Source organism: Vidua chalybeata, chromosome 5, assembly GCF_026979565.1.
Source record: "Vidua chalybeata isolate OUT-0048 chromosome 5, bVidCha1 merged haplotype, whole genome shotgun sequence".
Classification (NCBI taxonomy): domain Eukaryota; kingdom Metazoa; phylum Chordata; class Aves; order Passeriformes; family Viduidae; genus Vidua; species Vidua chalybeata.
Window position 1 is genome coordinate 62480039 of NC_071534.1, and position 536448 is coordinate 63016486.

Sequence of the window (536448 nt, forward strand, 5' to 3'; positions counted from 1 at the left end):
CTTATAAAATATAAAGGGTGAAATCCAAGCCTATTGAAGTCATTGGGAGATTTGTAATTGGCTTTGAAAGGCCAAGATTTCACCCCTTAGAAACAAGGCTAAATTTTCCAAAAGCAGTCTCTGATTTGGAGTACTTGTATGTGCCTGCTTGATCCTTTGGCTGTGCTGAGTTTTAATGCTCTAGAACTCAGACTTGCTGATGCTCAGCACTTCTAAAATAAGCTCTCACTTGTCTTAATTTGGATGCTTAAATCATTACTACACCAGGAATTAAAAGCTGCCTTTGGAAATCTTTAGCCTACTTTTTTAAAATGAGGTTCAAAAAAACATACTGTGCATATCAGAAACTTTTTCATTGCTATTAAAATCAGCTGTGTGGGTAAATTGAGAGCAGAAGTGAAAATAGGCAAGAGATATGATCATGCAAATAGGAGTTTTTTGCCCTGCTTTTTGTAACCTTGTTTCATTGGACATGTTGAAAAAGGAGGAAGAGCTAGTGGGATATTTCCATCAAACTCTATTAAGAGATAAGAAGAGTCTGAAACTAAAGAAAACAGAAGTGACATATTTACAGCAATTGCAAAAGAGAGGTAGAGAGGATGGATTTCTTTAAAGGGCACATTTAAATTTGGAAGTTTCATATTGTTTAAAAAGTTTTCTCATCACAACCTGGTAGGTTTTCTCCTTCCTGAACATGCGTGCTTACTACATTGCCATCAATCATTATCACCTATAAGAAGAATCATATGCAATTGGAAATTAAAAATGTTTAGACACTATGGGTTTAATTTTTGAAGGTGTTGTACAAGTGGTATATAATTGTCTTTGCTTTGCCGTCTCCCGCAGGTGTTATGAGTTTTTCTTGTTTCCTCCTTCGCTATAAACAGAGGGCATGGCAGATGGGAAAAAGGGAGAATTTTTAAAGAATGAGCAAAAGAGAAAGAAAGGTCACAATGCAGCTGACTTCTTACTGGGATGGATTTAAGTTAATAAATTTGGCATATCTCCATATCACTGGAAGCAGAAAAGTTGCAGGGCTATTCAAGTATGTTTTTCTTCTGCTGGAAGTATGGAAGTATGAAGTATCTTGGCTTGGGAAACCAAGAAATAGCCAATGCTGCTCTTTGTTATTTTGTACTGTGTAAAATATCTACCCATGAGGATGAAACATACTTGACTTAAAATCCAACTCCTTCCTTTTTGCTATGTGAAAGAAGGCACAGGCCATATCCTGGGATATGGCACAGGCCATATCCAGGATATTTATAGGGCACCAGATCCATGGGAAAACAAGGATTTATGTGGTTAGCATCACTTTTGATTCCTTCTCTCATACAACTAAGATGTAAGTGCAAGTCTAGAGAAAAGCTTACTGCAAACCCTGGGTGAAAATAAAAATAAGAGTAAGAATAGAAAAATACATAAATAACAAAGTACTATGCAAAAATATCAGCAGCATTAAAGGCAAAAATATTTTGTTATAGAAGAGGAATTTTTAAAAGTAACTAAAATATGAGCCTGCAAGACATCTGTTAAAGAAAATCTTTTATTTAATTGCATAGGATATTATCTATATCCTGATTGCTGTGTATGTCTGTCTGTATCCCTATGTTTTATTATGGAATTTTCAAATAAGCAAAAGGAAAACAGGTAGCAATGTTCAAATAATGCTGACTTCTCCTTCAACTCCTTTGAAAACCCAAAGGAGTTGTGCAATCTGCTACCCTCATTAGCCTGCTAATTAGTTGTGTTGAAGACAGACAGGAATGTTGTACTGCTTTTCCATAAAGGTATGAGAAGATAACATACTTGTGGCTACGTTCATGTCACCAGAAAGGGTTTTCCAACTCAGTTATCACACTGATTGGCCAAACAGAAAATGTGTCAGCAGTTCATGTCCCAAAAGAGACATATTTTTATGGTTGAATTTTTTTAACACCTTCATCCCAAAATTTGAACTACTGGACTAAATTCCAGCCTTCAGTATACTGTGGCATATTTAATTAAGGTAAACTCTTTGCTCAATAAGGCATTATCAAGCAGATCATGGGCCATTCAAACATCTCTGCTTCAGAAATATATATGTACAGTCACATGTTGGATCTTAAGGACAACTGTTGTTGCATCCCGGGTTTGGGTTTAGATTAGGGGTTCTGATCTATGTTAGTTAGCCAAGTTTTGTGTACCCCCGTGCACCCCACGTGTTTCCCCCTCCCCTCGGTGATTAGCTCCAGGCTGCCTGCCATTGGAGCTTCCCCCCGCCACTCCTGTAAACACTCCCCCATCCAGTCCTGAGAATTCTGTGTCCATCACCCAGTTCCTGCGACCCCACTCGCCCCGAGGCTCCATGTCCACCCCTGCTGAGTTCCCGTTGGTCACCATGGTCCACGTCATCGCCACGGCATCTGTCCTCATTGGGCGGGAGGGTCCTTGTCCTCCCTATCCCTCCCCCTGTATCATCCTGCAGCTCCCCAGCCCTGTCACCATTTCCTCCACGTGGGCGCTGGAAGCGCGGGTTGCGGCCTCTCTGCCGCAGCTCTCCGCAGCCATTAAAAACTTCCCGCTTCCCTCGTGGGTGATTTGGACAATTCCTTCCCTCTTTGCCTCATACCCTTGCACAGGCGACAGAAGCCAGCATGCCCCAACCGGCGCGCCAAGGAAGCGGCGCCCGGGAGCAAGCGGTGAACCCAAGCTCCGGAGAGAAGCGGTGCCGATAGGCGCCGGAGCTGCCCGGAGCTGGGAGAAACAACAGAGTGCTGCAAACTGTGATGATTTTGAGGAATAAGAACTTTAAAAAATGGATAAACAAAATTTATGCCAGCATTGTGTAAGAGTGGAAGAAGTCAAAATTTATTTTTAATCCATATTTGAAGGTGGTTGGAGTTGGAAAATGGTTATTATGAAGATAGACTGTGGACAGCATTTCACTGACATCTTATTCTCATATTTGTAAAAACATAGATAGGCAGATATTCTCCTGAGGCCACTACATATGTCATTAATCATATTTGTAACTGCATTATTAAAAATAAAATTAAATAATTCACCATGTCAAAAATTCTTGAGTGTGAAGATTCTTTTTTTTCCCTTTGATATCTGATTTCAATATTGGAGTTATAATTTATGTTCTTGCAGCATCACATAAACAGCACTAACAAAACCAACGGATTAGTAAAGTAAAAGTACTTGAATTAAGCTTAAAATGACACTAAAATACACATTCTTACTTTGGGCTATACAAATTGATTTTCTTATATCTATTAAAAAAAAATAAATTCCAGGACTATATTTGGAGTTAGAATTATAGACAAATAATGGTGCCTCACTTTTAATAGCATAGTTTCACTATATGTAAGCAAATAGGCCTTTTTTTTTGTGCAGTGGGGGTCAAAAAGATAGCTACAGTTGAATAATATTAATTAATAGAGCTATTGGACGCATATTCTTAACAGCATAGAAGTTTAGATTTGCTTTGAAGGTCAGCTATTCTAATAAAATATTGTATTCTAGCCTCTCAGTAAATTTTCACTCTAAACTTTGCTTCTCAACTATCACATCAGCTGGTTGTACATTGTTCATAGGCAATGTTGCTTGACTTTGGCATCTGTCTTCATTTTTCCAGGTAAGTCATTGTTGTGCTATATCTGAGTGAAACTGAAGTGGTATTTTGCTTTCTGATTATTTTTCCTTTTTCAGTGATTGTGCCACTATTTTATTGTGAGATCATAAAGACAAGCAGAAATCATAAAGGCAGATAGAGAGCCAGTAATGGCCATCCATTTAAAAGAAAAAAACCAAACCCAAATCAACAGAGAAATAAAAATAATTGGATTCAGGATGCCTTTTAATTTTCCCCATGAGTTGGTATGTCATGAATCATCTCTGTAGGGCACACACCTGATGTCAGCAGAGACTGTTCAGTCACTTTTTTTTTTCATAGTGGACAACAAAAGAAGATGGTCACACATTTCATATTTAAATTTGGAAAGTACTGCAGAGCTGATCTAAATGAAACAATAAAGTGGTACAATAAAACATCAATTTTCTTCACAGGAAAAAGTACTGAAAGAAGAGATGTGTATTCATGTTCTAATTTCCCCTGGTGGCATTTTCCTCTCCTTTTTAATGCAAACTATGAGATTATTGTAATTGAATTTGGTTTAAAAGTTTTACACACAATTGGTGAATAGAAAAGAAAAGCAATTAACCAGAAGCCTAACTTTGGCCTAATATTTAAGCACTTCAGCTGTTCCATAAAAATTCACTTTAAATCTTGTGAATAAGTGGGATAGACAAGTCAGGTATGGAAGTCTTGGGGACAGAAGGGTTGAATTTCCTTTCCTGCAGAGGTATCTGCTGCCAGCATTATACAGTCCTTCACAGATCTCTGACCTCATTACCTGGCTTTGCTCTTGTTGAGTCTTCCTCTCCAAATGCTGCAAGCATATTTTCACATAGTAGCATCATTGAACTCAATATATAAGACTCTGGACATTAACTAAAAATGTCTACTAATACCATTTAGCCCTTCTATCATGTTCCATGTTTTCCTATAAACTTTAGTTCTATAAAAAACCAATAATCTTAGTATTAATTGAAACAAGAGCTCCATGAACTCCTTCACTAATCATGTATCTCTTCAGGACAATTAACAGTTGGTACTAATGCTTGTTGAAGATAAAAATAGAACCGCTAAGTTTATGTTGTTTTCCGCTGTTCTTTCTTTGTGTGCATTTTAAAATTCAATTATTTTGTTTCTGTTCCCTGGCATGAACTACATAGGGCATTGATATTTTTAGACTGAGTTGCCATTACAATAAATCATTTCAAGGATTTTCTAATCCAAAAGGAAGAGATATTTGAAAATTCTTAGGTTAAGGAGACACCTTCTACATAATTAATTTTTAAATGTAGACCAAGTCAAGAGATACTTCAAAACTAAGACAAAAACTCAAACAGCAAAGATACAGTTTTGTTTGTGAAAAGATTGTCCTCCAAGACCTTCCGGTGCCTTTTCTTTCTGCCCAAAGTTCTCTGAGGTTCTAATATTATAGATGAAGATTACTTTCCTGGTAGTGAATGAATGCCAGAAACACCTAAGTCTACATGTGCTAAAAATTAGCTCAGATGAAGACTTCTAAAGTTAGGTGAGGCCAAGCCCATCAATCAGTCTTTGAGATGAAAGGACCAGCAGATGAAACAGCAGTGGAAAAAAAAAAAAAAAGGGTCACTTATTACTTTGTTCCTTTCAATCCTGCAAGTATGATTGGTAAAAGTTTTCTCTTTCCAGAAAAGTTGTTAATTTCTCCTTTAGCAGAAATCTCTTTGGCCTTTCAGATATATTTCTGGCTTTCTGTCAAAGGCAGCAGGGAAAACAGGATTTCTATTCATCATGTTCACATCTCCTTAATTCTCTCATTTTCACCTTCCCACAGTGTTCTCTTAATGTTATTGTGTCTTTAAAAGATTCACAGAATCACCAGGAGTGTGGTGCTCTCTCTTTTCTATCTGCTGAACCAGTGGCATTATTATTCCCTCCTCCTTATTCTGTTGTTTCTTCTTTCTTACTATCCCTGAGCAACTATTATTGTTTTGCCTCCTTAATATGTTAATTCTTCACTTTTCACTTACCTCCAAGAACAAATAAATTTAGGTGATTTTGCAGAAGCATATAGATGATGCGGAAAGGAACATATAGATTTCTGATTACGATTCAGCAGCTCAGCTAAAAACTTAAAGCTTAAAATGTTGTGGTAAATTGGCCTGAGATTTCGATCATCTGTTTTCAAAAAAGATGAAGAACAATTTGAAAGGACAGAGAAATGTTTGTAGCTTCCAACCACTGACCTATTGTCTTGTTGGTGGCATTATCCTGTAAAAAGATCCTGGTTCAAGGTCTGGTTTAGAATTTGAAAATTGCTTTTCTCTAAATAATTTAGGAGTCTCGAGCTTATCATTATTTGCAAATTTACAGCTGTTCCATCCATCATCAACTTGCTAATAGGCAGTTGTGCAAGTCTCAGGAGCCTACCATAAGAAATAGGAGCAGTAGGTACAGCTGGAACCCCTTTCCACTTCAGGAGCTTCTTAACAACATTCTCAGATGTGTAAATGATCCGTTAGTAACCAGAGGGAATTGCTACAAGCATAAAAAGCTACCATCACGGAATGAGATGAACCTTTCACATTGTGATGAGAAACTGCTGGAACAGAGAAACCCTGTTCACCAAATCAGTACTGCATAGGTCTGCAGAAGCAAATTTGCAAACAATTATCAAAGACAATTATCAAAAGCCACTGAACGTTGGTGAAGGTCTGTTCTCTTGTATGAGAAGTTTCATGGGTTTTGTCTTATCTCTGTTTTTTCTTCTAAATCTTGGAGTCCTTATGACATCTCAGTTGTTGCTTTCCCTGCAGAATAAACATTCAATCCAGCACGTGAGCCATGGTAGCTTCCCTCTGAATTTCTTTTTCTGGCCTGGCTCAAAGCCTATTTGATCTTCCTGTTGTCCTTAATGCATTCAGTCATTTCCCTTCTTCTTGGCAGCCAGCTTCTCCCTGGTCCCCACAACTGTTCTTCACTGCTCATTTCTCTAACTGCTCTCTCAACATCCCACTGGCAGCTCTATTTCCTCATTATCAACCATTACACCAGGACTCTCCTTTTTCAATGTTTAATTCTTTATTTATTTATTCTTTATTTATTTATATGGATTTTTGTCTGCCATGCCTAGACTAACTACTTAGAATTTACACGTATGTGCTCCAGACGTTTAGAATTATGATCTCATTCATACTCTTGTCCTGTAGAAGATCTCATCTAGAAAAGTTTGTCCTTGAAGCCCAGTATAATCAAAGCAAGTTGTGTACACTTCTTCCTTTAATAATCACATCCCTCTAAACTTTCTGCAATGACCATTTACTTTAATGCATCAATAATATAATTCCAACATTTCTTCTTGCTTTCCAGTCAAACATCACACAGCCATTGCCATCTTCTTTTTCAAAGATTTCCTATAAGTTCTTACACTTTTTTTCACCATGCTTGCTTCTTGAGTTCATAGATACATTTTTAGAAAATCAGACTTACCAAAGTAAGAGGAAAAATGAGCACTATTTAATAAGTTTAATTATTTTTTAGGACTAGGACTATTTAATATTTCCTCTTACCAGAAGAGGAAAAACTAGGACTATTTAATAAGCTCTTCTCCTGAGTAATTGTATGACCTCATTGTCATGCTTTCTTCTTTCTCCCCTTGTGACTTTATGACTTGTGACACACCAAGCATGAATGACATTATCTGTAATTTTTTTTCTTTTTTTTTTTTTTTTTTTTTTTTTTGTAAATTCCTGGCCACATAATCAATAAAAATGATAAAAACAATTTTTCTGGTTTTAGCATTAAAAGAGTGTGGCAGCACATTTCTCTCTCTCTCAGGATTTTTCATTGAGGTGCACAGAGAGAAAGAAAGAGAAAACAATTTCTATTTCTGCTCCTTGTTTTTCCTATGTGGAATGTGTTTGGAGAATTGTTTACCTGGGGTGATTGCTTGATTTGATTCTGGTAAGGATTGTTTGGGCCTGATGGTCAATCAGATCCACCTATGTCTGGACTCTCGCGAGAGGGTCACGAGTTGTGCGTTAGCACAAGTAGGTTTGTAGCTTTAGTGTCTTCCTTTATATAGTATATTAATGTATTATAGCATAGTTATAATGAAGAAATCATTCAGCCTTCTGAAATGGAGTTGGACATCATAATTTCTTCCCATTGGGTTCGACTCCATTTTACAATAAAAAACAAAACTATTTTTAGAGACTCATATGAAAGTTGAGAATTAATTAGTAGAATTGTTGGCTGAAGTTGCACTTGTGCTATGGAATAGGGATTCCTTTGCAGAGTCATCTTAAACAGTTATAAATTCTTAAGGACAGTCACAATAAGGAGAAAAAAAATACCAAAAACTCACAAACTCACTTTTTTTTTTTTTTTTTTAGAAGACACGGACAGAGTCAGATTATATCACTTGATCTTGTCTGGTTGTTATTCTGGCTAGTTGCAATACCCAAGACTGCACTTTCACTTCCTAAACATTCTTCCAGGGGCAGAAATCTGTTGATGACTCAACATCACCTCCAGAAACTACAACCATTGTTCTCTGAGGGGTTTAGTTCCTATTCTTTTTCTTTTGGTAAGAAAATTGCAATGTGTTTTTAATCTCTATGTCTAACTGATCCAACAACAATGTTAACAAATATTGCTTTTCAAGCATGAAGTGCAAACATCTCTGATAAAAGAATTTTTTGGTATCTAGACTGTTTCAAGTGCCATTGTTTTACAACTCTCCACATTTTTGGTTACTCTTTTATTTATGGAGTAGATAAATTACAGAGCCAGCTTTAGCACCAAGTAATTATGTACAATGCTAGAAATCTAGGTGTGATTGACTTGACTAAATGTTAGTGACTGCTTCCAAACTATGTAACAAGGGCCCTGCCACAGTCAGTGCAAAGTATTCATGTCACTAAGTTCATCATTAGTTAGGTATCTAAAACAGATGAAAGAAATGTGCCCCTTTCCCTCTGTTATAGAAGAGGTGTGGGGACATTATTTCTGATGTAGATAACTGTGATATACACGTGCAACATTTACTGAGAAAAATCTTACCTTTATAATTTAACCCTTTATTGGCATTGTGGGCCTAAGTTTTGGTGAGCAATAAGTCCACAGATACTGTCACTTTCTCTGAGACCATATTTTCTGAATAAAACCTTTCAAGATGACTGATCAAATGAAAGAAGAGTAGTCATGGTTTAACTGCAGTTTGTTTCAAATTCACTGTGTCATTATGACATAAAATGTAACCAAACCATGAAGGAGTGTCCAAAAGCCACTGTCAAACAGCCACAGGGCAATTGTTTCCTGGCTCAGAGGGAGAGCTATATCTACCTGTTTTCCTTTTCTTCAGCAAAACCTGTCTTTCTGCTTCAGAACCCAGTATCACTACTGACTCAGATCTCAGAAATATATGCTCTCCAGGCAGGAGGACTTATTTTAATCTCTCATCTGTAAGTAATTCCCAAAGATGAATTCACAATAGCCATGTAAGCATGAATCATAAGTGATTGTGTCATTCAGTGATGAGTTACATTCTATATGTTCAACCAAAACCCAAGTAACCCCTGAAATTGAATAAAATAATTGCTTTTAGAAGAATACAGACACATTCTTGTGGTAGGTCTTGCTAGAATGATGTCCAGGTTGCCTAGAAAAGCAGTATTGGCTGAAAGATAAGGCAAACTTTCTTCATCAATTATCATGGAAAGCCTACCTATTGTAGACTCTAAAAGGTGGAAACTACCAACAAAATTTCTAGAGGTGATTTGCCATGGCACATGCTTAAATGTCTTATCTTTAAATCCCTAAAATATTTATATGTTCTGCTTTTCTTTCCATCTCTACATTCACCTTGACATAACATATAGTGATGATTTAATGTAGATGCAGTTTGAGTTGAAAATATAGTAAATCATGTTACTGTTCTGAAACTTGTTCAAAAAAGCATGTCTGTTCCACAGACTTAGGGGATTTTTAAAAGAATTTGAAAGGACCTTCTTCTATGCCATGGTTTATTTCATTCATTTTACTAGAATAGTGGGGTTAATGGTGTCTTCTCGAAATGGGGAACAGATGGAGATAGGCTGTCCATGCCACTCAAGAAAAAAAAAAAAAAAAAAAAAAAAAAAAAAAAAAAAAAAAAAAAAAAAAAAAAAAAAAGAGAGAGAGAGAAATAAAGTAGGTGGTTCAGTTGTAAAAGTAAGCAGCCTAATTTGCCTCTTCTAGCTGCATGAGAACAATCCAGCCTCACAAATGATTCTTTCACTTAATGAAATTAAGTGTAAGAAAGTTAATCAATTCCATCAATGCAGTGGAAAAGAGAAGAGAATTTTGAGTGAAGATCCATGAAAATATCATATAACAAAAATTGGAGGAATTCTGCCTATGTAAGAATTACTAGTAGCTTGCTCTTCAGAGTTCAGACACACAGGTAGTTCTGAATGCTCTTGTTTTCAAAGTCTGTGTATCAGCACTTTTTGTTGTTACTGAAGCCTCAATTTTTAAAACTTGCAGTTCTGAAAACTCTATGAATTCCTAAATATGAATCTCCAAATCTAGTTCTAGACATCTGGTTTTGAAAATGCTGGTTCAAAACGTCATGTTTTTAATTGATATCTAGCTCACAGGGAGATTCATTTGACAACACAACACACATTCTCTGAAGGTCCTGTACAATTTTCAAACAGCAAAACATGTTTTCAAAATTAGCTTAGTAATTGGGCACATATTTTCCATTAAAATGAATATGAATGGGATGTCTAAATGATGTGGCATAGAGTTGCAAAGCACTTATTTTCTTGGTCTCTTTTATTACAGGCAAGAATATCATACAGTTCTATCCATCAACATAATAAAAATAGGCACATTTCATGTCACCACCATCTCATTAAAGTTATCATAAAATCTCACTGTAATAGCAGATGAAAAGTTACTTTTCATGTCTAACCTGGCCATTTCATATTCACCTATTCTGTGTTCTGTCCACCTCTCTTTATAGCATGATTCAGTTTTCATGGTATGATTAAATAAGAACATCTATTTGGACATAATAAGAGAAATTATAAACAAATTTAAAAAAAATATTGCATCCAAACCACTGATTTTAGGGGCCTCCTTTGTTGGAAACACAGTGACTGTGGGAGCTAAAAGATTAAGTTGTTTTCCAGAAAAAAGGAGAGTATAAGTAGAGTTTTTTAAAAAATTATTTCCATTGTTTTAATCAAAATCCAATTTATTCTTCCATCTAAAACGCAGTATGCTTGTGGAACAAAAAGCAAAGTCCTTCTTCAGGCATCACCTACACTACTAGTAATTTTTCAGATTAAGCAAGCTCTGTGTCATTGTTTGGGGCCATTTCGACATCCAGTTTTGTATTCCTAAAGGGAACAAGCAAACTTGATTCTTGAAAGCACTCATTTCACTTGAGTCATAATCACTCAAGTCGCACTTACGACCCTCCACAGTGAAATACTTTATACTCTATGTGGGTATTCAAGAGGGAGAGGGAGAGCTGGAGAAATTCAGTATTGTATGGCACATTTTGTATTAAATTTGGGAAATGCTTGGACTACTTTTTTTCATACTTAGCATTATGACTCCCCTAAAATGATTTTTTTAGTAATTCTGACTACTTTAAGCAAAGATACTTTTGAAATCAGGTAATCTATTAAAAGGTCTGTCTGGTAAGTACTAAACACTATCCTAATTTCAGTCTTTAAAAAGGGTAGAAAATTCAAAAGTAATTATATTTCTGTAAGTTTTGTGAAAATGTGAGTGCATTTGGAAGGAGGAGAAGGAGAGAATCATTGTGAAAGAAAGGCAGACAGAATTTAGCTGTTCCCCAGTCCTTTTGGAAGCAGCTTTAGGTCTGGGTATGCAGAGTATCATCAAACAGGGCTAGCCAGATGTATATGTCTGTGGGTCAGAACTTATCCCTCTGTGGATGTAAGTCTAGAACAGGCTGTGCTGGGGGGGGAATAAAACCCCTACATTTGCCTCTTGGCTGATTGGGACCTTCATATTCCATATAAATAGCATCATTCCTGTCCTGGGGACAATGCAAATCCTTCTACTGCTTATGAAGCAATGAAAGAACCAGGGTTCATAGCAGGCTATGAGGTCTGAAATATACTAATCACTCCTACTAATGATCAAGAGTAGGTCCCTAGATAGACTAGATGACCTGATGCTATTTCCCATACTTAAATAATACAATTAACATGAAACAACTCTATGGGCCTGGGTTAGCCACTGGTGCTATCATTAACTAGACAAAATAAAAGGCTCAAAGATTCAGGAGATACCTAACTTCCAAATTACTTAGCATCAGAGATGGACTAGTCTGGTTCAAAATACATTCAAGAACCCAAAATACCTCAAGAATTTGCCACACATAGGTATTTTAAAATTACACTTGAGCTTTCCACTTTCAATAGTTTTGCTCATTATTGTATAGTTAGGTGAAAGACCCCTTATATGTAGATATTGAACTGTTACTGTTAGTCCCAGAAAACTTGCTTCCTTATGATCTTATAGGCTGACACCCTGTAAACACCCTGTAAAAAAATTACCCTATTTCCTAATGAGTCCTTTTCAAACAAGAAATCCTGGAGGGATGTCTCACAAATATGGAATCTGCATGTAAATGATAATATCAGTAGCTGCAGTAAGTTATTCTCTTAATGTGTGTTTCATACTATGATAAAGACTAAAAACTGCACATTTAAGTCATTGCAAGAAATCTTTTCAGAAAGTATTATCTTAGAGAAATTCAATAGCTACTGTCGCCAGTTTACCTTTTGAAAAATAAAGAAAAATTTGAAAGCATAGCTCTACTTGTTCACTCTCCAGTTCACAAGTGATCCCAGCTTTCAAGGTTTCATCTTCTACAGCAAGAAACAATTTCTCAGAAGTGTCTATCATATACGTATCTGTCCAAAAAAACAAGACCCTCATGATATAAAGATAATTATGCTTGCCAAGTTTGAATTTGTTTCACATAAATAGGGCATTTTTAAAATTTACCCTTTCACACCATTGTGTAGCATGAAAAAAAAAGAAAGCAGATTTCACTATATTGAGCTGAGTTATCATTCAGATAAAAATGCTAAGGAAACTCACCGGAAACTTTCTGCTGTGTGATTACATCACTGACGTCAATCCAGAAGTTCTGAGTATTTCAAGAACAGATGTCAGTTTTCAAATGTTTTGTATTATAAATAAATTGGCTTTTGACCTGAGTAATGTGATAGCTGTACTTTGGTGGTAAATACAATTACTTATGAGTAAACTACTGCAAATTTCCAGCTCTGAGATGTGTTGACTTACAGAAATGCATGACAAAAAAAAGGCATACACCAAAATAATTTTTTTAATAATTCTTTTTAATCAACATGATGAGAAGTATGACTGGATAAGCTGAGATACAATGAAGGAAATCTTCGGGATTTCTTATTTTACTTTATATATTTTAGTTCTCAGAAATATGATCAATATGACAAAAAAACCCCAAAAAACAACAAATAAACAAACAAACCCCCAAAAACCCCCAAAAACAAACAAACAAACAAAAAACTCAGCAGAACTCCAAAACTTCAAACCTTAAATGAAATGGTCCAGTCAAGAGAAGTCATTCTCTAACCAAACACTTTGACTTGGAGACCTGAAGCAATTCTGCTTTCCTATCACTTTCAGGTGAATTGTCCTTTTCCAAAGACTTTAATGGAGTATTTAGTTGGCATAGAAAGTTGCCACAGCAGAAGGATCTGTGATCAGTCAAGGGCTCTGGATCAGATTCACAAAGACATACTGAAATATATCAGTCCCATCTTGTAGACTTACAAGACAAAATACAGATTAAAGTGAGGGACAAAGTTCAAAACTGATGTAAAGCCATTCAACTCTCATCAGTGCCAGACTCTGAATGGATCAAAATTGGCCTAACTCCATGCCTGCCATTTCAAAATCAAGTGGTTCTGAAAATTTACTGACATAATTTTATGTTAAGGTCTAAGTGATGCTGACACCACTCTACCAGCTGTCAGTCTATCAAAATGGAGTTGCTCAGTGTTTTATTCTATTTTGTGCCTTGGACCCTTATTGGGGTAGATTATCTGTTCTTAGATTTGATGCTGCAGATGAGAAAACTGCCTCCTGAGTTCATTTGCCTTACAGTCATTATACCAATTCTGAAGATTTGTATGGATGGGAACAAAACAGTGAGTGAATTTTCACCCTCCTGCTGAGATATTGCTTTTCCACAGTAGACTTGGCTCTTACAAAAATTTTATCCTGGAAGATGATGAATCTGTTGGTTTTGGAAGTTCTTTGATGTCCTCCTTTTTTCTTTCTTCAGTGACTTCACAAGGGACTATCAGAGAAATGAACTAAATTTTTGTTGAGAAAATACATTATTCTTAAAGCAATTACATATCTAGATTAAATAAAATTAGTAGATCTACTACAAAAATATTTTTCTTCGAAAATATCTGCTTCAAAGAGATATGTCCATGGACCTATGCTTTACAATTATATTTTCATTTTTCTTTTAGTGGGTGGGTATTTTGTTTCCTATTGAAAGAAAACAAAGCAGAAAGGCACAAAAACTGAAATCAGATAAATCAATAGGAAATGAATAGCAAAATCTTTGTACATCTGGCTTAAATGTGTTAGCACATAGTTTGAGAGATTTTCTCTCCCTTTCTTGTCCCAGAGACAATTCTCTTTGTGTCGGTTCCACTTTTGGAAGAAAAGTGAAGGAGTTGATATTCCTAAACTCAAGTAGATATTGATAGGACTGATAGCTTGAGGATTGCACTAGGCTACGGAATAATATAATCTGCTAAGAACATCAGCTTGTTGGTACTGGATATCTCAGTTCAACCCCTAAATGCAAACCCACCATCCACTGAAGATTATTTACTCTGACTAATTCTGTAGGATCTGAAACTCTTAAGAAGGCTGAAGACCCAGGTTAATTCCAAAGTATCCTGAACACCTTGCACTCTCTCCTTATGGTGTTAAATGCCTGAACCACTGCATGACAGACTACCATTTGATTGAGGCACAGAGACTACGTGTACACCAGCCCATGCATAGCCAGAGGGCAGTTTAAAATATGTTGCAAATTCAGGTTTTATACTAAAGAGAAGCTATTTCAGGATAAAACTGATTGTGAAAGGTATTATAGAAGTGGAACGTAGGAGTTGTTTGCCTGAATTTTGTCTTTGGTCCACAACAGGTTGTGAACTTCCCTTAACTGTGGATCCACAAGGTCTCCCTCTCATAGAAAAGAGGCATCTATAAATTATGAGGTATATATCAGCAGCTCCATTAGTGGAACTCTTTATAACAGAATTCATAGAAAACAATAAGGGGAAAGTTCAGTGCTGTTTTGTTTTCTTTGGAAGTTTTTGGTTGCTTTTGGAAGCTACAGCTGGTCTTCAGTAAAGGTGCTAGGAAGTCTTAAAGGTAAAAAAGAATTAGAGAGCTATAAGCTTGGAGCGCCATTTGGACCTTACTTCAGTAGAAATGTTATCTTATTTATATGGAGAAGAAATAAAGAATGACAATACATAATATATATTAGCCCTTGGAAAATCCCTTTGCAGAGTATATGGAACTGACATTGATTAAAGGAGAAATCCCACATGTGTTTTTGTCCTGTTCTAAATTATTCAGGTCCTGGTAAGACAGCGTTTCATGCACATCCAAAAATAAATAAATCTTTGAAAAACCAACCAATTTTTGAATGCTGGGTTTTGAAAGAGGAAAAGAGAAATTGTATGTCCGTCCACAAAAATTAGGAAAATTAATTTATTGTTGGTTTGGAGAAGATTTGTTCCTTTCTGGAAAACAGAAGGATTTGCCTTGTTATCTTAATAAATTCCAAACCGTTAGAAATGTCAGAATCACAGAGGGCTGCACTCTTCTGTTTAAATCAGTTTTAGCTTTCCTGCCTGGACTACCATTACAGAATTCAATAATTCATATTTTTAGGAATCCAGTCATTTCCACTGAGGAAGTATAAAGATTCTTAGGAGTCAGACACTAGGTAGACCTAAAGCTATTTACCATAAAGCTGGACTAAAAGTTACACTTTTTTGTTTGCAGAACTGCACATATCCTGACCTACACTTCCCCAAGAGAGTTCTCTCACTGTCTTCTGGTTAACTCATGGCTATGCTTTTTTTCTCATTATTTTAACTTTAAATAATTCTCAGTACTAAACCTCTTCAAGGTGGTTTAAAGAGTATTAATGGAAAAGTAGCATGACATTAAAAATTACTGCAATCTATGTAACACTTCATAGCTTCAAATAGGATTGTTATTCTTCTTAATAGAAGATGATCACCTGCCCTGGCCAACCCAGTCTAACAGGGCATTAGATAACCTTTCACTATTGTGTGATCAGTGAAAGGTTTATATATGGGTAATGGCCATGAAATTATGAGATGTTTTGCCAAAGATCCTACAGGATATCTGTGGCTGTACCGGGCATACTGCACAGGATAATTCTGAGCACAGAGTGTAGCCTGTGCTACTGTGAAAGTTACAGCTGTCTCTTATACAGAAGACAGAAGCAGGCATTTTTGGGGTGAATGTCCTCTCATCCTAAAATGAGGCATTGAAGATACAGTGGAAAATGTCTAAACCCATTGCTTTTAACCAGGGAGAAAGCCAAGTATTAAGCTCAACAGCAAACATCTAGAATAGAGACACAAAATTAGGGAAAATTAATCTCACCTCCTGCTTTTATATTACAAAACTGCTCAGCTTTTCATTGGCTAATCTTTAAAATTCCTGTTTTAAAGATGAGAAATGGGAAAGGCAAAGATAAGGAAAGCAAAAAAAAAAAAGGACTACAAAAGAAATAATACAGATGCTGTTGCAATTTCTTTGTAGACAAGAAATTATTTGAATGAGATCCAGAACCCTGATGTAGCAGTGAAAAGGCACAATTAGATTTCTCAGAAATTATTTAAATCAGCTATATGGCATTGGGACCTTTTGCATGGCATGTCTTTTCTTTTTGTTTTTCTTATTTCTTTTTTTATAGGAGACCCCTATATTCTCAGTGCCTCAGTCCTCTACACAAGGCTTTGGCTTTCTCAGCTGCCATCTCCTTCCACTTTCCTTGGACAGTAAGTCTTATATTTGTAATGGCATCAGTGGACAACCATGGTCCAAATATTTTTCAGAATTCAGAGATCTTTGCAGTAGTAAAATGTGGGCCTTAAAGTAACAAGTCCCTTCAAGGAAAACAGCACTCAGTTTCTACAAGATATCTGTCACCTCCATCACCCTTAACCCTCCCTGGCTCCACAGTTCCCTGCTAAAGACACAATCTCATTCTGCCTCATAAAGCTGCTATTTACCTTGGTATTCGCCATCTCTTTTTTTCTGTCTTTCAAAAGCTTTAGGTAAATTTGGCATCTTTGGACTGCAGGCTGCTGAGGACATGGCATCCAATTAAAGAATTACATTACACAAATTATGACATTCCAGAATGCTCCTTTATGACTGATTTCACAGAGCAGAAAATTACCTGGAACATCTTCATTTTCTTTTTTCAGTCATGAAGGAATAGATTGAGATAGCAGCTGATAGCATGAAAACTAAGGAGGAATTTACCACGTACTTCACACAAACTGTGCCTCTTGCTGTGTAGAATTGTTCTGATATAGGTGTTGTCAGGCTGCTGGCAGGAAGGCTCTGCAAAACCTCTCCCAGGACTTCTTCTCTGACAACCTGACGCTGTGTAGTGCTTTACTCTACTCAGATCAGCTTTGGACTGTGTATATGGCTATGGAATATGGACCTTTGAGTAAAAAAGGAGCTGTAAGCAACTTACAGACATGTGGGCACTGTAGCTCCATGTCCTGATGTCTAAATATTCAGGATTCTCAATATTTCCTTTACTTAGTATTTAATTAAGTTTAATTTGAAGAATAAACATGAGAAAGTATTTATTCCAATGAGTGTTAAATTTTGGAAGACTCTTGAACAAATGTTTTTCTTAAAGGAAAAAAAAAATCACTAAGGAATTCAATAGAATCCTGCATCGTTTCTTGCGGCGTGGGTTTTTGCTCTCCCCAGCTGCACGCGGCTCTTGGGAGCCCGGCTGTGGCGTAGCTTCCACGTGCTGCCGGGGTTTGCTGCCGCGGGTTCCCGGACACGGCTCCGTGTCTCGGGCGCGTGGGCTGGCCAGTCTCTGTTACCGTGCGCTAGGGACCCGGCAAAGAGGAAGGAATTTGTCCATTTACTCCGTGCTTGGCAGGAATGGTTTATTGGTCACACATGGTGCAGTTCGATGGAAAGACGCGACCGCTCCCGGCACTCGCATGGGAGAAAATGGCGCCTGACTGCCGGCGGGATAGGGCTTTATGGAGGGGCGGGGCGAGAGGATCCACGGCCTGCCGGCCAATAGGGACGGTTGCCATGGCGGTGACGCCAGCAACAGCGACCAACCAGAGAACCCCGCAGGGGCGGGCACCGAGCCAGAGCGGGCTGAGCGGGACCGTGTGGCTCGGGGTGGCCAGCACGGGGTTTCCCGGGGCCGGACAGCAGGGTGGTTACAGGAGCGGCAGAGGGGTAAGATCCGGCAGCAGGCAACATGGGGGCAGAAACCGCGGGGGGGAACAACGTGGGGGAAACGCGGGATTACAGAACTTGACTTATTTTAACATAAATTAAAAACCCTAATCTAAACCCAAACTCCGGGATGCAACAGTTTCTGGCACAGAAATAAGCTCCAGAACTAAGCTTTACTCACCACTCAAATCAAACCAAATGCTCAGCCTTTCTAACTTTGAGAAACTTTGGCTAAGTTTATATTTTGTACCTCAATTTTGCCAAAGATGTAGAATACCTGATTTTTTTTTTAAATAAAGATGTTTTTCCAAGACAACAGAAACTAAACTTGTATCCATATGTCAGGGCTGAACATCACCCAATTTTCCTTTCTCATCTTCCTGCTATTTACAGCATAAATGGTTAACATTAGAAGCAGCTGCAAACTAAAGTGTGTGTATCTAAGCACTGGTTTATTGAATTTGCATTTTAAAAGCCCACGGTCAATTTGAATTCAAAATATGCAGTAAAGCAATCAAATTATCCTTTTAGCTTTCTTCTCCTCAGTCAAAAAACTGCACACATAGAAAACCAATGGCCTAGTGTTAAAAATTGACTTTTTTTTTTCTTTCTTTTTTTTTTTTTCCCAGAGCTTATGGGAAATTTCAATGCCTTTGCAGCCTGGTAATCTGAAATGAGAAAGCCAAAGGACTGCTGAGCTGTTATTTCAAAATCAAAATCATGAGTAAGAGTCATGAGTGCTGGTGCAGCCAAGCATAGACTTCAACAAAGTTGTAAAGATTTATATTGAGAGGGGCTGTCTTCATGTTTAACTGGATCATTGTCAGATAAACTGTCAAGCCACTTTTTTCTTTCCCTATCCATCTTTCCTTTTATACCCTCTGGCATAAACACTGAGTTCTCAGAGTCACCAGGGCACTGTTTTGGATGAGGCATGTTTCCACTTTTAATGACTGACTCCTCTTCTCTCGATACTGGTACCATGCTGACATTGTTGGAGGATTAGTGTGGATTTCACTTATTAATGGCTTTTTGGCTTTTTGGCTTTCATATCAAGACTAAAGTACTTTGAGCAAATGACATGCCAGTCAAAATTTTGTGACTTGTGTTTTCTTCAAGGAGTGCTGCCTCCAGAAGCTAAATTGCTGAGACGCTGCTTTCCAAATCCTGCCTTGTGGCAACCCAACTCAGTGATTTGCAACAACAAAAACTTGCCTGTGAGCCTGCACTCACTCTGGGATGTGGCTGGTCTGCTCATGCGGAGTCCCAGCCTGTACCAGGCTCAGAGCAGCTCACAGCTCTCAAAAACTTGCACTGCAGTTTGCTTGAAGCCAGCAACTCATCAGTGTGGGTGTCACACTGCAAGTATTTACTCCTGCCATACACATCTGAAGTGACTTAGCTGAGCTGCCTGCTTAACCTTTTCTGTTCACAATACCTGGGGGAGGTGAATGGACTTAGTCTACGCCATAATAGTTTAACATCATCTCTCAGCTCTTGCTGTCTTTTTAGGCAGACTCTAACTTCAGCCTCAGGCCCAAACAGAGTTGTTAGGGAGATTCCTGCAAGTGTAGTTCACAATTGCTGTACATATTTACAGCACAAAGATAAAGCAGCCCTGAGCATCCCGCTTGTGGATGAAAGTAGGCAAGCCCTGTGGGCAGGGAGTGCATTGTGTCAGCACTGAGTGTGAAATGGGAGAGAAACTACAGTCCTATGCAAAATACAAGAAAATACAAAAAAGCAATAATTAGCTGTGTAGAAATGCCAATAAATTCTCAGAGAGATGCATTTTATCCCAGATGAGTTATGACTATGAACTGGGAGTGTGACCCATACATTTTAAGGCCAGAGAGCATATTAAAAACTTTTGAGTCAGTCACCTGCATTACCTAGGTTGCACTTGTGCAACATCGTTACCCATATTCACATGGTTGGGTTTGGGCCCATTTTTAATAAGGCTTCTCTTGTTTCTTCCCTTAGGCTTACTGTAATTAGAAATGGGATCAAGGCTCTGAAGTACAGAGTTGAAGTGCATCTAATGTACCCCACATCCACAGGGATTTGAAATTAGCATTTACAGCTGGATCGATACACCAGCCTCATATTTAAATTCACTCTAACTTCACAGAGTAACTAGAGAATTGTCCCACATTAGGAATTTGGCTGGTGCAACGTGCCTGGTGAAACAGCTTTATGTCTGCAGTCTCACTGTGAAGGTGTACTTTCAGCCAAGGCTGTAGCCTGTGGTAAGTCATAGATGATGGCTTAGGGAAATTTGCCTCTAATCTAAGAATTTTAAAATATTTGTTTTAGTGTGCAAGCTTTTGCCTGAACTAATCTCTCCAATTCACTGCAATTAAAAGAGCAAAATGTCTGTGGTTGTGAGGCCTAGACAAAATGCTTCTGACTTACAGAAACCCTGCATGCCTTGGGTTATATTAGGAGGATGCTGAAGGGAGTGGGACCTCTGCTGCTCTACACAGATGTCATTTTGGCTACAGACAGGATGTGACAATGTTGGAGAGTTTTCCTCCTTTCTAATCTGCATGAAACATTTGTATTCTGATACATCCAATAGCAATCACTCCAGCCCGAACTGCAATGATAAAAGTTAGTTTTATGAAGCTGCAGAAGTTACTGACATTACAGAAAAAGCAGCATCCAATAAACACTGGCTTTTTGTTGGTAATGGCTCTTGATAGCTTAGCCATTCACAAATCTCACACCTGTCATTTCTAAGCCCTACACAGGTACTTTTTCACTGCTACTAAAAGTTGTCTATACTGTTATGGTTGGGAAAACGTAGCAGCGATGTCATAAACCTGTCAGCACAGATGTAAACCAGAAAGGAGATAAAGGTCTCATCCAAAAGAGAAGAGAAAAATAAAATTTCAAATATGCACAGTTTAGATTAATTAATAATATTTTTAAAAAGCATTCAAAAGCACTAAACTAGTGCAAGGGAAATAAATATGTTTTTATTACATACATACATATGCCTTTTTTTTGTTTCTCTCTGTCAACAGGAGAAATTATCAGGACAGGACTGGAAGGGAGAATGAAAGTTGACCCTACACAGCAGTTCCCTAAATAATCTAACGGGAATAAGGTTTTAACAAGACAGGTAGAATTTACAGCCAGGCCTGGGGAGAAAACAAGGGAGGAGAAGGTACCAATACATCCCCCAAGAAGTAGGTTCCTACTATCAGGACCATTATGTAACAAATTAGCAGTGACTATCCTTCTGAAGAGACATCCAGGGAAGTTGGAGAACTCTTGACTGTTACCATAGTCCTTTCTGACTTTAATACAATATAATGTTGGAGTTCTGGGGTTTTTCTTGGAATCTTTGAAGTTTTTTTTTTTTTTTTTTAGTTCTTAAGAATGGTTTTCTAGTGTGTGTGTTGAAAACAGGAACCAGCAGAGTTTTTGGTGAGTTCTGTGAGGAGACAAAATTCACTGAGGTTCCCATGTTGACTATGAACTCTGTTATTTTACCATAAGCAGAATATCAGCAAACTGATCTTTTAAACACTGCATGTCCAAATTGATGAGATATTTGATGCCACATTTGACGCCACATTTGACAAAGCTTTGGCATTTTCAAGGGAATGCAAAGAATTAACTACAAAAAGAATGATAAAATGCTGAACTTAAAGCAATTATCTCAAAAGTGTTTAAAAGAAATGAGTTTAATTTCTTTAAATTATTATTATTATTATTATTATTATCATCTCCATGCATGAACTTTTCAGAAGCGGGAGTGCCCTGACCTCAATGTCACTTATGCAAGAACATGCAATCCTCAAAGAGAAAGGAGCAAATTATGTACTTTAAAGCCATTCCTATGTCTAATGCAAAAATTTTTGTTTGGATAATTCAACAAATCACACGAGTTTTCCACTGAAGTCAGCAGGACAGCTCACATGAGATGCTCACATGCCCTAAGTTTGCAAGATACTGATCTCATATATTCATTATTTATTTTTGTATTGTTATAACGCTCTTGCTTCCGTCTCATATTTGTGTCTTCCTTGCACTTTAAACAAAGCCTCTCTCCACTTTACATGATTTTGCATGGACAACAAGATGAGTATTTGGGCACAGATATGAGCAAGAAAAATATATCATTAATCCATTTTCACCGATCTCAGTAAAAAAAGAAAGAGACACCAATAGAAAAGAAAATCACATATGTCTTACATTACTCCACATTCATCTTCCTCAAACAGATTGTAAATGCTACCCTGTGGTTATGAATTATATTAATTTATTTGCTGAAAAAATGTTCTGAGAAGCTTCATGAGTCATTGAACAACATACAGTTTCTGGTGATCACTGGGGCATTTGTTTTTGTGACAAGAAACACTTAAACTACCAAACACAACTATTTAAAAAACAGTGTAAAATGTGCAGGTGCATGGAGGGAATAAAGAAAAAAAGAAAAAAGAAGCCCCCTCCCCACCCCCAAAACCTTTATTTTCATAGAAAAATAAGAAGAAAATGGACTTTCAAAGCTAAGAAACCAAGTTAATGAACAAAAGAGAATCTGAAATTTAGCTAATAATTTTTTATAAATAAAACCCACTTTGTTTTTATTGGACTAAAGTACTGAACCAGCACTCAATGTGAGAATGAATTTAGCCTAGATAACTGCACTTATCAATCTGCATAGAAAATAGACTACAAATGTTCAAATAAAATCTGTGTTTTCAAGTTTATTATATGGGGGTTATTTTCAGCTGATTAACTTTCATTAAAAGAATTGTTCCTGGTATTTATCTGTAGTGATTCTGTTCAACAGAGGTTTAACACTACAAATCTCTTATTTTTGAAAGTGATAGTTTACATTTCCAAACTGGAACTGTCTTCTCTGTTAAGGTGATGGGGGTCAGGCAGACACTTTAGGGTATGACATGGAAAAATTGTCTTATACCCGGACCAGTTAGCAACTGCAAGAAGGTGCTGATGCTCTTAAAAAGCAAACCCATATCCATCCTTTCACCTTCCACTGGATCAGGGGCTTGGAGCCCCACCCAACCTGGCTTTGAACACTTCCAGGAATGGGGCACCCACAACCTCTCTGGGAAACTTGTTCTAGTGTCTCCTCACCCTCACAGCAAGGAATTTTACTGTACAGTTTTATAAAGTCCCTTTTCTGAAAACAAACAAATAAGTAAGAAAACTGGAAGAGTTATTTCATAGCCTTTACCTCGCAAGTCACAAACGTGACAGCAGAGTTGTTTGATATGTCATCGGCTTTTCTTACACTGTGCTCTAATTTCACTTATTGTTTATCATCTTGCATTTATGGATTACATCAGACCTCTGCACCTCATGCAAAGGAAAATACATTTACTTCTTCAGCTGTTATAGAGAAAAGTGATGGAAGTGCTTTGGAAAGTGATAGGAAGATGACTGGAGTATTTTCTTTACAATCTTTGCAACTGGAATATGGAATTTTTACAAAGAACAAAGCTCAGAGTATTTAATCACAATTTGAGCCACTATTTCATTTCCCTATGAAGGTTTGATGTGTTACCAAGTGTTACATAATTCTTGAGATGTGGTGTGATGATAATTTAAATAGGTTTTATTGATAATGTTGCCATTTGTTGAAATAACTTCAAAATTCTTGTAGAGTACACACTTTGCCCTTTCGATTACTTTTTTTTTGGCATTAGGAAAATTGCACTTGAGACCTTAAGGTGCCATTCTTAAACCAGTATTTTTAAACATTTTTTTTAAAGAATAAATATATGTAGCACTAAAAAAAAAGTTGCAAAGACAAAATTAGAAGACATCTCAAACAATAAGCAACTTCAAAAAGGAGAATAACAGAATTCACACTATAGACAGAAATTTATAATTTTATCAAATAATTGTATTCAGTGAAAGTATTCAAACACATACATGGCTTCATGCTAGTGCAGTGTTGCCCCCAGCAATATAGTGAAACAAATGCTAAATGGTTTTCAGATAATTGCCTGCAAATTTTTTTTGCTGGAGCAACCAGACAGCCTTACTAGAAACCTCAGAAAGCTTTTCCATAAATACCATTTTCTTTCAGGACCAATATTTCTTGAATTTCTGACACCAAAAATAAGTTGAGAACTTTGTCCTTTAATTGTTATAACCTACTATTAGTAATACAAAATGGGGAAAGAGACAGCCTGCTATATATATTCTACCTCTACCAATCACAGTTGTTGGGTCAAAAGTTGTTAATCTATTTGGCATAGTTTTATCATCCACAGCAGGATATTAAAAGGACAAAAATTCCCCTGCTTTACCCTGCTTATGAGAAAAAAAAACCCCACAGATTTTCTTTTAATATCTATAATTTATAACTCTACAGACTTTAATTAATGTTTTATTAATTGAAATATATTTTAAAAATACATTCAGCAAGTGATCTTCCTTCTCAAGCTCTATCAAGCCTTCTTAAGGTTAAGTCAACAATAGTGGAACCCAAGATGAAAGATAAATAACCTTTAAAAATATTAATCATGAATTGTAAGAAAATATGAGACAAAATATCAGTGAAGTAATTTAAAAAAATATTCAGATCATTTTATAGTCTGCATCTGGTTCTATTTCATATAAATGCAAGTTGGACATCTATGACCTTTGGGTTAGTAACAGATGCTGTCATGAAGTTGATCATTTTTACATAAGCAAAAGCAAAATAGAATAATTTCAGGACACCCAATGTTTTCAAAAGGCAGTTGCCTGGCACAGCCAAAGATTGTACTGGTCCATGCAAAACTGTATACAGACACTCTAGATATACTTTTCAAGTTTTACCTTCTGTGGCTTTAATTATGTATTTCATATGTCAGATTTTCTTCTGACCAATGGTGAGGAATGCCCTCAGAGCCAGAGGTTGAGGATAACGCTCTGTGTGCAGAAATGTTTGAAAGGTGCCTGTAGGTGCTGCAAGCAGCACTGCGGGGCACAGAGGATGAGGTTTGTGGGCAGCGTGCATGAGCCAGGGAGGAGGAGAAACACATCAGGTATGCAGGTGACAGAACAATTGTCATGGTCCTAAATGATGCAGTGAAGCCGATGGATGCCAACCTCACTGGATATCAGCATGAACCTCAAAGAGTTCCTGCTTGTGCAGGAACAGTTCCACAGTGTGCATCACCCACTCAGAGTCTGGCATCTCATGGCTTTGTATTCTTAAGTGACTCTTGCTGACATTAACCCAGAGAAAGAGCAGCTATCTTCTCTAGTACAGTTAAGATTCCTCCCAAGAATGGTTAACTATCCTTAATTATGTCTGCTTTTTAGAAATGGTTAATCCTTCAATCTGCTCTTTAAGTTTCTGCTCTTGAGAGGAAAATGCTGGGCAGTCTTGGAAATAATAATCTTTCCTTATGTGCATTATGATGCAAAACAGTGTCAGAAAAAAAATCCAAAACCCAAACTCAAACTCAAACCCAAATCAAAACCAACAAACCAACAAAAAAAGCTCAATCAGACAAGCAAACAAACAAGCAAGTCAACAAGTATTTAAATTTGGACAAGCAGACCTTTAAGTTTTAAATAGACAGTTCATCTATCACAAGCAACATTAGAAGTAGAAATTGAGTCTCTACCTACAATGTAAATACAACCTCCCTGATACAGAATCATAGAATTTTTCAGGTTGGGAAAGACCCCTAGGATCATCAAGTCCAACTGCTAACCCAGCATCTTCATGTTCACCACTAAGCCATGGCCCCAGGTGCCCCTCCCACACATCTTTCAAATACCTCCAGGGATGGTGACTCAACCACTTTTCTGAGCAGCTAGTTCCTATGGTTGACAACCCTTTTGGTGTAAAAAAATTTTCCAATAACCATCTAAACCTGTTCTGGTGAAACTTGAGGCCATTTCCCCTCCTTTTGTCACTTGCTACTAGGTAGAAAAGACTGAACCCCACCTTGCTACAACCTCCTTTCAGGTAGTTGTAGAGTCTGAAATACATAGAGACAGCAGTATACTACTGATTGAACCACTTTGTTTTTCTGATTTGATCAGATTTTAAAGTAGCTATTTGGTTCAGCAAATCTGCCTTTAATTCTACCAAGAATTAAAGCTGTATCTGATAGCCTATAAAGCTATAGCCATTTAAATTCCCTATAAAATTCAATAAAAGATTCTGTAACTATTAGAGAAAGCTTATATCCTGTATAGTACTCATGTCATGTTGCACTTCAAAATGGAAGAACTGGGCTTTGTTTTGATACAGGTTCATTACACACATGTTATAAACTTTGAGAAAAAAAACACTGAAACATAGAGCAGAAAGGTACTAATATGAAACAATGACAAACATTGTTTTTCCTAATGGTAATCAGTTCAATCATACATATCTTTTGCTACCTTTTGAAGGATTTATAATCTGGGTGCCTGGGGTGGGTGGGTAGGTTTAGTGGGGGAAAAGAAACAACCAACCAAATAAAATGATTCCTCTGTTACTGCTGTCATCCTCATCTACACTGTTTTGGAACTTGATTTTGAGATCCATTGGATTGTGTAAATCAACTGAATTGCAGGCAAAAGCCTCAGATATAGTAAAGGCAGTCTAGGGTTAGTTACAGCTGGGTGAATACACCTAAGCTATAAAATAGAACATTCCACACTATTCTGTTATTTTTAAATGGCTATTCAAGCTATTAAAAAAAAAAAAAAAAAGAGCTCTCTAGTAACAGAATATCCATTTACATGAGACGAGTTCTTCTGGAAGCAATAAAGGTGCCTATCTGCACAGTGCCCAGGATAGGTTTTCATTCAGAACAGGCCTATTTTCTATTTAAGGCATTTCACTCAACTAGAGAGTCTAAAAGATCAAATATCACACTCTACATTCTCCTTCATGCTTTGCAAAGGAGGCCTTACCTGCAAGCTTCTTTAAAGCACAGTTTTTACTCATGTCATCTGCTAGAATAAAGCACAGTGGATTCTTTGACCTTGGAAAGGAAAGCAAACTGGCAGGTTGCTAGAAGCCCATGGGTAGCATCTAAAAGGCAAGAAAATATTTATGTCTGTGTTCATACTTCCCCCCAAAATCTTAATACTTCAAAATCTTCGTTTAACACCCATATTCCCCAAGAGGTGTGGAAGCATTTGAAAGCTATTTTGTCTGACTTAAAAATTTTTCTCCCTGAAATTTTAGGCAGCTGACAGCTCAAATATGATGTAGTTTGTTGAATTTGTTGCTGCTAATAAATGGAGACAAGGAAACAGATATACACGTTTGCTCCACTTAGGTGCAAAGCTTTTCTTAACACCCCCAGAGCAGTCATCAGGCAGTCCTGGCATGGCTCAGCAATCTCCTCAGCCTGGTGGGTGCACCTGGGGGAGAGCAGGAAGCACTACTGTGGTGCCATACGTGGATGGCAGGATGTCCTAGTTACAATTTACTTTCCTCTTGGCCATATTACCCTCACAATTCTGGTCACAAAGTAAGTCAGGTTTGAGAAAAGGAAACTTAATGAGCTGTACCAGAATCCAAGAGTTAAAGCAATACCCAACTGAAATACAAGCAATCTGTCACCACTGTCCTTCCGTGCTACTGCCTCAGCTACAGGGTTATGCAAAGTTGGATACCGTCACAAGTGGTTCGAAAATTTTTAGATGAATCAATGAGGAACATATTTTCTAAGCCATAAAACAATCTACTAAAACCAAATCTGTCAATAATACTTCCTATTCTAATCCTAAATGCTTAGATTTCAGAACAGTTGCTTTCCTTGTGGATGGTGAGACCTTCCACTCACTGAAAATTAAAGATTGATTTTAAAAGTTAAAAATTAAGGATTGATTTTTAAAGCTTGACACTATATTACTAGATTAGAACTGGACATAAATATAAAAAAATCAGAAAGTTCAAGTGACTAATGACATAAATACCCTTCTCAGAAATGTCCTAGAAACACTGCCTAGTTTCAGAATCCCAAATCACAGCATTTATGAACCAAAATGTGACTTAGTCAAGCTTTGGGGCCCCAAACACACAAAACTGTGATATCTTGCATATAGTTACAGATATTTAACCTCTCCAGAACTCTCTAGATCTTCAAGTTTTACCTATCTCTAAATTTCTTCTCATTCTATAATGAAATAATCATTTCTATAAACGGTAATAAAATTCCATTAAATACAAGAAAACAGATGCTTAAAGGTGATTAGTCATTTTCTTATTGCAGACATGTCTTCAACAGCCTGATGGCAAGACCATTCAAGGTAGCCATCCAACCTATAGGCTAGAGGTCATTGCTGCCTCTAAATGCATGTTCAGATTCTCTCTCCTCTCTGAGAACAGATTTTATCAGTCTCAAGAAAGACTAGAGCCAGACTTTACACTTTTGAGACAAGTATTATACGTGGAAGCACATGATGCAAAAGATGAGTAAAGGATGAGAAGGAATTCAGTGTTGGCTCAGACTGTGCTCCAACCACAGGCACCAAACAAGCTCCTCTCAGAGCCTGGAGTTTGGCATCTCCTCCACTATGTCTGCATAGCCATGGCCTTTAAAGCAGATGTAGGTCTGAATCATTCCTAGCCTAGATTCACATCATCTTCCTAAATTCCTTCCTGAGCCTAGATTTCACATCTGCCTTGCCTTAGGGGGAATTTACTGAGCCCAGACACTGATCCTTGGAACTAGGTTGATCCAGCAAAACAGAAGAATCAAGTTTTGAATGAATATATCTCCACTGTTTGGTTTTTCTCTGGATCTAGCACCCTCATGCCTCAATTTCAACAGAAAAGTGTGCATGTAAAATGCAATAAGACTCCCAGTGGCTGGTCATTGGTATACTTCTTCCTATTCAATGTCTAGATATCATGGATCTCCACTCTCCATCCCAGGAACAAAAACATCTAGTGCTCACTTAGTGAATCCCACTGCATACAATTTAGCCCCAGGTTCTCAAAGTTTCCCTGTCTGTCATTTCCCAGACTAGTATTCCCAAAAGATGTCAAAAGCAAGTCCTACCATTATATGGAGTCTTTTTCTCTTTTGTGCAGATTACAGATAAACAGGACAGGAAAATGCTCCTAATTTCGGACCCACTTGAAATTAGGTATCACAGTATCTTTTTAGGCAGAGGAGACCCTCAGTGTCTGCAATTTTCTCTTAGAGCTAATTAATTCCTGTAGATTGATTAATTCCTGAAGATCCCAGCACTTGTATGGCAAACTAACTCATATCATAATGTGCACTACTTGGACTCTCAAAATAGCTAAAAAGAATAATACATGCCTACCACACATACCAAAACATTGTGCTGTTAGTCAGTGTTCCAGGCATGTTAATTAACATTTCCATAGTATGTGTATTACAATTCTCAAAAAATTTATTTTTTTAATAATCAAGCCACAGAACGGAGGTTGAGATCACAAGAGTCTGGGTCACAAGAAGAGTCTCGGTAAAAGCCACAAAAGTTAAAATGGAAATTCTGAGCGAGATTTCATTTCCAACTCCACATGTTTTATTTTGTTTATGAAATAACTAATTCAGTGGCTGAAAAAAATAATTGAAAGATATTCTTGAAAAGGAAAAGTGAATACCTCTGAACTCCTATATTTCATTTTTCCTTCTTAAAACAACTGTCAGAAACTAGCAGTGCTAAGAGCCCATTAAAAAAAAACAAAGCAAAGAAAGTAATGGATGAAGTAGAAGATGCATATTTTGCTTAATATGTTAACTCCTCTCTTTGAAAAACCATGCAATTAAATAGCAGTAGAAAAGTCTTCTTAAAGAATTCATCTTCCAGTCATTAAGGCAGATGGTTAAAGCCTGGTTAGGCCTTGCACCATGTGTAACCAGCTCCTAAAATCTATTCACTGTACAGTAACTCACAGGCAATTGACGACTACAGCTAGGTGAGACAAATCACAGGATAAACAAATGATAAACATGTTTATCATTTCCCCAAAGAAAACACTTACTACCAAGTTCAAATACTTGTTCTACACAATATGGGATGTACACTTGGAGATCTAGTCAAGGAAAGATTTGTAACACCCAAAAGGAGAAACAAGGTTAAAAACCCCAAAAGGAAGAGAGGCAGATACTTTATTAAAAGGGAAGATTCCACAAAAAGGTGTCTGGGTTTCTGAACAAGGTTTCAAAAGGAAAGGACAGCTCCTGAGAATGTGATATTCTCAATCTGATAAAGAGAGAAATTATTAAATATTTAAAACAAGTAGAAGAAATGCAGTTAGAATTTAGATTAAACCATTCTCCTGAAAGTCCCATCTTTCTTTCCTCTTCTCCCATATACATTTTGTGAACAAAAGCTCCTAAGAGATTATTGGAAAGAGAGACATTGTTCTTGATGTATTTTGCAACAGAGAAAATGTACCTGTTAGGGTGGGCATATTTTTCAGTCAAGCATTACAAGGAGCACTGGACTAATAGATGTGACAACAAAGGCATTTTGTAATATTTGTGTTATATAATGTCTTGATTTCTGTAGATGGTTAGCAGCAATAGAGCTGCATTGGACAATGTGAAGTCATCTCTCAAAATAATACAATATGACAGGCAAACTGCATTCTGGGTTGATTTGCACAAGGGATGAATATAGAGTATCTCACTGCAGTGCAGCCATTCCCATATCAAACTGATGAGGTCAAAGATGCTTATAAGTTCCAGAAGTGTGGGGGAAAAACCTTGTGTTGTCCAAGAGTGTCTTCTCTTACTTAATGACTAGTGCATTGTAATACAGCAACTAAAGATGTACAAGAAAGGGATTTTGGGGATTTATTTATTTCTACATCTCAATGGCAGTCAGCCTACAGAAAACATGGTAGAGTGAGTTCAGCATGTGGGGATAATCATGTAGTTAGGAAGCAATGTTTAATCTAGTTGAGGCTGGTAGTCTCTGGATGTTGATGCACAGTGTCATGCACTGCCTTGTAGCATTTCCACATGGGTGATCTATTACTTTGCAGCACTAGAATCTGCATTTGATTTCTTATTCTCTTATCTACTCCTCAGGGATCCAGTAAATCCATCAGAATTTTACAACTGCCATTCTCTCTGGGCTGTGTCACATTTGCAGTCAAGGATTAAATTCAGGCTTCTAAAGCAGTTGCTACTTGCAGCCTTCTGCCCTGCACTTCAGACAGAGATTGCCAGTGCCCCTGCAGCAAATCTGAAACCCAGCAAAGCACCTCCTGAGCACCCCAAGCCTGTTTATTGAGATACATATATCCGTTTTAATTATAGTCCTTAGCTAAGAACAGCAGCAGTACAGAAGCTGACTGAATCATGACTCAGTTTTGGTCAGACGTGGGGACAATAACTTGAGCAGGGCCCATCTGAGCCATCTGATTTTACTCTGCTTCTCCATGTGAATGAACCCTTGGATTTCATCAGTGTTTACAAGTTTGCAAATGGCAACCCTTCCGAAAGCAATTGTTTCAGGACAACAGGATACTCGAGCTGTCTCAGACTCTTATTTTACCAAGGGCTTTACAGACCCCCACTTGTCATTGGTTATATTTTCTCCACTTTTTTTTTTTTTTTTTTAATTTTCACAGTCACAAATGAAACAGAAATGAAGGTTGCTGTGCATCCTTTTCTGAACCCCATGAAGACCTGCGTTAAGTCACTGTCTTCACTCTCTACAAACACTTGGGTATAATTATATTAAACTCAGAAGTATTATATAGCAAATAATATAGGCTTAATTACATGTTTTTATCATACAGAATAAACAATAAAATAGTTGTTGATTTTAAATGATAAACTTTTATTCTGAATATACTGTTTTTGCACAATAATTAACACAACAGTTCTAGGATTATAAACTTTTTTATAACATTATTGTACAAATTTTTACAAAAAAATTTTTTTCCAGGCTTGTCAAGTTCCACAAAAGTGTCAAGAGAACACAAGAAAAGGGAGAAAGACCTGCTTGCCTTGTATAAGCAACCAAGTCTTTTTTTGCAGAAACGCACACTGAGCATTTCAATAAAAATATCCCAGAAAGCATGATCCAGACATTTCATACAACACAAGAAGAGAAGACAGCTTTGTCAGATCACAATCGCAATTTCATGGCATCTGAACAAGACAGTATCCCTTTAGCCTCAGTGAAATATTTCTTCAAGATGATGTTTTTCTTTTAAACCATAAACAGGACAGATGCAAGTAGCTGGGAACAGGGTGAGGCTAACTTTTCAAAAGTCTTGAATTGTATTCAGATGCTTTGTTTTAATCTTTTTACAATAGTGTACAATGAGTATTAACAATATTAACATTGTGGTATGAACAAAATAAAAATAAATGTAGCCTTTGTTAAAGACTTGGATGTCTGATGAAATTAGGGTAAAATTTATCCTAGGAAAGGAGTTATTAAGATTTCACCTTAGGCTGACATTCCAAAAACACTTGAGTGCATTGCAATGCCTTGTAGGCATTAATATATTTCTTAATAACCAATGTACTAGCATCTGAATTTTTGGATCAGTGGTACTGAGGTTGTGTTTTGGAATTAAGTCATACTAAGCATGTTTGTTATGTGTTAATGGGAAAACAAGTTTTAATGTCTCTTCAGTGACAGCAAAAAGCTCTCAACCACAGCAAGTAACACTTGGGTTGCAAAGGTCACTTAAAAGGGATACTGCCTATTTGAAACCAGTAAGGCCAGGTTTTAAGTTAATAAAAGGAATATTGTAGGAAAACTTACAAATGGCAGCAACACTGTTGTCTCTGTTAAGTTAAGCAGTAAAGCCTCAAGCATTAGAAACATGAAAAAGATTATACTAAAGTCTTAAAGGTACAGGACCTAAAAATCTTGTCAATCAGACCTGCTATGTCATGTTAAAAACCTGTTACAAATATGGACCACGGTCAGTGTTTCGGCAGTAATGCTGGTTGTTTAAAAGAAAAAACTAGAAAGAAACCTTTCATGTTAAGCTCTCAGATCATGTTTTGCACAGTACCATGCTGTAACAACTTTTTGTCAGATGTACAATACATTGCATGATTTCTGTGTGAACTGAACCAGTCACAACAGTTCCCTTTGTGCTATTTAAAGGAGTTGAGCAACCATCAACAGAGCCTTTTATCTGACTTTAAAACCCACAACTTTTTACAGTATATCATATTTTAAAATACCTTAATTTTAGGCTCAAGCTTCTTCTTTCAAAGACAAAAGAAGATGACTATGATACACTGTGAGAGTAAGGATAACCTTCTGCATGAGAATTTGTATTTATTCATGCGACTTATTTCTATCAGACTGGTATTCACATTTTGAGATAGCTAAAGTTCAGATTGCACTTTCAGTCTATGTTTTTTTCATTTTGCAGATATTGGGGTATTTAAAAAAATCTTGACAATCACTTGAATATATTCTAATATATAATTTCAAAGTATTTAAAATACTCAGTACTTTCTAAAGTATTAATAAGATGGATATCATGTTTGCTAAATGTTTATATAGAATGTTATAATGTTAGCTGGAAGGCTAAATGTTTCTATAGAAACACATCTCTTCAGGTCATATAGAGGGATGAAGAAGAGGAACAAAGGACATTTCTCTCTTTGGATCATCCAGGAGGGCTGTGTGTCTACGTGGCATGAGCTTCTCCCTCCTTTTGCATTTGAGCACTCTAAGGGAAGTGGGATGAGAGCAAAAGCCACAGATGTTTCCTGTGGCAGCATGAATTTGTGCCATCTTTCTTTCTTCCAACTAACTCTAATCAAATGTTTATTGAGTAACTCTGAATATGGCCTACCAGCATAAGCAAAGTGTTTTAAACAGTGCAACTTGTCCATGAAGGGTTTCTTTAGGGAAGCTAAGTGAAAACTATAGAGAACTTATTATACTAACATGAAAATAAAAGAGCACAACGCAAACCAATGAGTATTTAAAGTAACCTCAGAGTAAAAGCAGTGAGTGCAGTAATTATTGGCCTAATCCTAGAAAACTTGCTCCTTCCATAAAACATCAATTGACCACATTAAGGAAAATTACTGGATTCAGTCTTGTTATAAGAAACACTCAAACCAATTTTTTTATCAGGTGGTAATTGGTGCTAGAGTGAGCACTGCAGCACTATGACTGGAAGGCAGAGCTCCAAGTTTATCTTCACCCTTATCATAAGCATTAGCTCACCTTCCCTGAGGAGGACCTGAAGTCATCCAAGACAGTTAATTGTACTTTTAACCCCATGACATTGCTAGGTGTATTTTCTTTTTAAATCTAGATTTTATCACTGAACAAAAGGTCAGGATTTCTGTTTTTCACTCACTGTATTCCCAAACATAAGAAAATACATAGCTGGAGCCAAGGTACATGAAAAACAATGAACCAGCCATGAGAATACAACTGCAGTAGATTGTTCAAGCCATGCTATGGCTTTGAGTAGCTTCTTCAGTTTTAATAGGATATTACTGCATGCCCAATCATTTTTTTAAGCTTTTGTCATGATCAAAATTATTTCAATCAATTGCCAGCATATACATACTGATGATTTGCATTTTTTTTATTTTTTAAAGAGCTAGTGTATTGTGCCATATTAATATTTGCATATTGCAGTAGTTAGCAGAACTGTACAATACCAGCAGAGTTGCACATTCATTGGTTTAGCTGTCTTGCAATACTGTTTTGTTTTGAAAACTAGAAAAAAAAAGCGCAAATCATATTTTGCATCAACACTATGCTACACTGTAATATTGTAATTTACTGCACCAACCTGTATCACCAATGAGGTTGTATAAAAACAACTTCTAGAGTTATTATTCACAATCAAGTATCAATGTGCATACATATAGATTCAAGGCTCCCCATTTGTTTATATTTTTTCTAATTGCAGCAACCAGGTCATTTTGCTGTTAAATATGCTATTTTCAATAATAAATAGCAACAGCATAAGTTTTAATATTATAGGTGGGTTTATATGAAGTAAACAAAGGGGGAACCTGATATGAACCTTAGAGAACATATACTTCCAAAAATAAATGTGTTAAATCTGATTTTTATATTCTTAAAATATCTGTACACAGGTTTTCATGTGAGATCGCTATTCCGTAAAAAATCCACCTCAACCCTTTTGTTACAATAGCTATATTTACCCTATTTTCTCAGCTTTTTCATTGCACAGTATATTCAGAGCTCTGTTTCATAATATAATGTAATATGATTTGATTGCAACACATTGCAATGTTCAATTTCTCACACAATACAAGAATCACTCTGTTATCTTTTCAATGAACTATACTCTACCATCAAAGAAAACAAACTGAAAAACAATAGCTTAGCATCATCATCATGCAAAATACCCCCGGAAACCAACATTCAAATATCACAAAGACATTTTTTATTCACAAGCATTTTTGTTTCAGCCTTTGAAGAATTTCTACTAGCTTTATATGTAACTGCATTGTGAAAAGGAGGTGAATATTACATTGAAATTAGCAATTTTTTTCTGACAGAAGATTACACTAAGTTTAAGATGAAAATCACTTTTTTAGTTACACTCTCCAGTACCTTTGTATTTTGAAAAACAGTAGTTTTCCTCCCTTCCCTCTTTTCTACATACAATATCAACCTACCAAAGCTTAGCTGGCTGTAGGATTAATTTTGGAAAATTAACCACTCTTCATAAAACATTCTAGTCATGCTGAACTTCTGGTGAAGACTGGCCAATATTTTCATTTTACTCAACAAGTTTGGACAAAAGTGATGTTAAAAGCAGCCATTGTGGTGCTAGTAATGTATACTGGGGAGAACGTTTTCCTTGTCATTTTTCTTTTTGGTTTTTAAACAACTGTTCATGTAAAAGAATATAAATATTCAAGATATCCAAAGCTTATCTAAATGAAAATCATATACATAAGCTATTGTTAGGGGAGCCCTTTTACATGAAGTCATCAAGACTACAACAACAAACAAATGAATAAACAAAAGGTTTTAGATTTCCCCTATGAGGCAGGTACAGAAATCTGTTTGGATGGCATAGATGATGCAGCATTCACACACAGTTAAGGATCTGACACTCCAACATGCAGGCATCGTGGTGCCTCGATGAGTCTCACAATGCGTGATAGCCAGACATGAGCACTGCTGTTCTGCTGCTGTCTCAGTAGCTGACCCTTTCGAAAATGAAACTGAGGCTATCGTTTTGGCCAGGTCTTGATTAAGTTATGCAGGTTTTGGTTTAGCAAGGTCATAACTGGCAGTGTCTGATGCCAGATAACAGCCAAAGCAGGACCAACTGAATTGCTACCATAGACCACAGTGATGGACTCAGACCAGAGGCCCCACCGCAGTCAGCCGAATCTTCCTGTCGACAAGAAGAGAAGAAATATTTTAATATTAATTAAAGCTGCTTGAGAAGCAAACTAAAAAAGCTTAGTTTTCAACATTTTGAATTATCATTGAGGCATCCTTTTTGGTCTTATATATGTTATTTTGCTAAAATAACAGTAACATAATTCCTGGAAGTCCCTCTGATTTTAGATACAAAGAGTGGCATTATTGCTTTAACTATAAACATGAGAAGATTAAATACCTTCAAGGTTTACAGCACAAACTTATGAACTAGATGGGATACTTACACAATCAATCAAGAAATGCCATGGAATATACCTGGGGGCCTCAGTAAACACCATCTATATTCCTTAAAATTGCATTCATTTTAAGATTCTGAGTATGAATTTATTGTGAGAAAAGACAGAAGAACAGATAACTTTTCAAGTTTAGAAAACAAATACCAAAATATGTTTATGTCCATTTCATCAAATGATCACACAATAAAATGAATATGGTCTGCAGGTGAAGATATGACCAAAGAGAATGAAAATCCTTTCTCTGCCACTGGTGCTCTACTTAAGTATGAGAAGGAAATTTTCTGTTGCACTAATTGTACATGCTTGATGCAGTTTGAAGCTCTCTCTGAGCTGCACTGTTGTCATACATCAGTAACTATTCCTTATGCCACACAGCAATCACACCACTTTTCCTCATTCCTCTCCACCAATAATTGCTATTCTTTGGTCTCACTTTGCTTATAATGTTTAATCCCTTTCACATGATGAACCTATTCATTAGTCTGGCTGAAATAAATTTGATACTTGTTCTGGAGCCTGTAACACCTTAGATCTTGTTTCTCAAGACTGATACAAACTCTGATTAGTACCTAAAACACCAGGAAAATTTTCCTCTCACTGCTTTTTCTGAGAAGTCTGAGATTCATGGGTAGCTCTGAAGGCTGAAAATATCTGGTCTTTTGTTTTCACAGTATTCTGTACCCATGGTATAAAAAGACACTTTCCATTTTCCAAAATATTCCAAGCCTCCAAGGGCAAGAAAACAGTGTAGGTGGAAAGGAATTTAGGTATATTAGCAACTGGGGAAACTTCTTGAAAAGGAGCAATATGTGAAGGGAAGGACCGACAACTGAATCTGAACAGTAACAGAGACTGGCTGCTGGCACAGAACTTAAAAAAAAAAAAAATAAAATACGTATAACAGAAAGTAAAGCCAACAGACAGGGAAAAGCTCCTGGTTCAGACTTACACGCCACTGAAGCATATGCAATTAATATACCCTGGAAAAGGCTGGGGTATGTGTGTTCGTGTGTGTGTCTATAAAATGTACAATCGGGATAAATAAGAAAGAGACATTAAACAACCTTTAATTTATTAGCAAATCTCCTTAAGCAAATTTTGCTTTCCTTAAGCAAAACTTCCCAGCTTTGTAAGAATAGCAGTGCAGGACATCAAGTTTACTCAAATGGGCAAGAAAAAGAAAGTACATAAAAATGGCAGATCAGATATAAACAGGAAACGAGCGATGCGGAGTGGGATAAAATGGTTTTTTTTGTAACCTCCCTGCAGAATACACCGAAATGATAATATGAATTTTTCATTAAATTAAAATCACAAAGTCAAATATGATGTTAGGGCAACTCCTTCATAACAGAGGTGTAAAGACAGAATTTGGAAATTACAGGGCATAGCAAAGGCCTTCAATGAGTTCTTTACACCAGCTTTAGTTGATGAGAATTTTAATGTTGTTTATTCTGCACACAATGCATTCTTTAAAGCTGGTAGGTTTCCAAAACAGTTTGGGAAAAAATATGGAAAATCAGATAAAGCAGACAAAATAGACTCAGTACATTAGTAGGAATTATAGCATTCACCAAGAATCTCCTTTAGAAACTTGGATGCAAAAAAAAAACCAACAATCCAAAGCCCCAAAAAAACAACAACAACAAAAAAAATCAGCATTCAATTTCCTTAGAAAAAAACAAAAATTCATTTTGTCCTAAAGCAAATACCTCATGTTGGCTGCCATACTTTATTAACCGTAGCTTTTTCCAGACATATCTGTGTCATGTGTTAGCTTTATAATTTAGTTGTATAGTTTTGGCTTAGACTTTTTGCTTTTTTTTTTTTTTTTTTTTTTTTTTTTTTTTTTTTTTTTTTGTTTTGTTTTGTTTTGTTTGTGTTTTTTGTTGTTGTTGTTATTGGTTTGGTCTGGTTTGGTTTGGTTTTTTGGCTTTGTTTCTTTTTGGTTGATTGCATTCTACAAGTTCAAAATTCCAAAGGTTTCTGTTCAACAAGAAGTCCTAAGTGAACTTTGCTGCACCAGATTTGTACTAGGATGCTAAGATTTCAAGATGCACTGAACATTCTGGTTTATTTAGTTTGGCTCTGTCACTATTTGCATCTGCATTGTGTCTTGTCATGCAGCTTTATTTCTATTTAAAGCACTTAAAAATAACCCTGTTGCTTCTTCCTCACAGTGACTACGATTAAAAACAGAATTATCAGTAAAGGTTTCCTCTCACATGAATTCAGTGAATGGTACTCAGTGTTACCTCTTGGTATTTATTATTCTTGTCACTGAAATTACTTAGAAGAGTCATCTTTGAAGAAAGAGTTGAAAGCAAAGCAGGAGATTTAAAATTTCCAACAGACAGGAGATGTCTGGAGACTATAAGTAGTAAACTGAAGGTCTTAAACAAAACTGTGCATAGCATGAAGGGAAAATACCTTCATAGTGAAAATGGCATCCAGTATAGATAGAAAGCAAGTAGGCCTCCACATATAGAGTTATACAGGACTCAGCTTACGTCATCTTGTATTAGACCAAATATTGCAAATTAGGTTGATAAATTAATCCTACCACCATATCTTTTTGAAAACACCCTCCATTCTGTTCATTTCTATTTACTCTATGAGATTTTTTTTTAACCACACCACAATTTCTCAACCGCTCTTACGTCCATCAGTCATACAATGTAATATTCCTATTGGGTTGAAATGAAGTATCTTAGTATCTTCTTCCCTCTCCCTAAGACTACACAGAGAAGTTTTTAAAGGATTCACAATTCACAACAGTAGTAAATATCTTGGAAGCCTCATGCAGGACAGGCATTGTCTTATTATGAATGGCAGCATTAAACTGCACTGCACAAAAAGTATACAAGGTTTATACACATATTTCAAGTTTAGTGAGATTTTAACCTCATATTGATCAAAGACACATTGAATTTCTGAGGTTTGTAGAGCAATTTGCAGTGGTAAACCAGCAGTTCTGCCAAGAACAATTTCTAAATATTGTCTCTGGAATCAGTTAATTCTTTTGCGTCCTAAGCTAAAACAAAAATAGTAGTGACAAACAAGGTACAGTAAATCCCATCTAAATTATTTTTTTTCCTCACAGAATTTCACATTGTAATTTTCTTCTGTGCTCTCACTGTTATCAAAACTACAGGAAATGTGAAATATAAAATAAAAAAGAGGAGAAAATCTTATTGTGTGTTTATTTACATGAATTAAAACAATCAACAGTCTCCTTGAAATAAGTTGGACTCCATCCCCAATTTAAAACCAGATTGAGAAAAATGTCAGTTTTGAATGGTCTTCAAAATGCCTTTTTTAAAAACGCTTCTCCTCTTCTTGAGCTTTAAGAAAACTTTTCAGCTGTTTCATGTTAATGTTATTTTTGAGATTTCTTCTGAAGTATCTTACAACAAAGATATACAGCATTGTTTTATCTTCTCTTTACATTATCTTATCTTTACCTCTTCTAGTGCAATTAGACACTGAACTATTTTTAAGCAGTTTCACTGAAATTTTCCAGCCCATGACATTAATCACACAAATCCTGAATAACAGATCAACTGGGGATGTCCTCTCTCTGTTGTCGTCAAAATTATGTCTGTGTATAAATTCTCTTTGAAGAGAGACAGAATTGTAAAAGAAATTGGAAAGAATTGTTGTAAGTTGCTTTCATTTCACCAGAAGTGTTTGAGAAATTTCTTGCATTAATTGCATCAAATTTCCTTGCATGTTTGAGGTAGAGAAGTGTCAAATCCAAATGTCATCTTCTTCATTTCATGCCTTACTATAACAACTTTAGATAAGGCTCTTTTACAACATCACATGCTATGAAAATTATTCAGCACTTTCAGGACGGAAATTATTGCTTTTATAAAACCATACCTTCATTTTTAAGTATCAAAACAACATACTCATTGCTATATATCAGCATTTCCTTGAAGACACTGCCAGTCCCAAATTTTAAAAATACACTTCGAGCTACAAATATATATATATACACATATACACTAAGGATATAAACATACTTGTTACTCTTTTAGAAGTGCACTATAACTATTTAATGTACTAAAATTTGTTTTTAAATGATAATAAATTAATCAGAACCCACTGTGCTACTCTGACTTATAAAAGGATAAAACAACATCTGCCCAAAGAGCTTCTGATGTGGCCTTTGACACCAATGGATTACCTCAGTTATACCTTTTATAAGCATGTATTTTAAATGTTTCATATTACATGGTGAACACCTTTGCTTTTACTCAAGAGTAATTTCCAGTTTCAATCATGGTCATTCCCAAATTTTGGGTTACCCTCCTTTGTCTGGACTACCAGACAAAGCTGTCAAAGGTGTACAGCTCCCCATGCACAGACTGGGGACACAGGCAATTCCATCAAGATGTATCCAGTTGCCTGGACAGCTAATCACCCTCAAAGCTCCCACTGACATATTTGGAAACTGATGCAAGTAAGACATTCCCAGTGAGGGCTAAAAACTTGTACAGTTCTTTTCTTTATTCTCAGGTATGGCAGAAACAAACAGTGTGCATGTACAAAGTAAGAGCAAGCCATCGGCGACAGTGATAATGACTATTTTGTTATCCTTGATGAAAAGTAAAAAAAACCTGTCAGGTTAGTGAACCTGATCAGCTGGATTGTATCTGTGTTGGCTTCAGTGATTTTAATATAACTACAGAGATTAATGCCCAGAGAGAACACATTTCCAAAATCACAAAGTTATTAAAAACAAGATGGATGAACAAAATTACCTTTGTAACTTTCTGCTGCCAAAAGCTTATCAGCTAAAATGATATTCTGGGTGCTTCCCACCTTAAGTAGAAAGCACATTTTGGGCATAAAGAATTCAGCTCAAGGTGAGTCTCTGCTGCTTATATATACTTTGGACAGTAGCTTTTTTAATTAAAGAAAGCTATGCACAGAGCAAATTGCATGAGCAAGAACATGAGATGTTAATCTAGATTTTAATGTGAAATACTATTGGCTTAAAGAAAGGCCTTTCACCTTTTCCTACAACCTTTACCATGTCTGTACAAGTTCCTAGGTGTGCAAGAAACTACATCATTTAAGTACAGAATAAGAAACTTCAAAATTACTCAAAAAATAAACTGTTAAACAGAATATAAAGATTATTTTCATTTATGTTCAAGATATATTAATTGAAACTTCCCTTAAGTATAGAGAGAATATAAATTACAGTGAAAATGACTGTTCTAAGTTTCAGTGAATTTCAATATTTCATGAATTTTCAATATTTCATTACACTAAATCTGAAAAATGCCCTGTAAGCTTTCAGTTCTGCCTCAGTTTGCTTTACTTTGATAGACATGTGAGTATCTCCCTCTAGTGGTTTTCAGAGCAATGCTGATTAGAACCCCCTTCAGACACACATTTTTTGCTCTTTAGCTCAGCAGTTCTCTTGCAGACATGTCACTCGCACAGTAAGTCATGATGCAATCCCACACCATCAAATGCAACACAGTCTAATTTCCAAGGTTTTAGTTGGAAACCCCAGAGTCTGCACTTGGTCAATATACAGGAACTTACTTATGTAGTTAATTAGAAGCAAAACCTCACCTTCTGCTGTAATCAGGCAATTAATATGTTTAGGTCGCCAAAAATTAAGAAGTAAAAAAATATTATTTTACTGAATTCCTAGTTTAACCAAATTGATGCACACCATTATCTTCCATCATTAACTGTTGTGTTCATTCTCAGTAGCAACACTCACACATAACACTCATCCTTGCCACCCCTAAGTAAAGCTTTACTTTCACAGGTATGCTGTATCTTCTATTTGCTTTGTATCTTTTTTTAATCTGTGAAAAATTGTTTTCTTCTATTCATTTTAACAAGGACAAGGGAAAAATGCTTAGAAGTGAAGGATGAGGACTCAGCTGGTACATGTGCAATCTCAAAGATCCAACCATATAAATCCAACAGGTTGCCTTGTTTTTGTATGCTCTATGGGAGAGGTCCTCATGTTTAGTAACAGTGATTTATAAGGCTCCAGACAAGGTTTTTTCATATTTAGTTTCCCTTAATATTGCAACAGTAATTTACTCCAGATTGTTGCTTTTGGGACTCGCTTCATTCTGTTTTCTTTTGTATGTTCAGTAAGTAAAAAAGTCTGCTAATTTTTTAAGCCAAGAACAAAACAAAAAATTAGAGAAAGTAACTGACCATCCACACCACATGAAAACTTGCAGAAAAATGAAGATAGGAGCGGACATCATGGCAGAGGCACGACTCGTTGTGCATATAGGCTGATCCTATTAATAACGGGCAAAGTAGCAAGTAGAGGAAAGGAAAGAAAACACAGAAAAAAAGACATACAAGATGAGATATCATGCAGATTGCTGGCAGTTAGCAGAGTTAATGTGAAAGCATCCACCCAAGAGCAAGAGATTCACAGCAAATTTTGCAAATAAACTTAATCAAAACAATCCACTGTTACAAAACACATGACTTACACACTGATCAGCACATCAAGCTAGTGAGCAAGAGTTGTACTTTCACACACAATCATATCAGGATGGTTTGGATTATTTACAATGGCTGGATAGCTTTTGGATGGTTTTTCAACTTTGTTTAATCTTTGTTTAGTAAGTAAGAAGATTTCCTTTTAAAAATAAAATTCGGTTACTAGAAAAATGCATTGAATACAAATTCTCTAAATTTTTTAAATACTACCGACATCTCAGTAATTGTGCCTCATTACAAGAAAAGCAGAGAACATACTGGAACAAATTTTGGTATACAGCTATAGACAACTAAGTGCACTGGTTTGGGACAATCTTTCCACTGCAATAATTGCATGAGGTATTGGAAATGCATTTTTAAATTATTTATTGCATCTAATGCCAGACACTTCTTTGTTCAGTACTATTTGTCTTGAGATTTATTCTGAACAACTTGAATTCAGCATTATCTCTTTTGTGTCTTTGAAAGGAAACATAGAAAGAATATTAAAAATAATTTAGGTATGTGGCACAGTTATAATTTTTCTCTTTCAAAACTAATACATTCAACACAGAAGTACCAAACAGCATAGTTTTGGTGATTTCAGTAAAGCAATGCACTTTTAAACTTGCTAAGAACATGACCTAAAGGCAATACAATTTGCCGAATTAGAAACAACATCCTAAAACATATAAAAAATTTTAATAATTTGACAATACTTTAAATAATATTTCAAAACATTATTATAAAAATACTACTTCTAAGCCAAGATTATTGTATACTTGTGCAAGCCATTGAAAAACTGAATTTCACAGCACCATACAGTTTTACAATCACAGATAATGCTTTAGTGGGAATCATGTGTGAAAGTGCAATGGTTATAGGACAGGCAGATAAGAAAGCAGCTGTTAAGTTTATGTTAATTGAAATAAAGTGGCTATGGTCTAGAGTGAACAGTATGTTTAGTGATAAAAAGGTTACCAGGCACCAAGGAACGTTTAAACACAGTTTTCACTGATCATCTAAAGCTGCTCTACAACTGTTTTTAAAGATAGTCTTAAAGTCTTACAACTTCAATTTTACCTGTTTGGCTTCATCAAAGCAGATTTCGGGACCCTTTCTGTATCTAGGTTGTTTGACCATTTCACATGGATTTGGCCCTTCATCTGTTTCTCTGGTTAAGGAGTATCACTGTTTTTCATGCTTTGTACATGAGCAGGATCAACATTCTGGTTTTATTCTTATGGCAGGAGAGAAGATTTACACTAATTCAGATAGTGCTGGAATAAACATCAGTATACACAGTTCCTTGTTTAAATTCAAGAAACCCAACCCAACCCAACCACTTAGATAAATCAAAATGAAATACCTTTTTTTTATACTGTTATAATCAAGAAAATAAACCTCCTGCAGAACTTTTTAGAATATTTTCAGAACCATAAACAGAAATAAAAGCTGAGTTCTTTTAACATTTTCTGCATTGCTTTTTTTATCATTGCATAAATATTTCAGAATATATTTCATAAAGCAGTAAACTTTCAATGGTGTTGATTAGTTATATTTTATGTTACCACTGAGTTACTCCGCTATAATGAAGATACACAGTAAAAGCAATGACACATTTTTAGAAAAGTAATGTCATATACAGGTTGAACATAGCAGTGAAACCCTATAAAAACTACCGGTTCTACTATGGGTACACTTATATTACCCCAAATATCATAGAAAAGATCATGCCACTGTAGGCTTTGTAGTAAATGACAGGAGAACTACTGAGATCCCATTAGCGTGTCAGGGATGAAGGCAGACAGAGAAAATGCTGTCCATACTACCAGCAGAACAGCAGGAGAGAAACAGGAGCAGTGACATGCTATTATTTCGTTAACTGAATATATGAGGTACTGCTTTATCTCACATCTCTGAAATCTGTAATTGCTGGTGTTAAAGTGTACTTCACACTGTACTTCACATGTTCCACTGGCTAATGAGGCATTGCAGCAGACTTGAAAGGCATGGATATGGCAAACTGCAAAACAGCCTTCTGGTGAAACCTGCTCATATTACCATTCAGTATATTAAGATTTTTTTTTATTCCACTCTAGGTAGTATACATATCAAATCTATTAAAAGAATAGGGAGCCAGAACTTATCTTAGTAACTCTAATTTACACTTGAAGCAATCCTGTTCATGCACTACCATGGAGGAGTACAGCAGCTTCAGTGCAACAAGTGGAGAGGCCAAAGGGAAGAGAAGGCAAGATGATGCGGAATTTATTTCTGCAGATCTGCATCTGCCTTCATTCAGATGTTATCAGACTCATCTCCCCTTTTCTCAGCTATGGCTCAGCTGAAAGGGAAGTTGAAACACAAAAATGCTCCAAGAAACTGTGCATAAGCAAAGCTGTACCAGCCAAAAGGAAGCAAAGTGTAATAATAATCATCTAAATAGCACCCAAAGGTCATTTTGTCTGCTTGGGCGATGTTATGCTACATCTGCATTTCACATTGTACCTTAGTTACAGAAAAGAGTTGAATAGCTTAGTACAGCACAGTTGAACAAAAATAAAATAGTTCCTTTAGTCTATATAAGCCTCCACAGCTGTTCTGACTGCCATTTTAGGTAATTTACTCCTTTCTAGTAGTTTTGGGCTCCACAGGGAAATGCAAGTAATGTGCCCTTTCCCATCCATCATGCTTCATTTTCTATAGTGAGTGCTGTCCATAAATTCAGGCAGTGGAAACAGTTGATCAAACTGTCATGGACTGAAGCCAATTAGAATATTAGGCTAAGTTTACATAGTTCTATGATGACACCCCAATGTAACTTCCTTTTCAGCCCAAGCGTAGATGGAATTCCAGTTTTATTAATGTGGCTATGAATGCATTGCTTGTGCCAAAGAAACACAGTCATCTCTACCACCATCTGCTTTTCTTTCAGGAGTGGGAGTGGCTGTATCAACTAACTTCCTGATGTGGATGGAGGTATTACTAATTGTTTTCCTTGTTCTGTCACAGTAATCCAAATTATGGTTTGATTTACCACTTCTGGCACGCTGTCCTCAAGCCTAAGTAGAAGAAAATGGCTTAGGTGCATTTCTCCTGATCTAGAATGTGTATATTGGTTTTATGTATTTCCATCACCACAGCTATCTACTGCAGTGAACAGGCTAAAGCAGAGAGATTGGCATGAAGGTGGTTGTAAATTAAAACAGTCTTTCACATGCTTTTACCTTCAATGCTTGTGTTGCAAGAACTCTGCCTAGCATGTAAGTCACCTATGTCTCCAGCCAGCTCTGAAGAAATTCTATGCAGCTGGATGAACTCTAGCCTTTGATGGCTAATGCAATTACCACAAGAAGTAAGCTCGTCTTTGACACTGGCATACACTAAAGTGCCTTCACCAACATGCAGCATCTCAACTTTTCATGACCAAACACTCTTATCCTGGCCTTTTTTTTTCATTATTTCTCTAGACAGACATACTCTTGTCTTTTCTAAAGGTTGAACAAACCCAGGACACTCAGACTTTCCTTGCTTGTGCTCTCAGATGCCAATCTCCTTGGTGGCACTACACTAGACTCCCTCCCGTATGCCAGTGTGGTCCTGGGAAGCACACAGAACTCCAGATGTTGAAGTCACCAGTGCTGAAGAGTTGGGATGGATCAGTTCTCCCAGTCTGCTGACTACCCTCTTGCTGTCATAGCCTGGGATGTGATCAGCCCACTTCTCTGCAAGACACAGTGCCAACACAGTCAACTTCTTGCCCACCATGAACCTCCAGCTTTTTTCTGCAAATCTTTCTGTCACTCTGTCCCTAGCCTGTCCAGCTGGGCAATTATTCTGTCCTGGGCCCAAGATTTTGTATCTGCTTTATTTGAAACTTAAGTTCCTGTGAGCCCATTTCTGTCTAAATTCTCACAAATAATAGCTTGGCTCTCTACCTCAATGACTGCTGCTTTACATGATTTGTGAGATCACCCACAAATACCTGCTATTTCAAGTATTCCAGTGGCAACCATGGTAATAACGTAGATAAGTGGGTCATTTCTACCCAAATAGATTCCAGTATCCCATAGCCAAAAATCAATCCACACTACTAAATAACATGATTTTTAAAGGATACCCGGCTTCTCCGCTTGCATCAGTGGCTTTGGGTCACAGGAACGGCACAGCAGTTGGCTGTCACTAATAATGAACACTAGATTGGTGTTTGAAATCTTCTCTGCATGATAAAGTCTGGAAAAAAGCCAACAAAACCCTATGTTTCAATGAAGTAAGGAAAATCGTATTTGAGAAGGACATACAGTATTGGAATAAAATAATCCAGCTTCACAGATTTAGTCTGCTTGCTACTGTTTATCTTTTTTATTAACAAACAGTAAGAAAGATTTATAATAAGTTTTGTAATCTTTTTGACATTTCCATCGTACCCTTTTTCAACCAGACTTGTTAGTGGAAAAAAATGGAAAAGAGCATAAAATTACTTTAATTGAGTTAATAGCTAGCTCTGTACTGCTACTGCAGTAGCTGTACTGAGAAATAACATCAGTTCAGCATCAATTAACAGAAAAAATCCCAGCAAAACAACCACAAAAACAAACAAACAAAGCCCCAAAACATAAACCTGTCTGTAAGAAGGGCGAGAGACAAGCCTGGGGTATGCATGTCATGTATTGGATGTGTATTTGTTGTATTTTTATGTTCACATAATTCTGCAAAAGGTATTTAAGATAGTAGGGTTGTTTTCAGTTTATAAATAAACTCAACACATACTAGCAACATGGAGAAGGAAGTATGGAAGTTGAAAAAATGTATTTTGGCTGTCTTCACATTCTCCAAAGCTCTCTCTCTTTCTTTCCTGGCTTGAAATATTGTCTTTCTTTTTTTTTTTTTTTTTTGAAATCTGGCTATTAATTCTAATTTCTAAGATGTTTTCAGAAGTCTCAGATGTGTACAAAGCCCCAGCAGGCTCTTGTATAAAACAGAAATTTAGGTTCAAGATGCTATGTTTCTGAAGTATACAAATTTTTCACTTATTATTAAATATCATCTTCAATAGGCCTCTTTATGGTATCTGGAGAGTAATTCTTTTAATAAAAAGTATGATCCCTTTGTTTGCTTTATTAGACTCAGGGCTCTTAAAACATGGACACTATCAACTTAAAAGATAAATTAGAAGATAAATTGCATAATCTTCTTGACTGTCAAAAATTCTGATACATAACCAGATTAGAGAAGATCATATCCCTTGGGATATTGAAGAATGCTTTTAAGTTGACATAATAAATTAAAAGAAAACAAATTGGGACAAAAATAAAAATACAATTTTCATGGAGGTCAGACTATAAAACAAAACATTGACTAAAGCATTTCTACAATTCTTTAATGATTAAAATTAATTCTAAACAAATAAAAAGAGAATGCAATTTGCCTGCCTCTATTCTTGTTTGTCCTGCTTATGTAAGTTTGGTGAAATTATTCCAAAATATATTTTTGCTTCTTATAATAGTGTCCCTATCTTTTGTAAAATAAATACAATCCAAAAGTTATTACTTATATTGAAGAAATTTTACCTGGAGCAGTTTATACAGTCTACAATCCCACCAAAGGATTTATCATTGTTTTCAAAGAAATATTGAGTTTGCTCAGTGATACAGCTTGTTTTAGGCAGGGCAGCTCCAAAATCATCATCTTCCATATCAGCTGATATAAAATAAATAAATAAATAAATGAATAAACAAACAAACAAATGACATTTTTAAGGCACAGGCATAATGGGGAGACCCAAATATGTCCCCTGGCCCAGATTCTTACCTTCTACTTCACTCAAAGTTGACTCTTTTACATTCTTTTGTCTTACCTGCTTCAAGGAACCGTGGAAAAGTCAAGCTCAAAAACAGCTGCTGTAAGATAGACCTGAACACAGAAAGACAATATATTTATTTTCAAAGGCTCTTTTTCTTCTTTGTATTTTAATGGATACTTAAAAACTACTCAAATATAAGTTATTAACAATAATTGTTTATGTTTTTGCCAGTTATCAAAGCTGTGTTTCTTTAAACCTTCCAGTGTGACTCTGGTTTTCTTTTCCCACATTTTCACAGGTCTTTCACACTAATCTTTTGTTCTGCTGGTCAGATTTGCTGTAATGTGTGCCCACAAGTCACATAGTGGAAATGTTATCACACCATCCCTGCCCCGCTTTTATACCTCTGTTGGAGGTGAAAGAGGCATGTTGGTGTTTCTCTACAACTTAAACCAACTGGAACTCCTTCCTAACACATTCAGGGAACATACTCCTGAAATAGATACTTTACACTGATTAAGGTTCATTAAATCTCTGTGAAGGGGATCAACACTGGTATACTATATTTTAAAAAGCATTACTGTAACAGTTGAGTTTTCAAATCATCACTATTCTTGCTCTTGAGGTATGCACTCCATTTTCTTCCTATATATGCTGCCAAAATGCTTAAGCTTGAAGAGCTCTATATAATTTTTTTTTTCTTCACTGATGATGGCATTTTTTACAATTTTATTTACTTAAAGTAGGTACCAGCTTGCCACACAGACCCTTTCTCCTCTACCAGCCTGCCAAAACAGGAAGTGCAACTTCCTAAGTTGTATTTTTCAGTTGTCAAGTTTTAGGCTTTCTTCTACCCACAAATATGACCCGATCTCATCTCATGCTGTTCTAATACTTGTTCTACAGAGAGAAGGGACTGTATAACTTCATTCAACCTGAAAATTTTTCTCCTTTTCTAGTGTGATTCCTGTGTAAAGAAGCTGAATATGCCTGTCACCTTCCCCATGGAGGAAGGAGTTCTGGATTCACATCCACGGCTCTGTGCCTTGAATCATCAGAGGGACAGCACAGAGCAGTTATGGATCAGAAGAGACCTGATTCTATTCAATAGTGATGCAATTTGCTGACAGAAAATAGTACTCCTTTGTAATGGCTTACCTCAGAATTTACAGGGAACTGAACAAAAAAGGCAGCCTGGGAAAAATCCTAAATCTCCTGACTTAAAGGAGCATGAAGGAGAAATGACACGTACTCTCTTAACCAAATGCTGATGTATCCCATATAAATTTTGAAAATGATAGCTCACACCTTTATCCCACATTTTTTGCCTGAAACACTATAGCTTTCTTTAATAACCTGGATTCTCTTATTTCCCTGTACTTGCTTTTGCCAGGTGCCTCACTGAATCCATTTCTTGGTCATCTCTTTTCATTTTGCTTGCTTAATGGCCTTCTCTGCCTGCTTCTGACCTAGATTCCATTAAAAACATGGCCATAGTAAAGTACTTTAATGTTGTGCTTTCAAGTTAAACATCACACAAAATAAACCTCAGGTCTAAATTGAGACCAGACCACTGAGTCTGATTTGAACACTGATAAACTGAAGTTTCTCTGTTTGAAAAGAAATCAAGTTTCTCTTCTGGATTATTGCCCATCTCCAATTTTTGAGGCTTGCTGTTGTTCAAGAAAACCAAGATTATTTATCTTCCTGTTCACTAAATGTAACCAACAATAAAAAACAACGTACAGTCTTCAATGTGCTTCTGTGAGAAAATTACTATACAGCTTTTCAGCTGCTACATACTTTAACTCTTAGCTTCATAAAGGAGGTAATTTATTCCAGTTTGGTAATTATTATTAAAAAAAAAGAAAAAAAGTATCATGAAGCTTTAGAAAAAGGACCAGTCTCCAAGGGTGCAATTCACACCACAGCAAAAGCACCACATCAAAGCCAATTACTTATTCCCATGTGGTGCTGAGGGAAGTAGCTGATATGAGTGTCAATCGCCATGGCTGTGAAAAAGTTAAAACACCCCACCTGAACACTGTGTCAGGTCCGCAGTCCTCAGCAGAGAAAAAACATGGGCCTGTACGTGGGTGCAGATGAAGGCCACAAAAATGATCAGAGCAATGGAATACTTTTGCCATAAGGAAAGGCTGAGAGAGTTGGGGTTCACTCTGAATAAAAGGAGGCTCCCAGGAGAGCCTTCTTTGTGGCCTTTCAGTACTTAAAGGGGGCTTAAGTACTGAAAGATGAGGACAAACTATAGCAGGACCTGTTCCAGTAGGATGAGGAGTGATGGTTTTAAACTAAAAGAGGAAAGATACAGACTAGGTGCAAGGAAGATATTTTTTACAATGAGGATGTTGAAACATGGCACAGGTTGCACATAGAGAGGGAGATGTCTCATCCCTGGGAACATTCAAGGTCAGGTGGGATGGGGCTCTGAGCAACCTTATCTAGTTGAAGATGTGCCTGCTTATTGTAGAGGGAGTTGGACTGGATGACCTTTAAAGACCCCTTCCAACCCAAATGATTCTATGATTCATGTATTTTGTAAAATGATTCACTGAAAAGCAAACATTGATGTTCTTAGGACTTCTTGTTAGAAAAAGGCAAGGATGATATTCTGAAATAGGCAACAAAGTGATCAATAATTCAAAATGTGATAATTTAGACTTCACAACTGCCCATTATACTTAGGCCATTAATCCAAATTCTGCTTCCTGAAGCTGATTTTGTAGTCACAACACACAATCACAAAACCTGTCAAGAGCAGTTTTTAATTGAACTGTTGACAAAACAGTCATGTTTGAGACATAGCTAAGAATTTTCATGATGAGAAACTGCAGAAACAAAGGGTCTAGAGAACTTTTATGGAGGAAAAAATCCAAGTCAAATAAAGTTTCAACCCACTGAATAATTAGAGTTTGGATATAGAGATTTCCTACACACTCATACTTACCAGGCTGCTGCTGAAGCCCACCATCCAAGCTGCAAAATATCTGTTATCGTAGGCTGGGAAAAATAAAAAACAAGAGGTTATTTTATTTGTATAAACATGTGCAGACTTTCAATGGATTTTCAGCCACTGCACATGGGACTACTGACCACATAAGCAGAACGAAGTCCAGCTCCTTGCTTTGGTTCTTCTTCAGGATCACAGACTGACTGATAGTCATAAGACTTGTTAAAGGCATACAGGGACATGTTAATCAGGTTTCGCATCAGGCCAGGATCAATTTCACCAAAGAATCTTCCAATCTGATGGGGGCCAATACAGAGAGATAAGGTAAAACATTTCCAATTATTTTTCTCGTAACAAAGTGCACAGTTCTAAATACCCCAGTTAGACAGTAACTGTTAAATGTAGTATCAATGAGACCCTGCCTGGGAAAGAGAAAGAAGAATATGAGAAAGAAGGTGTGTGGATAACATACTACTTGTCCTCACCATCTTAAGTCCATTGGCGGCCTACGAGCCTAATGGCAAAGCACAAAGAATGCAACTTGGTAGCAAGTTCGGCATCTTCATCTATAAAGAAAACTCTAAAAAACACTAACAAACCCCCTTAGTATTTCTGATCCAGCAAGATTCAGAAATCTTTAGAGTAAGTGGAAAGTTAAATGTTTTATTTTTCTCTTTAAACTTCTTCCCGTTGGTTTTCATGTTATGTTCTTAAAGAATATACATACCTGTTGTGTATATTCATCTCTATTGGACATCAAAAGAAATCCACCATCATCAAGGATAACACAGTCCACATGCTATTGTAAGAAAGTGAAATATGTTTACAGGAAAGATTTGTCAATATAACACTCTGTAAGAAGCTACTTTTTTTTTTTTTTTCCCAAGACATCAGAGTATCTTCAAATCACAAACCAATAGCCAAGGGCCAATTTTATGTTATAATAATTAGCATTATCAGTATAATAAAAGTCTGAACAGATCAAAGGCTTATTTGTGGCTTAATTTCATAAAAGTTGTTTTGCAAATTCTTATTTGCTCAATACTTTGTTAGTTCCAAGAGTGCTATATCCTTATTAAATCTGATCATAATTGGAACTCAGTTCATAATAAGGGGCTACAACTTCTCATGTACTTCAGCCATGTTTAAAGTACTTTTCCATTTGCAGCTTTCAATGGTAAAAGTCTTAAGGGCAGGCTCCCAGCTTGCTCGGCATGATTATTTTCACTTGCCAAGGACTGTAGTGGGAATATTCCAGGTGTCAGGTGCAGGAATGGGAAACCCACTGATTTCACATGCTTTGCACTTTGTAAAAGATCCTTGCAGCCAGAGACTGGAGAGATAGCAGTGAGGTCAAGTAGATAACTCCCTACAGTACCCTTTCTGCTGTAATTCTTGCATTTAATGATCTTCACATTCCTCAAAAGAACTCAGAAGACCTGAGCACAGAAAAGCTTTTAAGCACATGGCAGAACATGATATAGTGACAGTCTCTGGATCTGGGCTCTCCTGAGTGCCAGCAGAGCTAAGGGCTCCCCTGATCCTGAATGTGTTGTGAATCAATGACTGTGGAAAGGAACATTATGGACTTTGGTCCTTCTAAGTTTGTACTTACTCTTCTCTGAGTTACTCTTTTTTTAGAATTTAAAAAAATTATTCTTTTTTTTTTTTTTTTTTCCTCAGGATATGTCTCTTGTTTTGCAAATTACTGCTATATTTTTATCACATTTTTCTTCACATCATTCTCTATTGCTTTTCCTGTATATTTTTCTTTACACTTGTTCTCATAACTTCATCACCATAACCACTTCACCTGATTTTATGCCCTCTTTCTCCCCTTCCCCTCCTAACCTCCATCTTTCTCATGACACAAACAACTAAGCCCTGTTTTCTGTGAAATCAACACTTAAATAATAGTGATAGAATCTGTCTTAGATCTAGAGAAGAGTGAATTTCAATACTCGGTCAGATATTCATAAACTGAACATTTTCTTACCATGCTATTTCTTTCACAGCCACAGATTTCACTGTTGCACTAAAAAACAGAAGTACGGTAATCTTCACAAAATGTTCCAAAATAAACTGCATTTTGAAGTTATATTAATCATTCAAGACAATAAAAAAATATTCTATTTTCAATATCTGTATATAAACTTAAATTAATTTCGAGTGTGTGCCATTCATGAGAAATATCTCTGTATTCAGTAATTATCAATATCACAGTCTTGACTGCCTTTCCCCAAGGGCTCTGATTCAGCTCCCTTTTCAAGTATGCTCAATATACATAAATAGTTTGGGGGACTTGTCAGGATCACTGACAAGTGATGTGAGCATAAAGTAAACCAGAAGGAATAGGAACGTTCCCATGTGTTTGGAGGTTGGAAGGAAAAGCTCCAAAAGTATCTTTTTTGACCATGAAAAACTTTAAAGCATGGGAATCCTATGTGGTAAAGGAAGCCCATTAACCCAGCTGGCTTTTATGGCTTTGACTCCTAACATGCTTTTTCATGTTCTTGCAGTATGTGTACATATACACACACAAGTGTGTCCTTGCATTATGTCCTCAGCAAAACAACTACCAAGTGATGCTGGAGTCAGCATTCTTTCTGAAATATTCATCCTACTTTCCATTTTTCACTTATGTATTGTTGTCCTTAACTGTTCTGACACTTAGGCAATGCATTTGCCTCCCCATTGAACGACAGCTCCAGTACCTAAACCAGCCAGACTCTCTTATGGATTCCCTAAATATACAACCAACCAAGCAGCATTGCCTAACCCAGTAAGAAGCTTATGTTAAGTTTCTTCATTTTGTGCCTTTCCTTCCACAATTCACTATCAATTCCATATTTTCTTTTCATTTAACCTTTCCTCCTTCCCATATACCTCAGATGTATTACACATTAGACATATGGAATGAAATGGTTAAGCCCCTATTTCATTAAGTTCTGTTAAAATGCTGTGATGTTGGTCGCAATATAAATCCTTACTGTTCACTGCTTACCCATCCAGGATATTAAATTAAAAAAGGTTCACCAATTGTTTTGCAGATTTTATTCAGATTTTATTCACTGCTGCAGCATAGTCTTACTACTAGCTAGAATATGTCATTTTTCTTTGTCTCTATCCATGTTTTATAATTATGAAAGCAAGACACGTACAAAACATAGCCTATTTCAACATAGATTTATTTTGTGCATTTGGATGATTTAAATACCACAACTACTTGGCAGCTATGCATCAGTGTGACTCTGGCACAAAGAGACAGTAAACCTATTTGCATCAGAATCTTTGAGAAATGCAAATAAAGTTCAAAAAAGACTTGGTCAATTGCTTACCAGGCTCTTGATTGTGGTTTTTGTGAAATTTTCCATCCAGCTGGTTGCATCAATTTTTATTCCAACAACTAACAAGAAATACATGAAAGTTTTCTTTAGTTAAATGAAGGGAAAAAAGGTAACTGTATAATCCTAAAAAAAGGGGGGGAATTATAAAGACATCTAAATCATTGAACTGGAGAAGGATAAAATATGATTTTTGTTCAGTTGTCCGATCACCAGCATCTTTCATGAGACTAATAAATTGAACACTCTTACTCAAATGCGAAGAGATTTCCACTAGAAAGATTAAATCTGTCTCAGAGAAAATAATGTTATTATAAAGTGAAGGTCCTTTGAAATTTCAATTAAATTTCCAATACACTGTTGAGCAGCAACCAAATAACTAAAGTATTTAAAGTTTCAGTACCACGCTATCTTACCTGCTGGCTTCAGAAGCTTCCCATCAACTTGTATTTCCACAGCCTTGCTTACCATAATACCTGATTCATAGCTATTGGCACCACTTTCTGACAGTATAGAAGAGAAAAAAAAAAACAAACAGAAAAAGAAGTTAGGGTGACATGAAAGCTTCTTCCTCTGAAACTTAAATGTATTGTTATTAAAATACCAGAATGATTTTTAAAAATCCTCATTCCAAAGCACCGACCAGCTGCAGTACACATTTATCACCTGTGATAGCTTAGGTTACTAACACTGGCATGACTAAGAAATATATGTTTTCTTTTCCTTCTTTTTGTTTACTTTTCTTCTTTTTGTCCTTTTTTGACTACTTCATAAAGTTACTATAGCCTTTTCTTCTGCAAACAGAGGCATGAATACTCGTACATACGTGAGCAGCTCTGTTAAACCAGGATCAGAACCAAAGATTTTATCCTGATGTTATCTGCCTATTTTTCAATGCAGGGTATACTGACACCACTCAGTAATGCACAATTTATGCTCTGATAGATTTGACACTGTTTTTAACACTGCTTAATATGAACAGGTAAGTTAAAGGTAGATTCCCTGGAGCTGTTTGAGGAGCAAAAAAGGTTTCAGGGAATTTTATTAATTAACATCCGTATATTTTACTGAGAAAAAAATGCAATAAATAATTATGAAATAACAGCAGTGCAGGCTCCCATATGTTTAAGAGAGGAGTATGTGATCTGTTGTAGCATCTGTTTTTCGACAAACTTGAGAAGGTTAATGTTGCTGAAATCAATAAGGAGCACTTGCTATTGTGTTTATATAGGTTTTAAATGTCACATCTCAGACCAACTGGTTTTGGTGAATAAGTACAATTGTAAATAGAATTAAAAAGTGAAGTTTTTACTAAGTATTGGCGCAGTGGATGGAGCCTCTGGACCCTTATGCCTGGTTCCCCAAGTCAGTGCTGAGGGTGCTGAGACAGTACACAGAACTCAGCTCTATTAAGACTTTAGGTAATGTTATTGTCTGTGAGTGCAATTTTATTTCTCTTTCTGTTAAAATAATTCTGCCAATGTATCTCTGCAAAGCAGTGTTTGAATACAATGAATGAACACCAGTACTCTGTATGTTTTCACTTAGGTTAATTCTGAGCACACAGGGCCACCAGAGTAGTTGACAAATTATGATGACCTTGTTTAGTGCCTCCTAGCTTTTCCTTAATAATGGATATTATCCCAAGATTTCTTTCCTTATGAAGTGTCATGCTTGAATCTTTTGCCAGTGACCTCATCTGGTATGGGAAACTTCCACTGACATTGAACTAGCTAGCTCTGACATTTCTAAACTGTGATGACTTACTGTTGTAGTATGGAGCTGTGAAAATATAGTTGTCGTTATCTAAACTCCTCTTATAGAAGCTGACTTCATAAGTTTCAGCATTTTCCAACCAATCTTCTCCTGCCCTAAATTAAAAAAAAAAAAAAAGGATCAAAAAAAGACAGTTTAGTGTCTCATTAACTGTGTGCTGTAGGTTGTTTTCTTTCAATGTTTCACAGTTGGAAAATGTGAGATTCGTTCTTATAGTCCTCAGGATCTGTCAGTTTTCACTGGTTAAAAGACAGGTGGAATCATTAGAAAAACCCCAAACAAACTTTGAGAAAAAAAGAACTATTGGTATTCTTGGAAAACCACTAACTTAGTCTCATCACTTTTAGATTTGTTGCGACAAACACAACTGCAATGCTACTTACAACAAAATCTAAAGGAACCTATACAGCACGTGCCATACTTTGAGCTTAATCCTAAAAGATTTAATATCATGAATAATCCCAAAATAGGAAAGAAATTCACTTGGGAAGTAAAATTCATTGCCATTTTCACATTTTGGGAAAACACAGAATAACCTAAGAAAATAGATACATTTGCCATTTACGAGTAGATCTGTACTGGTGCCCTCACTATTCCCAGTCGCTCGTGGGGGTGTGTCTAGTTTATTGTATGTCAAATTTCACATTCCCTTTTTGTCCTCTGATAATGATATATTTTTCTCTCTTGAAGTCCCTGGACCTTTAGGTCTGATCTTAGTCTAAAAAAAAAAAATACCATCCACTACTTTCCAGTATTTGCATCCTGTCAAACAACTGAGTGCTTGGGAGTAATTAGGAATTAGCATGGTCCCACTGCTACTACAAAGGCATTGCATTTGCTGCTACTCTACACTGATTAGAAACTTGGATTACAAGGGCCTGTCATGAAAATAATGGGACAGATTAGTTTCAAGCAGTGACACAGGTAAAAAAAAAAAAAAAAAAAAAAAGACGTTCCATTAATTTCATAGCTATCAGTACAGATTAGACCCTAGGAGACCGTAGCTTTTCATTCAGTAAAGCCACTCTTTAACAGCCCACCCTTTCAGGCTTCAAAATATCACATTATACTATTTTGTAATAATTCTTACCTTTTGGGGAACACTCTAGTAATTCCACCATCTGTAACCACAAATTGCGCAACAACTCCATCGCTGTAAATAAAAATAAGATTAAAATGAAAACGGACTGAAATTCTCACAAATTTCTATGTCAAGGGGTGCCATTAAAGTGCATAACTGTGAATAAATACCTATTCTCTGTGACATTAACTGCATATCTGTATATACATACAGATGTATATACATACAGATGTATAAGATTTTGTTTTCAAACTCTGAAATGCATTAAAAAATCACAGCCAATAAAAAGAATACTTACAACGACAATTTACTCCAATAATTTTGGACAAGTTCATTTGTTAATCCTGCATCCAGCAAAACTCGAATGACCATGTCAGTATTACCTATCAAAAGAGTTAAAAAGTACGTCATCTGTAACCATATGAGATGGAGTTTCAATAAAAGCCTAGATTGAAATTCTGAATTGTCAAGAATCTCCAGCCACAAAAATTGTGGCTGTTGAAGTAGACATTCTGCCTAACTTCAAATTATGTCAGGTAATTACAGTTAGATAGATGCTCTCACACTGTTGAGTTCACTTAAGCATTTTCTTTGCATCCTAAAAATGTGTCTTTGTGTAACAGGAATAAAGAAGGTGATAAGGATATAGGCCACAGCTTTTCAAAGCCCCTAAATCTGCAAATTAACCCATTTTTAAAGCACATGTTCATTAAAACACTTTTTATCTCAGTTGATACAAGGAAACAACAATTCCTAATGAAATTCAACTACATTATAAATATATTTAGATCAATTAAACCCCAGGCTCTCAAATAAAACACATTTGACATCTGAAAATGGATACAGGGAAATAAACTCATTTTGAATCAGTAGCTTATATGGAGATACCATGCTTAAATTTCTTTTAAAAGATGGTTTGAAGTCACTGCTTCTCAACCATCTTTTTCAGTAATACTTTAGCAGAAGATTATTTCAATGTGGGGATTTTATTTGTTATTTCTTATGAAAAGCATTTTTAGCTGACACAATTTCTATGGCCACTCAGTCCTTTAGTACTGTTAACACTGTTTAGTTATTAAGGAGACTATTTTTAAAGTAATTAAATTATTAGGAAAAAAAAAAGAAGGAAAAAAAAATTGCTACACATTCCAAACTGAAATACAGCAATAAGTGGATAACATTGTAGAATAAATATTTACTAAGCACTACTATATACTTCAACATCACTAAATATGTCTTCAGTATTTGCTTATAGTAAATATTACACAAGAATTTTCATTTTATATTCAATTTCATTAAATTATCAGTAATTGTTTTAATCATTGGAGGTGAATGTTTTTATTTCCAAGACTGAGTCAAGGTATTCAAATAAAATTTCAGTCAGTCAGCAATGTGTCAATACTCTATTACAGAACACCAAACACCCATACATGCACACAAAAATATCCTTTAGTGAGAAGGTATCATATCTAAGTGGACATTCCTTCAGTTACATGGTCTAGCACAGAGATTCTTTCTGAATTGATTAGTTATCCCTGATGGCAACAGGTCAAAAAGACTTCAGGAAAGCAAGACCAAAAAAAAAAAAAAAAAGGTTATTCCAATTATTTATAAATTACTAATAATGATAAACAGATGTGTATGTGCCAAACCAAATCCAAACACTATTATTTTCTTGAGAACAAGGCATTAAGACCTTACTGATGGTAATAACTCTTCATTTATTCTAAACAGAGATTAAGGCTCAACTTCAAAATATTTATTAATCTCTTCCCAAAGCCCAGTGCTCACCACTGCAGCAGTTACATGGATCTGTGATCTTAAGCTATTCAAGCCCATGTGAGATCTCCTTAACCAATTTGTGAACCAGCAAAATAACTTCCTTATCTTTTATTCTCGTTAATGGGTATTTCTGTCTTGGACTTCTTTTCTTACTTATTTTGGAATGAAATGACAGGTTGAAGATTTCATTACAAGATTTTGAGTCTATTTGAGACTTCGGCTGCTACACTCAAGTGAGAAATTATAAACTCAAAAATATTTGGACTGTATTAAAATGAACCAGTATTATTTGGTGCTTGGGTAAAATGCTGAGAGGAAATATGGAAAACACAGGATGCATGATGCCCTACAAACTTTCTTAAATAAAGCCAGAACTTGAAAACTTGAAAACTAATTTTACACTCTCTACCTTGGATAAAAAATCCCAACACTAGATACATTTCTACTGAAAAAAAACAAACCCACAAAATTAGAGCATGAACTCTCATCCACAAGAAGGTGTTTTCCTAAGGAAATATTTCGGTGAGGTGAGAAGTGTACTTACATGATGAACTGGTTGGAGTATTTCTGTCAATAAATTCATTGAAATTTAATAGAAATTCAGTGTTGTTTTCTGATTTTTTTACATCGTTACAGTATTCTCTGAAAAACAACAAAACATCAGTTTTCTTATATTTTTTTTGTGCTATTAAAGCAGACAATTTAAAAGTCCAAGCAGGCTTGTACAACCATTATGAAGTAGCTGGTACTGTTGTGTCAATTGGCTACCATGATCAGTACTTAATGGTTACCATATCCATTATTCAGACATCTACAGGAAATAAAGTGTTCAAATGCCTGTCTAATCATTTGTTAAGATTTGGATTGTAAGAAAATTGCTTGCATGAAATAGGGAATAGATTTCTAGAAAAAATCTGAGGAGTAGTGTAGGACATATTAGGACCTCATTGTCTGTACACTAAAAATATGTCCAGTGAATTTAAATTGCTCCTGAGTTAAACTATGCTGGAAAGTACCTGGACTGCTGGTGAAACACAGACACCCCACGCTCAGCTAAGGTCAGATTTATAGGTTAAGGTCCTATCCTCTGAGAAGTTTTAAATGCAATTTTATTAGGGTACAAATCACATGAACATACCAATACTCTTTGTTTTGACATATGCAAAACAGATAAACAGTAAACTCCTGTCCCTTATGAAATGAAATAAAGCAATGTATCATTGGGCAATTCACTGAATGCAAACAAGCAAAATAGAAGTCACTGGGCATTTTGGAGGCAAATATTATATGATGAGGGGCATTAAACAACTTTAATTAAAATGTAAAGAGTGTTTAGCAGTAAAGGAGGGGGCTCTCTTTTTAAAATGAGCTTTTATATTAAGTTAATTTTGCACACAAAAGAAGTGTGTTCAAGTATTTCATGTGACTTATTACCCTTTTTGTTTACCATATTTTATTACCCTTTATTTACTTTATAATAATCCAGAGATACCACAGGTAGAATTTACCTTATACCAATATTCATATTTAAGCAGAGCTACATATCAAACAGACTTTGTTCTGTAGGACAGTAGGGAATTTCTGGAAGCTGTAATTGGTATAATTAATTCTCAATAAAATCAGTCGTTCAGAAAAATTAAGTTAAAGAGTTAAGTTGAGATACATTTTAAGACAGAAGTCTTCATATAAATCAATTGATTAATTGAAATCGATCTATTAATTGAAATTTAAAGGTATACAGAAATTTATCAGATAAAAAAAGAATGCAACAATTCTCAGTTATCTTAACTGTACAGGATTTCCTTCATTTATCATAACTATCTTTTAGAGGAACTCAATTTTTAGGAAGTCTTTATCATACCAGGTTTCCCTTGCAAACATAATTTTAAAAGGGAAATAAGAACTGCAGAATTTCACATTAAAAAAATACAAAACCTCAGGGAACTAATGAAGTTAATAAATTTTCAATGACTTAAGAGTTTTTATGTTCAATTAATTGAAAATTAACTAATACTTAAGTAATAGAGAGCTTTGAAACCCTTTGTCTTAAAGTTGGGAAACACGTTGTGGTAAGTATTATGAAACCTATTTTAAAAATAGTTGTAAAATCTTAGAAGTCAGAACCACAAGAAATGACCAGATGTGAATAAATTTTCCATTAAAATATCAATACCAGTTTTTACAGCTCTCTGATTAATATGAGAAGAAATCAGAGTCTGAAGATGTTATTTACATTCCAGCATGATAAAAGATTGATAATTTGTTACCAAATGAAGATTTTATTAGTCAAATCTGTATTCTCCATGTGCCAATAAACAGATCAGATGCAGAAATAACACTTATTACTGGGAAATCAACCAACCTTGGTGCTAAAAATGTATAGCCAGCTTCATCAAAATGATCATGCTTCAGTGATTCTGTAACTAAAAAGATGAAGAGTAAATACCAAGTAAGTAAACTGGAATTTTTGCCATTGTTTATCTTATCAAACTATTTGGCTAACTTTTGCATGCATCCATGAATTTAGAAAGAAATGTTTGAGACACTTTCCCCCTAGTGAATTCTATGCTTCTCAGTATTTTGCAACATAGATGAAATTACTTTATTATTATATACAGCATACAACTGGAAACAGTAAGATAATATCTAACAATTTATTTAAGGGAGACATTTAATTGGCATAGCAACACAAAAATAACTGAGATGTTTTCACTAGAAGTAAACTCTGATACAAATAAATATTTGTGACGCTGAGTTGTTAGAACATGAAGAAAAATACTCCTAATATTTTCTGCAATAAAGTGTAAAAATCTCAATTGTAGTAGCATCACTGTAAATCCTACTGAAAAAAATGGCTTTAATTGATGATATCACTGAACACTGATAGGAACAGACAAAGAAGGATTAGAGATTAGCAACATATTAAAATGTGCATGAAAACAGAAAAATACTTCACTTTTGTTTTTCCCTTTCTATTGCTATGGTACCCAATGATCATGAAGAAAATCCTGAGATGAGGAATACAGAGGAGAATATCCAGTAGGAATAGAAATATAAGTGAAAAATATCAACTGCAGTAAACAGAAGGAAATTGAGCAACAAGAATATACTTGCCCTTTTTGGATGTCACTATCCATCAGAAAGAGAAAGCAGGGAAACAGAAAAAAACAGGGTAAAGCACAAGGGGTCACAAACCAATATTTTATTCAAACAGCCCCTTGAATAAAAATATTGTACATAGATTCAAAGGTTCAATTTACATACAACTGTAGTCTGGAAAAAAAAAAAAGACAAACATCTCTGAAGACTGAAGAATAAGTTCTCAGTAATTTCTCAGTACCTTCTATACACTGGCTATTTCAAGGGTCTGTTTTGCAGGTTTTATTGATACAAGTGCAAAACCAGATGATGTAATTCATCAAGAGAATCATACTCTCTGCTTAAAAAATTAATTTAAAGTTCTCAGTATTGGAAAAAGTTACAAAATAAATCATTGATTATTAAAAGTTGCTCTATTCTTCTTTATATGTGGGAGCAATGGTAGAGGAGAGTGATGTAGTGCGAACCAAGTTTTCCCTAAATTAACAGTATCTATGCCTCTCTGAGCTTTTTTGTGTTTTTCAAACTTTCTATTTAACTACATACTTGTTCTAAATTTATCATAACAACTGGATAAAGTTAAAAGGCTGTGATGGGTTCTATTTTGTATACTACCTAGACTATAATTAAGCTACAGCTAACAAAAAAACAAACCTTTGAATACTGACATGCATAATTTTCAGCTATCACTTCAGAATCTGTAAATGGTTTGAAATCAGTCTAATATAAAACTACAATGCAAACATCCACTAAAACTATTTGTAAAAAGCAAAATAAAACCTAATTGCAACCCAAACCAAACAGGGTTTTCACATCATTCTAGCATAGATAATTTGCTAAATATTATACTGTAACTAAAAAAACAACAAAAAAAAGTTATGCTCTTATAGTCTATATCACTATATTTTGCTAATAAAATGAAAAAAAAAAATAGTATCCAGACCCTTAAAATGACAGCAATAGAGGATACACAAAGCAATGATTCTATGGGCACAGAGCAAGGGGTAGGGATTATTAGTGGAACTGACATGTTCTGCACATATTCTATTTCTATAGAATATTTCTTGCATCTCAGATGTTACAACACATTAGAATCATTGCTGAAGATTTTGGGTACATCACAGTAACATCACTGAATTCCACAAAATTTATGAATTTCAAACATTGCTTTTTAATTTCAAACATTGCTGAGACTTCGCAATACCAGACAAAATCAGGGCATCTTTACAGTACTTACATCTGGCTAGAATTATAGGTTCATCTATTTTGGCTTTAATATAATAAAAGCTGTATGATGGTAACACCAGTGCCAAACTGCAAAAGAAATGAGATGAGTAAAGCAATTATGTTATTTGCAGCAGTTTTCCAGTTTCAGCTTCTTTGTGTTTTGAAAGTAATTCACAGTTTTGGAATTTGGACTGTCACGAGATGAAGCAGACACACAGTGAAATACCAGCCTCACACTTAGTAATAGACACAAGTATGTTCATGCCAACCCTGTGTTTATTTTGATTCTTATTTACACTTTTAAACACAAATGTACTTTTTAGCAGGTAAGCAAGGAATTTCCAAATAATTGCAAATAAAAAAATACATGATTTTTGCATCTTCCTCTGACACACTTAACATCCCAATGTAATATGTCATGGTAATCACTGACTGCAAAAATATCACTTAGTACTGTGCTGATTTGCACACATCATATAACCAGAGACTCTCACTAATAACACAACGATCAATATTCTCCAGGCAATACTTGCATTTACATCTATTGCATTCAGGATCCCAAAAAATACTTTATTTAATCATGCAGTCACCACCAACAATTATTGAACATAATTGCACAGTAATATTTTAAGATTTGCAGAGCATTTGCAAAGTTTTCTTTTCTATTAAACTTATTTTTGCTCAAAATATGTAGAAATTATTTTTGCATCTAAGTTCTACACACATGTATAAGAGTTCAGTTCTAAAAATATATGTAAAGGACAGGAGATAGGAGCAATCATTAAATAGGTATCATCAATTCCCAAGTAGCATCCATAATTTTTACACTTGGATTTCATCTATGCAGAACTGCAACAGCTCTTAATGAATAGCTGCAGAAATTAACATTAAAAATCTTGTTCAACTGACCCATAAATGAGCTGACCTTTAGTGACACATTTGCAGTTTATACAGAATATAAGCAAGATTGCTGAATATTTAGTGATAGCCTTCCACCAATTCTCCTCTAGGGAAATCAGTGGCAGTGTACCTGTCATTAACAGTTACTGCTAGCAGAAATTGCTAATTAAAATCTATAATTTTATGTTTAATAATTTTTCTGCAAGGATACAGTGAGGATTTATTGCTATATTTCATGCCAGGAAGCTCAGGCAGAAGTAAGAAGTCATGTAAACCAAATGTATTTCTCTAGTGATTGCTAGATGGCAGTCTGATAAAAACTTCCTTTTCTTACAGAGTACAAAGATAGAGGCAGTTCTACAGAAAAACCTAGAAGATCCTAGGTTTGTGTTCTGTTGTTAAAATGGATTTGTTTGGTTTTACATTCAAATTAATGTTTGCATTCTCAGTGATTGTACACCCGTGCAGAAGACAACAGAAATTGGGATCTAACTTGTCTGAGGATTACTGTAATTCACCATAACAGAAATAGCATTTTGGTCAAAATTTGACTCAATATTTATACCATGTAATTTTGAACTAGAGTGGTTTAACTTTCCTGAGACTTGGAAAACCTTTACTTGTTTTGGGTAATGTTAAGGAAAGTTTCAACATTCCTGCTAATGTTGCAATGTTGTTTGCATAAATTAATTTGAAATAATATACACACCAGTGTCACCTTAGCTAGTATAAAAATTGTAATGCTAAACATATTAACCAAAATTAACCAAAAGGACACTTAAATAAACAAAGGAAGTCAGTGAACAGAAATGAAATTACCTGTAATCAGTGCCATTCACAGCAGTCCATGTATACGTTCTGTTTCCTTTATCAATATACCTCTACAAAGAGATATTGTTGAAAAATGAAACTATTAAACTAAGGAGCTTAAATAATTGTGACCTTTCTTTGAGAAATACAGTGTAAAATCAAGTACAAATCTGATGTATTTCTATTTTTTATTTTGCTAAAATAATGGGTTGACCTGAGCTCCTTTCCTTAAATATATTCCAAACTTACGTTTTGCAAAAGAATCAACCATATAACTTTTATTAAACATTAGCAAAATTTAAATAAAATCAGAAAAAGACGACCTGCAATTTTCACATTTGCCAGACCTATGCAAACTATTATCTGTGTGATTTAAATTTGATAAAAAATGCTTTCTCTTTTATGGATAATTTTGCAGTTAAACTATGAAAAGATAAAAAAAAAAAAAAAGCCCTCAGTTACAAAAAGACCTTGTAGGTAAGTCTTTAAAAACAAAAACACCCAGAGCCTATCCTTTAAGGTCACAGCAACACTGGCCAAATGCATTTAGATTTGAATCATAACTACAGGCACAGTCTGGTAATTCTGATTGTGTCTATACAATCAGAATTGTCTGTCTGTGCCCTGCTAAACTTAACATGTGTTTCTAATATAATTAGGAAGGTCTTGAATTTGGGAAAAAAATTAACATCGAAATAAATGTTTATTTTTAAATAACTTAATGCATTAGGATAATTTTTACCATTTGTTTTCTTGTGGTATGAAAAATAGCATGATAAGCACAGTCTCACAGTTCCCCATAGATTTAATCATGAATCCACCTGGCTGATATTGTTTTCCACTTTGAAAGCTATAAGATTATGCCAGCTGCAACATATTATTACTTTAACAATCAAATTTTTGTATGTCAGCATTGAAGACTGTACAGCTGCTGCACTGCAACATTGCAAACACTGGGGAAAGGTACCACAGGTATAACTCTAGGTTCTTTCTTTCCCTATGGTAAAAGAACAGTGGGAAAATGACCATGCCTTTGGAAAAGAGGTGATTTATATGACATTAATAAATTGAAACTGTCTCATTATCTGGCTGCTGTTTTTCAGTAAAGTATGACAGGATAAATAATGTAATAGTCATTTTTGAAAGAAAATGAAAAAAGATGAAAGAAAACCAGAAAGCTGCATATAACTGTGTCTTGTACCCTGCTACATTTTATATTTAAAGTAAAAAGATAGTTGAAGAGATTCCTATCAAAGCCTATTTATACTTAATGTGTACTTCAGGCTAAAATCAGCCACTTGAACCTAGTGTTGGCAGTCCCTCCAAATCAGGCAGAATGTTATGGGTACCCCCACAAGAAAAACAGTGCCCAAGGTGGGAGAGGAGGGAAGAGAAGAACTGGGCTGTAAATAAATCCTGTTGCCACCAGCAATGCCACAGTGCTTGAAAGCAAATTGGCTGAAAGCTCCTTTCAAATAAAACCCAGCAGCTAACACATCCTCACACCTCAGCTCCTATTTACCTTTGCCTACTTCCTTAGTGGGCAGTCTGAGCTCATCCCGTCCCCAGCTGATCACTGCCAAGGAACTCACACATGTTATTGCAGCTTTTGTGACCCTTCAGTTTTCACTGCTGCCCATCCCTGCTGCCAAATGTGGCAATGCTTTTGTTCCTATGGCATCTTGTCTGTTACTTGGAAAGCCCCTGAGGCTTTGGGAGACTCCAGAGCACCCCACCCACATTTGCTACAAGTCCAGTCTCTATGCTGTAGTATGAAGTCATCTCCCAAGATACTGCTGGGGCCAGCTGCAACACAAAAGGAAAGCAATGCAAACTTAAACCAAAAAGCAAAACAAAAAGAACATAAATTTTAAGCCCAAAGACTGCAACTGTCAGTTCAGAGCAACCGACCACATCAGCCCTTTTTATAAGAAAATATATGAAGCTATCAAGTGCTTAGTGATGTATGGCTCATGCGTGGCCCGTGGTTTAAAGCAGCTTTTTTCTGGTTCTAGCAGCCTGGAGCTGGGAGGGTGCAATGGCTGGAAGCAGTCATCATAGCCAACCAGCTCTGGCTGCTCTTTTCTTCTCTCAGAGAGGTCTGGGTAGAGGAAGAAATCTTGGGTCATGGTGAAAGGGAAGGTGAGGATAATTAATTTCATTGGCATTGAGACATCTGGGATCAAAGGCTTGGGATATTTTATTCCAACACAGATTGTGGTCTGGGCAGTGTGTAACTGGCACATTCTCATGCACCCAGGGGTGTTACATCCTCCCTCCTGCCCAGATACTGTAACTGACTTCAGCATTTGCAATACTTCCCTCCCTCTTTCTTTGGGCAAAGAGTTTCAGGTCTTTTGTAGAACAGAGCCTGAGAAATGTACAAACAGCCTGAAATATCTTCAAAATGTTTGCCATTAATGCAATTTCTTGTACAATCCTAATCATGTTATTTATTGTATTTTTGTGACCTTCTAACCCTTCCTCTTCTAACCACCTACACAGAGCCTTTTTCACCCATAGATCTGGAAAGGTACTCCTTACACCAAACAACATAAATCTGAAAATGTCCCAGCATGGAGTCTCTCCTTCAGTAGCAGTTTATCTTCATCTCAGATGCCAGCAGGACTTTGGACTCTCTGACAGTGGGTCAGGAATGACCCAGTTTCCCTTAAGGGAACACACTGGTGGCATCCTAAACAGCATGGGCTTCTGACACAGGTGAGGGGGCAGAGCTGGCATCCACTGGGGCTTATCCTCTCTACCCCATAAAACACCTATCCGTGCACCATTCTCCAACGCTGGAACCATTCAGGAAAAAATACTTTTTTTTTACACAGCAGGATTAACCCAGAGATTGTAAAGCAGTATTGAAAAGCTTGGTTTTAGCATTTTACTGTCAGAAAGCACGAAACAGTAAAGGAGGCAAGGGCACTGCTGATACAGGTGTCTAGAAGAATATGGGAAGAGGGGAAAGCCAGTATGAAGTAGCTGCAAGCAATTCTTCGAGGTATTGTTATAGTGAGCTTATATCTATGGGTTGTGCAGTGTCTGCTAAGTCATCAAATTAGATATCTTCAAACTGACCTATGGTCAGAGCAAAAGAGTTCCAAAAAGTTGTTGTGGAACTGTATACTATGGGGCACACTCTGGCCAGAACTGCTCCTTCAGCACACCAGTCATGATTTCTTCTCACTGAGATTCCCAAGAAGTAGAGCACCCATGTAATGACCCACATCAAATTTGAGTATTTCCTATTGCTAGGAAACACGTCTGCTAATTAGAGAAAACAGTAGCAAAGTTTTTCTGGAATAAGTATTTTGGACAGGAAAATAAAGAACTCAACAAGCTGTTCAGAAAGTACATGATATAACTGTAAGATGAATTTGCCTTTCCCAAAGAGTCTTCATTTATGGCATAAAAATATTACTTTATTATTTTTTCTCACAACTTTCTTCCCATTCAACCACAATATAAACTACACATCTCTGCAAGCAAATTAAGCACTTTGTTTTGGAATTCATGCACAGATGTAGGCTGGGTCTATTTCCTGTTGAACAGAGTGTAAGACCTCATCAACAACTGCCTGATTAATGATGCACCAAAGAAACCAAGAAACAAAACAATTCTTTTTTTCCTAAGTACATTTTTTTTTAATTTTTTTTTTTTTTTTTTTTTTTACTATAAGCCAGTAAAACTAGCAAATCTGGAGGAAAAAAATGGTACAAATTGTCATTACAAAATGAATATCCCAGGATTTCATCATTTCACATTATTTTTCTGGTTTGGCTTATTCCTGTAAATGTAACTCTTTGGGTTCCTATCTTACCTCATCTTGGGACTTGACCAGTGTTTCAAATGTTTTTTCTCCACTTTCTCCATCTATCATTTTTTTCCGAATCTATTGGCAACGAAGAAAAGGAAAAAGTGAAATAAAAAAAGAGAAAAAGTGTAGGTGTTGCATGTAATATGAATAATCATTCAAGTGATTAAAATATTTCTTAAAAACACGGAAAATGCTAATGCAAATGGAAGTCACATCTCTTAAAAAATTTTTGCTTACAATTTTCAGATTTTTCCAATTAGAAGTTGTTTTATCCAAATATATATTCAATCATAGAGTTATGAAGCAACAATTCTGGTATACTTTGCATTGCTGGACCATGCCAACTCCTTGATGTTGGGCGCTGACAGAGAGAGAATGAATTCTGTGTGCATTAAAAGGAGTTTTGCCTAGCATTTCTTGTGCCTCCCAGCACATCTATGTAATTCAAGTAGTAGCACTGATTCACAGAAACACTTTTGTACCAGCTCAAGAGTAACTCCTCTCTGAAGCAGCCATTTCAAAGAAACTTAAGGCAGAATTAAACAGATACCAAGGTGGGATGATTACTGTCAGTATAAAAGAACAACTTCCATGAAAAATATGTTAAAAATGTAAAATGTTTAAAAGTCTTTAATTTGATTTCAGAAAACTAACTAATTATTTTTAAAAGTTATAATTTCTGAATATATTACAAAATCAATAACTTAAAAATATAAAGGAATTAATTTGTTGGCGACACTTAACTTGTTTCTCAGTTCTCTTTCTTGCCACAGGAACAAACTTGCATTAATAGGGAAATTCTTTTAAAATATTTCAGATAATATTTTAATATTCTATTAAAAAGTTTTATATTTTGAAATTTTTTTCTAGCTTCCTTCCCAGGAATTGTTACTTCATGAAGAAGAATTAAGTAACAATCACGGTGTTTTTCAAAATGAGAGGAATATAATGCATTGCCCTTGCCTATAAATACTGCTGGGATTTAATTTGTCTAAATATAACTTCATGTCAATAAAGTCATCATCTTAACAAATTTAAAATTCAGATTTATATTGAAATAGATACCCATTCAAAATCTAGAACATCCATTGTTTGCAGTTCTGACATGGTGAAATATGAGCAGCAACAGGCGCTAAGAAACCAGATAATCTTACCTCAACTTTAATATCATTTTCCAATTCAGCATCTAGAAAATCCAGTGTAACAGGTTCCTGGGATTTAGGATTCTGAAGCAGAAGACATTAAATACATCAAATAATAAAGACAGAGTACTTTAATATTACAAACCACTCTAATCCCTTCATTTCAAATTAGCCTACTTTACTGGGTTTACTTACCCATCTATTTTAATCTCTTGTAGCATTACTAGTGGCCCTTTCTCATTTATTTTATTTTGTTGAATAGAGAGGTTAATTGGATAAGTGAAAATCAAATTAATACTAATTGCCAGTGTCTGTCCACAGCCTGTCATGTATGGGGCTCATGCTGAGGTAGGCGCTGCTTCCCCTTCTCCTGGTATGTCACAGACTGTACTGGTTTGGGAGGAATCAGAGGAAGCAGAGGGTATGAATCTTTCACTTGATGTCCTGCCTCCAAGAAAAGAGAGAGAAATCTGGGAGAGTTTTCCACCCAATCAGTAAGTTGGGCAACTGCACTCTTTGCAATTTTGCCAAGAGCAGACAACACAGACTTGCTGATGTGAAGAGGGAACAGACTACGGTTCAAGATTCAAAAAGGCAGCAATTACAGACAATTATTTGGGGTTTATAAAAATTAACCCCACTTTTATTGTCAGCATTACAGGACTCCTCTGAACACTTTGTAGTTTCAAAAGCATTTCTCTTCACATGAGTACTGTTATCTCAGTTTAGAAGACAGAAAGCTGTAGAAGTTTAGAAGACAGTATTTCTGTAGCACATAAATACTGAAAGCAAAGCTTCCAGACCTAAGGAACATTGATGAGGTCAACCCTCAACCATGGAGCACAGGAAACTTTGGTAACCTACGTCTGTAAATATCCTGGCCCCACAGGAGTACTGGAAGACCACTGTACCTCTGCTGAATTAGATCAGACCACCCTCCAGCCTCTGCTCCTTTCTCAGTTGCAGTCTGCATTTACTTGGCCAGAGCCATCTTCCATATGAGTTGTTGGGAATCCAACTTTTTTTCTGGCAATTTTGCCTAAGGTCCATTGACTTTATATTGTGTGTGGTGTAAAAATCATCCATCCTCATCACCCAGTAGTTATTTAATGCAGCCCCCCTAAAAATAAATGCATTTCTTTAGAAATAGGAGTATGAGGATGTATTTCTTAACCATTTAAATCTGACAGTTCAGAGTAGAAAATGAAAAAAAAAAAAAAAGGGATTTCAGCAATTCTCCTATACTGACATACACAGGGTAGACTAGACTCCCTTCCTTCAAAATTACGATTATATTCCTCCTATCTTAGCATTCTCTGGCAAAGTTACATGACAAATGTACATGTTCTATCAAGGAATGCAAGCATGTTTCATCACAATACACTGGAAGAAAGTAATATCCTGAACAAATAGTAAAAGATGCCTTCATGTAACAGTCTGGAGTACTAAGAGCTTAACAGTAGCCCTTATTTTCAAGATTGTAATATAGAATAGTTCCAGAAGACAAAAGATTATTTCTTCCTTTTCTTGAGGACACAATGTATATGTTTCTGGCTATATGGAATCATTCTTATTCTTAACAAGACTTACTGTCTGCTAAGAGAAAAAAACCAGTACATTTATTCTCAGGAAGAGAATATGTACTGAAAAGATTGCAGACAAATATTCTGGGTATATCTTTAAAATATTTACTGAAAACTTCAAGAAAATTTGTTCATTTCTATTTATATATGATTGATAAAACTAGCAACTTCAATATAACGGCATTAAGGTATGATCCCTACTAATTCAAAATTATTCAATTATTTCTATGCAGTTGCTTTTCCCTCCCAACAAATCCACACTCTCAAAATAAATAACAAAAGGCTAAAATGTGAAAATAAATAAAAATTTATATATCTTACATGCAATGGATAATGAATAGCATGGTCAAACCCAAACAGCATGCATGAAGGCATTGGCATGTCAGAGGAGGCATTTATGAAGTTCACATTCCATTCCAAAACACAAAAGAACAGAGAAGAAAATAAATGGTAAAAAAAAAAGCAAAGAAAAAGCCATCACATCATATCAAGGTCAATACTTATTTCAAATGATAACCTGGGCTAGTCATAGTCAAGGAGTCCCAAAGACAAAATAGTGAACTTTAATTCTGTGAAAATTCAAGTATGCATTAACTGTTCTTCTTTTTAAGACTTGTATTATATCACTTCACATTTCTTATATGATACTTATTAATCACTTTTAATAGGCAAAAAAACCTAACCATGTATAAATACATTCTTAGATGTGCCTGAGGCACAAAGACAACAACTAAAAACTAGAACAGAAAATTCCTACACTGCTACTTTAAAAGGGAAGACTAATGTCTTTAGACTTATGAGACTTTATGTCTCTTTCCCCCAGTAATGTTTTTACCAGTATTTGGGCTCCATAATTTTTATTTCCAAGGTTGCCATTTACTGGGTTGCCATTTCCAAGCCATGAAGAAACAAACTTACTGTTCAGTTTGTTCTTCTCTTTATCCAGTCATGCATGTAACATGACTGGAATAAGCACACCACCACCACATTCAGCAGCCAACTTAACAAAACAGAACAAGAAGTAAATCACTAGCAATGAAGCATGCAAACAAAAGGATTGCAATTCATTTTCAGCAGGACAAATAAAGGCAAGGATCTATAATTTTAATGACAACTCATGAAGGAAACAAAGAAAGAAAGAACTGGTGCAGCAACATAAAAGAAAGTTAACTAAAATGTTGTGTGTTTTGGGAGGTCAGTTCTCACAAATTCTATGGATGACCTTCTTTGCTGTGTTGCAGGAGCCTAATTCTTACTCATACCTGCAGTACTAATGAAGACAAAGGCTATTAGGCTCTTAAAAGACATAATGGAAAGAAGTCAGCAAAATCCTGGGCCACAGAGGTAAACCCACGAGCATCTGGAGTGGATGGGAGCCCAGAGGCAGCTCCCTGGGCAGCAAGCACTGCCAGGCAAACCCAGCAGCAGCCAGACCGCACCATGGCAAGGTGAGGAGCCAGATGTGCTAAGAAAACCAAGATTGTTTTATGATTCAGTGCTGATTTCTCCAGTGCACAAACAAAAATCCCAGCCCTGAGGTGGCCTTCTATATGTGTTATAAACACAGCCACCCAACACTTGGTGAATTCATTGACTTGGATCAGGATTTTACACCATGTTTTACCGGTGTTGCTATGCAGGCCACAAGTTTTGCATTATAGATTTCCATATGTGTAAGAAATCAAACTTGATATACTGTGTTTAAGTTTATTATTTTTCTAGTTACATAGTTAATCTACTCCTTTAATGATTTTTCAGTTTTCAATAAGTATTTTCTGCTCAGGAATTGCATTACATAAATCTGACTAGTCACCATGTTCAGGTGAATGACAGCTAATTCTGTACAGTTGGGTCTGCTAAACTGAGAAAACCCCACGTAACTAGCAGATAGAACATATTACCTACTCTGAATTCACCAGGAAAAAAAGAAAACAAAAAACCTGAACAACTCATATTCTGTAATTTTATGCAGCATACACTGTACAATAAAACTTGGCAATAAAGTCACAAGAATTATCTTCTGATCTTCTCTTGACTTTGGGTTTATGCAAGCAAAGCCAGCACAAGTAGTCTCTTTTTATTTCCAGTCTTCAAATTAATTTCAACATCTGAAGAAGTATTTTTACAGCATGACTCTAATTAGCACCTATTAGTAAAGCATCATAATTTAATGGAATGTCCTTCACTACAGCCAATAGCATGTTTTCTATTATTTAAACAGGAAAGGATGCAAGCTTCATGCTTTGGAAGCTGTTTGTCACAATGAACAGTTCTCTAGTTAGATTTTTCCTAGTAAGCAGGGCAGAAGCTTTCTAATTATATTTCCAGGTCTATGCATTCTAATGCATTAATCACTTCCATTCAAAGTTACCTGTACATGGGGTCTCCTTTTTCTCAATTTAACTTTTGGTATGCCCACACCAATTTGCTGAAGTAACAAAAAAGCAGTAATTTATATTTTTGCACTATTAGTAAACAGTCTACTTATAGAATGGAAGTGTTTTCTCAACATCAGTGCTGTCCAGTGTATGTTTACTACTGCAAGCAGAGACTACCCCTCACCCTGATCATGAGTTCTGAGCTCTCTTCCAGAATTACACACAGTTTTATGATAGGGAAACAAAAATCAGACACATGTTAATGTGAATAAAATTAACAGAGATCTCTCCCTTCCACATACTCCAATGGAATAACATATAGAATGAGAATAGCTCGCTTTTTATTTACTTTTATATTTGATCCTAAAACCCAGCTCCTCTTAAGTTTCTTAAATAATCCTAAACAGTAAGAAAGAATATTGGACCTCACTGAAGGCATATGGAGTTTTAGGACTGTCATTAAATGTGTTTTGATCAGAACCACAGTAAAAGTGAAGAGAAGGATTCTAATCTTTAGAACAGATTGAGAAATAGAATTATTTACTGTTTTCAAAATGTAATTAAGATTAAACTTGTTAATGCATGCTTAATAGACTCACTTCAGTGACTATGTTTGTTTGGTGGTGCATCTACCTGTTCTGTCTCATAACAGTGGGAAAAATATATCCATATATGCAGACACACACAAAGAACATTTACAATAAAACATAAAATTAAGTACTATTTTAAAAAGTAGCTAATTTCACAAACATAAAATGGTTTAAGCTGTTTAAAACTATATTAAGCTGCATATTAAAAACATTCTCATTATGCTTTGGCATAATTTTTATATATTTCAGCAAATAAGAACATGATGGGAAAGTTTTAAATTATTTTAATATGCTTTTGAATTTGTTTGTTGACTTTTCTCAGTTGTGCAAACAACTTTACAAACTGCAGGACAATTTCTCAAAATATTAATTGTGTTGAACCAGTTGTGATTTGAGGAAATAGACTTTCAGAAGGAAAGCAGAAGACATTCAAAAGAAGGAAGTACTGGAAGAGTAAGAAACCCTCACCTTTTCAAAGGTAAAGATGTAGTTGTGTTTTATTTTACAACTATTGAAAAATTGCTGCCAAAGAGTGTTAAGATGTTGTTTGTTAATAAGTTAACAGCTACTGGGAGGTTCAGCTAAAATTAATATGACATGTTAAAGAAAGTCCATGAATTCTAAATATATCTGTCTCTGTCGAGTACCTTAGTTTTAAACTGTAGTTCTTGTATCAGTCTGAATAGCATGCACTACCCCACACAAACTGGGAGTGGAAAAGCCTAGTCTGTGCAACTGTTAATAACAACAATAACAATAATAATGCAAATGCTTAATGTTACATTTAGACATTATTCTACAACATAACAATTATTACTTATAAAACATCCTGTTTTAAACATACTCTAAATCAAAGTTTTGAGCATTAAGGGAAAGCATCGCTGGACTTCCATATCCTTTTAAGAGGAAAACTACACAGAGAAACCATGGCAATTAGTATCCTAATAATCCATCTCAGTTTGCCTAGATTTAGTTGGGATGAGCTGAGTTTTAAATAGATGTTTTTATTCTTTAATGTTGTGAGGCAACAGTGCAGGATAACAGCACATCTGAGATGAACAGAGTCCATATCCATCAGTTTCTCACAAGATTAAGTCTAAAATAAGACTATTGCATTGCTTCTTTTTACATTACTCCTGTGAATGAAAAGAGTTTAATTTGCATATAAGGGAAAGATAAATAGGCCGATCACCATCATCTAATTACTAATAACCTCTAATTAAGAAAAGATTGGGTCAGTAATGATGCAGATATTTGTTTCTGAAGAATTCACCAAGAAAGGTCATCAAATCAAAACTTCCATTTTTCAAGACATGAAAATCAAATGCAAATATCCAGAAACTGAAGTCTTGCTCAGTTATGGGGACTATATAAAAACTTTCTTTTCCATGGTTTTCTTTTATATTTTTGAAGTGTCTTTTAAAATAAATTAAAAGGGATATCTCATTAATAGTTACAGTCAAGTTATTCTTTCTCTTCTTCAGAAGCACTTTTTTCTTTCTTCTTTCTTTGCACAAGATTTCAAATGTATTAATTACTTCACCAGGAAATTCTTTCAAATATTCACAAAGCTGACTTTTTCCAGATTAAGAATTAAATTAATCACTAAAATATGTAGATGCATTCTTAATTTTTTCTTCTATCTTTGACAACTAAAAAAGTTATTTTAACTTTGTTATTTATATAATATAATCTTAAGAATTCAAGAGACAAAGTTCACTGAAAATATGCAAATAAAATATAATTTTTAAGAAGTCCACTAAACAGAAGGTTGTTTCACATGGAGAAACCTTTCATTAAAACTAAGATCAAAGTTCCAATTTCAAAGAAAAAATCATCCATTCATGTTGAAATTTCTCATCAATGTCAGGGAGGCAAGTTATTTAAGAAGATACAGACAATTAAGGATTCTCCACAAGGTAAGGACTACAGTTAATGGATAAAGAGCCAAACTGAAATATTTGGTTTCTATTTTCCTGAAATTTGATGAAAGTTGTGTCCTAATTTAGAAAAACGTTTTGGGTTTAAACATGAAAGATCGTTCTCAAGTTAAACTACTAAAAATCTAGTGTTCTGGGAAGGGGTGCTCAGCTAAATCCATCCCAACTCTGAGATCAGGTTTCAGCTCTGGTAAACAAAAAATAAGCAAATAAATAAATACAACAATTCAAGCAAAATACATTGTGTTTTCCTCTGATTTTTTTTCGTTTTGCAAGCATTAAAATTTAAATCTTTTAAATGAGAAAGTATCACAAAAAAAAGTGCACAAAAACTCCTCAGTTTACTTCAAGATTATTCACAATGATTATACTGTTTTCACAATGATATTACAACTACCACTAATTGTTTTATACTAATACTTATATTAAAACACTTCACATGTATAAATATGCATTCAAAATATACAAAGTTTTTATTTTATTAATAAACAAATTCAATACAAGCCAAAGCTGGTGGATTTGGATGAAGCCATATATGCACCACAGATTTTCCTAACACCCACAAAACTGAAAATTTTCACTATTGCTGTCTTGTTCCTTCTGATTTTTTCTGACAATATCCCCTCATTATAGAGAAGTAAATTAGAAGGTGTTTCATACCTTTGGTTGGAGATTTGGATGTAGTAGCACATACCCATTAGGATCTATTGCAAAATAGTATCCATTTGGACAAAGCTGAAAGAAAGAAATGAAGTTTAGCATTATATGGTTTTTAGTCATGAAGAAAGAGTAATTAATGGTTTTCAAGAAATGCTCACATTGTGGAAAACACACGCCTCAGGCATCATGAAGTATAAGATTACTAACACAGACAAGATAATTTCTTAATATTTACTCTTTTAGGATCATAAACTTGGAGAATGATTTAGTCTGATGAAACCTCTGAAGGTTAGCTGGTACAACCTCTCACTGAAAGCAAAGCTAACTTAAAAAATTGCATCCAACTTCGAAGTTGGACTAGGTTTCAATTGTTTTAATACCTCCAGTGGCAATTCCACAACCTCTCTGGGCAGCCTGCTCTCCTTCTTCCTTAATTTCAGTTGGAATTTCCATTGGAACACCTATGCTGGTAGCCTCTTTTTGAGGCAATATGAAGGTCCATTTTCTCCAGAATTCACATTAGCTAACCCTTAGGGTCCTTCTTCAGCCCAAATGCATCTCTCTCAGCTTCTTCCTGCGTACCACGTACTGCAGACCCTTAGCCAACTTAGTGGCTCTGCCCTGGGCCTCAGAGTATTTATTATACTGAGGAGATCAAATTTGGACAGCGTATTGATACAGGTGTTTACTGCACCGCTGGTTTTTACTGCCAGGGCATGCTGCTAACTTATGTGCTGTGTGTCCTCCACCATGACTCCCAAGTCCTTTCCTGCCCTTTGAGGCAGCCTGTCCCAGACTGAGCTGTGGTGTGGGATTATTCCATTCTAAATATAGGACTTCTGCCTTCAGTCAAACTTGTGATGTTCCTTTTCTTCCTCAGCTTTTGTTTTCCACAGCACCAGTTATTTTCATAGAAATTCCACAGTAGATGTGTAAATAAATAAATCACTCATACTGAGTAGGGCATAGACAGAGACCTATATTAAAGAAATTTTCTATAAAGAGCTGTCCTAGGTAAACGGAAAACATTATCACCTGAAACAATTGTGTACTCTAAGAACCAAACACTTCACTAAAGAGCAGTGCCTTAAGATACAGGAAGATAATTACTTGTAATATATGCCCCAATGTAAAAGCTGATTTTTACACAGTGCACCCTGATGGAAAAATCACACAGAAACACATATGTGGCTGGAGAGAAAGCCACCAGAAAATGAACAACAATAGAAAAGAATATATGAAAAGAAGCCTGCTGGTATTTTGACTCAAATCCAGTCATTACAGTATGACTTATGAAAAAGCATGCACAGAAATCACACATTAAACATAAACTATGAGAAACCATCAATGCAAGCGGCTTACCGTAAATCGGGGCGTCAGTTTTTTTATGTCCTCCAAAGAGACATCGACCCCCATTACACCAAGAATCAGCTGATTCTGGTAAAATTCCAAAATATTAGTATGTATTAGACATATTTACAATGCAGAATAACTGGAAAAGTCAGTAAATTTGCATTTTTGCCTTCATGTCTTTTTTGACAGATACATTTGAGAAGTTGCCTAATTAGATGTGTGTCTATTCTAAATATTTTAAATAATGACAAAGTAATCAAAAAAAAATTTAATAAATTTAGAATTTAGAATGGAGTATGAAAATTATTTGTGATGATGGATACTTTCCTGGATGAATAAACAATATATGTAAGAACAAAACAGCTGAAAGCAAAAATTATGCAATAATATTGTCAGTTATGCAGATAATAAACTACCAGCACCAACACCAAGCTACTTTTCATGCTTAGGTTGGGCAGTTGGTAAGTGAGACCTCAAAGCAATTAACTCTTTGGGCTATAGTATAATGATGAGTGAAAAATATTCCAACACAACAAAAAAAAAAAAACAGTGAGTAAAAAGAATCATCAGCATTTGAAATCAGGGACTCAGGCACTACAACTATTTCACTTATAATTTATTTTCCTACTACAGAAAAGGAAGGCAGTCATTTACATAGAGTGACCTGAATCCTTTCTCCATATTAAACAAATTTGTAAAATTTGTTGGAGGAGGTATCTTGCAGCCTATAAATATATTCAGGTAGAGATACAAATTGAGCAGATTCGAGTTCTCGTCTTGCTCCTGTATATTGGATCATGTCTGTTTTGTTTCTCAGAAAGACATCCTTTGATAATCAGTAGCCTGTCACTTTGAACAAGACTTAGACAATTCCAGGCATTGTCTTGTAGATAAGAATAAGCAATTTTTTTTTTGTTTATTGCATTGTTTTTAAAAGGAAACAAAGAGAACTATTCTGGAAGTAAACTAAAGAAATGGCAGTGATCGAACCCTCATTGATTCATTCTATGTAACAGCTGAGAAACTGAATCAAGTAATATCTTGTCTAAATTTCTGTATATTTTGACTTGAATGGAGTACACCAAAAATAAAATATTGTACCACACATTGTTCAAGTATATTCCAGATCTTTTTTTTTTTTTGTTTTGTGAAGAGGACACAGATTCCATGTCCGACATTAATAGGGATGGCCAATTTTATTTATTCAACACTTAGAATTTAATACAGTGCTCTTTTCCATTATCATTACTAATTATATACTAATTTATATTCTCTACATCACTGCCTTTTACACTGAAATGTCATAGCCTCAGAGATTTGCTAGAAATTTATCTGGACATTATTTCTTAGAAAGGTCTAAATAATATCATTATCTACTTCCCATCTATTGAGCCTTAAATGCATTCCCACTGCCACTCAGGCACAGGGAGAGATAGTGGAATGTCACACCCTTAAACTCAGAATAACAAAAAGGGTAAATGAATGCACTACATTTTCTTGTTCCCAGGAGGTTTTCAGGTATATAGATATGAACCCTTTGTTTCTGATGTACAAGATAATTACACTGCAAAATGCTCTATGGAAATACATATACTTCGAGGCATTTAACATTAAATTTAATTTATATAACTGCTGGGTTTTTTTTTTTTTAATCTTTGATGGAAAAGCTTACGATTTTCCCATTTTGTTCCCTTGTTAGATTGAAGACAGGCAGAGTTCCTGTAATCACAAGGCCCAGCTCCTAAAAAATAACCAGTAAAGAAGGGAGAAAAAGACTTTTTAGTTAAAAAGCAAATGTTAAGCCATAATATATTAGAACAATGGAAGAATGTGTGTAGCTAAGCAATTACTTTCAGTTCTTGTAAAAAACAATTACTTTCAATTTTTGTAAAAAAATGAAAATAATAATACTTCACTGACTTGATGAATAGCAAGTTAAAATTATGGGGCTTTTCTGTCCATATTTAGTGGGATCACTATATTATTTTTTTAAAAATAGACAACAGTCTATACTCAGGATATAGAAGTTTCAAAAAACCTAAATCTATGAAAACATATTTGCAGCTACAGTACCTACTATGCAACAAACTATGAATAATAGAGGGAAACAAAAGGCAAAGTAAAGGCAAAGTAAAGGCAAAGAAAAGACAAAGGAAAGAAAAGAGGAAAGGGAAAGGGAAAGGAAAGGGAAAGGGAAAGGGAGAGGGAAAGGGAGAGGGAGAGGGAGAGGGAGAGGGAGAGGGAGAGGGAGAGGGAAAGGGAAAGGGAAAGGGAAAGGGGAAGGGGAAGGGGAAGGGGAAGGGGAAGGGGAAGGGGAAGGGGAAGGGAAGGGGAAGGGGAAGGGAAGGGGAAGGGAAGGGGAAGGGGAAGGGGAAGGGGAAGGGGAAGGGAAGGGGAAGGGGAAGGGGAAGGGAAGGGGAAGGAAGGGAAGGGAAGGGAAGGGAAGGGAAGGGAAGGGAAGGGAAGGGAAGGGAAGGGAAGGAAGGGAAGGGAAGGGAAGGAAAGGAAAGGAAAGGGGAAAGGAAAGGAAAGGAAAGGAAAGGAAAGGAAAGGAAAGGAAAGGAAAGGAAAGGAAAGGAAAGGAAAGGAAAGGAAAGGAAAGGAAAGGAAAGGAAAGGAAAGGAAAGGAAAGGAAAGGAAAGGAAAGGAAAGGAAAAAGGAAAGGAAAGGAAAGGAAAGGAAAGGAAAAAGGAAAAAGGAAAGGAAAGGAAAGGAAAAAGGAAAGGAAAGGAAAGAAAGGAAAGGAAAGGAAAGGAAAGAAAGGAAAGGAAAGGAAAGGAAAGGAAAGGAAAGGAAAGGAAAGGAAAGGAAAGGAAAGGGGAAAGGAAAGGAAAGGAAAGGAAAGAAAGGAAAGGAAAGGAAAGGAAAGGAAAGGAAAGGAAAGGAAAAGGAAAGGAAAGGAAAGGAAAGGAAAGGAAAGGAAAGGAAAGGAAAGGAAAGGAAAGGAAAGGAAAAGGAAAGGAAAGGAAAGGAAAGGAAAGGAAAGGAAAGGAAAGGAAAGGAAAGGAAAGGAAAGGAAAGGAAAGGAAAGGAAAGGAAAGGAAAAGGAAAGGAAAGGAAAGAAAGGAAAGGAAAGGAAAGGAAAGGAAAGGAAAGGAAAGGAAAGGAAAAGGAAAGGAAAGGAAAGGAAAGGAAAGGAAAGGAAAGGAAAGGAAAGGAAAAAGGAAAGGAAAGGAAAGGAAAGGAAAGGAAAGGAAAGGAAAGGAAAGGAAAGGAAAGGAAAGGAAAGGAAAGGAAGGAAAGGAAAGGAAAGGAAAAGGAAAGGAAAGGAAAGGACTAAAGTCACCCTTAGTGTGATGGAGCCCTGGTCTCCTAGAGATGGTTGACTTGCTTTGCTTTGTTTTTGTGCACATCTTTTGTTTTCCTATTAAACTGTCTTTGTCTCAACCCCCAAATTTTCCTTTCAATTGTCTCCCCAGTCCCACTAGTGGGGGAGTGAGTGAGGGGCTGCTTTGGGTTTGGTTGATGGCTGGGCTTAGACCACAACAGGTAGGTAACACATACAGAAAAAAACAACCAAAAATACAACAGGTAATTCCTCTACTTCTTCTATCATCACTACTTTTGAGTGGTGTGCAATAATGTCCATCACGGCCTTGGCAAAGTCAAAGTCTCCTCTGGTACTGAGGCAACTGAGGCAAGGGACTTGCATTTATTTGGGAAGATATACGAAATCTGTTTTTCCTTTAGTAACCTTCACAAATCATACTGAAAATAGGATCCAGAATACCGTATATTCATGCAGCCAAGAAAGTTTTGTTTTCTGTTCCAAACTGTCCATAGGGAGATTTCTACCTTTTTTTATGTGATTGTTTGGGTTTAATTTCAAACTTTTCCCCTTTTCTATCTAGTTTATTGAGGAGACATATCCTTTTTCTCCCTTTGTTCCATTAAAAGAAAAAAAAAAAAAAAAAAGCCAGAACACTACACACACACACACACAAAAAAAAAAAAAAAAAAAGGTAAAGTTAGAAAGGCTAACAATTATGAATTAATTTTGCCTAACTGGTAAACCTAAAAGTATCTGAAAATTCTGTGATTATCTTGAAAATGAAGACAGAGCAACACAGAAATAGAATCTGAAGGAACAGGGCTAGAAAAGAGGTGTGAATTGCTACAAATACATCAAATTATTAAAGGCTGTCTTGAAAGCCAGACTGAAAATTCTGAAATGAAAGTTCCTATTCAGAATTTTATAACCTGAATTTATGCACTAATGTGGCCTCATTACTTTCCATTACTTTAGTCTTAGCCAGAAAACAGCCACTGACAGTAAGAACCAAATTATAGGAATGAGTCTTGTAAGCCACAAGCAGGAGAACTGTAAGCCCTACATGAGGGAATTCTTTTAGGGAATTTCAGATAACAAACAACTGTGACAACTTAGACACACTCCCTTATACAACCAAGAATCAGGAAAAGGCTTCAGAGGGGGTTAGATACACCTATACCTTTATGGTCTCAGCTGTGATGAGCCACAAATTTGAGCCTTTACCTCAGTACTTTACCTTCTTTTGTCCCACTTTATTTACATATAATTATGTATATATATCTGTGTGTGGGGGGGTGTATATACATACACAAATATATGTATATATAATTATATACTCACAAACACACATATGTAACACAGGAAGGCAGAAAACCTTGAAGAAAGACTGAATGAACCCACTGAGTATATAAAGTAACACAAGAGATGCTTACAGGTGTCACATATGTTACTTGACTAAACAGATCTCTATTCCTACTTACAAATTTATCTTTGACTTTACAACAGGATATGTACAGAAGATGTATTGTACAGAAGATAATATGTACATAAGAACTTTTGTCGTCACATCCTTTATGTTTCCAGTAAGTACCTCAACAAAACATGGTTAATGAACTTCTGGGCATTTAAATTTCAATGAAAAACTAGTTCCTTTGTGTCATTCTCAGTTATATTGATAGTAAAAATTATATGTTGATAAAAAATGTACAGAAATGCTGACTGATGAGAAGATGTGCATTTTGACATGACTTTGACGTGAGCTTGGATAAATACGTGAGTCCAAATGACAATTTTGCAGTAATTTTTGCCCTGTTGCTCAGAACTGGGTTATTCAGAGCAAGAGATTAGATTTCTGCTAACAATACTTTTCCTCCTGTAGTTTCCTGAGTATGTTTGTTTCACAAGGCCAAAGTGATAAATTCAGCAGTAAGAAAGTTTTTCATATATATTTTTGTCTATATCCCCATTATTTACACCATCCAGTTAAAGGCTAAAGAAATCATTACCTTGAGCAAGCAAGCAATTACAACAACCCAAGTTCAAAATTTGTGCAAATACACTGTAATAAGTAATATTGATAGATTTCATTCTTCCTGGAATGTTCTTTGGAATTTAAAAAAAAGAGGAAAAACTGAGAATTCTAAGAATTCCTCACCAGAAACATAACAAATGACCTTTACTGCAGTAGGTACAACAATGGAAAGCTATTTGTTTCTTTCTTTTTTTTTTTTTCCTTAAACTGAGAATAGCAGTGGCCTACACTTTATAGTCTGCAGAGAATGAACTGGTTTTCTCTGTTAAATTTCAGGACTCTTAGAAGGATACTAGGTGCAAGTAAGACCAGCACATTATAAATAGATCTCTTCCTAGAGGCTGTTGTATAGATGTTAGAAACACAAGAATATCATGTTTGGAACTGTAAGAAATTGGATTCTTGGGAAAGCAGAACCAATAGTTATTGATTTTCTAAAATTCTTACTTTAGTAGAGATAAATACAGATCATACCAGAGCATCCAGATAGACGTTTGTCCATTGGACTTGTTTGGCTTGCTCTCCAGCTAAAACCATTGGTCTTCCCAAAACATCCAGATATTCCTGTTAAAAAGTGTAATGAACTCATCAAAAGGCAATTATTAGATCAAAGAGCACAAACAATATTAAAATAAACAATAATTAAATAATAAAAATTAAAATACCAGGGGAAAAAGGAAATCAAAAGTCATCATTGCTACAGGAGGAGCATTTATTTAGTTCTTAAAAATTGTACCACAAAATAACTTCAGTTTGCAGTATTTACTGAAAAGGTAATTCTTGTATTTCACTCCTAGTCACACAGACCTTACACACTCATATCCACCACTCTTTTTCCAAAATACGAGAATTATAACTATTTTTATGCCAAAAATAAATTTTTCCAAAAATATTTTTTTTATTCCAAAATTAATTGCTAATGAGTTAAAGAAATTACAAGCAGATTACAGAACTGTCGACCCAGAAGAAAGAGTGAACAATGGAGGGTGAGTGGTGTAACATCTGGGTATGTTAAGCTCCTACAGCAGCAATTTGCATAACTTCTATTGGAATAACAAAAATCAGAATTATAAAACCTCTTTTTTCTGCCTTCCTTCAGTATGTGAGTATGGCTAAAGCTGGTGATCTTATGAGATGTCAGATTTCTGGACTTATTTGGGAGTGGATGCCATCAAACTTTTTTCAGTCATCAACTTTTTCTACTTGTCTGATCTTATTAGGGATACGTCTTGCCAGACACTGTCTGGAAGAGTTTAACAGAATCAAAGGGTTCTTATTCAAGCCAAAAAAAGGATTCTTATTTTTTGCCAAAAAATGTCATGCCTGGCCTTGGAAGGACAAAGAAGTGCTATGATATTTCTCTGCTGCTCTGAACATGTGAGTACCTGGACTTTTAGACAACTAAAAAATGTAATTGTTCTTCTACACTGTCCATCTTCAGTTTGGATCTCATCACATAATCCCAGAGTCCTGTGCCTTTATTTATCTGTGTGCAAGTCTGCTAACATGTTCCTGCATCTTTTTTGGAGGAATGAAGTGCAGTCTCTTCCAAAAGGGTTGGATCCATCCAGATACCTCTCCTATAAAGCAGGATTACAGTGTAGCACCCACAGTAGTTCAGATGCTCTAGCAGGGCTATCCCCTCACATACATCCACAGCCTCCTCCATGTAGTACAAACCCTTTGTATGGCAGAAGGTGAACTATGAATGCCTAGACACATTATAAAAAGTTATTGGTTTTACAGAACTTTATCACAAAATTGCTGTCATGTCTCAGCATCAAAGTCTGAGGGACCATGTAAGGCCTGGAGGAAAGCTCAGCCAAAAGCACAGTCTTTGTGCAGAGGCCTGCAGGATACAGAGCACTTCAGACACTCCACGGTGTGCCCGTGGTCAGCCTGCTTTGGAGGAGCTGAACATGACCAGTGTTGTGACCAGCACACAAGCTGCCCTGGGCCAGCTGGCCAGGGTAACAGGGATAACGTTTTAAACTGGTTCACTGCAACAACTTAAAAGAAAAAGTAGAACATTTTAAGAGAATAATCCCTTAAATGTAGAAGAAAGCCTTATTTTTTTTTATCTTTTGTTAATGTATGGTATCTTAAAATTTAATTGATTTTAGCAGAGGTGTAGAACAAACATATCCAAGAACATATATTACTCCACTTTCTGTGTGTTAAAACTGCATCTGGATTTGGCCAACTCACTTACCTGGGTGTTTATTCTTATGGCTCCAATAGATGGGATTTCATAATAATAACCTAAAATTTGAAACAGAAATAATGTCATTTTACTATAATAGATTGCTGGCCTCTTACTCTTGAGGAATTTCATTTAGCTTATAATTTCTAGTCTAAATTTTATTAGAATTACTGTTTATGAACTTTTCAGTAGATGTCACCACAATGCATGGCCATATGATGGGTCACCATGTCATTCAGACCAAGGTAGTTACTCTTAAGTAATGACAGTTATAATTTGTTTCCTTCGGCTGTTTTTGTTTTAAGTCTGTATCATATACTGAGTTTATATATACATATAAACTGTATATACAGTAACTGGTATACATATACCAGTTACTATGACGTGCAAGTGTATTTAATGTTTATTTTAATATGCTGTGACAGCAAGAAAGTTATATGCTGCATGCATATAGGACTATAAAAATAGCTATAGTCTGCCACAAGAGTGAATTCATAGTAAAAATATATAAGGCACTCTGTGGAATGAAAAAAAGCTAATGGGTATTTCTCCTACATAGAGAACTTACATCAGAAATGTCTTTATTAAGCACTGATTTTATTGCTCATTTGTTTGAATTAAAAATATTTAAAATACTGTCCATGTAATAAGACTGAAGCCAGGCACTAAGACCCATTTTCAGTCCAAGAAAATTTTAAGTCAGATTGGAAGGAAGAGGCAGAGAATTAGAGAGCTAAAAGTATTGATATTAGTAATTTCCTTTGCTGTATGCAAAATCTTTTAATTTAGGAAAAATTAAATAAAACTGCTTCTTTAGATGTGCAAACAACTAATCACAGGAATATTGGACAGAAAATTATGATGATTTTGCTTCAATAATAAGATGATATAGGTGGTTATGCTTTAAACCAGCTGGTCCTCATTTGTTTTAAAACAATGGAGGTCACATGCACACAGTATTTTGAGATACAAAGATGTTAGTTAAAAAAAATGCTGTTCAAAACACAAACGTCAATTTTCTGTTATTATCTGACAATACAATCTGCTCTTGATGGAGTTGTATCTTGTGCATGACTTGCCAGCATGCTGAGGCTTTCATGAGGTTATGACACATATGTATGCTATTCACCCAGGCTATGGATTCTTCTAGTTTGTTTTGGTTTAATTTTTTTTCTGTATCTATGTCTTTCTCTTATCTTTGCTTTATGTTATTCTTTTTACTCTTCTGCCTGAGCATATCTTTATCTCCTTCCCTGGCAGTCCTAATTTTCGAGAGCCTTTGTAATTCAGCTCACCTCTCACCTCTTGCTTCTCACCAATTTGTAAAACGGTTTAACATTTTCAGCCAGACCTGGAAATTTGTCTATTTAAAACATAAGCAAATGTCTGATAAATTATATATTTTCTACTTATCTCTATTATTTTCTATTATTTCTTTTCTATTTTCTGCTATATCTTTATATCTTATGCCTTGTTGTACAGTTATAGTATAAGATATTTGAGACTCAAATTTCTCACACTCCTAAAATGTTTCTGAGTACATTTTTCATGTAAAAATTTCATGTAGAAAACATTTTACATCCTTACTTTCACCTTTTTTACTTTTTCTTTTTGTCTTACATAAAGAAAACGGACTAAAATTAGAAAATACAAGAAGCTCTCAGAATCTAAGAAATCAGCAAGAACAATTTTGATATTTTTATTTTAAAAGGGAAAAAAATTCTAAGTATCTTATCTTGTAAGTTTTGGAGAAAAACAGAAAGAAATGTAACCAGCCAAGTAGCCAAACAAAAATCCCTTTGTCCAGACCGCTTAATTTAAACCAGCTTTGGCTAATTTCTTATCTGTCATCAGTTCCAACTTTACATAGATGGCTATTACAACAAATATTCTCAAAACTGAACCATAATGGCTTATTATTATAAAAACTACTGTGGTAGTTTTCATACAATATGAAGTTTTAAATAAAGTAATAAAGAAATAGATATATCAGTTTCTTGTTTACATGTGTTTTTTCATGTATATATTATGTAATAAATTAACTTCTGGAACTTTTAATAACAAATACAATAAAGCTGAAGAATCTGCCATTTTTAGAGAAAGACAAAGACATCACCTATCCAAAACTCTAGTGAAGATCAATTTAAAAGAAAGACACAGTACCTTTATTTTCACAGGCCATCCACTGTATGGGTCCTTTGTCATAATTATGTTGGCCCACAGAAAATGTGAACACACGTACCTGTGCAAATTAAAAATCATGCATATAACAAATATATATCATTTATTAGTTGTGACCCTCAAGTCAATGGTACCTAGATTTTTCATAAATTTGAACAGAAAAAGGAAACTATGAATTCTTCAATTTTTGTAACCATAATATATATGAGAGATGTAAAAAATAATAGATTATGGCATTTTATGTATTCCTATTATTTCCACCATGAAGCAGAATCAAGAAGAATGCTCTTTTACTCAGCCTTCATACTTTAAATGTCTTACATTGGTGATTGTTCATGAAGTATTTTAATTTTTAGGTTCCTTATTCTAGGGTGGTAATTATAATTCTTCAGGTTTTGTTAAATTAATTGAAAAAACATATCAATATTTGTTGCTTATCAATGACTTAAAAAGAATATATGTGTGGCAGTAGAATTCAAAGAAATGCAAAACAGCGTTTTTAGGATTTAAAATATGAAATTTTCAGATACTACACAAAACAATTTCTGATTCTGCTCAGACTCAGTCTTCTTTATGTAAAACCACTAAATTAGTTCAAAAGACTTCATCTTCCATGCAATGGTTAAGCTTCTGCTTTTTCACCTTAAGCTCTTGATATTCATTTAAATTGTGGAGTTTTTCATCATAATTCTATTATTTTTACACAATGCTACTCTAATCAATCTCAGCAACTGTAAGGAGTTATGGCTTCAGAAGAATTCACCAAAATCTCTCCAAGTTTTGGACTGTAAACAGACTTTTCAGCTGAAATTATTTTCCCTGCAAATTTTCTGATTTGAATGAGAAAAATTTAACCCCAAAACCTGGTATTGCTTTAAAAATATTAAAAATCTTACCAGACAGACAGAAAAATTACAAATACTATTTTTCAGCTTCTAGACAAATATTTTGCTCTAAATTTGAGTGTTTCTGTTAAAAGCTGGGAAAATTGTTTTCCCAACAGTTTTCATGAGCTGCTTACTATATTCATGTCCCTCTGTTCAAGGGCCAGACACCTTTTCCTTTTAGGCAACTCTTTCTTTATGGATCTTTAACTTTACCACTTAAATGTATAAATCATAGATCACAATAGGATGTCATAATGAAAATCGCTTTCTATGGATTTGATGCTTCAAATTAAAATATACTACAATTAATTTTCATGCAGACTGTAAGTTATAAGGTAATGTTTTCATTAAATAGTACACTCCTTTGCAGAGACCCTTTGTAAACTACTGATCATTGCTAAGTTTGTTAATGACTATTTATAAAATTTTTCACCACATTATTTAGCATGTGCAATTAGTACTCAAATCTTCACTTCCCAAATAGGCAAAAAAAATTGTGTGACATAATCAGAGCTCAAGTATTAACCAAGAGCTGTAGGAATGGCTTCACATCATCCATCAGCAGGTAGCAAATGGTGAAACTTTATTAGTGCTGACCCCTATATGCAAGAAGGGCAAACAAAGCTTTGTGCTGGATGCCATTTTTAATTAGCAATATGTTTTGATTTCTTTATACATACAACCCCTTTGTTTCTAAAGTTAAAAGGAGAATTAAAGCAACTATTCTGCTGCACTGAACACTGATTGAAGTGCTTGTTTTGTAGTTTAAGACTACTTCATATAGGGTCATTCCCCACTAATAAGTCAGGCCAATTACATTTCTGGTTACACAGACAGGTGTATGGTTATGCCTGCATGATGGTAGTTTTTTTTTCCTCATAGTTCATCTAGATAAAGATAGATGAAAAATACCTTCTATCACCCTGAAAATATCCGTATTGACAATGCAAAAATTACTTCACCTGGCATGTTTACATCTCATTTATTAATACTATACCACATTTGCCATCCCCCTTTTATTCTTGACATCTTTTAAAAAATTACAGCTATAATTCTTTTAATAGTTCTTTCTTCTTCTACTTAATTAACATCTGTTTTTTTTTCTCATCTGATTATCACCATGTTATTTCATATTGGCACCTCTCAGCTCACAAGGTCCCTGCCTACTATATTCCTGTTCTTTTTGAATTCAAACTGCTCCCAGTTCATTGTCCACTAAACACTTGATTCAGAATAGATTCTTCTCAAAAACTATGGAAAAACCCCACTGATGGTCACTAATTAGATACTTGAGAGACCTGATGTTCCTTTTGGATTAAAAGCTACCAAGTCATGTGGGCTCTCTTGTGTGTGTAGAAAACATATGAGTCAATTAGACTGGACTGTCTAGCATTTGATCTCAAATGTAAAAATGAAACACTGAATTGGATTCAAGTTGCGAAATGCTGTGTAATTTAGGGAAAAACAGCAGTGTGTTAAATCTGCAACAAATCTATAAAGAATTTAGAATTTAAATTATTGACAACAAGCAGGAGACAATATATCTGATTTACTGTTCCTTGGATAATTAACAGAGATAAAGAACTGCAATGAAAATTGGAGATTTTAATTGTTACTTGGTTTGGCAAGAGGGTGTGATATTCAAAAGAGTATTCTTTTTCCTATTGCCTCATCTGGAATTGAGTAGGATGACAGACCAGCTGGAAAAATGAGTCAGCAAGTCAAATTAAACAAGCCAATTTTAGAAAAAAAAAAAAAAAAAAAAAAAAAAGTTCTGTGCTAAATTTTTTGTGGCAGGACCTAGAGTCAGTCAAAGTAAGTAATGAGATGTATTTGTCTATGTGTTTTCCTTATCTCTTGTCTATATGTATTCTTTTACATCTCTCCAAAGAAGAAAATAGGCTATTGAATTAAAAAAAAAGAAAAAAAAAGAAAAAAATCCACTAAACATTTAATTACTTTTAATAGGGAATTTATGACTAAGAGTACTTTAAGCAACTAGATTAGACACAATTGGTATGAGCACCTCTCCCTTTGCCTGTCCTTTAAGCTTGGTTTCAACCAGCTAAGTGGGTTTCTGAGTTGAAGCAAACTGCCAAGAAGTCTTTGATCCCCAGAAATTGCTTTCCATCATCACTGAGGCCTGGTTATTGCTTCTCTCTGCCTCTCTGCAGCCTCTTGGATTCTGTGTAAACTGAAGCTCCTGGGTGGTTTTGCCATGACAGTTCCTCTCCACCACCCTCACTGGGGGGATGGACATTTGTGTTCCCCAACCCATTTCCTAGGGAAAGGGCAACCTTGCCTCAAGGCAGATCTATTTATTCTCTTCATAAAGAAACACAATTTCCAAAGCAGTAAAAACTAATGGAAAAATAAGATAAACAAATAGGAGCTGTCATGCTTTCTGATTTGCAATGAAACTATTCAAAGTAAAGTTCTTCCAGAAAACTTCAACCCTTAGAATTAAGAAGAACTATAGATGGGCACCAGCCTGCCCTGCCAGACCATGCAGGCACTGTCTTGAAATTCTTCTGAAATATAAAAGTCCGAACTTTTAGGGAGTTAAAACCTAATTTTCTGCATTTTCCTCATTGAGACTAACCTTAAGGAGAAAAAAAATATTACAGAATATAGTAGAGGAATATACTAATTAGCAACAAAATTGAGTGGCACAGGCTGCCCAGTGAGGCTGTAAATCTGCCTCCTTGGAGGTTTTAAACACCAGACTGGATATGGCCCTGAGCAACCTGGCCTGATCTTACACCTGATATTGAACTAGAGACCTCTGCATGTCACTTGCAACCTGGCTTATCCTAGGAATGTATGAATGACATCAGAGGAATACATACAAAAATCCAACTCCTAAACAGAGCAAGTGATAGATAGAAAAGAATTCTACAAAATACAGAGGAAGAAGTACTTTATCAAAGAAAATATAATTGTATGATTATAAAATTAATTTCCTATTTATTTGTTTTTCTTTCTGGTGGAATAAGATCATAAGCACCAAGGTGAGTAAAAAAGATTTTGACTGCTACAGATTTTTTGGGACAATGGCACTCAAGAGAGTTGTGGCGAAGACAGAAATGACGAGGTACCTATGAAAAGGCCTGCTTTCCCTACAGATCTCATTTGCTTTTTATGTATTTTATTTCTTCATTTTGCTATTGGAATGAAATTAAGAAAGATTAAATTAGATGCTTCCTTTGGGTATATCATGTTATGAGTATTAGAAAAAATTAAGACTTGACTGAAGTTAATTCAAAGGGGTAATTAAACACAAAGCACTTGTTGTTTAGGCTACTGTCTATATGCGTAGACAGTGTAGAATCCTTGAATCACTGAATGTTTTGGTTGGAAGAGAAATAAAGGATAATCTCATTCTAACTCCCCTGTTAGGCCTAAAAAGCAATGCAGTCACTCTGCATGCCCCTCAGAAGAAATTGGAGAAATCCACATTTTTTGACAGATAAATTATTTGTCTTGAATTCTGTGCTACTGGAATTAGAGAGATCTCAATAATAATTTTGGTGCATTTCTCTGTTTAAGAAAAGATTAACTAACTTTTGGAGATATATATGTCTATTTTACCAGATACCAAGAGAGCTATACAATTAATCCACTCAATTGGATGCAGGCAAGATGAATCCTGCCATTTTATGCCTAGCATATAAAGAGTGCATCTTTCTGTACCACTAAATAAACAACTGACTATGACCAAAAACTGAGCTCATCAAATCATTCAACTTTGGTTTTCATGATGACAGTAAGATTTCAGAACATTTCACTCTGGCCTTTATAGCTGCAGGTAAAGATTCACAGATAATCTTTTTTACTATACAACAAGAAAAGCTGTGATAAAGGGCAATAAATAATTCAGTAATTCCAGCATGACCCAGGAAATTATCTTGCCCAGTAATGGGTTTACAGATTATCAGATATGAAGAAAAATCATTAGCAGTTTATATGCAATAGGTACACTTCTGAAATAAAAGGACAACATAAGAGGCCTATCATTCTGAATAAAATCATAAAACTGCTCTTCTATTTTCCATTATGCATTCTGTCTTCTAAATCCCTTGTAAGTATAGCTTGTAAATCACTTAGTCATTTTCTGTTTTGTGCCGTAGGCCAGGGAGATGTTATGTGGTTTTTAAGCTGCCCTGGCTAAAACTGTGAATGTATTTTTTTCCTTACATTTTTACATCTGTGGATAGAAATATGAAGATGATTTTGGATTCTGATGTGAGTTAACTGAGAACAGAAGTAATTTATGACTGATTTGAACTAAGAACAGAACTTCAGAGAACAAGCTGAAAACACAATATACTAATTAGGAAACCACCTAGGATTAGCCAATAGGATACACCACATAGAAAGAGTCTCCTAAATTCTGGCTAATAATCTGTCATGCTGAACTTCTCAGTTCAGGATATCCAGGGACACAGTCCTGAACCATTTAGGTTAGAGCTGTAAATGTAAAGTTTTTTTTTTTTTTTTTTTCTCGTACAAGAGAAATAGAAGTTATGAGTTTTAAAGCAGGGGCAAGACTCACAACTGTGCTAGAGCACAGTTTTGGGACCTCTTAAGCCATCTTTTATGCATTACATAAAATGAGACATAACCCATTTTCCTTCTCAGGCCATGAGGGAAGTGGCACAGTATGGCTCACATCTCAAGGGCTACACCATGGTGCCATCCTCCCTCCCTGCCTGCACCCCATCTCAGGACATCTCACTATAGAATTTTTTGGGAATAAGCCCTAGCTCATGCTGTCACTGAACTGAACACTGACATTGCTAAAAGAATTGACTGCCACAGCCCAGTTGGGTTGGGTCTGTTAACAACTGCAGTTATGGATAAGTGGACATTTCTGCAGCCTGCACCTTGGCCCTGCATTGTTTATTAGTATGGACAGAGCTGTCTGGTTCACTCCTGCAAGTAAGGCTGGTTTTCTCGTGACAGAGCCCTAAGGCCCAGCTTTTCAAAATTACTGAGACAGTGGTGCCACTAAACTTATACATAGAGTTCAGTACTCACACAAAAGAGGGATGAGTTCATGATTCTCAGTTTGAGCACATTCATAACTTCCCTAGCTTTGAATGCCAGACTCAAGAAAGTTCAGAAGTTGGAGATTCAGGCTTCTGTATGTAACTGTCAGGCTGCTGATGCATTTTGCCATTAATAGCAGTCAGGAAAAAGAAACAGAGTTGACCTAAGCAGCAGAGTGACACCTAGTCCGTCAGGTGCCAAAGTTCTGAAATTTGAAAGGTCTAGGACTACAAAAGTGGAATTCAAAATTTAATGTCAAATGAGGAAATAAAAATAGTAGCATCATACACCAGCAGATATATATCAAGTTATATTTTTGACATTTATGACTAAATTAAGATCTTTCCCTTGCTGTGGGTACTCTCCAAAAATATGTGTAGACTTGGGGTAACTGGGAAGAAAAACCCACATGAGAAACAATGAGAAGAATAATTTAGCTCTCAAATATTTAAATGCAAAGATAATTGCAGGCTGGACATCTTTGAATTTATAGGCATGAAGGAAGAATAAGTCCATAGAGTTTGAAAATCCATTTGACACTACTCTAGTGTTTCCATAAGTGACCCTCTATACTCTGATTCAGCAAGGCATATAACTATGCAAGTGTCCCCTTGAAACCAAAGGAAAAATCTTTTAACTGAGTCATGTGCTTAAAGAAAAATAGAGCAGGTCCTTGGAAATACTATTTTAGACATTCATCCACAACAAATGGTTTCTTCCAAACTTTCCATATGTATTTGTAATCTTCCCTATCATTAATATCTTTCATTCACTACAATTAAACCTCAAACCTTAAACTGCAATGCTAGCTTATTAATTCATAGCCTAATTATAGACTGTGTAATTATAGCCTAATAACAAAAAGAAATAATGACACTCTAAAAATCAGCTCACATTACAATCTAATGCTAACCCTCCTTCTATCTTAAAATAAAAATTACACTGATTGCATATCAGGAGATTATTAGAGAATCTCACTTTCTTTGGATATATTTGCATATATATATATATATAGCATATACATATATATATAGCATATACATATATATATCAGCATATATTTATACTGATAATATTGTTTCTGAATCATTTAATGGTGTTAATATATTGAGAAAATAGGATCAAGAACACTGATGCATGGTATAGTTGTAAGCAATTATTCTAGGAAAAGAATTAAAAACTGAGAATTGTACCTGAACATGTAACGCATGCATACAATGAAAGGTGCATGTTCATGGAAGTTGTGATTGCCATGAATCCATGAAATATGTTTTGCTAACTGCAAAGTGTTTCAAGAAAGGGTTTTTTTTTGGTGTTTTTTTTTTTTTTTTTCCCCAGTTTGTTTCATTCCCTCACAAAGAAAACATATCTACATGAAAATGGGGATATTTTCCACTGCAGACTAACGGTCAAAACACCACTTTAGTTATACTGAAAAATTTCAGAACTAACATTCTCACAGAACTAAAAACAATATTCTAATTCAGTCAAACTTTTCTGCAACTTCTTAGTGCCACCTTGTGGAACCATAGCACCTCATTCCTTACTCACAGAAGGGATGCCGTGTGGTGCCCCTTCCTCTGCTGCCACACAGCTGCAAGAATGAAACTGTAAATTCCCTACTGAGATAGAATGGACCACTGATAATGTGATTCTTTAATTCTTTACCTAGTTTAGACATAATCTTTGATGGGTCTCAAGTATCACAGGAGTACAAGCACAGTTTCATATTCTCACAGTAACTCAATGTTGGACTATTACATAATGACAAGGAGACAGTGTCCTCTGTACTGAACAGTCTCCTCAAGTAAAATGAAGTTTTTGATCTCAACATTTTCTGCGTGTGAGTATAAATCAGCTCTGTTTTATTAGCTTTGTGTAACATATTGCTAAAGAACAGCAATAAGAAAGAGAAAGGCTCTACTCCCAAAACGACCAGCAGGACATTGATGTGCTTGAATTTTATATTTGAGAGGCTACTTGCCTATGTCAGCCTTACCAAAAAGTGGAATTTGGTCCACTCTCCAGAGCAGCTCTGTCAGCAGAGCCCACATGCATGTGCAGAAGTTCAAGCATTGCTCCTTCCCTCTTCCTGTTTCTTTGCTTCCACAGGTGTAGTCCCAGCACTTTGTCTGGGAGTGTGCCAGCTGGCACAGGCCAAAAACCTCTCAGCTTTAACTCAGTTAAACCTATGAATTATTGAATAATTGTTGCTTTAAATCTAGCTCAGAGTCTGTGGACACACTGGTTGCTTCTCGCAGGATTTCCACCAGAAGGGCTGTCTTCATCACCCCACCCCACCCCAACTCAGAAATCCCTGTAAAACACTCAGGTGCATCAGGTGATTTTCTAGCTCCTCATCTTGCCTCCCAAATTTCAGATAAAGAACATATCGGCATCTTTTTAACAATTAATCTGTTGGATATTTTACTTTGACTACCCATCTTCTATTTACTCAGTTGATCTGTTTGCTTCTTTGGGGAAATTTTCCCTGTTGAAATGAAAACAATTAAATTCCTCCTTTCCCTAAGCAGCTTCTCCCTGACACTCATCATTTAGCATTCTCTGAAGAAAACAGGTTTTTTTCTGAGAATTCCTTGTAAATTTGGTGGTCCATATCAGGAACCAGACAAGGGAGTTGACAAAGTAATTCCCGCTGTACTCTGGATTAAAAGAATTTTAGGCATTTCTTTGATAGTCAAAACAACATTTGGAGGCAGCTGAGCAGCTGGAAAGGACTGGATTAATTAGAGAGATATTTACGGTTCATATTGTGACACTAAGCCCTCTTTTCTTTTTTTTCATTGTCCTTGTAAATCCCAGGGAAGAAGTATTACAAATATCATCCAAGTATTTAAAGGAATATTTCAATATGCCATTTCAAGTACTAATTTTAATCACGTACTCTGCCTTTTTCTTTCCCACGCAAACAGTCTTGTATATTTTCTTCCTCAATTTTTTGCTCCCATTTACTCCATTTCTTGTACAGCATGGAAAAGTGACTGAATCTTCACAGTTGCAAATGCCAAACAGTTGTATTAGAGGAGGGAAAAGAATAGGTGGGAAAAGGAAGGACCCTCAGAAACCCTTATTTCCAGCAGAATCCATTTACAGGAAGTCTCTGGAATTATCAATTACACAAATTTCATGTCTAATTTTATAATTGGCTGATCCTTACAGGAACAGTAACTTAATGTTGGACTATTACATATTGACGAGGAGACAGTGTCCTCTGTACTGCACAGTCTCCTCAAGTAAAATGAAGTTTTTGGTCTCAACATTTTCATTTTTAGAATGAAAATTCTAAACAAAAATTATTCAGTGAGGTTTAGAAAGGGTGCGACACCCCAAAGAGGTGAGGGCACTTTGTCCATGCTCACATACTTGAAGACTCACCTAGGAACAGAATGGTATCTTAGAAGAGGCAGATTAAGGGATGAAAATGCTGCAAGTTTTCCTTTCCTAGGTGGAAAAAAACGAACAGCTACTGTATACTGATGGGAACTGAGCAGTGCCAGATAGGGCTGTGCTGAGGACAGCCTGACCTTGCCTCTCTGCTTGCAGGTCGGTGCCATTACTGACACAAGCAGGCGGTGACGATGCCGCCTGTCAGCAGCTGGCAAGTGCCCGAGCAGGGCTGAGAGAGAGAGGCTTCTGTGCACCCATGGAATAGAGAATGTCCTTCACAGCTAATGATTAATTCAAGCAGTTCTTGCCATCCACTCGTTGCACTTCTTGCCAAACTGCACCTGAAATCTCAGGACTGTCTATGCAAAGCATTGAATATGTACAGACAGCTGCCACCTATCCCATGGGCAGTTAATGATAAAGATAAATTTAATCATGACACAGTTCACTCATATGCTGAATGATACACATTTTTATTTCTTTTCTAATCAGCTAAATAAATTAAATTTTCAGAAAGAAAATACAAGTGATTTTCTCCTGCAATACACAGGTAAAACAACCTTGAGGGGTGGGGTGTCTAAAGCCTTGGTATATTGAACAGTTTGTACCAGAATGTTCTTAGTAAATTTAGATCTAAATTTTACATTCCTAATGGCTGAAAGAAAAGAGCAGAGAAAATGTACTCTAATAAATCATACTTTATGTTACAAGGTGTAAGCCATTTCTCAGTCTATAATGTGATATAAATGGATTTTGATGATTTTTGACAAAGTTTTTTTTTTTGTTTTGTTTTTTTGAAAAGGAAACAAATAAAAAAGAGGTCTTCAGCCCTAATTATAAATATGCTTCTTATGGAGAAATTTATTACAGACAAAACTTTGCCTTAGAGGGTTTGTCTTTGTTTTATCTTCTCAGATGAAATAGCATCTACAGACTAAGTTTGCAAGTAAAAGCATTGAGGTTATTTTTTTTCCTGTTTACACATAGGATTGAGAGTACAGTATTGTCAGAATGCATTATACAATTCAGAGTGATGGCTTAAAAAGGATTTACAAATAAAAGAAATACTTCCCTGTAAAAAAAAAATCTATATAAATAAATTCAGAATGATTAAAAAAAATACATTTGCAGCTGGTACTCCAGGTTCTGTGGTCATTCTGGTTTAGATGGTTTTGTTTGCGCGTGACTTAGGATGAGATTATGAAAGACAGAATTCTCATCTAAGCCTCAGCAAACACTGACTATAGTACTTTGAATTTGATACAAGGCTAACATGCATTTGAGTTCAGCTGAATTTACTGACTTCAAACAGAAGTTGGATATAGAAACAGCAAAAAGGAGATACATAATAGGATAAGAATTCAAAGATTGCATATAGGAACTGATTCTCGTCTGAACAAAGAGAATTTTCTTTTTGTTTTTTTCTCTATTTTTTAGGACTAAGCCCTGCAAAAATGTTTGTGAAAACCTCAAAATAATTAGAAGCTCATACTACCCTCACCATGCAAATAAAAGATCACAAAGTCAGTTTCTCATTCTTCTATTAAAGACAATCAGTTCTTATAGCACATTCAATTCTCCATATTAAATTCTATCCTGTACTGTGAAAAAGGTTTGAGAATGTAACTGTGACTTCCTGGAGGTAGGACAGAGCAGATTTTAGTCTTTGAGACTAATCAGGATTCTGAATCCAAGTCACTTTCTAAGCAGAAATCAGTGTATTTTCTATTTACCAGCATATTCATTCCCTACTTGTAAGATGACTTTTTTTTTTTCATAATAAAGGGTGCTTTAGAAAAAAAAACTTCTAAGTTACATTTAGTATTTCTTACTCTAGATAAGACTTCTCAAATAGATCTCCTTTATCTCGTGTGCTGATGTTCTCTCCTATAAAACAACCCCTTCTTATGACATCTTCATCAATCTTTAATACTCTACACTGAAGTTGCACGAGGTTTCTACTTGCCTGGGTGGAACGTACAGTTCACCTACACTTGCACTCTAACTTCTCATTTCACATCCCTTTCCTCTGTTATGCTTCTTCCATATATAAGCAAATACTTGCTATCCAAATGGATTGTAATTTTTTTTTTTTGAATTTTCATTTCCTTCTTAACCTGTCATCTGTTTAGGCTGCTGCATGCATCTTGTGCTTATTTCAGCTGTTCCCTTATTCTCTTGCCCCCTAAAGAGATTCCTATTCTGTACTTTCCCTCTTGGAGCCCAGCTATAAACTCTTCTTCCTGTCCATTTTTTCCACTTGTGCATTGGCAAACTTTTCCATCTACTAACAGACAAATCCTCAACGTCCACCTATGAGGTGGCCTAAGAAGCATTTTGAAAGTAAAATTTCTATCAAGTTTTAGAGTCACTAAATAATAGTTAATTCTTTTTAAAATACTATTCAGTTGTGCCAGCTCAGTTATATTGTGTATTCTATTAAGTGGACAAATTCTGCAGTTTCTTCACAGAAAGTTGCATTTTTAAACCAGTGTTGTAAAGTTAACTTTTGGAAAACTCTAGACTCAGGGATCATACAAATGTCAGAATTGCATCAGAATGGGCAATTATACATAAAAGCATCTCTAAATCTTCATAATCATATTTATGTTTTTTTTTTTTTCTTGCATAATTTTTGGCTTCTCTATCTGCAGAAAACAATTCTTAATTTTTAAATTTTCTTCACTTATTTATTGAACTTCCCTTAATAAACACCAGAAGCATAGAAAAATTATTTATAACTTTAAATATATAAGGTCATGCAGATAAAACTTATAATGTGAGACATAATTACTGAATATCTTCTAGGAGGTTAGGAAAATTTCTTATTCTAGAAGATGCCAAGAACAGTTAATTTATATATGAAATTTAAGGCAGAATTATCTGTAAGTCCAGGAGAAAGAAAATACTTTGAGTGAAAGATCAAGAAGTTATTTTTATTACAAGGAAAGGGAGGTTTCATAACAGTAAAAAAAGGAAAAGAGACCAACTCCAACAAACACAGAGAATTAGCTAGCTGAATGAGTAATGTAGAAAGATAATCTAAAGAATGAAGGATTAAAAGAAAAATAGTGATTCAAGAAGAAGAAAACATTAAGTATACAAGAAAAAACAGCTGAATGTAATGTAGGATTAAAAAGATTTGGAAAATCAAGCACAGATACTGAGAATGAAGATGAACAGTTAAAAAAAAAAAATACAACCAAAAAAACCCAGACATCTAGGGAAAAAAGATTCAGAATAAAGCAAAAAACCAAATATGGTTCAATAATATAACACAGTTCCAAAATGTTAAGTTGTGCTCTATAATTACCCAAATGCTGCCATACATTAAAAAAAAAAAAAAAAAAATATATATATATATATATATATATGTATAAAATGCTATGTTGTCTTGATACCATTCAAGTTTCACTGTTCAAGAGCGACAATGTGCCTTTATACACAAAAAGGGTGTAAAGAATAAATAATGAATATAATCTAAGATGCACGTTTGGTGAATCTGAAAGAAATGAGTTTGTTTACTTGAAAAGACAAAAGCTGGATTAAAAACTTGGATGAAAGTTTCAACAGTTTCAACATAGAAATTGTTTCCTAAAATGGAAGGGACATTATTATGATGAGAATTAGTTGTTCTTATTAAAGAATGTAAAATGAAAAGAAAAAAGAAACCCTAAATCCTCTAAGCCTACTTTGTCTTAAGGAAATCTAGGAAAGCTTTCTAAACAGGTAGCTGTTGAAAGAGAAGAATGTAAATACTTAAAGAAGAGATTACATAAACATCATTAGGCGAGTTATTAAAAGGCTCATTGCAGAAAGTCCCAGATCTCCAATTCTTGAATTACAGAAGAACATAATCAAATCACAAGGCATTTCACAGCAATTGCAAATTCACAGGAATAAATGTGCAGTTAATATATGGGGAGGCTGAGACAGGACAGACCCTCTGATGTCTAGCCTCAACCAGCTATGCCATATGTAGCATTTTTTTTGCATAAATAAGCAAAATGCAGTCTGACTCTCTTGCATTTGTCCCAAAACAAACATAATGTGCTTTCTATATCAACTGATATTCTATCCTTCTTCCCTTGATTAATCATTTTCTGCCATCTGCAGCATCAACCTCAATGTGATGCACTGAATCAATCGCTATTACTACAGTGTTTGGAATTGAAGATCAACAAAAATAGAAGTATCAAATAGCCTCCTCCATGCCAAATTTGAAGGAAACAAGCTGCCAGCTGGGTTTTATGTGTAACAGATACACATGACTTTAATAAAACCGATAAGGTTACTTTTCAACAAAGCTATATTAAAACTTTCATTAGTCTTCTGCAGTTCTCAACACCTCCACGTGGATTTTTATCTTGCATGGGAGACAAAAATGCCACGTGGCAACCCAGAATCATGCTCATAATGAAACAGCAGCATAAAAAGAAACTCACATCAACATGGAGATGTGTGTGCAGACAAAAGCATGAAAAGGTTCTGCAAGCAGATCTTCCTAAAAGAGTTCCCCTCAGCCCCGCTGCACTTTCTGCTGCACCTCTTTAAGTCTGCAGTGACCTCATCCAGGTGTCCACACACAGAACACCACAGGGGATGCCATGGCTGAATGGAAAAGTGAAAAAAGTAGAAAAAATATAATGGATATTACTTCATTATTGAAGTCTCCAAGAAAGGCTTGGTGATGTTTGGTGATGTCTAAGCATAAAGGGGTCAGTGAAAGATAGTGTAGGAAAGATGGGCAGACTGCTGTAATCCTAGAGCATTGCCAGGGCATGGACACATGGCAGCCCAGCAGGTTAGCTGAGAAGATGACTGCTGAAAGAACAATGTATAGGTATTTTTGAAAAAGAGTACCTTAAAAATCACTGAATTCAGACTCCTAGTACGGAAACAGGGCTTCACAATCATCAGGTAACTGTGGTTCAAAATCAAAGTTTATGGGGAAAAAATGTGTGCCTAATATTGTACTCAAAAAGACAAAATGTCCTACTAACCTCCCCCTCCCCCCAAACTGTTATTGCATGGATTTATAAACTCAAGACTTACATAGCTTAGTATTGTGCAGCTTGACTATTACTAAAGCATATTTGGATAATGACTGTCAAAGGAGGGAGACTAAGATATGGTACATTTAAATTCATTATTGTAGTGGAATTAATTTATGTTAAGAATCCAGAAACTGGGACAGTAGGTATATTTCAAGTCCTTAATTAATAAGTGGAGCTAAGAGGTTAAAAAAAAAAAAAAAAGACAATTTGCCTTTAGAATATAATAACAGTTTCCACTTTTTACTTTGACAGAAAAAGTAATGGATTATGGAATTTTTGAGTACTGACCCAAGTTTCACCCAGAATATTTTAGGTTTAACATTTGTGCACATCATGGAACATACAATAAAGTAAAATTAACAGCTGGAAGGTGATACATTCTTAAGGCAGAAGTGATTAGGAAAAGGGCTGGGGAGCAAGTTTAACCAGCTAGCTCAAGCTTTATTCAACCATTAATTTAATTACTTTGTGTTATATCCAGTGTCACAAGCCTACCACACACACATAGAAATGCCAAACCTGTTGGGGTGCATTCTGACAGCTGTTCAGTTCTATTCAAAGCTGACACTTGTGTTGTGAAAGATGCTGTTTCAATTTTAAGCTCTGTAAGTGACCATATAAAGTTACATTTGGTCAGTCTGATCCCTGATGAGAATTCCATGGCCACCCAAAGTGGAAACGTCATGGACTTGTTTGAACGTCCTTTGTAGTCATCTAGAACAATACATACACCACTGCCTAAATTAACATAGTTTTGATTTTAGTTTTATTGACTTGCAGTTATGCACTAATGGATTGAAACCAAAAAAGAAAATGGTTCCCTCCATGGGTAATGAGAGTAGGAAGCTTGTTCTTTTTTTTTTTTTTTTTTTATGAAAGTTTTACAAGTTCTCTCTCATAAATATTTCATTTTATCACTCTATTGACATGCTGAATGTGTCCCATTTGGAAGAAGTCAGTGGCAGCTCTACGCTTCCCAGGGGAGTTCCAGCAAGCTGGAGCCTTCTCCCTTGGGATGCCTACCACAGCAGCAATTATGTGCCAATCACATACAGATATTCTTAATGGAACTGAGTTGTTGGAAAACTTCTCTTCACATCACTTCCTCTCAAATGATACTGTCAGAAAAATCTACAAAAGAAATCAGGTTGTATTAATTATGGAAGATAATTCTGTGAGAATGGGACATAAGACCCAATTTATAGTTCTGTTCATACCTGAGGGGTCAGACTAATCCTGCCTCTGTGTGTCAGGTCAGTTCATCCAACCCACACAAACCTCTGCCATTCTACGAAACTTCAAACAACTAAAAGTGCACAAGGTATGTTTAAGGTCTTTTCCTACTCACATAAATTGAGCAATCTTTCCAAATACAGATTCCAAGGGGAAATTTGCCCCAAAGATCTGTGGTTTTCTATTTTCAACCTGAATTCAAAATTCTCATGACAAACGCCTACAGGGCATACATTTCAATTAAATTTATATTGCTATCTTCAGTGAAGCTAGCAAATAGGAGGAGCGCAAATAAAATGAAATTTATCACCCTCATTCCTGAAATTTAGAGCATGTGTGGTATTTTACACATTTAATGTGAGTGCCCCAAATGTCACCATAAAGGTAAACATGCCAGTTTTTAAATATCAGGCTCAGCATGTTGTTGCAATGTGTGACAATATAATCTGGCTTTATAAAGGGAAAAAGGCATGCAAAGGTGAAACACAACTGTGATTTTCCTCTTCACACAGATAAGTGTTTCTCCCCAAATCTGTGTTACATAACTTTTATAATAACCCTCCTATTCACACTGTAAATTATTTATACAGACAGAAAACTATTTTAAATATATCTGTATGCTATTTCAAAAAGATTAAAAATTCGAATTTAAAAGGACTACTTTTCAGCCTCTAGATTCTAGGCTCTCTTTTAGTAGTTTTCAAGTGTTTATTGCATTATTTAACTTAACTTGAAGGTTGCATCAAGGACACTGCAAACAAATGTATTAAATCATGTTACTTAATGGGCTGAAACCCAAGCTTCTTTCATGTCATGGATTTACAAATTAACAGACACGAAAAAGAAAATACTTATAGAGCTGAAGCAATTTTACATCAAGAAGGTGGAAACAAGGATTAATAGATTTGAATAAATGGTCTTTTGCTAGTATGCGAAAAAGAAAGCAAGTTTACAACTCAGTGGTACCTAAGTGACTGACTGTGACATAAGACAATAAAATTCATCTTTTATATGCTTTATGCAAAAACACAAAGACAAGTGGTCAAATAAGTGCAGAGCAGGCAAGAAGATGCATATACTGATACATATTTATACCATGAACTGCTGCTACTGTAAAAAAGAAAACATTTTAACACCTTTTATTGAATAGTCCCTCTACAAATTATAAATATCAACATAGTCTGAAATTCACTGGATATTTATGAACTAAATTATAAATTAACTGCAACAAAGACAACAGAAACTACACCCACATCTCCTTCCAATCTCATAATTTAATATAAGAAAGCAGCCTAATCTTCAACCTAAGAAGGTAACACAATACTTGTGATTATGACTTAGCAAGGTTAAAAGTGTATGTGTATTTTTCATGTTGGAATGTGTCTACCAATTATGCTATTCTCTACTGATAATGAACTAACATTAAATTACATACAGAGGCAACAACAAAAGAGCTCACATGTTGTCATTCTGGAATCAAGTGTAGCCTTACTAAGGAGAGCATTATCACAAGCATATTTTGTATAACGCTTATTTTTAAAAATATTAGAATGTTATGAAAGATGTTGGGAGATTTCATTGTAACTTCTCAAAAAGTATTTACTGGTGCAGTCTCGTTAGATGTTCTCCAACCATAAATTTCCCTTCAACACTACCAGGATTGTTACTGATTGAAAGAGAAAAGGGGAAAGCAAATGGCTCTTCAAATTACACCTACATAAACTTGGTACTGCAATTCCAATGTCACCTTGGAAAAAAACAGTAAGGACTGATATCTAACAACCCAGAGCCTTCATTAGGCAAGTGACAAAATGGAAGTGTTTACTAAGATTTGCACTTGTAGATGCATAGAACATAAACAAGTGTAGAAAACATGCCTTGCCTTGATAATGCATTAAATGATGTATGCTAATATACTGACCCACAGTGACCATTATTACCATTATACATTTGCTGTATGCAATAAAACCCCCAAACTTCCTTCACAAGGGGTAACAAGAAAGAGTCTGTGTATACTGTTTTATATATAACATTATGCATAAAGCCACCCCAACCCTTGGCAGTGAAAATTTACAGTATTAAATGATGCAATAAAATAATGATTTAAAATTAGCAAATCCTATATTTCATTTATTATACTTCACAGAATAATCAACTATCAGGCATGACATGATTAAGATCACAAATCTCAGCACTTCAAATCTGTTTTGTTGTTTGGACTGAATATTTTAATATACTTTCCTCCTAACACAGCAAATTAAATGAAAAAAAATAATAAGAAATGAATCATACATCTTCCCCCTTATGGGGGTATTTCCAAAAGCTGATGCTTGTTGTTTTAACGTGATAAAAGCTACCATTATCTATCTACTACTATCCAAATTTGAAGAGGAATCTCTGCATTTATTTTCAGAGTACAGCCATGTGCATCACACGTGGCTACAACTTTCATTCTCTCTCCTAATTGCCAGTATAAAAAGTACTTTCAACTCAGACACAAAGATTAACTAAATCCCACCATATCATTCAGTGTGAAGCACTACTGTAAAACAGCCAAAAAAATATTATTCAAGGGCAGTGATTCAATCTCTGGTCAAGATTGAGCACTGCATTTCCAGCTCTACTTTTGAAAGGATTAATTCAAACATATGAGGATTTCCAATTAAATGCTTCCACTGCTTCATGCATATACATCCATGGCAACTGTTAAAGAGCCTTCATGAATTGTATTCTAAGTTTTAGCTGCTTTTCTCAAAAGAAAACAAAAAACAACTCCTAAAACTCCACAGATGTAGGCATAAGCCCAGGCTTTAGAAAAGGTAAATGCTTAGTTGCAGTGTAAATCCAGCTCATATTCCATTTCTATTTAGAATGTGATTAATTTTCTAATAATAATAAATAATAGTTTGCACTGAAATTTAATAGGAAACAACTTTAAAAGCTGCCATATTTCATGCACACACTCCTGTATTTTTAAATCTTTAAGGATGCAAAAGCCAGACCAGAAATTTGATTAGATTCAAAAATTACACCCAAAATCAGCACAGCTAATAATCCAATTTTATCTAAACAAGAGAACTCATCCAGGGATTCTCATGTCAAACCCATAATTCTGCTTTAACCACAGATCAAATTTCATCAGCAGAAAGCCATCCCACTCCTTGCTAAGACATTCAAAGGTATAATTAGCCTCACTGGGAAAAATGTGGGTTTGTTCCAGCCCAAATCTATTCAAAATCAGATTCTAACCTTGAATTCTCCTTTTGCCTTTGCCTGGCAAACAATAAAAGCACATAGAAGATATTTGCAGTGAGAAGACAGAGATACACATATATATCCTATCATTTAACTACCTATGTAGTTAACTACCATGTACCTATGCTGGATAATTCAGGGATTACACTAATGCAAGAAAAGTGTCAACAGAAAGTTGGGTTCTTTATGGTTTACAGTATACTTTTGCATCACTTGAGATCAATGAATCACAAAGTGTAAAACCTTAAATATATTTTATGATTTTTCAAATAAATATTATAGATTGAAAAAGATTTTAGTGTTCTAAGGATCAATACTAATAAGTTTTTTTAAAGTACTCTATACATTTATGCTGTTGTATTTGATACAATAATATTTTTATATATCACCTACTTTTTTGTCTTCGTTATATTTGTGGAAAATTTCTTGTGCTCTTTCTTCACCACCATCTGTAAACAGCATAATAATCTTATTGCAGTTAGCTCTGGAGACACTGTGCTGTAGGAGATACAAATGGAAGAGTTTTTATATTTCAGGCAATAAGGAATAACAACTGTTATATCTGATGGCTTTTATAGCTACACACTTACTCCTTTAACATGGTAATGTCAAAACATAAGTATTTTAGCATTTCATTCAATACCCCCCTCTAAACAAAAAATAAAATAAAATAAACCAAGTCACCTCTCTGTTCCATGATACTTAAATATGAATCACTTCAGATCTGGCCCAACAGCGTGGAACAGGGATTTGGTAGTTCCTTTCACCTCCACAAACACAAGGAGAGCTCTTTAGCTCATACTCATCACAGTGCTCCTCAACAGATGTTCTGCACTGTGGGGATCTCAAAATATTTTTAGTCTTTTCTCATCCTTATTTTTTTTTCCCTTATCATTACTTTCCTTGTGGAAATTGGGGAACAATGGACATGTAATGAATTACTGCATATGTTCATTTTTTTTCTGTTGGACTCCTACTCACAAAAACTTTCCAGCTCACTGACTGCTTGAATAAAAACTCTGTTAATTTAAGCATCCTATAGGATATTCACCTTATAAGCTTCAAAATATTTTTGTCATATTTCCTTTAATTGAGCTCCATGTTCCAAATCTTTAATTCCTTCATGTTGCTCTTAAAATTATTAATACTCTCAAGCTAATTGCTAATCTTTAGAAAAATATTTTAGAATAAGTTTTACATAATATATTGTAGCCAAGATATGGCCACCTAGATTATTAAAATCTCTCCATCACCAACTTTTCCAATTATGTTGCATCTCAGAGCTGAAAAATGTAACATGTTCCATTATTTGTGGAAAGCAAGCCTGAAATAGAATTAAGAAGAAGCCCCTCTGACTGCTAATTCATCAAAGTAACTAGCAAAGCCCCTGAGAAAAAGGCAGTGTGTTTTGCAAAGAAATAATAACATTGTTCCACAGCCAGATCAATAGAGGTGAGCATGAATTTTGGCTCCTTTTTATTCTCTAAAAGTTAAGAGTCTAGTCTAAGCAAATTGCTTATTACTTCTGCAGCCATTCCTTGTCTTCCTTGTCCTTTGTGTTGCATACAAATGGTCCCAGTCAGACCCACCTTGGTAGTTCTGAGTAGCTGGATGTGACCAAGTAAAACCCTTAGAGATCCAGTGAAACAAATTCAACTTCTCCTTACTTGAGCCTCAATTTTGCTATATGAATTTACTCTAGAGTCAGGAAGATAAATAGGAGAGTTGTCCTTACAAAGTCCCCAGTTCCCTCCTGCTTTACTCTGTGACTACAGACTGACTGTGACCAGGCTGGTCAGGTGTGATGATCCCACTCCCCTCTGCCATTTTTCATTCTACTCACTGCTCTAACTCCTGTCCAATATTCAGTAAAGTATTACTTCTTTTCTTACTATTGTTACTTTCAAATTTAATAATTGGGAAAAAAAAAAAAAAAAAAAAAGAAGAAATCAAGCCCAAAGAATCAACCCCAAAGATTCCTTCACATGTAACAACATATAAAACCTGGCTGAAATCAATACCTTCTCTCCAACCTCATCAGCACATGCTGTTTCAGTTGGGATTAAATAATTTATGACCATTTTTCACTTGTGAAATATAACTCGCAAGATACTGCTTTGGGCTGCAATTCTCTCGATATTAAAAAAGTAATAAAAGTAGGGTTGGGCACCTCATAAATAAAGAAATTCACCTACATCTACAGTGATTTAATATATAGACCAAAATAAGATCAGAGGGGAAAGGAAGGGGATCAAAATTTGCTTATATTATGGAACTTTTCTATGGATTTTGAAAGAAGCACTACTATGGGAAATAGGAACTTGAGCTAGGCTTTGCTTTCACTGCCTAAAGCAGGACTTTTCTGTGACTTACTTAGCATATGCTTAGCATATCAGAAAAAAAGCAGTTTTCTCTCATCTCCTCCTACTTACAGAAGTGCATTTACTTACACTATATTGTCTAGACACTAAAGACACTAATGTCACAGAAAAAAATATCCAAGATTTTAGCCCCCAAACATTATTGGAAACCTGAACATCAATAAATTCAAATGATATTGTATTACCCCATCCCTGGAACTGTTTAAGGCCAGGCTGAATAGAGCTCTGAGCAGCCTGGTCTAGTGAAAGATGCCCCTGTCCATGGCAGGAGTGTTGGGACCAGATAATCTTTAAGGAATTTAAAACACATCTTCCTCCCCCCACCACAGCCTGTTTTGGCCTAAATTGGAGAGATACTGGTTCAGGGAGTGAATCCATAATAGATTGTGAAAATCTGATGTTGTAATTTCATCATTTTTCTGAACAGTTTGCCTTAGCATTCCAATGGGCCACAGCGGAATGGGAATGGGTTGTCTATACAGGAGCTTCCCCAGGACAAGAAGCAGCTTAGCTTAAATCACAAAAGAATACAAGAGGAATTGAGTTGTGTATTAATTTTTAGCTCTCTCTTCTATTTGATACAGACATTATTGTTTTATTTCAAACAGGCAAGCAAGACATGATCCATTTTGTACTGCATTTAACGTTGCTTTTGTTTTGTACAAGTTTCACATCTTTAAAATTAACTCTTTAAGTGGCAGGTTACAATTATATCTTGTGACATGACACTTTAAGAATGCATTTTTCACTAATTTTTCTTTAAGAAACCATAGATATGAGGGAAAAAACTCTCCTGAATTGCTGAAGCTGAACTATTATAATTTTCAAAGAAGCAAGTTAATGTAACAATAAATAATGGGAAAATGCTGTATAAAACTTATGGAATCCAGATTATTGTTAATCACATTAATTATTATGCTGAAAAAACTTAAGTGTCTGTTTCCATTTAAGAACACATCAGACAGCATTTTTTCATGGTACCAAACGTTAATTTGGTATACTGGAAAATTCTTTGAAATAATTTTCATCCAGAAATAGTACCCACAAAATTATTTTGAAAATTTGAGCAATACTGCATTTATATGGACCTTAAAGCAAATGGACTATTTGAATTAATAAATATACAACTGGCAATTATCTCCAAGCATATTATTTTATTGCTTATTTAAGCCTGCATTATACCACCATATTATATTGTCCTGTCACCAGAGCCTTGGCCTAAACCCATCACCAGCCCTTTACTCTTCCTGCTAGATTTGTCAATATTTGGAGAGGATGAGTATATAGCCAGAACCTTTTGCAATCCACAACGTCCAGCCAAAAGTTCTAGGCTTGCAGAGATCATGTGAGGCTAATCACTCTTCTGCCTGCAGCTACAAAAGAGATGGTCCCACTTTAACACTCATCTCCAATTATTTTTTAAGTAATACTTTAGTCCCACAAAAAAGTCCAGTTTGAGGCTTCCCCTGTGTTCAGCTTTTGTTAATGTTTCCCGTACCTGGTGCTGCACCAAATGTAATTCATAACTTTAAGCAAATATCAATATCATGAGGAAGATATTTGGCAAAATTTCTTTTCTTCCTGGTTCCCTCTGCATAAGATGTCAACAGGTGCAGAACAGGGGAAAATGCCATCCAGAATGGGTCAAAATGTCCAACAGACTTCAAAATATTGTTTGTGGTTTTATACAACCATCAGCAGAGGACACCCACTCATTTCCCCCCTACACTCCTCTGCTAATCTGAATAGTAGTATAATGAGAAAATTCCCATAAAAACATTGTGTTTTCTTTTTCTCCATCAATGTTACAAGGTTATATTTTTTTTACAGCAAATCTAGCCTTAAACTGCATATACAATGTCAGGGAAGTGTCCTGAATTTCAAATCTGGCAGACTGGGGAAAAAGAGTATAAAAAAATCAAAACCACAACCACCAAAAAAAAAAAAAAAAAAAAAAAAACAACCAAAAAAACCCCCCAAAAAACCCACAATAAACCAAACCAAAAAAAAAAAAACAAAAACAAAACCAACCAACAAAACCACATAAAACAAGCCAAAACAAACAAGCAAACAAAAAAAAACCCACAAAAGAACCCCAAACCAAACCAAATCCAAAACAAAACCAAAACCAGTAAGGATAAGAAAACTTAAGCTTTACCTTACCTGCTGCAAAGTAATACAGCTTTATTTAAGCTAAGATTTAAGATATAATATGCCTACTTCAGGAAGGTAAGAAGTAGAACTACTTTTTAAACAACTACATGAACCATTTAAAATTTTCTAATAAACCCTAAACATTTGCTATGAATGGGAAACATTGCTATTCAAAAAGCTAGTGCCTGGTTAGAAAGTGCAATGTATTTAAAAAATTGACACAATGCATTTAATTTTTGAGGAAATTATTCTTTTTATACATGAGAAAGAGAAAGGAATTAGAATAGTCTCAGTGAGTGAATACTATGCTTTAGGCATCATCAGCCTAGTATTCCTCTATTAACCAACTCATTTCCTACCCTCTATCTTGCTCAAACCATGGTAAAGTATTTATGACTTCTAATAAATGTGAAATTGTAGGTTAATTAAGCATTGCTAGGAGATAATGTGGTAAAAGTGAAATAATAACACAGTAACACAGATCTTTCCATTTTAAAATTAACTGAACCACTACCACAAGTATGTGTCAACTGTGAATCACATGTTAAATGAAAAAACAGATGAATGAATGAAGTAAAACAGTACAACAGATTGAAAATCGAATTCATTCCAAAGTCTTAGCAACCTGCTGGGGAACCTGCAATGAAAAAAACATTGTTGGGATAAATTTACTTGCTAAATATAGGTTTGCACTTCTACCACTTAGTTACACAATGAAAGAGTAAGCAGTGGTCTGCTGAATATTCCAGTTCTCCTTCACTTGACAGAAGAGAGATCTTACTTAAATACTTACATTTAGCAGCTGTTCAAAAGCATAGCTAAAGCCTTTTTTGTAATCCGTAATTCCTTTAGCAGAGATTTTATAGACAGCTTCTTTCAGTTTCTTCTTGTTCCTCACATTAGCTTGGACAAGGTGATTAAAGCAGCTGACATTCTGAGCATTATTATTAAACTACAAAATAAATAGAAATAGTATTAAAGACAGTTCATTTTCTTTTCTGTGTACTGTAGCAGTAAAGATTTATGTTTTCTGGATCTTTGTGAGGTGATGAATGTCAAACCTAGATTTTCATTTCCACTATGCTGAGAGCAACCAGTAGTGACTGGGGATTCCAAAATGAGTCTAAATATTTAAAAAAACAAGTATTTGATGCTTCACTCTGTGTCAACCCAAAAGATCTACTATAGTAGAAAAAATCACACAAATTTTGTTTCAAGTTTACATAAAGAAATAAAACTTAGAAATGCAGAGTTGAGAAAATTTAAAAAAAAAAATAGATAAGGGTATATTTTGCCTTTTTTAACCCCCTGAAAAATATTGGTTGAGTTATCAGGTGACTTCCGTATTGCATTAATTAGTTTGTTGTTTTACCGGGTTACTTGCAGATCAGACTCAATTGGTATATATAAATTATGGAAAACAAAATACACTCTTAGAAGCACAAGAGAGTACAGCTGCAAATATGACAATACTGATGATAGGAATAGAAATTTGTGTCTTGAGAAAACACATACTTCTACTGTCTTACTCACATATCCATAAAGATTACCCTATGAAAAGTAATTTATATGATATTCTGACATTATGTAAAAACATACACAGATTTTTTTTTAAGTGCAAAATGTTGTCTGCACAAGTGAAAATCAGTTTAAAATTGCTTTTAAATTTGTCTCTGTATAAATATACATATATATACATGTATACTAAAATACAGACCTCACAATTTACATTTCAACTGAAAGCAGATTATGATGCCTCTTCCTGGTTATGAATGTTCAGTGAAAGTAAACATAAATATAATTTTATGCTGTCAACCTGGTGCAAAGCCTTAAAATAACTTAAAAGTCAAGTCTCGTTGGCTTAAGTCTCACTACTGCTAACTAGTCCAATAGTGCTCTGTAGGTAAAAGGTAAATAAGGTCCCAGGTTTCAATAAATGCTCAACTACTTACACGTCTAAAATAAATCACTAAGTACCAGGCACAAAGCACAGAGAAAGAGCTGCTTTCAGCAGCAGATACCAACCTATAACTGTATGACACTTATAACAAACAAAACTTAAAAGGATAAAAGGATTGATGGTATTAAACCATTTTTAATAATGCCTAGTATTTCAAATCATGTTATTAGGGGGTTACACTGTATGTTCTTAATGTATTCCATATTGCCCAAAAAAAGAGTATTTTTGGGACCAAAAAACCCAGTATGTTTTGCTGCTTAAGCAAAACCATGAGATAATCACACAACTGTAACCAGTTCACTTTGATGCAAAACTCTTACACACTCAATGGTGCTTCCAATAAAAATTTCTTATAGAAGTAGCCAGTAAATCACCTAATGATTATTGGATACATAAACCATGTGGGAATGAAAATAGTTATTATGCTGTGGAATTATTTCAGTTTGCCTCAACCTAAATTTATAGTCATGATAGGAAAATTACAGACATAAAGTAATTTTATAAAGACAAGGTCTGAAAACCAATTCAAACTGTGAGTTGGGGTAAAAGTACAGAAATTATATCTAGAAAGTAAAAAAAAACCCAAAAAACATTACCAAGTAGGCAGCTCTGCCCTACAAAAGTCAATTTCATCTGAAAAAATAAAGTGAAAACACTCCACTGCTTCACCAGTGATATAATATAGAAATTATTTAAGGACCTAATTTAAAAGAAATCCTAAATTCAATCCTATGGCACATGCATGCCTTGTTTTGGCCATAGCAAACAGCAATTTACACATTCAAATGAAAATTTAGTGACAAGAGAAAAATTCTTCCTGGAATGTCACTACATTAAACTGCCAATCTAAGTAACTTGCTAGCAGTCCTGCAAATATATCAGGATAGTTATTTCTAAGAAGGTCAGGTATCCAGCACATGGATTGGTAATTATGGCTATGGAAATGATTTTTAAAATATTTTAAGGAATACTGGTTCAAACTGTGCAGGCAGCTGACAAGGAAACTGCTATAGTACACTTACACATTAAACTGCATTGCATTGTACTCACACACTCTGTAAAGTGAACAAAGGGTCAAACCAAAGCATCTGCATCTGTAGATGCACAAATGCTGATGTAAAATGAAGGAAAGAAATTACACATTTGTAGCATGTAGAGTTACATCAACCAAAGTCTGCAAATGCTCTAATTTAATTAAGCAAATGTATGAGCCAGCTGTTTGCAAAGACATCAGTCAACATTAATGCTAATGCCAGTCAGAAAGGCAGATGAGCAGAGTTTTTGATTCGATGAAGGAATCAGTAGATGGAACAGCAATCCTCCAGAATGAACATTTCCGTTTGCTAGGAGATGAAGGCAAGGTTCAAATCTGACTGATGAAATGCTGATGAAGAGGGAAAGAAAATTCAGGGGTGAATTTAATTAATCCGAACTCCAGTAAAGTATTGAAGTTATGGAAGGATTTCAACTGTAAAAGCCATCAGAACATACTTCAAACTGACTTTCCATATGCGACAAACACCAGGACCATTCAAAACTTATAGTTAGCCAAACTAAGCCTGCTTTTAGTTATGCTCATTTGAACATAATAGCAATAGTGGTACTAGAATTTTTTGCACATCTTAATTTACAAGCCAAAAAAACTGCTGTAATCCTTTTCTGATTACTGGTCACGTTGTCTGACCCATATGTACCATAATAATGCTTATTTCAGATCACAAGATTTCTTGAAAACACAATCACTTAGTATTTAACTGAAAAAAGAATGTGTAAGCTTTCAAAAACCAGTTGACACTTCAGAAATTCCATGTTCTTACAAAATCAAATCCTATCAAAGGTGTAAAATTTATGTAATTACAACCCATACTATATTGAACAAAGTACCCTCAGTGAAACATGTCAGCTGGGTCTTTATCAGCCAAGCATTCCCCCTAATTATTGCAGTAAATGTAAACATATGCAACAAAAGTGCTATTGGAAAAAAAGAAATAAATGGAATTTTTTTATGATGCCATGGGCTCAGTGATTTACTTACAAAACAATGTAGAGGCAAACCTTTCAATTGCTAAAATGTAAAGCCACCCTATAGAATCTGTCACCACCAATGACAGCTTCTATTTTTTCAAGTATATGAACAGCTTATTCTTTATCTAAGCTAAAATAAGAGAAGCTTGCAGCAAAACAGCTGTAAATCATGGAAAATAGGATAACCTTGAGCTTTTTATTTTAAATCATCACGAAGTATTAATATAATTAAATCTGTCTTGTAATTATACCTGCAAGATATAGGATCTAGATGCAGTTTCCACTGGATTATTTCTCACTACTGCATTTATTTATATCCTTTTGCAGTCTTCACCTCTGGGATGTCCCAGAAGAATCCTCTGCTCTGAGGAAATAAAGACCTTCTCCTCACAGGTTTGAGCAGGAATAACTAAGCCTGCTACTGGGGCACAAAAAATCTCAAGAGAACTCATCCTCATCGACCTCAGACTACCAGTTCAATCTTTGGCCATATATGGGGCAACTCAATAACCTGAAAGATAAGAAAACCAATTCAGCTTAACACAAAAATCCAAATGAAGGGCTTTGAGCCTAATGCTGCTTGAACTTTGTCATTCTGGAGAAGGTCTGAAACAGAAATACTAATCTGACAGTCTTACAAGGACCTTATCTTCTTATTCAGAAAAGGATCAACTTATGAAAATCAAGTGAAAAAAAACCAGTGAAAAATTATACAGAACTGCAGCAAAAGATTTAAATGTTTGAGACCTTTTCCCTTCATTGGGTAGTTCCACTGAGCTGTGGGCTCCTCTAGCCACATGGACCTCTGCAATCCAAGTGCCCCAAGAGCTGAACTTACAGAAAATAGGAGGCTGTTATTCTGAAAACCTCTCCTAATTCCAGAATAGTTACTTATGCATTGCCAAAAGCCTCTTCTTTTCCACAATCTCAACCTGGAAATCCGTCTAATAAAATTACTAAAATTGCTACCACAACATGAGGTTATTAGGGAATTCAAGGGAAGTAAAACAGAAATATTGAAATATTTCCTTTATCTGTTCCACTTTGTGGATATGCAGATCAAAGAATGAATAGCAAGACCCTACAGACAGGTATTTTCATTGAGAAGGGAGTATAAGGCAAAAGGAGGGGAGGTGGAAAAAAAAAAAAAACCCTGGAGAAAATGTCTGAAATGAAGAAAGAAAGTATCAAAATTCAGTATGAACTCTGTGATTCAGTTTTAAAAGGACAAAATCTTCTGTAATCACCTCAGTACTGCAAAATGCAAAACCAAACTCCAATAAATTGAAAACTTCCAAAAATTTTTCAAGTTTTAGTCACTAGGTGGCACTAAAACAAAAAGAGTTGAACTGGTCATAGCAGTACCATGAAACGTGGAATTTTACATGGAATTTCTGGTGGAGGACATTAGTGCTTTCTGTTGCCAGCATAAAATTTAAATTTCAACTAAACCAATAAAAAATATTCGTGTTCTAAATGATCGAAAACCCACAAGTATTAAAATCCAAACTTCCTCCTTAAAGGAAAATTTATACATCTTGAACACAAGAGGTCCTGACCCTAGGAGGATGAAAATTACGGAAAAGCTGTATGTAAACCAGTCTACTTTCTAAATGTCCTTCCATGCCTCCAAAATCTGTATAAGTGATAACATAAAGTATGCAGGACCAGGTCTTTGTAAAAATTCAGATTTTCCCAATCATCCTTACCTACTGCCTCCCTTTTCTGTCAGTTTGTTTACTGACATCTATTGATTCAACATATTATGTTTAATTAGAATCTTCTGGAAATGCATTTGTAAGTTAATAATAATAAAAGAAAATCAAACCACAAAACAAACAAACAAACAACCCAAAACAAAGCCCAAACCAAATAAAACTAACCTAAACCAAACAAACAAATAAACAAAATAAACAAAAAACAAAACCCCAAAACCAACAAAACCCTAGGAAAATCTCCCTTTCCAAAAATTTCTGACATTAAATGAGAACCTGACTTAAACTGCATGAAAGTGGTGCATTTTTAAAGATTCATATATATTTATCTTTTATAGAAAATAATACAAACTTGATCCAGGCAGTAATTTCTACATTTAAACTTGCTATAGAAATAAAACACATTTAAAATACCAAAATCCTAATAGATTAATAAATCAATAACATCATTCCAGGAAAACTGAATGTTGAGGAAAATATAGTGACTTTGCTAAAGACTTGCTCAGATACTACTGCTGTTGACTTTCAGCCTGCTGAGGTTTGTTGCTATGCTACTACCTCGTGGCTAAATCAGCTTGGTGACCCAGTTGTATCTATATGTATCAAATGAGCAATAGTGAAATAGATCTGATTTCACCAGGCTTTCATTTTGTAGCTAAATCCGGCTTTGTCATTTTCTTTTTTTTTCTTTTAACCTGCTGCTTTAGGCTTGGTAATAGGATTTCAGGGTTAATCCCAAGAATAACTGAATCTTGAATAAGGCCAGTTAGAATCTGTATTTGAGTAGTGAGAAGACATTATAAATATTTATCAGAACCCATTTAGAGAATAACATGAAGGCAATTTTCCAAGTTTTATTCCCATGTAAATTCTCAGTACACAGAAAATCTGAAGTAGTTCAAGCAATAAAGGTTTGTAATTTGGCATGATAATATGTGATATCAAAGTTCACCATTCATTTCTTACTATAAAATAACTTATCCTATTACTTATGTACAGACAGTCTTCAGTACAATCCGACAGATACACGGTAGAGAAGATTTAAGAAACTTATTCCAGTACTAAGAAGAAGGACACCTGCATTTCTTAAACTGTATTTCAAGTATCAAGGAAACAAAATTAGGATTATATGCCAATTTGTACTATTGGCATTTCCTGAGATTTAAAATGTAACACATTTCTTTTCACTGTTAAACATACATATGTCCATCATACACCAGAATTAGCAGAATTCAACAACAATAAAACTGTTTAGATCAATAAAAAGCTGTTGAAAAAATATTGCAGAATAATATAAAATAAATATTAGGGAAAAGGCCAAATATAAGACCAAAGTCTGCTCTCAGACAGCTTTCTTAACCTTTATAACCAATATTATTATCTGCACATAAATCAATGCAAAGCTTCCACTCAGTACCCCAGGATTAATGTTCAGACCATAAAGTATGATGCTGCACTGCCAATCTCACCGTTACAACACAGAACGTCAGTATAGGCTCAAAGATGAATTTGCTTAGCAAGATGAAATTTATGGTCTTTTGTGCTGCTGTGGCTAAGTTAGCATGCATTATTTACTTAAAATCATGTGTTTCTGACTTCCACTGAAAAATTCAGTACTATAAACTTCAGCATCTGCCAGAGAAAGCTGGATGATCTGAACTACAGGGCTGCTGCACTGCTGCAGCCCTGCAGCCTGCCCTCCATGGCACTGCTCCCCAGATCCACTGGAGAAGAGAGCTGTAACAGGAAGAAACTTCCTAGAAAATTATTTTGTAGACAGTTTCTTGTTATCACTTGACAGGGAGAATCTTCATTCAGTCAAATTCAAGTTGTTTAAAACATGAAACATTCTTGCCAAAAAGATGAATCATGAGAATATATCAAGTTGGAAGGGATTCGTAAGGATCATCAAGTCTAAATCCCCGTTCCATGCAGGACTACCAGAAACTAAACCACAAAGAGCATTGTCCAGAAACTCCTTGAACTCTGACAGGCTTGGAGTAATGACCAATTCCCAGGGGAGCCTGTTCCAGTGCCAGACCACCCTTTCAGTGAAGAACCTTTTCCCAATGTCCACACTGAGCTTCCTTGACATTCCTCATGTCCCCTCACTGGCCATCAGAGAGAAATTTTTAAGTATTAAACTGCTACCTATAGATTCTCCTGATATGTGAGGTTGCTCCTCAGGATATGAAGATGAATGTTTAATTGGTGCAAGAAGTTACAAGACAGACACACATTTTAACATCAGCTCACATGGCAGAGGGACAGCAGGGGGCCACAGTACCACCTCTACATTCTCACATCTTGACTCCCATGTGCCTGTTCCCCCTTTAGGGCAGAGCACTGTGCCTGACTGGGCAGGTGCCTGGAGTTTCAGAGCAGTGAGGAGGCTGCAGCAGCACAGTGCTGACATAGGAGATGCTGCTGCTAAGGCAGGAAGTGCGAGACAGGAGGGAAAAGTGTGAGTCTTGACAGTGTGAGTCTTGAGAACTCTATCAGTATTTCATTCATGCTTTGCCTAAGTTAGGAGATCCTTTAGATTCACTCCAAACTAAGATACTGCCACACATAATTAGTACCTAACCTTGTCTCAAAACTTCAGGACAGCCTGCATTTTCTTATTTGTTCACTAACATGCGAGTTCTTTCTCCAGAAGAATCATTAAAGCCAGCCCAGCCCAGCCTCTTCTGAACTGCTAAGGAATGAGTTTATTGTTCAAGAAACCATTCTCCCTTATAAATTTTTAATGATATTGTCACAATGCTTCCTGATAATAGTCTCTTATTTGGAAAGCTGACTCAGCAATGCATTTTTGGTCCAGCATCTGACAAGTCATAAAACATTCCAAGATCAATGACATGTCTGACAAAGCAGGGGCCTCTTTAGCAAGATTTGTGGTTTGCTGAAAATTAAGAAACTGGAAGGATACAACAGATTTATTAGCCAGGGGAACCATGAGTTAGAGCTATAAAATCATTTTATATACCACTAAACTACACATTTTAAATACTACTTTTTATATACTACTTTTTATACACTACTCATTTTAAATATTACTAATATACTAGAGAGCTCAGATTTATTCTGGAAATCACAGACCCCCATGCTATGTGTTGTTAGAAGTCTGACTCCCTGAAATTTGACAGCTATAAGAGAAGACAATAAAAATGTGTATTGATGCCCAAAGCAATCCCTCAAAATAGGAATGGAGGTGACTTTTCTAGTCATCTGGAGCTGTCATCTATATTGTACAGTAATAAATATACAGTTTCCAGCAACATTCCTGCTCCTGACATCCTAATGTAGAATTTGAGCTTCTAATTTCCACTCCCTTTGGATCTTCATGCACTCAAGCATAGTATTTCCTAGAATTAATGCTTCGTGACAGATACAAAATGAAACAGATCTTGTTTTTAAATTTTGCTATTCCTTTTCCAAATCTTCCCATGTCTTTTTTTCTATCTTACACACATTTTAAACATTTTCCTTCCACAGCAAGCTTAAGTTACAATTAATACTATAAAGTGCATTTCAGGGTTGCTAAGTATGGAATATTTAAGAGAAGAACCCTTAAATAAGAGTAAGGAGATGGATTTAGTTGGTTTGGAGATGAAAAAGTTGTGTAAAACAGAGGTGCTGGTCCTAGAGGTCTCTAATAGTGAAACTCGTATGTGTGCTAACATGAATGTTCTGCATTTGTTTGTGTTATCTGTGTGGATGGCCTGACTTACATATATATGTGTGTGTGAGTGTGCTATGTAGACATATATATATGTTATGTATGTATGTATGTGTATATACATGTGCTCCATGTATATTGTGCCAGTTGGGAAGACATTTGGTAGGATACATGGCACAGAGCTGCAGCAGCCTCACCTCTCTTGGGATGTTGAATCTGGCATGATATGCTTTCCCTTAGCAGGTAAAATAATAGATGTATAAACAAATAAATTCCAGAGTTCAGATGGCTTGGTTACTAATTTGTAATTCTAAAAGAAAAATAAAGCTTCTAAAAGTTTGTCATGTTTATTTGCAGCTATCTAAGGCTCAGTTTAAATGAGAAATTAAGAAAAAAACTGTTGAAACACATTCTTTCTTTCTAAATCCTGTAGCAATATATCAGGTATGCCCAGATGGTCTCTGAATAAAAACATGAGTAGCTTCTGTGCAGGATCTGTCTGACTGTAGTGTTACAAAGGCTTAGTAGCTTATGCATAGTTCAGAGGTGAACATGGCAACTTGGCTTCTGGAGATGGTCCTGGTTCGAACTGTAATTTTCAGAGAGAAAAGAATTGACATGATTTTTATGTTATACTGGTTTTTAAGCACTGACATTATTTTTAGCCAGATGTTCCAGAAGAAAAAGAAGCAAGTACCACAAGGAATATTATCACTGGAATGGAAAAGTAACACTTCATTTTCACCTCTCTGTCATAGATGATTCTGTATTTGTCTGCTTTATATAAGTATTTGCCCTTTGGTCTTATTGCACAAACAATATTGTAGGGCTTGTTAAAATGAAGTTAACAAGAAATTTTTACTTACACTAAGGATAAGAGAAATCTTAAACTACTGAATGTGTCTTTTGCTAGATAGACATGGAAAAACTGTTAAGTAGACAGAGAAAAGAAAAAATGAATTGGTATGTATTCCCTGTTTGCAATAATAAAAGCTTTGCAATACTTACTATTTTGAATATTTTTATCACACAAGGGTCTTAATTACTTTCCAGTCCATTAATAAATAAGGTGGATGATGAACTACTTGGGACAAACATTTAAGTTGGCAGGATAAAACAAAGAGAAAAAAAACCCCAACCAAAATCTTTACATATCCTTGATTTCAGGCTAAAAGGGGCAATGAGACACTCTAATCTGACCTCTTGCATACTGTCTCACCACCCACCTATCACTGGTCATTAAAATTCCCTTGGCTACTTCTGTAATAAACTGTTAGAAGAAGTACATTTAGTGGTAGATGTTTGCTTAAAGTGCATCTTCCAGAAAGGCATTCAATATTGGTATGAAGAAAATAACAGTCTTTTCTTGGATTTTTTTAAAGGCATTTTAACTAGTTACATGCCATTCAAATTTATTTGTCTTCAACTAGTGCTTCTTGCAGTGTTTTTACCTGACAGGTTTGAGAACCTATGGATACAAGAGTTTCCCCAGCAACAGCACTTCTCATTTGTGATGACATCAGTCATTAGATTATTTATTTTTGTACCCTGGAACAACGAAAAAAAAGCTCAAATTCTGGAAGTTTGAGAGCATGCCTCAAACTCACCTTCTCAGACATTGCACTCAGGTGTGTGAGAAGCAATCTAGAGCCAAGCAATCACCTGTAAAACACTTTCAGTCCTCAGAGAAGACGCAATATTTTTCGTAATATCTGAGCCAATAATTTTTGTGTTAAATTACTGATATGTTCACATATATGTAACAGTATTCAGCCACAACAAAGGAGTCATACAGTCAAAATCCGAGTTCAAACACTTATAATTTGCCTTCCAGGAGAAAATGAACCATCAATCCACACCCTATTTAGGCAAAAAGTTGTCTCTAACCATGTCACTGGAACTGTACAGGATTGCAAGAAGCTCAAGTCCTTGTGGTCCCTCACTTTTTCTTTTTCTTGACAACAAACTGTGTAATTTGCTTTCCTGAGGATCAGGGTCCCACTGGAGTCAATCTCATTTCAAAAAAGTCAGCTAATATAATATCCTATCTACCCTAATCTTCCTCTCAACCCTATCTCCACATGAAAGACTTTTAACAGATCTTTACTGATTCCTTTCTTGACTTTTCTTTTAGAGAGAAGGTAAAAAGAAACATAATTCTACAAGCAGAAAAACATTACATGACACTGTTCATACTACTGTAATTCCTGATGTGAAAAATAAATTTCTTTCCAACTTAATAATCCCTTGGTTTCCATAATTTCCAAATTTTCTCCATTGTTATTTGCAGAATATTCATCTTCATTACATTTGCTAAACATGTCCTCCAGATATATTTCCCCTACATTTATTTCCATAGATACATAGCCTTGCTCTACCTGTAATTATTAGCAATGTAGAAATTGAATACTAGATTTTGATCAAAACTTCTCTAAGCTTTTTTTAACCCTGCACCTACAGTGCTATTAAATATACTTGTATGAAAAAAAACCTACATTTAATTCACTTGCTCCTTGAATATAGAAGATGCAAGATAATGACTTACCATTAAGGAATGCTAATGATTTTCCACTAAGGAACATTTATACCAAGATGTGTTTATCTGCAGCTATCATTGCTCTCCTTCTCCTGAAAATGAACCATCCAATTTAAGACTAACTGAAAGGTCAGTTAGATGGATTGCTGTTAAAAGAATCAGGAAGCTCAACAGTCAGACCTAAATTTGTCTTTCTATCACTTTCCAATGACTAGGAAAAAAACACCAAAGCATGTCCCCTGCCAAAAAAAAAGGAATTGCATGTATTTGTTTACTGTCTCACACAGCTATGATGCTGATGAGCCTGCACATTTAATTGCAGCTACTGTGATTCATTACTTGAAATGCTTCAGGATTAAATCACTTCTTATGCAGACATACTTATTGTAAAGGGAACCTGATTCTCTATCAAGTGTTTTATTTGTCAAATAATGAAAAAGATGGCTGGCATCTTCATATTATCTCCTTAGTATTGTCCATTAAGGAAAATGAGAAAGTAAGAAACAAAGTACATTGGCAAACCCCTTCATACATCTCATTTCCTCTAGATCCACCAACAGAAATACTTCAGTTCCACTGATACCATGATCATGTTTGGAAAATACTAAGCACCACTGAACTTTTCTGGTTCAAAATTCAAAAACAGTAAAAAACCCTGTCATACCATTTTAGTATGCAATTTAATTTCAGGTCCACTAAAAACATTACATTGAAATAATAAAGGAAACAAAATTTAAGTTATTTTTAAATAAAATTCTTCACATTTTTGCCAACTGAACAGAAGTACATTCCGACAAAGCTAAAATTTCTAGCAAAGGTAGTATAAGCATGACATACAACCTGGCTCTAGAATCTAGCATTCTCTTCCCTCCACTAGGACTTCAAGCTAAGGTTTCCACCTGTGGCACGTTATTTAATTTTTAAAATAAACTTAAGAAAGTAGTTCCCAGAAGGACGGAACATGTCCCTGTATTTAAGATAATATAGATGCAATATGAACTGCAGAATACAGGATGGATTATGTAGCAGAAGGGGAAAGGAGTCCTTTGATATATTGAAAAGACTTTTAAAAAACTTTCTTTTCCATCTGCTAGCATATTTAAATATTTTAATTAAGAAGGAGTAAAGATTTTACCATCTTAGGAGTAAGAGAGACAAAGTAAACAGGTTTGCAAACACTGAACTGTGGAATTATATGAAAAACTGCTGTTAAAAATCAGTGGGGAAAGAGGTTAATCATCCACAGATTTTTTTTTTTTATCCCCAACAATAATTTCATAGGCTGGATGCACAGTCTTTTCTTTGAAATGAACTCATGTAGAAATCACCTTCCCTCTGAGTTTACTCAATGTGCAGAACTGCACAAAAGCAGGAGATGAGCTTTCAATTTTCCCAGAATATGATTCTGTTCTATCTCATATACTCTTGACATTTAATTTCCAGTTCCTAAGCAGTAAACACTAGTTTGGATTTTTACAAAGGCTAAGTGAATTTTAAAAGTACAGCAACTCCTGACCTTTAACACATCTGTTGCTGTAAGGGAGGTTTCTCCTTTGTGTGGTTTTCTGCACCTCTGCAGATTTGAAATACATTTCTCCTGCATACTACCCACAATCACAAACAAATTACACTCTCTGTGTCAATATCTGAAACCGAGCCACTAAATCACGACATGCTGGGATGGAATTGCTGCCCCTATCATCTACTGCTCGCTGCTATCAAAGCCTCTAACCGGATTAGTGGGAAAACAGCTGTATTACTCATACATTTAAGCCCTTGCAAACAGCAGGTTTTCTCCTTGCAACAAAGCACAGCACTTCAGATAAGGAACATGCAAATCCCAAAGGAAACCATGATATATTAACCCCTGGCTATCTTTTTACAACTTAACAGTTCATTCAACCTTTTTTTCCCTGGACATAAATGCAGGAACTATGTTTATTCAGTAGAATGAATGTTTTTAGCACATCTATTTTTAAGCTTTTTTTCTTCCCTAGGATTTCCTCATATACAAAGCACAGTACATTAAATCCTCCTGTCACTTTTAAGATGTGATTGACATGAGTTTAAATCCATGTCTTTCAGTTGTGGGCATGAATCATCGTGCATATGGGCTTTGTGGGACAACTTCTTGGCAGAGGTTAGCAGTGAAACAGTTCTCTAGTTAACTCAAAACCCCAGACCAAAGACTCCATGGTTATTAAAGCTAACAAGCCATAAAACAACTGTCACATTTTAGTCCAAAAGATCTATGAGGGAAAGAAAAATTGTGGATAACTTCTAGTTAGTATTAGTGTTCACGGATCCGTATGCTGATGCTGTATTAACATTTTCACCTAGCTTTTTGGACTTTTTGATTAGCTTATCATGTCTAATACTGGGATGCTTCGGAGAAAATGTTCTTATGCAAAAACATGCAATATGTTGAATAAATTAAAAAAATATTTAATAAATCTGCATTTATTTCATCTAGAACAAAATGTTTAACTTGGTTTTTTTGCCTGTTGAGCTTATTAAGAAAGCACTGGAGTTGGACTTTAGATAGACCTACTCCATTATGGAATATTTTGTGAATCAAGATGATAGAATCATAGAATTGTTTATGTTGAAAAAGACTTGAAATACTATCTAGTCCAACTGTTAAACTGATTCTGCCAAATCTTTAAAAACCAAAAGAAATCTTTAAAAAAAAATCTTCAAAGACCAAACTTCTGTGTTCACTTCTCTCACTTATAGAATGCCTTATAGTAGTACAACCATTTGTTTCCTATCTATAGCATACAATTTCCTGTCTATTTGAGAAATAAAATATATGTTGTAACTCCTGCACCTCAATTCCATTCATAAATCATCTGAATATATGAAAACATAGGTTATACCAAAGTAATTTTAATTACAATTATAATACTGAAAAGTTTTAATAAAGACAATTTTAAATTATAAGGAAACAACAGCAAATAGCACTTTATGAAAGATTTAGAGATGCCATGCTCTATTATGCACATTTCTGTGATTGCTGCCCTCCAATGATGATGAAAACAACACGACCAAAATTTCCTCTTCGGTTCTGCAATCAAATTTCTGATGTGAACCTCTAAAGTTCACCCAAAGGGAAAAAATGGCTGTTATATATTGTAAGTAACTAACCCCTGGGGAAATACACTGTAGAAAATATCTGAGGGTTTCTGGTCCTGTTTTGACACAAATCCCGACCTTGAGGCCTCATTAGAATAATAATGACCCTTAGCTAATAAAATACAGCCTAAGGAAGGCTTAGCATTGATACACTATTTCTGGTAATCTTGGAGCAAATGTAACAAAAGAGTTTGGAAATATGTGTAAATCAAGAGGTAGTAGGAGTCTAGATTTTCCAGCAGTGAAAGCTGGCACAGCTCCACTGAACATAGAAATCAATTTCCATCAGTTTAGATTACAAGCTTTTTTTTTTGTTGTTTTTTTTTGTAAATTGGTGAAACTAAGAAGATTTTGATTCCCCAGTACCATTACAGAGAAGCTTATTTCCTTTAACAACAATAATAAAAAACATCAGGTTTTTTTTTCCCCACTGCAATTTAGACCAAGGAAAATGGTCCTATCCACAATTAAAAACTTTAACAAGTGAAACAGCATTGAGAGTAAGCACTTGTCTGCTCCTTGCAGAAAGTTCTAGCTAGATTGTCAGCAAACCATGAAGCAATAAGTGGTTTTTAAAAAGATTTCTTTCATTTATATTTCAGGTCTTTCTCCCTCAGGCTGGCTACAACATGACTCTAGAAGTTGAAAATTATCTCCAAAATCATTCCAGTTACACATCATTGAGGTTGTCTCTTGTTTTTAAGAATATGCCAGTGTTTTCATCCTAAATACATAGAGTCAAAACTCTACAGTTGAACATCCTAATAAAAAAAAAAAATTAAAAAGCTTTTCCCAAGGTTAGAACATCACATCCAAGGTATTCTCCTGAAAATGGAAAATTTCCCATACCTTCTTCATAGATTCTTCCCTCTATTTTATCATTTATTATGAGAAAAATTCTTTTGCCACCCATCAAGTGGTAAAGAACTGTAGAAATTCTCAGAAACATTTCTTGGTCAGGTCACCTATACGGCTCCACATCTACTGTCATTATTCATCAAACAACATGAGCAATCCAAACATCTTCTGTGTAGATATTTTGTGAACTAGCAATTATTTCAAGAGAATTTGCATATACCAATCTAATGGGAGAGGTTTATACAGACAACAGAATTATACTGGAAAGGAGAATTTGGCTCTGCAAGAGTTTATTTAAATTACTTTTGCCCTTCCCTCAAATGTATATGTAATATCAAATCTAGGACATTAATTTTATTTTATAAGAAAACAGATACAATATATTTTAAGTCTCTTTGCAGCTTAACATTCAAGTATCTCACATCTAGTATTAAATATAGTTTGCTTTTGGCTTTGTTGACAATGCAAATTCTGTAGAAAGAACAGATACTCACTGAAACTACATTCACAAAGTCATCGTCAGACAAGGTCTCCAACATCTCAATGACTGACGTGCGGATCAGCTTCAATGTCAGCCCACTGACACTCCCACTCCTAAAAAAATTCACAATAGAAAAGTTGAATTCAGCAAATATTATGTAAAAAATAAAAAGAAAATACAGAGCACCCACTTTAACATTAAAATTTTCAATTTAATTCCTTAATTCTCCAACTCATCATTATTAAACTATTTATCATTATTAAAGTAAGTCCAAAACTGGCATACAAAGTCCCAGTCCTGTGCCTCAGATGATGTCATAATGCTGCATTCTTTACTCATTTCCTTTTCAAGGAATCTGAGTTTAACACCTTCAACCAATGCATTATCTAAACATTTTATACTCCTACACTCAGATTTACAGCTCTGGATTTCCAGAGATGCAAATGACAGCTTCTTTGATTCAAGGCAAAACCTAAGCTGAAGTGAAGAAATAACAAATGTTGGTAAAACTCACTGCTGATATGAAAGCACTTCACCACATGTAAAAGCATTAAATGCAAATTCTATGCCTGAGAAGCTTTTTAGCATAAAACAATCTGACACATTAGGTTCAATGCTCCCTTCAGTCCCTCAAAATTGCCTACACCACAGAAACCTTGCTGAAGCAGAGAGCAAGTTTTATTCATTTCTTTGCTTGCTTTCTAGCATTTGTTTATAGTAACCAAACTTGGCGATTTTCAGATCTGTCTCGTAAACCACACAAACTCCACATACATTCTTATCTTTCATGTGCATTAAATCATTGTCACATCTATTGTAATGCTTCTAGTAATTTGTTATTAGACTTATGCTTTACAACAAATCTTGGCATGCACATGAGAAATATTTACTTGATTTCTGCAGTAATTAATAAGTTGAAAACAGAAAAATATTGAAGTGATTTAAATAAACATTTCCTTGCCTCCAATTTAAATAACTTTCATGTTTGGTTTGCGCTTTTTGGAACTCTTTTCTATTATGTATTTATTTTGCTCATACCAAGATTTTTGAACCTGGAATACAGGGACCCTTAATTGCCTCTCTATTTTTCAGCATACAAGATTTGTTTGATGTACCAAAGTACTTTTCCCCCACTAATGTCAATATTCAGATATTAAACACTTACGCATCCACTAAAATAAGCATGTCTTTGGGAGATGCTGCTCCTTGGATATACCTGAAATAAATAAATGGTATGAATTACACAAATTTGCATAAACATTTTTTTGTGTGTGATGGAAGACACTCTGTGATCTCTAAACTCAAAGTAGCTGAACCAACGAAATCTTCCTGTTGTAGCTAGTACAAAACCCTTGTGTTGTTATTTCCTCTCTTGCTGTGTCTGCTAGGTAAATCTAAGTCTAAACCACGTTAGGGTACTCTGGACATAGGAGATACTAATCAAAATTCACTGTTTTCACACAACTGAAAAACAGGAATGCTATATCATAGCTACAGATCTTGATGACAGATGAATTATTACTCAGCCCAGCTTAGGCAGAAATACTTAGTCCTCTGGAAAAAATATGTCCAACTATATCCAAGTATCAATATGCTTTATGTCTTGAGAGGGTTACATTAAAAAGTCATGAGAAGTAATCCGACCACTCTCCCTTCTTTTATATATCTAGTGATTTTATTGCTGGTCTAAACCACTGAGGCATGTTTTAAAATATTGGTAAAAATCTGGAAGAATGGTTCAGTCTAATACTTAGGATTATAATTGATTTTGGCACAAAATCAGTTTTTGACTGTCTTACACCTATTTGATAGTTATCGTCCCATGAAAAGTCTATGTAATCCAATAGTACAACAACTATAGTAGATATTGCATAACTAGTATAATTTGAAATTTTTTTTATTTAGTAAAACTAACAAGTTTTAAAAAGAAAATAACAACATCTAAAATAAGTACTATTGCAATCATGCAGAAAAAAAAGATTTTTACAGCAATATCTAGAAATTATATATTTTATATATATATATATATGTGTGTATATATATATATATATAAAATATATATCTTTATATAATATATATCTTTATATATATATTAAACCTTTAAAAAGAAAGCTTACCATGGTCTTCTGCGTACATCATACAGATCTATTTTGTTAGGAGTTCGACTTTTATCTACCCATGGGGAAGCTAAAAATATAAAAAAAAATGTATGGAATAATATAAAACTCTATCTCAAGTATTTTAATTACAACAATGTAATGAATCAGTATCACAGCCTTTGTACTATATAAATATCAACATTTCATATGGATAAAAAAAGAGTCTGTTTTTGTGTAATATGTTGTTGAAATATCTAGACACCGTTCTACATATTACCACATAAAACAAGGCAATAAAATTATATATATGCATGTGTGTATGTATATGAATATGTGTATGTGTGTTGAAGAAACAGGTACTGACTATAACTGACTATTGATTTCAATGGAACCAAAAATTCAACCAAAATACTTCAGATAATGAAACAACTTTTTTTAACAACAACTTAATTTCATAAAAAGTTAATTATTGCTGCATATAATAATGGTATCTCAGTTATTAGCCTAAATAATTTTTCACTGACTCAAGAGCTTTATCTAAAAATGCATATTAGAAAAGTAACATGAAAGTAGCATATTCTCTGAAAAAAAAAAGAGATGTAAATATCTATGTCTTTGTAAAGAAAATGCTAAGAATGATGACCTTTTTCAAGTGTTTAATCTAGGCTTTACCATAATTTTCATCAAGGGTGAGAATTATTTCCTTACTGGAAAATAAATTGACCCTTTCAAAACCATGTGACAGCTTAACGAACACAAATAAAAATGTGAAAAGCTACAGGGAATGAGATAATGTCTCACAATTTGTTCTCTCACTGCATGCCAAAAGCCTTGGGGGTGCTATTTCCTGACATCAGTCATTTTTCTGTCTAGGAAATTAAGAAAGATATAGGCAGCTCCGGGATTTTTCCTGAAAAGTCATATTCCTAAGACAAAATGGAAGATTTATATCTTCACCCACGAATATAGAAGAAGCCATCAGCTTTGAGCAGCTGCCGATTTTTGATTTTACAAAATGAACCCTTTCCCAAGAGACCAAACCATGATCTGGCCTATCACTTACTGGAACCTTTAAGCTGAGTGTAACCCACATTTAGCAGTACACATTTAGCAGCCACAGAGAACATTGTGTATTGTTTCACGCCAAGAAAACCTCAACATCTCTACCAGTATTGTCTATGATTTCAGACTAGACCACCTAAGAGGTCCTTTGGGACCTGGCAGGATAAAATAAGTCCCAAAAGCATTTGTAATTTTCAGAAAGGAGAGAATTCTAATTTTTTGAGATGTATATATGTTAAAATTCTAACTTATGTATCATTACTTAGACATGCACAGTTCAAATTCACCAGTATTTTACGAGCTCACAAAGTTAGCATATGTTCAATGATGGATTTTTTTTGTCTCTGTCCAGGGAATGTATCTTTCAGATACATCAAGATACTGACCAAGGCTGCCATATCTTTGCCAAAACTTCCAGTCATTTCAGTGACATCCAGTAAAAAGTCTATGCCCTACAAAATATGTCCCTCTTAATTGACACATATCTTGGACAGCCTTTATAAACTGAGAATTATCTCAAGTTATGATCCGGATTTATTTCAAAATAACAGAGAAAATTCAATTTACACTGGTAATTTTACTTTATTTCACATGAAAGATAAGTTCAACTCCTTAAGGTCATTCTGTAAAGCAAAAGGATGGTGGTTTAAAGATAATTTGAAGGCAGGAGCTGAAGGAGGGCCCTTCTAACATCATCTTCATATAATACTGTGACAGTGAATGCTGACAGAGGTAGTAATTTAAAACTAAACAAATGTTCTACAGGCAGAATGACAGAATGGCCCTTTAGCTAACATAAATTATCTACTGAAAACCATCATAGGAACATTTAGCTAGAATCCATCTGATATCACAATCTTCACATCCTACTTTAAACTACAGGATAATTTTTCTATGTTCTAAACTAAGATTTACAGAAGTATGGGTTAAGATTTTATTTTAGCTGTGCAACAGAAGACCATGAGAAATAATTCAGCTATGTTTTTTTGCAAAATTTGAGAGCTACAAATACGTGTTAATGTAACACCGCCTGACAGGTAAGCACATCACATCCTTAGGGCCAACATGAGCTCTCTCAACATGAGAAAGCCCTTCAGAACCAGGCCCTAGTATTTCTAAAAGCACCAAATGATTGTATAACAACACTTGAGGGTTTTTTTAAGGAATAAAAATCTTAACAGAATTAAAAATTCCTTTTCTTTGGTTTTGTTTTTAGGTATTGAGGGGATGCTCAAAACTTCTGGTTGAGACAGTAAAATGAAGGATATAAAGGCAATTTTTTCCGCACTGATCTACAGCAGAATTCCTTTGGTTAAACCTTGAGCTGTTAAACCTGGAGTCAGTTCAACCATAGCTTTTCAGTAATAGCCTGGATTGCAGTGAGGCCCAAACTGTCTTTTTTTCACTACATCTATATTAGCAGGTTAAAAAGAACAGTGGAAAGGAAGCCATTAATGAGAAATAGGCTAAAAACTATAACAGTACAATTACACACAAAATATACTGAGTAGAAGCCACTCAGCCTATCTGGTCTTTCTGGAGATTATAAATGAGATTGTGAATGGTGGTTTTGTTTTGGGTAGATAGACACAGTGGTGAACAACAAAATTCTACTTTTTGCTCATTAGCATGGTTCTTTCAGTACACACAGTCCTGGAATGACTGTCAGCAGCTTTAGGGTTATCTGGAGAAGGTTTTAAAAACATTATTTATTACCATGCTGTTAACCCACTATTTCCTGTGCTACATGTCAATAAGTTTTGTTTTCCTAATAGATATATTATTTTCTTTCCAGAAAAATATAACAAGCTTCTACATGCTTAAGTTTCCATGACTGCATGATTTATCACAGGATATTAATGGCTGCTGAATCATACACTAATTAAGATATATAATGTGTAATGAGAAAACTTGTTCTATTGATCTTTCTGATGGTTTCTACAACAATTTACATAATCTAGTAGAAAGTCTCTGTGAGGCTCTGCATAACATAAATAAGGACTCAGACCTTAGTATCTGAAATTTCATTCACACCAAAGTGCTTCAACCTCAAGAATTAACATGACTAAATTACCTATTCATTCTAGTCTCTATCTGGAATAACACTTTTAATTTTAGATGGTTTTGAATGGCCTGAAATGTGTTCACTGGTTTTACTAACATTCTGAGTATTTATGGATTTATAGATACTATTGAAATTGTTTTTAACAGGAAACTGAAATTCCCTTATGATATTTGATCTCCAGTGATCAATTTTAACTTATCCTGATTTAATATTTTAAAAACAACCTTTTTAAAAGATGATAAATACTTTCTATGCAAAAATAAGTAACTATGCATTCATAATTATACAGGAAATAATAAGAAGGGATGGAGACTAATGAAAGAGATGTCTTGCTTTTTTGGTCCATATAGAGAAAACACTGTAAAGCCATTTGGGGAAAGTGGTTTATATCTTACTGACAAAAGCTATAATGTGGTCTAAAATAAAAGCAAAATGAAAAACACAAAAAATATTATTACACTTTTCCTTCAAAAGCTTAAATTGATCAAGGATTTTGAGATTTACAGTTTTGTTTACATAATCTATTGTTGAATATATTTTTATAAGGTTGTTTGGAACCTGCTTCACCAATATCTTCAGAAATCAGCCCCACCACAGTTCACTGTTGCACATGAGTATCTTTGAACTATGTCAACACCGCACAGTTCTCTGATGCATACATTAGGCTTTACTCATGTTTCCTTTTGATGATTTTCCAGTTTGGTATGTGGATAGATTTGATAATTTATAAATTATTCATTAGGTTTGATATCTCTCCCACTTCTGTTTGCATTATTGAGATACAAGGTCCAGATATAATTCAAACAAGAGTAAGCCATGTTTTCCTGTTATTTCTGTTATTTAGAGTAGAAATCCTCAGGTTTTTTTGATAACAAGCAGAACCAATTAATGCACTACAGAGACTGTCACAGGGTAGAGCCTAAATGAAAATATTTGTTAGGAAAGGCAGACCTTGGCTACAACCAACCATTCTGAATTCATGAGATGATTCCAGAGGCATAGGTGAGTGTCATGAGGGAAACTCTCCTGAACATTCTGCCCTGTTCTACTGGTTAGGTATGCATGTGCAAGAAAGAGAGAGGCAGAGATGAACTAATAACAGCTTTACATCCCTTTACATTATTAACACATTTGAGAAAAGAGGCTAAAAGCTGATATTAAAATAGGTAACAAATCCCAATTATCAAATCCCAGACTGCATAATTTTATTTTTATGCAAAGTCCAAATTTTATCTTGTGATCTCTCAAATTGACATTCATGTGAATATTCAAAACAGTCAAAACCACAGACTATTCAATTCCCTGAGCCAGATTCAGCAAAGTCTTCCTCAGATGTAAGGTATAAGAGCAAAGGTATAAGTTGCAGTATATACTTTGCTGATATTTCATAATTCTTTTAGTGAACTTATGTGAAAAAACCTGATTTCAGATATGTGATAGCCCAGACTATTTGAGAAATGTGATACTCCTCAATTTTCTACTCAGAAAGAAATCAATTGAATTTCATTGTAGCAGCAGCACTTTTGTAGAATTCCTTGGCTGTTTTTTCAATAAAAGGTGAGATGTGGTAACTAAAAATAAGAAACAGCCATAACTTTAAAAGTCCCTAACATTAATAATCATAAAGTGTTTTCAACTGCTATAATTAGTATTCAGGATATCGGTACCATAATGATGCCTTGGATTAATTCTGGTTAGTACCATCCTCCCAAGACAGAGATTGTTACTGACCAGCTCTGTGCTACCACACCAGATGTTCAGTCAGGACTGAACGCAGCCATTCCCTTATGATTTTCTTATCCTAGTGACTGAAATTGCTAAGATTTTAAAATGTGTTCAGGTAAAATCTGTCTAAGTTAGATAGGTCTGTGCAATATCTTCTGTAACTTTCACGTCATCATCACAATACAGAAAAGAGAGGATAATAATTGTGAGGTTTTTAGAATGCATTGCCCATGTGGTAATGGGTAATTATGTTATGGGCAATACTGCCCATAAAAGTTTTATCAGAAATCAGTTAAGCAAAGATTTGATATGGGAATAGTCCATACACAAACAAATGTATTGATTTTTGGTCCCTATGTACCAAAACACCCAAAAGCGATTAGAACATGCAATACATACTGCAGTCTCCCACTTCAAATGAACCTCTTTCTGTTATCTTATTTCAGAGGCAAACATTTCTCTTTCTGCATGTATAAAATGAATTTTATCCTAAATGTGTTGCTTGCATTAGTTTCACCTGGACTAGGGACTATGTCCCAAAGAGGGCTGGAGTATCAGAACTTGAGAAGAAGAAGAAAGAAGCTGTTTTGTTGGATCTCTTGTGGTTTTCCTTTTTCTCCTATAAAAGCAAATTCTGGAGATTTAAATCTGCATCATAAAGACACAAAGATGGCATGAATTTCAGCACGAAGGCATGGTGAGCTGCAGTATGTAATTTCATTAACTCACTAGAAGTAACAGGTTATCCTGTAACTCGATGGATCTGCCTGTGTAACTGCAAAATTCAGCACATCATTTTGAAAAATGAGCCATAACTGAATTTACTGTAAGATTTTTCATATCATGAAATGAGGTTGTAGTGTGATGAGTGTCAGTCTCTTCTCTCAAGTAACAAGGAACCAGGATGAGAGGAAACAGCCTCAAAGTTGTGTCAGGGGAAATTTAGATGGGATATTAGTAAAAAATTAATGCCAAAAAGGGGTTGTGAAACATTGATATACACAGTGCAGTGAAGTGGCAGTCACCATCCCTGGAAGTTAAAAAAATGTCTGGATGTGGCATTTGAGGACATGGTTTAGTGGTAAACGTGGTGGTGGTGCTGGGTGGATGGCTACACTTGATGATCTTAAACGTATTTTCCACCCTCAATTCTATGATGAGTATGGTTAGATCCAAATCACGTCAGTTTCCAGATTTCAAAGAAAAAAAAAGAAAAAAAAAGTGAACAACATTCAAAGAGGCTTATTTCTATGAAAAAAGTAGAAGTATCTGCCTCACACACACTAATTGCACTAATTGATAATTTATAAGCTGCATTACTAGGAAAGAGTTTGTGGTTTTTCTTTGTCTACTTTAATGGCACCTTTAAATGTTGAGCTGTTAACAGGAACTAACAGTTATAAAATATAAAACCTTTTGCAAAAAAAAAGTGACATTCTCAGTTTTTCAATGCTTTTGATTCATTTTGTATGGATTTTTTTAGGCTTTCCAGTCTTTTAGTATCTGCTTCAGTAATTACTTTCTCTGGAGAGTTCAATATCATGGCCGCAACACTATTGCTTGCCATTAATTGCTAACACAAGAGCAGCTGTGCACAGCAAGTTCTTCATTTTGAGAGATACCCTTTTATTTTATTAGAAATTGATTTTTAAAGCTCTTCTATTATTAATTTGTCTAAGCAGGGAATGCTCTAGTAGCTAAGTGGAACAATTCACTAACATCTGGAAACAGGTTAAGGGGTTTTTTGGGGTTTTTTGGGGTTTTGTTTCTTTGTTTTTTGATTGGTTGGTTGGTTGTTTTTTTTAATGGAGAATAAGAGATAATCTTTATTCAGATAGCTCTGTTTTATCTATATTTTTAATCCAAAATTTTGAAGATTTTAGGGACAAGATGATTTTTCTGGAAAATCATCACTGAAGTGCTGCATTCTTTATGTGTGAATTTTTCTACTTAATACCTCGTAAGCTCAAATTCCATAGGAATACCCTAGTAAAATACTGGCATGAGCAATGCAAAGAGATTTTTTTCTAATTAATTGAGATTTCCATCATATTATACCTATTTATTATACAGATAAACAAAGAAAGACTAAGTAGAAGGCAAGTCTACAGTAAAGAAAGGGAAGAATGCAACAGTTCTTTTCACTGTACTCTTCAGTACTAATATTACAAACATCCAGAGGAGATTACCGGACATGGTGATATTTAAACTGAATTTAAGTATGAGTTAACATAAATGCACACTCAATACTAAAAGAATTGTTGCTATGCATACCCCTGTCTTGAATACCTAACCTTCAGAGGATCACTGAAGAAGCCATTTTATCCCTCTATAGCTGTTTCTTTTATTTGCAAAATGAGGACAAAATGATGTTTTTATTAGTCTTTTAACCAGAAGTGTTTTGCAGATGAAAACTTCTGTTTTATATGCCATGCAGCATATATATGACCTGCAGTATAGCACACAAAATAATCCAGGTGTCTCTGAGAACATAAAGTCTCCTGGAACTGGAGAACTTATCAGTATTTAAGAAAGAAAACAGCATTCAGTGTTGTCCACTGGGAAAAGCTCCTGGCACATGATGTCCCTTCAGTCACACCACGGGGCTCTCTAAAGGATTTCAATAAAACTCTGACTTATCCTGTTTAGCAACACAGATACATCTTTAAGCTGAGGGAGCAGATGAACTTATGAAACACTTGTATACACGATTAGGGCATGATCAGATATATTTAAAGTAAGAATTCTTCTCTAATACAGGTAATACAGGTAAGGTCAAATGAAGAGGACAAGTATGTGTATTTAGGTGATGTGATAAGAGAAGTGTGTGGAGCTACAGGTTGGACTCTACTTTCTCCTCTATGAAAGACCCCCAGCAAAAGGACTCCACAAAGACAACAGAGAGAAGTCACAGATCTGTGCAGAAGCCTGGGAGACTGGAAGACATATCATTTGCCAGAAATGCTATATTTTGAACACAAGCTTTCAGCTGAACTTCCCATAGGCCCTTCTTCAATTTCCAGGTAGAATTGGGAAGATGTGGAACTACTGGGGACAGGATAGTATTTCTTTCTCAGTTTTATTTTAGTTATGAATTTCCTCAACTTTTTGGATCTTGAGCAAGTGTGGCATAATCCTACCTTCAGACCTTTGGTCTCGGCAGACCAAATAGTGCCCCACTGAGCCTAGGTTCAGCATTTCCTCCTAAAAGATGTTGAATCTACTCATGCATCATCATGCCACAGTTATAAATATTTGTAACTCACTAGCTGAAATTTGAAACTATCTGTACTATCAGTCTCCCTATCAGTAGTACACTTTCTAGTATCACCCTTGGGTAAATTATTATTTAGTGTACTTCCCCAAGAGACCTGAGTCAGTGTTGCTGATCAAACAGCTTTTTTACTAAATATTCATCTAAATCAGGACTGTGTTTTCATTTCAGCAATCCTATGCAACCAGTTTTTCTCAAGTAGATTTATTACTGTAACTAGAAAGCCTCCTGTATCATATTTAACTACAAATAAATATCTGTTATCCGCAGTCCAAAAAACAAAACAAAACAAAGCAAACAAGAAAACCAAAGAAACCCAACCAAACAAACAGAAAAAAAAACAAAAAAAACAAAAAACAAAAAAAAAAAAACAAACAAACCAAAAAGACCCAGCAACATGAACAAAGAGAGAGATAGTATCTGGTAAAAGGCACATAAATACCAAGTTGGTTTTAAAGTTTGTCTAATTAGTAGTTGCTACCCTGAAAATAATATGCCTTCCATTGCAGTATTTTAATGAAACATTGATTAACAATTACAATCCTAATTATGTCTATAATTAAAAAGAATTTCATGATTAAAAGAGGAACTGGTTACTTTATAGCTACACTTCCAAGTAGTCCACCAAAAAAATTATATTAAATCGTTCTTTTAGATAGCTGCCTTCTAAAACCTAGCATTCAAATTACCTGGATAGATGCCTCACAAAATGTAAGTAACTTAATATCTGTCAAATCATATTAAACTACTTTAATTAAATTAATTTATTTTTGAGCAACAGATTTGTCCAGTGCTCTGTGGTTAATTATAAATTAAATCTGAAACCTGATCTATATTAAAATACCTTTCTGTCTACACAGCACCAGCAAAACCCTACATGTGCAAGCCCACAGGCAACAGATTCAATATTTATAAAAAAACAGAAAAAAAATTCAATTGGATTGGAATGAATTGCTAATTTCAATGATCTTGATAAATCACTGCCAGATTACTGCTTTTATTTTGAATCAAAAACTACCAAAACCCTCTGTCTGGACTAGAATTAGTCAAGTGTCATCTTAAAATGACATCTTAAAAGCCAAAACAGGGTTCAGGAATTAGACTTATGAAGTCAAATAATTTGGCAGGTAGATGTACATCTACTACTACTAAGGAGAAAGCGATTCAACATTTATAATAGTTTATGCTCTCTTGTCCTATCACAGACAATCCAGATTTTGAACTTAGTGACTTACAGTTTTACCTAAGAAACTCCTCTGGTTTTGTTTACTGTTTTCATAATACTGAATTTCAGTAGTGTTTTCATGAAAGAGTCCCACAAAATACATTTCAGCTTCCTTTCACAGCACTTTTAAAAACTGGCTCTTACTCTTGGGTTATACATTGGAAAACTGTATGCTTGCAGGAAAAAGGCTGGACATTTCTAGTATTTTAAAATAATACTAAATTAATTTAAATATTAAGTTATCTAAAATTATTAAATTTATCATATCTTTATTTCAATGGCATGACAATTTTTTGAGTCAGTCTGTTCATTTGTTATAAAAACTTGACATATTTTAACTGTAATTAAGAATCATTAAATGTAAAAAATAAAAAAAAAAAAAATTCAAATTTTGTGCAACTGTTTAATCTATATTAAACTGGCCTCGCTGCCCTTGAGGGAGTTGACAGATCCTCCCAGTTTAGTGTCTCTGGAAAACTTACTTGGTATTCCTTTGAGTCCAGTTGTTTAAATATTCCCTAACTCAACCCTCCTCCACTGGGAACAAAGTGTCCTTATTCCAGAATTTCCTTTTGATTGTAGAGGCCTGTGATTACTGAGGGCTGATCTTACAATGGATGAAAAACTAATTTGTGATTTGTGCCTTTAAAGATATGAATGAGCATATATTACATCCTCTTAAAAGTTTCATGCACTTTATATATTTTTTTTGAGCTCTTTTATTAAATTGCTGTTTGCTTTTGAGTTCTTCAGAGCTCAAGAGTAGCTAATAGGAATCTCAAAATTGCTCTTGGCATCTTCATATCAAAATGGATGATTGCCAGTAGAGTACCAAAGCTAGCACTTCTCTTCATAAATATGCTGCCATTGAAACCAATGAGAATAATGATAGTGAGAGAATGAAATGGTTAATGGCTTAAACATTGCTAAAATCAACCTTTGCACAGCTCCAAAGGTTCTCCATCCACACCCACTGAAGCCCATCCCTCCCCAAATATGGCTGCTCACTGAAACTGGGACTGCAGCAGGATTTTGGGATAAGATAAAGGTGATACTATGGTCTCATCACCCCAGGTCTAGGGAGAAGAATGTATCCACAAGTGATAGGGGAAGACTGGGGTACTGGTGGCTCAAACATTCGTATTTTACACATACTTCCTTGTCACAGGGCTGCTCATAGAAAGATCTCTTCATGCTGTTGGTTACTATGGTGAAAAGGACAGCCCAAGAGCCTCCTTAGAAGAGGAGAGATGTATCCTTTGCCCATGACTCAAAGCAGTGGGACAATATCAGATAAAAAACATTAATACACAAAAACTGTGTTTTAAAACACCCTTTGTAGCTTAGAGATACTGATGATTTTTTTTTTTTTTTTTTTTTAATATATGGGAAAAAAGACTGGGTGAATATGTTCCAGATAATAATAAGCAGACTTCTCTATGCATTTTAATGTTGGGTTCTGATATTTCCAAATTCTTTCACAAATATCATCACACTGGAAAAAAATCATCACTTTGAAACAGGTTTACCAAAGGCCAATATAATGAAGCAATGTTTTACAATTTATAATATAATTTTTAAAATGCAAATGTGAAAAGCATCTACTTCAGCATATGAAAACTGAATTAATTTCAGAACACCTGCTGTGTCAGCAAACTTACAAGAAGTCTACAAGTCTGACAAGAGAGGGATGCAGAACCTTGCACGAAGACCTATTATACAAACCCAAAATGTAAAAGGCTTTCCAATTTGAGCACAATGGGAAGGAGATGCACAAAACAACAGATATAATTTACAGAGTATCAGACTGCCTCACACTGTGGATGTATGTCCAGCATTTAAGAATTGGGTAATTACTTAGGAATTTATGAAGTTATGCTCTGACAGAATTTGACAGCTGTTAAATACTTAGCTATGGAATAAATAGCAGGTATGAGTACCTGGGCTTTACACTAAATTTAAAATTGTGTTTAGATGCAGTATATACAAGTAACATTTGCACCTGCAAAACAGAGAAAGGCCTCTCCCATTTTATACAGGTGTTCTAAGGAAGAATGCATGAGATTTTGAGGCTCCTATGTTGTGTTGGTGAACAACTGGAGTAGACAGGTTAGCTAGATATAAGAATCAATTTTTAAATATATGGGATTAATTTTCAAGTGAAATATTATTTCCTAGAGATTGTCAAAGAGGTATATTTAAGAAACATTTTTTTTCAGTACTAGAAAAACATCAGATAGTAAGCCACGACAAATGCTGACCCCACACATGATGATAAATCCCAAAAGCATTGGAAGAGTTGGAAAACAAAATAAATGTTAAATTAGCATTTTCGGTATTGTTTTCTTTTTGCAACATTTTCCTGTATTTATTTCATGATCATCCAGCATGACAAAACAAACAGAATTCAAGTGCTATGAAATATTCTTCCTGTAAACTAGCCTGAGGCAGTTTTTCTGCCTGTGCTAGCACTTGTGCTAATGATACAATAACAGCTTTAGAATAATCCCCTTCGCCCTCAGAAACACAAACAATCTCGTATAAACAGAAGAGAAACATTCTCAAAATTCTTCCTCAGGCAGTTGTAGGCATGACACGCTTCACATAGCTGTCGTGTGTGTAGTGGACACAGAATTCAGGCATTGATAAGAGCATCACTTAACAACAGCAGCAGCAGCAGTACAGGTCTTGCCGTAAAACAAGGATTTTCATTACATGGCAAACAGCAAAAATCTAATTCAGGCTACTCATTATCTAAATTCAGTAAAATATGCATCTATTTAAATTAGTGTGATCAAGTGATGAGATTCTTTGATGAAACAGATGCTGTTGATGTAATTGACCTTAGATCAATTGAAGTTGAATTGACTTTAGATCTAATAGGAAAGATGTACCTGTCAGAGGTTGTGGATTCTGAGAGATATGAACATAGCATGGTGCACTCACATTTTCACTGACATTAAACATGATTATATGTCTACTTTCCAGGTCACTATCTTTAAAATTAGACAAGTGCAAAAATCTCACTTGCAATTATTCAAGTGATTATTTACACAAGATATTGAAAATAATATAAAAAATAAAATTAAACTCTTCTGCTTTTTAAAGGACAGAATCTTCTGTTCTTCTTTCTTAAAAAATACTAATTACATATTTCACTCCTAGTTCCTTCCCTCTCATGTTAGCTTTATATCAGAATAATTTCACAATCCTTGAGTGTGTAATTCTGATATAAAGAAATAGTGCCTATGTAAAAAAGCAAGTTTTAGTTACATTTCACTGCTCATAGATAATTCAGAATATTTTTAATGCAATACATTACAGTTGTCTAGGACAGGTCAGTTACCTGGGTAATACCTTGCGAGGCCAGTGGCACTGCCAAAAACCTGCCATAATAAAGTGGGGTCCTCTTCCCTGTTGCGCTTGAACACATCATCCAGCGCTGCAGTCCAGTTGAGTTCATTTAACACGATCGTAGCTGTCAAACACAAAACAAATCTGTTCTTAGAAAATCACATCCTAACATGGGAAGCAACAGCTACAGAAAGCAAGCTGGAATATTGAGAAAGCGATAAGATTTAATTTAACTAATCCAGAAATTAAATTTTAAGAAACACATTTCTTTTCTTTGGGTGTTTTCTTTAAATTCCTGACACTCTCTTCTTCTGGTTGCATTACTTGCATGCCATGACCCTTGGTTTATTTGCACAGACAATATCTTCTAAAAATACTTCCTTTCTGAGATGTCACTCTAATTGAACTTCCCAACCACACAGAAGACTGTTTACAGAAAAATAAATGCTGGCTAATTACAGTTTACTGCAATAAGAATGAGTAGAATGACATCAAAAAAAGTAGGAACAATATAAATGTAACAGAGATGTTCCCTTTCAAAACGGATTATATGGGAAAAAGACATTTGAGGTATTGCTAGTATAAAGCTGGGGCTTCATGAACAGCAGTGCTCATTAGCACAAACTAAAAAGATTTTAATGTACATAGATCTGGGCTCTGACAGTAACAACAGCAAAGTGAATGTTAACATTTATGAGTTGGGTCAATCAAATTAAAACACAAGAAAATTCACATTTCAGCTAAACACTATATTGCCAGTTACACAGAAACTTACATTCCCAAAGTTGTCCTGTACCAATACTTGTTTTAATCAATCAAATAAGTTATATAATGAAAACAATATAGAATATTTTAACATGTTCTATACCTTCTTGAGAAAGACCTATATTGGGAAACTTTAAAATTGAACATTAAATGATCAACACTGCTACACTAAAGAATCAATGGACTAGAATCAGTAATCAATGAAATTGTATTGTAAAACAAAACACCTTATAATAAATCATGCTTTTCACTTCAATCAGTTGTAAGTATTTCATTAATTCTCCCCCTTCCCCCCCTCCAATTTTAGGCAATTTCAAATGCATAGTTAGTTTTGAAAAGCAAGGGTATTTTGATGGTTTAGTCACTAATTCTTTCTTTTGTGGGATTGTAAGCAATATTTCTTAAATTGAAGCACCTAGATCAGCAAGCCAAGAGTGGAAAGGAACATAGAGGAAAAAAAACTTTGAAAACAGCTAAAGATGTAGGTATAAATCTAATAAAAACTGCCACTTGTCATAAAGATCCTGCTTATGTTATGTTATTGCATACACAAGAAAAAAATTCTTCTCTTGCAAATGGGCAAGTCAAGATGAAATAAAAACAATTCACATTGAAGGGACCTGAATGGCATTACAGAGCAAAATTTGGTATGTAAGTCCACATTCTAGCCCCCATGCTACAATGAAAAAAAAAAAAAGATAAAAATAAGGATGGATTGAAAGTTGACAATTTAAAATCGATTTCCAAAGTAAGGCTCTTAAAAGGAACTAGAGAAATGAGATCACAGCATTAAATTTTATAAGCTTGTTTTTAAAGGTTAAGGAGAAAATTGCTACACCATGTATTTTGCAGAAAGGTTTATCTGTTTTTTTTCAGAGAAGTTTTAAGATATTACCCTCTCAAGAGATAGCTTTCTGAAGAAATATCAAATTAAATTTCCAGCTCTTGAGATTTCCTGTAAGCAATAAGCTTGCATTATATACCTCTCTTTTTGTCAAGTAGATAATTATAAACAAATATACGTTTATGTAAAGAAGAAAGATTCCCTGAGGCACCATGAGATGTTAATTATAATTTTTAAATGGTTACTATTCAATTATGTCCCATTTGACCCGCTATGCAATTAAAGATTATGTACAGACTCTCTAAACGTGATTTTGTGTCAGATCTTTCTTCCAGAAGTGGCTCCATTAAGTCATTAGAAGCTCTGTCACTTATGTAGACAAGATATTTTCGGCTTGATTTTATTTCTTTTCGTGTTATTGCCTCCTGTTTGGAGGGACAGGTACCAGTCTCTTCATTCTTGTGACCAATGAGGGGACTCGAGAAGAAAACAGGGAACTGCATCAGGGAAGGTTTAGGTTGGGTATCAGGGAAAGGTTCTTCATCCAGAGGGTGGCTGAGCACTGGAACAGGCACCCCAGGGATGTGATTACAGCACCAAGCCTGACAAAGTTCAAGAAGTGTCTGGACAATGCTCTAGAGGCACACAGGTCCTGGAGCCAGGAGCTGGACTTAATGATCCTGATGGGTCCCTTCCTACTTACCATATTTTATGATTCTATGATTGGAATATCACCCAAAAATGTATTGCAAAGAGTTACATTTGTATGCTCACACCTCGGCACATACACAGTGATATATATACAAATATATATCTCAAATAAACATATACCAAAAAAAGGAGACAGTCTACAGATAGTAAAATAACTAAACACTGAAGTGCCAAATCCAAAAACTAGAACTGATAATTTTAGCACTTTATTAGACTTGTTGAGATTAGACTATAAAGTAAGAGATAAGGATTACTAGATCTTGTGTGTAATATTTGTGGGGAAGTGATGTTTTACAGTGAGATTTAAGAGGTTTATGATATTATTTATGTCCCACTTTCTCCCTTCTCCTCCTTCTCTTCTGTTGTAGATGCATACTTACCACACTCCTCTATAACTTTCTCCTGGAAACAAATACAATAGCCTAAAAAAATCCAAGAATCTGCAGCAAGGGGAAAAAACCAAAACCCTCAAATGACCCAAGAGATGAAGCTGGAATTAAAAAAATAAATAATGTGGAATTCAAGAAAAGCAACAAGAACAGAACATCTTAACAAAAGGAAGATGTAATAAATCTGGGAAAAGGCTACTAACAATATATTCCTATTGTGCAATATTGCAGATATTCCTGCACCCCAGAAATTCACAGTTAAGTGCCTAAGTATCATTTATGTAATAAACAATAACACATGACAGGATTAACATGTATCACATTCTTCTTAATTCACTTTCTCATTATGACAAAAAAAAAAGTGTTTGGAACAGAAACACGATTTATTTAGTGGGACTGATACTCAAATAAATGATTATCTGATCATTAAAACAATCATTCCTGGAGTGGTTTGTTATTTTTGTTTTTTGGTTGGTTTTTTGGTTGGGTTTTTTCATTCTATCTAAAAGTGTTAACTAATCTGTGTTAACTAATCCAGTAGTCAGTAAATGAGGAAAAGGGAGCTGGGAATTTTAGTTTGAATATTTATTTTTCTAAGTGTTTGTCCACAGCTTCTATTAACATTTTCCTTCTGCTAAAGCATACACCCTGAACTTAAAAAAAAAAAAAAAAAAGCTGTAAATCAAGTCTTCTTTTGTTTTTTGGGATGCAATATCACTGATAAGAGGCAACTTTAAACCAGTATCTCTGAGTTCTGGTTTGAAGCCTACAGCAATGGATTTGAAACTTTCCAAATAAAAGCAAGCAAGCCCAGTCCTAATCAGTAAAAAATTATTCTCCAAATGGTTCCTTATAAAATATCCTGATTCTGAATTGGCACAAAAATATCAAAGCTGTGATACTTTCACTAGCTCATAGTAGAGAACATAGCACCTGTCAGAATACTCTGAGAGATAGTTTATATTAACCTCATTTATGTAGTGAAAATTCATTTTCTGTTTGATTAAAAAAAAAGCATTTTACTAAAGTAAAATGTTTAGAGGTGCTACAGTCACACTTCTGTATATCTACTTGTCTTTCTTTGAGTTAACTTATATGCGGGAAAGAGCTTTTGACTGATAATTGGCAGAAAATTTGGTTGGAGAAAACTCTTCAATAAGCTTATTTTCAATTATTCTAAAAGAAGTCTTTGAAGATTACTACTTCAGAGTACATCAGCTGCTACCTTTCACACAATACAAGCAAGATGAAAAAATAAAATTCATCATCAGACAATATGAAAGATCATTCTTTGTGGCTAATTTCACTGAACTCCATCCATCTTTTCATTTTTTCCTTTTTCTTTATGATATGAGGTTTAGGGGCCATGACAAGGAATGGATTCAATTTTCCCCTGCAAATGCAATCAATAAAAAATAGGGAGCACTGCTGTACCTTCTTTAAAAGAACTGGAATGGACTTCTGATGATTTATTCAGTGTTGAGGCTCTGGCCTGCATGCAAGACAGGGAACAACTTTATTTGAAAAGCCTGAGAGCTATTTCCTATATCTGAAAATATGTGAGCTGCTGTTCCCTGATGTGGCAGCTACACAGACACTGGGGAGAAGAGAAGGGAGCTCCTTAGCAGTTCATTAATTTTCTTTTAATGTCTGGAATGTATTACCTTTCCATGCCATGCTTAATGAAGTTGACCCATTGATTTCTTTAAAGATAACACTGAGTAGTAATTGTTATAATTTAAATATATATTTTCAATGAAATATTATGGTATTCAAAAGTGGGCAAAGAGGGACGATATTTTTGCAAGTGCATATTTTTGCATATATGTGTGCAGACACAGATGCTTCCATCAGTAGCCATGCTCATCAGATAATAGAGAAACTCTACTGAAGGTATAAACTAGTTTTCTTTATGACTTGTGTGTTTCACTAATTTTTTAAAAGATTACATTCCTTCATGTTCATGTTAAATTACACAGAATTTTATTCACTTTCCACAGCACCTGGAAAGTTGCACTTCTGTCTTCTTCTTCCATTCTTGGAAGGAATGGACATTTCATTTCAAGGTACTTTAAATTGGATTTTTGTACTGGCTTATCCATATGAGTGTCTTAATTAGTATATGCATATACACACAAACACATGCATTTTCTACATAACTCCCAAATATAATTTGAAGAACTGTTCTAGTAGTAACTTGAACTTCAACCCTTTGAATTAGATGTGTGTTATAAGTCAGCTTCTTCTCTCTTGCAATAGCAAAAAGGCCAAAGCAAGGAAAAGATTTATAGTGGCTTCAAAATGAACATTTTCTCCAAGGTAAATCGTCCTTTAAGTGGCATTGGAAACCTGAATTTAGATATTTATGCTTTTTATACAAAACCATAGGAAAGTGTCCAACTCAAAACAGTAATCCAAAAAAACTTTACAGCTGATTAGAAAATAGGTAAAGGAGAGCAATAGTAAAAATTTTAGAGATAAGGGAACTGAGTAGTATCAACCCTCTATTTTAGACTCTCAAATTTTATTAGAACAAGTATATACAAATGCCAAGGCAATGTATCCTTTTCACTCAAAGCAAGGGAGGAAAAGCAAAAATAGGTCTTTGAATTTAACAAACAGCAGTTGTTATATAGTGGAATTTCCAACTGGACAGGTCATTATGCGATGCTCTTCTAGATCTTGTACATTTTAGGTTTGTTCAAATTTGTTACAAAATCTTGCTTTGAAAGAAGCATTTCAATATCCCAACATATCATAATTAAACATTACTGGATAATCAGAACTGTTTGGGTAATATGCATTTAATGGTGAATAAAACCAAAGTATTAAAATAAAACTTTTAATATATGGGGCAATTATTGAATTAAATAATTTCAAGTTCTACAGAGTAGATATTTTACACTCACAATTAAAAGTTGTGATAAAATGTCATGTACTTTTTTTTTTTGTAATGAACTTCTCCACATCTCATTAGATATTTGACATTATGTCCCAGACACTTCTATAAATAATTCCATGAAGAAGTCACTGAAGTCTAGAATACTGTTGTGTCTGTGCCAAATCAAGTGAGTTAATTGGCAATGCTATATGTTGTCTGCTGCCTGGCTTTGCTGCCATATACCAATAGCCAGAGAAGCACAGTAAATTCTTATTAAAATAAGTAAAGCCCAGAAGAAGGAAATGAGAATAAAAATGTCAAGAACAGAAGATAGAATTAAGCTTCTATTAAAATTCAACAAAATTAGTTAATACAATGCAAAGACACAGACCCTTTAGTAGACACTCATAATTTTTCAACAAGTTGTTTATCTCTACAAAGCACAAAAGACACCCATACTCTAAAGTGCAACCCATTGCTGAAAACAGCATTTGTGCATCTTACATGTTGCTGCCCTGATTCCTCTTACCTCAAAATATGCCAGGATGTATTTCAGAATAGAATAATACCCAATAGTCAACCACATAGTGCTGTAAGGTTATTTTCTGGAAGATGGCAAGAAGACAAAATGTGCGAAAGATATTGTTCATTAGAGTGGTTCTAGAGAACTTTTTAGGTTTTCTAGAGATATGCACAGTCTAAGAACCTGATAAACCCTTATTATTATTTTATTATTATCAAAATAATAATGATAATATTCACTATTAGTTTTACAGATTACTTGAAAGTAGAGTCACTATTTGGAAATAATTCCTTAAAAAAATTCCCCAAAAAAACCCTCCAGAAAAAATACAAACAGAAGAATATGTTGTATTTTTATGGGAATATAAGGGATTAATTATCAAAAAATATACACAGATTTCATGTATTAACTCTGCTCTTCCTTCATTTGCTCTAATTTTTTGTTAGCATTTCAAAGGATATCCTAGTGACATTCAATTTAAAGTAACTACAGAGATATGCTTGATCTTTAATGAAGACTTCTCTCTCTAAAAAAAAATTAATTAGGTGCTAACAAAACCAAATAAAACCAATCAAAAGACTGTCTGAAAATGCTGTTCTAGAACAACTTATTAATTTCTGTCATCATTCTGCCACAGTACCACCACTTCAATAACTTTCTAATCACTAGAGCACCTTAAAAGATCAGTGAATCCCAAGCAATAGCTGGCTTAAGTGAGAAGGAAAAGGACTAGGAACAGACAAACTCATGCAAAAATGCTGTCTTACTTCATGCTTTCTGCTTTTTTAAAACTATTTCACTGTTTTCCATCATATTTTGTTTTAATTGTAGTCTGGAAACAGTTAATTCAGAACTGGATGCTCTCCTGTTTGGTTTTATGTAGATCACCTCTTAAAAAGTTCTTACAGTTTTTCTTACAGCATGCATAACATCCACCAACATTTCTTTCTATGCTCTTCCCAGCCATGGCAAACTGGAAAGCACATATATCCCCAGCAAAAGCAGAGATGTGATAGTACAATAAATAAAGACCACTCATTATATTGCTTCAGATTCTGTAAGTTTGTTTTGTCCATCATGACAAGGAGATGAACTGCATGTGGACAAAATGCTGAAAATGGCCACTGAGATGGGCTGTGAAGTACAGAAAATCTGTCCTGTGAAAGGAGGTGGAGGTTCAGTGATGCAACCAAAAAATGAGTCAGAAAGCAAACCCACCCTCAAAAACAGTATGTAAGAGTAAGGATGGCACTGGCACAACAAATGGGTAGAAAGTACTTGAGAATAAATTAGAAAAGGCAGTTAGAAGGTCTCTTTTAGAGCAGAATGTCCTAAAATGGTATTTTGCTATGAGATACCAGCAAGCAGCCCAGATCTTTTAAGATTGAGCTTGATCATTTCATTAAAGAAATGACATGGGCTAGCTAAATTAAGAGTTGGATTTGTCATGCAAAAAGCTGCCCTATCTGATATGCCACCCTTTGTTATAAATAAAGAAAATGTGTGTTTAGAAGCTTAAATTTAGTAACCACAAAAATGCACTTTTATACAGCGTTACTGGCAGGGCAAGAATTGGAAGTAAAACCACTTATTCATCTCTAATTAATGAATATTAAATGCTTACAAATAAACTATGGATATCTATAATGACTTCATATATATTTCTAAATAGAGTACATACATATGTATGTTGTCTATATTATAAAATATTAAAATCAATTATTAATATTTTTTACTGTAAAAAATATTTTTTATATAGGTAATCCATGGAGAACACATATTTTAAGAAATATTAAAGTAATACAGAGGATTTGGTTAATGGATTCTAATCTAATCTCCATATATATGAAATAATAAGGAATAGCAGGCTGCTTTATTTTATTTAAATATATCTCTGGCAACAGAAATCTAAGACACACCAAGTGTGAGGGGAATATAGTGCACAAGCAGGAAACGTGAGAAAAATTATGATGAGACAAGGTCTGTTTCATCACCTGAGCTGGTAAAGATGTGACAGCTCCTGCTCCTCATCAATATTCCAATCAGCTCATGGATAAGTCTTATAAATTAAAAATAATGAAATTTCCACAAGCATTCTTTTTTCCTGTTTTTCTTCTTGTTATTGGTCACAGGCTGGTCCAAAGAGAAAGTGGGCTGATATTTTCTGAAATTCAACTACCCTTCTCTCCAACAGATGAAAATCTTTACCATATGCAATTGCATTTTGAGTTCTCGTAACATAGAAACAGAACAGAATTTGTTATTCTTGGCCCTAGCATCATCATAGGTATTGTACCTCGCCCGCTAAGTGTGGTTTGGTGTTTTCTCCAGATTATATAGAGGGAGCATGATTAAAACTCCTGTCTATTTATGATCATGGGACTATAGAGTACCAAAAAGTTGAAAGCTTACTGCCTGTATAATCAAAGGTGCTCTTGCTCTGAAGACACTTCTATTTCTTGCTGTAAAGGCTTTCCCTGTCCCTTTACAAAAGGAAAAACATAGAATTTTTTTTTCTTCTATAGTGTTTACACTATGCAGAAGGATACACAGACTCCCAGTCCTGTTCTGAGATGCCAAGCTGTGTTCCAGTGAATCCTGGCCTCCCTGAAGTTAATGACAAAAAATTTACTGCCTAGGGAACTGATTTCATCTCTCATCTTCAGAACACTGTAACCCTGCAGTGTTCCGCCACTCTCTCTGTACATAGTATTTTGTCAGTCTGATCCAATAAGCAGATGACAATATTAGGAGTTGGGGCTTGTTGCTTTAGATGTTTGAAGAAAATGAAAAAAAAAAAAAAAATCCTTATAAATCACTTCATAAGAATCTGAATGCCTTTGAAATAATAAAAAACTCAAAAAGGATCTTTGAGAACACAGTAAAATTAAGCTTCTTTGTAGTTGTTTTTGTCTGCTTCCACGTCATGGGTACTCTCATGAGTATATATTCATCTGAATTTTCTCTTTTCACTGCTTTAATCACTCAGTATAGAAGCTCTTTGTTCTATAATGTCCAGACAAAAATAAATTTTAAAAACTTGCTTGCTGAAGGTCTCCTTGTTTTTAATTTACGTTGTGAATACAAAACCACAGGACGAGGCAGTAAAATTGCAGAAAACTGGAATGGGATGAAGAAAGACATCTTATCTTACATCTATTTTACTGTTTAAGAAGAATTTTTATCTTGTTATAAATACCTACCTTAACGGCCTAGAGTGTACTACATTTTAATCACTTTAGCCTCCCATACTTAACTAAGGCACATAATCCTTCCTGAATGAGTAAATACTGCATAAACAGAGCTTCTAAAATGAGAGAAGCTGCTGAGTTAGAGGTTTCTAAAGGGTTCTGTATGGATTGTTTCCAATACTAGGGAGCGAACAATGTGTTAAGGAAATACAGACACAGCTGGAGCAATGGCTATGGAATGAAAAAATGCATATGTAAACAAATTAGTTAAGAATATATTATACAAAACTCTGAAGTCATACAGTATTTTAAGCAACTATTTTCAACTGAAGTCAGGGAGTAAGGATACAGAATGCCATATTTCCCAGGATAAAGAAGAAGGATATAAAAGTATGAATCTGGATTTAAAATAAAGTGTAGGATTCATATGACATAGTGAAATAAACCAAATTTCAGACTCATTGTCACAGGCATTTCTTCACATGTTTAACTTTCATATTTGATGAATGAAAGAAGCAAAACTGAGTGCCAGCAGCTCAGTACCTGCTAAATCCCACTGTGCTCCATCCTGCATCAATTCAGGATATACTCCAGGGAAATAATGGCCCAATCTGCTAACAACCCATTGTAGCAATTGCTTCAAAAATGAAGAAGAAATATCTATTTTTTTTTTTTCATATAATGTTCAGGAAAACAAACAAACAACAACAAACAAACAAACAAAAAAAACCATAACAAAACAAAAAAAAAAACAACCCAAAACCCGACAACGAAAAGAATTGATGAAGCGACAAAAAGTTTCTTGTAAGAAACTCATTATTTTGCTTTTCTAACAGCATCCTGGTTTCAGAGGCTTCACCTGTATCAGCCTGAAGTGTGGGGCAATGGAATCAGCCATGCTGGGATCAGTTGCTGCTGGGATTACAATATTCATATACAGGATTTGGGGATTTTATTTTCTGCTACATCTGCCCTGTGCTGTAACTAATGTTACAGAATGTCCTCTAACAGCAGATGTGGGCCAGGGGCACTGCGAGAGTGCATCTCCTCTGCTCAGGCTGCATCAGAGGGAAATCCAGCTGCCACTCTCTGAGTGGCTCAGCAGTGTCGCCTGCAGTAACTTGGGCCAAACTGTTTTCTTACAAAGGGCATTTCTGATCTGAACTACAATCCTACCATAGACAGATCCAGCTCTAATAAAGCAATAGTGGTCAAATAAATTAGGTAGCTGAGAGTGAGAACAACTTGCTTTCTAATGGCAAAGAAGTTCACAGTCAACCAGCAACACTTAACTTTAGAGCGTTATTCTGTCTCATGAACACCATCACATCACAATTCTCATTTTTTTGTAACACCAGATGTATTTGGAAAACATAGCAATATCTTCTATTATAACTGCAAGGAGAGGACACTCAACTTATTTAACAAGAGGGGCCTGAGCATGATAAAAACCAAACAAAATACGTATTTTTATAGACATACAAACAAACTGTAATGCATTTAACAACAAACTTCTTATCTGAAAACCAACTACTTCCTTGATACAAATATTCTGTCAGACTAACGGTCAGCTTCCCACCTGTTGCAAGTGGGTATATTTTCACTAAAGCCACTTCTATGTTATTCCAGTGTATAACATGAAAATGAGATGTAGGGGGGGGGGGGGTTATTTCTGATCTTCTGGCTTCCTATCATTGGCAGAATGTAAAAAAACCTAACAACAACAACAACCAACCAACCAACCAAAAAAAAAAAAAAAAAAAAAAAAAAAAAAAAAAAAAAAAAAAAAAAAAAAAAAAAAAAAAAAAAACCAAAAAAAACCAAAACCACAAAACAACCCCCAAATGATTTATTTTGAAGTCAGGAAATAAAAAATATTACATGTCAAAAATACTTATTTTTATTAAAATATGACATATATATTTTTTCAGAAACAACAAAAAAAAAAATTATTCCTTCAGTTATCTACAAGAGAGAAAAAACTGGCAACATACAAATGCTCTGAATAACAATCTCCTACAAGCTTGCTTCAGCTTGTAGGAGAAAAGCTGAAGCTGTAACCAAAGACAATCTTTCTTGCAAAATGAGACTTCAGGTGCACGACCTAGTGAGTAATCATCGGGTATCTATCCCTTGTCTCCCTTCTTGACAGCTTATGCCACAGCAAAGCATAAAATACTGTCAAAGACATCCAGTTCACACTTTGTGACAACATCCAACAAACTGAAAAAGCAGACAAGTTATCCATCATCTGCTGAGGAGAATATAACCCCTAAGGCAAGGCAATGGAAGAGACAAATGCTGCAGCTCAGCAATTTGTCACAATTAATTAGTTCATTATTAATGTATAATGATTCAATTTTGTTAAGTATGATCTAATCAAATAACTAAAAACCTTTCATGTCTTGAAAATTTTAAAATGAGAATTAAGACCCGATGTATTAAGATGAACATGAGCTGGGGATTGAGGGAAGAACTCTATCAGCAGCAAAACAGAAGTTCTTGCAGCGTTCTGCCAAACCCTTCAATTCCCTACTGCCCTTTCAGTTTTGCAAAAGTAAAAACAACTACTCAACATCCCTCTGCCTCTGACCTCTCTTTCCCTGTTATCTGTGACAGTCAGATCAAATGAAGGACTAGTTTTGAAAACTGAAGGAAGCTTCATTGACTACAAATGGAAGAGCTCATGGAAATGTGGTGCACGAATGGACCTGGTGCAGAAATAAAGAGATATTAATGAAAAATTAGCTGAACAGGTGTGTTCTATTCAGATATGTACTGAGATACCAAAAAATGAAAATAAATTTTTTGGAAGATCTATAATTGGAAGGAAAAAATGCAATGTTTTGAGAAAGTAAATCAAGAATAACATTTGTAAGACAACCAGAAAGTGTTTCATAAAATTACCTAAAAAAATTAGCTCTGATTATTCTGAAAGAAAATGGGAAATTAAACAGTAACCCCATAAAATCAACAAAAACAGCTACTTGCAGAGGTGTACAAAAAAAAGTCTTTAAAAAATTATGAATTTTGTACTATTTTCCATCATCAATCAAACAAAGACATATAAAAATTTATTTTAAAAGCACAGATATATAATTTGCAGCTAAATAAATTTTAAATGTTCAGTGTCATCTGGATTATATATGAAATAATTTTGTAAATACATGATAAAGATATGTGTACATATATATATAACATATGTTTCCAAAAGCAGTGAGTACGCAGTTCAATCTATGGATGAGACAAAAAAACAGTTCTCACCCTGGAGTGGGAAGAAGCTGAGGTAAACAACTACTAAATTTTGCCTCAGGTTGTGTTCAGCCCTACTCTAGGCTTTCAGTAGGCATTCCAGCAATTTATATTTTGCTCATGATCTTGCTTCATCTGCCTACAGCTTTCAGTATTTGTATCTAGCAAGACTGCTAAGGATAAAATAAAATAAAAATAAAAATTAAAAAACTAAACCAAACCAAAACACCCTAAACCATAAAACTGTAATGTTTGCCTGTTGTCTGAAAAAATGTAAAAAAAACAGGTAATCCATTTTACTTTTTTAGTATTTTTTGGGCTTGAAATCAGGACATAATTCACCATTCCATCCAGTGACTACATTTGCTGATTTAATTATCATTGTTACCCTAAATATTGCAAACAATGCATTCTTCAGTGGGAGCTCCTAGTTAAAACTGAATCAGCAGATCCAACAGCAACATAAATATACAGATTTAGTGATGTGAATAGTCTCCCTGATATTAATGCATATTGGAACGTTAGGTGGGAGGGTTTTCTCTCCAATGTGAGAAGCAAAACTGAATACTAACATTGCCAGCCACTATGTCAGCATTGCTACCCTTTAATTATTAGGTTTTCAAATGTATTTAACATAAAAACAGACCAAAGTTCTAATGCAGGAACTCTAGTTTGCTCTTCTTTAGACTGCTCCGTAATCATGGAATCATGGAATCGTTTGGGTTGGATGGGGTCCTTGAAGATCCTCTGGTTCCAACCCGCTGCCATGGGCAGGGACACCTTCCACTAGACCAGGCTGCTCAAAGCCCCATCCAACTTGACCTTGGACACTTCCAGGGATGGGACATGACAATTTTCATCTGCCTCATGGTTCAGTTTAGTGACTTCATGGTGACCCCCAGCTCTGAAAAACTCAGGCAATATTTCTGTCTTTTGAAAGTTTAACTACCACCATGCATGAAAAAATGCTAATGTATCATTCATGAGAAACCATGAATCAAATAGCTTATCTGAGCAAGTAGCAAAGAAATCTCAGAACTACTACAATTCTAATCTTCAGATATAAAAGATGAATTTAGCTCAGTGACAATCAATCCCTTATTGAGAGTTCAACAGATGTTACTATATTACCTTTTTTTTTCCTTCTCTGTACCTCTTTCTGCACATATTGGTGATATTTGAATTATTTTCAGTAGTCAATACTAGTGTCAAGAAGTCAAACCAACTTTCAGAAAAGTGAACTTGAAACATGAACAGCAAATAAATTACTTATCTGTGCCATAAAGAACTGACACGTATCTCTGGAAACAAACTGTGTCATCACAGTTATTGCTCCAAAAACCCCAAATAACAACCCCTCTCCAAATACAGAGAGTGATGATGTATTTTCTAACAGAAGATTTCTAGAGCATCCTTACAAAAGCCTCTGGAGCAGCAGATAGTGTGGTAGAAGAAAGGCAGACATTCATTTTAGTCAATATTGCCTTGTGACTTTAATAACATGGAACATCTTAATTTTCTTCAACTCTACCTAAACAAAAGGTCCAGAAAGTTTTCTCTTGTGCATCCCACTCTCTAGTCAGTATTATCAAACAGTGTATTCTTGCGAGACAAAAGATTCAATTACTTATAAACAACACAATGGAAAGAATTTTCTAAGATTTTTAACTCTCAAGCTGTGCCTTCATCTTTGAAAACACTGAAAACCCATCTTGGCTTGAAGTTTAATCCAGAATTTCTTGAACACAGCAGAAGTGACTTTCTGCAATAATGTCATTAAAAATAAAGAAGTATAAGGCACTGAAAAGAGATTATGTGGAGAATAAGAATGTGGATCTTCCCCTTCCAAGGTTGTATACAATATTCTTTAAAACTCTATACAAAAATACTTCCTTCGCTTCCCTAGCACCTTCCTGTGACTTGCAATAATTTACAAAAGCTATTCAAGAAAGAAGGAGGAACTAAAGATTTGCCACAAGGTGACCAAATAACAGCATATTTCAATGAGTAACTTAAACAAATTAAAATCCTAATAAAAGAAACAAGTACAGTAACATAGCATTATTCTTATTTACGTTATGACATGCCCTAATCTTTCCAATGCAATGATCTCTATTTTACTTATTTTGCATATTCCTGTATTAATCTTATTCTTGCAAGAACCCTATTTTTAATTGTTTGAAAATTTTGTATCACTGCATTGCATTTTTTTACATATTGATATTTGTTTACATATTGATCATATGCATTCAGCAATCTTTCATTTATTGGTCAGATTTTATTTGTCTCTGATTTATATTCATCTTATTCTAGCAAAAAGCTTTCTCTCTTGTCAGCTTCTATTCCATGTTTTTGTATTGGTCTTCTCAAAGTAACAGCTTTCCAATTCTGTATCATTTTCACAGGTATCATGTTCATTTTTACATTGAAGTAATTGTTTTGATTTTCCACTTTTTTCCACATTATAGCCTTTCTGCTGCTAAAAGCATTTTAAACACTTGGTTTTGACATTATTGTTATAATCTCTCAGAGGGACAATCCAAAAACCTGGTGATGACTTAGTTCAGTGTCTCTTAAAGTGCTAAATTCAGCATGCTTTTGGATGATACCTTTCTACCTTTACACCAAACACTCTCCCCTCTTCCAGATAACCCACTGATTTTGAGGAGAGGAAAAATAAACTAAAATTTCATAGTGGTGTAACCTTGTCACACTGAGACACACACATCTGTCACACAGTGCTGCACATCTGTTTTATTGTACAAGTAGGCTAACTGGATTTTTTTACTTATTTATAAAGCCTGTAGGCAAGCAAAAACTTACCACAATGGTCAGGAAATATGTCTCCAAAAATAATTCATGCTTCTTCCCTAGGACTTCATCTCCACACCTCTTCACTTTCATCTGCCTCAGTGAAACACATTCTTCTTGTGGCCTGAAAATGCTGATTCTGACTGGTTTCCAGAACTGAGCCTTAAAATACTGTTATCTGCCCCCAGAAATCTTCTCAGTTTTACTTCATACTAAAACAATTAAAAAACTGTAGCAGTGCACAGCACATGTGCCAGCAGCACTGCAGGTGTAAGAAAGATGGAACAGATGCCACTCTCTCTGGGTTATGACCATTGTGGTGACACCTTTGAGGGATAGTAAAAATTCTCAGCCTGGCTAGATATTGCTATTGTGAAACTCAATTTTTAGCCATATAATATTGGTAGACAACAAAAAAAAAAAAAACAAAACACCTGGCAGTTAGATCTTGCTACAGTGGAGAAGCTCTAGCCTAAGACTTAACTCCTTGTTTCACCACTGTTTTCTCAATAAAGTAAATACATCACCATATTTTCTGCAAATGAATATTGAAAGACCACATCAGGGTTTCATAATAACTGTATCACAGAGTCCAACATTTTAAAACAAGTCAAATACAAAACTCTATCTATGTATTTACTGAAAGACAAATAAGTTATTTTTAATTGAAAAAACCACAACAGAACACACATTTTCTAACATCAACCAATTTGACCCCAAATTGTATAATTCTCACAGTATGACTCTTACACAGCATCTTGAGATCAGCCCATTGGATTCTAGAGTAACAACCAGAATAACAGATCAGAAACAGAAAATTAGCAGAAGAGAACTAAAAGAAGTAAATAGTTTGATAAAATTGGAATACGAAAGGAGAAAGAAGGCTACTCTTCCAGATCATGTGAAATCTCAGAACAGCAGAACATTAGGGAGCAATTAATTCTCTAGAACAACGCATTTCAATCTTGCTGGTAGCCAAAAATGCCTTCCTTCAGCCAGAAGTTATCTATATAAACAGAGTCAATCCCACAATTAATCTTATCAATTAATGTAATCAGTATTTCCCCTAGCAAATGTATTTTAAAAAACTGTATAAAGTAATTATTCACAATGAAAAAAACACAGTAATTACTGATTACTGGACTACATTAAGAACATATTTAAAAGAGAAAAAAAAAAGGCACAGAGAGAGCTACCCTGATTTAAGAGTTAAATAGCTCCATTCATCATGATTGGTGACATATATGCAAAATTTTGAAATAATTTTATTTCATATACTATAAAATTACATAATAAAGCAAATTTTCTTTATTTCTCATCAAAATTAACCTCACTGTAAAGTTACTGGGACAATTGGTCCTGATCCATCAAAGCAGACACCCATTTGTACTTCTCTGGCTACATGCTGTACCTTAAGTAGACATTATACTGTAAGATAAGGCTTAGGTGCAAGAATGCAGTTTCTAAATCCTGTATCTGCACAGGCACATCAGGAGCAGAGTTTTTCATAGGAAACATAATAATGCAGCTACTTCAATCACCATTTTTTCAGAATATAATCAGAAATTTATGAAAATGAGAAAAACTAATCAAAGACCCAAAAAAAAAAAAAAAAAAAAAAAAAAAGGGACTTGGTCTAATGGAATCTAGAAGATAGTTTTCTATTTTATTTCTTCTTCTAAAAAAGGTGATAAATAGACCAGTGTACAAATTTTAAGCTGCTTTTATTCCTAATGGAGCACTGTTTTCATGTTTGAAGGTACATTGCACTGATTTGACATATTAGTAAGCACTCTGTATGGTTCAAATGATCCATGTATAGTGGAACCTGAAAACATTCATTTCCTTGCTGAAGTTAGCACCAGAAGACCATTTGACCTAATTTTCAGCTTACTTGTAGTGAACATGCTATCTATTATAATATGGCTGTCATTACTGTTACATACACATTAAAGCACAAAAGGTACTTTCTGTTCTTTCATAAATTTCAATCGCTGGTGCTTCTGATCCACAGCATTTCCAATAACTTTAAGTGGACTTTAGGTGTATGTGTATATATATATATATATATATATATATATATATATATATGTATAATGTATGCAGAAAGTATAACTCATGGCCGGAAAAACCAATCTTTAGATTGGAGATGTCAGTGAGAGCAGCAATTAACATCAGGCTAGAATCAGAGGTGTGATGGAAGGAAGGAAGAACGGGAGTGGACATAAAGCTGCTTGTACTGGAGCAGCTAATTCAAAAAACTGTGTGGTGCATTGGTAATCAGTAGAAGAAATGAATTACAAAACCAAGCAGAGAAAGACCAGCAAGTGAAAAAGCAACAGTATAAATGTGATGTCTTTGAAGATACAAAGAAAAAACAAGCACTGGCAAATGAAAGAAACTGGAGAAAAATGGACAGCTAATTCAAAATGGATGGATGATACTGTAATTCCTCTGATACTGCCCAAGACAGTACTTCTTTCAGTATTTGAGAGAGATGTCAGGATGATATATGTACATATTTAGTTGAAATGGGAAAGGGAGTTCTGGAAAATCACACTAACATCACTAAACTATTTGGAAAACTGTACTAAGGAAAATAGGCTTACTATAAGTTCCACAAATCAGACAGGCTTCTTGTCTCCGGGGAACTAAAATATATAAAATTGGAGAAGACCCCAACAACAGCAAGACACAGATTGCTGACAGTTTTTCATGCTGGAATAAGCAATTAAACTTAAACATCCTTCACATTGATCTAAAGCAAGTGTCACAAAAGATATTCAGAGGAGTGTAGGCTCAGGTAATCCTCAGAAAGGAACTTTGCCCACAAAGGAAAAAAACAATGGCCCAGATAACAGAGTCATGAGTTTGGTGATGTTTGACCAAAATAAGCACAAAAACCATGTGATGATCAAGTAAAGATCTCAATAGTTTCCAAAAAATCAGTGAGAAAAGTAGGGTCAAAGTTTATACAATTTTTCAGCTAAAAAATAAGAGATGTGAGACACTTGTGCACCACACTTCATGCCAAAGCACAGAGAAAGAATTATATAAGGAATTATGTATTATATTATATTATATTATATTATATTATATTATATTATCAGTAGAGGATAAGTAATTGAATTTGGAGAACATGAAACATAACTAAAATTATGACTAGTGCAAAAGAACATAAAGTTATAATGCAGCAGCATTAAGTAACAAAACATTAAAACCTTTATGATTTTTGCAATACTAATCCTCTTCTGAAGAGACAGAGCTAATATGGCTTTAAAAACACATTGACCCTGGGAAAAAAAAAAAAAAAAGGAATATGAAATATAAAGCATTAACCCCAATCAGGAAGCACCTGTAATTTTAGCAAACTGAAGTTATATTAAGGTAAATGCTAGCTTTGCTTTGAACTCTTTCCTGGGAGTCTTCCAGTAGCTACAGTTATTAAACATTTTTCTAAATAAATGGGTGATACTTTCCATTTCGTATTTTGAATTCATAAATGTACTGCTAGCATGGGAATAAAAAGCTCTTAATCTCTCCTGCACTTTTTCCTGTGACAGACTTTAATGGTGGCATTGATTTTCTACTTAGCTCTTAAGTTTACTACAAGTGGAAAGCAACTGGAATATAGTTTGTGACCTGTATCTCACAGTGTCAAAAGTGTAGATAATTTTTAGGATGTGGACGATTGAACTGGACAACTGCTCCCCTTGGTGACATCAGCATGGGTGACAGAGAGCTAAGGCTGCAGGAAATTGGCCTTGATTGTGCATTCTGTCCCTTCCAGCAAAGAACTTGAATTATTTGTACATACAGCCATCATTTTTTTTTTAATAGAAGCTTTAAGTATTTGGGTTTTGAAACAAGAAATATAAGTTGCCACCTCACAGTTATAATAAAGTATCACATTTTAAAGTATCAAAATCCCTTAACCATCAGAAATGATTGTGTGCTTGCTTCTACCTTCCTAGAAAAAATATTAAAATAGAATGGAATTATTCTCCATTATCAATCCGTACCTTCATTCATAGTAGCAATAGTGAATTAATCTGAATGACAAGTGATCAATAATTATTGACCTAGTAGTAATGAAAATAGTAGATTGGCTGTGATGTAGAAATAGTAGGAAAAAATTATCAGCATAAAGTGTTTGACATGTAAAACTGTTAAAACAGTACCTGAAGAGGAGGACACCACAATGTAGTCAAGCGTTTTTATCAGCCATCCCAGTAACAATTATTTTTAGCAGGCAATGAAATATATTGCCTTCAGGAAAATTCAAGCAGTTTTTCTCATTTTTACATTGTAGAAAAATGCACTTTCTCCCAGTAGAACATATAAAATAGTAAATATGCTCTTGTTAAAGAAAATTTGTAGTACCAAACACTGCACTTTATGCAGTGTAGTGTTTGATACAGCAATACTGTGCCTGATCAAAATTACATCCCAGAGCAAGAACTAGGTGTTTTCAATAATCCACCTAATGAGAGATGATTCACCTCTATTTGCTGAGAATATATTCTACCTTCTAAAGAGAGCTACAGTTGTCCTTTAATGGCCATCAGTCTTTTCATTAACATCTTCCAGAAAGCCATTCAAAGCTCAGGATGATGTATTGCTTTATTCTGTGAAACTTCCTATTATGTATGTTGTCTTATCAATGTCATCAGAAAAACTGCTGGTTTTCTGGCTGCTTTTAAGCAAACACCAAAACCAACCAACCAAACAAACAAAAACCCAAACCAAAAATAAACAAAAATCAATTGAGATAATTAAAAAAAAAAAATCAACCCAGAGTTTGAAATTATGATGTGTCCTACCGGGTACTAAAGCATAGAAAGGAGAAAGAAGAAAGCCATTGATATGTTAAGTATACATGCAGTTTTATATTATATTAAATAATACACTGCCTGAGAAATGGCACTACTAAATTGCTTCTCTGCGTATAAATTGATGCTTTAACACAATGCTTAGTTAGCACTCTGGCAGAGACAAGCTATCAGAAAGTAACTCTTAATATATACCTAGCTAAATATCCTATATATATTTCTCCCTAGGGCAAATGCAGTGGTGTTTAGTGCTCCCTGCAAAAGGTAGATTACCTTATTTCTAGAGGGGAGAGCATGTGTTCAGACAGCTCCATTCGGTAGATGCATTACTTTAGTTTTATAGGGTAGAGTATGCATTCAGACAATCCAATTTAATAGATGGATTTGATATTCTGACCAGAGCTTGCCTTCTTTCAAATACGTTTCAAAGGTGTTATCCTTATTTGCAAGCCCTCTCAGGACTCCCTAAAGAGAGCTCAAACAGTGCAGTTGCTTGGCATAAGGAAGAAAATATTAGGGTGTGATCATTGTGCCAAAGGCTATTAAGTCAAGATAAAAATAAGAGCTGGAAAATGCATTACAACTGAAGTTTTCCTTTCTACTAGTAGCTCTATTTCCTACAACAACTTCTTTTTTTTTTTGTTTTTCATTTTCAGAAACACATTCTCAACCACTGTAAATGATGATGCAGAAACAGAAAACACAACACTGAGAAAAATAAAAGTGTACTGCATAACAACCAAGAGAATGGTTAATCTTCATAATTAAATTCTGAAAGAAAGGGATTGTGAATTTACAGGAAAGATTTCTAACCATAGTACCATAGTGCTATTCAAATACAGGGCTTACACTTAGGAAGAAACAGGAGGAAGTAGTGACATATATCAAGAGACCTATAATGAATGCTGTTAGAATGAACAGTGAAGGAGGGGAAAAAGAAAGATGAAGGGAAAATATATTAATTCTAAATATGTATTTATTTGATGTTTGGTGGATGGGGAGGAAGAAGGCAATTCAAATAATCTATCAGGTTGTCAGCAAAACATTCAAAGTTATGTCCATAGAACAACAATCAGTTAAAGTGAAGTGTGAAGGTGGATTCAATAAATGTAGCTGGATAATGACTAACCAGGATACTACACTGGCAAAGTGAATATGGGGTTAAGAAGACATTACAATTGAAGCTTGTAAATCATGCATTTTAAGCACCATTTCAGTATTTTATACTAATGACACATAATCTAAAAAACCCTGTCAATGAGGAGTCATGGTCTGAAAGATCTGTGGAGAGAATAACATCAAAGACATGAGTAGTAGAAACAAGATTATATTTAACTGAATATTCTCTTAGAAGGTGCACCTTCTGACAGTTCAAAAACTCAGAAGCAGAAAGGGCCAGAGGTACTTCAGCAGTAGTGTCATTGCACAATTACTGATGTTGAAAGATGATGCTTGTACCACAAGTAGAGCTGGTGAGTACATCTACAGGGATTATACAAAAAACCCCAAACAAACAAGCAAACAGAGTGGAAAAAAGAGTTCAACATACATCCCATCAGCAGTGGGCAATCATACAGTCAGAAATACAAGTGTATGGAAGCAGGCAGAGCCTGACCCCATAAGCTGAGACACAGCATTGGGCAACTGCAGCTTACTGCAGCTCATCTTGCACAGGATCATTTCACTGATCCAGTCTGATGAACTGGAAACTCAGCAGTCAACAGATCATCTTAACCAAAGCATCTGCCATGAACAAATAGGAAAACTCAAAAAACATCCTGAAACCCATTCCAGTATTCTAAACTTCAGAAGATGCAAAAATAAGGTTTCTACAACTAAACCCACCCTCATTAAGGAATTTGAGGCAGGAAAAAGGAATCTGTTAGAGTTGCTGTTTTTTTGTTTGGTTTTTTTTTTTTTTTTTTTTTTTTTTTTTTTTTGTGTGTTTTTTTTTTCTTTTTTCTTTTTTTTTTTGTTTGTTTGTTTGTTTGTTTGTTTGTTTTTCCCTGGGATTAACAACATTGTAAAATGGTGTCTGAATTTTGATTTTATTTTAATTTTTCATTTGCATTTGAAAAGGTTTGTTGCAACAATATTAAGACATTATAATTCACAAGTTTTTTTTAGAAATCTTCCCTATTGTGGCAGAGAATTATTCTTACATTTACCCCTATTTGTATTATGAACAGGTTTTGTATTTTGTCTGTTGTTGGACTCTTGATATAGTCCCCCCAAGCATCATTTCCAGAGGCCTGAATATGAAATCATTGAGACCAATCATCCTCTCAATTACATCTATATTCACATTCAGTTCCCGGCAATGGATCTGTAATACAATTTTTGATCAAAATTAAGATTTTTTTTTTAATATGCTAAAATGGCATAATTTAAAAGCAGCCTTTTTCTTTCTCCTTAGAAACTAAACCTCCCTAATCCTAAGGAGCACTTACTAGAAATTGTTTTTTTCAAACACATGATGCTAATGTCCAGTAATCAATAATAGACTGCAAGTGAATTACTGGACACAGTGTAATCATGAGGGAAGAAACAGCCTCTGGAACTGGAAAACTGAATTTTCTCTCAAATATAGAAAGACATAGATTTTTAGATGTGGTGTTTCTATCTACCCCGAATATACAGGAAGTTTTCCTTTGAGGGATTTATTTAAATATCAGCAGAAACCTTAATGACCTACAATATTTTTCAATTGTTATATAAAAGCATGCATAGAGTATTACCATATGAGGGTAAGGTACAGGTAAAGTGATAAATCTTAAAGCACTACTGCATCATAGCAGATTTAAAGCTGCTCTGGATCAGGGTGCAACTTTTTCTAAAATATGAATATTGCTGGAGGGAAGTTCTAACTCTATGCTGCCTTAGAAAGATTGTTCAAGTTTTGTTTCAATATTTAATGAGTTCTCTATAATATTTCAAAAGAATGACTAGAAAGAGACCATTACAGAAGTACTCTTTTATGCGTGACATGAAAGGGATATGGATAGTTAAATTAGTTAATCAGGGCTTCTGAGACAACTCAACTAATGCATTTATCATTAACATTACAAACATGTTCTTGCAAATCAAGGAGGTTTTTTTCTTTTCTCTTTTAAAATAGGATTTTAGTACATTTTTTCATTCATCAAAGGAAAAGGTTCTTGATATTTCTCGAGAACCCTTATACAGTGAAAAAAGCAACTAGTACTTGATTTTTTTTCTGTTTTGTTTTCTGTTAGAAATCTTCCTATTATTGTCTATTTATATTATGTAATTTAAAAATATTTTCTGGCAGCTAAATAAAAAAAAAAATCTTCCTAGATATTTACTAGGACTCCATTTGGAGGTACTGAGAAATGACAGCATAGAAGTAGCTAATGCAGGAATTAATCATCTTTTAATGGATTGTGTATATTAGCTAAAACCAGATTCTGGCTCTTCCTCTGTTCTTCTTGGGGAAATCTGAGATCAAAAGAGGTTCTGTTAGACCAGGTCTCAAAAAAAAAAAAAAAAAAAAAAAAAAAAAAAAAAAAAAAAAATAGAACAACCCACACCAGGAGAGAAGTCCTTCAACACCTGCCACATGATGAAAACAGACTTCTGGTACTTCAAATCCCATTACAATTTACAAAGAGGAGACAAATCCATACTCTTGAAGTGCACTTCAGGAATGGTTTCTGATGCATTGCTATGGGTCTGGGAGATTAACTGTACACTTTTTATTTTGAAGGCTGTAATTTCTCCACCCATTTTTGTGGGTACATAAAATTTCTAATACTGTTGGCCACAAACATTGTTTTTAAAACAGAAAAGGCATGCTTTGTTTCCAAATAAAGAACTCATTCATATATAAAAAAAACAAGGTCTTATATTTGTCTTATTCTTTCAAATACCACACAAAAATATAACTAACATATAAAAATGCACACAACTGCGCTTTCTATAAACCTGAATAAATTTATGTAAACTAGCTATTTAAAAAGAGCACCAGGAAGTTTGACTTGTGTACTGTATGGAATTTTAACTCTCTGATTATCATTAATTTATGTAGTTCTACAGAAGTTCATGGTGTTTCAGAAAAATGCATTATGGAAATGTATTGAAGGAATGGTATCAGGAAATGATTAGAATAGAAAATTCTAAAAGTTAAATATTTCTAAACTATCTGTGACATAAAAAACCAAAATCCAGCATAGAAGGTAAATGCTCCAAAAGGTTTTCTTCTCTTTAGAAGATATATAAATATGTATTTGGAGAATCCCCCATACAGCATTTTTCACCATAGAAAGTCTCTCTGTCCTTGCTATAAGGAATAGGTGAATCTTCAGCCTTTCAGAGCTTTAAGTTACCCTAAAGGGATCTACATGGAGGACTTTGTGTATCACTTTGAGTAGATGTAAAAAAAGGTGTTTCCCAGTTTTCAAGTCTAGAGAAATCAAAAAGTTAATGAACACATGTTATCTTCTACATCGAGAAACTACATTTGTTTAGGAATTAAGCAAACAAACTACCCAGAACTCCTCTGCCCAATTCCCCTTTCCTCCCCTTTATTTTCTTATTTTGTATAAAAATTCTGTTTTAAATTTGAGCTGGATCTGACAAAAGCTGATAACTAGCACACAGAAGTAAAGGTTTATATGATATAGAGCATGCCTTTATTGTCTTTGATTTATTTTCTCTCTGCTTCCAAAATGTGCAAGAAAGGTGTCAGAGATAGAACTAAAGAAGTTACTTGCTTGATTACATGCAACCAATATATCATATACTATATTAATTATATAATATTATTATATGCACTCAATATATACTGGGCTACTTTTCATATATTCTGTAGAATTTTGAATCAATTTATTATATATTTATGTATATTTATGCTTTATGTATTTTACCACACTTCAATACTGTTGTTTCAAACAATCCAAGAAAGTCCAGGAAGTTACCAGTCTCTGAGAAAGAGTCCCATTTTAATATTGTTCTCCCCCTTTCTCAGCTTCAACACGACAATCTCACTCTACAGGGAAAGACTAGTGAAAACACCTTAAAATAAACATTGTAAGAAGCATAAACAATTATTTTACCATAACTAAAATGAAGGAAGAAAGTTTTGCTAAACGTGCAACAAAACTCTTGATAAAGTAAACAATAATAAAAAGAGATGAGATACTGGAAAATCATAAGGAAACAGATCTGTTTTCTTTTCATTTCCAGAGTGAGCATGGTTCCCGCATATCATAGAAAAGAAAAAAGGGGCGGGGGGGGGGGGGGGGTGGGAAAGAAAGAAGCACACTCTTCTACAATAATAACTGTGATTTTATATTTCCTGTAAGTGTGGTCCATATTTTAGATAAAAAGCCTCTTATTGGAGTCAAACAGCTTTTAGCTGCTGGAGCGTGTAACTCATTCTGAACACACCAGGCTGCTGCAAACAGGGGGAAATGCTAACTTCTATATCAGTAATTTGCAGTAATAGAAAGCTGTTACTAAGTCAATGTCTCATCTGGAAAATAAACGTTTCCATTTCACCTTTCACTTAAGCTAGTGGCAAGAGGCTATTATTGTGTGACTTTCTATTAGACCAGCACGATCTCAGACAGCCATGTACATCAAGCTGTCTAAAAGACTAGACATTATTTGTTAAGCTTGCCCTAAAAAAAAAACCCAACAAAGTAAAACAAAAAGAAAGAAAGAAAGAAACAAGAAGCCCCAAACCAACAACCAAAAAACAGTGCAGAGGTTTTTTTGTTGGTGACCAAGATTTTTACTACAGTCAGTCTTGCAACCTGTCAGCCTGGTAATGCCCAGGTAATTCCATATCCAGTTTGTTGGAGACAATCTGGATGCCTTCTGCATTACCTAAATTCTTAACCAAGTAAGTAATTCCTGTAGTACAAATATTTAATCTAAGAAAAGATGCTACATAATGTTGGATAACAGCTTGATTTCATGGCAGGCTTTCACAAGATAAGGGACAACCACTATTACTTTAAAGACAAAACAAAGATGGGCAATGACTCTTCAACATCATGGAGCTTGTTGAGGGCAGTGATAATTGAGACTTACATTTCTCAAAGACTACTAGAAACAGTTAAGCTTAAAAAAAAAAAAAAAGATGAACAACTCATTAAACTGTGAAAAACTTTCCCACTCTTGTAATCAACCATTCATTTTTCCATTTTTTCCTTTTCTCAAAACAATTTTTCAGAACACAGAGAACAAGCTAAAATCAGCAAAAGTACATACGGAGAGTGGATAAGAGGACAAAAAAACCTTAGAGAGGATGAAATTATAAATATGCCACAAATAAGCACTCTTACATACAATTTCATCAAATGCCTTGTCTTTAAGTTAAGAATTATAGTATTTTTTTTGGAAGTTATTATCTAAAGAACAAAAGCATGACAGATCCCAGCAAGAGCTTCAATTCATTACACTTGACAAAATTGTAAAAGTAAAGTGATATATACCACATCTTTGTTCACTGGCAAACACGTTTATGCAAGTATCTGGGCAAACTCTATTTCATTCTCAAACATCATACCATTTTCTCTGCCTGTGAGTAAAAAATATTTTACCATTTCAGATACAAACCCTATGATTAAAATCAAGTCAACATTTGTTGACCTAACAGTACATGTTGCAACTATCCAGACTATATGCCAAAATATGGTTTTCACGTTGCAGTAAGATTTGCAAAGCAGAAAGATTTTTCTGGTTAAGTAATATACATTTCTCATGCTGGTGACAACTGCAGGAAATGAAATTTAAGGTCAGTAAAGAAGTAATTAAGCAGGGACACTATATCTGGGCTGATTTTTTCTAGGTATAGAGCAGGTATGAAATCTCATTTATTCACTGTCCATGCTTTTACATTCAAGCTAGAACCAATGAAATCTCCAGGACAAAATTCTGTCTCACATATAAGTTGAGAATAGAAAATCACTTGATTTCCCTAATATTTTACTATCACAAGGCATCCAGAACTTAACACAATGCACAATTATAACACTAATTTAGGATGTTTTGTTTTCTTTTTCCTATAATTTTACCTACTAATGTGACTATCTTAAAGTTCTCATAATATTCATATTCCTGTATATTCATAGGAAAAGTGGTGAATATACATAAATAGTATAACAATATTAGCATCCTTTTTTTAAAATTTAGATGCTTCAGGTGAAATACTAGTCCAAATAAAATCATTATACTGATTCTAAAAAGCTAAAGGGAATTTGAGGTAATTAGTAACCTCGTTGTATGTACATCTTTAGGTTTCCTTAAAAAATCGGATTTAGTTTTATATCCAGGTTGAAAACATGTTAAGAACAATAATTACCTTGACCTGCAATTACTGCTGAACAAAATCCTGTCAATATGCAAACACGGATCAAGCTAGATACTGTGTAAGAAGGCAAAGCAACATGTCACTTGACTAGAAAGCTGAAAAATCAGTAAAGATATATTAGATATCTTGCAAGATATGCAACTATCTGAAAGATTTAGTGAGCCTTTGCAAATTAGGAATGAAACCAACAGTATTTGATATTTATGATGCTGTCCAAGGAGTTGAGCATTTCTATTTGGATTCAACTAAATGACCCTGAAGCAATGTACAAAGTATATATTTGGTATGTCAAGGCTGACTGTGCTGAAACTCCAGTCAGATGCATAGTCAGATGCTGATTCCTGAGATTTTTCTTTCAAGTAAAGCAAAATAACATTCCAAACAACTAAGCCTCTTCTCATCTCCAGAAGAAAAGTTACTAGGAAATACTAAATAAAACATCTCTTGGAACCACACTGCCAGTTCAGTAGTCCCTGTGTTACATCCTTCTTAGATAATTTAGTTTCTACTGTCTCACAAAGGCTTTTTAACTGTGTATGAGGTTCACATAATCCCATTTGGTCATTTCTAACAAGGCATGTAAACTCTGTTCTTCCATAAAGAACCATAGCACTATAGCAGCATCACAGGATCATACAGCCACAGAATGGTTTGGGTTGGAAGGGACATTACAGACTTTACTTCCAACCCCCATGGTTGGGCAGGGACACCTTTTCTGCAAACTTCTGTAAAAAGCAGTGTTGCTACCAAAACCCCCTTCCATCCTGCTGAACGCATACAAAACAGAACAGGAATGGCCACCTCTTTGGACCTCCAGAGCTAACCAGGAAAACCTCAAGCATCTCTGCAAATGAGTTCACATGGTAAACTATGGGTGCTTGAATTGAAAGGCTCTAAAGATGTCTTTTGGCATTCTCAATCTCTATTTCTTCTTCTTTGTCTTTGCCAAGCCCTATGTGTAGTGGTTTTTTTTGTTATTGTTGTTGTTTTTGTTTTTTTTTTCTTTTTTTTTTTTTTTTAATTTGTTTTGAGCAGCATTGTCAGCTTGTGGAAGATTTTCTAATTTAAGATTTCGTTATTGTCTTTCCTTCAGCTCTGAACAGTCTGTCACTTGCCATACCCATCATGCTTAGCTACCCCAGTGTGCTTTTGATTTCCAGCTGCCAACTGAGAAGGCCAGGGTCTAGATTTGTTTTTTCCCCTCTTTCCTACTCTCTTACTAGTCAACAATTATTCATTGGTTTTCAACAACATAAAGTAAGGTGCTGACCTAAATGGATCTGAGTGACTTCAAATGCTACTGAAAATAAATGGATACCAAGGACATAGAGCCTTTCACAGGAACAGACCAAAAGGTTAAAAATGTAAATAGTTTACCATGAAATATTTCTACAGACTGAACAGTTTTACAGATAACTGTTTTGAAGAGTGGTATGTCTAACTGCAGAAACCAAAATAATTTAAATAAACAACTTTTAAGCTGAAAGTTGACTTGCAATGAGATGTGTGACCTTTTTAGAAGTAACCAATCTTATCATGTTGATTAACTGAAAAGTCCTGATCTGATTTTATAACAGATGCTTAAGCTAAATGTTTTTGTTGAAAATTTGAACATTTACTTGAAGGAGGCCTGACAGGTTCCAATGGCAAGGGCAGGTCTCAATGAAATGTCCTGTATGAACTTGGAAGTCCTGCTAAGAAATAGGTCCTTTAAGTACAAAGTACTTTAACACATACATAGCTTATTCAATTTCATTCAACTAATCCAGAATTCAGTGCAAATCCATGTAAACGTATCCACCGGGTAATGTTCAGGGTTTTGTCTCAGTACATTTTTTCCACTGAAAATTATCCTTATACAATAAAAATTATTAATATTTGTACAAAAAAAACCCAGAAATTAATACTATTTTTAAATTGTTGGTTTTTATTTTCAAATTCCTATATTATGTAAAATAACCAGCTACTATAGACATTTGAAAAGACAGATGAAGCAAGAGGGCACTCCAGGGGGAAAGGACACATTGAAGACGACAGGATGCCAAAGCTGCAAGATGCCTATTAAGCAGAAGTATGCCAAAAGTTCTTTATTATCCAATAGGAATATGAAAAATCTCTAGAGATGCAATTTGAGAAAATAATAGAAAAATCCAGTATGCAATAAAGTGAGTCCGCAGTAACAAATAACCAGTAGTCAAATCCTTAAATTATATTCTGCATGTTGTTGCAACCTTTCAAGGCTCAAATTTTGGACATATCTACAGAAAGCCACTAAGTGTATTCAAAACCACATATGACTACATAATCTTTTTTCTAGTCTTTCTTCTTCTTTATTTGTCTTCCACTCTTTAAAAGTATCTACATATCTACAGAAAGCCACTAAGTGTATTCAAAACCACATATGACTACATAATCTTTTTTCTAGTCTTTCTTCTTCTTTATCTGTCTTCCTCTCTTTAAAAGTAAAACTGAACATACTGCTTGTGAAGGTGATACTACTTTAAAAATAGTAATAACTACAGTGCAGGATAATATGATAATGCACATGCAAAAATTATAGTATAGAAGATATAAGTCATTATATTAAACTACTCATTATTTAACATGTCATTTCTTGGTAATCAACCATGATAAATTTATCAATATGGATATCCCAATAGTATCCAGATTTATTACCTTTCTTTTTAATATACAATCTATCATTGTTATTATTTTTCCAGAATAAAATACTTTGAACCTTAACTTTTATGTCCTGTCCATCTAAAACGAAACAACTATATTTCATTTTCTTCTGAAAGAATCAAATCAATGAAGTATTTTTAGAGTATAGATTTATAAGGATTCATCATGTAAATCTTGTAAAGTGCAATAACACAGGGATATAATTTTTAACCAGTAGAGGTTTAAAAAAATCATAAATTAGAGCTAGGTTGCCAAAAACTCAGCAAAATTCACAGCTGTGGTATTAAAGGCTGGAAATACAAGACATTCTGAAATATGAGGACCAATTATTAAAAAATTAGTTTTACAGAAACCAAATTTCTTTTGCAACATTGCAAAGCTGAAAACTACATTTATTTCCAGGGGGAAATCTTTCATAACTCTGTTGATAATAAGCATATTAAACCTCTTAGATATTAAAACCAAGACAAAGCAACAGGACAGTTATAAAAATTTAATGAGTAGAGGGATGGTTCCATACAAAATATTTCACACTGCCCAAGAGAAAAAATTGACATTCATTGACAGATATTCCTCATCATTTGTGTGGGTCAAGTAAAGAACAAACAAACTCTTGTTATTCAAATACATTATTTTTGAGTCATAGAAGATATCTCTGTATGCATCAGGTACTTGTTCTTGCCAATATATGTTAGTTATTTTCTGCAGTTTATATTATATTACTGGCTTTAAATTCCTTGTCCTCATCTTTAAGGACTTGCACAAGTCTTTGCTCGGCTCATCCCCTTTCAGCCCACACAACACCACCAGATGCCACAGGGGTGGAGGGAGAAGTTGCCTGCACAGTTAATTTGCTTTTCTACAGCTTTGCACAGGGTGACAGAGGGTGCCACCTGCACAGCTCAGGGCAGAGCTGGCAGTTTGTGCCAGACCAGAGAAGGAAGGAAAAAGGGGAAGGCCAGGGTTTCCCTTCCCTTCTCCTCTCTTTCCTCGTTTAGATCTCAACACACTGAACTGAAAAGAACAACTGAGAACAAAAAGAGGCAAACTTGTTTGAGAAGAGGAGAAAAAAAGAATTGACAGGCTCTTAGGGCAATCAAGGAATATTCCAAAGCTTTTGCACTCACATTTAAAGTATGATTTAAGGTCCTTAAGAAAGAACATCTTTAATAGTTTTCACACAAATTGGTATTTTCTTGTTAGATATAAATAACTTCAAGCAATTTAGCACTTTTTTTTTTTCTAGCAGTCAACTTAAATCATCATATCTACTTGTTTAACAAACTGAAATACAGCTAAACATTTATTGGTAGTTGTTTAAATTGTCTTATATTTTTAATAAGTTGAATAATGAACATGATATTTGGTGTTCTGCTTAGCAGTCTGTATTGCAAAAATACAAAGGCCACCATTAGCTATTTTTACCATAAGAATATTGCCAATCTTACTGCAGAGCCAACTTTTCCCTCTTGGTACAAGAGGGTTCAACACTAATTGCTATTTCAAGCTCTGCATAAGAGAGAATACACAGCAAAAGAAATGCAAAGGGATCTGAGGAGTAGCAGCAATCATCTGTTCTCCAAAATAGATTTTGGCAGTATGTACAGCTTGAATAACTCAGTCAAGCAGCCTAACAGACACTGGAATCTCAGGACCTGCTATGAAGTCCAAGATAATTCTGGATGCACACCATATCGCTGGTCAAGAAATCTGCAACAGGAGGCAGCTACTCTGAATGCTAATGCTAATCACCACTCCATTTTTAGAAAAGTGTTTTTCACACTTTTGCTTTTTTACAAACTGTACAAATTAATGTTACACATTTTGGGAAAAGAAAGTAAATAGGAACACAAAGTTGTTTTGGCATCTTTCTGTTTAAACTCCAGAGTTTTCAAAATCAATGGGAAAGAAAATCTCTTCATTGAATGGTATTCTAATTTGTTGAAGCCACATGACAAAGACCAACTTAAGTACATAATACAACTTTGGCTTCTGGTATGGCTTTTCACACCTCACTGTGATATTAAAAATTCTGAACATGTAGGAGATCATATCCTCTGAGTATTTAAGAAGACTGTGTCATGTCAGTGGTCCATGCAGATGAATTTCTGGTTATAAGAAGAGGAAAGACATGATATAGAAATTTTGGCAGTTGATGGTGCCGAGGGGGGTCAATGTGAAAAAAGCCCACAGCCATGGGTTAGGCCCATGCCCAAGGCCTGTATTGTTGTATTGAAAACTCAATATTTTTTAGGTTTGTCTCTTTTTTAAAAATAGCATGAACAACATCAACAGCAAAAAGGAAATAAATTAGTAATTTCCTCAACTTAAATAGGAAAAATATTTTTTAATATACTTTATTCTATTTAAATTGAAATAAGTGCTAACATATTAAAATGTGATTTGTTTTTGTGGAATGTGCTTTTCATAGGGAATTGTGTGTCAGTACAACACCCTGTCATAGTTGTATTTTAGCAATATAGGAGTTCTTTTGTAATGAAATATATTTTTAAATATTTATGCAATAAAGGTGAAGTATGTTGGAAAATAGATTTTTTTTTTAAAGATATGAATTAGAAGGTAAATTTCTGTATCTGACAAATAGGAACCTAGAAGATTACAAGACAACTATTCAGTGCATTTCTTTAATGAAGTACAGATGGTAACCATGAAGTTTGGGATTCTCTGGAAGCATGCTGAACACTGAAACAGAGAAAACTAGGATGTCTGCATGGGTGCAGATATGCTGTGTTAATGTGCTTACTCATAAAAGAAAGTTGGCAGTGGAAATGAAAATATTATTTCTGCCAAAATTAGATCTATAGAAAAAAAAAATATTTGGAAGTAAAAGTAGCACCTGGTAAGAGAAGATCACCGCAACAATATGAAGAATTTTTTTTTTTCCCCAAAGGATCATGAAGTAAACCATGTAACTTCTTTTCATCCCTGTAATAAATTACTGTACAGGACAAAAAGCTTCACCACAATAAAGAGAAAATTCCCATCATGAATTGCTAGTGAGTTGTGACTGTTTTCTTGAATACAGTATTTAATTTCCCCAGGTTAAATTATTATAATAGATGTAAAATATTTAAAATACAGCTCTAAGCTGTAAAAGTTCTTAAACTGATAGATGGGAATACTCTTCAACACAAAATAACAGATAGAAAAAATTAGTATCGTTTCCAACTCAAGACAAATAACAATGCATAGTACAGTTCAAACACTAGCCCAATTATTTTGGGCACAATTAATTCTGTTATATAGCTTCCTGCAATATTTCTAAACATAAACTTATTTTTTGAAAACAATTAAAAAAAAATTACCATTCCAGGAAAGTTTCTGAGTGTTAAGTATCAAGAGGAAAGAGGAAAAATACCTTTGGCTACAAAAAGAATATTTCCTTATTCTACCTTATTATCTTAAATTTAGATAACTTTAGACAGAAGTCATGGTCAGCTTGATGACAAGTGATTATGCTAGACCATCCATCCAATTAAACTAATGGTACTAATCCCAGTACCAAAATAGAAATACCTCCTTGCAATGGAGCATACTCAAGTTGTTTGGCCTTCTGGATTGTGACAGAAACAAGCTTTTTCATCAAGTCAGAAAAGCTATTTCTTTTTGATGATTATTCAAATAAGAATTTAATTCAGGGATCTTTAGCAATCTACTTGAGGGGGAATAAACCCAACCGTAATTGTCAGAGCATAAAAAGCAATACTGACCCTAGAGTTCTTTACTTAAGCTTCTGCATTGGTATTTTCCTTCCAGGTTTAATACTGAACCAACCAGGCAGTACTTAGGAACTTAGCTGCAACTAACATTTGCTTTATAGTTACCCCAAGCCATAGTCCTTGGTATTTAAAACAGGCTGACACTGAAATTCATTTAAAGGTCTACTTCACTAATTACATGTTTTCACAAATAACTCCCTGATTAAAATAATGGAGAATACAAAAAAGAAAAAAGAAAAAAGAAAAAAAAAAAAAGAAAAAAAAAAAAGTAGTCTCACATGCTATCTGCATGAGACCTACATAATATCTATTTCCAAATTTAAAGGTGTGAACACACACAAAATCAGAAACTTGAAACAATCATTTTTCAATCTCTGATGTAGCAAACCTGCACTATTCATTTAGCCGTCACAATAAACCAGAATACCTTCAGTTTGTCAGCTATCACATAAAATATATCAAGAGCGCTAATCTTAAAATATGCTGAACTAATTAATTTAAATAATAAAAGTGTCTTGGCTGTCTGTGACTACTATTTAAATTAAATAGGAAAAATAAGCCCACAAATATTTTATTGTCTTTAGATATTTAGGGAATGTGGATGTAGCATGTTAAAATATTTACACAACACTTTCTCCATATCTGGATTCCTTAATAAATCTTATTTGTTATCCACACATAAGACCTTCAATGAATAAATGATAACACACTTTTTCCTAGTTTATTTAAATTGGGGTTTTCTTTTGGAGGGGTAATATTGTCACACTCATGGTTTCATTTCCTAGTATTTCCAAGGTTTTTATTCATAGAATCATAGAATGGACTGAGTTAGAAGTGACCTTAAAGACCATCGACTTCCAACATTCCTGCCATGTGCTGATACTCCTTCTACTAGACTGCTGTTCCCAAATGATATTTTTTTTCTTTTCAAGCTCTTAGCCTGAGATACACAAGATAAGCAAAAACTGTACAACATTTTAAAATTTCACCAAGGAAATAATATCCCGGTCAAGATAAAAATCATTTAGCATCTAACTCAAATTTTTAAAATTATTTCTAAAGGTTTTTATTGCCCTTGAGTGATATACTGGAGTACTAGAATGTGAAAATACTTTATCCATAACTAATTATTTACATATATGATGCACCACTAGAAATGCAAAATTTATGTCCACTGCCAAACTTGATAGCAAATAATATATAATAAATACAAGACTTGAGACAACAGAAAAATTCTGACTGCCATGAAATGGGACTATGAAGCAACAGTATTTATATTTTATTATTACTAAGGTATATGAACCATCAATTATTTGTTACTGAATATTTATTGAAGGGAAGAAGGGAAGCCCTTTTTTCTTGCTGGTTGCTCTCCAAATATATTCAAAGTCATGTTGTCATGTTCATGTCACATTACTTTCAACCTGACACTTTAATCAGCTCTTCCAAGTTAATCAAATAGTGAGTGACATGTGGAAGCAGTATTTCTGATTTAAAGGGAGTAAAGTAGGAATAACCGCACAGAAAAAAGCAAACCTGGTTTGTGCGCTTTGCCTAACACCTCACCTCAAACCATAACACCAGTGCAGACACAGACCTCGAGAAATCACTGCAGCAGAGGGGGAGAGTGGATCCACTGGTGTATCCACTGGGAAGATTAACCCTGCTTTCCTTGTGCCAGGGATTTCCTCTTACTTCTGGCCTGCAGTTCCTATATTCTGCTTAGGGATAAGCAGGGAACAGTTTTAATGAGGATTTAGAAACAAGACTTCAGCTATTACTAACAGGAGATGCATGACTAATTCCCAGTGCATGTGGTAGAAAGAGGACCTGAGGGTCTGTTCTGTTTTCAGCTGCAGATTGATTTTATTTCAAAACCAAAATGGGCCTTTTGAAAAATACTGAATTAAAAGTCTGATCTGGTTCTATTTTATTGGGATTGCCTCCTTTCTTCAATCCTCAGAAAGAGGCAAGTAAATTAACTCCTTAGGCTTGCTCCTGTCTTTACACTGATTTTGGCACAAGATCCAGGAAAAGAAAAAAATTAAAAAAAAAAAAAAAAACACCACACAAAAAAAAAACCAAACAAACAAAAAAAAAAAAAAAAAAAAAAACAAAAAAAAAAAAACACCACAAAAAACCAAGAACAAACAAACAAACAAACAAACAAAAAACTTTTATAATACTTCTTTCTACAATCAAATAATTCAGAAAGTAATAACCTGGATGTAGTAAATGGATATTTTGCTATGATGTATCTCATCTTTTTATGGTGAAATACAAGGAAATACTTCACAAGAAACTCATCTCTGTATTTCAAACAAAGCAAATCACTATATATGTAGGAAGAAAATGATATTATTTTATAGACCACACTAGATTTTAAGTAGGTTGTGCACCATTACAGAATTATTAGACAAAACAGTTTCTCAATTTCAGAAATATAAGTGGACAGAAATTCATTATTTGATTCAATTTAAAAAATACTTAATAATCATAAGTAAGAACTACAATAGTAATGAAACATAAATAGAATACATGTTAATAGATAGCATGTTGATCATCTTAAAGGTCTCTTCCAACCCTAACAATTCTATGATTCTACTGTTAAGAGTCAAATTCCTAGTTTCATACACAAAATAATTAATTACATGAAAAAGCGTGATTGACAGGCCCAAGTGAAAATCCAGATCATATGTGGCTCTAACAGTAATTGTCCCTTTCCCCTAGAGACAGCAACGTGCTGCTGTAAGAGGCAAGAGAAGTGAAAGCCAATCTCAAGGAGGAATAGGCAAGTCAAATATCTAGTCATTGAAAACCGCTCTGAGATTCAAAGAGCAATTCTTTGTTTCTCTTGGCCACCTACAAAGCACATACAATAAAGGATAAAAAATGAAATCTTCTTGCCAAGGCATAATTCAGTAAAAAAAAAAAATTGGCTTCCAAGGCGTATAACCTGTAGACTGTGTCTCTTCCACTGCTTCTCAGAAGGACTGTGTTGCAAATGCTTCCAAGCAGATTGGGATTTATACAGGGAATTGCAGATACTATTTTCAAATGTACAGCTGCTCCCTGTTATAGTGGACACTGAAACCTCCCAAGAAATGACAGGTTAGCTCCCATGAACAGGCAGAAAAATGACAACAATGTTGTTCAAGATGCATTATTTGTCTTTCTAGATTTATAGAAATTGCTTTTAGATCATAATGTGAAAAGAACAACACTAAATTCTACTTTTGGAAATCTGTTGGTGAACGACTACCTCGCAATTGCTCACTTGTGTTTCAGATGACACATGAACTTTGTAACTATTAAACTGAACCTGGTGAACATTTTGTGTTTATTGATATGAAATCTGTCACTTTTAGGTATTCTCAAGCTGTTATCTCTGAAAATCCCATCTGTAACAAAAAGTTGCCCAGACACCCAACAACATGATTTTTCTGACACAGAATTACAGACCTCCTGGTAATTTTCCAGGCTTCCACTTCTCTGGTAATTAATATAAAAACCAGACCCAAAGAATCATGAAACATATATGTTGCACATACAATTACCTTTATCCAGAAATGTACATTTCTTTCCGTTATTATAATTTTATTAGATACTAAAGTTGCACCTTTCCTGTGGAAATTGTAATCTGTCTTCCTTTTCAGGTTTATGGGCTGTACAGTAATGTTACATAGTATACATTTTTAAGGGATATGTGGCCTCAAGAATTCCATTTAAAGTGTTAAATTCAACACAAGAAGAAAACATGTTATGTGCTGTTATGATGCCAATTTATACCAAAGTTCACATGGCATTTACAAATATCCTAATAACTGAAGATGAGTTTTTTCAACATTTTAACAGTGAAGTATCAATTCTCTTCCAAAAAATAAAAAAAAAAAGGAAATGGCCTGTCACTTCTCTGTAATCCTGCAATTAAGGTGCACTTTAGCACTTATTAAAGCTAGAATCCCAGAATAATCCTTTAGGTCTGTCAGTCAAGCTCACCATATAAGAATACAAGCTACTATGATTCTCTCCCCCATCATACTGACATTTCCATTTTCATCCTGGTGCCATTTATGGAAGCTGCACGAACTGTGGCCATGAATTTTAAAAAGCTCAGGTCACACTGGGGTCTCTTTCCTCCTGATGAGACTTTAAAAGAGGAAAAAGACTGCATACTTGAAATGAGGACCTTAAATTAAAAAAATCAAAACTTAAAAATACAAATTCTATTTAATTTTTCTTCCCACTTTTAAAAAATACTCAGCTACTTTGAATGCTGAAATGTCTTTTTGTTGTACAAAGATTTTTGCTTGATGATGAGCACAGGGACTTATTTCCATCTTGAAAGATAAATACTTAGTTTTGAAATACAGTTAAAGAATCCTCATCTGTATACACATATAGATATATATATATTATTTTTTGCATAGTTTAGAAAGACTTTATGTAAATTCTCTGCCGACTGTCTGTTACTGCAATTCTAGAAATGCACTGGATGAAATATTGGTACTATGAGCTCGCAATGCATGTTATTTCCCTAATCTGTACCAGCTTATGAGATACTTTAAAATGCTTTCAGAACTCATCTCTGCCTGAGGCTAAACAGAGTGCAAAGAAGAGCTGTCAAGAATTGTTTGTATTAAAGGTGAACAGCACGGAGAAAGAATGGATCAGAAAATGAGAATATGCAAGAGGGTTTTTTCACCTCCATTTACATTTGTGAATCTCAGATCCAATCCTAATGGATCTGTTTAACTGCAGCACCGACCAATTCATAAAATTAACCATATCCCTAATACAACACATCTATGAAGTAGCACTGAAAGAAGTAAATGTGACAATAACAGCTAACCTGTACTAAAAATTGAGACAAACATTGTTTTAAGAATGGGACACAAATAATGAGCTTAGAATTAAAATATAAATACACTTTTTCACATGCCACTTACAGCCTTCATAAATATCTGTTGGTATGTGGACTGCTGCATGTTGGTAAGATGTTTGCCGTCGGAAAACAGGATCGTCTTCAAATACTGGTCTGATTCTCTGGCTGCCAGATTCAGTTTCATTCTTTTCAGGCTTTTTAAAGAAATATATGTAAAAAGAAAAATATTTAAAAATATGCTAAAAACAATGCCACTCACATTTTCTCTTTTACGTAAAAAAAAATCATAGCTTTTCTTTTATTGCTAACATTTTACATTTGTATATAAACACAATTAGTTTCTCCAAGTCAAGGAATATTTATTATAGTTTGCTTTCAGTTTTGATTTACGCAATACTTTCAGTGAAATGAAGACCTGCAAAAGAAAAGTATGAGCCTAACACCTTGCACACTTAAATTTCATAACTGCATGGAATTTTTACACCCATAAGTCAGATTAATTACCTCTTATTACATGTAATGATTTGCACCAAATCTTAAATATTAGTTTTGTTTTTTTTTTCCTTCTGCAGATTATATCACAAATCACAAATTAAAAATGATACCACCCATATACATTGCATAAACAGATTTTTCAGGAACAGTGGTGTACATCCAGACAAAGCAAGGAAATTAAGCCTTCTTAGAATTTCTCAGTAAATCAGGTTTTTTTCACTGATTTATTTCAAGCATGTGTCAGTGAAATTCCTTGTACTGGCTACGCCTGTCTGAGGGGAAAGGTCCCTAAACACTCAAGTGCTCACCATCACCTGTCTGCCTTGGATTCCAATCTTTTCTCACCTGTCTGCACCCTGATACACATTTCTTGATTCCTTCCAATTCACTCAGTCAGTTTGTACTAGTTCTTAAACATTTGAAAAGCAGAGAATTTTTCTAACCCAGCTACAAAAACTGCATGAAGTGTGGAACCAAGGAGGTAGGGAAGGCCAAAGAGGCGGTGGGAGTGTCTTCACCTGTCTCAGCTGCAGCTGGAACAGGAGGCCATGCCATGGGTCAACTGCCACTTAAAGCAATAATATAGCAACTATGATACTGAATGATTAGTCAGGCCTGCTATTGGAGGCAATTATAAAGATATTTTTAATACTATAGAGTCATTTTTTGAAAATGTGCTATGCTTGATAAATAGTGCTGACAGTGAAGCACCTGATGGTCAGTCGGGCATGTGTGTGCTGAGGCCATTCTGCTTATTATCCTCTATCAAAGTACAGACAGATAAATTTTAGCTTATCCACAAAGCCATGTAATGAAAGTGTCTATATTTTCTCATCTGCTTCATCTCAGCTTTACAGAACAATGCCATTCTAAGTATAGATTCAAATGCTGGCTGAAGTAAGCAGCAAAAGCCTGGCTGGATTTTAAAAAACTGGTTTCCTTTGGAAATGCAAAGGGCAGAACTCATCTAACTAGTGACAGCCACCAATTTCGACAATCCAGCAATGTTGTGCTCATCACTGCAGGCTGCCTTCATAATGAATGAAGAGAAATGGGAATGTTTAGAGTGCAATTCATCTTATCCTAATTAGATACCTATTTTCCCATGACATGAATCATGCTTTAGAAGTGCTTCCTACTCTTGATCGATTGTAGAAGTAGCTCTAGTGCAAATCACCTAGATGTAGAAGTCAGCAATACAGCTGCCTAGAATTAGGTGAGATGAATCTCACAAGTCTACTAAACTTCCAGAAGAAAAGAAGCTGGATACTCATTTTGACTATTTTTATGCAGCACAGCTACTATATCTTATGCTGAGAAGGTCAATTTGTTGCTTAGTATTTAACCTCGTTCTGGGAATGGGCAAGAATTTGGGAGGGGACATAGCCAGTGCAGCTGACCCAAGATGATCAAAGAGATACTCCTTTCTAATGATGTTATGCTCAGTATTACAAGCTCAGAGAAATGAGGAGAAAGGTGACATTCATTATTAAGGTGGTATTTGTGGAGCAGCTGCTGTGTGTCCTAAGATCCTACTTCCCACAAAGTGTTTGTATATTGCCTGCTGGTGGGAAGTAAAGAATAAATATTTTTTATTTCCATTGCTTCAGTGTTTGGACTTTGCTTTTCTTTATTCAACTGGCTTTATGTCATTCCATGAGTCTTTTATGGTCTTGTTTTCTCACCCCTCCACTGCTGGAGGGGGCTGGTGGTACAGAAGAATGTGATAGATAGACAGCTTTTTGGACAACCAGCAGCCAGACAAGGCTCACAACCATTACAACTTACTTCGAAGGGTGCAGTCTAAAGCCAGGATCAGTAACAGTTTATGCATCATATGATTTGAAATGACACAGTATTATGACAGTTTCAGACAATGTAATTTGGTTCAATTTTTCATAGGTTTTTGTTGTGTTGTTTGGTTGGAGTTGTTTTTTTTTTGTTGTTTTTTTTGCTTCTGTATTATCCCACATGTTTGGTTTTGGTTTTTTTTCTGCCCCAAAACTGGCATGCAAAACATTACACAAATTCTGGAGTTGTTTCCACAAGTTATCTTTTAGCTTCAAATTGCTCAGAGTAATGACTTTGTCTAATTATGCAAATGCAATCCCAATAATCAATCATTCATGTGGCAAAATTTCCCTTCTGTTGGAAAGTAATTTGATTTAAAAAAGCATTCTAACACTCTTTATTTCTAAAACTTAGTAGCAGTGACTACAAACCCTCAAGGCTTTCACAGTACACTTCAGAAAAGAAGTGGGGATCATGAGGCCACATAACCACACTAAAATACCAGAATAAGTGAATGCCAAAAGATTTCTTTCAACTAAATTTCCACAAGAAATATTTGGGAGGGAATGGGTATGGTAAAAGAGAAATGGCATGAACATAGAATCAAAGAATATCCTGAGCTGGAACAGACTGACTAGTCAAAGCTCATCAAAGTTTAGCTTCTGGCCCTACAAAAAACAATCCCAAGAATCACACATTGTTCCATACAGTCCATCTTAAAAGGTCTTGCACAGAAGTTTTCGTATGACAATATATTTTGATTTTTGCTTGAAATTCCTGAAGCATCGTAACATAAAATGATCAGGTTTCTTCTACTTGGTATTGCAATTTCATTCCAATTAATAAATACAACCTTTCAGTCCTTCCATTCACTCATATGCTATGAAAGAAGCTTCATGTCTACTGCCAAAATCTGATTAAACTTTGTTGAAATTGAAACAATTTAATTAATTAAGACCTGAATGCCTTAAAATAAATATAAAAAAAATAAAATCTACTTCTCACATTTCTAATAACACAGACACACAGAGCCTCCTGAAAAAGATTGTGACTGAATCTGTCAGTCAATGACAGTAGGACTGAGTTCCTACTGATATTCCATGATACTCAACCAAAAAATGTTAATCTAAATACTCTTCTCAACTTCATTAATGCAGGCAATGGATTCAAAACTACATAAAGTAATGTAGATGCTTTCACACTGCACTTGTTGACCTTGGTGGGAATATTTTGTGATGTACAGCTCTGATACTGAAACAACACATCAATCTGCCCAAAAACAAAAGACAAAAAATAACAAAATCCTTTAAAATTTTTGAAGTTACCCTCACACAGGAACAATTTGTTCTGTAAATCTAAAGGTGTCTGAACTGGTTCTGTGCATAACAGGTAAGTAACAGAACCATTATTGGCAAATTAATGCTGAACTCACGTGGGCCACTCCCTCCTGACAAGGAAGACCAATAAATGCTCCACCAAGCCTTACACATCCAAATTTATATTGTAGATCCTACTACAGAAAATAAATCTATTTGGTTTTAATTTGCAAATTTTTGAATTTCAAGTTGCTTAAATCTAAAAAAAAAAAAAAAGAAAAAATTAATTATTAAAAAGGAAAACCTCATTATTATTATTTATTAATCTTGCATTTCAATGAAAAGCCTGACAGATTGTGGTGTCAATTGGAACAGTTTTATACCCAGTTAAACTTTGTTCTCAGAAAAGTAGCAAAACACCTATTTTGATGGAAAGTGATCCAGCATGTGAATATAATTTAAACCCAACTCCAACCAATTTCTCTCTCAAGTCAGAAACTGAAATGCAATCAATACTGGCACAGAAAAATCCCACAGGAGACAGTGGCTGAAGATTAATTTTCTATCTATTCAAACCTGGCCTTCACTTATTGCATTACATTGTTACCTACCACTGACAGTCAGCAAAATAACTCACTCATTTCACTGCAATGAATTTCCAGACCAATTTTCTTCCTCCCTTGAGAGGTAGATAAAATTCATTTCTCTTTTCAGTTCACATTTGCGCCATTTTAAGGCTTTTTGGTGTTTTTTTGGTTAATAAATAAATTAGGGTTTTTTTCATATGTCTACCATTCACCATCAGGATAAAAGGAAATTTATACAGCAGCTAAAACACAAGAAATGATGTTTTCTGCAGCTATTCTTTGTGATTATTTCTAAATCTTTCTTGGCATTAGGTCAAATAAACTGGAGGGTACCTTCTGCATCTTTTTTATAAGCAAAATACACAGCAGAAATAATGCAGCTTCTCTCTAGAGGGCTTTCTGAACATAAATTAATGTATTTACATGAGTTAACTGGAGCTTTATGCCAAAAAGTTCTAGTAAAAGATTTGTCTAGAAAAGAAAACATCCATTAAAACAAAAATTTTAAAGATCATTTCAAGAAATTGTGACATAATCTAGGTGCCCATTTCACTGTAGCCAAACTTATCCTGATTCCTTTCCACAGCATTCAGTTACTTTCCATCATCACAGGTGTAAGAAGATGAGTGGATTTTCTATCTCTACTAATCAATTTTCATTTAGTTGAAAAATACTGGTCATTGTGGAAATAAAACTTTTCCATTAGTATAATTTTTTTCTTTGTTTTTTGTAGATGTTGAAAATTCACAACCAGAAAAGTAATACTATTTACAAAAAAAAAAAAAAAAATCTGCAAAAACCTCATCACCAATCTTCAGTTGTTTTCTGAAAGCAGATTCTTTTCAGGAACAACTCAAAGCATCATAATAGATTTAGCATCATGATGAAAGAATAAAAGTAGATTTCTTTCAATTCCTGAACTGATATCCAGCCAGGAACAATGACACCTGCCTGCTTTCATATTTATGTACAACAGAAAGGAATTGCTTGCTAGTATTTTCCATTGCCTTCATATCCAGGGACTGTGTTCTGCACAAAACCTCACTGTCCCTACCACCACCATTTTAAAGAATGAATGTAGAGATGGAATTATAATTGTTGTAAATAATAAATATGCAAATTTCTTCCTCAGTGATTCCTTCCTGTCTTACCTTGCAGAACTCCAAAAGTTATATATTTTCATCTCAAGACTGGTTTTTCATCTCAGACTGGTTTTTATTTCTGAATATCTACTGAAATTTCTAAATGTAAATTTTAAAACAATTGAGGCTCACTTCTTTTAATTACCTCCCATATCTACTCTGTACAAATGAAACTGTCACATATACACAGATTTCTCCTGTCCTCAGTTCTGTACTCTTTTATTCTTTTTCTGTTTTAGCTAGTTTTGCTGTTTTCCTGGGTTTTTTTTTCCTCCCTGAGGAAAATAATCCAGTAGAGCTACATACACAGCTCGTCTGAAAATGCTTGTGGCCCCATTAAGAAGTTAGAGCTGGACCTAACAGGGGGAGTAAAATGTGACGTTGCTTGAAGCACACAGCTCAGCAAATGCCTGCAGCAAGCAAGGGCTGGGGACAGCTCTTCTTCTAAGGATTAGGAGTTAATTTTGAAGAGCAGCTAGAATGCATTTCTAATAACCACAGCATTTTTACTGCATTTTAGATAATGTAATGAGTGCATTGCCTTCTGATAACATTTTTTATTTCCTTTTCACTAGCTGTGATTTTCCAGCTGTGGGAAGACTGCTGAGTGCATTCAGGGGGTTGTGATGGAACTATGAAGAGTTTATTCTGTTTTCACTCTGTGTCAGCAGGGGACTCTGGGGTTCCCTTTGCAACATGATGATTTTAAGTTATGTCCTTCTGCCTACTCTTAGGGACAAAACAATTAAAAGACTTACAAACAAAACAAGAAAACAGTTGGCTCAGAAAAATCAAAATATTTTTCTGTTATACAACAGGGAGGTGTTAAATGTAAGAATATATACCTATGCATATTCACGCATATAAACATAAGAAAATATATTTTTCTTTTTCAAATATGAGTAGGGTGTGAAGACCTAGAAGTTTGGAGACAGACCTTTTAGCAGGGTCTCTTGATACCAGACAAAGGGTAATAGTTTATAACTAAAAGAGGGTAGATTCAGACATGATATAAGGAAGTATTGAGAGATGAGGGTGGTAAAACACTGGGAAAGGTTGCCCAGAGAAGTGGTAGATGCCTCCATCTATGGAAACATTCAAGGGCAGTTGATCTAGTTGATGATGTCCCTGCTTATTGCACAGGCTTGGAGTAGATGAACTTTAAACATTCCTTCCAATCAAAACTATTTTATGATCCTGTTAAAATATTGTAGCATTTCAATTAATTGTATTATAGATAAACAAGTGGGAACATCTGGGTTTTCCCAATTTCTTCAGGTGGACAGATTTTAAAAATAGAAATCCAAGCTTCTGGAAGTCTTTTGTTTAAAAGAGTTGACATTACATCTATGAGGGTGCCTTATATACCATAATTCAGGTAATTGTATATTTCTATAAATGTCTTAATTTTTGACAAAAAGGAACATTTATAAGGTATTACTTTTCAATAAGCTAAAAAAACCCTTTCAGAATAAAATATAGTAATAAAGGAATTTGTGATTTTTTAACTAGTACGTATTATATGCGACCTTCACTACAAATCTACACAGAGTCTGCTGTAGTAATATCAGTATGCAAAAATTCATTTCTGTCCTGTCCTATTTTCTCTTGAGCTACACTGACAGGTAAAATAAAATGTGTATTTAACTATTTAAGCACATAAGAAATGTAAGACTTATTTATCTTCCTAAAGATAATTGTGACTTCCCCACCCCGAAGTCATTGAAAACCTCTCCAATCCCCACAGTGTTTCAGGGATGATGGAGAGCTGCCTCATAATGACATCAGCACCCATGGACACATATATGTCTGACTAGCCTCAGTGGTCCCTAACTCCATCCCTTCCATTCCTGAAGGTTTAGGCAACATCTCCATACCCCTCCCGGGTTATATATCCAGGTCATGAGATTGGGGATCATGACATGTAATCCCATCCGAATGCCCTACCCTAGTCCTCGTCTATATGGGGTGATGGTCTGGGGAAACTCAGGGGTTTGTGACCAAGGTGTTCACTAAGAGTCATCTTCCTGCCTGCCCTTAAATAATCAGGTGCTGCACAGATCTGCCTACTTCAGCACTGATTGTTACAGTGGCTTGACTGGATAATATCATTAGACAAATGTGGGAATACAGGATCATATTAAAAGAAAAGCAAATCTCCCTTTAACTGATTGAAATGCTACTAAGAGTTCAGAAAAAAAACAAACAAACAGTTAATTATTAAACAAACAAACAAACAATATCCTTTAAATTTCATAGCCTCCTTCACTGTTCTTCCACATCCCATGAGTGTACTCAAATATATGTAATAAAATCAAATAAAAATATCCATTGTTAACCAAAGTCCTGTAAAATACTTAGTCATCTAAATTTCAAGACCAAAATGTGCTCTAGAGAATTTAGATTTTTCATACATCACCCAATTAAATTTCAAACTAGGAACTGTTCTCTTATTGGAATAAATTACCCTGCCTACCTTTTACTATCCCCACATCTGATTAAAGATCATATCCCTGGAGAATGAGAACTGTTAAATCATCTTAATGCTTCATTGGGAATTAGTTATAATACCAACTGAATGTAAACATTTAATTAATTAGATTTTTTCATCTGATGCAGTTGTCTTTGCCATGCTTTGCTAAGCCATCAACTGATCCTGTTTCACAGTTCATTCTTATCTTCAGTCATACTGGCTAGGTCTAGATTTTGTACATCCTGCAGCATACTAATTTGTTATTGCTCCTTCTTCTTAATTTTTACCATCTTCTATGTCAATAACAACATAAATAACAACACAAACCTGCTTTGAGAAGAAGGTTGGACTACATGACCTCCAGAAAGCCTCTTAATCTATTTTTTTCCTCCACTAACGGGGCTTAAAACACTATATAAACATCACAGGCTAATTCACGGTCACAAAAATTTAATTCAGCTTTTCACTAAATAAATGAAAACTGTATCTAGGTAGACAAAGGCAGTAGGTAACACTAAACCATGCACTAATATATGAACCACAAACTTTCCCTGCGGACTAAATACCATACCATGATTTAAGTAAAATGCCATAACACTGTGTAAGACTATTTATATGACTTTTAAAAATGCTAGTATGGTGAAATCCTACACAGTGCAATAATGTAGAAGAATATAATTCACATGAACTTAGGGAAGTTTAAGAAAGATAATCTGCCCAAATAAAGAAGCATGTCAGAAGAAAGCAAACAAAAAAAGAAAGAAAAAGAAAGTACAGCCAAAAGGAAGAAGACAGCTCAATCTGTAGATTTTTAAAGAGTTTTTAAAAAGTAAGTAAATGAAAATACTTATGTCAAAGGTCAGCTGAAGTTGGCAATCCAAATTTTTTAGATCTGAACAATGTGATTTCCCACTGGATTAAAATTTATTTTCAATACACACCATAAAGAGAGCTGCAATACCTTTAACATACTGTTTTACACACCAATACTAAAACCTCGGGAAGATTTCAACTCTGTTGATGATAATAGATATTATTTTCTTCCTCAACCTGTTTTTTTTTCCCACCTATTCGCCAAAAAAAAAAAAAGACAGAACATGGTAAGAATGGCTATGTTGGAAAGGCCAGGGAATGTGATCTGGCTCTTTGCAGATTGCATCAGCTGATTCAGAAATGTTCCCATTTGCAGTCAGGAGTAGGGCAGGAACAGGACCTGCATTTCATCACCTACACTACACCACACACCACATAGAACTCCCTTTTGAATATTAAATTATTGTAAGTGGTCCTTTCCAGGATTCTTGATCTGACTTGCAATTTTCAAAGCCTACCTCCACCTTCAATCAGTCATAGAAAAACATCCAATTGAGTAATTTGTTTTGTTTTGTACAACTTAAAAGTCCCAATGTGACCCATACATTTCAAAGCACTCATACAACATTGGGATCTGTAATCAGGTAACAAAGTGTTAAAAATCACTGCCTCAAATTCTATAAACATCCTGTGATAAGTTCAGCTTTTGGTCCTGCTTTTATTTACCAATAAACAATTAAGCTGCATTCACTGCAATTGTTATCACTCATGCATTTGATATCAGGAGGAAATATCCTGAAGCAAGAAATCTTCCATTAAAATGATGAATCACCAGCTTTAGGGCTGAATTCTGATCTTTGATGTGGCATAAACTCAGCCTCCATGGGGAGACTTCAAGCATTGCTCTTTTGTGCAAATTTGCCTTTAAGGTAGGACTCTTCACATTAAGAACATCTTTTTTAGGACACTGGCAACTACAGTTATCACTCTTGTCATTATTATTTCATAACTCTGTTTCACAGATAGGTAGGAGATAGCTTTGGGGCAGTCATTTATTTCATTATCATGTATTTTTCATTTCAAGCTTGAACACATATTCATGTGGGAGAAAGGAAGACTTGCGCAAATTTGAATAAAGGAATATAAACCTGACACCTACTTTTTTAATCATAATACTAGGAAAAAAAAGAAAAAGAAAAGAAAAAAAAAAAAAAAGTAAGAACCTCTGCTTCCTGTGGCAATAGATCACTACAGTTGCAACGGGAAGCTCAAAGGAATGCCTTTTTTCCCCTGTGGGTGGGCTGTACTCAAGCTTACCTGTAAGACCTTGAAATGGAAAGACCTGAAAGTTTCCCAGTGATACTTGGTAAAAGGAACACATTCCCCTTTAAACAATGCAAAAAGGTCTTGGTACTAAAGCAGACAAAGTCAATCATGCCCTCACTATCAGTTCCAATGATTTCTAAAGAATGAATGGCATCCAAATCATTCTGTCAGATAACACAGAATTCCTGATGTGAGAGAGAAATTAGTTCAGCAAGAATACTCAAATTTTCCTAAAAAATCCGGAGGTCAAAATACCATGAAATTACTAAAAATTAGTAAGTCCTCTTGTACATAAAGAATGATGAACAAAAGATGAAAGATAAAAACAAAAGTATGGTTTTCCTGTTTACTCACTCCTTCCCATATATGAAAGATAGAATCCTGTGCATTGTCTTGTAACAGAATTAATTTCTATAACAGAACCTTCACTACAGAAAGAAGTGTATATTTTGGTCATAAATACTATTTTTATTATACACCACAGTGCGCAAGAAACAACACTCTGTAGTGCAAGTAAATTGATACATAAAAAAAAAGGATAAAATATGGATCTACCTTTTCATGACAATTCATTTTAAAACATGTTCATTCAAATTAAACTATTTCAACATATGTAGCAAGGTATGTTCTATGCTATCTAGAAAACAGTAAGTTATAAAATCTATTAATATGTTGCATATTTGAGAAGCACAGGAAAGATGCTTGGAATAATCTCCGTAACCATAAAGTACAACAACTAGGAAGTTCTTTTGGAAAATGGAATGAGTAAAGGAGTCTATGTGAATATTTCAAATTTTCTGTCCTCATTTCATAAAATGTTAGGTTTATTATAGATTTTAAGTATTAATTCCAAGCAATACATTCCAGTAGCAAAAGATATCAGTTTGTTTTCAAGATATATACATATCTATGTAATTAAAATGAAAATATAGTTGAAAAATATGACATTTACTGCAGATTAGAAATTTGTGTTCTAATGAAAATTCTCTAAGGTTATCAGAATGTTACTTACATGGGTCCATCAAAAGTCCTACTCTGACAGTCTTCCATTATGAAAGATAAAATTTATATTAGCACAAATTTCTTTCCCTCTCATGGTCTAGGTCAATTTAAGAGCAAACTAATCTGTCAAAATGTATCCTCTGTCTATATTTAAAAAAGACTATAATAAGGCATTTGTCTGTGTAGGTACTACCCATTACAATGAGGAACCAAAGCAAACAAAAACTCAATAGAATCCATTGCTAAGAATCAGAGTACCTGGCACAGATGCAACCCAAGTTCTCAAAAAATTCAAATTCAAAATACCTCCATCAAACATCACCCAATTAATATTTCAATCTATTTACAAATTTAGTCACATAGCCCATTTTAGTATCATCATACTCCAAGAACATACAAAACTTTGTCTGGAACAAGCAGAAAATTATGTTTTCCAGTAAAATTTTCACATGCCTAACTCTACCACATACCATCAAGAGATATGACAAACAGAAAATATGAGAACTAGGTATGTGAATATATATAAGTTTTAATATGACATATGCAATATCTTGGCCCGGTTAAAAACCTTAGTAGGTTCAGACAGGGAAGAAATTAAATCTAGAAATTGCTGCAACTTACACACATGAAGAATAGCAATCATAAATACAAGCTCTAAGGAGATATGCTGTTATGTACAACACCTACTTGTTGGAACCTTCTTGCAGGGCTGTGCAAATCACAGTTTAGTGCTATCTAACTTGATTTTCCACTCTCTATGACATAGACTTTGCCCATCTACTCATCATAAATGAGAATAGCTGAAATTCTTTATGACTAATTTAAAAAATTTCTTCAGTATCTAAGCAGTAAAGGACAAAGAGAAGATGAAAAGAAATACAACACATCATGGCTGTGACTGTAATGTCAAACCATATTGGTTGTCATACAATGAAAGCAGAGGGAATAAGAGACCTAAGGGAGCTAAGGAATTTAGCTGGTTATGCTTGCTGTGCTGCCCTATTGCAAAAAGACACTAGATACTCTACAGCTTAGCAGTTAAGCTCATCCTAAATTATTTGAGACAAATTTCTTATTGGAAATGCCTATTCTTCACAGTCTATGAAATATTGGAAAATTAATAGCTTTAGCTCAGAAGAAAACTGATGATATTAAGTCCACTGTCAGCTAAATCCAGATGGTAGGATACTGATTTGTTTATTTGCATGCTGGCATCCAGACACAGTGAAAGCACGGAGACAGAACTATTCTTATATATGCAGATAAAAGAGAGCTTTCTAAAGCTTTTATCTTATCAGAATCAGGTTTAAAAACCTTGAAAAGCCAGAGAAAATCTGTATCTCTTGGACGAGATGTAAAAGCAGTCCCTGTCCCAGCTTTCTCTGTAGTGCCAGGGCCAGTCACACTTTTCAATCCAACAACTGGCAGCTGCTGGACTTGCAGAAGTCTGGCATCACCCTTTCAGTCTCTAGAAGCCTTTTTATACCTGTCACCTTTGAGACTGGATCACTGGAGTCACCCATCTGCCCCACCTCAGTCCTGATCCTCTTCCAAACTGACCATATTCAGGTGCCATCTCCCCCTCAAGGGCTCCACTTGACCCAACACGGAGCTCCTGAAACACTGGCGTACAGAGGACACTTTTATTTTCTGATGTCCAGCTATAAAATACATAAAACATCATACTTGTATAAATTAAATTTGTGTGTCATTTTTAATGCATTTTATAAGGAGAAAAGTTAGGAAACTCCTGATTTCTTGTGGTTGGAGGGAAACAAAAAAAAAAACCCCAGCTTTTCTCTGATCAAATCCATGGTAGGTTCAGACTTGTTTACAAGTAAATCTGGGATATTTCATTAACAGACTTCTTTTTACTAAATTAATCATAGGTGCACATATAAGCAGATTTTTCAACCTTGATACCCTAAAGCAGTAGAAAAGGCAAGACTTGTGGAAGACTCTAAGCAGAGACTCAATAAACTTCCAAAGCCACTGCCAATGCCTTTTAAATCTCTAAGTGTCTTCTTGGGAAGAAGCAGACCCACAAGGAGCATGCCTCTTAGATAACCAGTCTGGTCTCTGCTTACTTCTGCCCAATATTTATTCTTCACTTCATATTTAAAAAGAAAAAACAAGGTTGAGTAGTGGAAATTATTTTGTTTTCTAAAATGTTTGTTAAAACACACCATGATTTTTCTGAAGAATTTACATTCAAAACTAATTATCCTTTCATATTTTCACAGTAGTTTTCAATTGGATGTAGGTATAATTTTTTTACTAGTATTTATATAGACCCAACTTGATAGCTGCATTTATGCTGCAGTTTAAGCTCAAAGAGAGCTAATATTTCACAAATTATTCCAAAATAACAAGGCATCACTGAATTAGGAAAAAAATTCCTTAACCGTATGGCACAGACAGCTTATTGGTTTTAAAAGATTTCTTTCTTTGGTTTAAAGTAATTAAAAATGTATTTGTTTTAATATCAACCATAGTCATGTTCCAGATTTTTGCCTCTAGTAGAACCCACACATTGACTCCTAGTCACATTCTTAATTCCCACTTTGTGCAGATACTTACTGTCCAAAGGGACCCATAATTTTACAGCCTTCACATTAGTTCAGTAAAAGGAAAAAAAAAAAAAAAAAGTGCCACTATCACTTAATATGTGATCAATAATTGCACAAGGAGCACAGCTCTGTTAGTCATGACTGCATTAAGGCAATGTCTAAAAAATCACTTGTCCTAACTAGGGACACAGCTCTTGCCAGGATATACAACTGGCTGCTCCCAATTAAAGCCCAGGGATTACAGGGAAACTGGAGACTCCCAATGATGTGTGGCTGGTTTCATGTTAGAGACATTTCTTTATTTGTTTTACTTAGTTCTTCCCATTAAATCATGGAAAAATCATTTCCTTAGGCTGTTGTACCTTGTCCAGGAACAAGTTTATAAAACCACAACAAGAAATTATACTAAAACATTTGGAAAAGGAGCAAGATGTAAAGAGGAGATGAGAGAAACATTAGGAAAGGAATTCAGGATATATGAAAATTAAGCAATTGAGCGATTCAGTTTACAGTCAAGTTATGGATTACTTAAATACAAGGAAACAAAAAAAAATATAGTTTTAGGAATAAACAAGACAGGGAAATAAAATGGAGACCAAAATAAAGAAGAGGAAAGAATTGAGCAGTGAAGCAAAATTACTATCAATAAGATGGGGATACAAAGGACAAGATGGGAAAGCAGGCAAAACAATATGAAAACTAATGAGAAAAAGCAGCTTAATGTGGGACTACTCAGTTGTCCAATAAAAGCACTGCAGCATTTGTCCAAATACAAGCTGTTGACACCTGCAAATTAAAGTGCACAAACAGGCTGCAATATATCAAACTGAAAGGGTTCTTGGGAAAAGGACAGTGAATGAAAACATCAGAGACCTATACTAAATTACAAGTTTGGCCATTATCTTCCTATAAGATATAAAAATTGGAAATATAATACCTCCTACCTTGTTGTGAGGATAAAACTCATTAATTATCATCAAGTGCTCACACATTACACAGAGCACTGGACAGGGGGAAGCAAAAATAAGCATGCAGAATATAATTGCTGTTGTAAGACAAAAGGTCTATTACTGATTGATGGACTAGAGGGTTACAAATTGATCATTTTATCTGAGAGACTGAGAAATCCAAAGGCCAGAGAATGATTGGCCTTCATGTGCTTCTTTATTTTTTTTTAAGTACAAACAAGCCTAGTCATTAGATTGGAAAAGGCCAATATAGACAGCAGGTGAAAAATGAGAGAAGGATCTCCTGAATGTGGTATGGGAATGGGAAGAAGGAAAGAAAGCTGTCCTGCAGCATAGAAACATACACAGAATTTAAGAGGACTGCTCTTCTGAAAAGGCTGTAATATTCAAAGTATGAGTGGAGACAAATAAAAACTGGCAGGCAAGACCTTTGAGAATAATTTTTTCTAATTCTTCAGCATCCAAAAGTTAAGATCTAAAAAGATCTTATACAGGGACCTGTATACAGAAAAACACACACCTAGAATTGATTCAGTTCAGGTAACGTTAGACATCTGTCTCAAAACAAACTGAACAACTCTCTAGAGATACCCACAGTGATTAGTTTAGATGTCTAATTTTAATAAATTAATATCTGCTACTAAGTGTTCTTGATTGTACTCAAAGATAAATATCATTTCCTTTGAATAAATGAAGGCTCACAGCATGGAAGAGGAAAAAAAGTGTGGACTTGTTAGAGACAGAAATGAATGGATTGCAAACACAGTTTTACTAACCAGTGCTTCAGAGATGATTCTATTAAAATTTCTAAATATTTAAAGGAAAAAAGCTGTCTCAAGCATCTTTTTCAGGCAGGAGAAGGGAAGAATCTGTGGTGTTTACATACATAGTTGAGATAGGTGAAGGTCTTCTCAAAAAAAAAAAAAACACTATCAGATCACTGACCATTGTATCCTTATCACTTCTCAACAATAAACAATATAATAAAATTAATTCTAATGAATGTTCAAAAAGACATAATGAAGAAATAAAACTGAAACAGAAGTAAAACCGTATATCTGGTCTAAGAAACATTGTTTTAGTGTGTGTGTGTATACTTTTTTCTTGAAGGGAAATAAATGTCCTGAAGAAAAAAAACAAACAAAAAAAAAAAAAAAAAACAAAAAACAAAAAAAAAAAAAAAAAAACCAAAACAAAAAAAAACAAAAAACACAAAAAAAAAAAAAAAAAAAAACAAAAAAAAAAAAAAAAACAAACACTAAACTCTGAAATAGTATTTCCTTTCCTGCCTTCCCTAACAGATTTGTATTTTGGTTGTAGAAGTCGCAATCTGAAGACCTTTCTCAGTATTACTTAATCATAACACATACACCACAGTTTTTACTTCACACCACAATCTACCATTACTATCTGGTACATTTAGATTAAAAATCCAATATTTAAACTTTGTAATTCTGTTTCCAGAGAAGATTAGCACCTGCCATCCAGTGAATTTAATGGGAACAGAATAATAGATTTCAAAAATAGGTTACTTCTCTTGAATTTTCCTTAAATCATGCAAACTTTAAAACTCAGGACAGTAGTTTGTGGTATCTGAAACAAAGTACTCATAACTCTCTATAACCATATAACATAGTTCTGCTTGACATGATCTATGTACCTTCTTTAATTGCCTTACAGCAGAAGCATCCATTAAATAGGATGCCATCAATCTCTAAAGTATACTTGATTAAAAATTGCAAATGAAGCATGCTGGCAATTCTGATTAATACATTTACAACATTTTTCTATGGTCTTATAAATTAAATCTATAATGAAGACAAGCAGTTGTATTATCTCCAGTGAAAGTGAGGATAACTTGTATTGTCTCCAGAACACATTAAGATTTTTGACAGTTAATGGCAGATAGGAGACTTCAAGTCCTAGAAAACCATGAATTGAAGTATCATACATTTAGGCTAAATCTTGTGATTGGGATTTTCAATTTTCCCAAATCTTATTACACATAGTCACATAAATGATCACAAAGTGAATGAAAATAATTATTCAGTAACATTTCACATCTTCTTTGTCCTCATGTAGAAATTTTTATTACAAAGAATACAGAACAACATCATATGATCTTGGAAAATAAGGCCAGGAAATGGTTCCTTCCGAGTGAATGGAATTTTTTACATTTATCATTTTGATTCTTCAATCCCATAATTATGATTTGATTACATTTCAAAAAGTGAATTATTTTGCTGTCAGGATCTTCATTGCCCCAGCACATTTTCTGCCTGACCAGTAATTTAAACAGTATGAAAGGAGACAGACTTTGAGAATTAAAACATAAAATATTGTCTGGCTCTGGAGGAAACTTTTAAAGACATTTTTAACTTTCTTGCTTTTTGCTTCTGCCCAATCTTTAAATGATAGTCTTAGAGTTTCATTAATATTTTCATTCCCCTAATTTTCTGAGATTACAGGCATGAAATTAAATGAAATATACTACTTACATCATTCTGATCGTCTTTTGCATTGTAATAGATTATATCATTATTCTGAAAGAGAAAGAAAAGTAATTCTGTTAGTTTGAAAGTAGAGAATAAATCCGTGTAGTAGTAATCTCTACTATTGCAAGATACATTTTGAACTAAATCACCAGTTCTTTATGTATTCTCTTTGAAAGATGGCAGACTCTGATCTTTGCTTGCTCTCTGTTGCATGCACAATTTCCCATGCTTGTGCTTAACTTCATTCATTTAATGCTTCTTCTGTGGGAGGCTGCATAAGTCACTCAAAACACAGCTAGAAAAGTACAGATAACATTGGACAAACTCCAGAGCTCATAAAAGACTCCCATAAGCTGTTTCTGTCACAGACATGTGACTTTCACTGTGCAATTAGGGGATTTATTCACCATGACATTCAGCAGGCAGCAGATACAGCGAGGCACGGGCTTTGCTAAGTGGGGTAAGTATTTGCTGTACACATGTTTATTGTTTTATTCACCTCCCACTGCAAAAATAAAATCTGTGAAAATACATCACAGGAGAGTCTGGCTGTTGGAGTGTACAGCACATCCTGGCAACTCTCTGGAAACACTGTACCATGTAATTCAAGCAAAGCATAGAAGGAGAAGATTGCTCATTCCCTTTCTAAAATAAATCAGAAATTCCATTCAGTATAGCTTGCTGAAAATTGTAGTATGTCCTATTGAATACAGGTTTCTGGTTTTTTTTTTTTTTTCTTATTTAAATATTACTGAACCATTTAAAAGCCTTAAAGATTTAGGGTCACAGGAGTAGCTTTCTACCAAATACATTGCTACAATGTGCCTGAAGATTTTTGAATAAAATCAGTTTTAAGTGCATTTCTGTATGAAATAGACACATGTATGAACATAGCCTTTTTGATTACTGATTTTGAATAACAAAAGAAAATGAGAAGTTATATTTCTTGATATCCAGCAGTGTGTTTAAAATAGGTGACTGCTGTTGACCTCCAAAAATTACCTCAATTTATTTTTTTCAGATCTGTTTATGGTAATACCTTTTATGTATCTAAATAAAAAGTTGAACACAACAAAGTGCTTTCTTTCATAAATACCAACAGGAAAGCGTGCTTTTAGTAATCATTTTTCAAGTGGATAAGCCAACAATAATTTTTACTTTCACTAAAAAAGTATGACGTGTATTAAAAGGTTATGCAGTTCATCTTTAAAAATTATAATTTTACTCACTCCATAAATAATGACTTAATTTATTCTCCTTTGTGACCTTTTAGAGAGTCAAACATGAACTATATTACAGATGAGCCAAATATCATTTTGAGGTAAGTGCTATTAACATGAATTTATCCTTTTTCCCTCAAAATGAACTTTTCCACTTTTCCATCAAGACAATCTTCTATCCGTAGGTCAGTTGGTTGTGTATCTCTATCAGGATATCAAAGCCAGACCTCAAGGTATTACAGGCACAGGAGGAAATTATTTTCATCATTAAAGACTGATGCTAATTGCTTATTCACTTGATTGCTGCAAGGAAAAGACCATATAATGCTTGTGGAAGCCTTTGAGTAAGTCAGAAAAGGCAAAGGTTCTATTTTCTTTGGTTCCTTTTCTTCCTATGATCAAAATACCTGTTCTGTAAATTATGTGATTGGTTCAAAAGCCCCTGTGATTCTTTAGCAAGCAACATTTGAAACTGCAAAGGATGCAGCTCTGAGTGGTACTAGCCAGAAATGTTAGCACAAATGTTTTCATCACAAGGTGATCTGTTCACTTAAAAAAAAAAAAAAAAAAAAAAAAAAAAAAAAAAAAAATTTGGACACTTTGTTCACTGCAACTCTATGTCAGGTTGTATTAGAGCAGTTTCCTTGCAATCTCATCCTTAGAAGGTTTCTTTCAGGAAAAATGAGAGCAGGAAAAGCAATACATACATTATTAACTGGCTATATTGGTTTTCTTTACTACTTTTGTTCTTAAAGGGAATATTTTCATAAAATATTTTTGTTCTTAAAAGGAATATTTTCATAAAACACAATTTCTATTAGGCCCTCTCTTGTACTAACTCTCATCTAGATATGAGTTTATTTCCTGAGCCCCTCTCCATTGCTCTTGTTTATCCTGCTATCAAATCATTATTGTATAGGATTTTTAACACTGTCATCAACAGACACAACTCTGTTTATCTACATAAACAAAATGACTCTTTATTTTCACAACTATATTTTCCTTGTCTTTTATATTTTTATTTATTTGCTTAATTTTTTCAAAGCTGCCATAGCTTTACTATTTATCTTTACTGGACTAAACAGTATTTTTTAAATCACCTTTTAGAATAACATTTCAGGAACATGATATATTTATAAGCTAATGAAAATAAACACTCTCTGTCCAAATGACTTTGATATTTTTTGCCAGGTTATTAATATCTTGTTGTCCATTACCCTGCCTGGAGATATTACCTATATAATGAATAAACTGACACCGACATTGGACATATCTCACTACTCTTAATATAGAAAATATGAGATACCCAGTGCTACAATGCACTGAATGCTATATGGTTCACAAATTAGATTCATGGATCACTCAGATCTTTAGAGGACAATTTTTCATCATTTAACCACTTCTAGTTGGCAAGAACAAATTGCTTTGTTGCTGGCTCTCAAGCAAGTAGTTTAGTTATTTATTAACTTCTTGACACAAAGAATTTGAATCTTCCCACTGCTGTACACTTTTGCCACCAAGTAAAGCTGCAAACTTGGTCAGCAAACTGAAGGTACAGTGTAAATATCCTAGATATTTTTGGGTTTTTTTTTCCAGTAATTCTGTGCAAAAGAGAGGGTGAAGACTCACTATTACTTCTGTACACCAATGAAGGGATTTGGTGAGGCAGTCCTGAAGCTGAACTTATAAAAGAATGAATTTGGAAGACCTTATGCATAAAGGCAAAGCTGTAGTGTAGTATCAATATATGATTTTATGGTTTTCACCATCTTTATTTCCTCTTTCAAAGCAAAAATTTTTAGTATCTGCAAAAGACATCAGGAAAGCCATATAAAAATTACATTAAGGACCAGATCATAAATGTTTTATTTTTAACTCTTATTATTTTTTTTCCTAATCCTAATTTTTCTTCCACACTTTCATTGATAGTATTATCTACTGAAGTGAGATTATTCCACTGTCTTTACATGGCTTTTCATTTCAATAGTTCTCTGTTTTCCATGCTCAGGGTATAAAACAATTCCAATGGGAAACATTAAGTATTGGGTACTATTAACAAATTCTTAAATTTCACCACACAAGATCTGAAGTTGATGGTCTCTGTAATCTCTGTGTCTAGAGAAGAGCATGGGAAAACACTGGCTTTCAGAAAATCTGCCGATAAAATTTGAGCTCACACCAACACTGACTTATATGCATATTTTCTTTCTCTACAGAGCAAGTTAACAGACACAGTCTATTGATTCAACACATGTTGAATCTAAAGTCAGCTCAAGATTACATGAATGAAGCTGTGGTTGGCTTCTCATCTAGGAAACAACACTTTTTTCAATCAAGTTCTTTCAAGAACAACAAGGGATATGGACAAGACATACAGACACTACAGATAATTATGTACAGCAAACTTGTATATCTGTGTCATTTTGCTGGAGGAAATCTACATCCTTCCTTACAAAGTGCCAGAATGAAATCTCCTGGTCACTGCTGCTGCCATGTAGTGCTACAGGAACACTTCCTCTCCAAATCTTATGCTAGAATTCCAAGAACTTTTCATGCAGTATGTGCTCCACCAACTAGTCTAAAGATTCATTTTTGAAGTCTTTTTCAACAGACATCCAATGCAGTCTATTCAGAAATGCTGCTTTCACTGAAGCTGTGGTTAAAATTATATAAAACCTCAGATCTGACTGTGGGCTTCCTAGAGACCTATGGGACCCAGATCCTGTGATGCGGCTTAAAATGGTGTTAGGCCTACAGGGGAGATTGGCCTGAAATTAATTATAGAACCTTATGAGACTCTATAATGAACTACAAGAAAAGAAATAGATTTTATATATATTAATAAAAAAAAAAGTTGGGTGCAGAAAAAAAGTTTTCTGCAGCTTTTCATATTGTAAGAAATTAATATAATGTATTCATTTTGAAAGATATTGCAGTTATCGTTCTTTTCCTTAAAAGCTGTGTTTCCACAATTTTAGGTAAAATGTTAAAGTAAAAAAAAAAATTGCACTTTTAGCCATTACAGGGACACTAGAAAACAATTAACTCCCTCTGAAAATAAAATAGAAGAACATCAGTTAAAGGTTTCCACAACTCCAAGATTTTCTCCAGTAAACCCCTTAAAGCAAAATTATTGTAGCAGGTTATATTGTAAATATATATTACTGCAGAATTATAAGTACATGTTTTAAAATCTGAAATTACAGCCAAATATGTTTTTTTTTTTTTTATTTTGTTTTAAAACGGGATACCTCCTATGACTTCTAAGTATTTTACCCAAGAAGTTTTTAAGCACCCAAAGTGAGTCAATGTAAAAAAGCTGCTCTGTATTGCAGAAAATCTGCGAGTAGTGAGGATTCTTTTAGTTTGCAGGTAAGAGGTAGAGAAAGAAATCAAAATCAGGGAGAAACCAAACCATACAGCAAATAAAAGTCTGATCTTGACTCATCAATTTAAAACAAAAGGTCTTAGAATTACAGATAGAAATTTGGTCAACATTTTAAAATCATATTAGTCCCACACACTTGGAAAATATATTCATATTAGTGAAAAAACTGGGAGTCCTTTTGCTTAGTATGAGGCAAAAAAAAATTAATACTGGTCCATTTCACTCTTTAGGCAGACCAAAGGAAATTAATGCAAATGCCTACAAATGCGAAAAAAGCATTTCATTAAGTGTTGGTAAAAGAGCCATTTTAATAAAAAATAAATATTCCTTGTATCCCCTTAGATAAAGAACTGTATTAAAAAAGTTCACTCTAATACCTTTGGGGTAATTAAGGAAACCCATCTTAACATATTCTATGACAAATAATACAGGCAGTTTTAGTTTAATCTTTTATACAGTCTGACATGCAGTTTAAGGCACAATAGACTCCTCAGAAAAGAAAGGAAAATATGGCCTACCACACATTAAAAATTACATCTGTTATTAAAGAGGATAACATCAGAGAATAAAAGGCTGCAAACAGGAAAAAAAAAAAAGAAAGAATGTAAACTACTACTATCTCTGTTGTTACAGCGTTGTGATTTTACATAAGGGAAATGGCACATAAAAAATAAGGGGCTTAGCTGCTAATATCTTCTTTCTTCCCTTCAGTATCCATGTGTAAGAATACTGATTTATCACTTGTCCTTAAAGTGAATAAAATTTCAGGCAATATAGTAAACCAGTTGCAATTATAATTACAGTGTATGCATGCAATTACAGTGACTAAACATGGGCTGGAAAAATTGGTTAGAATGCACATTTAAAATATGAAAATTGCATATAGAATCAAGATATTTTAAAAATCAAATTATTAAAATAAAAAATAAAACAGTGAAATAATATTCTATCAGATAATATGTCACTATATTACCCAAAATATGGACAAATGAGCCACTTGGGTTAGACATTTTCCCCCCAAACTTAATTTGATTAAATAACTGCTTTGTCAGAATATTAAATTTCATACACTAATTACAACCCTCCAGGTCTGCACTATAATTTACGATAAGCCTTTTTCATCAGATTTGTGTAAAGGGCTTTTCTCAAGATTCCACTGAGAATAATAATTGAAATGAAAAGATGAAGGCGAAGATTACAGGAAATAACATAAAGGAGAATTAAAGGTGCTGCACACTCTTTGTCATAGAATATTTTTTCTTTTAAATGGTGAGAAAGATCGACTTTTTCAGCATTCATTTACAGGTAATTCCCTCACTGAAATGATCAATCCTGAAACCTTCAAAATTTGCCAACAATTTTCATGAGGGGGTCACTTGACCATTCAGAGATGTATCAGAGTGATAGATAAAATGAGTAATTTATCAATCACCTGCATGCTCAACAGCAGGACTAAAACATACAAGCCTCATTTAAAAAGATGTTAGGTAAATGTAATGCACACATACAGAATCCAGTTAAAAATACACTATAGGAAAGATATTCTTTCAAGCCCTTGACATAGATTCTGAGGATTTTTGATCTGAGATTGGATCCACAGATGGCAGAGTTGATGGTGGTCAGATTTTAGGCATCTGAGTTAAAAACTGAGATCTTGAAAGAGTTTATTGAAGTCTAAACTTGGAAGAAGCCAAAACTTTGGAAATATCTGAGATTCCACCATAAATATTCTTTAGGTATCTCACATCCCACATACCCTAGGCTGGGCTCTGCCAACCCAGCAGCATTGTGACCAGGGCAGGTCTCAGCTCCCTCTGTGAGCAACGGTGGAGATGTCACCCATCTGCTCCTGGGTCCACTCAATGGCCTGACCTTCACAGTGACACATTTCCTTGTGCCCTTCTGCTCACTGTGACAATATCTGATTATGTGCTGAATTTAACCACACTTGATTTAATTTGTCTTGTGCAAATTATAATTAGTAAAGCTGAGCAAGAAGTTTTTTATATCATATTCAAATCTCAGGAGGAAACCCTTCTAGTTTTCACAGGACACAAGAAGTAGGTTTTTTTTTTTTTTCCTTTGCCTCAGTGTACATATTATGCAACATTATACATTTACTTTGAAAAATGGGAAGCAGTGAAGAGTATTAAGGTTACCTGCATAACCTCAAAAAGAAGGATAGCAAACATTAGAAAGAGTACTTATGTCTTCAGATCTCTAGAATTCATCATATAAACTGTAAAAAAATAGGCAAAACTTCCCCATGTAAAAAAAAATTCCACAATTTCAAGGTATTTTTCACTGTAAGAATAACTGTTAGAAACTGCTGTTGGACTACTTAAGCTGCCAGGACGATACTTAACTTCATGAAAAAAAGCTAAAAATACATTTCAAGTACTAATTGCACTTTGTCATAGAATTAAAAGTCAAAAGTAGTTGAAATGTGTAAGGTTAAATGTAATAGAGCCCAAAAGATTAGAAATATAAGTCATAGAAACACACACCCAAATCAAAATCTGCAGAGATGTCTGTTCTTCTGAAAGAATACAATATACTCCACAAATAACTTCTGCATAAAGACATCCTCTGGCTCAATGGCCTGCAGTCAAACACCAATCTTTGTTGGACATGCAGACAATTGTTAATATAACAATGGAACTATGGCAATGTGCCTACTGGTAAGTATAGTCTATTTTTTTAATGAATTGTTTTTCATTTTGGGGATTTTTTTAATGTATGTCAATTTTTTAGTGCAACTGGTAAGCTAAATAAATTAAATGTGGCAAACAATTAAGCATTTTTTTGGTTGCAAAGCATCAAAGGCCAAATACTTCAAGCAGGAATGAAAAATTAGTGACTGAAAATTTAAAGTTGCAAAACCACATTGATATTATTCTCTGGTATAGTTGCCGATATCACAGACTGACTTGTTTTAATTATTCAAGCTAAAAAATTATTCTCAAGAACGGTATTTTGATCCAGAGTAAAACCTATGATTTTATATACTTGCATGTGTGACGAATGACCAAGAAAGAAAATCATAAGAAGACTCTACTGGAGTTAACAAACTTAAAGAACCAGCTTTAAATTTAATTTAGAGAACCAGCTACGTATATAAAGAGATAAGATACGAATAACCATCCTCTCTATTCTTCCTCCAGTGCTCTAAGGCAAAAACAAGGAAGACAGAGATAACCCTGAGAAACAAAAATATTTTAAATTCTTTTAAATCCATTTCAATTTTGGCAAATAAATTCTTCCAAAAGGTCCAGGAAACTGTTAATTTTCTCATCACAATAGCTTCCTCAAAGAATAAGCAAATTCTTTTTATAAGGCAAAATGCAAGAGATTAGAAAGCTGATTTCCAGGTGGGAAAATGAAATTAATTTGTTTGCAGCTAATTAACCTCTATATCACACTATCTGATCAGTTTAATTAAAGCAGCAAAGTATGTTTATTATAATTTATTCAGCATTACTTTCTTTAGTTGATGAAAGAATATAAAAATAATTTTTTTTTTAAATTGTCTAAACTGATCACATATTATTTAGATTGTAAATAGTGCAAAAAGTAGAGTATAGGAGCCTAGTTAAACAATTTGGACATAAATTTCCTTTGCAGTCACAAGAAATTGGCATTCTGAATTCATACCCATGTAGGTGCTGGGATGCAATGAACCACTTGTACTCTCATAACAGAATATAGAAAATATGCCAGTCCTTCAACTCCAACAAATCTTCAAAAGCCCTTGAGAAAATTATTTTCTACAAAGCAAGAGGCAAACATTTAGTAGAATTTGTCCCCAAAAAATGTGTGTGCATTTGTTACATTTCTTCTGTCTTCTATCCATTACAACCAACAAATAAAACCTTGTTTAGCAATGCTGCAATCAGTTGTTACAAAAAGGAATAAAATTTTAGGGATATGACACCACAATGGAATAAAAACTCAAGAGGGTAGCTTCTTGGTGATCTATGAGAGTGGCTGAAGTGTGCATACTTCAAGGCTTATCTTCACAAAAAAAAAAAAAAAAAAAAAAAAAAAAAAAAAAGTGTATCACAAGAAATACATCACACAAAGTCACTCTAACTAAATTCTAAGCAATAACAAATTCCCAAATAATAATGTATTTTAAGAATCTTGCTGGAATAGAAAAATGCCAACATTTTGCATAACTTTCCTTAAAATGAAACAGCAGAGAGCCGTATACAGCTTTTTATTTACTCTTTTATCCACATGTAAAAACTAAAATATAAGAAGATTTTAGGATACTTCTACGGGTATTAAAATACTGTGTAACACAGGAAAAATAAATTTTCTTATATAAATTATGAAAGTATGATCCAAAATTTGGATCATTTACAATGCTAACACTGATCTGTAATTTTAATGATCTCTAATATTTTTAAAAACACTGATTTCTTTCTTTGTATGAATCAATTCTTCACTGAGTTTATTCAATCACTTAAAATGTGTGCTTAAACCCCAGGAATTATAATATACCAAAAAAAAAAACAAAAAAACAAAAACAAAAAACAAAAAACAAAAAAAAAAAAAAAAAAAAAAAAAAAAAAAACAAAAAAAAAAAACAAAAAAAAAAAACAAAACAAAAAAAAAAGAAATACAATTACTATAACTCATCTTACACAATTTTCATGGAAATTAGGAAAAAACCTATCTAAATCTCTCTATTGCCTCCTAAATGTAAAAAGTCCCTCTACAATAGGTAAAAAAGTTCAAAACATGTCAGGCTATGTTTTATTTTCAGATTGGTTTGGCTTATCCATGTAACAAATATCTGGCATATTGACTGTTAATTGTTTTAATGGGCCTCTTATAAAGACAAATCTTAAGACTTCTTAAGACTTTAATCTAAATTATTTTATCTCTATCTCTGGTGTCTTAAAAAGAAAGCAAATCCGGACAGAAGTTACCCGGTCCTAAGAATTATCCCAAGCTCACCTAATTAATAAAGAACAGAAAGAACCATAATTTAATTATTCAGCTTTGGCAGCTGTTTTGTGCATGTCTTGCACTCAATCACTGCAATAAAGCAAAGCTTCAGGACCACACCTTATTTCAGAAGTAGCTCAGTAGCATGAGACAAGACAGCAGCTGGAAAATATTTCTTTTACTATTTAGCATGAAATGATGAAGACTTTTCCAGTTAATCACTGCAAGCAAAAGATTCATATATTAAAAAAAATTAGAACAAAATTACTTTTCTTCTTAATTATTGTTGTTACATTGGTATGCTGGAAGTCATGCGGAAGAGAAAGAGGATTTAAGAGTTCTATTAACATCTTGCTATTGTGTTTCTCATTCTCCATCTTAACAACTGCACTAAAATGAAAAGGGGTTTCTGTTTCCTCACACGGATCAACAACAGGGGTGTTTGATGCTTATGCCACAGACTGCAAAGAAATACAGAGAAACCTTTGAAAGCCAGACTGATGGCTGCTGGCTGCCAGTGGGATGGAGAGAACACCAATCTTTCCTTGGGAACAGTCCTGGGCTTTAACAACTCAGAGAAGGAATCATCTAGTTATGGATTCGCACGTCCTTCTAGTTCAACAGCTGCACATATTTAAAAAAATATTTTAAGTTTTATATAGATGAATCTTATTCTAGGCAAAGACTTATTAAGTTTACAGCATTTTAGCATTTCCATCAAAGTCTATGGCAACACATGTAAGTTTGAGCCTTTATACTGTATTGCTCACTTTCAAATTCTCATACAAATCAGCACTTTGAAATTCATCTCTTTTTTAAAATTCAGGGTGGACGGACAGATATATCACAGAAGTGAGAAGATGTGAAGATAAAGACAATGTGAGAAATTTTGAACCAGCAAAATAGCTCTCTCTTGTAAAAAAAATGAAATTAAGGCAGTTATTTGTTAAGAAAATCAGAAAGGCTCCTGCAAACCTAACCAAGGCTAATGAAAAAAGAGCTTAGCACTGGAGGATAACGGTAAAGAAGAGAGAATGAAGTAAATTGCAAAGTATGTGTTAAACTGATTTTAGTTTGAAGAAAAGCATCATTTTGTTCCCTGAAATTTATGTTGAGTTGCTTAAAACTATCTCAGCTCAGCTCTCCACAGCACCATTACACAGTACTACAGAAGTATGAGCTGAGGTTGCAGAAAGCACAAGAGGGAGAAACCACAAGTCTTTAAAAAGGGATATGGGAAACTTAGGCTGATGAGGAAAGAAGAAGGAATAGTGCAAAGTGTCTTGTCAAGGATGACGTCGTGCACACCCATGGAAGACATAGCAATGAAAACTGGGGAGTGTCGCCCTGATTATCAAGAGTTTTCTAAAGCCTTCTGAGTTTACATTCTTGTAGAGAACTTTCCCACACAACTTTCTGTAAACAACCTATTGTTTTGCATTCTTTCATAGAGGTGGAGAAATTTGATGTACAAGTAGTTTGTCCAGTGTCGTTGGAGAGGTGGCACGTTCACCCTCCAATCCACTGACACTTTTTGAGAACTATAAAAGATTGGAGTCAGAGAAAATAAATTAGTCTCTTCATCGTGACCAAAGCTGTGGTGCGTCGTTTTTCCTTGTGTCATCTAGTGACAGGGGAGAAGGGCAGGAGACTATTGCAGCAAAACAGTCATTCCAAACTGTTTCCAGTTCCAACTGTTACCAATGACCTCTTTGGCAACAGCCAAAATTTCCTAGTCCTCTTTCCCCTCCCTTCCCTCCCATTCCCCCTTCTCATTTTACACAATTCATGTTAAAAACTTTGCAATACACCTTGCTAGAGATTGTTTTCTTTTGGTTTCACTTTAGGAAGTTTACTGAATGTGAGGGGCTGATAACTGTTACAGCTCCAGAAAGCTAAATGAACAGAAACCATCCTGAATAAGCCACTCTTTGCCTAGAAAAGTCCTCCAAAACGATTTCAGCACGTGATGTACTACAAGTACCTCTAAAGACCTGTCCAACGATCTAACACTTTTATCGGCACTGTGCTGAACCCCACTATCCTGATGAGAGCAGCACAGGCTGTGTGTTATTTGGATACAGTGAACTGAAAATCCCAGGCATAAGTAAACCATGGGTTCCTGCACAGAGTGAGCACTGGCCAACTGTACAGATTGTCCCTAAGGGTCAGGACTTCTTTTCTGCAGTAAGCCACAAAGACATTTTTCACACTGAATCTGAAATATTCCTGGGGTTTAAAACATGAAGGAAGTAAAATGTCAAAAGTATGGGTACATACTAGTTTCAAAATTTGAGATACTCAAAGTATCTGAGCCCACCAGAGTTAGTCCTTTGTAGACTCCAAAACAAGAGACTCAGCTAAAAATGTGTTCCTGTTCATAGACATAAATACACAAACGTTATTAGATGATCTCTTTGGGCATATATGCATGTAGATACAAATATAAATACATGTGTAAGTATAAACACAGATGAAAATTTATACAATTGATATCTGCATATAAATAACTCCCACCCATTTAAGTAGGCCCAGCACAATCTTAAAATTTGTCTGATTGTCAAAATATCACCTAAATGTTGTTTATGAACAGCGAGCAATAGGGAAAAGCATATTTAGTATCTCAGAAATCTGTAAGCTTTAAATAACTATCTTCAAGCAATAAAGAAGACAATTTCTTCTGTTTCATATTAAAACATTTAAAGCTCTTGAAAATATAGTATTGTAGAGCTCATGCAGACACAAGAATTTGATGAATTCAGTTGTATTTATCTTAATATTTTCTTATCAGTATAGAGATGACATGAAGAGCTGAATTAATTAAGTGCATCCTATTATTGACAAACATACACAAGTTCAAGCAGAAAAATGGATTTGCACTGCTTTACTCTTATGAGTACATGTAAACACTGCAGTGAATTATTATAATTTCAATAAAACCTACTGATGTTAAAGGAAGTCTGGTCCTGTCCATGTCATATTTATTTTTCATAAAAGCATCATTCATAGTTCACAATCATGGCATATTTCATAATATTTTAAATATATTCACAGAAATTATATTTTCCCTACTGCTGTTAGTTCAATGTCTGAAGAACTTACTAAACTTATTGATTTTGCTTTCCAATTTTCAAGGTTAATTTATTTGTAACTGTTATGTATCTATTACTATAAATAAAATTTATTTTCTCTAGAATAATATTTCCTCTTGGTGCTTATTCTTGACACAGGATGCTTATTGATGTGTAACCATGGGACTTTTAGGATAGAGTGTGCTTTATTCTTCACAGAGAGTATGATGTACATGTTTGAAAATTAAACACAGATCAATCCTGAACACACTCTGCTTTCATCCATGTTGTGCTCATTACAGCTGTCCCCAAGACACCTAAGCAATGTCCAGACACATTCTGTGGCACAGCATGCACCAGGAACCACTCTCAACTCAGCTGGCAAGGGCTCTAGGAGGTAATACCCTGCCTGGCTTTCTGCATGCCTCCAATATCATCTCAGCAGGTTTTATACGCTCACATACTCTTACATGCCCTGATGTAATTATGTAGAGCCAAAACATTAGAGATCGAGAGAGACTGGAAGTGTTTGGAATTAAATCACCCATTTGGTGTGATCCCTATAATAAGGAAAGTAAGTCAACTGTCAGCAGAGGAAATGGCAGCCATCTATTGGGATTAATAAATATATTAATGACATTTTGAAAAGAAAATTTCAGTCTTAATCCAGCTTTTGGGTTTTTTTTTGCTGGTATCTCTTACCAAAAGTGAAAAGAAACCAAACTACCCTTTTTTGCAACAACACAGCTTTAGGACAAAATATCTGCAAATATGGGTAAAATAAAATGGAAATGTTCTATCTGAAAGGTGGGGAAGTGCTATGGCAAAACTTCCTGTATGAGCATTTTAGAATACTTTAAGTCTAAAGGTCATCTGAACTATGATGCCTATAGCAAATTAGATGAAACTTGCCTATGTGGAGAATATTCAATCTAGTAGAAAACTTTTGCTGGAGGTTTTCTTTAAATTTTTATGTAGGAAAAAACCTCACAGACAAAGCACAAGAAGTTTTATGAGGTGAAAACATCAGAATTTTGTGCAAGCACAGAAAAACACCAACTGAGCCGATCTTCTTAGTTTTATTGTACTCCTGTGTAACTCTTAAGAAATGCAAAACTGAAGTTGCCCTCCAGAGAGGTGGTAATGCCCAAAGGAATAAGACAATCCTATTTGAATTAATAATTCATCAGGGATTATTCACCCCTTTTTAAATGCGAGGGTCGGGTCTGATCATTTTTATATTTATTCTCACATTTTCAAGAAAGTTACAATTCACAGTATTTTAGCACAATATAATTTGTGACTAACAAATGGGAAAATTAAAACAGAATGATAGTGTGTTCTATAAATTCATCAATCACAATCATAGAGCTGGCCCAGACTTCTTGAGACTTGCTAAATCTTAATGCCCCTTCAATTAAGTTGAAGAGTTTGTGTATTTATTTAAAGAGTTCTTATGTGCTCATAGCAAGAATTAACTGGGAAAAAAATAAAGCAAATGTTTAACAGCTACATCTCTGGTCAAATCAGGTAGAATTTTTAAGCATTTCTTTGCATGATGTTAGCACATGTTAGGATATTTTTAATTTTCAAGAATTTCTCTACTCTTGTGTTATGTACATTTCTTGCTTTGTGGCCAAGTCTTCAGAAATAGCTGACACCTCTTCAATCACACATCAGCATTTGCAGGACATAAAAGAGACACACTTTCACCTTTTGTTTAAATTCTAATGAGAATTACACTATACTCAGGAGATGGAAGGCTAAGAATTCCCAAATCCCTCGAGCAAAATGCAGCTCTTAATAATAAGATTGTCCTGCACTCCCAGAGCATTTGAAAGTCTATGTAGAATGAAAGACCTATTAAAATTTCTGCAGTATTCCAACTGCAAAAGGGTGCAGACATCAAACATTTTCTGTTCACATCTACTACACAAGCCTCTTCTCAAGGGACAGGGCTTCTTGAGAATGTAGAAGTCTACAAACTTTTAAATATGGAAACTTTCCAACTCCCCTCTTAGGTCCTTTTCTAAAGGTAATGAGCTTTGACAAAGATAAGCTGCATTTTCATCTGGCATCTTACAGGAATCCTGGGACAAAAGAAGAAGGTAAAGTATCAGGCCTGCATGACACCACTGGTTTTGTCATTTGAAAAATAAAATAAGTAAAGAAACCCACAAATATCTCCACCTCCAAAAATCCAACCCATTCAGCTCACACTTTCAGAAAATTTCTATTTTTAGTATGAAATAACACGTGTAGAATTCCATGTACACATAGGTATTTATACACATAAAGTATTCATATACACGTACAGTATTTGCTCTTTCTGGCAGGAAATATTTCAAAAATATTTCGGTCTAATTTCCTTTAAAAAAAACTTCTAAGGTTTGCTATTATGAATGGAATTCCTTCTCTGAAGTAAAAACCAAATCTCTCTAATATTTTCTGAATTTCTCAAACTTAGAAGTCTGACTCCATTATGAAAAGCCATATTTGAGTCTTATACCACTGCTTAACTTCCTGTGCATATTCAATCAGGGTTTTTTTAAATTTAAATTTAAAAAAAAACAAAACCAAAAACAAAAACAATGACAAAAAGAAAAGGAAAAAAAAAAGCAACAACAGAAAAAATCCTTCTCCCAATTTGTAAATATTGACAGCAAATTTACGTTGGTTAATACTTTTTCCAAAACATTGGTACATTTCCTAAATTCAGTATAAAAAGGGTCAGAATAATATGTGACAACCTACGGGAAAATGAGTTTTCTTGGTTAAGTGAGGAAACTAGTCAGATCCTAGTTATACTGACAAGGATAAATCACAGAAAAAATATATTGCTAGTTTTGAAATGAAAATATTTGACAAAAAGGCTTACAGAAAAACTAAACTGCACCCTTGAAGTCCATTTCTAATTGATTTTACTTATTCACCAGAGGCAGTGAAGCAATGCTATGAATTACTTATCCCAGACTGGCATGAGAAACTGAATTTGAGGGTGAAAGGTAACATAAAAAAACTAGTTAGCTTCATCTGTGCCACAAATTCAATGAACTCTTAGAAAACCTACACAATAGCAGCCTGCAAAAGCTTTTCATAGCATATTGTACTTCTCAGTTTTAAACTGAAGAACCTACAGGATGTTAATAAATTGAGTACAATAGTATATCTTGCTTTTAATAAGGTGTTTGTTCTGAAAGCATATTAAAGCCTCATTCAAAATGAAGGTGATAATGCATATGTATGGCAGCTTAATAATAGAAATCACACCTTTCTTTCTTTTCTTCTTACCTAGATCCTTCCCTGGTCCTCTTTCAGAAGCTGCACATTTTTTAAATTAGTTGCCTGGTCAATAAGTAAAAAAAGTGTATTAGACGTCTTTAACATATTTGATTTTTCAGATAAAATGGAATGCTTGAAAGCCCTCAATAGTGATTGAAGGTGTTTCTTTGCTTTACTCTAAAAGCTTTTTTGGCAAGTTTCCAACCAGTGAAGCACTTCACTGCACAGATGAGATCCGTGCAATGATTTATATTATAAAGTTACACTCCTTTACTGCAGGTAAGCATAGTAAGAGGTGGTAAATAACCAGCATCTAAAGACCAAAAACTAGATCCTCTACAGCTACACATTTTATATCCCTACTTATATATAATCTGAATTCTGATTGTACTGCTACCACTGTCTTCCTCATCAACTTTCTAATAGGTTTAAAATTCCTAAAGTGTGAAAAATAAAAGAAAAATCAAGGATTTCTAGTATAATTAATCACACTAATATTCATTGGTGTAATTCTCATACAGGATCGTATCAGATATATAATGGAACAGAAGCATGGAAGAGCTATCCTATGGCAGCCCATATTTTAGAGGAAAATCAATGATTTCTAGGGTGAAAGACTCACCTGAGAGACTCTTGGAAGTTATAAAACTCTAGGCAAGGTAGCAAGCAACACTACTCTTAAAAAGATTTTTAATGACTCGGTTTTTGGGGTTTTTTTAATTGCCTATAAGATGTTTTTCTTTTATCTAACTAGTGTCTGCTAGATATTTGTAAACCAGAAGGCACACTGAGACTTTTTGAAATAAAAATCCAAACATTAGGGGTCAGGATGCTGGGGACAGATAGGCAAAAGAGGGATCTTGTTCCCAGGAGGGAATGCCAGACAAATTCTGCACTAATCTGGTGAGGCTTATGTCACGTCTCCAAAGAGGCTTCATCATGGACATGTTCACAGGGGATTTCTACACTTAGGTGAAACTCTCCTTACTAATGATGGAGATCCTGGGAAGCTGAAGTCAGTGTGTTCCAAAGGCTGTATCTATTGTGTCTCCCGTCTCACATTGACAAATATTATAGAGAATTGAAGAAATGTTTGTTCCTGGAACATTCACAGTGGACTTCCATGACTCAAAAAGGTATAAGTGATTTGATAAACATCAGCTAAACATCAGAACAAGCCTTAAACCCACCCAATTTCAGTAAATATGATTTATCCTTATTTCCTCTTTACCTCACCTTCTTACTGCTCCCAGTGTACACGCACAGAAATTCATGCCCTGGGTAGAAAGATGTTTAAGTGCAATCACTGGCAGAAAAATGATATTTCATTCCTTTCAGTGAGATAGGGGACATTTAATTCAAATTATACACAAATGAAGACTACAGGTCACAGAAGAGGTTGTGCACAACCCTTCAGAGAATAAAATGTTATCCTCCCTAGAACCTGTGAATTTAAATTTATAAATTGGATGGGATTTTTTTTTTTTTAATGTCACAGAGGCTTTAGAAATGTGAGGCATTATCCAAAGTGAATCAAAATTAAAGGAAGATTCATTTCACTGAGTTTTGGATCAAAGCACTGTATGAAGATACAGACAGCTTTGACAATTTGCCTCTGTTTAGTGTTATTATATCTTTCACAAAATTATAAAGTATACATGACTTACTAAGAAAGGATCCCACACCTACTTTGAACCTGTGAGGACTTGTTCCCTGTACTGCAGGTCTGGTGCCAAATCTCAACTGCATCATTTCCCACAAATGCTCTTTGCACAAAAGAGAATTATCAGAGGTACAAACCATGAGAGAACGGTATCATCTCTCTGAAGAGATGAGAGAAAAAATATTCTAGTTTGTTTTCTTCACAGTTTTCCTTCTTCCAAAAGACAAAATATGTTTATAATGAAACCATGCCAAAGCTGAAAGTTTCATGGTTTATTTGTTTGTTTGCTTTCCAGCTGAGGCTTTTAAGATACAATGTTTTAGCATTGTTGTAGCATCCACAATAAATTACAGACCTGAAAATTAATTTACAGTCCTGAAAATCTTAAAACTGCAAGATACAACAAAGACATCTACTACAGCTCTGCTCTTGCAGGTCACCATTGGATCAACTCTGGTGATAGGAAACCTGTTTTATCTTAGCTATCCTTTTCATCTTCTGTTTCTTTGGTGAGCAGCTTTTCACTACAGTTTTATGCAGACAAAATATATACTAGAAAAATAGAAACAAACAAACCATAATTCCAAAGTAATATTCCCGTGACCTTTTGTCATTATTTTTAAGCTCAGTTCATACATGAACACCAGCCTACATATTATCATTAGAGAAAATGCTGTCTCAAAATTACCAAGAGGTAGAAAAGCATCATTTACACGGAAGAAAATAAAATTACACTACTGGCTAAAAGATAAAGCATATTGAAAGAATTTTTCATGTGGCATTTTTATATGATAATCAGTTCTTAAAAGTCTGAGTTTCAGTCTCTATATAAATAAGTGGATGTTAATGGGCCATCCATACAGACTCCCCTTTTAAAATACCAATGAGCTATCCCTTATGTTTATACATGTGTAAGTACAATTAATACAGCAACCCAACTGGAAACAAAATTGCTTTAGTTAACCAACCATTGCAAGGCAATCAAGTGTGGTATCAAATGTAATTGTAGAAGACTCATTTGGGGAATAACAGCAATTACTTCATACAGAATTCTCCCTTTCATTCTTTCAGTTTGCATATTTTCTTTTTCATGAGTCTCTATGTCACAAAAATAATTGGACGATCACAACTGTCAAAACCATCCCCCTTTCAATGTGTAGTGTACAAGAAATTTCAAACTGACAAGGCTGTTTCATTTAGATATATTGGTTTGTACCTCTGAGTTGTAACTGCTTTAATCTAAAATATTCAAGCAGGCTTAATTCCTCCAGCTGTACAGGCAGCTGGGGAATTGGACAGTACCAATGGAGTAGGAAACAGAGAATGAGATTTCTTCATTTGCCTGAAGCGAAGCACTTTTGATTTGCCTTCATAAACTTCACAAATGTTCTCTTAGGACCTAATATCTTTCTAACAGGTAAGTATTGTTTTTGGGCAATACAAGTATACTGCAGTTCAATTATTTTAACCAACTTTGTGCTTCATCAGGAAATAACACATCACAATCGAATATTTCTTTCTTTCCCTTTTTTATGTATAAGATATTTGATATTCTTAATTGCTATTCTTATTTTATATTGCTTTGAATAACTTTGTACCTTTAGTAAATTAAATTAGTCATTTCCAAAAGTATTTTGATATTTAATTGTCAATGAAAAATACCCATATCGTAACAATTTTTTTTCTGTCACTTAGCTAAAACTAATGGTAAATATGTTAGATGCATGCTCTTAACTCATTTTAGATTTCCAAATGTCCAGCTGGATAATTGAGTTACACAGTGGATGAGCAATGGGGTCACGGGCCAGGCACAAAGGTTAAAGTGAATGGGGGGACATCAGGCTGGGGACCTGTCACTGCTGGGGTCCCACTGGGCTCCATCCTCAGCCTGGTTCTCTTCAACACCTTCATTAATGGCTTGGATGAAGGGCTTGAAGGAATAGTAAGTTAATTTGCTGATGACATTGAACTGGGAAGGAGTTGTCTACTCCGTCAGAAGCAGAGAGGCCCTGCAGAAACACCTTAATAAGCTGGAGGGATGGGCAACCACCAACCTGATCAAGTTTAACTTGGGCAAGTGCCAGATTCTGCATCTGGGATGGAGCAACCTGGATGTGTTATAGACTGGGGAATGAGAGGCTGGAGAGCATCTTAGAAAGGGCCAGGGGGTCCTGGTTGATTGCAAGTTGAACATGATCCAGCAGTACCCTGGCAGCCAGGAAAGCCAACTCTGTCTTGGGGGGCATCAGGCCCAGCATCGGTAGCCAGGCACTGGGGCAGTCTCACCTCGAGTGCTGGGGGCAGTTTTGGGCACCACAAAATTAAAATGACATTGAGATATTAGAGAATGTCTAAATAAAAGCCAGGGAAATCCTCAGGAGGAGCATCTGAGGCCACAGGGTTTGTTCAGCCTGGAGAAAAGGAGACTGAGGGACACCTCAGATTGGTCTTCAACCTCAAAAGGGGCAGCAGAAGGGCAGACACTGGTCTCCTCACTCTCATGGTCAGTGACAAGACCCAAGGAAACAGCCTGAAGCTCAGTTGGAGGAGGTTTAGGTTGGATATTAGGAACAGGTTTTCCCCAGGAGAGTAGCTGGGCACTGAACAGGCTCCCCAGGGAAGTGGTCACATAACCAATCCTGTTATGTGGCCAGTTCAAGAAGTGTTTGGACAACACTCTCAGGCACAGGGTGTGATTCTTGGGGTGTCCTGTGCAAAGCCAGGTGTTGGACTTAATAATTCTAATGGGTCCCTTCAAACTCAGCATAGTCTATGATTCTATGAAACTGAAAGAAGGTAGATTTAGATTAGGCACTAGGAAGAAATTCTTTCCTTTGAATGTGGTAAGGTACTGCCACAGATTTCCCAGAGAAGTTCCCTGGAAATGTTCAAGGCCAGGTTGGATGAGGCTCTGAGTAATCTGGTCTAGTGGAAAGTGTCCTATGGCAGAGGGGTCAGAACAAGATGAGCTTTAATGTCCCTTAAAATTCAAGCCATGCTGTGATTCTGTGATTTATAAAAGACTCCAAATTTAGGTTTCTTATTTTGTTTTCCATTGTTTGGTCTCCTTGAAGTAGTTGGAATTTAATACAGTATTGTACTTAAAATATTGGAATAAATTATACTCTTATTCAATTAGAAATAGTACAGAAAAAGGAATTTTAGTAGATGTGGATCTGTATGTCTGTAAATCGTTTGGTCTCCTAACTATTTTTCTAAAGGACAAGCAAATTTTGTTCTTTAGACAATTTGGACATTAGATTATTAGGGGAAATTAAAAAAAAAAAAAAACAAAAAAGTCTGTGGGAGTAAATCTGTTTTTTTTTCCCTGTAGTAGCTTATTTCAAAAAACTGTATCTACAATGGTGAATTTTGATTATACTGTGACATTAACCTGAAAATAAATTTTTTAATGCTTGCACAATTCTTTTGCTGTGAAATGTGCAAAACCCACTCATATTTAGAGTAAGGTGTTAGAACAGGCACCCTGATGGTCTTTTGACTGCCACATCCCTTGTAGATCTGTACAGACCTTGGTCTCACAGTCAGCCTTCTTTGCCCTTTTGTTTTTGCATCTGTTCCACTCAAGTCAGCCCATATACACTTCCCTAGAAGGAATGGTTGTGATATTTTCTCCTGAAAACTCCATAGGCTATTATTTGGCTGCAATCTGACTGTCAAGGACATTGCTGATCACAAGCTCATTAGAAGCAGAAATAGTTTGTCCCATGAGTTTCATTCTACAGTGACTCATGTGCAATGCTGCTGGAAGGACTTTCATCACCCAAAACCAAATCCTGGATGAGAAATTAACCTCATGCAGCATGATATAGACCATTCATAATACTATCAGAAGAACTTTAAGAACCTTTAACTGCAGAAAGTTTTATGGTCTATCTTCTATTTTCCATCACAGCCATTAGGAGAATGAGTTTTCCAGTGAAAATTAAGTTTATCAGAAAGATCTGTGTGCAAACTAATTTGAGCAGGCATTTTCTAAAAAGTAGGCCAGAAGAAAATAAAGATTACTTCTGGCAAAAATGGAACAAATTAAATTATAAGAGGCTTAATACATTTATTTGAAATTTAATTGCATAACCTAATGTCAAGGTTATTATATGGTGCACACTATTCTGATCCAAATTCAAAACAGTAAAGCACAAGTTCAGTTTGCAGTTACTTTATTATAAATCCAATTGCATTTATTTTTCTTCAGTACTGACCATAGTCTTTTCCTGAACTACAACATTAATATAAAATCACATTTCCAAATTATTTTGAGATGTCTCCTTGGCAATGAACTCAGATAAAACCTGAAGACTCTTTTGTATGGTTGACTTCTACTGTGAAAAAAAAAAAGGTAAAAAGAAAAACAAAAGCTGAGGTGGTGTTGACATGATGCCAGAATATAGTGCAGAAGCAAAATGATTAAAATGAGATTCTGACTCTATTCACACAGTTCTGCACTGAGTCCATCAAGCCTGCAGGTTTTGTTTTTCAGTCACTAGAGAGACAGATTAGCAGAAAAGGTCGCTGCAGCATTCTTGTTATAGCATCTCCATGGAATATGCATTGTGTGTTTTACTGTGTGTTGGAAGCTGTGCCTGTGCAGAGAGCACACTTAAAAGCATTCAGGCTGTGTTCAGAGTCTCTGTTCTCCTGAAGTCAGTCACTCCTATCTGAATTACACGGCCTGACCTTAGGAGCTTTTCTGTCTGTTTTCGGATCTTCAAGTGCCTGAGTAACACTGGGTCAGAATGAACATTTCTGCTGGTTTTGACTGGGTTAGAACTAATTTTCTTCACAGTAGCTAGCATGGGCTATATTTTGGATTTGTTCTGGGAACAGTGTTGATAATTCTGGTGGGGGTTTTTTTACTGCTGAGGAGAGTTTTTGTGTAGCTGAGGCCTTTTCTGCTTTCCACACTGCCCCACCAGTGAGGAGGCTGGGGGTGCACAGCTGACCCCAAATGACCCAAGGGATATCCCATGCCATACAGCACCATGCTCAGTGTATAACACTGGAGGAAGAAGAAGGGAAGGGGTGGACTTTTGGAGCAATGACGTTTGTCTACACAAGTCATCATTAAGGGCAAAGGAGCCCCATTTTCCTGGGGATGGATGAACACCTGCCTGCCCATGGGAAATGGCGAAGGAATTCCTTTTTCTGCTTTGCTACTGCATGCAAGTTTTGCATTGCTTATGAAACTGTCTTAATATTAACCCATGAGTTTTCTCAGTTCTACTCTTGCAATTATCTCCCTCATCCTGACTGGGAGTGAGCAGATGCCTGTGCAGTGCTTACTTGTCAGCTGGGGTTAAACCATGACAACATTCTTAGGAAACCACTGTGCATTTAGCTGTGTGCCACAGTGAATCTCGTGGAGGTGCAAACACAGTCCAGGTTTGTAGAGGCATCATGTAAAGGTGCCATCTGCTTTTATTTCTGAATGAACATGGAATAAAGGCATAAGAAATAATTTTGACACTTAGCCAGGAACTATAGCCTAAAATTAAGAGGCTTATAATCATTCAGGACAATATTAATTTGGCCAAATTAGTAATAAAAAAATCAAGGTTGTACATTTTAAAATCTTGTCACTTATTTTTCAGTAAAGCCTGAAATGAATAAAGAAAAGAATTCAATGTTCGACCAGGTTGGGTCCTCTTTCAGCAGTACTAGAATCTTGAAAGAAGAGATGCAGTTATTAAAATATGGAAAGGGATTCTAAAAAAAATTACTCCCAAGTCATGCAGATAACCAAATCTTTCTGCTTTAATTTTTTTCTTGGTTTTTTTTTTTTTGTTTGGTTTTTTTTTTTTTTTTTTTTTTTTGTTTTGTTTTGTTTCTTTTTCCCTTTACACAAGAAAAAGACAACTTGTAAAAATCTTTTCTATGATTCTGTTTCAGTGTTTGGAATAAGCACACTTTTAACTGATAGCAACCATCACTCAAATGTCTTCTCTGTAATCATTCCTTGTCTGTCAAAACAAACAAAGTTGTCTTATGTACAACTCAGAGCTACATCTCCATCTGTGAAGCTCCCTATGAGCTTCTGAAGGGAAAAGTTCCTTTTATTCTCTAGACACCCTGACTGAGACTCTGTTTACTGAATTAAATAAACTGTATATTCATAGTCAGTAATCCCTTCTGTAGTAGATATGTAAACAACATATTTGTAAGACTACAATTAAGATTTCAAAGAGGAAAAATACAAGAAGTTTAAAAGGAGAAAAACTGAAACTTACCCCAAACTCATCCCTCCACTGATGCGATGCTTGGTACTTCTCTGCTTCTTTAGCAAGGCGCTGAAGAACAAAGAGAGAGAGAACACAAATTTTAGTCTTTACTGATTCTTCAAGTAGAAAAGTCTTTCTCTTTTACTATTTTCCTATGCATATTTTCTCTCTATAAATTTTATATCTATGCTTTTTACATTTCCTTAAAAATTATGCATTTGAGTCAAGGTGAACCATCTCATATAAAAAATGCTATTTTCTGTATTATTTTATATTTAAGTACAGTAATGCATTAGGAAATTTAACCCTCACTCCAATATAATTTAAGAAGTTCTAGTTAAGTTCAAAATCCATCAGCATCCTGCTGAAAATACTCTCTTTACGCACACTACCTTGTCTTATGTGCATTAATTTAATCTACTGATTATCTAATGACAAGTACATATGAAATTATTAAAATACCATGTTACGGACATTTATTTCTCTGTTATATCATTTAGCTTCAATTATAGAAACTCTTGAAACAGCCCTGTGATTATTAGGGATTCATAAAAAGTCAGTAATTTGGGACTAGCTGGAGTCTGTTCTCATGGATTGAATTAGCAGCTGCAGAATAACAGGCCTGCTCCTAGAGGGCATTTCCACCATATTTAATACTTTGAATAAAATCTATTTTTTCCACTTAGCCCCACAAGAAGCAAAGCACAGTGTACAGGAATTTGCCTTTTCAAATCAATCTTTTGTACAGATACATCCATTAGATTGGATGATGTGTTCTTCTTCATACAAAATTTGAAATCTTTGAAAAAAAACCTGTTTGGACACAATTCTTAGGACTTTATTACAATTTTCCATATAGAAGTTGCCAAGGTAATGCATGTTCTCCAGCATAGCTGCACACTGATCCCCCATCCCACAGATCCACCCATCTCTAAATCAAGCCAGCTCATTCTGAAGAAGCAGCTCTACCTGAAGAGAATGTAGTTCATGTGGACTCAGTCATGTCCTAATTGTTGAGTGACTTACTTTTAGAACTCAATTATTTTACAGCCCAATACAAATGTTAGCAACTGTTTTTAGGGAGCCGTGGTCCCTTTATAGGAGACACAGCCTGTGTCCACCAGATAATTAGGGATGAAAATGCTTACTGCATAACAATAAATCTGATGACCCTTTTAATATTCAGACCAATCCCTACACAAAATGAACTGGTGTCTAAGTCACACTTTCAGTTGAGTCACCTCGTCAGTTCTTGCTAACAGCAAAAAGGAATATGACCAGAAAGTCCAGGAAACCTGGAGTTCCATCATGGTTCTGTCAGAACCTCACTTCAGACCTTTGCAACTGCCTGTTCTACCTCATCCCCTGAGGGCAACCCCTCTCCCTGCTCTAACAGCCACCAGGATGATTGATACATTTTAAAAATCAGAACTTAGGATATTTTCCTTATTTTTAGGTTTGAAATAATTCTTTAAAATGAGAAAAATCATCAAAAAACCTATGTCCTTTATGGCCACAAAATGTGTCCCCACTCAATTATTTTATTGTCAATTCAAGTGATTCTTAGCTAACAAAAAGCTACCAGCACTTTACAGGCGCTGCTCACTGGAGGTACATCCACAGTAACAAAGTACCACATTAACCAAAGAAAAACTATGATTTCATTTCATACATTATACATTATATTGGAAAAAAAGCACAGTCCAACTGTCTCTTGACTACACTGGACAAACATCTACAGCATTTCATTTTTTTTGTAATACACTAGAACAACCTTGTACGTCTAATTTATTCACTTAATCTAGCCCATTCTGCATCTAAATTTGTATATCCTCTGATAAATTCAAGACATATTTCAACAGATTGTAGCAAAGCAAGATATAACACTTACTACATGTGTAAATAGCTGCAGTTAACACTGCCCTCAGATTTCCTTCACACTCTGCTCCATTGCCTTAAGGTACTCTGAGAACCACAAAAGACAGCAGAACCCAATGATAGATGGATTATGGAGAGAAATATATACTCATCATTAACACTATGAAGAATTTTCCGTGGAAAAAACTGAAGTTCCTCAGTTCAAATGGTAGATTTCTTAGCTAATCTGCACTATAAAGTGAAAATGTTTAAAGCAAATTAAAAAAAAAAAAAAAAAAAAGTTGGTTTTCTGACTCCCAGAACCCCAAACCCAACACCATAATTGAGCTACACATGACAACAAGACAGGAGCATGCATACGGGTTCCAGCAATTAGTTGAGATACCTTTTTGATTTCTTTATCACTGCTTACCTGAAGAATCTCTGCATTTTGCTCTACTGTCCAAAAATCAGTATATATTTGGTTGCTGTTCCAGTTATTTGATCAATTTTTGAAAAATTTAATGTGCAGTGTATCCAATACTTTAGTTGGAATGTATATTTAGAATGTACTTCATATTACCCTGTGTCAACACTCCTTGGCTGAAAATAGCCGGGCAGTTAAACAAACTCAAGTTACTTGTGCCTTTTATTGTGACACAAGGAGACTAATTTTTCATCTCTCAAAGAAATCATGCCTGCTTCCTTTTGAGGTATGCAAATGTCAGGTCTGGCCTTCCCTGTTTTGATGGAAGAGTCTCTGGAGAATGCTGACAGAGAAGCTGCACAACACCCAGCTGGCACCTGGTGCTTCCCATTTTACCTCTCATTACAATGAGAGTTTAATAAGGTAACAGCTTCTCTAACACCATGACCCACTGCAGCTCCCTGTAAGTTTCTCCAGCAAATACTAAAATCCTGAGATATAATTTTTTATGCGTAAGAAAATAAGAAGAGGTGGTTTAAAACAATATACTTGTATATTAGCTTTTAATAATTTCTTCCTCCATGCCCTCTGTATTGCTTGCTGTGTAGATGAAAGCTGTGAGATGTTTTCATGCCTTGAACAAAGCTCTATTTAACAGCATCTTTTTGGATACAGAGTAGGAAAAGCAGAACAAAACTAAAAATGGAAAAAAGAAACAAAACTAACATGTAACAGAAGTGTTCTGGCTTACTTCATTATATTTAAAGAACCCTATTTCGTGCAGTCTGCTGGAGAACACAGATTTACTCTGAATTAGTAAATAAATTAAGAAACCACGACCAGGGAGAGAGGGCTACAAAGGCTAACAGAATGCTGTGGCATCTATTCATGTCCTTTGGAGGATGCCTGACAGCTGTGTGATGGCGCTTTTCAAGTAAGGGATCAGAGTAGCTGATGCCAGATTTAACCAGTGGATTGACACAGCAGCTGATGTCAAATTTAAGGTGCTTGAAAACACTTTGATTAAACATGCAATTTGTTTAATAAATTTTCCTAGATTAAACAATTACTTCTATGTCTTTGTTTTTAATTTATTTTAAACTTCTGTTTAAAATTATTAATGAGAACAGATTTCTCCTTTTTTTTTTCCTCAGTTGGGTGCAGTGTGCATTATTTTTAGGAATTTCCAGAATACTTAGCTTATCAATAAAAAAACAATTATCTCTTAGAAATCAGTCACTGGTCACAAATACGTATTTTTAATCAAACTTTGAAAGGAGTCAAGAGGTACCCTCCACTAGATTTCCTTGTATCTTTCAAAGAAAAAGGTTATCTTCAAAGAAAACAGCTATTGAAAAGCTAGATAAGGTGCAAGTGTTAATTCACTCCACCAGCCTATGAATCTTTCTTTAACTTTTAAAGGGATTATAAAAGATTATAGACATACAAACACACACACAAATAATAGAAAAGGAAAACAACTAAAAAAGGTCCAAAGCCCATCTGCTTGTCAATCTCAAAACACTCTATTTTCGAAGGTCTTGTCCCCAGTTTCCAAGTTCATGCTACCATCTCTGAAAGGCAGGCTTTGATGCAGCCTTGACAGCAAGAATCTTTATCTGATCTGTAAAGATCAACTCCCTAGAAGGCCTATTCATCTTCCAGCTTTCATTTCTTTTATGTATATTACATATTTTTATCTCCTCCTTGCCAGCACAGGTTTCTGTCAGCAAATGGCCCAATTAAATTTATATTCAGTACAATGAAGTAATGTTTTTTTGTGCCTCCCACTCTCCTTTAACTGTTTTATTTGAAAATAATATTCAACTACTTCTTGATATATTAAGCTATTTTAAAATGTGTAATCTTAAGAGTTAATAGATATCAGTAGACTCACAAACCTTCTAAAACACAAAATCCAAGGATTTTTAGGTTATTTTAAGAAAATAAGTACCATAGGAAAATATGTCAATATCAAGCTTATAAAGAACAACACAGAATAAACAATGACCTTCAAGGCCTGGCCTGATTGTAAAATATTTTCCAAATTCTCAAATCTGTTCTTGCATGAACCGCACAAAAGCCACAAGTGTGTGTAAAAGTGGTTTAATACATAGTTTTTATATATGTGTCTGAAATACAAATAGTTTTCTTCCATAGTTGATTATGAACTGGATATCACAAGATGAAGAAGAGATTTTGTAAGACTTATATATTGGTGTCTGAAGAATCAATACAAGACTGATACTGTTATTTCTCTACAGCTTTAATACACACTGACAAAGCCTAAAGGATTACATTCTCAGCTCAGTAAGCTGTTACATTCTGTATCAAAACAAATTAGAACTATTCTCTTCTACCTTGATTCTGTTTTCTTTACATGCATAGCATATGTTATATTTTCATTGGAATTCTTGGTAATAAATTATCCAAATACCCATGAGTTACCCTATTCAATAATTGTACCCAATTTTATAAAAAGACCACTCAGATTGTCACACAGAGAGTGTAAGCTCAACAAACAACTGTCAACTGGAAAGTCAGTAACCCAAAAGTGAGCATAGATGTACTAAAGATAGCAAGACCATAACTCTCATAAAAACACATCTGGATTTATTTTCTTTTGTCTTATTTCCTAACTTCCAGTGGGGCACAGGAGGAGTTAGTAGGGGATGACTACCCTTTTACATGTTATTTATAATGATATTTCCTATATGATCTTTCTAACAAGTGGGCACTGATAATAATTATCCCCAGAAAAGCTTATCTAGATTTGATGAAGCTGAGGCATGTCAGTTTGGATAAGACAGTACCAACCATAAAACAGTGTCTTAGACTGAACCAAAGACATGCCCAATTTTGCTGATTTAAATTGTAACCACGATTTTTAATGTTTCCTCTTTCAAGTAAATTTGTTTGCTTTTAAAAATATTGTGATCACTAATACTGAAGTACAAAAGTTTCCATGATAATTCGTATTTCCCTATGTCAAATAAGGACTTCTTTTCCTAAGTTTTGCTGTATTCCATTATATAAAGGCCATAATCTTCAGACAGAACTTTAAACAAATTTTAAGACTTTTTTTTTTAATATAGTGACCAAATATAGATTTTTATGGGTTGTTTTTTTTTTTTGTTTTCTTTTTTTTTTTTTTTGGCTGAGCTTCAGCTTGGTTGTATTTTAGGTATTAACACTGCAAAGTCACAGCTTCTCTTTACTCTGACATCTGCTGTGCCACATGATGGTAATGTGATCTGTGCTCTGTTAATGAGGATATCTGAAGCATATAAGGTCACAGAAGGACTGTGTTTATACAGAATCTGTATGTTGTACTCCTCAGCTACTCTCTGGGGACAGTTTCTTGACTTTTGTCATCTAAGGCAGCAGTTGAGTCATATTCATATGGAAAAACAGTATACCAGGGGTCTGCTGACATTGTAATACAAAAAGCAGTCTTCATATAAAATCACTGGCCTCAATGTATATATAATTTAAGACAATTGGGAATTAGCACAATTTTTTGAAAAGCTAATGTTAAAGCTAATGGTAACACCTCAATCCTTGTCTTCCACTTTATAAACAATTAACAGCAACCTAAAATGCTACATTTATTTTTTTTTTTTTTTTTGTAATTCAGCTGTAGATTATAAAACTCAACTTTAATTAAAAAGTAAGCAGAAAATTATTTTCCACAGTTTTCCTGCTTTTCTAATACATTTCAAGACATTTCTGCTTTATTCATATGTAAAATAATTCTATTTCAGACCTTCTTAATCAGTTTTTCTAACAGGATGACCTCATATCCAAAGAAAGGCTGTCATGTTGGTTACAAAGTAACTTAATGGAAAAAAAAATATTATCACCTTCCACACGTATTTAGAAGACAGAGTTTTAAAGGTTTTCAGTATCTGTTAATAGCTATAATGAAAATCATTCTTTGTCATTCAACACAACCTTTATTCCTCTTGTTTACTTCAATGAAAGAAGGAAAAATAAGGCTGACTCTCTACAGAGAACTTTTACTCTTCTCATGGTCTTCTAGTTCCAAAGCAAATCAAGGCACTGGACGAAATAAGATCAGAAATCAATGGGAAATAAAATCTGAAATAAAGTACTTGAGATTACAATATTTTAGGTAAAGTTAACAGTTTCTGACATAGCTAATCACGTTTATTTCAACAGGAAAAACCTGAAATTGGGATGCCCTAATTAAATGCATCCCACACGTGTTTTTGATGCCTAAACTGTCACGTGCAATCACCTGTCACTGACAAAAGTGTCATATAAGAAAAGTAAGAAAGGATAAAGCCCAAAGAATATTTGTCACAGTCACACTTCTCCATAACATAAAAGCAGCCCTTCCCTAAAACTTGAACTAGAAATAGCTTTTCTCTTGTATTTGTTCCTTGCAAATTAAAAAAAAGAGAAGGGAAAAGTGTCATAGTGGCAGTACTTCAAGGCCTAAAAGTGAGCTGAAAGAGTCTTTCAAATATACTAAATAAGGATTTTCAGTTAAGTTGTAGAAAGAATCTAAAATCCTTCAGAAGTAGTTAAACGTACAAATATTGTCATTTTTTGTTTCTGTCCTGAAAACAAACCACAGAAGAGTTGGAGCTATATACACTATTGAAAGTCATCTCTAGAGAATAAATAACTAAATAATAAATAAATAAATAATCTAAACCCCATACATTTACACTTGTGGAAAAGTGGTACAGCTTGATATGCACTTAGGTGAATGCACAGCCTGCAGAAGTTGCAGGGAGATGATGTCAAGTACTAGTTTGTAGCTGTCTGAAAACTTACTGCTGTCAACTGAGCTTTGTATCTAGTGTCCATAATCCTTACTAGAACTAGCAAGACCATTGGTACCAGATGAAAAGAAACCTTGCATGAGCAGTCAAAGGGAAAAATGAATTACAGGTCCAAAGGTATCGCTGGAGGAGTACCTGAGTAACAGAGAACAGATGAAACACAGCCACAATGAAGAATGTAGGGAGCATTAAATTGTCTTCTCTGACTGGAGCATTGAGTCCCATCCATGAGGCATGAAATATTGTTTGTGTGAAATACTTGACACACTTAATATGGTGCAGTAGGAGTGTACAGATTAATTATATTCAACTATTATTAAACAGCAAAAAGGAGTATAGTAGATTCACATCAGAAGGTAGAGAAGCAGAATTTCCACATTTATGGGGAGAGGGAAGGAGGAAGGAAGTTCAGTTCCCAAGCCAGAGTATATTTCTAGGATATGTGCAGTCAGGAGATTTGAGAAGCTGGGCAATGTTATGACAGCTTAATACTGCCAAAAATGTTTCAGTAGACAAGAGAGAATGATAGAGACAACTGTAGATAAAGGCATGAAGAAAAACTATTAGAAGAGTAAGAGAGTCTGTCAAATGCATCTTGACATCTAGCAGTGAAATTTCACTAGAGTGCTGTATAAAAATAGCATGAGATCCCTTCTTTTAAGACATCATTCATCCTTCTCATTTGCAGAGACTTAAACCCCTTAGAGCTTATTACATTTTCCCTCTAATAATTCCAATGGCTTAAATGTAAGTCACATTAGTGTTATATTTTTAAACAGGCTCAAAGTGAAGGACATGCTGAAACTATTAGACTGAAATTGCCAACTGCTCCAACAACTCTCAAATTGCATAACACCACCAGCTCCAGCTCACTGCCTGCCTTGGGAAATTCTTTTAAGCTTCACAGCTGAGCTAGTAACTTCACAGGCATGATTAGAAAATGACATGTATATTGAGTAGGCATGACTTGTTACCCTGTTTTTTTCACATACTTCCTAGGAGCTCAAGGATAAATCATAACTATATAATTTTTTTTAGAAATATCAAAATTAACTCACTTCAAAAACAGTTATCTAAAATGTCAAAAAGGTAATTTTCCTCTGACTTAAAAAAAAAATTAACCTGACACAGTTCAGATTGCTTTTCCACTCCTTTAATACCTCCTCAGTAATTATGCACTTAAAACAATCATAAAGAAAAAAAAAGAAAAAAAAAAACCCACAAAATAGAACCTACCAATTTATACATGCTAGCAGATTCACTGAAATCTGACTAATATTCGAATAGGAACAGACATAACTGAAATATGTACAACTCCCTTATTTTAAAGAGAAAAGAAGAAAAAAAAAAACCAAATCAAGTAAATATCTCCTTGCAAGGTACAAGGAGAAGAAAACATTGATACACACTGGAATCACTATGCAAGAAAAACACTAAAGAAGTTATTTACCTTTAATTAAATAGGGGATGCAAGAGCAGTTGTATTTTGTTTCATCAAATAATCAAACAGAGCAACAAATTTCACAGAATGCTAAAGTTTCATGTGAGTTTAGTAACAATATATCAAATAATATCATTTTACTGTCAATACAACTCAATAACAATATTAAATATATACTGAATATTCAAAACACTAAAATATTTTGGTTTAAAATTATAGCTTCTGCTAAACTTAGAAAAGTGGAGTTCAGCTAGGTAGTAAACACTAAATATAGAGAAGCGTAGTGAGTTCTAGATTTACTCATACTTTATGTGCTACGAAAGATGTTTAGATGTAATGCTGCTGTAATCCCAAATGAAGATCATAAAGCTGGAGATTTAAAATGTCTGCTGAACTGATAAGCAAATATCTCTTTTGGCCATGTCACCAGAATTAAGCTCTCAGAGTTTGATGGGTATTTATAGAAAGAAAAGAGAAATCCAGATTTTCCAGAAATAATAGGAGTGAACAGAGCTCATTTATCATCTATTCCTCTGCAGAACATGACAGAAATGTTTTATTTCATTAAGACACATTCATAACCTACATTATAATAATAAATTCCCAAATAGTTAATGATTTATAATGAAATCAAGACACCACTGAAGTCTGCAGCAGCATTTCCAGAAACAGGCCTATGAACAATGAAACTGTATTAATAATTAAACTAATAGTGGAACCAAATTGTGAATTTTAGGAAAAAAAAATCAGCATGTTCACCTCAGCTCTCCAATATATAAAACAGAAAAATGAATTTGAATTATTACAAGTCTGTTCAAAAATGAATCCACTTCTTAAATACATATTTGCCTAAAAATACAGCTGAATACCAAATGGAGCTTTAACAAGGCAAGATAGAGTCTCAAAAGCTTTGCATGTCAGGGAAAAAAAAAATTAGAGCAGGTGGTGGGCTATAGCTGCTAAATAATCAAGTTGATCTTTTCAGCAGTCGGGGTGAGAGCCAAGGAAATGTTACTGTTCGCAACAGCAGAAACAAAGGATACATTAATACTGCATGCTATTTACAGGTAACATTCCCCTAGCCGAAGTAATCAGAGTCAAAAGAAATAGGAAGTATTTCACTGTGAGTCCTGGAGAAAACTGAGTACAAAGGGAAATTACCTTCCCCTGGCAAAGTGTAATGATTTTCATTTTCCCAGAGTCCCTGTGTGAGCCATGCCAGCAATGTTGGGAACACACTCCTGGTTATGCCTGGCTTTGACCTGGGCTAACAGGACACCCAAAGCCTCTGCATCTCCTTCTTATCACATGGAGTGTAATACCATGCTGCTTCTAAACTTTCTCAAATATATTTTAAGTGTTGCACTCTCAACATTCTCTTTCTACTGGACAGGCTCAAGTTTTAATGTTCAAGTGTAGACATGCCAAGTTTTTAAGAGCAATTCAGGTTCTTTGTTAGTTAAACTTTTTCTATGAAGGACTAAATGGGATTTACTTGTTCTTACCCTCCAACAGAATATTCTTCCAGACTGTAATGTAAAAACACCTTAAAATTAAAAGTAGACAAAAATGTAAGGAGAGACTGCTGAAAATGGTATAATTTTATATTTCCATCCATTGTGTTGGTCATGATTTCCCTTCAGCATCTTTTGTCAAGCACATGTCATATACTGGACATTTTATGACCTCTTTGTTCCAGGCAGAACAGTCTCTTTTAGAGCATTCTTGTGATTATACAGAAAATACAACCTGTTTAAGATATACCATTAACCATTAATCATATTTCTGCACTGTAAGACCTTTAAAATGGAATTATATGGGAGAAAATACTATTTTTTACTGTAAAATTTCCAGCTGTAAAACTAATTTATATTGTCAGAAGTATTTAATAGCTTTTCCCATCCATTGTGAAATAAATAATGCTAATTGTATTTAACAAATAAAGGAAAGTAAAGCAGAAGGGTGACATAATGTGACCAAAGTCACACAAAACATTAGTGTAACATTAGGTGCTTAGTAATACCATAGTCCATAAGATTTATCCTCTGGGTGAATCCATTGTATTTTATTTTCAGTTATGTTCCTCTTTTTTCTATGATTATGTACATGACCTATAGCTATGCTTAAGACATGCATTTCATTGGTTGTCTTAATGACTAATGTACAGATCTGAATTGACATTCAAACAATAATTTTCTCTCAATTTTTACAAAAAAAAAATACCCCAAACAAACAATTAAGATTATCTTTAGTATTACCCTCACAAGTGACACATTTGAAAACTACTCTAAGAGGTTTGGGTTTATGTATGATGACTTCCACCAAAAGGTGTTTAATTAAGATGTCTCACACTTTTCTCTGTATGAAAATCTAATTGCCACCTTCTAGCTCAAAGGACACAATCAAGAAGCATTATCCCATTTCAAAACTGTCTAAGCATCTTCCTCATGTTACTTTCACATCTGGTGTTATTTTATTTTATTTTTCAGTCTTTTCTATATAGGTAATATACTGAACTATGCCAACAAACTAAGCACCCTCCAAAAAGTGTGTTTTCTTTTATTCTGATTACAACTACTTACTGAAAATCATCACCAGTATCAAACTGTGAATGCCAGAAAGAAATAAGAAGCAGCTAACCCTTATTATAAAAAAAAAAAAAAACCAAAAAAAACCAAAAATAAACCCTGAACATGTGTCAGGAATGTCACAGTACAAGTAAAGCAAAATCTGGCAGTACTTTGCCAGAGTGGATATTGATGCACCTAACTCAGTATGATGCAGTTGACTGCAGTTAATCTGAGTTGCACTTAAAAACTCTGCCCAGTAAGAATTTCTTCCACATTCCTGTTAAACTGGCACGTTAGATATCAGAGATGATTTTCAGAAATCAGTTTGAATCTTTAGTTAAGACACCTGAGCTGATACTTAAGGGACTGGCAGACTGCTAAAGGTTTAGAGTTTTTTTTAAACACTGCAGGATGTTCTTGTAGGATTTCATGGAATTGCTTTTGGGCCATATTCTCAAGGAATACTGGAGAACAGACAAGTTCTATGAGTGGAAAGGCTGATTCTTCTGGGCACTTTCCTGTCACATGAAACATTAAGATTTGGGAAGTCAGGTGTTTTGTGCCCTCATTTAGGTCACTGACAGCACTGAAATGCTGAATTTCTACTATCTGAGCTGAAAAGTGACTCAATGCCAAGGAAAAAAAGCATCTTGCACTTCTATATGAAAACAATTATATATTTCAATATATCTTTCAAACCTATAGATTTTGATGGGTACACTGCATTAGTAAAGACTAAAAATGAAGCTTCATGTTGCATCAGACAATGACTTTGACTCACCATTGATCAGTATGTTAAATGACATAAATGACAGTAAAACACTTTCACTTGCATATGCGACAGAGGTTTCAAGCATATAAACCCAGAACTGAAAGCCTTATTAAATTGAATTACAGCTAAATTCAACCATACTGTGAACACTTCACCTGTATCCTGTGGTCAGGTGGTTTTAGCAAAGTTGAACGAAGGGTGTAAGGAAGGGTTACAGTGCCGAAACTTGGAGATCCAGGTGAGATTACAATATTTGGTATTGTAATCAGGAATTCCTTCCACCATGCTGCCCCATGATAATCTCACTACTTAGAGCTCTGGTTTATAAAACCAGACAGCTAGACACTCCTTGTCAGCTGAACAGTTACATGGATCATCCTCTCAGAATAAAGAGAGGATGAAAAGTAAGGAAAATTAATTTTATTTAGTAAATTAAAACTGCAAACTGCATTTTCAAGATTTTTGTGTTTCTATCATTAGTCACTTGCCAAGTAATACCTCTAGCAACACCTTTCTCCAAACTGTAGATCTTGGACTTATTTTTATCTGTGTTACCCATCTTCTTACTCCACCAAAAAAAAAAACAAACAAACAAAAAAAAAAAAAAAAAAAGCACAAAAAACCTCCTGAAAAAAACTCCTCAGATCTATAACCCATCTGTGTGGAGTATATAAAAGACAAAACCAAAACCAAGACTTCCAAAAAACCCCAAAACCCAAAAACAACATCACAAAGAAAAAAATTCCAACAAAACTTCAGATTTTCTAAAATCACAAACTTACCATAATCATGGGATAATTTTGACGGCATATGGCTTTTTACTTTAAAAAAATTTTAAAAAAATTAAAAAATTAAAAATTCTCTTTGGAACTGGAAATATTAGCAGTCACAGGCAGATGTGTGATGATGGTATATAAGAAGCCATGGGCCATACAGCAAACACTCTGCCTGGCTTCTGGATTCCCACCCATCCCATCTTTGTCCACTCAGATGGGGTGGCAGCAGAAAAGTCACTGCTGCTCTGACACAAACTCTCCACGGGAAAGCTGGCAGCCAACCTCAGGAGAGCCCAGAAAGGTAGAAAAGAAGAAAGTGGCAACATCTTCCAGCTCATGTTTTTTTTTTTCATAACTACAATTCAAAGAGAAGCTACTTAAATGCAAAGTTGCTGTGGATCTCAATCCATCAAGTATGTTGTGATCCAACAAAATCTAAAGAGGTTGCTCACATAAGTACTCAGTTGCTGGAAAGATCACAGCTCTGATTAGGATTTTAACTGGAAACAAAGTTACTGCTGTTCTGTTCAGTGTAAAAATAGTGTGGAAGAGAGATTTAATTGCATACTCTGTGCTGAGTTTTACAGGTACTCTATGGTCAATAAACTGCAGAACGTAGCACTGAATTATACTACATATGTTCCGCTGAGCTTGTAGAAAACATTCTTGTATTGTATTTACATAATAGAGTAAGAAATTCATCGTAAAACATATGCTCATTTTCTGAAGTGTATATGTGAGTACAAATATCTTCCTCCAAGTGCTTCTTCACATAAAAATATATATATTCTAAGTAATGAAAAAAACAAAAACAAAACCAAAAACATTTACAGTAGAAATAGTTTGATGTATCATTTTGAGCCAGAGTATATAATCCAGACAGATTATGTTTTTTTTACAGTAGCATAATGGGGTTTAGAGTTTTCTTGGCTGTTGAACTGTTCAACTGATTAAACAGTTTATTCGTCTACACCATTTTTAATTCTTGTGCTTTTAGCCTCAGCAAAACATAAAGGAAAGAGACAAAATAATCAATAAAAACTTCAAAAGTAAAATAGGCAAACAAAAAAGCAAAACCAAAATACCACACCTTTTCTAATGTAAAGAAATTGGAAGACTGCTTAAATTGATCCTAATTAATCTCTACCTGCAAAAGATCATGATATTCTAAGAGCAATATCTCTTTACACCATGACTCATTAGTCATTGTCTTTTGTTATGTTCTTGCACAGGTAATTTTGTGCATAGTTTTTAGCCTACTATTAGCAGATAGGTTTATATATATTTGTGTATAGGGTGATGGAGCATTCCAAGGTGAGTTGACTGCTATCATTATAGCTATCTATGGTTGTTAAAATGGTAAAACTGTTCATTCTAGTTATAGCAAACTTTTTGATCCCTTACTTACAGAGGAAAAAAAAACAAAACAAAACAATAAAAAACAAAACCAATAACCTTCATCTGGATTTAAAATTACCTTACACTTTGAACAATACAAAGGATGAGATGTTTTATGAGAAAGCTGAGAAAATGGGGTTATAGTGTTGAATAAAAATCTCTTTTTAAAGCCCTCCTTGCCTCTTCTATGATTTGTACCAGTGTTTCCCAGACATAGCTGTGCCTATTTTTTTTTTTTTTTTGTCAAATATAAGCAAAGCTAGTTCACAAGACTTTTTTAAGCAGAAGTTAAAGAAAGACTTTCCTCCTACTTTGGGCAATACCTTGCAATATTTGCAGAAGGCTTCCTAATAGTTCCAGTCAATCCAGAATAGTGAATATTACCAAACAAGGATTTTACTTCACCACACGTAAATAAATAAAAAGCTTTGTTAAACCAAATGTTTTCCAAGGTTGATATAAAGTTTCACAATAATCAAGCTTATTTAAGTGTAAGGATTTCTAGCTAATCACCTCATACATATGTATTTCATATGTTACCAGAAAGGAATTTGTATTGGATTGATATTTATGCGCTTGGTTTTACATACAAAGAACTATTTATGCTTTCCTTGAGCAGTAGCATTTGTGGAGGGCTAAGAGCTGAATCTTCAATATACACTTGAATTGTCAATATATGTTTTAGTATCACCCTCCCTCTCTTACTATAAACCTAGTCAAAAGTCTCAGAAAGAAAACATGTTCCACTTTGGAATAGGAGGTTAGATTATCCTAAAAATACTTGAAATGTTTGCTTTTCAAATATGCAGTTTCTAGGTGTAGCACATTTGACAATGTCATAAAAATATTATTCTTCCTTATTTTTGAACAATGAAGTTGTCAGATTTGCTTTAAGTGGAATCCACAGCATTGTACTAAAATCTTCTCAGTCAGTAGCAGCTTATTAAACAGATCTAGGTGTGTTTGGGTTTTGCTGTTGTTTTCTTTGTTTGGGTCTTCAAGTTATAGAAATAGCACTGCTCAGATGACACTGTGAATCCTAGGCAAAGTGTGTTAGTGCTGTAATTCCTAGGTAATCTGAGTGGGATGAGAGGCAAATCTGAGAACCTGTAACACAAGACAGTCATGAGTTGCCCTAGAGATCCAGGTAGCTTTCAAAAATCAGTGGGATTTATTAGAGTTATGTGGCTTCTACAGACAGCTTAATTCTGGTCCAAACATACTCCTTCCCAAAAATCTGGCCTAAGCATAATCTCCATGGTTTTAATTAGGGATGTAAACATTTCTTTCTACCTTAAAATAGATAGGTGAGTCCAGATCCAATGTTCACTGAAACATCATTTAAGAGCCTGACCTAAGGAGGTCTGTGGCAGAAGAGACCCCAAAAATTTATCCTCTACAGAACTATTCCTCTATATAATTGTGATCAAAATTAATTGCTCTGCATTATCCCCTTGCAACACAGTCTTCTCTTTTGTCTGAGACAAAGCAGCCTAATTTTCGTCCAGGAAAAAAGAATCAGATTTTTAAATAGTATGATTTTACTGATGTTCTATGCAAAATACTGAATTAGTCTTTTATGGGTAAATCCCAAACATCTAGCAACTGACAGTGAAAGACAAGATACATGGAGGTCTCAGTGCCATCTCATTTACACTGTTATTATTCAGTTTTACTCCCTTGTCAACTATAATTTCATATTCTGCACTTAGAACTCTATCATCCCTCAACATACAAGGATTTAATGTCTGTCACAAAGACTCAATAAACCATATGTGTTCATGTGTATACAATACCATTTCTATCTCAGGCAATATATGTATGCTAATATATCTGTGTTTGAGAGCTCAACAGCTCTCCAAAGTACCCAGATTCAGTACTTAAACAGCTTTATGAAATCCAGTATTGCTTTACAAAAAAGTAAGTACTTTTATGCATATTAGAAATGCTCCTTATTAGTGTATGTTAACAAAACCATTCTGTGCTATAAAGAAACCTATTATTTGTTTCTGCAGCACGTGTGCTCAGCCTCATTATCAGTCAGGGGACCCATTTCAGTGCAGGCACCACAGCAATCACTGCAGAATTGGCATGTAACTACACAAAGCAAACTTTTTATGCAGTCAGCCTTTGGATACCAGAACAGAATAGGAATCCCTAAAGAACAAGTGTTCAAACACAATATTAGAGCCCATCGTGAAGTGTAGCTTAGCTAATAGCAGCGACTGAGCTGAATTGATTTTCTTCAGCTATTTAAATCTCATTATATATGCTCTATTTAATTCCTTCTCCACCTAAATTGATACAAAATATAAAACAACCTCTAAATAATTTAGTGTGAAAAAACATACAAGCTAATTAAAAGCTAAAACTTGAAACCCAAACACATTCTGAACCTCTTTTTTAAGGCATCATCTTTTTTGTCTTGGAGCTGCCTTTGGGTTTCTTTGTTTTGGAAAGACAATGAGTGTCTGTAAGGCTTTTATTTCTACAGTGAAAAGTGCTTACAAAGAGGGTCCTAGGCTTCCGTTGCTTTGATTTTAGGCCACCGATAAAATAAAGGTTTATGATTTTTACATTTCTGCTGAAATTGCAATTGAATTAATAAAACCAAAATTATGTATTCTTTAACCATATAATGTGACTTTCCCAAACTGCAAATTAAAATAAATCTCATTATGATTATTAATCACTCTCTTTTAATTATAAAGTGAAGGCTTAAATGCCACCTTACAATACAACAGTAAGGTCAGACTTTGCTCAAATGTCAAAGGGAAGACTGGAGGGGGCAGCAGCAAAGGGTACATTAATGCAGCAGTGACTCCATGAGCAGATCTCAGACATGTGTGCCTCAGACATGTAGAAGGCAAAGAATAAAAAATAAAATCAACTCCTGTAATTCATGAATTGCATTATTTTATACTTCCTTCTTGTGCCAAATAGGTCTTACAATGGATTTTCAAAAATTCAGAGCTGAAGTTCTTTTTGGTCTTACCTGAACCATTTTCAGGAAAAGCTCTTCCTGAGAATATAATAAATGTAAGTAACACTTAATTAGTATTTTCAATTAATTTCTATTATCTCGTTTCAAATTTAAAATAGTTACCACAGAAAGATTTCTGATCTTGTGTTAGTCTGACTGAAACCATATCATACTCAATTTGTTTTCTTCGTACTTTTGTCTGTAATTTTTAAAGTAGTGTTTGATCCTTCAAAAGACCAATTTAAAAATGCACATTAAGATACACATTTTCACATTTTTGCACAGTGCCATGTATGGGGTTCTGCAAATAGTACACAGTTCCAAAAATTTTCAGCTCTATTTCTACTCTCCAATTTCTCAAATCTATTAATGAAAAGTAATCTATTAATCTATTACTTATCTAGTAATGAAAATCCCTTTCTGAAATATGAACCACATTTTTAAATGAGTCACAGTTTCTGATAAAATAAATCTGATTATTATTTCAAAGAAATAAAGGAATGATCAGTTACATTATTCCCAATATCACTATTCTTACTTAGCTTCCTAATTAAGAGCATCCTGAAAACAAAGCTCTTCTTGAAACCATTCTCATTTATTACTCAAACTATTCTCTGACTTTCTGTCATCCGTACACACAAAAATTGTCACCTGCAATTGTCTAACCTACAAAGCCAAATCATGCAGAACCTGGCATCACCCCTGCTTTATGCTGTCAATTTAAGCCTTAGATTTCAAATGGGAGAGGAGCCACCTAACATGTTTTTATTTGGAGAAGAATTGCTTTGTAGCTTAATTAAAGCACTGTCTGACAATTCAGAAGATGGGAGTTTGCTTCTTCTGCAAGGTCTGACAACATCCTCAGCTAAAATGCGATAATATTGTAAAATATGACATTAAACCTTCGCCTCCAGCTTTGAAAAAATCAGCTTTAATGATTTTATCTTTCATTTATTTCCACTAATTTGCTTAACAGAAATGCAACTGCTTGCTTAGCAAGTATACGTATCTAGATTATTTTAATTGAAATTTAAATATACTTTACAAGAGTGCCCACAGTGAATTTTATAACTATTAGCAAACACCAAGAGAATTATTTTCATATAGTAATACTATATATGCTATATATATACTTTGGGTGTATTTTACACATTTACACAATTAAATATCAACTATAATCCAAGGGACTCAGAAGTTTTCTCAACAATTCTTTGTGGGAGTTTTTGTTTGTGGTTTTGGTTATTGTTTGGTGTTTATTGTTTGTTCATTTTGTTGTTATAGTTTTAATTTAAAACAAGTAATTTTGCTGAATGAGAAACTTTTATTGAAAATGACAACAAGTGTTGTTAAAAAAATACTTCCTTGCATCCATAGTAAAGTTATTGGCCCAATTAGGAATTATAGCAAGGAAAAGGAAAAAGTGGCAAGTGTGGATCTGACAGCAAGAGTCACCTACTTCTGAAAGCTATTTTGTGTGTTGGCCAGATAAAGCAATAGAATGCATTTCACATGGATGCTTCCACACCCTTCAGTGTAATACAGCCAAATCAGAGCTTTCTTCCCTCTGGCATGTGTGACAAAAATAAATATGAACTTCCATTCACCCCAGTTTATATGAAATGAGCAGAGACATTCTTTACCAGTTTCCACAGGAAGAAAATGATGTGTCTAAACTTTTAGTCCTTTCAGGTGTGGCTGAGAATAGCTTAAGGATAAACTCTGGCAGCAAAAATGGCATTTGCTTCCAATTGACTTCAAAGGATGATCTAAAATAACCATCCTACAGAACATACAATTAATTATATTCCTTTTTTTTTTTTTTTTCCTTCAGCTACCTGCCACACTGGAACACTGGAGGGAAAAAAGAAAGAAAAAGAAAAAAAGGAAACAAATTATCTCTTACATCTGCTCTCAAAATGGTTTTGATATTTTACCTATATAGGTTTTCCAAATCCTGCCATTTTCTAGACTAAGATTGTGCTCACTTTCAGGTTTCCAGCTATTGAGGGATGACTCCTGGATCTCCAGCAACACAAGGCACACAGTTCTCTTTTCCAGAAAAAACAAATGGAAAAAATTCTACAGCCAAATCCCCTGAGTTACCCACCAGCCTTGTAACTCAGAGACCCACCAGGCCAGACCTGTGGTTCTTGTCAAGTCTCAGTAGTCAGCTCAGGGCTATAGCAAGTGTAAAAAAAAAAACACCTGACAAACTCCAGTGAAGTGTAAAAGGTGGAAGTATCACCAAGACTGCATTTTATCACCCCTCTAATGCTGCCTGGCAGAGGACAGATATAGTGAATAAGGCTTTGACTCTGCTCATTCCAGTCCTTTCCACAAGAAAATGATTGGCAGCAAGTTGCCAGCTCCCTATACACTGCAATTCAAGCCAGGACAAGGTTATTAGTACAAGAAGGCAAAGAGTCCATCACCTGCTTTGTGCTCCACCCCTGTACAGTTTGATGAGCAGCAGGAATTTGCCTTGCTTTAAATTCCAGACAGAACACAGGCACACATGGCTGTCGCTGGAAATTAACATTTAAATACTACAGGGTTTTCTGAAACAAAGTTCACTTTTCTTAACCTGCATGGATGGAGAAAGAGACCAGATTTAATGTGAGATTAAATTATAATAATTTTCCCATTAATGTTTTTGTTAATGAAATATTTTTTTTAATCAGTAATACAACTAAGGATAAAAATCATAATGAATCTCCCTCCCCTGCTGCATGCAATCTCTTGGTAGAAAAGCATCCAATGAAAATTAAAATGAGAGATGGAAACTGCTCAAGACTGCTGAAGGCATGCTCTCTTATTTCTTTTTATTCAGCAAAACCTGTCAAAAATCCACATCCTCTGATGTACTTGCATTTAGCATAGGGACTTGTCAATTATTTATCTCAGAGAGTTCTGTCAGACTGGGATTAAGATGTCCTAAAACTCCCAAGAGGGTAATTCATCATAACACAGTATAGTGTGTGAATAATGGACATCCACAAAAGGCTCAGCTGACATGATGGAAGTGAATGATAGGTGAATTGAGGTCATGGGCTTGATGAGAGGACATTGGACAATGTACAGCCAGGCTGTCAGTCAGGCCATTGAAAAGGAGAAAGTACATAAATATGAAATAGCAAACAAACAGATTGGCTTTTGTTTCCTTGTTCCTAACAGCTCAATGGAACGATGCTGGAGCTAATGAACACATTCATGCTGTGAGCCAGTACACTCTACAGTGGCTGCTACAGCTCCAACCCAAAGAGAAATATCCTGTAAAATTTCCAGGTATGGATTAATAAGGCCAAGTGCTGGGTTTTCTTTTGCTTGTTAAAAAGTAGTTTATTTCTGTGTTTTTCCACTCCCAACATACTTATGAGAACTATGTTTCAGTAAAAAAGAGCATCTTAAATCAAAGAAAATTTACATAACATATGCTTTACTACTTATTTTATTACCACAAACCTATAAATATAGAAATACAATTGACCCTGAAATATTTCTCAAAAAAAAGAAATAGCAAAGAGCTATAAGCAAATAGTGCCTGTCAAAGAAACAGAAGTGAAATTAAAATTTTGTCTCATTTCAACCAAGGTGACAAAATCCCCGGTGTTTCAGTAAGAAGTGTCACTTCACATCAGAAGGCAATTAATATTATTCCACTTGTAACTGTAATACACAACTGGTACACTACTACTACTACTACTGTTATACACTACATTCAGTGTACTCCTCCCCTGCAGGTGCTTTTACCCAATATCAAAGATCTTCTCTATCTAGCTTGCTCTTTCCCACTAACAAAAGCAGGAATAAAGAACCCATTGCAAACACTAAGTACAAGCGTTCGCAGTATCCATCTGTTGTTTTGTCCCTGTCATCTCACTTCATTCACTTATGTATTTCAGTGATTTAATCTTTGGAATTAATTACACATTTCATAGAATGATAGAATGGTTTGGATTCAAAGGGGACTTAAAGATTCTCCAGTCCCAACCCCACTGCCATGGATTTGGACACCCTTCATCAGCCCATCTTGCTCAGGGCCCCATCCAACATGGGCCTGAACACTTCCAGAGACTTGGCATCCCCATCTTCTCTGGGCCTGTTCCATGGCCTCACCACCCTCTCAGTAAAGAATTTTTTTTTCTAATATCCAACCCATATCCACCCTCTTTCAGTTTGAAGCCATTCCCTGCTGTCCTATCTTACATACGTAAGCTCCTCTCCGGCTCTCTTGTAGCCCCTTCAGACACTGGAAGGTGCCCTGAAGTCTCATTGAAGCCTTCTGTTTTCCAGGATGAACAGATCCAACTGTCTCATATTTTCCTCATGGGAGAGATGGCCCAGCCCTCTGACTATCTTTATGGCCTCCTCTGGACTCCCTCCAGTAGATCTTTTGTTGGGGGCCCCAGAGCTCGATGAAGTGCTCCAGGTGGGGTCATTTACAGATAGAGAAAATGCACATTAAAAATAAGCTTGTGTTATTATGGTAAGTACAGTATAGTAATAGCATAGTATAGTCTACTCTAGTCTAGTCTTAAATTGGATTCTCAAAATGTCTTATTTTTCTTGCTCTTGTGTAAGTTAGTGGATCAACCAGCCAGGTAGGTGTGACAGTGTGTTATTCCTGTCTTCAAAGTTACTGCAAACTAAAAATAATTCAGTATCAATCAAAGCTGGTGAAACAGCTTCCAGCAGTATCTTCTGCAGATAACTTGCCTTCAAATTTTCCTATATATCAGTCTCATACCAGAGCCCACCACCTCAATCTGCTTTGTATCTGAAGATCCCTTTCATCAGACTGCACAGCTTCCAGTCCTTCCTACTTCAGCGTGTACTGGAGCCAACCTGCTCCTTTTCACAGACAAGCACATTCTTTTCAGCTTTTCAATCACTCACAATTCTCAGTTTCAGACATAAGAACTCTAATCTATCCTGAGTAATCAGCAGTCATTATGCATTATGCCCAGTGTTCAGAAAATCAGTTATATAAATTATACCTTGATATCTTTTTCTCAATAGGCTTAATTTAGGATTCCAAGTTTCCCCCTTTGACTGCACACTTGAAAGACCCTAGTTCTCAGAGATCATAAAAAATTCAATAAAGCTTTGCCTTTCTGAGAAAAGCAAATTGTTATTGGTCTTTTCACTTTTCTTATTGAATTCTTATTGTTTATAAGTGCAACATTTACCTTTCTAGGACTCTCTTTTTCATCTGTATTGATGTTAACAAGGGAGGCAAGAGAAATATTAAGAAACGTGGATTAGAGTAGTAGAAGTTGGTTTATGCTTCACCCCAGCCTAGGGGAACGGTAATGCAAGACTGTAGATATTTGTGATCTATGGCAGCCTGATGTAATGACCTGATCACATGCAATGGTTATGAAATACTCCAGCAGGGACTTTGACAAAATGCTCATGGATAACTTAAATCCCATTTATATTCCATATGCAGATCCCTAGTTTTGTTCTGGAGAGGGACCAATGTCAGATGACAAAGATGCTTGCTATGAAGTTGGAATGAGTAAGAACATGAACTCTAGTGGGGAGGTTTCAGTTTGGTTTGGTTTGGATTTTTTAAGATTATAGATCAAGGGGAAAATTACAATATTTTTGTCTTCTTTTGTGAATTGTCCTTGATCTGAGAGATTTGGGTTCTTCTGACAGTTTAACTTTGATTCTGTATTTTCTGCTTTGTGAGTCTTAGAGGTAATATTGATCTGAGACTTCAGAATTTACTTTCCCTAACAATGTTTGATATTAATCATTAAGCTGAGACCATTTGTCACTTTCCTTCACTAAAGTGAGTCATCCTCTGAACATATCCTTTGTTGTTCTTAAGGTCTAATATAACTATTGATTTATTGCCAACACGTCGTATCTTCTCTGTTGATGGAATCTCTAGACTTTATCCTTCCTCACTCTTGTCTTCAAATGCCATGTAAGAAAATTGCAGTCTACCCTGTGCTTAATTCTGAAAAGCTAATGCCTATTGTGATAATCATGACATTTATTTACTTTCTTCTCCCACCACATACGTCTTCTCCCACCACATACTGGATAATGGTTCCTTTTCAGGTTGTAGAAGAATTCCTTCTAAAGGTGCTATTTTGTTTGTTTTAATATAACAATATTTTTTGTAAGCAGAGAGGCACATTACACTCAGCCAATTTCAGACTGATTTCAAGAATCACAAAATAAGAGTGCTCACTCAAAGCAGGGTCACTTCAGAGTTAGATCAGGTGTCTTGGGCTTATATCCAGTTGTTTTTTGCTTTACCTCCAGAATGGTGATTTGAAAATATGTCTGGACAACCTATTCCTGTTGACCATCCTTCATCTTAAAATTATTTTTCCCAATTTCTAACCACAGTTTCTCCTACTGGAAATTTTATTCATTACTCCTTTCCTTTTTTCTGAGAAAATTTTTGAATAGTAAAAATGAAAGAATTTGAATTGCAATAAACCCCATGAATTTTTTCAAAATTCAAATTAACAAGCAGTCTCAAGAAAAGCAAGCTGGCCACTTTGTGTATATGTACCTTCATAACAGCACTTTAGGAGATCACTTTCTTCTTACCCTCATTCTCAAAATATCCTGTTTTATTGAATTAAGGGTTTTTGATTCTGGACCTTTTAAGGAAACACACTAAATATATTAAATACATTATCAAAAAACTAACACTGTAGAAGGAAGAAATGCAGATTTACTAGTAAGTTTCAATAAGGACAATATCTTCCTCTTAAAAACTTCAACAAAATTAAGATAAGTCTGATACAGGAAAATTTGAATAATCCAAAGAAAAATCGGAAGATTTCAGATAGAGTTTTCCAGAGTATGTCTGTGACCACCTCTCCAGAGGAACAGACATATGATAGCTGTTTATTCTCATAAAATTTTATGGACAAGTTCCTTGGATTTTCTGTAGAATTTGGATTTGTAATTTATTTGAGGTAACTTTATAAATTAATTTCAAACTCACAATAAATAGACACGTGTAGTTTGCATACCCGAGTATGGCTCCAACCACACACCAAAGGGAAACAGGCACTGTAGCATTTTAAAAGATACACAGCTTTTAACAAATTTGTTTCTTTCAAGGCAAGGATTTTTAAAAGGGAATGAAGAAATCTTCCTGGCAAATGATTCTGAGTACATACCTCTTATGATTAATAGAACTGTTCCATTATGAAACACAGTTTGGTGATATATCAGTATATATCAATATATTAGTAAAATACTAAGCAATAAGAAAAATATATATGATCTTTCAGGTATATGGAGGGTTTTTTGTATGAACTCAGACAAATCTTACTGGCAATGATAGCTAACAAGTCTTTTTAGCTGTTCCATTTATTTTTCCATGTAAGAAAATGAATGCAATAGTTGTTCTTGTCTTACAGGTAGGTTTCTTGTAAAACCCTAACAAATGCAGGTCAGGAGTAGAGCTGGGGGAAAACTGCTCTCTTGATGAATCCAAACTTTGTGGCATTTCAAAAGACAACCACTTTCCCCTGTTGTTCATCAAAGAATCCTCTCTTCTATGTCCCAAGGCTTACATTTACCTAGGATTTTGAAAATTAGTCTGCAAAATGTTTTCTGGGAAACAGGATGATATCATGCTATGAGGAAAGAGGGATTCAATAGCTCAAGTCCCCAGCCTGCATGAGAGTTCAAGAATTTTACTCTCAATTCATAAGAGAACTGGCACTGAAGCAGTAAAAGAAGCCAATGCTTCTTCCAAAGGCGACTTATTACATAATTACCCATGACAGGATTCACATTCTAAATCATGACATTAAAACACCTTATTAAAAGAAAAAAAAAAAAAAAAACCTCTAGAAAATAAATGAAGAAATTAAAAATTCCAATCCATATTTCATACTGTGAAAACAGGAACTCACCAGATGCATATTTTATGAATATAGCAATAAAAGTACAGCCAGTTTTCCATATTCATGAAAAGTGTTGCTGAAAATATTCATCGTATTCATCTCCAGGAAAATGCAAATTATCTGTATCACATTGTGCAACTTCGATAAAGGGAGAAAGTAAAGGCTTTTCTTTACATGACAGTTTTCTCATCTAGTTTGTCTTATCTGGGCAATCCAGCTTTTTCCTCTTCATCTGACTCTATTAGGCTATTTCACCCTTCCAGTCTGCTGTTCTCAGCTTTGTGCGTGCAACTACTGACTGGCAGCAGTGGCCTTTCAAACAGAGTCTGTAGAGTTATTTAAAATATTTAATGACCGTAAACTGTTCAGAAGTTTTACCTAGTAATTGACCTCAACAGTACAGTTAAACATTCTTTTTTTTACTTTGCCTTGGGACTTCTAGCTGTTCAGGATATTCAATCATTGCCTCTAATCAGTGCTTAACTATTAATATGTTAAATTATTTGACACTTTAACAGGAAAGTGATTGAAGAAATTGTTGCTTTTAATGTGGCGTGTCTCACAGCCACCCAGGGCACCTCCACTGTGTGGCTGTTCAGCTGCTGAGCAGCCATCATCTACATGAGGGGAGCCAAAGGCATTACTCTGAGGAGGCAAATCCTCATTTCTGGATGCTGCTTGCAGGCTGAACTGACACAGTGTCCCCTTCATGCCAGGCCATGCCAGTCAAATGTATGAAGAGAAATATTCCTGTGAATCTTCTCCCTCTGTGGATTTCAAGCCTTTCTTCTTTACCAGATGATCTCTGAGATCTCTTTCCAACCTGGTATACTGTGATTCTTTTGAACCATCAAGCGTGATGAAAAGTGACTTCCAAAGAAAGGCATTACTTCATAAAAAAAGTCTGCTTTTAAGGAGACCAATCCATTCTAAGTGGATTTGATAGATATGTTCAAGTCTTCTAAGAATTCAGCTTTTTAAACATTCTCCCACTCATAGTACAAGTCAGTAACAAAAATTACCTTATCATTCCATATTATCATTCCAGTTATTCCATAACTGCCTATGAAAAAAAAATTGGTATCAATCACAGTCAGAGACAGGATTCTGCAAAGAACAACCACTGACTCACCCAAGATTGGCCACTGCTGCATTATGGTTCAGACATATCTTAGTTTGCCACTCAGAGTTTTTCACTACAGCTCCCATATTAGGATAAATGTCCCAATTCATCATGCAAAGGAATATTCCTTTCCTTGATGAAAATCAAAATGATGACTTTCCCTCAAGATTTGCACACACTGTCAGTGGAATCTCACTTCTATCACATGGTTTGCTTATTTCAAAAAGCTTGGTATCATTTTTTGTTGCTTTGGTTTATTTTGATGTAGCTGTAACAGGCAGCACTGTTGCTGAAGCAGCTAGTCAGAGCCCAAATTAATTGTGCTTCTCTGTCCCTCACTTGATTCACAGTAATAACATGCAAAATGGAAGCACCAAAGCATTGGTCAGAACTCTTGTAACCCGATCACCAGCCTGTCCAATTTAGACATGTGAAGCTCCTGTTCAAATTTTCCATTTCTAATTCCTCTAAAAGAGCCTCAGTGGCACTGCCAGCTTCCATCTACACAAATTCAACCTTTAAAGACAGAAAAGTCTCAAGTCAAAGCAAACCAAGAAAAGACTCTTGGTACCTGTGAAAACTGCTGTATTTCACAATCCTCTTCACTCATGGCATTGTCAAATTATGCAAATTAGCTGACACCGAAATGCATCTAAAAATAAGTTTCCCCTTTCTAAATCTTCACAAACTTTATAAAGGAGAAATACTAAGATTGCACTAAGATTACTATTTGCATTGTAATCCTGCTGATTAATTGCACTATTAATTTTTCAGGTAAAGGAAGCTGTTCCTCCTTTGAACCTCAGAAAAGGTACCAAGTCAATCTGACTCCTGCCAAATCTTCATTGTGTTAAAAATCTTCCTAGTAGGAATCAAAGCAGAAGAGATTGCAAAAACTAGATTTGGCCACTGGAAAAAAAATTTCCATTTTAAATGGTAATGTGGTCAAAAAAGTTGCATGAATTTTACCGTAATTATTTGGAAGGCAAAAAATTACTATAGAATTACTATAGTCCCTGAGAAATAGCAGAACAAAAAAAAAAAAAAAAAAAAGAGACTGGAGTTACCTGCCACTTGAGAGTGAATGCAACAAAGTTCAGCGGAGAGAAGCTGAGTTCATCTTTGTTTGGAAACAAAGAATTTCTATCATATCTATACACGTTATTTTTTATCAATATTATAATTATGATACTTCACACATTTTTTTGTTACTGTTTTCTTTCCTCAAGTTTGTTTTTTTTTTTTCACTGAAAAAATCCATCTGGTACAGCGGGTTGTTGTGCACATAAAATAAGCCTCAGATGTAACAACAACAATGCCTTTATGTGTCTTCTATGTACTAATCTTTGCTTTAACATAGTCAGGTTCTCTAACACAGCCTATTATTATCCTGTCATTGTTTATTCATCTAACAGTTCTGCTATAGAAGCATCTGATTTGGAAGTCAGAAAAAAAAGTACTGTTTCACAAGTAAAGCACAAGTTGAAGGCTGATTTATTAGAAACATTATATGATTTATTAAAACATTATATGACTACAGTTGACTGAATTGGCAAGTACTGTCTGGACCCTGCATTTAACCTATTCTCAATCTTCTTTACAATGCATATACATAGAATAAATATTTCATTAAATTAATCATTATTGCAGTGCCTCAAACAGAGCAGTTTCTACAAGCTTCTACATACAAACCAGCATCAATCCATATTACAGAAATGGATCCAGTTCTGTTTAAAAGAATCATGGTTCAAAAGAATCATGCTCAGTTTTTACCTGAATTTGTACATGGGCCTAATTCTAACCTTTTATTTTGTTGGAACATATTGATTCCATAACTTCTGGCAGCAAACTGCAAGTTCCACTAGAAATAGCCATTAGGCTGGATAATAAATCAGTGTCTTGACAATGGCATTGTATACTCATCACAGTAAAAAGCAGCTGAAAATTACTTTCAGAGTCTGCCAATGTGGCCACAAGTTATTTAGAATGTGCAGTGATTTTAACTCATACAACTGAGTAGGAGCAACCTCTGCCAGACCAGCCCAACCATCTCAACTTTGACAGGAAGGGTGCTTTATTCAATAATAGGGAAATTCAGAGAACTAAGTCTCTTTCTAACTCAGGCAATAAATAAAAAGAGATGGCAAAATACATTGGAAGAGAAAGGTGGAGAGGACACATCCCCTGCAAGTTCTTAATGACTGAAGTGTTTTGGTTTTTTTTACTTTTCTTTCAAACATGCCACTATTTAGCAAAGTATATATTTCTGACTTTCTAGAGGTGGCTCAGGCACACACTTAAGCATAATCCCCTTGCTTCCTAGGAAACAGATCTTGAAATCAGGATGAGGTACCACATTTCCTACTATAATGTCAGCTCTTTTGAGATAGAAAGGTAAGTTTGTTCTGTCTTTATTGCACATGCTGAATGTCCAGTCCCCTGGATATTCAACAGTGGAGCTTTATAATCATAAAGAACAATTTTGCATTTCCATTGGTTGCATGATATTCTACTGTTTTATTTTATTCCAAATACTGCATACAATATTTACTATAAACATGACTGGTTCAATCCACTCTGTTGTGCTGCTCATATCTTGTTTGGTCCTGCCACATTCCTCCTGGCACTACTGACACTTTCTGTTTCTTTGAATTAAGGACATGATTTAGCTGGAAATTTCTATCAGTCTAATGAATTAATTGCACTGAACGTGCTAAGTACTGTAATCCTGGTAAGCCATTGCTGTATGTTGCACATCTCAAGAAAAATAAGTTCAAAAACCACCACTGAGACAGACAGTGGAAAATCACATCCCAGATCTCCCATTACAAGATGTGAAGAAAATCAGCATTATTTGTGCCTAAAGAATGTCCCACCAGCCTGTAGTCATTTTCCATTCACAGCAGGTATCACGTATTACGCATCCAGTTGGAAGCATCTGTCGATACCTCGGGCTGCGGCAGAGCGGCTGCGGTTTATTGGCGAACCCCGGCTGGAAGGGCTCTCCAGGGAGGCTCGGATATTGCAGGCTCCTGTTAAAAAAGCTACTGGAACAAATACATTTCTGCTTGGCTGCAATATTAAAAAGTGATGCCTGACCAGTAATTAAAGAAGCAGCCAGATAACACCAAATGTGTTGGGCTAGTTAATGTATGCAGATGTCGCTACAGATCGTGATCTCAGAAACAAAATGGGAAACAAAGCACTAGCATGACAAATTAACCTTTATGGGTTAAGCAGCCTGTGAGCAATGAACAGGGATAGGATGTGCGTGTGTTGTTTGGGTTTTTTTAATTAAGCCACAAAAAGATCTTAATACTTTTGACAAACAGGATGAACATGAGCGTGTCATTAGAGCTTGTGACCCCTGATTGATCCACAGCCACTGTACAGCAGCCATTATTCTAATTTCTGTAGATTAAGACTGGACATTTTTACTGAAAAACTGTTTCTTATGCTTAGTGGTGTACAATTAAGTTGTTTTTGGTGTTTTTTTTTGGTTTTTTGTTTTTGTTTTTTTTGTTTGTTTTTGTTTTTTTGTTTGTTTGTTTGTTCGTTTTGTTTGGTTTGGTTTTTTTTTTGGTCAGGATTTTAATGAGATGCCAAGTAATGCAAAAACTGCTGATAATACAGACTACCAGTTCTGCTTTTGCGTTACACACATCAGGATGTTCCCTGCTTAGTTAGGCACTGCCTAACTGATATGAAGGAACTTTTTTGTTTTCCTAGAGATAAAACCAAAACCTGGCACCCCAAAGGGTGTAGATTAACACTTACCACAATTTTAAGCTGGAAATTTTACAAGTGGTACCGCATATGTACTAACATTAGGGCTCTTTTGAAACTTTGTTAAGCTACTTGCCTTCCATATCCTTCAGCTATTAATTCTTTAGGTTAATTACAGACTGTATCTATGAATATTCTTCTTACAGTCATATGAAATAAACAGAAAGTCTGATGTGAATAATTTCTAGGTGCTTTCTGAGGTGAGAGTCTCTTGAACCAATATATCATTACCGTCTGCCGTGTCAACTCTTCTTACCTCATGCATTATTTACCTGCTAAACCATGGTGACAGTGGTGAAGCAATAATGCTCTGTTTTGAACCTCCAGCTGCCATCTATGCAAAACAGGTTGAATGCCAAAGAGATATGAAATATTCATGCTTTCACTTCTTTTTGTAACTGACAACATCCTAATGCATAGGTGACTTTAAAGACTCAGAATTTTGGTAATTCATTTACCTCTTCCACTCAAAATAGCAAAAAGAAGTGTGAAGGGCAAGATGGGTACATTATCTTTCTGATAAGATCCCTTTATATAAAGGTTAGTCTTTATAGATTAGTTTATTCTTCTTATTTTTGTTATTAATTTAACTAGTCTTTAATTAATGGATTTCTCTGAACAAGTCATGCTTTGACTTTTCAATAAAACCTGTAACTTTTGCTTGTAACCTCTTCTATGTATCAAATTCAAGCAATTCGGAGATGTACATATTTCATCTAGATGAAAAGGAGTTTCTTTAGGTTTAGATTTACCTTATCAGTCATATCTTATGGCACACTGAGAAATTAAAACCTGACTTCCCTCAGACATTGTTAACATCATTCTCATTTGCTCCTCCAACATGTCCAGTCTTTCTCCCTGGTAAGATGTTGAAATTGTGAAATTGTGAAATTGTGAAATATTGTACCACAGAGAGCTTCAGCAAAACAGCAGAGGATGACAGTTGTGTATATTTTTATGTTTATACCATGAAAGCAGCTTTATTTTTGAGCATATTCCCCTCCTCTTGAAATAAATATTTTAAATATTTCAAATAATGGCTTACAACTTTTTGTCCATGTGAAAAAATTAAATGCAACTTTTAGTTGCAATTAAAACATGTGTTATCTTACTCTACTGTCAGTAAAAGCACTCTAGTGGATTCAAACAAAAGACTTCTTTGGAACAGAGTAATGCAGTCTACAGCTAATCTTCATTGCTTCCTAAGGTTTGGAATTGATGGCATTACGGACTTGTAATATTCTCATGTTTGTTTCTTGTATTGAAATGGAAAAACTTAGAACAGGTACCATGCTCTAATATGAATTCAGTAAAGTATTTTGAGTTCATTGCTACAGTGGTTATAAAAATGTTTTCATCTTCTAGGGAAGTCACAGTCCCTATCTGAATGCAGATGAAATAAAGTGCAATGCGAAACAAAAATATATCTTGTGTAAAGTGAATTTAAATTTATAAGTGCACTAGCTGTTATTTTTATAGAAACACTTAAAGAATTTTTTTACTATTTCATAAGCAGAAAAGGATGCCATGATTATAACTTACTACCAACCTCAATGTCAGAAGTGTCAGACAGATTTACTGAAACATTCTGACTGCATTTAGCCCCAAATGCCTCGTTTCAAACTCTCATAAAAATTTCCCCTAGTCACTCTCACAGTGTCGATACAAAATACTCTTAAAGGAGCTTTCAAGGTTTAAGAATGTCACACACAGGACTATAAAGAACAATTCTGATTGGAGATACTTTGTAAACCATACCGTCTTTTTTCTCCTCAAAGTTAGTGACATTTTTGAAAGATCTGTAAAGGTCTATGATCTGATAAGAATATATTCTGCTATATCTACCTTAATTGCTAAAGTTCATTATTCTGTGTGTAGTCTCCTTCTTAGGCTCATGTTATTTTTTTTGCTCCATCAAGAAACTAATTTACTGAATTTTTTTTTCAGCAAAGTATTCCTTTGCTGTTCTAAGCTCTGCTGATGGTCACATTTGGAAGGGACTATGGAGTCATGACAAGCCTTCCTTCCCCGTTTCTGTTCTAGTAATAAAATATCACCAGAACTTTGAGCAACCAAGGAGAGGATTTTATACTTCCTTGTACCCCAAACTGACAAAAGTACTTCTGTTAGAGAGAAGAAAAGCAAAGTGAATGATGGAGGAAGTTCAAAAGCAAGCAAAGCCAAACAAGAGCAAGAACAACATTTCAGCAATAAACATTTGAAATATTAAGATAACAAGGAAAAGTTCAGGAAGGTTGGATGGATAGATAGATATAATTCAACACTGCAGACTAAATAGCAGGAAATTTTTTAAAAAGCTGAGTGACCAAACTGAAGAAGAGGAGGAGGAAGTTTTTCAAATAATATACTGGTAATTTTCAGCAATCATTAATTTTATATGTGTGGCGAAATCAGTGCCACAGGAAATGAGGAAAGGAAATAAATAGAATTTAATTATTCTAGAGCTGATTTCAGTCAATAAAATGACTGCATTTTCTGCAGAAATGTAATACTGCATATCTGATAATCACATAGCAGTTAGCATGCACCACAAAATAAACTCCATTTCTGCATTAACCTCACTGCATTTGTATCAGTAAGCATTTTAAAAAAATGCATGAGGCAGGAGTTTGATAACAAATTCACACAGGAGGTTTAAACATTCAGCAGTAAAATGGCACTGAGTGCATTTAAACTTGCTGAGTAAATTCTCCTGTGTAAAACCTACTATGGCTGCATTTATTTCACTTAGGAGTTTATGGACTGATATTCACTGAAGTCAACAGAGCAAAACCATTTGGTATCATCTACACGTCTTTGCCTGTATGCCTAAAAATAAGAGTTAGCCTACTTGGGTTCTGCACTGATGAAAATATTAGCTTTCTTTGGACACCTTTGATGTACACTGGTGGACCTCAAATCACAATTAGATCTACACTGCTTTGAAAAAAAATATGGTTGCTCAAACAGCAAGTATCTTCAAGAAGGCATGGGAGAGAAAAAGGGAAAGAAAATGGAGAAAGCTGTTTCTCTGAACCTTCTTCAGTCCCCAGAGCAAGTCTTGCCATCCCCAAATCCAACATCTCATCTCATTTCATCATTCCATCTGCCATAACTGACTCCAGAAGCACTCCAACATAACACCTTCAGCTGTCAGGGAATTCTTGGGTTTGTGCCCTAACCTCCTCTGACAACATTTGCTGGGATGCAACCTCCAGAGAGGAAGGTGACCACTCCATCTCTTACGGATCAGCTGAGCGGGCTTCAGGGGGAGAGATGCTCAAAGTGAGCACTCTTCAATGGCAAACCACCAAGAGAAGCAGGCAAGAGAGAAACAGCATTAAGGAGTGGTCATGAAGACTCCAGAAAAGAAAGACAAACTGAGAAGTAGCAGACAAAACATATTTCCTAGGAAGCAGAATGGAGTAACAGAGCACCAACAAACCAAAGAGATGCCAAGGGAATTGCAACTAAGCATGGAAGCAAGGACTTGCCTGTGGAGCACAACAGGCAGAGCAGGAGATGTTTGACTACCTTTTTAATCCTACTAAAAAAAATAATTTTTTTTTTCGCTATTTAGACATATGAATTGGGACGTTTTCAAATGTAGAAGCTATTTGGATTTTTTGGAGGGAGTATACAGAAGGAATTAAAAATTAACATTGTAGATAACAAGGGATTCTTCCATTAGGCAATTGCAAACAATTTTAACTATAAATGGCATTGGTAGAAAAACCCTCAACAAACTTATACTGCTTCTATCCTTTTACACTTTTTTCCTTTAGAAAAGCAGTAGGCAAGGAATCCTGCATGAGCAGAATCCTTGAAAGTACATCACAGTTTAGTCTGAAAATTTCCACTTATGATCCAAATCCTAAAGAGGCAAAGATTATGGCATTAGGGAAATGTTTGGAGCCACTGACTGGTTTTAAATACTTTTTTTTTTTTTTTTTTCCCTAGTACATGGAGGAACTTATAATCCAATTTGGGAGAAACAGAACCATAAAACTGGACCTATGTGGCCCCATGTCCCCAGACAACACTTTATGTAGATCTGAAACTACATAAAGTAGTATCCTTCTCAGAGCAACTTGTTATCCATCCTGTTGTTACTATTTATTTATCATAAGGCCATCTGCTCTTCTCACTGCTCCACATCCTCAATGTGACAAAATTATCAAAAATTTACAATCACAAATGGGATTCACTTCCACTCCAGAAAATTCAGAATTCCTAGGGGACATAGAAATTAAAAGCTTTGTGATTGCACTGGTATTGCATTCAATGGAAGGTTTTTACAAAATGTAGGTGCAAAGTGAGGGTAAACTGGGAGATGGATACTGTTGCCATATTGGCCATGACCAGCATCAAACAGAAAAATTTAATTGTCTAATATGTCTGTTGATAGGAGTAGCATTACTCATATGCTTAAATAACTTCATTTTCTGGGCTACTACTAAGCATTCAAAACTGTCCTGATCATGAAAGAAACAGCTCAGCTTACACTAGATACTAACAAATTGCATGCTAACATACAATCTTCCACTTATTTTTTTTACCTTATATTCATTTATTTTCCATTATATTAGATTTGTGTGTCAAGGTTTTTTTGGGGAAAGAGTGGAACACACTTCTACTGTACAATATTGTGGATTAACTAATAAGATGAAAGCAAGCAATAGATATTATCTGATTATTCCCTTCTGGAAGCTTCTTTCTGTCTCACTAAAACAGTGACAGGTGTAAACTGATTTCAATCTGAAATTGAAATTGTTTTATAACACAAGATTCTGTCACAACCTTGGCTTTTTTCATACTGTTTTCTTACCTGTTCCTAGACATGGAGATATTGATACTGAAGAAAAAAACAACTGGTTGGTAGTGAAGTAAACATAGTATAAGTACACTAATATATAAAAATGTTAGGAATAGAAGTTCCTTTTAAATATGTATGTCTACATGTATTTTGGAATTGAATAACGAATACACTGTAAAAGATTATAAAATAACCTCTTATGTACAACATTAACTACAAAACATGTCATTTCATATTGCCCCTGGACTTGATATTCTGATGCATTACTTAGGCAGTTAGATTTTCCCAGTCACTCTAAAAGTTATTAATACATGACCTCATTATTTAATAATTTCCCATTTCAAAATCCATATTATGTCTCATTATATAACAATCAGAAGAACTGATTAAAAAAAAGGAAAACTAAATTTAAAATCAAAGCTTTGTTGATTTTCTTAATTGCTAGTAATGTAGATCTTGTGCAGCAGTTATCCAAACAATAACATATTAAAATATTTATATAAAATTTATTGATATAATATTATTTTAAATTAAGAAGTCTGCACAAATTTGAAAGAAACCTTAAAATACTTTTAAGTGCTATAATTATACTGGAATTAGAATATTCCATGCCAAATATTCTAATTTGATACAATAACACAGGACTCAGGGAGAGCAAATAAACAGAGTATAACACACAGGAAAATAAAGACTTATAACTCCTCCCATTTTAACAAGCCCCTGCCTCCTTTACATCTTCTTCCAATCTGTAGATCTGAAAATATACATGGGGCTCACTGGGAATGAAATAAATTTATCTAACTGTTAAGACATTAACACTTCATTATTCATCCATTATCACCTGATGATGGACTGGGAATCTGACTGACAGGAGAAAACAAAGGTTAAATTACTTATTTAGCCTTATCTCTATTTCATATTCATAATCCCTGGGTTAGGCAAGAAGGCAAGACTGAAACAGGTATCTTCATGAATTCCATGCATCCTAAATGATGCCACATTTCTTAGAAAGGTATTTGACTAAAATAACTTTAAATGTCTAAAGGTTTTGAGTACGATCAAAGTGGAGAACTATTCAATTGGCAAAGATATTGCCTATTAGATATGTATATAGAGGAAGATCTCCATATGCCATTCACCGAATTTCTATCTTAACTATGTGTCATATGAAATAAATGAAGTATTCTCTGTGGGATATATAAAATATTAATATTTATCAAATTTACATAAACACTGACACCTGTGTAACATTAGAGCCAAGAAATCCTTCCTCAATCTGACTTCCAGGTAGATCACCAGTCCTAATAAATATTGGTGCTTCACATTAAAAAAAATCAATAAAAAACATAGAAAAACACAGAGGAAACTATTTTCAGGTTTTCATATATTTTATATTGAATATTCCTTTTTTCTGCTAAAAGTGATATTAAGGAAAGCAGTTTTAAAAACAGAGGAAAAATACATGAGTAAAGAAAGCCAGAATAAATTGTACACACCATCTGCAAATCTATATCTCATTTATATAAAATCAATAAGAGTTTTTTTAACATACACTTTGTAGAGCCAAATACATTTGGATTTTACAACCATTTTTCATCTGATGGTTAAATGAAAATGACGCAGCTTTAGGAAAAAATGCTACTTTCAATTTTATCACAATTGTTATTTTATTCAGCATCATTTCTTTCAGATAAGTGCAATAACCTTATTCTCTGGTAGTCCAGATTAAACACACGTAAGAGTATGTCTTGTTCCTCAGATTTATGAATCCTTCCTTTTCAGCAGTGTCACAATGTAGTGCATCAAGCCATGACAGCAATATCTTCTGACTTGCCTGTGAGCATCTATTCTCCCATTTTCAAGTGTCACAACTGACACCAAAATATTGTGTTAAGTATTCCACTGAATTCTGCATTTCCTTATTTTTGACACAAGTTAGACCAGGAGAGGATCAGGATCAAAAAATACAAATACAAAAATACCAATGTTACGCATGCGGATAGTTTGACATACAAATATTTTAATCAGACAGCCATTCAGAGCCAGACTTTGGCAATGCATAGGAGAATAACTCTGAATGTGAAATTAATGAAGTGTGGACAGTGCGTAAATTCTGAAGGAACATTCAGCACAGTTTACAATGCACAAAATATCAAGATGAAATACTAGGGGAGGAAATTACCCAAGGGAATTAACGACATTGTTCCAGGACTCAAGAAGCAGGGAGGTGAAGTGGCTTTCAGCAAAACCTGTTTTATCCACTATACAGCTGTCCTGTGCATGTTTTCCTTTTTCATATACACCTAGCTCCATTGGCAGCATGACAGCTTTGGGAAATGTAAACAAAATTGTTGCTTTAACAGCAAGTTTTATGATAGAATTATTTTTTTGAATAATTGTTTCCCAGCAGCATCGAATAGTAGAGAAATTGGCAATACTGTGTGAGTATGGAAGATGCTTTATTGTACAAGATGCTTTATTCTACAAGAGAGCCTCATGTATTCTGTTGATTTTTAAAGTATCTAGATAGCAAACCTTATGGTGGAGGATGCTGTTAAGAGGTAAGCCAACCAAAGTTTTCTTCCTGTATTTTATTTTTATGTCTTGAAACAAATGGCCATGAATATTCCACCTCTGAGCCCAGTTGACAGCAAAAGAGCAGCTCCCTTGTTTCAAACCCTGCCCTTGATAGGATACTACTAAGGATGACATTGTTCAAATAAAGAGGACCAGGGTGAGCCCCTGTACCTGAAAATCACCATAACATAGCATCCCACTACTTCCATAGTTTTATTGTCTAGTTTACTTTTATTTTTCCATCAATACAAGAACAGAATGAAAAGCTTCTCTCTGAACAACCAATTCTCCCAAAGGTGTAAACTGGAGACTTCAGTTTGTGTTAACTGTGGAGCAGCTGCTGTGAAGCAACTCTTTTGAAGAATCAGGTTTGAAATTTTCCGTGTATCTTTTTATTCAACTTTTATGGACTTTGATGAGAAAGGGACGTTTTCCCATACAAAGAGTTGGAGTAAGATTAAAATCACCTTGTAAAAAAACAAATGTTTTTTGAGTATCTAGGACCATTTATTTATGCAGTTTAAATATACATGTATTTGTCTGCCAACATTACTTATCAAATGAGATTAATCTGATGAAAATGAGGATAGATGTGACAACAGTCTCAATTCAGAGGCAGAACCTACTGCAGATGTATTAAGCCTCATGAAATAGGCTTAATAAAGGCTTAATGAGACACTCATAAAATATTATGTAAACAGAACCAAGCATAAATTGATATTGTGGCTTAGGAACTAAAGCAATCATTACAAATAAAATTTCCCCCTCACCACAGGATTTTTATTCAGATATAAAACCAGATGTACTGCTTCTCTGTGATAATTAAAAACTAAAACAAATATCCTTAATTTTCTGAAAAATCAAATCTCTTTTCCAGACTTTTTCTCAAAGCTATTCCTTTCTATTTCTTAACTATCCTATTAAAAATTCCAGTTTCTCTTTAATTTGTTACTAATTAAAGTAACAAATTAAATTTGATACACTTTACAGCCTGTTGTAATAGGATACATTGCTCATTCACTTTCTTTATAGAAGACAAGATTTTCCATGTTGTTACCTTTATGACCAAGGCCAAAATTTACCTAGTACTAATTATATTTCTTGCTGATTAAAAAAAAAAAAAAAGAAAACAAAAACCCAAGTGCTGACTTTCAATTTGCCTTTCCCTGCCTCAGTCTTTTATTTTTATTTCTTAATAAATTTGGTAGAGAAATCTAAGCTAAGCAGGTAGCACTTAAATTTAGGTTTTTTTTTAGTAAGGTCAGGTGATGTAAAGCTGATAAAACACTGAAAACACAAACCCAGAAAATAACATACACTCACAGTGACAAGAAAATGCCTATTAAGCTTAACTCTAAATGAAATATTGTCCCAATTAAATTATTTTCCCATTCTCCTTGACAATGACAAAAATCTTAGAATTGCCAAATCATTAAATATTTCTTAGGTGCTCTGTAATGCTCACACAGTGATTTTTTTGCTGAAAGAAACAGGTTATTTTCACTGCAAACTTCCTTCTTCTTCCAAGGGGCAGACAAGGATACTGTATGCAACAAATCCAACTCCATGAGAGCATTATGGGCAACCTTATATTCCAACATCATCAGGGAGCATTCTCCCATAGCAGGGACAGAATACTGAACTCATAGCAAGGCTTATTACCACTTCCAGAGGTTTTTCTACCTTTGGGCTAGCATATATTAAAATGAAAAATAACCCCAAAACTTAGGAAATTTAGCTTGTGGCATGTATTGTGGTGATCAGCTTGAGTATTCAGCCATAATCAGGGATATGGGTAGCACAAATACCCAGTGTGTTTTCAGAACTGTTCAGGTTCAGTGCATCCTTTGGAAAGGTTGTGCTACAAGGTTTTAAATAAGGAAAAGACCATATTGAACCTATTGATAAAAGTGGTAATAAACTGCAGAGAAATCAACAGCATTGATAAGCTTTGGGTCTTTACATCAGGCTGGGTCCTAAAACATAATACAGAACCCTGGAGAAGTTTCATTCTTCACATGATTGTGATGCGATCTGAGTACATGCTTTAACTGTAACCCTCCTCCTCACTAATCCAAATTCTGTAGTTAGTCTGGACATTAGTTTTCAAAATCCTGGCATCATGGCTTTTAGCTTCATCTGCCTTTCATCCAAATTTTATACCAGCATTTTTCCCTAAGTTATCCATTTTCAGAGATAATCATTATTAGTACAGTTATCTAAAGATACATTCAAACAGATGAGCATCACTTTCCAGCAGATGAAGAATCCTGGGCTGTTAATTACAACTCAGCCAATGAATTAGTGGCCATGTTGAATGAGAACAAGTCCCCTGTTAAGACTTGGCTTGTTAAACAAGTTTCATTTTCATATCTGACTATTTCCCCTGAAACCCACTCTATAATTAAGCATCTCCCAAATAATCTCCCAGATCTAATTCTAAATAGATATTTATTATTGAAATATCTTGTTTATTTTAATATGGATTGCACAGCTCATGCTGTATTTAAAGTGATTTACAATATTGCTTACAGACAAAATGACACATTTCATAAAGACACACATACAAGCCTAGCTTCAAACTAAAACTGGGTATCACAGGACACTTCAGTGAGCTTTTCTGCTCATGTGCTTATGAACTGAAACCAAGAAAGTCCAATCAACAACTGTAAGCTATCACCTTGCAGAAGATAATGTTGTATGTGTTACAAACCTTTAAAAGACAATTAATTAAACATATTATAGAAGTCTATAAAAATATGGCTGAGACAGAGAGGATGGCCACAGACTGTTTGACCTCTCATTTTTCCACTACAAGCTTAAATGGGGATGATTTGAAAGAAAGAGAAGAAGGAACCCGTCTTCACACACCAGACTGGCTGCAGAACTTGCACAGACTACTGAGAGAATGAAAAGTTTACATCTGTTTAGAACAGACCAGACATGGGAGGAAAATCGACTGAGGGTTATTAATACAATTAAAACCATCTGTGATCAGAGAAATTCCTGGACTGCAAATGGCTGGAGGTGAGAAGAGCATTTTGAGGAAGTACTACTGCATCTCTCCTGGTTCTACATTCTTTCTGGCATATCTCCTTTTGATCCTTGGAGAGAAGCTATTGAGGGATGGGCTGTGGGACTGATCCAGGATACCATTTTGGACTGAGAGAATCAAACAGGCATACCCTGTATACCCATCCTTCAGTGGGGTAAAATGTAGTAAAAAGATCCTAAAAAGATGATAGCAACTATGTGTGCCAAAAAGTATGTCTTCATGTCCTCAAAATCTTTTCCATGCACAAAATTCTAAAAGCACAAAAAAAACCCCCGGAAACAAAATCTCTTTTCTGAAGTGCTTAGTTAGGAAGACATGGGGCAATTCTGTCTTACAATTAAAAATTTAAGCTCTGGTCAGCTCTTTTTCGGTAGGAATTAGTTGCATCTTCTGTGCACCTAGGTAGGAAGGAGCAGGCAAAATAAATACAGTTACAGAAAAGCAAGACCCATATAATGTCTCATTGACTCATTCCTACACAAACTAGAACAACTAGTAACAGTTGTTAACTAGCAATATATAAGCATGCTGTCGCATAAATAAATTCAGACCTCAGCATTCCTAAATCTTTGCCACAAGCCTGAAGACTTGCAAATTTGAGAAAAGTATGAGAAAAAGCAAAACAATAAACGCCTCCTGCTTTATTGACTGAAGATTTTTGACACAGATCAAAAGAGATGAATTCAAAGTCAAGACCAATGGGAGAAATTCAGGACAACAAAAAGCTGTCAGACCCTTCCCATAAAGCGCTGCTAAGTCCACATTCCAAATGTAACTCTTTGGTCTTTGCTTTGTCTTCCTCTTGCTTTTATGGAGCATTTTATCAGAGATTCTAAAAATAATTGACTAATAAAGCTGTAGTGGGAACATGATGCTAAGCTATACAATGTTGTTTAGTTTGTGACCAATGAAATCCTGTAATTAGCACATCACTAATTTTCCTAAAATATGGATCCCTTAGTTTTTTATGCAGTAAATTGATTATTCTCACACCAACCCTTTATGCTCTTCTCAAGTGCAAGCACTTTTGAAATAAAATATAGATACCTGTTGCTTTGGTTCTCAGAAACCTATAGATAGGGCAGCTAGTGAGCAAAGAAGAATTTCTCCAGCAAGTATGGACTCATGGAGCTCAAAAAAGGTGCAGTAAGGAAGAGAGAGGACTCAATGACCTGAGCCTGCACTGTGGCAATGGCTTGTGCAGGAGAATCCATTGGTCTCTTCAATGCCCATGGTTTAAATTACCTTTATTAGTCAGATCTCTGTGGTGAAGCAAGAAAATGGTTATTTCAGAACTGCACTGACATCCTCAGTCACCTTAGAGTCACAGCACTGCAGAGTGGGAAGGAAATGTAAATATACATACAAGACAGTGATTAGTATTTCAGCCAGCCTATATGCATTTTCCATTAATTCTCAGCATGCTCAATATTCTGTATAATGAACCTGGTAGCCTCTGGATAGCATTCTGTCTGTTAGCTCCTATTTGAGGAGCTCTTATTTTCTTATGGTTTAAGGCTCTCTGCTAGGGCTGATTTTGATTATATACATTATTTCCCACCAACAGAGAGGCTGCTCTGCTCTATCAGGTTCTCACACAGTATGCTAACAATGATAGAAATTCGCCTCAAACCACAATGTGTCTCTGTTAATTAACAGGGGTTTATACATTTTATTGAAGACTTAACTAGCTGTTTGTTTTACAAATCATGAGATTAGCTAACAGATAACAGATGCTGATTTTGCCAACTTTATCCTTCCTGCCATTTGTTACATTGCATCTTTTAAGACCAGTCATTGATTTAGCAGCAGAATACTGAGTCCAATTGTTAATATTACATTTGCATGATATCAAGTATAGAAATATCTCAAATGCAAAGTGAAATCTGTTTATATTATTTAGGCAATTTCCTATCCAAAACATGCTTTACAAGAGATTCCTAATGAAATGTTTCTGACTCATCTCATTAAAATATAAAAACCTTCCACTACAAGCTCTCCATGAATTTCCCAGGAAAGGATTATTTTTGAGACACACTGAGTCACTGCTTTTCAATTTATGTGAGAATTTACACTGCGAGTTGAAAGAGGACTCAGAGTGAAGGCCAAACACCTCTTATTACATGAACCAGAAAACAAATTAATTCAAGAGCTGAACAACCATTCCATGGCTGTAGCACATAGTCAGTGAAATGCATGTGCATCATAAATATGTAGATGAAATACAAAATTTAGAACATCATGGTAATTTATGAAATGCTAACAGTGTTTTGGAACACATGCCCAGCACAGGTTTAATAACCCTATTCCTCAGATGAAAGGACATAATATGCTTAGTATTATTCTGTCCTTATTTTCAAGATGCAAGCAAATAAAAATATGAAATTATAGTTTCTGAGGCATTTCTTAATCATGGCTTTTTCTCCAAGTTATACTTTTGCATCAAAATACTGCTTTCAGAATTGTCTTTGCTACATTGGCTCACACCTAGAAATACGTATTTGTACCTAAATAATGAAAACAAAGCCAAGAAGAAGAAATTACTTTCATTCTGGAGGACAAAGCTAAAGGAAGAATCATCTCACCATCAGAGAGGCCTGACCTCAAACCAGGGTAACTCCCAACCTGGCTGTCCCATCACATTATCATATGCCAATCTTTTCAAGGTCTGTGACTGGCAATAACAACCTAGCAATTGTCTAGTTTCCTAACTGTCTCTGACACTTATGAATAAATATTTTCTTGTCTAACCTTGCCACATTTATCAAGGCTGTAGACTGCAGGAGTGTGCTTTAAAGGTTCTGGACACTGAGTTTTGAACATTAAAAAAAACCCACATCATGTGAGCTAAGTGCAGTTCATTAATGAGGCGACCAGACAGATGCAATCAGATTTGCTCCTTGCAATCTGCTCACCATAACGTCTTTAATTCTTCTAATAATTTCTTAATAGACAGTCTCAAGAATCCATCTTCAGACTTCATCTTTCAAATGCATCACTTGCAGCACAAAGGGTCTCCTTAGAGTATTATTTACCAGTTTCTCTGATATCATCGTTTCCTAGTTCTCCCCCCACTACACAGATCTTTTCTACATCAAGATGTCATTTCTTCTGCAGTACTTCTGAAGGAGTCTTGTAGAGCTTTGACTGCAGTATTTTTATTATTCCCCTTTACATTATATCTCCTGGTTACATTATACATCTACTGTGATTCACCAGCTACCACTGATTATTCCCAATCTTATGTGTTAGTCACAAACCTGTAACTTGTCCAAACTTTATCTGGATGACTGACAACTGTCACAATTTCAGTGCCTAAAATCAAATTCAAACTTCCTGCTTCCCAGTAAAACAAAAGAAAAAAGCCCAAACCCTGACAAAAGCCAGACTCGAGCAGTATCCTCAGGCAACTTCCCACTGTCCCCGCTGACACTGGTTTATTCATCCTTTGTACAACATCTGCTCTCTTTAGTTTATGCAGCTGGGCAGACGCCTTCATTTGAGCCGGGTGTGCAGCTCCTGCACCAGCACGAGTGTGTGATGCGGAGATGGGGGGCCGGGCACGGGATGCGGAGCCGGCGGGGATGTGGATGGAGCCGGCGGGGATGCGGAGCCGGGCAGGGATGCGAGGCCGGCGGGGCCGGGCGGCCGGGGGGCCGCGCTTCGCCAGCACCACCTGCCGGCAGCACCCACGGGACGCCCCGCGGAGACCCCACCACAACACAAGAATTGCCGGACACATTGGAAACAAATAATAATAATAATAACAATACCAATAACAATACCAATAACAATAACAATAACAATAACAATAATAATAATAATAATAATAATAATAATGTAATAAGTATAATTATAATTTAAAATGTTAATAATAATAGAAATACCACAAGCCAGACCACAGCAAGAACTGAATGTCCATAGTCCCGTGCCCTGCCCTGGCCCCTGCGTGCCCTTATTCCCAGGAATGCCACGACGAGCTACCCCTACTTTTTCTCTCACTGATGGAACCAGAATAAATCACAAAGTCTGTTACTGTCCCCTCAAACCAAAATTTCTGCATTAAGCAGTTTTTAAAGGTAAAATAACACCTCTGGTCCTGGGTGTTTCAGCAAAACCTCAGGCTGATGAAGCACTGAAACAGGTTGCTCAGAGATGTGGGTGCTCCATCCCTGGAAGTGTTCAAGTCCAGCTGGGATGAGGCTCTGAGCAACCTGGTCTAGTGGAAGGTGTCAGATGTTTCAAGTCCCTCCCAACCCAAACCATTCTAAGTTTGTATGAAAATCTGTGGCCAAACCCTACATCCTCACACTCTCACAGCTAGCAGAGGGCCACAGTTGCCTCTCCTGGTGCTGGAGGCGGGTGAAAAAGCAGACTGGAGACTGCTACTGGAGAGGGAGAATTAAAGACCAAAAATAGATCATTTCAAATTGCTAAGAAAATCACAAATAAATAAACAAATCACTTTAAAAAAAATAACCAAATCACTAATAAATAAAACACTGTAATACATAAACAAACAAGCAGTTTTAACTTGGTGATGAACAACATTAAGGGATTAATACTTAACTGCAAAATAACATTAGCAAAGTATCGTGTATACACACAATCACTCTGTAAGTAGTGAAATCAACCCAAATCATTGCTATGTATTTGATTTTTTAAAGTCCATTTTAAGTATGCTTACCAATGTGCTTTAATTGAAATATGGCCTTACAATTTGTTCAAATGCATAGATTTAGTTACAACTTTTCACTAAAACAGAACAATTCAGCTGTAATGCCTTTATCTTGAAAAGTAAAATGTACTTATCATTTAAAATTGGAACTTAATGTCTAAAATTGAAAACATAATTCATTATACGAATGATGCTAAAAATGAATATATAATCTAGAATTATTTTATATATATACACAAATTAAAATATTTTCATTCCCATTGCATTAAGAAACACCAGAAGCGACTTCAAAATCTTATTTTATAATTTTATTTTCAATCTTATTATTTTTATATTTTATGAATTTTTCTCTTCTCTAGGAGGTTTTATTGCTACCAGAGTCTCGGTACAGATTTTCTTTGACAGCAATTTTTAGGTAAGCATTCCAACATTTATGCCTGATTTCTCTGTGTCTGGTAGGAAAAGAAAATTCTGATTTTTGCATCATGGATAAGCAGCAGTAGCACTTCTCTGAGTTTATCCTTCATATATCAAGCATATACCAGTGAAAGAACAAAATTTATTCAGCTATCCCTTCTTTACCCAGCAGCATTTATTTTAGCACTTCAAACTCAACAACCACTACATCACCCAAATACATTATTCCCATTGGGCTTTAGGACCATAATAAGAATTCTGAACTACATAAATGTATTATGATTTGAATTATACTTTCACTGCTATTAAGTATATAGTTCTTTTCATAATCACTGCAAGCAATAAAGAATATGCACATTTTAAGGAGCAGCACTGAGAACACTGAGTTTAATGCTGCACACAGGGATGCTTTTTCCCCGTGTGCATAAGCCTACAACCGGGCAGCATCCTGGGCAGCACAGTCTGAATATATTACTTCATTTCTTTCCCAGGCTGGACATTTTGACTTGGCCATCCTCCAATGTAGCCTGGCAGAGCTCTTTGCCCTCAAGACACAGAGCCACTAGCTGAGGACAGACCCTTCTGCTTGTTTCTGCTGTGAAAAGAGTTGGAAAAACATGATACTCACACTTTACCTATCCAATAAATAAACCAACATAAATCACCATCTCCATTGATGACAATACTGTTAGCTCAATTTACCCTAACTGAAAATTTGGTCCTGGATGTGTTCCTGGGGATGGGGTTAGGTGGATGTTTTTTAATAATTCTCTTTTTAAGTCAAAGTTGCTTTGCAGCACACCTGCAACATCAGGATAAATTTATTACACATACCTAAATAAGCTCTTTTACTAAACGGAATGTGCACTTAAAAAAAAAAAAAAAAAAAAAAAAAAAAAAGTTGTAAAAGCTACTGGGCCTTTTAAGCTCATGGCATCAGAAAAACCACAAAAACACCTCTATCAGCTAACACAGTTCATTGCAAATGCTTGAGTGTGAGCTATAAAATTGTAATTTGTGTAAGCACAACTCTCAGAATTTGGAGAGTAGCACATTACCCATTTTACATACCAGATTACATTACTGGCTGATTATGCTGATACTTGTTTTAACTTGGTGATGAAAAACGTTAAGGGACTAACACTGTGCCTGTAGCCCAGTGAGACACTGCACACCACCACATGATTTTTTTTTTCTCAGTTTTCATTACAGTGTGAAAAATTTGTGCAAATCATTCATTTAAATATCCTAAAAATACTTTATCAATGCTATGATCTAGGTATAGGTTATAAAACATAAAAGTACAGTAAATTTAATGGAAAGAAAGTGTTCAAGAATTAAAATAAAGCAATGAATGTTTTATCCAGAGAACATTTTAAAACCAAAAGTATAAGTTAATTATATGATAAAAATCCTCTTAATTAATAGCTAAATCAACACACATTAAAAAGCACTTCACAACAACTGGTCCTACATCAACCAAAATTAGCTGATTGTGAGGCTTTAAACAGTAGTGAGGCTGCTCTACTGATCTAAATCTGAATGCTGAACTGCTGAACCCATTTTCTAGGATAAATTTAGCTGTTCTTTCGTGTTCCACTTTTCCTTGGTACTTGGATCGGTTATGCAGTGTATAATTATGCCAGTGCAGTTAGACAGTGCTTTCCATCTGAATGTCTCAACACGCTTTTCAGACTTAATTACTTTGGGCTTGGAAATCCTTCATGACGTAGATACTAACAGTCAGATTCAGCAGGGAAGGAAACAGAGTCAAGGAAGATGGGAGTACCTAAAAAGGACTGAAATGAAGCCTTGGTCTCCTGGAATTTGTTGCTACCTTGCTTTTACAAACATATGAAATCAAGATGCTCTTCAAATTTAGCTTCTGGACATATCAGGAAATGCCTTGCTTTTGGCAATGGTAAGTAGCTTGGCAGTGACCTTGCACGTAAGCCCAAGTAAAATCCAGATACTAAATACTTCTTCAGCATCCTCACAAGTACGTTCACCCATCTGCATTCCCAAAGGGAGCCTAAGAACTCCTAGAAGTCCAGGGCAAGGCACAGGGGTATCCTTTCCAGTCCTCTTAAACACACAGTATCACTTAGTACTAGGAACAAAGCACTTACACAGAACATGAAACCAAGCTCCATCTTTTATGAGCATGAGAGAAAACTCACATCTTACATTACACCTCTGTGAAAAGTGTCCTATGATTTTATTTTATATGAAAGAGACCTTTTTTTCTCAAGCTATTTTTCTTAGCAGAAAATAGACAAAAATATTTTCTTTTTTTCTTTTTTTTTTTTCTGAAAGAAATCTAGAAAACCCCCTTCAGCAGAATTTCTTGGCTGTAGATGGCCTTACTTGAATAACAAAGAGAAAAATGTTTTAGATATACCTATGTTGTCAAAAAATTTCACCAAGTAAATGAACTTAACACACTTGAGAGACTGTGAATATACTTGAGGACTGAATTTCCTTATCAGCTGGCTATTTTAGGGCTTGAACAGAAGGGAGAGTAAATTCCACATGCTCATTTTTACACATGTACACTTTCTGCACACTGAAGAATTCCTAAAGTGCAACATGCACTTAAAAACCCAGGAACCCTTCTCTGCTCAGCCCTAACCTCTCACTGTTTTAGCACCTTGGTTCATTAGGGAGACTGAAAATTACATCTCTGGCACCTAGAACCTTGACATTGGTTTGCCAAGATTAGAGAGCTTGTTTTATTTCCAAATCTATTTTCCTGGGTTTTGGGACTTGCATTCAGAGGACATGGCTCAAACTCAGAAGAGATGCTGTCCATAACAGCCAGGTCCATGCTAGGGGATGGACTGAACTCAGGAACAGCTATTAATGCTGCATACTGCTTGTGCTAACAAGCCTAGCTAAAAGGCAGGGCTTATTAGGTGGAATCCAGGATCATAAAAAGAAAGGATATCTGCATAGCAATATGCTGTATTAAGTGATAAATCAGCCATGCAGAAAGAGAGCAGAGAGGTAAAATGCTTATTAACATTTCCCAGTCATATCTTGCTTATCTAGGTCCCTATAAAGCAAGTACTCACTACTTTGTCTGCCAAAGTTTTAATTATTTTCTAATATCTAGAAACACATAATGAAGCAAAATAATTAACTGATTGTTAACATATGAGTGGCATCATGTGTTGTTCACATGTACTTATGTAGTTTTGTGGTACTACTACAAAGAAGTACCTAGCTACTTACAAAGAAGGATGTGGTGCAATGCAAGAAAAATGAATCCAGAACACAGCCTGCTTCTCACCCAATGCACTTGCCTCTTTAAACCATCTTGTATTTTGCTTTTGGCAATGTATACCTAAAGTATGGGATGTCACAAAATGAGAACTCCAGAGGTCAAAATACTGGCGGGATTCAGCAACACAGAAGAATAGAATTGCAAAGGGAAGGCCTCCTTGGGAGCTGCAGGGTACTCCTCCAGCACGTATTTCCACAACACAGGAACACCATCTCCTCCTCCTTGAGTACAGACATACAAGGGTGTGAATGGATCCATCACAGGATGCTGTCAGGCAAGCCCAGCCAGCTATTTCCTCCAACTCACAGTTCTAGTTAAGAGTTACCTCAGGAGAGAAAGCATTGACTCCTCAAGGATGTGTGAAGAAAGTCCTCTAAATGCCAATTATACAGACATCACTCTCATTGCTTTTATTGTTTATTTTAAGTGCTGATTGCTAACTACAATTCTTTTGATCCCTGCATTTAAATTGTTGAATATAACAGCATTGCAGGAATACATGAAGAGGTATGAGAAAACTGAGTGTAGTGATGGATGCTCTTAATTCAGTAGTGCTCAGCTTATTCTTTGACTCCTGTGGTGCATGTGCACATATAATGTTCCTCCCTTATAGCTATGCAAGTAATTCTTAGTGACAAAGACTAATCTTATTACTGGCTTCCTCCATGTTAGGATGGAGAAGATTGGGAGATACACAGAATGTTCAATGATGCATGTGGCATGCAAGAGAAACTATGTAATTTACTGGGAAAGAAAGTGGAGGAAAGAGTGTTCAAGTGACACATCACTGCTCCTCTTTCAAGAATAAAAAGAACAAAATGGGCTTTGTTAATTTCCTTGGCCATATTTCTTCCACGGACTAAGATTTCTACAACAGAAAAATTTGCACTACTCTAAAATATTTGCTTGAACAGTGAGGGCCATTTAAACAAACATAAACCTGCATTCTTTTGGCACTGTGATATCCAATATTTGAGGTATAGTTTGCTGCAAGCATAGCTCGTGGATCAAACATTGTTAGCTGCAGTTTGTGCAAACTGTGCATGCTTCAGGACCACTGAACATGATCTATAAAGAGGATTTAAGGCAGATGCTTCAGTGTTTCAAATCATTCACACACTTCTGAGCACTAAAGATAACTTGTGAGTGCAAAGAGCACATTCAATTTAAGAATACAGTGGTAGAAACAAAACCAGTTTGAACCTTGTGTGAAGTCTGGAATGGAATTTGGTACAGAGACCATGGTGGAAGGGAAATTATAACCCAGCTGTCCTGCAGAACTCTGCCCACAGATTCTGCAAAATGAGCTGCAGGACCGAGGGAAACTTCCTGAATATCCCTCCAGTCTGACCAATTAAAGCAGTCTGCATAGGCTTTAACACAGTGTTTCATCTTTTAAAGAAGGAAACATAACCTCAGGTAGTATAAATTACTCCTGTCACTTCAATTCCAGCACCTATTTCAATCAATTTACACCATTTGCCTTAGTGAGCAAAGCAGAAATTGACCCAGGAGTAGGTATTATTTGCAGGTTAAAATCTCTTCTTCTCATGAAAGAATTGATCCTGTAATATGTAACCCACTTTGTCTCTGATCTAGCTTAGACAGCCCATGACAAATGTATTTTTTAAACATGTAATAGCACTACTCACTATGAAAACCATATCTATATAAGCAACAATAACAGAACTAGGAGACATGAGATACATCCCATCCTAAATAACACTTTTTTTGGAACACACTATTTCCCCAGCAAAATGAAAATCTTCTGGTTTAATCTTCAATTAAAAGTAATTAATACCAGAGTTAACTATTTAGAAATTAAGTAAATGGAAATTTCCATTGCAAAGAAGTCACGGCTTCTAATACCCACTCAATAGTATTTCTGAAAATACCCTCACAGATCTACAGAACCTGACTTATTCAAGCATTAAATCTTGCTTGCCAGGATAGATGCAGTGAAGTGTTATCACAAGCATATAATCTACTTTCAGGATTATTAACTTCCCAAAGCTCAAGTTACTTGTTTTAAAAGAAAAGAACAGCAAATGAACACAAATCAAAAAGGCAGAGAAGATATTTCCAAATGTTTTGAATTTAGAATGAAAACTATGACTGCTATTTCATCATACAATTAAATCATCAAACCTAAAACACAGGCTAATTATATTATGGACATATCATAATATGATTTGTTTGGAATGCTTCTTTTCTGCTTATTTTATTATTGAGATACAGGCTTTCCTTTCCTGATAGACTCAAAAAAACTTTTTGTAGACACAATTTTCTTCCTATGCCTGCACTCAACATTGTTATCACTTCACAGCAGGCATATGAAATAATTGATAGTGTGACTATTGTAAAGGGTTCATTGTCATCTTAGATTTCATTTCAGAGTTGACCTAAAGCAGTTTCTGTGCTGAGATGCTTTCTGCTTCCACAGTTACAGCTAGACATAACTATTTAGAAATGCTGATAAAGAGGCACCTTGTATAAAAAAAAAGACAAAGCACTTTGTACACACCAGTAGATTGATAATAAATCCTTTCCACAAATCTTACTACAGACTTTGAAGCCAGAAGAGACCACCTGAAGTGGAGCAAAGGGCTGAAAAGAGGTACAGGGGTGTCAAGAGGATGGGTCCAGATGCTTCAGTGGTGCCCAGCACAGGACAAGGGGCAACAGGCACAAAATGAAACATAGAAGTTTCACCTGAACATAGGGAAAACCTTCTTTACTCTAAGGGTGGCAGAGCACTGAAACAGGCTACCCAGAGAGGTTGTGGAGTCTCCTCCTCTGCAGATATTAAAAAAGCTACCTGGACACAACCCTGTGGAACCTGCTCTAGGTGAACTTGATTTAGCAGGGGCTTGGTTGGACTGCAGGATCTCGACATGCTCCTTTCAGCCCCTGCCATCCTGTGACTCTGTGATTAAGTGAAAGTAATTAATTCAATTACAGAGTTGAATAAATGACAGTATCTCAGAAATTATCCTTCTACTGGTGCTACACATTGCTTACACTCAGTTATTAAGTGCCTATACAAATAAAGGTCTCCAGAGTTCTCATTCCTGATATAGTAATTACAGCTTAAAGAGGTTCGAAAACAGCTTATAGGCTATTAGGAACATGTGATAGCAAAAAAAAAAAAAAAAAAAAAAAAAAATTAAAAAAAAAAATTATTTTAAAAACCTTAAAGACAATGAGTAATAGCTGCTGTTTTAATTTGTTAATGTATTCAAGCTGGGTGTCTAAAGCAGGAATTTATCCTTAACTTCTATCAAACCTTCCTAGATACTGAAGTTTTCATCACTGAAAACTTAATAAGAAAATTAATTGAACTGAAACACGCAGACCAATTAAAAGAACTCACTAAATTCACTATAGCAGCTGATGAGGCCATCACCAAACAGAAGACACTAATGAAGAAATATTTCTTGCAATAATATCTATCATGCTGAAATTGCTCTGGAATAAAAGAAACACTGGTAGTTTTCGTCTGAAGCATTTACTCCTAACTTCAACAAGATTAAAAAAATATATATTTTCCTGCTTCTTCATAATAAAAGTGATTATTCAAAAGACAAAGCAAAATTGGACACTATAAGGGCATACTTGAGGCAAAGCAGTCCTTTAAAACATCTGGTACTTTGAGATACCTGCCTCATTTAGGGTAAAATGTAGTAAAGTCACCAGATGATCAATCCTAGAAAAGAAGATTAAAAAACCAAAAAATTACAGCACTTCCAATTTGAGGCTGATGCAATAAATACATAAATAGTTTTAATTTGAGGCTTCATACTGGTAAAAAAAAAAAAAAAAAAAAAAAAAAAAAAACCAAAAAAAAAAAAAAAAAAAAAAACAAAAAAAAAAAAAAAAAACAAAAAAACAAAAAAAATATCCAAGCTGAAGCTAAAGCTGAAGGCACATTTGCTTTCCTCTCTTGCAGGGAAATGTTCCCAGACCCATCTTTGCCAGTTGCAATATCCCATAACAGCTCAGTCTCAGTAGCAGTGTCTAGAAGCATCCTTAATACCCCATCAGGTAAAGGGGATAATAAATAGCCTTTGCCTATCTCACAGCATTTTGGAAAGAAAGATATAAAAAGAGGCTGAAATGCAAAGAAATGTTAAATCCCAACCATCCTTGAGGAAATTGTTTTCCAGGTGAACACATTTTACTTCCAAGATATTTGATTCCATTCCCTTTGCTCCAGTGCTGTTACCCTGAACACACATCAGCCATTTTCACATGTGCACTACAGTCTTTCCAACACCTTAACTCCTGGCTGAAAATATATCTTACCTCTGCTACTTTGTACACATATTTCAAAACTCTGCTCTGAAATAAAACCCCTTTCACTTAATGTTATTGATGTATTTGTAAGTGTTCTTTTGATTTCCTTACAATATCTCAGTATTTTAACATTTCCACAAGCCTACAAAGTATGTCTCCCTGTTCTAAAAAATCAAAGGTGTGATCCCACTAAAAAGAGTGTAAATATGATTTTTAATCTGTATATTATTCTTATTTTTGGTAGACGAGAAATCTTTGTCTCCTTCTGCATTGCCTGAACTTCTCCTTCCTATTCTGACTATTAATCATTACATTTATCAACCTATATTTTGCTGAGCTGAATCTCTTCTTTCCAGCTTTTTTGGGGGAAGGTTGGGGAGTTTTTAGTTGGTTGGTTGGTTTCTTTTTTGTTTGGTTGCTTGTTTTTTTATTTATTGGGCTTGTTCAGTGAAGTCTCTTTCAGCCCCTTAGTGGTTTTTGTACCTTCAATAGTATTTTAAACCAACCTTTATATCACATGCAAATTTAATGGACATGCTGCCTGCCTCCTTCTTCCAAATCATTAAAGATGATGTTAATCCAGGCCAAAATTAAAATCTGTCTGTGGTACTTCATTAGACACTTATTCACAGTTTAACAAACCTGGTCAAATCAACTTTTGTTATAAACAAAGGCTAATTTCAATGAATAAGAAAACTTGCACCACTGTATGCAAGCAATGACTCATGCCCATTTCCTTTTGTCATTAGCCTTTATTTGTAGGCAAGTGCTCAATTTATGGCATTTATTGAAACTGTCAGTAATTTGCTGTTCAGTCATAGCCTGAGCCCCATGTGGTGCTCTCCTCTTTAAGAGCCTTGATGGGTTTTGCTTTATAAACTGGCTGAGCACCTTCAGCTGCAACCTAAAGGTCCTTCTAAGACCTGCAGCCGTGAGAGCCAGCACAGCTCCGTGATGGGTCCTGTCTCCTTCCTCCAGCTCAGCCTGTGTCTGATAGTTTCAGATGATGCCTCCTGCTTCTCCCAGGGAAACAAACAGGCTGGTCTTCCCACCTCTGCACAGTTTGCACAGATACTAGATGGATGTGATCCCTCAAGCAAGCAGTTGGAAGGGATCTGCTAACTTGGAATCAGCATGTACTGCAAAGTTCAAGAGAGGTGCAAAATGTAGTGGGAGAAGATGCCAACATATTTTAAATCCAGAAAAAAAAAACTAAACCAAAACAATACACAAAATAACCCCAAACCAACAAAAACAATTTTATCCAATTATCAGTATAATTATTATGAAAACAACTGACTCTGCAGACCAAATAACTTGTAAGTTTGGAAATCTCTTTAAAGGACAGGATGGGACTTTGAGCAATGTGGTGTAGTGAAAGATATCCCTGCCATGGCAAAGGAGTTGGAATTAGATGAACTTTGAGATCACTTCCAACCCAAACCATTCTATGATTCACAATCTTTCTCCTCACTTCTGCCCATGAGTACATGGGCCTTTTACTTTACTTCTTCAAGGACTCTAAAATATGTACCGTAGGCCAAATACTAAAGACCAGTAGTGTCCAGAGAATAAAAGACAACTAAATTGTCATCCTTTTCCTTTAAGAAAAGCATTTTGTCCCTTGTCAACATGGAAATGCACAAACTTTGCCAGGAGCAGTAAATGGAGCTTTCACAGAAACAATGAATAATTTTTTTCATGTTGATGATAAGAAGGGAAAATGGTTACTCAGCGTAAAATGAAACACAGAATAGATTTGCAGATAGAAGAACCAGCTGTAGTTCTGAGCAGTCATAGTATCTCTTTCAATTAAAAGAGGTGATGCTCTAAAGTGCAGAGGCTTTCACTAACCACCAATTAAATAGTTTTGCCAGAGGAAAAAGGAAAATGAGGAATGAAACACAAACCATCACCCATGCCCTTTGTTACAGAGACATTCATTTCTTATACAATGAAAGAAGATCTATCTCACTGCAAAGCCAGTGTCCAACCCGTTTGCAATTATTTTGTGGCTTCTTTTGCTAAATACAAAAAGGAATAGAATTCTTGAAGGAGGAAAAAAAAAATCTTTCTTATCCCCTCTCCACAAAGTCTATAATTTTCCTGTACACACCATTGGAACTGCATCTCTTTTTGAAGAGTTCACAGACTGTATCACTAAAGGACACTAAAGTGCCAAATAAAGTAAATTCCTTTTGTTAACCCATTTCCAAGGAATTTCACACACAGTTTCAGTGCTCAAGGTCTACAATTTCCTGCACATCAATTTTTGGCCTAGTCTGTTAGTAGCACAGTAACCCTTATTTCACCCCATCAGATCCACCCACAACCAATTGCTTGGACCCAATATAGAGATACATTTATATTACTCTCCTATCTCATTTCTAGTATTTTTATTATTTTTCTCCTCTCTCAATAAGTGCAAGGTTGGCCTCAAAATACTTAGTCTTGTATTTCCCTGTCAGATTAACTGCCAATTAGTGATAATTGGACCTAGCAAATTTTTTGTTGATGGACATGCATCTGCTGTGAGACTGAATGAGAGTACTAATTAATTTCAGATAGGTCACTTCTGGTTATCAGTTTTTCTCTGAACTCTGGATGTGTCCACATAATGCTTCCCTCAAATTAAAGTGGTTGGAAGCTATTCATTCTCACATGAAAAACTGGACAGTGTAGTTAAAGCTGCTGTAGTTAAATCTGAAAAACACTGACTTTCTATGTGTGGATGGGTCCAGTTGCCGGGATTTTTTTTTTTTTTTTTTTTTTTTTTTTTCCTGTTCATCTGTTCTGGAAGTCAGTGTTCAGGGATGAAACTACCTGAGTCTGTTTGCAGGTCCTTTCATTTCTCAGTTCCACTGCAGGCTGCTACAGCATTTGAACTGCAAAGACTTCAAGGCTTAAATCAAATGATGTAGTGAGAAGGAAAAAGGCTTTAATTTCTAGTTTGGTAGATTCTATACAAATATTTCTACTAGTACTGGGCTTTCAAAGGCTAAACACAACTGTAGAATTTAAACACCTATAACAGTTACTGTACTTAGGCCTCATACAAGTGAAAGAATGAACATGCCAGACCTTGGAGACACCACAGTACTTTTAAATAAGCCTAAAATGTAGCCAGCCATCTTTCATTGAGAAATTTTAAAAGCTGTTTCAAGAGGAGACACCTCTAGTTCTGCCAAGCTCCTACATTTTAGATGTGTTTCTCCAATGTGAAATTGTTCCTCTCTAGTTAAATTCTAAATCAGAGGCATTTTACCTCTTGCTGTAGTTTTTTCTTTCAGTGAAATATTAGTCTTTCCTAGGACAGAAGAGTATTTCAAACCTTCTCAGTAATAAAATTTAAGATAATTTCATCTTTTCAATCGGGCTTTCAATAAAAGTAATAAAAGAATCCTAGCAAAAAGTAAAATTAAATTAAATTAAATAATAATAAAAAACAACATAATTCCATAAAATAGTTTTAGCTGATTACAGGGTTTTGCCCCTCGTATGTTAAAATCTAGAAAATGTACTACATATCCAAAATGGCTCTACTTATTAATTTATCTTCAGCCTCCAATTATTAATTTATTTTCAAAAACTAGTAGTGACACTGTTAGCTGCAAGAGAAGTTACCATAAGCACAATAAATTCCAATACAAATGTTATTACTATACGATAATTTATTAGATGCCATACCTTTTTCCCTTCAGCCACTTCAGTAAGTATTTTGACTTCTTTTTGGAAGTAAATATGCTAAATATTGGAAGGCTGGCAACCAACATCAAACTTAAATGCTCCCTAGAATGAAAGAATAAAATCTCAAGCTTTTAAGTCAAAAAACAGGTCTATGAAATCACAATTCAATATAAGACTTGAGATTTTTTTTAATTATTTTGAATTTTGAGAATCTATTTCAATTTTAATTTTATATGTGGCAGAAGAAAAGTGCAAGTCCTTAATTTCCTCTGCAGAGAATTTCACATTGCCACTGCAGCGGTCTTGAGTGAATGGTGAGGATAGGGAGAACTTTGACCAAGATACTTCCCAGTGGAAAAAAATGCACAGTTGATAAAAAATAATTGGGTTTTGGGCTTTTTTTGTTTGTTGGTTGTTTTGGGATGTTTTTTTTGTTTGTTTCTAGGGTTTTTTTTGTTTGTTTCTAGTTTTTTTTTTTTTTTCTGGGCGTTGGGGTTTTTTTGTCATTGGTGATTTTGTTCTAATGAAAATAGGGAAATATGAAAGTGATTCACTTCCCTTGTCCTGCCTTCCTTTACTGCTTTATAAAAGTTTCTTTCTACTTATTTTGACTTTTAACATCAAATATACAAAATACATTTGAGGTTCTGAAACTTTCTTCAATTTTCATTCACAGAAACTTAAAGGTTTGGAAAATTTGTGACTTAAGTATACAAATAAAGATCTTGATTTCTTATCAGCTTTAACAAGGCTATAGGACATAGGCCATAGGCATAGAGTTAGGTGACAGTCAACTTTACAGTTTCCTCCCTCTCCTCCTCCAGGAAAAAATGGATTTATATTTTGCTGCTCCTTCAGTGACTATACAAAGCTGACAATGTAGTTTGATTTGTTTAAGAACATGTACCAACAGAGATGATGGAGTCACACACCCCACAGAATTTATGATGTAAACTGATGTGCATGCATCACAGAAGATACGAAGTGCTGCAAAACAATTGTTGAGTGATGAAAATGTAATCTATGTTTCACTTTGATCCATTTAAAGCTGTTTATGTCATGTCATTCATCCTTTCCCTGACAAATTAAAATAAAAATCAAAGAGCACAAATCTTTCTCTGTTTTCTTTTTTCCTTAGAAAAGAAGCTTTTACTGATATATGGTTTATTATTTATGTGTTATAGCTAAATTGGCCTACACTCAGCAAAAATAGAGTAAGAAAGAAGAAATTGGGGATTTTTTTTAGTTTATTTCTTTACTTTGAACTTGGAAGATTTTAATTCTAAACATATATCTATAAATCTGTATAAAACTCCTAGATGAAACCTGATCCACCCACAATTCAGGTTCTGCTTCGCTGTAACTTTGTCAACCTGAACTATAAGGATGAGACAGGAAATCTGGACTACCTAACATTTCTGCCAGAAGTCATTTCACACACAAAAAGAGATGGGCAGTCAAAGAACTCTTGAAGGAAATCTACCCTATGCAACAAAATTTCCTTGTTATGTTGGCTGCACTGTCATCTCTAGAGAGCTGAACACTTCACCTGGATGAACTGTACTTGCCTGCACTGAGAGTTTGCCTCCCTGCTCATTTGGGATCCACCTTGCTCAGCAGCCCTTGGAAGGACAAACCCACACGTCCCATGACTGCTCCATCCTGCTAAGGTCTACCTCAAATGAAGGCACTTTCTAGTACTCCTCTTGTGGATGGGAACAGTCACAGGCACACATCCAGGAGACATGGGCCCCAAGCAGCAAAACTGGAACCCATTTTTAACCTAAGAACTACATTAAACATAAAGGTGAAAAGACAGCTTTGAACCAGAAAGCATCCCACAGTTCTTTAGTTTATTATCCAGCTGAAAAAGAGACAGGGAACTTCAGGGAAGCTTTTTACAACTTGCTTTTGTTTCATTGTTGAAAATAACCATCCTTGAAAAGAAAGGTTGTGGAGTCTCCACTGTTGGAAATACTCAGAAAACATCTAGCCATAGTCAACTGGCTCTAGGTAGTTTTGCTGGATCACAGAAGTAGGCCAGACAATCTCCAGAGGTCACTCCCAACCTCAATCATTCTGTGCTTCTGTGAATTCCCTCTGGATGCCCATGTCCATGGCACTAATGGATGCTAATTACACTGAAGGAGATGAAACTTAGTTCATGAATGCCAAAATCCTTAGCAAAGTCATGGTGAATTCTCTATATACAAGGTTTAGATGCCTTCAGGTTGTGTGGGAAAACCTTGGGAAACAAACAAAAAAAAATTCCTGGAAAAAAAAAATCTCAATAAAAATGAAATTCTTAATGAGAGGCAATAGCATGCCACTTTCCTCTTTTCATTCTGAAAAATCACAAGGCTTCAAAAAAATATTAAATAATCCAAAAACAAAACACAGTAAAGCAGATGTCACTGCAAAACTAAGGCTCCACAGGCAAATACACAAAAGCCCTAAAATACAAACCTAAGTGTGTCACTTCACAACCTCCCTCAGTGGATACCTCTGATGCATAATACATTTTCACTCAACACGTAATTAGCTCTTGGAACTCGTTGCACCAAATTAAAATGGAATTAAGACCTTGGCCTAATTCCAAAATATATTGGGCATTCCTGTGTAAGTATTGACATGGACTATGCAGCAGCAATGCTCCACTAACCTGTCCCAGGAGGCAGGAAAATAATATTATTCTTCAAGCTTATGAAAGTTCAAACATAGAGGAAATGAAAACGGCTTGCCCAAAGTCAAATAGGAAACCTCTGAAAGAGTGAGGAGTTCTCAAATCTTGTGAGGGGCAACAAATAAACACAAAGTTTTCTGTCACTGTGAATGAGCAACCTTTTTTAACCTTTGACAGTGCTGCCACTGAGGGTGCAGGGACACTGATTACTTGAATCTTCTGAGCACTGACTGCCATGTGGGAAGTACTGAGCACCCAGTTAGCCAAAAGCAGGGAGACATGTTTGCAACTGGGCTTTATAACCTCATGGCCACTCCTTCTCTTCTCCTACAGAACAACCCTGCCGTTCCCATCATCCTGAAGTAGCCCACTTTCATGAAACCCTTCTCTGGAAGCCCAATTAGAAGGGCCACCTCTGACTCCAACCCTGCTTTCAGCTCTGCACTGCACCCACGTCCTTCCTGTGCACAGACTCAGGGACCACGTGGAAAAGGCCTTCCCTGAAGGACATCATCCCACCAGCACTCAGCATGAGTGCTGCAATGGTGCAGTGGAATAGTTTGTGATGAGCTCAACATTTCCTCTTAAAAACAAATTTTTTTTTGATCAATATAAATTAAATTAAGGATGAACCAAAGCAGTAAAGCTGCTGAGTCTGGAGAAAAGAGCTGCTATGGGGCAGCCCAATAAAATCTGCATCAACAAGCAACAGGCACGTCCCCAGAGAGACACTTGCTATCTTCTTTGGGTTGTTTGAAGCTTCAGTCTAGAACCGAAAACTGAGCTTACTGAGTTACGTGCAATTTTGTACTAAAATATTTTTTTTCTATTCATAACATCAGAAAACATTTATTTCAATTTCAACTTGTAAATCAAAACTAACCTGTGAAATCTGTTACGCTTTATTTGTAGCAGTTTCAGAGATTATTTTTGCAATAAGTTCTCCCTGGTCACCAGAGAGTCTATGGTCATTTTGCAGTGATTACTAATGGAAGTTCTAATGTCATTAGACAGTAGCTGACACTCAGCCTTGCACACTTCAATTGTGACAGCTGTAGAATTTATAGCATCTACATCTCTTTTCAATTTTCCAGATAAATGTCCAACATAACCTCAGAAAAAATATGGTTCTTTTTATAGAGATGGAAAAAAAAACCAAAAACCACAACAAAAACGAACAAAACCAACCCCACAAGCAATATAGTCTAATTTACAATTGAAAATCAATCATTATTAAAACTGGTAACAGCATGAAAAATACAGGAATATTTTTGGGTTCCTTAAGCAAACCATATCATAAAGGCAACCTATAATTAAAAAGAGTTATTAAGAAATAACCAACAAAGCAAGTAAAATTTACTTCTACAAACTAGCAATTATCATTTTTATTTTCTATCTGCTCTAATCTCAGGGTCTGACAAAAATAATTCTACAGAAACAGAAGGAGATAGGGATAATAATTTATCTGTAGAGTGAACTAAATGTAAGTACTCCTACCTGACAAATAAAATTGGGGTTTTATTCCTGTATTATTAGGTATAATTCTAACAAGATCACCCCTCCTTGCAGTCCTGTTTCCCATCTGTACTCACCTGTAACATCACTCAGACTTTAACTTGCTACTAAACTGTTTTTTCCCTTTCTGTGGCTTATACCAGATTATGTAAATTTTCTTGATTTCTCTAATTGCATTCAGATATTCAAATGACTAAAGTAATCCATCCTACAAAAATATTTTGGTCTTTCACTCATTTTTTCTTGTTAAATCCTTATCTCTGTGAACAAAATTTTCATTTCTTCTTGCTACATACCAGTATTTTATCTTACATCATGACTGCAGTGAAAACACAACAAACTCATAAAATGCATTTAAATAAAAAGGTTAGCTCACTTTTATAGTATTTTAAAATTTAAATCTAATGATAGAGCACTCAAAATAGTGAGTTTATAATGAAAAATATTTCATGAAACAGAATAAGGAACGTCAGAGAAAAGGGTATATTTTGTATATATAACATCCCCTATTAGTTTCTTTTACTGAGGCTAAACAAACCAAACTGTCTCATCTCTGCCTGCATGTAATGTGCTTCTGATTAATTTTAGATTACTTTCTGGTTAATTTTGTTTAATTTGGTTTTTAGCAGCCATAAATACATGTGTGTGCATGTGTGAATACACACACACACACACACACACACACACATACACACACACACACATATATATATATATATGAAATGTATGTATATATATATGTATGTATGTATTTGTATATATATGTGTGTAAATATATATGTATATTTATGTGTGTATAAATATATATGTATATATATATATATATATGTGTGTATATTTACATATATAAACACATACAGTTTTAGTTACATTCGAGTTTAAGTTCCAGGAATGACAGAATGCTCCAACATCAAAAACCAAATGGCATTACGGAACTACGAGCTGTCGCTCCATGCATCACTACATGCATGTGGAAACAATATTCAAGTTTTCAAAGTCTTCTGCTTCAGGGTAGGCAACACTGGTAGTCTAGAAAGAGGCAGGTTGTAACCTCACCCACAGTAAAAGACAGCATGGTGATGTTCCACAAAATGGGAAGAAAACTGGAAATGAACCACTACTTAGTCCTATTTCCTAAGTCTTACCATTAAGGGAAAAAAATTGCCAACACTTTTTTCTATGAAAAGCTTTTCTTTGCATCTGGTTACTCATCCTCTCTAGCAAAGGTGGGAAGAGCACTCCCTTATCCTGTACATTTGTCAGAGCTGGATGGAGCAGCAAGGTGGATGAGCAACACAGAACAAGGTGATAGAGACTTTGCTATCCCCTCATCTCACAGGAAATGCCCCACATCAGGAGATACCTGTGGCATAACTTTCCTCACTGCCCCATATTCCCATAGCATAATTCTGCTGCAATTGTGGGAAGTAACTGTCAAGAAGCCACCACAGACAGTCACAATCAGCAACAACATGAGAAAAATACTCAGGCATGATTTTATTCCCATTTATTCACTGAGGATGGGTGAGTAAGGACAAATGAAAACAAACGGAAGATAAAAACAAAGTTCCCCAAAATGAGACTGGTTTCCATGTCACAATGGAATATAGCATTTCCATGCTTCAGAAGTTATTTTGTGTCACTACATTTGGTGCCTTTTTTTCTGCAGCTACAACTGAGAAAATATGCAACTGAACTAGAGAACATGGTAGGTTCCCAGCAAGGCTTGGCATTGCACACAAGAGTGCTCTGGCAGCGAGCCGACAGCAGACTATGTTTAACAACTAATGATATACATTACCATAGCCTTGACACTAAAAACACATATCTAGTGACAGTCATTCTGGTGCCATTTAAATTCATATACGTCTTGGGATGGTTTCCATCCATGCTGGCAGACAAACTGTAATGAATAAGGAGGCTGCACTTTGCAGATAAATAAAAGCAAATGTGGGATGTACCTAAATGGATTTGACAGATTGTAGGAATAATTTAAAAATAGGCATATAACACAGAAATGTTGGCATTATCTGTAATGAGGACAAGAATTCTTGAATTATATACTTTTGCTAGACCAGAAAAACAGGAATAAGTACCACAGATGTTCAAGTCCCTCCATTTACACAGCAGTAAAGTAACAAATTCCTCTTGTTTCATATTCAGTAAGTGAATTTTCATTTGTAAACCCCTAAGCTTTCTATTAAAAAATGATTCTGAGCATGAAACACAGGGCAAAGAAGCAGCTGGTTTTGTCTCACATGGAAAACCAGTACATAACTGGGAGACAGGGCAAAATACATTGTATACCATATCCCAATCTCTGAAAGAGCAATGCAATTCATGCTGGGGCTGTCTCTGAGGACTCCAGGGACTGCATCTCATTAAGCAGCACTATGCAACCTTCCTAATATCCACTGCTTGTCATCCACTTGTTAAAGGTACAGTTCTGGCACAAAGCCTGGAAAAGATGAACTAGCTCATAAACAAAAGCTAGAAAGCCTTTTCTAACATATATAAATTTATTACTTTGCTTACAAGCAGAAGTGACATATTTAAAGGCTTGCTACATTGGACAAGATACTTTACACAGCTCAGTGCCAAAACCAGAAAGGTACTAGGATAAAGACACAATAAATATTCTAAGTAGATATCAGGTTTTTTTTTTCAAAATAACCTGCAAAACACCTTTAACAGGCATCCCCAAATTACCAACCAGTTCTTAGAATATCCTACTGGTTTTCCTTGTACTTTTTTTACTTCTTCTTTTTTCCTTATATCCTTTCCTTCTGTAACAATGTCTTTTCATCTTTTATCACTATTAAACTAGAAAAAGGGACTGCAATTTTTTGAATAGTTTTTTCTAGAAAAATGTACCATACGGTATGCCATTTCAAGAACATAAATGTAAAATCTTGGGGAGAAAAAAAAAGCTATCAAGAAAGGTGCAAAACAAACACCCTGCCTACTTGTAACATGGCCCAGTATCTTTACAGCTAGAAATAACATTATTATATTTACACAACATTAATATATTGAACAGATATTAGTGACCCCAGAAGATAACAATGGTCTGAGCTGCGCTAGCCAAATAACATGTAAATAGAAGAGGCTCTAGTTAATTTATTTAGTTTTGCATTTTAAAGTGGTTATTCACAGAACCCTGGTTTAGGGATAACCAAAGTGGTACACCTTGTGCAGGTATGTGGCTGTCAATAGGATTCTTCTACTCTTTTTGAAAATCAAGTTCCTTTAATGCTGTTGCATGTGAGACACTCAAAGATCATAAAGACTCCAAAGGATAAGCCTTTCTTGAAAATGTTGATTAGATGCAAATAGTAAGAGCTTGTGAATACTATGGGAACGTCTCACTGATGAAAATGAGCACTACACCACCTGAGCAGGAAGTGCCCTTGTAGTTCATTGTGGCAATTATTCATTAATATAGACTAAAACATGAATTACCATGGCAGCATTCACTATAAATCACTGCAAATCATGAGCATGCAAGAAAAGACTATCAGAAATTATTTCACTTGTGCATTCTAAACTTGAATTTAAATAATTTGTATTAATGTGATGATGTATCTCTATTCTTATTGTACAAAATAATACTACCTTTTAGCTAGCATGGGCTTAAAGACCCATGCTGGAGTTTCTTCATGTACATTTACATCTACATCATATACTTCTGTGAGTATAGTGACAGATGTACATTTGAAATGGATTTTAGAGGTTTACAGCTTGTATCAATCATGGCTCAACAAACTGAGCAGGAGAGAGAACCTCACGGAGAGGACCTCAGCTCCTGCCTATGTCCATTTATATTTGTTGGTTTTATTGTTGTTGTTATTATTATTCTTGTTGCTGTTGTTATTATTAATCCTCCCTCAGCAGACTCAGAGCATGAAAATGCGCAAAAAATTAAACAAAAAATAAGTATGGAAAGCTATTTATTCCAGAAATTAGGAGAAAAAGTTTATTCTTGCTCTCTTTTCATCCTTTCACCATATACCCAAACCCAGTAAAGCTATGACTAAGGCCACAAGCACTTCTAATAATAGGTAGGGACCACTTAGCTTCATTAATTTAAATGACCTGAATTCACCAGCAATTGTGGCAAAAACCCCATGATCTCTTACACTTTAAAGAACAATCTTTGGAAGGACTAACAGCAACAGCCAAATTGCACCCAGAAACAAGCAGGAAGCCAGCATTAAGCAGACTATTTCAATGGCATCAATGTGTACTTCTCAGAACGCCTTTGGATAAGTAACTTTTATAAAGACTAAAATAGGAGGGCAGTTAAAAGACTCAACATGGTTTGCCTTGAATTGCAATTATTAGAGGGATAGATTTTATCTACTCAGAGATATGCCCTCAGTATTACAGCAGGAAATAAATAAAGGCCTCCAATGTTATTTTTAGACAGACTCCTCATAACATTAGTAGAATACTATATGTCTAACTGCTATTCAATGAGCTCCCACTGATTTTAAATTTCATTAAGCTCATAAACTCCTATGTTTGGCAGAGAAATTACATTTTCTGGTTTCCAAAGCTGAGTCATGACCTATCCCTTCCCTTTGTTGCCTCAAAATACCCTTTTCTTGGCTAATCTCCCCCGTATTTTCAATTTTCCCCCAACAGTCAGATGGATATTTACAAACACACAAGGTAATATTGCAGAGCATTCATTTTTTTGTTACAGAACTAGTAATGCCTTTATATAGGCTTCCCTGCAGCCACTAAGAGTGAAAGCAGCAGAGGAAAAGGCAGTTTGATATCATATGTCTCCTGTCTTTGATTAATGTGCAAGCCACCCATTTTAATGAGACCTCATAAATAATTCAATTTCTAATTATGCTATAAGCCCCCTAACCTGGAGAAGAAAAAAGAAGGGTAAAAAGGTAGGGAAAAGGGAGGGGGAAAGTGTGCATGTTGGTTCAAACAATGCCTGCAGCAACTGAGCTACTCTTACTTATTCTGGCCCTACAAAATGCACCTCCTGCCTAAACCTTGAAGTGATTCTCTAATAAAAATGACAAGATTATATAAATAGTTGGGAGTTTAAGACAATAGTTGTGAAATCTGCTTCTTTTCCCCTTACTTTCCCTGTTCCAAAAGGTACACATATGCTTGAGACACGCTCCTACTCTGGTAAATTGGGCATGCTCCTCCTATTCTGGTGGGACAAGCTCCCTGCCCTTGCACATGGCCCTGATCACACTGGAAGGGAGTAAACCAGGCACAGAAAACCCTCTACTCTTGATTCTTGATCCTTATTTCTCCTCTTTGATGGGGACTAGGAATTCAATATTGGCTACTCTGTTTCCCCCCACAACTCATTGTTGGAACTGCCCCTCTGCCCTCCTCCAGGAAATATTCATCTTCCCCTAAGCACGGACTGGCCAGGACTTTGGCAGGAAACCATTAGCAGCACATGAATGACACCTGCTTTCTCCTCACAGAGAAGTTCTGGAGTTCCCTTTGCACCCCCGTCTCACTTTCTCATTGCAGAAAACATTGCTGCTAAAACTCTTTTCTTGCTTCAATCAAAATGCATTTGACATACAAAAAGCTGGTCAAGGTACAACTGACAGCACACAGACAGCTGAATGATCTCCTCCTACCTACAACTATTTTTTAATTGCAAGAAGGTCTCTCAATACACAGCAGAGCATCTGCTCATTAGCACTACAGCACTATTTCTCCTACTGACACTTCCTACCCCTCCTCCTCTCCCATCTTTAACAACTACTCCTAAAACACATGCAAATTGCAAACTTTCTGTGACCTGTGGGGTTGGATTTATATTGTGCATATTAATACATTTTTCTAAAAATTCCTTAAAAAATAACGAGCAATCCAAACTCACTGTGGCTTTTGTCCAAAATCAACAGGATTTACTTTGAATGGCAGCTATTTGATTTGCCTTGATTCCTTCCTGGAACAGTATTGTACATTGTTACCATATACAGAACTCCTGGACTTCCACAATTCTACTTTTAGAATTCAGGTTAGAGAATTCAGCCAAAGCTGTTACACAGGCCAAAGTTCATTGTGTCAAAGCTGCTGTAATGGTATTTTATAGAAGATAATGATAAGTTGCTGCAATGTTATTAATTATTTAGTAATCAGAAGGTCATGGGAATGGTCTGCATTACAGAGGGCAGTGCATTTTATTTAGGAAACACAGTTCATCTGAGACCACATATTTTGACTTCTCCAGCCAAACACTGTAGTAATAAATAAAAGCCATAAAAATATACAGATTTGTCATCTTTAGTTTTGATGAATCTTGTGATACATAAGGCAAATCATCATAGTAATTAAAGTGGCAGATAAGCTGCAGACAAGGAACTCTTACAAATGCTTTGGTCCATGTCCCAACCTGTCCTGGAGTCAGATCTACACCTATGTTGCCATTTCATCACCTGCAGACTCCTAGGAAAGGAGCAGGATACAACTGGAGAGGAGTGTCACATCATGCACCCATATCCAGGCAAGGTGTGTGCCATGGGGCAATGTTAAATGCACTAATCTTCACCAAATCTTTGCAAAGTAACACAGAAGAGTATTTATTCTTCAGAGAACAATTAATGCAGAATCAAAATCTCTAGACACACTTGACCTGGTTTGTTCCAGAAACATTTTTCAGACAGAAAGAAAGTCAGCCTGAGATCAACCTTTATATCACATCTCCCTGGGATTTCTGTGCAAGCAAGATGATACTGCTGCATCCCATGGCTTCAGTAAGAAGGTGAGGAGAAGCCAGATAAGGCTCAGTGCATTGGAGTTAAATGTGCACCATGCAGGTTGTCCCAGGATCTCACCTGTGAACGCTTCTGAAAACAAAGAACATGAGAGGATGTGTTCTAAGACTTCGTTTGTCTACACATCTGCATAGCTAGAATCAATGAGGCAGAAGATATCATGATGAGATATATAGCTTCACCTAATAAAATATTAGCTATCTTGCCTGAACTAGTTGTCCATGTTTCCTCTACAAAAAGACCAGGCAATAGCTACCTCCCTTCTGAAGAGGGACATACGTGTGACTAACTTAGAAAAACGGCTGCTTAGACAATCCTGAAAATAGTTGGATTGAAACCACAAAAGAAATCTTCAGCAAAGCAAAATCTTCAACCAGAATTCCTTATATCTGAGACTAAAGCTATAAATATGGGGTCATTGTTCAATTTTCTCACACAGGTCCCCATCCAACACAAGTTCATGTATTAACACATGCTTCCATTTTTTGTATGTTTTACAGTTTCACATAGAATTTGTTAGAACTGTTCATAAGCATAAATTTAGCATAAAGCACACTTGGTTCTTTTCAAGTCCAGGGCCCAAGTGAAAGCCAACAGAAAGAAAAAAAGCTGTAAAGTTTTTAAATAAATATTTCTTTTAAAAATTCAATAGACTATGTTAAAGTCATGGCTAAAAATGCTATGTGTGTCAGATGGTTTCTCCTGGGCTAGATTCTTCACAGATGCACATACTAAATAACCCTAACCACTCAGTGCTGTATTCTTGAAGAATTAACTAAAAACAAGAGCATTCCCACAAGCTCAATTAGTATTTTGCATGTTTTGTGCACTGGTAATGCCCCAAACCAATGAATATACATAATTCCAAGTTTGCACAAATCTCATGACATTTTAAGTCTTCGCAAAACCCTCCCCTTTCAAAAAACACACCTTCTTAATTCTAAATTTCAGTCAGGACAGCATGCCACCAGAGGCAGCTCATTTTTCTAATATTGTTCTTCCACCACATAGTAGCTTCTACCCAAGATTGGTCTTATAGCTGAGAAAGATCTGTTCTGAACAGCAAAGGAGCTAATATGTTCTGCATAAACTTCAAATCTTCAATGTCTCCATTTCTTTTGATTAAAAAAAAAAAAAAAAGCAACAAAAGAAATAAAAACAAAACAAAAAAAAAAAAAAAAAAAACAAATAACCAAAAAACAACCAAACAAAAAACCCAAATGAAACAACAAAAACACCAACAAAACTCACAAAAAATCCTCATGGAGGAGAATAGATGCTTTTTAATCTGCATTTGTAGATTTTACTTGACACAATACTTTTTTTTTTTTTTTCCAATAAATGCCAGCAAATAAACACTCTGTGTTTTTGTGAGCTGTCTCAGTGAGTCAGTCCTGAAAGTTCATTACAAACATTAAACACTTATTGCAGTAAAGGTAAATATAAACTTTGCACTCTGGAAGAGCTTGCTACAAAGCTCAGTGGCTAAACCAGAATATAAATACCAGGTGGCTGGAAGATCATGGTCCTGAAAAAGTTCCCCTCATCTCATTATTAAAATATAAGAACACCTAAGACTGTTGTATAAGTCATATAAGGTGAATATAGTGAACTCCATGTGTGTTCTCCTTTGTGCATGTGAACTTTCCCAGCAAGCTTCAGATCCAGGATTTGAATTTTTGATTTTTCACATGGGTCAGATTTACCCAGGGCTGAAGTCTCACCATCTGTTCAGAAAATATCAACTTTAAATGGCAAAAACTTTACATTTTCGACTTTTCAGATGGTGAGGGAGAGTGCAGTACCCTGGAGGCATGTATCTAAATCAAGTCCTCTCTCTCCCCAAAAAAATCTTTTTTACTTCACGTGAAAGCAAAATCTGTAAAGACAGATCTAGAGCTTGTTTACACAGACACAGAAAGGAAACTTGACTCCAGGGTACTTTTAAAGTAGCTAAGTTACATTATGCTTAACATCTGTCCAGAGAGAATTAAAGTAGGCATGGTTAACATGGCTCTTTGATTTTTTTATTATTTGATTTATTTGTTACTTTGTGAGTCTTTTAAGGCAATTACCCCTATACAACATAAGCCTGGGAGAGAGTATATTCCTCCCACTAGTGAGAGCACACTGATTCCTGGTGATAACTTCCTCAGTCTCTCTGGGTTTACCCACCACAGAATGACACTGAAAACCACAGCAAGACAAGAAATCACCTGCCACAAACTCACTTGGCTACTGCTATCTCTCATCAAGGCTCCCTGGTTTCAAAAAAGCTAAAAGGCAAAAATGTAACTCAGATCATATCTCATGTTACTGTGAACATTTTAAATGATGATTTTATTTACCTAAAATGTTTGCCTCAAAAAAAAAAAAAAATTGAGGATTTTGCTAATAAGCATTTTGAAAAAATGGAAGTAAGATAAAGTACATCAAAATCAGAGAAAAAAAGGCAAAATTAAGCAGATCATTTAAATTTTTTTCTAATGACTATTCAATGTAAAATAGGCAAAACGTAAAACAAAGCATTTAAACAAGAACCTCCTTTAAATGGTTATTTGAATTCCTTGGCCCTCCCAAAATTATAACAATCCCAGAAACAGGGAAAAATACAGCCGCAACACAAAGATCAAATATTTTGGTCCCCATTCAATACTGAATATTACATGTAGAGTGGCAGGATGATTATGAGGGCAGAACATACTAAAATGTGTGCAAATTTATATAGGAAGGGAGTCTTGTGGCTGTAGCAGAGCTGTCTCTGAGCTACAAGCCTCAGAGGTGGGGCTTGTACCTGAGCTGATGTTCTTGCAGGACTCACATTTCAGAGGGATTTCACCTCTGCAAACTCTGTTCACAGGTTACTGGCTGTGAATTCTGGAAATTTCCAGCACAGGTTGTCAGAATGGTCTGTGTTGACACAGGGATAGCTGCTAAGTAACTGGTGCATCAACTCTGGTTTTAGGTAACATGCAAACTGAAGAAACAGGAAAAAAAAAAAAGTACGTGTGCTCACTAAGAAGCTATTATAATTTAGTGGAAAGAAGATAATTCTTTACAACTTTTCATGTGCCTAAGCCAAAAAATCTATTTGGAATTGTAAACACATCTTCTAAAACAAACAAATAAGGAATGACTTCATCTGAAATCCACAACTGCATTCCCCATCTGGGTGAATCCTGTGCCATCAGTCAGAGCCCTATCTGACAAGTTCACCAGGCATTAGCACTTAGAAGAAAAATAAGTCTCCTTTTCCTCCATTATCTAATTGATGTCTAAACAGCTCAGACTACAACAAGAAGGGTTGAGTATAACACGTGCACGGCTGCCTGCCTTTGCCCACACATTTTCTGACATTTCAGATCTCACACAGTGACCAGAGCCTCATAAAACTGTCTCCTGCTTTCTGCTCTCACCCATCTTCCCAGGGCAGTGCAGTCACTTGCCTCACAACAGCAATCTGGGAACATCAATCCCCCAGCAAATGAATCCTCCTACTGCTGTCTCTGGCATCGCTGGCTGCGGTGCTGCACAGGGTGCTGACACACAGTGCATTGTCCTTGCCATGTCTCACACTGGGAGAAAATGTTCTTGAAAGATCTGCATGAACAGATCCGTGAGTTCACCTGCAAGGTTAACAGTCTCTGTGTATTTTAGAAACAATAATGTAATTTTTACAGATTTCTACCATCCTTCTCTTTTCCTTGATCTATTGCTTCAGTAAACAAACACCTTGCAAGACCATATTCTCATGAACTCACACAGTCCCCATTTAGACTGGCAATGGCAAATATACATATTCTGAAGTAAATACAGACCACATACAAAAAAGTGCCAAATTTGAAAATTATTTCACTGGAACTACTTTCTGTCAAATAGCTATATTAATTACATTTTAATTTTATGTAAAAACAAATTTAGTTTCTTTCTTTCTCATTCACTTTAATTTAGTTCCAGAAGCTCTAGCTTGAGACTCATGTCTATGCTTTCTGCATAATTCTGCAGCATAGCCTGCAGCTAGGACATATTCCAGGATATTCCTGCCCTCTGGCTGTGAATAATAACATTTGAAAAATGTTAAGGGAGACCCTAAAGCTTCTGCTGTGAGCTAGGCTGGGACCATGCCATCATAAAAGACTGATTTAAACTCAAAACCAGAGAGTTATGCCTTTTCAGGGTGAAATCAAATGTAAAATTTAGTCTTATTTGCTGTTTGGCAGCAATGATAAATTCAATTCTGCACTGAAACAAAAAAAGGACTATTTAGGCTGAATTTACAAAGTAGAGTTTGTAAGATGCTATACTTTTTATCTTGAAAACTGTAATTGCTGTTTCTGCAGCATGGCTAGCTGTCATAAACCATGGACAGAAAGGCTTTTGATTTAGGTGCAAAATAAAAGCTTCTGTTAACTTAATATTTAATTATCTCATTTATTAATAATTTTTTGCAAAGCTGAAGTAAAAGCAATTGTATTTTGTGATTAAGTTCCAAGCTACACAGTCACAGCAACACCTCAGGAATGAGCACCAAGTATTCTCTTACCTTTGCAATTCAAAACTGAGTTTACATTCCTACATGGAACAAAATGCTTTATCAATAATTGAGGTAACAAAGTCTGCAGAGTATTAGCTTACAACTGAAGAGTAAACAAGCACTGAAGCTTAGCAAAATTGATTGACACTACATTAGCAAGAGGATCCCATTCTACTGTATTACTGTGGCTTTCTTTTAAGTGTGAGATAATATCTCATGCAATGAGATCCTAGAAATATAGTGGTTCCAAAGAATACAGCTCACCTTCTCTGTGGAAGGTTGTCAGATCACAACACTGTGAAATTATAGACCACTATGAAACAAGAACAATTCTCTTCACATCAAACCCTTCATGACTGAGACACAAAAATCATGGAATTTGACCTAATGTGCTCTCCAGAATGAGCAGCCTTGCACAGCAGCACAATCTCTTTACACCTGAGGAATGTGGCATTATGAAAGACTCAACTTCGTGAAAGGACTTAAAAGGTATTAAACAATCCACAACACATGCATCCCAGAAAAAAGTCAAGGACTGAAAGTTTCATTAATTGCAAGAAAAAAAGGTGGACTGTGAACAAGAAAATTACATTCTTGATGAATGCACAAGAGAGAGGTTTTGGAACCTAAAGCTTAAGAAAACTAAAAGTGGAGGCATAAAAAAAAAATTAATACTAGTCTAGTCTGCTTTTCCAGGGACAAGGAAAGAAGACAGTCATTTTCTTACAAAGGTTGTTACTTGACTCAGTGATATAACCAAAAACTATAAATTAGTGATCATGAATGAAGAAGGCCAAATAATTAATATTGAATTCTCTGTGAATTCCAACATACCTATTGAAACCTAAGGCATGCTTCTTTGAGGGTTTTATTTACTTTATTATACTGTCAAAAAAAAAAACAGTTGATACTGAGCAAGATTTTTACAGTGCTTTGGGCTAATAACAGCTTGATCTGTTGTGGAAATGAAGCCTATACTACCTTGAAAAATGTCTCTAGATCAATAAAAAACCAACAAAACAACAAAACCTTGTAGTTACAAGCTCCTTGAGGGAAAAAAGAATTGTCCACTCTTTGTACTTCTTATTACAGGTTGAAAGACAAGATCTGGGACTCTGCTTTCTGTCTCCATAACTTCTCTTCAAAACTTCTTTGCATTTCCTTTTTCCATGGGGATTTTGCACTTTTTCCTTCCTAAAAACAAAAAATGAGCATGAAGAACAGAAACACAGTTGTATTGTATTGCTGGGCAGCAAAGAGATGAGCTGCCATGCTGAAAGGCAAGAATTAATGCTTGCCATCTAACTCATGGCTGGTAACAAGCAGAGCACATAAGTGGTTAATAGTGGGCCCAATGTTGTTCAATACCTTCACTGACAGACTGGATGATGAGACAGAGTATATTCTCAGCAAATCCAAAGGTGACACAAAATTTGATAAAATGGCTGACATGCTGAATGACAGAGCTTTAAACCAAAGAAATTTGAGAATTGAATTAAAAGAAACTTCCTCTGGATCAACAAGGAGAAGGTCTGCACCTAAAATGGGATGATGCCATGCAGCAGCACCAGGTCTGAAGCTACTGGCTATGAGCACCCTGAAGGAAAGGGCTTGGGGCAAGGGACTCACCAAACACACACCATCACTTGTCTCTCATTTCATGGAAAGCAGCCTGGCTGTCAACTGCACCAGGAGCAATGTGGATAGTAGATGTAAGGAAGCTTTTATTCTCCTCTGCTCAGCAAAGATGAGGCAGCATTTGAAATACTGTGTCCATCCACACACTTCCCAGAACAATAGGGATGTCATTTGTAATTAGAAAATGTTCAAAAGAGGGCTACCAGGATGGTCACAGGCCCAGAGCACATGACCTAGAAGGAGAGAGCGACTTTCAGTCCAGCAAAAGAGAGGCTAAGTGGTCTAGTCAAATCCTACAACTATTTGCCATATTGGCAGACAATACAACAGGGACCAGTGAACACAAACTGCAGCTTGGTGAATTCAAGATAAACATTAGGAGGAGGCAGGTCATGAAGAGTCGTGCAGCTCTGAATCTAGCCACTCAAATAAGCTACTGGATCTCTGTCCTTGGAGGTTTCTGAGACATGGCTGCTCTGTTTGTAATACTGGCAACAGTCCTACTTTGAGCCAGAGCTTGATTAGATGACTTCCAGAGGTGCCTTCCTACTAATATTTCTGTGATTTGATAGTCACTGCAACATAGATATGCTGGCATATGGCAGAAATATTTAATCTATAAATTATTCAACCCCAGGGAAAAGAGCCAATGAAGTCTATATTTCAAAGCAGCATTCACAGAAATACGTAGCATTCTCTCTCTTAAGCTGCCACCTGGGAGTGGAGCAGAGAAAAAAGTAGGACTGAAGGGGCAACAGTGCCATGGGAGTACTGATTCAGACTGTGTGAGTACAGAGGATGGAAATCTCTAGGAGAAGAAATAGGGGAACAGAAGTCTAGGAAAAAAAAGGGAAAAGATAAGAAGATAAGCCAGACGGAAGATTTGGAACTGTTGATGGAGGCAGATGGAGGGAAACCTCTGGAGATTCCTTCTGATTGTGAGGACTCAGGCTAGGATAAGCAGCATAAAAGAGAAAGGCAGGATTTTCTATACTGGGAAACAGAAATATAATGAGGAGGCAGGTTAAGGGGGAGAGAGAAAAAATAAATAAGGACATGCAGAGCAAGGTAAGTGCCAATTATATCTGGCAGTAATTAGGCAGAAGACAGTCTACCTAAAGTAATACATTTCCCTACAAAGCTCTAAGGAGAGTTCAGGATTCACAAGTTTCACTAATCCGCTGTGAGCAAGGATTTGTGTGAAGTAGCTAACTTGGAGAGTGAAATCTATGAGTGATTTCCAGAGAACCAAGAGAACTGGTTTAAGAGAGTGCCTGGAATAAAGAAAAAATTTATATGGCAAGACACAGATGGAAGCTGATGCTTAAAGACAAGATTTGTTTGTTCACCTTAAATGCTACTGCGATCATGATCAATGAATCAATAGCTTTCAAAAAAGCTCAAAGTATACAAACAAAATCCCAGAAGAAGCCAACACATAATTAATGTGTCAAAGCAGATATTGAGGAAAAAAAAATTTTTTTTGTAATATAAATCAACAGACATTGATGCAGAATTAATTAAGAACTAATGCTGACTGCTAAATTACTTCCTAAACTTCTAAATGATCAGTCAGAATTTCTAAGTAAGTTAATCAAAGAGAAAGAATTTATTTTGACTATTAAACTCATGCCTGTAGGAAAAGCCACAGGATCAAATCTTTCCCACTGAATGCTTTGCATATGAGACAGCCCAATTTTACTCAGCAACAGAGAGTTTAGAGTGCATATTTAATCTATAAATCTATGTATGGAACAGATTTAAAAGAAGACTGGCTTAATCAATATGGCAAAAGACTGGCTTCTTAGTGTGATTTTACTAAGTACAATTTTTTTTCAAGACAGAATAAGGTTTGCAGAAACTCTGCATTATTTTTTTCACTAGAGTCTGAAGTCACGTAGCCAGTTGACAAGCTTCTCAAACTGCTTTTGACAGACAAGATTTGAGTACTGTTGAGAAATTTACCAAAGAATGTCCCCAAAAGTGCCTTTGCTATTTTCAGGGGCGCAGTGCCATGTGCTAATGTATTGTGAAAGTCTTTGATAATATGGTGTTGGAGACCTTTTTCTCCTTTCCTTTTTTTTCATTCTTCTGCTGTGATGAAATAAACCCTACAGATTTGGCTTCTATTTTCACTTTTGTTGGATTCCTTCAGCCTCATAGGAATTACAGTAGCAGAGCATTGTGTCTGCAACTTTTCAATCATCTTTTCTATCCACCTCCTGTGTCCTTGAGCTGATGTGACAGTCTGAAGTCTAGAGAAGCTACATAAGAGGCAAGAGATGCAAAGGCCTGAATTAACATCAGATGACCTGTCATATGTCCAGTGATTTCCAATTAATTTTATTCTTCAATTCTGAAAGGTTCTTTTCCACATTGCTTGCAGTAGTGCTTTGGTGCCTATTCATCTTTTTTGACAAGAAGCTTAAGCTAGTACCAAATTAAGGAAACTTAAACTTTTTGCTAATTTAAGAACTCATTTAATATTAACATTTCAGCCCCAAACAACAATTACTGCATACAATCACATCTTTACACCAAAGTTTTGAACGCCTGAGATGTGCATCTTGCAAAACAGCTGCCCTTGGGAGGTGCAGTATGCATCCAGATGAGAGGCAGGACCATTACTCTGTTGTTTTGGCGCCAACCAAAACACAGATCTACAGTAACAGAGCCTAACACTTGAGAACCTGTATGAATTCAACCAAAAATATTCTAATATAATTAGATTCAAGGGTCAAGTTGAGGTAGCATTAGGTATGGATCTGAAGTGGCATTGATTCTTTTACTGAATATAAATATTCCATTGCTGTTTCAAACCAATTAGCCCTGTCTGACTCTAAATGCTGCCTGTTCTTTCCCCTTCTCTTGTCATATGCACTTTTGTTATTTTGGTTGACCTGACATCTTGTGAGTTGAAAAACCTTGCTAAATAATTCATGAGATTAGGGTAGAGATTGTTCCTACTGCCCAGTCTTCTTCTCCTGACACATACTCCCATATAGTTGTCCATAATGAATATTTTTATCACACTTCCTTCAAAATAAGCATTAGCAAGACAGGTAAGATCACAAAATAAACAAGAGGAGCCAAGGTTTCTGTAACACAAACACAGATACATAGCACAAAGGCCTTTGCAACTGTTATTAGATTCCCCTTTCTTATGCCTTCCCACTTCTTGTACAAAAGAACCAGTAGCACCACATTATTATCTCTCTGGATTTGCTCAAATGCAGGTTGGCAAGACAAGGAACTTTTATTATCTTGTGTACAGACTGTAAATAGAGCATCTGTCTTCCCCACACAAAACCCATCAATGCTCTCTTCTTGAAGAGAGAGTCTGTGAAAATTGACAACTTGTCAAACTAATAAGATTGTTTCTGATTTTGCTGCCATCTCATGTACTCTCACAAAGGGAACTTCTCGTCTGTCTCTCCAGAACTCTCCTTTGCCAGCATTCATACCAGAAATGTGCAACCAACTCATCCAGGCAGTTTTTATTTCATTTCTCAGGGATTTTTTTTCCTGTCCTTCTGCATTATAACAAATTATTTGAAAAAAAAATACTAATCATTGACTCTCAAATTTTCTATTTGTGTACTCATAATTTCTGTATTGATTCATTCCCCTTTCATATTAAATTCATGTATGCATTCTGAAAGCAAACAGAGCTGGTAAATTATTGATATATAGTAATCTGTAGACAAATGCTCAATCCTAAAGAGAATTTTACAGAATGAAAGCTGTGCACTTGCAGCCTGACAATTTTTCTACATCTCTGCATTTGTGGCAACAACAGATTTTCAACACTATTCTGTATCCTCTACTCAGAAAATTGTAAGAAATACTGAAAACATAAAATGAAGTTTACTCTTAAATTAAAAAAAAAATATATAGTATTTGCAGCTTTTTTCGATTTGACAATCCAATTCCTAATGGAATAATAATAAATACAGAAAGATGTTCATGCAACTTTGAAAGTAATAAGTCCTCTGCACATGGACTTTAATATCCCCTGTAATTTATGGGTCAAGTTCAGAAAGTTCCACTAATTTCATTTGAACTTATCCTGATATTCATCAGCTGAAGATTTGGCTCAGTAATCTTATCCCTTCAGTGTGATCATGCAAACAATAACAAATCAGGCTTTAACAAAGTCATACAATCAGACACAAGCACTACACACTGTTCTAGCCACCAAGCAGACAGCTCTCAATGGCAAGACCAATTAAGTGGCAATGTAAACCTTACCACGTTAATTAAACATGAGAATTTACAAAGGACCTCCAGCAAGAGACTTGTATCTCTCAGAGCAGCTTTCTGAAAGAGTAGTGGAGGATGTAACATTTTGGATACTTCCCAGAATATCTCCAAGCTAACAAATCCCTTTTCATCAGAGTTTTTTGGAATGCAAAATCCGCCCCCCCCCCACAAAGTGAGGAGCTAGTACAGGCTGCCTGTTGTTCAGCATTTCCTTTTCAATCCTTCAGCTCCCTGGAAAGGTTTACACAGCCAGTCACATAAGGTAAAACTGCAGATCTCACACCACGTTCCTAACCAGGTCCATCGTTCCTACACAGAGCTCTATCATTATCCCAGGAAGGGGCCCTTGTGCAGAGAATACCACAGCCTCTGTGTGGTTTTTGTGCTCTCTCCAGCGAGACAAGTACCATCTAGCAGGGTTTAACACTGCCATTTTTGTTGAGAACCTGTAATTATCTTCCAAATGCAACACTTCAGTCTATTTAACTGATGAAAGGGCAAAGATTCTCAATGGCACAAAGTGACAAGTCACAGACAGCAAAGGGAATATCTCATCAGGGCTGACTCACATAAAGACACAACATTTAATGACGTTTGCTCAGGACTGAAGTTTAACACTCTTCTGTGACTCTGGCTCTGTCTTATGATGGGAAATAAACTGCATCAGCTTTACAGGTCTTTCACTGTGAGAACAGAAATACCGGTTTAGAGACTCCTGAAAAGAGCTACTGACTACTGAAAAAGAGCTACTTCCTGCAACAGAAAATATTTTGAACCCTACTGCCATTCCATGGTACACTATGCTGGAATTTTTTAGGGTAGAATAAGAGAAGGTAAAAGCACTGTGGCCAGCATTCAAGGGAGGTACTTCCTCCCCTCTACTCCACTCTGGAAACACTCCACCCAGAGTGCTGTGTCCCGCTATGCAGCCACAACATAAGAATTTATGTGGACCAGCTGGGGTGGGTGCAGAGGAGGGCCACAAAAATGATCAGAGGGCTGAAAGACTTCTCCTTATGGGGAAAAGCTGTGAGGGTTGTGGTTCTTCAGCTGGAGAAGAGAAAACTCTGGGAACATCATACTGTGATCTTTCAGTACTTAAACATGGAAAAAACATTAATTAAAGATGGAAGGAATATTGATAGCAGGACATGTTGCATTAAGATAAAAAGGTAGTGGTCTAAAACTAAAAGAAGGATTTAGACTAGATACAAGACAGAAAACTTTTACAATAATGGCAGTTAAACACTAGCACAGGTTGCCCAGGCATGTGGTAGGTAGCCTAACCCTGGGACTTTCAAGGTCAAGTTGGACAGGGCTCTGAGCAACCCGATCTACTTGAAGATATCTCTGCCCATTGCAGAGAGCTTGGACTGGATGACCTTTAAAGGTCCCTTGCAACCCAAATTATTTTATGGTTCTATGCTCCTATGATAAAATAGGCTTTGCCGTAAAAAAAAAAAAAAAAAAACAAAAACTGGAATTCCTTCAGATGGCATCTAATCAGACTGCACATGAGGACCAAACCAATACAGTGGGTTTACAACATGAGCACATGCCCAGCACAGCACAGTATGATCAAGTCATTCACATTTTTGTCAGTGTTCCTTTGCCAAGACTCCAATTCTAACACCTCATATTTCACCCTTGATAAAGCAGTATCCATAGTGTTAAAAAACAGTACCAAAAAAGTTCCCAAAGTCCTAAAATAATAACATATGACTTTCAGTGCCTGATAATAATCTCTTTCCCCATAAACTCTCATGAGGAGTTTTAGTATGGAAAGACACTTGGGCTTACCTGCTGGGTCATCTATTGCTCTTATTACCTCTCCTCTATGTGGACAAGGAAAAAGAGAAGAAACTAGTCAGTTTCTTAACTTTTGGGCTGTAGTAGTGTTCCATCAATACCTCCCCATCTTCCTGATTTACAGTCTACTAGTAGAGGAAAGAATGGATAAAAGGAGGAGACAAAAAGAGAAGGTGATATTAACCTCATCACGGATCTACACTTGAGGCAGTCCTGACTTTCCCTATCTCATCTGTAAGTAAGGATCTAAACTGGACCAAACGTATCATGTTCTAGAAAAGGCTGTCTCTCTCTGCTGCTTGCAAATTCTCTGTATACAACTAGCTCACAAGTAGACAACTATACAGCAGAAACCAGAATTTCTTCACAAGAAATTGTAAGCAAACAGTCCTAATCTCTCTAACAAATGAGGCTCTAGATTGGCATATGCTCTGTAAATCCTGGACCACATCAAGAATGAATGACCATTGAATGACCATTCAGTTGACCATAAGGAAAACACTGAAGCACAAATCCCATAAGTGAGCATTAAATGGACATTGAAACAGCATATATATAAATTCCTTGCTGGAATTTCCACTAACAATCTTTGATGTTTTGTGTGTCCATAATATTGTTAACATACTTCTGTGTTTCTGTATTTTAAATTTTCTGACAGATTTTTAACTTCAGCTCTGAACTGAGCAGGACTTTTGTTTCCCTGAATTCAGAACCAAAATAAAAAAAAAAAAAAAAGTGAATGCAAGAAATGAGCTAGAGTAATTATGTTCCCCTACAATACATTCTCCCTTGAGGGACCAATATAACATTTACTGTAGGAACTGAAGTCTTAAGGCATCAGTCCTCACTTCAGAAATCAATAAGAAGCTATGATGTTTAATATTTTATTGCTTTTTCTAGTAGTGACTTTCTGGGGTTTGAATGAGTTACTAGCTTTTAGTAAATCACAAAATACAGAAAAGCCAAGAAACTATTTAAAATACTATTTTGGTCTCTGGTACCATAGCTTTCGTCTAAGCTGCAGTAGAGAAGACTTTATCAAAGTCCTGCCTAATACATAATGTCCTGCCTAACAATAAGACTTCCAGTTATAACCAATTCTTACCTCTTCAATATATCCTTCTTCTTCAAAATATGTTTACTGAAACAAAGAGCTTGCTGGGTGTTTGATGTCTGTTGTTAAAAAGATCAAAAACTAAGTAACATGCTAAAGGCTCACTCACTGTTAATGAGATTTACAGTTTCATCAACTAAGTACTGCTATGCCATTTATTCTGCATGACAGATTAAGATTTTGGTCTGTATTCAGAATATATTCAGATTTAGTGGTAGTCTTATCAAATTATCATGAACTAAATAAAAATCCTTAACCTGTAGGGTATAAAACTGAGTTTATTCCTCAGTTTCTAACCGAGAAACACCAATACAGAGAGTATCCACTCTATGCCAAGAGAAACCATGTAATTCCCTGATCCATCATCTATCTTCCTCCATGAAGACTACATCAGTCAAGTCAACCAGTGTGTCATGGGGCACCCTGTCTTTCTGGTGTGCAAAGCATAGTTTATTCAGGCACCAGTTTGTCAATGCCAGATTTTCTACTCTTTGCTGCTCTGCATTCTCTGATGCGCAGTCTTCAGAAACCCCTGGTTATTCATCTGCAGGCAAACCTCAACCAACCCTTCCCTATGCCACACAGAAATTACTTTATGCTTTATTACTTTACTTTTTGTTCTCACCCATCTCAAGCCCATCTCACTAAGGTTTATGTACACAGCCCCAAGTCTGCTTTCTTTCCAAGTTCAAGATTCAAACCTAATCATAATATCTTTCAGCCTGCAATCTAAAGTTAATAAAGAATCATTTGTTTATCAGTTGTAAAAGACAGAACATGAGGATCAAGACAACTATGAACATGGACAAAATAATCAATTCCTGTCTGTTTTCTTCTTTTTCTTTCATCTTTTAGGATTGATCTTTCCTATTTCAAGTCTCATCTTGCTCTCTTTGCACACCAATTAACTGCTTTTTCTACCCAAAACCACCACTGCTATCTACCTTCTTTTGTAGTTTCCTCTTTGCTTTCAGTCCATGTTTCTGGCTTCTCTTCCGCTTATTTTCTCTACCTTTCTTTGTCTTGAGACAAATTTTAAAAATATTTAATTTGAGATTGATATATAAAATCGCTGTTGTGTAAGAGTCAGATGTTCTGCCATTCTGCCACATGATTCTCTATTTACTTCTATGCTAATAAAATAAATTTTTATGTGATTTTTACTTTAAAAAAAAAGAAATTACAGGTTGATTTCCTCTGTAGAACAAAATACTACAGCATGATACTTTTCTGTAATTTATTTAATTAACATCTTATTAACTTTTGTTTGAGTCGTCTGAACGCACTTCATCCTTTTAATTATAATGCTGCTCCTTGACTTCCATGAACAGAAGGTAAACAAATTACCTGAAGGCCTCTGGTGCTGTTGTATTTTATTCCCAGAACACAGACCTTTGTTTCAATTAAACAACGTTCAAGGTTTTTACCTTTATATAAGATTACCAAAAATTAACACGAATTGCTGCTGTGATAACAACTTTGACTTTTTTTTATCAATTGGTATTAGGGGCTTTCAGAAACCAAAGAATAATTTAGAGGAGTAAAAAGTATTACTCTTTTCACCAATAACTCATGTTATAAGGTCATACTGGACAAAAAAATAAATCTATATATATAATTCCTGTGTGCATTTAGGGAACATGCCATTTCTCCTTTCTATTCCCCAAAATAAAAAGAAACATCCAAATGACAATATTAGCTCGTTTTCCCCATATCCACTCTGTAAAGTTATTTTGAGCAATTTGAAAAATACAAATGTTGTAGGACAGAAATATAGTCCTCAGGCTGGATAATATCCATTTGAGTGTTGTCAGAGCCAGCAGAATAGAAAAAAAAAAAAAAACCAACCAAAAGCCCCCTCCAAAATAGAGAAGAAAAAGAAATACATAGAGAAGAACATCGAGGGGAAATAATGGCTAGAAATAATTGCTGTACTCTGGTTTTGAACATGGAGATCAATCCTACCTCCCCTCCCTCCAAACAAGCATGGCATGATGTCCCTTAGGTTAATTTGGGGGAATCTGACCAATCTACAGGTTCCCACCGCACAGCACGTCCAGCTCGCAGGCCAGCACAGGGAAATGGCAGGGACTGCCTGGCTAGCTAGGAGGAAGAAGGGCAAAAACATCAAAATGTCAACTAATTTACAACTCATTTGCTACGTACTAAGCCTGTCCTTCACACACTGTTTTTTTTCTCTTTCACTAAAATACCACCTTAATCCGAGGACACCAACAATAAGCATGGATACATGTTTCAGCTTCCAGAACATGGCCTCAGGAGCAAGTCCCCAGGGTCTGACATGCACATCAATTAGTGTATGGCTATGCAGCCTTCTCTGATTTCCTGCATCCCTGCCATAGCTAGATTGTTCATTTAAAGAGACTAATTTGCCTAATTTGCTAAGTTCCTATAAATCAGGCAGATCCAGACAAAATTTTCTTTTTTTTCTCCTTTTTTTGTTTTGTTTTGTTCAATACAAAGCAGTTGTTATTGGGTTTGCCCCATGGATGTTTTCACCCATTCTAGTTCAAACAGCTGAATCCCTGCTAAACACTCTTTGTTTGTGTTTCTGTGTGCATTTGCTGCCTTTTCAGACCAGAACATCTGTGCAAGATACTTCCCTGCTCTATCCACATTGTGGATTGCATGCTTCAGAAGGGACTGAAAACCAAAATCCTCATCAGGAAGTAACCCTGCCTCTCAAATAGTAACACATGCCACAGTTAATACCAGTGGATTACAATACACCCAATGGCTCCGTGCCCTTAACTAACATGCAATTGCAAATTGCGGCAAACCATGTATTATTTTTGAAATGGGAATAAGCTTTCCTTGTTTTGTGATCATAACTTCTTCCTGCAAAGTAGTTTGGATCAGATTTCCAAGATTTTTGATTCTGAAGATTAACATCTGACACATACAAGTATAAGAGTCTGGATGCCATCCTCCAAATGAAAAGGAGGACACTCTAGGCCAAGTTGTCTTCAGTGCTTTAAAAATCCCAGTCTGTAACTTGCATATGTGACTGTTTCATCTTGGTAAAGGCTTTTGGCCCTTCTTTATAGCCTCTGCAGGTGAACTCACTTCCATGAAAATCTCTTGAAAAAATGCATAAGGGATTGCCAAATAAAATCCTTATTACTTGATCTAGTGCAATGTGTCTCTACCCATGGCAGGAGGTTTTGAACTAGATCATCTTTAAGGTCCTTTCCAATCCAAGCCATTCCATGACATATTGTATGATTTTGGCAGCTTACAAAGAAGATATCTGAGCTACCTTTTGCAGTCTTCTAAATTAGCTTCAAATAGTTAATGTCCCATAAATACATAGCAAAAAACCTCCCAAGAAGTCCAAAGATGTTGTCATAAAAGTGCCTTGACCCAGACCTACACATAAGAAGCACATTCAGGTTTAGCCAATAACAGATGAAAAATCTGATGGCACCATCCTTATTAGTCAAAGGGGGAACAAAAGACAAAGCTTCATTTGGTTCTGCTAGTGACAGAATTGTCTCTGATGGGCAGGACTTTATAGCTTTCATTCTCAATTAACAGGGGAAAATATAATTCTGGAAAACCTAGTGAGCATAGGGACATTATACAGATGTTAATGATGCCCACTATCTATCAAGATGCAAATGAAAACTAATGCTGGGTTTGACAATTTGGATAATCCATCAAATACATGAAAGAATTTGTATTTATACTTGAACATATGAGCTTGCACTTTTCAAAAGGAGTAAGGGTTTGCAAGGGGTGCAAAAGGGTTGCAGATCACAGCTGGCACTAAAAAAAAAAAAAAATCACAAGGTAGATGAGCAAAAAGGAGCCGAGCTGTGAAAAAATTTAAAATGATCATGCATTTTGCTTTGCTGCAAAAGAGGAAATAGCACCAAAGGGACTGAAAGAAAGTGAAATGAATCCTCCACTCCATTGTGGCAGAGCCTATTTTTCAACAGGCGCAGAGGAAGCCTAGCTTAGACTCCTAGCTTAAACTACACAACTTTCTCTTTTGAAGCTTAATGTAAGCAAAATTAATCATGCCACATGTTTTTTAATAATTTTGTATTTAGCATTTAGCAGAGATAGCAAAAACATAGTGAGCTCAAGGATAGCTTATGGGCAGTGCTGTAAAAATGAACCTGTTACTGTCATGTCCTGTGTCAGGGATTTATACTTGCATGCTGCTCTAAAATATATTGCAGAGGCAATAGACACACCACATTTGGACTGCACAACATAGCAATGGTTCATCAGGAGCACAAGTACTGACACAAGTGTCATATCAGGATCCATTTTGAAAAATGTGAGAAATTGAAAAGTATCTGTAATCTTCCTCTCTGTCAGGTTATCTGAGTCCCCTACCTTTAATATGCTGTGGGCTGCTGTGAAATGCTTCCAGGCAGAATTGCTCATGGGGCTGAGAAAGCAGCTAGAGACAGTTCTAAGCAGTTGCCAATCCCTTGCCAATGGAATTAATTTCCTGATCACAAAAGTTTTCCAATGTTTTTTAATGTAGTGCTCCATTTTTATTGTGGCCATTACAACTGCAGATAAAAAAATAGGTTGGGAAAATATCAGAGTCAGACTTTTATGTAGATGTTGTAATGATTCTCAATGCAGATCAAAAAAAGTTTAATTTCAACACTATTTAATCTTTGCATTTCTACGTATATTGATTTTACTAGCATTTTCCCTCGCATTAAGTGCCTTGCAAAGTTAGATTGCTATCTTTTTTTTTAATTTATAACACAGGAGACTTGCACAGATGCAGAAATCCCTCTAGCATAGGGTGATATATATATAATTGCTTCATGGAAACACTCTGCTTATAGGAAATAAATGAAAACTTGCTTCCATTAACATTTCTTACCTTCTCCACTCACCTGCCTGACCCTTACTGAAATACATAAAAAATGTACCAGAAAACTTTCCCAAGACTAGAGGCAATTAGAAAGGACAGGTGTTTACCCTGACACAGTAAAAGAGCTTCTAATTATGCAGTTATTTACTATCACTAATCTAATTCTATACAATAGTATGGAATTCTGTAGCTTTCAAGCTGACCAATAGTTGTCAGTAAAGAAAATATCAGCAGCTTAATGTTTGTGTGAACATACTAGGTATCAGAGAGCATAGAAACAAATGTAGAACAGTCTTTTCTAGGCATTGAGACCACTGCAAATACATTGTTGAAGGAGCAGCAGCATCTAAGTAGGAGCAATGTCCAAGTCACTGCACAAGAGTAACTTGACACACAGAGTTCTCAATGGAACTGTGGGAAGAAGAGCTCCCCTGCTGAACTGAACATAGCTCACAGCTAAATAATAAATCAGAGCTTGTAGTCAAGCATTCTGCAAAAGCACATCTTGTTCCCACATCTCTGCCCCCTTTCTGTCCTTCCTGGAAATTCCAATCCATGGCCAATAGTTGATGCAGATGTAGTTACAGCTGAGACCACAATAAGGATGTCTTAACAGAAGTATTTCAATTAAACAGCATAATCAAGACTTTTAACAGTAATTCATGAAACTATGCACAGTGTTACTAAACACTGACACAAAAAAAAAAAAAAAAAAAAAAAAAAAAAAAAAAAAAACAGGAAAAAAACAAGCACAGTATTGTGTTGTAATGAAACTAAGAGAAGCTCATAACAGATGAGCTGTTTTATAGCAACTTGTGCAAGTCTCCAAAGCTCAAACCTGCTCTAAAGAATGTGAGTGTGTCACAGCACCAGTCAGTCCTGGAAGAGTACAAGAAGCATTTGAATACTCTAAGGCACATGGCACATGGGAATAGTCCTGTGCAGGGCTGGGAGCTGGACTCTATGATACTCATTGTCCCTTCCAACTCAGCTGGTTCTGTGATTCTGTGATATACATAAAAATTCTGAACCACTTGTTCAGTTTAGATGCAGGTAATCTGACAAGATTCTTCCATTCCATATAAACTCCTTTGATATCACTTTAGAAAGCCTGACTGCATCAAGGACATACATCACACTATTCCCTTATCCTGAGAGTGAAATTTTACATTAATAGGGAAGGCAATTCTGAATAGGACCAATATTTAGATGCAAAACGTCCCTACCTGTTTTCAAGATCACCAAGCTGAAAAATACCAAACCCCAAACACTAAGACCAAAGGGGTCTCCTACATGAAGGGATTTTGCAGAAGCTTAAAGTAAATTTCTTAACAATAGGTAAAAAAAGTGAATAAGTATAAAGTAATCTCAAGCAGGAAATACTCAAACTGTTTGCAGACATACATGTTTAGAAATATTGTGCTCACTTCACAGAAGATTTCAGTGAGAAACTAATAGAAGCTCAAAATCTAGAATAAACCGCAGATGGACTGAATAAACAGCCGGTGGACTGTTTCCTTGTACCACATGAACATAATTGTATTTTGTGCTTCCATTACACCTATTATATTCACTATTACAATTTTTTTTTTAATTACAAGTCATACTGTAAACTTGGATTCAAGGGAAAAAAAATCATTAATACTATGGCATGCTTAAAACAGTCCTTACTTTATTCAGAACAAAATCTAGAACGCAGCCTGCAGCCATAAACTTTGCCTACAATACAGCAACAATTACCTATGCAAATATGTATCTTATGTGAATCTATTGCAAATACAGAAAGCTCTTTTATGAAATATTAGAACAGTACAACAGCAGTTAAAAGAATAATGTGCTTCATTTAAAGGTTAATAGCATGAAATCAAAAAACTAAAGCACCTTGTAGTAGTACCCATGCTCCATTCTCCCAGCTACATGGTTATAGTTATGCTACACCACAGTTTGTACTTCGTAGTGTTAATTTTTTCCTCATTTTTATCCTCTGTAATCACCTCTTTACTATATTCTTAGCAGATGAAAAGACTGGCTGTAGCAAGCACTGGCTTTAGAAAATGAAAGTCTAAAAATAAGATGCATTTTGAAAATGAAGAGTCGAGGTTGTAATATACAGAGTACAGGGAAAATATGCAGAAAAACCAGAAGATACAGAAAATAATAACTGAGGGTAAAATTACACAATCTGGATTTCTACTGTGGGAGGAAAAAATAGCAATAAATTCTCAATGAAAACTTTTTCAGATTATAACCTTAAATTTAAATTTATTCTACTTTCATTATATGCACATATTTTTACCTAATATTACATTGCATTTGGATATGATATCATCTTTTTACATAGAACTGAAGCCCATGAAATGTGTCATGAGACGAAATAGTATCCCTAGAATTGCAAAATGCCATGCACTAGTCCTTTGACTTCCATTGTCCACCACTGGTTATGAAAGGAATACCCTTAAGATGAACGCAGGCTTTCGGGAGGGAAGAAGGGGAAGGAAGGATAATTGAGGGACCAGAAGGGAAGGACAGCTCTGTTGACCCAGTGGGAAGTCTGGCATGTCACCAATGCTGTGAAAAAGAAGAGGGATTGGAAATGCTGAGGAAATGCCTGGTGGGGCCACATGGTTTACACACGTCAGTATATTCTACGTTGCTAAAGGCTGATTCTATTTGAAATTGACCTGAAAATACTCACCCCTAGGATTTCAACTCAATCTGCTTTTATCACCTTGGGAACAGGTAAACATGCTCCTCTAGCATTTTCTGTTCATTCATATTATTTTTTTTAAAGACCTGGTAAAGCATAAATACATCCTGACAACTTCAGAATACATGTAAACCTTTACAATAAAAGAAAAAAAAAAAAAAAAAAAAAAAAAAAAAAAAGGTGGGGGGTGGGAAGGAAGCAGCACAGCAAACATCAAGGGGGATTGCTCACTGCCTGCTCAGCAATGAGAGCGTTACTGCCGCCCACTCCCGCACCATCCGCCCAAACACATCCAGAAAAACAAAATCACTGCTCACTGCACTGACTCAGGGAAGGCACTCAGGGAATAGCCGCTGAATTTAGCAGCAGAGCCTGTCTGGTTAGTGCTTTCCAGTGGACTGAGCATCAGTGAGTCACTGCTGCTGTAACACAAACCAACTTGGAGACGGCATAACGAGCCAAGGAGCAGGAACACGGCCACTGCCAGCGTGCAAGCAGCAATTGAAGCTGAAGGATTATGTAAGGGGTTTCTGCACAAGAGGGCAAGACCTAAAGGATCTTTGTGACCTTTTCAGTTTTGGCAAGCATTCCCTGCTAGCTTTGTGGCGGGGAAAAAGTCCCCTTCACAACAAAGTGCAACCTGCTGACATCTGCAACAGGTTGCACCATAAAAATAAATACCCTTGAAACATAGCCACTGATCAATTTCAGTTTTGTTAACTGAATGTTAAGAAAGATATATATTTTTTTCCTTAGAAATGTCAGAGCTGGATGTAATTAAGATGTTAATGGAAGAATCTAGAGGGGAACACCACTGTCCCATCCTCATTAGACCTGCCAAACTCCAGGACTGAGCCCAGATGCCCTCACTCTTCTTCACACTGTTCTTGTAAGCCCACTACTGCACAGAAACATTTTCCCTGTACTAATTCAAGACAACACAAACCAAGAACTTCCTATCTTTGGTCCGAAGATAATTTCCGAATTCACGGGATCAGGAGTGTGTATTATGAACCTAGGCTCAAGGAAAAGTACAAATTCTGTTGTTCTATTTTGTTCTGATATTTGAAGGAAAAAATTTAATTACTTCATCACTTATTTTAACACCAAATGAAAAGGAGTAATGTATGAACAAGTAGACTTTTCCATAATTATACCTGTCATATTTGCATAGAACAAAATTTATTGCCTAGGGGCAGTTTTAATTACAATCAAGTGGAGGGTTATTGAAGTTTTAATAAGAAATAGTGAATTGAAAATAAATTAAATCTCCAAACAATTCTATAAAAAAGGAAAATTTGTCTCAGGGTATATTAACCTAAAGATTGGCAGAACTACTCCTGTTATTAAGAAAGGCAGGCTTGAAACAAGTTAATGATGTCACTGTTAACTAAACATAGGCAAGGTGATAAAACCTCTAACAGTGTATTTCTTTCAGCTTGTAAGGAATGGAATGGACTCCAGAAAGACAAGAAAAAGGAAAAGGAAAAGGAAAAAGAAGCAAACAAACCAACCAAAGCACCTAAAACCTCACTAGGAATTCAAAATGCTTTTTTATGCATGATACAGACCACAAAAGAACTATTAAACAAAATTACAAAAATTTGCATTTTCTCCTACCTGAAGTACATATCATCACACTTTTTTTTTGTTATATTTTGTAATCACCTAACAGCAGTGGCTTTTAAATGATTTCTGTTTGTGAGACTAGTTTCAAATCAATATTAATGTTTAGGCAATTAAAAATTAATATGAAATAAAAGTGAATATCTTTGACAGCCACACTCAAATGCAAACCTTTGAAACATACTTGGGGATTCATTCCCCCCCTCTTGAGAAATAGTGCTCTATACCTTCTACTGATAGGGGTTTTGTTTGACAAAGATCACATCCATCAACTTCAAATAAGAAATTGACTGGCTTTGTGTTTGCAAAATAAGCAGAATTTGGTAAATACAGCATGAAAAGTATAAAAGAAATAATTTATAAAGGGAAAGAATAAAATAATATTTCTTAAAAAATATAAATTAAGATACCAGAACAAAACTAAGGAGAAGGTAGCCCAAAAAGAAAAACACATGACCAAGGGAAAACCTAACATCAAGAGCTGAAGGAAGCTGAATAGAGGCTTCCCTAGGTTAACTGTGTGCCTGACTTTTGGGCATTAGCAGAAGTGCAAGAGCAGTTCCTTATCCTCCAAATACCCATCTGTAGTGCCTAACGCTGAGCTGCTCTGCCTCACATGCCTCCTGACCCATTGGCTTACTTTTTTGAAGCATCCTGCAATATAAAGAAGATGGTGATGATGTTTGAAGCAATGCAAGAGCAATGGGAAAATATTTTACTCTCATAACTGGGGGTTGTAAAAACTAAGATCCAAGCCCTCCTGTGCTACCCAGCCTCCTTGTTCTGTGAATCCTCCATTCCTCACACTGGCTCAGCACTGGTAAGATGAAGGAATAACTAAGGACCAGCAGGGCATTTTCATTCCATCTAGCTTGTAATTCCATCATAGAAGTATTTTAGGAGGTAGGAGACAAACAAACTTTCTTAGATTGAAGATAAACGTCATCTCAGATTCCTGGTTTCTTAAACAGCCATTTCAGTTATAGAATCCTCTTTCAAACATATAAAAAACCTCTGACCAAAACAACAACAAAACAAAACAAAGCAAAACACACACAAGATCTCTGCAGCTACCAATCCTAATCAGAAGATTGCAGTCTCTGATCCTTAAGAAATTAAAGTGTCATCTTGCAACACTGACCCAAATGCGATGCTCCAGACAGAGGATTTCAGTTTCATCTATGTAAGACATCTTGTGCTTAGCACATATATATCTGTCCTTCAGCTGTGCTCCTCATATGTCCAAATGCCAAAGGTGGAATTTGGACCTAGATGACTCCTCGAGGACGGTCAGCTGTGTTACAATCAAGCATATATGGGACACTTTTCAGTCTTTGGAGCTCATGCAAAGAGTCTTCTATCCAACTGTGCTGTAGGAAGAAACAAGTGAACACATTTATAGAGAGTCCACTGAGGATCCCTTCTGTCTCCATGTGAATTCATAAATCAAATCTCAATATATAATAAATCTGATCCCTTTAGGAATTAAGTTGAAGAGCATCCATTTGTATCTGTCAAGCAACTTCATAAAAGGGGGCAAAAAATATTCCTGGATAGTTCTTGGACTTTGAAGAAACCACATCTTCATCACATTGACACATGATAAAATGTGTCATCACCTTGTTTCTTGAAGCTTCCCCATCAAAGGGAATCTTTTAATCCAACAAAAGGATTAACATAAAACACATATGGAGTACCTCAGCTTCTACTGATTAATAAAGCTTTTTGAAGTTGAACATTTGTTTATCAGCAAATTCACAGTTGGATCACAGAAAATTAGACTTTGAAAAAATAGCAAAAAACAGTTTATGCTTCCCCTCTTTCCCATATTCTGCTTTCTAAGTTTTACCAGAGACTTCTGGTACAAAGAACTTGCTGGGTTCCTGTGGAATTTTGCCTTTCGTACTAACAAGTGCATCAAAAGTCAGTGCTGCAAAGAAAGCTGACAGAAGCTCTCTTAAGGAAAGTTTTAACATAGAAATTTCACTACAAAGCCCAAAAGGTGCAACAAAGGTGACAGGTGGACACCTAAAACTGATAAGGAAGAAAAAACATGAAAGAAAGATGCCAGGTGAACACCCTTTATGAAACAGCTTCATACTTTCATGAAGTTCAGTATTTCTTCTTAACTAACTCTGCAGCAAGCTGTGTCCAAGGATTGGAAACAGCTGATCTGATCCCTTTAAAGCTTACTAGGATTTACCTGTATTCTTTCCTGAGGGGTTCAATTAACTGCACTCCTGAAATACTGGCACAAAGTCTGCTACCAAAATGCTTGAAGAAAAATTCAAATATTCCAGAAAATGTGTTACACTACTGAACACACTGTTATCCAGACCTAATAGTGCATTTAAGGACACTGCAGCTATAGAATAAGCATTATGGCCATGCTGTAGATAGGTACCATAACACTCAGAAAACACTACCATTTACAGAAAGGGAAAAAAAAATATTAAGAAGTCTGTTTAAAAGAACATACTCTTTAACTACTCATTCTTGAATGCAAATTTATTAAATTATATGACCAGAAACCAATCCAAAAGCAGGGGTTTATCTTTTGCTTGTACAAAGGACAGATTCTGATGTTCATTATGCAATTCAATAGTTTTTCACTGCAGCAAAAGTTCTACGTAAGTTGAAAGTCTGATGCTTTTACATACTTCATCAGTCAAAACTGGCATTTCTAAATTCAATATTACTCTGGCAGCACAGTAAGTAACTATTATTGCACTCAGCTCAATCTCACTAAAAATTTGACCAAGAAATGGTGGGAAAAAACATTTGAGCATTTTATCATAACGTGTACATAACAATTAGGAAGGAATCCATTTTAAATAGCATAGCTTTAATTTTGCATTTGTGCTTTAATTCTGCTCTCTGAAGTAAAAATTGAACAGAATTACAATTCAAATGTTTTGACAACTTGCTAAAACTCTCTAACCCAGGAATGTACAGATTTCGTAGCATATTTAAAAAACACTGACTCAGGTACCCTGGAAAGTACTTTAGTTGAATGGGGTGAACAATTCAGCATGAGTTAGTGTGATGTTACAGCAATGCAAACTAATCTGAACTTTTAATATGGAGAATGTGGAAAGACAAGAAAAGGGTACAAAGAGTTCCACTGAAACAAATACTGGAATCATGCATGCAGTCAGGTATCAATGCTTTTAAAGCAAAGATTCTGAAATACAACAGAAGTTAGAGTCACAAATTTAACCCACTCTTGGGGCAAAAAAAAAAGCCTCACAAAGGCAGAATGCAGGCTTAGGGTTGTGTACAACACACAACTTTGTACCACAGTTTATGTATAATGAGTGTGTGCAAGTTTGCATCTCTGAAAACAACACTTGCACTTCTCCAAAATGTTTAACAGAGCATTTAGTAAGTAAGTGGGATTTTCATTTCACAGAGGATTTAAAAAAATTTAAATTTGATTTTATTGTGGTTGAAAATGTAAATGTAGTGACTGAAGAAAAAATAAGGAGTCTTGAGAGGGTTGACTAGACAGCACAATGGTATGGAAGCCAACACTTGCAAACTAAACTACTTCTATGTAATATTATAAGTTGAAAAATCTGGTTTACCATGGAAAATCATTCTTCTGAAAAATTTTCAACTAGCCACAGAGAAAAACCATCAGTGTGTTTTTTGGGCATGATCTGAATGGAAGGCATCAGACCAAGAAATAAGGAAGAAAACACATCTCTTCACTTATCAGCCAGAAAGTCATACAAGAAAAACAAAAATAACTTCAGGAGAAGAAGCTGCCTGAGGGTAAGAAGGCTAGCAAAGCCCTAGAGACAAAAACTGGAACTAATTCAAGAAAAAGAACTACAGGGGTTTGGGTTACATCGTTGTATTTTCTATATTGAGCTTCCAAAGCTGAAAAAGAAACTTTAAAACCAAAAGAAACCAAGGCTTGTTTGAGCAGTATTTCACCTTTCACATTCAAACCCCCAGTTTAGGGTGATGCTGGCATTAATGAGGCCATGTGCCTGCAGAACATCTTTCACAAATGAAATTTCAGTATTCATAAACCTAGACAAAGAAACCTGCTTGTAACAAATTTAGGAAGAATCTCTCACAAGAAGTAAAAAAAAAAAAATCTGCAACAAAACATCTGCAAGATTAACCATGGTCATTTAGTTTGTAAGTGAATTTGCACAGGTGAATATATAAAGGGATCTAAATGGGAAAGAACTGCTAAAGTTATCAATGCCTCGTATTTTTCTTCCTGTGAAATGTGAATGCAACAAAACTATGCTAACAGTGACAATTTACTGTGTAAGGAAAAAAAAAGTCACATTGTGAAGCTGGTCATCATATAATATTATTTGCCACAAGCACTTTTTAGCTTACTTTGTCTCAGTCACAGTTAAAGCTCCAAGTGCAATACACTGTGCTGCAGGATGGCGATTCAGCAGGTGTCTCTCTAAGCTCACAGACTTGATGCCATTGCAGCATTATGTAGAGTTCAGGGCCACAGAAATCAAAATTATGACTGTGGCTATCTATGAGGAAGGTGGGGAGATGACCTCCTCTTTATCTGTCAACAAGAATACAAGATTTGAAGAAGGCAAATCAAGTCAAATGTGAAAAGAAAAGCATGGAAACAGGCAATATTCATAAGAACCTTCACTGCAAGCCCTCTGATTTATTTCTCCAGACTTTTATGGTGCCTTGCAAGGTATGTGAGTTATGTGAATCTATCCTCTGAGGCATAATGTTGCATCCACACAAAGTGGATTTCAGTTAAAAATACAAGACTCTAGGCAAGACAAGCAAAAACAAATTCAAACATCTGACATGTGGACAAGTTGACAAATGTTTGACTTCACAAGTGTTGCGTCTCACTAGCTGTCATTCCAAAACACATTTGCTTCAGCACCTACAGCTGACTTTCAAAATAGACTACATTCACATCTGGAGATTTAAACAATGTTCATACAGGCTAATAGATTCAGTATTGTAGTCTAAAAGAGCATATCCAAAACTTTTCCTGCTAGTGTGCAAAATTCCAGTGAGGGTAGTTTCAAAATTAGCAGAGCATTAGTCTTAAACTCACCTGTGAAGTTCCTGCCATATCTAAAGAAGCTATTTAGACCAACTCTAGCCATGGACTTAAATCTAAATCTAATGCTGCAACAGGGAGATGACAATGTCTATTTTAAATACTCACAGGAAGCATCCAGAAATAAAATTTAAAAATTTTCCACCTCAGTGAGCTACTTAGTATGTAGAGAATTGATGGAGATATAAAAAGTAAACATGTGAATAGACCTGAATTCCTAACACTGTAAAATTCTACCAAATATGTAACAGAAAAGAGTTAAAGAACCAAGACATAGTGTAATGCAAAAACACATGGCATATGTGCATGATCTTACAGTCCTTAGACAGAGGAAAGTGTATTTTAGTTGTATTGTTCCAAAGTGTAAGCATTTTTCTGGGAGGGTCACTGTAATTAAAGCCATTTGCTTTATGATGCTGGTACACACTTTGTGTAATGTTTTCCTATAGCTAAAGAGCAACTTCCAGCTAGAAATTAAAAGTTAATAAAATAAAATATTTTGAAATATTAAAGCAAAGAAGCAGGCACAGCCAAACAACTTCAAGACAAAAAATAAAATGCTAGAGTGAAAAACAACATAAAACCTCTGTGCATGACACAAAAACATGCATAGACAAAACTTTGTTCATCTTTTGAACTGGTAATTTACTCCAGTATGTTCAGCATTTCATAGAACTAACAAAAATATTAACAAAATGTGGAAAATAGTTTTTTGCTGAGAGACTAAGCACAGTTCATTATATTTGCCTTCTCTGAATTTCTCCAACTTCAGCCTTTTGCAATAAAATTGTCTAACTTTACCTGTAACTGACAGAGTCAAAGGAAGAGAAACACCCAAAAATTAAAAATTGAATAGTAGCATATCTGCCAAGACATAGTTGATTCTTTGTTTTGTACTGAGATCAGTTTTCAAATCAATTCTCAAGAAGGCTTACATTCTTAAAATCATCTAGGAGAGAGAGGAAGGCAATGACATTTTATCTTGATTAACCTCTGATACAACCACGACTCAAGGGTAAACTCTGTGGATTATATGGGATATCATACACGTGTAATAACCAACAGGAAACATCAGAATCCTCCATCAACTCAAGACCTAGTCCACCAGTGTCTCCTGATGACAAAATCACAGTGTTTACTGTGTCACTGTTTGCAAAGTAATGAGGGAAGTCAGAAACCCAGATTGCCATCAACTTTAGGAAAATACAAACTACACCACTGAGAATGACCTTATTTTCAGGCAAGGACTTCAGTCCTCACAGGCTTTACAAAAGTAAATGGATTTACTATTTGGAATTGAAGGGATACTGGAATATAGTCAGGAACCAATTTCAATGCACCTGTTGAAGTCTGTCCATATCCAGATATGTATCCATGTGTACTCACAAATATTTGCAGTTTAGAGACCTGGTCCAAGGCATCACAGAGTGATCAGGTCTAAACTTTAGATTAGCTTGCAGGAATGGTGGATTCAGCTATGAGATGTGACTATTTAGGCCTCTTGGAATTCTTAGTGGAGCTCAGGAGACTGAGTTGTAACAGGGCCCAAAGGCAACAGATGATGTCCAGACAAAGTCCTGCTAAATGAGTGGAGAACTCAAATTTATCTACAGAGTATTTTTAAAGAATGGAAATCTATCTTGTTACTACAGGCAATTTAAGATTAGCAGATCAGAAGGTAAGTGTCCCAGAGTGGTTTTGAGAATGTTATGTTGGTTTTAGATATCAAAACAAAACTCAAGCTAGAGTGAGGATACCTTTCAAGAAACAGTAGCATCAAGCACACCTACAAAATTTATTTTACTTTTATAGGTCTTTCAGGCTACACAAAAATTCCCAACCCTCTTTAAAGTGCATAGGATCTCTGCCTGGGAACCTCAAAATATGATACAACACATTTAAGCTTCCCAGTTTTATTGTGAGACAGTGAAGCCTTATTTCAGGCAGGCAGGGAAATACTGAGAGATTTGGACACACTTGCACAGCTGTGTTGAAATTGCATCTAAACCAGCAGATAAACATTCTGAGCTCCTCATTCAGAGACACAGTTGTGCACCTTGGACATTTCCCAACAGCATGTAGAAGGAACCTGTCTCCTAGCACACAATCTGTGCCTCAGTTTCCATGGAAACCCAGCTTCCTCAGTTTTCTTAAGAAATCTAGGCAAGGAGGGTAGAGTGAAGATATTATGCCTCTGGTTGAGATGTCTGAAGAAATCTAGACAATAAGGTGCAAATGTGCGTGTAATTCATCTTTATCTACACACAGCTCAAGAAGCCAAGGGGACTGACTAGAGCCTTCCCTTGAGCAACCTTAACATGAGTTAAAAGCAGACACAAATGTCCCCAAAGCAAAACAAATAAATCATAGGCAGGAATTTGGCAGTGAAAATATGACTGATTCTCATTATCCAGTGAAAGGCATTTTAGTGGAGCTTGAGTGTTTGCTTTACACTAATGGTTATGCTATTTCCTTACAATATGAGCAGTAATGGAAGAAAAGTGTACTAATAAATGCACTGTGAGTGTACAACATAGTGTTGACAATAATATCCTGACACCAAATCTTTCCAGAAGGAGGCATTTTAATGTGGAAAAGACTTGCAGGGGAATATGCATAAATTCTACTTTTGGATAAGAGGATAATCAATATTAATCTCAAACTATTGCACAAACAGTAAAACATTAAATGATTTTTGAGTACAGAAAATGATCTTAGCTAAACAAGAAATAGGATGTTTTGATCCTTTTCCCTAAAACTTCTGCAGTCTGGGCTTGAAAAGACTGTTACTACATATCTGCTATTCTTAATTTTCTTTCTTTAATTTTCTTCTACCAAAAAGGTACAAATTTCTTACTATATTCAATTCAAATATCTGAGCAAAAAGAAGTGGTAAAACTGCAGATTTGCCTGCTGTAGAAGATTCAAGATGCTCCCCAAAATGTACTGATCAATGGGGAGAGGAAAGCCAAGGGCTGCACAGCTACCAACGTCATACTGCACAGGAATGAAGATGCCATTTAAATTAGTCTGCAGCACTGGGCCAAATATTACTTTTTATACATTGACTATGTTATATAAACAAAATTATACTTCATTCCCTCATGATACAATGCATAAACAGAAAACAGAAGTATTTAAAATATACCTTTCTAATTTTAAAGTATGACAAAAAATATTAGGATCTTGGCAAGTATTAAAGTTAGTATAGTATTTTACATAAGCAATAAAAAAAAAGTATTAGTAATCCATCTTTTATATTAATAACTTAGAAGGGTTTAATTTTGTATAGTCAATGAGGAAATACCTGTAATTCCCCAAACCATGTTTTATAAATATAGTACAACATCAGATACTCTATTTAGTATTTCTAATGATACTCATCAAATAAGTATTAATATCTTCCAAATCTTCCATTTGAATGAAAATATTCTGATCCATTAGCATGATCTACCTAGCTCCAGAAATCTATTGCACTCATGAACTAGGTAGGAATGCTAAAACTGTAGCTAAGTCCAGCAAAAATGAACAGACAGCCAGACAGCCGAATGGGCTAGGCATAGTATTTGTTGGCATGCTAGGAAAGGCTTTGTGAGTTTTGCCAGTAGTTATTGCAGCGTACATTTTCAGTGAAACCTCCACCCATCTGCCAGTACACACCTGAGGATGCAGGTTGCAATGTAGCACAGCTTATCTGTACCCACCATTTAGTAAGGTACACAGAGACTGAATATTAACTTCTCTGTAGTATCATGAAACTGAAGAATTATAGAATATCTTGAGTTTGAAGAGACCCATAGGAATCATCGAGCCCAACTCCTTGTTCCTTTCAGGACTATTTGCACATGGGAGTCCATTATATTGAAAGAGGGGGGGTTCTGTAGGGCTAGGCCAGGCAAATACACAACAGTAAACAGCAGAAAGCTATAAAAGAAATGCTCACTATTTCAACAACAGGCTCCACTGCAAGACAGTCTGACACTCTTCACTATAGGGGGAGGCTGTTGCCTGTCTCCCTCCTTACTACTCATACTACTCTCTTCTCCACTGCACTTTGCTACAAAATTTTCCATTTTCTTTTCATCCTAACTTTTTCGTCTATGCATTACATTTCCTAGTAAGAGTAACCTAGGAAAGCCCTGTGAGTTCAGATCAGGGCTTTCCCTTTTGTCCTTCCTCAGCTAGATACCTATTTCAACCACCAGTTTTAAGCCTTTGTCAAACAGAAACTCATACCCATTTACCTGGTAATTTTTCTCTCATTGCTAGAGATTTTTCTAGCCCATAGTTACATGAAAACACAAATAATTCAGAATACAAGAGATATTTCTAATTTAAAGGTGATCTTATGGCTCAAGGGAAGGCAACTTATTATTAGAAAAGTCATCACTGATATTTGTTTATTATAACACTGCCCAAAGTTTGTTCATGTCTCATGCCTAGAGGAAAACATGACATCCCTGAGGTATGCTGGTCTCTGAACAATAACATTGTTATGTAATTCACTGGCACCTCCCTCATGGCATCACTGGAGGATGTCTGATGCCCTTGCATCATACTCTTTTCAGGATTCAGGTCTTAAATAACACTTTGACTCATATTAGCCCCAATGGTAAAACCCTCAGTGCAGTCATCAATAATAGTTCCATTCAATTCCACTCCTGATTTCAGAGAAAATGTCAGAACTTAAGTCAGACTTAAGAAGATTGAAACTTCAGCTAAATAACTCAGCCTCATTACTTAAGTTTATAAACTGATAGTATAAAGGTAGTCTTTGAAAAAAGCAGAAAGACAAATATATATGGAAGGTGAAGAAATCATCTTAGTAGAAATCAACAGATCAGGTGCAGGAGATAATGTGTATAAAAAAAAACATACAGGAAGGTTTAAAATCAGAAGTCATTGAAAGTTCTGGCATACATCTAGGATAATTGCAAATAGAAAAGTCAGTATAACTATACGAGCTGTTAGGAGCTACTGGACCAAAAGATCATCCTTCTCCTAACTTAGTCTTCTTTTACCTCAGAAACTGAATCATACAGCCCTTTTCAAAATGTGACCATGTGCTTGCCTGAAGTGAGGGTAGCACCTTTCTTCCACATTCACAGAAAAACTGTTCTAGAATATTTCTTAAAGTAAGCATGAGGTAATTATTTAATTTTCTTAAAATTTTAAGATCAAACTACCACAGACACATATAAAAACCCCTACATTAATCTTGAGTCTTGAGAAAATATAAGTTTTTGCTGTGATAATTTAAAAACATCAAACTTATATGAGTTGAAGGGAAAATGGTGGGGAAAATTATGTAGTCACAAAGGTCTGCAAATGACTTGCAGTATTTAGTAACAGTAATATAAAGTCCTTAGAATGCCACATAAACATATGTCCACTGAGGAAAAAGAGGAAAACAAGAAAAATATCAGACCTATTTTCAAGTAATTTGAATGAATTAGAGAAGCTCTGGCCCAGATGACACTGATGCACATTGTGTATTAGGTAAACAATAGTAACTGGAAGAATGAAATCCTGCTAAGAGCCAAAGGCAGGACAACGGGTACCTCTTGTGGTACCTATGCACAGACAACAGACTGTGCAAAATTTCATTGCCTACAAGACAGCAAGTCCTCAGGGCAGCAGCAGCAGTTTCACTCACACTGATTCTTCAGTTGCATAAAACTGTACTGATAAAAGGACTCTTTGGGTGGAACTCATCTCACCCAGCTTTTCACACTTACAATACAGACATTTAGATTTGAGGCTTCTCCAGCTGAGAAAGAGAGATGTTCTTCTCGGCTACAGTTCATCCCATTTTAAAGTCTTACTCAAAAAATGTCAGGTCAGTCCTGACTGAGAAGTGCCTGTTTTATTCCATTGAACAAAAAAATGAGCTTAGGACAACCAGCTGAGGAGACATCTACAGTTAGGTGAATTAATCTCTCTTTCTCCTCTCTTTCACTTTAAATGATACATTCAAACTCATCTGTAAGCCTATGTAAATATGTAATTGCCCAAGGAAATCCAGACTGCTTTTCCATCCTTTAAACCTATTTCTAATAGTTCTACTCTGAACAAAGTGTGTTTATTAATTCATCCAGATCCCTCCATGAGTGTTTGGTCAGTATCTTCTGAAAAGCACTTCAAATTCTTATACTGGTGAGAGTGATGTGAGTAGGAATCATACAAAGCAATTACCCAGGTCTAGTGCCTTACAGAATAGAAGAGAAAGGGACTGCTGGCAAAAGCACTTTAAAGAAACAGATACTTTTTATTTAAAGCGTAAAGAATTGTAAGCATGGCCTTCACACAAAATATGATTGAAATACAGGTTAAATAAGCAAATCAGAAAAAAAAAAAAAAAAACAAACCCCTGTTTTTTGTTTCCCCAAGCTCATTACTGACTATAGAGTACAGTGATCTTCAAGTCATAAACATTCATGTGCGTCACCTAGAGGAATATTTTCCAATCTATTTATAACTTAATTTCTTACTTGGCCATGGCTCCTATCTGTCGGTCAATATTAAAAACATCTGTCCTATGCCAACAAACGAGTTCATTTTTACCATAAAGTCAGGAGCCATCTTTCTACATGTCATGTCTTATGCACATCACACTGACACTGCCCCAATGTGTATAGGCAGTAAAAATAACCATGAAAGCAAGTTTCAATAGTAAATAAAGATATTTTAAAATACTAAATAGAAAACTTAACCCATTAGTACTCACCACCAAGGCTTTAGACCTGTTACTTAGAAGTTTTTCAATGTCTCTGGCTGCAATTTCCACTAGCTGACGAGGGTTGTTTGCTTCTACAGTATACATTGCTGCGTTTTTCAAATAAATCTGCAAAAGAAAAAAAATGGAAATAAATCAAAATGACAGTGCACATTCAAAATAAGCCAAGTGACTTGACAGAAGAGGCATCAAGATGTCATCTGTTCTTACTGGAGCTTCATAATGACTACTGCTAGGAAAATCCAAATGGCCCCTGTGAAAGAAGTACTTCACCTTTTTGTCTGAGAGGTAGAAGCTGACACTAAAAATCATTTAATAAGTCTTCAAAATTGACCAGTTTTAGAGACAAACTAACCGACTGCAAAATGCTCAAGGAATCAGATTCCCACGGAGTGCTAAGAAAGCAGTAAAATGGACATCCTGTAAAATGATTGAATTTCATGTAAAATAGTTATTGCTGAATTGAATTCTTCCTTGAAAGATGAAATACAAACATACCAATTGAATTAATTCATTTCAGTTATGCTAATTTAATCAGTTTAGTCCCTTTTCTATTTATTCATATGATAGTATTAGTATTCACAAGGAAAGAGAAGGAGGAACAAGTAAGAGGAAAAGAGGGAAAAGTAGATATACAAAAGGGGAAATGGGGAAAAAAGATGGGGAAGAGGGGAAATACAAATGTGCTTCTCCTCTATCATGAATAATGATTATCTCTGAGGAGCCATTAACTATTTACAAAGCAGAACATGTATATGAAGGAGATAATTTTATTTGTTAATCATAGACACTACAGTGAAAAGCATGTAACCATAAGAAGGAAGGAAGAAAAAAGATGCAAAAAGTGCATTTGCTTATCCCTGTCCTACTAGAACTGTATAAAGAAAAAATACAATATTTGGAGGGGAAAAAAGGAAAAAAAAAAAGAAAAAAAAAAAGGTGGATACGTTATAGCAAATAGGGAAAACTAATTTATGCAGCCAACAGATGGCCTGAGTTTACTCAAGTACTTTGCCTCTGTAGCACTGCCTGGTGGGGGCTGTGCTGTCTCCCAGGGAGTCATTCCAGGCTCAGGCAGGAACGGGTCCAGCACTAATGCACTGGCTGCCGTCCAGCACGAGAGCCAAAAAACTGCCGAGCAGACTGAGCCTGCCAGCCCCGCCAGCTTTCTGGGGTTAAAGCTTGGGAGACCTTAAAGAAACGCACCACATTTTATCTCTGGTGCTTGTAGCTGATAAGTACCACAAAAACTTTTCTGACAACTACAGTTATAGATGCAAATTGTCATCAGGCATGTCCCATAAGCTGCCACAGCTTTTCAGCACTTACAAATTTTACGAAATTTATGTTGGGTCTTTGTTTGTTGTTTTTTTTCCTTCAGCAGTCATTCCTTTCCACCAGTAACAGAACAATTGGAATAAGCTTTATTCCTCATATAGTAATGATTATTTTTAAAAAATCAGTGCACCACGAGCAGAAAACTACTGCAACAGATGACAGATCCTAATCAACTCAGATTGTAGTCTGGATACTTTTGAGGTGCTCAATTTTCAAAACAGCTACACAAAAAGTTTATCTCTGGATAAACCCAGAAATCTCTTTTTGAGGGTTTTCTGGGGTTTTTGAGTTAGTTTAATTTTTGGAGTTGGAGGGGGGGGGTTGGTGGCGGGATTTTTTTGCACATATCTTAATAGTAAAACTGGCCTATAAACCAATTAGCCAATTATTAATCAAATAAATTTCGAAATAAAGACATTTTATTCTACAATTGATCACTTCAGAATGTCATTCCTTTTTCTCTGAAACACATTGAATTTGCAGTCACCAAAATATTTTGGAGGTAAATTGTCGTGACCAGTCCTACAGACAAGGCAAGAGTAAAAATCAATTTTATAGATCCAGATGGTTCAAATCAAGACTGGAAATTTAACTTTTGAAAATGTTTGATTGTTTAATTTCTTTTGTTCAATTATTTCTGGTCTCTTTTTTTCCAGGTTTTTTTACACAATTGTTCTTTATTTCCTACTTAATGGTGAAAGCAATAGGAAAAATTTAGTATAAACCCTTTTCACTTGGAGTTTCAATTAAGAAAAAAATCTAAAATTTGGAGAAAGCAGTAGTTCACTGCAAAAATGCCATTTCATAGTAATTAATCTTTTCACTCATCATGATAAACAAACACTACGAGAGTCACAAGAAAATTCACATAGAGGCAGAGTGAAAGATGTATTCAATTAACGCAGGTTTGAAGCAGATGGATGACAGGGATGACATGGAGATTGCACTGACCAGATATATAAGGGCAAGTGCTGTTGTGCTGATTCTCTGATATTTTTAAGCCCTTAGTGAAATTTGGTTCCTAACAGGCTGTGATTGAACAACCTCAGCAGAAGGTAAGGGGGATGTCATACTGCATTCACACAACCACCAACCAGAAAGACAATATCTTATTTGACTTAATGACAGAATGACCTGAGTTGGAAGGGACCGTAATGATCATTGGGTACCAACCTCACAGCCATGGGCAGGGACACCTTGCACTAGACCAGATTGCTCAGAGCCCCATCCAAGCTTTTCTTGAACACTTTCAGGAATCCACAGTTTCCCTGAGTACCCTTTGCAAGTGTCTCACCACATTTACAGTAAAAAATTTCTTCTTATCACCCAAACTAAACCTACTGATTTTCAGTTTAAAGCCATTCTCCCTCACTATATGCCCTTGCAAAAAGTCTCTTTCCAACTCTCTTGTAGCCATTTTTTGGTACTGAAATGCCACCATAAGGTCTCCCCAAAGTCCTCCAGGATGAACAACCTTAATTGTCTCAGTCTTTCCTCATAGGAGAGATGTTCCATCTCTCTAATCATCTTTGTGTCCTGCTGGACTCGCTCCAATAGGTCTGTGTCCTTCTTGTGCTATGCCCAATGGAGAGCAAAGTTACAGTAAGATATACTGGTAATGCATTGAGAAACTGATGGAAAATTTGCACTTTTATCCCTGTATCTAATTGGTTTTTCCAGCAAATGTTTGACCCTATAAACCCCAATTTGAAAGCACTCACATTTTTCACACACCCAATTTTCAAAGGGAAGTTATTCCCATATCCCCAAGTTTGAATGGTTTGAAAGCTGCAGTCTATCAAAGCATTGGACAGTGGGACATTTTCAGGAAAAAAAATAAACATTTTCATCTTTCTTCTCCAGCACCAGCTATCAGAAAAATTCAAAAGTCTGAATCACATAACAAGATCATCACTACAAGAGATAGGAGCACCATTAAAACCTTTATAACAGGCATTGTGGGTCCTACCACCAAGAAAGCCTGACCAAGGCTGGCTTCACAACTTGTATTTGTCAGTGATTTCAAAAGAATAAATTCAGAACAACTCTCACCCAAAATAAAACCCTTTGAGATTTACACAAGATTCCACACAGACCTGAGTCAGTGACTTTCTTTCTCCCCTTCTTTGTTTTGCTCCATGGCAGGGCTGGGAGCACCAATCTACCCTGCTTCAACTGCTAGTGAAAGATTTATCCTGCAAGCTCCTAAACAAACAGCATCAGAAATTACTTGGAACTTCACACACTTCTTTATTTTCCTGAAGTGTGAGACCTGTCTCAACTACCAAGGAACAGTCTAATGTTCATTAATTATTTAGGAGGTGTGTGCATAATTTATTTGTTGCCTACTACCCTTTTCTTTAATTCACTGTAGCACTGCAGCAGTTCAGCACAACACAGGGAAATGATACCCAGATTTTCAAAAGTTAACCAAAATCACTGTAATTTTTCCAGCTTTGGAAAAGAGAAATTAAATAGCACAACAACTCCAGTAATACTTATCTGTACAAGGTAAACCTATGAATGTTTTTATTATTTCAATACTCCTTTCATGACCACTTAGCTAGGCTGAGACATCTCTCTCAACAATCACTGCCTTATCACTAAATAGATTTGGCACCCCGGAACTAACTTTTCCTTCTCCAAGCCTCCCACCTAGCAGTCTAACAAAATTAGCAAATGCTCATCTCAAATAGCCATAAAGGATGTTATTGGCAAAGGTATGCTTATTTGTCTTACAAAATACAATTTGGCAGGCTCCGTAGCTTGCTAAAAGGAGTTAATTGGAATACAAGTTATTAAATTGCTTTACCTAAATGAATACAAGTTTCTATTGGTTTTTACATCTAAATCATTTTTAGTTCTTTTATCACTAATATTTTGCTAAAAGATCTCCAAATTGCCAGTAAAACCCTGTCACTTCTCAAAGAATAAAGCCTCATTGCATGACTAAGCAAAACCAGTAAGGTCACAGCACAAAAAATACTTTAGTTATTTTCTGAAGTCAATAGTCATGCACTTCTTTATTCAGGAAAGACTGTATTAAAATTGCACATAATGAACTGCAAGGTTTTAGGGGAGAGAACATGATGGAGAGAGTCACATTAAGGTGAAACAATACAACAATAGTTGAATGTGACAAAGATTAGAAAAACTGCCAGCTCCCCAGCAGAACATGCCCCTCTCTGTTCAGTCTTCAAGGACATGTTTATAAATCTCTCACAAAGAGACATTCTCCTTGCTTCCTACAAAGCTCGCCAGGGCAAGTCAAACACTTCTGCATAAATTGAGAGAGAATGAAAGACATTATTACATGGCTCTCGCTATATTGTAGCAGGCATTTGGGCTGGCCATAGCACTGAAAATGTATTTAAATGGCCCTCATGCTGTATCACACTCAGGAAAAGAATTATTTTCAACTGCAGTAGAACTCCTTTGCCTCTTTGTTTGTTTGTTTGCTCTGAACATGTGAGTCACCCAGTTTAAAAAATAACAGAGACTTTCCTTCAGGCAGTGGTAATTTGGCTGAGGGCCCAAACATAGGACATGAACATGCCAATCTCATTTCCATCACCAAATACTTCCATGGACATAGAAATCATACCAGACAATGTCTTCAGAAGTTCAAACCCAGAATTTCGAAAGTTAACCAAAATCACTGTAATTTTTCCAGCTTTGGAAAAGAGAAATGAAATGGCTCAACAGCTCCACTAATACTTATCTGTACAAGGTAAATCTATGAATGTTTTTATTATTTCAAAACTCCTTTCATGACCACTTATCTCAGCTAGGCTGAGACATCTCTGTCAACAATCACTGCCTTATCACCAAATGCTTTATTGTCAGTCTAGACCAGCTGGAGACTGCCATGATGGCAAAAATCTACTGCTTAAAGATAGTGCTGAGCTTGCAGTAAAATCAAGCAAAATTTTGTGGTAGTTTTTCCTCCATTTTTTCTGAAATCAGTCACACCAAACTACTAACTGTACTTGTGAAATCTTGACCTAGGTTTTATAAGCTTGTGCACTAAAGTAATTAACCTATTTAATAAATTTTAAAAATCCTTTTGAACTGAGTGAAACTTAAAGGCTCAGTAAAGTATTCTCTTTCTGCCCACTCCTCACTTTTGGAAAGGTCCTCCCATTACTAATTCCCCCTGGACCTTCCAATCTCTTGCTTTCTATCACTTTGAGGCACTAGCAGGCCTCAGTGTTTAAGACCTGCCTCACCAGGAACGAGGAATGGGGCCATCAGCTCCATTTCAGCCCAATCCTCAGCTGAAAAAAAATGTTAATTTCTTACTGAAATTTTTGGGTAATGTTAAAATAAAAATAAATAAATAAATAAATAAATAAATAAATAAATTATAGTTTTATTAATAATACTCAATGTTTTAAAGAATAAAAGTTTCTGTTTTAATAACTTTTTTTTGCTAACAAAATATCAACTAATAATACACATCTATTTAGTAATTTTAGTTTCTGTTTTTAATAATGCCATGAAGTTACATCTCATTTCTGAGAGAAAAGCAGAGAGGAGAGGTCATGTGACAGATATCCAAAAATATGATGAGATTTTACGAGCAGGAAAAGTCAGAAAAAAGAAAGAACCACTTTCTAATTTTATATTACATTACATCATTATTACATGAAATCGTTATTATATTATACAATATCTAACTTCTTATTATTGTAGGTATGATTGTACATAATACAAAAACAATAAGATCTGCCCAGCATAAGAAAATTCTATCTTATTACTAGTGTATCTTATTTCCAAAGCTATATTTATATATATTCTATATTTCTATACTTTCTATTTCTATATATATGCCAGACCATTTTTCATTCTCACAAGAGACTTCTTTTAATCAAAAGCAATTCATTGTGAAACTCATTGAAAAATGCTCATTTCTAAGAAGCATTCTGTGTGTTCAAAGGAATCAGTCTGAGTATTTTATAGGTCTTACTCTCTGCTCCATACAGTGTATAAATAAGATCACAGCTGCTCCCTAGCAACTCACAGATGCCTTCATTCCTGAAATTCATGGCAACAACACAAAGGAGGAAACCACCCCAGTAGTTTACTGTAGCTGTTGCTTTTCAGAATCACTTGCCTGATCACTGACTGCTCTAAAGGTCTGGCATGACAAGTGACGGGGCAGCTGATGTGCTGAAAACCACGACTTATCATAGTAGTGACGTGTACATTAGGGGAAAAAAAATATCAGAGCAAGCTCATTCTTAAGTAAAACACTCAGACTGAATTCTGCAATATGCTGGGACCACTTATGCCTCAGTTAACATCAGAGAGAGGATAAGCAGTGCCAGAGTCAATGGGCTCACTCAGGTGCCTACTCAAAGGGAAGCATATAATCAGGCACACTTTGTAGGAATCATCAGCCCCTTTTCACTGTTGATAATTAATAGAGTAGTCCAAAGGACTTTCAAATTAAGAAGCAATTTTTGTAATTGCCACTTTGTATTTAAAGCTTGAAAAAACAGGAGTTCAGCTTCGTACTTCTGCTACTTTACACAGGAAAAGCCGATTTTACATCCCCCTTTGTAAAGAAAAACTTTTTTGAATGCATTCAGTTTTACTTCCTAGTGATAAAAATACAGTATTAAGTAACAAGATGACATAATTTATTGGTTTCATAGCAGTTTATGGTTTTAGCTGAGACTGAGTAAGAACTCAAAAATCCCAATTCATGAGTACAAGTGGATTTTTCTTGTAACAGAGCAACAATAGGAAGAAAATGTTTCACATTTATTCTGCACTTCTGATAGATCTGGAGATGGGCACTTAGGTAATTTCTCAAACTCACTTATTCATAAGACATTTTGGCCTGCTTTAGCTGTTCTTAATGAAATTTGTCATCTACTAACTCTCTCCCTAAAAGTAATTTTAAATCTCAGGGAACTTGAGCAGGGTTTAGGGATTTTTTTTTTGCTTTTTATTAACCACAGGACTTGGAAAATGATTAGCTCTAATGTTTGGGGTTTTGTTTGGTTTAGTGTATGAGGTTTTTTTAAAGAAAATGTTTAATTATATTCTTAGCTTCTACAAAGGCCATCTGAATATACAGAATTTATTACTGTTGAAGCCAACAGAACATTATAAATTAATCAAGAAAAGTGCTTTGATCAAAGATTATCCAGATCATCAAATAGTAATTAAAGCTACGGTAATATTAGGTCATCTCTTCCCTTGAGCTTGAGCAAGCTTTGTTAATGCAGCCACCTATTCTTAGTGACTTTCAGCTGCCTTTGTTTGCTGGAAGAAGGAAAGCTTCAAAATGTCAGTTTATTGCTAAGGGAGTAGAGAGAGAGTGGATTTGCAAATAGTAAATGAAGCTCCGTGTGTTTTGACAATCTCTTAATTTCCTTTTGGATTACAAAGAAAACTTGCAAATATGTATTCAAATTTCCCAGCTTGCACTTTTAAAATGATTTCATTTTCCCAACACCTCATGACTGGTCAGCCATGTGTAAACTCAATAAAATTCAGTTTGGAGAATTCTGCTTTTAATGCCTGCAGCTTTGGTATTTGGTTGCACGCAGAACATAGCAGTGGTACACCTCAAATGGGACATACATTGTTAAAAAAACTGATAATAACTTTGTGAGTCCCTAACCAGGCTAAACCATCTCATACATTATTATAATTCTGGTACATGGACTCTGACTCCTCAATAAATATCTGAAATGACCACGTTTCACTGTACCAAACCCTTCATAATTCTATTCTGAAAGTAATCCTGACCTCCCTTCCCTTCACCACACCCCTCTCAGAGACAGCAGACTGGTCTCCTCACCTTAGGAATGAGGGAGAAGACAAATGTGAATAGTGTAATAGCCTATTTATGCTTAGAAAGAATGCAAGTGTTTCAGAGGCTGGCTTCATATACTCTCACTCAGCCAAGCTTTCTGATATCTATTTTATTACACATTGCTAAGTTAATTTAAAAAAATTAAATAGAGTTGCTCTCTTTTTATCATTTTTTTTCCTTCTTTTCCTTGGAAAAACAACATAACAAAACTACACTTTAGTGAAAATCTTCACTCATAAATATGGCCTGAACTCAAGGAAGTTTCAGCAAATATAAAATTGGTGACCCAATGAGGATAAAAGTGCTTCAACAAGTTCAAAATAGTTTACTTGTTTGAATTTTCATTTCAAGATTATATAAAAATGTAGTTTTGCTTTATATGGGTAAAAAGTCTTCTCTATGTTTCAAAAAAAAAAAGTTGCTTAGTATTTTGTTTCATTGAGGACAAAAAAAAAAAAAAGACAAAAAGAAGAAAGGAAGAATATAACACTTTTCTGATTTTTGAGATCAGCCATTGTGAACCTCACTGAGTGGCACAATTTGAATTAAAAGAAAATTTTCTTTATTTCCCAAATTTAACTCATTTAAACACTTGCCTTGCTTTATTAGAACACTGGAGAGTACACCCAGGATATAAAGGAAACAGCTTCATATTTACACCAGTTGTGTCTACATTTGTTGTGGTATCAGTTACATTTTACATTTTCAGGGACGAAGAAGGATGGACTGCACAATATATTATTAGTTTATATGTCAGAACTATCTTGAAATCCAGGGTCAAAATACTGACAAACTCCTCAGAACCTATGCCATTCACAACATTTCAATCAAAAATTTCATTTTCTAATGAAATTCAAACTTACAAAGTCCACAGCCAGAACCTCCAGAAAATGTTCACCAAATAGATTAATTTGGGTTGTTATTCTTAAAATCAACTATCTTAAAAAAAAAAATCCAGTTCTTGCATTTCTTCTTTTTACTTTTCTTAATCATAAAACTCTCAATTACTTCAACCTAACAAGGGTGAGTGTAGGATATTTTGGAATGTGTCCATATATCACCTAGGTCCATCTGCTAGCTCATCAGCAAATAGCATGAAGTACAAAATTGTTTGCATTTGGCTAAAGCATATACAAATCAAATCCAACTTGATACATAGTTAAAAATGTAGTTAAAATAAATAAATACATAAAGAAATAAATAATAAATAATAGAGCTGGTAAAAAAAAAAATAGAAGTTTCAGCTCCATGTATCTGTTTAATGTTTTCAAAATATAAATCCAAATTTTTATAAAGCTTTTTCTAATTAATTCCATTTACTTTATAAATGTAAAGAAAGAACCACATAAATATCATGTCAATCATTGAGAAAAACAGTAGGAATTAAATTGTTTACTGCTAAGTTACCTGCCAAATCACCTTCTTAAGCAGGAATTGCAGGCTCCTATGACAATAGGGAAGATCATACAGATACAAGTCTTAGATGAATTTTAAGTAAGCTGTTAAAGTCTCCCTTTGCACAGACCTGTAATGAATGAAGAAGGCAAGCACTATATGACAGCCTCTCTAGGTCTAAGTCGGTAGTGTGTCTGTAGAGCTTCTAGAACAGAGCTTCTAAGACTAATTTAGCTAAAATCTGTAGAATCCAACAGAAAGTTACTCTGGGTTATAATTCCTTCTGGCAGACGGAAGCTTTCCTGAACATCCCTGCTCCAGGGCAGTTGAAATCAGAGATCAGTCTCTCTTACAAGTCATTCATCTCAGTTAAACTCCAGAGACTGATCCAAGACCTGGAAAGCTGAAAGTGTGGCCTGGGAAGCTGCTGCCAATGTGAGTGCCTGAGCAGACTCACACCATCTGTGCATTAGGCACACAGACCTCACACTGAGCAAGGGATGAAATGTGCTCCTGCAGGATCTCAGCTGGGCTGTTCACTAAAGAAGAGCTAATTATTATAAAACAGCATTCAAAAGACAAAATAAATAAAAATCTTCTAACAATTGCTGGTGGACTCATTTTGTGAATGAAACTCATTACCACATATCATATACCCATACCTAGCTGGCTCTTTTTCTTTTGTAGGATGAAACAGTATTTTTATCTCAGTAGGAATATCATTTACAGGCCAAGTCAACCTATATGGATTCACTCTACAGCTCCTGGAACTGTAATAACAGCATGCCTTATGAACATCATGCATGGATTGTTTTTGCAGAGATGTATCAAAAGGGAAACAGATTCAGGGAGTAGAGTTCCTTGGAACTGCCTCTCTAGCTGATGCTTCGTTCATTTATGCCATTGCCTGAAAAGGTTACACTACACAAGATGGCATTTTTTTGCTGTAACAGCCATAGTGAAGCTCCAGTGTGTTTGTCACATCAAAGCTCTTTACACAGGCCCACATTTTTTCATTCAGTTTTTCTGTAAAAGAGGATTCTCTTCAATCAGTTTGGAACAGACAAGCTCATGCATTGCTATAAGGCACATTCTCTAATCCAAGTCTTTCCTTTCTGGGTACTGCAGGGTTCCCCTCCTTCTCTCTCTTCTGTGCCTAGAGGTATTTTAGGAGCTGAAGTCCAGAAGCATACTTGAAGTAGTTTATTAGATTAAATGAGCTGTCAATTAGCTTAGTCATGAGTCTTTGCTGTGAACAGTCTATAAAAATGGGAGTTGTGCATACTTTCATGAAAATGGAACTGTGCACTTATTTAATTCTGTAGTTCAGTAGGATCTTCACCTTTTCTTTTCCTGTACACTGAGGTATCTAGTTTTAGATTAGAATGTAACTTTGAACTTTGTACATATTTTTGTCTTTTCAATGACAAAATACCTACTGAGAAATGCAGCTAGTGAGATCAGCCTCAATATTTATTTTGTTACATGGATTTTAAAATTCTATTAAGCTGCTGTCTATTCCTTCTTATTTTTTTCCTAACAGTCTACTTGCTCTGTAGAAACCACATATCATCAGAAACTCACCAGAGCAGCTTCATAATGCCTAAATGCACAGAGTTCATGGGTAAGACAGAGTTACATGAACCCTCTTAAGCTGAAATGACAATTACATTACTATCTGTTGCCATTGTTTTTGTTGTTTTGTTTTTTTTTAAAACATAATACTTAAAAAACTAAGAGGAATATACTAAGCTGTGCTTTGTTGAGAGACAGTTAAAGAAGCACACAGGACAAGATTTTCCTGATTTTCCTGTATTCCTGCTTTCAAGTCTCAAGTTGGACATACAACACCTCCTTATAAACATTCCCTGTGCTCTTCTAGGGGAAAAAATCCTTAGGAAGAACTAAACAGTACCTTCTTCAGCTGGGCAACTACAGCAGCAATAGCCTCTGCTTTTTGTGTAAAAATCTGGTGGGGTTTTTTTAATACTTTTTACCTGCTTGGCTTGTAAATTAAATGTTGTTAGTCATGTTCTTAGCAAATGTAAATGAGTGTAATCCACTGCAGTCAGTGGAGCTCTGCCAGTTTTCAACCAGCTGAGTATTTTGGCATCTTGAGTCCTGACTTCCTGCCTTGTTGAAGCAATCATTGCATTACTGTAATGGGGATATTACACTGGTATTACATCCAAGTTGGAGTTCTCCCAGATCTCACCTAAACTCATAGTAATGTCCAAAAAAAGCAGGATTAAAATATGTGCTTTAAATCTATTTTTGGAAGACTATTTTGAGACCATTCCCAGAGAATATCACAGAACCAGAGAATGTGCTGACTTGGAAGAGGCCCACAGGGATCATGGAGCACAACTCCTGGACCTGTGCAGGACACCCCAGTCCCACCGTGTCTCCTTTGGGCATCACAATAAACAGCTCTCACCTGCCTCTCCAGCTCCTAGTTTCTTCTCCTCCAGTTATGCTACTTTGTCTGGTTCAGGCTGTGAATAAGAGTAGCCTCAACGTAAAACTGCTAATTTTAAGGGCATCCAAACTTTCTTTTGCAGTTTTTCTTACTACAGGCATTATACTGCTGTCATCATTGCTAACAAGAAAAATCACGTATAAAAAGTGCATCAGCACAAACATATTCATATTTTCAGAGGCAGAATCACTAATGAACTAATAAACTCCCAAATATTTTGTCTTTTTAAACACTATGTGGAATATTAATATATTGTTGTGCATCCTCATTATACAGGTATTTTCAAAAGTTGTGATTAGTGAGAGCTACAATGGCTACAATTATATGTGCCAAGGCAAGAGAAAGAGTGGTTAGCCACTAGGACAAGAGTGTGACTCCAAATCACTGTAAGAAAATTGTCAATGAAGAAAGAAAAGGGAATCCTCTTCTGAGAAGATTTTTCTCCTTAAATGTGATTCCATGAAATTTAGTACATGTTGAATTCAAACACCTTAAATACAAAAAATACTTTCCTTGGTTATCTATGTCCGCACTTCAGAATAAATTAGACTCTTACCAAAGTACTGATCTCAACAGGACAGCTATTCACTTTCCACATACCCCACCTGACTTTAATGGTCATCTACATTTTTAATTTTTTATTTCTTTTTTAAGTACATATTACACTGAGTTTTACATCCCTTCTGTTGCAGCATGTCACAGTTGAGACAGCCACAATACACAGATTATCACCATGCAATTTCAGAAGGCTTTAAGCATCTGCCCATACAGAGTAACACCATCCCAATCAGTAGGTTGCAAGCAGCTGCCCTTCTTGTTCTTTAGTCCAACCTTTTATACATATGTTCATGCACTGCACCTGTGTGCCCTCTGTTCCCTTTGGTGGTTGGTCAGTGCACCTGGGCACTCCATGGCTCGTTGCTGTCAGTGCTGCTCATCTGCTTCTTACAGCTGTGCCCACTGGGGATGAGGCTGGACTGCAGCCCCACTCCCAATTACCACCAACTCTGTGCCTACATCCTTCTGGTCAAAAATTCTCCCAGTCTAAAACCAAAATATTTGAGAATTAATATAGTACTCCTATCCCTCTCCCTCCTAGTCATGAAAAAAAAAAAAAAATATATATATATAGTTCTGCAGAAGAGACCATTTTACAGTGTATTTCCCTGCAGCACAAAGACCCCACATATCCAAGGTGCATCCATGCACAAATATTACTGATGAACCCCGAGATATTTTCAGCAAATTATGGGAGCACCATTAGCACTACAGCTAATTGAAAAAGCTCTGGTTAATTGTGCTACTTTGAGAGCTATCTTGGTCACTTTAGAAATCTTCATAGGAGACTTAATTGCACAAAGCAGACACAGATCGTAACTTCAGCTGAATAACTGGGAATTCTTCCCCTGAGTCCAGGGAAAGATTGACCAGGCTGTGAAATGGTTATAATCTGTTACATATTCTCGCTAAGAGCTTTAACTTCACACTTGGCAAAATTAAAATCAATTTTCCCTAGAACAAGGGAAGACATTTCTCCTACCAATCTGATTATTACAGCTTTTGACAGAAAATCATGTTTACTATTTTATAATAGGAGCAATCTGCTCCTTCTTCTTATATTATTCATTCTGCTTTCAGAGAGAGAAGAGGCAGAAAACCCAAACAAATTCTTTCTTTTTTCAAGTTTACATGAAGACTACCAGTTTGGTCCAAACAATTCTGGAGTTGGGAGAAGAAATAAATCAGAAAAAAAGCTGAAAATTCAATCTGACTGTAAGCTTTTTTAAAGCCTGATCATCTGAAGGCAAATTCTGTGAATAAAAGTAACAAGCATGCAGGCATGCTGTTTTTCATGTCTTGTACTCTCCATTTTTCCAAGATTGTGGTTCATTTCAGAAGAGATCTAACTAAATGTTAATAGGCAGTGAACAGGAAAAAAAAAAAGTCATTCAGAAATGAGAAAGTGACAATAGCCTGTAAACAAGAAGAGAGTGGGAGAGTGCATGGCTTACACCTTGCAGGGCTTTGCGTTTTCCCTTGCAGCCAAGAGAGCTAATTAAAACCTCATGTCTAGAAAAAGACATCGTGCCACATAGGTCAAACACATGGCTTTGATATAGTGGGATATTTTACATGGAAACATCCCCCTTTCATGCTTTTAATCCTAGGATTACAAGTACATATCGACCATCTTGTGAATATCATCTGAGATAGCACTATTTCCTTGAAGTCTGTTGTAAATTCTGGCTTTTCAAAAGAAACTTACCTATAGTATTCACACACTCATGTTTTTGTTTTTATCCTCATGAATGTCACTGTGGCAAAGTTGGTAGCACTACAGATTATTAGACTTGCCCAGTAGTTTTCATTATAAGACTGTTTAGCAGCTTGTAAATTTGCCAAACATTAACAACATAAGCTAACATCTTCCTCAGGGGAGAAAAAAAGAATGAAACATCAATCTCTTGGCTTCTCATTATCTATTTTACTATGTGGTCCTTACACAAGAAGACATAGCAAAATGGTTGAGACATTAATTCATTGTTTTGGTCAAGTTAGAAATTCTGTGTAACTCATTTTCCTATTGCCTATTCATTGTAGATTAAAACCTCAATGCTGTGTATTTAAAGATATTTTAGTCTTTAGTGTTAAAAAAATTTTAGCCTTAAAAGGACCTACAGATCACTGCAGAGATTTAATCAGCTGAATTGCTGAGAACACATTCTAACTCAGAGACATCACTCCTAGACAATGTCCCACCTTGTCTGCAGTTCAAGATCAGACTTTCTGTGGTCTCTCAGGTCTACACAGTGGGAAAAGGAGGAGAGGAAAACTGAATTAAGGACAAAGGGCAAGAAACTGAGATATGGAAACCCGAGAAAATAGACTGGAAAATGGCAAGCAAAAAGTAAGGAGAAAATGAGACTGTAAGGGAAGGTGAAATAGAAAAATCATACAGGAGAAAATTACAGGTCTTGTACTGAGAATTAGTGATGGAGGGAAATGTGAGAAAGGGGAAGAGAAATTACTGTGGAAGAGAAGAGATGAGAGTATTGTGACAGGCTGGCCACACACACCTGGACAGAATGTTTTTGAAATGCTAAGAAAAACGAAAGAGTTAAGAGAGAGGTGCTGATCTGGAAAAAGCTGAGCAGAAAGATCCTAAAATAGAGACAAGAAACTAGTGTAAAATAGGAAGGCAGACTGGCGAAGCAGCAAAGGCAGGAACTGAGACAGAAACATAGCATAGGCTGAGGAGAAATGAAAGACAGCCAAGCAACACAGCAGGAAAGGAATGGAAAGTTGAATGGTGAATCAGTGGTAAGATGCTGAATGGTAGGGAAAAAAGAGACACAGCAAGTGCAGAACAGACCAGATCACTCCTAAATTAGATAAGCGAAAAGGGACATGTAGCAGAAACTCCCCACCAGGACCTGGAGACTGACAATTTGCAAGCCTTGTTGTTCTCTGTCAGCAGATACATGTGAAATCTACATGCAAAAAACTCCAATGACAGTTCCATGCTTCCAAACCTTACATTTCATCAGGAAGCTCAAGTGCTAGACATTTTTGTCTTGGAAACCCATCCTTGTACAAATCTGATGATTTGTGTTAGGATTTCAAGATTTTGTTTCCAGTTTGTTTATGGTTTTGAAAGATTAAAACATACATCTAAAGCATCTGCCTTAAAATGTGTTGCAATATGATGCAGTCAAATATTAGGAAAGGCCAGAACTAAAATCAACTCTGCAATCTTCATTTATGTTCATCATGCATGCAGTGACACAGCCCTTCCTTTTATAAGACAGTGGTGATCTCATCTGAGCTAATGGACATCTGAGCTAATCATCCAAACTCCTCTTACAGTCAGTAACGACAAAATGTCTTTATGGGACAGGATACACACAAGACATGAATGTCTGGGCAAAAGGTCATTAAGGTCAAAGGAATACATTAAAACACCATGCTAAATCTGACAACTTCACACATTATTTTTTCTGTGTGTTTCTTAACGGCTTCAAAAATAGTTTGAAGCTATCTGCTCAAACCTCTGATATCCATTTCATGGATCATTCGGAATGATTTTCTGAAAACCAAATCTCAAGGCTTCATGTTCAGTTCCCCAGCACCAGGGGCTTTTGCTGGCAAACAATAGCTCAGTTTCCTGATGCAGCAGCAAAATATCCTTCACTTCAAATCAGAAATCCATCAGTTCAAAGAAAGAGCCATAGCTCTTGTGCAGGGATAGGGAGAGGTATGATCATATGGTTGTATACTGGATTGTGATGTATACATACAAATTTGTATAGGTAGTGTAATTCTGACATGTTCTTAACTGTGTCTTCATTTTTCTGCAATGGCACATGTTTTGTCACTATCTATGAATAGAATAATAACACAAAAAAATCTCAATGAGAGATTTGTAAATTCTTCTCTAAAATAAACTTGGTGTTAAATTTGAATAAAAGTAGTTTTCATTCTCATCTGTGTTTCTGCTAACCAAAAGCTGCCTCATTTCATGAAATATGTGTCAGAAAGCTAGGTTCCCTTGTTAATAGAGAGCAGAAGTCTCCACCACTGTGAATGGTTGCTTCCTGGATACCGTATTTGACAAACAGAATATAAAAGTGCTTGCTTCAGTGGAAGTGTTGTAACGATGGCAAGCCTTATGTCTGATACTGCAAAGCTGATTAAATATTATCAATGAGGAAGTGCTGCAACATGAGAGTGAAGGGATAGATGTCTGTTCTTCATTTTTCTCTCAGTAAGCACTGCAGAGTTTAATCCCCCAAAACCATTTTTGTATGTTGGGATGAAATGATTGTAAAGCCTGGAAGATGCAAGCCCTTCACTTTCTAGTTACAGCAGCCTAGGACACCTCTTCTTACTTCAGCAAGCCGGTCCACTCCGCTTGCAGTTCGTGCGAGCGTCACGAGGTCTTCTTGCATCTTATCCACCCATGCTTTTATCCTGCAGAAAACAAAAAAGAAAGCAGAGGCATCCAATCAGATCACTAACAAATGAAAATGGCATACAAGCATATAGCACAGAAAAGGGGAAAAAATAAAGGGGATAAAGTTGAATACAAAACATAAAATACTTGTCTCTGAGGTTTTTCTTCTACTCAGCCTTGTTGACCTGAATCTGTTCATACAGTTGTCTGTGGTGGCCACTATGTTACACCACCTGTAAACCCAAAAGTGCCATTTTATCTCTGTAGCCAAGCTGCAGTCAAGATCCCCACAACAGAGCTGGCACACTACCCACCAGGACAACCTGCCTTGCTCTGCAGCTCACTCCCAGAAATGCCTCTCCTGAGTGCCCAAGATCCTTCTCCCAACAGATAGTGCAGAGAAAAACAGCAGCTGGAAGCAGGCTTACAAACCACACTAGATTTTCTGGCCTGTAGCCTCTCTTCAATGAAGCAACAGCAGGACAGGCAGCAGTGGCCACGAGCTGTTTTGGAAAGGCACGTTTGCTCCTGGCTGCTGTCACCAGGGAACAAGTGATTTGCTGCCGTGTCTGCTCTGCTCCCTGTGCCCAGTAAACCTGACTCTCTGGAAAAGCATTGGATCCAACACAGTTTCTGTGCCATGTCACGTTCTCCAGCAGGAAAGGAGCCATAGTGAAAGTTTATTCCAGTAAGATCCATGTTCAGAAGGTTGTCTTGCTTGCCTAGCCAGAAGGTTTCATATCCAACTCGACTCTTACATTATCCCTGCCATTATGCCAACTTTCTGCTCAAACCTAGAACAGATAAACATACTCATCTTAGCCATTTCCCAGCCTTAATCTCATACCCCAGGGATAACAACTTAGATTAATTCATTAGTAAATACAGAAAAAAAAAGGAGAATTCCATTTTTGCTTCAAAATGGAAAATTTGCAAGACTAAGAAAGAAGATGGAAGACTGATTTTACTCCTTTTTTCCATGGCTTTAATGAATATATTTTCTGCTAATCCACAACCAGTATCTTCAAAGAGTATCTCTATTATGGTCTCAAGTTGACTATTTTTATTAAAGGACCTTTCATCATGGTTTCTTCACACATGAAAATCACATTTGCATTGACTATAGCAATTAATTCCATTGTTGCTGTAGTGCTCCCAAACCTTTTCTTCTATACTTTGCATTCCAAAAACTGAAATAAAATAATTTCCTGGTTCAAGTCTCCACAAAGCCCTATATTATATAAACATTTAGTTCTGTATAGAAATCAGTTTGTTTAAAACCATGGTGCATTATATTTGCCGTGGCTTTAAGAACATCATCTGCATCTGTGCGAAGCATATTGACTCAAAAGCACAAGTACAAGCACAAACAAGAAAAAGTTATCATTTTCCATTTTTGAATGGTTTCCATTTTTCTGAGTGGAAGAATGAGGTATATGAAAGGTGAAAAAGTGAAACCCATTACCCAAAAGTGTTTTCAAAAGCATAAAATAAATAATTGAACACCTTGAGATTTTTTTATGATCCATTTCAGTTATAAAAATTGTGGGTGTTATTTCAAACATGAGTCAATAGAAAAAATCAGGGAGGATTGATTTTTAAATTGACTTTTTCCATTTCCTACTGCTTTATATTTTTACTAGAGATAGTCCTCTCTGTCTTTAAACAAAACTGGAATGGTGAAGACACATATTAGTTAACTAATTACTTAGTTAACTACTTTGTTACTTAAATTGAAATTTTGGAAGCTACACTTAAAAACAGTAATTACTTACTATTACTTTTAAATGAAATATGAATCATATTTTCTCTTTAACATGAAAAAATATTGATTTTTCAATAAATACTTCTTATATATTGTCTAGAACTCCTGCCTCCACAGAATTAGTCCACAGCTTGCCTTTTGAAATTAATCACCATGACTAGTTTTTGTTTTAGTTTGGGTTTGGTTTAATTTTGCTTTAATTTGTGTTTGAGCTAGGCTTCTGCTTCAATGTCAGTGGGAAAAGGCAATGTCCAGAGCTGACTCACTCTCTCCTCAGCCAGGGGAGCTGAACCTATGTTCTACATGTCTTCTAGTGGAATTCTGGACAACTTTGATTCCTAGTCCAAGTTCTCAAGCTTGACCTTTAGTCAGGTAAGGGTAGAGAGTATCAGTCTGTAAACTGGAATAGGAGGAAGTACATCTTCTTCCTAACTTAATGGCAATCTCCCTCCCCAGCTGTAATTATAATGTAAATAATAAGGTTTCTTCCAATATATTCACTAAATATTTACTTAAGATGATTTATTGCATATTGGAGTTAGCCTGTTAGACCTTCTGTAGTGAATAGTGAAAACTTTCTTTGCTTTCCTGTACATCAGGTGCAGCATTATCACAGAATTATGGAATTATAGAACAGTTTGGGTTGGACCTTAAAAGGCCATCCAGTCCATCCCCCTGCAATGAGCAAGGACATCTTCAACCAGCTCAAATTGTTCAGATAGCAAAAAGCAATAATATCAGAAGTGTTGAGCTAGATTACTGTCAAAAGTAGAAATGATAAAATTACATTCTATGACTTTGAGGAAGCTCAGTATGATTCCTCTTGCTTTCCCACAAGAATTTGAATATGATTAGTAGTATTTATAAAGTCTAATGTCAGGATTTCTGCATCTCCATTTCCTACCTTGCTACCAGACAAAAGTGTACATTTGAGACATCTCGTGCTCCACATAGGCTTTTTCTCAGAAATGGACATACTCACATTCTATAACTTTCAGAAGAAAACTGCATAGAGTATATAAAATAAAGCTCTATTTTTTTTAAGTGAAGGACTCACATTATCTCATTGTGGTTTTTTTTTCTTTTTTTTTTTTAAGTGCATCTTTAAAAAAAATAAATAAGGTCCTTTAGGCACTGAAATGCTTGTCTGGTGCTCCTTTTAACTGAAGCCTGCAGTGCAATATCTGTCTGACAGCTGCTAATGGTCAGAGTTTATTTAACAATTGGAAAGCTGTCACTGCAAACAGGAGTCCCCATGACTTAAAGAAGCAGCAGTAATTTTTTTTTTTTCTGCAAAGGGCACCAACAGAAAGCCTGTACAAAAGGCTGGTTTGTTCCTATCATTATTAGTTTAGCACAAACATTGCAATGGATGTCCAATTGTAAGGTGATTATTTTCTGCAGGAAAATTGACTGTAACTCCCTTCTCCCACACACAGGTTGTCCCTGTATGAAGCAGTGATAAGACAAAAGGAGTGTGCATATGCTTTCCCACAGCAACTTCCAAGTGATCTGAGTGATGGAGGGAGCCATCTGATTAAAGATAGACAGACATGGGTCATTTACTGGGAGATTAGAAGGTACGACCCTGCTCCTGTCACCTGGGTTGTGATCAGGTTGATGATAAAATAGCCATAACACTAAATAGCCATACATCCACATTATGTGATTAGCCAAGTTAGTGAAACAGCTATTTTGACAGCACAGGAGGATTTTGTTTTCTTCCTTTTTTTATTGTATTTTTTTTCTCATTTTTTTTTTAAAGCAGGACAATTATATTTGCTAAAGTCAAATGATTTTCACAGGTATACATCTAGCCACACTCCAGGCAGAACTAAATATAGCAGATGCTAGACTAAAAAAATCTTTCTTTTAATTTCATTAAAACCTATTTTTATATTAAACCTGTACTTGCAGAACAGAGCACTGCTCAATTACAAGGGTAAAAGAAACCAAGATGTCTCGATGCAGAGTAACCTGGCTATAACCCTTTTTTTCCCTACTGAAACTGATGCAGTATTTTTCTGCTGACTTTGAGGGAGGTAGATTCATGTAATGATATGCCATATCTTTGTAGACCACTCACACTAATTTAAGGTCCATTAGCTGACTTCTGCTTGGATAATATATTATAATCTAAAGAGGCAAGGTTAAACCTTAACTCTGACAATCGAAGTCACGTGGCATGCTGGCGATCCACATCCAGTTCTCTACAGTCAAAATTACATTCAGCTCAAGTTTCTTTATAGCTCTTTTATATAAAAATAGCAACAATTGAAGTAATGAAAGCTGTCAGTAGTGAGAGGAAGAAGTGTTTTCAAAATAGGTCAATATTTCTGTGATTATCAGAAAGGAAAAAAAAATACATAACACACTGCTCCTGATTCAATTGGAAAGTGATGTTCGGAAAATGAAGATAAATGAGATTGGTTTCGGAAACTGAGAGAGAAAGCCTTGCTATATTTTTTCAGGCTAACCCCACTTTATTTTCTTGCTCAGAAAAAGCCTTCACTTTCAGATTTAGATGCTTTTTAGAAGATTTGCTGTTAGTGAAGGAGGGGGAAAAAGCTACAAAATTATCATAGCAGCAGGCTTCACAATCATTCGTTGTCACTCTTAGGCAACACCAAAGGGCAAATAGAAATTCTTACAGTAATTTATAGAAGGCATGTGAATGGAAGTTACAATAGAATTACTAATGTTCTACCCAGAAATTACCCATGTTCTCAATGCAGTGATTTTAAATAGCACTATATATTTTTCATTACCTAAGCTGACAGCACTCATCTTTTAGGTATGGGGACAAATGGAAAGATTTATAGACAACCAGACTTTTGAAGGAGAAATAAAGGCAAGTTTTGTGAAATACTGAAGAAATTTTCATAATTCTGATTCTAAAGCAGAATGAAAGGGGCTGAATATGAAGAAACTGATGCAAAGATCACTAAAATCCTGCTGTTATCACATCAACCTCTTGAATGTCCACTGTCTCCATAGCCAGAAAATGAATAAAAGAGGGTTATATAATTTATATGTGACATTAGAACACAAGAAGGCAAAATAGTCCATCTAAGGTTTTGTGAATTTTCCAATTCTTACTATGGTGTTTGTAATAGTCTAGTTAGATTCCACAGAGGGGATTCAATTTCATAATCCAAAGACAGGCTCACCTCATTCTCTGACTTCTATGGTTATGAACACCTCAGGGTGATGTACAGTCCTCCAATACTCCTTTTTCTATTGTTTGAAAATTTGCTAATGTGCTATTTGAAGGTACTTATAACTATAAAGTAAAAGTACTATACATAGTAAATAACAGTTTAAAATGAAGGTAAGTATTTAGAAACTTAAGTGAAAAGAGGTGTGTTCTGCAAGTGTTGAAGACCCTCCTTTAATTCCAATGCAATAATGATACAGGAATATATATCAAGTGCTAACTATCTGTTAAAAATATATCACACAATTTTGTATAAATGTTACAAAGAATGTTTGTGTAATAAAAGCAAGGCAAAGATTAATTAATGACATTTGGCTGTACTGAGTGAGCCAAATATAGAAGCTATGTGATCTCTGTGCATAAAAGTGGATGCACAAAATCTTCTGCATCTTCTGCTCCACTGGAAAAGATATTTCCTTTGCTGGCAAGAAGAAAAATTAGTACTTAGTACTGCCCTCTTTGACGGTCTCATCTTCCCAAATGTGACAAGCTGCTGGCCATGTAGTCTGCAAGGACCTTCCAGAGATAAGATAGCCCCAATGGTCAAGGCCAGATGGCCCCTTTTATTTATAACTTGAAATAGTTATTTTACATTTCTCAAATGGAAATATTTGGGAAGCAAGACATAATTTATCTGTCATATCTGTTTTTCTGAAGACATCAAATGTCAATGTAGATGGAAATCTCTTCAGGATACATTTGATTCTTAGTAGCAGACATCCTAACGTTCAGACTTGGGGGTTTAAGCTTTTAATTTATGTGGTTAGGCCATCCAGAGACAGAAGGTATAACATTTTTCCTGTTTTTTTCCCCCCAACACTCCTTCTCTATATGAACATAGTTAATCTCCATCATGGTCTTCAGAGAACAAGTTCTCAGGAGCATTCACAAATGACTGCTCTACCAACTGTTCTTTCAAGGACTCCCCCTGTACCACAGATAAATTGGGAACAAGGAATCCAGAGATGCAGCATTGGTACAGACAGAAGAAGGAATAGCCCTTTGACTGGGTCGGCAGCTCAGTATCTTAAAGTTCCACCACTGACTTCCATGAGAAAATCAGTAGCAAGTCAATTGTTCATGGCATGCGAAGGGCAGATCCTTTTCTGTGTACTTTTTTTTTGAGAAAATACTGCTTTGAGAAGAATACTGAGTCCCAGTGGCAGGTTTCAAGATGGAAGTGGTCAACCATGAGCTTCTTAGCCTTTGCCCCATTGCCCATAGAAGCAGAAACCTTTCTCCATTCTCAGCCAGGACTTCTAGGCCAAACTAACTCCTTCACCCCAACATCTCTTTTGGACCACAGTCTGAATGGCTGTTTTGCTCTCACCTTCCAGCAAACCTTGCCTTAATACCTCCATCAGAAGGCTTCACAGATGGATCTGGGAAGAGCCCCCTCTGACCCACAGGTTGGACCCACTGACTGCTGCTCATTCTCACTGAAATAACCTCTCCTCATATTTCAACCCTTCATCTGCAACTTCACTTTACATTTTAACAAGTGTATAGCAGATTCTTCAAAGCACCCAGAAGTTAAGCAGAAGTGATGAAGTAATTCCTTCAATATGGTGTCTACTTTCAAGAACATGGTCCTATTATTTTGTAACCTTGTTCAGTATGAGCCAAGTGCCTAAGAGGTGTTTAACTACACATGTTCATAATTATAGTTTCTGTTTCACAAATATTTCCCTTTACTTTGCCAAAAGTGTTCTTTAGCAGTCTAAAGCTTCCTAGCAAATAACATGAAAAATATCCTGTCATGGAAATTACAGTTGCACAAGATATCATTTAATAATTTAAGATGAATCTTGAATGCAAGCCTGACAAAGTCAGCAGCAAAGTTGCTATAAGCTGTAAAAAATACTCCTTAAAAATTATTATGTTTTAATTAACAAAGATTATACTGCTGAAACAGTTCAACAGAGAAGACATAACAAATTTTCAGTTCAAATGACTTCCAGTAGAGCTCAGATATGTTTCATTAAAGGCTTTTACAATAAGATATACATGTAGTACCATTTATTGTTTACCACTGAAAAAGCAGTCAAACTTTCCAAATCTAGTTACCGTTTTTGTGACTGAGAAATATAAATTCAGAATGAAGACTCCCTAATTTGTTTCTAATCTGTACCTGATTAAAAGCAGTCATTTAATTTTAAACTGAAACGGTCAAACATATGGCCAAGGATATAGATCTCACAGAGGAGCAGGCATTGCTGGAGAGACGTGGATGTACTTGCACCCACCAGAGATCCCCTAAAAGAGCAGGTAATATCCTTCTCATCATCTCTGTGTTTCACCTCTGATAACTAGTATTTAAAGAGTGTCCAATGTAACTGGACACTTTAATGCAATCTGGTCTCAGTAAAATTTCTCCAATAAAAACACAGATATTCCACTAAAATTATACATGCAATGTGGTAAGGAGACTGAAATTGAATCACACATACATCACTGCAGTTATTCCGGTACTTCAACAATGGAATCTGGATTAGAAGCTAGTCCTTATGCAAATTAAGACGTAAATGCTGCTATTTTTGATGGTTCTGTATTATATGGCAAATCTGTTAATAGCATAATGCCTTTGGAGAATAAAAAAGCATGTCTTAAAAAATGATTGAAAAATAAATCTCAGTTGTAATGGAATTTTACAAAGTGCTTAACAGCACAATTTTGTTAAGATATTTCAGGCAAACAATTACTTTATCAGTAGTGTTTAACATATCACACTCATACTTTAACCATAATTTATATTGAAATTACTTCTTCTCCACACTAATAAGCATTGCATTTTAACACCAGAAAAAAAAAGGATATTAAAATATGATACATTGGATACCAATAAAGATTAAAGGATAAAAACTGAGATTCATACAAACCAGGAACATATTCATAACTACATATCTGCACCGATTCAACTGAGTGAGTATTTCATCTAAGCCACCCAGTTTATGCCCTAACCGCTTTAGAATCTTGTTTTCACTCATATTTAATGCAGAAGCTGCACATATGGGCTGGACTTGTCTGTTCTTCATACTGAATAAATTGTAAAGGCCACCACAATAAGACACATACATTTATCTCCTTAAAGCCTCCAGTTAGTTTGATCTGCTGTTTTGGTTTAAGTTATATCTACAGGTATGCCAAGATAAGCTTTGAGAGAAATGACCCCATGTTTACCCCATTATGTCATCACCTACACTTCTGAGGAACTGAACAGCAAAGCTTCCCTTGAGTTTAGCAACACATGGATTCCATCTTCAATCAGTGCTTCTCACTGACTTTCAGGGAATTGAGGTATAAATCAACACCCTTATTAAAAATCAAATTTGTTTGTTTGTTTTTAAATTTGTGGGGGGAGGTTTAGTGGGAAAAAATAGTATTAAAGTACTTTGCTTCTCTTAGAATATATTAGGAAAGTGCAACTAAGGCTATGACAGCATCATCAGAGAGCTGAGTTACTCATTCCTCTATTTTTAGCTGATTGTCTGATGTAGGTTTTGGCTATAGCAGCAGAAGTCCAACACCCAGGACTGACACTGGCACCAGCAAAACCCAGAAGTACCCAGCCTGTGCTTTGCTGCAGTGAGGTACAGGAGCAGGTGAGTAATTTCCCCTGTGCAAGTCACACTAATCACAGAATTGAAGTACACAGCAGAACTGGGAGGCTGCACTCAGATCCTGGACAGCAAGTTTATTTTTTCTGAGTTTGCCACTTGCCTAAATGTAAAAGCTAAAAGTAAAAATTGAGAAATTCTTTAAACAAGAGGTGTTTATGTGCTCTGAAAGATAGACCGTGATTGTATATGGAGAATCTTCCTTATAAATTTGTATTGAATTGTTAAAATTATGTAAAATACATTATTTATAACAATTGTTTAATATGAAATTCATACTGAGAATATTCTAGGATCATTTAAGCACTAAAAAAAAAGAAATAAAGGTTGGTAAAAAAAAGTGTATGGTTTTTTACACAACTATGAGCTGTTTGCCACCAAGATTCTAATTTTATAACCTACTTTCAAATGCACTTTTCTGTGGTGTTGATCCCCCTTGTTTAATAATGTCAAGGCTTCATAAATAAAACATCTATTACATCAGATATCAGAATGTCACCTTCTGATAAACCTATGTAGTCTAAGAAAATAACCCCACCTGACTCCAAATATACACCATCAATGGACAGCTACTCTTCTTCTTCTAATTTATTATATTCTTTTTAATTAAATACTTCATTTTTTTTGTTGTATAGTGTACTCCAAAGCATATAACTTGAAAGCTGCATATCCAAATTAATCAGCTGCAAAAATATTTCCAAATATTTCCCCTGCAAATATATTCTTTCTTTCAAAGCCTGACTGCCAATGTGCAAAGTTGTCACTATCCTAATGTGCCACTGCTATGGCATGTGTAGTAATAGCATTTAGAATAATGAAGAGACTATTTTTTTTGAAAGACCTGAACTGACTCCATATTCTGAAAGATATTCACAATCTGCATTCACTGCTGCCATTTAAAACAAAAAGTAGACTATCACACCAGAAGATGCAAAGCAGAGATTATTGCACAGGCAAAAGAATGGCACAGAATATTAAGTTCCTACAGAAATTAACATCAAAATTAGCATAGCCATGCTGGCTTTAAATTCTTTCCATTTCACAAAGTCACGCTGAATTACATGGAGTTTTTGCTAAAGGCGCAGCTGGCGCATCGTTGTTCCTGGGATGCAGATGCATATTAATGGCTGTGTGAAAAGAATAATAGTATATGAGAAATAAGCAATGCACTCTTTTCCTCCTGGTTCAAGAGATCGTCAGTGTGTTCCCCCCACACACGCTGCAGTCTTCTGTCTTGAAAACATAAGGTCAGGACTCCTGATCACAGGATCAAGACAATGCCTGCACAGGCTGGTGCAGAAGAACCTTAGATGAATTAAACCCATGGCTGTTTCTCCAGGGTATTAGAAAGAGCAACTGTGTATCAGAAGTGCTAGCATACTGTAAACTACCAGAAAATTTCAATGCAATTACCCTGTAAAGAACCAGCAGAAACCAAAACCATATTGCAATCTTCCACTTTAGAAAATTAACCTTTAGAAATGGCTGGTGTCAGGTGTTGCAGGCCAGTTCAGTCATAAACAACTGTGTAGGTCTTATATTTCTGTTGCAATCCTCCATTTGTAATTTATAGCACTTTTCTTAAATCTGAAGAAACTGGAGATTAAAGGATAGTATTTAATGTCATTATTTGAGTGATACAAAAGCCTTGGCTTCATTCTTTTTCTTTTAAAGAACTCTTATAGATAGCTCACGGATTACTTACATAAACCCTAGAAAAATAAGAGTTCACGTTCATGATGTTTGGGTTTCACTTTTGAAGGGCTGTTTGAAAAGACTGCAAGTGTTTGATTCAGAAAATTCAGGCACAGAAATGGTTTCCAACTGTGCACATGGGGCTAAAGGGCTGTAAGGGTCACTTCACAGTAAAGCTGAACAAGAATGACACTAAATGTAATTCAGCTCTAAAACAATTCCTTCTCAAAGCGGCTTCGCTCTCCTTTCTCAGGCAGGGGTAAATGCTTGAAGGTCAGGAGGCCACAGTGCTTGTCAGTGCATTCAATGCACATTAAAAAGACAGGCTATTAAGGAAAGGTCTCTGACATTTACTTGGGAGACAGCCCTCCCCTCTTCCAGTTGTCCCCTTCCCCAGTTTCAACACATTCTCTAATTAAACATCAATACAATGCAATATAATTGATGTAGTAGTCATTACTGGGAATTGCCCATTCTCCTATCAAATCAGAGTGTACAGAAAAGGCCGTGTTTGAAATGGGTGAACTTAATTGCCCAATGGTCCCCAAGAGGGTTGTACAAACAGATCAAGACATCACACACACACAACTGATCTCAGCTGTGACACAAGCTTTTTGTCACTCCCTCATCCATCTTTGCTTACTAGGGATAATGGTGGCTGGATTCAACACTGGACAATTTAATAAATAAGAACATTGGATGTGTTTCAAATGAAGCATCCCAGAATGCAGGATTTAGTGACATTTTGATTAAAGGTCCATACATAACAAAGGTTTTTTATGAGGCAGCTGCTTATAAGACAATCTATTTGAGCAAAACCAGAGCAGAGTAGCTGGTATCCCTTGGCAATTTACTGTGAAACATTTGTTTGCTTCACAACGATCTGGTTCACAATCATTGTGCTTGCATGGTTGGTTGATTAAATCAGTATCTCTAGCAGTCATTACACAGAGCAAATGAAAAAAATGTCAACTGCTAAAGTAATGCCCTTTTATGTTACGTAAAACAGACATGTCAGGGAGGTGCTTTCCTTTTTCTTTTCCAGCACCTTGTGCTCTTTTTCCAATTCCCTGTAAAAGCACTGGGGTTCAAGTTTCAGAGACAATATTTGATTAAGAAAAGTGTTAATGCAGAACAGTGGTGTTATCTGTTCTGAAGGAAGTGCACTACCAACAATTTAGTAATCAATTACAGATTAATTTATACTGATCTAGGAAAGTAGTGAATTCATTTTAAAAAAAGGGAGGGAGGGAGGGAGGGAGGGAGGGAGGGAGGGAGGGAGGGAGGGAGGAAGGAAGGAAGGAAGGAAGGAAGGAAGGAAGGAAGGAAGGAAGGAAGGAAGGAAGGAAGGAAGGAAGGAAGGAAGGAAGGAAGGAAGGAAGGAAGGAAGGAAGGAAGGAAGGAAGGAAGGAAGGAAGGAAGGAAGGAAGGAAGGAAGGAAGGAAGGAAGGAAGGAAGGAAGGAAGGAAGGAAGGAAGGAAGGAAGGAAGGAAGGAAGGAAGGAAGGAAGGAAGGAAGGAAGGAAGGAAGGAAGGAAGGAAGGAAGGAAGGAAGGAAGGAAGGAAGGAAGGAAGGAAGGAAGGAAGGAAGGAAGGAAGGAAGGAAGGAAGGAAGGAAGGAAGGAAGGAAGGAAGGAAGGAAGGAAGGAAGGAAGGAAGGAAGGAAGGAAGGAAGGAAGGAAGGAAGGAAGGAAGGAAGGAAGGAAGGAAGGAAGGAAGGAAGGAAGGAAGGAAGGAAGGAAGGAAGGAAGGAAGGAAGGAAGGAAGGAAGGAAGGAAGGAAGGAAGGAAGGAAGGAAGGAAGGAAGGAAGGAAGGAAGGAAGGAAGGAAGGAAGGAAGGAAGGAAGGAAGGAAGGAAGGAAGGAAGGAAGGAAGGAAGGAAGGAAGGAAGGAAGGAAGGAAGGAAGGAAGGAAGGAAGGAAGGAAGGAAGGAAGGAAGGAAGGAAGGAAGGAAGGAAGGAAGGAAGGAAGGAAGGAAGGAAGGAAGGAAGGAAGGAAGGAAGGAAGGAAGGAAGGAAGGAAGGAAGGAAGGAAGGAAATAAGAAATAGCTTGACAAGGGAAAATTTCAACTCTGGAGGGGTTATGCTGCATTTATTTAGGCCTGGCTGGGTGTCGGTAAGAAGGCAATAATAGATGGCAGGGACAGAAAGTGGGAATGAAGGGAATGAAGGGACGGATCTTATATTTCAAATGCACAAACTAAAAGACTGTATTGCCTAATTTAGATAGAACTCTGTGAATGAGTGCATTTCAACTTCTTTAAAATTTTATTTATAAAATGCTACCCTAAGCAGTTTCCAAATTGCATAATGCAAAAGCTGTCGATAGCATTAGAGGAAGATGAAGGACTCTTTGAAGCTAGGTGCAATTTCTGTATTTCTCTTCATTGTCAGGACTGTAATACGATTTTGCTGTGACAACACACAAGATTCCAAGGATACACTGAATGCCTCAAGAGCTCTGAATATGTAACATTCTCCAGATGGGAGGGAAGGCAAAAACTTTTGTACAACTGTGTTCACCATGAAGATAGCTCTGAAACAGCAAAGCCAGCCATATCTTTGCCAGATTCTCATTCACAGTGTCATAATTTTCTTTTCTCATAATTTTCTCATAATTTTCTTTTTCTTTTCTCTGCATCTAACATGTTAGGCTAGCATTTTCTATATCAAAGTTCTTTCTTACCTCTTCAATTACATGCATGTTTTAATAAAATTCACAGCATGGTAAGGTATGTGCCACTTGCTTATTTCAAAATACTCTCTCACACAGAAGTATTTTTCATTAATTCATAGTACCTGAACACCTTACACAACATGTGTAACTCAAATAAAACTGCTTGAAACCAAGCACTAACCCCATTAGCTGAATTTTGTCAGAGATTCTAGTTAGATTGCACAAAAATCGTCAATCAGGCCTCAGACTCAAGGAGTTTGAAATGTATTTATATGACATGTAATATTCAGAATATTTTTTATTTTACCTTGACTTTTACTGGGTTATTTGAGAGAGTTGACAACAGCACTTGAAGTATTAGCCCATCTTCAGGAGGTACTAAAGGCAATCAACCCTCTCAATGATTTTACTGTGTGAAAGTCAAGCAGCAGTAACACACAGGTGCTTTGCGCAGACAAGGTATGTTAATCTGGCAAGAACTGAGGGGTTTGTATGACTGATACAGGTTTAGTTCTCTGTTACATGATTATAGATAGAGGCTGCATCTGTACTGTAACTTTACACAGTGCTTAGTGCCATGGAGCACAGATGACATTGCTGAATGTTTTCCTAGTAGAAGGTTGAGATACTTTTCAGTGTCTAAGGAATCTGTGTACCCAACCTCCATTACATTAACAACAATTGAAGGGACAGTTGTGTCACCTACTTTAGATTCTTGCTGTAGGTTTTCTGAATTTCCTATTTAGAAGTTTCTGCCTCTTGCCATTGTGTGGGTAAATCGAGTGCCTGAACTGGGCTTTCTGAGCTGTGCCTCAGGATCATGGGGTACACAGTACCCCAGAAGCTTTCACAAGAGTCTAAATCCTCATAGTTGCTTTGCACAAAAACCCATTCCTACACTAAATTGTAAATCTGCCTCTCTCAACAAAATCCCCCTCTCAAATTCAAGTGAGAGTTTGAGAATGAGCCACTCTGCCACATCCACAACCACCCGATCTGTGTGGCTACAGGAGAAGGTAAACAGAGACATCTGAGCAGCTTCCATTTGCAGAATTAGCACGTCCTTTCTGTGTACTAGCAATCATGATTGCAGAAGGCTATCCTGAAAGCATTCTGAGATCAGCTGATGTTTAAAAGGCCCTTAGCACAAAACAAAGTGGCACAATCAAAATGTTATCAATTCATTCCCCTTTCTAAGCATGTTGCTGAAACATAATCTCTTTTCATTTAGAATAGAGAGTGCTGTGCTATGTGAGATCTGTTGCCTGCAGTACAACTGATGATACTTTAGATAAGAAGGATGAGATAGCTTTCAGTCTTACAAAAGTAACAGACCACTTTAATGAAAGTTTAGAATTTGTGTTTAATATTTCATCAACTTAATACTTTGATTTATGTAGGCTACTGTATGTCCTGAAAGGGAAAGAGGAGACTACTTTCATAGAATAGCATTTAGGGAGAAAAATGTTGACATTTCTAGTCAAGTTAAAATCCTAATTGTGTATAAATCTTTTATAGTTCTCCTGTTTCTCTGAATAAATTACTTTCACATTGCAACAACAAAATCAGACATTTATAAACCATGGTTTATGATAAAAACTCATCATAAAACACTAGTTTCTCATAATTTCCAATACAGAAACAGCACTAGAGTCAGACATTGAGAGAAACATTACTGCACACACAATACCGGTCCTCTTATCCTGTTCTTCAGCACTGTAGAAATCCTTTATTGAGACAGTTAATAGCAGTTCTTGATAAAATAAATGGAGGCAAAACATGAAAAGGCCAAAGAACAGAGTAATAGATTTCAGCACAAAAGTAATGAAATTCTTAGAGATGGTGTCATATTTGGATATCTGCACCCTAAGTAGTGTTAGCTGAGGAGAAAGGTCTGTGTATACAAACTTTAATATGGCAATACAAGAGGTTTCTCCATACATACTCTCTTTTTATAGTGTACAACAATGAGATATTGAAAATGCGCTGTAAAAGTATCTGATGGCTACCGGCTTTCCTATGAAAGCAAGGTATTGGCAGCTCAGTTTCCATACCCTTGCCAATGCTAGATACAAAAAAATCAAGTAGCATGTTCTGGACTAGCAAACTGTGTACCCTGATTCACTGTTATAATGAGATTGCAGTATTCTCTCTTCTCCATTTCTGATGGGACACCCTGAAGCTGTCTATTGCTCGATCTAAAATGATTTAACGTTTAGCAAATGCACATTTACGCCTTTGACTGATGACTTTTCCCATGCCCATTTAAATGCCAATCCAAAAAGCATGTCAGCACAAGGAGTCACATTATTCACACAGTCCATTTGTAGTGGTCTCAAGGAAGGAAAGTGGGCAGATTGACTTTGTTCCCACAAGAAAAAAGTAAGTGACCTATGAAATGTGAAGTTGACCTTTTATTTGTTATCAGTCATCTGGACAAGCGAAAGGGACCTCCCTCTTTGTTATGCTTATTGGCCTTTTGTCAACACTACAAGCTCCAAATAGGTATTTCCTGAAAGGCTAAACAAATTACAACTAACCTGTCAAATCATAAAGGAAATCACTGCACAACCATGAAAAGAATCACTATCCTGGTCATGGATTCACTAGACTGGTGAGTAAATAAGTGGGAACAGAAATATCTTAGTTCTGCAAACTTCTAACCTCTCCAATCCCCTGATATTCAGAGCAAGGCAGCAAGCAAAGCCATTCAGAGCAGTTGTATCTCTCCACATCCACTCAAATCAGCACTCAGTTGATGCAGTAAAAGAAGTATCTTATGCTACATTACTTTGCATATGTTTACTCTGGTATAAGTTGATTTGGTTTAACAACTTCCACATGGCAATACCAAAAGTCAAGTCCTACTATTCCACTGTGAAAAACTGACATTAACTAACAAGCCATTTAAAATTTCAAAAGAAAAGCCAACAAATAGCTTTGTATAGGGTTATATTTAAATGTTAAGCCATTATTTCTTTCTAAAGCTATTTGATTTATGGATAAAATAAGATGGTCCCTGCTCTTTTCCAAGCTTGCCTCTCCCACAACACAGTACATCTCAGAGATAAACAGTTCTCTGATTTCTCCATGCCATATTCAGGCACTCCAGGCCACAGGATCTCATGGAGTGGTCCAAACTAATTCTTCCAGAGCTGTGTCTACTCACGCCTCCTCTAGGGAAATCCCACTTCTTACACAGTTTAGAAAATTTAACACTTGATTTCTCATATAGGGCTTTTTTTAATTCATGGCACCATGTCAGAAAGCCTAAAAATTGGAGAAGTGGTGAGGTTAGCTGTCTTGTAGCCTGATCTGAATAACCCAAACTATGGCTCTATTTTACACAAAATTATGAAGTTCTTCATGCACTGGCTCATGGCTTCTTCCAATAGTTCTCAGCTTCTATCATATGGATAACACTGAGTTCATGGTTTTAGCCAAATGCTAAACACACTCCCAACATCCTATTACTAGCAAAAAGCATGAGTTTCATTTGTGCTGTTTGCTTTTATATTCCTACTGAGAAGTCTCTTGGTCTGCACATCTTCTGCTAAAGGTGTTTTTTTTGTTGTGTGGACTTCTGTTAATCCTTTGATAGTCATTTCTGTGACTGTGCACAGTCTACTCAATGGTTTAACTCCTTAATCAGCCACATACTCAAGTTCCCACTACCTAGGAGACACGTGTATGGTAGACTTTGTATTTTTAAGGCTCACATAACACTGCCTTAGCCTTAAGCAAAGAAAAAATGGATGATATGACAGGTTCCTTTCAGCCAAATACTATTGATCCAGTAAAAATCTTACTGCAAATAATTTCACCGTTTAAGGACTTAAATTGGAGGATTCTTTCACTGCACTCACTGTGTTAGGCACTGAAGCCTAACTAAAGGGAGAAAAAAGGAATTACCAGTAGGCATTTCAGTAAGTTCTTATTTTTTTTTAATTAATTTTGAAAATGATAAAGTGAATTTACACATGTGCTGCAGGCAAAACCCAACCATTTTCATTCTCCCTAAACATTCTTTAAACAAAGTGAAAGGAGGAAGATTAAAAAAAAAAACCCTCAAACCTGGTAACAGAGAAACACAAAAATGTTGTTAAAAGCAAACATATAATTTCTCTGTTGTCTGTATTTTTTTAATAGCTCTGTTTCCAAAAGTTGGTAAGCTATAAAATACTTTCAACAACTGTCCACTTTTATTGATTATCTACTGCCTTCACAATCATGATTACTTCCATGATTCTATATAATCAATTACTTTAAGTAAAAAGTCACTCTAACTAATGATGCACATTAAAATTGCATCACTAAATAAGGAAGCACCTCAAGGAAAATCACAGCACATACCCAAAATATTCAACATAGTCTTTGAGTTAGTAGTAAACAACCAGAATTCCTTGCAACAGAATGAACACTTGACTGCATGAAGTAAAGGCATTCATGATATGGAGCTTGACATGCTGGAAGCAACAAAACAGTAATTGCAGCTTCTGTTTGAAATTCTTTTGGGGAATTTGATGAGCTCCTGTTCCAATACTGTGTGCTTTAAGATAAATTATAGTGATGGATATTTACACTCAAGAGTTCTTGTAGGACAGTGGCCACTGGATGGATATAAGAGTTCATCAGACAGTGCTCATTACAAAATCATAAAATAGTTCTTCCAACTGTTTTTCAAAGGTTTTTTAAATTTGATGCAATTATATGCAGAAAAGTAATAAAATATTTCTAACTTTCAGTAGCAAAAAGAAACTACATAAGAAATGTTAGTATTTTCACAGTAGTTTTAAACAAATCTCCGAGTTCTTTAAATGGCTGCATGTGTCTGTGTATGTATCTGTGTATATACACACACAACTTTACATATAAACACAACTTTACAGAGAGGTATTTTGCAATGATTCATGAATATATCAAAGGATTCATTCCCAAAACATTTTAGCAGTAACAGAATTTAGTGTAATATTTACACATCTCAAATTTACAATTATTCTGGAAATTGTTTAGAAATAAATACGAGTAGTTAATAGGTATAGTTCCACTCTTTCTCACTCTCTGTTTTAACAGAAGAGTTTTTCTCTATTCTCATAAAAGGTACTTAGCAAACTTGTGTCTTTATTACTTTTTAATGTGTGTCAAACCACTGATGTAAATAAACTCACGTGAATTTCTGTGGGAGGAGGGAGATTTAGAGAGACATACCTTTCAAAACATCACTCTATCAAGAGAATAAGGATCTAATATTTTTGTATTAGACTATTAAAATCCATTTTAATATTTCCCTGTCCTTAACTTAGTCCTTAATCCTGTGAACTGTTCTGTATAAGAAGCCTCATGTATCTGCATGGAAACCACAAAAGGTAATGAGAAAAAATAACTTACACCTTCCCACATGGAACTCAATAAAGAACTACAGACCAAATCTATAATAAATAGAGCACAGAGACAGTGGCAGCATCAGCTTTCCCTGCACTAGCTAATAAAAATGGCTAAATTCATACACTGCAGTGCATGTATCTACTCATCATCACATTATGTATTTCCTATTCATCCCATACACAAGTTCTACTCCAGGCATTAGAAATCCAGTTCAAAGAAGAGCTCCATGGCGAGAACTAGAGAGCTGCAGTGCTGACTGGTGAATAGAGTTTTGCTGCTGTTTCAGCCTGCATTTGCTCATGCAGATACAGATTATTCTGATAAACAAAAGAGTCATCTAGGGGCAAAGTTTGAGCTGTGATATACCAGCTTAATGAAGAAAAGGGAAGAGCTCTTACATGCTTCAAAAGAAGTAGCTTTACAAAGGTGTTGAATTACACATAAAATTACCTATAAAAATATTGCTAAGACAATCTCTAATACACTATTATAAACATAGATACACCATTTGTATCTATGTAAGAAATCAGAGCAGTGCTCCAAAAAGCCAGAATAGGTCGCAATTTTATTACAGCTGATAAAGTTTTGCCATATAGGGAAGAACCTAAAAATTTAATTTATTATTTTTTTAATTTACCACCTGAGAAGAACAAGGATATTCCATGGCCAGGAGGGTCCTTTAAATCAATGCAAGGATTTCAAGCATTATCATTATCTTCAACATCTAGTACTGAGGAGAACCCATAGCTGATTTTCATGTGGAGAACTTTAAAGGATGAGGAACTTAATCTCCATGTCAGCAAAGTACAGATAAAAAGACTGACATTTTACAAGATCATCAAATTAAGATAATGAAGCAGATAAGGTGTGCTACAGGAAGGTTGACTACTTATATGAATGAGGACCCAAGTATTACACAGGGTTTGAAGATAAGCCACAGAAATAAATGAGAGATGAGCTGGGAGGAGGAGGCTTGGAGGAACCTGGCACACAGTGGTAAGTAAAAAGCAGCTTGCTGACTTGGACAGATATTGTTCTGGGTTTCTACAACATGCTACAGCAGCAAATACTGAATTTTATTGAAAATAATTATTTCTATTGCAATAACATGTGGGAAGCCATAAACCATGCTATCTGACAACAAAACCAGGGAGTACAAAGATCATCTATCTAGCAACAAGTCATCAGTAAGTGTGAATCTTCTTGGGAAACTCTGCTTCCAGCTGGCTGGAGAAGAGCCATTTGCACCCTAAAACGTGTGTCAGCCCTGCCTGGTGGCCAGACTGTCCCAGCCTGCCTCCCCACATGTCCGATGAGCCAGCCCAGCACTGCTGCTGCCTGGGCTCTGCACACTCTGGCTGCCAGGGAGCTCGCTGATCCAGCAAAGTGAGCTTGTGTTTGCCCACACACGCAGTCACAGCCTAAGGAACACCTCGGTCATATGCAAAACTCTCATGTTTCTGTCAGCTTTTCACACCTCAGGTGCAAAACAGAAGTGCATGTGTCAAGCATGTGACACAAAATCCCTGCTGACAGACTGTGTCCTTACAGGGAAAACCTGAACTGCTCTGGCAATACAATTGTCTCACATCATTCCACCCTCTCAGCAGAGGACTTTGGACATCTATCAAAACAAAAATAATCAAACTGATATCAGTAACAATGCAGATATTGAGCAGTTAGGAAAAAAAATTAAAACCACACCAAACTTAATTCTTGCAAAGGGTTAGATCAGATCAGAGTTTGGCCTGCAAACTCACAGCTTTGTTAATTATTACAAACATCATCAACCTTGAGAAGTGATGCCTGGGCTTACTGAGGATATTTTATCCATTCTTTATGTTAAATAGAAACCCAGTAAGTTTTGTTTTTTTTTTTTTTCCTTGGTGAGTATAATAGAGTTCAAAGTGAGAAAAAAGAAAAAGAAAAAAGTAAAAAAGAAAAAAGTAAAAAAGAAAAAAAAAAGAAAAAAGAAAAATGAAAAAAGAAAAAAATAAAAAAGAAAAAAGAAAAAAGAAAAAAGAAAAAAGAAAAAAGAAAAAAGAAAAAGAAAAAAGAAAAAAGAAAAAAGAAAAAAAAAAAGAAGAAAAAAGAAAGAAAAAAAAAAGAAAAAAGAAAAAGGAAGAAAAAAAGAAAGAAAAAAGAAAGAAAAAAAATAAACTATCCTGCCAGAAATCTGCACCTCAAGCCAGATAACTACTCTGCTAACAAATTACTCCACTGGAACCTCACCATATGTTACTTGCACAGTGCCTGTTGATATTTAGGCTTCAGGCAGCCACAGAGAGATTTAGAGAATCCTGATGCTGCAGCAGAGGTGTAAAACTTTTATTAAATACCATATTTAAGAAGATGACCTTCAAGCAAATTGCCTGGCACACACACTCACTCTCATGCAGTGTGGTAAAGTGTCTTGGCAAGCCAGAGCCCCGAGACTGAAATACTATTGAGTGCAGAATAAAACTTCAAGAGCAATATGATTTTTTTCTGTCTTTCTAGAACCTGTGCCAATGTTTTACCTGTCACAGGAGAATAAATGTGAACATCACCTCTACCCATTTAATTTCATTTTTCTGGCATCAATTCCAAAGGGCCTGTAGTTCAACCAGCTCAGAAACCAGCAGCTCCTTTATCAGTGAAGACATGACACTGCGACTCTCTAATATTGGCCCTGTCAATATGCCATCACCTGCAGCCTGAGAAACCATCTCTAGAAGCAAAGAGACATTCAGATCACAGTGCTGTTCACTCCTTATTCTATTTATTGAGAGAATCATTCTATGCCCTCCAGGTCTAGTGCCATCCATTCTGGTATGGGACTGCAGGGGTTAATGCAGACCTCCCAGTTGCCTCTGCTGCTGGGTGGAACCAGCAGGGATTTAGCTCAAGGTCTAAGAGGGTTGTGGTTCCTGGGGAGAACATATCTCCATGTCATATGAAATAGCTAAACCTTCCATCTTCATCACTTTCAGAAGAGCAATGTGGTCTCTATTCATACAGGCAATTGCTCTTTACATTTCTGCCTTCAAACAGGAATTCTTCTAGAAGTGATAAATCAGGTTAGCTTGGAAAAATGTCACAAAAATTCATCAGCACACTATTAAAAATATGCAATATTGGGACACTAATTTCACTAAAGCCTTTGCATAGAGACATTTCTGTCATTTATTTAAACATTTATTCTAAGTCCTTCTTTTACAAATAATATTTATTCAATAATGATAATGAAGAATTATGAAAAATAGAATGTCTTAGCTGTAAAAAACATTTTTTAAAAATCAGACATGTTTTTAAATCTTAAAATTTCTTGTCAAAGTTTCTGTCTCTTTATTTCCAGACTCGTTGGTTTTCTGTCTGTCCCAGTTATGGTCTATTATATGCAATGTAAAGCAAAACATATCAATCTAAAGAGCAGTTTAATATTTTTGAAAAGTTTGATAAAAAATTATCTTACCCTATTTATTATTTTTAAACAAGTATCTATTCACCCTCAAGGGTCAGCTTGGACTGGCAATTTTAATTTAGTTGGGGCTTTTTTTCACTAAAGAAGGAAACCTGAAAATTGAATTGGGAGGAATAGCTGAAGGTAAAGAAATTCTTACCAAAAATCTTTGGACAACAAAGTAATTCTTTTCAACTTACTATTACACAGCACTTTAACCCCCATGCCAGTTGATACAAAAGATACCAATTTCATAATTTGTCACAAAATAAAAGACAAATCGCTTCTGCTTATTTCTGTCCAAGATTGCGCAAAATGACGTGGAACTTATGACAGTTAATGACGGTTTTCTGTGGAGAAAAGTTTTGGTCTCTACTGTGAAGACCTAGTAATTTTTAATTCCCAGAATTAACTTTTGTTTCTTAGAGAGTCTAATACATAAAGCTTTGTGTCTTACACATTTAATGCTTGTCTTGTATAAAGCCTTGTGATGAAAGTCAAGACACATTTACAAGTTAGATCCTTCTGATTCTGAGGATACTGCAAACTTGTATCATCATTCTGAAAAGGACATATATAAGCAGCTTCTGTCTATAAGCTCAGTGACAGATAAATAAAAACCTGCTAATAAAGTAGAGCAGAAATAAAAAAGGATAAGCAGGGGCATTGTGGTGCTCAGGCTCCCACAGCTAGAAGAACAATCAGGACAGATTATTGGTCTCTTCTCTTTCATTCTCTTCAACACAAGACTGGCTTGAAAACCTGATCTTTATTTAAACTGGTTGAATGGAAATAAAATGCCTACTCCATGTTGGTAATCATTGCTCTCTTCATCCTTTTAGTCTGAGTCCTTACTGAATTATGTCCTTCAGTTAGTCAGGAAATAAATGAAACATAGCCCCAGAGCTGGAGGAGGGGTCATGTGCTGACTATAGAAACGCCTGTGCAAGGTGTCACATGAACCAGAAAGTGAAATCAGGCAGCCACACTAATCTGTGCTTTAGGTCACCATACTACCTGCTGTGAGTCCTGAAAGCCTGTCGGTACAAGTATTTTAAGTTCTTTATAATTTTTCTAGGAAAGGAGAAAATTCAGGTCATATGATTATGAATTTCACCATCACACCATAAATACATGACAGTGAATTTCATCCCATCCTCCACGATTATTATTATAGGGTCATTATGATGTTAGGACAGACTCAGTTATGAAATACCTTCAACATAAATTTCCACCTACAACTGGCTCTTAAACTCACATGGAAGAGACAGCCCAAGGAAAAAAGAATCATCTGCCAGTTAATTCTGTTACTTTTGTTATCATTACTAATGTTTTGTGACAAAGTGGCACTCACGGGCCATGAGCCTTATTGCTGCTCTCTGCCTGCAGTTCTGTCATCTTTGTGGCACCAGAGCACCTTGTTTCACAGCACCCATAGCTGGCAAGGAACTATTTTGATCTTGCAGATGGGGGATAAGTAAAATACAATATTGCAATAATAAAGATTATGATGGTTGCTGGAATTTATTTTGCATAATATATAGGTCTTTAGAAATTACTCTTGCCAGTGGTTGTCTATTCCACTCTCTATTCTCACTTATGATCTTAAACATTTTTGTAAATATATTTCTCCTCCGTCTCTGCTCCTTAGTTTAAGAATACAATTTTACTACTTCTGGGAATCTGTAAACCCCTTTTCCATGTTTATATCACTATCTTGAAGGTGTTTATATAAAGAGCATGACTACAGTCTTCCCTCTTCTGAACTACATACACTTCCCTTTTTTAACCTTTTCCAAAGCCATACACTCTAATTTTTAATCTTTAAAGATCTTTTAGATCCTTGTCTTTTCTCCAGTTTTTTCATACTCACATCCTTCCCAACAAGCTGCAGAGAGCAATCAAATGTACTATAAAAGGTGTCTACAAGTCTACATTTAATGTCCTAAATGTGCACGTTTTATGATTACGACTTTTCTAAGAGCATAATTATTCTGCACTAGTATGCAAAACATGGTGAAATACACTGATTTCCAAACTGGCTGAATTGTTACTTCTACAAAAGTCTAACCTCAAACATAGAAGCCCAGAGGTGATTTGGGAAATGCATAGATGCTTATCTAAATACTTTGTTTCATTTCTGAAACTTTTTCTTTCTTTCTGAGAGAAGGTTTGCTTCCTGTAATGTGGCTACTTATCGACCTCATATCAGCTACTCCTTTTTTCCTGTCAGTAGTTTCCAAATAGCTCTTCTCCCAAAAACATTTTATATATTCTTCTATCTTCTTCTTTCAAAATCATTACTTTTAATGAACTAACAATGAGAACATTGCACAGATCTTTTTCTAGACTTTCCAAGACACTGTGCAGCAAGGTCAGCTTTGTTCATTTGCTACAGTCTGAATGCTCAAAGTACCTAAACACTGTTTAAATGGATGATTTCAGACTTTTATTATGCATCGTCATATCAGTTCTTCTTCTATTTTATTTTGCTAAAAATGAGTAAATTTAATTCAAAATATTTGTTTAAATAGTATGTCTGGTTACTCCCATAATGCTAATTGAAATATTCTGTAAGAACTCCTGGCAGCATTTACACATTTTTCCAGAACAGAGCAATGATTTGGTATCTCCCTAGGTCAGCCTCTGTTCTACTTTTCGTTTGTTTTGTTGTTGTTGTTGTTGTTTGTTTGTTTGTTTGTTTTTTTCCCTTCCCTTAAAACATCAAATATTTCTTCGGATACTTGTGCTGGTTTTGGGTGGACTAGAGTTAATTTTTTCATAGTAGCTGGTCGGGGGCTGTGTTTTGGGTTTGTGTTGGAAACAGTGTTGTAACTCAGGGATATTTTATTTCTTACTGAGCAGTGCTTGCACAGCATCAAGGCTCTCTCAGCTTCTCACCCCACCAGCAGAGAGGATGCTGGGGGTGCACAGGTATTTGGGAGGGGGCAGGGCTGGGACAGCTGATTCTGATGGACCCACGGGATATCCCAGACCAAAATGCCTCCTGCACAGCACAAAAAGAATGAGGAAGAAGAAAAACAGAGAAGACCTTTGAAATCATGACATTTGTTGCCAAGTGACCACTGAACATGATGGAGCTCTGCTTTCCTGGGGATGGCTGAACACCTGCCTGCCCCTGGGAAGTGGGGAATTAATTCCTTGTTTTGCTTGGCTTGAGTGCACAGCTTTTGCTTTCCCCATTAAACTGTCTTTATCTCAACCCATGAGTTTTCTCACTTTTACTCCTCAGATTCTCTCCCCCACCCCAGCAAGGGGCAGTGTGAGGCTCAGTTGCTGCTTGGGGTTAAACCATAACAATCATTTCCACAGATTCAGAGGCCGTCCCTTTAGAACTCTAAAACATCCACTGTCTGGACCTGCACATTTACAGACCATGTAAGTCTAACTAACTAACGCTCTGTTTATGCTTCCTGGGGGATATGCAAAGGTGACAGTTTGACAACTGCTCAGGGATAATGAAGTTCAAAGGTTCTGACAATAGGGACATGGTTGGCTGATGAAAACTGAGTAGTCATCTTTTCTATTAACCCACAGTCTTAAAGATATACATTAAAATCATAGGAGTTGGAATTTGTCTTGTTTGACCAAGTCTTTTCTAAATTTTGCTGCTGTAGGCCCTATACTCTTTGAGGCTTTTTTTAATTTACTATTTTACAATAATTTGACATTTTCCAAGTATGGAATCTGAATCCTTTTGTATTCCTCAACTGCTGTGATAATGTGCCATCTCCTTCCTTTACTTTCCCTCTTTTATCCACTTCTTGTAAATTTTTCTGTACAGTCTTTTGAGACATAACTGTCAGATGTGCAGCTATAATCTATATTGTTTTTAAACTCTTACTGATTAACTCTTACTAAAATCTGTGTGATAAATGTGCCCCTTGGGTAAGTTTACAAATTCAGACAAAGAAAATGCATCTTAAAGAAACAAAAAAGCTGAGTTTCATTTATGGTTCAGTCATTCAAGAAATATTATTTTTATAGTCTTTACCATAGCAGGACATTCATATAAAAACCTTTTTGAATTCTATACTACAAAAAAATCTGAATGCTTCTGTGTAATGGTAAAGTCTTCATTGAGTCTACTGATCTGTTCAGACTGAGCTGGCATTTTAGTTTGACAAAGCTCCTGGCAAGTTTTTTGTATCAGATTTTATTTCCTAAGGAAATCTATTTATATGTAAATTAATTACTAGATCCAGGCTCAAATTGCAAGCAGACCAGATGAGTTGCTTCCTTAACAGTTTGACACTAATTTCATTATATTTACAGTATTTTGTTAAAAAATGGTCTCATTCTCTTGACTGGACTCCACAGCCACCTATCAGTCTTGATCCATGAGGAACTGTCATGAATTTAGCAGCAACAGCATAGTACAAGAAGAATTACCAGGACCACTCCATGCCTGAGGAAGATGACAAGCTGAGAGTGAATGAATCCAGAACTAGGTACCAGAACACTAGTTTTATGATCAACTGCCTTCCAGTGTAAATGGAACAGAGTGCTTCTTCTCGCTTTTATTTATCTGTGGAGAAAAGGTGCTTAATCTTTCAGCTGCTGAAAGACAAGGAGAGATTTCAGAGAAAAAAAGTGCCAGTTTGTATGGGAATCTCTATGTTTAGTAACACCTGAATCACACTGTGATTAATTTTCCCCACTGCTAAAGAAAGCTTGTGTCATATAAATATATTTTATGTTGGAGTTTTTTAATGTTGGTTATAATGGAATTGAAGACAAATATTTATATATATACAGGTATTTAAATAGTGCCCACTACTTTGAAATCTTTGTACTTTACAATCTGAAGTTAATTTAGCATCCCTGTATTTTTCAGTCTTTGCAGTTCAGAAGAGGGACTCAAGGAAACCAAGTTCCAGTCTAAGGCTACAGAGGAAGCACTTGGATCTCTGAAGATTCAGGCAGTTGTCATTACTCCTTCCTTGCAGAGATAGAACAAATATGTCCTTACAGCACAAAAGAAGTGCATGACTTTTTTGTCATGATGCTAGATGTCAGAACTGGGCAAGAGCAGTTGCTGTGAAATTCAACTTTGTATGTCACATGCTAGTTCAGGACTGAATCTCATCTGCCAGTTCCCTTTACTGGCTAAGTTGCATAACAAATGCACTGAGCATGCAGCCGATGTTCATCCCTTCACCCCTGCACTGGTTTATATTCCTTGTGCAGGAGAAGGGAGCAGCATCGGGAGGAACAGCAAGAGTACTGCAGAAACAGAGTCCCAGTCTGGCTGGCTGGAGTCAGTTCACATCTACAAGAGGTGACAGAGCACATTAAAAAAGGACAGAAAAGATTGAGAGAGACAGCTAGTGACACCTCCAGCAAGTATTTAGGAATGCCTCCAGCCATCCTTCAGAGGTGGCCACGTGCATGTCAGACACTGCAGCTGACTCTCACAGCTGCCTTGGGATTGCTCTCCAGCAACATCAACAACACTTGCACCATGTCCAGAACTGACACTTTGCTCTTGAAAGACTTAAGAATTACAATGGAACTGGGGGCCACTAAAATTAATACTTTTGTCAATGCTAGAAAGCATGGATGGAAACACCTGATGGAGCCCTGCCTTTGCTGCTGTTCTCAGTGTGCATTTCAGTCCTTCTAGATGTCAAACTGACACTTTGACAAGCAGCAAATGTCTCCTGATGAAAACTATCAAAAACGTGGTGATTTTTTATGAAGTGCTACGTTTTGGCATGTCACCCTAAGCCATACGCTGTATCAACAGCTCCAGAAGAGAACCTCTTTGGGGCTCTTGCTGGAACTAGGAATAGAAAAATCTTTGACACCTCTTTAAAAAGTTGAATGTGTAATACCAAAAGCTAACACATAAAGTGCAGTTAACACAAAGCTGTGCTGTCTTGCCACCCTTTTTCAGCTGCCCTTTGAGAGCTACACAGTTCTGGAGTGCCAGGGCTGCACTCCCAGGCAGTCCTCACATGGCCTGTAAACCTGGGAGAAATACATTTACTGTCTGTTGCCTGCTGTAACATCATGATGTATGGACAAATAAATCTTCCACAAAGGATATATATAAGAAGCATTTGTGCTGCTGCGTGATTAGTTTTAAGAATCTGATTTCTTAATGTGAATTCTTAAGTTGAATTACAGAAGTTACTTATATTTTGATCACTAGGTTCTCATCAATTTCAGAAATCCAGATTAAATTCCTTAATCAAACAACCCAAGATTAGTTTGAGCACAATTGATTCCTAAAATCTTACAAACCTGTCCTTAGAAAGACTAATTGCAAACTTGGGATGCTCAAGCTGTTGCACTGCCAGGTGGCAACTCCCCTACCAAGTGTCCCTTTAATCCTCCCCCTCCTATCCCTAGAGTTACAAGGCATGTAATAAAACCATATTTGTTTAGATGAGCCACAGGTGAGAGTCTCTGTAAGTGCCCCACTAAGCACTCTGCAGAGACACAACTCTGGCATATGCACTCTTCCCTTAAGAAGATCATGCTAGTAGAGGATTTGCCACTCCTATGCTTCAGCCATCAAGGGATTAATTCTTGAACTGGAAATGGGATGTTGTGGTCAGAGAAGTTTGCAAACAAGGCAATAAGTATGAAGGCTATAAGTGGTTCAAGGTGAGTGGCTATTCAGGACAAAGAGTACTTTTCTGTGTAGTTCTCTATTTCCCTTCCCTGATGGAAGCAGGGCCAAAAAGGTTTATTATATGTGTGTATTTCAGTTGTTCTGCATGTGTGTCTATAGCTGATGGGTTTACAGCTGTGCTGATGTCGACACCTCAGTTTAGCATCATACTCTGCACTGAATAGTTTCCCCAGGACAGAGGCACACAAGTGCCAATCACAACTGATGCCTGTATTTCTAGTTAAGTCTTCCTTGAAAAACGGACAGGGTAGTTCTTCTTGTAAAGTTTTGCTGGGGAGAGCATAGTGCATTTGAGATGTCCTAGCCTATATGAATGTATACTCACAGGAGAAAGCTGTGAACCTACACCAGACCTGCTCTGCCTTTTGCAACCGATGCCTTCCACACCACCGACACACTGGTACAGCTGTTGGATCAGCGCTGGCTCTCCAGCACCTGAGAGCAGGATGGCAGAGCTGTAGCCAGCCACTCTTTGCCACATTAAGGGACACTTGGGTAGATCCTGCCCTCTGACCATCATCTGGTGAAAAATGCTGTGCACATGTACATCACTGTCATAGGATTGAGATAAATGTTCTAAATAAATTTGCAGTTAAATACTCAAGACTCTGGATCTATAAATTGTTTTTGAAAAGCACACATAATTATATTATATGCACACAGTTGTTTGCTGCTTTCTTGTAATAGGGATTATAATTTCAATTTGAAAGACCTGTTTTCTTGGATTACCAACTCATTCAATTTCTTAGGAGAGGTATCTGAGTTTTAGCCTGGAATGGAAAAAGTTCTGTGTATGAATGGTAACTTTACAAAAAAGTACAAAGGGAGGTGTCAGAGGGGAAGGTTTTTTCACCAAAGAGTAATGCTCCTAACAGCTAAATTAGTCTCAATCTTCAACACAAAGAAAAGCATAAGTTTTAAAAAATTCTATTTTTCCCGAAGGAAAGGAAAACTGGAAGCATATGCCTGACCTACAGGATCTGAGAGCCTAAAATCCTAAGACAGAAATTACAGAAAAAATGATACTATGTAATTGCCACAGCGTAGGTTTGCACTCAGACATGAGGATCACAGTTCTCCCTCGCTTCTTAAAACCACCATCAACCCATCTGTCTTCTGAACCTTTTACTTTGGCAGCACTGGATATGGCCTCTTCCATGGAGCTCTTGCCATGAAGAATTCTATTTCATGGGATACAAACCCAAAATACTGCTGCATTAAAAGTATGGGAATAGCACCTCACAAGAGGATGATTTTTTTCACCATTAACTCTAAAAGCAGTGACTAGAATCCAGCAATGAGGACATCTATTACTTGCATGGTAACAAATAAAATACTTGATATTTCCCCAGTCTGAAGGTGTGAAATTCTAGTAATACGAGTACTATTAAATGAGAATAGAGAAAACCTTTTAAAAACTATCCATCCTTTTGAAAAACACTTTGTTTGCCTAAGGAACTGCCATGTAGCTTGGGAGGATAATTCTTACGTATCACATAAGATACAAGATCTCCATTATTTATACAGCTAGCTGTTAGTCACAGGTCTGTTTTGAAAACAGTGAAGGGCTCCTTCTCTCTGTGGGAAAATCATAACTGACTGCGCTTTTGTCAAGATTTATACTTCCATTCTTTAACTCTGCTGTCTGAAAAAGCCTGAGGCTTGTGCATAATCCCCCCAACTGCTCTGGCCAGGTTCTAATGACCAGCATAGAAAGGGGAGGGAAAACCTTCCTTGTACCCAAAATGTATATACAAAAGTGTCACTTCAGAAAGTAGCTCAGCATAACCGATTATTCACTCTGCTTCTAGAGTTCCTCCTCTCTTCACTTCGACAAACATATTTGTGTCACTATCAGCACTGCAAACCATCCCTACCTAATGCTACAGAATGCCTGCCATTCTTTTTATTCTATGTATTTGCACTTCAAGCACAATATTACCAAGCATGTAACATGACCAGTTGGTCTATTTTTATCAACAATCTTAGTCATGCTGCTCACAAAGTACCCTTACATCCTCTTTGTAACCCTCTTAGAACCTTAATCCAGTTATAGGCACTGTTTCTTATCCCCATCTTCATCCCAGTAAATAGATATATGGATAGAAATACCAAAAGGCAGGTAGGTAGGTAGGTAGGTAGGTAGACAGACAGAGGTAGATAAAAAAGTTTTTTTTTTTCTTTTATATAAAGACAAATTCCTAACTCATACAAAATAAATGGTTTGTTTTGGTTTGGTTTTTGGTTTTCTTTTTTTTTTTTCTTATCTTTTCCTAGGACCTGTTTTAGTATGAGTTTTCCTGAACGAGCATTATTTTTTTGCTTTTTATGATATACAGTACAAAATGGAAATATTTTCATGTAATTCTGATTCAGACCTGATTTAATGTTCTTGGGGGATAATGGAAAATTCAGTTCAATTTTTTACTCTATTTATAAAATGTATGTAGAGTATGAAAACACAAAGGTGAAAGTAGAGTATGTGGATTCTGCTCTGGATAAAGGGCAAAGAAGAACCATTTGGACATACAGCCACAACACACACCTGTATGTTGTGACAATGCTCATGAGAGGAGACTACCACCTTTTCTGTCTAGTAAACACCAGGCTGGTAAAATAAAATTTAGCAGAAAAGTTCTTCTCACTGTATTCATTAAATGATGTGCCAAAGGCAGAAAGAATCTAGCCAGGTCTCTAGCAAGCTAAAAAAACCCCATCATCCTACAGTGAAAATAAATTTGGAGGACTGAGGAGAGAATAAACTTCTAGGTAAAAAAAAATCATAGTGCTACAGTGAAAAATAAATTTGGAAGACTAAGAGATTAAACTTCCGGGTATTAGATGCACAAGGATTTTTAAAGAAGCAGTTCTGCCTTCCAACGTGGTGGCTCACACCACAGCAAAGACATGTTTGTCTACACATGTAACTGCTGGTTACAGCTAGAACTGTAACAGCTCTGGTGGATACAGGATCAGTTTATGGCAACTCTGGTTTGCTCCTTTGAGAAGTCACAATCAGATTACACATATTCACACTGAGCAGTTTTTCCTAAATGCAAAAACTAAAGCTCATAAGCAAAACTACTAGGCTTCAGTGGCTTCAAATTCTGATCTGTGAAATGTAAAAGAGCTTCCACCCAGAAAGTGCACTAGATGCAGTTTGGATTTTCAGGTATAAAGCTTGAGACTATCTGTACTAAAAGAGTTAGACTCATCCCAGAATCCCTTGTGCCAAATCTAAAAAAGCATCCTTTTACTGAAAACATGTTCTATCTTAAACCATTTTTCATTTCTCAGGGCCAGTCCTGCTATTTCACCTAGCAGCCCTCTTACTTCTTTCTGGGGTTTGAATCAGGCTCCACCAACCACTGAAGCAGATGTCCCAGACATGGCAGAAACTTCCAATAAACCATACCAATTTATAGAACAGTAAAAAAAGAAATAGAGAAACAGGTGGTTTCTCATGGCTGGGTATAGGGAGCACTGGTTGCCAAAAATAAAACCTTACATAAGCATAACACATGCTATATTTTGCTACAGAATTTTTCACAACCAGACAGACCACATGTAACCACTACAACTATCACAAAAAAGTACTACTGCCTTTCTGAGCTACATAAAGGCGCTGACTTCTCTTGTGTCTGTGTTTAACACAGTGTTTAATGCACTAGAATATTAGAACTGTATTCAATAATAGAAGTGTATCACAATCATAAAACATACAAAATCAAAGCACATCAGTATCAAAAAGGGTCTTCATCACATGCAACTCACTTGTCACATTTAGATACTGAATTAGTATCTCCTCTGTAGGCTGGGAACAATTTCTATGAATATTAATAGCAACTGGTCACAAGGAAGAGAAAGAATTTGAGATGCCTGCCTACAAACTAACAGAAAATGTTTAAATTGTATTTAATGTAGTGTTGCAGCTCCTTTTCTCCTTAAATATTCTACTTAGAACTTTTTGCTGTAGTAATATATTAAATTTGACCAGTTAATTTTTGAGAATCAATATTTTTGTGCTGATCTCAACCACAGGATAAAGAAATTAACATAAAGGAAAATATCTCTTTGTGTTTAAAATACTTTTTAACTCTGTGTTAAAAATACTTTTAGTGAGTACTATAAATATCCAGTACTAGAACACCTCCATTTCTCACCACATGCCTAATTTCTGTGTATAGCAATGCGCACATTTACATTAAAGTTTCTTCTCATAAGGAAAAATTCATAGGAAAGCATGCAGCTACTTATGTCTGCAAGTGTGTTCATCTCAAAATTGGAGACTGTGCTTACACCAAGTCTCAGTGTTTTTCCCAATGAGGTAGTGCACCATTAACTAAGCTGTTAAAACAAGGGATTTCTTTAAAAATATTTTTTTTCTCCTTTCCATTGCAAGAGCCACTCTTGACAACCATCATTTCTGAAATATGACTGCTAATAGTATTCTTCATGCTGTAGAATAATTAGGTTTTTTAATCATTTTGGAGAAAGCATGCAGTGGAATAAATTGATAAATGTTTGAAAGAAACACCTTTCTGGAGCTCAGCTGGTTAAGAGAAATACTAAATCTGGGCTTGCTGATTGCTGAAGCCAACTGACGGGTGGCTTCTATATTTAGGATCCTCCTTACACCTGTCAAGAGACAGAGAGAGACAGCCAGCGAAAAAGAAAGTGTGTGCACCAGAGCAAGCAATCCAGAGACCCATCTCTTGCAGCAAGCAGCTAAAAATATAAGAAACAAAGCGCAATAAAGAAAACAGAGCAAAATCTTGTTATTTATATTACACCACTGCTCTGTGACATGCTGTCAGCAAGCACTCTGAACAGGGTACAGACCTCATTAGCTATCAGCAACTCCAGCTTCTACAGGAAGGCAGTAATACTCCAAGCTGGATGCAATCCAACTGTGTCAAACCTGGGCTCCTCAGGTGGATCCCTTTCCCTGCTGCTCCTTAGCCAAAACCCCGAAGCCTTTGCAGCAACATTTGCATTCCAAAGTGAGCTCCAGCAAGTATCCATCCCTGTGCTTAGCAATGTCACTGGAAATGGGCTTTCCAGCTCTGATTGGCATCTGCCTGAATCCTGCTCTTCCTCAGCTAATCTGACTGCACTTCTTTCTAAATTGATGAATCATAGGTACATACGTGAATGTAACAGAAGAAAAATCAAGTAGGTTTCTTTAAATAACACTATGCAACTAATTAATAAAACAATTCTATTGCAAAGGTTTCAGATCCCTTTCTTTGTTTTAACAGACCAACAGTACTGCATTTCAAATGGAAGAGCATCCTTCCAGCTGTAGCAGGAACTTGCTTTCAACACATGGATGCTACTTTCCTCCCACCTGAGATGCACCACTCCTTTCAAATTTTTGTTCTTCCAGTAAACAGAAATATTTGGGTTTATACAGATAAGGGATAAAGAAATAGCATTGCTGAGAAACAGAGAAAATCATGCTATTTTTACACATATATCCCTTTCTAAATGCTACATGGCAATTCCTAAACAAAGAAACCAAACATCACTCCACCTTCCCTGACTCATAACAAGCCTGGTAACCTTTTAAAAATATCTGATTCAGCCTGCATTCTTCTTTGGAAAAAGGAAGCCAAATGGCTTTAAGTATTCCCCAGTGCTCAACAAACTATATCTATTGCTGGCCAAGCTTAATTTATGCTTCAGTAACTATTATTTTCTCAGAAAATAAATGGAAAAGCCTTTTTTTCCCATCAGTAGCAGATTAAATCCATATTTATTTGTTAAAAATTAATGTCAGTGCATGAGTGTGAGAAAATGCTCAGTCCTCATGAAAAATGTTAAATACTTCTAAATGTGGATGTCTCAGTTTTGACACACAGCATAGGAAGCAATTGCAGAAATACCTCTGAATCTTCTCATAAGTAACCCTAATTATTTGCCTACCACTAGTAGTACTTTTAACCACTATTCAGTAGTTACACTTATCTGCTAAGTGTACTTAACTAATCTTTATGTAGGTAATAACTTCAATTACACAGAGGCAAGAGGCAAATGAATATAAAAACACATGGAAGATAATGAACTTGCATTCAGCTCAACAAAGAGCTAAAGGCTCACAGAGGAAATGTGTGTATGATCCACACACATGTACGTAGTTCTGTGTACCTTAATGTCACACCACAGGAATAATTTCAAACTGTATAGGGTAAAAATTATGGTTTTGCTGGTATCAACATGAATTTTGCTATCTACATCCAAGCATTTTCTCCAAAGTTTACAAGACAGAGGATTAAATTATTCAATACTTGGGGGAAAACAGAATTCAGAGCAAGGGCACGTCATGGTGCCTGGCATGGTGCAGAGTGGCAATGACGTGTGGGGCAGACCAATTAGCAGAGGCAGAGATAACCATGCCATACATCTAAGGTCACACAGTCACTAGCTGCTTATAATAGGACTTTATAAATTTAGGTTTGAAGTACATTATAAATTTTTTAAAAGTTTTCTTTGAGCTTTTTGGTTTTTTTTTTCCCTTGGAGGTCATGCAGATTAATATTTAATCTTTTGTAATTTTGCAGTTAAGAATATTCTACTAGTTATCCCATACTTCATAATGGGGAAGTATGATACTGCTGTATAGTCTCAATAGTACTGCCAGCACAGAGAAATACAACAAAACATGTATCAGCAGTTACAACATATCCCATGCTACTCCCATCCAAAGCAATGGATCTCAGTGTACTCATACATAGGATGTGAGCCTGAACAGTTATCCACTTTTCATTGAAACTGAGATACAGAAATTTAAGCCTTTTTTACTGATCACAGTCTGAAGACAAAATGGGTCCATACTAGATGTACTGTAAACAATAATGTAGCTCCTTTAAGAAATTAGCTGTGCCCAGTCCTACAAATATTTTCTTCCTATCTGTTGCACAGCCTGACCGTTCAGAAATATTCACATGCAAAAACAACTGCAGCATAGCAATGCTATGAGAGAGATCTATGAAGTTTTATGAAGTCCTAAAGGGTGACAATGCACATTCACAAAGCTCTAAGAGCATTGTAGTAAATACTGGGCAAACTACTGCTCTGTCCTACCTGTCACTAATGGAGTCATCTATGACAGACATTATACCATTCTCCTGGGTACTAAGCCATCTCCCTCCTATATTGATAATTGCAATGAACACAGAGGAGAAAGAAAAATTATAGAAGAACTTGGCTGTCTTGCATAATGTTGGAGGTGCACACACAACATTACCCCTGCCATTACTTATTCCCCTGCATGTATTATTAGGGAAAACCCTCAGGAGACATAAAATATATTGCTTTATCATTACTACGGATGTTATTTCCCTGAAAAACCTTCTGTATAAGGATCTCTGCCTCATTCTCATAAGTTTCTCTCACACATAATCTTGATACATTGTATCAAGTAGTGATACAGGGACTGCTGGTTTTGTTTGGAGGTTTCAAGCATTGTGTTAATTAGAACAGAGATACATGTACATGGTGAGTGCAGTGCTGCTGTTTGAGATGTGTACATAGGAACACTCAATCACCTAGGCTGACACACTTCATTCACACATGTCTAACTGAATCATACACAACATATTCAGCCATATTAGAGAACAGATCCAGAAATGCACGAGAGATATAAAAAATGATGCAACAGATTCTATTCTGTAGATCATTTCTATGAATTTTTGATATTTTTTACCACCACTTAGAAAACAGGGGGTCCAGACCATTTCCATGGAGCTTTAGCATCATTTTGTTCCATGGCATGAGAATGGAAAAGGTCAAGTTTAATATCATTAAAAGATACTAAGACAAAAGTGAGTCAGCATCACCGTGCTTCTCTGGAGTAGACTGGCAACAAAGATAACATCTATAGAAACCTTTAAAATAATTCACAAATCTTCTACTAAAAGAAGAATTCAGAAATAATGTAAAAAAAAAAAAATAGAATAGTCTGGGTCAAAAGGAACTTTTAAGGTCATCTAATCCAACTGCCTAGAATGAGCAGCGACGTCTTTAAGTACATCAGGTTGCACAGAGCCCTGTCCCAGCTGACCTGAAATGTTTCCAGGGAATATGCTTTATCAGCATCATTTAGTAATCAGATCAATTCTTCAGATCAAGTAGATAGTTCAGTATTTGATAAAAAAATCTGAAGGACTTCAGTATAAGTATTTTATTTCATCTCATATTATGACACCATTCCATACCTTTTAAGTGAACTTTCAAATGAAAAGGTTTTTAGTTTCTTCCTTTTTAAAAATACACCAGTTGAAAATAAAAAAGTTGGGATATGGAAAAAGTACTGTCCAGCTCCTAAGTAATACAGAAGAGAGATTTTGCTCTTTCAGATTTCTCTTCAGTACAAATTTAGAAGCTTAACATTTCAGAAGCACCACGACAGCTTTTAGAGAATGGATCCACAAGATACTTAGTTGTAATGTCAAGGCATTTTGTGTATTTAATCTGAATTTTCCTTACCTTAACTTGGAGGCTAAAGTCTATGAAGTAGCTGATAGCCTGAATATACCTTCATAATTTTAATAGCAATAAGGATTCAGCCCTATATTCTGCTTTGATATGTAATAATAAAAAATGTAACAGCACTTACACAGCATATTACAAACAATTGTACAAGCAATTCTCTATGCCCCTTTGAAGAATTCACTGATGAAGGAGAAAAATGGGTAAGAATAAAAAAGAAACAGACCTCAAAACTGTTGTATTATTGTAAAAAAATGGTTTGGAAGCTTTAATCCAGTCCAATTTACAACTTTGAAACCATGTAAATTCAAATCAAGTCTAGATTTGAGATGCATAGAATTGAGCTTTTCTTCTAAAAAGAAAAGGTAAGCAGCAATGATAAGTATTACATTTGTACAGAGGTGGACAATTAGTGGTGAATTACTTGAGCTGAGAGAAAAATCAGATGGTCTTTAGATTGCTGACTTTAAAGCTTCTGAGATTTTTTTTCTTTACTGTATAATTTCAATATCATTTCAGACTCTCAGAGAACTATCCAAACAATGTAAAATAATGATACTTCACTGTAAATAGCCCTTATTTTTATATTGATTTTGTTTAGATAGACATTGAGTGCTAAAAAGATTGTGTAATTGCTATGCTCTGAAAACAGACAGCATTTTGAGCCAAGAAAACCTTCATTAGTTCATTATCCAATTTTCCCAGGTGAAAGAAATGTTGCATGGAGAGTGTTTGTCTGTGTCAAATCACATAGTAACAAACCACAAAGTGAATCTATCTAAATTACTGTTGAAATAGAAACTATTTCACAGCAACAAACAAAACTGTGTACCTCATGCAGCCTAGATTTGCCTACCAAAGATTTGTTTAAGAACATTGGAGTAAAACACATGTAAAATACTTCAAGTTTAGTGGGGTTTTTTGCTGGGTTTTTATCTTTGTTTTTTGGGGGGATTTCTATTATGAAAAAAATTGGTTTAATTTATTACTTTGCAGACACTGTAGGAAGGTTTCATTATAAGTATGGAAGAACTGCTTTATTTTAAGCAGTCTTTGAGTGATATTCCAGATGATTCTTGTTTGAAGGTGAACTTTTGGCCATTAAGAAAGCCTTGAGTAAGTTCTATCCAAATACACATCCCTTAGTATCAGTGTAGGAAATCTGGATGTGGTACACAAGAAATCTAACGTGAAATATTGAAATTGGTTACATTTGGATGGTTGCTCAAAAAATCACTGCACAATTAAAATACAGAGCCAGACACAGAAGAAGTTTGATTTTTTTTCAACGATGTAGGTAACTAGAACAGCGAGTATTTCTCTAGTATCTTGCTGATTCTTCCTGTTTGCTAATTTTCAGGAAAAATTCCAGCTAAAAAATAATTCCTGCCCAGTGAGAGTCTGTACCAATTACTGAAGTCACACATCATAAAAAACATGGCAGCAACCAGCACTCTCTCTTTCAGCAGTGAAACAAGGTCCTAGCGATACAAAATAATCCAAACACCTCAAAATATCTCTTTGAATAGGATATCTCTATCATAGCTTTTGGGTTCAGAGAATAGCTTTGGCTAATAGTTTACTTTCAATTCCCAAAGGCAGATGCTCCTACACTCTCTCCATGTAGTGGCAACTATTACTAGTTTTACATTACAAAAGACAAGGTATGTCCTTTGCAGCTTTACCAAGATTATCTACAAAATCCACCAGTTTTACAGTGGGCTTGCATTTTGAGTAATATTCTCAATGAAAGGTGTTTCCAGAAAAAAAAAATACAGTTGGCTTTGTAACTGAAGACAGGATCACAATGAAGATATTATAAGGAAAACAATTTAAGTCTTAAGGCAGTTTCTTGTCTTGCTATTCCTAGTTTTAAAGTGTTTAATCTTTATAACTGGATAACTTACTTTTATCTTTTTTGAGAAGTTTTTCTAAAGGATTTTTTAAAATATTAATCATCATTTTATTCTATAAGCACATTATTCCCACAGAGAGCAACGGGACAATTGTTCAGTAGAACACTCTTCACTAAAAAGAAATAGAGCCTCAGTTAATGAGATGTGTGGAACAAAATATTTAATCATCAATGTTTAACCTGTATTTGCAATGTTGAAAGCATCACTAATGAATACATGAAGTGTTTGTAGAAGCATGGATACCTAAAAGAATAACTGAGCATGTTCATCTAAGACTACCTTGCAGGCCATAAAAGTACTTTATTCTATCAATAAATGGACTTATGAAAGGAAAAAATGCTATCAGCAAAATACCTGCAAGCAAATTTTTGTTCCATCCACTACAATATTCTTTATGGTCATTTGTTAACCAAAACTCTCACCATCCATGCAAGGAAGTGATGGGTGCTTTCAATCCTAATTTTGAGAGAGTGTATCTACACAAGGAGCATATATAGAAGTTAAGACACTGGCCAGGTGCTCCTAATAGCAAAGCAGCTATCATATCAGAATTTCACCTCATGTCCCCATAAAGCATCAATATCATCTTTCAGAGTAAATCCAGCTTCAATGGAAACAAATGCAAAGTTGGTCTGTACATTTCTTGCTGGTTTTAATTCTAATTACCCAAAACCTCAAGACATCATACCCAAAGATGAATTAATTACTTGATTGTGCATAATGAGAGGTTAAATTAAATTACTCCTATTGTTTCTACCATTCCAAATTAAGCTCTAGAACTAATTAAGAAGAAAAAAAAAAAGCAAAAACAAAACTACAAAAAAAGTACATTAATGAAAGCCACTTAAAGCAACCCTGCACATTACTAGACATTGCAGTACTTTGAAAAAGAAAGTATTTTTCCTTACAATTCCACATTTTCATTTAATAAAATCATGTTTCTTCCTAATCTGGGGTAACATTTTTCAGTGTCTTCTAGCACATTAAGAACTTCTTTTTCACGTGGACAGTTGCTCAGTAGGGCACAGACAATGAAGGGGTGTCAGAGCTTATCATTTAAAAGGAGAATAAATGACCACATCTGATATCACACATGGTTTCCCTGGGATATCATAATATTCCCCTCTGTAAAGCCTAATAAAACCATGTATTACATTTTATTTTATGTAATTTTCAAAATCAGGCCTTGACAGTGATGACTCATTTTGTTGCAATGAAACCTATATGTGTTTAATCAGAAATTATTTTATGTGGATTCATCCTTGCACTCAGGATTTAAATGATACAGGACTGATATTCATTATGCTGAAATTACACTGGTGGAAAGAAGGATGAAATTGGGTACCCAAGCATTTCCAAAGGCATTTAGAGTATATCCTAGACATATTCTTAGTCATGCACAGATCCCTCATGTATTTCTAATCAGTCAAAAGAGACCAGATTCTGCCTTCAATTACCACAAACCTGTTCCCCGTGTGTATATTACAGTGAAATCTCCTTAAGATATGTTCCTGCACATATTAGTGATTCTCTTCCAGCTCATATGCCTACCACATAATCTAAAATACGTTGACAACAGATAAAAAAATCTAATCAAGAAGATGCTAAGACAGCAAAAGTGGCTTGGTAAATAAGAAAAAAATTGGTAAGAACTACATTTCTATTGCTATTGCTGGCTGCAGTAAACAAAAGTAATTGCATTTAAAACTATGTTACTCCTGCTTGAAATCTTAAGAGTCTTGGTGATTACCAGGTAATTAGTGATTACTGATGATCATCTTACTGCTACTAGTCTGTATGCTAGAAAAAAGTGTGCACTTTTCTTACCATCTTTCTTATAGAAACAGGACATCTTGCTTTATTAAACACATTGACTCAAGCAGGATGACAATTTGGGTGTCATTCCCATTTTAGAAATGGAATAAAACCAGCAGCAGCCTTATGCTGCGAAAGAAGCAACAGATCACTTTAAGGAGCTCGTGCCACAAGCCCTTGTTTTATTGTTTCTATTGTCTCTTTTTCAACTATGAAATATTCACAGTAGAAATTTCAGAAAATCCCAGGATCCACAGCTCCCAGTGATCTCCACAGTGGAAAGGAATTGGCATGACTGGCAAAGGAGCGCAACGAGTGTGCGGTGCAGGCATGAGTCACATGCTGGCTTCTCTTCACGATACTGTCTGCAGATTTTTGCTGACTCCTGTTAGTTTCTAAAAATGCTGTTAAGCTTATGTTTTGCAATCTGTGTACATCCAAGAAGCACAGATCGTGGAGATTAACTTCTTCCAGATCTCCAGATCACAAGTTACCAAAAGAAGCAGATATTATGGTAACTTTCCTACAAAGATTCTATTAAAAAAAAAACACCTTGAGAACCAGGTAAACCAGAGGTATCATCCATCCAGGAAAGGATTGGCCATGCAAGTTTCTGAGGTAAAGTGGGAATATAGCAAACACGCATCTTAATAAATTAGGCTTAACAGCTTAACAACACTTTTCAACTACAGAAGGCTTTAGAGGCATTAGTTAACAAATTAATCTTGACAATAAAGCCTTGTCTGACTAAATGGTAAGATACTGAAGTTTCCTACTTTACTGAGAGAAATTAATATTGAAATCCAAGATACAAAATTTGAGAAATAAGGCAAGACAGAAAAAGCGAGGCGGATAATACTAAAGAGAGGTGTTTAGTGATAAAAAGCTCAGCCATGGTACACACAATTCAGGATGTACATCATAGAAAAAAATAAGAATATTTGTGATTAAATAGTGTATCCTGCCTCTTTTTTTTTTTTTTTTTCCAAAATTGGTGCCACTGAATTCATCTCTAAGAAAAGTCTCAGATCAAGAAATACTTCCTGTATTAAGAAACACACACACAGCTAACCAACCTACACACACAGAGCTAACCAACCTAACATGGGATTCTTTCAGCAGAAGATGAGGATGCAAGAAGGTTCATTGCTCAATTAGTTTCCATCCCTACATGGATTATTCTTCACTTTGACCTGTCTTTGAAAAGAAATCTAAAGAACTTGTTACGCTCATACGTAAAAATATTAAAATTACAAGTGAGGCTAACAGAAAAAATGGATGCTCAATAAGCTCTGCAGAAACTACTCTACTTACCAACAAATAGTATATTAAGTATTATATTTTATTCTACTTAAAACAACTGCAAGAAAACTGCTATATACTAAAAAAAAAAAAAAAAAAAAAAAAAAAAAAAGGAACCTCTGCATTCACATCTGCATGAGAAAGCTCCACATTACTGGATTAAGCTCACAAAACAGTTTTAAGGGCAGAACATTCCCCAAGTAAAGAGCATTGCCTCCCAGTATAGGGCCATATTTAGGATCCACAAGACTTCTACCAAATAGACTAATCCAATCCACACTGGGAAAAATTATTTCTGTGAGGCTTTAGCCATTTACAAAATAAACCATTTTCCTCAACACTAGTACATATCAGAATATCATTAATTAAAAGTTGTGTTTTAGTGGACTGTTGTACTTAGCCCTCACCATTTTGACTGGTCTCATGGGACATTGGATTTACATGTGCAAGAGTGACCTGTAAGACTCAGGGAAGGAATAATAAGAACCCTAATATTGTAATTCATACTTCCTGTCATCTCTTTTTCATTACTTTTTACTGTCATGCAGTGTTGATTACACAATTGTTGTAACAATTCATCCATTTCAGACTGCAAAATGTTTCACTTCAATAATCTTTGACAGAACAGCTCCCATGACTCAGTTCCCTCCTATAAAAAAGGTTGGAATTTCTAATCAAGAGTCAACATACACCTAGTGTGGCAAATTTCTGCTCATTTCAAGAATTAAGAAAACTTCCCTTTTACTGGTTTGTTTAAGACTACTTTAGTGTATAAAGAAAAATGCAGCACGGTATTAATAGTGACAATTTGGAACAGTGACATGACTTGATTTAGGTTTTAATATTGCCACCACCCTTAGCCACAGATCTTTTGTAACCTTATTTTTATGCCTACCTGGAAGAATATTTAGTCCATGCTATCAAAATATAATAAAAATCTGAGTAAAAATAAGGAGAAACATCACTGGGGAACATTTTAAGCTTCGAGACCTTCATGACCAGTCTAGTGAGGACATGCACAGGGAAAATAGGAACATTTCAGTTCAAATATTGTTTGGATGAATCAAGTCTAGCTTTTCTCTTTTAAATAATTCACATATAATTTATCATCTGATTGCTACAAAAACTAGACTGTGGACTCAGCAACTCCTTTGTGTTCTTACTTCTCAAATCAGGCCAAAAATGAATCAGATTTTATTATAATGAATACAATTGAGACTTTGCTCACAGATTTCAACTGAAGCATTTTATGTAGAGAAAAATCTAATCTATTATGTACCTCCATGTTACATCTAATAAAGGCTGTGCAAAAATTATTCTCAGTTCATATGATCAATAGGACACATTTTAAAAAAAATAATCTTTCTGCGTTTCTGGATGAACATTCATGGTCGTGGAGAAACAAAGGAAATTTCAAAAAAGGAAAATTCTTAAATCAGTATGTCAAATATCTGTTACAAAATCAGACTATAGTTCTTATCCTACCCAGCTCTCAAATGAGAGTGAGAATGCAATTTAAAGAGGCTGAAAATCCAATAAATCACTTTTTATAATAGTCAGCAATACTACAACTTCACATTCACATTCTATGGTTATTTCAGGCCTGCCTCAGATTAAAAAAAAGTCTGATTTTGAATTACTGTAATTAACTGCAAAAGCTTGCTGATTTGTTGATGCAAAATAATGTCAATCATTTTCATAAACTTGTTAGAAACTTTGTAAATAAATAGGAAAAAATGATACAAGGAAGAGAAATTCACTCTTTGTCATCAGTTTACTGTTGCCATGCAGAGAAAGGTGTTGTAAGGATGGACACAAGCAAAAACCATGGTCCTCACCCAGCCATCATTAGTGTGGCATTCTTAAACAGTGCACTATATCTTGTCCCAGGGTGGTTGTGAAACAGGGTCTATTTTACATTTCACCCTGAAAACTTACTAAGTTTGGAAGGAAGGATGAAAGGAAGGTGTGAAACACTGAGTTTGCTTAGAAGCCGAGTAGGTAAAAAATTAGTTTGGTGAGGAGGAAAAGAAAAACCCCTCTTGAGCTGAATAGCTGTAGGCACATGCCATTAATTTTAGCTATTAAAAAGTGCTGAAGTGTATTTTGAAAATCTTCACTCTTGCACAGATTTCTCTGAAAGTATCTATGGGACTTCTTCATTCCAGGGTACAAGGAGCACAGTCTGGCCCTAAACTGAGAATATACAACCCATGAACATTACTGAAGTAGAATTGCAATTGATAGTAATTTCACTACCAGTGTTATGTATTTTCACAGCATACTGCGTAACATAAAAATCATATCCTGTAAACAATATTCAATCCACTTCACTTTACTACTGGAAATCAGGAGGGAAAGAAGAATCATAACTCCCCCTAAAAGCAATGACCAATTTGCTACAGTAGGCAATGGCACAACCGATACAAAACTCAGCTCTTGGTCTGATCCTACAGAACAGAGAATTGTCCTACGCATGTTTGAGGGAAGTTGAGTGGGATCAGGCTCTTTAATATAATCTGCAAGAGAGATAAATCAGAACTGCAATCTCAAATGCAAATCATTTAAGTATTCATTGATACCTGTCTTGCACCAGCTGTAGGGGGAATGAAAAAACTGATGCAGGAATGGGCCAAGAGCGATCTAAGACAGAACACACAGGTGCTGACCAGGGCTGGGGGCACAAATGCAGTTATTGTGTTGTACTTCTTGTTTTCTGTGCATTTTCAAGGTGCTAGCTCTGTTTTGTTTTGGGTTTTTTTTTGTTTTTTTTTTTTTTTTGGGTTTTTTTGGGGGTTTTTTGGGGTTTTTTTGGGTTTTTTTTGTTTTGTTTTTGGTTTTTTTTTGTTTTTTTTTTTTTTTTACCAGAACACTAAGGACACTGAGCTGTAATTCTTTCTATCAAGAAGTCTGATTCAGCATCTGTAAAATATGTTTAATATTTAATTAATTATTAAATTAAACACCATTAATTATGGTGTCTTCCTTTACCAAATTGTAGCTATGATCCACTAATTTTATTCCGGGGTTGTTTTCTGGCAATTTTTTTCTTCTATTGAAGTAAATTTGTTAACAAGGCATTAGAAAACAAAATTTTCTGCCATCGAAAGTATCACCTTTTGTCACAAAGGTCTCCATGAGCACTCTAAACACAACATGCAGCTTGAGCATAGGGGATCAAAAGCCCAGGTACTGCTTCAAAGAAGCACAAAACAGTCTGGGGCTCAATTCTACTTCTACTGTGGTCAGTAACACAGAGAATGAGTCATTTTTCTCTACAAAAATGCTTCTAAACTGCAATCCCTATCTCACAGAGGTTTAAGTCAAATATTGGTCTAGAAGATAACACTACCTTGGATACGGGATTCTCACAGAAGGTAAGAAAGGATCAAGGCACAACCATGTCAGTTACCAGTGGGCAACCAGAGTCTGGGTTGTTTCTTTGTTAAAAAACATTAAAACAGTAAGAACTTGACCATGCTTCCATCAATTTAAAGTGCTTTGTTAGATAAATATTTTTAAGATCTGTACAACAGGCCGTCTATTTAACAATGAATACATTTCAGGCTAATGTGCTGCCAAGCTCCAGCTCTCTTTCTAGCAGCTGAATTCTTGGATAAAATAATTTTGCAGGGTATGAGCAATGCAGTTCTGAAAATAGCATCACTGCAAAATGAAAGATGGCAAGAACCTCTATAATGCTGATTTATTTCAATGAAATTTCATCTTTTATTATTAGTATCTATTTTGATGTTTTCAGCTGAATTTTCATACTTAGTAAAATGTAAATCTATAGAATTTGTTCATTCTGAGGCTCCAGCATAAATACCTAGGAGGGAAACAAACAAAGAAATTGCCCATTCACAATTTACATCATAAAATATGTAAAACAGAAAAATGCTTTGTGGATCCAAATTTATCATCACCATACTTACAAGGACATTAAAAATGGAAAAAAAAAAAACCAAAACACCACACAATCAAAAAAAAATCCCACCAAAACATCAAAATAAACACCACCAATCAACAAGCTGTTTCACACTAATTCTAAGTATGTTTCCACTAGAAGAATGGATTGGAACAACACTCTTTAAAATATCAGTGGGTTTAAGCATCTTGCATAATGCTCAGCATTTAGACATGTGCTGAGAAAACATTAAGAGGTGATATTGCACTTCCCTGACTCTAAGTAGATTACATCTTTTGGCTCTCCTTCCAATTCACTGATATGAAGGTATACTTCAGTACTTTATTTTTTTCCTAATAGTGAATATTTTTACATAGGTTGAGAAAAAAAAACAATTTTAAAATGAGAATGAGCCTCATATTTTATAATCCATTAATACAGCAGTCTTTTCTAATTAACATCAGCAGCTAAACTGGCATTCTTCTATCACAGACTATAAGCTATAAATGGGATTTTATGCATATGAGAGGTCTCAAAATCCCTAAGTCTGACAGTAGAAACAGATGAAAAGAAAACTTCATAAATGTCATCTATCTACCTTTGGTCACTGGTGCCATAAAAAAATGATGCTGAGACCAAGCCCAGCCACACTCTCAGCAGGACCTACACTTATTAGGTCCATGTGAGGAAGCCAAAAATATGAATGTCCCAGCTGTGCAAGCCCTAATTCATATGACTCAATACAGACTTCCCTGAGTCGTCCTAATGACACCAAAACAGTAAAGATGATTCATGCAAGTAAAAAATGAGAATACACAATTTCTTTTCTAAAAATGTCCTGTCTGCATACATATAGATATATGTTCATATGTATACTATTTTTATCTTAAATTATCTTTATCCACCAATGTATGTAAGTGGCAGATCTGTCTTGAATTTTATATTTAATGTAATACATGCATACAGAACAAGTGACTGAGGAGGAAAAAATGTTAAAAACTAAAAGAAAGAGAGAAAAGGAGTAGAAGAGGAAAATTAGAGGGGGGATAAAAAGAAAAGACATTAATGTATATCCACAGTGATGCAGTAATTGCAGAAATAGTCCCATTGATTTTGAAACATTTCATCCACAGCTTTATAAAAAAATAAAATATGCTTCATTTTTTTTTTTTTTTTTTTAATCAGTACAAACAGGTTTACTATCAGAAAGGAGAATGTGTATCTTTATGTAGTACATTACTTACTATCAGTAACAATATCAATACATGCTGTGCCAAAAGGATACTTAGGAATTACAAGATATACTTAAGACTATCTGTCTTGATGCAGTGTGGAGAAAAGAAGAGAAATAAACTCTGCTATCCTTTTCAGACAACATACAAACCTTGTATATTTAACAATATGTTTTTTCTGAAGTCTGTACTGATAATAAATATATAAATATATATGGCTACAACAAAGAAGTGCTTTGCATACTGTGATAGCAGTAGTGGTTATAGTGCCAGGAGTACTATATACAATATTCTCATCTAAGTGCAAAGTATCTGCTGTGCTGCAGGTATAATTAAAGGACTTGGAGTTGCTGTGTTAAAAATAAGAACATGGTATCTTGTACCAACAAACAGATCCCTAACACATGACACAATTCATATGATACATTTAAATGGAATGAAAAATGCATCAATCAGCAGCTAAGCCTTATGGCTCAATTCAAGACACAATTACTACTGTATTTTAATAGTTTATTAAAGGATAGTTTTCAATATTTGCAGTGAAATATTTCAACACTGGAATCAAGGAATTCAATACCACCTGCTCAGATTTTCAATGAAAAATTAATGCTACCATTTCATACAACAAAAACCTGCACCTGAAATTCCCTATATTTTGCTTTGTAAACATATCAGGGCCTTTTTACCTTATCAGAGAATTAAAACTAATCAAATTACTGAGAGTCTATCACACAGGCATTGCATAAACCTTCAGCATTTCTTGTTAAGAATACTACATGCTTCTATGTTGTTATATTTGTGATAGGGACTTCTGAATGTTTTAGTAAAAGCACATGTTAAAATATTTATTAATGTAGAAGAAACAGATGACTGAAGGAAAAGTGATTGTACACTAATGAGTTGTTGAAGAAACCATATACTCTATATCCCTGAATATGCATATTTTTCACACAACACAGCTAAGAAATCCTACTTCCTCAGACCAACTTTTTCACTAAGAGAAAAAAGAGACTGAAAATAATTGGGAGAAAACAGGTAGCTAATCACATAATATCAGCAAACTTCCAGTTCTTCAATTATTCATATCCTTTCTTTCCTTTATTCTCCTCTCCTGTTTGCTTTTTTTTATTCCTATTTTTAATATTCTTAATATATAATATCTTTTACATTAAGAGCATTTGCGTCACTTCTCTTTGTTCTTCCCCATTTGTAATTTTAGTAAGAAATAAAACACTGCTGTCAAGTCTTAAAAAAGATTAGAAAAATTGTTTTCTCCTTCACCTGTTACATCATTACTTTTTTGCTAAGCAGCTCTCCCTGCATCAACCTGTTGTGTGCTGCCTTCTAAACAAACTAAGCCTTACTTGCACTTTGATGCCATTTCAAAGGGGAAACAGTACTGTGAGGGATGCACAGTCACTATAGATTGTTTCTGTAATATTTCAATGGAATAACAATGAGAAAAAAAAAAGAGAGCAAACAGCAAGTAGATTGTGCAGAACATGGAAATGTTGATGACTAACATTCTGAATTACTTTATTATAGGTATATTTATAATTAAAGTTATATGTTTCACTGTTGTCAATTTCTATTATCATTATTGTCAATAAAGGTAAATTCAGGAGGAAATTAGCAAAAAAAGATGGGGAGACAAAACCAGTTTTAAAAGAATATCACATGTTCTTATGTTAAAAAGCAATCTGGACTTCTATTTGAAAAAAAAAATATTCTTTTTATATGATTTCACTGGGTTCCATTTTTCTTTCTCTTTTAAACCCAGAAAAATCCACATAGAAGATAAATTGTAATTAGTTGTGTATGATAACCTTATCAGCTCAGTGAGAAAACGTAAATATGGGAGAAACACAAGAAAACAATGAATTAAAAAGCCCTGCGTTTGTATTTTGCTACACTTGCTTCTACATGGCACATATTTATAAACTTCAACACGAGTATGTTTTAAAAGGCAATTTTGCCTACAGTGGAAGACTGTATTTATTCAACTTAGAAAATACTAAGTGGTTTTTCCACACTTATCTTTGTGGTCCTTTCATTTAACAGTGCGAGCATCTCTTTGAGTCTTTCATAATGGAACCGATACTCAGAACTGAATCCAATTACAACAACCTACCAGCAGTACTAATTGGTGAAAAAGCATTGCTGGTAATTACTGCAAGGCATCCTTCTGCCCAGGATGAACGACACCAATAAATTCTACCCAGTGTTAAACAATAAGGAAAGACTACCATTAGCACTCTTTTTCTTATGTAAAATGCATTAAAGTGAGTCATCCACTTAAAAGTTACCTACTGGTAGCTGTAACCCAGATTCGAGAACTAAGGTAAGTGCTTCAAAAAACCAACCAAACAAAAAGAATATAAATATAATGAGGTGAGAGAGAAGAAAAAGGAAGAAAACACGATCACATAGTGCTTTGTCGTGGATTTTTTTTTCCTATCTGTAGGCGAATCTTCAATATGTATTGCCTTTCCTTTTGCCTTTCTTTTATTGCATCATTATTATTTGATCTTTGCACTGCTCTGGGCAACACTTTCATGCTAATAATTCTGCAGCGCTTTAAAGATTTCTATCTCAGGGCCAGGCAAGGCACCGAGCTGCGTGCACCGCGAGCATCCTTCAGCTCTCGCGAAGATATTTCTGAGAAGTAACGATGTGCAAGGCCAAGGCTGAAGAAAACACTTCTTCAGCTGCGTGGCTTTAAGCGTGCGAAAGCCCCCCCGGCGGGACCCACGCGTGCGCACCCGCGGACCCACCGCAGCCCCGAGCCCCCGCGGGTGCGCTGGAGCCTGGCCAGGCAGGAGGGAGCCGGAGCCCGGGCTCGGAACTCCCAGCCATGCCCGCCTGCCCCGCTTCCCATGCCGGCCGCGGAAAGGCAACGAAATCCGCCTCCCGTGTGGATTTCGAGAAAATTGCCAAAGTTTTCAGGTTTTTTTTTTTTTTTTATAAACAATGTTGTAACTCCATCCAGGCTGGAATAACCTCTGTGGGAGGAAGGGGCGGACTCTGTGTAACTCGAAACTTTCTTCTCGACAGGGATGACCTGACGGGGTATATTTGGGAGCCGCTCCGGAGCGGGATTCCTAGGCGAAACCTTTACCTCAAAAGTCCCGCCGCCGGCGGTCACCGGAGCTTCCCCCTGCCGGCGACCGCCCCGGCGGGACCTTCAGCTACCCTGACTCTTCTAAGCAAAAGCTGCCGAAAACCTACAATTTTCCCCGACCTTCACTTTCCGCCCGGTCTAACTTGATTTCCCTTTGTATTGTCGCTGTCCCTGGCGCCAAGGAGCGCCCCCGCCCCGGCCGTGCCCCCGCCCCAGACCCCCGGACCCCGCTGGGACTTACGTGGTGGCCGAGGGGAAGGGTCCCTCCGAGGAGTGGTTCATCACCACGGACTGGAAAAGTGTCAGGCTAAAGACCAGAAGCCAGCCAGCAGCCATCTTCCTGATCGAAGATCGATCCCCCTTCCCCAAGTCGGCGAGACGGCAATAATAATAATAAATTCAATTATCGTGTGTGGCGGTGCGGGGGGGGCCGTGGTTCTTTAAAGCCTCCTCCGCTCCCCCCACCCGCCCCCTTGCAGGAGGCGCAGCCCAGAGATGCGCGGAAAAGCGGGAGCGCGGCCGAGGGTGGGGAGGAGGAGGAGGAGGAGAAACGATGGAGATCTGTGGGTGGAGTGGGGGAAGAGGCGAAACACAGAAAAGAGAGCGAGCGAGAGATACTCCACTCTCTGCTACTCCAGCAGCAGCTCCAGCTTCATCTGATCCGCCGCCATCAGCGCTACTTTTGTAACAGATCCTACTCTGCGTGTGTGTGCGCGCGTCCTTCCCTGATTTATTCCACTGATTGCAGAGCAGAAAGAGGAGGAGAGAGGCAGGCGGGGTGGCGGCTCCTGAAAGAAGAGGAGGGAAGCAGGCGATAGAGTTGGAGACGGGCAGATCTCTGCCGGCTCCTGCCTTCCCTGCCGGCAGCGGGGAAAGTCGGGGCGAGCAGCGGGGGCGGGCGCCGGGCCCTGCGGCGGCCGCGCTCCATACAAGGCGCCCGGGAACTCCCGGCCGGGCCGCCCCGGGGCCGCGCTGCCGCCGCCCCGCCCCGCCCCGCGCAGCCCGCACGCTATTTTTAAAACCGCTTCGTGCCTTATTTTAATTCCAGCCCCCTCCTCCCTTCTCGGCGGCAGCAGCAGCCGCACGCGGCCCGTGTGCCACCAGTCCGGGCTTCGATTTAAATAGGTATTTCATGGATGTATCTATAAATGCCGCTCTCCCCGCGGCCGGCTGGAGCAGCGCCGCTCAGCCCCGCGGAGTCCGCCCGGCCCCCGCGCCGCCGCCCCCGCCCTTCGCAGCGTCCCGGGCCCGCAGCGCCCCTGAGCGCCTCCGAGGAGCCGCCCCCGGGCACGGCCGGGGGCCCTCGGGCTTCACCCCCGCCCCGCCGCATCGCTAACCCAGTTATTCATTTCAGATCCCTCTGGAAATTCAGAGGACGAACTCCCTCTCGCCTCCTTTCGTTTGCCCATGTTCACGCACACCAGTCTCTGTGGCAACTATACACTCTCGGTATAAATGTAGAAAGTAATCCGGGGAAATATTTCTTAGCTTATTTGTTAAAGCAGTTAAAAGTTCAGTGACAAATTTGGTTTCCTTTTTGATCTGTGGGTTGGTTTGTTTGTTTTTTTTTCTTTGTATGTGCTTATATATTTATATTTTAATATATTTACTTAGTTCAACAGGTGAAAATGAAAGAGCAGACCCAGTATTCATTTTGTTTTCATGTCCCTTGAATTTAAGGATCACATCTTGAATGTATTAACTCACAAGAATTTCTATAAAACAGAAAAGTGCTCATCTCTATTTTAAAGGTGGCAAAGGGATCAAAACTGAGATACACAAATGAAGAACTGAGTGCTCACATTGCCCGGGCTCAAAGCCAGCACGATATTTCAGTTGCAATCTGTAAAGCATGCAGTCACTCATCTACATTGTTTCTGGATTGGAGCTGGCACTTGGGAGCCCGTGGGAAGAACTCCCAGTTGTCTTCACCTATCCACCTACCTATAGGTACGTAGGATTCATCAGGGTTTGGATGCAAGTTTGAAATAGCATTTTCTAAAATGATTCTGCAGCCTTTAGACTCAAACAGTCTGAAGAGTATCTATAGCTCAGCTTTCGTTGATCTCCATAGGCCTGACAGTTTTGCCACATGAAGTGGCACCTCTTTGGGTACTTACCTGTAACTGCTCAGCTGAGTACGTCTGCTTCCCCACAGGGATGTCAAGGGTACCAGCACAGTCATGGCCCTGTGGCACAAAAGTCCTGCTCCACATGAGACGTATTGTGAGGAGATCTGGGGTAGAAAGATTGTAGGGAATGGATTAAAATCTTGGAGAAAGGCACAGCGGAAAGGGGCTGGAGATGTGAACTAGTACAGGTTGCACAAGACCATGACAAATTTACTTAGATAAAGTGATTTACTTAGATAAAACTCCTCATTTTTGGGCTCTCACACTAAGAGTAGCATTAAATATTGAACAAAAATGCTAATTCTGCTCCTTGATAGGACTCTGAAGTTTGGCTCAAGTTCATGCCTGAACTCTGCTGAGTTACCAGGAACCAGATGTTCTTTGGTTAGTTGTGCCCCAAAACACCTACCATTTTGCAGTAGGCAGCACAGTAATGGATTAACACTGGCAACACCCCTCCAGAATAAATGAGAATGCCCCACCTGGCTCCTTCCCTACCTGAATGATCAAGTATATGCCCATTTCTTCTCTTTCAGCAGGAACGTGTTCATGTTAAATTCCCAGCAGTGCTGCCCCCAAGGGCCTGTTGAGCAAGCTGTGGGCACTAAGCTGGGAAAGAGGTGCTCTCCGAGGGGAGAACTCACCGGAGTGTCAAACAGAAAAGTACTGACATGTTGGTGTGGGAAAGAGAGGGTGCAAGTAACTGTGCAAATATACAGAGGAAAGGTTTCAGTAGGTGAGAATAAGCAAGACCACTCTTACTCACAAGTACCATTTCAATATAATGTAAAGGAGACCAGAAGATCAGGGAGTGATAATGTCAAATAATAAATAGATAACTAAAGGGCTACACAGGAATGTTTCTTTCATCATTAATATAATTTTCTGTAAGCCTCACTTCTGATGCTTATAGAGCTTCTTAGGGCAATAATTATAGCTGCAAATAGTTCCAACAACAGTAACACGTGGCTAGCAGTGGAACTGTGCAATGCATGGGCTGCTTAACACCCCACGTAGTAATATAGGGTTTGGATTAATCAGCACTAATACACTGAACAACAGCTGAAAGTGAAAAAGATTCTAGAGAAAATACTGCTATGATTTATCAAAGAAGTGTTCAAAGCTTGCAATCTACTGTGCTATTTACAACTATATAACAAGATCCTCTGCAAGTTAATCCTACTGTGAACAGTGTGAGTGCCTGTGGAGCTCACTGAAACTCAGGGATGAAAGAGAGAAGTTGTCTGTATGTGGCTCCAGCATGGAAGAATATGGAGCTCAGGTTAGCTCCCAACAAGCTGGTTGAGGTGTGGACGAGCAGCCAGGGCTGGAAAATGGATCTTGACAAGGGATGTGGCATTCTGAGAAGGTCTGTGATCAACCTGCAAGCTTTTCAGGATTTACAAGTAAGCTTGAACTGAAGCCCAGTTTTGAGAAAAGGTGGAATCAAATAACAGGTTTCCTGTAAAATTAAGGCTGGAAGTCAGGTTTTAAAGTTTTGCCTTTTTTTGAATCTGAAACTCAGGAATCCAATGCTAGCCTGAAGCATGGGGAAGAAAAGAAAGCAGGACTTATTCCATGAACAATTTGTTATTTACTAATCACCCAGTCTTTGTTTCATCGTTATTTGTGGCCTAAAAATTCATTAATTTTCCAAGTATTTATTAAAGATGCAGAACATTTAGAAATGCTGACCTCATCCTTCAGCTGTGTATGAAAATGAGTAATAGGCCTCAAAGTTCCCACTACCTTCAACAAGAAAGTGTGATTGACATAAAGCATAAAATTAGCAGAGCTAAGTATCTTGGTATATCTTCACCCTCCCATAATGCAGAAAAAAAAAAGCACAAATGTAGTTTTATGAAGTTTTAAAAAGCCATTCCAGCCTCCTAAACAATTGATTTCTTTACATTTGCCAATTAAACTATTTTCTTATATGGTCACTGTTTTAAATACATGGCTTGTACTTCACAGTAACATTGCACTGCAGAAATTCTTATAATTTATCTGCATTGATATTCCTAGAGATCTATTACAGCTTACAAATCTTTTTCTTTAAGCACTTGAATGACAAACAACGAAAGCAAATCTTTCTTCATTCTTACTTCATTCTAAATTTATTGCCTGTCACATCTGACTGAGACCTTTCAGTGAAGGAGCACAGGAGCAACAGGTATTGATATAATGAGGCATCTTTCAGAAAGTTTGCTGTGTAGCTATTTGGTGGACTTGACAGGGTTAGGCTTGTGGTTGGACTCTTACCGTAAAGGTCCTTTCCAGCCTAAAAGATTCTGTGATTCTATTCTATGATTCTACTGAAAGTACTAGAAATCTTTCAACTGACCATGGTAGTCCATATGTCAGAAAAAAATTCCTATTGCAAAACTACAAAATTGAATTTGCATCAAAGGCTGCTTCGCAGTTCAGTTAATCTGTAGCAAGTATTAATTCATGATCAAGTTTTTTTATTTCAATTTCTGGATATATTATTTATGTTATCATGTCTTATTTACACCATTGCAAATCTAGTATAAAAGACAAAGGAGCAGGGCCCTCTCTCTCTTAACCATTTTTTAAAAATCCAAATTTATTATGTTAGCACCAGAATCAAAGTTGTATTAATCTGGTTTTATGTTTGTATATAAACTTATTCTTCAGTAATCAGCATTTTCAGAAAAATTCTTGAAGTGACGGGTTAAAATCACACATGCAGTGACTGCAGCACTTGTGTGAATAGATGGGACACAGTTACCAAGAGCCTTATGTGTCTTCTGTGGGGGCGTTATAGGCAATAAATCTGTACTGACTTTATTCTTGCCAGCCCTTTGCTGTAAGAAGTATTTTGCTAAGCACATTCCACCTTTGTGCTTGGTGTAACACATACTCCACTAGATGGAACCCCCAGATGTTACTGGGTTCAGCCAAAATGTGCCTGCTGAAATATGACAAAAAGTGTGTGCATGACCCTGGAGAAAGGTGTAAAGCACAAGTCTGATGAGGAGCGGCTGAGGGAGCTGAAGATGTTTAGTCTGGATCAAAGGAGGCTCAGGGGGGACTTTATCACTCTGTACAACTGCCTGAAAAGAGGTCGTAGAAAAGTGGGGGTCAGTCTCTTCTCATGAGTAACAAGTAATAGAACAAGTGGAAATGGCCTCAACTTGCACCAGGGAAGGTTTAAATGGGATATCAGAAAAATTTTCCTCATGGAAAGGGTTGTCAAGCACTGGAACAGACAGCCCAGTGAAGTGATTGAGTCACGTACCTGGAGGTATTTAAAAGGCATGTAGATGTGGCACTAATGGACATGGTTTAGTGGTGGACTTGGCAGTGCTGGGTTAGCAGTTGAGCTATATAATCTTAAAAGTCTTTTCCAACCTAAACGATTCTGTGGTTCTGTAGTTTTCTGATAATAAATGCCACATACCAAAATACTGTTTTCTTCCTGGCATGTAATATCTTCTTTATGTCTGTGTTTTACATGGGGAAGGAGGGGGTAATCTTGCTGAATAGTTCTCATTCCATTTGCGGGTGCAGGACTGACTAGAGACAGCCTGATCTCAGTTTCTAATTTCAGGGGTAAAAATTCTCTTATTGAAGTCTGTACCAGATGGAAATGCAAGATCCGGCCCATTGCAAGTGAGATGAATTGTTTTACATATTTGAATTTGATAAAATTTATATTGCAAAAACTTTGTGACCTACATCCAACAGCAAGAATAATCAACACTGTTTTGTTCTCACCCTTGCATTTGTTCATATTTGAGTAAGCATGCTAGACCTGGTAGCAAAACCATCACTATTTGATATGACTGTTTATGCTTTTCTTGTTATTGTCAGATTTGAGGAAATTCTAATTCTAGTCATTAGAGCAGGGCTGTATGCATTTTCACACTTGGGTTTTTTGATACTGCAGTTAAACCAACAATAATTTTAGGATAACTTAATATTGAAACTTGGAGTCTGGAATAAAAATTCTCCCAGTGAATATGAAGAAAAATATTTTATAACAAAGTGCCAGTCTAAAACTTCATCCATGGTGCTGATTTTGCTTGGTGTTGATTTTCTCCAGAGTAGCTAGTATGGGGCTTCGCTCTGGGCTATGTTGAAAACAGTGTCGATAACACACGGATATTTTAGTTGTTGGTAAGCAGAGCTTACACTATATGGAGATAGTAGTTTGGTTCAGAAACACTCTGTGTTCTTTCTAATATTATCATTAATATGTTTCTGAGTTTCAAAGGAAAAATATTTTTTTTTGTTCATTAATCACTGTGTTATATTTCACAGTAAAATGTAAAAGTGCTCATTATAAATCTCATATTGTTGTTGTGACACTATTCTTAGAAAACCATAAATGTCAGTCATCTTGCTGAAGAACACCCTCAATTATAAATGTTAAACTGTGGTATGTTCTGAACTTGTAAAGAAATATAACTTCTAAGAGCAGTCTTATACATATAACATATGTTTTATAAGGTTGAAATTGACACAGTATTTTTGTACAACCTTTTCAATTTTCTACCAAGTCTCTAATCTATTTTAACTTAGTTTATTCCATCCCTTCCACTGACTTGAAGCATATACAGTTCTTTCTCAAAACCAAATATATATGTATATATATTTCTTCTTTAACCTCATAAATCAGACCATTTTCCCAATCTTTTCACCCTGTGAGATACATTCTTATACCAATAAATGCTTTTCTAAATGTAAGGATGGGCCTCTCCCGAAATCCTGTCTCTTGCAACCAACTTTATAGGACTATAAAGAAAAGGTATATTGACCCCACCGAGAGGCACTCTCTGTGACGGTAACAGAATAATCATAGCAAACCATTATCAGCCAAATGGAGTTAAGCCATTTCAGCATCTCATACTTACTTAATCCATCTCACCTAATTAACCAGATGGTTATGAAAGGTACCCTTCAAAGTTATTGCTGAGATTTTACTGCAATATCCCTGCAAACGAATGGGTGTTGTCATGCCACCCAGCCACAAATGTTACTTTTGGAAGTTAACAGGATAGGCTGAATTTTATTAGGAAGGTTGTATTTGTCTCCCTTTTTTGGAACACAGTTGTTTCTGTTCCCATTTTGCATTTGGTGAGATAGTCATAGACTGCCTATGAGAAAAGGGTTTCCTTTTTTCTTACCAACTCATAATCAATGGGCATAGATCTCCACAGAATGGTTCATCCTATCCTAAAATATGGGTTGTTGAAATGGCATTGGTATCCTGTTTGATTTGCTTTGTAAACTAGTAGTAAATACAAAAATAACTTCGAAGGAATACTGGGCAGGAGGATAGAGAAAAAGTAAGAATGAAAGATTATAGAGCAAAAATAAGAAAAGAACAGGAAAGTAAATATTAAGAAGGAAGGTTATGCATGTGGAAATAAAGACATGACTATTGTCTTCATTACATATTGTACAAGGAAAATAAATTTTTTAAAAGGAAATAGGTGAGGAAAAATAAGGTGAATCGGGAAAACAGGAATATGAAGAGGAAAAAAATCATTAGGAAGATGATGAGACAGTAAAGAGAAGAAAAACTGTGTGCTAATAAGGCAGACATGCCAGTAAGTAGGAGAGGTAATGAAGAAGAAAAAGAGGAATGAGCTCATCAAGAGAGGTATGGTCTACACGTGTGCACTTGTCCACTTAGTTTTAAAAGATGGCAAAAAGAACAGCAAGAAGAAGCCAAATCTATTATGCCAGGGGAGCAGAGCAGAGGCTGCCACGGCTTGGCCATGTGCTGGCTTAGAGCCAGGTGGCCCCCTTGGCTGGGGTCAGGCCCATCTGCTGTGCTCTGCCCTAAGCAGATGATTAGCTCAGGTAACAAAGGGCACAGAGCTCCTGGCTTAGGAGCACAAGACCCAAGCCTTGTGTTCAGAGAGAAGGCAGAGCTCCCTCCTGTATAGCACAGTACACCTCAATCTGGTAAGACAGATTCTGCTACACATTTTACACCAGCTGCAAAAATGATGTAAGGAAAATTTGAATCTTTTGTATGTTAATAGTTTCTACTGAGAGAAGCTAGTGGGATAGATGGTAGACTTTATGCCAAGTAGCCTTAAGAAATAATAAAATAACAAATAAATATTTATAATATTCCTTCTTCAATAAAGCCTGAAGACATATAAGTTCTCTCATCTCTTTCATGATTTATTAAAAATCTTTAATTGGCTGTTCTTAAAACATTCCATTTTGACTTTTAAAGTGAAAAGTCAAAAGATAAAAGCATCTGTAGGTAAACTTCCACATCTGATCTGCCCATGTCTCTATAATTCAAATGAAGGAATGGATTTAAAAAGTTGCATTTCAAGCTTCTGCTCTAATTTCAGCAGCAAGGGAGATTTTTATGTTGTTGTATTTGAAAGGATAAAGTAAAATGTTGGCATTTGCCCATAGTATCTATATGATTAGATAGGGTCTAATTCTTTTTGCAATCATGTGCCATTAAGCTATATAATAATGATGTAATTTATTTATATGGGTTAATAAACAGTCCAAACTATTTCACAAGCCATAATATATCACTATGGTAATGTTAAGCCCCCTTGTTATAATTGGGTCTGTACAGTCTGCCATTCCATTCAAAGCAACAAAGGGCAGCTCTGCACAAACTACTCCAAATGTTGGAATTAATTGTGTTGTAGACTTCATATTGCACTTGCAGATGTTATTAATTACTGCTACTCTCTGTTTAATAGCTGTTTCTATAGTAACTATGATTTTTTTTTTACGAGAGTATGAAGGGAAGTAAGTTGAGTAGTTGTTTTGTTTATTGGGTTTTTTCTCCCTACAAGGAGGACAAAGGCAATCTGACTAGATATACACCTCTCTCTCTCTCTCTCTCTCTCTCTCTCTCTCTCTCTATATATATATATATATACACCCAAACCCTGAGAAGTGCAAGATAAACAAAAAGTAATGACACAGAGGAACATGAATGTTTTCAGAAGATATCAAGCTACTTAAATTATCAATTACTTAATTTAACAATCTGCTCTCACTTGATCCTTTTAAGTTAGTGATTTTTGGCACAATCTAGAAAGTCCAGTGAAGTGAGTGTGCATGCAGTACAAGCAAACACAGATCTGTGTCTGTGTCCAGCATCACAGATTTGCTAGATACAAACACACTACCAATGGCTTAGGACTAAAAAGCTTAAAACATACATTTCTATGAAGACTTAATAATAAATTTAATATCTTATGTGAATTATAAACTAACCATGGCTGTGTAACCTGCATTTGAAATAGTTTTTTACATCCACTGCCCAGCATATTTACGAGAACAGAGCAAAGTATGCAGCTAACACACCAAGTATCTGTTAACTTTAAGTCATCTCTGAATTCTGTCTTCATTCAACACATGCTTTTGGTTACAAAGTATTCTAAAAACAGGTATAATGTCCTGGTAACTGGAGATGTGGATAGTTTAATATTTACTCCCTACACATATCAGAAAATAAAGTGAAAATAAAGATTCATAAATAAAATTACTGATAAATTAAAAATTATTGTCTCTTGAAACTGCCAGGGGTGAAAAAAAAGTATGATTTATTTTGATATTTCAAGATGACATGCTTAAATAACAGAAATATTTCCTTTTAAAGTGTAGCATTTATCATATTCTAACTCTTAAAATATCATATGAAAACTATAACAACCTGAGCTTATTTCCATCAGTAGCTATGATAGAAAACATGATTTTAAGTGTCCAGTTCTCCCTCCCTTGAGTACAGTAAACCTTTCATCTGCTTTGAAGTGCAGATAACTGACTCCAGGAGTGCCACAAGAATTTTTCATTTCTGTGGAAGCTCACTGCCGCGTGCCATGTGCACCCATCTCCCCCGTGGGAGTGAAATATAACCTTTTGAAGCAGATAAATGTTTGTCCCATGCACTGATGAAATCCTGGGTTTACAGTCTGAGCAGGTCAGAGTGATGCCCATTTTGTGACTGATCTTCAGAAGGGTCCAGCACCTCAGCTGGTGTAGCATTAGTAGCTCAGTACTGGAAATTGTCATCAAAACATCTACATAAAGCACACAGTAAATAAAAATAACTCAGGGTATAATAAATTCATTAAATATTAAAATACAGTAATAAAAAGAGAGGGATCTCAATGTCTAAGAGGATAAATCTGGACTGAGAGTTTTCCTTTTATAACACAAATCAAGGTTTTCCCTGTGAGCTGGGAAATTCTCGTAGGACCTAAGCGTGTTCTGCCTCCCACACAAAGTTCTGCAGCAGAAATCCTCTCTGAGGAGAGGTTGCTCTGCTGCTCTGTTTCCTCATCTGCTGCCTTGGACTGGCTGCCCAGGCACAGTGTCCTTGAGGCCAGCTGAGCCACAGCCTGCGTGGTGTCCTGCAGAGGAGTCACCATCACCCCTCCACAGACTGACTGAGACCAGACTGAGGTGCCTGCTAAGAAAAAGCAGCAGCTGTGCTAGATTTGATCAGAAGTCCCTGGAAATAGAGATCCTTTGTTTCTTTTTCACTTTGGAAACTTCCTTTGCCCTTGACTAGGCCTTTCTTCTGGCCAGTCTCCTGAGGTCTGTTTTCCAGGCATGAAAAGAGATAAGAGGAAGATCATTTTGGAAAATATGAGAAATCTATGGGAGGCATCAAGTGGAGGACATAACCTTGAGAGTGCAGGGGTAAAGGAGGCAGAAAACCTAATGCAGGGTCAGAAAATTGAAAGGAAAAGGATTAATTAAAATATACTAAAGGAGTTTTGAAGATGAAAAAGGAATATAAGTGCTAAGTATTTTCCTTTGTAACAGAAGCTGTGCTGAAAATCAACAGGGAAAGCATGGCTTTTATTTGAGAGGCAATTTGCATATTAATATTGTGATAGCATTATGCAATAGTATATAAGACAGATTGGGTAAATAGAGGCTGTGACCAAACACTTCAGCTTCTTCCCCATGTCTATTGAAAATAAAAACTGGCAGAATGTCACACTGTAGGATTGTCCTTGATTTGTCTCCAGTAGAACATTAATTGATGTATTCCCATGTTTTGATATGTGATTTACAAGCTCAATAACTCGAAGGGTGATTACAGCCAGGCAGGCAATCTGGATGCCAAGTCTCATTTCAGTGAACTGTCCTGGATATTTCACTCTGAAAATCATGGCTTTCTAAATGTGTGAGAAACAATATTAAGCAGTGGCAATCAACAGTACAGTTTTCTGTTACTGTAGCAGAAGGGATTTTTTTGAAATAGCTAGTGCATCTGTTTGGTAATTATTTTTCTCTTTTGAACTGGAAAAATCTCCAATGTTTCAAACAAAATGCTTACAAAATGCCCAGAAATGTAGAATTTTTTGCAAAGAGCATTTTGTATTAAAAAAAAAAAAATCTGATTTTTTATTTTTCAAAGCAACCAAAAGGAATGAAGAAGAATATGTACAACCTGTAAAAAATAAATTTAAAAAAAAATTCTTCCCATAGCTTTCATTGCAAAACTCTTGGCAACCCAGAAATTCTAAGATATAGTTTAATTCCAATACAATCTACAGTTACTCAGCTGTGACCCCTAAATACCAAGGCTGTAATGGTAAAGGTGAAAAATGAAAACTCATTCTTGTAATACTCTGTGTTGCTAAAATATCATCAATCCATTTCATGTTTCATCTCATTTTCTAATATGGTTTCATTTGGTGAAATCTGCTTAACAGAAAAAAAATAAATAACTCTTGTTAAATGAGTAATAAGAGAAAGTTTTAAAGAGAAAATAAAATGATTGTGTGATGTAAGGTTATTTGAATGAAAGCTACTTCCAGTACAGCAGCTTTAAAGGTTAGTATTTCAGCTCACACATCAAAACAAGCTAGGAGATGTCATAAGTATTGAGGAGCAGAGTACTAGAGGATGGATACAGCACAATATAACTTTGCAGAGTGAAAACTGGCACATGTTGCCCAAAAATCCGTGGAAGCAACCATCAGCAGTAAATTTGTGATATCAAAATGTTTACTATATTAAACCAACAAATGATACTTTAATATATCTTACATTGAACCTTCTGTCTGAAAACTGTAGGTATGAAGATTATGCTTTATCCAGCATTTAGGAGAGTATCATTGTCCTCTTTCCACCTTTGGGATAAGTTGGCATTTCACTGGATCCTGTGCCAGCACCTTTCAGCATTCTCTTTGGATTTGTTGCACAGTTGCTGTTTTAGGAGACTGATTTACTAACACCTTCTGCAACAAGTGAAACTGCCTCTGTGCAGGAAGGACATCAAGCCTATTGTTCTTGTTATACAAACTCATTTAATTAATTCCTCATCCTAGTTCCTCATGACTGATTTCTCTAAATTTTGATGATATAAAGAATGCTTTCTTCTTTTTCGTCTGTTGCTTCATCTGTTGCACTAGAAAGTGAAGCACACCTTACTCTGTGGTCAGGTGAGAAGAGTGGCCTTGCCTCAGGCTTTTCAGTCCAACAGGAAACATGTTTTGATGTAGAAGCAAAATGGCTTCTTAGCAGCTGAAAGAACTTTTGAGAGTATAAATAAGGAAAAGTAAATGGAAAGTAGGAATTAAATTTTTGTGTGGCAAGAAGAAGAGGATAATTCTAAACAGATCAAGTTTTGAAGACAGGGTTTATAGGAAGAAGGTGAGCCTCTGCAGATGTGTGGGGAGGAGAAATGAGACCAAAGAGTTTGCAAGAGGAAACAGGAGATTTTATCTTTCTCTCATAATTATAGTAAGCATATTGTTGTGTCTAAGAAATGAAGTGGCCATCATTCCAGGTATTTAAGTGGTCACCAGATATCTTTGAACCTCTTTATTCAGAGATGAGAGCAGGTCTAGAAATACAGCTTCAGCCTTAAGTACACTAGGGGTCCAGCTTCCCAAAACCAAAGTTTTCTTCTGTTTGTAACCAGCTCAGCAGATGAAGATGCAAATAATCCAGAAAATAATCCTGTGGTTTGGAGCTTCCTGCCAACTAGAGATAATTAATTAATTTCTTCTCAATTTTGCTGTACAAAATGGCATGCTAGAAGTTAGCAAAACATGCTCAGAAAAAGCAGCGTTGCTGAGTTCAAAAAGCTGAAAGATAAAGTAACAATTGCCAAAAATATCACTAATTTAAAACAAGCACCAGAAGTTTCACTGCTTTCACAAAGGAGAGAAGCAGAGGTGTCATGCCTTAAGGTTAAGGAAAAAGATTATAGAGGTATGATTATATCACAGTTATAACATGGTCCTTAAGCAAATAATTATTTTTGTTTATGTTTCTGGCCTCATTTCTATAGATTCTAGATTTTGAAGGTAATTTAAGAGAGGAAAAAAAAGTGATAAAATACAACATGGATTTACAAAGGCTTACTCGATTAAGGTACTGGATTAAGATTCTATTTTACTTTGATTTTTCTGGAAAAAGGAAATGCAATACATCTAATCTTGATGTGATCTGCATCTGATACAATTCCACAAGGAAAATTATTAGCTAAATAAAGAAATCAGGGATTAACACAAGAATTTTAAAATTAATAAGAAATAAACTTTAAAAAAGTGAAAGTTGAGGTAAACTGTTGATTAGAAAATTGTCTTGAAAAGTAGATTAGAGACTTATTTCATCTAAAATTTACATTAGTAATTTTGGCTCATGGTATGTGGTTGATCTGTTAAAATGTAGTGATGACACAAAGGAATTGCCAATATAGGGGAGTGTCAAACATCGTATGGGAGGAAAAAGATGAATGATGATGGCAATAACAGAGTAAGAAGAGAATTATGGCTTTAGGGACTAATAGGAAAAAATTACTTGCTGCTCATGTAGGTTGTTTACACAATGACTATGATTCATTAATATTATATAGATACAAAGCAACCAAATATGATCCTGTAATCTGGTTGTGTTCCCCTGTGTTGCCTTTATATTTTTATTCTTTTCTGTTCCTCTGTATTGTTTCCTTCAGGGAAGGTTTTGATTAAATATTAGGAAAATTTTCTTTACTGAAAGGATGGTCAGGGAGGGGGTGAAATTGTCATTCTTGGAAGTGTTCAAAAAAATTGCAGATGTGGCACTCAGGGGCATGGTTTAGAGGTGAATATGGTGGTGCTACATTGATAGTTGGACTCAATGATTTTAGAAGTCCTTTCCAAGTTAAATTATTCTGTGATCCTTTAAAGCACTTGACTTTGGGCTGAGTGTGAAAAACTGTGATTTTGAACCCTGTTTCTTACATTCCCCTGCCTATATAGCCTGTGAGAGCCCATCATGATTATGGAATGCCTTACTGGCCATCCATGTGAAACAAATAAATCCAGATCGGAACAAGGGCTAGCTAACTAAGCAGGGTTCCTGGGACTAAAACCACTTTGCTTTTACAAGCTGGGGGCAGATACGGCGTATGCTCACCCTCTGAAATTGTAAGAGCAGATAGAAGAGAGAGGACGCATTTTAGCGAATGAATAATGCTGGTACAAGGATAAACAGGCACAAATTAGCCATGGTTATGTGTGAAGAGGAAAATCAAGACCATGGGAGCAGTGAGAGTCTATAAGGGCAGAAAGGGAACATTTGTTTCTAGCTCATGAAACAGAAATAGCAGTGCCCCTTTGCCCAGATCAATTTCTCACTTAATTTTCATTTCCACATTTCCCTTAACATCAGTAACACCATTCTTCACTAACATTACTTTGCTAAGCCTGTCCAGGGTGTAGAAATTAGGTATAATTTCTCTTTCAGATTTTGCATTTGCTGTTCCCTGACTACCCTTCAGTTTCTGTGTTTATGCTCTTTTTCACTGTGCTAGTTCACCCTTTTAGAGTTTCTGTCTGCTTCCCTCACACACCTTTCACCTTTTGCCGCATGATATTTTTAGGCAACTTGATATTTAATTAATTTTATTATTATTGTTATTATTATTGGGTTTTTTTTCCCTTCATTTTTAGCCAAACTTTGCACCAAAATAATTGAAACACCACTTCATGCTTAAAAAAGTGACTGTACTGCAAGATTCTCTGTCATCATCATAGACAGCAGCCTTAAAATTTACAAACATAAGACTGGAACAGGCAAGCAGAATGCATATAACTTCCTGGACTGATACAAGCATAAATCGTTTAAATTTCTTTATCTCTGTTATCCTAATTATCTAGTTATAACAGTGACTCAACATTCAATTTGTTTGGAAAAAAAAAAAAAAAAGCTCCGAAATGTTCTTCTTCAAGTATGCCAGCCTGTATTAGCCTACAAAACCCAACGTTCTCATCCTCTTTAGATCCAACATAGAGCAACCAAACCTTGTTTGCTCTTTGTAACTTCTGATACTTGCTTAAAAACAAGAGAGATACTGTATACCACCTCTTCAAACTGCCTCTTGACAGGACAAAATGTCTCCAAGATTAGTTGTTTAGACCCTTTATCCTGATTTCTTCTAGCAAAACATTTAAAAAATTTGACTTTCAAATAGTTAAATTACCATTACCGCTATTTTTGGACAAGACAGTTGTTTGGTGCACTCTTAGACTCAGTCAGCTCTTGGGCTGTGTAAGCAAAAGTTGTTTGAAAATCAGCCATAAACTGTTCAGTTTTTCAGACAGAAGTCAGAATGTTAAACTCAGTGATAATCAGATACAATCTCTATGTTTATTTAAAGCTAATATACAAATTTATGCAAACCTGGATAAGGAAGTGTTTTTTTTGGTTTTTTTTTTTTTTTTTTGCTTCACAAGGACTGGATGGTCAGAGAGGAACTGCATGCTTGCTGTTAACACATCATGAGTTGAAAACTGTTAATAACTCAGCCCTTGTCAGAGCAAGGTCTCCGCTCAGAAAAACAATGAGGACAAATATCTATCTGGTTTTGTTCCAGGTAGGTATGAAATCCTAGTCCTTCTAAAAGTTCCATATAAATAAAGCAATAAGTTTGAGCTACCTAAACAGTGGTTTGATTTTACATCTAAAATCTTAACACAGGTACTAAAGGCTAATGCAGTACTGAAGCAATTATCACAATTGGATTAAATTTTCTAAGTGCTTTAAACCTTTTGCTGAAAAAAATGGAGGAGCATCTTTTGGAATATGTGTAACATTTAATTTCAATACTCCACTCCTTGCTTTATTTCTACAAGAGCTGAAATGAAATCTGAATGAATTTGTACAAGACTTACATAACTACAAAATTAACTTAATATCTTTATTTAAATGAAACAATTTAAAAAATCCTAATTTGATTGCATAGCTTGGACATTTTTGAGTTTTACCTCATCTAATTGTGAACCTGCCAAGTCAAATATTCCCTCAGCTCTTTCTCTGAAATGACCTTTCATGGCAATATATGGAAAAAATGAAGCTACCTCTAGCCCTCTGCAGATGGAAGAACACACCAAATAAACTCAAGTTCCTGAAGTCAAAGGAAGAAAAAATGAGCAGAGAAAATAGAAAATGCACCACTACCATCAACAACAAAAAATACAGAGGGATGTCAGTTTACCATCAAGCTGCAAAACCTGTACTACAGGTTTTCATCCAAATGAGATGTGTGCTATTGTTCAGGCTGGAACTTCTTTGTGATGTTAAGTCTTCAGGGCAGGATACTTATAAAAAGAACTGGGGGACATCTGTGCATTGTGCTTCTTCTGCTGTAGATGGCAGGGTTGGAGGTGGTGGAGCAGCCCATCACAGTGTGGAAGGAAGAGGACTTAGGAAATTTGTAGTTTTTGCCAAAGTCAAGGCCAAAGGAGGAAAATATACCAAGAAGGAGTGAAATATATCCTGTAATTTACACAGCTTCAGTGCCATGAAAGCAAGTGAGTGTCTAATGTTTTGTTTTTCCTTGTTACTTCCTCTTTTTTTCTACTTTATTTCTCTTATTTGCTTCTACACTGGAATTATTATTTTTTTGACAGCTTGAGTCAATTTCCCAAACGGAAAGTAAAGAATAATATAGGGTAAAATTTGTAAACATGTAATAAAATAATCTTGAAAATGTTTTGTCTCACAAGCAAAAGGCATTTTATTTAGTGGAAATTCCATAAATATTCATCAGTTTTGGAGTTTATTGTATTTGACCTTTTTTCTTCCTTAAGTTTTAAAGTGGTAGACCTTGTGGATCTCTGAACCCTAATCCTAAGGGTACTTGAAGGCTAAGTTGAGGTCCCAGCATTGTGGGTGGCCCAAACTGGGGGGAGGGAGCAATGGACACACTCCCCTTGACATGACTCTTTCAGGCTGTCCCTGGAGCTGTAGGCCTGTGGAACTCTGAACCCTAACCCTAATGGCAACTGGGGGCCAGGACTGAGGTCCTAAAGACCATGGCTGGCCCAGATAAGAAAGGTTTGGAGGGAACAATGTGATATTTCCCTTAGTGGTCACCACATAAATCTGAGAGGTACTGAGTCATAAAAAATAAATCCTAATAAAAGCTGAAATAAATAGTTAATGTATCTATATATGATAAAATAGACAAAGGTTGCTACATTTAAGAAAAAAGCTCACTAAGAAGACCACTAAGAAGAGTGCTGTATTTACAGAGATAAAGATTTGATATGCTGAATGTTATAATTATTATTAATAATCATAAAATAATTTGGGTTGGAAGGAACATTTAAAGATCAGCTAGTCCAACATCCCTGTCATGTGCAGGGGCACCTCCCACTTGATCAGGTTGCTCAAAGGTCCATTCAATCTGTCCTTAAACAATTCCAGAGTTGGGGCATCTACCACCTCTCTGGGAAACGTGACAGCGTATTGCTACCCTCATAGCAGATAATTCTTTCCTTATGTCCAATATAAATCTACCCTCTTTCACTTTAAAACTGTCACTACAGGCCCTTCTAAATCTATTCTCATTTTTTCGTCTAAGCCCCCTTCAGGTACTGAAAGGCCATAGTAAGATCTGCCCAGACCTTTCACTTCTCGAGGCAGAACAGTCCCAGCTCTCTCAGCCTGTTTTCATAGGAGGTGTTCCAGCCCTGTGATCACCTCCATGATCCCCTGTGGACATAATCTAACATGTCCATGTCTTTCTTGTACTGGTGACCCAGAGCTGGATGCAGCACTCCAGCTGGGGTCTCACCAGAGCAGAGCAGAGGAGCAGAATCCCCTCCCTCAACCTGCTGTCCACACTGCTTGCGATGCAGCCCAGGACAAGTTTGCCTTTCTGTGAGTGCACATGGCTGGCTCACGTCCAGCTCTTTCTCCCCCAGTGCCCAAGCCCTTCTCCCAGGACTGCTCTCAATCCCTTCATCCCTCAGTGTGGGATTGCCCTGACCCATGTGCAGCACCTTGCATTTGGCCTTGTTGAACTTCTTGAGGTTAATTATCTGCTTTCATAGTGCTAAAAATAGGTGCCTAATTCCTGAAGCCTTTAGTTACACTGGAAGGAGGCAAAAGCTCCTTTAAATAAAGGTCCTAAGGCATAAGTTTCCAAGCTCTGCTCTTCCAGAGGGATGATATCACAATATTATAAATCAGAAGGAAAAAATGGCTTAAGTAGATACTAAGTTAATAAAATCTTTTGACAAAGATGCTTTGATTTATAACATGTCCTCTCTTTTGGCTTTTGGTTTTCCGGTGGTTTTGTTTTTTGTTGTTTTACAAAATTACTGTGACCAAATATTTCTGCCTACAAGTTATTCACTGCTATTGTTTATTTGGGTTCATGGACTAAACAAAATTTAAGGCCCTTTTGGTTACCAGAGCTACCAGACTTGTTTCCAAACATACCATGAGGCCTGAGGTAAGAATTCAACAGTGTTCAGCTGGCCACAGTTCAACCTTGGAATTTTTTTTTTGTATATAAGAGACAGATTTAACCCAGGATGTGGTACAAAACCTCCAACAAAAATCCCAGTCAGGAGCTCAATCATATGTTGGAAAAATCCTGATTTAGTGAATGTTCATGGCTGCTTTCACCAGTACCTGTAGCTTTTGCGAATTGGTTTTCTGTTCAAACACTGGTTGTGTTAAGAAAGGCTGAATCATAGAAATTTGTTAATTCTGTGACTTCAGAAAACCTGACCTGATGACAGTTCCCTTGCCAGAGGTTGGAATTAAGTTGTAACTCTGGTAATGTCTAGCTTGTTTACTGGACTTTCCTGATAGCAGTAAACATATGGCAACACTTATATTGGTGCTAGTTGTAGCAAAAATAAAGCTTTAACAGGGAAGAGAATATACCAGTGCCCATTTGAGTGGTAGTAGACTTACTTTCCCAGTGATTTCAGATTTTTTTAATTGAAGTTAAAGCAATTTTTTTCCCTGTTTATGTATCTCTTTACAGAGGAGGCTTTCTGGGTTCCGAACTAAATGGCAAGTCACTACTTCTATCTCCTTGTAGCTGGAGTTACTCTTTCTATTGCCATGGAGAGCATAATCTCTGAATTTGGGTGCCTCACTGAGACACCTAAGGTACTCCTACACTAGTCTGAGTAAAAAAGACAGGCATTAAGTCTGAGCAGTTTGCAAATTGTTCAGCAAATATATCCTGGGACCACATATTGAACCATGAAGATCAAACAAATGGTGAACAGATAGTTCCTGTATAAGATCTTCCATACTGTACATGTAATATTTTCTGCAAGCTCTTGCCCACTGTTGTGATAGAGTGAACAAAATTTACTATAAGGCAAATTTATGGTGCAGAAGTGTTAGGAAGAGTCATGGGAAAATGAAGAAAACACACAATGGGGACTGAATTAAGTCTGCAGAAGTAGCTTTTGAAGGTTTGACTCTGTAACCTTTGTAACCTTAATAATGTTATTTTAATGCATACTATGTTTTATTTGTTTAATGCCTCAGAGTAGCTACATTTGGATTGAACTCCATCACCTCCACTGAAGGAAGCAACTCAATAGGTCCCGACCCAGCATGTCCCCTTGTGATCAGCCTCTGTAAGGTCATAAGCATCAGCCTTAGCCCTGAGAGCTGATGACAGAGTGCAGAAAAATTCTGTCCTCAGTTCCATGAAAGCCTAATTGCTCACTTTGTCATGTTGATCTTGTAACATGTCTCCTGCTCCTACTGCTTCTCAGTAATTTTCCGCATAGAAATACCCTCTGTGCACTGTCACCGTTCACTCTGTGACATGGTGAAACTACTGTACAGGCTATTTCTGTTAGATTTCACTAGGGAATGTTATTTCTCCCTGGAGCTGCTCCCATCAGCTTCATGCTATTTCTATCTCCCCAGAAACAATTCTAAGCAGCACCCTTTCTACTGATATCAGTCCTTTCCCTCCTTCTTCTCAGAGCTGGTAGTCATAGTTGACTGTGTGCCAGATTAAAATTTGAGAGGGTTACTATCCAAAGTGTTTGATACATTCCAATGCTTCAGGATCCTTTCACTGTAATGTCATCCTACATTTCAGCAATGCATTGCCCAGCTCCTGAGTTCCCCAAATCCAATATGCCCACAATCCTGGAGAAATGCACTTGTGTTAGGGCAGCTCTGTCAATTACAATATCAGTCTGCAGCATGCTGCTATGACTCTGTGATCTTGGGCGTCCTGGTGAGTACAGCAGTGGTTTAATGAGCTCTGTGGGCCATTTTTTGTAGCCCTGTGGGCCATTTGCTTGGATACAGCAACCATTCAAGGGTGGGGTGATGGGGAGGACAACACATTAACTTTCTCTGTGCCTTGGATTGTCCTGAACTCTAAGTCTGAATCTAAAGAGCAGCATTTGACTTCGTGATCTTCTTTCCATTGCTTTGAAGGGCATTTTACTTAATTAGAAAAGTGCACCTAAATTACATCCACATCACTGGCATCATATGTTACCCTCGATTGCTTCATAGAAAAGCAACATCATTAAACATAAACTCAGCTCACAAATGCTATCCTGTCACCAGTTATTTCATGCAATGTTACCTTCCTTTCCTCCCTGTTTACCTAATGACTTAGTGTTGTTATTCATACTATTTCTGTGCTATTTGACTTACCACCATATGTTCACTCACTTTAGATCTTGTGATAATGATCTTTTGTGTTATATACACTCCCATGTATTAATTATTGCTGAGATTCAGATGTTTGGGCTTCAGAAACAAAAGGGTGTTTTCTTTGTATTTTTTTAGCATTCAGAAATACAGGCTTATTTTGCAAAAGCAAGTAAAAAAAAGTTAAGTTTTAAAGAATTAATCTTTAAATTAGCATCGAACAACGGCAGAAATAAGGATGTTGAAAAAAATTATCTGACAAACAATTTCCATTTCTAAAAGTTTTCTTTCATAGTTCTGACTGTTAAATGGGACTTGTATAATATTGAGAATATTCAAGTAGATAGATTGCAGAACCTGTAACAGGAGGAAAACATCTAGGCAGATGGAGGAGGATGTCTAGAGAGAGCTGTACATACGTAATGATGAAAAGTAACTTCACTCCTCACTGATACCTGCTGCCATAATTCCTGTGTATGATGTACTATGTTATGCTGGTATGCTAGGAATTGTAAGCCAACTGTCTGATACAATAGTCACAGTGGGTTTTGTTGGCTGGAAATTCATAATTGATGATTTTCATGGGTTTTTGCTTTCTGCATTTGGTCTATTTTGCAGGATGAAGTGCCAAAAATTAAGATTTTGACTGTACAGAAAATGAATGAATTAATTCACTTATGGGCAACACAGGAAAGCTTTGTTTTTTCACAATCCTGTAAACCCTGGTCTTTAGTGGAACAAGATATCAGAGATGAAAGCCATAGGAAGCCACTCCCTTCCAAGCTTTCTTGGGGAGCAGGGATGTTGCTTTGGCTAATCACATATTTCTGAAGAATTCGATTTGTTGTTTTGGCTGATCACACATTTCTGAAAATTTTGATTTGTATTGATAATTTTGGTTCCTTCTGATATTGGGACTTTGGAACTACTCTGCAACAGTTATCAGAACTGCATAATCCCTGACACTTTCCTTCACTGACCCAGTATTAAACAAGATGCTTTTGTATACAAGGCTACACCATAATATACACATCGATATCTTTATGTTGAAAACAGGACCCTCAAAACATGAAAGAATCAAAAATAAGGACCACAGGGAATGACCAGAAGTTTAGGCTGGATATCAGGAATAGGTTTTTTCAATCAGTTGTTGTCTGGGCACTAGAACAGGCTCCCTGGGAATGTGTTCAGAGCACCAAGCCTGACAGAGTTCAGAAGCATTTGGACAATGCTCTCAGGCACAGGATGGGAGTCTTGGGGATGGAGCTGTGCAGGCCCAGGATCTGGACAAGATGATCATTGTAGATGTCTTCCAACTCAGCTTATTCTGTAATTCTGTGATTAATTGAGCAACCAAAACACCTGCTTCTGTTTTGTCTATAGAAAAAGTTTAGAGAAGAAAGAATCTACTAGTCAAATGCACATTTAATCACAAAATGGTTTAGGTAATTTAGTTTTGATCCACCAGCTGTGTTAAAAAACATTGGGACATATTTTTATTTCACCCAACTGAAATAAAAATATTTTTTTTTACAAAAAATATTCTATAAAACTATTAAACATTAAAATGGCAACTTTTGTTTTATTTCAAAGTAAAATTAAGCTTAGAAAAGGAACCCTATTATTTCTGTGCATGTTGAGTAGAAAATATATTAAAAATTAGAAGTGTAAATTTATATATCAGGGTTGAAGACATAAGTTCCATGCAGATACCTATCAATATTTGGCCTATCTGAAGCTGCAATTTTTGAGAATTAGATATTTATTGATTTTTTAAAATTCAAGTCTCCTATAACATAAAATTTACATGGGCTGGAAGTTTGAGTACCTTTGAAAATGTGACAGTAAGCAGAAGGAATTTTCTTTTTAAAGGAGTAAAAGATTGAATTTCTTTTTAATCTTCAAATGAGAAATAAAAATCAACTTTAGTTGATTTCTTGGTTTTCTACTTGTAAGGATTCCATAGCCACCCAGTTTTTAGTCATGGCCTGTGAGTTGTTGCATTTATATTATTGTTACAATGGAATCAATAAATTTCTGGGTGTAATATGACTACACATAAATGATAATCCAGATATTTAAATGCTTAGAAGTTTTGTGTTTCACCTTTCTGATTTTATAGTTTTCAGTTTGTCTCCTGGCAAGAAGTGCTGGCTTTTCCAGGAGATGAGAGAATGGAACTTCAGAGCCCAGAATGGAACTTTCAGAGCCCAGTATCTCTGAAAGAGAAGGGGAGAACAGTCAATATTCTTGAGGTGTCTGACAGCAATCCCCATCCAGCTCTTTGCAGAACGTTTTTCAACAGTATCTGAGAAAATGCTCCGTGTGCTGCATGTTTTACCCCACAGAAAGACAGGTGTGAAAGTCTGCAGGAGAGTAATGCTTCAGTGTTGAACTGGACCCTGGGTTTTCCATTTTTATCAATAAAAGCAATCTGTTGGAGAGATGGAGGGCTCTGTAGAGCTGTGTTTGTCCCTCCAAACCAGCTCACATGTGGTGTAGTCTGAGAGCCAGCAAAGCTTGGACTGGAATGACATGTACACACTAAATTGGCCTTGAGAAAATACCTTTATCATTGAAATCTATGCATATCCAAGCACAGTCATTTTCAGAAAAAAAATGGTGTTTTGGAGACTGGAAGTTCTAGTATTTGTGGAGCTCCTTTCAATAATGGCTTTGGAACAAACTTCAGGGTGAATCCTTTCTTCCATAAAACCTCAGGAGAATATTCTTTCATAAAACCTACAGAAGAGTTTCCCAGCCTCCCAGTTTTCCCATATAGGGAATTGGAAGGAAAAGAACCTCTACTCAGTTATGATAACCAGAATACCTTTAAACATGAAAGTTCCTAAAACAAGTATTAATGTGAATAGCATTTTACTGATATTTCAAATCAAGGATGACATAATTTTTCTTTTATACTATTGATATAATTTTTCAGGTTTTTCCACTTCTTCATTAACTAACTTAGAGAGGTGCTGAAAGCTTTTTATAAAAGAAATGTACATCATATCACTTGGATGACAATGCTGAATTTCTTCCAGAATTTAATATAATGCTTGCGTTTAGCACTCTGTTCATTTTCTGAATAGATAACAAGGTTGCCCTTCAGCCATCACAGCTCTTGCATATTTGAAAATGTTGATGCTTGTAAGATTTCTCAGAATATCTCTAATGAGTAAAAAGCCTGATTGAAGAAGTGGGTGGTATCCTATTCACTGAGGTGTTACAGGCACATAATCAATAGGCCATGGAGGAAGGAGATCATTTTTATTTCCTAAATTGTCTTGTTCATTTATATGTGAAACAGCCATTCATTAGCGTTTAAATATTTTTTGACATTTAAGACACTCCCCTATTTTTATGAGATTTTGACACAGTTTCATTGAATATATTTTTATAACTTGATTTAGAAAATTATTTTAACAATTTCTACAGATTCTGTCAGCTGTGGGTGAACTGTCAAGAGGCTTGCTTTTATTTAAATTCTCAAATATACACATTTTCAAGGATCTTAAGCCCTAATTTGGGCCTAAACAAGGCATTTGCTGTCACATTTTTTGAGGTAGTTAAGAAACCCTCTGGAGAAGGTGGTCTAAAACTTTCCCAAATAGTGTACCAAGCAGGGAAGCAGGGAAAAAAAAAAAAAAAAAAGGAAGGAACTATAATACTATGTCTGTCTTACAGGCTGGAAGCTGAAGGGAGGGTTTCAGCTCCCCAGAGGTCGGGAGGGGGAGCCCACAGTAGGTTACTTGAATGTCAAAATTTTATTTCTAAATATTTCACTGTTTATGCAAATTTAAATTTTACTGAGAGACCTGTCACCAACAACAGAAAGGAAGTAAAATCATGGAAAGGAACATGACAAGCTGAATATTTTAATCTAGGTTGAATTTTATATTTTGGAGCTGACCTCAATTTGAAAATAATGTTCTTCAAAGAAAGAACTTCTTTGGGTGTCAGACTAGTACCTGAGCAGAAGTATTGTTGCGCCAGGTACAGTTTACCTCTGGGTTTCTGAAGGAGTGAGAAATGTCCAACCATTTTAATGATTATCTGGTACTCCTTCATTTTATTTCAGCCTGCTAAATTACAAACTTCCTACAAGCACAAGTATCTACTTGAATCTCTGTTTGCACGCATCTGAAGGCTTCTGCCAGGGTTGGCCCAAGGCACCCAGTGCGTGGTTTACAAGGATCTGTTTTTGCTTCTCCATGTTTAGGATCAGCAGTCTTTTGTGCAGGGGGAGCAAAAACATGTAAGAGGAACACGTAATTTGTTTTATAAGGACAAAGGAAACAGCTATGGCATAATAGACTTTGAAATACATTGGCTGCAGCATCTCTTGAGAGAGACTTCAGCATGTTTCCTCTAATCAGCAAGCCACTTCTCCCCCTCTGCCTCACTACAGCTGTATGAATAAAAGGATTTTTTTTCCCTAGAAGTTCTGAAAAAAAACCACCTTTTGAGGCAAGCTAAGATTTATTTTAGCTTCTCAGTGATTTAAGAGGGTTTTTGTAAAAAAAAACACTCTAGCTTAAACCAAACTTTGCTTTTGACGGGGAATAAAACTTTTTTTTTTTTTTTTGAGAGGAGAAGGCTTGAAAACAAAAGTATAATAATGAAAAGCATTTTGAATATTAAAAAATGAAAAGCCAATGATTGCTTTTGTTTATTTCTAATCTCAGACTAGATTTCTAATCTCATTACTTTTTTAAAGTATGTTTAATGAAGTTAATTAGAGACATCAGTTAACCTTTTAGAAATATTTTTATGTTCCCACTACTGTAGTTTTCTTTAAAAGTAATCCATTCATCAGCCACAGGTTGCTTTTGCTCCCCCTCCACACCATAGACACTGTTTCTGACTGATCCAGTAACTGAAATATCTGCTCAAGAAAGTCCCCTCTTCCCCCTTTTTTTTTTTTTTTCTTAAAGGAAAAAAAAAACACCCCAAAGCCTTTTGTTTTCAGTACTTCAAAGAAAATCATGAAGTCTCTGTTCTAGAATAATAGAGAACTTTTGGTCTATCTTCTACCCTTTTGCCTCCAGTAACTGACAGTTTTTGATACTGAAGTTCCAGTATGTTGGTGGATTTCTGCATATGACCCTCCCTTCTTCACAGCATTCCAGCACCAGCTGCCTATTGAGCCAAGAGGGATTATTAAAGTGGGCAGCTGAATTCTCTCAACTAATATAAAATTCCCAGTATAAGAACCCAAATATAATGTAGGACAGTGTAAAACAGCATAAAACATTTCTATTTTTTATAGAATTTTAAGTTTTCAATTAAAAAAAAGAGATAAATTAATCAGAGGACTGAATCATTCTTGATTCTCCATAAATGGTGGCTACCCACCAATACTTAATTCCAAGCCCATTTACTAGGATTTGCTTCTTTCCTGAGGTTCAAATACAGCCTGCCTTCCCTATTTTCTTCAGGTGTGGATCTGTGTAAGCCAGCATAGGCTTTTCTATCATCCTTATTAGTCTTATATGAAGCAGCTGCTACCTCTTTCTGAGCAGCAAGCAGGTTGCCAGACAGCCTGAGGGGCTACCATCTGACATCCATATTTTGTTCTCAATAGGTCTGTGACTCATGCTTTCAGGGGAATACAGTAGTAGGTAGGGTTTGTCTCCTTTTGTGCTGATGATAGATGCAGTTTCATTTCCTACTGCAACTGGACAACCAGGATAGTTATATTTCTTTTTTAAACAACTCAGACTCAAAAAAGCATGTAGTGGATCTGTTTTATTTATTGGTATTGCATATTCATGAAACATTACAGGAATAACACTTCTCTTTAGTACCTTGAAATGAAAACATATACAGCTAGATTAATTTGAGAATATGAAAAAAACCTAATATGAATGGTCTTCTTGGTGAAGTCCTTCAGTGGTTTTTAACATGATAAGACCTTGCTGGCTGGGGAGAAAGGGACATTATTATTTGTATTATAGTTGTTCCCATGTGCCCCAATGTGGATGTACTAAACCCGGGGTGGATGCTGTGAATTTGTTGGTCTCCCAGACAGCTTTCAGCTGTGTCAGGAAAAGCATGGTGGGAAGCAGGTGAGAAGGGTGAAGGGATGTGCTAAAGGGCAGTCAGCAAAGCCAAGGATAAGCACCCAGCTTTTGATTTCTCTGCCTCATGTTCACTGCCTGGAAAAATTTTTCAACAAAAAGGATGGAAAATTAAAATGCTGACAAACCTAAGGAAAAGGCAATTGAATTCTGTAGAGAAACGACCAAAATCAAAGCTGTTAGAATTGTAAGGGATTTTTTAATCAGTTCCTAGCTTTGTGCAAGTTCTTGTCATTACTTCAGATCCATCTAATTTATTCTTCTCAGAAATAATTTTTAATTTTAAGAAAATAAAATCCACACCTTTCTCTACTGAATTTTTTCACCTCTGACTGAATTCTTTTGTTTGTTTTCACTTACTCTCCTGTGTACTTCATCTGTTCTTTGGCCTGGAACCTTTGTTGTCTAGATTATAGAATCTATGTATTGTTATAAATTAGCATCAGTAGTGTATATAATGTAAATTTCACTGATTAATTGCTTCTAAACAGTCCTCTTTTGCTAATGAGATATGCACATTGAAAAAGAAACCAAGAATTAGTTTTGACTTTCAATATACCCAACTCTGTTCATGTGACTGAACTGCTGAGAATTGTACCCAGCTGTGGGATTGCACATTCAACGCTGATATACTGAAAATGAAGCAATAAAGCAGCCTTGTCAGTGCATCCCTACTCTAAATTAGCTCAAGAGAAAAAAAGCGTCATAAACAAATCACTGTGAATAATAAGGTACTTCAAAGCATTGACAGGTTCATTTGATTTTGTTTTAAATTGTGTTAATTAGAAAACATGAGGAAAGCTTAATGATGGCTGCTATTTTAATACAAGTTCAGTCCCACGTCCACCTTGCTTCTGAATGTCTCCCACTCTCCCCCTGCGTCAGAAGAATGAGTGGGTTTATTCAGTGAGTTAGTGTAGAAACATACCCATTTTCTTCTTTTCTCCACTTGCCAGCTGTACATTTGCACAAGTAGTTCTGAGCTTTGGTGAAGCAGACATTTAGAATACAGACACTTCACTCCCCATCTCATCATATTCCTTGAGCAGACAACAATTCTCAGCCCCTTTTCCAACTTATGATTAATAAACATGATTAAAAATATTCAGTGCTTCTTTCTTCACCCTCTCAGCTGTAATTCCCAACATTCTGCTTCACTTCAGGCAATGATTTTTAAGATGAAGTGGGTATAGCATTGTGTAAAGCATCAGAGTTTTAAAAGCTGAATGCATAGCTTTCTGCAACGAAGAACTGAGTTCTTGGTATGTTCTGATTGAAGTTTTCATTTCTTTTTCAGTCCAGCCAAACATAAACTAATATCAATACTGGATAACTCTCTTTTGGATTCTCTAGAGAATACTTTTATGGTCAATGTTTAATGAATCCTGTCCAGTAGCTGCATAAATATTTAAATTATTAGGATCCTAGGTATGCTATATGCATATGAATAGGAAGTGCATTGAAATTTCTGATAGTATCTGCTTAGGGAAAGAGGATTAAAGGTCCTCTACTGGGACTATTTCCTAAGAGAATGGAACTTTCTTAATGACAAGCTCAAAGAGCTAGTAAACCAAAAAATAGCTGTAGGCTATTAGCTAACAATTATGTTTCTCTGTCCACAAGTGAAGAATAAACTATTCCAATTCAAAGACAATGGAGAAGTCCATTGATTTTAATAAAATGTACGTGCATCTCAGGATAGCTGGATCTCCAGAACACCAGTAAGCAGAACTGAAAGAAATTCTAAAACTGGGAGAAGGGAGGATCAAAGTTTTAAAGAGTGAAATCTAAAGGCAAGTATAAGCAGAAGTGCAAGTGGTGTAGGAATCAAAGGTTTTACCCCAAATCCCTCAATGCTTAAGTGTTATTTATGATAACCTATTGATGTGCCCTCAGCATCACAAGTCTGCTTACAGTACTGCATCTAGAAAGGGAAAAATAACTACATGTTATTATTTAGATCTCTGCCACAAAAGGTTTGCATAAAAATACATTAAAACTGCACTATACTCTCCAGGTATCCTTTCCCAATATTTACTTCCCCTCCATCTTTCAAACAATAGCTGATGTGAATTTGCTGCAGCAAAAACTCAGGATATGACCTCTCATGAGGTTTTTTGAATTTCTTTCTTGCTATTTAATGTCTGAAATCAATCCATCATACTGCAGCACATACAGGAAGGTCCACTGAGTGCAGTTTTTGTCATCCTGAGCATTTTCTCTGTGCTATAGATGAAAACACTGGGAGTCTGTAATGTACAGTTCTTGGCTGGTGGTTTCTGAGAGAATGCTTCATACCTTATTAAACTCTTCATAACATTTACAGTAGTTCAGCTGCTGAAAAAAAATGAGCAAGTCTTGTAATGCCCTGAAAATCAATAAAAATGAAAACTGAAAAGAAAAAAGCAGCAACTGTGAGCTGTGGTCACTGTGTTGCTTGAAGCATGACATGCAGACATGCCAGAAAAGTCTCCTTCTCTTCTGGATAGTTGATGTGTAGTCTGCATTGGAAAAGAGTGAGGCAGGGATCTGAGATGAAATTTATCTTGTTGTGTGTCCAACTAAAACACTGTGTATGAACAGCTTCTGACTGAGCAGCAGGATTTTTCTTGGGACCATTCTGTGGTTGTGAAGTATTTGATGCATGTCCTAGCAGCCACTTACATATAGTTTGCATAAGATGCCTCCCTCAACTCCCCATAGTAATCAGAAGAATGAAATTATGAGATCTAAGACTTTTAATATTTTTCATCCATCTTAACTGTACATATTAAGGCTAAAAACATGCCACCTGGTAGGACTGTCACTGCTCAGCACAGTGCTTGGTGCTATAAACGGAGAGATTAACATATCAGAGAGAAAAAGAGAACAGTTCATGCAAATGTCCTTACAGCTCAAGTGGCAGCAACTGCAGATTAGTGCCTTTTTCTTCAGTAGGAGAGGTAGCTTCTGAATATATACATTGGCATATAAATACATTCATTACATTGTTATAATGGCATTCTGTGACAGTTTGTTTGTCTGGAAGTGCAGAACAGAGTATTTTAAATGCTCATTAAAGAGGAGATGTGACAGCTCTACCTCTAGCCTGGTAGTTAGAGCACTGTTGTTGCATTGAGAAGCCTTGTTTTGAGCAAAGTAGATGGACAATCATTACGAAATTCTGAGACAGGTTCCCTAACCACCCTTCATCAGGCTGTGCAGCAGAGCAAAACAGGTCTAGTTGAAATACTCCTAGGTATAAATTCAATCAAACTAAATGTGTAACTTGTCAAAACTGTGGTTTTCTTTTTTCTTTTTTTCTTTTTTTTTTCTTTTTTTTTTTTTTTTTTTAATTGAGAAGACTGTTCTCTATTTCTTTCTGTCCCTGCAAAATCTCAGGTCAGACTGAACTTAAGTTCTTCTGATTTCTCTTAGTCAAATGGGATTTCGAGTAAAGAGATCTGTTTTACTGTTTCTCAAGACTGATCTCAGACCTTGTAATTTAGGAGAATGTGGTGGACACTATTGTAAATTTGCCATGACAATTATAATCAATAAAACCAATAAAATGACTGCAGCAATCCTCTGCAGTGGTAGAAACTTCAGTTTGATGGGAGCAGATCTGGAGGGATTGTTTTGACTCAGAAATGAGGGTGCTGTCAAGGCTCTGGCTAATGCATGCAGAAATCACAAGTTCCTGTTCATGAGACTTGACTGTCTGGGCGGAGCCACTCTTTGCTCTATTTTCTTCTGTCAATATTTGAAATTATATGTTTATCTCTTCAATGTGTAATGGGGCTTTGTGTGTCCTGCATTTGGTTCTTTGGTTTCCTTAATTGTAGGTAGGAAGGGTGCATGGACACATACAGATTGTGGAACAAGTGCACTCATGCTCAGTAAGATCTCCACTTGATGAGTGGGCATCTTGATTGCTGGATTTATTGTTTCATGGCTGGACACAATATTTTGTTTTGGGGGACTACCAATCCTAACTTCCCTTTGAAGGAAAGGAAAGCAGCAGCACTTGTAGCTACTCTGATTCTCCAGGGAGTCCGTGCTGTCAGATATGGTTTAAGGAAGTTCTTTATGTTCTCTTCAGTTGCTCCCAGATACACGAAAAAAGATTAGGGATTTCTAAATTTGTCATAGGATTAGGTCCAAAGGAGAACTGTTTGACATAAACACCAATATCAACCAGCATAACTCTTCCTCTGAAGAGATTGATGTCTATAAAAGCACAACAGAAACATAAGTTTCCACATTTTTGAGGGATCCCAGGGAGAGACTGATTTGATCTAATGGTAACCTGTATCTAAATCTTTCTCCGGTAGCTGCAAAAGTTTTTTTGCAGCCAGAATTCTTGAAAAAAATATTTATTCTTTATAAAAACTTAAAGTTTTGATTGAAGCTTTAACCAAAAGCTCTTTTTAAAGCTTTTTTAAAAGGGGTTTGGGAGGTTTTTTATTTTATTGGTTGGTTGGTTTGGAGTATTTTGGGGGTGTTTTTTTGTTGTCTGTGATAGAATTATATTCACTGTATGAACATACCTCTTTTTATCCAGTTGTAAAGAAGACAAAACATTTACCTCCCAAGCCATGCTAGTTGAAATGGGAGGTCATTCTCATCAGAGCACAGTAAGTAAGCATTCAAAACAGAACTCTAAAGCCTCTAAAGTTGTAACTGGATGCAAAGTTTTTTTAGAGGAGATATTTCACCCACCCTAGACCTTACTCTAGACCTTACAGTTATTTTCTGCTTCTCTCTGCCTATTTTGCAGGTTATTCATCTACAGCCATAGAACTAAAAGGTGAACAAAAGCAGGTGCTTTCCTTTCTTACCACCCATCTTGGCCAAGACACAGAGGTTTCCTTGTGCATGCAGAAAGGTCCACTTTCACACATACATGGCTCTTATGGTAGTACTATTTCTAAGGTAATACTATTCCTGTGCTGAAGTGTAGGCTTCTTTAGGTATTATACTGAGGAAAAAAAAAAAAAAAAAGTTTAATTAAATGCAGAGAAATTGGTTGTCCTTCTGAACCAGCATCCATCTGGGTGACATGTTTTGAAATATCTGCTCATAGGTACTCTCCTATCACTGCCATCTGTGTATACCTTGCAAGCACTAATGAACACTGAAATTAGTCTCCCTAAGATATAGGCTCTCTGAGCTGTCTGCGACACTTTTGACACCTTCACCCTAATTTCATTTGCTGGTTATAAGTTTTTGAACCAATATTTTCTTTTATTTCTCTACCCCAATAAGGGACCTTGAGTCCTTGTTCAAGATTTCTTTAATTAATCTGGGATTCAAAATACAATGTCTGCTCTAGCCTCCTCACAAACTGACCTCACAAAATGCTAAATCAGAAGTGGACTCATTAGCATTCAGAACCACCATGGATGAACAAAGGAGGAACATTACATAAAATAAAAGGAAAGATATTAAAAGAAGGGCATTGCAGAGAGAAGAACATAATTTCTTAAGTGGACTGGATAGAAGGGGTAGGTGAAGGAGGCCACTCTGTATCAGAACATCTTTTCAGTGATCTGTCATTTGGAAGGTAGAATGAGATTGCCTGTAAAAATTTTTCATTTTAGCTTGAATGCAAGGACATATTGAGAAGAATATTTAAACAGAATGAAAATAATACACAAAAGTGCACATAGCTGATGCCATCATCTTAATGGACACACGGTGAACTGGTAGATTGGTAGATTGCCAGTTTTGAATAATTTTCCCTAATGGTATATGTCTCCTTTTTCCTTAACTTAATAGTTTAGCAGCCTTTCACTTCAGTAACTTGCTATAACAGTCCCCATCATTTAAACAGTTAGGTAGCTCTACTTATTATAGCACCTGTGGTGTTCCAAGAAATGTCTGGGACCATAAAAGGTGCCTTGATTTTGGTTACTTGTGTGGTAGAGAAAGAAGTGTGAAAAGTGAATCAACAAAATTCATACCTCATGATATTACATGAGTAATTTGATTAATGACTAAAGACTCATTACTGTTGTTTGGTCTCAAGAACATTGCAGGAGTACATTGTACACAAAGTATTCTGCTCCAGCTAAGTCAGTGATTGAAATCATTTTAAAAATAAACCAGCCTAGTTGCTAAGATATTCATCAAGGAGGTGACAGGAAGCCTGAATTCCAGATTCCTTCTCTCAGAATTATTTTTACTTTTACCAATGACTGCCTAATATAAAATGTATAAACAGTGATGAGAACATTTACCAGAGTTCAGGACTCTCCTGCTCATCTCAAGAGGCTACTTTAGGCCATCTATGCAGAGTGGGATTTTTCTTTCCTTTTTCTTCTTCCTTTTTTTTTTTTCCTTTTGGTTATTGTTTCCATTTAGTTCCCATGTTAGTCCCTTTGTTAGTCAGTAGGTCAAATTTCAGCAGGAGGGGTGGAAGGGGAGGCACTGAAGCCATATGGTACCTAAGGTATCTTGAGGGATGCAAATTACATGAATTTGAATCTCTTAAGCTGAAGATAAATAGGACTGTATGGCACTAACAGATAGACATTGTTGGCAACACTGCTTCATCTTCTTCCAGTTGGAATGAAGATGTCTCTGTCTGATGCAACTTTTACTTCTTTAACATTTTATTTAAAACAATTGTAATAAAGCAAACAGGCCAGATCCTATCCTGTCAACCTGTTAAAAAGTAACACAACATGACGTGTGTCTACATGGCAGAATTCTCTTCCCCTCCTTGATCATGGCAATTTCTTCCACAGTACTTTTTAGGAGCACTATAAGGTTATGCCATTGACTGCACCACTCCTCAACAATGTGGGGTTTTAGCAGTCAAAAGCTAAAAGCTCATTGCACACTTCTGGGCTCTTGCTATTGCTTTACTAGTAAAGATGTCCCATCAAGGTTGGTTTTGATGGGACCTCCTTCCCTTGCTGTTCATGATACAGCTCTGGTTATGTACTGGTGAGCATGAAGAAGCTAATGAAACCATTGAGGCCAATGCAAACTGCCAGATTAGTCTCTTTGTGTATAAGATTGTTCAAAACTCTAGCTAAAATAAGTGGAAACATTCCTGAAATTAATCATTGTGGCTATTTTTTTTCCTTTATTTATTTCCAAAGTTTTCTAATTTTTTCAGAAAAATAAATTAGGAAAGATTTAGTCTGGGCTTGGATATACATATATATTTAATTTTAATGTTTTTTTACTATGGATGAATCTCTCAGGGTGGATGTTTTCTTAAATCCCAGAGGAAAAGCCTCAAGCTACATTTTGCAGTTAGTCTCATGGGGCCAATTATGTAAAGGCCATCAACCCTTTGTTTCAGAGGCTAAAATTACCAGTTGCCAAACTTGCTCACATGTTCAAAGGAGGCTCTGCACATGTGTTTGTGTTAATTTTCAGCTCTCATAAGCACACTAATTCAAAGAAGAGCTAACTGAGTCACAGTTAAAGCCATATTCCCTCACCCTTTGTATACAGAAGATTGGCTTTACAAATCTGTAGCAGTCATTTTGCTCCTCAGCGAGCAAAGCACATGATATCCATTAATAATTGTCTGTGGTGGTCTGATGGACCAATCATGAAAAGGGAGTTTGAGAGAAAAAGTCCCAGCAGAGTTCTGTACTTATTCAGTCTCCTTGGAGTGAATATAGCTGTCATTGTCTGTCCTGTATAAAATAAGCACTAAAAAAACAGCTGGCAATTATTTCTCAGGACCATATTTATAGCACAAGCGGATTTTCTTTCTAAAGCACTGTTATTCTTTACTAAAAACATTTTGTATTATTTGTGTATTAGCTTCTGAAAAATCATAGGAAAGTGCAATTATTGCTAATTAAAAAGCAGTTAAAGGGACATTAATGAAACCCCTACACTGGTCTTTTATGCAAAGAATTGATGAGATCCTGAACAGACGCAGTCCTCAGATAGATTCATTAACTGGTCTGTAACATGCACAATTCAGATAATGAGCAGAACATACCTGCCATTTATTCAGATATATCAAATGATATTTATTAATTTGGGAAAAAGACTGAATATTAAATATAGCTATATGAATGGAAAAAAGTTATAAATTTTCAATGGAGATGAAAGTTAAACATTCTGTTTGTCCCAGACTTAGTGCAGCACTGGAAAGACTATGCATGTGCCAGGGAAATTAAATTGTTAATTAAATTATTAAATTATTATATTATTATATTAATTATTAAATTAGAAAAGGAGATTTCATATCTAGAGGACTTTTTTTCCTTGTACCCTTTTTATCTTTTGCACTTTTGACCAAATGGAGATATAACACTTCATTTCAAAAAAACTCTTCCACTTTGCATAATATAATTATTTTTAGGGAAATAATTATTCATTGGAATAAAGACTGAGAATGTCAGGGTCGTTACCTTGGAGGCCTCGATCCAGTGAGTAGATAACTATGCATATAAAGCCAGATTCAAAGTAGCACACCTCCAGACCATAGGACTCTTCAAGCAGATAGAAATCAAATAAACCAAGAATTTGCTCCTGATCTCCCTGGTATTACTTGTTTGCTAAACTGCTACTCAGAACAAATCTCATGTTGCTATCATTTTGTTATCTGTTGTACAAGATGAGATATGGATCGCTTGAGGTTTTTTTCTCATTGTGTGCTGACTGGGAGAGATCTAATTTATGAATTCTGCTATATTTTCAATACAGCTCTTTGGACTGTCAGTATGGATCAGTGCATGGCCAAAGGCAGAAATATAGTTCCCCAAAAGGGTTTTTAATTTTCTTCAATGTACTGCTGAATGTTTGGGGCTAAACCAAGGATGGATGTTACAACTCTCCCACCTCATATCAGCAATTATCTCATCATATGAGCTCATTGTCTGGTTCCATTGAGCTAGGCCCCCCTTTTTAAAATTTTAGTGGGACTAGGGGTACCCAAAGATGTTGGCACTGCAGTAAATAGCATTCATAAATAAAAAACCTGAAGGCATTAAGTAAAATTCTGTCCAAAAGAGCAGCCATCCTGACATGGACACTGGTACCAGTTTCATAGTGACCCCCAGCCATACTCAGGCAGAAAATATTAGAATATAAAATAAAGTCAGCTGAGATAGCTTTAAACATGTTTCTTCAGTTTCACCAGGTATCTAACTGGTTCAGACAATGGCTTTCATTTAATGCTCCTACTGAGCTTTAAAACTGAGATGTTGTGCAGGAAGTCTCTGTCATTGAGGCAAATGGAATTGTCTGTGTTTCTGCTTGAAGTCAGTGTAGCACACATATGTAGTCTTTTTTTTTTTTTTTTTTTTTTTTTAGTTTGATCAAATGGTGTCTGAGAAATTCAAAACTCAGCACAGATCAAGGGAAGCAGCATGGCTAAAAATATCACAAGTTCTGAAAACACATACATTTGACAATGTAAGGTGTGACTTCAAAGTCCATCTGGTGAATCGGCTCTGGTTTAAGGGTAATTGAACCCTTGTAGCTCTTTTCCTTAATACTAAGGAAATACTTAATACTAACTAGAAGTTAGTAAAACTGGGAGTCAGCAAAAAGTGCACAAAATTAATTGCCAATATTTGGAGCTTAATGGATGCGTTCAAGGTTTTGCCCACAGATTCCTGCTGCTGACAGAAATGAGTAAGATTTTCAACAGCAACTGCTAATCAGAAATACTTCAGATTTTGGTGTGACTTTTTAATATCATAGAATTCTAGAGTGCTTTAGATTGAAAGAGACCATAAAGATCAATTCTAACTCCCCTGTCATGGGCAGGTGACGCTGTTGAGCCAGGGATGGGCGAAAGGACTCGTACCATTTCAGAAGGCTAATGAATGATCTTTATTCAAAAGCACCTCTCTCTTTTATAGAGAACATAATGAACATTAATTTCATTGGTCTTAAAGTAAAAACATTTCACCCGATTGGCACACTTGGACTTAGGTCAGTGTGGTAGAACATATCTATAAAATATATGACTCGAAAACAAGATAATAGATTGTTTACATTCCTCCCAGACTTTTTCCCAGGCTTAGCCTGGCAGAAATCTTTCTCTTTTTCTCTCTGACTGAACTGAGAATATCCACAGGCAGGGACACCATTTACTAGACCTGGTTGCTCAAAGCCCCATGCAAACTGGCCTTGAATACTTCCAGGGAATGAACATCCACAAGTCTGGGCAACCTATTTCATTGTCTCACCACTCTCATTGTGAATAATTTCTTCCTAATATCTAATCTAAACCTGCTCTCTTTCCATTTAAAGCAATTACCCCTTGTCTTATCACTCCATGACATTGTAAAAAGTCCCTATCCATGTCCCTTGTAGCCACCTTTAGGTACCAGAAGGTGCTACGAGCTCTCCCTTGAGCCTTTTCCAGGCTGAACAACTGCAAGTCTCTCAGCCTGTCCTCATAGGAAATGTCCTCCAGCCCTCTGATCATCTTCATGACCCTCCTCTGGTGTCACTTCAACAGGTCCATGTCCCTCTTATATTGAGGAATGAGTACTCTTTACCAAAAGCCCTGACAGCTTGCTTTCTAGTGATTTACCTTTAAGAAATTATGTGACAGCAACATTTTTTCCTGTTGTTACTTTCTTTTCTATTAGCAGCTTTTCCATATGAGATAAAGTTGCCATCAGTTTTTTGGTTTGATCTGCACAGCTTTAGAGACATGTGTGCTATTAGCTATGTCTATCAGATGTTTGGATCTCTCTTCTAATACCAACTAATGGTCAGATAATACCATTGATTACTAAGCAGAGCTGTCCATCGATTTTCCTAGACTGCTGGAAAATCGATAAAATGATGTGGCCCAAATTTCACTGACAATGTCCACACACCATTTTTGGAATATAAGTGACTGTGTAGGGCAGACAGGGTATTTTATGTGTCTGCTCATTGTGAACTGAATAAATGTGAAAGCCATTAACATTCAAATATGGAAAATAATATAACACACGCAGGGGGTCTAATTTGCTTTCTCCTTCTCTCTCATTTTGTCAGTCACACTTTTGTAAAGTGGGTACAAAATGTTATTACTCTGGTCCATTTTTTCTTTCATTCTTATTAGTATAAATGACTTGGGGATTATGTAGAGCAAGGCTTAACTGAGAAATTCTATTTAGAGTTATTTCTATGTTAGTTTTATAAAGGTGGCAACATTTCTATAAAGTACACCTGCTATGTCCTTCCTATTCTCCTTAAATAGTGATGATGCCAAAGTTCAGCTCCAAAGCATCTGCCTTTGTTATATGTCCTTGGCATAATTCAACACCTAAAAAGGAAGGATGGCCCAACACTGAGGGTATTGACTCTCTCATGTTCATAGCCCCAGTTCAGTTCCCTATTTTTGTGTAATCTTTGCAATGCCACTAAACCTGTGCAGAACAAAACCCCACAGAAGTGCTAGACTGGCTCTATATGAGCTGGTGTTTGGAGCCTGGCAGCGATGTGAGTTTGAACCCGGGAAGTTTCATGACACTTTTTTAGGCCATGTGTCCTAATTACCCATGAATCTTGACATGCTTGAATGTCAATGCACAGACAAACACCATCTCATCACTCTAAGCTTCAGTTTCCATGCATGGAATTAATAATACCTTGCTATTTGACAGCGCTACTGGAAAAAAAATACATTTTAACACTGTGAGATACTCATATACCAAGTAAGAGGGGTGTTGGAAATCCTTGGAATATTTAGTTATGTTAATTATACATCACTTGAATTCAGCATAAGATATAGATAGTCTTAAACTGTTTTTTAGAAGTGGTGTTTTCAGAGCCTGAACTTCAAGCATTTGCCTTGTCTTTTTTTTTTTTTTTTTAATTTGAGTTTTTTTTTTTTTGTTTGTTTGTTTGTTTTACTAATTTAACTAAAATAAAGCTGTTCTCTTGCAGCTAGAAGATGCTATACCAGTGTGGGGTAGGGGTCATTTTAATGGTAGTCTTTTCTTTCCCTCCCAATGATGCAAGAAAGAACTTCGTGGATTGAAGGTCTTTAGATAAATCTGGAACACAGACTTTTGTATTGCCAAAGAAATTCCAAAAAAAGACAGTGTTGTCTGCCTCCTCTAGGCTTCTTCTGTCCCTGGTAGAAAGAATGAAAAAGGTTGAGAGACCCAGAGCAGGAAGGGAGATTCTCTTTTATGCTGTCTGTGTAGCACAGTAACACTGCAGATCGAACAGCAGCCTACTAGGAATTGAAAAATGAAGAGTCATTCCTATTTTCCAGACATGCTGAATCACTGACTATAAATTATTTGTTTTGCTGTGTTTGACCCTGACTTCTTAATGATTTATTTTTGCTTTAGCAGGAAGAGTTGGCAGATCAGACAAGTTAAACACAGTCTTCCAAGTGAAAATAATTTATGACAAAAGTAAAGATAAACGGAGGCAGGAAGAATAAAAGTCCTAGAAAGGAGGTGAGATGAGGTGATGACAGAAGGTGTTTGGAGTAGAGAAGATGGTGCCAGAAATTGTGTATTCACCTCCTTTTCCTTAAGAGAATTTCCATATGTTGCCAAGGACTCAGGTTGGAGCAGAATAACATTTTCTCATGCTTGCCTAGTGAAAGAAGACAATTATTTAATCACAGGGACTTGGGTAATCTGAAGACTACATCTGCTGCATCCTTTTACTCAGAATTTCAGCTTTGAAAACTGTCCTTTGCCTTCACTCAAATAGTGATCAAGACCAACTCAGCATTGAACACACTGCCACAGCATATGAGCTTTATTTATGGCAGTAGGTGGATACCAAAGGTGATGCAGAGTTCCACACTTTGATGTCACTAATTAGTCACTCAGTTATTTAAAAATTAGCCTCTAGCAAAATATTTTAAATGTCTGTATCAATGTTGGAGACTTCTCCAGATTCAGTCTCAGACAATGAATAAGTAAACTTAGCCTGAGGCTCAAAAATGCAACATATTTTTTTTAATTTTAAAGTCATTACTGGATGATAATTACTTTGTGTACTCCTGTGTGGGTAAGCATTTTGATCCTTCCTTCTGGGCAGGCATATTTTAATCATCTTTACAGAATCACAGAGTCATCAAGGTAGGAAGACATCTTCAAGATCATCTAATCAATGAAAAATCAGTGAAAAAACAATTATGAGCCAGGCGGATGATATGAAAACAGGCATGGAAGCCCTGCTGCACTCCAGTAAGATGCTGGGTAAGAGAGATAAGTCTGAACAGAAAAAATGGTAAATTCAAGACTCTACAGCAGTGACAAAAAAATAAAACAGAGAATCACATAATCAGAGAATTATCAGGTTTGGAAGAGGCCTTCAAGATCATCTAGTGAAACCGTCAACCCAGCACCACCATAATCACCCCTAAAACACATCCCCAAGTGCCACATTCAGACACCTCTTCAACCTTTCCAGAGATTGTGACTTCATCACCTCCCTGGGCAACTTATTCCAGTGCCTAACCAGTCTTTCAGTGAATTTTTTCCCTAATAGCTAATCTGAACCTCTGCTAGTGTAATTTAAGGACATTTCCACTTGTCCTTTCACTTCAGATGTGGCAGAAGAGGTTGACCCCACCTCACTACAGCCTCCTTTCACGTAATTGTAGAGAGCAATGTGGTCCCCCTGAGACTCCTCTCCAGACTATACCCCAGATCCCTCAACTGTTCCTCATAGGACATGTTTTCTAGACCCTTTTCCAGCTTTGTTGCCCTTCTCTAGACACACCTTTCAATGTCCTTTTTGAAGTGAGGTACCCAAAACTGAAGCACTCAAGGTTCAAATTTTGTAAGGTGTTCCTAACAACATGCTAATGTCATATGTGGCCTTTGGTAAAATGCTTCTAAATTATGAGAAATGATTCTCCACTTAATTGGGACGAAGGCAGGTGAGCTCATGGGGAGTGTGGTACCTTACTAAGCTGGACACCCTGGCTAAAGATCTTTCCCATCTACAGAAAGTGCCTGCATAATACCTTTCAAACTTAAAACTGGAAATTTTTAAAATCCTAAACTACTGTAAGGTTTTTTATGAGAGACTGTGCCATTTTCCCAATGGGAAAGCCAACATCAGACATCACTGAGTTGCCTTCAGAAATGTCAGTGCATTTGGTATAACCTGGAAGAAAAAAAAATCAAAGTGAAATCAAAAAAAATCCCATTCAAAAGCATTTATTTCAGGGAGAGGTCAATATGAATGAAATAATGATTTTTTTCTGTCAATAATAAGTGATATTTCTTCAGCATAGGGATCACTGACAATCAAGAATACTTGGTTTTATTTGTCTGGTACCGTTCAGAAGGTGTATGATAGCACAGCTTTGCAGATAAATATGTGTGATATTTACAGTGGTTGGCTCACCTTATATTTCCTTTTATTAGTTTTAAGCTCATACTTACTGTTGGTTTTTAAGGCTGTTATATCCCTCTATCCTTCCTAACATTAAGACATACTAGGCATAAACCATAAATCTATTGCTTGCTTTATTATGAGTTGGACACAGAAAGGTAGATTTTTTTTCCTAAATAATGAAAAAATCAAACTTCTGATCTAAGAACTTTGTTTTAAAATAGTGACTCAGTTAAATGATATCATAAGTGAGGACACTTCCTGAAGAAAAGAAATCAATAGTCATTATAATGAAGAATTATATAGAATATAATGAATTATAAAGACATACTCTTTTTTTTCTTTTTGTGGAAGGTCAGCCAACCTGCAAAGTATATGGACAGCTTGTTGGAAATGTTCTTTGTGGCTCCTTTTCACCTTTCACCAAGTCAGTACAGAAGGAAGCTGCAAGCTCACAGATGTGTGTTTTTTCTGCTGCATTCTTAGATCACCCATTCACAGGAAAGGTCCTTTCCTCACCTAGCACAAAGCTAATCGCTTTGCTGCTGTCCTTTGGATTTAGGGAGAAAAATCCCACAACTGATGTACAACTTTGATTTCCTAGTAATTAAAATTGCAGTGTGGGAGCTTGTCTCTCCTCCTCCAATCCACCCTGCAGAGATTCAAGGCTACCTCTGGAACATTTCCATCCCATGATTTGTTAGTATTGAAGAGCTGTCCATGTTGTTTTCATAGTTGCCCCAAATTTGCTAATGCTTTCTAAAAGCAGGTGATACTTAAAAGCAGGAACCATAGCTAAACTGAACATGTATTTGTAGTGTCTAGGTAACGGGTTTGTCTGTTCACCTTTACGTGGAAAGTGACTGGTTTGACTTTTCTGTCTTTCAAGTACCTTTTGTTCTGTCTTTCAAAAGAACAGTGTCATGGGAACTTCTACAGCTATGAGGATCAATAGAAAATTTCCACCTATGTGTTAGTTTTGGAGAGGTGAACCATAATAGTTAGTTTTTCTACAGTGTTATTGTCACTGAACTGGAATCAGTCCCCATCCAAGCAACAGAAAATTTTCCTCTGTCAAAGACAGCTGTCTGTGCTGAACAGATACAAGAACAGAGATCAGTAATGTGCTTCTACGAAATGATTTAGCAGGCTTCAAACAAGATTTTTAAAATATATTTTTCCAAAGACAATGATAGAAGTCTACCATTTCATCTGAAATAATTTTTTTCTTCCTGCATCTTCACCCAAAATCTTTTGGCAGTTTCACATTTGTACTTCAGGCCAAAACTAAAATTGACATTAGCTTAGAAATGGGCTGCCAAATAATATTTGCCTCCACATCTTTCCTTTTCTATCCCCGCAGGGTTACTGTCAGTGAGCCAGGGAAGGCTGTAGGTCAAACATGAAGCCAAAGCATTTGATTCACAAAATTTATTTCCAGGGATGAGTACTAGAGAAGCAGGCATTTGTGATGCTTAGCTAGAAGTGTCCTCTTTAGATGGATACTTATTTTCAATTTTCTACAATTTTCTACAAACATTTAACTATTAAAAAGATCCATCCATGAAGGTTCCATCCATGTCTTCAAAATATTACTGTAACAAAAAGTAATGAGAAAACCCTCTAGAACTCATGTAAATATGACTTATGAATCAAAATTCTTTCTTAAGCAGATGACTGTAAGTTTAACTTTAAATGAAATACTGATTTTGAAGATTTATATACTCTTGTCTGTGTTGTATGTGTACTTCTATCCTTCTCAGTGTGAAGCGGCTACATCACTGTGCCTCAAGGAAGCAAATAAAAGCACAGAATTTTATTAAACAGTCATTTTCTCCAGTGTACTAGCACTGATTTATTTAGCACAGTCACTTTTCTTATTTTGACACGTTTGGGAAAATTCACAGCATCTAACTGACTTTCAAACTCCCACTTCTACCTATGTGGCTCATTAATCTGTCATTAGTACACATGGGATGCAAAAGAAAACATGTAGCATAAGAATATTGACTGGCTCAAGAGCTGCTAAAAGGTTTCCTGTTGAACTCTGAGTGCCTTTTTTGCCTTGGCTTTGTCTTGTTCTTTGGTGGATTTTTTTTGGTGTGTGTTTGCAAAATAAAAAATAGGTCTTTGAGTCTTTCCCTTGTTTTCCATAGACATCATTCAACTGAAGTACCATGGTTTGGCAACCTCTCTCCTTTATTATTGGGGGGAAAAACATTATTTTTCCTGACTGCAACAACCATATCCCTCTCTTTGATGTTGTTGGGTGATGTATTAAGGATGAGTTTGGATATTAAACTCACTGCAGATACTGAACCTGTCTATCATGAAACCAGGTTTCTGGTCCAGAGAGGCACAAAATGTTGTATATTCTGATTACAATGCAGAATCAGAGCAGAGACTCCAGAAATTTGGAGTTGATTTTAAAGACTCCTGTTTTGTTAGCAGAATGTATTTCAATTTTTTTTATCAATTCTGTTTCTCAGCTCTGTTTTTAACCACAAGAGGAATTTCTATGGAAGGCCTAATGCTTTAGTTGTGTGCAGAATGTTCTTTCAGTCTGACACTATTGAACCTTGCACAAAGCACAGAAGCAACAGTCATAACATTTTCTTGAGGTCTGAATATGAAGCTCCTTTTGTCAATTGATTAGAGCTCCCCACAGAGCTGTTGCCTCGCTTTCAATTTTCCTTACAAGGCATTTCAGCTTCAGCTCCCCATTAACAAGATGCAGTACTTGACAAGAAAGGGAGCTGAAGGAATACCTGCCCTGCTACCCAGCACCTTGTTTCAGGCCTTTTATATATTTCACATTAGTCACTTATTGGATAAAAAATGTGTGGATGGCTCATGCTTCCTTTTCAAAAGTCAGTGATTTCATCAACAATCTGTAGAATCAGATGCACCCTTTTGTATGACTCTTGGAGTGAAGTATATTTCACAAATTATTTTTCATGACTCTAGGTGAAAGTCTAGTTTGTCATTAGCAAAAGAGAAGTTATCACAAGGGTCTTTAGCATGTTAACTTGTGCATTTCCTGAAGTGAGTGATAAGAATTTGATCATGGTAAAATTATGATTATTGGATTAGCTGTCTTCCTCTAGTGTTTTTCATTCTTATGATACTGCTATGTAGTATTTTACAGTGGCTGAAATAACCAGAGATCTCAAAAGCATGATGTGGCATCAGTTCTGTAAAGACTCACTGTCTGAAATGTCTGGTAGGCAGAAATGATTAATCTGCAGCCTAAAGTGTGCCACATATGTCAAAGTGCTACTGAAATTGCCAGGACAATACATTAGCCTATTCGGGCACTGCTGTTCCTAAACTGCACGAGCAGATTTGGCACAGAACACAGAAAACAGCTCTTCTATTCATTCACAGAGATCTTCTGCACTGCTTTGCACACTTTGAAGTTCTTTGTACTGTTTTTAGTCCTTAGGGAGAAAAAAACCTAAGGATCAGACACTTTCACTGAGTCTGGTACTGAGGATTTTTTTTTTAAATGACCAATAGTGGACCCTCTTACCAAGTTGAACTATCATATTTCAGTAATCAAGTGCTTTAAAAGCAGGAAATGCAACATTCTGTTTAATTTGGACGTGATTAATTTCTAAGAAAACATCACATAATTCCTTGTTCTATAACTATATCTAGAGACTGTGTCTAGATCTTATTGCTTCAGTCAAAAATATATAAAATATCTTCTTGAGACATTGTAACAAAACCAAGAAAATGATTGTTTAAAATTAAACTTTAAAATCTTGTGTTTGATATAGGAGACACAATGACCAATCAACAAGTTACTAAAGCTTCTTAGTCCACTAGCGTACAGTAAGGTTACTGACATATATAAAATTATCTCAATATTTTATATTTGTATAAATATAAATGTGAATTAAAACATTCAAACAAGAGTAATAGTACATCAATTGTCACTATCACCAGTAACAAGACATTGCTTATATTTATGTAAAAATAAACAATACAGCAATGTAATCAATATCAAATTAGATAATTAGCAATTCCACCTCAGCAATTGAAATGATTCTTAAGCAAAAATAATTATACCAAAAATAATTTTTGAGTGCTGAAAAGTGATGTTTGTTTAATTATAAAGCAAACTAAATTGATTTTTTCAAGTTAATTAAGCATTAATCGAGATTTTAAAAATTCTATTAATGCAGTTGTACTGTTGCTTAATGACTAAATTGCAACTTAGAATCAATTATGATCTTTCTCTCTTAAATTTTGGTTTTGCCTAGCAGCTATTCCCCTACTTCCATGACCCAAGATAGATGGATTAGAGGAAAAAAGTTCACTTGTTTTCTATCAGAATTTACAAATTATAACTTCAAATATCTTATCTATAGTGTATTTGGGTTTTTACTTTAATAAAACTGTTGGAATTAGGCAACATTTCTTTCATAACCCTTTCCAGCAGTGGATCTTAAAGATGCACGTTACCAAGGTACATAGCTGTATATTCACACTTTAAAATAAGTCTAAATGTCTCTCAGTTAAGAAGAAAAAAAAGAGGAAAACCTGGAAGATAAAATACTTGGTATTTATTGTGTTTTCAAAATGATTTCAGCTGTTGCAATTTCATGGAATCATAGAACAGTTTGAGTCAGAAGGGACCTTAAAAATCATCTAGCTCTAAACCCCCTGCCATAGGCAGGCACACCTTCCACTAGACCATGTTTCTAGAACAGTATCCCTGGACTTAGAAATCTCAGTGCAAACAGGAAACAGTTGGGTTTTTTCTCCACAGGTCCCTTTCAGGAACTCCATAAACCTGGTGAATTTCCAGAATGTGCATATAAGCATCGAAATATAGAAGCAAGGCCATCACAATTTGTGAAAATACACAATATACAATTTTCAATTCAGTTTTATGAAGTTCATGAAACTATAAAGAGCAAGACATTACAATTGTGTTATTCAAAATAAGACACAATTTTAGTTGCATGTGGCTTAACTGAAAGTGTAGATTAGCAATATTTAGAAAAAACATGTTTAAAAAGGTGTGTAGTTTCAGCCAGATGATCAAAATTCAGACTGTCAGACATTGCCAATGACCAAACTACTGTAGCATACAAGACGGCTGAAGTCATACATTACTTATGCTGGCTTATGGATATGAAATAAAAAAAGATGATTATTAGCAAATATCCAAATAGCTGAGAGAGGCAAACTGGACAGCTTGTCATACTGACGGACCCTAATGAGTTTATAGTTGAATAGGATGAAGATTATAATGAGAAGAGAATGCGGAGTGCATAAAGTTCTGCAGTAACAAGATGACTGCTGTAACAACACATGGCCTTACACCCAATATTGTCCATCTTCCACTTTGCAGAACATCTGCTGACCAAGCAGTCTCTCCTTAAGAGAATAAACCTTTGCTCATTTTCTGATGTGTAAGAGCCTGGAGTAGAAACAGGTACAAACTATATCCTTTTCATCAGAGACACAATTTTCCCATTTCAAATCATTGAAATATAAGTGGTTACTACAATTGAGTAAATTAAGGGAACTCAGTTGAGCTGCAATACCTGACTGGCTGAGCATTTACCCCACTAGAAATGCAAAGTCAGACACTACCTTTAATCAACTTCTTTCAAGGCAGGGGACGGACTGTGCAAGTAGTTGCTACAGGAAGGTTAAGAGGTACTTCTGTAGGCTGCATGTGTATGCAATTATTTTTTCAGCTTGTCAGTGCTGTCATATATCATAAATTATCAAGTCTTTATTATTTTCCCAGTAATTTTTCATTTTCTATAGTCACTTGTTGCTTGCATAAGGCTGTACTAGGTTCTGCTGTATAAGGGGAACAAGCAGAAATTAGCAGCAGTATTTTAAGATAACCTATTTTAAAGAATGAGGAGATGTTAAAAGCAAGCTCTAGGTATGAGAAAATTTCTCATCTAGTTAAAACTGCTTATATATCTGGTAACTACAGAAGGGAAGGAAAACAAATAGATCATCTTTTAGGCTTGAAATGCCCAAAAATCCTTATGGAAAACAAACAAATAAACAAACCATTAGCCATATCATATGCAGATATTGTAACTGCTTAGAAAGACTGTGGTTACATTCTTGCAGCCTCAATGAGTATCTAAATGAAAAAGAAAAGCTAAATGTCTTGGCTTTCTATCTAAAAAGTGAAATTAAGCACCTTTTAGCTTTCTGCTTTTAAGAGGACTTTACAGAATTGAAAAGTTTTCTTCTTTTTGGATGGAATCAACTTTCCTGACTGTTCTATCTGCATGCAAAATTCTTCATTCTCTCTCTTCTTGGCAGGGAATTTCCAGAAGACATACTGAAGATACAAGAGGAGATTATGGAATTAACTGTCAAAGTAAATAGAACCAACCTGAGAGGAGTGTGGAATGTTTAGACTTTCTAAAGAAAATGAGAGATGGAGTAGCTGAATTAATAACACTGATATCTTATCTGTCAAGACTCCTTTGCTGAAGACTGGGGGATGGCAAACAAAACAATTAAAAAAAAAAATCTGCACAACATTTGCAGATGTGCTCACTTGTAAATGTAGTGTCTACAGCAGGAAAATTAGAGAAACTATAATTAAGAATGGAATTGTTGTACATGTGCATAGATGTACTTTACCTTGGAAAAGTCAGCATGGCTTTTGCAAAGGTAACTACTGTCTTGGAAATTTATTGGAGGTCTTTGAAAGGGTCAGCAGGCATATGGATAAAGTGGATGTGATTGTTATAATCTATTTGGATTTAGATACTAAACAGCCAAGCATAAGACATAAGAATGTTATAACGTAGATAAATAATTGGTTATAAAACAGGAAACAGAGAGTAGAATAAATAGTCAATTCTCCCTGTGAAGGAAGATGAGCAGTGGAATTCCACAGGAATATGTGCAGGGGGTTGTTCTGCTTATTATGGTTATCAGTGACCTGCACAAAAGGGTGAGCAGTGATGTAAGAAATTTAGGTGATGATAAGAAATTATTCAAGGTAGGATGAGAAAAAAAAAAGGTGGATGAAATTCAGTAGAGTTAAATGTAAAAGGTTGAGAAGAAGGATAGAATTCTATTTTCATAAACAGTGCACTGAGATAACTGTTGCCAGTCAGGAGCAATTTTTCGTTGCTGAGAGATTTACACTGAAATGTCAGCTGGTGCTCTGTAGCCATCATAAAGCAAGTATTAGGAATTATAAAGAAAGTAAGAGCAAATCAGAGATCACGTCCACCATATAAAGTCATGGATTCAGACAGATCCTGGAAATTTCTGTGCAGTCCTGAGCCTCTCATCTCAAATTCATGAAGGAGAACTGAAAAAATGCAGAGAAAGTTGACAAGAATGATCAACTGTCTGTAACAGCTTTCATGCAAGGAACTCTTGTGTGAGCTACAAGTCTTCTGTCTGGAAAAGAGTTGACATGGGAGAAGGATGTGACAGAAATTAAAAAACCTCTTGAGTAACATGAAGACAGTGGGCAGAGATTAAACTGTTCACAGTCTCTTCTAGCTGAAGCACAAGAGACAGTCAAATGAAACTCACAGAACTCACCTTCTTTTTTTTTTTAAGAGGAGAGGTGGTAGTTGTTAGTTGATTATATAAGACACTAGACATGAACAAGTTCTTGCTGAACAATAATTTGCATGTGAAACATCCCTGTGGACTTAAGAGAAGATTGGACAAGTTTGTGCAGAAGAAACTTATCAAGGTTTACCAAACACAAAAGTCCTTCATCTGGCTTGGAATGTCTCTGAAATGGAAGTACCTGGAGAAGAGGAGAATGATAAGAAGAATTATAAGATTGTTGCTGTTCATTGCTATCATGTCCTCCACACTTTGTTCAACTGTTAGAATCAGTTTACTGGTGTAGACCCCAGTTGGTTTGACCTAATATGGATATTTTTACATTCATGTATTCCAACCAAGTTTTCTAATCAGCATGCCAATTGTCACATTCTGAAGCTGAATTTCAGGGCACACCAAAATACAGGCAGTTTGGTGGATGTATAAGCTGGGACTTATAATGAGCTAAAGAATAAACTTATATGATAGCATGTACATACATCCAGTGTCATGCCCACTGGAGTTGGATCAACTGCATTTAGAATACATGTACACCACATCATCCCACACTTCTGTTCTACTATTTATAAAAGCTTGCTCTGGGGTTCAAAAAGAACAAACATGGAGTTGAAGAGAGCCTGCAGATGGAGGGAGGATAATTGCTGGTATCCAGCAAGAGTAAAACTATGTAGACACATACAGAGAGAATGATCCATCTGCCTGTTTGGCTCCTGGTAAACCCTGAGCACTTGTGACTGTACGTAGGCAGTTTTATGAGCTGTGATGATGACAGCTACATACGTGCTTTGGAGACCATGAGTGTGAAACTTCATTGCAACTATGATTTTTTTCAGGATTTGCATATTTAGACTCCTTTTCTCATCTTTCCCACCAAATAAAAACAAAAGCTTCTGGATATAGATGGCTCATAACTTCTTTATAAATGTGTAAATAAACTAAGAATAAAGCAAAACAGATTTTTTTTCTCTTGTTGTTTTGATGATTTTTTTACATGTTTTGCCTTTGTCTGATTTATGATAATTGGTTTGTATTTTTAACAGATTGACATACGTGGGACATTCAATCCATGACCCACTTAAATTAAATTGCATTCTCTAAACAAAATATTTTTCTGGAAAGTATGCCTTATTCACATTATTGTTATTAATCTCTTATATTTATTTATCATGTCTTTTTATTAATCTTTGATATTGTTCTACTGTCTTCCCTAGAAAGTACTCATATGCCTATGTATCTTATAAAGGTAACTTGTGGTAAGAGCTACAGTGTGACTTTAAACAAGAGAATTTTTGCAAAATTAATTATGAAAAACTCCTGCAGTAAACTTGAAGTTAAAGAATAGGGCTTAAGACATAGATAATAAGGGATCTATTGCTAGCCATATTCCTGACATAATAGTTATTAAATTTATTCTTGTTTCTAAGCAAAAAAAAAAAAAGTAAGAAATTGTAGCTAACTATTTTTTCCTCCAAAGGTAAATGGAAAATCTGCATTGGAAGGATATATTTTCAGCAAATTTATTCATATTTTCGCATCAGAATTTGCCCATTCTTTTTAATCTGAAAGATCAAAAATATGAAGGAGAGTAGAGATGGCAAATCACAGCTGAAATTTTGGAATGTCATCACTGTAATATTCTTGTTTATAGAGTTAGTTCCTGCAATAACATTGACTGGGAACAAAGATAAAAACTTAGAATGAGAAAATGTTTCCATTCTATCCAGTGATGTGAGGGAGCATTTAGAAGCAACCAGGAGACCAGGCTCTGTAAAAAAGAAAGTGCCACTTTCATTATAGTGATGTATAAGAGCTGTGACTGAAAACCTGCCTAAGACTATCTCTGAAGAGGGCTCAGAGATTGTCTGTGGCTGAGAGGAGTTATGCACCTGCTGCTTACAATAGCTAGAGCACACCAGGATGATTGAAATGTGTTCAGTTCTAATTTATTTTGAAAATAGCCAGTGGATCAAACACTAACATAAAGAAAGAATATTCCACTTCAGTTACCTCTACAACAAGAAATGAAATAGTCTTAAATCTTAGTATCTGTGATATTTTAAGACCTTCAAATGTTATAGCAGGGTTCCTGTAGTTTAGTTCATGTTTTGTTTTGTTTTGTTTTGTTTTGTTTCATTTTCCTACCAAGAGAAAAGTATTTCTAAGGGAAGGATTAATTAGGAGACACAGAGAAAAAAATAAAAAGAATAAATCTAATTTTCTTTGAGATCTATAGCATTCTCTGTTTGCTGGTCAAACAGGTTATTTGCAATGTCCATACTGTTACAACTCTTTCAAACACAGGATAGAAAATTTAGAGAGCACAGCAATTACAGACACAGACACACACACACATTACAATTATTTATTTAGATCATCATCAAAAGGTTCCTGGTGTCACTGGAAAAAATAAAATGAATACATATATTTCTACATTTGTATGCACATGTAGACACGTTAGCTAATGAAAGGTGTTGGCGAAGAAAGAAAACTAAGAAAGTGTGAGAAAGTGAGAAGGAAAAGGATAAAATCTATTCAACACTAACAAATAGAAATAGGATGGTTCAGTGGCTCTTGATTTAGTACTTCTGGACAACTCCCCACTGGAAACCAAGAATTACAAATCAGTGATATGTGTTTTGTTCATCTCCTCATCAGTGTGCTGAGCATGAAAATAGGATCTAATTTAATGCTTACCTTATGATCTGATTACAAGATGTGCACACAGAGTGCATGTTTGTATATTAACATAAAGAACTGAATATGAAAACAATAAAAAACACGTATGTTACCAAGCCTTACCTTTTTTAGAATGAATAATTTTTTTCTCCTTATATATCTCTGTCTTGTATTTGAAACTTTGTAGTTGCAGCATACATTTCTACTCAGTCCACAGCAGTAGGTAAGTTTGCTTCAATTTTCTCTTGTCCTATTACCTCAATCCCAGAAGAGTAAGGCCAACTAAAGGCAAAAATTTTGTGGTTTAGTTTTAAAAGAAGCAGAAAATGGATTCTTCCCCTACCCCCATCTGATATAACAGAGGTAATATATGTGTCCTGGTTCCAGCCAGGGCAGGGTTAATTTCTGCAGTAGCCAGGAGGGGTCATGGTTAGGATGTGGAGGTTATTCTGTATTACCTTGTCATTGCTGCAGGTGGGGGAAAGGGGAAAAGGAATGTTTTCCAGGGAGAAGGGATCCCTTCCAGTTGAGACTCAGTGGAAACATTGAGCTGGGGAGTACCACTGCTAAACCATGACAATATGGCAGATATCCCAATATTCTGGGACCATGTTCTTTAGACAATAAAATCTTCTGATAAAAGAAAAAAGACTAAGTCAGATAGATTGCTTAGTGTTCCAGAAAAAAAATGAATCAAGTGGCCTCCTGTATGAAAAGGTCTTAAATCTTGCTAAATAGTTGATAATTTTTGATTAGCAAAATGGAATGTTAGCTGCATTGCAATAAATGGTTTGTGTACCTGCCCAGTGCTGAGGTCAGGACTCCCTGATCTGTTCCTCAGTGATTCTCTTGCATACTTTGCCTTCACAAGAAAACAGCACATAAGTTAAAAATCTGAATAGATTTTCACATAATTCTGTTACATTTTTAGCATCAGGGCCTTAAGCTATTATTTAAACTTCCATAGGCATCCTCTGAAAAGCAATGACAAAGAAAAACAAGCAATGAGATATCCACAATCAGCCTTCTAAGAAGCTCTGATTGGTCCTTCTTGCTTTTTTTCTTTTTTTCAGATTAGTGTTCTATAGATGAAATTCAGTCTAATAATCTAGCATGAAATATATTCTGCCCATACTAACTGCAGCGTATTTTAGACATCTTCAAAGGTTCATCAGTGTCACTTGAAAAAATATAATAAATTCATGCTGAGACTTTCTATGACTGGATATTAAGCATGTCTGTGTGTCTGTACTTAAGTCCTGAGTTTTTATAATTTGAGAAAATCTGTGTTTTATAAAAGTAACAACTACTTAATGATGTAAAAACCAAAATGAGGGGATAACATACTCACAGGTCTTCACTGTGAAGAAAAGATGGTTCATCTGGTTTAAAAATAAGTGGAAAAAAATCAGAAAAAGGGAAAAACTATTATAGCATGTGTGGGTAGATTGCTAACATCATAGAATAATCACTCCTTAATTTGATATGTTTATTGTCATGCCCTTTAGATAACAAGTTCTCAATTGGCCTTGATGCTGTTCTGGAAAGCACAACACTGATTAACAGAAGAACAAAATCCAAAACCCAAACCCACAATGATGCAAACTCCCCAGAACCTCTACAAGACAAAAAACAAACAACCCTAACAAAAATAAAAATAATAATAAAAAAAAAAAAACCAAAAAAAAAAAAACCAAAAAAAAAAAAAACAAAAAAAACCAAAAAAAAACAAAAAAAAAAACCCCAATAACCAAATCAGAAAGCCCAGTAGGGAGGGGGAAGAAGTGGTATATTTTTCTCAAAATAAACCTCATCTTCATTAGTAAACCAAAGAATGCAAGTACATTTTCCTCTGTTTTCTGTTGCTTAGAAATAAAGAGCAGTGGTATAAAGCTCTAGCGCCCTTACAGTCAAATTACAACACCCTATTTACACCAGCTGAGAAATTGGCTCATAATGTTGTTTAAATAGGATGACAGCCCTGAAAATTTTCTGATGAATGAGTCACCCAGTCGTGGAACCAAAATTCATTCCTGACCCACTATGGCTACTACATTTATTTTATAAAGGAGGTCATGGTTGTTTTATGTTAAATATAGTACCCTGAGGTTTTAATTAAAAGGGATTTAAAATTATGAATACTGAAGCCAGACAGGTCATATTGGATAATCCAGTTTTATTTTACAGTAATTGGTTACACAAGTTATTATTACATTATTTAGAGCATCCTGATTCTCAGTGGAAGTCCTTGTGCATTTAATTAACCATGAGTATAAAATTACTTTAAAAACTGAAGTCATTAAACCCTCCTTAAATAGTGTTTTCAAATGGAAAGTGACAACAACATTTGCATTTAAATTCTTATAATTTTGAAGTTTTTAAATGAAGAAACAATGATGGTAAATAACAGTGGCTTAATTGTTGTTTTATTTATTAGTTTTACTTATTACTTTTAAGTGGATATTTAATATTTGGATTTTTAACTAAGGTTGTCATAACTTGATTTTCGCATTTTCTGACCTTACAGTTAGCTTGACCTTCACTTTGGTAAAGTTTGCAGAACTCTAAGAGCCTAAGCATGAGAAATTCTAGCTACTGATAACCTGTCTTTGCTGAGGTCTACTGATTTTGATGCATTTATAAAAAAAAGTGAAAGACTTTTACTGTAAGAATGGTAAATTTTAAAGGACAAGAGGAAATTTAACCTTAACTGAAAGACTAAATGACCAGTGTGTACCTCAGTGTGATTGTCAAGAACGATGGAGCACTCGTTTACTTCTTCTGAACCAGGTCAATGTATTTTGTTGCTTTTTTTAAGGTTTTTGAGATTGATTCTGAGATTGTTGTGGCGTTCCCCTCACTGGAGAGATTGAACTATCTGGATGCAATCCTGTGCTATGTGGTCTGGGATGACCCTGCTAGAGCTAGATGACCCAGTGTGGTTCCTTCCAACCTTGCCCATTCTGTGATTCTGTGAGATGCTGAGGACTACAGTTTTCAGTGCCAGTATGGGGGAAACAGGATATCCAGGCTGTGACAGCAATGCAGCCCTACCTCCAGAGACTTGGCTCAGAGTACAGACTGGGTCAGAGACAAACCCTTGGCAAGAGTTCATTTCCCTGCCAGTCCAGCAGCTGCATGGATGCAGACAGCTGATCACAATATCAGTCCAGAGTTTCTTCGCAGCAATCCTTTCACTAATTACATTCTGCTTCCGCCTGTTTCAGTATGAAAAGTAATTTATCTGGGTTACCATCAAGACCCTGGTACAATGGAGGTGCTCTCTGGCACAGCATAATGGGCAATATTAAACAGTGTTTACCCACACATTCATTTGCATTGTGGGTCTAGGCAATCGTTAAATGCTGCACAGTCAAATCTTAATCCAGTAGGGATGATAAAAGGCAGGTTGCTATTTGTGCTGTTTGCTTAATTGTTCTATATGACTGAGAAATAGAAGAGAATTTACTGCAGGCTTTTGATATTCAGTGTTGCTGTGTCACAGTACATTGAGAATAATGAATAGGACATTCACTCTGGAGCAAAGAACATTAGTTTCTTACCTAGGAAACACGGAAGCCAGCTGGAGAGGAGAAAATTGCCAGGTTGATTGTCGACATAAAGGCAAAGGTAACATGCTGATAATAACCAGGGGAAATATGAAGATAATAACAGAGGATGATAACAACCCAGCTGAGGAAGAGAGGGGGGTCTGGAAGATCAAGTGATCCCAAGCTGTGCACAGCTATTATGCAGATGGAGGGACACCTCTGCTCCTGCAGAAAGGAGATGGTTTATTTTCCACGTAGCAGAATGTGTTAACTCCAGTCTTGTATTACACAAGATCAGGCCTTGCTTTCTTCCTATTATAAGAAATGTTTATTTCTTGACAGATTTCCACACCACTGCCTCGTTACTGTGGATGTATCATTATTTATCCCACTTTACCCTCCCTCCCCCTCCTCCTTGGCTGTGGGGCTCTGCAAGTCGTAGGCAACTGTCATGTCAGGTCTGTGTGAATCTGTCAGAGGCACGATGAGGAAAGATGGAGTGATCACTTCTTGCTGCTGTGTTTACTCTGCTTTCTGTCTTCAGTAGGCCTGTGTTCAGAGAGATGCTTTCCAGAACACTTCCCGTCAAGGAAAGCGGGAGGAACGAGGGGAGCTGCAGCTGCTGTGCTGCTGCCCAGGAATGACAGAAACCTTGGATAATCTCCCTGCCTCCAGCAGCTCGTCCTGGAGTACCTTTCCTCCACAGCACATTTATTCCTTGCAGCCAGCTCTCATTGCCATCTGCCTTCACTGGCGGGTGAGGAGTGAGGAAGAGGAGCAGAGAAGTGGGAGAAGAGGCAGGTCAGGTATGGGAGCAGCAGCAATGATAAGCTAGGGACAGCATTTTGTCCTGCCCTGGAATCAGCTTCCTTTTAGCAAGTGAAGTTTCCTATTTTTCAGATTCTCCAGCACTGCTGGCTATGCAAATATTTTTTGTACCTTTCTTTTCCAAGTCATGATAATTTACTTAATAACAGTTTTGAAATTGTAAATTCCCTTCTACTTAATTTTGTTTTTCTTTTTTTTTTTCTGCTTCTAATTATTTTCTTTTTCACCTCCTTATATATATTTTTTTAATTACTTGGTTGGAATTTACAATCAAGATATTTTCTGGGCTATGGTTAGATCATTGTCCTAAAGAGAACAAGGAAAGGAAAACAATCTTTAAAATGTGATAAAAGTCATTAGATATTATATTGTATATTTATGAATGTGACTCACACAATGTTTTGAGTCTCTGTAACAGTAAATGTATCACAGGATGGAGTAGCTGAAGTAATATAGCAAGTGACTTTATTGATTGCTATCCTAAAATCCTGATGTCTTACTTACAATCCTAAGTTCTATTTTACCAGCAACTATGTGGTGTGGGATTTTTTGGTGTTATTTTTTTGTTTGTTTTTTTTGGTTTTTTTTGGTCAAACTGTAAGATAAAATTTCCCAGATAAAATTTCCATTGGAGAAAGGATGAAAGTCTTCTTGAGCAATTTTCCATCGTTGGTTACTCACTGTGGGCATTTTAAGAAAGATAGTGAACTGTAACTAGCCAGGCAAAGACTTTCATTATCATGTTCTGTTTCTACTAGAAATTGTGGGAAAATTCAAGTCATTGACTTTGTAATGATAAGTCTATCTCCTCTCACACAACTCTTGCCTGTCAGAAAGGATGATTCAGGAATGGTAGGCTCTGCTCAGAACCCTTGATATACTGAGAAAGATAACCAGAGCAGCAGGAGCACAGCAATGGCCCAGAGCTCAGATACTATAAATATTTATTAACTGAACTTTTTATTTATTGCTTTTTGTTTCCCCTTCTAATAGCTTAAACAATGAAATTATGGTATGCAACAATTTTCTGATTGCTGCAATGGATTCTCTAGCTCAGGTAATGTAAATGCTTAAAATTTAATGCAGAGTTCTGTCCATGGCTCTCCCTACCAACCCACATTATTTATATAATCTGTTTATAGAAATTCTGTCATCGCCATGCCTTTCTGTCATGTCTCTCATAGTGAGAGCTTATTAACTTGTGCTTTATTAGATTCTATGCCTTTACAACCAAGTCATTAGACACAACCATTACCCTGGTCTCCTTTAGTTTCTGTCTCAAGATCCATCTTCACCGTGATACCCATGGTTAATGAGAGTCCTTAAGGAGACAGGCCCCAAGTGATTCATTTGTAGCTCTTGTCGACTTCTTTCATGGAATAATGATAAAAAAAATTTCTAAAGCTTGCAGCTGAATGTTCAGCCAATAGATTTCACAATCTTATGTTCCAATTAGTTGCCCTCAGGTTCAGCATCCTTCTTCCACACTGCTTCCTGTGAGCCCTGATGTGCATTGCTGATGTCTCCATTGGAGTGATTTTGAGGGAAGGAATATTTCATGTTTATGCTCATACAGTAATCACCACAGTGAGGGTTCCACACTCACTGGAGCCTCTGGCTGCCTCTTGCTTACTGCTAATATACATTATATATACATCCAAACAGTTTGAAGAGGTTAGTGAGAGGGATTCTGGTTTTTGCATTCTTGTCCAGTTTTGCCATTACTGTATAGTTTTTTATATTATGTTCATTAACAGGCTACTGCAATGCTCACTTCAGGCTTCAGATGTGACAAATACTTGCTTTTAAAGAAGAACTTCATCTCCAGACAACTATTTTAGATTTTACTTAGAAAAAAAGACACAAGCAGCTCACTGTGTATACACTGAAATTTATTTAGTAAAAATCAATAAAAGTATCTTCTGAAAAATGGTTTTTGGGGAGGTGTGTGTTTACATATTTTGCCTTCATTTTTACCTTTATTTGTAACAATTTGCTAATACTCTACGCTTGCTCTGGCATCACACTGAAACATTCATTAACTTGAATTTCTTTACAGGGTCTGGATTCGGGTACAAGTGAAAAGAGGCAGCCTCTGACTAAAAAGCAGTTCTTGAATTGTTCTCATCTGACATTCTTCACTGAGGGCCCTCAGCTTAGTTTGGTAGGTAAGACCACACCAATAAAACCCTCTCAGAGAACAGGGGGGGAAGGATGTTATTTATGTGCAACTGCAGCTTTTCTGCTGGTGACTTTGTGCATGGACTTTTGGTTAAGAATGTTCATGATCGTAGCAATGATTCTGGAAATAAGTAAAATCTATTGGTACATGAAATCCTGCTTAAGAAGTTGTGCTTTACAGATATTAAAAAATGAATCTGTCATAGAGCCACAAGTAGAGCTTTTTACAAAGCATTTGTTTGATGTATAGTTGCTCCCCAGAGAGAATAGTATCCAAGAATGAGCTCTGAGTAAAATTAGTGCATTTGGCACATCCTAGAGTGATGTCAAAGCTTCACTGGCTCCAAGGGGTAGTTTTGTTTTGACAATTCTAGTTCCAGTGCCTTTTGCTTAGAATTGATTCGAGGAATTCAGAAATATATGAAAAGAATATATCAGCACAATGACACCCACAATGAGCAGAAGGCATCCATCCATTAGCAAGGGATGGAAAAAAAAAAAAAAAAAAAAAAAAACAAAAAACAGCTCTTGTTCCTGTTTTATTAGAAATTTCTTTTGTTTTTTTTTTTCACCTGAATGTATTCATACATCTATCTTCCCAAGAAACATAGAAGAATACTCCAGTTGAACTCTGTCACAGAATGATCCTGAAGTGCATTTTCAGAGGAAGCTCTTGTTATTTTTTATATTGGTTGTGTGGATGCAGGGTGCTCTGTGTAAGGTGTATTCCTGAATGGGAAAAGCAAGACTGAAAGATTGCTTCTGAGTCCTGCAGCCTTCAAGAGGAGTTAATGCCCATTTTGCTCCAAGATAACCTCTATTAAGATTAGCCAAGTTGACCCTGCTGTGGAGCTGTGTCCTCCCAGCTCACTGCAATACTAAATGGAAGCAGCTGGTGGGTGAAGTGTTTAGTGCAGACATATTTGATGGCTAGCAGGGACACATGGCCAAGCCTCCATTTGCCAGATCTGGGTGTTAATTGTGCAGCCAGATGGGGGCTGTGGGCAGGTGTGCCTGCCTGTGCAACCAGCCTGGGTGGAGATTTACTCCTCCAGAGATGCCTGGGGACAGGGCACAGATGCTTGTACTCCCATGGCACTCCTGGTCTCTCAACTCCTCACAAGAGTGAGTGGGAGGTAAAAGGAAGACTTTATGATCCAACACAGACAGGGAGAGAGGAAACAAGAAATAGCCCCAGAAAGATTGCATGTCACTGCTCTTGGATATTGAGAGGTTTAGCTTTTATGGACATGATATGTCAATCCCAATTGGCTCTCCTGCATAAAACTGTCCAGATTATAAAGCCTGACCCAGAGCTCTGATGACCTTCAGTCCATATTGAGTTTCCTTTCTTGGCAAATAGCACACTGGCAGGGTGACCCTGGTGGCTTGCAGGATGGGACCACAGGTGATGATCTAACTAGGACCCATTACCAGAACTCCACCAGTCTGGGCAGATAAGCTCCAGAACCTGGATTCAAACACTGGGAAAGTGGTATTAATGTTCCCACAGGCAAATAAAGATGCTGAAGTGTTCCTGGGATTTTATTTTTTTTTAGTAACTATCTCATCATATAAAAATGTACAGCTTATCCTAGAAGAAAGGATCAGTTTTCATCATCTGAACATGTTTGAGCTTTCCTATTCTTTTACAGGACATAGGAACCACTTGTGGCTCTAAATTAGAAGAGTCGTCTCTTCAAAGTCTTCTTGTAAGTGTCTGCTCAGCTCTGGAGAGAGTTCTGAAATCTGAGGGATGGGGAAAAGCCTGCCACTGCAGCCTTGATTCCACCTCTGAGGCCCAGAAAGCTGCAGAAGTAAACAGGCACAATCCTGCAGATAGCTGCCTACCTTCAGCTAGATTTCTTTGTGGTCAGAACTTATGAAATAGCTTTTCCAGATGCTTGAATTGATTGAAGTTACATATTGAGGTGAGCAGACTAGTTTAAATGGCAGTGTCACTTTAGTCTGGTAGAGCTGCTGGGCAACTCAGGGTCCTGTGGAGCAGCTGGGTTTTGCAGTGCCTCTTGGATTGAACAGAACCAGAACTACCACGTGGGGTTTGCTTATACTGCATCCAAGACTACAGAGAAGAGATCCCAAACCCAGCTGTGGCTGAGGCAGTGATAATATATTCTTCCAGATCTTGATCATTGCAAATATAACTCTGACGTTTTCTGAGCTATAAATTACATCTGCAACTATTTTTACAGCCACGGTGCTTGGAGCGAGTATAACACATGTATTTTTATTCTGTCTTGCACTTAAATTGTCTCAACCAAATTAAAAACATTGGAAGGAGTAGTTGATTTTTTTGTCACACAAAAATGAATCTCAGGCTAACTATCCAGAAACACAAAGCATGCCAACGTCTAACACACATTGCCTTACTTCCTGCAGTACTTTCTTTTGCAAAAATATTTTATCATATACATGTATATTACATATACATGTATATATATATATACACACATGTGGAGTTTTATATATATATGTATGTATGTAGCATTAGTATTTTTTAAGAAATAATGGACTAAGATTTTATTTGCAAATGAAACACTTATTACCACTGTTAAACTGCAAAATACTTGGCTAGTATTCACAAGTGATTAAAGAAAGAGAACTTATGAAGATAGAGTCTGTTTAATTTCAGGGAAGAATGGAGATGTTATAAATTATCCATTCAGATAAAGTTGTTTTACTTCCATGCAAAAATTAACGTAGGAATTTGCTATCATTGTCCTGGGAGTTCTGCTTAGTCACTGCTTCATATCAGATTCTGTGGACCTTTTATTTTTTCTCATTCTAAAATTTTTCTTCAGATCAGAATTAAACTTTGATATGAAAGTAAGAGTTGAACATCACCTGGGAGGTGTTCTGCTAGACAAGAAATCAGGAAAATTATATTTAAAACAGACTCCTGAGTAGTAATAGACAATTTATTTTCTGCATTTTTTATCTACTCTGAAAATAAGTTTTCAAAATGTTTTACTGTCACAGTGTCTGTCCTTGCATAAGCACTTTTCCCTTCTAAATGGTATGCAAACATCAGCTTGAAAATGCAATTTAAAAAAGATGTTGTTAATGCTCTGCTCTGATAATGTCACATGACATTAATTAATTCATTCCATAAATCTTTCCAGTCAAAAAGAATATGTGGATATTTTCATGCTAACACAGCCTTGTTAAGTTGAATAACTTGTTTATTACTTGTGAGAAGATAAGTAGATTGCAACATGATACCAAAATAAGTTTTTCTGTTTGAAGAAAAGTGTTCATTTCTGCATGTAGTATCTGTGCACATCCATCACACATTTGAATGCTACTGAAGAATTTTGTGCATTTGCACTTCATTCATTCTTCTTGTGCTGATCTAGAACCTGATGAATTAATTGTTCATTCTGACTTTGAATCAGGTTCTTTTTCTTTTTGCTGTCTTTGTCTACTCCTTACATTTTAAGAAGCAATATGCCCTTTCTCACCAGTTTCTCTGGGCTGAGCAATTGCTGAAATGTTGGGCTTCTGCAAAACTGCTGCTGTCTTTTCTGTTAATTAGGCATCAAACACATTTGTCTCATCTAATAGAATAATTAAATCACAGCAACTTGTGTTCTAGAAGCAATAAATGCCTTTTTTCTTTGACTAAAGATTGACTAACTTCTTTTCTATAAGAAAAATGTTCAATTTTTTTTTATATAACACATTGAAAAAAGCAAGCATATATAATGATTAAGAAAATTTAACGAGAATTTTATTTAGAGGATAAACTGTTGTCATCAAAGCCTCTGGACACTGAACTTGAGATTTCCTTAAACATGCTTTCTACATGTGTAAGTTCAAAGATTATTCATATTCATCTTTCATTCTGTTTTTAACTGCAGCACCTAAAGCTGCATAAATATATTCAGAAAGTGTTGTAAAGAACCATATCTATGGAAACATTTGCATGATCAAGTCATTAGGTTATACAGTAATTTGGCGTATGAAAATTTGAAAATATAGTAGATAATTTCTGAAAGCATTTCTGAAAACATCACTGTGTATTAATCAAAAAATTTTCCCCATATTCTTCATTACCAAGTTTCATTATCTTCTTGTTATCTGTGGCATTTCCACTAAGAAATGCAGTTTCTGCTGATAGGCAACTCTTATTTTTGACACATTTTAGTGTCAGTGGACAAGCCTAAGAGCAGAGTCCTCTAATATTTGAACTGCTTGATGTTAGTAATCATTGCATTATTCTTGTGGTTTGATTTGTATTAGAGTCTGACATTTGGAAAAAAAGTAGATAAGAGTCCCCAGAGAAGTTAGATGCAAATAATAATACCATCAGATCAAATCCATATTCTTTAGAAGTCTGAGATGCTAACAATAAGGAAGCATGAGCTTCTCCACTAACCTAATTCTGCTACTGCTAGAAAAATTGGTATACAGATAAGTTTCCAAATGTGCAGGTATCAGGGAATTTTATATTTTAATGTCGTTCAGGGAATAGTTATATATAACACTGCACAATGTATTCATATTTCTTGCTGAAACTCAGATTGCTGACATCAGTAGTTGTTGGAATTGTAAGTTAAACAGTAAAAGCTGCACTGCAATAGTGTAAAAGCACTGCAGCAGTGACAAAAAGGGAGTCAGGAAAATAAAAAGCCCTCACACTAATGCCCCTAAAAGTGGTGAAAAGACTTCCAGTGCTCACAAGTTCTAGGTCAGGGCAGAAGAAAAAGATTTTGAGGTAAGGAGAAGAGGGTAAGAAGAGAGACAGCAAATATCAAACCACTGGGGAAAGGCTGTGAGCTCAGAACCCTCCCTATCTCCAGTGACTTACTGTATGTGTGTTGGTATCTGCTTGTGAGTAAAAGAATTTTTTTTAAAATTCAGATTTATTAATATTGGTTGCTTTTTACAGGCTTTTCAGTACGAGTTTAGGGCTTTTTTTGCATTTTGTATAAAATTTTCAGTATATTCACTCTTATATTCTGCTTTGGAATAATATTAGCAAGTCTATTTTTTTTTCTGATTAGATAAGTGACAGGTACCTCCTTGTCTATCAGTGCATGTAAAGAAAAGTAAAACCAGATTCTAAGCCCAGGCTGGGGGTAGCTGCTGATCAGGATGGGCTCGTTTCTCTGTAGGGAAGAGAAGCCAGTAAGGAATCTAATTTTTGAGCTGTGCGAATTATTTATGTCCTCCAGCATATTTTATGCAGCTTCTGAAGTAGATGACTCAGTTTTAAGTCTGCTTGGAGACAGAGGCCCAATGCATATGGCTCTTTGCCTCGTTAGGCAGCCTATGATCCAACCTCATCTTGCACAGGGGAGAGTGGGAAGGGGCTTTGGTGTGTCTGCCTCTGAAAGGTTGTGGGAGATGGAATAATGTGCATAAAGCTGGAGAGCTGCTCCCATGTGAATTGAGCCTCAGAAAGCTCTGATGTTGTAAAACTAGGGGGAAAAGATTATTTCCTGAAGATTTAAGAACACCTAAACTCCTCAGCTGATGCACTGGGGAGTTAATAACTAATTTGGACATTGGTAGCACAGACTTAATTTTTTGCTGTATGTGATAGACCATTTTCTGTATTCTAGGACAAGTTGAAGGAACAGCTGCCACAGAATATCTTAGAACCCATAAGGAAAAATCTGAAAAGTGTAGCTGTAGTTGTCCCATGGTAATTTAAAAACAAACTATGAAAAAAGAGTGTCTGGAAAAGATTAATTTTCTAAAAAGACCACGAAGTATTAAAACATATTTTCTGGAAATGGCAATATTTCAATGCAATAGGCTAGCTATTCATTTTTGTGATGAAAACTCACAATCATTTGTGAAAGGTATTTTTCACAGCTGTGGCAATAAAAAAGAAATCTATCAGATCTTCTTTAAAATGTGGGCTGATCAAAATACTTAATGTATTCTATCTTCCTGTTTAAGCAAAAACTGATTGTATTTCTGTTTGTAATGGGTTTCTATCTTTCTCTGCAACCACCTGGCATTCTGGTTTCAATTTGACTCTGGCTTTCTAAAACACACAGCTGATAAAACATGAAAATATGTGAATTAGACTTGAAAATGATATTGAGTCGAGTGTTCACTGGAAGTTATATGCCCACAAAACATTTGAGAAAATGTTTTTTCTCTTAATTTACTGAGTTTTATCACAAAGATCAATTCTGGTTGCCATATCAAACCATAACCTTTGTTTTGAGGTCAGAGACCTCCACGACACTTTGAAGACCTCATGATCAGCTGGGAGAAAGGAAAGAGCCTTGTTGCAAATGCTTTGGAAATGTAACTTCAGTCTGCATTTCTTCTAAATGTAAGAAGATTTTTATAGGCAGCGTAGCAATGGTACCTTCTAGGGGTGATTATCTGAGGATAAGGTGAGCCTTCATCTTTATTAATAGAGAATTATTGAAATTAATCTCTCTGGAAAAGCTTTGTTTGTTTAGTGAAATCCAGGAATAGGATTCCTTAATAATGCCCTAGAGCTACTTTGAGATGACAGTTGTGCCTCAAATGCATTATTCTTAAATAAAAATAATTTTCATGTATTTGTTTTATATTTGATGTCAGTGAAGCACATTTTGAATAAAGAGAAGCTGTAATTTTTGTAATATGATTGGAATTCCAGTCATTAAAAAGGCTGATTCCAACTAAATGAAGCCTCTGTAAAAGAATATTAAAAGTCACATTTTAAAAACATGGAATGTTCTAGTTTTCAATAATACTGTGCCAAAAGCAAATTATCAATTAAATAAAATTTAAAAATAAGTTTAAAAGTTTGTTTTTTTCAAAAGGGAAACAAAAGTAATCATCAGAAGCTTCAGTGTGGTGTGATGCTTCTCAAAACTGATATTCTAGCCACTGAACTATTAGACAACAGATGCCATGGAAAGCCATGTCACTGTCTTCTTGTAGCTGACTAAAGTCATCAAGGACCACCAGCCATAAGGAACAAAGAAGAATGTTCATTCTTTATAGCAGATCTTGAAATTAATTTATTAGTTACCTCCAACACAGACAGCACAGACACTGCCAAAGTAATCCTGACTGAAGCAAATATATGCAGTTGAGCATTCAGGTACCTCTTACATTTAGGATCCTTACATAGGAGTTTCATATAGGCTATCTTTATTTGCAGTCAGGCAGTGTTTGGATGTTCAAACGTGACAGGAGCAAACCAGAAGAGAATATTTTCTGATTAATATTTTGCTTATAAAATAAAATATACTTATAGACTTATAGAAAGATGGAATCTTAAACTCTGAGTCTTACAGTCTGAGTTCCTCTTTTGGTATCATCCCTTGTGAAAGGTGAAAGCAAGAGGGCTGAGAAGAAACAAAACAAGGAGCATCTATTTCAAGGCAGGAGTTACATAGAGCACAGCATGTAATTTCTGCTCAAATTGTCATGCCATAAACTAGCAGAATAATAGAGCATTTTATCGCTCTGCAGACAATGTGAGATTTGAGTGTATATTAAAGACTAAAAAGAGATCAGACACTAAGTTAATAACAAGAATTTAATGCTGCCCCCAAATTACTATTGCACCACTTTACAAATATGAAGTGAGGTGACAGAGTGGCAGCACCACAGCATGCTTCCAGCGAATAGTTCATACAGATAAAAATAGATCTAAGGCTAGAATTAGGCATTTGATTTAATAAAATCCAAAAAATCCATGGTTAGCCTAAAATAATTTGTGGGACTCCTTTCAAACTTAACTTAAACTATATGGTCCTGACCATCCTGTATGGCTTTGTTTGTTTTGTGTGGATTTTTTTTTATTATTATTGAAGTTATCTTTGTGGCAGCTACCTGCCACGACCTCAAGCAGTCGAGAAGCACCGGCGAGCACTGTCTGTGTGAGGCTGAGTGGCCACCACGTGTGTGGGCACTCCAGGGGAACGGCGCCTGCCACCCTGGTAGTGCTGAGTGCTGCGAGTGGGTAACGCAGTTTTGGTAGCTTCACACACTGAGAGGAGACGAAGAGACGAGAGAAGGACACTTTGTTTGCGAGCCCAAAGAGCTTTTATTCTCCCAGATGTGGTCGGAACAAAATGCTCTCGGAGCGAATGCAGTGACAAAACATTTCAAATGTTTTCAAATGTTTCAAATGTTTTGTGACATACTGGGTATGTCACTGGCAAATCTGAACAAAAAGATTTCAAATGTTTTGTGGGCATACATACAAAGAATGGCAACAGGTTAAATAGGGGGTGGGCAGACAGGGGTGTAGACCTGTCTGGCCCAATGGGGACAACTGAGAGAGGGATATAACAACCAATGGTAACATAACAGAGGTGGGTACAGAGTCCTGGGACTAATAGAAAGGCTAAGGTGGGGAGATTGATACAGAACTTTCTTGAAGAAGCTGGGGGTGGTTACAAGATTGACACCTAACAGGGAGTGACAAACCTTGACTGATGGGACCAAATAAGGAGAAAACAGGGAGAGGTGAGGAGATTGACAGGTAACTGGGGATCCGAGTGGCAGGAACTCTTGAGGTAAACAATTTGGAACAAGTCACTGTGAGGGGAAAAATAGGGGAGTACAAGGAACAAACCTAACTAACATTAATAAAACATCTGACTGAATCAACCCAACCAACATATCTTCTTGAATTTATCTACCTATGGTAGATAATAAAATCTTGAATTTTATTATTGAATTTATCTACCTATGGTCCTCAAAGGGAAAATGAAGAATGGGTTCAGAAGAAAGAACTAAATTTTGAAGACAAAGAAGTTGTCTTTGGTCTCTGCTGTGAAATGATGGATATTACTGGATTTTATAGTAATGGTGCTAATGAGCTCCATATAAAGTCACAGTTTACTTATACCCACATGTTCTCTTGACAACATAAATATTAGCCCATTCAAGATTCACCTAATTAGTGGCATGACAAGCACAAGGGAAATACAGTTTTACAGCTTTTAGAGAGGGGTGCCCAGTTTGTGCCTGCCTGACTTGCTAACACTGCTGTCCCACACCTTCATAGTGTCTATCTCTGCCTGTCTGGTCACCTGACACTGTTTTTGTAGTCAAGAGGGAAACTCAAAAAGCTTTTAGGGTGGGATATAATTGTTTGCTTATGACTAGAGGCATTGCATTTTAGAATGCCAGTGTTTTGTAAACTGAGTGCAGGGTACACTAAATCCATCTGGCCAGATGCAGCCCATCACCCATGAATTTCTAATCTGCTTTTGCTTTTACATACAGGTAGCAAAAAGTTGACCTCTCTCTGAGAAAACTGTGTCTAATTATATAAAGAAAGAAAATAATAGTTTGGTTACTTTAAACATGTTAACAATTCTACTAAATAAAAAAGATTCAGATCAGAAGTATTGTGATATTTCAATCATATTCTTCATAGCCATTTTTTCATCCAACATCTTTTTCTGGTATTGTCATGGAGACCAAGGCTGTTAATGCCATGCAATCCTATAATATATACATGATGAATACTGCATTTCATAATTCATAAACCCAAGTTTATACAGTGTCACAATCCTCACCTCACAAAGTAGAATTGTATCTGTATCTTTGTTGTCATCTTTGAACTTCAGACATTTACTGGGTATGTCACTGGCAAATCTGAACAAAAAGATTCAGTGCTTAAGCTTACTTATGCATGTTCAGTATGCATTTGTTTAGTAGGGAAAAAACAATCCACTGCAGTAGGTTTATTTTGGTTGTGATGAAGAATACAGTCTGAGTAATCTCAATGCACAGAATAGCAGTTTAATTGACAGCTACATAATCAGCCTAAAGTGTGCTTGCTAGGATGGGTCAAATTCCTTTGGGAATCCAAATGAGGTTTGGATGGCTTCTGCACTCAATGTTTTGCTACTTTGCATCACAGAGCCTGACATCAAGATTTTACATGAAGAGGAATATGACAGAAGCTCATGTTGCCAGTGTCCATCTGTGGAATATAATACAATAATATTTTTAATTAAAGAAAAACCACAGTTTTGAAAGTTCAGCAGCCACAAACACTGACATGTATAGAAAAGGTTGCTTATTTGAGTAGCCCCCCCCTGCAATTTCAATCAGAATGAACACAGTCCAATTCTAATAGGGATGGGAAATAGATGGATGAATAATGGGAACTTGAGCTCTGGGCATGAATAGTGTGGCCTTGCATGTCTAGTTATGGTGATTTAAGATTCTATTGCCCAGCTGTTCACTTGTATTTGCAAAGCAAACCACATTTAGCCTTTACTGTGAACGTTGCTCATCCTTAATGAAAAGTCCACTCACATATTTAAAAACATCTGCGACAATGCGTTATCTTTCCCTGCCCCGGGCAGCCCCATAGTGCCTGGCTTGGGCGTCTCTGCTTCTCAGTGGGGCCGGGGCTCGTCGTGATTCCCGGGCGCTTCTGCTGCCACGCACCGGGGCGGGCTGGCTGCGCTTTGCCGTCGGCGCGAGGGAGGAAACAAAGAGGTGAACGAATTGTCCACATTTGTCCGCGTGGACGGCTGGAAGGCTTTAATGGCCATGGGAGCCGTGGTGGAAAAGCTGTGAACTGCTCCCAACTCCACGTGGACGAAAATGGCGACAGGGCCGGGGAGGCGCGGGATGTTATAGGGGCCGGGACAAGGAGGGCAGAAGCCCTCCCGCCCAATGGGGACAGGCACCGTGGCGGTGATGTGGACCACGGCGACCAACGGGAACGCGGCAGGGGTGGATATGAGGCTCTGGGGCAAATGGGGCTGCGGGAACAGGAAAACAGACACTGAACACTGTGGAGGGGACAGGAGGGTGGTTACAGGAGTGGCGTGGGCTAGCTCCAATGGTAAGTAACCCAGAGCCGACTACCACGGGAGGGGGGAATGTGGGGGGTGCACAGGGGTACACAAAATTGGCTAGCTAACACAGATCAGAACCCCTAATCTGAACCCAAACCCGGGAGGCAACAAACATCCTTTAGGGTTGACTGAGACTAAGCCATATGATTTTGTTTAGTGTTAGGGATGCACTGACTAATGCCATTGACTTGGCTCAGGTACAGAACTGGTATTCTCAGGAAAGAATCAGTTAGAATGAACCTTAAACCACAAAAACTTAAACCACTATAATTGCAGAAGACCTCATTTAGATGTGCTAGACACCACATAAATGTCGAGACTACTTCCTCTTCAGTGATGCAGATATAAGAGTAACACACTGCTTCATTTCCCCTTTTACCTGAGACATAGAAAGCAGAGATGAAATCTAGCAGCTCCTTTGCTACTCTACCATAAAATGAGAAGTTTCAAATTCCCTAGGTTAGAACTAAGGCAGAGTACCCTATAGAGCTTGAAATGCAGTGCAGGCAGTACTAGTTATATGCCTAAATACCTGATCTAGTTGAAGATGTCTCTGCTCATTGAAGGGAAGATTGCAATAGATGACCTTTAAAGGTCCCTTACAAACCAAACCATTCTATGATTTTTATGATTTTATGGCTATTGCCTCTATGAAGTCATGCTTCAGAAAGGTTAGGAAACAAACTCCTGTCTCTGTGGAGAAACCAGGTATATTACTTAGAATGCACTGGATAAACCCAGATGAGCCAGAAACAACCATTCACTGTCTTTAATACTGCTTTTAATTCACTCAGCTGAAATATATTAAATAAGTGAGTAAAAGGGCATGAGGTTTAAAGAGAATAACAATGAGCATTCACATTTGCAGACATGTCTATCATTAAAATAGCATAGATAGTTTTTTCTTATATTCAGACAATGTGATCAGCATTGTAAAAGGCTCTATGTCAAACTGTCTAAGTTCTGTGGGCAGAATGAACTGAAAACCAGAGGAGATAATTAATAAGAGTATAAACATGAAAAAAAAATCACTACTAGTTCATTTCAGGAAAAGAAGTGCATATTCTAGGGGTGAATAGCTACAGTTCCCAGGCTCTTTTAAAGCATTACCACTGTTCACACTATCTGAATGCCATTGTTATATTAATTCCTTGAGAGTCTTACAAATCTGGTGCAATAGTTTTGCCCAGTATTTATATTTTTGTATTTTTTAGCTCAATTCAACCTCGGCCAAATACTGGTTTTACCATTTTTTTAGTTACACACTAGAACATGTGTTTTCGTTCTGCAAACAAATTAGGAATACTCATTCTCACAGTTAAATTGCACAGGATTCTCAGACTCTCAATGAGTAAAGAACACCATTTGGGTTTATTTTATAGAAACCATTTAGAAACCAGTTCATCAGCACTACCAGCTCATTGGCTGGTACTAAGATTTGAGTTGTGAGGGTTTTTACAATTGTCTTTTCCCTAAAGACAGCTGAAGTTGCTGAAGTTTTGTTGCACACTTTCACAAGTGGATTGCTATCAAGAGTTTTGAGTGCTCAGACCATTTAAATCTTTAAAAAGCTAGGCTTTAAAACCTAACTATTTAATATACTTACCTAAAGGTAGAGGTATTTATTCTGGCTGAGCAATCTAGGATTATAAAAAAGAGATTAAGTAAGATGATATTGCCCATACTGTGTTATGACCAGACTGAGAAAAATATACACCACTTAGCAACATTAGAGAGAATGTAAATTTGTATGTGAATTGCTCTTGTTTATGGTGCACAATCCAAGTAACTTACTGCAGTGTCAGAAAGATGGCTTTGGTGATAAGCTGGTCCAATAAACTTAATTCTGTAAACAAATTTTAAGTAAAACTACTGTCAGAAATACGTGTTTCTTCCCTCTCCTTCTCCTGGAAAGTCTGTCCTTTGGCAGGCAGCTATGTGCACTGTGCAGTTCATCTGTCTGGAAGGACAGCTGAGAGGACAGCCTCCTGGCCAGCTGGCAAGGTGTCACTATGCACACAGATGCCAGTACGTTCCTCTGAGAGGGAATAAATCAGACAACTGGCACCTGTGACACTGATGTCTGTTCAAACATCTCTCCCTTCATGTAACTTAAACTGTAGTGGAAGGGCATAGTTAGGATCTCTCTCCTTTGTTGTAACCCTTTGCCTGTGGAACTTGCTCTGGAAGGCCGTGAAAATGGCACACTAAGGCAGCGTGGTCTGGAAAGTAGGGTCTTCCCATATGTAATTAAACAGGACTAGGAACTCCTTCTTGGAAAAATGAGGTAAACAATGAATTTGTAGAGACTGATCTGGTTGTTCATGGCAGCAACATTAAGCAATAGGATTCATTTTTATCATGTGGGCTATGATCTGTTTTCCTCTTTTATTAGAGTATACATGAAGCTGTGTCTATTGGAGGAGTACCCTTCTTACCTTGATATGTAATTAACAGCACAATGGGAAATAGGAGTGTTAGTACCCATATCTTGTACAAAATGCATTATCCATACTCCATATTTTTTGACTTCTAACTTCAATGGCCTCTGTAAAGATGCATTATACTTGAGTGAAGCAAATCCAAATACACCTGTCTCCCAGAGCCTTTCATATATTTCTAATACATAATAGCTAGAAGCTGGCAAATGAAAGACAGTGCCTGAGGGTTCTGCAGCTCAAACTAAGCCCAGTTTTTTTATTCCACTTACTTGAGAAATCCTGATAATTATCATGTACTGGCTGAAAAGATTTGTGCAGGGCAAAAAACCCCATGAGAATGCCTGACAACTTCAACCAAAGACCATGGCTTGAAATGAGAAGTACCTACCACCTATTATACCAATTATTTCGTATTTTAGATTAAATAAATTTTAATGCAGACAAAATATATCAATAGCTGCTTTAAGATTTTGAGGGATCATTTCATTTTTGTAGAGACATAATTCAAACATCAGAAATCTAAAGCAGTTATATCTGTTTGCCAAAAGTTCTAGCAGCTCCAGGGAACTTTCTCTGCACTTTCCTGTTAACCAGGGTAAGTTACTCTTGTAACACAAGTGCTGTGCTTCTCCTTCACCGGTGTTTGTACTCTGCTGTAGACATTAGGTATTTACAATTTTGAGGTAAGGGAAAATGTAAACCCTCTTTAATTACAATCAAGTCACATTTTCCTTTGGCTGAGTACAGGTGCAGGGAGGGTTACAAAAGATTTACTGATGTGTTTGAACCACAGCACTTTCTTATAAGGGTGTAAGAAAGAAAATGATTGTGAACATTTCTGCTTACTGCAGACAGTCATGGTCACAGGCTATAGCACTGGTTCAAACACAGGCTCAGCTCACTGATCCCTTCACACAGTGGTGTTTTAATCATCACATTATGGTTATATACACTTTGTCTGGCTTAATAAATATTCAGTCATTCATTTCAAAGACCCCCTGCTTAAAGCACAGGAAATTCCCTGCACAACAGGGAAATTGAGCTGAAGACCAAACCCCTAAGTTCAGTGGGCTACTCATTGCTAGTGCTGGCAAAAGAGGGCACACTGACTCCTGGTCTGCCTAATGCATGGGACATTGTCAATGCATGATCCAATTCAACAAAAATACAGACAGCAGATACCAATGAAAAATACTGATTATCTGCAGGCAATCTACCACAATTTTTATTTGTGACTCATTAAAGACACAGGATTGGTTTGTTATCATTATCATTCTAGCCACAAATACAGAGCACAGCTTTGAGAGGGCCACTGTGGGGAAAGGTAACTCCATCCCAACCAGACCAAACACATTCATAAAAATATTTGATAAAAATATCTAGGGCACTCAGAGTGGCCAGGTGACTCAGAACAGATCTTTCAACATGCTTTGACCTTCAGGGTTCCTTAGGCAGCCTACACTTTTGCCTTTTGTTTAAAAATACCTTCATACTCCAAATGGCTTCCATGATTCTTGCTTCATTAACTATCACCCAACTGCAGCATACTAATGTTGGAAATGTACAATACCTAAATGGATTTTTCAGTCTTACTCTTTGTTTCTTTGACAATTTATATGTTCCAGGTGTGCCCCAAACCAGATCTTTTGTTTGTCTAATTTTGTCCCCAGCCGCCCACCTCCACAAAACTCTATGGGTCATAGTCAGAGGAACTAAAGGAAGATTTTGAATTACATATTCCCTTTTCTCTGTCAATCAGACCATCTACACATTCTATCTTATTAACACTGAAGCCTTTTTTTCATCCATTCTGTGATTTCAGGACTTTGCCCTTATAATTAAAAGACAATGTTACCCTGAATTTATTCTTGGACATTGTATATGTTTATCCCTGTCTTGGTATTGGTTAGAAAGCGAAGCTCTTCTCCCTTGGTGATATTTATTCTCCTTTTCTCACTTCTCTCACTCTGCATGTGTATTTTTAGGAAACAATCAAAACTGCCTTCAGCTTTTTCTTTACTATGCTAAATAAACCATGCTCTCATACTGTCCTTCCTCATGGCAGAGCTTTCACCATATTGCTACTACTTGTAGGTCTTTTTACACTCATTTGATGAGGCTTTCTCTATCCCTACCTTATTTTTATCCACCACTTACCTATTAAGTGATGAGCCACCACATCCTGCACCAGAGCTCTGTGTCCCACCAGATGAACCTGCACAGACAGTCTAACGTTAGTAGTAAATAGCAATAATTCTCTCTATTGCAGTAAAATTTGTATTTGCCTTGAATATCTACATTAAAGAGAAAGGAACAGGGTAAAGACACACCATAGAAAAGGAAGTTCTCAGTTCAATAACATGTACAAGAAGATCAGTCAGCAGGATTAGATTTACTAAGCACAGATAAAAGGCAGGAATATAGAATACACTAATAATGCTTTGTTCTCCTTCCTCCTCCACCCCAGCTCACCCTCATCATCTGAACAATAATTTAAATTCCTGGTTTCTGGGAAGTAAGCACTCAACATATTTGGGGTTTTTTATATCTTATATATTTACATATATATATATATGTGCGTGTGTGTGTGTATGTATATGTATATACCATCAGCTGCCTGTTTTAGGCATGAAAGAAAGATTTCTGCCTCTTTCCTGTTCTTAAGTCCCTTGAGTAAAATAAGGAGTGATCTCCAACAGTCTATTCTCATTTCAACCTCCGGGCTGCAGAGTGCACCATGTTATTTTGCACTGTCCTAAAGACTGCCCCTAGGCTGATTTCAAAACCAAACCCATTTATTGTGCAGTCAATGATCCTGCAAATTGGGCCTTCTGACAAAACAGGACACATCCTCTGGAGTGTATAAAACATATGGTTGCCATCATGCTGATGTATTTCCCTATGTGAAGCAAGCATTCTATAGGCATGCAACTGTATGGATGGGCAAGGAGCTAAGAAAGTCCAGAAGATTCTCTTTGGAGATCATTTAGGTGAAACAATTAAGCTTTGACAATTTTTATCTTTGTCTGCCTCTGTTGCTGCTCAGAATTTCCTGAAAAGTTGCAGCAGCATTTGGCTCATGTAATCCTTGACTGTTTGCCTTCTGCCCACATGATTTGACAGTGTAACTGTGAAGTTGAACACACTTGCTAAATTCCTTTCTGAGGATTCTCAGCAAAGCTGTGAGCAGGACCAGAAACTCTGGGATTTCTCTGTACTGCCTTAAAACTACCCTGTATTTGGTTTATATTTGTTTAATATTTAGAATCATATGAGTTAAAAACTACATTTCAACAAATAAATACTGGAATTTTAATATCTGAAAAGAGATGGATGTTCTCAGTCCCATTGCTTGCCAAGGCAAATTTCTGAATTACCAATAGAAGAGAATGTCAGGGATTTTTAAGCTCTGCAGTTGCTCTATGAATACAGATTAATTGATGCCTGCAAGGCCTTCATGTAAACACACACTAATCTGTTAAAAAGAGAAATAGGAATGATCCTGCTCAGTGATAGGAGTTTCCTCAGAGACTTCAATAAGAGCTGGATTAGACAATGAATGCTTAGAGGAGTTCTTCTGTTAAATATCAGCACAGGCTCCTTACTGGGGTGATGATATTTTTCTAACAGTAATATAGAGCCAGTGGTTTAGGTTTGTTAAAGCTTTTCTTTTCCCAGTAAATATCAAAAGATAATGACATTGTGGGAGGGTTTTGGTTTGGTATTTTTGCCAGATTTTCAATCTATTATTTCTAGCCTACTACTATGTACTAGAGGTGCTGCCATCAGCGAGGTGGCTCTGCCCAGGCCTGGCATCCTCCAAGGTTCAGGGTGTGCTCAGCACTCTCACACAGGGGCTGGACCAGGGCACCTCCAGTGGTTCCTTCCAACATGAGCTATCCTATGATCCCACCATGCACACACTTTTTTATACTGGAAAATTACAGAATTGCTCTTGTCTACCCGTGAAGTCTGTAATATCTGTGTATGATGCATATCCAGAATGGGAGTGGTAAAACATGAGGGAGAGGAGACCTAGGAAGTTAATAAGACACCTTACTTGCTAAAAAAATAAAAGGATTTCAGAGTAGAATAATGGTTTAAAGTAGAATATTTGTTCTGTGACTTTGAAATTCTGTCCCGATTTCTGCTGTGATAGAGTTAATTGTCTTCCTATTAGCTAATACAGTGCTGTGTTTTGGATGCAGTATGAAGAATAATATTGGTAACACAGGGATGTTTTTAGTTGTTGCTAAGTAGTGTTTATACTAAGTCAAGAACATTCCAGCTTTGCATGTCCTGCCAGGAAGAAGGCTGGAGGGGCACAAGAAGTTTTGGTGGAGAGACAGCTTGGATAGCTGACCCCAGCTAGCCAAAGGGATATTCCATACCATATGGTGACAGGCTCAGTATAGAATCTGGGGGTAAAGCTGGCCAGAGACCATTACTCAGGGACTGGCTGGTCATCAGCTGATGAGGGGTGAGCAATTGCACTGTGTATCCTTTACTTTGTGTTGTGTTATTATTAGCGTTATTATTGTTATTAATGTTTTCCCTTCTTTTTCTGTACCATTAACCCGTCTTTATCTCAGCCCATGAGTTTTCTTACTTTTGCTCTTCTGATTCTCTCCTCCATCCTGCTGGAGGTGGGGCAAGTGGCCGTGTGGGGCTGAGTTGCCATGTGGGATTAAACCATGAAAGGTACTTTTGCAATATTAGTTGTTTATATCTCAAAATATTACTACAAAGAAGATAAGCATTGACTTATTTGTTTTAGAGGTGGGAGAACACAGATGCAGCAGATGTGTGTGATGCAGCTGTGTGAGTGATGCAACGAGGTGGGGCCAGATCTTGCAGCCTCAGGCCTACTCTCTAGACAGGAAATGAGCCCTCAGTGTCCTAACCCAGTCCAAAAGCTCAGCAAAATACTATCTGTCTATTCTTTCTCTAGTGGCACCTTTCTCTATTTACAGATCCAGGGTTTAAAGCATGTGCAGAATGTCTTTGCACCATGAAAAGAAATGGCCACCAGCTCAGTGACAGTTTTACTGCTAGTACAATGTTATATTCAAATGCCATTATGTATCACTTGAAGCAATAGATATTTCAGAGAAATTAATCTTGCCACATATTTCGTCAAAACAGGTCTAAGTGACTCATAAAATCACTGCATTGGCCACAAATGAAATAAAGAAACCTGACCACTGTATGGACAAAGAGAACAGTGGGTACTTAGCCTATTTGTTACATTTTCGTTTGCTATGAGAACAAGTTCAGAAAAAAAAAATGCCTGCCTTTCATTTAATCCATTTACTGAAGCATACTGCACAAAGCTTTCACTACTGGGACAGCTTTAACATTATTTTCTAGGCACATTCTTTATGGTGGCCTGGCTGGTTGGATATATTTAGCCTGGAACAGAAACTCTAAGAAGTAAATAATGATGCTATCTGACTTTGAGAGAACAGATTGTTTAAGCTCAGTGATGAGCAGAGCACCTGAAGCTGTTATGTCAGTTCAGACAGTAGTCAGAAAAGTCCACAGACAGACATCATTCAAATAAAAATATTTGGTGTTGAAAAGAGCAGCTTTGCTTCTCTACTGTAAATGAAGAAAGAACAGAATAAAAAGAAGGGCTCTTCTTTGTGCAGTGTTAGTATCTATAGAAATAGAACTGCTCCCTACTACAGTGTAGGGTAAGTACCTCTACTTTGAACATACATGAACTCACCTCCCTGAAAAGAACCCTGCTATAATTGATATTTAAAGCTCCAAGACATGAAGCTATTCTTTTTACAATTTTTTTTATGCATTAGATTCAAAAGGGTAAAATCTATTTTTAGATATTGCAGTGTTGAGAAACTCCTCTGTAGGTCAGCTGTCTTACTGCTAAACTTCCCAAATATCAGTTTTGAGACAAAGTGGTTTCCAGAATATTTTACTCTCAAAGCAGAAAACCAAACTCTTGCTTCCAGAATTTTGAGGACATGAGTCTGCATTCTTATCCAGAGGATAAAAGTTAAATTTAGCAAGTCTTTCCATTTTAGGAATAAAACACTGGAAGATAAACTGGGCCTTTGTGATGTACAGATTCCAGGTCTAAAGTTCACTTTACTCCCTAGTTTCTCCTGCTCATGTGACAGAGTACAGATGACTTAACTGGAGCTCTATTTATAAGAACATGGTGTTGTTTTGAGCTTTGCTCAAGGAATGGAGTTTTTGGATAAGAGTCAGTCGAGGTCCAGTGCTGAGAGTGGAAGAGCAAATTAGCAGATGTTGAAGGTGCTTGGGAAGAAATCTGTGGTGGGGAAAAAAAAAAAAAAAAAAAAAAAAAAAAAAAAAAAAAAAAAAAGGAAAGAGTTAGACTAAAGAAAAACTGAAATCTAGTGAATAAGGCCAGCCTGTCAGCTGGTGTTGTGGCACGTGCATAGGGCAGTCTTGGAGTTCAGCCAGAGTAATGTCAGCAGTTATGATAAGATGGCTGAAAAACAGCACGGGAAGGACTTGACTTCCTCAACTTAGTGATGAGAATAATTTCACCAGAAGGGAAAAGATTAATGCACACAGACAGACAGACACACACATATGGCTATAAAGCTGTTTTTATGTTTTATTCATATTTTTTTTATTTTAGGAAATGCAGCTATCTGTGCTCTGAGGGTGACCTGGAAAAAGTGCTCAGTCTGCAAGTACCATGGTACTGTGGAAAAGTTCATGTCTTTTTCCTGATCCTTTTCCAGCTTTCTGTGGCCTTTCACTTTTGCATTCTCCTAGCATTTCAATAAAGTAATATTTCCAGATTTTCATTCCTCTGTAGTTTTTTACCCCATAATCAAGGTGTTCTGCAATATTTTGGTCCTGGATTATTCATTTATATTCTGTATTCATTAATTGCAATAATAAATGGTAGGAAGAAAAATGATAGGGACCAAACAATACACAATGGGTTTGAATGTTATAGCAGCAGCTCAAGATCAAAGTTGTTGAGTCATGTTCCCTGTCCCACATACATTCAATGAGATACCTACTGACTGACTACCTTCCACCACTGTCAGAATACACAAAAACAATATTAGATGTTTTTAAATTGGTCAATGGGTTTATTCATATAACAGACACCAATGGTCCAGTTTTATCAGTGTTGTAATTTCAATTCCTGTATTCAGGCAAATAACCTACTGTGCCAGGCTTGGATGTGTCCCATCTGCATGTGCTGTTGTGCTGTGCCCTTTCCAGGACTGCAAGTCCCGCCACTGATTATGAGAATAGCTGCTCATTAGTGTTTGTTGGCACACAGTTATTCTGTTCTGATTAGCCTGTGATCTCCTGACCACTGCAGTCACCCACTGAAATAATCCATTACCTACTTACAAGCAGACATTGAAATACATCATGGTTCTTTTTTTGATAGTGACAATGCCCTGTATTTGACTATTAGCTCAACCATAATGAGATCATGGCTGACTTAGACAAGCTTCATTTTTTTTTTTTTTTAATTTTAAACCTGCAGCTCATGTAAGACTACACATCAGCTGCTTGCCTTTGGCCTCAAATCACCATTTCTGTCTACAGCCAGTTGCTGAGTTGTGAGGTGCTAACATATGTTACTCCCTATGTCCTTCATAACTGCTTTAGCAGTTCCCTTCAAGATGAAGTGTTGTGCCTTTGTGGGAACTTATCTTAAAATTTCTCTTTCTTTTTGCCAGATAAGCAAACTATGATTTTCCTGGTTTGAACAATCATTTAGATTGCAAGCTGATTTTCTCATTCAAATTAGAACTATTAACAGAAATAAAGACATAAAAATTAGAAAAAGAGATTTGTGCTGAAATTTTCAAATGGAAGGCTGAATTTTTTGTGAGAGCTATTACCTCTCATTCAGCTTTCAGGTCCACCTCAGAGACACTGTTTTTTATTAAGGATCATTGGAAACTTTGTATTGCTGAACAAACTTGCAGTTCTTTCAGATCCTAAATTTTCTTTGTATCAACATCCTTGATTTTTTCCATCCCTCCTAAATTACTATGTGAAGAAAAATCCTGTGTGTAATCTCAATGCTTTCATTATCTGCCTCTCCTCCTAAGACATCGGATATTAAGTCTCTTTCTTAGCATTGCCCCAATATTTGACATTTACCATTGCAGAATTTATCTTTCAGAAACTACATCTTTGTTAACTTTTCTTCTAGAACAAATATTTATTGTACAGCCCTTACTGTACTAATATATTTATTCCTACCAATCTTTCCAACTACAGCATCCAGATATTATTTTTCAAAAACCTTTTAACTTTACCCTAATAAATAAGGATCTAGTGAGTTCAGTCTATCCCTGCCATTGGTGCAAACCCTGAGAGTCCACATAGGTTTGATTAAAGTCCCTTTATAAACCATAAATGAGTAGCAGCTGTGCCTGACATCTCTGGGAAACTTGGCAAATTAGACCACCTCACATTTGACAAAGCTGCAGGTGGGAGATGACAGGTTTCGTTTGTGGTCTTCACATCAGTTCCCTTGAATTAATGTTCTGCATCAAAGCCAATCCTATTTTTAACTTTTGATGAAGAGAGAAAAGGAAAGGAAAAAGATAAATGCCTCTTCGACAACAGAGTTACCTGGATAACCAATACACCCACAACATTAAATATGATGCAGAACCACTATAAACAATGCTTGTGTATATACTGGAGCTTCTGATTCCTGGAACATGTTGAAAGATGGGCTGCATCAAAAGCTTTATGAAATAGCAATATATCAGACACACAATAAAAGACAATAAATCATTTTTGGGGTATGATGAATGAATCAAAATAAGCCAACATTAAGCTGGGAGAGAGGAGCTATCTATACATTTTGCCTCACCGCTGGGCCAGACAGGTGTAGTAACTACTGGGTTTGATTTGAAATTTTGAACTTAAATGTCAAATTTTTAGTTTTAAAAAAGGGCTTATTTTTCTTCCAGACCTATTCTTGCTTTATTTTCTAAAATAATATATGCAAACTCTGCATATTTGGAACTTTTCTCTATTTTAAAATCAACCTGAAGTGCTATGATTTAAGTAACTTCATTGCAGCCACTTGTGTGCATTGTTTATATTTGGCCTGCAAAAATAATCTTCACTTAGATTCCTTGCTGCTTAGAAACTGAGATTCAGAATATAGTAGATTAAATTTATGTATTAAAACTTGAGAAATTGTATAAAAAATTTGAGACTCAGAAAACGTTGTTGAAAAAATCAATACAGCCTTCAATTTTTTTTTAGTTCTGAAAATAACCACAGTCTGTTCAATGATTGTTCAGCAACATGTATAAATTTAAAGAGGAAGTTAAGAAATAATCACTCCTGAACTTGGTAACAATTGTAGCCTCACTGGCAGCTGTATATAAAACCTGAGATATGAATGTGATAAATAATTCTCCTATTGACACCAGAAACTATTTAAACAATGTAATCTATGGAATTGCAATTTTTTTTAATCTTATTCCATCCACTTTTTAGTAAAAGATTGGCAACCAAATTTTCTTTGAACACAACTAAATTCACAAGCAGAAAAATAATTTATTCCAATCTTACTTATTAACCAACAAAATGCCTAATATTTTAGAGAATATTGTCATATCTCAGTTTTAGTAGACATTTTTAACCACTGCAAATTAAGGGAGGCAATAAAAAATAGTGAAATGTTCAGTGCTTGTTCAAATGTCAGCTCAGTCACTGAGTCCTTTGACTGGAGTGGTTTGGTGCATCATGTAACAAAGGGAACCGGCACTGGCTTAAAAGCATAATCTTTTAATTAAAATCATATGGCTATCTTCATCCCTATTTGATGCTCTGTGCAGGCCAGAGTTGCTTACCCTGAATTGCATAAGACATTTGTTCCCTTGGAACATTCCCCAGAGTATCATATTGTGGCTCTTTAACATTTGTTATTAATTTCTTTTTAAACAATCTGCCTTAACATTGTGTTTGTCTGGTTTGTTGTGTACAGGCCAACAGTCCCTTGTGAAGCATATTTCATAGAAAAGGGATGAAAAAAATGGTAGAACAATGATTATTGGTAAACACATGAAAAGAAATGCATTGTTTTGCATGGACTTTGACTAGTATAATTTTTTTCTCTAGCTCTCCCTCTGGAACCTCCAACATACAGTAGCCTAGCTCCTTTTCCCTGACAGCAGAACAACTTTGCAAATTTACTTTCTATGAGATGAATTAAAACAGGAGTTGCAAAATTTTTTCTGAAAGCACCAGTGTCTGAAGATAAGTAGCTTTAAATGCAACCTTTTCTTAGTGTTACACTGGGCTCAATATTTAATTAAATCACAGCTATGTGGACCTTTTTTGCATTTTGAATTTTGCTGGGAAAAAAAATGTGGGAAAAAATAAATGAACTCTTCTCCCTTGGAACAGCAAGAGGACCAAATAGCTCTTCCTTTACTAAAATGTTCTATGTGCTGCTTCAGGCTGTTGCTTCAACTATTTACTGCTAAAGCCTGGCTGAGTAGAAAGGCCGAGGGAAAAAGGCAGGCAACTTATCTAGGTCATGTTTCTGCCAAGATGTAAACTTGTGGCAAGAGAACCCTGGAAGTCGGTGTATCCCAAGAGTTCCCAACATGTTGTCATTGCCTGTGAAAATATGGTAACAAGTTGCATGTGTAGCACAACCTATGTTGCAAAAAAATCCAAACACCTACCTGTACTGTCTTTGCATTTGGCATTGGTAGCAGCACCTCCTAGAACTCTGACTTAATTTTTATTGTAGCAAATAGAGTCCAGTTCCAAATTATCCATGTCCCACAAAGTTTACAACAGGGAAAGAGGAAAGTGGTCTTTCTTTCCCTTTTTTTATCAAGTCTAAGTTTAAACTGGGGGACCTGGAAACACTTCTGTGCTGTCCTCCATTCTGTGTTCTACTCCTGTGTCAAGGAAATCTGGATATTAAAGACAATAGGTGCTGCAGAAACCAAAACACATCATGGTGGATTATTTTCATGCACAAGGAGTGTGAGAGACTAGTTGTCTTGTCACAAATCAAATGAGAAACTGTCATCAAAGAAAGGAACTTTCAAACTTTTAAACTTGGTTTCTGATCATTTAACCACTAGTGACAACTAATTGGAGGACAAGTTAAAGGAGAAGGTGGGTATAATTACAGCCAGTGAGATCCTTTGAACAAAGGAAGTAGGAATGGACTGGAAGTCCCAGTCTCTAACATGTCTGACTCAATTGTTTTGTTTCCTCACAAACACAACAGTAGATTAGAACTGTGGCATCCTACTTCTCTCCATAGCAGAGCATTAGGAAGCTGCTACCAGCTGCTGCAGTTTTTGAATTTAATGCAATCTGGCCCCACCAGCATATCTCATCCATCAGCTTCCAGTATTTTCCATGCCTCCAGTGAAGATGCAAATCCTGTTGTTAGCTCTGTCCTACATGCTATAGTCCATGAGAAAAATTAACTGAGAAATCTATTGAAAAAGCCATTCAATAATGTTACTAATATGTGACTGCTATCAGCCTGGGGACAATCCATATCACTGTCATAATGTATTAGAGGTGGAAGATTCCATATGGCTCCTTCTGTCTTATCTCTCAGAATAAAAATAAAAAAAAAAAAAAAAAAAAAAAAAAAAAAAAAAAAAAAAGCAAGAGCTATTAAGAATGTAGTGAAAAACTGTTTAAAGGTCTGACTTCAGAAAAAAAAAAAGGCGAAAACTTCATGCACAATTATGTCATTAGGATTCTGTCTGAAACTGGCATTGTGCATTTCCATAAGAGAATTAGGCATTCATTACCTTCATTACACTCCATTCTGCTAATATGATTCATCATATATTTAAAAATGAAGTCATTTAACTACTATTGGCCATAAACCATACTTCTAATAAGGATGAAGCCATTTAACTACTGTTGGCCATAAACCATACTTCTAATTACTCACTTCATTAATGTTCATTTGTCATCTAATTTTTTTTATTTTTCTGCATTGGACTATAACAAGTGTTTAAAAAGAGACCTTTGTCTGATACCAAAGGATATTTAGCTATGATCATTGTAATCCATCAAATGTCCTAGTGAGTCAAAATGGAGTCTGGAATCCTCTTGACAATCAATATTGATTTGAAAATGGTGACATTTTGGGTAAATTGCTGAGAAATATCATTCTCCTTGTGTAAATATGGGGAGTGACCAAATACATGCCTTTGTATTCTCTCATAACAAATTATGAAAAAGCAGAAAAATATGTGACTTCAGCACACAGTTAACTCAGGGCAGGTTGTAACATAGGAAGATATAATTCTGTATGGAACATTTATGCCCTATTAGCAAAAATCAAACTCATAGAAGCATTGTCTTAAATCAAATCCTAACCATCCTGGTCAATTACAACTCTGCCTGCAATGTGCAGTAAATGGGTAAATCATAAATCTTTCTATTGTACCAGACATATCAAGATACAAATGTGCTTGGCTGAGTACTATTAACTTACAGGTGAGTTCATGACACTTCATTTCTCATTCTGCAGCAAGATTTTAAGCAATCATATGCTAAATGGCTTAATACAAGTTCAGGTGGTGACAAACAGCCCCCTACTTCCAAAGACATTTCCTGCAAGCTGCTGGTCACATACAATATTGCCATCTTTGTTATTTCAGTCTGCAAAAGAACAGGACAATGAGTGAGAACAAACATCATCTATAGCTGCAATCTGTATTGCAGATTGCTCACTTTACTGTGCAATTTTATTTTTGAAAAAAGAGGTAAAATTGAGAGGATTCTCAGACAATAGCTACACTGTTGCTTTGAAACACAGTATTCCAAATAAAATCTCTCAAATCTCAGTACTTCCATGTGGCTACCCTGCTCCAGCCACTATTCCTGAGACAAAGCTGTTGCCATTTGACGTAATGTGTGATTTTTATTGGAAATGTGGCATGTTTTCTAGCTTTGTAAATTTATTTAAACCTCTGCAAATGCATATTATAAGATGCTGCCATTGCAGATACAGAATTAGGCATTGTTCTGAAGAGAATGGCAGAGTTAAAACTGACAGGTAGAATTTGTAGTCATAGAAGTTGATGGCTTGCCATTCCCCTAATGCCCTCTCTTCAATCATTGCATACTTTTTCTCTTTAATTAGCAAGGCAAAATAGTGAAAAGGTTTTTTTTATATACAAGAAGATGTTTTTAATGCTGCTTAGAATTGTAGAATGTCCTCACTTAAAAAACAAGATGCTCACCAGGATGCTCATGTAGACATGCCAGTCAGCTGTTTCTGAGTAAAACTACTAATTTCATTGGCTGAGTCAGTCTGATTTTTCCTGGTTTGGCCTCTCAGCTGTACAATAAGCAGAGCTCTGTTTCTCAGAGAATATAAGTATTTAAAGCAGTGGTCTGGCAAATATACTAGGCAGAAATCATGGCCATATATTAATTATGCAGATTTTTTAGTGAAATATTTTTGCTATAAATCCCCTTTCATTTCAGGTTTCTTAACTGCTGAAAATAACATTGGCATCATGACTGCCTCAAAACTGGTCCCATCACTTTGTTTCTCCAGTGGGTCAGAGATGCTACAGACTTACATGAAGAAAGGGCTAGCACACATATGTTCAGTGCAATATACCAGGCAAATTGGGAATGTAGGGGGTTTGTTGGAAAAGCTGAGTCATAGCTGAGCTTCCAGCAATGGAAAGGGGAAAAATTGCAATGTCTGTGTGGATGGACTTTAATAGAAAAGAGAAAGATATAGCCAAATGCATATAGAGCAAATTCAAGAAGCATTTGACTGATAAGAATTGAGCATGTGTAATGTTATTTTTATGATAAACATTCTGGCCAAACAAGCATTTGGCAGTTTTCCTCTGATGCTGTTTTTTAATGTTGTTGTTGGCCTCAATTTCATTAGTCTAAAACATGTTGGTAGTTTTGTAAAAAAAAAGCAATATCTGTAAATTACTCTTGTATCATAGTTGTCAGAGTGATAGATGAAGAGAGATTAATTAAATGTGTCTTCAAATGAATCCTATGGACTGTAGAAGTTTTTATAGGCTGGGATTTCACCAAGACTTGGGAGTGGTGTCATGGTGAGAGGAAACGTCTAAAGTTAAGAGTGTCTGGAAATACACATGGGAAGGCACTAGAGGATTGTGGATTTAAATGCAGCATCTGTGTGCCCCTTTGTGGGCTGTGCTGTTATTGCACCGGTGAGGGCTCCTACAAAATACCTGCAGGATTTCATTACCTTTGATTATTACTATCTGTCTGAAGTTTATGCACTTTGCAAACCCATGTCATTTTGAAATTAAAATTTTACTGCTTCAGTACCTCTCCTGTTTCCTTATGTGGCATAAAATATGCACCTGATATTCCAGTGCAACACAGTACCATATTAATTATAAAGCATATTATGAGTCATTTATTAACCACATTTCTGGCAAAGCACAGCCACAAAAGCAGAGATATTACCATGTATGAGGAAACACAAATAGAGGCTAGAGTAGCAGGAATTGTTAAAAGCAGACATAAGAGAAGTAATCTTCTATATAGAAAACCGCCCCGAAAGTTTGTAAAAATCTCTTTTATCTCAAGTATGTGCTTTAGGAGGTGAAGAAAAGGGGCAGTGGTTTGCAGAAGGAGAATCACAAGTTCCATCTCTGCAATTACAAAGTATTCCATGTCTCAGTGGTAAAGTCTAGGGTGAATTTTGCAGGGAAAATATTCCTTTTTGGATGAAGTATTCTGATAATCTAGATAATCAGTACCAATATTATTATTTAAGAAAATATCTCCAAGTATTAAATGAAAACCAACAACAGTGGCTCTTAGATTCTCCTTTTTTCCAATATCTGCCATGGGCTGGAATGCCATGCATTCCTGTGGCCCACAGCTCTGCCTGTGCCAATATTGTGTACCACAACAAGTCCCGCAAGACTTTTTAGTACATTTCTCTCTTGTATGAGACAAAACAGACATCAAAATATTTGAATCTCCAGTGAGACAGATCACCTACATTTTTTCCAGGCTTTGTCCTTTTCTCCATCCTATATGCCAACCAACTTTGTAGTTGTCATTTCCTGCCAACTAGTTTTTCCTTTTTATGTTTACTTTAAAAAAAAAATTCTTACAAAGATCATAATGTGGAGATCAGTTGGAAATTATATAAGACAGCAATAAAAAGCTGAATATCAAGCCAATAAAAAAGAGTTAAATATCTCAGTAACAACTCCAGGAAATCTCTACTTCATGAGAAAATTCTGGTGTTAGACAGCAGATGTTGCATACTGGGGCATCCTTAAAACTCCACTTACCTTCATAGCTTGATCAGTGTGCACAGGAGGCAGTCTCTTTGCTTATTTTAATAAATGATTGTTCAATAAGTGGTACATGGAAGCAATTGCAGAAATGGACACCAGAGCCTAACTGTGGTGGGTGCTAATAGAGTACATAGAATCACAGAACTGTTTAGGCTGGAAAAGTCCTTAAAGATCATTGAGTCCAAACATAAGGCTTGCATCTCCAGGTCCACCACTAAATCATGTTCCTCAGTTCCACATCTACATGTCTTTCAAACACCTCCAGGTATGGTGACCACCTGGGCAGCCTATTCTAGTGTTTGACAACTGGGTTTTTTTTGCTTCGTCTTTATTTTTCTCCTGTTTGGTGTTTATTAAACCCCTTTTTCTAAGTCAGTATTGCTAAGCTGCAGAATCTCTTTTTTTCTCAGTACAATCTTTTCCTGCCAAATGAGACCTTTTTAACTGGAGAAGTGCAGATAATCACAATACAAATTCTATATTTAAAAGTCCAAAGAAAAAAAATCAACATTGTCTGTTCCACTAGATTGTAAGTTACCCGGCATACAAGGCTCCTAAAATTATTTTCTGAAGCCTGCAGGCAATAAACAAGCATGGCAGCAAAAGAAGTCAGGAGATTTGAGCCATTGAAACTGTATCACAATTTGATCACAGCATTCTCTGGATTTTGAAAGAAATCACATGAAAGAAACACCTCTTCTCCCATGTTCAAATGTGAGTCCTGCATGTGAAATGCCTTTACTGCAGCTCCTGGCTCCCTGGCAATGTCCTTGGCCTTGCCCTGAGCCTCCTTCTGTTAGACAAACTCCACTGCCTGCTTTGTTTCTTCCACTTAATTTTCTCTAACAACAGCAAGGTCCCCACAGGTTTTTAATAGCAGTATTAACTTTTGATTTGGTTCCCATTTTAAATGTTGCTGCACTAGCAATGAGAAGAGGTTATTTTTAATGGAAACAGTATTTCTGTGGACAATGCTGTTTTTCCTATAGTTCATGGCCAAGAGTGTAAATGAAATTTTCAAGTTTTCTATGTATTGTGTAAAGCAATTCAGAGCCTTGTTTATTCTTTTTTCCACTGAAACAAATATAACCAAAATAACAAAGGTTCAAAGTCAATGAGTTCCTCTTGCACAAAACTCCAGCAGCACAGCTGTGTACTTATCTTTGTAGAGAGCACTGTCAATGGAAGCAGATAAAATGGTCCATCATAAACCAGATTCTCAAAATCATTGTGTCCTGGACACGGTGTCCACAAGATATAACATCTTGAGAGCAACATGTTTGCCTTCAGTACAGAATAAAGTGCTGGTCACACTTGTTACTGTAATATATCTGAAACTTTTTAAAAAAATAATGTGGAAGTAAGTTCACTTGGACTTCACCTTGAAGGAGTTAGAACACATGTAAAGAAATTAATTTTTAGACAGATTACTAAATCTATGCTTACCTTTAGTTCTCCATTTATAAAATGGAGATTACCTTTATAAAATGGGAATTACATTTTCTGACCTAGTAACAGTGCTGGTATTGATAAGGTGATGAGGAATAAAAAATTCAAAGTGAAATTTAGTTGTGCAACCTTAATTCTGCCTTTATACATAGTAATTTAAGCTTGAGGAGTGGGGCAATGATGTTCAACACCTGAGTCAGGACAACCCCTGGTATCAATATGAGCTCAGAGATAAAGGGTATTGAGAATAACCCTGATGAGAAAGACTTGAAGGCTGGTGGATGAAATCCACCCAGCAGCGACCCAGCAATGTGCACTTACACCCCAGAAAACCAATTGTATCCTGGGCTACATCACCAGCAGTGTGGGCAGGAAGTTGAGGGAGGTGATTCTGCCCCTCTGCTCTGGTGAGACCCCACCTGCAGTTCTTACCAGCCCATCTCATCCGGCTCTGGGATCCTCAGAACAAGAAAGACACAGACCTGGTGCAGCAGGTTCCGAGGATGGCCATAAAAATGAGCAGAGGGATGGAACACTTCAAAGAGGAAAGGCTGAGAGAGTTGGGATTGCTCAACCTGGGGAGGAGGATTAGGGGAGAGCCTATCATGTTTCAGTATTTAAAGGGGGCTTAAAAGACAGATGAGGACAGCCTTCGTAGCAGGGCCTGTTGTTTTAGGACAAAGGATAATGGTTTTAAATGAAAGGAGGGTAGACTCAGACTAGATATAAGGAAGAAAGTTTTTATAATGCAAGTGCTGACACACTGGAACAGGTTGCCCAGAGAAATGGTAGCTGTCCATTCCCTGGAAACATCTAAGATCAAGTTGGATGAAGTTCTAAACAGCCTGGTCTAGGTGAAGATGTCTCTAAGCATTGCAGTGGTGTTGGATTGGCTGGTCTTTAAATGTCCTTTTCAACCTAAACCTTTCTGCAATTTTATTGACTGTAGAAATTGTCCAGAGCTTTTATTTAAGCAAATGTTTTAATGCATATATTGCATCTAGATTCTTGGGTAGAGCTTAAAACTCCTGAGACCATGCCTGTGCTTTGTGTCTAACATAGGCATTGCCTCACAGAAATATTACATACAGACTCTCAGTCAGGAAACCATGCTCAGTCTAATGTAATACAAACATCTGAATGCCTTACTCAGCTGCCTCTGCAGGAGATCTAGACCTCTTAATTTACTATCCCTCCCCTCTTCACCCGAAGATCCAATTTAATTGGCTTCTGGCAGTTCAGGAAACAGTGCAGAAAAATCTGGCATCTCCACTCCTGGGAGAAAACTTAACTAACACTTACCAAGACCATGTTTAATAGTATGGCATGTGCCAATGTCATGTTGTTTTAACATAATTGTCCAGAAGCCGAATCAGTCACCCAGGAACCGAGACCATTATACACACCCACAGGGACTGAGCTCAGACTGTAAAAGGAGGATCTAGTCATTGATTATCCTGGTCAAAGTGACCTAACCCCACACACATGTTGAGGGAGATGCAAGGTTTCAGACAATGTGTACTTTTTATTAGAGTTTTGCTGGGTTTATTAAAATCTCCCCTCAGGGCAGGGACCAGAAGCCTTTCCTTCCCAGTTGTTGTCAGCCTTTTGTCTTGCCCTGGCTGTTGCACACCTGACTGCACAGGGACTGACCCTCAGCAGCAGAGAGGTGTTTTGTGCTCAGGGCACTCCATGGTGCTTAGGGCACTCCTCTGGGATGGGAATAAAAAGGGTCACATCTCAGGTTAGCAACAATGGAAGAAGACCGAGATGAGCTGGCGCATGTGTGAGAGCTGAGCAAAGCTGTCACTTCATCAGATGAAGGAAACTGTAGCCTTTGGACTTTTCCAAGGAACTTAAACAGAACAGAAACAGCTGTCTATCTAACCAGGACTGTGTTAAAGCTCCCATCTTCAGAGCAGACAGCTCAGAACAGTCATGGGTGACTGAAGTGGCATAAACTGAGGTTGCTGAGATTGCAGAGAGCTTTAAGCAAAGTAGGGAAGCAGCTAAAGAGTAGAGACCTGTATTGTTAGTCATAGCAAAATTGCTGTTTTATCACTCTTGCTCAAGTCCTAATTTGACAATATTCTTATGCATTGTTTTGTGAAGTCATTATGCCTTTAAAATTTATATATTATGTTTTTTTTTTCAAAGACAGCACTTTCTGGTGACTAAAATGACAATTCAACTATTGAGTTTCTTTCTTTATGCAACAAAGTTAAATCATAATATTAACAATAATAATAAAAAATAGAGTTTTTGCAAGTATATCCCTAGCCAAAATCTGCTTTTACACTGGCATGATTGATTAGCTGAAGGTGCAGTGAGGAATGGAGCCCAGCTCATAGGAAAATTGAATATGGATTCTAGTTTGAAAATACTTAAAAAGGGGTTTTTTTTTTGTGGTTTGGTCTTGGGGTTTGGTTTTGATTTTGAGGGTTTTTTTACTAGCAAACTCCCAAAATGATTAAAACTTAATCATGAGCAGCTGAGTAAAAGACTGAAGGACAATTGCAGCTGAGCTGTTTATCTGCTTTGATAGGATTCATTTCTTCAGCCCTTATTTGACACAAAAGCAGATGTACCTTTGTCATTCCTCTGACCTCTGTGGCAAGAAGAACAGATAGGCTGATACATTTATTGATCAGAGAAAGAAGCAGTCCAAGGGAAATAAGCTATAGATGCCTTGCTGTGAAATTGAAGATTTAACATCTGTCCCATGCAGATGGTAATTAATCTTGAATATGTAATGCCCACAATTGGTTGGTTGACAACATTACTTTCCTAATCTGGGAGCATGGGTAAACAAATGCTCCATGGGTAACATTTTATTAATGTGTTATAATTGCATATGCAGCCTATAAATCAGATAGATTTCTCATCTACATTGCTAATTGTGTTTATTATTGGAAATGCTTCTCATGTTGCTTGGTATTCACTAACTGGTTGATTTCCCAGTGTTGCAAACCCACACCCTTATAGGAATTGCAATCTTTACTGCTGCAAATATTTTAGGAACTATTAAATAGTCTTCCAATCTAATTTCCTGGTAGCTAGATACATATAAAGATATCTTGAGTATTATTTTTGATTTGATTTTATAGCATCTACAATTATTAAATAAATTTTATTATCTAGATAATATATGGATGATGAAATACTAATTGGTTGGTTTTGTATACCCTATTCTGCCCTGTTACTGCTTTACATTTTGCACTTCTACACTTCAACTTTTCATTTGAAAAATGAATGACTCCCCTTCCCCATAGCTTTCTTTAAGGATTTATTCAGCGGTTTTCTGCAGATAAATCTATCTCCTGAGGAGGATCCTACCAATTCAAAATCTTAATTTCTCAGTTGATCTCATACATGTAGTTTACTGTAACTAGAACAGCTACTAGTGTAAAAAAAAAGTTGGAATTGCTGAAATTAAGTTGGTAGTCCTCACCAAAAGATCTTCCAGTATCAGGGATGCTTACAGTAACTGAATCTGTGTCCCAAAAAACTACCTGTAGGAGGGGAATTTTAGAAACATCATCTGAACCTGGTTAAATGCAGAGGTTTCAAGACACAAGTAACTAATATGAATTGCATGCTGATTTAGGAATATAAGGATTCATCTGTCTGTTTAGAATCCAGAGGTAAATTGGTAACTCCTTCTCTGATGTATGTCATTAGCCTAGGCGAACTGGATAGTTTGTACCAAATAAATTCTTCGAGTCATGATAGCACATCGTGGTTTTTGAATTAAATCTCAACTCTCACATTATCGTGTAGGATGATTAACATTGTGGTGTAAGGGAAAGAAAGAACTTTCCATCTTGAGTTGTGTGGGCAGTGTTTCTCACTAGTCTTTTCTCCTCTGTACTGGCACAGGGTGGGCTTTATCTCATATTTCTGCCTGCACCACGAACAGCATCAAAACCCAATCTACTAACAATAATTCATTTTATCTTGGTCTGTGAATAGACACCAGCAGATGTCTGATTTTCAGTCGTAAGTTAAAACCCTTTGAAGTTGATGGGAAGACTGGCATTTATTTTAATTGGCTTCAAATCAAGCTTTTAGTCACTCACAAACGAGGGGTTGATTTAAACTGGCCGCTTGTTCATGGAAGAGTTTTCATTTGCTGCAGTACTTTGAATGAAGCTGTTCTCTGACACATTTGCTCCTCATTTTCCTAGAGGAATGTGTAGGTTGTAGAGGCTGGTGTTACATCTTGTCTAACACAGAATTTGCAGTGCCTCCACATTTGTATTATTCTGACTTTGAAGCGTAAGTTACTGGTAGAAATTAGGAGCTGATGGCTTTTGTTGTGGGTATTACCAAACATAAAGACTGTATTTAGATGGTTTTGAAATATTTTGAATTGAGTCATCAATCTTTTGAGTGAATCTTGAAGTAAAGTTTGCCCTTGATTCTAATAGTCTGCAACTTTTAAAATTTATATTCCAGCTGTAGTGATCAGCATTAAACATGTCTAAGTTTCCTAAACTACATGATTTTTTCTGTACAGTAGACAAAATATCAGCATGAAATGTGAAATGAAATCAGCCCCATTATGCAATCTTCTCTAGTCTTGTATTTCAACTGATTTCAACTGATAGGGAATTTCTAGAGTTGTGGAAAGAGAAGCTGTCACTACATAATTCTGATAACATAAAATTAGGGAATTCAAATCTAATAACCAAAATACGGAGAAGAGAAAATGTTTCTACAGCTACTAAATCACTGTAGCTGCATAAATATCACTGGAATTGTAGAATTATTCTTCAGCAGAGAAGCTAAAATTCCCCACTGGACATTTTGGTTTCATTATTTTTGTAACAAAACTACTCCCATCTTTTGTTTTTGACTACTCCTTATTTTGTAATTTCTTTTTAAAATGTATTTTGTGAAAACTAAAGTGTTTTTCTTTCTCCCAATTGCCTGGCTATTCCCATTGAAAAAAGCTGCACACAGGTATCTATACATAAGGAAGTGAATCCCTTTAATTTTCATGGTTGTATTAGACAATTTTTTATAATTTACTATCTCTGAGCACTTCTGCTAATAAAACTCAATAAATAACAAAAATGTCTAAAGAGGATGAAAAGAGTTGTGGATAAGGCCAAAAATATTTGGCTCCAGTGTTAGAATGAGTGCTTGGCAATGAATGCTAATTTTTTTTGCAAAGGTTAAGATTTACTGTGGACAATTTATTATGGAAAATGTAGCATCTTCTAAATCCAAAGCATCATTTGCTCATATAAATGTCTTTCTCTGTCCATACCTTCATAAAAATTACACATTTGAAAAAAGAAAGACATCCAAATTTATAATTTTCATTCCTGATCATGAGAATAGGATCATAGGCAAATATCTAGAATATTACATTCATTATTTCAGTATTTCAGCCTTAACTAATTTTAGGTGCCTCCGTCTTTTCCTTATTAATATCTGTTGCTTATTCTAGCTAATTTAGAAGTAAGATCCTTAGGGTAGGAACCTGTCTTTGTAAAGTGCTGTGAAGGCATGGGAATAATGTGTTGTCTTTCACAGTAGTTGGCCTTTGGTATAACAGATGAAGGTCAAAATCTCCCATAATATGGCAATGTTTGAGATCCTAGACCTGAGAATTAATATTGAAGAGGTTATTCCTCTCCAGCATCACATTAAATTAGCACATGAACAAGCAGAGAATTTGGACAAAATTTAACTTCTTATCTCTGCTGCCACTCAAACTATAATGACAGCTCTGCAGACAGTATCATTTTTTAATATGTGCAGAAAAATATGTTTTCTTGTCCAAAATATATCTCTGAAATCCCACAGCTTTGTTTATGGGTTTTTTATAAGATATAGAAGGAATGATCAGTGTGACTGAGAAGAGCATGCTTTGGGGTATTAATTAAAGCATAGAGATAGTCATGTTGCTTTGCCTCCTGGCTCTTTGGGGCATGTTTTTCAGTTTTAGAAAGCTAAAGTATGCTGAGCTCTAGCTAGCCTGACATATTGGCCTGGGTGTTGACACTAGATTCAGATCCAGACTTTCTCACCAGGATCCCAGTTCAGCCTGTAGAACACTGTCAGACACTGCTTTCACCTGAGCTCTGGAGCACTTTTTAGTATTAACCATGACAGTTTTTCCACAGTCTAGAAAAATAGAAACTAGTCTTCAAGCAAGTGCTAACATTTGCACAACATGGATCCTTTAAGTAAAAAATGAACCCAGACTGAAGGACAGTGGTGTGACTATCTGTGGCAAGGATAGTGGTGCTTGACACTGTTCATGAATCCCAACTATTCCATCTAGAAGCATATCAGATTTGGTTATTTACTACCATGAGAAAATGGCACCTGTGGAAAATGCAATAAAAAAACACCACCCAGACAAGCAATGCACCCCCCATTCCCCCCCCCCCCCCCCCCCCCGATTTTAATTCTGAAATATTGAACATAAGGCAAGGCAGGAGGAATACTCCCATCTGTCATTCGTTTCCAAATACATACATTCAAGGAGATCTAGGATTCCTCTTCTCTGGAATTTCCTGGAATATGAAGACAGTAGCAACACTCAAAGCATTAGAGTATGCATTTCTCCCTGCAGACAGAGTGAAAATAGACAAAATGATGTAAAGGTCAAAAGTCATGATGAAGTTAAATTGTCATTAAGCCAATGAGTTGAGCTGAGCTTTTCAGTTCACAAAAGTATGGCTTGGAATAGATAAGTTACTGTAAATACTTTCTTTTTCACCTATTAAAGGAATAAACAGTCACAAATTGCTTCCCTTTTGTTCTGATTTTTCTTTCTAAATCTGCTTGTGTACTGTACCATGCATGTATACAGTAACAGAAGAAGGTAATACAATTTATTCTTGAGAATTGATTTTCCCGTTTCCTTCAAGCTTGGGCTCATTATCTTATTGAGACTAGATTTTCCCTAGCATTTACTTGAACCAAGAAGAATCTATTTGCAATGTCTTTGCCCTCAGAATCCTCTTAGCAATAATTTTAGAGGTTTATACAAAGCCCACACTCTCCTTCTCTATGGTCCTTTATGTAGACAATTTCATCAGCAGGACAGTCAGGGCTTGCACATAAAAAACTTGAGGCATCAGCCAGCAGCAGCAGAGCCTAGAAGTAGAGTAGTACTTCATGAATCATACAAATATGGAAGACAGTGACATTATGCTATGAATTTAATGAAAATGTATGTTTTATTTCAGCTAAAAATCCTAAATTTTCTTTCGTGTCAATACAGACAAATGGGATCCTGTGAAAATAAGAGTTCCTGGCTAAGTTAGGTTCCTAAAAATATGTGGATTGGATTTTAAGTTGCCTTCACTGAGTTTTGTCTTTCTTGTACTTTATTTTTTTCTATTCAAGAAGTCTGCATCCAATGTCATTACCATTCCAATACATTCAATCAGTGTGTATTGGCATTTACATTTATGTTCTGTACTTTGTATTGTCAGTAGTGGCTTGCTTGCTTGCCTGCATGTATGTGGGGTGTTTTGTCAGTATTAAGGAAAGGCAGGCTGGCCTGTATCAGGAATAGTGTGGCCAGCAGGACCAGGGCAGTGATTGTGCCTCTACTCTGCACTGGAGAGGCCACACCTCAAAACCTATGCTCACTTCTGGGCCCCTCACTACAGGAAAGACATTGAGGTGCTGGAATGTGCCCAGAGAAGGGAACAGAGCTGGGGAAGGGTTTGGAGCACAAGCCTGATGAGAAGCAGCTGGGACAGCTGGAGGTGTTTAACCGGGAGAAAAGGAGGCTCAGGGGGACCTCATCACTACCTGAAAGGCACTTATAAGAGGTGGGGGTCAGTCTCTTCTTCCAAGAAACAAGCAATAGGACAAAATGAAATGGCCTGAAATTGCACAAAGGGAGGTGTAAATTGAATATTAGGAAAAATTTCTTCATGGAAAGGATGGTCAAGCATTGGGATGGGCTGCCCAGAGAAGTGGTTGATTCACCATCCCTGGAGGTATTTAAAAGACATGTAGTCTTTTGGACATGGTTTAGTGGTGGACGTGGCAATATTAGGTTAAACTTGATGATCTTAAAGGTCTTTTCCAACCTAAGCAATTCTATGATCCTATAAAAAGTCTTTACAAAGTCTTGCAAAGTGCAGTATTTATGCATCTTTTCAGTGTTCCACTCATGCTGTGCTCAAGCAGTGATGTTTCATGCAGCAGTGCTCATTCAATATTGTTCTAGAGAGGGAGAAACAGGTTATGATGAGTGAGACAAGGGTGTTACTAAAGCCTGGCAGAACTAACCTGTTTCATAACACTATTGCTCTTTCTTGCAAAAAGACACAAACTAGGGAGACCAATTTGCTGTTTGTTTCTTTCTCCTCCCACACCAAAAAAGCCCTTTTTTTCCTGCTTCCAGGGTTGAAAGAAGATTGCTGACCTCAGTGTGCTGAATTGTGTATTTCATATTGTTGAAGTGCCCAGAAGAGAACATTCTTCTGTAAACAAACATGAAACAACCTGCTTGAGACCACTGCCCTCCTCAGAAGCAAAGCAGATGTGCTCTAATGAGCACTCTTCTAGTACACCTTTCTGCATATTCTCAGTATTTCAGATGCAGATTTGCAAATGGAGCATCCAAGGCACTATGCTGAAAAATAAACCAATGTGTTACAATGTTTTGTATATTGAAATTATTATGGAAGATCAGATGGACATAAGTGCTATTCAGTAAATGACTTGAATTAAAACCTATGTCAATAAAGATAATAATACTGAATCATACCTCTTCAACCTATTTATTAAGGCTATATAACAATGTTTGCAGTCATGGCAATTCAACCTTGGTCAACAAAAGAAATTATCAAAATGAAATGTGAATCTGGCCAGTGTATGGCCTATAATTCAGGAAATAAATGTGCAGGATGCATCAAGCTATTCATGGCAGAGTGCTGCACAGGGTTTGACCAGGAGCAATAGAAATGTTTGCTGGAAGCCATTCCACATGAGAAAAGCTTCTATGACATGACAGCCTGACATTACCAATATATCAGGAGCTCGGTGGAATTAAATGACTTTACCCTGCTAGAAGTGCCAGGCTGTCCATTTGTGAAGTGTTTTGGTGTTTCAGGCAGCACAAATAAAACGAAAAAGCCTTGTTTTGCATTAATGAGCAATTCAGTCTGTGTCACAGAATTACACCTAGTTCTTGGGAAATACATACTCATTGTCAAAGAACACCATGTTTTTCTGGGAATGTACAGTTAGAAGGGGAAAAAAGGCCCCAAAAATAAATCTGTCAAAAAAAGTGTCTGTAGGTGTTGATCTGACTGCAGCCAGTTTAAATATATAGTCTGTAGACAAAAAGTTTCCAGAGGTGGGTAGGTCAGTGTTTGTTTTATCCACTTTTTCAAAAGAAGCCAATTTTTCATTTTGTCTATTCATTACCTATTCATTGTCTAATGAATACAACCGGCTTTATCAGCAAAGGAAAACTCTCTTTTGTTCTTTATGAAGAAAAAGTTGCAGTTGGAAGACTGGATAATTAAAGAAATATGATCTGATTTGGATTCATCCCAACACAGTGACTGGAAATGATCATTACTTGGTACCTATTCATGAGTGATAAAAAGAAAAATATTCAAAGGTTCTTTGAATCATTTATGATCTGTATATGTACGTATGTGATATGTATGTATCTCAATGGTCAGACAAAATTAAAATTAAGTGATCTAAATCTGATCAAATCTGAGGATAGCTGAGGATTAACCAAGGATGCCCAATGGAATGGTCAGATTTCATAATATCACTTTCCTGGTGATGATCAGTGAATTGGCAGCTGAATTCTTTGCCCTGAATAATCTAATTCCTTTTTTTTTTTGTTTGTTTTTTTCTAATTCAAAGTATAGCTCAGCCATACATTTTCCTATTTCCTGTTTTAGTCAATAGCACTTTCTCCAGATCATAACTATGTGTTCTCTCTAATGCAGTATATCTAAGGATAAAATTATTTCATTTCATTGTCTCTTGAAAGCAAGAGGAATAAATACCTTGTGTCGCTTGATAATATAGTGTACGATATAAATTAAGAAATTAATACATATTTTACAGACAGCAAATTGTATTCCAATTTTCTGTGCATCTGACAACAGAATAAAGTATTGTTTTAAAGATATGCAATTCAATATTGATTAAAAATAAAAATATTTGAGGACAAATATTTAATCAGATTAAGTTTCTCTTTATATATATATATATATATATATATATATATATATTTAATTGTAGGATATTACATAGTATTCAGTATAGACCTGATCATGTATTGATGAAGCAAGACAATGCAGCCTGTAAATGTTACCTTTTCACTGTAAAATAAGCTTACTGGCTGGGTTTGAACAGCCCAATTTATGTTCCTTCAGCCAAAAGTAATTTTACAACATGCAGTGATGAGAACATGAAGTAATTTGTCCTAGTTAGTGCATGTTGCACCCTACTCCAGGGGAATAAAATCCTCAGCAAGCTAAGAAAAATTAATTTTTTTAGCCACCCTCATTTCTGCTTGTATCAGAGAATCTAAACATGTCACAGCAGGAATACTCCCATTCTACAATTGCTACATCCACAGTGGATTTTTTTGTAGATTTGTTGCCTAGAGAAACTGCTGGACATGTAAGTGCAAATCTGATGCTTTTCCTAAATAACTTTGTTGCCACTGGTAAATGTAAGTCACATGTTCTTTGCTATGTCTCATTTATTAAGGAAATACTAGGTGCAAAGACACAAAACTGGCTTGCAAGGCCAAGCATGGATACAGTTCCAATTAGTATTAATTTCAGTCATGGTGGGAGTTAAAATCCATTTAATCCAAGATGGAAGGTATTCTGGCCAAAGAAGGAAAGAAGGAGGCAGTTGGGAAGTTAAAAAGGTTGCACAGCAGCTGGAGAATGTCCCGCCTTGTGACCTGCAGTGCAAGCCCCTTGCCTCATGAGGTACTCAGTATTCCACCCTCCAAAACTGTGCAGATATCAAAAGAACAATTTGGGAATTTGGGCCACATAAAGAAAGGAAGAATTAAGAGATTGAATATGTTTAGGTATGGAAGAAATACCTTCCTTCTGTATTTTCTGAGTTACATCTGCTTGTCATGGAGCACTGCAGTTGTTAAACTAAAATTTAAAGAACTGTTTGGATTTGTGTTGACCAAGAGCACAAGAAGAAGAATGTTAATGGGTGACATCATTACCATGGATTTCAGAAATAATATTAAATAGGTTCAGAAATAATTTTAATAATTTTGACTGCTTCTCAGCCTTCTCTGTTTTGTTCCTGCCCTGTTATTTAGGGTTCTGGATTTTTGGTTGACTTTTTTATGGGTTTGGGGATTTTTTTTTTTGTTTGTTTGTTTGTTTAGGCTGGGGTTTGTTTCTTTGTTTGGGTTGGGTTGGGTTGATTTTTTATGTTTGATTTATTTTTCTTTTTTTTTTACTTGGCTGGGATTTTTTTTGGTGTGTGTATTTCTGTTGTTTTGTTTGTTTTGTTTGCTTGTTTCTATTACTATTACGATTATCTCATGACCATGAATCTGAACAGTATGAAAGTTTGGATGTTATAGTGACACTGCAGTTGTACACTAGTCAGACTACTTTGTTTTCTGGAAGGCATGGATAAAAATGAAAGTGGGTTGAAAAGCCTGTAGTTGTTGAAGCACCTTACATGTAGATTCAGGGGTGGAACTAAATTGGTGCAGCACTTCTATGGCAGTTCACAGGGGACTCTGTGAGGTTTCCAGCACTCTCTAATGGCTTAATGAATGTGACCAGCAATAGTGTACGTGAACAGCACCAAACTCCTTCAGCTATGCTGTTTATTCTTTTGCAAGTATAGTAACTGAAAGCCTATATATGGAATTTAAATTGTTTTCTCTCTCTCTCTCTTTCTATTTCTTTCAAAAATTAACTTTTGAAAATTATTAGCCAGTAAAATATTGGCAGGATGTGGAGCTGTTTAGTTTCATAAGCATCAATAAAATATTGTTTTTAATAAACTCTGTAGAAGTTCTGCAAGAATTACCTCCAGATTTGTCTGCCTTTTATAAAATACACAAGTCTATCACTTTGTGTGTACTCATTAAAATTTTATAGAACAGCTATTACAAAAAGCTCTTTAAATCATTGCAAGATGTTGTCTGGTGTTATTTTATGTTGATTCACTAAATATAATTGTAGTGAAAAAAGAGTGTAGTTCATGGCTGAATATTTCAGTCAAAGTAGCAGATTTATAAAACACTGATTGAGACAGCAAAAATTATCACACTAATAATATTTTCCTTTAAATATAAGTAATTGTTTGGTATGTGCCATTAATGCTGTTATATGTGGCACTTTAGAGGTCTTAACCCAGTAGCTGTCTGTGTTATGCCTGATGATAATGAATAAGCTGTACAATCATGGTAAGAAGCCAAAAATGATAGAAAAGACATAGAAAACTTTTAGTAGGATTCAAGTAAGTCAAGGTCTTCATTTCAGTTCCCTTTGGATGAGACCTTGAGCAGCTTGGTCTACTGGAAGATGCCCCTGCCCATGGCAAGGAGAGGGTTGGAATGAGATGATCTTTAAGATCCCTTCCAAGCCATTCTGTGATTGAAATATGTATGCAGTGCATTTCCTCTGTGAATTTTGTAGGGTGATGAATAATTACTCCCACAGCTTTTCTTGCCCTTTGGGATTTATAATTCCCTTTTTCTGGAAATAGAAGAAGGTTAGAAAAAGCACACAGCTCATATTTAATTGCATTTTCCATTGGGATTATGATATTTGTGGGCTTTTTCTCTCTGGCTTTGTACGTATCCCCATTTCTTTACTGCCAATGTTAAACTAAAGGAATAAAGATCTCCTTATTTTATATGTAATTCCAAAAGAAATGTTAAATAATGCTACCATGAGACTTTAATACATATCATAGTACAGACAAAATGGTAAGTCCTTATTGCTAATTTACAATACAGCATGACTTACTGTGAAATAGCTAGAAGTCAAAGAGAAGCAGGAAAGAAGGGCCTCTCTTGAAGTTCATGGAGTTCATTATCCTTTCTAGATATTGCCTATGCATAGGTATTGACCTAATCAAGTCACTGGTGTAAGAAATAGCAATATTTGCAGCACAGAAGTCTTAACTCCTCAGCGAATTCTAGCCTTTAAAATTCAAGGGAAGATATGTCTGGTGCCCCTTACAGTCTGAATTAATGTGTATTAAGCAGAGGCCGATTAACATTCTGAACTGTAGCATAAGCAGCCAAATGTCGTACAACAGAGCTTTATCTGACTGTGGAACTCTTAAGGATTTTTAAATTAAACCTCAGGGAAAATCTTAAAAGTAAACAAGATCACTAATAAAGATCAAAATCCATGTGTTTGTATCTCTATTGTTAAATTATTAAATAAAATTTTAACAGAAGTATTTTGTTGTCTTTTTGGATGTTGAAGCTGAAAAGAAAGAAAATACTACAAGCAGAAAGAAAGAAAATACTGCAAGCTCTATGCCCTACCATAACTCAAAAGAAGATTACATGAGTACAAAAGGTTTGACAAAGACTCTTGATACAGGAAGTCTGTTATATTTTACAAATCACTTGTTAATGACTACTTGGAGTAGCCAAATGGAACACCTCATCAATATATTTCAATATGATTTAAGAATATAAAAAACCACTCAAGACTTTGGTCCACCTTAAAAAAAACCCAAAAACCAAGGATCTTCTTCTTGAGTACCTTCCCTGGATGTTGCTCTCAGTAGGTAGGTCTTACAGGTAAATAACTGAGATTAATGTTCCCTCATGGTCTTCAGAGAGATCTGAACCACAGGAACCTGGATGTACCTGGAAGTCAAGTCAAATGAATCTGTACTAAGTATCTCTAGGTATTATCTACAGAAGCACCCACAGCTGTGAAATCTCATTAGAAGATACAGTCTTTCAAGCCTAGATCTGATTCATGTCTATCTGCCCTTTGATGGAGCATTCAATAAACTGAGTCCCATTGATTTCTGAGAAAATAATTTTATCTTGAAATAAATTATTCTAACAAGGCTACAGTTCACTATGAGAAATGCTGCACTTAGAAAAAAAATAAGTTTGTGTAAGCTGATCATTATTTTTCTAATATTTGCATAAAAAAGAATATTTGCAATGGACTGTCATACTTTTCCAGCTGCCTTCTGTAAATAAATAGCATCATATTATCCCAGCTAGTATAAGAGTATGACTGACAAGTTTTTCAAGCCTTTATCCATCAAAAATAAGAGATTCAATTTGACCTGAAGAAGTTCTTCACCCTCCTATCAACTGCTGAGTTACTGCTTTTATGTTTTTTTTTGGTCTTTCTAACTCTTCTAAATTTGCTTTTTCTACCTTGATGAACCTTCATTGTGATAAGAAGGTGAGAGGAGATCTCATGATTTCAACAAAGTAACTTCTCATCCCTGTCAGTCTGAAAATCACCCTGAAAACACACAAAGGAGTAACCTTACACATTCAATGTGACAACCTTGATAAGTCTTAAAGTTCTAACTTGATAGCCTATTTTTATTTTGACAACTGAGAGAATAAAATATTGAGCAAATTAATGTATGAAAACTTCAAGAATGCTGTTGGGTCAGGTGTCATCTGGATGACAGAAATAATTTTTAGAGATAAGGATAACACTATGTCTGTGTCAGATATTTAAATATTTGTTTCAGTAGCCTAGAAATATTAAGGTACTAGGGACTATCATGGAGGAATAGCAACATGGAGAAATGGAGAAAACAGCAAGATGGGATCTTAGGCTAAATGAAAAAAAAAAAAAAACCAAAACAACTATCCATGTTTCAGTTTTTAAAAGATCTAATGTATTACTTTCTGTTTTTTGTAATTCATAAATTAATAGTAAAAGCTACAAATTAATAAATAATTTAACTATTCATTTCTGCAATTTCTTCTTTACAACATAAAAATTGCATAAACAGTACTTAGTTTTGCTCATACCCATTTTATACTGACAAGTCCCACCCCATTTCTTTACAATGTGATCCTCAGCAGGAAAAATCTACTGGGACAAGGGACAAGCAAAGACAAAAGATAAAAGGCCTCTAATTTTTGGTCTAAATTTTCCCTATCTTGAATAGCTAATTCCTGTAACAATTTCCAACTACTTACTGCCAGTTCCAGACTCGTTCTTGGTTTCCCAGCACTCACACTTCTCCCTGGTGATTCCCCTGAGCAGACTCCGCCGTGTCTGTCGTGTGTGACAACACCAGGACACTCAGCACGGAGCAGCTGCCCAAATGCAGACACTGCAGCATCCACCTGCAGCTCCTGTCCAGCTGAAGAGCTGCAGGCACAGGACCAAGGTGTTGCATTCACCTGTGGCAATACCTGCCTGCTTATTTGTCTGCTCTTCCTGTCGACTCATCATGCTGACCACCAGAACCATAAGTTCTGGAAACCACACATATGCAACTGAAACCCAATTACTCAGCCACCCAGAAAAAGCAACTCTTGCCTCTGGCAACAAGCTGAACTGTTGTCTTTCTATGATCACTATCTCGTCAAAATAGATCATTTCAATGCATCTTTCTGTGTTTTCTGGTTGACTTCTTTTGGGTTGGGCTGTTGGATGTTGTTCATCATAAGCGAGAAACATGTTGACTATAAAGGAACACAGTCCATATGATAGATGGTGTGGAGGCAACTCCAGAAAAAACGAAGGTGTCAACCATGGATACAGGCAAATTATGAAGTCTGTCTTCTGGAGGAAAAGCTAGAGAAAACAGATTGTGATAAGAGAAATTAGAACTTTCTCCAGAATCCCTGCTGATCTACATTTGTCCTTTAAGAAAATTTATTTTATTAAACAGTTCAAGTTTCAATTTAGAAGCTCCTTAGAACTAGATATTCACATTACAGACTTCCCTTCACTGTTTTTTTTTGTGTTTCTTTTTTTTTTTTTTTTTTTTTTTTTTTTTTGGTTTTTTTTTTTTGTTTTTGGGTTTTTTTTTTTTTTTTTTTTTTTTTTTTTTTGTTTTTTTGTTTTTTGTTTTTTGTTTTTTTGTTTTATCCTCCAGTGCAAATTCCAGATGGTAAACTCTCTGGGGTTTGCTGCTCCTTGCCTGTGCATTTTGTAATTCTCCTTTCACTGGGAATTTGAGACAGAAGTAAGTCCAGGTTTGATAATTCTTTAAAAAGGGTGGAAATTTTGGCTCCCTGGATCATGTTTCAGAGGCTGGGATTAGAGAGTGCATTGATGGATTTGACCCTGATCCATTGTCTCTGTTGTCACCCATAGGTTACTGTCCACACTGCATAAAGGCAGCTTTAGCTGTTCATCTCTGCAGGCCCTTTCACCAGGAGACATAAAAGCTCTTGTAGAAAAATAAGAGATGTTACCTCTACATATCGTTACCTTTTCATATACGAAGCTGCAAATCTTTTTTGAACTATAGCACCTTTGAATCAGTCTAGCACAATGAGTTTCTTTGATTTACAGAAATATGCTGGTATCCAAGAAAAATAGGAATATGCCAATTCTGTCTATAGCATAGGTGCAACATGCTTATTAGAGCCCACACAAAAAGAAAACATCTTGAGCATAGTAGAGTGGGCCGGATTTTTTCTCCACCAGTTGCCATCTGGTTGCATTGGCATAATGTTTGTGATCATCAATGCTAGATGCAGGTCTGCACTCAGTGTGCCAGCCAAACCAGTCCCTCCTGCTCACACTGGACTGAGAAATGTAATGTTAAATAAAACACTTCACAAGCAACAGAATCTGGTGTATAGCAGTTTAATGAGTTCCCAATTAAATCTAAATTTAAAGCTTTTTGTTTATCCTGGCCATGCTCAGAGGCTTAACAAGGCAGTTAAATCATAATAACTAAAGTAAACTTATATTATTTCATTTGTGTTGCTTCTGAATCCCTAATTGAGCCCATTATACCTTTTTTTTTTTACTGTTATCTCTTTCTCGTTAAATTCCTAACACTTAATTTGCTGACATTATTTAGTCACAATGAGGGAACAGAGTCAGGGCATGAATATTTCTTAACAGTGGTGTTGATGCCATCCCAAAATACTCCCAAATTCTCCAAAAACTCCTATTTCTTCAGCTTGACATATTAAAAAAAATATTGTTACCGGTTTCAATTTTACACTACTGGAAATCATCTTCTCTTACTTCTCTTCACAGTTTTTCCTAGTATGACACTGAAAATGCATTTAATATGCAGACAAGTTTCTTAAGATTCCTAAATAGCTATTTAGCTTGCACGTCAGCCCCATGTTCAGCTATAAAATACCATACAGCTGGATGGGCTTTGGTGTGGGCTTGCTTCTAAACTAGCAACTGCTGAATGCTAACAGTCTCAGAAATCACAGTACTAATTCCTGCTTCATTTTGTTTGCAGGCTTGCATTACACAGGTTGATGTGGTAGACACTTGTCTCAGTTTCATCAACTGAATTTCTTTGTCTGAACCCCATTTATTTGGTAAAAGTATCCTGGATGTATAGGAGATTGTCTTTGTTGTTATACATATAAAACACCTCAAAAGATATTTTTTTTCCTTTTTTTTTTTTTTTTTTCAGTTTTTTTTTTTTTAAACCCTGCGATCTGGCAGGCCTCTGAGTTTAACTGAGCCACCTCAGATATACATGTAACAGAGGCAGGCAGAGGACAGCACACTGCCAGCGTCCCACCAACATCCCCGTCAACTGTATGTTAAGCACAATAGGCCTGGGTTTGTCCAGTGTAAAATAAGCCCATATTTGAGATCTCTAAATCAAACACCAGTTTCCTTGGTGGTAAACAGATAAACCTTGTTGTGTTGGCTATTGGTGTAATGTGGGACTTCTGTGTCATATAGATTTGACTCATATAAATCCCTAATGTTATGTCAATTTAACCTGACTCTTTTTTTCCTGCTATTGCCATTGATAGGAATTAAAAATACTTTTATATCCTCAAAATTGCCAGTTTGGGGATTGTAAGTGTAATGGGAATCATCTCTAGGCCTATTGTTGCATCTTATGGAACTAAGTTGCATCTACAATGGTCTTTCATCCATTTATAGCTAATCTACTATTGATTTCAATAACTTGGTCCATTACAGCATTCTTTGTTTAACACACTCTTTTTGTCAGTAATTTTACTAATTAATATTTCATGTAATTGTCTAAGGTTAATAGACCAGAAAGCCACTTGAGGAATACTTTTGCTATTTATCTCCTTTTCTCTTTTCTGCCTTCCTTTTCCTTGTGTCTCCTTGTTCCATGTCAAAAGAGTAATTTATGAGCAGACTCTGAGTCATGTCTGGACTGTTGATTTATTATTGAGCACTGTTGAAATAAGACTGTCCATTGTGCATTTTCATCTTTGTGAATGACAAGCAGTTGCTGATTTTAATATATTAAAATTCCTCATTTTCTGCAAGTCTGCAGGCCACAATTATTTTAAATTTCCTATCATAATTTGTATTCCTCTACATTGCATCACCTCTTCTTCTCAAATATTATATACTATAATCTTAAATCATTTTTTAATGACAAGAGTTATAAGAACAGAGGAAAAAAACTAAAATAGTTATAATTACTAAAAATCCTATTATGCAAAATCAGCTTTTAGTACTAATCTCTTGTTTAGGATATAGCTTAAGGAATTTAAATATATCTGTCTAAAAATGTAAATCAGTGTTGGATAAAGGAATCTTTGTTTTCTATTTCCCTCTTCTTTGGATTCTTTCTGTTACATCATGTTGTTATATGTCAAGTGTGACACACTTTAAGCGTGCTATTCTTCTTTGTTATGCAAAATCATGGTAGCCTTCATGCTTTTTGTTTGTGCACAGGAAATTTTAATTTAAGCTAATGATCTGTGTTCTATGAACTTTGAAACACAGCAACAGGCAGTTGTAAATGTTCCATGTAAATCAGCTGTAAATTACAGGTCTTTTCCTAACTTCAGAAACCGTATAATTTCTGTGCTCAGATCAGTAAAACACCATAAGACACAAAAATGCCATATAAGAAAGGGCTGTGCTGTATAAGTATCCCTTGTATTGACTGCTTTTCCAATGTGGCCGTGATCCCTTCTCAGGGAGCATTTCTATGAGAAGATATACTGTACTCTTTTTCTCACATTTACCTAGTGAATCACTTAAGCACTTAAAATTAGTCATCTAACTGAAATCAAAATATCTACACTGTGAAATTATACATGGCTTCAAGAATGGACAAATTAACTAAATTCTCTGTCTTTTTATATTCTATCCACATGTTTGTGAGGCTGTGATGCATTCACACAAAAAAGACAGGCTCAGACACCATCTCTGGATTGTCTGATGTACTATTTTGGCAAAGAAGTCCAGATTATGTAGACTACATAATAAGGATCTGGAATTCACAAGAAGCCATCAAACAATCTCAGTCATCCTGTTTTACTTGTGTGTTAGGCTCTGTTTCAGTTTTACCCATGTTTTTGTTTTAATAATACATCAAAATGTGATAAAACAAAATAAAATGTGTTCATCTCATTGAGCATATCTGATTTTAACAGTTTCCAGCAATATTTTAAATTCCTCTGCCAGAAGTTTAGATTGCATATAAGGGTGGACAAAACCAAAAACTGGTCTTCCAGGGAAGTATGAGATCTCTGTACTTAATGACACCCAAAACTTAACTTGACAAAGACTCTAAGCAATCTTACCTATCTTTGAGATAAACCACTCTTCCTGCAAACACATGGACTAGATGATCTTCAGATATTTCTCCTAAGCTAAATTGCTCCAGGACTTTGTCAGTCTCTTTCAGTGTTCAATCTATGTCATGCCCTCTATCCTTTCTTTTGTTCCACCTCAATACAAGAGAAACACCCTCCAGTTTCTGCAAGATATGCAGTTGCATCTTATGGAATCCATGGAATTGAGATGCTACAGTCCTTGCTGCTGTGTTGGCCCTTTCACTTCTGCAACAAGACTTGCCAGGGAAGAAAGGATATTCTAGAGGAGAAAGGAACATCCTTTCATCTGAACTTGTAGCTTTTGTGTTTCCTGCGCATTAGTGTAATCTGATACACCTTCTCCCTTCCTTCCATTGTTTTCTGGGATCATTATCTTTGTGATCTAGGTTTTTTTAACCCCTCAAGAAAGAAACAAACAAACAAATTTGAAATTTCCCCTCTACTTTCTATTTCTCTGTTTTCTTGTTTATATAGAGTTCTTAGGGCCTTTTCCATAATAATGTTACTTTCACAACATTACTCATGTTACAATAGTACCTTTGAAGTAGTGTTAGCAGATAAATTCTTTATGTTGTTCTGTTAGGAAGAAGACCAAATTCAGAATACTAGACAGAACATAGTTTAATATTCTGCAAATATTCGTAATTTATGGTTAAAGCTAGACAGTATGGTTATATTTTTTGTATTAAGCTACACATTTTATTGCACTTTTGTGAGTGAATTAGTAGAGAAACAGAAGGATATGATTTGTGAAATTCTGCTAATGCATGTTCTTTTCCCAGTGAATCTTAAAGATTGGCATATATGCATAAGAAAGAGACTAAGCCCCAGATATTTTTTTTTTAATTAAAAAAAGGTGCCTCCATTATATCCCTCAAGCCATATGAGTTACTCTGTTGTTGAATGAACAGCTAGAATACCCTCAGTCTTCATTCAATTGATTACTGGTTTTAAATTTGAATTAAATTCAAGTAAAAAAAAATATTGCAGCTGCTATTTTCAGTAAGGCTGCTTCTCTTGCACTAATATTAAAGCAGTATTGGACCTTCATCAGTCAGCTGTAGACATAAAGATCTATGTGCATGATTCCTTCTTTACGCTGACTCCACATCTGAGCTGATAAAAGTTACAGAAAATAGAGCCACCATATAGGATCACCAAACTCAAATATGCACAAGAGAGGGGGAAGAATTAGAATATATAATTGTGTGATAAAAAATGTTTCTGTTTTCCTGAAGAAATAAAAAGGTAAAAACAAGGATAAAGAAGGAACAGACAGATTTATTCTCTCTATGTGAGATAAGCTTTTAAAGTAATTAGGGTAGAGAAAAAAATTGAAGACTCTAACTTATATAATTTACATATAAATAATATTAAATGTTAATAACTGTGAGACAGGGGGAAAAAAAGGAGAAATTAGACTATAAATAATGTGGAGGATGAAGACAGGACAGTTGACTTGTCATCTTCAGAGTGAAATGAAGAACATATTTTGAGCCACTACAAGCCTCTGTGGGATTTGACTTGTTTTTTCTATATTAGATTGACTGACTGAAAGGAACTCACTTATATAACACTGCATTCAGGACATAAAAAGGAGACATTAGATATCTACATAATAGAAGAAAGGATTGAACAGAAAACACAGGAATAATGAAAACATCTACTGTGGTATCACACATGACAGATTTTTTACATATTAGAAATTATCTAATGTCTTATGCACAAGACATGTTTATATCTAATCTATGGAGTAAGATACTTGAGTGTAAAGCTCCCAGTGGTTTTACCAGTCTAAAAGTATGGTTCTTAAATTGTCTGCCTTTCAGAATTAAATATATTAACATAGTAGTATTATTTTAGATTTATACTACAGTGTGAGAAGAGGTATTTTGAATGAATTTAATAAGGATAAACATGTGGTTCTATCAAGTCAATGAAAAATTTTGCATTAAATTTTCTTGGTAAAAATATGATTGCTGCTTTAAGTCTTACTTCTTTATTTTTTAGGTTGTTACCTTTTTTTTTTTTTTTTTTTTCCCTGTTGTAGGAAGAGAAACTCCCAGAGTTTATTAAACAATAGCCCTTTTTAACTGAACAAAGTTTTCAGTTTTATTAGTTGAATTTAAAAAAAGACAACAAAAGAAAAATTTTTTGCTCATACGAATGTTCCCTGATTTGGTGCAATTATACACAGTTCATAAATATAATAAAGAATAAAAAAAAAACATTAAAAACAGCTGTTCATTGTTATTTCAAGCAATTTTCCTGATCAGGGTCAGCAGGACAGATCAAGACAGGTGTTTCAAAAAGCACCTACCTCTTGAGCTTTTTATAGATCATTAATTCACTTGAATATTGCACTGGCAAATTTATCAATATAAATTTTCTCTGCGAACACGTACTTTTTAAGATAATTAGTTTTTTATGAAAGAAGAAGTAATTTTCTACAGGAAGTCAGTAACCATAAATCACCAGAGCTGCATATCAAGCATTAGTTCTTCCCACTTGCTCAGTCACCATATGGCACCACACACTGTGCTGAAAGATAATCACTTTATTGTTGGCTGCGTTTTTAATCAGCTACATCTCATACTGTTTTGTCAAACATTGCCTTGCAAATAAACCAGCCTTACAATACATTTTTGCCTTGGAAGAAAACATAAATAAAACCTTGTGAAACACAGGAAGATCTGCTCAAACTTGAAATACAAAATTTAATCAACAGATCAGGCATGAAAAAATCAGATTCATTATTTAAAGCACCACAAAGATCCACCATGTGGAACTGAGTTGGGAGCTGAGGAAACCACTGTGCAAGGTGTCTGTTTCCTAGCAGTAGTTTGCTGGCTGAATTAAGCTTGACAGCTGCTGGTCAGATTGTAATCTGCTCTGCACTGAGTTTGAGCAGCTAATGGGGTGCTGGGGTCCACCCACACTGCAAGTGTGCAAAACCAGTGATTTTACACAGTGACCACTCCTGCACTTCTCTTCTGCTTTGTTCCCACAAACAAAAAGTCCCACAGAATGTTCCTGGGTGTTCTTTAGGTAGAGGTTCTTTGCCTTTTGTTTTATATTTTGCCCACTCCACCAGGAGCTCTCTGGCTACTCTGGCTCAAGTGTTCTGCAACTTTGAATAGATATGCATTCATAGGGATCGTATTTGGTATGCACAGCAAGGTTTTGGTAGCAGCAGACAGGAGGGAGGGAGGAAACTGCTGCAAACAGCAACCACAGTCAGAGGAGCGGGAACTGTGAATATTCAATGCGAGAGCCACAGCCCTGCAGACCCCAAGAACAGGGAAGAGGGAGGGGTAGGAGGTGCTCCATACTTGGAAACAGATCCTCCTGCATCTTATAGTAAAGACCATGGTGAGGCAGTTGTGCTCCTGCAGCTCTAGGAGATCCATGGTGGAGTAGACCCCACACCAGAGCAGGTGGATGCCTGGAGGATGCTGTGACCCTGTGGGAAGCCTGAGCTGGAGCAGTTCCCTAAAAAACTTCTAGACTCATGGAGAGAGGAGGACTTGTGACCTTATGAGGAGCAGTCTATTCCTGAAAGGCAGCACCCCACGAGAAGGGACCCATCCTGGAGCAGCTCCTACAGAACTACAGTCCATGGGAAAGACTCATGTTGGAGAAGCATATTCATGGAGGACTATCGGTATGAGCCATTCACTTAAGAGTTGGACTTCATGATCCTTGTAGGTCTCCTCCAACTCAGAATATTCTGTGATTCTGTGAGATGTACTCCATGCTGGAGTAGAGCAAGAGTATGAGAGTCCTCCTGCTGAGGAGGAAAGAGCAGCAGAGGCAACATGTGATGAAATGACTACAACACCCATTACCTGTCCCCCTGTGTAGGGGAACAGAGAGAGAGGATAATTAGTGAAGTTGAGCCTGGAGAGAGTGATGAGTGGGGGAAAGATGTTTTTAAGGATTTGGCTTTATTTCTCATTGTCCTACTCTGATTTGATTGGTAATAAATTCAGTTAATTTCCCTGAGTTTGTTCTGCCCATGAGAGTAATGCGCTAATGATGTCTCCCTGTTTTTATCTTGACCTACAAGCCTTATATTTTCTCTCCCAGTTCAGCTGAGGAGTGAAGTGATAGAATAGTTCCTGGCATCCATCCAGGGTCAACACACTAAAGGGATGAAGAAGGAAAAAAAATTAATACGTGCAGCAAGAGAAAAAAACCCAACTTAAACCATGGTTTCTTAGTCTATGACAAGGTTTCCTAGGAGAAGTAACTGATGAGCCATTCCTCTGAAACAACTACAAATACACAATAGCAACAGCCCGAGATAAAAAAGAGAGAAATTAAAGGACCTTTGTATTTCTAATTTACAGAAAATTACATACAATTTACAGAATGTTATGCTTAAGTAGTCAAATGCTGACATTAATATTAGCAGTGCAACCTTCTCTATAGCCTTTTCCATATGAATTGTGATACATACTCCCTTTGGGTCTGTTGGAACCACCAGACACTCTCCTTTCTCTCATTTCCTGAATGCAGAATCAGATTATTCCTTGGGGAGTGGGGGGCAGTGATGGGGAGGAACTGTTCCTCACTGTCTCAGGAATTTCTGACTCTCTTGGGATGGATATGCTGTTCTGCAAAACTGCACAGGAAGAAATCTTCAGATGCTCAGATTTAGAGAAAATCTCACAGGATGCTAAAACATTTCTGAAGCAAGGAGAAATGCTCTGTCAAGTATTTTGTTTCTTTTCCAGATGGCAGAGGTACTTGAATCCTCAAAGATTTGTGTGCTTCTCGGTTTGAACAAAACCAGTATCTTGTTTGCAGGAAGGCTTGGCTGCAAAATATAGAGATATTCACTCCAAAATTTAATCTGGTAGACAAAAAGAATGAAAAGTCTTGGAATGATTGCATAATGGCTAGCTAAGTTTTAAACAACTAAAACTGGTGTATTTGTCTTACAGTCACACTTCTATAGCTGCATCTACTTCACATTATGATTAAACAGAGGTTTGTGGTTTGAAAGGAACAATCAGTGGTGGTGCATTTCCCCTTACACCCTTTCCAGGCTGCAGTGTGATCTAAGAAAGAGTTGTTAGGCCTTGGCCTTGAAAAACAGCACCTGGGCTCAGCTCTTCCTGAGATTATCAGAAATACTGTCTGCTCCCAGGAATTGCTAACGAGCTCCTGTTTTCTGTATAAACAGCCTTGGAAAACACTTTTCTTCCCTGAACAGTACAACAGCCCTGTTCTCACACTTTGGAAGAAGCCGACCCCAGCTGTGGCCAGGATGAAACATTTTTATGACTAAAGCCCACTGTCTTGAGACCCTATGAACAGTGGTCCAAAATGAGACCCTTGGAGCTCTCCTGGGCCCCAGCAACTGAGTGGGGCCTCTCAGAGCCAGGGAACTTTCATGTTTGCTGTGCTTGGGGGATCGCTGAGTGACGATGACTCCTTGAGGCTCAACCCTTCACCCACTGGGAGATGCAATGGCATCCAAAGTGACTGTTTCGCTGACCTCTGGGGGGAATTTTTCACAGGTACCTTGTTGCACTGACTCTTTATGTCTGGATGCATAAACTTGCACATACGCTATAGAAAATCTGGGAGAAATGCTGATTTACTAGATGTTTATGTCTGAGTAAGTTAGGCCTGTGAGCTTGTGATTTATGACTTAATTTTACTTAAATGCATCTAAGTGTTGCTCTTTTGCTAAATTGCCAAATATAACTTTGAAGTTTTAAGTTAGGTTAAATGCTGTTAAGTGTTATTTCCTGTTAAATTGTTAAATTATAAATTAAGGTTAATTTAAGTTAGATATAAGTGTTGCCCCTTTGTTAAATTGTTAGATTTAAGGTATAACTTATGTTAAAGTACTGTTAAGTTTGAGTGCTGATAAACTTTTAGACTGTATTCCTTTTTATCCTTGTCCTTGTCCTTTTTTCACATGTACCTAAACAAACACACGCAAACACACACATATACATACACCCTAAATAGTTCCCAGTTAATTTCTGCTTTGATTGCTTGGATTTTGTTTAGTTTTGTTGTTTCTTGTTTTTCCTTGGTGTGACTTAACTGTCCTGTAAGCAGTCAATTTTGCCAACAGACTTTGTCGTGTTGTCGCTTAATATTAAATCTGGCTTTTGCTGATAGCCTTGCTGATGATTTTTTAAGATCTCCTACACTCATTCATAACAGACACAGTGCTGGGAAATCACAGGGTATCAAAAAGATGACATTGTCTTTAATATGGCTAGTCTATAAGGAAAACAACAGAGGGGAAATGTAAAAGTTTGTACTTTTATATTCACTTTATTCACAGTCTCAACTGCTGTGTAAAGCATTATGGAACCCTTGTTTTTTGTACCAGTGATGTACCAGGTTTCATTATGTTGGCAGGAATACGTCTAATTGTTTTAAGGAAGAACAAATAATAATTTTTGATGTTAACAAAATTCTTCAGCATTTAGTTCGGTATTTTTCTGGGTTCTTTCCAGTTTTTTTCTGGATTTATATGAAAGAGGAATTCCTACTTGCTTTCTTTTATATAAACAAGATTTTTTTTTCTGTAAATAAGTTTCAGTTGTTTTTTCTCTTTTCTCAGCCTGCAGCTGACCCATCTATGAAATAATTCCTGATGGGAAAGAGAGGATTGTGCACATGTGTGTGCATACTATATAGACATTACAAATGCAACCATTAGGAGCTGATTTTGCATGCTCATTCACAGAGGCTGGGATGACAAAGAGTATCCTGGTGGCTACAACCCTAGAGAATGAATAAAACATGCATTTTTCATTTGGCAAGCTGAGAGACTGGCATCAGGGAATGGGTAGCATGCCTTCAAGTTTAAGGGATGTGAGAAACATGTGGAGTTAAGGAGGAACATAGGAAGAGTGAGAAAGATATATAATCCTGAGCATGTGTGTTATCTTTCATAAATCCTGAGGGTCTGGCACTGCTCATGGCATTAACCATAAACCACTTGTGATAACGGCAACATTTGCCATGACATTTAGATATGTCTGCTCTTTATAAATGTTTTGCCAAGCAGGAGTTTCTGTGTACAATTTGATTAGTCTTTTATTCGAGGAAATTCTGTGTCAGTTGCCAGGAGACAGGAATAAAGTGTTTGGCTCTGGCAAAGTTCTCTTCCCATCATGTATATTTGAAGGGACTCCCAGGCAGATTGAGCCTAACCTTTTCTGCTCCCAATAGCATATGACAGAGGGGCTCCTGGATATGCTCTAATCCATAAAAAAAAGCTGAAATCAGCTCTATAGCTGATGAAGGTTTATGGTTAGATCTTCAGCTCTTTCCATTTCATATGCTCTGTGTGTTTCAGGGGAAGGAGTAGTGGCAGAACAGCTGATGAGTTTGATATTTGGGTTTAGGTATCCACTGATGCATTAAGAACTTTAATTAAAATTATCAGGGCAATGTGTTTTCCTTGTGCCAATTTTTGCTTCACAGGGAATCTAGTAAACAAAGGCAGAATAAACGGTGCATCTCAAATGTGTGCCCATCTCTGCAATAATGCTACTACATTTCCATTTAATCCTACCAAATATTACCTAAAAAAAGATTTTGGGAAGATCAGTCTTCTTTCTATAGGCATAGCATGAGCCTGAGCATTTTCCTTCAGCCTGTAATGCTGAAAATTTCAGAAATTGAGGTTGTTTTTTTTTTTTTTTAGTAACTACACATACCTCAGAAAGAGAAATAATTTGGTTGCTGTTTCTTGGTTGTGGTGTGGTTTGTTGTGGGGTTTGTTTGTTTGTTTGTTTTTGTTTGTTTGTTTTGTTTTGTTTTTTTGGGGGGGAATTTTTGTTTGTTTTTTTTTTTTTCAAGGGTTTGGTTTTTTGTTTTGGTTTGTTTGTTGTTTGGGTTTTTGTTTTCTTTTGTTAGCATGTTTTTGTTTGTTTGCATATTGTCATTGAAAATTTGGGCTGAGAACTGTTCTGAGTTTATAACAAAGTGATATTTCTGTCTCTTCCTTGAATTTGTCTCAGGAGTCCTTTGACATTACCAAGACTGTGTCTGGGGATTGAGTGTTGGCAGTGGTGGGATGGCATGAGAAATTGAATGGGTGAATGTCTCTTCTTGATATCTTTAGTTATCTATGGGCTTTAAAATTTGGATGGGCACCAAATTATAGAGTTGTTCTGGTAAGGGAAAGATTTTCCCAGGAAAAAGGGATGGCATTTCATTAAAGAAGTATGAACCACAAGTCGAATTATACCATTGAGTATACTCATTATCTGGAGTGGATTTGCATAGTCTTAGTCATGTAGATGTGAGTAACTGTGAGTAATTCCATTGACTTCTGCAAATTTAGTCAATGCTTGAGTAGGAGAATTGGATTATTTTCTGACTGTGGTATCACGAGCAGCTTCTCACAGTTTTCCCTACCTTTCTTCATTCCAACACAAAATCTTAACAACTGTTTTTCTGGAATAATTTCTCCTTCTCTTGTTTAGTTTTTATGAGACTTCATAGTTGAAGTCTTTCCATTAAAGATTGTATGGAATATAACCCTTTTATCTGAGGATATTTTCCTGTATTTAAGCCACATTAAATAGTTTATGTTATTTTACAAACACCTCTGCCACCGAGTTACCGTGTTCTGAATAACATTCTCATCACAGAAGCATAAAGTGTCTAGACTGGGAAACCTCAAGTGTTTCTTACCCTTCCTTATTGTCTTGCTTTTTTGCCTTACCTAAGTACATCCAAAACTTTGTTCACTTTAAGAGTGTAGTACCTCTTGTAACCATGGATGATGTTCTTGGCTTGCCAAGAGAGAATATCCCACAAGTAGTTAAGAAATATTTGTAATACAGGATCATTGCCTAGCTGGCCAGCCATAAAGCAAAGTAGACACAGCCAGAATCTATATCTAGCATCTTCGTTAAGACTAGTTTCCTTTGGTTCCAGCTAATCCTAATGAAATTTCAACTAAATCCAGACTAAGAGAACTTCAAATTGCCTAGTAAGCATTTATTTCTTTCTCAAGCAAGGCATTTGAAATCACATGTAGTTGGCTGCAGATTTCCTCCTGTGTTTCCTCCTGTTTTGTTTCTGGATGCTTAGTGTAATGCATTCCTGCTTGATTTGCTTGATGGTTTGAGAATACATTGTAGGAGAGACTCATCAAAAAAAGACTCATCAAATTTCATAACTTAGTCTAGTTTCTGGCTTTCGCTTATATCCTTAGTGCATTGTAACACTCTTCTGCATCCCTGAGTGGGCTTTTGGCCCACTCTTCTATCCAGGGTGATAGTTACCTACCTATTGGTAAATATGCTTTTACTAGACCCTTGCAGCCAGAAGCCCATCCTGAGAGCTACAGAAAGGACTTTTCTATGAGAAAACATGAGCTTTTCCTATCCCTGAGTACTTTTCTTCCTAGCTTTGGAGATATGTCTCTTTTTCTGCAAGTACTGTCTGTCTCTTGTTATTCTGCAGTTCAATTCTCCTGTGTAGGGAGCTGCAGACTTCTGCACTGTCAAGCCTAAATCCTTGAATGAGTTTATCTTCTGCAAAATAAGCAAAATAAGAGGAATTAATTTGCTCAGAAATCTGTGACCTATGAGTACAACTGAAGCAGAAATGAAATATCAATTCTCCAGTGCTACCTTCTGTTACAGAAAAGTACATTCAGACCACTTGAATGGAATCCATTGCTTCCATCTTAAGCATCCAAGAAGTATATGTTTAAAGTTCAGCTTGCTGCTTTAAACTTTTTTAGCAATCACCAAAGAGAACATGCTCTGGAGTGGATGTTTTGTGCCATCCAAAGAAAGCATTCTTAATGACCCGTTATCAGAAGAATTAAATCCTAGAGATGCAAAGAAGACATCAGACATAATTGTTATTTTTGTGAGTAGGAATTACTATATTAAATAAAGTAAGAGGGCATAAGTTGCTTTGTTCTGTTTATAAACTGTGATATCGGCCACTATGTGAGGTTGTCTCACAGTAAAGAAAGGCACATGCAATCTATATGCAATCTACTAAAAAGGACCATGCAGAATTGAGACAATGTCAGGGAAATTGGGACTGACTGGAGATTAAGTGCATTGAGAATCAAAAAGGTAACCTGGTCTTTATGTGGTGGACAAAGATACGTGAAGAACGTGTAGCAGTCAAACAGCAAGAATCTTCTCTCAGAAGAGAGAGTGCAGCTGCCAGTGTAGTGACAGTAACATGTGACTCCCTTTTTCCTCCATGATAAAGGTAGAAAAAATTTTACCTTGACTTTTTTTTTTTGTTTTTTTTTTTTTTTTTTTTTTTTTTTTTTTTTATAATTTAGAACATTTTGGTGTGACATATTTTAGAGGCCCAGGTAAAATGGGAAGAATCCTAAAGTTGCCACTTAGAGAAATGAATAAAACATACAATGTTATTAATATTTATAACTGGTAGAAGCCTAATTAATGCTCAGTGGTATGAAAAGGTCTGTGTGTTACCCCCGTTGGACAGCAGTCAGTGAGGCTGCATTCTGAGCTGACTAATACAACATCCCTCAGATGTCACGATGTTTACCTCTGTGATTCTGGCTCATAACCTGCATGTGAGATATACCCTTGGTGTGTAGGTTTTCAGAAGCTCTGGTCTTTTCCTAGATCCTAGCTGTCCTGATAGGCAGCTGTGGTGTTTTGAGAAGGTGTGTTGGAACCAATCAAGCCGTGCTAATATAAACAATTGAGGATACTTGCTCAGTCAATTGTTTCTTACTTGTTTGAAATAATTAGCATCTTTTAAGCACTTTTTAAGAACTATGACTTCAAAGAGTCTATGAAACTCTTTACTTCAATTTAATTTGAAATAATTCTGTAGATAGAAGTATTCAGTGAAGACAAACATGCTTTTAAAAATTATACTGACCAAGGAAATATCTTGTTGTTCCTTGCAAGTTTAAAATAATTTGGGGAATACAAAACTTCCAGGATATAGACAGCAAAATTAACTAGATAATATTTTACATTACGGTTATTGAATTTATCCAGTTGTAGAAATCAGATGATAAACATCTTAAAAATACTGTGATTAGTAAAGTGCTTTGCCTGTAACTGACATTTAAAGAGATAAAGACACCAGAAAAGATACAAAAGACAATGCAAATTATAACCAGTAGTCTCCCTTCATTGCAAAAATGTCTGTGTGGCTATAGTGTAAGGAAATAAGAACAGAGCTATGAGACATACTTAGGGAAAAGAAACCATAAGAATGTGTAGCTAACACCCTCTTTCCTATTATTAAATCTGTCCTTTGTCATTTTGTTTTTCCTGCTCCTTGGCATATAAACTGCTCTCACTCAACCTCCCACATTCATCATAAAGCAGATCTGAGTAGGCTTAAGGGAATAATTTAAAATATGTTTCTAAAGATTCTTGAAAGATATTTTATGGCCATTCTGGAATAAAACAGTAAGGATTCAATTTGCCATGGAAATGGGGATCTGTTTGTATTTTACACTTCATTTCATTAAACCCTCAATTCAAATATGGGTAATTTATTAGGGCATATTTCTAGGTAGGAAAGAATGAGCTGGCATATATTTTATGTTTAATTTATATTTCTTTATGCTGATCTGCTCATCAAAGTGTGAGGTGTGAAGCATCTTGCTGAAGTGACAGAAAGTTTTGCCTCTGGAAGTTCTGCTTCCCCATGATACAATTACTCTTCTTAAGAAGATGCAATGTGTTTCAACATGGAAGAAATCGAGTGGAAATCAGGAATCTGGAGTTCTTTCAGAACCCTGCCACTTGCCAACTCTGTCATCTTGATTATGTTACTTTACATAAGAATGAAGTGGAATTGAGATGTTTTTATTCCACATAGTCTTGTAAATGCTTTTTTTTTTTATACCTTTTTCCCCCCTACCACATTTACCATATCTTTATCTAGAAAGTGGAGCTCTGCTCCTTCACATTGCAAGTCTTGATTTGTGCAAAGCAATATGGTAGTGCTTAAATATATCTATAGCCTTCAGCTTATGTAAAAGACCCAGAACAGACAACAGCCTGATGGTTATACAAATTTCAAAGCATCAAAGTTGGTTTTATGTGTCTTAAAAAGTAAGAAAATTAAAATTTAGATAGTAGTGAATATTTTGGTAAAATAATAATATAACAGGTCGAGGGAAGATTTTGAGGGCCATTTCAACACTTGAATCCTTTTTAATGTAACTTTACATTTTCTCTAGCATCAGTCTTTCTTTTTATCTATATATATCCTATATACAAACATGCTGAAGTTCAAATTAGACTTTCAAGTCCCTGTATAATGTTGGTATAACTGTTTTGTTTTTTTTTTTATTGTGGAGCTCTATTTATTTCCTTGAGATCTCTTTCAAGCTAGACCTCTGTGATTCTATGATTGATTGTGATTGATTTTTATATGGATTTATTCATACACCTTAGTGCAAATATGTATCTTAGTTTTTCTTTTGATGAGGGGATTTGGTGTCTGCCTAATAGGAAAGTTTAATATTCAACATGAACACAAGCAACAGAAATTAAATGAACTGTTTCTTCTGCTGTATTCTTTAGATAATTTGAAAGTTAAGATTTTTCCCTTTCTACTTTTACACTTGCCTCTGGATATTTATGACTGTCAATGACATTCATTAGGTTTCATGAGCAAAGAATATGATAATAAGGCCTGAGCTGTTGTGTTACTGCTGCTATTTCCTCTCTCACTTTTTAATATAATGGAGAAAATAAAACCTTAATCACTAACAATCACTGGTAAACTAGCATCACAACTCAGTCCCATGGGGATGATTTGCTCATACCTTGCATGCCATACATAGCATTAGAAGCTTTTAAAAACTTATTGCTTGCCATCAATTTTAATAAAAACACCTCACATCTGCTATTTTAGCTTTAATGAAAAGATAATTTCATTTTTGTGTGTGTGTCAATGGAAATTAGGAATTAAGTTTTTCAGCTCATGCACTACCAAGGGGGATTAACTCAATGATTTATTCTTTTAAGTGTTTCATTAGAATTCATATTCTTCTTAGAGAGGACTGAAAATTATTAGGGTAGGAAAAGGTGGCAAAACTTTGCATTTAGGAATAGATCTAAATAGGAATGTACAGATTTGTGGTATAATTGCTTAGTGATTATTACACTACATTGTTTAGTATACAAGAGAGGGCCCTTGCAGCTCCTTTTATTCCCAGTGTGAAATGGAAATGGCTGTGTTAGCAAAGCGGTACCCATATTAAATCTCCAGGGTGGACATCAAAATCTGTGTCTCTTATGTTATGTGGAGTGTACCATCTCTCCTCCATATCTCATATTTTTGTCCTATTTTCTGTTAGAATAATCTATATGCTTCATGGACTTAGTTAAATTTCTGCGGCATGAGGGGTTTTCATTCAATGGGAAATGTTATCAGGTACATCAGGTTTGACATGGTATGAGTCCTCAGTGTTATCTTAGGTTATATCAGGGTTATGAATTGTTTAAAATTACTGTGCAACATTTGAGGAGTGTAAACATTAAGGCAAAAACATGACTGCTTAATAAAATTAAAGGTAGACTGAAAATAACCGAACTAGACTGTATAAGGAATATATAAATTCAATCAAATACAAGCAGTATGCCATTAATCTTTAATTTGAAATTGGTTTTAATTTATATTTCTTGTAGGAGCTTTGTCTATTGGATCTGATTTAATTGCTTTATTTTAAGCCCATGATCATGTTATAGAGGATGCTTAGCTTCTTAAAATTTCTTGAGAGACAGGACAAATAGTATAAATAGTAACAATGTAAGCTCAGTAATATTTTTTGGCAACATTTTCCTTCTAAAGTGTTATTCTGTAAAGGACTAATACTTATTTTTTCCCTCATTATTAGAAGAGCTACTAGGCCAGTGCATACACTGTGCTCATGAATGCAGGGATGAGCACATACTGTTTCTAAAAGGGGTTAAACTGGTTGGTGGCAATGACAGTCCTAGAAGTCTACACAGGATTTATAGCATCTGTTAATCTGTGATAAATAATAAAGTATTGGCACACAAAAAAGCTGTTTAATTTCTGTATTTATTACAAGGCTTATTCAATAATATGGTCAAGCCAGGATCTTGGCAGAAAATATTCACATTTCTTTTTAAAATTCTGGTGCTTTCAAGCAACAGGGCCTTGAAAAATGGTAGGTAGATGATTTTTAGAATTCAGAAATGTGAATAATGGCTTTAAAGCTGACCATATCTGGTCAAATTACTAAACTTTAAAACATAGTCTCCATAAATTTTTAGATTCAATTAAGATGCCCTCCACTCAGTTAACAAGATATTCCTCACTCTTATCTAGTGCATACTGTGCTACATAGATGCTGCACTCAAATGGAGAGCAGATACATTTATTGACAGTCAGCCTTTCCTGTGTTTAGGTGGAAAAACAGAAAAGGAAGACTTCTAACTCAGCCCCCCCCTCTTGCAAACATACTGTAAAAAGTAAATGGGTACAAAGAGCTGGGAACACCGACAAAATCACTGAAGATAGAGAAGGGACTATGTGCTAGGATGGAGGAAGTAAAGGAGTATTCAGCTGGGAAGGAATTATCAATGAAAAAACGATTGTTCTCCAGGTAGATGATGTGAAAACATGCATGGAAGGACTGCTGCACTCCAGGTAGATCCTGGGTGACAGAGACAGAGTCTGGACACACACACAAAAAAAAAGTATATTCTAGACTATACAGCAGTGATAAAACAGAGAATCACAGAATCAGAGAATCATCAAGTTTGGAAGAGGCCTTCAAGTTCATCTAGTCTAACCACACCACCAAAATCACCCCTAAAACATATCCCCAAGTGCCACACAGACACTTCTTCAACCTTTCCAGAGATTGTGACTTCATCACCAGGTATCTAATCTGAACCTCCCTATGTACAACTTAAGGCCATTTCCTCTCATCCTTTCACTTGAGACATGACAGAAGAGACTGACCCCCAGCTCACAACAGCAGCCTCCTTTTGGGTAGTTGTACAGAGCAATGAGTTCCCCCTTGAACCTCCTTTTCTCCAGGCTAGACAACACAAGTTCCCTCATCCACTCCTCATAAGATTTATTTTCTAGACCATTCACTAGCTCTATTGCCCTTCTCTGGACATGCTCCAGAACTTCAATGTCCTTTTTGTAGTGAGGGGCCCAAACAATACAGGATTTAAGGTGTGGCCTCACCAGTGCTGAGTACAGAGGGACAATCACTTCCCCAGTCCTGCTGGTCACACTATTCTTGATACAGGCCAGGATGTTATGGGCCTTTTTGGCCACCTGGGCACATTGCTGACTCATGTTCAGCCAATGGTCAGCTGGGACCCGCAAGTCCCTTTCTGCAGGGCAGCTTTCCAGACACTCTGTCCCCAGCCTGTAGAGCTGCCTGGGGTTGTTGCAACTGAAGAGAAGAACCCAGCACTTCACCTTATTGAATCTCATACAGTTTTCCTCAGCCCATCTATCCAGCCTCTCCAGATGCTTCTGCCAAGTGCTCCTACCCGCCAGCAGATCAATGTTCCCACCTAACTTGGTGCCAGGTGCAAACTTACTGAGTTTTCATCCAAATCATCAATAAAGATGTTAAACAGGACCGGCCCCCATACAGAGCCCTGGGGAATACCATTAGTGGCCCGCCACCAAGTGGTTTTAACTCCACTCTCCACTAGTCTCTTGCCTCATCCTTCCAGCAAGTTTTTCACCCAGGAAAGAGTGCACCTATCCAAATCATGAGCAGCTACTTTCTATATTGTAGCAGATGTAGTAAAATTATTAGGTTATCTTATCCTTACTGATGATTTTGAAAGTAGTTTGTGATTATTTTATTCATATTATTGCAGCATCTACTAGTCATAGCCAAAAATCTGGCTCTGTTCTCCTAAGTAACAATTTGGAGACAAAACTCCCCAAAGACCACCAAAGCAGTAACATGTTTGATTGAATACCTTCTTAGATCAATGCCTTGCAAGCACTGGTTTTGCCTTAATTAAAAGCTCAGGCTGCTTAGGTTTATTAATTAGCTAGGGTCCTTGCAAGTTAGTGGGAAAAGCTTTGGTATGATGAGCCACGTTAAATAGAACAACATCTGGTGTTAGCAACATTCTCAGTATTGGGTGCTAATTACACTCTGTCTTAAGGATACATATTTCATATTTGGCACTTTTAAATACATTCAGCAAGCCATATTTATGAGTCATATATTTTCTTTCATTCTTTTTTCAATACCTATGTATTAAAGTGTCTGTATAGGAGCACAGGACATTTATTTGTAAGAGAAAATGAAAATTTAAAATATATTATTTTCATGGTCTTTTATGAAAGGATCACAGCCTGATTTTCTCTGTTGTCTTCTCAGTGATGTAATTGTGTTTTGTTTAGCTGGTAAAAAAACAGCTGACCTAATTTTGAGATTGATTAGTTGGTCATAGCAACTGTCAGCAGCAGATTTTTGGCTGCTACTGGTAGGACTTGTTGATGGGTTATTGTTATCTCCTAACATCCCACAAGAATACAAGCCTGCAAGGAGAGATTGAGATGCATGTGAATGTGGCAGAACATCTTACAGCCTGAGGCACCCATAACCACTGAAGCCTAAATTATTTCAAATTCAGTGGGTAGAGATGACTACTCCTTAACCGTCTTATAATCTTGGCTGAAATTTCTGTCTCAACAGCAGGTTAATATAGAAGATAATTTTTAATCCTTCATGGTATGGCTCTTTCTTTGTCTTTAAAAAAAATAAATCTTGAACAACTTTTTCTAACAAAAATTATGCATCCATAATAAACCCTGGAGGAGGCAATTCAATAAAAGAATACATATGCATCAGGAATTCATTCAGTATTCTTGATTTCCCTTGGTTCCTTTAGATTTTCCTTCAAGCTTTAAACTTCTAGAACCAAATTTATCCCAAATGTATACTGAGTTCCCTGCAGTCAATGGACGTATGTTGCCAGCGTGTTTGAAGCTCAGAAGGGCTCTGTATTTAGTTATAATAAATAAATAGTTTATACCAAGTTGCTGATGGAAACTTACTCTTAAGTCTTTAAAGAATGGTGCTGTGCCTCACTTTAGTAGCAAATACAGAGTATACTGTGTTTATCCGGCTCTGTGCTGTACATTTTATTCAGAAGGGCACTATGGGAGAAATTACCAAAAGCTTTACTGAAATCCAAAACTGTTACATTAACTGGCTTCCTGTGATCAGCTAGGGGGGTTACCTTGTCATAAAAGGAAATCAGGCTTGATAAGATGGACTTTTCTCTCATGAAGCTGTGCTGGCTGTGACCAATGACAGCATTGTTCTCCATGTGTTTTTCAATATATCTCATGATAGTTTTCTCCATAGCTTTAGCAGGCACTTGAAGTGAGACAGACAGGCCTGCAGTTTCTGGGATCCTCCTTCTTTCCCTTCTTGAAAACTGGGACAATGTTTGACACCTTTCAGTCAGCTGAGGCCTCTCCAGATTCCCAAGGCTTCTCAAAAAATCACTGAAAAATGTTTTGCAATGACATCAGCCAGACCCTTGAAGATTCTAGGATAAATCCCATCAGGCTCCAAAGATTTGTAGGGATCCAGCTGGAGCAGCAGATCCCACACAATCTCAGGGTCACCTGGGAGCTGATCATTGCCAGTCATGGTCCTCCAGCTTAGGCACTGAAACCCCCTTGATCTGTCATCTGTGTTGAAGTAAGAGCAAAGAATGAATTAAAAATCTCTGCCTCATCTCTGTCCCTGTTTATGAGGTGATCATCCTAATCTGCTAACAGGACAATGTTATTTCTACACTGCCTTTTGCGATTAATGAATTTTTAAAAACTCTTTTTACTGTCCCCCACATTTCTGGGCAGCTTCAACTCCAACTGAGCTTTGGCTGTACAAATTTTCTCCCTGCAGTGGCAAGTAGCATCTCGATATTCTTCCCCTGACCTTGCTCTCACTGGGCCTATATCTTCCTTTTTTTCCATATTTCCAAGAGAAGATCCCCCTGTTCGGTCAACCCCAAGCTCCACTTGCTTGGCTTCTGACATTTTGGAGTTGCTGCTCCTGTGCTCTTAGGTGTTGATGCTTAAAAAGTGACCCACACTGATGGACCCCAGCACCTGCAAAAACATTTTTCCAAGGGGTCTTAATCACTAGTTCTCTGACCAGCCTGAATCTGTTGTATTTATGTTAAGAGTTGAATCTTTGCTGGCACTTTTCCTCCTGTCAAGAGAGACTTTAAACTTAATCACTTTGTGGTTGCTGTGTCCACTCTGTGAACAAGCAGCAGATCAAGGAAGACACCTTTCTCAGTTGGCTTCCTAAGGACCTGTTCCATAAAATTTTCATTTAGGTTTTTTAGGAGTCTTTTGGCCCAGGTTGTGTCAGCTGTACAAGGGCAGTTGATTCTGAAGTGTCCCTCAGTTCCTCAAGGAATAATTAGTTGCCATGACTTTCCTGTCTATAGTAGTCATGAGAGTCTATAGTAGACTCCCATGATGACATCCACATTTCTTGTTTGTCCCTTGATTCTTACCCAGAGGCTCTCAACTCTGCCACTGACCATTGTGAGCTCCATATATTCTAACCCTTCCATTACATACAGTGCTTAAACTCAGGAGGTGCTGGAAATCTCTAGATGAATTCTCTGAGGTACATCTGAAATATGATCATCAGCCATTGCTGATGGCTTTGCAAGGTTTAAAGTTTATCATCATCCTGCGTGATGCTGCAGTCACAATGAGTATCACATAGTCAAATGTTTGCTGGCTTCCGTTCACAAGTGCTTGTGAAAAGCTTGTAAACTTTTCTGGTTTGGTGGGCTTGTATTCCCAAATGAATCTGAAAGCAATGTATAACTCCAAATAACTCCCTCAGTAAAAGAACAGGAGAAAAAAGAACACTATTAAAATTCAAACTTAATGAGAAAAGAAGAATAATTCAGCACACAGAGTACCATTGGTTTTATATTTAGAAATCACAAGGGGTATTGCAGTGTAAGGGGAGCAAGAGTTTTCTCCCAAAGCTGCAAGATTTCCTTTAGAATATTTTCCAATTCATCACTTTGAATCACAATTATTTCTGTGGAAAATCTTGTCTGCCTTTTTTTTTTGGTTTTTTTTTTTTAGTTACAGCAGGTTAATCATCCAAAATGAAGCATTAGTTATTTTTGGATTCTAATTTTAATACAAGAAACAGCTACTAAAATTGCCCCAGAGAAGAGAATAGAATTCCCACTTTGCAGCTTTTTGATAAATTTGTACCTTGAAAAATAACCTGCCTCATTATGCAAGTGGATGCTCACAGGGCTTCCTCTTTTCAGTCGGGAATGGATATCTGTCTTGAGAAATCCAGAGATGTCAAGTAAGGGGATAATACCACATTTTATAATGAAAGGCCTATGGCACAAAAAAAATATGTGACTTTAATCAACTTTATTAAAAAAAAAAAAAAAAGAAACTGGTGTGAGTGTGAATTTATCTCCAAGGAGTCCAAATCCAGGGCACTGACACCTGGGTTAGGCTTTTCAAACACTCCCCACTCCCCAAGAAAGGCAAAACATATCAGAGAACAGGCTGAAAAGCTGACACCACACATGGTACTGCTCCGACACTCTGGCACCCTATCTGGCATTTCCATTTCCTGTCTTTCCAAAAGGTGGCCATATTGAAGCTGCTTCATCTTTCCATGTGTCTTTTGTCCAGACTAACTCCTGAATTATGCCAGCAGATATTTCAGAAGGGTTTCATATGTCATGGGCCAAAACCAAATCCAGCCTAAAACTTTACCAGTGTGTAACAGGAAGCATTTCTATCTTGTTTAATTTATAAATGTAGGATTGGAGTTTTGATTCTACCAGCCTTGTAGCTAAGCACAATGAAACCAAATCACCACATTTCCCATTAGAAAAAAATGATGGTTCTTTCAGAAAGTAACCACAATTTGAAATTGATAAATAATCTCTATAAGCGGGACCATACAATTTCTGCTTAGTCCCAACATAGAATATATGTATGTATTCATATATTATGGATAGAGAATAATGGAACAGCTTTAATATTTCATAGGGTTCCATAACCTTACATATATATAGCCTTATGTAGAAGACAATACATTTTAATAGTCAGACAAAAAAGTGCTGGAAAGCTTTTCACAGAACCATTATGGGTTCTCCATTTGCTGTGACTCGTAAAAGGCTATAACACATGAAGACCTCATAAAAAAGCTAACATATATTTCAATTTTTTTTTTTTTTTTTGTATAAGGATGGGATGCCTTTATTGGACAAATTGACTGTCTGATTTTCTAGAAACACAGCAAATATGTACAACAGGCCATTGCCAGCTTACAGCAGTAATGTCTGAAGTTATAGTGCCTGACTAGGACCCACTGTACCTCACTTAAATGCCTTATCTTGAACAGATCAAATCTCTCTTTGAACCCTTCAGAAATAGCTCTCCCTCCCTCCCTTCCTCTCCCTCTTCCTATTTCTCCCTCTCTCCCTCTCTTTCCCTCTCTCTCCCTCTAATTTATTTAAGAGGACTGATTCTAATCTTAAGAATCAGGCATTTAGGATGACTAAATGAGATTAACTAGAGTCCCACAATTCCTTTTTATCATTTGAGCCTTATTTTAACATAAATTTCAAGTTAAGATATTATGATTCACAAAATCAAGAATTGCAGTTCTAAACAGAAGTCAGGCATGCTGTGTTTTTAGTCTCAAAATAGCTCACATTTACTGCAGATCTTATTACAACTATGAAATTTGTGTAGGGCAGTAATGAAACTGTCATGCTAAACATAAAATGTGCTGTTTTGCTTTGTTGCTAACTGCCTCTTTGTTTGTATTATATTTCATAAGTGTATTGTATCTTCATAAATATAATGGAATACAATAATAACTTTAAGGGAACTGCCACAACTACTTTGTTTTGTGAAAGGTAATATTTTGTTTTCTTACCCTTTGTATTGAAACATGTGCTGACTGTGAATATTGATAAAATCAGGAGATTTTTAGAAAGGGAAAGAATTTTTTAAAATTAAATAATGACTTTTTTTTTTAAAAAAAAAAAGCAAAAACCTAGAACTCTGCTGAATGGTATAAACATTTGTTACACAGATATGTAACCTGACTTTGAAATACCAAATCAAGCAAATTAAGTAAAATTCTAGCTTTTTTTTCTAAAGCTGGTAAACAGACAATATCTCATGAATTTCATTAGAAACTACCAGACATTCAGTGTTTGCAAAAACAAGGAAATGAGTAAAGACCTCTTCACCTGCAAAGAAATGCATCAAGGAACCATGTTAATATAGGTAAAGTACTCCAGATCTTGAGAATTGTTTTCCTGGAACAAATAAGATTATAAAATCTTGGGGGTTTGAACAAATATGGTAATGAGAAGCACTGTCATAGAGTTAGATGTTAAATGAAAATCACACTCTCAGATAAATTAATTTCTGTAAAATTATAGCACATCTGTATCAACGAGAATTTGTTGTGAATTCAGGATTTGACTTAATGTAAACATTTCTTTAAAGGCTTGTCTGTGTTGTAAGTCCCTACACACCAGTCTCTGACTTTAGAAAACCTTGTTCATTTGAACACCTTAGCAAAGAAGGCTTGGAGACCTTACAGCACCTTCTGGTACCTAAGGGGTGTCATAGGAGTGCTGCAGAAGGACTTGTGATGAGGGTATGTAGTGACAGGACAAGGAAGAATGGCTTCAAATTGAAAGAAGAAAGACTTGAATTGGATATCAGGGAGAAATTGTATACTGTGAGGTTGGTGAGGCATTGAAACAGACTGTTCAAGAAATTGTGGTCTCTCCGTCCCTGGAAGAGTTCAAGGCCAGGTTGGATGGGGCTCTGAGCAACCTGGTGGAAAGTGTCCCTGGCCTTGGCGGGTACTGGAACTAAATGATCTGTAAGGTCCCTTCCAGCCCAACGCATTCTATGATTTTATGAATCATAGGAGGTAATTTTGCTATTTTCTCATAAACTACAGCTTCACCCGCTATGAGTCTGTAGAATCTTTGCCAACTGTGCTCACTTATCTAGTCTATAATTGCCTTGAATGTTAATCCTCCTTGTGGCCCATTGCCACAGCAAACACCCACTGCTTCTGGAACCCACTCAGGAAGCCTCTGGCCCTGCTGGTGCTTCACATCTGCTTTTTCATATCTTCATTTCTCCCTTAGTTTAAATTACTGAATTTATAAACATTTTCATTAACCCTGTTAGATAAATAAGGCCTTAGTCTCATTATTTCCTGGATAAATTGTGGTTCATGGCTAAGAGTGTTACATCCTGACATATCCAACCTAAACTACCATCTCAAAGGTCTGCTCTCCAGGGTTTCTTATCTTTGGGGCTTTTATGTATTAACTAAGGGTCTCCAGAAAGTCAAATATAGATGTCTACATTAAATCAGGTGTGTCTGAGTCCAGGACACAGAAGATTTAATTTCTGAGTATGAAACTCAGAAGGTTTCAGTGACACAGTTAAGTAAGATCCATGTTAGTCCATTTGCCTGTGCACAGAATAGTGTTTAGAACTGTGAAATGGAGCCATTCTCTATTCAGACATGAGGGAAATACAAGGCAGTTGGAGAACTGGTGACTGAGAGCCCAATTCAAGCACTTGTGATTTGGTGCCACAAATATGCTCTTAAAGGAGTCAAGATGCTTTGAACCTGCCTCCCTGAAAGGAGATTTCATACCTTCATCATGTTAAAAAAGTCAATGCAGAGCCTGGGAGCAGGCACCTCACCAACTCAGACAGACATGCCAACGTCGGTGTTAACCCCAGGATTCAATTTGGCTGCTCTACTTGTGGCTCCATAACCCTACTATGTTAAAACCCACCACCATAATGCCATGCTCCTTCAGCAAGAAAATTTAGACCAGACTCTAGGCTGTCTGCTTTGTCCTGTTAATCTAGAAGCTAGACTTTTAACCACTACTCTAATCCAGCCATTGAGTAGAATGTCTGAACTGAATGAATTTGAATGCCCTCCATAGGTTTTTCACAGGCACTTCCTTCTCTCCGGTGCCCTCATGCGAATTATATGGGGTAACAGAAAGCTAAATTTTCATGAAAGGCAGCCTGATAGTTTTCATTTCAGATATACAAATGATTCAGAGGGGAGATGAGGAAAAATACAAATTCAGATTAAAAATAACATTTCATGTAACTGACCAGAGGAGCAGTTTAATAATGAAAAGATTGTCATCTCTGGTTAGGTATCTATCTAAGTTTGACTCACACTAAGGTAAGGAGAAGCTGTGATCTTAGTACAGAGAGAATGAGAAATTTTTCTCTTATATTGATTGCTTCTGAAGTACTATTCCTCTAACATTTTCCTTCATTTATCACACTCTGAGTTGGCTATATCTACAGGACTTGCAATTTGTGGTCCCCTAAATGGCCTGTTGATTAACTCCATGTGTACTCTGGGCAAAACATTAACGACACTCCTTTAGAACACAAGTGCCCATTATAACTGCAAGTGAGCACTAAAAGCCAGGAGATAATCTAGAGTAACTAATGGGGTGGCTGTTATGGACTGCAATATAGCAGAAGGTATTCTCTTTTTTTTAATTACAATGAAAGTTGTTTGAAATCTGTTCTTTTCTACTAGCAAGTACTAGCAGTCTAAATCAAATTTACAGTCTCTTAAATTAAATTTTACTGTTTATAGAATGAAAACTAGAGAGTTAGTATAGTATTCAGTGCAAATTACTCTTGTGAAATTTTGAAAGCTTCATGGCAAAAGCCTAATTTCACTCATTGGAACATAAGTAGTTTGTTTGTTGACAAGGAACAAAAATAATGTAAAGATTATGTTTCCACTGCTCTCAGTATGCTATGTTATTGCTACATTAATAGAAAATATGCTGAGATCTCACATCATATGTACAGGTAGAATAAGCTGACACCATGCAGAAGTGAAAATTAACCTCTCCTATTGCATAGAGAAGGGCATCACAAAATAATAGTGGAGTAAAGAGCTCTCAGTCCATGAAAGACAGTAAATAAAATTGTTTTAAGAGGACAGAAATAATAAAATACAGTAAGGGTAGAACTGATATCAGTAGTTCTGTCTGGAAACACTTTGCATATAGAGACAGAGCCAATTAAGAAAAGTTTTCTTCATAATAAAAAGTTAAAGTTTCCTCTGCTATTTGTGTGGACTATTACTAAAAGAAAGAATTAACAACAGCAACAGAATCTAGCAAAAGCTGTGACACCAAACTTGCGATAGCTATCTCATGAGATGTCAGATGAAGGTTCCCAATACAATCCCCACTGGGTGACAAAAGTGATATCTTCAAAAACTCTTAGATTCAAAGACGCATCAGATCAGATTTTCAGAAATATTTCATGAAAGGCTGATGAGAAGCATTCATCATTCCAGCAAGTAATCAAAATCAAAATGGTGGGAACCTTGATCCAATAGAAGAGACTTTTAAAAAGGAATTGATATATTGGATTGTAGTTTTGCCATTTCTTCAGTGTTTCACAGTATTCTTACACCTATGCACTCCAGTCTAGATAGTGTCTTAGATCCCATTTCAGTTTACTGTGAAAAGGTTCAGACTTCATTGTGTTTGTTCTTAGTTATAAAATTTATCTCCAGCCTGGCTGATTGGAGCCTTAGCAGGCACAGGGAATGTAGCGGCTCTGATGACTGATGGTGGCTAAAGAGAGCACTTGAATCTCTGAGTACCAGAGGTGCAGTGGTTGTCTGAAGGACAGGCAGGAGAGCCTAGAACACTGCACTGATGTGATACCAGCTTCTAACACCCTGCCAGTGCCACAGCTGCTTGGTATTTTAGGTGGATAATTTTGCTGCTCTTATGTGACTTTTCATTATTCTTGAAAAATATCATGGAGATTTCCTTTTTGTGTGACTATCACAGTCTGGGAGATAATAGGAACTGGACTTGGCTGCATCCCCAGGCTTACTGTGCTTGGAAAAGAACATGATAATGTATGAAAAGAGAAACACATAATTCAAGCAGAAGGAAAAGGAGCACAAGAAATGCTCCTGTTAACTCTGTGTATTCTTGCTTTGTTGTAAATTATGTCCTGATCAATTAGATTATAATAAAACTAAGGTAGAATTTTATAGTGAAATTAATAAATGTCAAAACTTCCTATTACTTTTAGCTATCTTAAAAACTCTAAAGATTAAAAAAAAATAAATCTCTGTTGTGACTCTGTACTTGAGAAAACTGTGATATATAAAGTTAATGCTATTTTTCCAGAATGATACTTCCCCATAAATAATATTCATATCAAAGAACATAACAGTCTAGAGACTTCTGCACTCAAGTCTGCTTTGGAGTTCAAACCTTCCTTTTCCAGCTAAACTGTTAAAAATGAAACAGTCCATGAAAATATTTACTTCATAGTTCCATTGTTTGTACATTTTTTCCATCTGGTAGAGGCTCTAATTAGCATTTTGTTGCCTGAATTTTGGTGGGAATTCTGTAATTCAATATAATCTTCGGACATTTTAAATTTTTCTTATTGCTATTTCATTGCATGATAACCTGGTGTATACAAGACCTTTTCAACATTTCATTATGCTACAAACATAATTGCAAAGTAATAAATTCATATTTCTGTCTTTAGCAATTCTATCAGTTCAAGGTAACATGAACTCAGCAATCATTTCACTAAGCCCTGTAAATTCTTTTCTGGACAGGGCACAGAATTGAGCGTTAAACACTGAGTGCCATCTAGTGCACACGTTGTAGTGCATGGACAAAAGCGAAAGAAAAGAATCTTCTGATTACAGTTTCCAGGAAAAAGAAAAGGCTATGGAAAAAGTTTCTATATCTGAAATATGGATCATTAAATTACAGTGTGTCATTTAAATAAAAAAAATATTTAAGAACATATTTCAGACTAGAGAAAGAGATGTATCAACACAAAACTATTGGATAGTCATGTATATTATTGTGTTGGTAGACTGAGATTTTAAACACACCAGGAATTCCTTGTATCCTTTATTCTCCATAATTTCCCAGTGTGCCACCTTCTCATCCCACTTCATGTCTTAGAACAGTCTCAGCCATTTACAACTTGTAATTTGCTAAATCACTCCTGTTCTTTCCTTCTGGAAAGAAAAGTAATTCTTAACTGAGATGTTTGGCAGAGCTAAAAGCTATGCTATTTCTCCAGCTCTTTGATCTATAGGCAATTATAATCCCATTAGGTGACAAACTGACTTATCAATTGCCATAGCTTTGTTAGTCCCATATTTCATTCTCCAATTTTCCCGTTTTCACCAAAATCAATAAGAACCTTCCCACTGACATCTGGTCCTATTTTCTGTATGATTGCACTGTGGCTTGGTAAACAGAGCTTCTTCAGAAAAATGTCACTAGTGTGAACTAAGTCCTTGCTTCACTTTGGGGTGTACAGTCTGAAGAACTCAAACAATTAAAGTATTTAACACTTTTTCAAAACTTCTAAGGTGATAAATATCTATGTAAATTGATAACTGGTATGGTTTGAAATGGCAAAAAAAATGGAACTTTACAAAACAGTCCTATAATATAATATCTCATAGGTGTTTTTCCAATGTAAGCTCGATATTTACAGTATCCTCATTTGCCTAAATTAATCCTTGTTTTGTTTGCTAGATTCAGTATATATAATTTCATGTTACAGATCTAAAAATCTTATCTGTGTTAATGGTTAATGACCTGGTGGAGCTGGTTAATGACCAGGTGGAGACACCAGTAGACGCATTTCCATACTTAGCATCACTTCATGTAACTTTTAGTTCAATTTTCTTCAGAAACTTGCAAAGGTCTGTATTTCTAGATGTCTCAAAAGCCTGGACTGGAATGAATGTTATTAGAAGTTCCCTAACATGTTTTTAATGAAAAAAAATCTTTTGAGTGCTATTGTGTTAAAAGAAAGAGCCCAAAAGGAAACCTACATAAAGTCATTGAGGTCTCCAAATTTATTAACAAAACAAGAAACTTGTTCTTTAGAAGAAAAATAACAGTTTGAAAGGATAAATGGCTCATGAAGTGCTTGGTAAGTGCTGTATACTTCATGCAGCTATATGGGTACAAAGGCAGAGAGACAGAAAGAAGAGGCAACCTGCTGCCGTCAGTAAAGAAAGTAATTATCCATGAAAGTGTTGCTGTTTCCATACCTGTAGTGAAAAGGATAGAAAGGAGTATCCTGAGGTGCATCAAGCACAGCATCACTGGATGCTCTAGGGAGGGGATTATCCCCCTTTGCTCTACACCAGTGCCATACAAGGAGAAGCTGAGGTCACCTCGTTTGTTCAGCCTGGAGAAGAGGAGGCTGAGGGGAGACCTCATCACAGTCTACAACTTCCTTATGAGGAGAAGCAGAGAGGCAGGCACTGATCTCTCTGCTGACCAGTGACAGCACCTAAGGGAATGGACTGAAGTTGTGTAAGGGAAGATTTAAGCTGGATATTAGGATAAGGTTCTTCACCCAAATGTTGTTTAGACACTGGAACAGGGTTCCCAGGACAGTGGTCATAGCACCAAGCCTAACAGAGATAGGAGTGTCTGGACAACATTCTTGGGCACACAGTGTGGTTGTTGGGGCTGTCCTGTGCAGGGCTGGGAGTCGGACTTCCTTGGTCCTAGTGGGTCACTTCCAACCAGGATATTCTATGATTCTATGAACTATTGCATCCAAGTTTCTTGACTCTGGGTTGCAGTACCAATCACCTTACTACATAGGGAAGCCAGAGGAGAAAACACAACCACACACATCCCCATAAACCTGCTTGAAATTCTGAATATACTTAACCTAGTTACACAGTAAGGGACAACACATAAGTTGTCAGATAAATACTGAGCTGCAGTAGCAAAATGTGATGAATGGCAAATAAGAGGCAAACTTTGTCCACCAGAAGAGGAGGACCTGCTCAGATACACAACAGCACTGCCCAGGTGCAATATCTGCACCTAGGGAAGAGGGGCTGGAGGAATCCTGCTCTCTCTCTTCTGCTTCTGCCCCTGTTCCTGCAGGGGCTGTGATTTTCCTTTGTACTTTATTGTTCTCCCCTTTGTTCTTTCATGCTTTTTGGAGTGTACATTTTTACATGTAATTAGTACACAATTCATACAGTCTCTGCTGTGCCCAAGTCAGGTTCTGCCCAGATCTTGGGACTGCATTGCTTTAGCAAGTAATATACAGGAGTTGAGATTTCTGCCATTCCCCAAGAACAAGTGGTATTACCTTATACTTGTACCATCAGTTCCTCTGCTATTAACCTAGTCCTGGGATGATGGTATGGATGAGGTGAAGGACAGAAAGCTGATAAGCATCTACTGTTTTACACCAACAGATGTGTTCGTGTCCACTGAAAGTATCTTTCTTTTGTTCTTGAGATGGATAAAAATTCCAAATTTAGAAATTTTCATCCTTGAAAGAAATACAAGAATTAACTAAGAAACACAAGTGTTATAAATAAAAAAAAAAAAAAACACTTTAGATTAATATTATATTCTAGACATTTTAATAACAGGCAATTTTTTCATGTTTGTTTGTTTGAGGGGCAACTTACTAGAAGTGGTGTAGTGCTATAAACAGACTTAGCAGCCAAATGAAAATCAGCATGTAATGAATTTGGAGTGGAAAAGATTTACCATCGGCACATCTAAATACCAGGTGTGAATGACTCATGAACTCATCTAATCTCAGGACTGAATCACGACTCAGTAAATACCATGTGCCTTCTTCACACAAACAAAACAATAAGAATCCTTCAGCTTATGACCCTAAGCAGAACAATTTATAAACTCCTTTGATGAGATGTTAGTTTCCATAGAGAGATAAGTAATTCAACGAAAAAGCATTGCTGACATTTATTACCAAGCAAAAGCATTTTTTAATGTGAAATATTATGTCTCATCAGAGTACTCAGCATAGCTGGAAAAAATTAAGCAAACTTTTGAGTGTCAAAGCCCTTCTTCAAGTTTAAGATAGGCTAGGTACATTCTAGAGCTAAGTGGAAATTGAAAACATTTGTTCAGGCAGTCAGATATTGGTAAGGTCATCTCTGAGAGAAAAGGTGTTTGCTTCAATCTGTGAAGCAGATTGTATATTCTAAAAGGAAAGGGGCCAGGGAGCAGGGAAGAAGAGAGAAAGAAATAAGTATCATAAGGTAGTTATCTTCTGGATAATTTCTGTAACTATTTAGTAGAGGAGAAGAAAATAAGAACATGTCCTAAAAACAATACCAGTACTGAGTTTCCTTTTTTGTGTACCCAGTAGAATTATGAATCTCAGCTCCCTACACCACTGAAAAAAAATATGATTTGTCTGTTTCCTTGTAAGATAAAGTCTTAGAGATCAGAAAAAAAGTAATTTAACTGTTTTAGAAATATTAATCTTTGTTATATAGCTTCTTACAGATGTTTTGGACTGCTCATCCAAACCCAAAAAGAACTGTGATATTGTAGAAAATTTCCAGTACACACAAAATTGCATAGGCTTGCAGATAGATACTGAGAGAACAGAAATGCTGTATCATGGAAGGAGAAATCCTATTCAAACTTTTCCCACCGGACTTGAAGATTTGAAATAATACATAGAGAACAGTGAGCAACATAGTTTTGCCTCTGTCTGTCTGCAAGGTTTGGAAAGGAGGTGGACCTTCACCAGTACAGCTTTAGGGAGGTTAGAGAGCTGCAATGCCTGGAACAAAGGAGAGAAATCCAGATTCTTACTCAAACTTGAATCAAGTTTCAGAGGTGTCATCTCATGATTCATTCAGATGCAGACAGTATTAAATTCAAAATCTTGTTTAGTGGCAAAGAAGAAGCATGCATTAGATTAATATAGAGCCAGGAAACTTTTGCTTGTGTAAACAAAATCTCAAAAGTTTAATTGTTATTATAATAGAACCACAGAATCATAGAATGATTTGAGTTGGAAGGGGCCTTAAAGATCACCAGGTTCCAACCCCCCTGCCATGAACATGGACATCTTCCACTAGAGCAGATTGCTCAAAGCCCAGTCTAACCTGGTCCTGAACTTTTCCAGGGATGGAGCATCCACAAATTCTTGGCACAGCATGTTCCAGTGCCTCACCACTCTCTGAGTAAAGAATATTTTCCCAATATCTAATCTGAATCACTGCCCTTTTAGTTAAAAAAAGTTCCTTCTTGTCCTATCACTAGCTGTCCTTGTCAAAAGTCACTCTTACTTTTTTTTTTTTAAGCCCACTTTCAGTACCAAAGCCTTCTCTTCTCCAGACTGAATAATGCCAACATCTCAACAATGCCTGTCTTCACAGGAAGTGCTCCAGCCCTCTGATCATCTTTATGGCTTCCTCTGGATTCACTCCAACAGATCCACATTTTCCTTGTGCTGAGGACCCCAGAGCTGAATGCTGTTGTTCAGGTGGGTTCTCTCTCGCTCGACCTGCTGGCCATGCTTTTTGTGATGTAGCCCAGGATAAGGTTGGCCTTCTGGACTGCAAGCACACATTGTTGGATCATGTCCAGCTTTTCATGCATGAGAACCCCTAGGTCCTTCTCCACAGGGCTCTTCTCTGGGAGTTTTTCTTTCAGTCTCATGCCTGAGACTGCCCAGCCCAAGTGCAGCACCTTGCACTTGGACTTGTTGAACTTCATTAGGTGCTCATGGGTCAGCTTCTCAAGTTTCTTCAGGTTCTCTTGGATGGCATCCTTTCCTTCCTTTGTGTCAATTGTACCACTCAGCTTCATGTCATCTGCAAACCTGCCGAAAGGTCACTTGACATGACTGTGATAAAGATATCACAGAGCACCAGTCCCAAGACAGAGCCCTCAGGGTCACCACTCATCACTGGCCTCCACCTAGATAAGGAGACATTGACCAAAATTCTCTGGCTGTATCCATTCAGCCAATTCCATATCCACTGAATAGTCCACCCTACAAATCCACGTGTCTCTAGTTTGGAGATAAGGATGTGTGCGGCTTTATAGAAGTCTAAATAGATGACATTTGTTGGTCATTCCTTATTAACTGTGGTAGCAACTCATTCGTAACCCAGATCTAATTGCAAAGGCAAAGAAGAATACAGTTAGAAGACAGAAAAAAATCTCAGCAATAGAAGTAAAAGTTAGAAGTTAAAATTGCTATATATGTGCTTTGTTTCTACCCCTTTCCAGGTGTGATGCCCATCCTTACCCTGCTCCTCTGGCTCCTCAGACTGGCAGCTTCCTTTGGGGATTGGTAGGTAGTGGGTTGCCAGTATCTGGAGTCCTTTGTCATGGCAATGGTTTCTTCTTCCTCATGTCTGGATCTACGTAAGGCATATTGGGAGCCTTGTGGCAGACTTTGAATTGGAGGAGATAGTGACTTGGAACAGGCTATGTGTGGCACTGCCACTTACTTGGCCTTGCCTTTATCCAACTGTACAGCAAAGAATTTCTCCTGAGAACATCTGCTAGGAACAGAGTCGTTTTCTCAGAAGAAAATTATATAACATCTCAGATGATCACAAGGGAAGGCATCTCTCCATGGATGGGATTTGCTTCACTTTTTGCAGCACGCTGTGGGAGAACCCATGCAGGCTCCATCTGGAGCTGTACAGATACAGGCTGCCCAGCACCTAAAATCCAAAGGGATTTGCTCCCTGTCTGTAGTACTCTCCTTACTCTGCCTTATGAAGGCAGTCAGCTTATTAAGCCATTTATTTTCAGGCCTTACTGAGGCTATCACATCACCCACCAGATGCAGAACATAGAGCCATTTCTAAATGTTTACTAGCATCCATTTGCAGCTTTCTGTCTTCATTATGTGTGCACATTCACACATGAATTTACTATGTGCTGTGATCTTTGTGCATGTTAAAACAAAAAATACTAGATTTGTCTCTTCTTGTTACCTTTAAGACCACCTCTGTGCAGCCCCAAACTCACCACTGGTAACTTGAAACAAAGTTGTAGGTCAAGGCAAGACAGGCAGACAAGACAGAGAAGCCTCAAGCCTACAATGTTTAAATTCAGTAAAAAGTGTTAATAAGCTTCAATACTGCCTTTAAGTATTTCTAGCAATTTTTAATTAAAAATATAGACAATTATTTTATTTAGTTACAAAAAAATTGTTGAAAAGTTGGCTTGTAATGCATAAATACAGCTCTTTTCAATTGTGAGAACATGATCATAATTATCACATCTAAGGTGACATAAAAAATTTTGTATCTAAACAAAGTCTGTGGATAGGTATCTTCAAGACATTTGGAATTTGTTACCTCAAGTCTGTCAATACATTAGATTTCTGACTTGGGTCACTGATTAAAAATTCTGAAAGAAGAAACCATGGTAGATGTATAAAATGGCATAAAATGCAAAATAAATTTTGTAAAGATGGATAAATAATTTTGAGCTCATGCCACTAGAACTTTATGGGATACAGTGGACAGTAGATCCTACTAATGGACCACATGAGAGAAGGAAATATAAAACTGGAATATGCTCTGAGTAAGATTTCATTTGAGTCAGCCATTAGAGTTCTGGTAGGGAAAGGAGGCTCTTGGTTGGTCTTTGATTTTAGAAGTAGTAGAGACAGACCATGCTGTACCCAGTTTGGTGGTTTATCCTTATCATCAAACATATTCTAGACAACCTGGGATTTTGTCTTACAAGGGTTTTCCTCTGGCACCTGCTAAAAAGGCAGCCAGACTCTGAAAATAACCTGGCCTCAGGTGGGATTCAGGTGATGCACAGAAACATTTAGGAATGCATCCTTGCAGTGCTCCAGCTCCTCAGGCTGTTCCCTTGCTTGAGCTTAAACAAGTTTGTTTAATCTAGAGCTGTTCAGCAAAGTACTTTCTAGCAGAAAGGATCTAGCAAGATCCTTTCATGATCAAAATAATTTATCCTAGAAAACTCTCAGTTCTAAACAACTAACTGAAAATCAAAATCTAAAAAGTTTGGATGTTGGTTGTGTGGAAAATATTTACAATTCTGCTAAGTTATGGAACTAACAGAACTCATGTCAGCTAAATGTGTCTCTTTTTTTCAAGTTCAGTAACATATAAGTAAGCAGGTTGTTTGGGATTTATTTATAGGTTAAAATATTCCAAAATGAACAATAAAATGAAAGGCACAAGGAAAAGTACGGAGCATATTCAATTCATGTGGGTCATTCTGATTTGGTGCAAAATGCTGGCTTGAAGCATAGTTAGATTTACAGAAGAGGGATTTCTGTAATGATCGTAGGATTCCAAAATCAGTTTTATTTTCTCTTGGTGTTTTCAAATTAATCCTGCAATCAAACATATTTTTTTAATCTATCAATGCAAAATACATGTCTGTTCTTTCACTAGCAGTTCATAACAGTTACCAGTACTTAGATTATCTCTCAATCTGAGGTTTCAATATATTAAGTAATTAATAAACTTTCACATTTACTGAAGTAAACTAAAATGAAGAACAAAGTCAAGGAAACAAAACTCTGGATTATGTCCTGGGTGTTACTACTATAACAAACTTATAGTTTCCTATAGAAACTATAGAAACTTTGTTCCAAAGAACAAGCAAGTAAACTCCCCAAACCAGATTTAAGAAACATTCAAAACAGAAATAATTTTGCTGCTCATTACTACATGGGTATATTTTAAAATTCTGTATAGCAGTGTTAAAATCTGTATTTCTGCTTTCCTATTGAAACCACACATCCATGTTTTCTGGAGTTATGTCACCATCTCCTGGCAAAAAGGAGTGTTTGCAAGTAGCTTTTATACATAAAATCAAATAGGATAGCTGTGTGCTTCCCCTGAAGTTCCCGCCTCCAGCTCATTTCAATTACCAGAGATCCCAATTGCCTGTTGTACATTAATGAGGGATGGAGGAGCAGAACTATACTATCTGCAGCTTTTTAATAAAAAAAAAATATGAAACAATAAATAGAAAAAGAATTTGTGAACTTTTTCAGGAACAGTTGCACTTTGTGGTCTGTGAGCAGAGCGACACATCCTCTTATTTGGAGTGTGCACAACGTTATGGTGGAATCCCTCAGTGAAAACAAACAGATTTTTTCCCCTTTTGCTTCCATAGTCAAGCCTTCTCTTCTTCCTTCATGACAGCATGGAAGAGTCAAATCCACATCCAACAGCCAATGACTAGGTACAGAAAATCAGTTTTGGTGCTAGAAAGTGTATGTTACCAGGATGTCATAAAGATTTCTGGAGTACTTATTATTCTGCTTCTTGCTTCAGTCTCCACAGTGCAAAGAACACAAGGCACAACCTTCTAAGGTCCCTTCTGGCAGAAATTTTCTTTTGATCCCGTGGATCCTTCAACAGCGTGATTCTACCAACTTTTATTAAAAAAAAATCTGAAATAATTTTATTGCTTATGGATCTGAGGAAAAATATTACAGGTGTACATAAACACAAAGAAACTGATAAGGGCCTTGGGTTAATTTTTCAGAGCTAGAGGTTGCTGGCAATGTTTTGTCACATCTCCACAGACACCAGTTGTCTGTTATCATGTCATGATGATAGTTGAATACAAATATGCTGAAGGATTGTCTGAGGATTTATTTTGATCTTTTATCTGGGGTTTGCCAGAAGAAAGTGAATGGCTGGTGTATGCAATAAAACACACAGCAGGGTCAAGTACCTTCATGAAAACTATTAAAAATGCTTTTTTCATTTGACTTGACTATGAGAGCATTAAAAAGCAGTTAATGTTATAATGGTCATTTTTGAAAGGTACCTTTTCCCATTATTTCTAAAGCCTCATTCAGTCCTTCCAAAAATAACCCTTTACATGCAAATGATTCATTTAAAAAAATTGGGAAATATCACTTGCAATTCAGCAGGAGCCCTGGTCAGGTTTTTTTAATTATTTTATAGCATCACTGCTGAAAATCTTGGGCTATCCACATGTCAAGCTTGTATAATGAACATTATGTGCTAACAAAGGACCTCAGAAATAAAGAAACTTGTGTACTGATTACATCTGATCTATGTTAAGTCTTTGCCTCAAAGTTCTTGGTCTAATGAATTCCCGGCTTATTTTAAAGACCAAGGTTTTAGTGAAAAAAAATAATTCAGAGAATTAGATACACTCACAGCCTTTGTTACTTTCTAAACCCAACATTTCTTCAGCACTGACACAGCTAAGAGAACATTTGTAAATATATGTTTTCACATAACACTTTATCTTATGAAAAAATGAACTTTTATGCTTCTAACTTTTTGCCTTAGAATTAAGGTTCAAACTAATTAGGGTAGCTTCTCCCTCTGAAATCTACTGCAAGTTCTAAAACTTGCTCTCTCTGGTCTGAATGCTGGACGGGGAAACCCGAGAGCCATGCTGATGGCACTGCTGCCATCTGCTGCTGACTTTAAAATACACAACATTTAAAAGTCAGGAGAAAAAAATCCGATATGCAACTCAGGGTTAGGACTTCTGAATTTCACAAATCATTGTAAAATTTGTAAGAACTGCAGCTTACAACTTTATTTTAAATTACATATAATTTTTTTTTTAACTGGTTTATTCTGGGTTGTCACATCACTGTCATTAATATTTAAAATAAGTGGAAATTAATAGAAGTGTCTGCACAAATAAATTTACCATAAAATGGTTATTAATGTTTTAGTTTATAATTTTATAAAAAAATCCTATTCTCTTTTTTTTTCCCTAAATTTATCATCATATTTACATAGTTAAAAGGTAATCTTTCTGTCCTCACTCTCAACTGATATTTTC

At 36.0% G+C, this 536448-nt stretch overlaps 1 protein-coding gene across 1 annotated transcript; it reads right to left on the bottom strand.

The window, feature by feature from the left end:
- Positions 1-31951: 31951 nt before the first annotated feature.
- Positions 31952-393233, bottom strand: CACNA2D1 (calcium voltage-gated channel auxiliary subunit alpha2delta 1). Its single transcript, XM_053943262.1, has 38 exons — positions 392972-393233; positions 342419-342500; positions 325477-325593; positions 223505-223564; positions 199680-199724; positions 182763-182892; positions 143846-143977; positions 131167-131236; positions 130215-130265; positions 129063-129162; positions 113451-113609; positions 108516-108620; positions 89213-89291; positions 87059-87108; positions 85321-85410; positions 81216-81284; positions 79553-79627; positions 78191-78265; positions 71052-71123; positions 69901-69972; positions 66081-66142; positions 64372-64448; positions 62398-62458; positions 60580-60677; positions 58552-58636; positions 58263-58325; positions 57164-57267; positions 55813-55899; positions 55391-55458; positions 54049-54087; positions 52780-52851; positions 52196-52348; positions 52050-52102; positions 49139-49194; positions 48852-48981; positions 47402-47514; positions 44362-44444; positions 31952-36512 (listed from the first exon to the last, which is right to left on the bottom strand). The coding sequence occupies exons 1-38, from the start codon at positions 393064-393066 to the stop codon at positions 36396-36398; spliced, it is 3249 nt and encodes a 1082-aa protein (XP_053799237.1). The 5' UTR covers positions 393067-393233; the 3' UTR covers positions 31952-36395.
- Between the last annotated feature and the right edge of the window lie 143215 nt (positions 393234-536448).

Coding starts and splice junctions, on each gene's coding strand:
- CACNA2D1 (XM_053943262.1), bottom strand. CDS start 393,066: ATGGCTGCTGGCTGGCTTCTGGTCTTTAGCCTGACACTTTTCCAGTCC. Junction 58,326..58,551: donor TATTGGAGTAAATTGTCGTT/GTAAGTATTCTT, acceptor TTTTATTTACAG/CGATGGAGTTGTTGCGCAAT. Junction 52,852..54,048: donor GCTGTGAAAGAAATAGCATG/GTAAGAAAATGT, acceptor TTCTTACAATAG/CATGTGGACTGTGTTATCCT.